This window comes from Trachurus japonicus, chromosome 23 (genome assembly GCF_045865225.1).
Source record: "Trachurus japonicus isolate A0001 chromosome 23, Traja_1.0".
Classification (NCBI taxonomy): domain Eukaryota; kingdom Metazoa; phylum Chordata; class Actinopteri; order Carangiformes; family Carangidae; genus Trachurus; species Trachurus japonicus.
In genome coordinates this window covers 7,310,224-7,886,939 of record NC_140929.1, presented here as the reverse complement: position 1 = coordinate 7,886,939, position 576,716 = coordinate 7,310,224, and the positions used below count along the sequence as shown (strand labels likewise).

The following is a 576,716-nucleotide window of genomic DNA, read 5'->3' as shown; positions in this document are numbered from 1 at the left end:
CTTTGTTTTTCCTCACTTATATAAGTGTCGGCCACAAGTACACACTGGCTGCACAGATGGAATGAACATGTGTAAAAGCAGAGCAGCTGCCCTTATGGGAAAATATAATCTGGTTGTATTTCTAGGAGAAATACGTGCTGCACATTGCACCGTTGATTCTGCGGTGCAATCACGCGTCAGACTGGAAAATGACACCGGTTAATTCAGATATCTTGCTGTGTTTCACTTCATTACTGTACACGCTTGGCCTTTTAGACAGTCCATTAAATTATATTAGAATAGATCAGCCAACACTGAGGATGGTGAAATTGGAGAAAACGTCTATCCAGCGGTTTTGAAAGAAAAAAAAAGTTTTTTAAAGTTGATTTACTTACTTTTATATCATAAAACATGTCTTCTTGTAAATAATCAATCAAGAAAATATACAGCTTTCACTTTTTCAATATAATTATTCTCCACTTTTCTCCTCGGCTCATGCACTGGTATTTAATGGTTCCAGCCAATTTCTGGTATTATTTGTAATGATTCAGTGGTAAAGCAGAATAAATAGCAAACAGATTAACCGGTGATGAAAATAATCATTAGCTGTGAGCGACCAAAGCTTAAAATGAGTGTGATCATTTCCTTCGCCAATTTTGGGCAGTCGCACAGAAGAAAATTTTTCCGTCCAAAAGCGAAGAAACGTGAAAAAACAGAGGAAAACTTTGGTTATGGTCAACTTTTTCTTGGCAAACAAACGTCCTGAGCTTTCGTGGTCGTTTAGTTTCATGGGAAATAAATGGGCTTCCTTTGGATTCTCACAGTCTCCAGGGGGGAAAAGAGCAAAGCCATAAAATACATGTGAGCGGTGACCGAAAAGTAAAATATCACAGCAGCGGTGACAGTATATTAGTATGTTACAGTCCAGTGACTAGACAGTGTCTTGCCAGGTGCGTATATTTGCATGAGGTATGGCGAGCACCAAGAGAGGAGCCTCCACTGACCTTAACGTGACTGTGACAAATGCATAACATCTGCAGCGCTAACAGGGGACGGGTTGTGACACTGCTGCTCAAATGTTGTGTGTCCAGATGTGAGATTAATATAAATTTTTGGTTTTAACCTGAAAAACACTTGACATCTTTTTCCAGTACCTCGCCGTCCAACATCCCGTCCCCTCTAATCACAGCTCCTTTCAGTCGTTCGTTGTACACCTGTCTGCTGTTTGGTCGGCTCACCACACTCATTAAGTTAATTTACAGCTAAAGCTTCTGTCATGAGGATAGTAAAGGATACGCCTCGTCTCTATTTTGCGCTCACCCAGCTCTTTCCATTCTTCTTCCTCTCCTACCAATGACAGGGATGCCATCGGGCCCAATGAAAAACCTGCGTCGCTCTAGTGGGCCATCCTGACACTTTAATTGGAGAGGCGTAAATCAGCCTCTATTGTCAGAGAGAGTGGTAATTATTTCCTCCTGTCTGAGCCACCAGTCACCCCCCTCTTTCCTTCTGTATTTTAGTTTCTCTCTCTGTCAGGCGTTTCACACACTCTCTACTACCCCCCATCCTTTTCTCTCCTGAGGTGTGATTTAACAAGAAGCTTGACTTTTTCCTTTTTCTTTTTTTTTGTTTTACCTCAAAGCCAAAGTGCTAAAGTGTAAAATCCTTCACATCCTGGCTCATACCTGCAGTGAACTGACATGTGACACTCAAGCCCAGGAGTAACACAAATGCATCCATTCATGAAAATGCACACGGAGCATAATTTCTCTCTCTGGAGCTCAGCGCGGAAATAGGAGGTAAATCAAAGGCAACAGGGTAATACGTACTGTAGCATTCATTTATCCAGCCGAGCCAAGTCGACCTAGACTCCTGACTCCTCTGGTTTGGGCTCGTGTTTGAAGCTGCGTACACTGGAAGGAGGGTTTGCGTTGATGCAGGTTTGGCATGGTTTCTACTGTACGCTCAGCACGGCTTCTTGTGCTGAGCAAGCTTTACCCGACGTGCCCACTGAAAGCAATTGTTTCTCAGAAGGAACGAACATGATATCAGGTTCTTCGGTCAGGTTTGCAAGGAGAGCAGCTTCTCTCACCAAAGCCACAGCTACATCTCTTCGTGGTTGACCAAATCGGATGAAGAATGTCTTGAGTGTTATTACTTTTCTTTACCATCATCCATCCTGATGATGAAATTCATCATTGTGGTGCCAAGACCACTCAGAGAGGAAATCTGACAGTCCTGAATGATGAGGGCCGTTTGCAGAGGAATGCATGCAATGTAAAAGGATAGAGGAACAATGCTCTAAGGATGGCAGTGTTGGTCTGTCGGCCCGTCCAACACACTGGTACAGGCTGAAATGTCTCAACAGCTTTAGGATTGGATTGTACAGACATTTGTTACATTCATTGTACCCAGAGGATGAACCTCACTCGCCTTTTTAAAAATACAATATGAGGTTAGCATGTGTGATTTCATTCAAAATGTCTCAATAACATTTGGATGGATTGTCGCAATGTTTTGTACAGACATTCATACCCATTTAGGATGAACTGTAAAAATGTTAGAGACTTAAGTTTTGTAGTTATTTGGTCGTGGACAAGTTGTGACCTGCGCATTCACCACGCTATAAGATGGGTTAGGGTTAGTTACAAGACGGAGTTGTTTTAGAGGTAAATGCAGAGACTGCTTGCCGAAACACTGCCCGACGGGAAAGCGCATCAGCAGTTTTGCATGAATTTACCTTGAAAACAACTCTGTTAATGTTCCGTTATTATCTCATAGCGTGGTGAATGTGCAGGTCACAACTTGTCCACCAGAGCGTTTTGGAGTTGTTGGATTGTGTATTTGATGAGTTTGATGAGGGAAACCAAGAAGTCCCATGGGCCTCTGTAGCGTAGCTCTGAGCAGCTCACGGCTCTGCTCCGCCGTTCTACAAATAGCTTGCACCGACAATACAAAAAGGTAACGAACCTACTGCTATGACTGTAGGAATTATGGCAATGGGCCAATTTGCCAAAATGTTGAACTATCCCTTTAACAGCTCACCACCAAACTTAGTTTTGGATGTTAAAATTAGCATTTAGCTTAGCATTAAGCTTAGCTTGCTCCAACCATGCTGTTAGATACAGCAACTAGCAAGCGTCTTATTTTTACCGCTTTCCAGCTTTAGACTCAACATGTGATGCTTTAATTACATAAATGCAGCGCCGCTACAGCTAATGCAATTACTCACAAGCTAATTCATTGGACTTAATTAGCAGATGAAAGGAGGAAAACAAATGGAAAATATTCGGATTTTATTCACATTATGCAAAGAAAGCCATCTATTTTTCCGATCACCCTCTGCTCCCTGAATGTGTTTGACCTTTTCAGGCTTCTCCCTCTCTCCCTCTCTCTCTCTCCCTGTGAGGTACGAGTCCTCCACCTCTCCCGCTTTGAGCCGTACATGTTAAAGTGATCTGTTTGCTGTCTAGTTAACAGAGGGAGGGAGGGAGGGAGGACGATCGTGTAAGGGAGGGGTGGAGGAGAAGGGAGACTTGAGTGGAGAGTGTGTAATAGGACACCAGCCCTCTCTGTCTTTTCGCTCTCCTCCCTCTCTCCTCTCCTCTCTCCCTCCCTCCCTCTCTCTCTCTCAGTCAAGCCTTCTCTCTGAGCACTTAGATGGAATAGCTGCGTTTTTTCCTCTTTGGTGTCACTGGAGGAGACTGGAAACAAGGTGTTGGGATTTTTTTTTTCTCCAGGAGGGAATAAAGAAGACCCAGGTCTGGTTTGGTATACCGGCTTCTCCAAGTGGGACCAGCACTGACGCAAGAGAGGTAAGTCCTGGTCCAGGAGCTGATCTGAGTCTATGAGAAGCAGCTAGGGTTTACCTGCTGTGCTGTGCCGGACTGAACTGAGGCAGGATGCAGAGAGGAGGTGGTGGGCTCTGGGACTAACAGGTGCAGAGTCCCACCACTGAGAATTGGCGAGAATAGCTGAAGTAAACTGTTCACTTTCTGCTCCCTAGAAATCTTGTGAAATATTACATGAAACTCCTGCGTCCTGCTTTATCTGCACCGTGTGCGTAGTTTCTATTTAAATACACAAAATCTGAGTCACGATTTTGTTTCTGCTGAAGCAGATAAAAACTTTAACATCTGTTGTTTTTTCATGGCTTTTGTTCTTGTTAACATTTTTACGTAACTTCTTTTGCTTTAAGCTTGAACCAACCTTTGGCTCTTACTATAAAACTGCACTTACTTAATATTGTTAAGAGGATTTGTCCAGCATCACAGGGTTTGAATGGTGCAATCACAAGATTCGCATGATGTTTAATGGCTCTGTCTAAAGTTACTTGAAATACACACTTACTTAGGCATGTGTGTGTGTGTGAGTGTGTGTGTAAAGGAACGTGTGGCTGTAACGGAGCCACTGACAACTGAATGACAGGGTGTGGTGTGAACACACACACCGTCCTGTTAGAGCCGGGAGCACAGAACAAGTTGTTTACCGTTTCAGTTTTAATTCTCCTCCTTCTCCAGCCGAGTAATGGATTAGACCCAGATACTAAATAATTCAATAAATCATAAGTAAATACAAAATTTAAAGCCTTTCTCCCTCAATTTCCTGCAGCATGAATGATTGTTTTCATGTGTTTAAAGCATTAACAGGAGCCAAACAATCACAGAAAATGAGAGAGAAAAATGAGTATTTGCTTGAGTTTTCTTTTCTTCTTTTGTCAATATTAGTTTTTAAGCAGGAAAAAGTGAGATGGAAAATTCATTAGGCTGTCAGCCAAGGAATTCGACAATAAACACAATTATCATTACACCCCACTGGAAATATAACTCTCCGCTCGCTCGGGCTGACCTCCTTTTGTGGAGAGGCATTTAATTGCTGTCGCAGAGATTCCTGGCAGACTCAGGGTTGGAATTTCTGGACTTTTGAAAAGCTTGACAAAATTAATTGGAATATTTATTATTATTTTGTTCGTGGCTACAAACTGGAAAGCACCTTCTTTTTAATGGGGAGACCGATTAATCCAGACAAAACAGTGTGGTGGTGGTGGTGCCCCATGAGAGGGAGAAAGGGAGAAGGAGGGAGTGGTGGTGGTGGTGAGCACAAGCACATTTGTATCTTCAGTGCGGTGATCATCAAACAAATGGAGGTGGAAGTGTGTGAACCTGATCTGATGGGATGTCAGAAGGTGCTCAGAAGGTGACCAACCCCCCCCCCCTGTCGATGAGTTGAGCAGCTGTGAGAGCAACGTGTCCATGCCAGAGAGCCTCTCCCTGGGAGATCACTCTGAGCACGCAGGGAGGGGACGTTCAACAGTTTAAAAGGGTTGAGTCACTTAAATTATTGAAATAGTTGAATTATTTTATCACACTTGGTGGTGTCTCAGCCCCGATGCTGGACAGGAATATCAATATCTTCTTAATCTCATTAAAACCCCCTCTATCTGCTGCTCATGACAGCTAAATTGGAGGAGGATTGTGGTTTAAAGCCAAATGTGATGGTCGATCAATTTCCCTAAAGCTCCACTGTCTTACTTGTTGCCTATAAAATAAAAAACACACTGGAGCTGAAGAGCATGGAACTAATTTTAATTTTTTTCTGCTCTCGTTATTGTTGATCATCCACAGACCTCAGTGTTTTGTACTGGAACCAATTTACCAAAGAAAATATGGACTTGAGGCTTGAGTTTGACTTTACAGCTGTGAGAGTTGACTTAGTAAAACAAAGAAGTCAAGAGACAGTAAAAAAAAAAAAAAAAAATTACAATAAAGCAACAGGGGGAAGTTGCGCACGGCCAGTACGCCTTGAAGAGGTCAAGGGTTGACCTTCAGGACAGGGCTAACGCCTGCAGACACCCAAGATGAAGGAAGTTCTGGGGGGGATGGTGTGTGTGGATGATGCAGCGGGACGGGGTCTGCAGCGATCGTCTGTTCGAACCCCCATGCTGTTTTATGTCTCCTGAGCGTAGCCACAGAGATCCCTCCATATGTTCTCCTCCTACACCTGAACCAGTAGGGTTTCACCTCCGCTGTACTGTAGGTCCGTCCTCCTTCTCTCCAACCACATCTCAACCTATTTGTACACTACACCCCAAACTGAAATTTTCATAGCAATCACGCAGCTTTCTTATCTGTGGGCCATCAATTTTTCATCGCACATCTATAAGCCATGAGAGCGGGGGATCCATCCTCTTGTAAGAGCAGTGGTTTTTCTTTTTGCATGTAAAGGGGTCAGTTTTTATATATAATATATCTAGTGCAAGTGATTTTTGTACAACTCAGGTAAGCGTAACAGTCAGTTTTGGTGGTTAAAACAGCCAAGTCTCTCTCCAGCAGTGGAGTTTTGCATTGCAGGAGTTGGCGTCCCACAGGCAGTAGCGTACCTGCCTCTATCAATAATTGAGCTTCTCTTGTCCTGTTACGGAAAAAGGAACAAGAGGAGGCAAGAGGGGAGCGTTTCTCCGGCAGCTCTTTTGTGCAGATTTAACTCATCCATATTTAAGAGGAGTACATCTGCAAAGATATAGCAAGTGATGGGATTTAACTGACATGTTGTGCTCTCATCTGTATCTTCATTCAGGGCAATTTGGGCTACGCTTTACTTTATAACTCGGTGTCTCTCAACCTGTCAGACTGATGATTTAACTGCAAATATCAATCAAGCGTGACTCCGTTTCATCAAGTTAAGTTACTATGACTATTGCAATGTGTTTCTTCCCAAGGCTGTCAAAGTTAATGCAGTAATAAGATTGATGCAAAATCTTTGTATCGTTTTTTATTTTTTTGATGTGCAGACTGTGATACTGGTCTGTCTTTTCCGACTCATAGTTTGAATCAGTTGTTAACAGCTCCCACTCAGATGGTGCCTCAATCGATGAAAAAAAAAAAAAAAAAAGAAATGAAACGCTTGAAAAATATCTCTTTACTGAAGATTTTGAACAAATAAAAACTTTGCAATAAATTTGCCATATATCATGATTAACTATGGACACTCGATTAATCACATTTAAAAATTTTCATTTAGTGACAGACCTAGTTTATACCACTTGTACCATCCAAACCTCTGGAGGTGATGTACTTTTTAGCATCTTTAAGCTATTTGTTTTGACTTTATAACCATTGTCACCATCAGTAGATAGTTTTGATTTGTCAATTTCTAAGGTTTTGCAGGTATAAGAACCAACTTCATTCCCATTTGCCCCAGCTGCACTTTCAGTTCAGCTAACTCCTCCACCAGTTTAACATTTAGCTCGGATAAACTCATACCTTCCCAGCACCAAACGGTAAACAGGCAAAGCTGGCATGCAGCCAGTGAACACAGTGGAGTGTGTAGCTGCTAAAGACTTGCATATTTCCTCCAAAAAATGATGGGGAGTAAATGAGAGTTAATCGAAAGGGAGTATTTGTCTTGTATTCACCAGGCGTCAAGAACCATGACTCCAAATGAATGCTAATGTTTCTCTGTATCTGTCAAATATATAAATAAGTAACTGTTAAGTTGTGTCAGCTTTTATAAGGTGGTGATAAGTCATTGGCAGTGTGTTTACTGCCGGTTCCTCTGCCAAAGAGTCAATAAATATTGCTATAAATGGTTATGAAAAGACATTTCATTATGTAGAGGGGCCATGTCATCCAGCCAAAAACTGCTACAGCCAAATTTTGCCCAATTTTTAAGCCAGGCTGTTTTGGAAGTATGGTTTCTTTCAATAAGCCTCTTTGTATTTCACATTAGCCTTAATGGCAGTTTGTTGGCTTTTGAGTTTTACCAATAGAAAAAGGGAAAAAATTAGGGTTTCTCTCACTCACTGATCTTTCTCTCCTACAGGCAGTGGTGACTGGTCGTAGTTCCTGAGCGGTGCAGTCATGGGCAGGCCGGAGGGGTTGGCCAGGCCACCTCTGGTGTCAGCTGTGACACTCTTCCTCCTGGCTCTCTGTGTCTTCTCCACCGAGGCCTCCAACCTCATACAGCCGCTGCCAAGAGTCTTCCTCTCCTTCGAAGGTAAGAAGAAATAACAAACACGCTCCCCCTGAAGTGAATGTAAACCATCGACTTGGCCTCCCTCCACATTGTTGTGTTTCACTGCAGATGTAACGATGTTGCTCTGATGCCATGTGTTTAGTGCACTAATGCTAAACAAATGGTTGATAATCAAGGTTACCCGGGGGCTACATCATTATGGAGATGTATACGGCTTACCTCGACTTTACTATGTAATTATGCTGTTTTTTGGGGGGGATGTGATTAGTCTTTGACAGTTTGATACCTCAGGACTTTAAGCTCTGTTCTTGGACCATCCTTGCCCGTCCATTGTCCTGCTGTGTGTGTGTGCAAAAAGTCAAAGCTCTGCAGGAGGTGGCTTGTCAGTACTACCCTGAATCTGTTCCTAGTTAAACTTTAATCACACAACTCTCTTGTGTAGACCTGTGGGTATTGTTGCTGCCTCTGGTTTTGATTCTCTTGTTTTATTTAATTACTTTGACATAGATTATTTTATGAATTTTTGATGTTCCCCTGAAACGTGTGTATTTTAAGAGGAGAGCGGGTTGAACATTTGCGTGTATGTGTGTGTGTGGCACAGGTATTACTCATATTATGGGGACCTAAATTGCAGAGCCGCAATACGAGGACATATTTTTCTTATGGGGACAAAAAGCAAGTTCCTCCTAAATAAGTAAATTTAAAGTTGAAGACCAGTTTTACAGTTTGGTTTAGGTTAAAGTTTGGGTTAGGAAAGAAGAAGTCATGGTTGAGAGTGTGTGTAATGTGGATGAGCTGTCCGATCTCTCACGCTCCCCTGTGCAGTAACCTTCCTGCAGTGGCTGGATGGTGTGCAAGGGCTGACGGAGACGTTTGATCACCTTTCACTACCTCTCACTGTGGATTAGGCAGCTCCAGAGCAGCTGAGGCTGTCCGTCAGAGGTTTCATTCAGACACTTAGAAAAGTCTTACAGTATGGCTGAAGCAGCTGCACTTTGTTTTATTTTTTTTCTCTTTTATTCTCAGGCTGTGAGAACAGTAAATTTACTTGTGCCACGTATGGTCTCATTCTTTCCTTCTTAGATTCAATGTCATTTGTCTTCTTTCATTCTTTCTCCTTCTTTGATTATTGTTTCATTTCCAAATATCTTCACCAGCCTCCGGCCGTGGGCCAGTCTGTTTATGCTCTGCTCACTGTGTGAGTTGTTAAATTTGACAGCTCAAGGGAAAAAAATGGCCAAAACTTTACGACTGGACACGAGGAAAAACCCAACACCATCACTATCTTTGGTTTTGACCGCTCCAGTCACATTATTCACTGACTCCTCTCTCCTCAGTGTTTCCAAATAGCCATCTTAAAAGGTCAAAGGTGGCTGTGCTGAAAATGAGCCAATCCCCTATAATCCTGGAACGCTCCATTCCCTTTCTGAGTGTGGATTAGATTTGATTTGTGTTACTTTCTGTAAGCGTGTACGGCCTCAGGGAGGACCATAAAAGGAGAGTTTGAATGCAAGCCACTAATTCTTTAATAGACTCTGGCCTTTACTCCTAATGAGTGTTTATCTGTATGATGAAGTAAAATGTGCCTGCTCTACAGTGCTGTAATTACCTTACGTGGTATTTAAGTGAATTTATGAGAAAAACATGATGGGTTTAGAAGTAGAAGGATGTTTACTAACTAAAGAGCCGACTTCAGGTGTGAATTTACATTCCAGCTATGATTTAGCAGCTGATCTTAAAACACCGGGGAGGTTTGAGTAGATGCAACTTTTATTTTTTTGAGTTGGAAATCATTTTTCAACCGAGGAGGATGAGGATCATAACTCCCCCCCCTTGGCTGCAGGAGAGAGTTCGGCATGGGTAAGCACCAGATGTAGGGAGACTCTTAGGGCCTAAGGCGGAGGCTCGTTTCTCCTATAAACACTGTTGTTCACCGGGGGAAGAATTCAGGGAGTTTGGGCTGCATCCAAAGCAGCCAGAAAGACGAATGAAGAGTCATAGAAGAAAGCTGGAAGAGCGGCGTCCCAGTGGGGAGGAAAGCGCAGGTGTTTTGGCACCTGCTGGGTGGCCAAAAGGTTAGTCCTTGAGTCTGGATTCCTCTGTTTCCAGATGTGAAAACCTGTTAATTACCACGAGCTGGAACTAACTTATCCAAGAAAATAAACTTGCGAGCGAGACTGTTGTGTTACACATAGATTGGGACGATTCAATATCCTCCACCTTTTCCTCCTTGTGTCACAGCTGAAATCCAATCCGGGGGTAAGGCAGGTTCATGGGACTCCCGGCGTAGCCCCCTGTCCTACGGAGAAGTTGCTGTCTCTGACATTCCTCTCTCGTTTGCTCTGCTTACTCTCGTGTACTCGGGGGCGAACGCAGCCAGGCCACAATTAAAACCGCATAATAAACACTGAAAAATGCAACTAACCCAAATAATAAACTCTCCAGCAGTGCCTTTCTCTTCCGTGCCTCGGATAATAAACACAGGGCCCCGTCTTCACAGCAAAAGTATTTAGGGATACCCAGTGTGATAAAAGATAATGATTCCTCTACATTTATTTTGGCTAGATACATGGCACGTTTGATGTATTTGCTGCTAAGAACGAGGCTGAAATGTAAAGAGCATAGAGATTTTAAATGCAATTGTGAACACAAATGTTTAATTTTTCAGAAATGAACTGTCAGATCAATTTCAAAGGTTTTCTTCTCAGAATTTCTGTATAGTTTAGTTTATTGACCACACAGCTGTGGAAAAATGTCTTGAAAGTCTAGAGACTGATGTAGTTGGTATAAAAGATGTGGTTTCATCGTAATTCAATTAAAAATCAGAAAATTTCATTGCAATGAAATCACAGCCCCTCCAAGGCTTGTTTTCAAAATTTAGAAGCACTTTGACCTTTGGCTGCAACTTGACATTTTAAATAATAAATCAAGTTTGAATTAATACTAAGAGTCAGTTTAAGTGCAGGTAACAAAACTCACTGTTGTATGAGTGTCTCATTCAGATGTGACGATCTAACATTATCCAGAAGTGTAAAGTATATTTTTTACTTTACCTAATATGTCAAATGCACAATTCATCCACACCTTACTTTATTAATGATTTTGTTTTGTGGTTGCTAGTTTCACAGTTTACGAGCTTCCATGTAGCTGGCATGTTAGCAAAGAGTGCAACAATAGCCAGAGCACATGCAATCACTTCAGCCCTTTGTTTGTTTCTTGTCGACATTTGGACATAAAAGTTTGATTAAAAGTGACTGAACTAGTCCAAATGCATCATTACTATCCCTTCACATCTAGGTATTGGCAAAACATTTGGCCAAGGTCTTGTGGAGCTGCCTCGTATATTATTAACATTTTAAATCTTTCACTTCTGTTGTTAAATTAAAAACCTGTTTTGTATGAAAATAGAGAGTTTTGGAAAATGAATGAGCTGGTTCTGAGAGACTGATTTGGATCTGCAGCTTAGAAGCATCAATTAAATAGCACTAATAATGAGTTAAGGCTGTGTGTGATGCATTGAGATGACAGACAGGATTAACATAGCGCAGCTGATCATTTTAGACATTGTCAAACAGCTTCCAGATTTTTCAATACTTGTAAACGTGCTCAGACAGCATACTGCATTAACAGAGACAGCCTGAGTAGCTGCTGAGTTAACACTACCGCACCACCTCCTGCGCACACACTAACAACCACGCTGCTTTTGTGTGCTGTAAACCGTGTTTTTTCAGAAGATGCAAAGCATATTGAATTAGCTGCACATCGGTTCTGCTACTGTATCTGAGGTTTGTGCCCCACTGTTGCCAAAATGCCATTCCCACGATGGTGGGATCAGCGATTCGGCCTCATTTATCCCTCCAGTTAGCAGTTGGGGCAGTGGCTTGTGTTCATGATCAGGATCATTTAACCTCATCAGTGGTCTCACCCTGCACTGGCATACTTCCAGTATCCAATACAACATTGACTTGGAAATATATACAGTATGTATGTCAAACCCTGAAAGATGTTTATTTGAAAGTCCTTCACATACTTTCCTGTGGATAATATTGGTTTTTTCATACATGTGTTTGGCTGACAGCCTGAGTGGGACATAGGAGAGATTGATTAAGATGATGTGTGGAGTTTAATGAGCGCTCCCTCACACTGGTACGAGCCACATGGGCTTAGTTGGCAGGAGTTAGGATCAGCTACCAGGCTTCAGAGAGCGGATACACCGAATCCCTCCTCGCTTTTATCATGCCTCATTACTACCTCCACTCACCCCCACCATCATTCATATGGGTGCGATACTGTTTATACGCTGTAGGTGGATGTCGGTCTTTTAAGGATGTTTATTCGGCAATGAGTGTGTGTGTATATGTCAGTGAGTCTGAGCAGGAGTGTGTGTGTTTGTTCCCGGTAAGTGCCTCAAGGTGCATTCCTTGAATTGATTGCATTTCAGTTGCAAAACTTTCTGCTGAATCATTGCTAAAAACTATGTGCTTTTCCAGCTTTGTGAGCTGCATACAGTTATGAAACGACCTCTATAAGCTGTTTTGCTAAGTAGATACCTCAAACACTTTAATCTCAAGGCAGGCGTGACTAATTTAAGGTTTTGATTAATCTGAAAAACGCACTGCCGAGTTCCCTGAAGAGATCTGCCAAGCTAAAGGTAGTCTTAGCCGATATTACATCCACCTCTACTAAGGTAATGTCATTAAATTCAATGAGTGGAAGAAAGAATAAATTGACGCACAAGGTCTTCTTTTCCTTGAGGCTTAGCTGCTTTTAATGACTCTCATCACTTCTTCTCTTTCTCCTTGAGATGTGTGTTAATGTACGCAGCAATGCAGACAACAGATGTGGATGGGTCGTGGTATGCAGTTGTCTTTTAAGGTCAACACAAGGGCAAAGGGTGAAAGATCAATGTGTCAAGTGGCCAGAAGCAAATGAGGAGGTCTGTGTCTGTGCTTTGAGGTTTAACTCTTGTCTAACTTGAGACGTCTTCCCGCCTCAGTCTCAGATTAGACCTGCGCATTAGCATCTCCACTTGCCGACGGTAAACATAATAAAGCCTGTGAAGTTAAAAAATCAGTGACGCTCTGTGATTATGGGGAATTCTTGGCGAGGCAAAGCATAGGCCTGTCAAAGCTGTCGGCAAAGGCGTGCAGACACGCTACAAATAGATATAGGTTAGCGGTGTGTGCATGCAAGTGTGTCTGTGTGTGTGTTGTTAGCCTGAATACTGGTGTATACATGGCTGGAAGAGAGGTATTTGTCAGTGTGTGGATGCACTCTCCCCACACTCATGTCCTAAGTTGTCCATCTAATTACCTGAGTTGCAGCATGGGCATTTTCTGCAGGAGGGTAAGCAAAAGCGATTGGGCTTCCAGCATGCACCGCCTTGGGGCTGACAAAGAGTGTGAGATGTTTGACAGCTCCTCTGTCAGCCCACCTTTCTCCGTCTGTCTCTGTGTTTAGCCATTCCTGTGTCTGACCTTGCTACCCCTGATGAATGTTTTATTATTCTTCCACAGCAACATGTTGAAAGATAATCAATGGCCATCAATATGGACAAAGAGAGAATCTCTTCAAGTGTAGTCAAGGTCAAATGGAAAATCCTTGAGTCGGAGGTTGGTGTTATCAAAAATCAATAGCTTATTTTTATGAAGCTATTTGTGTGGGTTTGTTTGGACTTGTTCCAAACTGTGCAGCATATCTTGTCATATTAGGATATTGAATTGTGGAAAAATAGAGTCTCAGCTGAGCAGGGCTCAACAATGCGGAGGTAAAACAGGCATTTGTTATCAATAAAACAGACTCATTTTCCATTACTGGAAACATTTCATGACATGAAAGGATTTTCTTCAAGCACTGGGATCAGTAAACAACTTTTTTCCCCGGAGTCTGAAGCCAGCTCCGAAAGTTTCAACAGGTGCATCTCTCATTGTTGCCCTCGCAGTGAATCTTTACTTTCAATCATCGCGGAAGAAACAACCCCACGACCCCAGTGACATCTTGTCACAATATAAATATGCCACAGTTTCAGCCTTGTTAAGCCTTTTTTTCCTCTTTCCTTTGGCCGTCCTCCATGACTAGTAAACACATCAACTCTGAGAAGCCTATGACCCATATCTCCTGTGAAGCCCCTCACCCCCACCCCTGCCCACTCTGAGAGTCGCCACAAGAGCCTCAGTGACAGTAAAATCACAGATTTACTATCTAAGTAGAGCCTCCTGGTGTGAGCAGGTGAGAGGTCGACTTAAAGGCAGCGGGGCTGACGAGCTGGCTCGGTGCGAAAGATCGACTGCCGGTGACATGTGAAGGGGAGGCCAGGTGCTAATTGGGGCATTGGGAACGCAAACTAGCCGGCTGGCGGGGGCGGCATGATTGACAGGTTGACATCTCAAGTTTCAGCTCCAGCAGGGAATATTAGACAACACCTTAGCCAGTCAGCCATGCACTGAAACCGGCAGTTGACATTGGTGCTGGATAACATCACTCTGCACAAACACATGCGCATAGCCGAGGGAGCAAATACACTCCAGACACGCATGTCATATTTAGATACGTTGTCTGCTCCTGTAAACCGGCGTGAGAGGAGTCATACATAAGCGCTCCGGCATTCTGTGCCGTCATATGATTCCCATTACAAAAGTCTGGATAAAGATAATTGGCGACAGACAACAATTGAGAAATTAATGAGTCGTGGTTTATATAAAGCCTCCCTTCTCTCCGAGCCAGCGCTGGCATCGGTCCATGACAAGTAGTTGCAGTACAGTAACTTTGCGCATGCTGTTTGCATTTTGAGCGCAGCCCCTCCTGGGAATGTGGAGTATGTTTGTTGGACAGACAATCGGACGACTCTGTCAGCCAGCGTAAGGACATCCTGGGTGGTCTGCTCCCAATGAAACGACACCTTAACTTCCCTTCTGCCATATTTTTACGCCACCAGTCATTGCTGTGCACCATTGGGCAGAGACCCCCAGGAGAATGGATGACCGTCCCTTTCGGTCCAACAGTCATTTTTTATCTGGAGAGGGGCCTGTCAGTTGCCAGGATAAAGTCTTTTACTGGCGCAGTATGTATGAGCAGGCCAACGCTGTATTAGGTAAGTGCAGCCATCTAGAACTGAACCAAGAGCTCTAAGCATTGTCCGGACAAAGAGGAATGGTATTTGGCACTGGGTTTGAAGTCAAGCCTTCGCGATGAAACCTACTCCATCTTGTGAGGAGAGATGAATTGCAAGGGGGCGGTATAAGCTCCAGCTTCAATATTTATCAAGACGGGTGATTGGGGTCCTCCCACCAGCTGCCCCTGACAACCGCAGAACAGGTTCTCCTTGAGATGAATAGGAAGCAAGACTCATTAGCATGGAGTTAATTTATTCATGCTGGCCTTTCAGGTAGGAAGCCAGTCGATGAGGGCTGATTTGCATGGGAGACACTAAAGGTTGGTTAGTAATTGGCACTGCCGTCTGACCCTCAAGTGTTAATTAGGTGCTGGAACCGTTTGGCTTGTGTTCAGACAGTGGTGTTACTCAAAAAACCCAACACTCCAGACTCCCAGTCAATTTTGTGAAAGCCGTTCATCCATCCTTCACAAAGGCCAAACTAATGCGCTGACAAAGTAATCCCATATTGTCGCTCCATGCTGATTTTTATCACCTCTACATGTTTATTGAAAACTCTCTATAGATGAGGATTTTCATGAGCCGACTCCCTCATTTGGCAAACAGTAGGGGGAACTTACAACCTGCAGCTGTGTTTTTCAGTGTTAACCAGTTTTTGTTGCCACCACATTCCCCTTCAGACCAAAACCATCATGCAGCATTGTTTCCCTTCATGTTCTGCCACATCTTGCTATCTCTAGATGCCACGGCCGTCAGAGTAATACCAGTTCAGTCAGTTGGCACCGACTCTGAAAACCTCAGATCCAGGCGGTCCAAAACTACAGTCGCCTCTCTCATAAAGATCCTGCATACTTTCCAGCCACTGTGAATCTCTAATTTTTTACAATGCTGCAATGCAACAAACAGCTCCTTGTATGGACATCCAAAACCAGAACCATGGTGGCATTGTTTACCGCTGGAAGAATTGCTGTGAAACTTGGTTATCTGATCATGAAAACAATTTTGGAGGCCAAGTCTGTCAGGAAGTCTGAAAACCTGAGGGAAGCGTCCTTGTGGTTGTTGCCTCTCCTCTACCGCTGCAATCTCCCCTGCGCTTTAATTGCTGCCATACAAACAGGGCCACAATGACAGGTCCCGTCCTGTTAGCTGCATTTCTTTCTATTTCTACTTGGCTTCTCACCACAGTCACACAAGACATGGAGGATGTTCTTTTTTAACTCTGTGGGACTTGGTGGCTTGTTGCCTCACTGGGTTATTACCCCAGCATGCGTGCCTATGAACAATCGATCCCCGTCCGGTTTACAGAGTGCTGAATTACCTGCCACAACGATCACAGCTTGTGGTTTCTTCAGTTATCATTTTCCTCGAGGCTTCAAAAACAAAAACAAAAAAAAGCAATCTGTTATCTTGAAACAAAGGCTGTGTTTAATTTCTAAACTCCCAAAACGATATTAATCAGATATCCTGACTTTGTGTACAAGTTTTAATGATGAATGTGCATTCATCAGGCCAACAGTTACAACATCGGACCACCTCTGCAGATTTAGGATTGCAGCTGCTGCTTATTTTTATTATTGATTAATCGTTTTATATTGTAGTCCATAAAAGTAGTGGAAAAATAAGAATGCATTTTGTTTATGTGCAACCACTAGTTGAATACAAAGCATTCATCTTTAAGCCAACATGACGAATGGAAAGGGCCATGTGATATGACTGAAAGCTCCGGAAAGCCACTACTGTGACTTCATGGGGACATTGTTTCTGTCACCAAGTGGTAATTAATTTGCTGGATGTTTAACAAAGACAGGCAGCAAATCATGACATTAAAGAACTTGTAAACAGAGTACAGTATTTTCTTTTTTTACTTGACTTACAGTAAAGGGGCATTTTTTAAAAGTTGCCCTGTAAAATCTTAAAAAACCACCTAAGACTTCAAATATTAAATAGAAATGGGTGGCAGGGGTGGGGTCTAACGATATACTCTACTGAGTTGGATGAAGGATCCAGTGTTTTTTGAGTTTATAAAGGTCTAAAAGGGATATTTAGGCCTATGCATCAACCTTTTTGAGGTTTTCCTTCTGTTAAGTCATCTGCCAGAGTCTCCCTTGAAGCAACCAATTATTGAAATGGTTGTAAATTTATTCTATTTGGATCATTAAATCAACTAATCTTTTGAACAAAACTTTGATCTACTTGCTTTCCCATTAATTTGCTTTACAGCCCATCTGGCAACATTTGAGGAGAGGTTTTCTGCCAATACGACCCGTCTGCAGCAAAGAAAGCAACCTGCTGTTTAATATTGAATGACTCCTGTCATTTCTTGGCCCAACAAAAGGCTTTTGTGCTGCTTCCGCTTGACCACTTCACACAAATAACCTACATCAAAGAGAAAGACGGAGAGAGAGAAAAGTCTCAGCCCTGCAGTCGCCGTCTTGCCCTTTTGGCCAACCACACTGGCCCATCACATGGATCAGGGTTGATTGTATCACCGATGGTCTGCCATCCAACCAATAGGGCACCATGGGTCAAAGCTCAAAGTCAAAGGCAGGGCACTGGGGACTGCTGTGAGGTCTGCAGGGTGGTGTAAGGCCCACCTGCGCACATACATAATAGAAAACCCACCAACTGTCAGTGCCTCAACCCTTCTTCCACTCTCTCTTTGTGCCTTTCTGCAGTTTCTTTCTGCCTCTCCACCTGCAGAGACGATGGGCAAAACAGATCCTCTGTCCTTACAGGACTGGTTTATTACTCCATTGTCTTCGTTCTACCCATCAGCAGAAACAAAATACATAAATCTCAAACCCACATCCTCAACAAGATGCTCGACAATGCTCGAGTAACGATGTCGGCGCACACTTTTGACACAATGTCGGGAGTGGGGCGATCTCAACAATGAGGAATTCACATAAACTTATGACTAACGAACCACATGAGGTCCAGAGGGTTTCTTCATCACAGACATGAAAACAAAAAGCAGTTGTGCCTCAGCTTTTGTTTTGTGCTTTTTGTTAACTGTTGTTCGAGTGACATCCAATTTGGAAGATTTACAAGGCTGTGCTGCCAAAAAACTTGACAATATGCCACCGGGGGGATTAATTTGGACTCAACACTGGTAGCGGCCTCACACGACAGAGACCTCATACGAAGGTTATGAGCTGGCGGTGATTCTGTCAAGTTCTGGTCCTGGTGTTTGTATTGAATGACTGAAAAACCTTGACAATTGTTCAGAACAGACCCCTCACCCCCCCCTTTCCTCCCTCCTTGACAGATCAGGTGCACCATCTGGCAACTTTAACGTCAGTCCACAATGCTGCAGCAGTGCAGTGCATGAGTCATATGTTTGTATGAGATTGAAAGCAGAACACTGAGACAGATACTGGATCCAAAGGTATGTGGTCTCCAGAGGGTTTCGGTTTGTCTCTTGGTGCGTGAGCCATGGTCCATGTGACACACCCCTGCTGTGTCCAGTCTCTGCACCAGGCTTAACCGGCCTTCCACCCTCACGAGGGAACATGAAAGTCTCCTGTTTCCCCCCACTGAGAAAACAATACAAAGTTTACCATAATATTAAACAGTTATTTCACCCGACACCACACCCCTCTGAACAATTTGTTCCCCTTGTGGAATGTTCTGGATGGATGCTAATGGTGGGCTGGTCTACTCATTTATCTATGAGCAAATGATAAAGTAATTAAATGTTGAATTTAATCCAGAAAACAAAGCCGTTATGATGTGGAGCTGATATGTGAAGAGAAATAGTTTGTTTTGTTTTTTTTTATCAAAAAAGATTTTAATCCTTTCCGCTAGGCTTATTTTTTATTTTTCTGTAGCCTAATGTGAAGATTAATTTATACTATCTTTTAAATAGTATGCCTAATCAACACTTTGTCTTGAACTTGTTGAAGTTTGAAACACCAACACTTATACCTCCCTTAATTAGCTGAAGTAATAGGCAACTACGTCTAGCTAATAGGCCTATACACTAATCAAGGGAAATGTTCAGTAATGGGATGGTGTTGAAAAAAGTCCTAAGTGAAGCTTAAGTTCAGCTTTAACTCAAAAGTATGATGATTAATGTAGATTAGTAAACACATTTTTCGAACCATGCTGTAGCTGTATTAGTTGGCTAAACCCCTTTAAATGAAAAGCAGCAGCAGTCATGACACTGTCGTTGACAGCGTGACCTGTCATGTAGTTTATGTATATTTCCTATTTATTTATTAAAAAGGAGTTGCTTTTGTTTCTTTGTTTTTATTTCATCACCATGGTTGCACTTTTCTATTATTTTTGATGAACCATTAAATATTTTCTACATCTGTCTAGCTCTCTAGTGGACATTCCCATTTTTGATCATTGTGCAAGCTTTTTCCTGTTGTCCTTTTTATTTGTTACGAATTTGTGCGGGATTCCTCCTTTCATACATAAGTCTGGATCAGCTGATCCCATTCCGACGCACCTGAAAAAAACATTTGTGCAAGGACGTCCCCCACTCTTTGTTACAAAATGCTTGATTTTCTCCTGTGCTAATGATGACTTGGCTAAGCTTCCTGCAGCTATAAACCCTGTGTGTTTTTCTTTTTTCCCAAGTGGTTAAGTAAATGACATTAAAATGAGTTGATGGTTGAAAGACAGCACAGCTGAGTCAGCAGTGACTCAGCTAAGCTAACTGCAGCTAGTAAACCCCGTGTGGCTGGTTTGCATTTTGTAGTTGCCGTTTTCATAGACTAGGCGACATAGCTGAAAAATCTGTGGCTCTTTTGCTGCCCACTGAGGTTTCACTCGACCGCTGAGATTATTTCTGCCTGTTTGAGCTGGTATAATGTTTGACTGTAAAACATAAACTCTTGCTTCGACTTCGACCATCCACTGTCAACAGCTGTATGTTAAATGAGAGCTGCTGCAAAAGTATCAGCTAGAGGAATGTTTAAATTAGGCTACCCCCTCAAAGTGCAAAGTTGAGGTTCAGTATTGTGGTCTGAAAGGTTTTCCTGAATCTTCTCCAAGGCCTTATTTTGAGAAGATGTAGCCTATAAAATAGATGTTTTTTAAGACTTGCATGTTTTTAATTAACTATAAGTGAGTATTTCACCCTTAGTGGCTCTGTGAGTCTGGCAGAGCAAGGCGTGTAACATCTTTAGCCTTCCTCAGCGTTAGGATAATATTGCCTCTGCACTGCTCTCTGTGATATCTGTGATAGCATCTTCTCAGCTTTGAAGCAAGAGTCTGATGCGATCTCTTGCCTTCACTTTTAATTTTGTCTCCGGCCACTCAGGTAAAAACAGAGTCATGTTTGTGTGCGTGTTCTTCATTAGGCGCCAGATGATGCACTCACCTCCAAAAGACCCCGTTCTCGCTTCAAGACGTTCGCCAAATAAGGCGATTTACCTAAACATGGCGAACATAGTGGAGAGAGGAGTCGTGGGAAACTCGCCTTCATGCAACTGAAGTGGTTAACTTGTCTTTTATTTAAAGTTAAACACTCCAGGCTTCTTCTTTTTTTTTGAAAGTGCCAAACAACAGCTCGTGATCAGAGTGGTGAGGGGTGCCACAGAAAAAAAGCCACTTCCCTTCAAGATAAAAGGCCCCGGCCTCAAAAGCGTATGTCACACAATAATGAAAATGTGACTTTAGCCCACGGCATTGAAGCACAGCTCAGGCAACCTGTTTGTTGATTAGGGGAGGGAATACAAAGAAAGCCCAGAGAGGATCAGCGAAGGGGAGGAAATGGAGGGTGTAGATCTACATTGCCCTCCCACACCCCCTGCTCTCAGTGCAGATTGAAAAAGTGATAAATATGCATGAGTTTGGCTTCAACAGTGAGGGCCTTTGATGGTATGGCTGAGAGTTCTCTATCTCTGGAGCAAATAGGCCGAAAATAACTGTCTGAGCATGTTTATTTTGTAGTGTGTGCTGTGTGCACAATGTGTGCTGTTAATGAGTGGAGGAGCCTCTGCGGGGCACAGTATATACAGTATCTCCCAAAGTCTTCTCCGCACTCCCAACTTCTTTCTAATTGACTGGATAAAAGTTGATTGAAAACGGGGAGAGGCCTTACCCATCGGTCATTGTGAGATCGATTCCAGGAGACATTCATTTTCTCTGTTTAGACCAGGCTGCTATTTTATCTTCCTAGAAATAACAATGATCTTTTTGCCTCAAACCAGTTTCCTGCTCCAGTCCAAGTCTAGTTTCATCTCAGACTTGTCTTGGTCTAGCGGTTGTATTGACTCCGACTTAATTCTGTCTCAGCCACAGATTAAGCAAGTTTTTTTCCCCCCTCAGGTTTACAATTTTGAATTACATTTATTCAATTTTCAGACACTTTTGTCCAAAGTGACTTACAAATGATTTAAAGATGAGCAAACAACACAACTCTTAGTCAAATTTATGTCATATTTTTAGAGAAATGGTTAACAATATGAAAAATGGTGCACAGATACTTTTAGTTTGTGACTCAGACTTGACCCTTGGAGACAGTCTTGGCATGAACTCAAAAACAGGTTTGGCTTGTTCTTGTCTTGGATTTAAGTGGTCCTGACTGCAGAAATACCCTGTGCATGTGTTTCCAATGCACTAGAGAAGGATTAAGTGTATTATTTCAACTTAACTACCCCTCAAAAAATATAGTGCTTCTGCGTATCATACTAAATATGACAATAACTATCTCTGTTCTACCTGTAAGCAGCTGCTGCTTTACAGCCTTGATATATATTTGCAGCACAGGCTCAGTTCCCCCATTACACGAACTGAGGCATGTTTAGAAATCATCCTGGCAAATCCTAAAAGTCGTATCACAGCTGTAGAGAGTTTTCTTTTCAGATCTCTTAGGCTCTAGCCAGGACATAATTTGAAGATCTCTTATTCTGATTCTGAGTGAGATTAATGTTGCCTTGAGAGGAGCTGTTTCTCTTGGGTTTAATTTAGTAGAAACAGGAGGATAACGCCTCATCTCGCCTCTCAGTGTGGACACAAGCTTATTTTTGACTCTGTGTGTGTCTTCAGACCTGCAGGCCTCCCTGTCCTTTGAACACTACAGCATATCAGACAAGGCCATGGACTACAGGATCCTGCAGATGGACGAGGACCAGGACCGGATGTATGTGGGCTGCAAAGACCACGTCCTCTCCATGGACATCAACAACATCACTCATGGCACGCTTAAGGTCAGCTCGTGTTTGTTTTTTTACTCTACTGCAACACTGACGCCCTGCATCTGTGGCCACTAACCACAGAATAAAATGTTTGTTAAATTGATTGAATAGTATGTGAGACACATGATAAAACCACTACAGTAGACATTATTCTAATCTGTGCTGTGATATGCAAATGACCACACATTTGCCATGATCAGAACAATTTTCGGGGTTATTCAAGAGAGCCTTTAAAATGCTCGAGCTGTGTGATGGCTGAATCTGCATGCAGTGGAGGACTTATCTCCGGTGTAATTGACAGGCATGAAATGCATAAACAGATGGAAAAGCATTTAGTTTCCCCTGGGGAGAGCCCACACCACATCCATTTTGTCCAAGTAAATTGCTTGATATATTCATCGAGCTGGACCTTTAAGCACCTCTCTCTCCCCGGTTTGAAAACACACTCATTTTCCACAGTGCCCGTAATCACCGACACTCAAACAGAAACTTTCAGAGCATTGTTGTTCAGTTTCCAAAAAATGTTTCACTGTGATGTCTGTGTGCGTGAGCAGGATATGATCAATCCTCAGCTCATTTTTAACTTATGTTTACTTCAGTCTCTGTCTGGTTTCCAGGGTTTATTCCTTCACTTTCCAGTTTGAATGCTTTAAATTTTTGTTGTGGTTGTTTCCTTTTCCTCTTTTTTTTTCCACCAGGTATTTTGGCCGGCGTCCACCAGCAAGATAGAGGAATGCCAGATGGCAGGGAAGGACCCTACGGTAAGAAAGCCATTCATGTTGAATCTCTTGGGGCCTTTTTCTTTACAAACCAAACAATAACTAATGATAATTAATTACAAATGGTAATAGTTATAAAAAATAAATAAAATAAAATATGGGCAAAGAGGAGGGGCATGTATCGAGTGTGCAAAGTGAATGCCGTTTGCTGACTCACCTGTCACTCAAAGTGGCCACACCCCAATTATGCGTAATGTTAAGTTTCAGTTCAACTTAAACGGATGAGTTGTATGAAAATTCACTCACATAGTCGTCATTAACGAGGAAAATAACCACAGAGACCAAAACCAGTTTTTTTGTGCAACCATGTTAACATTAACATTTGAATGGAGATCAATAGGGATTGACTCATTGTTGGAGTCGACCTCAAGTGGCCATTCAAGGAACTGCAACTTTTGGCACTTGTTGTTTGTTGTCCTCGATGTTTCTGCTTGGTGGTAACCAACCAAACCATAAAATTAGAACATGTTTACAATTACTCATGTTCCATCATGAAGGCTCAATTTTTATTGTAATAATTACAAACTAGCCTCAACTTTGTTTTGTCTTTGTGTACAAGATGCTGTTTTGTTCATGCACCCTTCAAAGCAAAATGATGTAATGTTGTTAAGAAATAACACGTTATGTTATTCCCATTACAAACGAAGAGCTGAATTCATGACGATCCAGCTTCTTACAGCAGTTGCCCTCGTTTTTTCCTGGCCATTGTGGTCCAGATCTAGACTAGAGGTTTTTTTGCCGGCTGTTCCCAGAACTGTTCCTTCAAGTTGGGTCCACAGGGGAATCATGCACTAAGCACCTCCTGGGATTTCCAGCTCCCATCTGCAGGCCTGTGTCGGGTCCAACCACATGTGCAGCAGGCAGCAGATGTCTGCAGGGTCGGAGTCCTCCTGGCATCCTGGTGCAGTTTGTCAGGGCGAGAGTGAAGCGTGGGCGGCTCGAGGGCCACGGAGCCTCGTAGAAAAAACAAACCCAGAATCAAAGCTTGCAAATGGGACACAGCTCATTGACGCAGAGATTTCATAACCCGGCCTGATTCTGTGCAGCACTTGTTAGCCGCAACAAGATTTAATGAAGACATACAGCTACGCTCAGAAGACTGATTTCTCCTCCGCCTCTGTTCCTCTCTAATTGGCTTGTTCTGATATAGCACATGCACAGTTGCCTATAGACGCTGCAGCGCAGAGGGCAGGGGAATAGAAGGAGAGAGGAAATGAGGGCTTTGTTTTTACATACATTGAATGCCTCATTTCTAAAGTTATAGCACAAGTTTAAATTTTTAAAAAAGAGCATTGCGCTACAACAAGCGCCGCTCGTTTGTCTTACACCATCTCTCCATTTCTGACAGCAGCTGTGGTAGTCGAGCCAGGGTTTGTACAACACAGAAATAGAGAAGAAGCTGTTTGCTTTCAATGAGTGATTTGTGCTGCTCTGACTCAGCCTGCCTGCTGCAGACAGGCTCCCACAAATATTTGGGTGAGCCATCTCAGTGTGGAGCCACTCTCTGTGTCCCCCCCCACCCCCCCACCTTTTCCCTTCTGTCATCCCCCCCTTCTGCCAGATTTGCTTCTAAAACTTTCGGTTTCCGTTTCTGTTATTTCTGTTTTGTTTTGTTATGTTTTGTTTTAACTCGCTCATTTTTTCCAACTCTCAACTCGAGTCCTCTCGGTTTCTTTTTCACCCGTCTAGTTTTTCGTGAGGTTCTTCATTTGAATGAGAGTACCCCCTCGCCCCCCACCCGCCTGCCCCCCCTGGTGCTTCTGTTATGGTTACCCTCCCCATCTGTATATATTAAGTTCCTCTTCTCCGATAGAATCTGTGGTCAAGCCGAGCTCCAGAGAGTCGCCACACATTGTTTGCGCCAGAGGGTGGCAGCTCAGTTGAAATAGAGACCAGGTTGATTAAGTCTCATTTGCCGCTCGCTCAGAAAGCCACCACTTTAAACTCAGCATGGCCACCGCTTGAACTCGAGGGCACGAGGCCGGGCGCTGTTTATTTGCCACAGTCACGAATGTTGCATGTGTATTTGGGGAAAATAAACCCAGATACGACTATGTGTATATATGCGCATATATACAGTATGTACATGTACATGTGGCTCCGTGGGGCTGACATCAGATACGGGTGCAGGCCACGGGCCCTGTGGGTGTGTGAGGGTTGAAGGAAAGGGTGATGAGATGAATCGGTGATAAAAGCAAGGAGACAGCGAGACGAGAGAAGATAAATAACAGAGTTGGGTGTGTGACGGTGAAAATTCAGTTGTTTTTCGTCGATAGCTCTCCGCGGAGCCGCCGCAGCTGCCATTCCTGCAGCCGTGGCCAAGTTCCTGACGGCTCCCTGGATACGTCTTCCTCTCCTCCCCACTGCTTTCCCCCCGCTTGTCTCCCTATCCTCCTCTCTCTCCGTTAGTTTTCTGCAAGCTCAGGTTTAATTAGCCACCAAGTCTTACACTCCTGCTGCTGCTGCTGCTGAGCTGCTGCCGGGTTTGTGGAAGTGGAAGCAGAGATATATAGAGATCAGTGATCCGTCTTACCTCGATATATCACATATACCACTGACCGCCTTTTTCCACTGCTCCTAATACCAGACCAGTGAGCTGTGGGATCATTTGATTGTGACTCTATGCGTCATAACAAGTGAGATAAGTTCGAATTACTCCCTCATATGGAATAAGTTCAGACGGATAAACAGGTCACGGAGTTGGTGTTCTCCTTGGCTCCATACCAGGAAGTAGACTGTATCCCTTGTTGTGTCCTTTTTCAGTGCATTGTGTCATCGCTGAAATCAAAGCAACATAAAAACTGTAATTATTTTTTACAGCGCAATAATGTGTCTGCATCAGAGTGGATCACAGCATCTGCTTTTCATATTGTTTTTACTATCATTATTTAAAACAAAGGTTAAATGACAGTCAAGTGACATAATGTAATGTCTGCTAAACAGTGGCCACAACTGAAGACTATGAGATAATGTTGGCTAAAATGCTCAATGTAACACTAGCACATGTTAAGTAGAAAACTACACTTGCACTCAGCAAACGTTTAGCTATTTATTCAGCTTAGGAACTTCAATATTTCTATTACATATCTAAGTGAAATTCTGAAAATGTGTTATTTATTATCAAATATATTTTTAAAGGATATATTTGCGCTACATAGCCAACATTAGCAGCCATTTATGCTCTTGTGAAGTTAGCATGCTAACGTCTTGTCGCTTTCCAATACCGAGTCACTGTAGCATCCAGCTAGCTCTGAAAAAGTACTGCTCCGTCCTCACAGGGTGCGGTATGACTTCTCAATGACGGTTGAAGTTCTGGCCAAGACTCATAAATAAACAACTGTTAGCAATTTAGCAAAATTTACAAACAGCTCCTTCAAAGTCTGGTGCAAAGAAAAGGTCATTGCACAACAATCAACCGCAGGTTTAACATTTTCCATGGAATTCAAGTGACGTTTTTTATTGTTGTGTCTCACCTACTGAACTTTTAAACTTGTCTCCTTTTTTGTTTTTCCATGTCTCTTTTCCAGCACGGCTGTGGGAACTTCATCCGGGTGGTGCAGCCGTACAACAGGACCCATCTGTTTATGTGCGGTAGCGGCGCGTACAGTCCCGTCTGTGTTTACGTCAACAGAGGCCGAAGACCAGAGGTGGGCGCATGCATGACGACAGATTCACTCCACTAAAGAAACAAACTTTTGAGGGAATGAGCCTCAGTTTGGGGACGTTGGTTTTTGAAATAGTTTGAATGTTACCACAACGTTGATATGATCTCTAAAGTGAAAAATAAGAACATTTAGCAGCTCTATTGCTAAATTCTAAGATATACTATTAAAATAAAGTGTAGGGAATGTGATGATAGATGTCCTAAAGCTAGAAATAATGACGTATCCACAAAAATGTCGGAGGGATTGTTGGTGAAAAATGAAATGTGGTGAAAAAACATGCAGTAAATATAATTTCAATACGCCAGGGGTTCCCGAACCTTTCCATGCCAAGGCCCCCTTGAAAACCATTAGCTTCTGGATGAGGGCCCACTTTGCAAAAACCTCTTGACAATACTGCCGCAAAAAGCTGCAAAAAAGACAAACACGAAAAAATAAAACTTTCATTGAAGCAGAGCAGCTTGATAGCCAGTGCTTTATATCAAGGCCGGTGCTAGTTTAAGATGTGATGAGTGATGCTTGGACTGCAGGCAATGGAAAGATGAAGAAGACAATTTCAATTTTTATTTCAATGGTATGAAATACATTCTATGTAGCCTATATATTTAGAATAATGCACATAAAATTTAAAAAAAAAACATTGCTGTGGACCATTTTCTACTGGAAGGAGTGCAACATTACTATCAGTAGTGCCACAAATGTGTCCACTAGATGACATGAGTGCATATGAAATTGCTGCAGTGTCAGCAGCACGTCTCATGTTGAATCCATGTACAACATCAGATAGTGATTGTTTCAAGCAATGACATATTCTTTTACTTGTCTGCTAGGATTTTACAACTGTCACCATGATTTTATACGAGCAAAATTTTCATGTAATCGGTTTGACGCCACATGAGAGGAGATACTGAGGATAAGAGGGAGTAAATGGAGCTCTCTCTCTCTCTCTGTGGAGGCATGGAGGGCAGATTTCTGGGCGCTGCGCTCTCATCTCCGGCCACACAGCTCTGGAAGTGAGCGCGGGGAAGCCCTCCAGGAGAAAAGTGCTCACAGAGCGAACAACACTGAGCCACAGACTGCAGACTGCTGCCAAACACTAATAGGCGGAGAGAGAGCGCTCCTGACCAGGCTCTCTCTTTCTCTCTCTCTCTCTGCACACTGCAGAACCTTTTGTCATTTTGTGTTTCTTATTTGTTTTTTTTAGTTGTTTGTAAGTCAGAAACTGCTCTGTTTGCAGTTTCGGAGTCCAAACATGCCGCCGTCTGAGGAGAAAGGATCTGTTAAGTACAACAAGCTGCAGTAGTGAGAAGCCGACGTCGACCTTTGCCCTGAGAACGCGCCCCAGACTATTACGGTGTTTTGAAACACGATAGGACGGCTGCAGCAGACAGCAGACAGCTTATTTGCATTTTTTTTTTAATGTTGTGAGGTTGCGTCTTACTTGTCTAAAGTGCTCCTCGGTCAGATACACAGCGAAACGTATACCACGATAAAACATCCATCTCATTCAACTCCGATGGTTTTTATTCCATCATTAAACTTTTACAGGCTGTAATTATCCCACTTGTTCTCAGAGAAGGCTCGGTGTTACAAACAGCTGTCACTCGTTGAAAGAGAGATTATTTTAAAGGACCCATGTTTTATGATATATGATCTGAATCATTCTCTGATGTGGAAAAAGCGCCATTAAGGATTTAAAAGCACATTTACACAGAATCAGGATTGCAAATGCTTCAACAATCCCAATTTGCTCCATTCAAAATGATCAAACGTACCCCGTTACAGTGAATTATATAGATTCAATTAGAATTTGATAATAACATGCACTACCAACATCAAGTCTTTTGTTAAAAATGGACAGTTTCTTTGTGTGGCAGACGTCGGATGACAGAAGCGACCAGATGGAGTCAATCCACCTCCAGAGCTCTTTTTTGGCAAACAGCGACATTTTCCTGTGAAAATGCTGCGGGGGTTGACATCACTCACACCTCCGGTCCAGCAAGTAGCAACAGCACCACTGGCCAGATGTAAATACGGACGGTAAAGCTGAAAAAGCTTTTAAAATCTAGACAGGTCGGAGCGTCCAGTCTCTGCTACCAGGAGGTGGGGAGCGGAGGTGAGACTTGGCAGCCTCTCCACCTGAGATGGAGGAATGACGATCCAACACATTAATGGGGAAATTCCTCCTTTCCTTCCACATGGAATGTTTTTTTATAGTCCCAGATGGGCCGGGTTTCTGTGGACCGGGCCAGGACGGGCTTTTTTTTCAGCTTCCTTAAAACCAGTAGGGATAGAAACGTGAGCAGGCCTACCTTAACGGTGCGTTTGGTGCATTTGGTAGTCTCACACATGTCGTTTTATTTTAGCTGAGGTCACCGGAGGGAATAACTTATCTTATAAAACTGTCTTCAAAACCTCTGACTTCCTCTTTTTTTTTGTTCTTTTTGTTCTGTGACAGGAACAAGTGTTTCACATCGACTCGAGGACCGAATCTGGAAAAGGGAGGTGCTCCTTCAACCCTCAAGTGAATACAGTCTCCGTCATGCTCAGTAGGTGCCTCCTCCTGCATGACCTCTGACCCCTGAGAACATACCTATACACAAATGTAATATATTATATGTATCAGTCAATATGAAATTAATATTATGAAACCTGAGAGAAATAACTACAGGTCTCATATATTGACGTACAGTTGGTATATCTACCCAATACAATTATGTACATGTGCCTATATTAAAGACATATGTTTAATTTCATTTCATATTTATTCCATTCATGGATTATATGCATACATTACATGATTACATTATGTTAACTTTTCTCTTTTTTTTCTTTATCTACATAACACCATAAATGGAAAGGAGCAGGAAGAAGAAAAACTTATATATAGTTGTAATTACATTAGCTTAGATACCAAGCATTAACACCAATACCACACACTATTTCAGAGAATTAAAGACGAAGAAGCATATAATAATAATAACCACAAAAAAAACAGCAATGAACAATTTACGTAAATATACAGTATATCCACCCCAAAGCCTGTCAATATATGGATTTTACAGTAGTTTCCAAAAGTATGAAACCACATTCCCACAATATGAAGATGAGCAAATGTTGTGTATTGTTTAATCAATAAGAAAAACATGCACACAATGGAATAGTATATCATATTATGTCATACAAGATATTATATGATTTAACATGTATACTGTTTTAATTAACGTGCATTTATAAATCAAATATCAATAACACATCATGGTCATAGTATCTTATTAGAAATAATGATTGATCATGTTATTTTTCTATAATTCATGGACATGGGCATTTTTATATAGGTATTTTACATATGGTATACATTTTTGTATTCATACATCCAGAGGATGTATAAATGTGATAGTAATATAACTGCCATTTATGCCACATATATCATTTCTGTAAAGGGAAATTTGACTTTTATTGATTCCTTTGCAGAGACATGACCCAATCTGATTTATTGATTTTGACCGATTCATTCTTTTTGACCATGCTTTGTTACTTACCAGCTGCGAACATTCACATCAGCAGACGTCTCAGTGTGGTTGTGTGACTTACGTGAGACTTATCTGTTGGGTTTTATGACACTAAAACTTCTGGCTGTTGTGTGACGGGAGGTTTTCAGGGTCGTTCACATTATTCAGAGCCAAGTCGAGTCCGATGCATCAAAACTTTTTTCCGGTCGTGATTCCAACTTGGATGTTGATGCGACCGCTGTTCTCAAGTCGGGAGCTGCTGAAGGAAACCGAGATGATCCTGCAATAAATATTTAGTCTGATGTGTATTTAATGAAGCACATTACTCAGGAATGGTCCATTTAATCATAAGTGTTCATAGAGTGGAGGAGAAGAGAAGCGACAGATCGACTTGACCTGCAGAGGAAGTACAGTAAATCTTTTATCTCTCAAGGTTAAGCAGTAATACAGCGAGTCTGATATCATACCAGCATGCAGGTGCTGTTTTTGTTATCGCTGTAGCGGTGACTCGACAGTATTTTGCAGTTTGACCCATCAGAGACTCCTGTGCAAGAGTGACTCTGCAATATTTTCTATTTACACTCATCAGATAATCCCATATAGCTCGTGAGGGGGAGCGATGAGGTGAGAGGTTGTTAGGAAGATTTATCATCAAACCGTCCTGTCTGTTTGTTTTGGTGGATTTTTGATAAAAACCTGTTAAAGAATTAAACAAAACTGAAGAGAAGCAGCAACAGAACCTGTTAATGATGTTAATTATGACAACCGAGGAAGTTATCTCACACTAAAAAGTGAGTTCAACTTTAACACACAGACTGATATATATCCACCCGTCCTCCTCCCTCCCCCTCCTCCTTCCTCCTCACTTCTCTCTCCTTTGATCTCTGATTGGTCGAGGCGTGCTGGGTGGCTGTTGACACGTCTAAAGACGACGCTGCTGAACCCGCGGCTCTGCTTTCTGACACCTGAGCATTGCCATGTCAGCAGCAGCAGCAGTGGCAGTGGCAGCTTCGCCAGAGGGAGGGGGAGGGGGAGGGGGAGGTGGGATAAACCTGAGGGAGGGAGGGAGGAGAGTGCTCTGCCAAATGGAGTCGAGGTCAAAGTTTGCAGTGTTGGAGCTGTGATGCAGCACTCCTCGCCTCCGAGGACGGTCGGAGACGGGCTCGGTAAAACCAGAGCTTCAGCTCCATCTGTACGTCTGATCCCTCTGCAGAACAACAGACTGAGAAGCTGCCGTTAGACCTGCAGCAACTTTTATGCTATTATTTAAACATTATTTATCAGTGATGTGATTCAAAAGACGGTGCAGGACAGGTACACATCAAATGTACACTGATGCAGCTTAAAAAATGTATCAAAATGCACCGTCTGTAACACTTTAGGTACACACTATTAAGCATTAGTTAAGCATTAATAAATACTGAATTCTTCATTTATAACGCATGAATACTCATAAATATGTAGTTTATAAATACAGTTAGTGCTTATCAATGATGAGTAAAACTTTTTAACTGTGTTTATAAACTACATACTAATGAGTATTCATGTGTTATAAATGATTAATTCAGTATTTAATGCTTAATAGTGTGTACTTATTATAAAGTGTTACAGATGGTGCATTTTGATACATTTTTTAAGCTGCATCAGTGTACATTTGATCGTTTTTTTGAAGCTCTGACACTATTGTTGAGTTTTCTGATAGTGTGTGTGTGTGTGCGTGTGTGTGTGTGTGTACCCACAGACCAGGAGCTGTTCTCAGGCATGTACATTGACTTCATGGGGACAGATGCTGCCATCTTCAGGAGCCTGACCAAGAGGAACGCAGTGCGCACGGACCAGCACAACTCTAAATGGCTCAGTGGTGAGTTCACATACACAGACACACATGCACACACACGCGCACACACTTTTGTACATGTATGTGTGTCTATTGACTGATTATTGATATATTTACACAAATAACAAGCCTTGGGAGTTTTTCCCTCAGTGAATGTGAGGGTCTAAAGGCGGAGGATGTTGTTATGATGCTGTGTAAAACCCTTTGAGTCAAACTGTTTGTTAAAAAGGGACTATACACATAAAACTGCCCTTTTACAAAGTCTCAATGAATGTCCTGTCCTCTTCCATTCAGAGCCGATCTTCATTGACGCCCACCTGATCCCAGACGGCACCGACCCTAACGACTCCAAGTTGTACTTCTTCTTCCGTGAGAGACTGACAGACAATAATGGAAATACTAAAAATATCCACACCATGGTGGCCAGAGTGTGTCCAGTAAGTGCCTCCGTCTGCGCCTAAATAAATCACCACTTGTGTGTCTTTTTGTGGGAGTTTTTTTTTTTTTCCTGCATGTGAATTCCTACGAGCGGCTCCTTTTCTCCTGCAGAGCGACATCGGCGGGCAGCGGAGCCTGGTCAACAAATGGACCACGTTCCTCAAAGCCCGGATGGTGTGTTCAGTCCTGGAGGAGGACGGCACCGAGACACACTTTGATGAACTGGGTGAGTGAAACATGTATGTTTTATGTGACTGGCCGAGCTCCATTTTAGTTTCACGGTGCGTGAAACGAGTTTAAAACAAACCGTAGAGAGCTTTTTCTTTCTGGAAATCATACTATTTATGTTTCCCCGGTTTCCTGTGATTGCTTCCTCCACAAACAGTCCTTGAAGCTGCCGCTGTTTGGTCTGGATTAGGACCGGGGCTCCCTCGTCAATTCTCATAATTGCCCTATGGTTTCCTCGTACAGTATTTGTTCATGAGCATTTTATTCCAGCTCTGAAAAACTGCAAACTTCAGCTCTCGGAGTCAGAGTCGCAGGACCTTCATGCTTTTTCCATTCAGGGTCACCACACTCAACATCTGTCAGCACGTGTAGTTATTAATCCCTGCATGCATCCCTGCTTTGGCGCTCCTACCTGCAGAGCCGAGGCGATAAAGGAAGAGGAGAGGGGGAATTTAATAAAAAGTATTGCACACCTTTCTCTCCAAATATGTGCAATTGTCCACGTGTGTTTTTCCCCCTTTTCAGAAAATGTGTTTTTGCTGGAAACCGATCAGCCCAAGGGCCTGTTGGTGTTTGGAGTCTTCACATCCACAAGGTAAGAGCTGGATGGCAACACAGCCAACTGTAACATTCCTGCAGGCCTCTGTGGTGCATGTTAATCACTCACTGTGGGTATCAGCGGGGACGGGTGGGGGCGATGCACGTCTAAGAGGCCGGTTACATAGAGACGTCATGTGTCATGTTGCAGAGCGGCTTATTCAGATGATGAACTATCACTTACAGCGTCCTGGTGGCTTCTCCATATGGTCCTGGTTTTGATCTTCGTTCCTTATGATCACATGCAGCACTTTAGAGGAGAAACTTTTTTTTTTCCAGAGTATATTGATAAGGAATATGGATCACTCTGCTGCATGTGAGTGAGTAATGTTAGACAGAGGAATATTTGAGAGCAGAGAGTTTTATTATTGCATTTCTCAGATAAATGAAGCCCAACTCTCGTTACTCAGCGTCCAGAGGAAAAGAAAGAGGGAGTGTCCCGTTTCTGTTTCCAGTTTATGCTGAAACACACACACAGATAAGCACTTAGATAAACACACATATGAAGGGGAGCTCATGTTTTGACCATTTAAATGATAGAGATGTTAAATGGAAAGCAAAAAAAACAACATTTCGAGGAAAAGCCGAAGTTTTTATCTTCAACTTCGAAGAAAAACAACAATATAACTACCAGTGTATATAACACACATCAGCTCAGATATAATGATGATTAATATCTGTATTTCCTCTTAATAAATCTTCTATTTTCCTTTTTTTTCATTTCATTTACGCATACTACAAACAATGTTGATGCTTATGTTGCTGTATGTGATCCTGCTGACCCAGTCTGGGGGAAATTAGTTCCTGAGAAAGAGAGAAAAAAAACACAAGAAAGAAGTAGTTAAAGAAAGTAGAAAGTTCAAAGGTTCAAGCGAAGCTCTAACAAATATGCAAGAGCCCTGATAAGATTAGCATATGATATACTGCAGCAACACTTTGAGCTCAGTTTGTTGGAGGGAACACAGACACCTGGAAAAGGTTTGTTATGTTATGTATGTAAATTGTACTTTATGAGACTGTTTTATCTCTCCTACTTAAATTTGAGCTCCTCTCGCTGTCAAAGTCAAAATGAACAAGATATTTCAAAATTATTATTCACTTTTTTTTTTTGTTTTACAATATATCATATTGATAATTGGTTGCAACACAATTGCAGAAGTTCAGTTTAAAGGTCGTCTCTGGGCTAACAGAGACATTAACCTGGACTTAACTGTCCATACTCTCATTAAAACTGTGCTCTGTGTATTTTGGCCTCCACCTCCTGCCACCAGGCGTCCTCAGACTTTACAGCCGACTCCCTCATCCACCTGCTCAGTGTCTCCTGCCCCCACTCACCTGAGTTTCCCTCCGTCCACTGTTTATTTGTTTTCCCAACCACTTTCACCAGCTCCAGTCAGAGCAGCTGCAGCATGTTTCCCCATGAGCCTATTGAACCTGCACCACTGCCTTCAGCTGTGACACTTATTACTATAATAATAACAATAATAATAATAATACAATACTTCATTTATTTAGTATTTTTCTTATACAAAGTGCTTTGCAAGAAAAGTGAAACCAGATATAAGAATGATCCAAAGTGAGCATCATAAAAAGTGTGAACAGCCTCGTAAAAGTGTCTCAGAGCACAAAGATGTGACAGCACTAAAATACATTAAAAAACATTACACAATACAATATAATTAAAACATGTATCATGATCTAGGAATAAAACAAGACTGGACTTTGGGGTGACCATCAGATCTCCATTCACAGACCTGAACTCTCAGTTGGCAATAAACCTTGTCAATAAATCTGAGATGTAACCAGGGGGCAGAGACGTTCAAGGGCTGTAAACGTTGGCAATAAAGCTTTAAAAATCAATCTGAAGTCGATCAGGTGAGCCAATAAAGGGAGAAGGAGGCGTGGCTGACGATGATAATGAATGATGTGTGATATAATAATTGAGCCAAGAGTAATAAATAACTAAATAAAAGCATGTGTGACATTTTTGCACGTGAGTGATTTAATATAATGATCCTGAGCTGGTAAAAAAAAACAAGCTTGAACCACATGTTCGATGTCGGCCTCTGGATTTTTCCAAGCAGCTAGCTCAGTATAATCTGAGATGTTGTTGTATTGAGGGAGCTGATTGGGGGGATTTGGGATCAGCTGAAATCCTTCTGGTTAACTCTGGATGACACCACCACTGCAGGCCTTTGAACCGCTCGTTACCTCAGGATCACAGAGCGGCCACAGTCGCGTTTCCCTCCTCAAAGAGACCACAGCCAAACCAAACACCGAGCTCCTTCACTGCTCCGAGCTCACTGTTGTTTCTTCCTCCATCTCCACTTCACACAATATGCTTGTGCCCCCCCCTCCCCACCCCCTTTTCAACAAAGCCTCTTTTATGTGTTAAGCAGTTGTAGTTTTAAGTGACTGGGCCAAACCACATCAGATAATAGACGGGGGGGAAATAAGAAGCGTCCCCTCCGGAGTGTGGCAGTGACGACCATGAGGGCAGAATATTTCAGCTGGGTGAGAGTCGACGTCATGAGAGCAGAGCAGCAGGTTCTCATTGAAATTATCCGTCTTATTCCCACAGCTCCGTGTTTAAAGGCTCGGCGGTGTGCGTGTACAACATGGCCGACATCCTCACCGTCTTCAACGGGCCCTTCGCTCACAGAGAGGGGCCCAACTTTCAGTGGGTGGCCTTCCAGGGGCGCATCCCGTACCCACGGCCTGGAACTGTGAGTTCGCTTTTAGGTCATCTGTTCATTCATGTTTTTATTCATTATTATTTCAGTGCATGTCTCTAAAATAAAAAAAACACATAAATATAATATAAGTCTTTGTCTGGGCCCTGTTTTTTTTATTTCAAGTCAAAAAGTATCAAAGTCAACAAATAACATCAAAGCTTGAATAGACCTTCTGCTATAAAAAGAGACATGCACACAAGACAAAGCAACAAAGGATGTTCATATGCATAAAAATAGAAATATTACCCATTACATTCATATCACTGTTCATATATTTTCTGAAGGGAAAACGTATCTTAGGATGTTTCACAGTGAAGTTATTTTTAAGAAACAATCTATAAGATCTTTAAGTTTTGTTCTGACTGGATAGAGAGGAACAGATTCACAGTTTTAATCCAGTTTATATTTGGTAATATTGGTATATTTGGAAAAATTACCAAGCACATTGTTTATTGTTAAACCATTAAACTTGTATTGTATCTGGATAAGCTTCTTTATAAGTTAAAGAGAAATAATGACATAAAATCTGTACATTTTAGATGGAACTGAGAAATGTTATAACAAATAAAACAAAATAAATACATTTTTACCATCAGGAAAACTTGATAAACTCTAATGCATACTTATGATAGTGATTGGTTTTAATGTTATGACTGATTCAGGTATTTTTTTCTCTCTGTCAAGTCATGAAGCAGCAGAAAATAATTGAAATTATGAATGAAGTTTTAAAACAAATGACTTATGATTCTGAATAAACTCCTTAAACAGGATATGCACCAAAAACTGTCACCCATTTTAATGTTGTATGTGTCTGTACATGTGCTGTATTTCTCTCAGTGATAAGACTTAATGGTACGTGTCTCTCCAGTGCCCCGGTGGTGCGTTCACACCCGACATTAAGACCACGAAGGAGTTCCCGGACGACGTCGTGACCTTCGTACGAAACCATCCCGTCATGTTCAACCCCATCTACCCGGTGGGCAGGAGACCCCTGGTGGTTCGCACCAACGCCGACTACAAATACACATCAGTGGCCGTGGACCAGGTCATGGCTGCCGACGGCAACTACCAAGTCCTCTTCCTGGGCACAGGTATAACGAGTTGACGAAATGTAAATGTTAAAATGTCTTTTTTAAACAGATTTGTTTCCTGAAACTTCTAAAATAAGTGAAATGACCTCCCCTGACCTGCATCGATTGTTGGAGAAAGCAACAGATCAATAGCAGATCCAATTCTAGGTGATAAATATGCATCACAGCAAACTGAAATAGTAAAAGTCCTCTCTTAAGGTATAGAGGCGCCACCGCACTCTCTGCAATCCTGTAACAAGGCAGCTTAGATATCAGCAAATAAATGTTCAAACAGCAGAAACACAATCCCCCCCCTCCTCCTCCTCCTCCTCCTCCTCCTCTTCTCGCTCTGTCTCTCTGTCTCCTGAGTCGTCTGAGGTGTTTCATGAGTAAATGATTGTCATGTGGTGACTCGGTGCCACAGCTGGTTGTCAGATAAACAGATAACAGAGGGAATAGTGCAACATTGTGGGGTGTGGCAGCTAAATTGAAAACAGAAATGTGACAGCATGACACAGCATGCGGCACAAAGGGGGTGACAAGACCAGGACCTTTTTTTTTCAAAAATAGGACTTTGAACCTTTTTTTTAAATAAATCAGCATCTTTCACAGTTTATTTTAATAAAAGCTCAATCTCCACTTGCAAAAATCATTATCTCACGTCAAAGACAAAATGCTTTTAAAGATTGATTGTGGTGCCCCAGAGACATTTCCTGCAGCACAACAGAAATATGTCTGGATTTACCTGTCCGTGCTCATAACGCTGTGGTAAAACAGAGTAATATGTGTGTGCATGGGCATAATTATGCATGCATTTGTGCTTGTGTGTATGTGTGTGTGTGTGTGTGTGTATGTGTGTCCACATGTGCATATGTTTGCATTCAGAAAGAAAGCCACTCAGGGACTCTCTCACACAGCTGCTTGTGTTTATCGGGCAGCCTCTCCCGCCTGGATTCTTGAAGAGAAGCCAGTGCTGTCAAACCATATCTGGGCCCCTGAAAACGCCGCTTTTGTCTCCAGGATGCAGGAGACTCCGTTATCGGCCGTTTCCAGGAGCTTTTACTGTCCTCCAGTCTGCTGCTAAGACTCCCCCGGGACAAAACGGCCTTATTGCATGAAGCCCCCTTTTCCGTGGCCCTTGTCGTCTGCTGGTCAAGCTACTGAGCTTTCACTCCCCTAAGAGCTCTTCTGCTGCTGCCACAGTTGATTTTGCTATTGAAACTGGTCACGGCTATCACGGTTAATTTAAAAGCAAACACAGGCGAAGGAAAACAGGCCCTGAGTTTGTTATTTCTTTTCAGCAGCAGTTGTACTCCAGGTCCGCACCTCTTTTGTTAAGTGTGTGTGTGTGTGTATATCTCTTTCACACAGTTGTTAAATGCACGTGTGTGTGGTTACAGCTCGTGACATGTCTGCTTTTCTGCCCCCAGACAAAGGTACAATACAGAAGGTGATAGTCCTGCCAAGCAATCATTCCCTACATGAAGATCTGATCCTGGAGGAGCTGGAAGTGTTTAAGGTCTGCTGTCCGTCTTTCACCCCTTCTTTTTTTCCCTTTCTTTTCACTTTCATCCCTTTTTGTTCCCAAAATCAAAGGCAGGGAGGAGGAGGAGGGCGCGCTTGGCCACAACACAAAAGCCAGGGGCAGGCAGACAAGGGGCAGGGTGGCATTCAGGAGATGGATGTTCTGCAGTGTAGTGCACCGCAGAGTGATGGGAAACACGCTAATATACTGCAAGAGTCTGGTAGTTGGCCCGGGTGAACCTTAGCACATGGTTTTTAATCTAAGCCGAAATTGCTAAAGTTGCGATCGGCCTGTGATCAGATGTAAAGGCCGTGACTCCTTTGAACCTCCGCTGCACCTGGAGGAGGAGGAGGAGGAGGAGGACGGCCTGAATCAGGAAAGATTTACACTCAAAATACCAAATACGGTTCTTTAAGGAGCGTAAAAGACATCTGGCGGGAAACAGATCCAAGATGGCTGTCATCCTCTGTCATGCCTGGGCTGTTTCTTATTCAAAGACCGTCTGATAAGCTGCGATATGCAAAACATATTCATATATTGTGACTCATTCTTGCCAGTTGTAAGAAGGGAACAATATTTCTTTTTATAGCTAGCAGCTAGCCTAGTTTACTGCAAGATAAAAGCCACAATGATCCCCTTTTTACACTTGTACAAATAAAAGAAATGAGAGCTAGTTAGTTGGCAGCTTAGACTGAGTTCTTCATATCTACATAGGGAACATGCATCCCTCATCATGTTGGGCCGCCATGTTCAAGATTTCAAGATACCTTTATTATCATCGTACTGGTAAAACAATACAAAATTTTGTTTGGCAACAATCCATAGCAGTATATCTAAATGGGTGATGGCTTGTTGCGAAGTGCATTAAAAATGACCTCATAATAAATAATTGCTACGGAAGCCTAGAAGGAACACATCAAATTCTTGCTGTCAGTGTGTTAAGCTAACCATCTGCTTGCTTTACCTTCATATATTTTCATCTAATTTATGTTAAGATGGCTAATACAAGTGTTGTGGCTTGTGGGATGGAGGTCTATTGGTTAGAAATGTATAGCCTATTGATGTATCTTTATTGTATAATTACTGAATAAGAATCGGGTTTTGGTTATCTTAGAACAAGCTACCATGTTGGACCGCCATGTTTCTACGGAAGCCTATACAGTACAAACCAAACAGTTTTCTAGCTGTCTTTGTGATAAGCTAACCGTCTGCTAAAAAAAAACTGTAGCCTAAAGAAATACTGTAATAGTCAACAATGTCTAAAAGCTCTGATCGTGTGTCTGTGTCTGTTTTATTTTTCAGAACCAAGCCCCTGTTACAAACTTGAGAATATCCTCTAAAAAAGTAAGAATTCCTCTTTGATGACCTGACACATTAACTACACTTTTATTGTTGTAATGTGTTATTCAATGTCTGCGGCTTCTATGTGATGCCAGAAACAGAAACCACCCTTGTGCATGATAACCCTCCCAAAGGCAAGGAAATAATAAGCCATAATTGTTTCGGCGCTCTGCCTCATTTTCCTGTCAGCCGACCACTTATTAAGACAAACAGGGCGGCTGACATTTGAACTGTTTACTTTGCAGCAACAGCTGTACGTCAGCTCCGAGTTCGGGGTCTCGCAGGTCTCGCTGCACCGTTGTCACGCGTACGGCTCGGCCTGCGCTGACTGCTGCCTCGCCAGAGATCCTTACTGCGCCTGGGACGGACTCAGCTGCTCCCGCTTCTATCCCACCGGCAAAAGGTACACAAAGGTTCACAGTTTTAGGGTTTACAAGTGGAGTTTTGTGCCTGCATTGAGTACCTTTAAATTTAATCCACTAAGGACTAATCCCTTGGCAGTGTAGAAAAAACACGACACAAGAGCTTTAAAGCCCCAAAGCAAATTTTTCAGTGTTTATAAGTGCTGACAAGTGTAGATTAAGGAGCACATGCATGGAGGCAGCAATGTGAAACTTTAGTGTGTTAAATAAACATAAGCACAGTGCAGATTTTGCAGTATTGGACTGAATTCAGCCTGTTTTCCCTCAAGAATCTAAGGAGCCAAACACAAATTAGTGCTCATCAGTTATACAACAACTATGAAATCACTCAATGTACCACACCCAGTCACATATCAAATGTGGGCAGCAGCTGATGTACTGTACAACAACATAACATGTTCAACAAGACTAAAAAAAAGAGCAGCTCACCACTTGTGAGGCCAAACCTGACTGAAATCCTTCAGTGGCCACTTCAGCGCTTAAAACCGTCGTCCCTAATTCTGCTCTTATTGTCGGCCTCCCTCCTTCAGTCTAGACATAACACAGACAGGGATGTAAGAGCGACACCTTGGCTCTGAACCGATACCTCTCTGGTGTCCTCGAGGACCCAGCTGTCTGTCTCCTGCCATTTTTTTTTTAGCCGGACGCAGGTCAAGTTTAGTTTGGTTGCGGAACAAAAGCACAAGCCGCTGTTTTTCCTGTGGAAAACTGTGTCTGAAATGTGTCAGCTGTTTACACGCTCCTTTCCTCCAAGCTGTTATACATGGCTGTGCAGCACACAGTGGAATAACAGTCAGATTTTCCTCATATTGTTTTGACAGCAACTACTGCTCCCCCCCACAGTTTTAATATGAGACGAGGAAGGCTGTTATGATTTAGTGTTTTTCTGTATTTATATTGCACTTAACACTTGTTTTTGTGTTTTCTCTTTTGTAGGAGAAGCAGAAGGCAGGATATAATGCATGGGAATCCACTCACTCAATGCAGAGGATTCAATCTGAAGGGTAATTAAACCTGCACAGTCAAATTACTGTATAGCCTATATTGTAAAAGATGCTGCATTTAGAGAATTTTCTTGCACCTTTTTTGCAAATCCTTCTATTTTACATGGCTTTTTAGCCTTCTAGAGATATTATTGTTTTATTATGTTATGGCCTTTGCATGCAAACATGCTGTTGACAACCTCACAGAAATTATTTTAGGGCTCTGTCAGCTGACTGGCACTGGACAGGATATCAAAGTTGGCAACAAGCAGGGGACAAAAATCAGTCAGTGTCTATAAAACCAGATATTTCTGGTGGTGACTCAAACAGAACTAAAAATGAGTGCATGAAAAAAAGGAAAAATCCAAATGTGACTGTTGTTACATGACTGATGATGAATGTAAAAAAAAAACCTTTCGCCATTTGCTTTTGGCATTAGCATTGAAAATATTATAAGATATTTTTGCTTCATTTTGAGTCCTTCTGCCCCTAATTGACAAAAAAGTAATACACTTTTCAGTAATTACCCAAGGGAGGCATTTGTAAAGTATATTGTTACACATATTTATACATAATACAACTGAATAACAGTGAGATACTTTAAGATATTCTATTTTTATAAGACATTTGATGTAGACATTTGATGACAGTGGTTTAGGCTCTGACAGCTGTTTGTGTCTTGGTGTGTGTGAGTCCAGGAAGCGCACAGCACCCTTCGAAAACTCACTCAATGCACCGGCAGGGTGCAGTCTAATGAGTGGAGAGGTTCTACTCCCCAGAGTGTTCAATTTCCACGAGCAGTTTACATCTCTAAATTAACTCGAGCTCGGGGAACCAAACATATGGCCATTACCACTAATTAGTCACAACCCTGTCATACGTCCAGCTGAGTGACGGACCATTTAGCTGCAACCGAAAAAAAAAAAAGACACGGTAAATGAGACGAGACTGAGTTGGTTCGATGCATCTGAAAGGTTGTTTTGTTCGGAGGAGAACTGGGTGGAGTTTGGTTTTTGCGCTGCAGATGTCCAGACTAAGCTCTGTGTCAACATTTCACTCTCGCTGCTGGGACTTGAGACAGATTTGCGTCCATCTGTGGGCTTTGTGTCTGTCAGCAAGTGACGTCTGATGTGCCTCCCACGACTCTGAGTCTGTGTGTGTCTGTCTCTGTGTGTGTATGTGTTGCAGCCTACAGGAACGCTGTGGAGATGACGCAGTACGGTGTGAAAAACAACACCACCTTCCTGGAGTGTCTTCCCAAGTCTCCACAGGCGTCCATTCGCTGGCTCATCCAGAGGGACAATGACAGGAGGAAGGAGGTCAGTTTTGACGTTTAGAGAGAGGTCAAAGGACAGCACCAATCACAGCCCGAGTGGAGCTAAAGACACAATAATTAAATCCTATGAGGATTTCTTTTTTTTGGATCTACAGGGAGCGTCTCACATCGTTAAATATTTCATCAAACATTAAACATGTCGTAGTAATCAGATGAGCTCACACGCTTGATCAGGATTTGCATCGCCTGAGGAGCGACACGGTGAACATTTATTGGCAGCGCGGCGTCGTAATGAGCAGTGATACAGATCAAACATGATATGTACCTTGACTAATGACTGGATTCTCAGTGGGGAAACATTTTCCAAATATTTGACACCCCCTTAAACGGTGAGAGCACTTTAAAAGGCTGCAAACGATTACATAAGCCCCCCTCATGATAAAGAAACATCTTTTATAGATTTAGCTCTGGGCTCGGCGGAGCGGGCTGAGAGTAATGGCCGTTTTATAGCCAATTCCTCACGAGAATAGAAGCCGGCCCTTTTTTAAATAAATCACTGTAGTTTAACGGTGTGTAATCATTTGTCTTTTCTAAACTAAGGCGCAGGCTGATCTAAATGTACTGGTGTAAACAGTGTCACAGTGTTTCTTGAATGAAAGCATCAGATAAAGTATGATAAGTTATTTTAATGTATGCAATGAAAATCTGTCTCTTTCTCTGAATGACTGATGACGCAAACAAACTCCAATCCAGAACACAGAGCATGATTCATATCACTTATATAATCACATTTTTCACATTTTTATTATTTATTTTTATTCAGGAAATCAATGTAAATGAGCACAAGCTCAGTTTGACTGACACTTCAACTCCCTTTGAACTGAGTTGTCAAGTTCTTTTTCAGATTTCAAATGTTGCAGCTGCACATTTTCAGCAGATCGTATCTTATCTTATCTTATCCAACATATTTTTTGGCACATTTGCAGAACGGTATCAGAAATTCTGTTGTTCTATTGCTTCATTCAGTAATCTCTCTTTTTTATAATTGTTTTATGTAGATTTTATATTAATTATCTAAATCATTTGTTATTACTTTTATGCTATCACCTTTACAACAGTCGTTTTTGCTCTCAAGGGTCCAACCGGTCAAAAAAAGGTTAAAAGATAAATAAATGGACTTAAAGGGCATATCAATGTTTACCTCATACCATCCATACTCCCAACGTTTATATTCATTTTTGTTCAAGAATCAGAACACAACAGAGACTCTCATAGAGGGACTCTGAGGCGTTTGTTCTCTGACCCGGAAAGGAACAATACGGAAGCCGCAGTAATTTTGATTTAATTTAATTGTAAAGCAAATTTTAAAATTTAAATGATGATCAAAAGGACGTTACTTGCGACCACAGAACAACTTTAAAATTAGTCCGGACTGGAGCGATAGATTGTTGAACAAAAGCTAATGTAAACGTCCAAACGCTGCAGTTGGGAGTATGGATGGTATGAAATGAACTGATCATAGGTGACCTGATATCTGAGGTAAACATTGATTACGACTGGAAATGCCCTTTAACTGGGTAGATAGAAAACTATTCTTCTGAACAGTATTCCTTTGGTTTGTCATAGGTCTGTTTACACCTCATTTTGTCTTTGAAACTGTAAAAGTAGTAGAATCTCTGGTCCAGTTCTCTACTATGAACCATGTGGATAAGGTTTTGACACGTCTTCACTGTGCCAACCACAGGTGAAGCTGAGCGACCGCGTCCTGTCGACGGAGCACGGCCTCCTGATCCGCTCGGTGCAGCTGTCCGACCAGGGCCTGTACTACTGCCTGACCACCGAGAACGGCTTCAAGCGCACCGTGGCCAAGATCCGCCTGCGCGTGCTGAGCGAGGCCATGGTGAGCATGCTGACGGACAAACAGAAGTCGCCCTGGGCGTGGGCCAGCTCCCTGCACCCGAAGGTCCTTTTGGCGGCCTTCAGCCCCGCCGAAAGCCTGGCCGTACAACAGTACTGCAAAGAGAGGAGGGAGCTCCAGAGCCTGCAGCAGAGGCAGCAGCAGCAGCCGCCGCAGCCTCCCGGGCCGCTCAGGGGCGACCTGGCCAAACTGAAGCCCCTGCTGGATCGCAGGAAGAGCCGCAACCGGCGCAATCACCTCCCGGAGGTGTGACTCAGGGAGCCGGCAGCTACAGACACTGACACACACCCACACATAATACACACACTTACACCTTCCTCTAATCCTGAGTCCTACAGAGCAGTTTTAAAAAAAAATCCTCTCATCTCAAACTGCAGAGCTGCACTGAGGATGTACAGTAAGAGGAGGAGGTGGGTGTGAGGAGTTCTTGTTTGGCAATATCTCTCTTTTTTCTTCTACTTGTTCTTCGTCTTCTTGCATGAGGTACTGTGACCAGGTGGCTGTGACATCCACTAATCCACACGCACAGGCAACCACAAGCCATTCGTCTGTTGTCGCAGTCACAGCTCAAACCCAAGTCCGCTCTGGGCGCCGCTAACAAACTGTGGCCACCGATTGGCTGATATTACCATGTGTCTCATGTTTTAAACGTTGCAGCAGCCTGATGTTGGAGGATTTGTTCTTTGTTTAGCATCAAAGTGATAAATAGAGGGGATTGAAAAGGGACAAAAGGGAGACAGATGCATGTTTGGCAGTGGGTGCTCTCTCCCTTTAAGCTAAGTGTTATAGTAGCATTTTACTCTCCTCACATTAGGATTTTTACTTTTTAACTAACGAAATTATTCTCTCTATTCAGTGAAAACTACAGAGGTCAGTGGGCACATGTCGCGTGTAATAAAACACCACTTTTTGAGGAAAGTCTCAGATACTGTCTATAAGTTATATTACATCATAGTGCTGTAAGGTTTATTAAAAAAGAAAAAAGAACAAGTTCTTTGTTCAAAGACCAAACCTGATCCAGAGCAGACGTTGTTATTCAAACAGATGCACACACCTTACATGATGTGTCCTATATTTATTCCTATTACTCAGACATACATGTACGAGAATGTGCCTCACTGTAATTTTAGCTGCGTTTTGTGTCTGTGTCATAATTTTATTTTTATCCAGCACAAACGCATGTGTTAAGAGATTTATCAGTAACGAGAGATGTGGTTCGAAGGAAGCGTTCAAGGTTTTTTTTTGGAAAATGAGTTTATTTGCTAAAGAAGATTGACGCCGCTTTTAGCCACTGAACATAACGCTTGTTAGCTTAGCTTAGCACAAAGACTGAAAATGAGGGGACAGCTAGCTGGGCTCTATGTGAGGCTTTTAAAAAATCCATCAGACGGCACCTCTGAAGCTCGTAAAACTGAAAACTAAATCTTGATTTTGAAAACCTGCCAGGCCAGCGCTTTGCCCCATTTTCAATCTTCATGCTAAACCGGTCGCATCCTAATTATACGGTACAGACACACAAGTGGTGTCAATCTTTTCTTCAAGAAAGCAAATGAGCGTATTCCTACTAAAACATCCAATTATTGCTTTAATCCTTTGCCTGGGTTAGATTTGAGAAAACAAACTAGCAGATATATGCACATTGTTTTTAGTTTTTTCCTCCTTCAGGTACAGTAAATAATGGACGGCAGTTTCCTTCTTTTGATCTACAGTTTTCTACAGTGGACATACTGTTAATTCAGACGTAGTAACTGTCAGTGATAGTCTGTGATAGGCCATTTGACATATGTGAATAGACTTTTTTTTTTTGGAAGCATAGCTAATGTAGATAGATTGTTTGTTGCTTGTGTACAGAGTATTTTCTTGTGTGTTTGTTTTTTGTCCTGTTTTTTTCTTTTGTTTTTTTAATTTAACGTGCCAAGTTTTTGTGAAAATGTGTTTCCACTGTGTACATAAATCCGACATACTTCACCCACTAACTCCGACTGTATCTGCAAATTGTGGAGACATACAGTAGTGTTATTTTCATTCTCAGAAAAGACTTCCTAGTCGTACCTTCCCTCGCGCAGATCTCTGCCCCGCGATTAATAAAACTGTGTGACCAGCATCGTGTCAGCTGCAGCTCAGTGTAATTTCAGTGTTATGAAACATATGTATTTCTATTTATTAATGTCATGATAGCCTGAATAAATCTGTTCAGATGCATCTCTGTTTAAAAACCATATATTCTATTGTCAGACCATGTTTTTATTAGTGTAATTACTCAATATGTGAACTTCCTGTTTCTGTTATCGGCCACTACATTTTCCCTCTGTCTGCATTATAGATATATGATCATATTCTGACTTTTGAACTTTGCTAAGGAATAGTTTGACAGTTTGGGAAATGCAACTGTTTGGTTTTATTGCCATGAATTAGATGAAAAGGGAAACCAGTATGTTTCTGTCATAGCCCACCTATTGTTTCCCCTGCATTTACAGTCTTTTAGCTACGGTAAGCTAGCAGGCGGCTTGTGGTAGCCTTACATTTATCATACAGGCAAGCGGATGCTATCAACCTCACGGAGCAAGTGAGTTTACTTCGGAAATTGTCAGACTACTCTTATTACAGGCAGGATAATGTATGGGTTTAATATGTGGTAGCTTAGTAGGGTTGAGGTTTTCAAGCTGAAACTCGCTTCCTAAATTTCAAAGCTCAGTGCATAGAGCCTCAGACACCCCAAAGTTGCAAATTGCAAAGCCACAGATGGATTTGGTGAGTAAGACTTGTCTGTTTTCATTTCAATGAAACACTCCCTGATATGTGTGAAATATATGATCGGGGGCCATACAGTAAAATCAAAGACACCCAGGAGTCTGCTGAGGGTCATTTAAAACCCGTAAAACCGAAGAGAGGCCTCCTGCTGGGCTGAAATACTGCTTTCTCACCAAACAAACCCAAGCGCCATTCATAACCACAGCATAATCATGCCGCTGCCTATTTTTATTACACTCTTTGATTTATGGGCCACTCAAGGTAAAGAGGAAACTGAATAATTTTGCTTCGCTGTGCACAATGCAGAGGTTTGTTTCAGCAGCAGCCGGACAGTCTCAGCTGTATTTTGGGCTTTTTGGGGTGGAGGGGTGGGGGGGCGGATCAGTTTTGATAGCCTGCATGGTGCAAGGAAAGAACAATCCAATACTCGAGGCAGGACGCCCAGTGAAAGCTCACTCTGTCAGCTTTTTATTCATCTTGAAGACATTGGTTCAGCAAAGAATATGAACATTTGTGCAAGAAATAATTAATGTACATTTCTCTCTCTCTTTTTCTTTTAAGGATGTCAAACTAATTAATTTTTCCTCTGTTTTCGGATGATTAACCTGACAGTTAAAGGATTCTCCTCCTGCTCCGCCTATAGAAATACCTGATTGAGTTGATGTTACAGTGTTAGCACTTTAAATAATATACTCTGCAAAATAATTAAGCTCTGGAGCTTTACAAAATCACAGTTTTCACCCCCTTTGCATTGTATCAAAGGAAGTATGACATTAGAAATAACACTAAAATTATAAAAAAGTGCAAGTCTATATCAAAAAGGTTTGATGTCCCAAAGCAGCTGAAATGCACGATGCCCGCAGCGTCCATACAGCAGCAGACACCGATGCATTCACACTAGACCATAATGGAATCACGCCGCCTCACCACACAGTAAGAGATGAAGCACAGGGCGAAGATGGCCACACCTGTGCCCAGCAGCACCTGCTGTGTCGTCTCCAACATCTGGATACGGGAGGTGAGCTCCGCCTTAAACATGTCTGCTGTTTCATCATCCAGCGTCGCCGTCTGGTTACACAGAGGAGACGGAGAGAGAGAGAGAGGACTGATTAACATGCAAATACGAGCAAACAGACAATGCACTTCTTGACTGCAAGGCTCTATTTTTATCTTACCTCATTCATCCAAACAATAGGGAATATGGTATAATCCTTGACTTTCTTAAGAACCCTGTGGAAAAGAGTTGATTAGTTGGCCTCCAGTGCATGTTTCTGTCTTAAAAAAAAAAAGTGCATTTGTTTTCTTGCTGGAGGTTAGTCAGATGACACGATAGATGGCATGCTAAATATGGAGCTACAGCCAAAGAAAGGGAAGTTTAGCAGTTTTCTTAGCGGTCCAAAAAATAATTTGCAAAACCAGCTCAACCACAAATTGCAATTTTGAAACATATACAGGCTTTTTTTTCTCTCCCCATCATGTTAGTGAGATTTAAAGAGCCTGGTGCATGGTCAGATTTTGTTTCTGTTAAACAGAACCAGGCTGATTCCTCCTGTCCTCAGTCTCTTTGCTAAGCTACCAGTGTCCTCTGACTCCAGTCAAGAAAGCAAATTTAAGTGTATTTCCCAAAAGGTTTTCTATTTAAAAGCTAAAAGAGAACTTACGTAATGACTTTTGATGGTCCGTACATCATATTCACTTGAATTCTCTTTGCAAACCGCAGGGTGAACCCGGTCGTCTGGGAGGAAAAACACCACAAAAATTCATTAGTGTCGGAGTCGCTGCCCCTTCAAGTCAAAGATCACGCAGATGAACGTCTCCAGTCTCTCACAGGTTCTACGTCAAGGAAGGTTTTATGGTGCTTCTCATCAGGATTGAGACCCAGAACAGACTGTCGCAGGGAAGGACTGCCGTGAAGGAAGTGGGGCAGAGAGATGTAGATAGGAGTTCCTGTTCAGACGACAAGAAAACATTGATAAGTCTCAATGTCACTTTACAGAGCAATTTGTGCGTTCACACGAAAAGCTTCCAAAGCGTCAAAACGCCGGAAGTCAATTCATTCCAAAACGGCAAATATCAGCCGCTTTGGCCGCTCGTCATGTGACTGACGTCAAAGTTCGATCGCGCTGGTCATTGGGGAGCCGAAATACAAAAAAAGAAAAAAAAGGCAGCCGACGGACATCTCTATTCTGACAGGTTGCCGCCGAACCGCGTCATAGCTAATTAACCTAAAGTTAACCAGGGCTCAACTTCTCGTCTGGTGACGCTTTGGACGCTTTGGAAGGCTCTCATTGAAAATGAATTGACTTCCGGCGTTTTGACGCTTTGGAAGCTTTTGGTGTGAACGCACAGTAAACCAAATGCAAACTGACCTCCTTTACAAGAGCTGATGTCCAGTACTCCTGCCATGGTGCAGTTCTTGGTGGTGACTGGATCTCTGCAGAAACATCTGTTGCTTGGATTGACCGTAGGGGAGGCCATGGTGGATGGCTGGAGGGCGAAGCGGTACACCTCAATCCCTTTGAGATCTAAACTCTCCTCGTAGCCGGCCGACACGGACCTGAGGATAAAACAACACAGGTGATTTCACGAATCTTTAAGGACTTGATCTTAAATCAGACTGACTCAAGTAAGAAGACTATGGTTTATGGTATTGGAAGGCTCTGACCTCTAGTGGTTACTGAGAGGAAAGAAGTCAGACAGTTTGATTAAATCAGATGAAATTACTCCCACAGACTTAAATCCTTTTATCACCTGCAGATGTCTGACGAGAAGAAATATAGAGGCTTTTTCTTGTCTACAAAGGGAGGGAAGGAGGAGGCATCTGAAGAAGAAGAGGAGAGGAAACAAGGTCAGTAAGGTGTGTTTTAAGTGGCGTTCAGAAAAAAAACATATATGCAGCTTTAAGAAGACATTTAGCACAAGCTCCACCTGTGCCGTTGATCATGTCGCAGTATGTGTCATTCCAGAAAGGTAAACTCCTGTTTGGGAGAAATTCGACAAATTTGTAAAATTACATATTAAAGTTTTTTTAGTTTTTTTTAATAAAATTAAAATAAATACATGAACAAACAAACTTATCAAGATGCAGATTTCATTCAACAGCTTAAAATATCACAACACAATGAGATCGTCCCTTCACCTCACCTCTCTCCCTTCCACCTGTCAATAATTCCCACTTTGGAGATGTCGTCTTTTCCGGTGAAGACATTATAGGGGCCATCATAGGTGCCATTGTACTAAAGAACAAATGTTCAGTTAATTAAATCATCTCGTTTCTGGAGTGTCACAAAAAAATAAAGCTAAAATATGTGTTCACTTACAGGAACAAACAGGCCCAAGACTTTGTAAAGCAACATGGGATCTCTGTAACCCCACAGCAGTTCCTTGACTGTGCGGTACTGGAACAAGGAGGATTTGCTGGTCTGTATCAGAATCTCGAGCAATCCATGACCTATCAGCGAATAAGCACCCTGACAGGAAAAAAAACAAAAACATTTTGGAACAAGATCAGCAAGTTATAATTTATTCATGAGTGTTGGTGTCAGTTTAAAAAGTGCAACAGTATGGGTCCAGACTGATACACATGCACAACACAAAAAACTGCTGTGCACACAACTGCTGCTGTTGCTTCAGGAGATAAGACAGAAAATAATCCACTTTTATGGCCGGTATACTGTACAATTACAAGTAAGCCTCCTCCTGAAAGATAAACGTACACATGTTCCCAAAACTGCCATTGTAAATTTATGACGTCTCTAGTTCATGATTTCTGGCTACACATAATTTCCACTTACTTTTGAATCTACCCTAAAAATCCTGCAGAAAAACTACTTCAGCAATTTTGCTAATTTTATTTACTTGCATGTTCAGGATGGCTAAGATTATGCTAATGATTGTGGCTGACTTTGCACCTGTAGTAGCCTGGTAGTAGTAGCCAAATACTGTAGGCTACAGTCTAGTAGCCAGGGGATGTAGAAAACACAAGGCTGAACAACATGTAGAAGACATTACATTGTCTTAAATCCTTGTTACTGACCTAAAGTAGCACAAATTAGCACATATTAGCTAACTTCTAGAGAATGAATCAGCTAACCAATGGCTGCCTTTACATGTCCACGTAAACAGAATTTAGCATGGTGTAGCCTATTTGCTTATTCAGCTATATGCTCATTAGCTTTGGTGTAACTTGCCAGCTAACCAAGCATACGGAAAACAAAACTACATTAGACATCTTAACTATACCCTACACTACATCTCAGGCAACTTTCTGGCATTTTCATTTTTGCATGCCACTGTGCAAGAATTTGAAAATGCAAAATACAGCAAATTGTCTTAAACATTTTTGGTGTCTTTGTTGCATAGCCTAATCAAGTCTGTAGAATAGTAGCTATATCTTTAAAACAGTAGACTACATCATAGAAACTGCAGTTCTTCAATTCCCATAGACTATGGTAAAATTCAGTGCAGATTACACCAGGAGTATGTTAACAGCCTGGTGTGAAAACAGTTTTACTCTCCAAAGCTAATTTCCTTCTCCATACCAAATGTATTATAGTGAATGTTTAATAACTGTATAAATCTCATTAAGACTTATGTTATAGACTAAAAGTTATGAATAATTAATAGCATGGTAGATTTGAGTGACAGGTGGGTGAGCATACATGCTTGCCACAAATGCTTGTACCAGAGTCTCAGCTCTGCACATGCCCCTCCTCTTTCTTTGCCCATTTTGGGGATTATCTGGGAGTTAAGTGAAATCTGCCATGATGCCAAGATGGTGACGGTGCAGCAGCCCACTCTGAGCTTCAAAACCACTCTTCAGAAACCAGTGGGTCACATCACAGAGGATATGCCCTTCTTTATTAACAGCCTATGTGAACCATACAGGCTGCTGTTTTTCTGCAGAATTTCTTGCAAAATTCAGGCTAGTTTTCAGCTCTGTGTGATAAAAAGGAACAACCTTGTGAGAGAAAATGTCTTTTTAAACGTCTCACAGCTCAAAAACACCTTGTCAAAAGCCGAAAAGTTCTGGAAACATCGCTAAAACCAGTGGCATCAGACCAAAGCAGCCCACCACCACAGGGCAGCGCAGTGTGAATTGTGTAGGTCATGGAACAGTAGGTAACAGTAACTCTTTAACAGCTGGACTGAATCAAGTTGGAAATCACCGTGCCATGGGGTGACACTCAACTTACAGCCACAGCCAGGTTGAGGGTGGTGATATTGTCTTCCTCTGGCCCCACTGACATAGATGGCTCGAAGATGGCGCCTTGAGGCAGCATGAAGGCGACAGTATTATTTGGGTTGAACGTGATGTTCTTTTTGGGAAGATATCTTGTACTGGATGCGGGAAGAGAAGACATTTTTCTTGTATGTTAAATGTCATCAGATGAAGCATGACGGAGTGAGAGTACATCTCAAAAGTCTGAGGCACACTGTGTTAAAGCAAAGCTAAAAGAAGTAAACAACTTGACCTTACCTGTATGTGTAAGGACCTTTTTCCGAAACCACTGGAGTGGTGCCATTCTTTACAACCTCTTGAGGGTTTTTCACGTCAAAAAACCAGAACTGCCTGTACACCTTTGCCCCTGTAGCCACCCAGTTCTCGTGAGCTGTTGTTCCAGGCTCAATGACGGCTTCCTAAACCCCACAGACACAGACAGTCTATTTTTAACATGCCTCAAGACTGTCAGCAGGCCAGCTGCCCTGCTGATACATGAACTAGGTGGATGCTCTGTTTGTTTTTCCAGAAAAAACAAAAATGTCTCAATCGCTAATTTTCTCTCTTCAGTTTCTAAAAATGAATCACAGCTGATCTTCTTTTGATGGATGAAAGCAGGACTTGGCTTTCAGCACAGATTCCTGTTTACCAGATGAAGCAGCTCTCAAAAAGCGCACGCCGCTTTTGCCTTCCCGTTTCTCCTGATTCACCTTGATCTCTGCGTACACACTCACACACATACACTCTGTCACTCCCCATATCCTCCGACCCCGGGTGAAATTGGAGCACCATACCTTCTTCACTGTCCCCTCAATGATGCTGTTCCCCACTGGGATCAGAACACCTCCCAGGATGGCTACCGCCGCCCCAATCACAGCTCCGGCTAACAGCCCACACCTTCTGTTGCAGCAGCCCATGGTTATGTGCGCTCCTCTCCGTCCGACTGTGAGTCTGCCTGGCAGCCTGGCAGCCTGTTCTCCTTCTGTCTCTGTGGTTGTGGCGTGTGCGAGTCTGTGCAGCTTCTATGTGCTTGTGCCCTGGCAGCAGCAGCAGCAGTAGTAGCAGCACAGGCAGGCTGAACCATCAGAGGAGCTGACAGTGCAGCAGAGGCCAGGTAAAGGTACAGACACTTCTGTTAGTAGCCGAGGGACCTCCTCTAATTGAGATTATATAATCAAAAGGAAGGTTTAAGGTTCAGCTGAGTGACACCCTCCTTCAGATATCAGTGAGCACTATCTGGCCAGGTGATAACGGCTCCACAAAGCTCAGGCAAAGAGTTGAGAGGGGGGAGAAAGTGCACTAAATAAAGTTGAGTTCAGATAGAAAGAGCCCTGACGTTTTTATTTTTAGCCTCCCATTGATTTTGTCTCATTTTATAATTACTAACAGCAGTAAGATGAAGCAAACTGGACGGTCCTGAATCCTCATTCAAGAGGATTTGTCAGACTCTCTGGTTTTCCAGTGACCTGGATGACAAGAAACCTTTGCAGACATTTTATCTTTTCTTGTCCTGTTCCTTATCTGCCCTCCTATCTATTCATCTCTTGTCCTTTCTATAATTTAATCCTCTGCCTTGGTGCACACAACGTAAGCGTAGAAAGAGAAGAGGAGAAACCCATAAATGATTGAATATTCTTATTGCACAGAGCCAGACTTTATCTGTTTTTGTGCTTGTGCACTTTAATGGGGGAGATTAAAACAAACTGCTCTTTATCACCCCCAGTGATATGACCTCGGGCTTATCTTGATTGATTATTGTGATGTATGCGATTTCCTTGTCCATGAGGGTTTGAAAGTTAATCAGCAATAATAAAATATTGTATGGGCAGGTGTCTTTTACGTAACTCTGTTTTATGAACCTGGTATATCACTTTAATTTGGCTTAACCCTTTACACGTGCCTTTGCACTTGAAAAGAAGTTAAAGGTGCAGTCCATCTAAATCCATAATGGAACAGAAAGCAGAATTTCCTTAGATCTTCTTTTCCTATGTTTCAGAGTAAACATCTCCCATATTGTCTGTGTCAAAGGTCTCAACCCCAGACCATAATAACCCTGATGACATAACATAGGTATAAAGCTCCTCCAATATATAAACCCCACACCAACTTCCCCTTATTTCTACAGCAGGTGCCTCATTAATGTCCCTTTAAAATGACAGCATTGTGTAAAGCCATAAACTGCTGTACGGTTGAACATAATGCATCTTCAGCCTGTGTGTATTTACCCTGCAGCACTGTGATGTTACATATTATAACCACTGGAGGGCAGTACCACCTTTCCTTCTCCACGTTCACTACAGAGAGCTTATACCAGTGGTTCCCAACCTTTTTTGGCTTGTGACCCCATTTTGACATCACAAATTACTGGCGACCCCACAATCACGATGTGCCAGCTCAGATATTTTTATATGCTGTATTTTGTTTGAACTCGATTAATATTCGAAAAAGTGAAAGTATAGAATACAGTTGTGGTGTTTTTAGTCAAATTTTTAAAAACAATAATAATTTATTAAATATATATATCTTTATCAGTAAGTTTGTTTGTTTTTTAATCAATTACAACACATTTCAGGCGACCCCATTTCAATTTCTGGCGACCACATGTGGGGTCCCGACCCCAAGGTTGAAAAACACTGGCTTATACAGTGTGGAGTCTCTCTGCCAACATGTCTGTCTATTAAAATAAACATCCTTGTCATTCTCACCTGAGTGACCTTGTTGTTTATCTTACAAAAACAATTTGAACACCTGAAGAGGATCTTCGTTTGTGTTGGCACGTGCAAGCCACAAAGACTTTCTGTTTCTCCTTCAGCTGCTTAAACCTCTTTATTGGAAGACATGCTATTGATAGTGATTTTTAAGTCTTATTTATCTTTTTTAAAAACCCACTTATTACTTTTCTTAATCCAACAAAAACTTACTACACTTTCAACAAGGGTCTTGTCAGATAAATGCTCACTTGGTCTTCATTTGTGTAAAATAAATAGATATGAAGACACTGTATGAATCTGGTCATTACTTTGTGCTATTTCAACAATTCAAATATCAAAATGTTCAGCCTTTTCAGGACAGGTGTGCTATGTCTTTTCTCTTTTCAACTATTCATACTTTTTGCAATATTCAACTATTTCTGATTTTTTTTCCCCATAGAGAATGCATTGGAACAGTCTTGAAACTCTTCAAATCTTCTTACTTCTTTCAGCCTTTAAAGTGTCCACATACTTTCAGCTAGAGACTTCATTCAAATTCTGAGCTGTAGACAAACTTCTTAAGTATTCCTCTATGACTCAGCTTATTGATATCTTCAACAGTTTCTGATATTTGGCCGCTTTAAAATCATTACGTTTTTTGACAAAATCCAGCTTTATAATGGGTGTGTGTTGCGTCTAACGAGCAGAGCTTAGAGTGAGTGACATCATCGCTAGAGTGAGAGGTATCGAAAAAACATTCAGGATTTTTTCTGGATAAATTGCCAGCACGGCCACAAATTAAACTCTAGACACATGATTTCCTCACTGGTTTGTAGCCACACTTGTCGTGTCTCATTTGATATGCTCAAAACAGCAGACAGACTTACAGACTTGTCTCTATGAGCCTAATTGTGCAGCTAGACCCGCTCCAGTGGCTCATCCACTTCAATATAAAACTAGGAGCTGATTTTTTTAGAAAAACAGAAATGCCCCCCTTTTCTACCTTGCGACCCTGAGAAAAGTTTTTGCCCTACAAACATTTAATGCACATCAATGTGCTCAGGAAGGTCTCCTTGCCCCAGTAGTCATGGCCACATTCTGATAAGAGGTACGGTTCTCATTTTCTGGGCTGTTTTCGGAAGCTGCTCAGAGCACAAATCTCTCTGCTCTGCTCTGCTCTGTGTGCAGTGGCCAGCTGTTGGGGCCAGCTCGTTATCAAAGTCTATAAATAGAACAGGGCAGGTGCAGCCTGGCCGCTCGTTAAAATCGCCTGTTTGGTTTTTTGGTCATTTTCTCCAAAACCACCGGCCCGATTTCAACCAAACCTTCTGCGTTGGACTCCCCTCGGACCCCCAGATGATATATCCGAGTTTGGAGAAATTTGAAGAAATTTTAATTTTTGGTCAAAAAAAAAAAAACGTAAGCCGCGCACCTGTCGTCTTTTTAAAATCGCCTGTTTGGTTTTTGGTCATTTTCTCCAAGACCACCGGCCCGATTTCAACCAAACCTTCTGCGTTGGACTCCCCTCGGACCCCCAGATGATATATCCGAGTTTGGAGAAATTTGAAGAAATTTTAAATTTTTGGTCAAAAAAAAAAACATAAGCGCGCGCCTGTCGTCTTTTTTAAAATCGCCAGTTTTGGTTTTTGGTCATTTTCTCCAAAAACCACCGGCCCGATTTCAACCAAACCTTCTGCGTTGGCCTCCCCTCGGACCCCCAGAATGATATTTCCGAGTTTGGAGAAATTTGAAGAAATTTTAATTTTGGGCCAAAAAAAAAAAAAACCTGTAAGCCGCGCGCCTGTCGTCTTTTTAAAATCGCCTGTTTGGTTTTTTGGTCATTTTCTCCAAAACCACCGGCCCGATTTCAACCAAACCTTCTGCGTTTGACTCCCCTCGGACCACCAGATGATATATCCGAGTTTGGAGAAATTAGAAGAAATTTTAATTTTTGGTCAAAAAAAAAAAAAAAAAAAAACGTAAGCCGCGCGCCTGTCATCTTTTTAAAATCGCCTGTTTGGTTTTTGGTCATTTTCTCCAAAACCAACCGGCCCGATTTCAACCAAACCCTTCTGCGTTGGACTCCCCACGGACCCCCAGATGATATTTCCGAGTTGTGGAGAAATTTTAATTTTTTGGTCAAAAAAAAAAAAAACGTAAGCCGCGCGCCTGTCGTCTTTTTAAAATCGCACTGTTTGGTTTTTGGTCATTTTCTCCAAGACCACCGGCCCGATTTCAAACCAAACCTTCTGCGTTGGACTCCCCTCGGACCCCCAGATGATATTTCCGAGTTTGGAGAAATTTTAATTTTTGGTCAAAAAAAAAAAAAAACGTAAGCGCGGCCTGTCGTCTTTTTAAAATCGCCTGTTTTGGGTTTTTTGGTCATTTTCTCCAAGAACCACCGGCCCGATTTCAACCAAACCTTCTGCGTTGGACTCCCCTCGGACCCCCAGATGATATATCCGAGTTTGGAGAAATTTGAAGAAATTTAAATTTTTGGTCAAAAAAAAAAAACGTAAGCCGCGCGCCTGTCGTCTTTTTAAAATCGCCTGTTTGGTTTTTGGTCATTTTCTCCAAGACCACCGGCCCGATGTCAACCAAACCTTCTGCGTTGGACTCCCCTCGGACCCCCAGATGATATTTCCGAGTTTGGAGAAATTTGAAGAAATTTTAATTTTTGGTCAAAAAAAAAAAACGTAAGCCGCGCGCCTGTCGTCTTTTTAAAATCGCCTGTTTGGTTTTTGGTCATTTTCTCCAAGACCACCGGCCCGATGTCAACCAAACCTTCTGCGTTGGACTCCCCTCGGACCCCCAGATGATATTTCCGAGTTTGGAGAAATTTGAAGAAATTTAAATTTTTGTAAAAAAAGAAAAAAAACGTAAGCCGCGCGCCTGTCGTCTTTTTAAAATCGCCTGTTTGGTTTTTGGTCATTTTCTCCAAAACCACCGGCCCGATTTCAACCAAACCTTCTGCGTTGGACTCCCCTTGGACCCCCAGATGATATTTCCGAGTTTGGAGAAATTTGAAGAAATTTTAATTTTTGGTCAAAAAAAAAAAAAACGTAAGCCGCGCGCCTGTCGTCTTTTTAAAATCGCCTGTTTTTGGTCATTTTCTCCAAAACCACCGGCCCGATTTCAACCAAACCTTCTGCGTTGGACTCCCCTCGGACCCCCAGATGATATATCCGAGTTTGGAGAAATTTGAAGTAATTTTAATTTTTGGTCAAAAAAAAAAAAAAACGTAAGCCGCGCGCCTGTCGTCTTTTTAAAATCGCCTGTTTGGTTTTTGGTCATTTTCTCCAAAACCACCGGCCCCGATTTCAACCAAACCTTCTGCGTTGGACTCCCCCCTCGGACCCCCAGATGATATATCCGAGTTTGGAGAAATTTTAATTTTTGGTCAAAAAAAAAAAAAAAAAAACGTGAGCCCGCGCCTGTCGTCTTTTTAAAATCGCCTGTTTGGTTTTTGGTCATTTTCTCCAAAACCACCGGCCCGATTTCAACCAAACCTTCTGCGTTGGACTCCCCTCGGACCCCCAGATGATATATCCGAGTTTGGAGAAATTTTAATTTTGGTCAAAAAAAAAAAAACGTAAGCCGCGGCTCCTGTCGTCTTTTTAAAAATCGCCTGTTTGGTTTTTGGTCATTTTCTCCAAAACCACCGGCCCGATTTCAACCAAACCTTCTGCGTTGGACTCCCCTTGGACCCCCAGATGATATTTCCGAGTTTGGAGAAATTTGAAGAAATTTTCATTTTTGGTCAAAAAAAAAAAAAAACGTAAGCCGCGCGCCTGTCGTCTTTTTAAAATCGCCTGTTTGGTTTTTGGTCATTTTCTCCAAAAAACCACGGCCCGATTTCAACCAAACCTTCTGCGTTGGACTCCCCTCGGACCCCCAGATGATATATCCGAGTTTGGAGAAATTTAAATTTTTGGTCAAAAAAAAAAAAAAAACGTAAGCCTGTCGCCTGTCGTCTTTTTAAAATCGCCTGTTTGGTTTTTGGTCATTTTCTCCAAAACCACCGGCCCGATTTCAACCAAACCTTCTGCGTTGGACTGCCCTCGGACCCCCAGATGACATTCCGAGTTTGGAGAAATTTGAAGAAATATTAATTTTTGGTCAAAAAAAAAAAAAAACGTAAGCCGCGCGCCTGTCGTCTTTTAAAATCGCCTGTTTGGTTTTTTTGTCATTTTCTCCAAGACCAACCGGCCCCGATTTCAACCAAACCTTCTGCGTTGGACTCCCCTCGGACCCCCAGATGATATATCCGAGATTTGGAGAAATTTGAAGAAATTTTAATTTTTGGTCAAAAAAAAAAAAAACGTAAGCGCGCGCCTGTCGTCCTTTTTAAAATCGCCTGTTTGGTTTTTGGTCAATTTTCTCCAAAACCACCGCCCGATTTCAACCAAACCTTCTGCGTTGGACTCCCCTCGGACCCCCAGATGATATATCCGAGTTTGGAGAAATTTAAATTTTTGGTCCAAATAAAAAAAAAAAACGTAAGCCTGTCGCCTGTCAGTCTTTTTAAAAATCGCCTGTTTGGTTTTTGGGTCATTTTCTCTCCAAAACCACCGGCCCGATTTCAACCAAACCTTCTGCGTTGGATCCCCTCGGACCCCCAGATGATATATCCGAGTTTGGAGAAATTTGAAGAAATTTTAATTTTTGGTCAAAAAAAAAAAAAAACGTAAGCCGCGCGCCTGTCGTCTTTTTAAAATCGCCTGTTTGTTTTTTGGTCATTTTCTCCAAAACCACCGGCCCGATTTCAACCAAACCTTCTGCGTTGGACTCCCCTCGGACCCCCAGATGATATATCCGAGTTTGGAGAAATTTTAATTTTTGGTCAAAAAAAAAAAAAACGTAAGCCGCGCGCCTGTCGTCTTTTTAAAATCGCCTGTTTGGTTTTGGTCATTTTCTCCAAAACCACCGGCCCGATTTCAACCAAACCTTCTGCGTTGGACTCCCTCAGACCCCCAGATGATATATCCGAGTTTGGAGAAATTTGAAGAAATTTTAATTTTTGTCAAAAAAAAAAAAACGTAAGCCGCGCGCCTGTCGTCTTTTTTAAAATCGCCTGTTGGTTTTTGGTCATTTTCTCCAAAACCACCGGCCCGATTTCAACCAAACCTTCTGCGTTGGACTCCCTCGGACCCCCAGATGATATATCCGAGTTTGGAGAAATTTGAAGAAATTTTAATTTTTGGTCAAAAAAAAAAAAAACGTAAGCCGCGCGCCTGTCGTCTTTTAAAATCGCCTGTTTGGTTTTTTGGTCATTTTCTCCAAAACCACCGGCCCGGTTTCAACCAAACCTTCTGCGTTGGACTCCCCTCGGACCCCCAGAATGATATTTTCCGAGTTTGGAGAAATTTGAAGAAATTTTAATTTTTGTAAAAAAAAAAAAAAACCGTAAGCCGCGCGCCTGTCGTCATTTTAAAATCGCCTGTTTGGTTTTTGGTCATTTTCACCAAAACCACCGGTCCGATTTCAACCCAACCTTCTGCGTTGGACTCCCCTCGGACCCCCAGATGATATATCCGAGTTTGGAGAAATTTGAAGAAATTTTAATTTTTGGTCAAAAAAGAAAAAAAAACGTTGTCTTTTTAAAATCGCCTGTTTGGTTTTTGGTCATTTTCTCCAAAACCACCGGCCCGATTTCAACCAAACCTTCTGCGTTGGACTCCCCTCAGACCCCCGGATGATATATCCGAGTTTGGGAGAAATTGAAAAATTTTAATTTTGGTCAAAAAAAAAAACGTAAACCGCGCGCCTGTCTTCTTTTTAAAATCGCCTGTTTGGTTTTTGGTCATTTTCTCCAAAACCACCGGCCCGATTTCAACCAAACCTTCTGCGTTGGACTCCCCTCGGACCCCCAGATTATATATCCGAGTTTGGAGAAATTTGAAGAAATTTTAATTTTTGGTCAAAAAAAAAAAAAACGTAAGCCGCGCGCCTGTCGTCTTTTTAAAATCGCCTGTTTGGTTTTGGTCATTTTCTCCAAAACCACCGGCCCGATTTCAACCAAACCTTCTGCGTTGGACTCCCCTCGGACCCCCAGATGATATATCCGAGTTGGGGAAAATTTGAAGAAAATTTCATTTTTTGGTCAAAAAAAAAAAAAAACTAGAGCTGCACGCCTTCGTTTTTTTAAAATCGCCTGTTTGGTTTTTGGTCATTTTCTCCAAAACCACCGGCCCGATTTCAACCAAACCTTCTGCGTTGGACTCCCCTCGGACCCCCCAGATGATATATCCGAGTTTGGAGAAATTTGAAGAAATTTTCATTTTTGGTCAAAAAAGAAAAAAAAACGTAAGCCGCGCGCCTGTCGTCTTTTTAAAATCGCCTGTTTGGTTTTTGGTCATTTTCTCCAAAACCACCGGCCCGATTTCAACCAAACCTTCTGCGTTGGACTCCCCTCAGACCCCAGATGATATATCCGAGTTTGGAGAAATTTGAAGAAATTTTAAATTTTTGGTCAAAAAAAAAAAAAAAAACGTAAGCCGCGCGCCTGTCGTCTTTTTAAAATCGCCTGTTTGTTTTTGGTAATTTTCTCCAAAACCACCGGCCAATTTCAACCAAACCTTCTGCGTTTGGGACTCCCCTCGGACCCCAGATGATATATCCGAGTTTGGAGAAATTTGAAGAAATTTTAATTTTTGGTCAAAAAAAAAAGAAACGTAAGCCGCGCGCCTGTCGTCTTTTTAAAATCGCCTGTTTGGTTTTTGGTCATTTTCTCCAAAACCACCGGCCCGATTTCAACCAAACCTTCTGCGTTGGACTCCCCTCGGACCCCCAGATGATATATCCGATTTTGGAGAAATTTGAAGCAATTTTCATTTTTTGGTCAAAAAAAAAAAAAACGTAAGCCGCACGCCTGTCGTCTTTTTAAAATCGCCTGTTTGGTTTTTGGTCATTTTCTCCAAGACCACCGGCCCGATTTCAACCAAACCTTCTGCCGTTGGGACTCCCCTCGGACCCCAGAATGATATTTCCGAGTTTGGAGAAATTTGAAGAAATTTTCATTTTTGGTCAAAAAAAGAAAAAAAACGTAAGCGCGCGCCTGTCGTCTTTTTTAAAATCGCCTGTTTGGTTTTTGGTCATTTTCTCCAAAACCACCGGCCCGGTTTCAACCAAACCTTCTGCGTTGGACTCCCCTCGGACCCCCAGATGATATATCCGAGTTTGGAGAAATTTGAAGAAATTTTAATTTTTGGTCAAAAAAAAAGAACGTAAGCCGCGCGCCTGTCGTCTTTTTAAAATCGCCTGTTTGGTTTTTGGTCATTTTCTCCAAAACCACCGGCCCGATTTCAACAAACCTTCTGCGTTGGACTCCCCCTGGACCCCAGATGATATATCCGAGTTTGGAGAAATTTGAAGAAATTTTTCATTTTTGGTCAAAAAAAAAAAAAACGTAAAGCCGCACGCCTGTCCGTTTTTTTAAAATCGCCTGTTTGGTTTTTGGTCATTTTCTCCAAGACCACCGGCCCGATTTCAACCAAACCTTCTGCGTTGGACTCCCCTCGGACCCCCAGATGATATTTCCGAGTTTGGAGAAATTTGAAGAAATTTTAATTTTTGGTCAAAAAAGAAAAAAAAACGTTGTCTTTTTAAAATCGCCTGTTTGGTTTTTGGTCATTTTCTCCAAAACCACCGGCCCGATTTCAACCAAACCTTCTGCGTTGGACTCCCCTCGGACCCCCAGATGATATATCCGAGTTTGGGAGAAAATTTGAAGAAATTTTAATTTTGGTCAAAAAAAAAAAAAAACGTAAGCCTGCGCGCCTGTCGTCTTTTTAAAATTGCCTGTTTGGTTTTTGGTAATTTTTCTCCAAAACCACCGGCCCGATTTCAACCAAATCTTCTGCGTTGGACTCCCCTCGGACCCCCAGATGATATATCCGAGTTTGGAGAAATTTGAAGAAATTTTAATTTTTGGTCAAAAAAAAAGAACGTAAGCCGCGCGCCTGTCGTCTTTTAAAATCGCCTGTTTGGTTTTGGTCATTTTCTCCAAAACCACCGGCCCGATTTCAACCAAACCTTCTGCATTGGACTCCCCTCGGACCCCCAGATGATATATCCGAGTTTGGAGAAATTTGAAGAAATTTTAATTTTTGGTCAAAAAAAAAAAAAACGTAAGCCGCGCGCCTGTCGTCTTTTTAAAATCGCCTGTTTGGTTTTTGGTCATTTTCTCCAAAACCACCGGCCCGATTTCAACCAAACCTTCTGCGTTGGACTCCCCTCGGACCCCCAGATGATATATCCAAGTTTGGAGAAATTTTAATTTTTGGAAAGCTTCCCCGCAGTATTCAAACTCCTTCAAGTGGATTAAATGTTGACTGGGAGTCGTGCAAATATGACGGTCGATAATGATTTAACGGGCGAGATTCAGCTGCAGTGTCCGAGGGACCGACAGTAGTCAGCTGTTAAGTTACGTAGCTGTAGCAACACAGCGGTGTGTCTCGGTACAGGTAGAGCGGTGGGGGCAGGACACACTCGCCGCGCACAACTCTTCCAAAGGTAACGTTAAGCCTTCTTTTAATGTGTTTTGCCCGCCGTGGCATTGTCTATAACACTTAAAGCTGAGTGGGTTTTGTCCTGTCTGAATTTGTGCTGCATCTGGCTGTGTGGTCTATAGCTTCAGTTGTTTCAGTGATGCGCAGTGGCTGCGTGCGTGCGTAAAAGAGAGATGAGAGGCACAGAGAGAGAGAGAGAGAGAGAGAGAGAGAGAGCTAACGCCGGTGCACTATGCGGTGCCTATGTGAAAACGTGCTCCTTTGGATGTTTTGGTATAACACATGGGTTAGCATGTTGATTGTTGACAGAAAACTGATGTCATCTAACGTTGTATTTAGATGTTGAGGCAGAAAGTGACCCCCGCATTCACTGACTGACCCACGGTTAGATGTGCTCTGACGCAGACTCTGCTCCGGAGCATTCTCTGTTCAATTTGTTTGGACTTGATATGAATTAAACATGAATTAAAATTGAATGCTATTGAATATGGCATTATTATCATTTTAAAAAAATTAAAGTGACCGGTAAAAATAGATTATGACGGAATTTTTATGACCCCGTCAGTCAAAATGACCGGCGACGAAAAAGTCTAGCGCAACCTCTGCTCCCAATAGTCCCAAACTAGGCTTTAATCAACGTTCAAAACACACACAGCCAGTATCACAACTAAGCATAAAGTCCGCTGGCTTAATGCTAACGTATATTGTAAAATCTCATAGACGGGCTAACAGAAATTAGCATCAGATGTCGCCGTTTCGCGGCAAACTGACAGCCATAGAATTCTGGCTTTAGCACTATTTACACATCACAATTGTAATATTTTTTCATGCGAGAAAGTCACAGTTTAATCCAGAGTCTGTGGTCAGTTTGCTTCGATGTTTGTTTAGAAGAAGTGCAGAGTCTGTGCGAGCCCCGACTGGGGACCAGGGCAGCGGCTGTCACTACTGACCTGATCGGCTGGGACAGACATATGTCCTCCTCCCGGAGGAGAAAACGAGCCAAGTAACGTATCAGCATGCTTTTAGAGGTTTACCGCTGGCTGGTTAAATTCTTTTTAGGAGATTAATGTTGGTCTCATTGATGAAATTTAACAACTGTGGCCAGGGCCGTTGTAGGCTATAGGGGAGAAAGGTGATGACAATTCTAGGGGCCCAGCACCCAGTAGGGCCCACAAAAAACCCAATAAGTCTAATCTCTGTACTGATTTATTCTGCATAAGACAACTAATGACTCATAGTAATGCAGCATTAGCATCAAAACACAGTAGGCTAAATAAAAAATGATAATACATACGTAGTCTTAGAAAAAAAAGTGGGAAAGTCTGGGGGTAGGGGCCCACTTTAGTATTCTTTCAGGGGGCCCAGAATTCCTAGCAACGGCCCTGACTGTGGCAGTGGCATTAGTTTGTTTGATTGAAAAGTGAGGAGGAGCTGGGCTATGTAGGCCTACTGAAATCACCACATTTACGTAAATAAATAAATGTTTTACAATGAACCGATCAGTCTACAATAAATTTTATTTTGTTAAGTAACATGGTTACTGTACACGGCAAAAAACATTACCACCTAATGACTTAAAATTGGTCGGTATTTCATCAACTTAGCTCAGGAGTTTCCTGCTGTGCACTGCAGCCATACTAGGAACAGGGCAGACGTGGTTAGGAACAGACGTGGTGGGAGTGTTCTCGCGCAGAAGGGCCGGCCTAACTCCCGTCCTTACGTCACCACAGGAGCTGAGTCTGAACAGCCTGTTTTAGCACCGTTTTACCAGTGGGTGGGCTGCAGAGTCGATGCAGGAATCGTCTGCTTTCCTCATTGTAGGAGTTGGTAGGCTCAGGGAGGACCAGTTTATATATGTAGAGACCAGAAAAAACGTGTTTTTCATAATATGGGATCTTTAATGTTTAAAAACATGAATCCTGATTGGACATTAAAGTCCAGTTTAAACAAATTACATTTGGAAAATTATACCCCTGTGCCTCAGAGAAGTGTGTTTTTAACAAAGCAGATTTCATAAATCATCTGATATAATCAGCATCTACATAAAAGACAGTTCAGTTTTTCATGGTTTATTTATTCAACTTTGTCAATTAAATTATGCCTATACAAATAACCAATAAGTACATATACACTAACTGTATAATGTAGCCTACACATAAACAGATAGATTGATAGTTGTATATGGTTTGGTTTAAGCACAATTATAACCCTCATAATTTATGAACATAATAAGAGATTTACACACTCATAAATCTTTTGGAAAGATGGCCGCTGTTGCTTTCAGACATGTCTGTGGTATTTTCTGTGTTTAGAAAAAATTGACATAACCTTTTTTGCCTAAGGGATACACTATCCGTCTCTTGTTATCTCCTTAAACATGTCTGCTGTTTCTTCATCCAGCGTCGCCGTCTGGTTACACAGAGGAGATGGAGAGAGAGAGGACTGATTAACATGCAAATACGAGCAAACAGACAATGCACTTCTTGACTGCAAGGCTCTATTTTTATCTTACCTCATTCATCCAAACAAGAGGGAATATGGTATAATCCTTGACCTTCTTAAGAACCCTGTGGAAAAGAGTTGATTAGTTGGCATCCAGTGCATGTTTCTGTCTTAAAAAATAAAATAAAAAGTGCATTTGTTTTCTTGCTGGAGGTTAGTCAGATGACACGATAGATGGCATGCTAAATATGGAGCTACAGCCAAAGAAAGGGAAGTTTAGCAGTTTTCTTAGCGGTCCAAAAAATAATTTGCAAAACCAGCTCAACCACAAATTGCAATTGTGAAACATATACAGGCTTTTTTTCTCCCCATCATGTTAAAGAGGCTGGTGGTCAGATTTTGTTTCTGTTAAACAGAACCAGGCTAACTGATTCCTCCTGTCCTCAGTCTCTTTGCTAAGCTACCAGTGTCCTCTGACTCCAGTCAAGAAAGCAAATTTAAGTGTATTTCTCAAAAGGTTTTCTATTTAAAAGCTAAAACAGAACTTACGTAATGACTTTTGATGGTCCATACATCATATTCACTTGAATTCTCTTTGCAAACCTCAGGGTGAACCCGGTCGTCTAAGAGGAAAAACACCACAAAAATTCATTAGTGTTGGAGTCGCTGCCCCTTCAAGTCAAAGATCACGCAGATGAACGTCTCCAGTCTCTCACAGGTTCTACGTCAAGGAAGGTTTTATGGTGCTTCTCATCAGGATTGAGACCCAGAACAGACTGTCGCAGGGAAGGACTGCCGTGAAGGAAGTGGGGCAGAGAGATGTAGATAGGTTTTCCTGTTCAGACGACAAGAAAACATTGATAAGTCTCAATGTCACTTTACAGAGCAATTGCTGCTGATAAAACTCGGATGCTGTAAACCAAATGCAAACTGACCATCTTGACAAGAGCTGATGTCCAGTACTCCTGCCATGGTGCAGTCCTTGGTGGTGACTGGATCTCTGCAGAAACATCTGTTGTTTGGATTGACCGTAGGGGAGGCCATGGTGGATGGCTGGAGGGCGAAGCGGTACACCTTAATCCCTTTGAGATCTAAACTCTCCTCGTAGCCGGCCGACACGGACCTGAGGATAAAACAACACAGGTGATTTCACGAATCTTTGAGGACTTGACCTCCTAGCTCAATGGAGCATTTTAAATCTGACTGACTCAAGTAAGAAGACTGTGGTTTATGGTATTGGAAGGCTCTGACCTCTAGTGGTTACTGAGAGGAAAGAAGTCAGACAGTTTGATTAAATCAGATGAAATTACTCCCACAGACTTAAATCCTTTTATCACCTGCAGATGTCTGACGAGAAGAAATATAGAGGCTTTTTCTTGTCTACAAAGGGAGGGAAGGAGGAGGCATCTGAAGAAGAAGAGGAGAGGAAACAAGGTCAGTAAGGTGTGTTGTAGAACCCGATAATGTAATAAATCTCCAATAATGTAATAAAAAATTTCACTTGAGTGGATTGAAAATGTAATAAAACCTGATAATGTAATAACTTCCCAATAATGTAATACACTCTTAACCAATAATGTAATAAAGTATTACATTAACAGGGGGTTATTACATTATCAGGTTAGTCTTCATTTCAAAGGACCTGATAATGTAATAATACTCCAATAATGTAATAATTTAACAGGAGATCACCCATTACTTGGTTTCAAGTGGTGTGTTCAAGGTTATATTTCTGTGTAAGCAACACAAGCTCCAGAGCATGAATGAATGTTTTTGTTTTTTTGTTTTATGATTTTTTTTTCGTTTAGAAAAAAACTGTTTTCGTTGAGAAAAAAAACAGTAAAAACAGTAATAGTATAAGCAGACATTTAAAGTACTATAATAAGTATAAAAAAGTAAATAAGTTTCAAATCCACACATGTGAAGAGAAAGCAGTTTAAACACAGCGCCCCCCAAGGTCAAAGGTCACACTTTTTTGTGGTATCCCCAGGATGATGTCATGAATCTATGGACCATGTTTTGCAGCCATGCTGTCGTATTTGGTTGGCCGTCACAGCCAAGCTGTTTTTAAATTTTAGAAGAATCTGTTTGACACATTTGTTCAGCTTGGTCTGAAGATCATACGCAAAGTTTCATTAAGATTGGACAGAATATGTGTCCGCCGAGAGGTCAAAGGTTACCAGATGTTTTGGGTGTCCCCAGGATGATGTCATGAGTCTATATACCAAGTTTGGTTGTTAAATCGTTGCTGAGAAATGGGCTTACTTCCTGTTTGGCGACCTCAATGTCAAGTTTGATTGGCTGTCATGGCTAAGCGCCTTTGAATTTGAAGAAGAATGCTTAAGGCATTTGTGTGTCATGATCTGAATATCACCTGGGCGACGTTTCAAGAAGATTAGACAAAATTTGTGACAAGAGAGGCCTTTTAAAGGTTTTTGATCAAATCAAAGATGGCGGAAATCAAAGATGGCGGAAATCCAATATGGCGGAAAAAGGCGGAAAGCCGTTTACCTCAGCTTGGCCCGAGGGCTCCAGTTATACATCGTTTGTGAAAACGGATGAACGGGTCAACGTTAACCATTCATGCATGTCCAACTTTGACCTGTTGGTGGCACTCTGGAGCTTGTGGCATGCTTACACAGAAATATAACCTTGCACACACCACTTGAAACCAAATAATGGATCACCCATTACTTGGTTGGAAATGAAGACTAACCTGATAATATAATAACCTCCCGTTAATGTAATACTTTATTACATTATTGGTTAAGAGTGTATTAGATTATTGGGAAATGCACTTTATTACATTATTGGGAAGTTGTTACATTATCAGGTTTTATTACATTTTCAATCCACTCAAGTGAAATATTTTATTACATTATTGGGGTTATTACATTATCGGGGATTTATTACATTATCGGGTTCTACATGTGTTTTAAGTGGCGTTTGAAAAAAAAACATATGCAGCTTTTAAGAAGACATTAGCACGAGCTTCACCTGTGCCGTTGATCATGTTGCAGTATTTGTCATTCCAGAAAGGTAAACTCCTGTTTGGAAGAAATCCGACAAATTTGTAAAATTACATACGGTATTAAAGTTTTTTTTTAATAAAATTAAAATAAATACATGAACAAACAAACTTATCAAGATATGTGCAGATTTCATTCAACAGCTTGAAATATCACAACACAATGAGATCGTCCCTTCACCTCACCTCTCTCCCTTCCACCTGTCAATAATTCCCACTTTGGAGATGTCGTCCTTTCCGGTGAAGACATTATAGGGGCCATCATAGGTGCCATTGTACTAAAGAACAAATGTTCAGTTAATTAAATCATCTCGTTTCTGCTAAAAAAAAATAAAATAAAGCTAAAATATGTGTTTACTTACAGTATCATACAGGCCCACGGTTCCTTTCAACATGGGATCTCTGTAACCCCACAGCAGTTCCTTGACTGTGCGGTACTGGAACAAGGAGGAACCGCTGGACAATATCATAAACTGGAGCAATCCATGATCTATCAGCGAATAAGCACCCTGACAGGAAAAAAAACAAAAACATTTTGGAACAAGATCAGCAAGTTATAATTTATTCATGAGTGTTGGTGTCAGTTTAAAAAGTGCAACAGTATGGGTCTAGAGTGATACACATGCACAACACAAAAAACTACTGTGCACACAACAGGAGATAAGACAGAAAATAATCCACTTTTATGGCCAGTATAGCCTACTGCATAATTACAAGTAGCCTAAGCCTCCTCCTGAAAGTGCTTACTCTTTATATTAGAACTTCTAAGAAGATAAACGTACATGTTCCCAAAACTGCCATTGTAAATTTATTACGTCTAGATCTAGTTCATTATTTCCGGCTACACATAATTTCCACTTACTTTTGAATCTACCCTAAAAATCCTGCAGTAAAACTACTGAAGAACCATTTTGCTAATTTTATTTAGGCTACTTACATGTTCAGGACAGCTAAGATTATGCTGGCCTAATGATTGTGGCTGACTTTGCAACTCTGTAGCAGTCTGGTAGGCTAGTAGCCAAATACAGTCTAGTAGCCAAGGGATGTAGAAAACACAAGGCTGAACAACATGTAGAAGATTAAGCAATGATAACCTTTATTACATTACATTGTCTTAAATACTGACCTAAAGTAGTACAAATTTGCACTTTGCATATTAGCTAACTTCTAGCAAATGAATCAGCTAACCAACGGCTGTCTTTACATTGGAAAACTGTTATTTTGTCAACATAAATACAGAATTTAGCATGGTTTGCTTACACTACATCTCGGGCAACTTTCTGGCATTTTCATTTTTGCATGCCACTGTGCAAGAATTTGAAAATGCAAAATATAGCAATTTTTGGTTTCTTTGTTGCATAGCCTAATCAAGTCTGTAGAATAGTAGCTATATCTTTAAAACAGTAGACTACATCACAGAAACTGCAGTTCTTCAATCCCCATAGACTCCCATGGTAAAATTCAATGCAGTTTACACCAGGAGTATGTTAACAGCCTGGTGTGAAAACAGATTTACTCTCCAAAGCTAATTTCCTTCTCCATACCAAATGTAGGCTATTAGAGTGAATGTTTAATAACTACATAACTGTATAAATCTCATTAAGACTTATGTTATAGACTAAAAGGTATGCATAATTAATAGCATGGTTGATTTGAGTGACAGGTGGGTGAGCTTACATGCTTGCCACAAATGCTTGTACCAAAGTCTCAGCTCCGCACATGCCCCTCCTCTTTCTTTGCCCATTTCGGGGATTATCTGGGAGGTAAGTGGAATCTGCCATGATGCCAAGATGGTGACGGTGCAGCAGCCCACTCGGAGCTTCAAAAACACTCTTCAGAAACCATTGGGTCACATCACAGAGGGTATGCCCATATGTGAACCATACAGGCTGCTGTTTTTCTGCAGTATTTCTTGCAAAATTCAGGCTAGTTTTCAGCTCTGTGTGATAAAAAGGAACAACCTTGTGAGAGAAAATGTCTTTTTAAACGTCTCACAGCTCAAAAACACCTTGTCTAGGGCCGAAAAGTTCTGGAAACATCACTAAAACCAGTGGCATCAGACCAAAGCAGCCCACCACAGGGCAGCGCAGTGTGAATTGTGTAGGTCATGGAACAGTAGATAACAGTAACTCTTTAACAGCTGGACTGAATCAAGTTGGAAATCACCGTGCCATGGGGTCAACTTACAGCCACAGCCAGGTTGAGGGTGGTGACACTGTCTTCCTCTGGTCCCACTGACATGGACGGCTCGAAGATGGCGCCTTGAGGCAGCAGGAAGGCGACAGTATTATTTGGGTTGAACGTGATGTTCTCTTTGGGAAGATATCTTGTCCTGGATGTGGGAAGAGAAGACAGCACGACGGAGTGAGAGTACATCTCAAAAGTCTGAGGCACACTGTGTTAAAGCAAAGCTAAAAGAAGTAAACAACTTGACCTTACCTGTACGTGTAAGGACCTTTTTCCGAAACCACTGGAATGGCGCCATTCTTTACAACCTCTTGAGGGTTTTTCACGTCAAAAAACCAGAACTGCCTGTACACCTTTGCCCCTGTAGCCACCCAGTTCTCGCGAGCTGTCGTTCCAGGCTCAATGGCGGCTTCCTAAACCCCACAGACAGACAGTCTATTTTTAACATGCCTCAAGACTGTCAGCAGGCCAGCTGCCCTGCTGATACATGAACTAGGTGGATGTTATTTTTTCCAGAAAAACAAAAAAAATGTCTCAATCACTAATTTTCTCTCTTCAGTTTCTAAAAATGAATCACAGCTGATCTTCTTTTGATGGATGAAAGCAGGAATTCCTGTTTTTGCCTTCCCGTTTCTCCAGATTCACCTTGATCTCTGAATACACACTCACACACACACACACACATACACTCTGTCACTCCCCATATCCTCCGACCCCGGGTGAAATTGGAGCACCATACCTTCTTCACTGTCCCCTCAATGACGCCTCCCAGGATGGCTACAGCAATCACAGCTCCGGCTAACAGCCCACACCTTCTGTTGCAGCAGCCCATGGTTATGTGCGCTCCTCTCCGTCCGACTGTGAGTCTGCCTGGCAGCCTGGCAGCCTGTTCTCCTTCTGTCTCTGTGGTTGTAGCGTGTGCGAGTCTGTGCAGCTTCTATGTGCTTGTGCCCTGGCAGCAGCAGCAGCAGCAGTAGCAGCAGCAGAAGCCAGGTAAAGGTACAGACACTTCTGTCAGTAGCCGAGTGACCTCCTCTAATTGAGATTATATAATCAAAAGGAAGGTTTAAGGTTCAGCTACTCCTTCAGATATCAGTGGGCACTATCTGGCCAGGTGATAACGGCTCAACAAAGCTGAGGATGAAGCCAACTGGACGGTCCTGAATCCTCATTCAAGAGGATTTGTCAGACTCTCTGGTTTTCCAGTGACCTGGATGACAAGAAACCTTTGCAGACATTTTATCTTTTCTTGTCCTGTTCCTTATCTGCCCTCCTATCTATTCATCTCTTGTCCTTTCTATAATTTACTGTAATCCTCTGCCTTGGTGCACACAACGTAAGCGTAGAAAGAGAAGAGGAGAAACACATAAATGATTAAATATATTCTTATTGCACAGAGCCAGACTTTATCTGTTTTTGTACTTGTGCACTTTAATGGGTGATATTAAAACAAACTGCTCTTTATCACCCCCAGTGATATGACCTCGGGCTTATCTTGATTGATTATTGTGATGTATGCGATTTCCTTGTCCATGAGGGTTTGAAAGTTAATCAGCAATAATAAAATATTGTATCGCCATGGGCAGGTGTTTCTTTTTTTATTACATAAGTCTATTTTATGAACCTGGTATATCACTTTAATTTGGCTTAACCCTTTACACGTGCCTTTGCACTTGAAAAGAGGTTAAAGGTGCAGTCCATCTAAATCCTACAATTCCCATAATGGAACAGAAAGCAAAATTTCCTTAGATCTTCTTTTCCTATATTTCAGAGTAAACATCTCCCATATTGTCTGTCTCAAAGGTCTCAACCCCAGACCATAATAACCCTGATGACATCACTATGACATAACATAGGTATAAAGCTCCTCCAATATATAAACCCCACACCAACTTCCCCTTATTTCTACATTAGGTGCACCATTAATGTCCCTTTAAAATGACATCATTGTGTAAAGCCATAAACTGCTGTAAGGTTGAACATAGATAGCCGGTAGACCTCGGCTCAATCCAGGGGGCGGGATGAAGGCTGTCTTTCAAACTGCCTCTGCACGCAATAGGGTAGCGCTACGACTAATCAGAGCAAAGAGCAGGGTGACGTTAGCCTGACAAGCCAATTAAAATGTATATCGTCATCGCCCGCCCAACGACTCTCTAAACAGATAGAGCGCTGTGATTGGTGAACACAAACGGTGTTCGAGACTCAAAAAGTTCCTATGGCTCGTTTCTAGACCCACCTGCGGAGCAAATATATTTGCTGCCGCTAGGGTGCATCTAGATTTCTAGGCTAACATAATGTATCTTCAGTGTGTGTGTATTTACCCTGCAGCACTGTGATGTTACATATTATATAACCACTGGAGGGCAGTACCAGCTTTCCCTCTCCACGTTCACTATGAGCTTATACAGTGTGGAGTCTCTCTGCCAACATTTGTCTGTCTATTAAAACAAACATCCTTGTCATTCTCACCTGAGTGACCTTGTTGTTTATCTTATAATAACAACTTGAATACCTGAAGAGGATCTTCGTTTGTGTTGGCACGTGCAAGCCACAAAGACATTCTGTTTCTCTTTCAGCTGCTTAAAACCTCTTTATTGGAAGACATGCTATTGATAGTGATTTTTAAGTCTTATTTATCTTCTTTTTTTAAATCTATTTAATCCATTTTTTTTAATCCAGCAAAAACTAACTATCATGAAGACACTGTATGAATCTGGTCATTTACTTCTGCAACTTTTTGAGTAAGATAAAACTCCTGCAGTGTCCTACTCTGGGGTGTCTCTGTAAAACATTTTTACAGATTCTTTGGAGATATGATCAACTATTTTGTTTTGCCAATGACTAACTTAATGTTTAAAAAAATGAATCCTTTATGGACATTAAAGTCCAGTTTCAACAAGTTACATTTGGAAAATTATACCCCTTTGCCTCAGTGAAGTGTGTTTTTAACAAAGCAGATTTCGTAAATCATCTGATATAATCAGCATCTACACAAAAGACAGTGCAGTTTTTCATGGTTTATCTATTCATACAACTTTGTAAATTAAATTATGCCTATACAAATAGCCAATAAGTAGCCTACATATACACTGACTAACTGTGTAATGTAGCCTACACATGAACAGATAGATTGATAGTTGTATATGGTTTGGTTTAAGCACAATTATAACCCTCATAACTTATGAACATAATAAGAGATTTACACACTCATAAATCTTTTGGAAAGATGGCCGCTGTGCTTTTGGGCATGTCTGTGGTATTTTCTGTGTTTAGAAAAAATTGACATAACCTTTTTTGCCTAAGGGATAAGGGATACACTGTCCGTCTCTTGTTATCTCAAGCCTGGAGAGGGCCTGGATGACAAAAAAAAGGGAAACCTCGAGCCAGCCCAGGACGAGAATGGAAAGGTCAACACCACAAATTTGCATGTGCTCCCATAAAGCCACATTTGAAATGAAAATTGCATGGAAAGGCATACTGTTTAGTACACCATAGGGATTTGTTTGGAGAGAACACCTACAGCCTTTAGACTGGCTATTGACTTTGAAGACTCACACTTGACTTTGGCTGACAGGCTTAATTATTTAAACTACAAACAATGGGCGCATAGGCTACAGCTGAATGAGCTGGTCACACGGCTGACTCTGCCACAGTACGGGCTGTGCCTCCATGGGAACCACATGTTAGAAATATTGTTTTATTTTAACTCATGTAATTTAGAAAAATATTAATTCTACTATCAATTTATATGTGTACCTAGCTAATACTGTGAATCGATTGCCTGCCATGTATTTTATCTTACACGTTTAATATGTTTATTTAAACCCCAGTTATTGCCACTCACAAGGTAGATTAATGTTATATGAATGAACATGTTAACAAGCTATAATGTAAAGATTATGAGCTGCTGCCTGGATGTCAGTGAGTAAAGTTTTGTGTGTGCACGATTGAAAGGTGTTCCGCTGGCAATCAGCTTCCGGTTTTAGTGTCAACCTTCAAAATAAAGGCGTCAGAATTGCAAATTGAACTGTTCAGTCACACGCGAAAGCACTATATAACAGTTGAATCATTGAGGAATATAGGCTACTCAAGTATTTCTGCACTTCAACAGTAAAATGAGATTTCTGATTAATCATAAACCACCAGGATTCGACTTCACAGGTGAATTTCAGGTAAAGCTCACTTAGCCTATGTTTAATGGGACAGCAAATAAAGCCAGAATTATGATACTCATATGGTGGCAATAATCTATGCACAAGATTCAAGAACACTTCAGTGTCATTTCAGTAACGTAGGCTATATACACCACGAGATGAGGATCATGATGCCACATATAAGAAATGAAAAGCAATCATTAAACAGTGCCAACAGCATCAAAAAGAGAAATATTCAAACAATAAAAAAGTGAGTAAAAAGTGTAGTGATTACCACAGACAATATTGAAGACAGTGGGGACATTGGTCTTTTTATTTTATTCTTTTTAGTTTCTGCCTGTGGAAGTGACACCTTTATTGTGAAGGGTCGGACCGGAAGTGTGGTTGTCGTGGTTACCGTTAGCAGAACACAGCCTCAGCATTCGACTCGTAACTGCTCGTTCACTACTAGCAGTCGCCGCCGCAACGAATGGAGGCGAACGGGTGGGAGAGACATCACCGAGGACTTGCTTCGTTATCAAAAATAGCTACCTTTCGGATGTAACGAGGATTTTTTCCCCTTCTGTTTCTTTCAAACCTGACGGTATTTTATCGGGCTGAAGAAACGCCACACTTTGTTTCTGTATTGTAGCGGAAAAAAGTCGAATCGTTTCCCCCTTTTTCCTCCTGACGAGATCGATAGCCTGTCATTTAAAAAAAAGGGCGTGTGTGCGGAGGGAAGGGAGTTTTTTTTAACCATTTAATGTAGGTTATATATATGATATTGTAGATATTTCTTTTCTTTTTTTCTTTTCTTTTTTCTTTTTTTTTTTTTAACCACCACCACCACACCATCTGGAGGAAGGACACAGTCGAAGAAGATGGGATGCACGTTGAGCACAGAGGACAAGGCGGCGGTGGAGCGCAGCAAAATGATCGACAGGAATCTGCGGGACGACGGGGAGAAGGCAGCCCGGGAGGTCAAGCTGCTGCTGCTCGGTAAGGAGAACAAGCAGAAGATGGTGGTGGTGGTGGTGGTGGTGGCGACTCGTTCGTGCTCGGTGGACGAACGAATGAACGAACGAGCGAGCGACACGGGAGGGGTTCGGTCGAGCTAGGGTGGGGTGGAGTGGAGTAGTGGGGCATAAATAAATAAAAGGGCATACACTCACATACACACGCACACCCCGCACGCACTACGAAACCCCACGTTAATGTTGAATCATTTATGTATTTATTTATTTATTTATTTAGTTAGTTAGTTAGTTAGTTAGTTAGTTAATGGCCAATGTGAGGGTGTCGTCAAATGTGGAGTGTGTGTGTGCATGTGTATGTGAGTTTCAATTCCGCATCGCTAGCATAAACTCCCCTCCTTGCTACTATAACCGTCAACTGTCAACTCGAAATGCCACAGCGTTTTAGCCAATTTCACACACACACACACACACACACAAAAAAAACAAAAAAACACGCTACCTCCACGTTTTTTTCTAACCAGCGTTTGTTTTATTTGAATGTCTTAATCCTTTTTTATTCAAGTGTTGTGGTGAGAATTTACATACATGGCAAGTTTTCTGTCTCTTTTCAGCCTGCTGCTGGCTTTAGATCCATTCAGCCATCTCTGTGGAGCATTTGTATTGACTAAATCCTTTCAACAATGGCACATTTCCTCTCGTCTGGTGCTGTGCTGTGCTGTGCAATGCAGTGCAAAATAGGCCCATGGCTCATTAGGGGCCCAGACAGGCCTGGCTTCAAAACTTTGTTGAGCTCAGTCGTTTATTTTGGATATTTAAAGGTCTTTGTTGTTTTTGTGTGAAGTTCAAAGTGAAGCCATTTTTTTCTCCTCACCCTCCTGCTGTAGTATTACCTACAGTTTCCTGTGTTTGATAGCCAGTTCGTTGCCTTGTGTTACTCACATCTGAAGTTCAACAATAACACATACACGAGATGTCAGAGGAGGGACACGCTTGTTGCGCAAGAAATGCAGGAAATTACGATAATGAAGTGGTAGAAGTGAAGCCTGATTTAGTTAAAAGCCACTTAGACATGGGCAGAAAATAGCATTAATAGTTTGAACTGACTTGCCAGTTGCCACATAACAGAGCAGTATGCTGATGTGGAGATAGTTGCCTCGTGCACCTCTCATTACTCCCGACATTGGCTAATGTTCAATGACCTTTGTGCACTAACACAGTGTTTTCAAACCCTCTTAATTTTTGAGTTTTACCTCCAAATCCAATAAACACGGGCTTATATTTTGATAAATTGATATATATCCATGTTAAATCTACCTTAAGGTTGTATTATGAATGGAAAGCAGTTTTTTAAATTTCATTATTGGGATTTCTTGCACTCATTACCATTCCCATTCTTTCCCAGCTTGCTCTGACAACCCTGTATGCACAATTACATGATTTGCTTGCCTTTCGAGGCCAGCCATGTGTAACCGAATGGCATTACTTACATGTGGAGAAACACTGTTATCCTTGTAAATAGAGAACATAGGTGAAAAACTTTTCCATCAAGCCCCGAGGAGGTCGCCTTTGGGAAATGTTGACATGCACACACATGGTATGTGGGTTACCAGGACACAAAGTCTGAAACCTGTATCAATAGCAGGCAAACACCTGACAGAAGGCACAGAATAAGAGCTGTGAGCTGCTTTTGTGGCCACATTTGTAAGCCGGAGCAAGATAAACAAGATTTCTCCACGGTTTATTTGCGCAACTCGGCTGCACACATTTTGCTACCGCTCTCGTTTTTGTGCGTGTCCAACAAAATGACAAGAATCGATACATTTTCCAGGTCACAGAAATAACGTTTTTGCGAGTTAAGTCTGGACAAGAATGTGCATACTTTCTTGTTACAGGTAAACTAGATTCCTCAGGTGCTCGGAGGGCCAGATGGGGCTTGGTGTTTTAAGTAGCGAGCAAGTTGGGTCAAGTTTCTGCTATGCTGCTGCTGCTGTTGCTGCTGTAGGGCGGGATATGAGTTTTCATCAGCTGTGCTCTGAAACAGTTCAGCGTTACTTCAGCTCTCTCCCTGTTTTTGCTTAGAAAAGGACACTTTCTGTCCTGATAGTTGTTTGCCACCAGGTCGTGTGGCCCCCACGCGTCTCTCCCTGCCATTTGTGTTGGACACATTCACCATGGTAGCCAGGTGACACACACACATGGCCTCTTCAGGTTACGGCCTGAAGTGACACATGCCAGGAGAAAGGAAGAGAAGGGCCTGTAAGATGAGAGCGCAGCTAATGACTGAAGCATTAAAAATGAAAAAGCTCCATTGCAGAGGAGGCAGGAGGCCGGAGCGAGGAGTTTTGGAAGTTGTTTACCCTGCGGATAAACAGCCACTGTAAAGATACTGTTTCAGAGTTGTTGATTCCCAAGCACTTTGGTGAGTGTACTTTTCTCTAAACACACCGTGTCAACAAAGATAAAGAGTCAACAAAGCATGTGGCATCGTGGTAGTACAAAGCTGGCAGGGCTGCAGAGATACAGAGAAAACGAATCTCTCGCTGCATCTCGTAGATTTGACGCCACACAAAAATATGTAGATATTTTGAGTGTGATTTGGCGAGAGGCACGTTCATGTGGTGACCACCTGGTTTTTAGAGCCGTCTTGTCCTAAAATGTTAATTACAGGCTTCCTTGCACTTCCTGAAATAGCTCAGCTGACGTAAATAAAAGAAAAAAGAAATGAAAAAAACTAATTTGCATCCGAAATGATTTGAATCTTCATGCGTCCGTGCGCAAGCTGTCAAGTTCAAACCTGGTGGCAGGCTCAGGTGTCCTTTGTAGAAGACAGAGGGAATGGGATCTCAACAATTCCCATTTAGCTCCCATTTTATCTCCTGCCACCCAATTATCCGGACTATTCATATCTACACGCTAAAATAGATTACAATCTCCTCAGCCTAATTACTCTTTCTATAGCTGCTGCTGTGTAACTGTGGAAAGCAGAGGGACTGTGGGAACTGTTCTTTCTTTTAATGTTTCCCATATTTTTTAGAAGAATTATGTAACCAGCTTGAGTGTGTGTTGCCCATCTTGAAATCTAGGGGAGGAGAGGAGAGGAGAGGAGAGGAGAGGGGGTCACAATAAACACAATCAATTCAAATGTTCACCAATCTTGAATATTTCAGTCTGTTGCCACGGCGTGTGGGAAACAATCTTTTAGCTATTGATCCGCTTGTTGCCAGATCAATCCCTGTGATTTAACGTGGTCATTTCCCCCCCGGTGGGTAGCTCCGCTGAGAGGATGTTGGAGTCCTTCATGAGTGACTCAGACTTAAATCCCCCTAGAGGGAGAGAGACAGAGAGAGAGAAAAAAGAGGAATTGGGTAGTAGGTGAGAGGAACGATAAATCATAAAGAAAAACTGAGTGTAGGAGAGCGAATGTAAAGGGAGAAGAGGGATGTATGTGACTGGAAGAGAGTGGAGAAGGAGAGAGATGAGGATGAATTGCATCGGCTTCATGCTGCTAATGTAGCGTCACTAATGTGGTTAGCACATTGTGCCAAACTTCATAAGCCTTAGCCTCAGTCCTTGGACCGCTCACCCAAAAAAAAGAAAAAAAAAGTGGACGTTTAAGGGGGCAGCGGTGGCAAGCAAAACCTCACCGGCTAATTTATCTTCATGCCATCAAAGCTGGAACAAGCTGCGATGAAAATGAGACTTTTTTCCTCAACTTTAATTCTCATTAGTATGCAAGGACATAGGACTAATCCTCCAGGAGGACTTTACAGATCTGGAGCCATTTGTCTCCATCCTGCCTTTGTTGGAGGAGGGAGAACGTTTCTCTTCCTCGCTGACTTCGACTTCGTACTCGGAGGTCGATGATCTATCCAGAGGGAGTTCCGAGAAGAAAGATGTGTTTGCGGTCGTCAGATAGAAAAATCCTCTGTTCTCTGAAAAGAGAGAGAGAAAAAAATCCTGTCCATTTGCGCTGCAACGGTTCGCTCGGATTTTCCTAAAATAGTTTGAACCGCAAGAAACAGAAACCAGCTGCTCCAGTGGTTTGGACTGTGTAGCTGTTTTGGGGTGGGCGTATCAAAGCTGCGGGTGTGTAACATGACTCTGCATGAGGAGCGATAGGTCAGGCCTGTGTAACCCTAAGTCTTTCTGTATGTGTGTGTCTGTGTGTGTGAGAGAGAAAGAGAAAGAGAGAGCAATAGATGGAGAGAGAGAGAGTGTCAAAATTAGGGCACTTCTTTGTTTTGTGTTCTGCAGACATACAGGCTGTGACAGGAGCCACACCTTAGTGATGTCATCGGTGTGAAGAGGCCAGAGCCAAGTCACTTACATAAACACATAGCCCTCATCTCCTTGATTTATATTGAAGAGATGGGTGTTGGATTTATGATATCTGTCCAATTTTAACCAGAGGAATGCTCAGAATTGGCGGGTTGGCTGTTTTCTTTCTCCTCTGTGAACTGGTGCGACTTCAGAGCCGTGAAGAGCGGTGGCAAAAACAGACGCCTCTGACACAATTTGCTTCCACTTTTTCGCAATTAAAGTATGTCAACTGTCATGATTCATTATGTATCTGTGTTTATCCAGGCTTCGTGGTTTCTCAATAGTTCATACAGAACTCTGAATCATCTGATTTTCTTTGGAAATTTGGAAGATTTTGAATATTGGAAAGCAAGTATAACAGCTTTTTCCTTTTTTTCCCTCATTGGTATAAACAAGGCTGCAATTATCAGCTGATCTACCCACCACAATAAGATAGTTATGGCCGACTGACAGCGAAAAGCCAAAAAGAATCAGTTTACAACCGTTTTACAACAGGAAAATCTGAACATACCTGGCATATCTGTGGCATAAATAACAAGTATTGAAAGAAAAGTTGGCAATTCACTCTCTGTCAATAGTATTTTCCGCTCAGAGGTCCCTATTTAAAAAGCAGATGTAATTTTTTTTTTCTTCAAACCCCCACAGAAACCACAGGGAAGTCAGATTGCAAGCAGTTAGCTAAAAGTTTCCTTTATAAGGAGGTTACTCTGAATGCAGGATGAGCTCATCGCCCCGAGCGGATTCTCATGCGTCGCACACACGGAGAGGAACTGCGTCGGTATGTGAAGCGTCTGAGCTGAGGCATCGTCAAAATGGCTGTTGGATCGGACCGAGGGCTGCAACTGTGCCAGCTCAGTAGCCGACCGTGCCCAGTCAAGCAGCATATCTGCCGTGTGTGTGTGTCTGACTCTGTATAGTGTGTGTGTGTGTGTGTCTCCCACAGGGAGTCGCACAGCAGAGTGTTTTGCCTCCGAGCACAGGGAGCTGCCACCGTGCCATCACCCCCTCCTCCCCTCTGGGGCGCCATAGCACCCGAGTGGTGACACGTAATTAAAATAATGTGTCCTCAGGTGAATCTCATCCAATTATACTGAAGGTGAAGTGCCAGGGCCGTACTATCAGCATGCAGCCGAAGTTTGTAGGAATGCAGAGAAATAGTTTGCAGTAGGATGCATATGGATTTATTTATTTATTCATTTTGTGTTCACACTTTTTTAAATAAAGCTCAGGAGGAGCTGGAACTCGCAGGCGTAACAAACGACAAGCTGCATGTGTCAAAAATGCGGTGTTGTCGTATCTTGTCTTTCTTTTTCGCAACGTCAGAGAAAGTGGAACTAGATTAAGCGGATGATTTATTATGCAAGAGCCGACCATCTCGTCTCCGCTGACAGCGTCACGAGGTAACACATAGTGTTGGGTTTCATTATATGATTTCCACTTCCTCTTATTCTGTTTCTAGAGTTGGAAGGGAGGGGGGGTGTTTACTCTGGGAATAGTCACTCTCAAGTGGTTTGGAAAAATCTTCCCTAGTGGCACAGGAGCGTTACGTCAGCGGCAGCCGGCCAATAACCGAGTCCGGGCCGCTGTAATATGAGGACACTGAGTGCACATTAGTAGATGTGATGTAGTTTATGGTAATGTCCATTAGAGCAGAGATAATGAATGCGGTCGTCACAGATGGCTTTGATTGGAAAAAGAAAAAATTTTAATAAAAGGGCATTTCCAAGTGACTGGTTATGAGGGCATCAAGTACAGTGGAGAGAGAGAGAGGGAGAAAGAGGGGGAAAAAGCACCAGATGCATAATGCATAACGGTCTCGGTGGAAGCCAACATATCACACACACACACACACATGTAACCACAAAGCCTCCTCAGGTGACTGTGGCCTCACTCTAGAGATGTCCTGGATATAACGAGAGCAGTTGCCATGGCGCTGTGACGTTTGAACGATCGGCAAAGCAAAAAGCCGTGCCGACAGTCTGATTCCCATTATGCCCCCCCCCCCCTCCCCTCCCTCACCCCTCTCACCCTCCTCCCCACTCCACCATGGCATTGTCTCTTCGGTCGACTCTCACTGCAGTCGATCTAATCCACACATGTCCAACCCAAGGCCCGGGGGCCAGATCTGATACAACTTTATGTGGCCCCGCGAGACAATGTCATACTTTTATTGTTAATGGCCCGCTAGTATAGTGCTCACACTGCTCACACTACAAATCCCACAATACACTGCAACATCTACCATACAGACCTGACCAAGCCCTATCTGCTGCTCTAGTGACAATAAATCGGCAGATCTCATTGATGCACACCTCCACTCAGCTCGGTGAAGGCACCATTTATGAAAAACACGAGAGTTATTTTTATTTTCATTCATTATATTCTTATTTAAAGAGACACAGAGGAGTTGGCTTTTGGTTATAAAAGAGTCTCATATTAATGTGGATGAATCTACATTACCCACACTTGTTAATGGGTCCATTTTCGATAAATATATCGTTTTGTCTTTATAGTCATTTTGATATTATTATTTAGTGGTCGACTCGCCCAGCATTTCCTAGTTTCTGTTTCCTGGATGCTGTCATGGGAATAACGCAGCTGAATCACTAGTTGGTGTCGTTTATGGTCAGAACTACGACGGTATCTGATAATCTTCAAACCTCCGACTTTTGTTCTTGATTAATGTCCTTGGCAAATGTTTTCGTTTTCGTCCGTCTTGCGTTGGTCCAAGAATTTCACTGTGCGCATAGAGGCTCATGGGAAATGTAGTGTGAAAACACACTTTCTGAAAGTCCTCAAAGTCCCTTTAATTTTATTTTCATTGAGCAGATTTACAGTACGCTGGCTGTTAAAAGTCATAGTTCTGATTAAAACAATGTCGGTTTTAGTCTGTTTAATAAATGTCAATACTGTTTGGCCTGTGAGTGTCATACTTAGTGTTTGGTCCCTCGTGTGATTGAGCTTGAAACAGTCGCCAGCGCTGCGTGTGCCGCCCACCCTCCTCCTGAGGCGACACCATGTTTTTTTTTTTTTTTTTGACACTTCAGCAGCTCCGCCAAATACATAAAGCCAAGAGCACGCGTCGCACGCTGAGACGCCATCCAGTGAAATCTTTGTGATGAAATTTCAAACACACACACACACACTTGCCTATACAATGTCAAGATTCATTTACAGCAAAGCGGAGCGAGTCATCTGACCTGGGCTCGCTGGCTTTTTCGACTAATCAGTATGTTACGATGGAATTGCGTGGAACTGAGGCCCAAGCGGAGGTTTTTTAAAGACTCCTTTTAACTTCAGCACACACATAACACACTCTTGTTTCTCAGTTCTCTTTTTTGGTGAGGCGGGTTTTCTGAGGTTTCACTTTCATGGTTCCCCATCATGCCTTTGGACCACATTAGATCATTCATTGTATGAAAACGTTTTTTTTTTTAATTAGAGGGAAAGGGAAGTGGGTTGGTTCGTATAATAGCTGACTTTAACTCCTAGGTATATTTACAATCTAATGAACCTCTTTCCTTTCTGTCTTTTCCAGGTGCTGGAGAATCAGGGAAAAGTACAATCGTCAAGCAGATGAAGTGAGTGTTGCATCTAATCGTTCCACACAATGAACCATAAAAAAAAACTTGTTTTCTTCCTGCAGTGTATCAACAACGACTTCTCTCATCAGATATGCATAATGGCAGCGTGCTTGATATCATTTTCAAAAAGTGTTCATTTTCCACAACACAACACAATGTCAAACACCAATCATGCTTTTACTGCATCATTCTCTTTCTGTGATATTACGCTCCGCAACTCACGCTACAAACAGGTACCATCCGTAATGAATCATGAAGACAAGCCAGCAGAATGCATTAGGATCGACTCCGACACACTCATCAATCAGCAGACATAGACACGCCAGAGGGGCGGCATTTTTTACATTTTTAAGCAGCTGCTGTGCTGTGATATTGCTCTTTTTCTCTTTCTATCGGCTACTCATATGTGAAGGATTTACCGCACACTGCTCCTATAGACGTGTTATTTTCCTCACCACTGTGAAATCTATCTAATGCAAGGCAATTATTTACTTTAGAGTACCAGTCCATACACTTTCTTTGCTTCCTAACACTGAAAAAATAGATGTTAAAAGAGTCAATATTGTACTTAAAGGGATAGTTCAACATTTTGGCAAACTGGCCCATTGCCATAATCCCTATAGTTTTAGGAGTAGGTTCGTTACCTTTATTTGTCGGTGCAAACTACTTTTAGAACAGCGGAGCAGAGCCGCAAGCTGCTCAGAGCTACACTATGGAGGCTAATGCAGGGCTGTATGTTAACTTTTTCAGCACATAGCACTAGTGCTACAGAGGCTGACAGTTTTGTAGCACAGGACCAGAGAGTTGTAGCACACCCTAAAAATGCCCGTCACCTCTACAGAGGACAATTAATGCAGCTCATCACTTACACAGTAACATCAGTAAGTGTAATTCATACTGTACATAATGTAATAGAATAAAAACTTTTCAGATACAGAAGCATCTTTAAACATCACTTAGCCTACTTGTTGTTTAAAGTGACTTAAGCATCACACAACTCATTTTTACATAACAGGTGTGATATATTTACTAGGGTTGGAACGGTTCACAAAATCCACGGTTCAGTTCGGTTCACGGTTTTTGGTTCGGTTCGGTATACGTTGATCATTGGGAAAATCAATCATGTCTTCAGTTAAAACTGAAAGAATGAGGCAGTCCGACATCTGATACATCATTGTGACAGTCTGAGGTTAAAAGTAGGTGAGAATCTGGCTGCAAGAGAGGAGACATTAATAGTTCCAACATGATTTTAATTTATTAGTTGTTCACTGAAATATCCTATATTAATTGTGGTTCTTACAAAAAATATATCTTATAAAATATAAAAAGCAAAAATGTCTCATGCTCTGCCCCTTGAATTAGTGCATACAAAATAATTTAACTTTAGCCTACAACTTTTACAACCACATTAGTTACCAGCAACATAAAGTGAAACAGAGGCAGAGGTGTCCTGCCACAGCCTCGTTTGGACTCTCACCGAAACACCCCCCACTCCTCCTCCTCCCCCTCCTCCTCCTGCTGCTGCTGCAGCACAGGTCGCGCTGGAGCTAATAAATGCTAAGCGCGCTAAATCGCTAATTGGTAGCGATCGCGATGATAACACACGCGGACACACACACACGCGGTCCCATACAGCAGACCTATACATCGCATCTTCTAGCTCCGACTCTTTCACTCGCCATGCTCACAAACGTTTCCACAAGTGACCAGCTGATACACTGCTATCTGCTCTGCTTCTTCTTGTTGTTTACCCATAGCACCCATGCTACAGAGCAGATTATTTCTTAGCACAGGCATGTTTTGATGTCGCACGTGCGACATATATGTCGCACTGTACAGCCCTGGCTAATGGGATTTCTTGGTTTCCCTCATCAAACTCATCAAATACACAATCCAACAACTCCAAATGTGCGTTCCAGTCGGGGGAAGTTTTTGGGCAAGCAGTCTCTGCATTTGCCTAGAAAACAACGTAATGTTGCGTTATTATCTCATAGTGTGGTGAATGTGTAGGTCACAACTTGTCCACCAGAGCGTTTTGGAGTTGTTGGATTGTGTATTGATGAGTTTGATGAGAGAAACCAAGAAATCCCATTAGCCTCCGTAGCGTAGCTCTGAGCAGCTGGTGGCTCTGCTCCACCGTTCTAAAAAATAGCTTGCACCGACAATTAAAGTAAATTAAACTACTCCTAAAACTATAGGGATTATGGCAATGGGCCAATTTGCCAAAATGTTAAACTATCCCTTTAATGTCAAAATATCCAGTGAAAAGACCCCAGCCCTCAATAAACTGACGCTTCTAATGACGGATCGAAATGTCAACAAATTTGCAATATGGTGATGAGTATGATGAGCGCAACATCCAAACTGCTGGAGCGACAGGTTTTCCTGATTGATGTAAAATGTTTGGGTGCTGCAGAAATGCCCCCCTGGCCTATGAATCATATTTATATTATTTTTTTAATTCATCATCGTTGAGCCCTGTTCTAATAAAACACAGCTGACATTGACTGATTCATTCACTTAGGTTGAAACTGAAACAAAAACAAGCAATTTCAGAAATGCCACCCTGGGCTTTATGAACTTGTGACAGGCTTTTTATTTTCGCACCACATTAATACAGAAAATGAATAGAGAAGTTTAATGAATAATGAAAACAATTGTTATTTTCAGCTATAAAGCTCTGCCTCTGTAGTTAAAGACGGTATAAAAACACAACCATGGCCACTTAAATTTTTATTTGGAGTCAGTCCACTGTTATAAATATTCTCGAGCACATCCAATCAGCAGTGGTCCAAACAAATGCACTAATTACTGCTGTTTAAGGAGCAAAATAAAAGCATTTATTCATGGGAACAAAGCTTGAAGAGAAGGGAAGTCAGGAAGTAAAGAAAGGTGGATGAACACGTTATTGGCTCTGTGCTTTTTGCAGGATTTTATAAACATAGAACAGTATACGTTTATTTGTCTCTAAGTTTTTCAAGGTCAAATAAATGCTGGCACCCAATGTAATAATTTTTATATTGTGTACATTCAGCTGGTGTTTTTATCTTAGTAACTGACATGGTGAGAAAATCCTCTCTTCCCCGGGTGGCCATAATTTAAGCAGACAGAACTGAGAAGCATAGAGATCAGGGCCGGCAATATGTCTGCAGACGTAACAACGAGCATGTCAGGTCAGAGTGTTACAAGAAAGATCAAATAAGAGCGGAGGAGAAAAATAAGCTGTAAGAAAGATATTTCTAATAAAGCTGAAGAAGAAGAGGCACAGAGAGAGAGAGAGATGAGAATTTAATGGGAGAAGATGAGTTTTCTGTCTCTGACGTCACGTTTGCAGTTGGAACAATACTGTCAGCGTTGCTTTGTCGATGGAACGGGCAGAGTTTTTGCGATGCATGAAAACGGCTCTGCTGCAGTGCTGACCAGCTTTTTGTTCCCCCCCCTTGTCCACAGGATCATCCACGAGGCGGGCTATTCAGAAGAGGAATGTAAGCAGTACAAGGCTGTGGTCTACAGCAACACTATCCAGTCCATCATCGCCATCATCAGAGCCATGGGGCGCCTCAAGATTGACTTTGGCGATGCTGCAAGAGCTGTGAGTTGAGAGGGAGAGCGAGGGGGAGAAATGTAATTTATTTGGTTCTGAGTGGAAACCTGAAGTGAATCTGTGCCGAGTAGCAACACTGAATACTCAGGAAACGTTAAGGTTTGAATGACGTTATAATGTCAGAGGTCAGCTCAGGTCATTCTTGTAATTAGAGGTGTGTTTTCTACCTTTTATCTATCACTTATTGATCTGCACTTTAATGGAACTCTTATTGGTACTTTTTTATGATTCCATTAGAGGAAAAAATACAAATTACGAACAGAATTAACATCATATGTACTTTAATTTACAATGTGTGAGAGAACTTTTATGTTACATTAACAAATAGAAAATCCATATGAACATTAAATAATGTCTTCATTGACATAAATAAAGAAATCAATAGCACTGATAGTCGAGGGGAATGAGTTACACAGTGAGGACAAACCATATGCTTCAATACAAAGATGGACAATTATCGGGAGCAGCCATGTAGAAACATGCATCTGTGTGCCTGCAAACACAACGAAAGCAATAAAAGGGCAATCTGGAGGAAAAGATAGAAAAGACAACATCACATAAAGCAAGTCTATAAAAACATGTTAACTCTCAAGTACCGAGAGCTGAACCAATGATATTGAAGCTTCTTGATATTCTGGGGTTTGAAAATTTGGCCCTGTGGCTGATTTGATATCATGTCTCAGAACCCATCCCTAATTCTAATAGTTTAGCCTTTATTTTGACCATGTAAGGTAGTATAAAAGAAACGACAACAAAAAACACACAGAAAAAACAAATAGTAATAGAAAACGTATAATTAATTAATAAATTATATTCATCAACAGTCTTAACATGCTCGAAGAAGTAAAAAACATATATGATCCTACCCCTGTGACCTGATCTCGTTGCAGTCATATATACAGTACAGATGATGTGACAATATTTATTCTTTCTGTACAGCCAACATCCTCGCCTCACTGTAACTGTTATTTCCACTTGGAAGCAGATTGATGTTAATTATATTAGCGGTGTAATGACTTGATTGATTAATCATTTCGCCACCACCCTGAATCTCTCTCCCAGGACGACGCGCGGCAGCTGTTCGTGCTGGCGGGCTCGGCGGAGGAAGGCTTCATGACAGCAGAGCTGGCCGGTGTCATTAAGCGGCTGTGGAAGGACGGAGGTGTTCAAGCCTGCTTCAGCCGCTCCCGCGAATATCAGCTCAACGACTCAGCGGCATAGTGAGTCACACAAACACACACACACATAAACAACCAAGGTAACAGTTGCAGCCTTCGCCAAAACCCTGAGTCACCCGCTGAAAAGACCCATTGGCCCCTTTACACTCTAATTCATGTCAACCACTTTTAAGGACAAAGTTTTTCACCTCAGAGGAGCAGAAAACCCAAATTACTGCCATTCCACCGCAAACACACAGGCACCTGATGCCAGAAATAGCCAAACACATGTTGTCCCAGCCCTTCAGCCATGCTGCAGGGAGCAGAGAGCTACCGTACCGTGCGTCCGTCTGGACTTTTAGACTGTCAATATTTGCCCTCTCCTCGGGCAACCCCCGAAGAGCAGCGGCTGGAAAGACTATTTAATCTTTGACCTTCCACCTCAGCACAGAAGCATTCGCCACATGCTTAAAAAGTAAAAAAAAAATCACACAAACACACAGAAATTTCTCTCTCAGCTGCTAAAACATCCCACTGTTTCCGAATATGGTATATATTGTGCAAGAGCCCTTGGCCCTGGATCAAATGATATCATCACAAGGCAGCTCCGAGTGTTGTCGGGGAGAAAAGCCGCTCGCCTCGTGTGTTTTCGCTGCCGAGGAACAAACATGAGCGGTGACGACACAGGCCGAGGGAACTGCAGTCGTTGGCCATTTTCTAATTGGTTCCTCTAATCCTGCTGTCCAGCTTCTCATGAATAGGAAACGCCATTGTTAAATCCAACATGTTTCACTTGACTTAATGTCTCGGAGGACAAACAAAAGGCCTTGTTTGCATGGAAGGGAGATTACTGTTGCATGTGTGCGTTTGTGTGTGTGTCTGCTAGAAACAAGAGGTCACTAATCTTTCTCCTTTGAAATTTAGCAGCAGTGACCTTGAGGTAGTGTGTAGGTTTATTTGTGGTGTGATGGGCATAACATATTGATTAAGCAGAGAGATCAATGTTTAGGGTCTTGAAAGTCAGATGGGAGTTCTTTTGTTGATTGACATGTCACAGTAATTTTTAGTTTCTGTTTCATTTGTTGTGAAATGTCCTGTCCTGTTATTTCAATGGTGGATGAAGCTATTGTTTATTTTTGGTTTGTTTGATGTTTGACCAACAGTCGAAAGCTAAAGATAATAAGTCAAGTGTCACTGAAGATGAAGAAAAGTAGCAAAAACATGTCACCTGACGATGAATATTAGACATTTTTGCTTAAAAAAATATATCGGTGATTAAGCAGTCATCAAAACAGTTGCTGATTTCTATCATTGGACTAATTATTCAGCCTAAATTTCTTATTTATGCACTGGTTTGATGCATGAGAATGTGATATTAAGAGCATAGCCAAAATTGAATGATACTTGGATAAAATCCAGTCCAGTCAATTGCAGTTGGTTCCTTTTATCTAGGCCATTAAAACACTGTCTGAGCAGGTCCATCAAGCACTCCTAGTTTCTATTGATAGATGCCAACTAATGTTACAAATAGCTCACAGTAACAAACTTTAACTTTGCTGAAGGTTTCATTAAAGAAGAATAAAATAAAAATGTAAAAACAGATCTGTTAGTAAGGAGGAAAAAGAACAAATTCCATGGTGTTCCTATTCAGGACCATGAGAACAGTGGAGCCTCCCTATCCCAGCAGGTATTTGGCAAAATGTGGAACAGCACCCTCGACAGATGGCTTGTCCATTACAGGACTAACACGTTCACACTTGTATGTAGGACGGTTCCAACTCAGCTGCATATCAGACCCAGGGAGGAACCCAGAGGGAATCCACCAAACGGAGAGAGAGCGAGAGAAAACAATGCACATTCTCCACTGAAACCACATGGAGCTCACATTTAAACCCCCCGGATCTTGTTTGCTGTTCGGCAACAACAACAGCTCCAACCCAGAAGCCATGGTGCCATCATGTCTAAATTTAACACAGACGAGTTTTCTATCTTATCTCTTTAAGTTGGCGTGTCCAGATTTTCTGAGCTCAATTTTTTACTGCAACTGAAAATAACTCAAATTTCACAACGTGCAGTCATCTGAGCCAAACTCGCCCGTCTCCTAGGAAAATGTGCCGTTTCACCCAGAAACTTTGAATCATGACTTGTTTTCAGGCCGAGACCGGAGTTATCTTTAAGAATGCGTTGGGAGTTGTTTGCTACACACTGGACCTTGATACTTCTTACACAGTTTCTCCCACTCCCTCCTCCTGCCCTCTCTCTCACTCCCTCCCTCTGTCTGTCCTCTCTCTGCTCTTTCTTTTTGTTTTCCATCCTTAACATCCTTCTCTTTTGTGCCCTTCCCTCAGCTACTTAAACGACTTGGACAGGATATCCCAGGCCACCTACATCCCAACGCAGCAGGATGTCCTGAGGACCCGAGTCAAGACCACAGGCATTGTGGAGACGCACTTCACATTCAAGGACCTGCACTTCAAGTGAGGATTTCTTCACTGTAACAACCCAACAACTGGCTGCAGCTCAAAGCGTTTTAACGTGATGGCTTAATTAGGTTTCCTTCCTGTCTCTGACTCATTCGCTCCCATAGAAATTCCCTTTTGTGCACATACAGCTGTAAGTTGTGACACAGTGTGTGAGGGTGTTGCGCGGCGCATCAATGGTGACTCAGTTATGGCCCTCTGTTGACAAAAAAAAAAAAGCACAGACAGGAAGTGGGGGCAGTCGATTTGATGATGAAGTTCAGTAGCCGATGCACAACACACAAGGAAGAAATCCCCATAGATAGACACACACAAAAAAGCCTTCGTTTGTGTTTCTAGTTTCATTCACATTTCATTTCACATTTATGCAGTATATTGATATGAAGTGAGTCAGCCAAGTTAATTAATACAATTTACATTAGTTTACAGGCTTTTAAAATTATATATCATTTCCCTCCTCCTTTAAATCCACAATATTTCCAGGTGCCACTTGTATACTTTTCTTTCTAAGCAGAGGAACATGAGCTAAATGCAGCTTTTGTTCTCTCTCTTTAACCATACGACAGCCTACCCCACATATTTTTCTGATCATTTCACACGGCGCCTCCCGAGAATCTGATTTGAAAACACTGTTGCTCTTTGAATGAGCTCGTTTTCTGAGAATGGAAGAGATGCATGAAAATCAGAACGGGCTGACATTAAACATCTCAATACAGGCAGTTAAAATAACCCACAGTCATGCCGCTTGGCTTGGAAATAGGAAATGCAGCGCAAAAGCCAGAAGCCTGTTCCTCTTCAGAATCATCTTTTCCCTCAGCTGTGACACAGTCATTGTGTGAACAGTTCTCTAGAAACATTTGCTGAACAGACGTTTCCCTTTTTATCATTTACTAGTATAAACAGCCACAGCATCTCCTCCACACACCAACAGTGTTGTACTGTATTGTAGATCTGAAAGCGGATGGACACACTAACGGTTTTGTTTCTGCCTTTTCCCTCCCAGAATGTTTGACGTTGGTGGTCAGAGATCTGAGAGGAAGAAGTGGATCCATTGCTTCGAGGGCGTGACCGCCATCATCTTCTGCGTGGCCCTCAGCGACTACGACCTGGTGCTGGCCGAGGACGAGGAGATGGTGAGTGGTGCGGCCACTGAGTCATGGAGCAAACATAATGCTGTAGCAGGCAGTCTGTGTTCACGCACAGCGGGGGAAACAGTGTTTACCGGGGAATCGTGATGGGTCACAGGAGTAGAAATAAAGAATGGAGAATGGTTTCCGTTCAAGCTTTTTTTTCTCATGTTTACGGATCAGCGATCACACAACTCGCTATTTCCAGTGTGTGAAAGCACAATGAACCGACGTCATCTTCCCTTCTTACTCCCCTCCCCACAGAACCGAATGCATGAGAGCATGAAGCTGTTCGACAGCATCTGCAACAACAAGTGGTTCACAGACACCTCCATCATCCTCTTCCTCAACAAGAAGGACCTGTTTGAGGAAAAGATCAAGAAGAGTCCTCTCACCATCTGCTACCCAGAATATGCAGGTGAGCATTTTTGGGAAACGATTTGACAGCGACAGCACAAATTCCCCCCAGGATAAACCAAGACAGGGCTTGGTATGAAGTTTGACGCAATACGAAATGACTAATACAATAATGATATTTGAAATTACAATCTTTGTCATCGTCCTGTGGTTACCGGGAAACAGCAGCGATTCCCAGTAACTCACTAGTCACAGTTTGGTTTGTGAGCTTTATAGATGCTGGTGGGCAGATTTTGGTGACTGTTTTGCAGTATGTATGCTAAGCTAAGCTAAGCAGCTGCTGTTGATACCATATAAGTATATTTCCTGAAATGTCTAAACTTCATTTGACCATTCAGTCTTGATAGGCTATTTTTCAATTCAATTGTAAATAAAGCATTAAAAGGGACATATTATGGAATCACTTTTTGAAGGCTCTTTAACATATATTTGGGTTTGTCTTGCCTTCCGGCCCCAAAAATGAAATCCATGTGGTTTTATGAGCTGTTCCCTCAGTTGTCTTCCAGTGATGTAACTAGTTTTCAAATTTGCATAATCCCACCCCTACCTGGTACCGGTAGAATGGTAAATGGTAAATGGTCTGTATTTCTTTAGCGCTTTTCTACCTGAAACGATACCCAAAGCACTTTACAGTACATCACATTCACCCATTCACACACACATTCACACACTGATGGCGGAAGCTGCCATGCAAGGCGCTAACCACGACCCATCAGGAGCAAGGTGGGTAAGGTGTCTTGCCCAAGGACACTACGGCAGCAACCGGGATAGAGCGGGATTCGAACCGCCAACCCTCTGATCATTGGACGACCCGCTCTACCACCTGAGCCACTGGGGCGGGGCAAGCAGTGGCTCATTTGCATTTAAAGGGACGGGCACTGAAACCAGCCGTTCTGAACTGGGCTGTTTTGAGTGGATAAAAAGAGCTGTGATGTTTGATCTTTGGGGTATTTTGACCTAAGCATGTCACAGACATGTCTATAAGACACCTGGGAACTATTTTAATTTGTGGAAAGGGGGCATGATATGTCTCCTTTAAAAAAAAACTAACAAATCATTCCTAGGACAATGCATGTTCAGTTGGATGTCCAGTTAGCAGGATGGAGCTCAGCCTCTGAATGAGACTCGGCTGCTTCACTTCCTGCTCTGTGTCTGTTCCAGGCTCCAACACGTACGAGGAAGCAGCCGCCTATATCCAGTGTCAGTTCGAGGACCTGAACAAGAGAAAGGACACCAAGGAGATCTACACCCACTTCACCTGCGCCACAGACACCAAGAATGTGCAGTTTGTCTTCGATGCCGTCACCGACGTCATCATCAAGAACAACCTGAAAGACTGTGGCCTCTTCTGAGGATAATGACCACAACGCTTTTTTCTCGGTAAGGAGCCGTTACCTCGGTCGACTCCATCCTCATCCCTCCGCAATCTTCCTCACAGCCAGAGTTCAACCGAGGCACACACTCTCCCTTTTGAGTGAATCACCTGCTCATACATGTGTGTATCTGTGAGTGTGTGTGGCTCTTTGTCACGCATGAAGGCACATGTCAGGATTATGAATTAATGTGTATTCACCGTGGCATCAGGATGCAGTGGGAGTTGCTGAGGAAACCATGTGGGAGCCCGGTGTAAATGTCTTTCCCCATGCAATTTAGCTCTTCTCCGATGAAAGCGTTTAACAAATTAGCTTCAAATGATTTGTTTTCAGAGCTTTATGAAGGAGCGTAGCTGGAGTTGACCACAAAGATGCAGCGTAATGAAATCCATAATTTAATCACTGAAATCACAGAAATGAGTGACTTCCTTTATGAGAGGCTTGGACAGTTTCCTTCATGTTTCTCTTCTCTGTCTCTCCTTGCAGGCAGTGGAGCCAGCTTATTGTGCATCTTCGGTGGGGAACATGAGAAGAGTCGGGAGGATCAGTCATGGACCAGTGCTGTACTATATGCCACTTTTAACAGCTTTATTTATGTTTTTGTCTTGGAACATTTTGAACTAGCGTTACGACATTTGTGTAGGATGTTTGTATCATTGTAAAAGCGTCACAGCAAACTTTCGCACATTTTTTTTTTTTAATTTCCTGTTTTTTTTTTCTTCTTTTTTGGTTTTGTTTTTAATTATCGAGGAGAAGGAGGAGGAGATCATGTTTTTTGCTGTTCCTTCTGCCGCTGTCTCTGGAAAAGGAAACTTTGCTATTGGTGGAAATGCTTCTTTTCTTCCTTCCCTACAACCAAAAAAAAAAGGGAAGAAAAGAGGTACAACTCTGAGTCCAGTTTGTTGGTACTTGTGCCTTCGCATGCCTTTTACTGCGGTCGTAGTCCTAATGCTTGTTCTGTTGCCTGCTGAATTGTTCTAAACATAAAGAGGTAAACTGTTTTCATATGTTAGTGTCCCTGCTATCTTCTATGTGCACACCACTGAGCTATCAGGAGGAGGAGGAGGATTTCCCTCTGGTCTAAAGGTACATGGGTCTCCATGGTGACCAACATGTAGCCTCCACAGTCCCCCCACCCCTTACCCCCACCCCACCTACCCGCCATGACAATGGAAGGCCACCCTGGCCGATCACACAGTACAATACTGAGATGTATATTGTTACATTTACCCCACAAATCTGGGGTTCGGGTTTTTAAACAGTGTATAAAAATATCCATTCTTCCCAACCATCCAGAAAATGGTTTGTCAAGGCACTGAGCTTATAATACGCTCACGTGTTAAAAGTACAAAGACCAGAGTAGGCACATTTTACTGTATATTTTAATGTATTTGGTGTTAAGGAGAGAAAAAACTGAACCACAGAAAAGAGATGGTTGTAAAGGTGAGGATGACGTCTGAAAGGTTTTGAGTTTCAGACGCCATTCTTGGATCCTCTCCAGTGATGAGTTGGGAGTAGAGGGTGCTGCTGCTTGAGGATCCATGAAAACTTTCATTCAGGTGACGGATACAAAGAGGGTCAAGGGAAGCCTGGTCTGTGATTGGTAGATCAGTACGACTTTGCCAAGAGGAGTTGATGATGATGATGATGATGATGATAAATGTGATCCTGGATTCTGTTCATATAAAGAAACTGCCACAACTGTCAATGTATGTGTACGTTCTCCGCGGATGGAGAATCTTTGTAGACTCATCTCCCTTATTTTGCTAATAAAAACCATTTACAAAACACACGGCGTTGAGAGCGTTTCCTCTTACATATGCTTAAAGATTAGTCCTTGTATTCTTACAAGATGCTTTTATCCAGAAATAGGCCACACGCGCCTACTTTGATGCTTTTGTATTGGTGTGGTCAGGCTGTGCTCCACTCATCATCGGCCATTCATACCCTCATGAATGGCAAGCTTGCGGCACAGACAGTGTACTGTACATGCTGCACGCTTTTCACATGAACTGAAATACTTACAGCGAATCCCACAGAGGCAAATAAAGACATTATTGTCAGTTCCTATGTGGCCTTTGCAGCTCTGTCACCTGCAGTATTACTCCATGCAGGGTCTTGTTAGGGTGAAAATTGATCATGACCGAACATTTTCACCTCAGCTAAAAGGTCACCTCGTGTATATGTGATATGGAAACCACTTTTCAATTTGCTCATGATGACGATTATGTAAGAGTGCTAACAAGGCCGCCTACACACTGTGACCAGTGTGTATCTCTGACTTGTGCCACCCGAACACAATTTGCATTGTAAATGTGCTGTGATATAACCCCAAAAATACCATCACTGGCAAACACGTTGTTTAGACTACGGTTTTTTCCATTTATTTACAGTGCAGCTGTGTAAGGCCAACCGCCAAACAACAGACTACTACACATTTTTCCTTAGTTTTGGTCTCCACCAACCCCGTGTGGCTATGCAACCAGAACAATAGAGTTGTAGGCCACAGAAAACCAAAACAATACATGAAAAGACTAGTGAGCTGTGTACAGTCAATTATGTAACTTAGCCTAAATTTTTCTCCACATATGCAATCTTGAAGTAGGTCGTTTGAATTGCTTTGAAAACAAATGTAGACATTAGGTGGGAAATGTGAGGTAGCTAATGTCATCCAACCTCATGTTAAAATGTAGAAATATGATATAAAGAGGATAACTGGAAGGTAACAAATATCCTCTTTTATTCAGCCTCAAACAAATCTTCATTTCTGTTCAACAATGATCAAAGTACAACAGTAGGTATACAATACAAACAATCAGACTTTTACAGATCTCAAAACACAAATGAGACAAGTTTAATAGGTGAAAATGAATCATAACAACTAATAAAAGATCATTATAAATAAATAATATAATTAAATACATAAATAAATAGAATAAAGAGAAGCTTTATCAAGTGGCAGACAAAAATTGACGGGCTGATGAGCATTTCTTATTATTATCTACATTCAGTAACTGCGACGGACGTTGACGTAATTTAACGTCTTTCCTTCCCGCGGTCACGCGCCATTTTGCAGGAAGTCGTTCCGAGGAGGAGGAGGAGGAGGAGAGGCTAACAAGCTAGCTGCTTTAATTTATCCTCCCGGTGGAATTAAAACGTTATTCACGACAGAAGGACATGAATCGTCAGCTCTGCACAGCGACCAAGGGCATTTCCACTTTTCAAGGTAAGAAAACAAACAAACAGACAAAAAGGCAGATGCTAATTAAGATTTTTACCGTTTAGCACGTGGCTAACAGCCACAACAAGTTATGCTAACTTTTAAGTTCTGAGCAACTGGGTTTTATTACTCATGAATTAACTTGCCTAACAAACTTTATTTTAAAGAAATGAAACATTCTTTAACAATATAATACAATACAATAAATCTTTATTATCCACTCTGTGGATAAATTACCATAAATTTAATCAGTTATAAGAACACAGTTAAAACACAGTTAAACAAATGATTAAATAAATATAGAGTAAAAAAAAACAACCCAAAACACAGTTGAGAGCAAAACCAGCTCCATGGGACTCTATGCAGGGATGTCAAACTCATTTTAGTTCATGGGCCAGTGGGTTAGTGGCTTTTGGGGTTGTCCTACTATTTTGCTTGCCTCTTCTTTTCCTGTCTTGTCATAAGGGAAACCCTTTTTTTTAAATTGCCTTTTTAAGAGATTTGGCGGCACAGACACTTTGCATGTGTGGGTTGCTGCTGCATCCACGTGAACGCTGCTGATTTGCATGTGTGCTGGCACTCTCCTCTTGTGCATCAGCGTTAAGTTAACCCTGGCTTCCCCATGTTTGAGCTTGTGTGTGTGTGTGTGTGTGTGTGTTTGTGTGTGTGACAGCTTGACAGTTGAAGGAGGAACAAGTCTGGGGAAGATAAATGACAGAGAGAAGAGTAGGCTGAGTTTAGCCTGGGTTTATTATATGTGATGCTGCTGCTTGGGCTTTGGCTCCCATGGGTGCTGCCAATTGGAGAAGCTGAAGTGTGTGTGTCTGTGTGTGTGTGGGTGGTGCATATGCTGTATTTATAGCACCTTTAAAGATGAGAGAGGGAGAAGAAGACAGAGTGAACAAGGGGGCGGCCATGATATATCAGTGTAAAAGCAACACCGGTGACACTGTTGAGGTTTCTCTCAGCAATAAACAGAGGGTGGGAAATGTTTGAAGTGTGTGTGAGAGACAGAAAGAGGAGGGGGAGGAGGAAGAGGAGGAGGAGGAGGGTGTAAATAGATGGAACAATAGAGGCATTATTGTTCCATTGCCGTGTTTACTGTCTGCTCTCTCTCCCCGGTCACTTTCTCCGGGGGCAGTGGTTGGCAACAGAGATAAGACGGGGCTTATCGTCCCTGCTGCTGCCATGTTGGACAGGATGCATCGTACGTAACACCAAACCAGACTCACTTTTTTAGTCTGCGCCGCACATTCTTCCACACACAGTGTAGTGTAGCAGACGTCATGTGTCTGCAGACTCTGGCGACGGCCTGGCATGCATGTGGATTATTTATAGTTGACTCTTTTTTATCGCATAACTCTTCTATCTGCCAAGTGACTGCTATTTTCTGCAGATTCAACTCCGAAGTGAAGTGGCCTCTCGCCCCTGTCAGTGAGAGGCCGCCATTGTTTACAGTCAGCCTTCCAGAGATATTTAGAGGGTCACTTCACAAAAATTCTTTCACACACCCTTTTTTTTTTTTTTTAGATTGTTTTTATTTTATTTTTGCACCATGATAAATTTTCCCCCATCCCACTTGGGATCACAAGACATCTATAGAAAGTCGTTAACACATGGGATTGTTTGTTGACAAAGAGCTATGTTTCCTATACACTACATTTTTTTATTAGATACTGAGGGAGACAAAGGCTCCCATTTTTTCTTTTTATTATCCACATGCTGCAGGCTCACTGTAAAATATTTTTAATTTTTACGCCTCCGCACCAGAGGCGTTATATGATTTTGGGGTCGTCCCTCTGTCTGTCCCATTCTGGTGAACGTGATGGCTCAGTATCACCCTGAGGGGAATTTCTTAGAAGAGCTGTATTTAGAGCTCAGCTAAGCAAGTGTAAGCCTTGATGTTGTTTGCATACAACAGATTAAGTGGCTTTATTTTCCCCTTTGTGTGACAGTCAGGATGCCGGGTGAAGCCTGTCAGCTGAGAGGCTGAGTGACATGGTTTGCATCCCAAGATATTTGCAATCAGGCTGCTGGATCTGTACTGTCGAGATCTAGTTAATGCTGTCACACTCGATTACACCGCGTCGCTCATGGTTGAACATGATCAGCCGTGGCGGCGATGTGGTAGATTGTATGATCCAAGATCAGCCACCAGTAGATTTTTCTCCTTCGCTGCAATATGATTATTGTTTATTATTTTGTTGTAGCCAAGTATCCAGGTTTTTTAAACTCTTTGTATCCTTGTTTTAAACTCATTTTATTCTCGTCATTTTGTGTTTAAAGGGATAGTTCAACATTTTGGCAAATTGGCCCATTGCCATAATCCCTATAGTTTTAGGAGTAGGTTCGTTACCTTTAATTGTCGGTGTGAGCTATTTTTAGAACGGCGGAGCAGAGCTGCGAGCTGCTCAGAGCTACGCTACGGAGGCTGATGGGAGAGACAGAGTTGTTTTAGAGGTAAATGCAGAGACTGTTTGCTGAAAAACTGTCCCTGAAGGCAACGTGCATCAGCGGTTTTGCACGAATTTACCTCGAAAACAACTCTGTTTGGTAACGTTCAGTTATTATCTCATAGCGTGGTGAATGTGCAGGTCACAACTTGTCCACGAGAGCGTTTTGGAGTTGTTGGATTGTGTATTTGATGAGTTTGATAAGGGAAACCAAGAAATCCTGTTAGCCTCTGTAGCATAGCTCTGAGCAGCTCACGGCTCTGCTCCGCCGCTCTAAAAATAGCTTGCACTGACAATTAAAGGTAACGAACGTACTGCTATGACTATAGGGATTATGGCAATGGGCCAATTTGCCAAAATGTTGAACTATCACTTTAAGGAAATCTGTGTGATTATTGGCAGGACAAATCTACCTGCGAATAACGTTTAGAGTAATCTTAACCTGAACCGGTCCTCCACTTTTACTCCGGTGTCTACGTCCTCTCGTAATGCAGTGAAGCCACAGAGCAAAATCCACACATGGGTCTGTCGTGTTGTGGTGTTTAATCAAGATCTCCACTTGATATAAAAAGATCATAATTAAAATTGTAGTTATTTCTTGTTCCTTTATTGAATTGACACATTAAAAACGATCTTAATTTCCTCTTTCATCTCGGGAGTGTGTGTGAACATCACCGCAGCTGCAGCGAGACATTAAAAACATGGTTGTATCCGCTCTGTGTAATTACCAATCAGAATTCTGTTTGAAGTTGTGCATGGATGTTATGTATGTGTGTGTGTGTGTGTGTGTGTGTGTGTGTGTGTGTGTGTTATGTGATGACATAACATAACAGAGACGGCCGTTTTGAAAAAGCAACTTCAGCCGTCGTCATTAACCCAATTAGCTTGTTTTTTTTTTTTTTAATTTGTGTGTCTGTGTGTGTGAAAGTGTGACAGATTGTGTGTGCGTGGGTGTTGGGTGGGTGGATGGTTTGATCTGTTTACACCCATGTGCCACATATAGGGGATGTGTGTGTGTGTTATGTGCAGGATGCTGTGTGTGTGTGTGTGTGTGTGTGTGTGTGTGTGTGTGCCTGCTGTCTGTGCTCCTGCTCGTCACCTCGTCTTCTCTGTCCATGTTCATTCAGTCTGCAGATTCCAGCTCTTCCCCCGTGATGTCATTGATTCCACGCTCCATGGCAACAGTGAGCGAAGGAGGCGAGGGATGGAGGGGGGGATATAGGAGAAAAAATGGAGAGATATTCCTTCATCGTGAGAGGATGAAGTTGTTATAAATAGCTCCTGATGTTCCTAGGTGTCGGACGGCGGCTGGGTGTGTGAGTGGGTGGTTGGGTCTCGGGCAGTGACGGCGGCGGCGGACGTGCACGACAGGGTTGAGGTGTTTCGCTCGCCGAGAACATTGTGTCATTGTCAAGTGGCAATTTGAGGGCAGCCGGAGTGACGTCAGTCCTCCGTGGCCTTCAGGAGGAACTTTTTGTCAGAAATAGGCATGTGTGTGTTATTTCAAGGCTTTTCTTTATCAGCGTGGTCGGTCGGTCGGTGGAGCAGAACGCAGCCGCCGCCAGTTGAGTGAGAGCGGTTATAAAAATGTCTTGACAGCTGATGTGGAGTGGACACCCTTATTTGCTCCCTTCGTTAAATAACTTTATTTTCCTTGTCTGTCCTCAATCATTTCCCCCAGTCTGCGTCCATGTGATTAGTTTTAATTCTCCCCAGCTCTCTGATTTGTTCTGCTTCATCCACGCTTCCTCTGATCCTGCAGCTGCCTTTTCTCGCATTCGGCGCGGAGTCTCTCTCAAATCGCTCGCTGCTGTCTGCGCTCCGCTCATTTGACGTGTGAAGTTGAACGACGTGCATTGTGTTGTCGAGCAGACCAGAATGGACGAGCTTGTTGCAACTTAACAGGTTGTTGTTATGCGTTTGATACGCATGTAAACATCTCTGTTTAACCCCCACGCAGAGATAAGAAGGGCGCTATGGCGACTGATACTGTAGGTCACAGAGGTGTGTTCAGCCACAATCAGGTCATGGTGCATGTGATGTAGTCTGAGTGACTGATTCAGCCTCTGTGAGGTAGAAAATACACAAACTTAGGCTCAAAATCTGTACAATAGTGAAGTCTCCACACATGCTCCATGCTTTAGTATGATGATCAACAGATGACGGTCATTTAGGTTAAGAAAACAACATGGTTTAGTAAATAAAACTACCTGTTGCACCTCCTCATAACTTACATGGTGTAGCTGTAGCATTCCCTGGTGGTGCCCACGCTCCTATACCAACCTTGCAAAATGCAGAGACATGTTTCCATCCTTAGAAATCAATAAATAAAAACACAAATTTCTACAATTTTTCTCACAAATTTTCACATATTTTTCCGGCAAATTTGCAGGATTTCTTCTCTAAAAATTTCAAGCTCGTACAAGCATTTGTATCTTAAAATCTCAAAGATTATCTGAACTTTTTTTCTTACAGATTTTTACTTGTTTTTTTTTTCTTGTAGATTTGTTAAATAGTTGTCAAAGAATATATGATTTTAAACGCTGTAATTGTTCTCCTGCCTGTTAGTCCGAGTGGAAGAAGAACAATGCCACATAGTCTGCATTTAGTTTGCTATCACAGAAAATCAATTTTAACGCTTTTGTCCCTTGAAATTTATGCAAATGAACCCACAAGCACTTGATTTATGCAACATGGTCAGAGAGGTCGTAGTAAGGCGTTTAGCCAAAACGTTTCAGGAGACCTGACCCATGTGCTGTAGGTTTTCAGTGTTGTCACACCTGAGGCCAGTCCAGACATAATCCATGTTGAGTAACCAGTAAAGTGTGGATGTGAGCCTCTCTCTCTCTCTCTCTGCCTTCCTCCAGTCTTGAACAATAGTCCAGTGAGAACGGCCCTGCAGCCTTTGATGACGGTGTTTGGGATTTACCAATGTATTTCACCCTCTTAACATTCCTGAGTGCCCGCGGCTCCAGTCACATGAGCTCTTTAACCAAAACTGTGGACAGCGCCCAGCAATGTGTTGAAGAACAGACGCCTCCACAGTACACCAATCCCCATATCATGTTACCCATCCAAAAATAACTCCCATCAGATGCATCAGACTGGATTTGAATAACCTAGAACACTTTCACACATCTGCCGTGACTGGTTTCACTTCTGTCTCTCTCATGAATAGTGATGTGATGGAGAGTGGGTTGACGAAGCTGCGAGGGGAAGAAGTGTTTAAAACTTTGGGTGTTGTGATGAAAAATGAAACGAGCAAAGTGCTGTAAGAAACATTTATTTTAGTCAGAGCTTGACAGTTCATTCAACAGTCGCTACAGACGTTGATAAAACACTCAAGGTCAGTTGTTCTCGCTTGTTCTGTGGCGTTTGACCGTATCAAACAAGACTTCATGAGCCGATAAAGTTTCCTGAGCTGCAGGTGTTCGACTCCTCCATTATTCTGAGCTCTTTATATTTATATAGACTTGGGAGTATTGAGTGGACAGTGGAAAGTTTAGACAGATCATTGGTCAGAAGCCAACCTCTCAAGGCAGTGAGGAGGATACAGTACATCCTGTCAGGCTCAGAGATACTCACTCGTGTCTGGACCACAGTGGTTTGGACCATTCAGCACTGCAGCAGACTGCAGTTTGTTGTTGTGTTATTTCCTCTTTGGTGCTTTGATTTAGATTTATTTTGCACATTTAAAAATACACAAAAAGGAACAATTTGATAATTTACAGTGCTGATGGAGGGTGAAAACTCAAAGAGCTTATTAGATATCTCCACCTATAGTTAACAATGAAATATAATGTCATACAAAAAAGAAAACAGAACATACAAATGAACAATCCAGAATCATATCCAGAATCATATATAAATGATATTAATAGAGACGAATGATCATAGGGAAATTACACAAAGAGATAAACGATCTGCATAACAATAAAAAGAACAAAATGAATACACAAAAAAAATAGTTTTAAGGAGTCATATGACAGACAGATGGTTCACCAGGTGTGCCAGGTGTTTTTTTTTATTTTTTATTTTTTGAAAGCGACTGCCCTCTTCCAAACAGTTTCCAAGAAGAAATCCTTCCCAAATGATTCTGCGTAACAAACCATCTGGTGCGTCTGCTTAGCTTCACAAGCCCCAGAAAAAGCAGCTGAGTGGACCTTGAGAGGTTCAGAGATGGACCTTGGGGAATGTGCAACAACTACAAAAAGAAAAAAGAAAAATGAAAAGCACGTTGACGGGAAGTGGGAGGCAGAAACAGGAGGAGGATATTGTTGTAAGTTTTGTTTTTGGTCATTGCTCTCGTTCTTCTGGAGTCGACCCCCCCACCCCCCTCCTGCATGCTCGGTGAAACTCAGCCGGTCCGTGGGCTGCAGCCTTCTGCTGCTCTCGCTGTGAATGAATCACTCTCCTTATTCATAAGATCATGGCACCAGATTATTGTTTTGTCCCACTCACCGCCATTATAGCAATTTCACTTCCATTTGTGCTCACATGTCATTCCAGCGTCGTCTTCTCTGAACATCAGCTGACCTCAGCAGCACCTGCTCCGAGTCGGCGCACTGTGTTTTTTTTGTTTTTTTTCTTTCTTTCTTTCAGATTGATGCACTCTGAAGCATTAATGTTTCTGCGTATAGTAAATATGCTAATGGCTCTGCTGCTCTCAGCTGAATACACGTTGTCATCAGTATTCATCAGCTGATGAAGTGAAGCATAAAGAGATGTAGTTGTTAATGGAACAAGGGTGGAGGGGGGGGGGGGGGGGCAGGGGCTCGCAGGGTTCAGACCGGTGCTCATCTATATTTAATCCTGTAAATGGTCATTTAGAGGCACTTCCACTGGAATCTGATGCCTAATAACAAAAGGAGGCAAAGCACATAATCAATAGGAGCCGTAATTATCAGCCTCTCTCTCTCTCTCTCTCTCCGTCTGTATCCTTCCTCTGTTCCCACATGTTTGATGCCAGAAAACTGGTGTAAATTATTTATCAGTCTGTGATTGCTCGCCCGCATGTCCACACACCCATCACCCCACACACACACACAACACACAACACACACAAATGCCCGCCTCATCTTTGTATCCGGAAATTGCTGTCAGGGTGGCTGAGCTGAAGCAGGCTGTGATCTAGCAGTGGGAAAGGGAGGAGGAAGAGGAGGAAGAGGAGGAGGAGGAGGAGCTGACTGTCAACAGTAAACAGTGTAGGAGAGGATACACCACAGCCAGCGTCCACTTAATGGCTTTATGTGGTGTCGCTGCACATTAGCAGGAGGCCGCACTGCAACATTATCCAATTTAACCGGCCGTGTAATCGACATTTCTAATCTCACTTTGGCTAATAGGACAGAAGTTTGCCGGCATTGTGAGGCCATTTTATGTGTTTGCAATGAAAAAAAAAACCTTTTTAGGTCAAATTTCTGCTTCATTTAATCCAAATCAATTATTTTTTTTCCTTTTACATATTGACACTGATGGGAAAGTGATACAATTTGAATTATCTTGATGAAAAGTGAGACTTTTACATGTGATAGAGTTTCTTAAAAGGGGGAATATAGAAAAATATGCTGATTAACGGTGTTAAAATACTTTTATATCAGATATTGTGTCACATTTACAGCACATACACTCCCTGCCTGCAGCACAGTCAGCCTGGCTTCCTTCCTAATGGCTCCCTCTAGAGAAATATCTCCATCACTACATGTGTCAGCGAATACGTCTTCACACACAACCGTGGCTCTCAATCAGTGCAAAATTTCCCGAGCTGTAATAACATAACTGTGGCAGCATCGCATGAGGGGGTTCGGATCTGATTGGATTAAGACCGTTGTCACTTCCTGCGTCTCCAGTTGCTGGAAGATGCAGCTGATGTCACAGCGCCTTAACGCTGACACAGCTCCACCTGATGTGTCCCCACATGAGTCAGCCCCCCACCTCCAGCTCTCTGATAATCTCATCTGTGACTAAGCAGCGTGGAGGAGATGATGCATGGCCATAGGGGGGCTGTATATCTGTGTGTAGGTGTGTGTAGGTGTGTATGTGTGCTGAGTTTGCAGCAAATGAATATACATTTATGTACAGTAGATAGATACTCGGATTCTAATACTAAAAGAAATGCGTTTAGGCTCTTGAAACATCTTCTATATAACATTCATTATAGTAATAATAATGTGCTAATACTGTACATCCTGCTGTTCCAAACAAAGATGCACAAGTAAATATCATCAATAAAGGGAAACAAACCAAGGTACAACACATTTACGACCATTAAAACATAAAAGGTTCCTTTTTTCCTAAGATGTTGAATCCTAATACTGCCACAGTATATTAAAGAGGAACGATTAAGGATTTTTAGCTTAAAGGGACAACGAGGAGTTTTGGAAAAGCGAAGCGTTTTCACACTACATTTATGAGCCTCCGCGCGCACCGTAAAATTCTTTTGACCGGCGCAAGACGGACTCATGTTTTCATTCATCAATAATTAAAGTCAGAGGTTCAAAGAGGTTCACATACCACCGTAGTTCCGACCATAAACGGCGATTCAGCTACGTTATTCTCATGACTCGTTGCGAAACTGAAAGTAAAGAAACGCTGGTCGGCTCGACCAGCATCTCCGCCACCACTAATAATAACAAAATAACGATAGAGACAGAATGATATATTTATCGAAAATGGGCCCATTAACAAGTGTGGGTAGCGGAGATTCATCCACATTAACGTGAGACTTTTTTATAACTGATTAGAAACTCCTCGTTGTCCCTTTAACTATGCTACATTTTTACCTTACCTCGAGCCCCACACACCTGTACCTACTTATCCCCTCATCAGTGTTCTGTGCTAGCACACCCTGAGGAAGACCTGTGTGAGGTTGAAACGTCGCTGGTCCTTTTTTAATAAATTATATATACTTTTTTCTACATCAAGGCTATGAGTTGAGCGACTGCTTTTTTCTTCCGTCACTGTTTTTGTTCCGGCTGTCAGCTCCTCTTCAATTCTGGTGTGCGCTCCTACCACGTTCTTTTCAACATTTTTACCTTAAACAGCTTCAGAGTAATTGATGGTTAAATAAATTACTTGTAACTTGTTCCAGGGAGAATGGAGGCCCTCTGTCTTCCACCTAACCTCTCTTGGCTAAAAACCAGCCTTGTAAGATCAGAGCCTCCGACCCGGTGTCCCAGCTCTCGTCTCTGCAGCATTGCAACACTAACGCGCCCTGTAACCCCTAATCTCTTGTTTGTGACAGATAAGACTACACAAATATACATGTCGTAACATCGTATATGATGCATAACGTTATGTACCGCTTTATTGATTGATTTCTTGCTGGCTTCATTGTAAACAAATGCACATGGCTGGGAGGAGGGTTAGCGAGACAGCGGAAAAGGGACTGGACTTGCATAGTTCCCCTTTAATATGTCAAATGACTTATAAACACTTTTTTATGTTCTGAAATTGTGATATTTTGCACATTGAGAATAGGTACTATAGGTACTATTGTCTTTCATCAGACAAACTACTGTACTGTTATAGCATCATATGAATTTTCACAACATGTATAAAAAGGAATTGATCACTCATAGTGAAATGGCTACGCTACGGATTCTGGTTTGAAAACTATAATTCTCTTCTTATTAAACACACACATTTTCATTAAATGTTCATAAAAGCAGCAATCTAAAAGTTCAGAGCAGTAAAAAGAAATACGTGGAAGTAGATGGCGTCAGCAAAAGTGTGAAGTTGTAAAATCTTTACTGTGCACCCATGTGATTGGACGGGACCAGTCAGCTGGTAAATGAGTGTGAATGAAATGAAGCAGCTGAAGTCAGTGCTAAACTAATGCAGGTCTCTGTGCATCATTATTTAAAATATTTTTGTGTTATTTATTTACACGAGAGAGGGATTTTGTGTTTTATTAATTAGTCCGTCTTCATCAGCCAGACAGGATCACAGCGCTCCCTCTCCTGCCTCTGTCACATTTTACTGCCCCGGCTGTAAATCGTCGCTGTCGCCTGCAGCAGCAGCAGCAGCAGCATCTCCTCACTCACACCGTTTTATATGCAGAGAGGGTTATTGATCACATTTTAAAATGCAGCCGTACCCACAGAGGAGACGCTCAGTAATCAAACACCAGGCAGCAGAAAAACAAGCTAATGATAAACTAACCAATGAAAAGAGAAAGCGGCAAGTGTCACAGGCCCAAATTTACAATAAGTCGTTTGAAGGATGTTTAATAAAAGTGGAAATGGTTCTTCTGGTATAAACAGTCTGAGGTGACGGTTGTTTGGCTGTGAGAAGTCATTAAACCTTGTAGGTAGCTTCACCTGCCGTGAATAACTTTGTTGTTTTTATTGCGTTTGAAAAGAGGCCAAATTATTCAGAACAACCTCCCTTTTTTTATTTTTAGTTATCCTAAATATATTTGAGCAGAAGTATAGGCATGAGCACAAATTAACCTGCAAACATCTGCCAGGCACAAAAAGAGAGAGAAGGAAGGATGACGGCTTCAAAGCGGCAGCAGCTCCCCGCGGGCTCTGCAGCCGACAATTAACCTGCTGCTGCCGCGCTTTGTCTCATGTAGGAGGGAGGAAATCCAACAGTTAGGGAGCGTGACTCAACACAGCGGTGTGCATCAAAATCAGGAGTGAAAGTAAAGCGTGTTTAACAGCTTTCCTGGTAAATCTGTACGACCGTCACCAAGTGTGTTCGTCGTACGTGCCGCCCGGAGCAGTTTTACGGTGAATCTGTGAAATTACAGGCAACAGTGAAGTGTTTATGGTGGAGAAGAGATGATTACTGCGCTTTTATCACCTCCACTGAGTTATATAGGCTCCACTTCATCTCCATCTTCTTTTACCGTCATCATCCCTAATGACCAATATACAGAACTGTATAGCTACTGAAATATCTCTACCACCATTGGATGGAGTACCAATGCAATCTTGTACATTTCTAATCCACAGAGGACATTAGTGACTTTTCCTTTTTGTTGGCTTAAAGGGATAGTTCAACATTTTGGCAAATTGGCCCATTGCCATAATCCCTATAGTTTTAGGAGTAGCTTTGTTACCTTTAATTGTCAGTGTAAGCTATTTTTAGAACGGCGGAGCAGAACCGTGAGCTGCTCAGAGCTACGCTATGGAGGCTAATGGGATTTCTTGGTTTCCCTCATCAAACTCATCAAATACACAATCCAACAACTACGAGTTTGATGAGGGAAACCAAGAAATCCCAATAGCCTCTGTAGCGCAGCTCTGAGAAACTCGTGGGATTTATGACAATGGGCCAGTTGAACTATCCCTTTAAAGTGTCAAATGAAGTTGACATTTGCAGTTTTTTTTAAATAGTGTATTTTTTATTGTAAAGCAACATCTTAGATAACTTCCGTTCTGCTTCCTGTGAATAATCAGACACTAACTCCAAACGTGTAGGAGAGAGAAAAAGAAAGAAAAAACATAGAAATTTGACAAAACATTAATTAAATCGTAGGTCAAAAGGTAATTTAAATGTAATATAATGCATATAAGATTAAGAAAACATATGGAATGTGCAATTTTGTGTGGATAACATGCTTGAAATTTGAAACAATCACCCCACTTTAGCACACTTAACAGGTCAAAAGATTTATTGATCCAACACTTTGGTATACAAAGAATTATCTGCAAAACTGAGGACTGAGTCACATTAGACACATGGTCAGATTATTGATCGGCTGTACATTTTATCCATCAGACAGGTTTCCTATCACAGTGCTTACAACCAGAGAAACACCAGTTACCTCCACACAGAAATACGTGTGTTCATGTTTGAACCGGGACGTTCTCGCTGCGAGGCAACATTAGCAAATGTTGTAGGATGTTAATAATGAGCCGACTTTTTATTCCCATCTGACTCCATGAAAGAGGTGATTTCTGTCTAAAACTCACAGCTTCTGTATCAAAGCCTTATACCTACAATACACCTGTGTATATTTCAGTCCTCCTGTCTCGTTCGTTCCATTTCTTGCACCTTTGCACCTGAAACTCTTTGCTTATTTTTACATTTTCCATTCCTGCTCCTCTGCTGCCCCTCAGTCCGTCATGTTGTTTCACGTCTCTGCGGCGTGAAGCACCTTTTCGGCTTTGTTTTGAAAAGCTTTTCTATAAATAAGGCCCATTATCGTTACTATCACGGCGGCGGCGACACACGGGTAATTTTTAGAGTTCACGAAGGTTGGCCCCTAATCATGTGTTGTTGTGAAGCGCTGATGGCTATTTAAAGAACTCCTGCACCGGCATAACCCAGCTCTCAGTGTGATGACGATAAAGACCCCGTGTTGCTGTGGAAACAGCACATCAACCAAGGACACGCGTGGTTGGCATCCATCAGATGATTCGTCTCTGTGTGTGTCTGTATTTGTGTCTCTAGGTTGTGTGTCTGTGTGTGTGTGTGTGTGTTCAGGAGCCCAGCCCACCTGCTTCAACCCCGAAAAAACAAAAACAACAACCCAGGCCTCAGCCAATCGTGTTTTTCGAGGAAAGAGGTAGAGAGGAGGAACAGATGTCTCCTTTTGTCTTTTGATGTTCCACCGTTCAGCTCCTGTTTGCCAGATCCCTGGAAATATTTTGGATAAACTTCAGCGGAGGATTCCCCCCCTGTCTAAAAATAAAACAGCGAGCAACGGTGCGATGCTCTGTGTGTGTGTGTGTGTGAGTGTGTGAGTATGTTGTCCCACCAAGTCAGGATTCACAAATCAATATGTCATCCGTGGCTTTCATCCTCAGCAGGGAGCTGTGTCTCCCTGCCACACAGAAGAGAGGGAATAGATTTGTAAGAAAGAGATGGAGAGGAAGCAGCTGATTGAATAAGTGATGAGTGTAAAAAGAAAAAAAGAAAATAGTTTGTCTGACTTCCTGCTGTCCATCTCCCCGTCTGTCTGTCTGCTTCGATTTTCACCTTGGGGTGTGTTTGTATCACCTCCACCCCGGCCCTATGCTCTGATCCTGCCTCCAAACAACATCCCATTGTTTATCCAGAGAGAGAGAGAGGAGGGGGGAAGGATGGGGGGTTGGTTGGGGAGGTGGGGTGAGGAGGGGGGGGAGATCATGTCCGCCGTCGCACATCCATCCACACTGCCTCCCTGTCTGACTCTGAACCCGTCGTCCTTGGGCTCGTGTCAGAAAGGGAAAACTCATTGGAAGTCGCATCACGGGGGCTGCCCACAGGCGATGGCTGTGTGTGGAGCAGGGGGTGAGGGGAGGAAGAGGGTGAGGAGGGGGAGTGGGGGTAGTCGTGGTGATCTGGATCTTATATAGTGTGTTATATATGTTTCAGTGAGCTGGGTTGGGCACATGTGAAATGATGCCGCGTGCGTTGTGTTGCGTTCCCCATTTTTCCGGACACACTCCAGTTATTAGAAAGAAGCGTAAGTGGATTAAACCTGCGCTTCGTCGAGTCGTGACAAAGCTGTGAAATTTATTTTTTTATATACCTTCAGTCCGGGCGGCGTCTGATTGGTTGATCATCAGCTCCGCCGCTGACGCAGGACTAGAGATCAATAAGAGAAACTAACTGAGGCGTGAGGTGAGGAGAAGCCTCTGAATCGATATGACAAGCCCTCCGCTGTGTGTGTGTGTGTGTGTAACACATTCAGTATGCACTCTGTGTGTGTGTTTGTGTTTGTAAACTTTGTTGATACAGTAGAAGTTGACTCATGACTCGATGCTGTGAGGTTTTTCCCCACAGATCAAACCTGCAGCTCGGCCACGTCACCTTGAACATGAGTGTTGACGTCTCTCTGGTTGTTGACCTGAACTCCTCATTACTGGTTCCTCTGTGCGTTCAAGTTGAGTTCAGAAAGGTTTGTGAGTCTGTGAAGTGATGTTTACAAAGTTTGAGGTTGTAAAATACATAAATTCAAGTTAAATTCAAGTTTTGGAAAAGAAAGAAAAAGAAAGTCTGCACAAACTCAGTCAAAATCAGTGTTCAGGGACACAGTGAAATAAGTCCAGGGATCCAGACTGAAACTAAACTGAGGCATTTTACCCCTAAAATTTGAGACAGTGCGAGTACATTTTTCATCTACTTGTGCATGTGCAACCAGTTAATGTTTTTTTTTCCTTTTTTTTAAACACTGGTGATACGTGGAAGAGGCCACGACTCAAAGAATCTGGACTCTGTCATTACATGTTGCAGACGAACGTGTGTGAGGATCATGAATGAAAAGGAAATGTGAATATTTGCTTTGCAAGTCGATTCACAGTGTGCATCCCTAAATGTTCTGCTTGCGCTCTTAAAATTTTAAGTTAGGGGCCGTTGTGCTGTGCTCCTAGTAAAAAAAAATAATAATAAAACGTAGTCTGGAGCCCTGTAAGGTGTTTTTGTGAAACTTGGTGCTCAAAATTCCCACGCTGTGTGCGACAGTGAAGTTACAACTCCACAAAAGCACTTTTTTCAGTTTCTTTTGTATGATCTCAGCATTTGTATTACTATTTATTCAAATGTCAGGCACAGATTTAAGCGCATCCTGCAGGTTTGATCAACAGGTTTATTTACAAATGCACAGTTCAGTTTGGGATTCTTCATAATCTGGTCTCTCTCTTACTTGAGCCTGTAGTTTTGAGTTCTGAGTTGTCTTTTCCTCCAGCAGATGGCAGCATGGCTTCTCCGTTCTCCTCTCCGGCTGATGGAGATATTTTCCTGCTGTATCACAGAACATGTCACTGCCTCACCTGAAACTTCCTATCAGCTCGTGGATCATTAATCTTTAGGAGCTTCTTCTTCTTCTTCTTTTAGCCGAGCAGCAGAGATTGAATTCAGACGGCCTTGCAGATAACCGATTCACAATGTGGCATTAATTCAATATAATCCTTTATTATGACTTTTCACTGCAGTTGTATAATGATTACTGAGTATGAGTATTATCATTTCACGAAGTGCTGGAGGGAGGACGACACTCACTGTGACTGTACATACATTTGCCACATTATGAGGATTTTTTTTTGTTAATGAGTTTGCAAAGACAAACATCAGGAATAATACATTTAAAAATGATTAAATTAAAGGGATACTTCACCCAAAATCGATAATTCACCAATTTTCTACTCACCATCATGCCAAGGAAGGGTTTGGAGAACTTTTGGAGTCAAAACGCTTTTGGAGTTCCAGGGGGGGTCCGACTGGCAACGGATTTTCATATAATGGCGGTGGATAGAGTTCACTTTTGAATCGTCCAAAACACACACTATGAAACATCCAGATACCTCCATACTGCTCCTCACCTGAAGCTGCGACATGAAAAAGTTGTTTGGAAAAAAATAATTTGATCTCTGTTTTTAGCCTTGTTGTAGTAGTAGCTCCCAGTGGCTCTGTTGATGTTTGTGCGCATGCGCGAGATTTGCTGCGAGATGTTCGTTCGTCGTTGTAAACCATTGGAGAACATCTCACAGCAAATCTAGCGCAGCCACTGGGAGCTACTGCTACAACGAGGCTAAAAACAGAGATCAAATTATTTTTTTCTGAACAACTTTTTCATGTGGCGGCTTCAGGACACTTGGGTCAGTACGGACGAGCAGTATGGAGGTATCTGGATGTTTCATAGTGTGTGTTTTGGACGATTCAAAAGTGAGCTCTATCCGCCGCCATTATATGAAAATCCGTTGCCAGCCGGACCCCCCCTGGAACTCCAAAAGCGTTTTGATAACAAAAGTTCTCCAAACCCTTCCTTGGCAGTGAGTAGAAAATTGATGAATTATTGATTTTGGGTGAAGTATCCCTTTAACAAGCTTTTACAAAACACAGCTTAAACTAAATACAATGACCATGATCTAAATATTTGATTATTTCTCCAATATGCTGTAGACTAGTACGATATATTTTATTGGTACACCACGTCTCAGAGTGCATATGGAGGTTTTCTACTTATATGAAAGTCAGGAATAAGCACTTGAGATGCACCAGGCTTTATATAAAGGGCATGTAATACCATGATATTGTGATATTGATTCCCAGCGTATCATCTCATTATAATGTTGTTAATGCAGCGATGTGAATCCTGAGTTCGCTCCGGTCCTCAGAGGTCACAGCTTAGAGAGGAGGAGGTTAAACTCTTGTCTGACCAGCAGTGTGTGTTGACTTGGCTGCCAGCCGGCGCTCGTCCACACTGTTTTTCATGCTTCAGTGGAGCATGAGCAGAACACACACTCTCCTCATTGGAGGAGCTGGTTGTACGCACACACACACTCAGACTCTCACCACTGCACAGTGAGACCAGTTTGTTGCTCCTTGCACTCGGTGCACGTTGTTGTTTGGGCAGTGCTTCGTTCCATAATCCACCTCGGGCTGTAATGACTTTGTGATAAGCAGGAGTAGCTTGTGTTAACAATAGGGATTGCTCTGTGGAAGCAATTTAGACACTGCAGCAAGCAAGCAGCTCTCCAGGCCCATCTGTGCCAACTAATGTGTTGGTTGCCAGTTTGAATCCAAAGACTGAGCGATTAGGAATGAGGAATCATTCTCATCCACAGGTGGAAGGGTTTGTAACCTCTAAATTGTTCCCCGGGGTCTCATTAGTGGACCCATAATAGACATCAGTCTGTGAAGTGCAGCTCCGGTTGAAAGGAACAGGTGTATAACAATGTTCTGGAAACAGGAGGGCACTTACAGTAGATATTTGTCATTCGGTTTGACTCATCAACGAGCAGCACCGGCAACCTGCGTCAGAATCCATCCTCGTTCTCTGACTCACAACTTAATCAAGATTTAACACTCACAGTTTCCATATTATCAGTGAACAGAGCAGAGTCCAAACCAAAATGCAAAATTTATAAGTGAAATGTTTTAACCTATGAAATGATAATTTAGAAACAAATATGATGTGATTATAAGAAGCAACAGGTGGGTATTGCACATCTGCTGAGTGACAGTGGTTTTATGTAGAAGTAGTGCAGCTGGAATGTATGTATGTAAAGGGATAGTTCAACATTTTGGCAAATTGGCCCATTGCCATAATCCCTATAGTCTTAGCAGTAGGTTCGTTACCTTTAATTGTCGGTGCAATCTATTTTTAGAACGGCTGAGCAGAGCCGCGAGCTGCTCAGAACTACGCTATGGAGGCTGATGGGTTTTCTTGGTTTCCCTCATCAAACTCATCAAATACGCAATCCAACAACTCAAACGCTGTGGTGGACCTGCACATTCACCACGATATGAGATAATAACAGAACATTACGAGACAGAGTTGTTTTCGAGGCAAATGCAGAGACTGCTTGCTGAAGAACTGCCCTCGACGGGAACGTGCATCAGCGGTTTTGCATGAATAGTACAGTACAATCAAACTCGAAGAGTTGCAGGCCAAATTATATATTAAAACGTGCGGTTCGATCGGGATCGGTGTGCTATTACTTTTCTCAACAGTGTACGAATTTTTCAACTGCGCAAAATTTTGCATAGAAGTTAATGGGATGGACGGGAAAAAAAGAGCGAAAAAGACCAATCATTGGAGTTATAAAACGTCTACTGCTCAGGCATACTTTCACCTAGAGACTTCATTTAAACTTTAAACAGTAGACACAAGTCTTGTGTATTGTCGTATTACTCCACGTTTTGATAGGTCATATAGTTTTTGATCAATCCCTGTTCAATGACCATGATCATTTTTGGAGAAATTATGAGTTTATAATGGGTGTGTATTGCATGGAATGTTCGTGTCAGAGCACGTGACATCATCGGTTAGAGTGGGAGAGAGTGAAGAAATATTCTGTATTTTTTCTGGATAAACTGTCAGCACGGCCACAATTTACACTCTACACACGTAATTTTTTCAGAATTTGTAAGACAAACTTGTTATCTATCAATTCATGTGCTCAAAATATCAGAGAGACTTACAGAACTTACAGAATCAGCCTCTGAGTGCGGCCACGTCTGTCCCTGCTCCTCATTGACTCCAATACAAATATTTTCTGAGAGAAGCAGAACGGCCTGATGTTTTAAAACTGCCATCCTCTCCAAAATATTTACTGTAGAAACACCAAATCGTACCGAAATTTTCAGGAAGTCCTTAGAGCAACGTGTTCTGTGTTTTGTTCTGATAGGAGTTACCGTTTTGTCACGCGAAGCCTAAATGTGAGACCGGTGCAGAGGCAGAAAATGGCTCTTTTTCTCCACGTTTCTGTCTGTCTCAGCCTGCGGGGGCCCCTATCGCCGTGGTAACCTCTTTGATCCTCAGGCCAGAGCTCGTTAACTTCATAAACAATCCACCTGGCGCTCGTTTAAATGTTTATAAACACAGACACAGCTAAATCAGACTGACACAGGATGCAGCTACTAACTAACTATGTGTCAAGTCAGTCACACACACACACACAGACTCTAGAGCCAGCTTCATGTGATTACAGTCACACACACACACACACACACACACACACACACACACACACACACACACACACACACACAGTTAACCTAATGTGGTTACAGCTCCTCCATATCAGTGCTTATAGAAAGATGATCATGTGTCTGTCTGATCAGCTCTGTCTTGACCTTAAGATCGTGGGTTTGATTCCCATGTTGACAGAGATGGCACAACCCGCAGTAGCCTAGCTCCCGTGGCCCATTCAAAATTTCCCGAGAGGAAATTTTCTATTGCAAATAAATGCCCAGAAATCTGTTTGAAAAGGACACTTGTCATGTTTTCTTTAGTATCACAGTGATCAGATGATATAACTGCACATCAATGGATGCACATGCAAACAGGAACTGCTAATAGCTAATCCAGCATACTTTTGATGAGGCTAAATGTAAACAAAAATGTTGGCTAAACCAAAGCCACCAAATTATAGGAAGTGTAGATCCAATAGCTACAAATCTGATGTCCGCCTGCTGTAAATATAATTAAAGATGACTGTATTAAAAGCATCACCACTCCGGTGAGAGTAAAATATGTTTGAAAAGCACCTCTAAAAACCCAAGGCTGCTCTGCTCACCTCCTGCTCCCTGCTATGAAAAGACAGCCTCCTGTAATCTTCCAGTGTAAGAATGAGCTCAGCGTGGCAGCGAGACTGACGGGTGATCACGATAAGGATCAGTAATGGGCTTCACACAAGGACAAAGAGTTTTTCAAAAGCGGAGGTGAGCAGGTTGCCAGATAGTGGAAAATGAATATAGCGGCGTCGGAGTGCTAACTTTCACCCCTCGCTGTGTCTCTCTCTCTCCTGATGATCATCTTTTTATCTCTCCCTATTGGTCCAGACTGCTCCGGAGTCAGATGGAGTCGCGGCTCTGATACTGATGCCTTATATGACTCGCAGTAATCTCAGTGGATTATAGCATCATGAGTCACTGAGATGAGCTGTCAGCTTCGGCTGCAGAGGCAGCAACAGTGGCAGATACACACGAAAAAAATACAGTTTCAGATGGAGACGGATACAAACACAAGCCTCTGTGTGATTTATGACAATGATGCATTTGTTCTTGTCAAACTGTAAAATGTCTTCACACCTGTTGGATATAGTGCATATGTTGACGAGGGATGCCTTTGTAAGTCTTATATATTTTGGACAAACTTACACAAAATCTTATATACAATAACTGATAAACTCAATATTTAGTCTTCTTTTAGCTCTGTTTTGGTTTGCACCAAACTCCCAGTGGAAACATCTGGATCTTCAACAGTTAAATGCTCCATCAGCTAAGCATTATGGATCATTCTTCCTCCGTATCAACTTCACAAACCAAAACAATGAGCTAAATGATGCAGCTACTATCAGGCGCATCAGCGGTTTTGCATGAATCTACCTTGAAAACAACTCCGTCTCGTAACGTATTTGATGAATTTGATGAGGGAAACCAAGAAATCCCATTAGCCTCCGTAGCGTAGCTCTGAGCAGCTCGCGGCTCTGCTCTGCCGTTCTAAAAATAGCTTGCACCGACAATTAAAGGTAACAAACCTACTCCTAAAACTATAGGGATTATGGCAATGGGCCAATTTGCCAAAATGTTGAGCTATCCCTTTAAAACTAACATTGTGGACTGTTGAGGCCAATATTTTGAAGGAAGAACTAACTCTTCCTAGATTATATAGTTATCAGCCTAATGAGCAACTGTTTACTGACATTGTGGTTCATTTTAATGCAGATATTTGTGTCTCTTCTTCACATACACAAAACATGGCCTTGGAACATGAACCTTTTCTCATCACAGCATTAATGGAAAAAGAAATTAGTAGCATATAAACATAATTTCTAGGAGACAGCGTTGTTCATTTCTTTGTGACACATGGTTTTATTGTGTTGTTTGTATTGAATACAGCGGCATCACTCATGCCCTGAGTCATAGCATCGAGTGTTATTTCCAGCTTTTGTCTGATCCACCACAGGAAAATGAAATAAAAGTGTGTCAGGAAGACAACACTAATAAACAGAAAATCTATATAATCACTCAGGTTAGCCGGCTCTTTAATGAATTTTAAATCCCTTTTTATAACTCACTTTTACACAAAGGCATTTTAACATTCTAGACAACCAGAGATGCATCTATTTTATATTATTTCTTACTTTGACTGGCTTTTATATTGTTTTTTTGTTTGTTTTTATATACCATGATGGGCCACAGGATTTTACTTTTACTTTTATTTTATTTTCCGTTAGATGGGCCGTTATTTGTTACTGTTTTCCCCTTGTTTTATGCATCTTAAATTAGTTTTATATGTACAGCGTCTTGTTAACTTAAAGAAAGGTGCTTTTATTGCTAATATTCTCTATTATCAAACAATTATACCGCCATTAGAAACACAGTCTTTCAGTTACATAAACAAGAACTTCATGAATACATGTACATACATGTCGGTAAGTAATGTCATGCTCTACTCTATGAACAGAGAGAATAACCCAGATCTTCACACGCTGACAGACGACTGCAGCACTGACCCAGCTGGTTTGTTGTTTTTGCCAAATATCTTGATTGGTCGCATCTTAAAATGTGAACATAAAATAAGATCTTATCTAAATTCACCAGCGTTTTCTCTTTCTAAGAAGAATATGTCGTACTTTCAGCGTCCTCCTCTCCTCCTCCTCCTCCTCCGCCACTTGATGAATACTCAATAAGTTTAAAAACAGAACAGAATAAAAGCAGACGTGACAAATTAGTCATTTGCATCTGAGTGCAACGGCAAGAGTTTTTATTTAGGTTAATGAATGAAGAAGAAAATTGCGCCTCGGATTCTTCTGATGACGGAAATAAAAAAGGATTCGTGTCAGCTCGGTCATCAGCGTGTGTAAAATTATGCAGATTTTGCAGAGAGATGATGGCGAGGGTGCGGGGGTTGGGAGGTTGGGAGGTGAGGGGGAGGGGGGGCAAACCCAATCACCATACAACATCAAACAGTATCACAAAGACTGTGGAAAACAAGATTGGCTCAGAGCAATAATTTTCCCGTTTTACAGCCGGTCTGACAACCTGGACGATGATGAGGGAAGATTTAATTTGAAGTGATCTTGAAGCTCCGTCCTTCAACTCAAAGGCCTGAAAACTTAAAGAGTTAATTTGGATGCTGCAGGGATCTCACTCAGCCCAATAGAGATAATAACACACTGCCAATCGAGGATCATTGCAGACATCAAAACATTGTTATCCTCCACAGATTTAAAGAAGGTCATTGACGCTTTTCATCTCATCTTTGAACCACTCTGACTCTCGCAGCTTTCTAAGATGTTCTCACATCTCCACTTCATTAAAGATTCAGCAGTCAAAGGGTTTTAATTGCTGCCATTTATCCTCAAGTTTTATTATCTTCTACGCAGCAGACCAGGTGGAGTAAAAGTTTTAGAGCGTATTGAAGGCTCAGGTAGGTTTCACAGCTTCATGTTGGGCCCTAGTGAGTGTTTGTAAAGCCACGGTTGTTAGATGACGACTCTAAAACTTTTTTAAAGATGTTATGTTTGGGTTTTTCAAAATTAAATCCATATATATATTTTTTTTACCTCCCCAAAAAAACTCTCCTGGTTCCATGTGTGAAATGATGAAGCTGAAGCTTTGTAGCTATAGATAAAGCGTATCAGTGCGTTTCCCATGAAACCCAGCCCGTTGCTACGGAAGCTGCGGCGTAATGCAGCGGCCCCCCGGCGGAGGCTGCCAGTCCTCCCTGTGATGGTCTGGTTTTGTCACATTAATTATAATTTGGAAGCAGAAGAGCGGCTGGGATGGAAACTCACACCAGACGCTGCCAAGAAAGTTTTTTTTTTTTTACGACTCTGACTTTCTCTCTCTAATTCTCATATCAGCTTTTTTAGCTTTGATCTTTATCTTCAAGACGATTTAGGGTCGGAGCTTCAAAAGCTTTTTGTGTGTTGTGTTTGTTTTATTTGTCTTAATTGCAGCTTTTCCCCTGTAGCGACATGTTCAGATGTACGGCGTTTGTTTTTTCTGCTCAGATCCCCCAGAACATTTAGTTTTCAGTTTTGATTTTAATGTTCGACTTTTCATAACAGAGTGCATCTCATTTCTCTTTGACTCGTTGTAGGTGTAATTAGAGACATTAACAGCATGTCAAGTGACTATATATTGATCAGCCACAGCGTAACATTTCAACGTTTCTATGGCATCTGTCAAGAGGGATATTTTAGGAAGCAGGTGAACAGTTAGGAAGCAGGAAAGTGGGCGGTGGTGTGCTGTTGTACTGACATTTACCACAATGTATTTACAGGTAAAGGATGTGAAGCGACGGCTACAGCACAGAGCAATTAGGTAAGTTATATATGTGTGGGTTTACAAGACTAGTTTGTCACACGCCGTCTTATGTTAAAGAGGAACTATACAGGATTTTTACCTACTATGCTACATTTTTACCTTTATTAAACAGCTTCAGAGTAATTGTGATGGTTAAATAAATGACTTGTAACTTGTTCTAGGGAGAATGGAGGCTCTCTGCCTTCCACCTAGCGTCTCTTGGCTTAAAAACCAACCTTGCAAGATCAGCGCCTCCGACCCGGTGTCCCAGTTCTCGTCTCGGCGGCACCGCAACACAAAGGTGCCCTGAAACCCGTAATCTCTTGTTTATGCCTGATAAGACTACACAAATACACATCATAACGCGTATATGATGAATGACCATATATCCATTAATTTCTTGCGGGCTTCAATAAAAACAAATGCACATGGCCGGGAGGAGGGTTAGCAAAACAGCAAACTTGCCTAGCTCCCCTTCAAAGAATTAGTATGTTTTTGTCATTTTACAATGATTTTATTTACATTCACTTATATTAAACCTACCTGCTAATTTAAATATTGATAAAAACCACAGCGCTGTCCGCGGTGCTGAAGTTACAGATTCAGTCCTGTAAAGTAAATGTCTTATCTTTTAAATATTTGTATTGTATTGCAGAAATACATTGATCAAAGAGACCCCTGTTCCCTGAAGCAGTGATGTAGCCGTTGTTGGAGTTAAATGTTGATTGGTGATTTCCTCTTTCCACTCTCTCTCTCAGCAGGACAGTGCCTACTCCCGACCACACTTCTCTTAACTTCCCCAGATATCAATCAAGTCAAGCATCTGCTGAATGTGCTGAATATCCATCCATCGTACACGATGCCTTCAGTACAGTAAGTCCAATATTCATTAGGGTCCGGGCAGCGCAGCTGCCAGGACACTATTGTATTCCTAGGAATTCTTCTTCTTCTTCTTTCTTTCTTCTTCCAAGGAAGTCATACTTCCCATGGGTGAAAACTCACCAAACTTCACAGAAACATCCAAACCCATGCCAGATTCACTCAACTCCAAGGACATGTGCCCCCCCCTCCCAGGGGGGGCACAATAAGCGTTTAAATTTAAAAACTTAAAAAATTCCTACCAAACCAACGGTAGATGCTACAGTGTTGAAACTTCACCACAATGTAGCCTCAATACTGCTGAAACTTTTGTCCACTTAAACTTATTACAAATTATGAAGTCCATCACTCTGTTTTTTTCAATAACTGTAAAACCTTTAAAATGTATCTCCTCCCACAATTTTTGCTCAATTGACACCAAACTTGCTACAGAGCATCTCCAGACTGTCCTCCACAAAACTTGTTTCTCAGATTTTTGATTAAGCAAAAATTGAGCCTACAGTGCATGAAAACGTTTGACTGTAAACGGAACTGTAAACATATACCATCAAATTCTTGCTAAATACATTTTCAAACTTCCTGAAAAAAAAAGAGAATATTCTGGAGTCATGGTTGATGAAGTTTAGCAAATATCAGAATTTTATCTCAAAAACTGAATTTTCTAGAACATTTTGAATTCTGCTCTCATGGGAACAACTGCAGCCAATGTGAGAGTGGAATTTATAAACATCATGTTTTCTCTTATGAAGCAAAACACTTATCATTAAAAACAAATCACCAACATTTCCATGCTGTCAAGATGCAATTTATGTATTATCAGATTTTTGTTTAGATGACTGAATTATTGACTTTTTGACCATTTCGTCACAACAGCTGCCCGGGCACTGACTCACCTGAGTGGATAAATGAAGCTACACAGCAGGTCTCACTACCAGCTAATTAGCTCAGTGAGTTAGGAGCTGGTTCTTGGTGTCAGAGATTGTGAGTTCGAGACCCAGCAAGGGTGATGATGACAATGACAGATCAAAATGTCACATGTCCTCAAGCTGTTTTGCTGTCTAGATGCAATTTATGTATTAACAGATTTTTGTTTAGATAACAGAATTTCTGACTTTCTGAAATCTGCCTTGACAACAGCTGCCCGGGCATTGACTCACCTGAGTGGATAAATGAAGCTACACAGCAGGTCTCACTACCAGCTAATTAGCTCAGCGAGTTAAGAGTTGGTTCTTGGTGTCAGAGGCTGTGGGTTCGAGACCCAGCAAGGGCAATGATAATGATGATGACAGATCAAAATGTCAGATGTCCTCAACACGAAACACAAGACAATTGTCCTAATGGTGGCATCACAGAAAAAAAAAAATCCAAATAGCTTGGACTGGACCATGTGCGAAGGCTCCTAACATCTTAGACTCATAGTAGATGTTTGACAAATACATATCATTATTTTACCTCAAAAACTGATTTTTCTTTTTACTGTGGTTTCAAATCTGCCTACACGACAGTGAATGGCTTACTCAATTTGTGAAGCCACTGTTGAACTGACACATGTCAATTAGCTCAGTGTGATAGACAATGGTCTCTGGTTCCAGAGGTTGTGGGTTCAATCCTCAACTGATGCAAATTGAACATTATAAGGTCAACCGTCCTGTCTTCCTGTTCTCCTGTTTGTTGCTCAGAATTGCCTAAATTTGCCCAAAAGTAGCCCGGACCCGACCCATCGCTGCGCAGCAGCTATAATTCTGTTTATCTTCGCTTTAGTAGTTTCTGGAGCTCAAAACAAACCACGATGCCTCCTCAGAGGCTCCAGTGGATTCATCAGAGTTTCTTTACTGGAGAGAGCGGCACCATCTGACTGAAACAACGAACCTAAAGACACTAAAAAAAAAAGCTCCATAACCGTAGAACCGGGTGGCGATTCTCCTCATTTGACCCGTTGTCCACATAAAAACCCAGAAGGCCACAGATGTTTAGACCGTTATGAACGCTCGCTCACGTTCGACGATAAACGCCTCAGCGGAAGATTAATTAGCGAGCTCCTGTGTTATCAGCCCACACAGAGACCGGAAGTGCTGACAGTCAACGGGAGAGGGATCTGTCATCCTCTCTCCTCCTGTGTGGCTCAGGGAGATGCATAATCATCTGCACACACACACACACACACACACACATGCAGAGGACAGTCTTTCTGCAGTTCTTTTGAGTTAGCCATATCTCATCTCCACTTCACCTTGTGTGTACTCTAACATCAGGTTTCCTCTACAGGAAAAAAAAAAAAAAAAACGTCTCTCGCAAAACGAATCCTCAGCCGGTCTTTTATGGAGCCCCTGCACAACCTGTCCATCTTTGAAATATGGCGAGATTGAGACGGGAAGTCAGCGGATGTATTTCATTTTGTTTTTGTTCTTTTATCCCTGTGAGATATGGAGGGGAAAAAAGGAGCAAAAGAGAAAGAATGACAAAAGAGCAGATAAAAGAGGCACGGGGTACAGTGTGTTTTTATTCCTGTCCATTGCCACACACACACACACACACACACACACACACACAGACTCAAAGACATGCACTCATTCATATGCACTTTCACGTTATTTCATGACTCATCTTTTATGCATGATCCCTGTTGCCGCATTTGCCGTCGCTCTGCACTTGAGACGAGAGCAGCGCGGCACTCGCTGAGGACGGATGTTGTTGAAGTTGTTGTTCGTTTTGACACAACAATCAGAGCACCGGTTGACCTTTTACAGGCTGGTTACGGGCTGGTGAGAGAGAGAGAGAGGGGGTGGTGGTTTACAGGAAATATTACAGGTGCTGTTGTTTCTCAGACGTGATGCACGAGTGGATCAAAACAGACAGAAAATAAACTGAAGCAGCCACATGTCAGTACATCCACTTTACACATTGATCTCTAACATGACAGGTTGAATCAAGTTCACATCACGACATCATGACATCACGCTCGCCATACTAACAGCCAGATGTAGCTGTGAGGTATAAGCTAACTAAGCTAACTGATAGAACCAAAATGTGCTTGCTTGGTCAGATCATAAGACAAATTGTGAAACTAGGGGTGGCGGAAAAATCGATTCAGCTTCGCATCGCAATATATATTATGTGGTGATATTGATTTTAATATTGTTTTTCATAAATGTAATTTAATGCAAGTTACTAAAATACTTATTATGATTAGCTTGGCCATTCTGTCTCCTTTACAATCAAATTTTGCAAGAAGAAAAATTATTTCTGCTAAATTTGCAGGTTCAAAAAGGGGGTTAAAAAAATCACAGTGTATCATAATATCTCATCGCATTACTCAGAATATCACAAAATGTGTAAAATAGCATTAATATCATTGTATGGTAATACTGTATCATAATTCAACAACCAAATTGTTTAGCCAGATTGTCTAACCAGTTTAAGGTGATACACTATGTTTACTATTTTCTCTCTTACAAATAAGTACAGCGAACCAGGAAGTTTGTTTATACAGTAATGTCTTAAATCATTTAACTGCTTATACAGTAGCTGTTCTCCCATCAGACTTCTTGTTGCTCAGGAAGTAGTAAATATTTTACAGGAATAATGACCAAAACACAGAATTATTATTTAAAAGCACTAATTATTTAGTAGAACAGAGAAAAAACATACCCAAAAATCCAGAAGGAGACATGTTCAAAAGCACCAACGGATCTAAAGCCTGTTTAAATGATTTCTCCTGACATTGATACACCCCGAGAAAGTTACCACTGTTTACTGTTTCACAGCAGAGGAGGAGCCGGATTGTCCAAAGTACATCAGCTATGTCACGACTACAAACAATCCAGAAACGCTCCTGCTGCTCAAGTCTAATCCTGTATCGCTCACTGTGATACAAAGGAGAGAGGGGTAAAAAAAAAAAGAAAAGAAAAAAGAAATGTAAAGAGGTGAGAGAAAACAAGCACCATGGGAAGGAGGGAGGGAGGGAGGGATGGGGGAGGTGGAGGAGGGGTCAAACAAGGCATGAATAACGGAGGTGGGAGTTAGTTGAAATACTCTGGGAGGCAATGTAGCTCCATCCAAGTGAGAACCAGGTGAGAAAACCCGACGTTTCCTTTATAATAAATTACCGCTCACACACTGTTTCTGCTCTACATCCCTCTGCAACCAGAGTGACTCCCCCCATCACCCTCCCCTCACCCACCCACCCAAACCACCACCACCCTGTTAGCCTTGAAACTGCTGGTTCCTGATGCTTGACTAGAGCAGCAAAGTGCATTTCTCTGCTTCGGGAGCTACATCAGCGACAAGCAGGACATATAATGTGTGTGATGAAAAGAGGAAAACAGTTGTGTGTCTATTCAGTGGAGCATCATCGTCGACCTTGTCAGGGCTCTGTGGTGTCATGACCCTGCCCCCTGCAGGGAAATATGACACACTACAATGTACCAGAGGATTGTCAACATTCATGTACGGTTTTACTTCAATGTGCTCTCACTGTTTGTTGAATATAAGTTGATAGGGCTTCGGCGATTCCGGCATGAAAACATTCAGACAAACTTTTCTAGCATCCCAGAGCTTCTCATCTAAACTTATCACTGGATAATAATTTATCAGAAGAAATCCCCAAAGAAACATATGCAATCAAATATGGAAAGAAAAACATAAACCGACTCGTATCTGCCCTGAAAGATCCAAATTAAGACTAAAACTGGATTTCAGGGGGGTTTTTTCGCAAGGAAATACAGTTTGTCACAGAAAACTTTAAAAAACTTGAATTACTTTTGAGTGAACACTGTAGACCATGACTTTGCTAGAGGGAAAAATAGTCATATATAAATATATGTGCTATGGGCTGACCAGTGTTCTTCCAGAGGAAAGATGAACAGCTGATCTTGCATCAAATTTTTACATTATATGTTCTGTTTACATTGAAACAGAGGCAGCAGCACCTCACTGTGTGGAAACACCTCAAAGCATAAAACTAGAAATACTCTATATTTTTTGTTTTTTTTTGTCTTCAACTCTCCTTTCAGTCCATCTCTCCATACTTTCTGACTCCCACCAGTCTGTGGGTTTTAGCCCCGAGCCCTATTGTCTCTGTGTGAAACTCTGAAACAGTGTGTAGCCGGCTGTTTCTCCAACAGGAGTAAATACTTATGGATTAATACACATTTTGAGCTCTGAGTATTTGCAGCAGCAGCAGGAGAGGGACATTTTAATCACAGAGAAGGGGTTTTTAAATGGTATTTGGATAAAATGAAGGTCTACGGCAAACAGGAACAAGCTGTATCAGGATGGTACTTGTCTGTAAAGCCGGTTCGTTGTTGGTTTTAGTCTTAAATTGGAAGATATTACCAGTCTCTAGGCCTAAAATGAACAAATTCAACACTGCATATTTAAAGCAGGAAATGGGATGCCTTAACTAGAGTAAATTTAATCATGATATTGCTCCAATTCATGCATGCTATCACATTTTTTCTTATTATTATTATCTCATAGTAATTCATGGCTCCTTTAGCATTGTGGCGTCACATTTGCACTTTTCATACTTACAAAGAAGCGTTCAGGATGTAAGAAATTGTGAGGCTGTTGTGAGACTCATCTGTTATTAACACTTTTTTTTATTGAGGAGTTTAAAACATCAAGATCCAGCTGTAACGCGTGTTTACAATAATGACACATTGCCAAGAAGCATTTTTAGACTCGAGTGCAACTTCACAGTACATCGTAATCATCTCTTTGATCTGTGCCTAATATGCCTACTTAACCCCCTACCTACAGGCGGAGTGAGAAATGTAAAGAGGCGTTCCTGCACGGCAAACTTGTCTCCCTCAGCCTCAATACTTAATTTCATCCCCTTATTACCGCACTAAGCAGGGACATCAGAGCCCATCTCGAACGGAGGCTTTGAAAGCTTGTTTTGGCTGCAGTCCTAGTTATGAATCTCTCATTGGTATTCCTGGTAACAGTCTGAAGTAAAAAAAAAAAAAAACGTAAAAGCTATTCCCACAAAAAGCCCGACTCTGTCCCACAGCACTCACAGCAAACAGCAAGGGAGCTCATCTCTATTAGCCACTGCCACAATTCCTTCATTTAGTTTTTATTCAGTTTTAAATCAGTTTGGGCATATGAGGTGTCCCCCAGGGCGCGATTGTTGGACCCCACCAATTTCCTGTCGGTGCTGTGCATTTTTTCCGCCGATTTGTGTTTGTCAAGCTCTTAATGTTGTCACAGTCTGTTTTTAATCACGAGTTGTGTTTGTCCAGACCCGATTCAATTATTCATCATGTTTGCACAACAAGCTGCTCTGCTGCAGTGACACTGTTGATGCGATTTTTTAAAAAACTCCCAGAAACAAAGAACTAGTATCGCTGCCGTCTATCGAGAGTTTCGGAGAGGGGTGCGCTGGGAGTTGTAGTATCTCCATTTGTCAATGACAGGAGCAGAACTCGTAAAAAATTAGATCAATAGAGCAGATTTTAGAAGCCGGAGTTGACTCCCCGGAGGAAAGAGGGAGGGAGATGCAGACCAAAGGAAAGATAGCGATGATGGGTAGGTTGTGGGGGAGCAGCTGGAACATATACAGTACATGAGCCGGTGTCCTGTATCGCACCCTGAGAGATGAGAAAGTAAAATTTGATCTCGCTGCTTCTATTCCATCTCCCAACTTCACATGAGATGTTATTCGCTTGCTTTTCCATCTCCTGACAGCTTTTTCTCTGCAAGTAGGTCACTTCAAAAAATAAGGCTGTAATGAGAGAAATGCAGTTTTATCGCTGCTTGCCACACGTCTCCTCCTTAAATGACAAAATGACAGCGAGAGTGCCAGGAGGACATATCTGTGCACTCGCACCAGCCTGCATGCATGTGTTTGTGTTGTGTGTATGTGCACGCCGCAGTTTCCGAGCCAGTGGTGCGTCACAAACCCCCCCCGAAGGGTTTTCAGCCTCCATCTTTCTTCCTCTCGGTGGATCCAAATTGTCATAATTCTAGTTGTTATTTGATAAAAGATGCAATTCTGTGCCGCGCACAGTCAGACAAAGACATTTTCATAATGATATATTCAGCCAAGTAATAATAAGGCCCACCAGGGCGGGGGGAGCGGGGATAAGGGGGGCTACTAATGCTCATAATCCATCCGAAATCCCTCTCATCTGTTTCCTGCATGGGGAGAACATGCACCCTCTACTTACTGTGCACTAAATTACTTTTCTGTACTCTGTGCAGCTACACAATTAGCTCTGCGGTCCCAGTTTTATATAGTGATACAGTTACGGACAGATTAGTTTCAGGTTCTATTTTATGTAGACGTTTGATTATATCCACTTAGTTGAAATGACCCCCACCGCATCAAAGAACCACCACCCTTTTCCCCACAATTGTATTACACAGCATGGCCCTTTAGAAGAATAAAGTGCCATCATACTTATTTTCCTTCAAAGGTCAGACGCACTGCTGCCATTTTGGGCGCACTTGAGGTGTTTTTTCAGAAGCATGAATTAACCCAGACACAGGAAGAGGACCAGTTAATAGGCGGATGCCATGAACCTGTATCTTAACTGCTTTTATTAAATTAATAATATGTGCACTTAAAGAGACCCTGAGGAGTTTGATTTTGGTTATAAAATAGTCTCATATTAATGTGGAAGAATCTACGTTACCCACACTTGTTAATGGGTCCATTTTCAACAAATACCGTATATCGTTTTATCTTTATAGTTTCTTTGATATTATTATTTAGTGGTCGACTCACCCAGCATTTCCTGGTTTCCTGGTTTCTCGGATGCTGCCTGGTGGGTCATGGGAATAACGCCGCCGGATCGCTAGTTGTCATCATTTATGGTCGGAACTACGACGGTATCTGATAGTCTTCGTACCTCCGACTTTCGTTCTTGATTAATGAAAACATTCTTGGCAAATGCTTTCGCTTTCGGCCGTCTTGCGCCAGTCCAAGAATTTCATCGTGTGCGCGGAGGCTCATGGGAAATGTAGTGTGAAAACACTTCCGCTTTCTGAGGAGCTATTTGTTAATGTGGCTATTGCTATGTTACCAGTAACAGCTGTTTACCTGACAGTCAAAAAGAAACACTGCAAACCTGTCTCATCTATCATGTCTTTTTTTCTACTGAAATTAGCTTGCTAACAGCTAGCCCTGCCGTTTTCCGATAGCGAGTCACTGCAGTCTCCAGTCTGACCTCTTGTCTTGCGAGTGCAACAGTGGTGGAAGTTCTTGTCAAGCAACAACAAAGGTGTAGGTTTGGTCTCAAAATTGGTAGGGACACAATGTAGCATGAACAAGTTCACTCAAATACTGATAGAGACGATTCTGTAATCCCAGAAATATCGTTGGGACCATGTCTCCACTGTCCATATACAGAAACCTACGGCCTTGAAATATATTAGTGGACAGGATTGCTGAGTTAAGATTGAAAGACAAACACAAAAAGTATACAAAAAAGCATTCCAACGTTATCAACAAAGGTATTTGACCAGTCATATTGATAAGGACAATAAAAGATAAGAGTTTCTCATATCAGTCTTGTAGAGTGGCTCTATTATATGCCAGTCTGTTTGAGTAATGCCACAAAACAGGCCTCCATTATAATACAAGCTCTAACCTTGCTTGAACATGATTGTCTTTGTAATCCATTCAGCAGGTAGTGAAGATTTTTATCTTGTCAAACGACCTCGCAGCACAAATAAAACGTGGGATTTAGTGGTCAACAAACTTCCAGAATTAAACCATGAAGGGTAATTACCTTGTATATAACCAATGTGACATGCACTCTGAGATATTTTCTCATTCAGTGAGACTCATGCTGATCACACATAAAAACTGTGAAGAGTATAAAATGTTTAGATTTCTCTGTTGCAGCCAACAGGAACGATGAGAGCTGACGGTGCAGGGACAGTAAAGCTCCAGCTGCTCTGGTGTCGACCTACGTTTTTACATTTTCTGCAGCTCAACGAAGTCACATGTTGAACTGAATTAAGTCCGACTTGCTGAGCTCAGTCTGACTTCGACATGATGTGATGAGTGTGATCATCGCGTTGGATACACTGCTGTGTGGGTGTCACGCCTGCTGCTCACTGGTCACCGAGTGTGTGCTCAATGTGTGTTGGGCTTTTGCTGCCTCGCCGTGCTGACAGGCATCAGTTTCAGCTCGGCTGTCAGACTATGAGGCTTTTCATGTCTTTTTGAGGCGGCTGGGGGCAGGATGGGGGAGATTGGGTGAGGGGAGGGGAGGGGAGTAGCGGGGAGTTGGTGTCTCCACAACTGTGTGACGTCTGACAGAATTAGCCATGGAGCTTTGAGGGGACCATCAGTGCTGGTGCGGAAAGCAATCTGTCAGCACGGGGTATTAGGAGAGGGCATTTCCCCCATAACTGAGGCTGCTGGTTCTCTGTTATAGAGACTGACTCACTGCAAATAAAGGGGGAGGAGAAGGAGACAGAGACAGAGAGATTTTTTATATCTCTATGAAGCAGATATAAACACAAATAAAGGGATGACTTTTTTATATATTTCACCAAAACAATGCGTCTGTCAGTACAATGAATTTCAATTTCTACTCCCCTTTTTCATCTGAAATGAATTTTGACATAACTGACAACTCAACATCTGTGTTTGGTCGCCTTCCCGACTGCGTTTCGCCCACAGTCGAGGTAAAAACCTCCGGTGCCCTGCGTCGCTCTGATAAGAGGCGGCGTTGTTCGCTGGATCGCCGCCATTTAGGCTGTAATTCTTCTCTTTATTCCGCGGAACAATTCAGTTCTTGTGTCACTAAATGGTTGGACCTCGCTTTGAGATAAAGCACAAAGACCCCCCAGAGGTGTCATATCGGAGCTCCTGGAATTAGACCGGGTCGTTATGAGCCGGATCAGAGCGTAATCAGTGTTGTGGTGCCCGTCGGAGCCAAGAATACGAGCCGGCGGCTGTCGGGCCAGCACAGGTGAATAGAGGCTGAATGCAAAGTGAATGGAGGCAGCTCTTGTTCCTCCACTGTTTAAAACATAAAGAATAACTGATATTAAATCATGGTTAGTATTTAAATAGAGTTATTTCATGTCAAATGAATAGAGGCCTCCTGGCTGACTCTCTTGGATCGGCTTTGTACTCTGTGTAAATAATGTCGTTGTACCCAACAGTTGTTACACTAAATGTTTGGCTTGTATCTTCTTTACTGTGTGAGATATGGAGACATCCGGAGCAGCCCGTCCCAGGTTTGACCCCTGACCTGTTGGATGTCAGTAGTAGTAGTGAATCAGAAAAACATAGATAGTTACTCTACATTCCCTCAGGGTTTGTAATCAGCTGATTTCTCACTATTGTACACCTTCAAACGGCAAATGAATTGAAAACTGTCTGGGTTTGAATTAGAAACGACGTCCTCCCACTGGTTGATCCACTAGAGAAAAAATATTTTTGCATTATGTTCATTCATTTTAGAACACTGTATTTCATTTTCATTTTCCAAGTATTTATTGTTGAACAGTAAAATGTTGAGCCTCCAATATGCATTTGTCATAACTCTCAGTTCTAATCATATTTGAGGTGTTATTTGCAATAGAAATTGTAGTTATGTAAACATGAGGAATATCAACTGATCAATCTATTATCAGAATTTTTTTTCAGCTTCACTTCACACTTCAGCTTTCCAGTCAGCTCTCCAAGTACCTTTTATCAAATGTTATCACCCAGGTGTTAACCAATCAAATAACATGTACCTACTGGAACAGAGATTAAGCTCAAATCTGGGGGCAGATTTTGTTATGCAGTTTATTTCTTGCATCAGCAGCTAATTGTGGAGTCGTTGAGGCTTACCTTTAAGTAAACATTTAAACGGATACTTCATCCAAAATTGATAATTCACCAATTTTCTATGCAAAAAATTAATTTGATCTTTTAAGATGAGGTGTAGTAGCGAGAGGAGTAGAAATGGCAGGAGATCAGATCGCATGACATTCTGCTCTGTGTTTGGAAAAAAAAAAGCAACACTTAAAACACACGCATTAGATAGAACGAACAACATCTGCACAGAAATAAGCAAAATGAGCTGCGCCTCTGATCGTCGGCTGATCCAGATGTGTGAGCACAGTAAACAACAGTGCAGGTCGCCAGAGCCGCTCACAAAGCCACATTAACCAGACAGGTGAGGCGAGGTGAGACACAACAGGAGCAGTCACCGTTCAAAACACCTTTAAGAGAGATCTTCTCCTCGGCCACGTCCCGACTCTCCTCCTCCTCTCGGACGGCGGGGGCGAAACTGGGTGAAAAACAGACAGAAAGTGACAGGGAAGCAGGTGCGCGTCACCCTCACCTGTCGCCCTGAATGGCGCCATCTCCTCAGCGAGCTCATTGGTAAACATAAAGTGTGTGTCGGCCGCCAGATGGAGAGCACGGGAGGCTATCTGCTCTCTCCCTCACTCACATATCGGCTCGCCTGGATAAGAGAGGAACCTGACAGTCGGCACAGGAGCCCATTTTGGGACGCCGATGGCACTGAAGTAATGAAGGCCCTAGTAGGAACCTTATTGGCCCTGTCCACACTTCACCCAACGTCTCACCCTCCAAAACCTCACCCCTGATCCCTGCTGCCATCTCCCACTCACCGGTGTCACAGGAAATCATCTAAACCCTGCTTCAAGGGCATGCATTGTTTGTCTCTTAACAGTTCCCCAGTGTCCACGACGTCTTTGTTTTCCCTCCCTCCTACCTTGTGCAGAGAGAGAAAAGTTTCTCCTGTTGTATGTCCTCGTCTCTGAGCAGAATTTCAATTGGACTGACACTCAAGGCTCGGGCAAGACAAGGCTATAACTCATCCTGTCTGAATGCTGATGGCAGAGTTTAGCCTTGAATGAAAACACCGGTGTTCAACTCTATCCAGCGTCGGAGTTATCTGCTGTGCTTTTATCAACCCTCCGTCCCGGGTCATATGCAAATTTAATGATACTTTTAATGGACTTTGTAAAAGTCTGACATCTGTCTCACTCCATTTCCTGTCCGAGCCGGCTCCTAAACTCGTTTAACATACTGTGGCGGTTTCACGTACAGCTGGTGATGCGGTGTGGTGGTATCAAACAAAGCGCAGCCATAAACAAAAATTCAAACGCACGCTGACATTCAATTTAAATTTTAATCACTTTTATCTTTTAGTTCTAAAAGACACTGATGCCAGCTGTAGAACCTGAGTTGTCTTTTTATGAAATTGAAAGAGAAGTAAAGCTTAGCGTCTTTACTGTACAATAATATACAGTGCTATATCCAAATACGGTGCATTAAAGGGATACTCCAACAGTTTCATATAGCACGTTCTTAAAGATTAAAAAGGTGCCCTTGAGAGAATATATCAGAAAATAATAATAATAATGGTCCAAATATTCTGAGAGATTAGTCTCCAGTGTGTCCGGTTGTTTCTATTATAGATGTGTAGCCTCCAAGCAAAAGCAGATAGAAAACCCAGCTGAGCTCATTAGGTTATGTTAACTAGTATTACACAGCTGTGTGAACAGGCAAGAGAGAGCAGCACAGCTCATAATAAATTAAACAGGTTAACGTCAAATAAGTTGCTTTTTGGTGGTTGATCCTTGAGTCTGAATCCTGTTTCTCCCCCCGACTTTTGTAGTGTACCGTATTTCCTCTAATAGTAGAAAAACAAACAAACAGAAAAAACCTGAATTTCAGTCACTGTGGATGCACTGGTCTCAGGCGGCCAAACACGGATGCAGTAACCCACAAGTGCCAGCAGATGGCAGTAGCTAGATCTGAAGTGCCACATGAACCCACGCTTCAAGGAAACAGTCACTGACAACTCGACCGAAGAGAGCTTTAGCAGCATGGCGCCCAGAAGAAAATTTGAATTTAAGTTCAAAGAGAAAGTTTTGCAATATGCGGAGCAAACCTCAGGAGAGGAAGCTGCAAAACGCTTCGACATTGACCCGCGGAGAATCCGCTACTGGAAAAAACAAAAGACTGAGCTGCTCTCATCTGACAAGAAGCGAGCTCGCCTGACAGGAGGTGGCAGGAAGAAGGTTAGCGTGGAGCTGGAGGGAAAACTTTCAGAGTGGATTTACCAAATGCGGGACAAACATAACAGGGTGTCGCGAAAAATGATTCAAAAGAAAGCGCTGGAGATCTACCCTACTGTGAGTGACGGGGACCAGATGTTTGTCGCGAGCAAGGGCTGGCTTCAACATTTTTTGGAGCGCAATGGCCTGTCACTCCGCCGGCGGACCACCATGGCGCAGAAAGACCCGGATCTCCTCACGGAGAAACTTGTTTCCTACATCGACTACGTTGGAAAAGCCATCAGCTCCAAAAAGATTGCAGAGAAGGACATTATTGCTATGGATGAGACGGCCGTGTGGTTCGATATGGTGTCTCCCACTACCATTGATACACGGGGTGCAAAGAGCGTGGCTCTCAAAACCACAGGGCATGAGAAAAGCCATCTCACCGTTGTTCTCGCTGCCAAAGCCGACGGGACCAAACTGAAACCTTACATTGTCTTCAAAGGAGCGGTTCGTGAAGTGAAGGCGATGAGAGAGCAGATAACCCGCGCAACGATCGCCACATCTGTGAACGGCTGGATGAACGACACTCTCACTGCCGACTGGCTCCACTCTGTGGTGGGAAAATTCAACTTCAGCCCACGGCTCCTGGCGTGGGACTCGTATCGTTGTCACATCAGTGCCGCCACCAAAAGTGAGCTGAAACGCGGCTACAACATCACATCAGCGGTGATTCCCGGCGGCTGCACTAAATACATACAAGCCCCAGATGTGATGTGGAATCAGCCCTTCAAGAAGAGTCTGCATGATGCCTACGATGAGTGGATGGCCGGAGATGCAGATAAGGAATATACCGCCGGCGGCAACTTGAAAGCCCCTGCCCGACGCCTGCTTGTGGACTGGGTGGTCGCCGCCTGGGACAGACTGGACACGGCTTTGATTGAAAAGTCTTTCAAAGTTTGTGGCCTGTCAGTGAAAAATGACGGGAGTGAGGACGACCTCATCCTCTGCTTCCGAGATGGTCAGCCATGCAGCAGCGGAAGGCAGGCTCTCCTGCAGCTCCGACAGCGCACGGAGGAGAACAGGTGTCAGGACGCTCCAGAGGAAGATGAGGATGAACTGCATAATAATGAACTTGTGGTCCTTGATGATGAGGAGAATGGTGAGGATGGAGATTTTGAGGAGGAGTGACCATCTGTAAGTGCACTGTTGTTGATATAGGCGATATCCTGTAGTTTTTTTGTGTTTGGATTTTGCCTGCAACTGAATGTTGTCATTTTATACGGCAGCTATACCGTATTTGATTATAGCACGAATGAGTTCATGTTTATATCAAGGGAGCCTCAAATCTCTTTATTTCATGTTGTGAATGTTGTGAGAAAATCATATTTTTGTTGGATTTACTCCCAACTGATCTGACAGGTAGCCTATTTAACTGCGTTGAAATATTTGTCGGCGTAATTGTTGTTCAAATTATACCTCTGGTCATGGTCATTCAAGTTAAATTGTTAATAGGATGTGTAACAGTTACAGCTACATCATTACCTTTGACTAGGCTATTCAGTGAAGCCTACACCAAGCCAGCTCCGCTTAATAATTTCTGTAATACTGTAGGCTACTGTACAGTAGTTCTATGTTAATTGTACGTGCCTTCCGAATTTTCCAAATAAATGGACTGGGATTTTCAGTTCAAACTGACATGGTGTTACTTTTATTTATTTATTCATTCATTCTGACCACTTGTGCTCCAGCGTTTATTAGCCTAATCCTGTCCAGCTGATCGCTGCTGTTGCGGTACCTGCTACAGTAATGTGTAAAAAAATATAATTAATTGTAGGCAGAATGAAAACTGAGCACGGTAACTGTCAAATTTGAGCACCAGCATGAAACAGAGGAAGAAATAATAGCCTCTCTCAAATATAAGCCGGTCTCCAATACAGGCCGGTTCCCCTGGGCAGCTAAAGTAAATAAAGGCCTCGGCCTCTATTAGAGGAAATACGGTAAGTTTGATTTTCAAAATGAAATATATCCAGTCTACGAGAAGATAAGATAAACCTACATTCACTTGTTGCTGCAGCATAGGACATGAGTTAGAATATGAAAAATATGCAAAGAAGAAAATTAACAAACCGACAATAAATAGAAAAGGTTTATAAGTATATATTTTTAACATTATGAGTATATATTTTTCCATAATGTGCATCAGAAAAATACGAAGGAGTATTAGCGCCAATTTTTTTTTTTTTGCCTCACTTTATTTTATTTTTTTTACCTGGCTTTTTTTTTTCTTTGCCTGGCTTTTTTTTTTCTTCTTGTGCTGGATTTTTTTTTTTTTTTTTTTTTTTTGCTCTGACTTTTTTTCTTTTTTTGCCTGTCTTTTTTTTTTTTTTCTTGTGCCGGACTTTTTTTTTTGCCTGGCTTTTTTTTTTTTCGGGCTGGCCCTAATACTGAAAAGTGCAAACACCACATCATCTTCTAAAGAAACTAAAATGAGATTTTAAATAGAGATAGTACACATAATTTGCCTTTTTTGGAGCCATAATACCCACCATTATCACAGCGTGTTATTTGCTTGATTAATATAATAGTATATAAATACAGGAAATGGCAATTTGCATAGTTTTGGCTTTTTTTCTCTCTCTTTTCTTCACTGTGTCTCAACCCAATCTCCACCCCGGCTCTGAGATGTTGGAGCTTTTGCAAAAAAAAAAAACTGCCTAGATTATGTATCTTTGAAGGAAGCAAGCATTTCTCGAGTTTCTTTGCTCTCAGTGATGTTTAAGTCGTCGTCACACGAGGGGTTCTGGGGACGACGCTACATTACTGCGAGTATTACTTTGAACACAGTTTGCTGTGTTTTATCTGTCTGACATAGCCTGTAGGAAATCTTCACCAGCTTTAGGGCTTTATTCTTTAAATGTACCGGAGCCTGCAGGATGTTAGTCAAATCTCCCCTTTAAACACTTCAACCCTTCCCTCCACCTGCAGCCACGTCTAGTCTACCCCGGTGTAAACTCCCCGGTGTCTGTTTAAACCAACATCCTTATCATTTAACAAATTCATGACTGAGGAAAACGCGGTGGTGGTGTTTCTCTCACGGCTCTAGTACCTGCGCCTTAGCGGCGGGAAACCCTTTGATCTCGTCCAATCTTTGTGATAAATATTCATCAGCATGGTAATCTTGTCATCTCCCGTGTTTATGGTCGATGGATCTCTTAGTTGTTTTAATTGTCTTTCATGAATATTTCCCTCTGACACACGCCGGGTTATGAGCTGTGATCGGTGGGTGATGTATAGACCTCCGCTGGCAGCCTGCAGGCAGATGCTCGGCTCTGAGTGACTGACGGTTTGGGCTGAAGGTAAGAGGACTGCTAAATCTTCACCTCTGCTGCACAACCAGTCATTATTCATCCCTGCAACAGGGGAAGGCATAAACCATGTTACTGTAGCACTGACAGGGGCTGCAGGCAGCTGTGGGGGGGGCTCGGGCTTATGGGTGAGGCTCCACTGGGAACTGGTCTCACTGGGATGGAGTGGATAGGCGCTACAGTACAACCCCGACCACGGCACCGTCCAAAAGCAGCAGTCCTCCAACCTTGGACGATGATTACACCTGTCACTCAAACAAATGGCCAAGGTGAGGATTAGGGCTGGATTATGTGTCCCGGATGAGTGGGCTCCAGGGCCCACAGCATTACTGACATTCTCCGGACGTGACCACACCAACATGGGGAGAGTAGAGTGGATAAGTGCAGGATGTGGAGTCCATAGTGTGCCACATAGATTATCTATGATAATTTCTAAGGATGAAACCTAAAAATCCATTATAAATTGATTCATAGATTAGATCTGTGTAGTTATAATATGGTAAAACAACTCAAACTAAAGGAAAAATGCAAGATAAACATCAGGTTTTCCAGTTAATAACATTACAAATTAACTTGCACAATAAATGAAACAGAAAAAATTAGAAAATTATCAGTTTGAAAAATATTAAAAATAGATTTTTTTTTCCCATTTCCAATGTAATGATCTCATTCTACAATTATGAATGACTTTGGAAGCAGATTGGAGCCTCATGTTCTTTGTTAGTGGATAAAAAGAACAAAAAAAAAAGAAATAAAAACTCAATTCACAGTGAAATGAAAATGCAAAATAAGCGTCTCAAACACGCGTCTTTTGATATAGAATAAAATAACCAATTTCACGGAGCTTCATTAAGTATCACGATTATACATTTTGCCGTTTACTCAGAGAGCAATTTTGCAATTCATACACAGAAATAATTGTGTTTGTGCTCAAAGTTTCATTCAGTGTCATTTAATATCCCAATTATTGGAAATGAGTCATTCTGTAAACTGGTTAATGCTACATTAGTATTCATCACTGTTTATTATTATTTGGAGGCTTAATTAATAAAACAGGTGTAAAACATGGGACATCCTTCATCTGTGCCTGAACAATGTGAATGCACGGCTTTATTATTCAGACGAAAATAATGCGTATGTGCATATTTTTGCTGGCTTTGTGCTTACACATAGTTTTAGTCATGAATCTACACAGAGGTTTATGCATGTGGCCTCAGGTCTGGCCTGAGGGAAGGAGAAGCAGCCGGAGCTCTACAGCAGGGGTCACTGTTGAACCAAATCACTGCTGAAGTCAACCTCCCTCTGCCTCCTCCTCTCTCTCTCTCTCTCTCCCCTTTTCCCTTCACTGTCAGAGAAAATTTAGCATGACAGAGCTGGAACAATAACTTGATTTAATATCTAGGTCATGCAAAATCTTCTAATCTTAGCAAAGAGAATATTTATTGACTGGGGGTGAGTGACTTGCAGTGTAGGCTGCTGTTAACGGATAGATTGGGGATGAATATTTAAGTTGTGGGCTGCATCTGCATGACAGACGAGGTGCTGCACAATGGAAGTGCAAGCAGCGAGCAGCTAGGTGCTACCTTGTCAAAAAGGCTTGAGGGAGAACAGGAGCAGCGGAGTGATGAATAAAAATAAGGCGTCTGATTAATGCGGCAGGTTTCACAGAGAATGTGGTTTAGAGTTTTGTAGGCCATGGTGGTTAGACAAAAAAAAAAAAAAAAGATGGATGTGAGGACCGCAGTTGAAATCAGAGGTGGAAATTCTCACTTCTGCTGAGAGCATAAAGTTGAGGTGAGTTCATGGAGGTCTGGAGAAAAATAAAGATTTAGGAGAACATCGTTTGACTAATTCCCAACAATGCAATGGGAGTGGAAGTTGTGAAAATCTCTCGTGTGGCTGAAGGAAAGGCGCAGGTGTTGTGTAAATTATAAAGTGAGCGATGGCTGGGTTCCATTTAGCTGCTTCAGTCGCAAGGTTGCGATGTGTGGATGCTGCGGTTTCCTGGGATACGAAATGCCGCTGATAATATTTACACCACCTGTGCTTTTCTTGTTGTTTGCTGTCTGTGCTTTCCTTTTAAAAAAAACAAAATTAAATAATTTCTCCGAGCTCAGATGGCGACGCCTCTTTGTTTCACGGATCGTCACGACGCCGTTCACCCTGACACCAGCGGTATCTGAGCACCAGATCCATTTGCAGCGGTGGAAATAAGCCAAGAGCTTTAAACCACATCTTCATGGCCTTCAACTGTGACTAGAGTGTGCTCAGCTGTCTCCCGTCTTTTTTTTCTTTTTTTAACTGGCGCTGGTTTAACATCTCACAGTGTCACGGTGATGTACAGGTGCACACAGAGTGACATCACTGTTGGGTGGGTATTTTTATTTATGGAATGAGACAGGGAATGTGGTAAAGAGCTTAAAAAACATCCATTCATAACCATAGAAGTAGCAGTTTCTGTAAAAATTCACAGCGCAAAATGCATCCATTTACTCCCAGATGTATTTATCAGAAGCTTCCCTGTCCTGATTTAGTTTTTCACAAGCAGTTTTTGCTTTTATTTGTTGTTTTTTTCTTCTTCTCTTGAGTATTTTTCTTGCTCCATTTCCGTGTATTGAATCTCCACCACATGCGGACGTGACTGTATTATTGCAAGCAAAACTGCACAAACCACTAGAGACCCGAACCCACAACCTTTAGTTACTAGTTTAAACTCTTTTCACTGATAAAGGTCACTAGAAGTGGCCGACAGCTCTGGGAAATTTCTAGAAAATGAACTCTGTACAAAAATTTTTTTTTTTTAATCATAGTGATGATTTTTCTTTATTTTCTGATCTGCAGCCGTAAAAATCAAAAATAATTTCTACTTTTTTCTGCAACTAGACTTAAAATATAAAACATAAAGTCATACATTTGTCAGATGAGGAAGACACTTGTGCCGTGACCCGGACCAGTCCCTCATAAATCAGATGACCATTTATCCATTTTCTCTGACAGTGATGTAACAGTTACTCCCCGCTAAACGAGAAGAGAGGATCTTAAGGAGCCGCTGATCAATGGGGGTCTTTAGACGGCGCTTTGTGAACAGAATACCGAAAAGGCCTCTGGGAAAAGCTCGCCTGGGGTCGCACAATCATTCAGCGGCGAGAACCGAGGCTCAGAGGGTCCATTAGCTGCAGCCGAAGAGATCCGTCTTTAAACACAAACTCCTTCACTCTGGACAAACAGGGGTCTGGGGAGGGCAAAGGGGGCGCTAGCTTGTGTCGTTGCAGGGTTTGAATATTAATTCGCCGGCTGCTGAGAGCGGCGCTCACCTCTTCAACCCTGCTCTGTTGGTTTCCTCTAAACACCAAGATCAACTTTGCTCTTTTAATCCCCTTTTCCGTCACGGAGGTGTCGGCCGGTGTTGTCGGTGCCACCGGCTGCAGGTGATACCTCACCTCTCAGCCCCCTTCCCTGCATGAACTTTGGATGCCCCCCTCCCCCCGCCTCGGCAGTTGTAAGGGCATTTCAAGTCTTAAATCGTGCTGCTCTGGTGTTTGCATGGTGGATTAAAGAGAGCTGTCAGTTGCATGACTTAAATTAGGGATTATGCAAGACGGTGATGAAACATCCACAGTCAAAAGTTTTCAGTGCAAATGTGTTAAGCGCTGCATGAAAATACCATGAATACCACCCTCTGACTTCAGAACAACACATTTTCTTTGAGGTGTACAGCTTTTCGCAGCCGACTACAGTGGGTTCCTCTAAGCATCTCTGAAGATCTGTGCCAGGTTAGTTTCTAAACAAATGTTTCTTTTAATTCTAGGTAATATAATGTATATGTAATTTACAGTTATATATTTGTACCATTTTATCATGTACTGTATGTAACTTTTACATTTTTACAGTGTTAATGTTATACAATGATATCAAGTTGGATAGATAGATAGATAGATAGATAGATAGATAGATAGATAGATAGATAGATAGATAGATAGATAGATAGATAGATAGATAGATAGATAGATAGATAGATAGATAGATAGATAGATTTTGAGACACTGTAAACAAAGAGAATCCAAAATGTTGCTGCTGTTTCAACTCATGTATTGAATTATTTAAATGGATTTGGTATAAAGAGTAGTGAACAGTCACTGACGTTGATGGTATGATGATGTCATTGCGTGCGCCTTGGTTTTGTAACCCTAGTCATATGTCCGTCGCTGTAACCATGGCCACGTGTCAGACAGTGATTAGGTGCTTCATATACAATTGTATGTGCACAGGTTGTACTTCAAAGGTGAAGAGAAAAAGCTTTTATGGTACGAAACTATGCAATTTAAAGTTTGAAGTGTTTAATGGGTGAGTCGTCTGAATTAAACATCGGACTGATGAAAACCTATATAATCTGTGCCGTAATGCGTTGCCAGTCTCTTTGTAAATATGCAGGGGAATGTGTTTGTGCTTTCAAACGAAACACCTCAAGTCATGAAGAGTTAGAAGCAGCGTATTCCTGCTTTTGAAGAAGATCAACAACAAGAATCTCACAAACTCACCATCTGCTTTATTCCCCCTTTCATCCACCGGCCCAAAACGCAACATGCAGACACTGTTATTATTCAACAAAAACCTCCAGGTAAAGGTGCATTTTATCATCTGGATAATGATCTGACCCGATTTTTATCCCTCGAAATATGAGACACAACGTCTGACGGGCTGAAAGCCGCTATCTTCCAGCGTGATGACCTGTCTCTGCTGGTTTGTCAGATACGCTTTGTGACGGGATATGAGAGGCGGCTTGTGGAAGTCTATCAAGCTGTCATGCTGTTGATTGCGTGGCAATAGTGTCATCGCTCCCCCTCTGATAGATGACGGACGCTGTGAAGACGGACTGGTGAAGACAGATGACTGACTGCGATAGCGGTGGATGTAACTTTCCCCCAGTGAGAGGAAAGGGCTGGGCTTTTTCTTTTTTTCTTCCCCAGGAGCGATCGCTGGGACTCTTTGAGGCAGTTAAAAGCCCTTGCCGTGGGAAAAGGTACTTATCTGTCTGAGCCGATAGGACAGGGTGACGGGGGTGGGCGGAGGTGGGGGGATGAGAGAGAGAGAGAGAGAGAGAGGGAGGATGAGGTAGGGATGTTGGTTAAGAGACCAGGACTTGTGAAGTGACAGTCTGCCTCTGAGAGCCACACTGCATGGGAATCCAACCTGAATCATCCCGTGTGAGAGCCAAGAAGAGGACATGAATTAACAATCGGAGAGGAGGTAGTCATGACAGTGGTCACAGCTGAAGGTAAAACACCTTGAATAACCATGGAGAGGGCAATCAAATCCAACTTGGGAAGGAAATGCCTTGAATTTCAAATTCATCAGTGGACGGGGAAGCAGCGGGAGGCCACAGCCTTGGTTGTGACTTCACAGAGGATTTGCATTTCATTCAGAGGCCAGGCTGCGAAAAAGTTTACTTTTTAGGGCACAATAACAAGTCACTGCGGTCTTACCATGACCAAGTACCCAGCATATTCCCTTTTCTACCATAAAATACTCTGTGCAGGTTATAAATATGGTAACCCCATAACACCCAGGGGTTAGGGCAGTGGTTCCCAACCTTTTTTGGCTCATGACCCCATTTTGACATCACAAATTTCTGGCGACCCCACGATCGCGTGCAGTCATGTGATTGCGGCGGTCAATCAATATGTGCAAGCTCAGATATTTTTATATGATATATATATATTGTGTGTGGTGTTTTTTAATCATTATGTTAAAAAGAATAATGATTCGTTAAAAAAATATTTTTATCTGAATTTTTTTTAAATCAATTACTAGACATTTCAGGCGACCCCATTTGAAATCCAGGCGACCCCACGTGGGGTCCCGACCCCAAGGTTGAAAAACACTGGGTTAAGGGGTTAAACCAAGTAAAAATCTCTGGTAATGTTGTGACAAACGCAGGTAAAAAGCAACAATTCATGGGAAAACAAAAAAGAAGAACAATGTTTACAACCCACTGCATAGACAAAAGCACATATGCCATATGTGATTGTCGAAAATGTCAGCGTCAAACCATGGGCGTTAACTTGCAGCTCTCACAGATAACAGCCTCCACTCTGCTAATAAGGATTCCCAAGGTTTTGGACCCTTGGTGCAGGGATTTACTCCCGCATAGCCACAAGAGCATTAGCGAGGTTGCAGACTGATTCTGGTGATAAGGCCCGGCTCGCAGTTGGAGTTGGAGTTTATCCCAAAGTGTGTATGAAGAGGTCCTTCACACCAGATTCAGAAAATATCAGCTGCATGGATCTGGGATGCTGAGCAGCATGGTTCCCAAACCAGCTAATTCAAATCTGCACCATACTTGGGTGACATTGTTGTGGCATGTTTTTGTTTTGGTTGAGTGTGATTGACTGATGCTGCTTCCAAATCTGGACCAATTGTGGTTCTCACACAACAAAGCTTGCAGCTGTGACTCAATATTGGAAGAGAACAGCGTAGAGGAAAATGGGCCAGACCTGGGCAAAGGACAGAAGTCTAATTTTGCAAATTGGGAACAGGAGCATTGAGATTATAGCTTGATTGAAACTAAACGACCGATCCATTCGCAGCCCAGAAATGAATGGGCGACTTTTGCAGGTATTCTCTTCTGCTTCCACACTTTCTCACATCGTGCGCCCCCCCCTCGCTCCTCCAGCTTCTCACCTTTTTTCTTTGCCAGTTTCAGCAAAAGCCAGAGATGCTGTTGGCAGCATATCGGGTCGAGCTGCGTGTCTCCTGGCTCTCTCCTTCATCCCCGGGGGGTCAAGCAGTGGCGGAGACAAGAATGACGGACTGGACCTTCCCCGGGCGGCAAGGTCGAGCAGATGGCGGCGGAATAAACAGGTCAGACGCCTCTGATGGAATAAGACAAACGCGACAAACGCTTTGGAAAAGGAGCAGCCAGCGCCGTTCAATCACTCAGGCTCCTGCATCAAGTGTGACAATGTAAAACAAGCCAACAATGAGCTGGAAAGGCAGCATTCGCTCACACAGAGTGGATAATAACTTCCTCTCTCATCGGCGGTGGAAGTCATCACTGGGCAGTTTCGCTTTATTCCTAACCAGCTTTAATTATCCCGCAATGAGGCCTGTCATAACCATTACATCATGTAGCAGAGCAGAGTGGCCATCCCAGGGGCGGCATCACTGGCTGAGCCTATGAACTCCCATCTGCTGGTGTACATGTGAGTGACAGTGATAGTGATTTCTGAGAGCTACATAAAAGAATGTGAAGCACTCACTCTGTGTGTGTGTTTGTCTATGCGTGTGTCACATATCCATGAAAAATGACAGTTATACAAGCCGGGGTTTTGACAACGCTGTTCTCGTATCACGTACATAATGTTTAACAGTCGTAAAATGAATTCTCATCATCCCACGCTCATGGGCTCATTGTGCCAGGCCCGAGCCAGCCCAGCACATTTTACACAGTTTAATCCCACTCTGTTTTTCCAGTCCTTTCATTCCCTGAACTGTTGATGTTCTCCTCTCCTCCCCGGCGCTCATTCTGCCACGCGCAGAGCATTCCTCTCCTTCTTCAAACACGGCCTCCAGAATTCCTGCCCTTCTTAATAAAACACTCCCCTTCTTCCTCCTCCTCTTCTTTTCTTTCGCTTTCTTTCTCCTCCTTTTTTTTTTTCTTCTGAACTTCTCCTCTGCAGAGCCGACACCTCTGGAATGCACACAGGCGCTTCTTCCAAATCCTGCGGAGGAGAAAATGATGCATTGTCTGTAGCTTTGTTGTCGACAACAAGACTCTACAATAACAAGGCTAAATTGACTCAAGGGCAGCGAAATTGTTTTGAGGAGAAATTGATTGCGACGCTGCGTTGAAGTTGTTTCTCATCTTATATCTCTCTCTTCTTGATATGTGATTGTTCTTCCCCTGTTTTAAGACGCATAAAAGAATCTAATAGACTCAGACAGTTGCATTTGTTCACAAACAGGCCCCAAAGCCGCAGCACTGAAGACACTAAAGTCATGTCTTGTCTGGGAATTTGGGGGATTTTAGAGGCCTGGGGGAAATTCTGCAATTTAATTTTTCAATTAAAAGCTTATTTTTAGTGATTATTTTTATTGATGAAGCTTTGCAAAAACTCAAGGCAGGAGGATACATGCCCTCTGTGGCTAAGTGCTAGGCTTGCATTTTAAAACACTTCTCTTTTGCTACGTTTTCTGAGATTCTTGGATTCACTGAACAGGCATTAGTGTGGTATCACTCCTCATCTAAGTCTCAGCATGAAGGAAATTAAAACTATTTCCCAAAATATCGAACTGTTTATCTAAGTTTGACTTCTTTTTGTGTTGTCAACAAAAGCTAAACGAAAACGACCAGCGATACCAATTCCTGTGTGATACCTTACTTAGCAGAATTCAAGATAACAACACCATAACGCTATCTATAGAAAATTTGATAACGATAATAATGATATCTTGTATATAATTGAATTAGACTAACACATGACTGTGGGGAAGTGGAGAGAAAATCTGTGACCGTAACTGTACAAATAGAACAGTTACACTTAATGGATGGAGATAAGGAAACCAGATTAACTGATAAACATGATATCAATATTTATTCTCTTTTCCCCTCTTGCTTTCTCATGATAGAGACAGCGCTGTGCACGGTGGTGAAGTGGTTTGCACTGTTGGCTCATGGGAAGAATATCCTGCAGGGTTTGAGTCCCAGGCATGGGATCTGAGTTTGCGTGTTCTCCCAGGGCCTGTATGGGTTCTCAGCAGGTTCTCCAAAGTCCTGCACGTTAGGTTAATTGTTTGTTAACTTTAATATGTAATGTGTGTGAGGTTGTGTGTCTCTATACGTCGGCTCTGTGATAGACTGGTGAGTCGCCCCCGCTTTATGTCCCTGCACAGATAAAGCAGTGCAGCCAATGGATAGATGATGATTTAACTGGATTTCTGTCCTTGTCCCAGTATCCAAGCTCAACAGAGGAGTCAATGTGAATGCTATGATAGCTCGGTAGCTTTCAGCTCGTTAGCATCAGACTTTTTTGTGATGATCACCAAAAGTTGCTAGCAGCAAACTGGTAGCAGGTCAAGCAGTGGAAAAAGAGACATCTTTACAGCTCTGTACATTTTATATGTACTTTACACTTTACTTTTTGTTACTGGCTTCTTCTTCCATCACGCATTTTGTCCAACTTCTAGGACAGGGACTTTGGACCATCCACAGAGTCATCTTGTTGAAACATGCTCAAGTAGCTTGTTGAATTCCCAGCATTATTAGAGTGTGTTCGTCCAACTATCAAAGATTTCATTTGGTACTGTTTAATTTGGACAAAGATGTCTGTGGGAAACTGTGGCTCAGCCTCTTGGATGAGAGGTGAAACGTCTTCTAAGACAAATAACCAAGTCCAGTTGCGTTTGATTTAAATTTTCTTGAGATAACTATGACCTGGACAAATGAGAATATTCACAGGGCAGGCTGTGGCTCAGAAGGTAGAAAGGGACGTCCACTAACCTTGCTCTTGGTGTCCTTGGGTAAGAAACTGAGCCCACACTTGGCCTCAATGTATCATGTATCGTTGCATATGTAGATGTAGTGAACACTGAGTCTAAACGGTCCACACTTTCCCAGTCCAGCCAATAGGATTATTGTGCCTCCTCTGCTGTAAACCACCTAAAAGATTTCTTATTTAAACAAACAACATCTACAGCACAGCTAAGAGTAGCAGCACTGTGTCGACTGCACCAACAAACAACATGAGGCAGAAATTAGCTTCACTTTCTAAGAATCCGCCTGAGCGCTCAATACAACTTTCATTACCTTCAGTCTGTTTTCTTGTCTCTGGCTGTGTGGAGTGGGTTTAACGGCGTTTAGTTCTTTTTTACTGAGAAATAAAAGTTAGAGAAAATAGTGGGCTGAGTATTGGGAGTAGCGATGCATTCAAGGGAGGTGGACTTGTGACCTCAGTAGTTCTAAAATCCTGGCTGCAGCACTCTTCAGTGAGTTGGGATTTTTCTACAAACGTCTTTGAATAAGGCAGAAGAATGACCTCCCGCTTGTAACGACGCAAAGAGAGAGTCTCTGTGCGTGGGAAACAAGGGCACTTATCTCAAGTCGTTACTGGAATTTTTTTTTCATTTGTTATGAGAAAAACATGATTTTAAGGCTGAAGAAAAAGGGATTAACTTGCTGACAGATAACTCTGCGACGTTGGAATAGCTATTATCATCGTATATCTGTACAATTATGGCAGCACGGCAGCAAACTATCATTACTGGGAATGAGCTCGGTGACTGAGCGAGGAGGAGAGGTGTTGAGGAGAGGCTTCGCCATAAAGCCGATTGTAAGTTTTAAAGATGTCAGCCCCCGAGAAGGAAAAAAAAAACATACCCACAACACACAGTTATTTGAAGATGGATTATACTCACTCAATTCTCCATTTGCTTTATGTCCCTCTCCACTCGTGTGAGATAAACACAAGGGGATTTTCCTTTTTAAGAGACATTTCTTCTGGCGCATGACAAAACTATTACAGCTAAACTGACTGGGAGAGGGAATAAAATGTGTTTTGAAATATCAATATCATTAATAAGGAGGAAATGCTCAGCTGAGAAATACTCGCTGCCCTTGAAAATGTTCCATAAGACACAAATGCATCATTCACCAAAGACCTTGAACGGTGTCAAAGGAAATATAATCTTTTAACATATGAAAATAAATAATGACAATATATTTTTTAAGTTTCTTGACCTTTGAACCCCATATGATCATAATTGATGTATTGACCTTCTGAGGCTTTTAAATTACACTTAGTTAAAATCAATTACACCTTTACTGGTAAGTAGAAGTTCTCACAACTTTTACATACTGTGTCATCTACAGCGTCTGTAAGCGGACGTTAAAAGAAAGAGGCATATTTGCGGTTTGAAAAACTCTTATTATTTCTGCTCTGTTACTCTGCCTCTCTCGCTCTTTTTCTTTTTTTTTTCCATGGAAAGCTGGATTTGGGAAAAGCCTTGCCTCTCTCCTCCTCCTCCTCCTCCTCCTCCTCCTCATCCAGCCTTCACATCCGGGTCAGTTGGGTTGGTTGGAGCTGGATGCTGCCTTCAGGGACCCCTCGTAAAAGTTGTACACTTCGAAGTTTGGGAGTTGCAAACCCACATCTCCTTCATGAATCCAAATTACACACTTTTTTTGCAACTTTAGCTTTGAAAAATAATTTGCACAGAACGATGGATTGATTCATTTTGCTAATTTTATGTTGATATATAAATTGCATTATTTTCCTAGGGGCACTTTCAAACTTATTTTTCTAATGGGATTTAAGTTTGTCTTATGGATAGCCTATATGGTCATACATTTGGTTCACTTATTAGTCATAGACACTTAATGAATTTGCAAACATAAATTTAATTAATTAAATCTCGCAGCATAAAAAAAGCTGTCGAAATACGAGTTGAGTTTTTCTTTTTTTCTTTTTCTCGACCGAACCTGTCGATTCCGACCTCGGAGGCTGAACTTGAAGGCGTCACAAGTTGAGCAGCTCTCAGTTGTAGCAGACTGATGATCCAGCTGCTGTGCGTGTGTGTGCGCTGACATGGATACAACTGGCGTCTACTGTTGAAACTGGACTCATTACAGTGTTAACGGTGACACCGTGGGTTTTACTCTTTACTCCGGCCAGCGACTAAAACTTCTTGCACGGCCGCACTCATGTGATTTTTTCCCCCTCTTCTTGTTTGGAGCCATGTCCAAGAGCCTGAAGAAGAGGAAGAACCACTGGACTAACAAAGTCCACGAGAGTGTCCTTTGCAGGAATGAGGAGGGGGAGCTGGGGCTGGAGTTGAAGGGCGGCGCTGAGAATGGACAGTTCCCGGTTATCGGCGAGCTTCTCCCGGGCAGAGCGGTCTGCCACAGCGGTAAACTCCTCCAGGATGAACTCCTGCTGGAAGTCAACGACACCCCGGTGGCCGGACTCACCACCAGGGACGTCCATGCTGTGGTCAAACACAGCAAAGACCCCGTCCGGCTCAAGTGTGTCAAACAAGGTGAGCTCTCTCTCTCCCCCCCTCTTCTTCTTCTTCCTCCTCTTCCTCCTCCTCACGCCAACTTTCCCGCATGTCGTAGTTACGGTTTTTCGGACATTTTTTTTTTTTTTTTTTTAGAAACCGTTAGCTTTTCTTTTTCTTTTTGCACGTTTTGACAGCAGACCTATTGTCTCCTTGCAAAAAACTGATAATTCCCACTCGTGCTCGGTGCTGTGAACGAGCCACGGGAAAGAAAATGAACTTTTTTATTATAATAAGTATGTGTTTTTATTGTTGTTGCATTAATTATTCCTCCCACCGTCGTTGTTGGACGAAGGTGTTGCAGACAGACATGCTCCGGTTGTGTTGAGTGGTCGGGTCCTGTTGCTATGTGCTGTAGTTTGGGGGTGTGTTACATTTGAGGCAGTCGGTAAAATACACATTCCAGTGTTCATTCAAGTGCACACGGATTTTAAAAACATCTCTTGGATACTTTCAGTCTCTTAGCCAACTAATGATAACATTTAGACCACAACAGGGATGCTGTGCAATATTTGAGGATTGCAGGAAATCTTGTTGTCTGTAAAACTCCAACATAAACATGGGATTAGATTAGATGCTAGTTTAGATTGGATTGATCTTTGTTGTCAAACTATCATGATATTTAGCAGACAATGCTCTATCTGGTCATTAAATTGGTGCTTGCAAGCACATTTTATGTTTGATATTCACGTATTTTGAATTTAATGTGTAGATAAAGTCATTAGTTAATCAATCAACAGATGATTTTCATGCAACATTTGGTAACTAATGAATTTCTTTTAGTAATTTTCAAAGTAGTTTTCTTAAATTTGAACCTTTTCCAACAAAACATCTAAACTCTATGGAGTATGGAGCTGGTTGTCAGCCAAAACATGAAGTTTTCTCTTAGTTTATAGACCCAGTGATTAATTAAGAGAATAATCACCATTGTAAATAATTGTCAGTTGTGGCTTTAGATGTACGACTGGATGTCTGGTGGTGTTTGTTGATGTGGCACCTCCAGGGTACATGAGGTTGCAGGTTTGTTTTCTCTCTGGAGGATGTGGAAAATTGCTGTACACTTTCAGTTTAACCTTTGAATCAAACACATATATTCCCCCTTTTTTCTTTGTAAAGCAGACATTTAAGTATGCAATATTTATTATCCAATTTGTGCTACACTGAGTGGACTAAATTGGATTTGGAAAGGCTATTGCATAAATATTACAGCAAATCCCAGAGTCCCTATTTCAACATTATGGTGGTGTCATGGGAAATGAAAAATACCGTAGCGTATGATAAGGTCACTGTCGAGTGTCACAGACACAACGGTCCCCTCAGGTACTGTATTACAAAGCGGGGGGTGGGGTGGGTGAGGGGTCTGAGTGGGAAGTACAGTGGATTGCATAAGTGAGTGCTGTGGTTTTCTTTGGAGACACTTAATCGTGTCCACGTGCAGCAGCGTCCAGAGGACTCATGTACTGTAGATGCTCAAGTCATGTAAAGTCGCATCAACTCCCAACTCCATCTCGACGCCTGTCATCTTTGTCCACTGGACGTGAAGCTCTCGTGTCAGGGACTCACTCCTCCGGCCCGTCTTTGCGTCTTTGATCCTCGCGGCTAATGATACCGGGGTGTCTCGCGTCGAGAGCTGAGAGGCGGAGGATCTGTGGGCTTCTCATTTTGGGGTGAAAAATCAGCAAAACCCCCTATAAGAGGCTTTGGATCAAAGTCTTAGCCTGTGTGTGTGTTTGTATGTGTGTGACGGTGTGGGTGTGCGATTCAGTGTCACACCAGGGATTTATTCAAAAAGCAGCCAAGCCTATATCAAATTAATGTCTTACTTTTTTTTTTTCATGAAATATTTATATCCTCCAGTGATCGTCCAAGTGATTGATATTCTCCCGCTGCTCCGCTCGTGTTTGCTCGATTGGCTGTTTGTAGTGTAAAGCTGTTTCTGACATGATTGATATGTATATTAAGCAAATATTATGGAGGGGGGAAAAAAAACACTCTTTTTCAGTGTCCTCAGAGCAGGCAGTTCACTGGCGGGTGTTTTTCACTTTTCACCAAAGGCACATTAAAATCCTGTTATCTGTTTCAGTAGGTTCCTCATGGAGGAGACTGTCCCGTGGTCGCCTTTGCCAGCAGCTCATTACATCCCATAGTTACCTTTTATTTATGGGGTGACCTCTAGCAGCTGTAGTAATTATGACTGTCTGGAGCAAAGGAGGAAGTCAGGTGAAATAGTTTAAAGAGCAAAGTCGAGGTCGAGTGGATGGACGCTGTTTTATTCCCTCCCAATTAAACTCAATAGACGGTGATTGTTTTATAGCCGTAACTTGTGTTTATCATTGTAACTGTGACGACGATGGACCTCTAACTTCCTCTTAAGAACAGCTGGGTACTAATTTAGGGGTCACATCCTTTAAAGGACATAATAAAGTTTTTTTGTCATTGTGGTTTCACAACGAAATTCAGGAATATTGAGTAAAATGATATGTAAAAGTAAACCTAAAGGCAGTGTCAATATATAACTAGTGCTGCAACTATCTAAGTTCTATCTAACTACGACTATTTTCATTATTGATTCATCTGTCAATTATTTAAACGATTAATTGATGTGAGTTGAAAACCACAAGATGACATCCTCAAATCTTTTGTTTTGTCCACAAACCAAAGAGATACTCAGTTTATTGTCGTAAAGGAACAAAGAAACCAGAAATATTCACATTTAAGAAGTTAAAATCAGAGAATTTTGACTTTTTTTTTCTTAAAAAACAACTCAAACCCTTTATTCGATTAATTGTTGCAGGTCTATGTATAACGTATTGAGGATTCAAGTAAAGTAAAGGCAGCTGTGATGTAAAGTACATTACAAAGGTCAGATATTGCATAGACTTAAGGCATTAAGTCCATCTGTGAAGGAGGGAGTAGGGTTCAAGAAGCTGTCTGTCAACTGTAGTCTAAGAAGATGTCAACCTCCGTATAATGTGAAAGACGGTCCAGATGTAGCCTTGTGCTACCATGGTTACCTGACACAATTGGCCCTCAAATACATCCTCAAGAAGATGTGGACGCTGAGATCATGGAACAGTTTGTGAAGCTTTCCAACACCAAACCAAACTGTGACCTCTCCACAAGTTTAACCTCAAGAAAGCACAACCCAAACCAAAATTTCATTTCCAACTCATCCTTCAGAGGGCACAGTCCATGAAGATGTGGCCTTTTGTAGATCGTGCCCTTGTTGGAGGACGCAACAATCTGAAGGAACCTTTGAAATCGACCCGTCGCGTTACGGCTCTGTGGTGCGATTGGTCTCCAAAATGCAGTCGCCACAAGATTTGGCCCCGGAGTTTGGGAAACATCTCATGATCCTTTCTAACATCTAATCAGACTGTGACCTTTCCACAAGCTTGACTTCATGTTTATTATCGTAACCTTGACAGCAAAGGTCTGGGATCCGTGCCGTTGTAGGGAAACTATTTCAGGAGACGCTCCAGTGGAATCCTATCAGAGCATCTTTGTTCAGGTCAGAGGAGAAGTCACAGTACAGTAGTGTAGCCTGTGAGATGATGCACATCCGCTCGCTCTGTTTCATAACAGCCTGATGAAGAATAGCTCTTATAGTTAGTCATTTGTTATTATTTATCTCTGTGCCAGCTCTCCTGCACAGTGTTTCCGAAAAGGTCTGTAATCAACCACACAGGGAAGAAACACTCCAATACTGTCTCATTGCTCGGTGTTGTCATGTAGATGCTATTACTCACAACTTCCTGCGATATCTATAATAAAAACGATACTCAGTTTTCAGTGTCAGAAAGTTTGATTGAACTTTTTTCAGTCTATTTAAACCTCTTTCATCTGCAGCCTTTTCTCCACTCTGCTAATGCGTAATGTTGTTTTGACACCGACTACCGCAGGTGTCCTCAGGTTTAGATAAATACCTGTTATTGTCAGAGCCGCTGAAGTGCACGACTGCAAGAAGAAAAATGTAATTAGCGATGAAAAATTGCTGCATTTAAAGGCAAACATATAATTCAAGAGCGAATAACGCTCGGCAATAATAGCGGGGTTGTAATCTCTTCATTTCTGAGCTGTCTGTCTACTTAGACGAGATAAGGTGAAGGTTTTGGTTCGAAGCTTTGGCCGGAAACAAAATCCTTACTTGCAAAAAATATACATTGTGCTCTTCTGGAAACATTTCAGGAATGTTTCATAACTATAATTTAACACAAAGACAGGAGCTGTCTGAAATAGACAAACAGCCTACTATTAAATCTTTAATTGTTTGTTGTTGGACCTGTCCAACACTGGGTCACAGTGGATCAGCGACGTCCCAATAAATCACCTTAAATTGCTCTTTGATTTATCCTCCTTTAGCCCGTAGTCCAAGAAACGGCGTCCCTGACCACTTTACGTGCACGGTCATTCTCCAAAGGTTCTCCTTGGCCTTTTTGAATAATACATCAAAGCTCCTTCATGCAGCGGTCGGCTGCTGCTTCACTAATGTCACAGGTCTGAAAGAGCCGTCACTTTCTCTTGGGATATCTTGTCTGCTTTGCCAACTTTCATTACGTGCTCGTCTGTAATTAAACATCCCCATGGTGATTTACACTCCTCCTGATCATGAATCACGCTCATGCATTCATGCACTTAATCACCTATGTACTGTAATATGACTTTAATTTTTCATGTCACCCAAAATCCTAGGGCTATGTCCCATTTTTATACTCATGCACACACATACACACACGTACGTACACAATGTTATGGTTTTTATTAGTCTCTGAGGTGAGGATTAGATTAGACTGCCACCAGCAATCAGACCCGCCCTGTAGGATGTAATTAGGATCTCCACAAAACACTGATGGGTGTGTAAGAGAACATAGGGCACAATTACATTCCCAGAGACACAGTGAAATCTCATTAGAGCCAGACATTATGGATAATGTAAGGATCGAAGCGAGACTGCCTCCTGTGGTTACTGTGGCTCCTGCAGATTCGATGTCAGTACAGGTCTAATTTGTCATTTTTAACCCTCTCACAGTGCTGATGTACTTGCTTTTAAATGCATTCGCTTGACGGTGTGTCAGAGTTTTGCTTCCCTGTGTGTCTTCCAGTGTGACCACAAGACTGCAATTAAGCCCATGAACAGTGTGGCAGCGCTTCAAGATGTGAAGTAAGGTCAGCAGCAAATTCTGAGCAAATAGCAAAAAGGGTGGGAAGCATTAGAGGAGGCTCGTTGTTGCCTTGAATTATTTTTAAAAGAAGAGACACGTTACATTCACGTTTTAACTTTTAGTTCACGCATCCAGATAAGTGAAAGGAACAGGAGAGTTACCTGTTGCTGAGACATCGTCAGGTCTCCAACAAGGTCAATTTTCTCCTGTCTGTCTGAATAATGTTGGTTTATTGTCGTCTTTATCTATGTTTTTGTCTCCTGTTCACACAACTGTAGGATTTTCAAGCACCGAAAATGAGGACTTTCCATTTCCAGGTGTCACAGTGTGGACAGAGATTGTCTTTGTTTAAAGGGATAGTTCAACATTTTGGCAAATTGGCCCATTGTCATAATCCCTATAGTCTTAGGAGTAGGTTCGTTACCTTTAATTGTCGGTGCAAGCTATTTTTAGAACAGCAGAGCAGAGCAGTGAGTTGTTTTCAAGGTTTTTTTGGAGTTGTTGGATTGTGTATTTCATGATTTTGATGAGGAATCCCATTAGCCTCCGTAGTGTAGCTCTGGGCAGCTTGCGGCTCTGCTCCGCCGTTCTAAAAAAAGCTTGCACCGACAATTAAAGGTAATGAATTTACTCCTATAACTACAGGGATTATGGCAATGGGCCAATTTGCCACAATGTTGAACCATCCCTTTAAAAATGTTGTTTTAGAAGGTATGGGCATTGAAATATGAACGTACCATGAGTCAACGTTTTTGTCAGACAACCCTGCACTGCTTTGCTGGAGCTTGTTGTGTTTGCACCCCCGTCTAGCTTCATGAAATTAGTCCCTCATCTCTCCAAAACCACACTGACATTTAGAAAATGCAGCAAATCTCAGGGAACAGGTCAATATAACAGGATTAGGCCACGAGCTGCAGCCCGTCGGATGCTGCGATACGTCCGCCGTGTGTTGGAGGCATCGGCCATTGTGTTTTACACTAAACAAATTTTAAAAGGAAAAAGAAAAGGCAGCCAGGGGGGATGATTCAACAGTTATCTGCCGCTCAGTGGATATTATTTAATCCCCCAGGAATACACAAAGCGGGCGAGATAGAACGTGAACAATGCTGCTCGAATCGCAGGCCGCCTGCAAAACGGTAGAAAGCAAGTACATCACAAGTGTAACAAATCCATTCTCTTTTCACTCAGCCTTACCTTGGGTAATCTGCATGGAAAAAAATCAAACGCTCCCTGTGTCTTTAATTCATAAATATTGCTGCCAAGGCATCAGGATAAATTAGCTTTACACATCACATTCCCAGCTCTGTTCCCTCCATCTCTCTCCCTCTCTCTCCCACACATCCACACTGCTGTAATGCCCCAGTTCAGTTTCCTATTTCAGCCGCGGTGAAGGATTAATGCAGCCGTCTATGGAGGCTGTCACTGCATCTTTCACTGCCACTGTGGAGTGAGCAGCTCTCACTGTAGCCGCCGCTGTAAGAAGCGTACTGTATGCTGATTGAGCTGAGCCTCGCCGAGTGCAGTGCAGTTGGGGCGCAGGTAAGAGCGCGGGACATTTCCAGGTCAGCCGAAGGCAATCAGTGTGCTCGCCGGGTGCCCACTCACTGTTAGCTGCTATTGGTGGCGTGGGGGGGTGTTGGTGGGGTGGGGGGGGTCATTACATTACAGCAGCCTGGGCAAAGACAGGGGAGCTGGAGGCAGCGAGTGCGACACCACTTCTCGAGTTTTAAAAGGTTGTTTGTGGCTTCCAGCTCCAGAGTCCAGGTCTGTCGGACCAACACTTTGGTCTTGAGCGAAATGTCAATGAGTGTTGGACGAATCGCCATGAAACTGGTTAACGGGGTATTAATTGTCGCCCGAGGATGAGTATCGCCCTGAGCTGTATTTCACTAATATCTCACGGTAGCCTATCGCCTCGCTGCAGAAATATTTAAATTCCTTTTTCCTCTGTTGGATTAAACGTCGAGGTTCACACTTTTATTTTTAACTTGTAACCTATAGAAAGTTGAGTTAAGCTCTCGGCTCCACGTCTGTATCAGTATCTACTGGAAAATCCCACTAACGATTAATCCGCTGGTTAAGCTTGTGACGTCACGCCCCTTCTGCAAAAACAGGTTCTGGGTCCAAGCCTCTCATTTCCCACAATGCCGCAGTGCTGGGTTCAGTGTAGTTTGAACCAATCAGATAAAAAAATACCAAAAACACTGTGATGAGAAAGAAAAGGAGCGATGAAGCTAAAAATCTTAAACGATTTAAAAGAAGATTTGCCTCAGATAACATAAATTAGCACCTATTAGCATTAGCCAACCCAAATATATGAGATACAGGTTTTTCTGCCATTGTAATTTGTTTTTCAGAGCTGAAATTTGCACCTAGAAATAGATATGGCGTCAGATAAACCCGGATTTAGTCCCATAACATCTATTAATGTAAACTCAGACCATTTGCCATTATATTTTATCTAAAAAATTGATTCTGTTTTGCGTAGAACTAGATCAAAAACCCAGAAACAGTTACTTGTACAGTTAGTTTCCAAAGAAAAAACTGTTTCTGTAGAGGTGTACTGTAGCTGCTCACTGGAGTCAGAGCCTCCCTCACAGATGTAGACAGGCAGTATTTCATCGAAACCAGGTCGTCTGCAAGTGTTTGCCTGAGGATTTGGTCGTAATGTGACAAATAGAATTTAAATCTACATTCGAATTTAATAACGGAGCTGCGATTCCTCCCGTCTACTTTGTTCACATTACTCTGATCTGTGTGTCCAGCATCAGATATGCACACAGCTACTTTAACTTTTCCATTAAGATAAGATCTGTGTGTACTTTATGAAGTATTTCATCAGAGATGACACCGTACTGTCCTGTATAATGATGTCACGTCGTCTCCAACGCTGCTCATGCGATCTTTGAATCAGCGAACACGGAGGATAAAGTCGTTTCCACGCCGTCAGCCGGTGTCAGCTAAACGCCAAGGTTAAGGTCGGCCATATTGCACCGGGGGATCAAATCATTTTTTCGCAAAAAACCCCATCCGACAAAGAAACAATTCATAACACACCGCACCACACATGTTGCCCAGCACGGCTCCCAGGGAAAATACTACGACACCATCAAGTCAATGGCGCGTGCCCGAGTAATGGGATGACTGATGTGAGCGATGATGAGCCTGGACTGGTCACTAGACTGTTTCTAGAGGGAGGAGGAGGGAGGAAGGGGGGAGAGGGGGATTGAAAGATGGGCCGAGGCGATCCCTGAGAAGTTGTGTCGACTCAGACACACACTGTTTGCGTGGGAGTGCGGTAATGATTGTGGGTGCAGTCAGACTCATCTGTCTTCTTGTCAGGGTCCCATTGAGAGTGTTAAGCTGCACCGGCAAGAGCAACTCTCAGAGTGTATGATACACAGACAGCACACATGCATTAAAAAGCAGCAATCCTCCAGTGTGTGTGTGTGTGTGTGTGTGTGGTTGTATATGTGTTCATCCCCAGGGCTCTTGCACCACTTACCACATGCTGTCCAGTCATGCTTGACAGAGGTTTGGTGGAGAGAACCTGTTGTCGTTGCCTCTTGTTACACTGTCTGACTGCCAGGCCCACCTCTGGGGACAGGTAATGATAAGGCACATACACACACACACACACTCTCACACACACACACACACACATATACACGCTACTTGCGCACACACATATAACTCTTCCTCTGCTTGTCAACATCGGCCATCTGTTGTGGAAGTGGAAGTATTTCAAAGAGTGAAAATGGAAAGGCTGCAAACTTTTAATGTATGTTGTGTGCGTGCCTCAACATGGATAACGCACTAGTGCAGTGTGTGTATGTGTGTGTATTTGTGGAGGTACCTGAATGCATCATGGACTCAGTGAATCCACGTCTTTGTTTTTCTCTGTGAAGGATGAGAAAAAAAATCTTTACAAGCTTCTCCATTAACCGAAGTCTATAAATGAAACTCAGCATAGAGATCAGCTCTTTACCTTGTCATTATAGTCAATTATAGATGAATGACTGTGTGTGTGTTCTCCTAGTGTGTGTTTTTGTTGATTTCTGCCCCACAAAGAATCTAATTTGAGGTTTTCAGGGGTTCCAGCTTCTTTATTCGTCACATTGCGCGGAGATACAAAGAGAAATATTCAGAGGAATGAGACAATCATCCTCCTTCATATCCACCATGTCTCTTGTGTGTCAGCTCATGTTTATTTAAGTCGATGTACAGTTTGTCTTTCATGTTGATACTGTGTGTGTGTGTATGTGAGAGAGTAAAATAACCAGTTGCCTTGTAACTTTGCTTTTTTTTGGTCCTTTTCGAAAAGCTTGTACAGCTTCTGAATGGACCCACAACAAATTGTATATTACTAATAGCAGACTATGTCATAGTAAGAGCCGCTTCTCCTCACAGGACAGTTTTCATTGACGTCATGTTTTATTTTTAGCTAGCCAATTGATGCAAAGGGCAACTACTTAAACTAGTATTTAAACAATTAATCAATTAGTTGTTTGGTCAATAAAATCTTGAAACATGTTGAAAAATGTCAATAAGTGTTTCCCAAACCACAAGATGACGTCCTAAAATCTCTTGTTTTGTCCACAAACCAAAGAGATACTCAGTTTATTGTTGTAAAGGAACAAAGAAACCAGAAATATTCACATTTAAGAAGCTGAAATCAGAGAATTTTGACCTTTTTTTCTTTAAAAAAATCGATTATTCGACTATCCAAATGGTTGACAATTAATTTAATAATCTAATATTGTTCGATTAATTGATTAATTGTTGCAGCTCTAGTTTACGGGAAAAAACTGACAATGTGGCCAGTTTAGCGTGTTAGCATTGTCTCATTAGCACAAGATCAAAGTGGCATTGAATGAGCAGTAGTTCTACAGTTATTTATGCTAACAAAAATATCTTAACCTAACATCAGGTCAGTCCATCCAGTCCATCTTGAGGTATTTCAGAGTGGCTGATGCTGCAGTGTCTGGTGCAGCCCAGAAACATTCAGTATTTGTGCTCGATAATCACCATAAATAAAAAGATGTGTTTTCTTTCTTTTTTTCTTTTGTCATTGTTTGACAAACAAGTTCATTGATTAATTGTTTCAGCGCTTGTCAAATCCTGTGATTATAAACAATCTTAATATTTTGTTGGATGGAAATCTCTCCAGATGGCTCCACACATCTCACTCACACTAACTTTAACTAATGACTCTGGTTTTCTTGATGCGCTAAATCAAGAAGGATTAGACGTCTCCATCTCATTTTTAAAAGGCTGTGTGATACTTGTTCATTAAACATGCCCAAACAAACAACTATTATTCTTTTGTCCGTCCACCTGAGCAGATGTGGAGCTGGAGAGATTGATTCAAGAATTAACAAGGCCGTGTTCACCGGCTCGTCTGTTTACCTTGACGCTTTAAATCCTTCTCGCTGATGTTTTTCGTCTCCAACATTGACACCGCAGCTGTCAGCAGGCATGCATCGCCTTCTCCACATAGAGAATAGAGTTATTTATTCACACCGCACTGTATATGAAGACAGTTTCTCACCGAGTGACGAGGAGGAGGACGCGTTATTTGTTTTACAGGTGTGCTCGTTTGTCACGAAATGTCTCCGTGTGATGTTCGGTGTCGCCTGTTCTTGTCCCGCAGATAAGGCGACTCCTCTGATCTCTGCGACAAATCAGCGCTGTCACCTTTAGTCAGGTTTTATTTTTTCCTTGCATGTGCTGCAGCCTTGTTTTCAGCCTCCTTTGGGTTCTCCATCAAAAGCCAATCAAAGTCACAAAGAGGAATATTGTAGACCCAGCAGCCCTGTAGGCACACACTGTGCCAAAAGTAAACATCAGATTGCGGTTATGAATCTGTGATGAATCACAAAGAGGTTATGGATTGTTGTTGTGCAAACTGCAAAAAAAAAATGTTTTAGTTGCAAAATCCCCCCCACTCCATGGATACTGGGAGATTTTTGTAAGATTTAATATTTCAACTTAGGCAAAGTTAATATTTCTACACCGTCTATACTGCCAGTGGTATGAATATAAATGAGATCTAAATGGGATATTTTGGAGCGAAGACACTGGGGAGGGTGAAATTGGCTGACCTGCTCACGGAGAGACGGGAATATTAAGCAAACTCCTCGGCCCACACTAGTTGTTGCTGATTCACCAAAAAAAAAAGAGAAGAGAACAGAGAACAATCAATACGAAGCGATTAAAGCCTCTCTGAGAGCCGCGGTGGTTGGTCCGTCCTTCCCTGCCCGTCTCTTGGCAGAGATCAAACAGTCTTGTCTTCTTATTCTACATGGATGTGTGTGTGTGTGTTTGTTTGTGTGTGTGTGTGTGTGTGTTTGTTTGTGTGTGGTGTGTTGCATTTGTGTCCATCTGTGTGTGTGTGTGTGTGTTCCTGAGTGGATTAGCGTTAGGCCAAGATGGATTTTTCATGGCTAATCAGTGTTACAAATGCTGGACAATGAATGAAAAAAAAGACCCGACAAAACATGTTGCTGCTTCCCCGTATCCCGGGAGGACATCATGTCTTACCTGGTCGTCATGGAAACAGAAAGCACCTCTCTCTATTTTTCATGATAGTTTAATGCCAGGGGGGTAATAATGATGACTATCCAGCGCAAAATGATGTTGTCATCTAACATCTAAGTAGCTCAAATGTGAGTCCTATGCAACAAGCACTTACTGGTTGAGTGTTAATCCAAATACAGCTCTTCTCTTGTTGCCAAGCTAAACCACCTCCCAACACACAAACACATTTATTTTCTTGTCTTATTCCCCAGAAGAACTTGTCCTTTAAATCTGCTGTTTGTAAGTTTTGCTACATAGCTATTGTTAGCGATATTAGCCGTTTACATTCACAGCCCCACTATCTTTAAACTTTTTTTAAGCTTTATTCACCATTAGTTGTCTGATGGTGGAAATCTTTACCAGTGTCACTATTGTGTCTTTTATTTCACTGAAATTAGCATGCTAACCGGCTAGCAACGGCCTGACTTGTCATTTTCCGATAGCGAGCCACTGTGTAGCCTTGAAGCTACCCTAAAGACGAATTCCAGACACAGTTTTATAACTTTAACTCTTGTAAACAAAATGATTGCTCAGGCTCTTGACAAACAACCATCACCACCAAAACCTATATATAAAAAAAAATCCTCTTAAAAATATCCAGCAAAGCTTGGAATGATGCTGCAGCTCCCGCTGATCAAAACCCTGTAGGTCTTCTTAAAGAAACCCAGACTATTATTGATCACCATGCATTAAATAAGTTATCAAACAAATTACACTGTAGCCATCCCACAAGACACACTCGGTAAAATAAAGAAAACAAACACCACACTACACAAACCCGATATCGGCCTGATGCACTGACTAACGGTGCTGTGTCTTAGCTATAGAGGCAGGAGCTGCAGTCTTGAAGTGACAGAGCAGCAGTTTCTGACAAGATAAAGAGTCTGCAATAAGACTGTAAACCAGACATTGATTTACCGCCGGGCGCTATAGATCCTACAAGGAACGATGAGACACATTATTAGCATGTCTGTTCAATAAACCCTGGCCGTCGCTCGCAGCAGCCTGTGCACTAATAAGTCTCTGCACTGACCACATCTGTCTTCCTGTGAGGGCTCCTTCACATCTGTAATGGCCGTGGGTGGCTTTGACTTTTTTGGGGATTCCTGTCAAGTCTGAACTAGCCTTTAGCTTCCCTTTAGCAACCCGCCTCCACCCACCCCACCCTGTTAGTTTTGCCTGCAGCGAGGTCACCTCCAGCCGCTTGAAGCCAGCTCACATCATCACTCCTGGGAGGCAGATTTTTTTTTTTTTTTGTCAAATGCAGCGCTCTCGCTTTTTCTTTCCTCCATCCTTCCTCCATTCACACGCATTCATTTCATCCCCCGTCCTCCCACAGGAGCATAAGAGAGACACATCTGAATAGGTTCAGGAGATGAAGAGACTCGAGGGCGTAGCTCAGTCAACCCTGTCTGTCCCTCTCCTTGCAGACATTATTTATGCCTTACTGTCAGCGAGAGAGAGCGAGAGACATTGTGAAAGACAGGCTGGCCATGAGAGAGAGAGAGAGACACACCTGATGCTCAGGAGATGCAGAGTAAGGAGGACAGTTTTGATCGGCAGCCATGTGCAGTGTTTATTTTAACCTCTTCTTTGTTTTAAGCTTCTTTTTTTTTTTAAACATAAAGCGAAATTAGATTTCACTTTGCTGAATCTAGTTGTTATTGAAATGAAAAGTATTTTCCAGGATGACAAAGGATTCGGTAATGTGATTAGCTGTTTGACAAACGAGGCGCAGTTTTTGTGTGCTTAAAATTAAATTGTTAGCATTTTTTCTCTCTGCCAAGGGAAGTTGAAATGAGATTAAGTTGTCACCTCAGTCTTATTGTCTGTCATCTCGACAAGTTGAGAGAAAGCCAAAAGGTCTTTTTTTTCTTCTTCTTCTTTTTCCAAACACTCACTTTGCCTCCATGAGAAAACGACAACACTTAAATCTATCACAGAAGAAGACGTTGAAACAATTAATTTGATAAAACCATCAATTTGGTGTCAAATTGACTGATTCCCCACAAAAATTACACAGCTGAGATAACGAAAGACAACTCGTCTGACTTCTCCAACTGTTTGTCTTTGTCATGACGTGGATCAGAAATCCAATTTAATTTGGAACCGTTTATCAAGACTGGCAATGATGAAGTACATTAAGCAGAACTGGGGGAAGTAACTCTGCTCTTTAATGATTAGAGTGCCAGATGTGGCTCGACATCTTCAACACATCAACATTGGCTTTTTTCTGGTCTCACTGATTTTCTCTACATGGGACTTTACAACCAAATACTATCACAGCTTTAACTCTGAAGCTTTGAGTCTAAAATATCTTCATATTTGACAATCTGAAAGTCCAGTCCAACTGTCTTTTCTACCTACCGTACTTTTCGGACTACAAGCCACTACATTTTTCGCCTGCCCCCGGTGTCCCAGCTCTTGTCTCTGCACACTGCAACACAAACACGCTCCGTAACCCGTAACACCCGTATGACGGTTAAGACTACACAAACACACACGCCGTAAAACATCGTATATGTTATGTAACGTTATCCAACGCTCCATTTATTGATTTTTCGCCGGCTTAGTTGAAAACAAATGCAGATGGGCGAGAGGAGCGTAACCAAAACAGCAGGAAAGCAAGCAGACTTGCATAGTTCCCTACTGTTTTTCTTATATCTCATGTTACAACATGAAAACCTGCGACTTATATTCAAGTGCGGCCTATATATGTACAAAATGTATTTTCTTTTACAATTTAGCTGGTGCTGCTTATATTCAGGTGCGCTCAATAGTTACGGTATATGGCATTTGCTGTGTGAAAGGAAACCTTAGTACCCTGTTGGACGCCCTTTAGCCCTCAGAACTCCCCTAATTCTTCCCGGTATAGATTCAACAAGGTGCTGGAAACAGTCCTCAGAGGTTTTGGTCCATGTTCACATGAAGACATCATACAACTGCTGCAGATTTGCCAACTGCACATGCCAAAAGTGCTTTATTTGATTGAGAACTGGCGACTGTGGAGGCCATTGGAGTCCAGTGAACTCATTGTCATGTAATAGGAACCAGTTTGAGATGATTGGAGCTTTGTGACATGGCGCATTATCAATGGATAGTACTGTACACTGTGGTCATAAAGGGATAGACATGGTCAGCAACAATACTCAAGTAGGCTGTGGTCTACTAAGAGTCCTTTGTCCAGTTTTGGCGAGCTCATGTGAAGTGTAGCAGTCTTCAGGAGTTTCCTGCTGTTAGCCGACAGCAGTGGCACCCGGTGCGCTTTTTTTTTACTTCAGGGTTCGACAGCGGATCAGCAGTTCGTGAAATATTCAGGTTTGAACTTCAGCCGATCATCTCGCCCGTGTTGGCAGAACTAAATGCACCAAGTTACTCCCTGTGATTGGTTTAGATACTTGCATCAATGAGCATGAACAGATGTACCTAATAAAGTGGTTGGTCAGCATATATGTATATACTCTAAGCCACCATCTTTCATAGATTGATCACATGACCTGTTTTAAACTCATTAATACACAAGCACATCCTCTCTATTGTTTATGACTGTATGGTTGTTTTGAATCAGACTGGATCTGTTTGTTTATTCATTATTTTTCCATTCAAAGGAAGACGGCTCTTTGTGACTTGGCACAGAATCGGCGAGGACGTCGTTTTATTTTTTTGGCGAGCAGTCAGACGACTAATCTGTCAGACGCGTCACAGTCGCAGCCTTTGTTCCAAAATCGAATCCAAACCCAGTTACTCGTCTCTTTTAACGTTCGCGCCTCGACTGAAATGACACATTTTACGACTGCGGCGCGTCACGGATCAGATCCTGCATCAGGGACGACGGCTTGAGGGATTAATATGGTGCGATGCCATGGTAACAGTCAGTGTATGGAGGAAACAGGAAGGAACATGAAACTGTCATCATCAGCGATTGACCAATAAAATCCTGTTTAATTCTTTATATCATAACTGATCACATTCAGGTTTTTGGAAAAAAAAGAAGCAGTTTAAATATAAATCACCTCCGGCTGCTCTGAGCACATTTTATAGACCATTAAACAATGAATGATGAGAAACCAACAACAGATTAATTCTTGTTATTGTTAGTTTTGGCTGCAGTTAATAAAGAAACACTCGGATTCTTGGAAGTTGTAGCTTCCAGATTTCTTTTCTACTCCACAACAGTGACTTTATTTCTGGGTTTTACGCGTAACACATGGTGCTGAGTAAAGATGGACGACTCGACACATTTTCTTAAGATTAGCACAGAGTTAAAGGTGAGGATTGATCTTGGATTGATGTTGGAATAAAGACGTAGAATAGAATCGGTCGGCCATGTTGCAGCGGCCTTACCATACGCCGCTCCTCTGTTATTTTCTCCCCCGTGCTCCTGTTTCTTTAAACATTGATTTTCTCCTTCAGGAGCTTCTCGCATAGCTGAAAATATGTTGTCCAAAATGTGCCCTCTCTCCGACTTTCACCCTCAGAGCCTGACACTCGGAGCGCGGCGTGTTTGTAGTAGAAAGCGAAACTTGGACTCGACTGTTGATTGAAAACTCATCTGGCTCAGGGCGACTGCCAGATCCGCGCTCAGTCTGGATTCCTATTGAATGTTAAGAACTCTCCCCGTCTCCACATTTTCATGTGCGTTTTGCAGCGAGCGGTGAAGAGGCTGGAGAATGCAGAGCAGACAGATAACACACTTTCCCCAGAAGTTTCTGGTCGCCCCGGGGGCAGCGGCGCCGTGCCGTGCTGCTTTCTGAACCACGAAGGGGACCAGGCGGCCGTCTGGCATCAACATCCTCCTCCTCTGTGAGTCTCTCTACACAGATTTGCGTTTCTTCACCGGGAGGTATGCAGTAATTAGACGGAGGTCAGAGGAGTGTGTGGCCTCTGCCTCCTCCTGAAGCAGCATCCTTAAAGAAGCAACGAGGCCAATGTTGTGACTCCTCCAACAAAAACAGCAGCGTCTTCGCCGCCTCCTGCCCTGCTGTTCGCTCCCCACCTTCATTAATATCCCTCTCTCTCTCTCCCTTCCTCCCTCCCTCCCCCTCATCTTCTCATCCGACTCGTCCCTTTTGATTACTCTCCGTCAGTGGGGGAAAAACAGACTAATGAAATGAAGAGAATGAAAAAGAAAATTGAAGGCACAATCATGCTTCCGCTCTCTGCAGATTCAAAGCTCGCTCGCTCCCCGGGCATAAATACGAGATTTCTTCTCCTTTCTGAGTCCCGTCGGTCGGTCGGAGCTACACAGAAAGGTCACCGTTTACAACTCACTCTCTGCTCCTCCAGAAGTAATCCTGCCCAACACACACATGTGAAAATGACTGCACGCTGACCACAGCTCATGCTGAGTAGAAAACTAATTTCATCTATTTTATTTAATGAGCCTTTTGTTCTCCTCCTCCTCAGTGGTCGCAGTTTCTTTTATTCTCATTTAGGTCAAACTGGATTTTTACCTCAGGGGTGCAGGGTCATTTTCTTCTAGTTTAACATCCAAGCTTTTCCAACCATTTATTGACTTTAAAAAGGTGGATTTCACAAATTCCCACTGTTGGAGTCAAAACATAAACACATACTGTATGGTGCTAGTGTTGTCTGAATTTTCTTAAGTCTCTCCTTCATCTTAATATTTGCAATAAAAAAGTTTTCACTCTTGGCTCATGCAAATATGTCAGTGATGCTTTCTCCATAGTGAGCACAGAGGCGAATCTGGCATTAGGTGCATAAAGGAAGCAAGGAATATAATGTCTAAATAAAACAGGAAATCATATATACAGAGTCAGAGAATAAAAAGACCAATTTTTACAGTTTATTTATTCAAGTAAAAAGTCTAGTTAGTCGTTTTTTGAGTAGAGCACTGGCTGTGCTTGTTTGAAATGACAAAAAAATGTAATGATGCAAAAAACAAAACAAAAAAACAGCAGTAATTTTCTGGAGCTTGCGAACTTGATTTGTTTGTGATGTGATTTTACACTCCTACATGATCTCACTATGAATATTCATAACGTTACAGTAGCTTCATACAGAGTGTGTGTGTGTGTGCCCCCTGTATACTGATGGGGTAAAAACACTGAATGGTTATAATAGTCATTATACAAATTTCAAACAGCAGAATTTTCTTGAGAAAACAAATTTTCACCAGGAGCATGATGGGAAATAATCTCAAAGCAAATCTTAATGACCCTGCAGAAGACTTAACACTGATTTATGACAGATCTGGTCTGTAGATGTGAAAAGACTTGAGTGTCACAGTCCTTTAGTTTGCGGTTAGCAGAGGCATCAACCCTGAGTCCTGTGGCTCAAAAGAAAAAAATCTAAAAGTTGATAAATCTAAAAGAGACGGAGTGAAGTGTGCTGTGGAGTGGTTTTGGGGGTTTTGACGCTCACACTGGCCTGAAAAAGTGACGTGCGAGCGCGGCGGTGGAATTTAATGCGGCTGCCTCCGTAACAATGGCTTCTCTAAGCTCGTTAAACTGTCCAGTAGCCGCTGGCTCCAGTCCACTGGCCCAGACCAATGCCTCTATTAGCCGCTCCTTCAGTCCAGAGCCTGACTTCTGTGTGAGCCTCCCCAGGTTCCTGTGGTCGGCTGTATGGGCTTAGCCTGGGCCACACTATGCTTCCAGCCATTATGATGAGTGATGGGCCTCTATTATTCTAACTTGAAAGCACCCATTGTTATTCTAATTAGGCGTGGCAAATGAGGGCTGCATTGCTAAGCTTCCTTTCTATCTCCTCACTCGCTCCCTCACTCCTTCCCTACCTTCTCTCTCTTCGCTTCGCCTCGCCGCGCCTCCTTCCCTCTCTTCCTGTGCCAGCTTGCATTGTGGGTGTTGTCATCCGGCCACTGCAACACCCAGACCTCCTGCAGAGAGGAGTTGTGTTGGTGTTTTTGTTTTTTTTTTGTATCTGCGAGGGAACGCCGCAGGAAAAGGCTTGGCGCCGAGCTCGTCCCAAATGGGAACAACGGTGCCAGCCACAGCTTTACCAGCCCTGAAAAAAAAAAAAATAAGAGCACAACAACCCGAGCTGTGTGCACAAAAAAAAAAGAAGAGAAGGGAAGCACATGGGAAAGAATAGATTCACTGGCACCTGGTAGGATGGACTTGAACTTCACCGGCTCCACCTACTTGTATTACATCCTAGAAATCATAATACGTACAGTTTTCTTTGCGTTTTCATAAAATCTTGTAAAGTTGTCCACTGTATGATGTTATGTTGGGATTTAAACAGCATCTTTACTTTAATCATGACTTTAGTGACATTTTTCTGACCCAAGACAATCTATTTGTTGGGCGTGTGAATCACCAGAGACCCCGTGACACAATATTATCATGATACTCAGCTCACACATTGTTATTGCAGTTTCATTTTGCACTATCCCAAGTGTTGCAATAACATATTGTAGTACATTGCGATTTATTGGCTTTTTACAAATGCAAATTATATCCCCAAAGGAAAAACGTCTGTCAACATCTGTTTTATCTAATGAGATTAAGTTCTCAGTCTGTTCATCTCACTAAAACCTTTTTCATTCTTGTCAAGCAGACACAGCCAACACAGTCATAAAAGTACTCTGGTATTCTTGGGTTTGATTCATATTTACAATTTACATAATAAAGGATTTAGATTGGCGTCTGTGTATCGATGCAATACAAAGCGCCATGCTGTATCATTATTTCTTTAACCCCCTACCCCTACTATTTATATTTACTATTCCTTGACATGTGGCATTTATTTAAAGCTGCCAAACCTGAAACAATAGTAAGGGTCAGAAATTAACTGGACGTCAGAGTGAACCCAATCCTCGTTCCTTTCTTTAAATTATTGTTTTCAATGCCTTTGATTTCTAATCACAGTAAGAGACGGGGTTGGCACACTGCAAAGGGCCACATGTTGGACTCAAACCCATAAACCTCAATGCCCCTGAATGGTATGTGCTCGACCAGGTGAGCCCCAGATATGTCCTTAATTCTAGTCGTCATACCTCTCTGTTTGAATGCCAGTAACCTAATTGCGTCTCAGGTTTAAGTGGTTTAATCTGAGGCGGCCGTGAGTCTGCAGCTGAGGCCTCCAACCAGGACACTCAGCTTCATTTATTTTTTTATTTTTTTACTATTGAACAACTCTAGGACGCAGTATTGTAGCAGAGCTTCTGATGTGGTTCCAGGTCCTCGCTACCATTAAAGGGATAGTTCAGCATTTTGGCAAGTGGGCCCATTGCCATAATCGCTATAGGTTTAGGAGTAGGTTCGTTACCTTTAATTGTCGGTGCAAGCTATTTTTAGAATGGTGGAGCAGAGCCGCGAGCTGCTCAGAGCTACGCTACGGAGGCTAATGGGATTTCTTGGTTTCCCTCATCAAACTTATCAAATACACAATCCCACAACTCCAAAACGCTCTGGTGGACAAGTTGTGACCTGCACATTCACCATGCTATGAGATAGTAACAGAAAGTTACAAGACTGAGTTGTTTTGGAGGCAAATGCAGAGACGAGAACGTGCATCAGCGGTTTTGCATGAATTTGCAAAGAAATCCCATGAGCCTCCGTAGTGTAGCTCTGAGCAGCTCACGGCTCTGCTCCGCCGTTCTAAAAATAGCTTGCACCGACAATTAAAGGAAATTAACCTACTGCTAAAACTATAGGGATTATGGCAATGGGACAATTTGCCAAAATGTTGAACTATCCCTTTAACTACTAGCCCTAGATGAACCAGCATTGTGTATTACAACTGATGCGTTCAAAGACACGTCGTTCAGACGTAAAATCGGATCCATTGTCACTGTACCCAGACCTTCCTCTTCCTGGAGATTTGTCAGAGCCACTGGGCCTTCTCTGTTACACCCACCTGTATCTGTCTGACTGCTCCACACTGAGCGTGCCCTCTCTGGTTAAGTCGTGCAGCAGCCGTGTGTGCACAGAGGCAGGGAGACATCTCTAAAACGCTCTGAAAACAGGAGGCTCACTCCTCCCCGCCGAACGCCTTTCACCGACGCCGGAGGAATAAACGGAGTCGTGGCCTCTTGTCATCACACATTATGGCCTCGCCTTGATTTCTGCACCGTTCACCTTTTGCAGTTGGTGCGGTGCGTGAGCACAAAGAGCAGCTCCTGGTACAATGTCTGTGTCTCTCTGTGCTTCTGTAAGGAAGCCCTAAGCGACCATACATTCATACATTTTATTTCCCTCTTTTCTCCAAGATAAAGGGATACTTTTCTTTAGATCTTGAGAAAATGAACTTCACTTTTCTGAGATAACGACTAAATGAATTGGAGATTTTGTCTTGGCATACCACCACCTACTGTGTGATGGAAATTTAAGCCACTTCTCTAATTAATTATTTTGTCATGTAGAGAGATTCAGAGAAAATTATCCCTGAAGAAATAAAAATGCATGAGTGTGGCCGCTTTGGGCTTCCGTACTTTTGCATTCAAGAAACCACAGGGAAGGAAAATGCAGCCTCGAGAATAATTGGCACGTCCAGTGTCTTGGTAATATTGCACGTTATGCCTGAGCAAGTGACTCACTGAGTCATTCTTACATTTTCACAACATATTATTAGTATGCCAATGATGCTGTGTGTGTGTGTGTGTGTGTGTGTGGTGTGTTTTGGTACTTGGATCCAAATCCTCTCATCTAACAACTGCGCTGCCCTTATCAACATGCCAACAGTGTAAGTAAATCCCTGTGCAAATAAACACAAACACTCTTTCTCTCTCTAGCCCTTGTTTCCACAGCCCCCCCACCCCGCCCCCCGTTCCTCACCTCCTTCAACCTCCCCAAAATTTCATTCCAGCAAACGAGCCTCCTCCTTCCACTGAAGTGTAGAAAGCAGGAGTGGAGAGTACAGGCTCTGGCCCGCGGTGCTAATGAGGTCAAATAGATATACAGTACACATCCTCCTCAACCGGCTCCGTCCAGGACATTCCAGCGCCGCCGCCGGAGGCATCTCCTGCCCGGCGTCCACATCCTCGTTGTTTACTGCGGTCCGGCAAATTATCTCAACACCGCAGCCAAAGGCGTGTAAAGATTCATGTCTTAACGCTGTCAGCCCGTAACTTATCAGCCTCCTCCTCCTCCTCCACCTACAGGGCGGAGAAACGGCCCCTTCATGCACATAAACACTCTTTTTATTCAAGAACTAAACTCTTTAAAGCCTCTAGCTGCTGTCAGCTGCCAAACTCTAGAGCTCCCAGTCAGTCGTGGTGCGTGGTATGAGCTTGTTTGTTGCTGTTCCAGGCAGATATGTCACTGGGTCATTTTGAATTATAAATCGTCTTTTGGCTTTCTCAGTGTATTGTTAAACGAACAGACCACATACTTACTGAAGAAAAACAGGCTATTTGTTGGTATAATTACTCAGTTTTGGAGCCAAAATGCGGAACAGAAACTAGAAAGAGGATTTATTGGATGGTTAGTGAGATGCCACAGTCCTTTATAGGAGGGGAGCTGAGGGAGGGGGAGGGGGGGAGTCGTCGCCGTCTACCCATATCATCAGTGGTATTTTCCAAAAACTAGCAGGCTCAACACTCAGCACAGACTCTAATCCTGTAAAACCATTATTTATTCAGATCAGCTACATCTCTTAGATTTTTGTCTCAGTGCTTCGTATCATAATTTTCCCGGGAATTAGGATCTTGGCAGACTTAATACCAAAGGAAACACTCTGAGCTCGCACAGATTCGCCCGTTTTCCTTTCAGACTGTCCTGTTCAAGGTCGTGCAGGAAATTCACAGCTTCATTTAACATTCACATGTCATTCTTCCATCAATAACACTGGTGCTGGAATGAACAGAACCTGCAAACTCCATAAAAGAAGCAGTTTAGCCACGATGAACAACAGCACAGTCTAATTAACAGCAATTGGATTTTGGCTTTATCTTGATATTAAATGAGTCCAAGCTCAACGCAGCATTCAGTAGCATCGTTGCTGCTGTCACGGTGGCCTGGAGATCTCAACAAACTGCAACTAAAACAAAGAACAAATGCAAAAACACAACGCATGCATCTTCATCAATTTGACAACACAACAAAACTGCTGCCAGTGAACACACGTCCAAAAATAACTTAAATGACACTTATTCAGTGCTTTTAACTTCAATTGTCCCAATCAGATCCATCACTTTTTACTGTGATGTTTAGTCAAATTGATGAAGCTGCTCTCTGAATTTGCAGCTTGTTTGTGTGTTTGCATGTTTTTTTCTTCTTAAAGTGATAGTTAGGTTAGTTAGTTTTGTGCTAGGTAGGTTCGTTACCTTTAAAGGACAATTCCTGGCGAATTCAACTCGGGGCTGCATTTTCCTATCATTTTAGGTCTAAAAGAAGGAATCTGAAGATTTTCAGTTTAATCGCTCCTGTTTTGCGGTAGTTGCGTCTGTCCCCACATCGCCACGGCAGCAATGAATGGGAATGGATGTAAGTTCCGCTGTTTAGGCTGTTTACAGCCCTCAAAGCCGCAATTTTTTTCCACAGACAGCGTCAGATGGCTACTCAAACATGCACCGAGAAGTTTATTTACTTCAAGCAAGCCGACATGTTTGTAAAACTAGATCTAATTCAAAGTCTCCCGGAGTCTTTAAATTCAGTAAATAAACTTCTCGGTGCATCAGATTCATTCTTTTAGACCTAAAATGATATGAAAATACACCCCCGAGTTGAATTCGCCTGGAATTGTCCTTTAATTGTCGATGCAATTACGCAAGAGCGTTTTGGAGTTGTTGGATTGTGTATTTGATGAATTTGATGAGGAAAACCAAGAAATCCCATTAGCCTCCATAGCGTAGCTCTGAGCAGCTCATGGCTCTGCTCCGCCGTTCTAAAAATAACTTGCACCAACAATTAAAGGTAACGAACCTACTCCTAAAACTATAGGGATTATGGCAATGGGCCAATTTGCCAAAATGTAGAACTGTCCCTTTAAATTGCAGTATGTTGAGCTCTCTGGGCCTCTGTAGCTTTGTCATAACTTCTTATCACAAACTTTCCACAACAGCAGAAAACAGTGCAGCTCCACCACTGGAGGTCAAAAGTCTGATTGCAGCACAACTGAGCGTTCACTGCTGACGTTTTCATTTAAAACCCCCGAAACTGCCACTTTTGTTACATGTAGCTAACGGACTCCTCTGCGTGAGCATTAAACCCAGTTTCCTCCTCCTCCTCCTCCTCCTCCTCCTCCTCGGGGTCATGGAGAGTCGCAGCCACTGGAATGTAAAGATTGCAGCTGGAGCAAAAACAATGGAAAGTGAGCGGCTGTGACAGATGTGCAACCTCATCTAAGTGTTAGCTCAGACCATCCAGCCAGAGCGTGGACGCCTCTCTTCTTACAACACTTCACCACATTTACACATCCACACGCTGATGGGCCGTCAGGGGGGGGGGACCCGGGGGTTCAGTATCTTGCCCCAACGACACTTCGAAAAGGGGGATCAAACCAGCGATCCGCTCGGCCTCCTGAGCCACACTACAGAGTTTCCCTTCTGCTTCCACTGAGCCGGACTGAGGAGAGATGACAGGACGGCAGCAGCAGCGCCTGCAGCAAAGATACCGTGAGGTTAAACGACAATTGCACTGCGAGGTCTTTGAACAGAATCTCTGTTCTTGGAAGTGAAGGGGAAAAAAAAAAAAAATCGTCTTTCTGCTTCTTGTGCAGTTTCCGTTTCTTTTCTGTTTCTTTTTTTCTTTTTTTTTCTTTGCTGCCTCGTGTCTTAAGGCTTCCAGTAATGAATCTCTAATATCAGGTCTCTGAGCCAGGAGTTAACGATGACTCACTCTTAAACAGACTGTTGAAATTTAATGAGGCTTAACAGATTGCACTTTCTTTTTTTCTTTCTTTTTTTAAACGTATTCTTAAACCTTGATGTGTCTTTTATATCAGCGTTCAGATTTCACATTTGACCCCGAACGCCACAGTGTCACTTTTAATGCGAGGATTCGTGTTGAAAACCACATGACGTCCCTCTGTTTTCACGTTTCATCCTCCACTGATTGGGAAAGTGGGTTGTTGTGTTTATGATGTACGTTCAAGAATCAACACAGATGTTTTTTTCTTTCTTCCATGTGTGGGCACTGTACCATTTACATAAATTTAAACTTCTCTCAGATCCCTGTTGCTGTTTTGCATCTTTACTCGTCGGAGGCTTTGTAGCAATTTTTCAGTGAAATTTTGCGTCGTCCTGCTGTTTCATCTCCTCTCTCCAGCTGAGAGCGACTGGGGCTTCGTGTTTTAACGCTGCGCTTCCAACCTTTTCGACTCTGAAAACAAAGTAGGACGGCTACTTTTGAGCCCGTCTCACAGGTTGTATTTGTTTCCTCTGCTTTGTTAAAAATCATTATGTGCTAATCTTGTTCGACCCGAGCAAAACATCCATAGGACGTCGGCAGGGTACACCCCGGACTCTTTGCAAGTCTACCACATATAGAGACAAACAACTTCAATCTTTCATGAATGTGCATGTCTTTGAACTGTGTGAAGAAGCCGGAGAAGCCGAAGAGAACCCACATAGACAGAAACCAGAGACCAAGGTCTGGAACCACTGCACCATGCTGCCTCCAATCAAAACAGAGGCACAGAAAAAACATTGATTTCAATGAGTTAAAGCACAGGTCCATGTGACATCAGATTGGATCTCATTATGACGTCATGACGACTCCACATTGAATTACAAATCCAGCTTAAAGTGATTTTCCATCATCAGCGTTCATTCATTTATTCACAGCAGGCTGCAGACTCATTATTTTAGTCCATACAAACTGCCAGGAGAAAACAAAGCTTTTATCCGAAATGGTGATGAAAGTTAAACTCTGATTCAAGTTTGGCTGCTGCTGCTGCTGCTGCTGCTGCTACTGCTGCTGCTGGGCGATCAGGTGGCCTCCTGGGACCGAGCCCGCCGCCGGCTTATGACTGATTAGCTCTGTATCTGGCCCAGATGGCCTCACTGGGGCATCGAAGGAGAAGCCCTGAGACCCAAGAACAATCCTCTCTGTCTTCAGTCGTCTCCCCATGAGAGCAGATTAATCAGCGGTCCAGGAGGACACATCTACAGGCCATAGACTCATTAAGAAGAGCTCAGCAGAACAACAGAAACACGAAACACTTATTATTACCAAACCTTCTTCTCTTGATCTGTTTGCATTTGTAAATCATCCTATTGCTGAATTAAGTCCCAAAACTCCTAAACATTCAAGAACGACTGAGCGACCGGCGTCAAAATATAAAATCTACTCGACGTCGGTGACCTCCCCTATCTCCAACTCTCACTCAGGAGACAAACAATGAGACGGTCTGTGGGATTTAGCTGCGAGGAAATCTGTGTGAGCAGGAGGGTTTGTCTTTTTTTTTTTTTTTTTTTTAGTTGTTTTGTTTGGGAAGCTGCACATAAGCCATTCATTCCCCCGCCTTGCATTTTCTTACTGGCTTAAAGCAATTAAAATCTCTTTGCAGGCAGGAGCAGCTCTCGCCAATTCAAGTTTGAGAAAATGGAGACAAAGGACTGTGCTGCTGGTATAAATAAGCAGACATACCTATGGAGGAGAGTTTGACAGCACAGCGCTGAATGCAGAAGAAAAAGAAGAAAAATGTTCTTATTTCAAATCAATATACAGCTGGAAGGACGACTGAAATGCACCTCCATCGATCTTATAAATACTGAAAATTCGTGTTTGGTTGACGATGATCTAGCATGCCGTCTCCGTTGACTGAGCTCACCCTGGCATATGTTTTCCATCAGATTATATCATTATTTTTGTGCTCATTAAATCACCCGGTGACACAAAGCACCATGCCCTTCAGATTGGATGTTTTAATCTCTGAGTAAAGGAGAGTGTTCCTGTCACATCGGATACACTTCAGCACGGGATGAGGGCGATCTGTCACTATGTGTTTTTATTAATGGGAGCCATCAGAGCAGAGGAGCTCTTACTGACTGAAAGCCCATGGAAAAGTAACGTTTATCTTGGTGGTTTCTCCGTTTTAGTACACATGGTTTAAAATCCAGGTAGTGGTCGGTAGGAGGGCCAATGGTTTGATTCTCAAATCCTCTAGTGTGTATTTAGAAGTGTTTTGGGGGCAAAATATTGAACCCCAGTTTACCCCTGATTTGTCATTGGTGGAAAAGTGGCACAAATTCAGAAATGGGGTTAGACTTAGACATTTTTGTACACTTGTTTCCAATGCCAACAAGAGGCAGCTCTTAATCAATTGGTTTGGATTGGATCAGATCAGATTGAATTGTACCAGATGGTTTGATCCCCAGCTCTTTCAGTGTGTATTTCAAAGTGTTATTGGCATGTGATTAGCAGAAATGAATGTAGGAATGTACAGATTTGACTCCATTTTTATGCATTCGTTTTGGAAGCCAACAAGAGGCAGTCGTTGATCAAGGGGTTTGGATTGGATGGGATCGGATTGGATTGTTCTGAAAGGTTGATGGTTTGATTTCCGGCTTCTGTTGTGCATATTTCAAATTGTTGGGGCCTCAACTGACCCTATGGTTTATGTATGTAAGGATGTATAGATATATTTCCTATTTTGTGCATCGTTTTTTAATGCAAACAAGTGCCAGATGGATCGGGGTAGCTGTTGATCAGGAGGTGGTGCGTATCGGAAGGTTTATGGTTCAATACCCATCTCCTCCAGTGTGTAAGTCTTTGTGTTTTGGGGCAAAATGCTGAACCCGAATTCACCCCATAAATGGTAGAAAAGTGCTATTGTTGTTGAAATCTATGGATGCGTCTTGGAAGCTGTTGATCAGGCAGTGGAGCAAATTGGAAGATTAGTAGTTCAATTCCCAGCTTCTCTGGTGTGCATTTCAAAGTGCTCTTGTAGCACACATTTAGCATGTATGTGCATACTATGAATGAGTGAATGTAGCTTCCACTGTGAACAACTGACAGCTGGTGCTGGGTTTTAATGGTTTATTCACAATGACGACAGAGATAAGAGATTTAATATTCTCCTCTTCCTCAGAACAGACCGTTTGTTTTTCATTTTCAGTCCAAAAGTTTCAGATTGTCATCTCTTTCCTGCCGGTGTCCACACAAGTGACCAGAGTTTCATTTGGGTAAACACAAACCTGTCAGCTTTCATACTTCCAGCCACCAGCGAGTGTCTCTGTTGGCAGCCGAGGCCGAGAAATTAAAAAAAAGAAATGGGTAAAAAAAAAAAAAAATTCCCAGAGACTGTCACACGATCAAAGAAAATTAAAAGTGCATGTTGTAATTCTGGTTCAGTGATAAAACGGTGATTCACTGCTCGGGGCCTTCAGCTGCTGTTCACCTGACAGCACTGAGAGGAGAGGTAATTATCACAGTGCCAAGCGCCGGGAGAAGCTGTGTGAGATTGTCTGCAGTCTGAGGATGGTTCAGCACGACCTCAAAAGCAATCTGTACAAAAACACGCTTTTCTGCTGCTTTAAGATCAAAAGTTACACTTATACTTTCGATTGTCAAATTTTCCAAAGATAAGACCCTTGGTTGCTTTTCCAACCTTTGTGGTTGGGGGGAAGATGGGAGGAGGTGGGCAGGGATCTCAGGTTGTGCTGATTGCTGCTGGTTTTTCTGTGTTAATCCCCTTCGAACCATTTCCACTGCAGTTAATGTGACACGTAAGCAAATAGAGCGAATCTACGGGGTCTCATTTAGAGAGGAGGAGCTGCTGTTTTCTGTTGCAGCCACTTTTCTGTGGTTAAAGCTGCTGAGGCAGGTTTATTGTTGCTGAAAATCCACAAAGATTTATTTTAGCTCAGTGGATGTTGACGCCGACCCACCACTCACATATCTCTACGGCTACTGGACAGAAACGGATATTCATGAAGACGTTTTCCTCCAGCAATTATCATAAGGTTCATCATTATTGTTAAATCAGGGTTGTTGTTATTTAATTGAGTTTGATTCGTTCGAAATGTACCTTTTTACCTTTTTTAAATGTTTTTAATATAGAACAAATATACTTGCAAATTTATTACATGTTAACCAAAAACAAAGACTTGTCCAGAGACCCTTAAAGGGATAGTTCAACATTAAGGAGTAGGTTCATTACCTTTAATTGTCGGTGCAAGCTATTTTTAGAACGGCGGAGCAGAGCCGCGAGCTGCTCATAGCTACGTTATGGAGGCTAATGGGATTTCTTGGTTTTCCTCATCAAACTCATCAAATACACAATCCAACAACTCCAAAATGCTCTTGTGGACAAGTTGTGACCTGCACATTCATCACGCTATGAGATAATAACAAAACGTTACGAGACAGAGTTGTTTTAGAGGTAAATTCATGCAAAACCACTGATGCGTGTTTCCGTCTGGGGAAGTTTTTCGGCAAGCAGTCTCTACATTTGCCTCAGTACCATCTGAGTGTTAACTGAGTCAGTTCTACTGTGAAACAAACCGGAAAGACTGAACACCTACAGTCTAACAGATCTTAAGGCTGCAGCTTCTTATTCTCATCCGCCAGAGCTGAATTGGCAAACAGGATGAAGACGGTCCCAATGGAGCTCAGTTTTCATACTCCACCAACTTGTCGTAGACTCTTGGAGGAGTTTACATATACAGCACTCACTGTTGACCAAACAAATGCTGAAACTGTGCAACAGCGTCACAGATTTTACTTTGACACCAGCTACTGATTCAAGCTATATACCAGACATGGAGAACATGGAGAATAGTTGTGTTTAAAGGAATTTGTATCACCTCATAATTATTGTGTTAAAATTGACAGCTTTAGTTTTAATTGGGAGTTATGCAAGTCCTGTCGCCTTTTCGCTGTTTTGCACCAAGAGACGCTATAGGTGGAAGACAGAGAGTCTCCATTCTCCATGTAACAAGTCATTCAACCATCACAATGACTCCGAAGCTGTTTAATTAAGGTAAAAATCTTGCATAGTTCCTCTTTAATGTCTGTTGGGTTGAGTGGTCAGAAATGTAGTACAGACGCTCGTGCCTCATTCAGGATGATCTTCACCTTTATCATTTGATTAAAGCTCATCATCACTTTGACTAAGTAGCTTCACAGCTTCCTCCAACATGGCTGTCATCTATTATTTTATTTTTGCCTCTGTTTCCATCTGTTTTTTAGTCATCAGTCCCACAGTTTCACACTCACAGCCGGTGAGGGTGTGCAGTGCAGTCACGCTGCCGGCCACTCTGCTGCGTCCACGCCACACTCGTGTCGTTTGGAAGCGAAATCTGAGTTTGGATTCAATCAGGCTGGAGGTGCTGCTCTCAGCAGATCTGATTTGGAGAAGGTAGCGCGTCCCAAATTGTATCTGACACACAGAGAAGAGCAGGCGGCAGCAGCACTAGCAGCAGCAGCAGCTCGGCTTCCTGCTTGTAAAGAAAGTGAAGAGGGAGGAGGAGGTTTCTCACAGACTCACAGAGCAGAGTCAAGTTTTCTGCATAATATCACATATCTGGCTGCGGGCTGTTATTCCTCCATGAATACTGCATCTCTGTAACCTTTGCAGCGGCTACTGGTCTGCAGGGTTGAAGGACGGTCACATGCTGAGAGTTGTCTCGGTCTTTGTGTGGACGGAACTTAGTTTCTTACCTCACACACACTTATGAACTCTTCTGTCTCTTGGTTTTAAACTTTGTGAAGTGGCCGTCACACACCTGAGGCCATGCAGGTGTATTTGCATCTCTTTTATTCTTCTGTCCTTTCACTTCCCTCCTTCTTCTTATACACAGACTCCACTCTTTTCCTTTTTAAGATTCATTTTTAACCACCTCCAAGGAGTTTATGTTCTTACTCATATGTTTGTCTCTTTATTTATTCGTCAACGGGATTACACAGAACTTACTGAACCAGTTTACACCAGACTTGTTGGTGGTTTGCAGCCTGGGCCGGTCATGTTTTTATCAGTGCAGGATTTGTGGTATTTTTTCAAACCAGTTTCTCAGGAAATAATCCCAGATGATGATGATGTAAAAAATTTCAGCCATGTTTATCTTGTACATGTTGTAGGGCTGTTTTGGCTCGGCAGAGTTTTGTGCTCCACTGAGTGCCACTCTGCTTTGCTTTGCTGTGTTTGATGGACGCAGCAGAGAGGTGGAGAGGACGAGCAGCAGCACAGAGCCCAGGTCTATTCACACCCTGCAGTAAAGACTCTGTGGTCTAGAATGTGAATAAACAACCTTGAACTGGAGTGAATGTTTGAATCTCTCCTATCTCTGCAATAATAACCCAAGGTTCCCGCAAGTCCTTCTTATCGAGAACACGTCGGCGAGTACAGTGTGAGAAGTAGCCGTTCGAAAGGTCAGCGCTTCTCTCTCATGATGTGACATGGGAGTGGGAGGTTTTCACACTCGGAGATCTGGGAGTTTGTGTTGAAAACCAGTTGAAACATCTCGTCGAGCAGCTGGCGCCGTCACTCTCAGCCGCTCCCCGGGTCACGTCATAGCGCGGAAAATCATTTTAACTCGCTGCTACAAGTGTGTGCCGCAGAAACAGATGGACATTCAGATGCAAGCAAACACTACACACACACACTTGAACGTATAAGCCGTGCAGATCACTGCCAGCTCACACCACACACATCCTCTCCCCCCCGGGGGAATCGAACAGCAGATCCAGCTTGACCTCCTCTTGACCCGGCTGGACTCTTGACCCCTCCGGTTTGTTGTGGATGTGAAGTCCAGTCAACCTTCAGACAAACACCACAAAGATCAGAGAGGAGCTTCCTTTCATTCTATGTAGCTTTTACAGAAACAAATAACACATTCTGGAAATGGTTCCTCCATCTGGTCTGAAAGCATTCGCTCTGCTCCGGCTGCATGGAAACCAAAACGTTTTTTATTCCATTTTTTCTTCATTTCAGCTGTAAAACGAATCTCGTTCTGTGTTTTAAAAACCAAAATCATACAGTATGTCCTTTGAAAGTCCCACTGATCGTCCTGCTTTTTTCTTTCGCACGTCCCCGAAGCAATGTAAAGGATAAAATTCCACATGCGTCGTCTTTTTTAATGCAAATGAAATGTATTTTGTCAAAAAAAAAAAAATCATGTTTTTTCTTGGGTTTAGAAAAAAATATAAACAAAACAAACAAACATATGTACAAGACAAGAAATCTGCCTTCGCAAACAATCTGTATTCAAATTTTGCACTAAGCTGCTCAGAATTCGTTTTACATCCACACCCCCCAAAGCTCTGTCATCTGGTGCACTGCACACTCTTACACACACACATATATCTGTTAAATAACTGTGCTTTCAGTGGCGTTGTTTTGTTGCTAACCAAACACTTCAGTATTTGCTTTGCGCCTCAACCTTAACTGCTCCCCTGACACCCCGCTCCCCCCTCCCCCAGGCATCTGAATCTAAATGCATAATGTCTCAGTCTCTCTTGCATACAGCCCGGTCAGCCGTCTCCATTCATTTCCATAATCTTCCGGCTTTTGTGTGTCAGCATGTTTGCACATATATCACCGCATCATCTGTTTGAGCCGGGGGGGTTAGGAGTGATCGGAGGCTCCCGTTGCATCTCGACTGCACAAGCAGCTTCCTGCAGAGTCAGAACGAGATGCCACTCAAACACTGTACATCCAACTGTTACTCGTGTGTGTGTGTGTGTCAGACGGATGCTGACATGCCCCAGATGTTACCAGTTGCATAGCTGCTAATGGACTGTCGTAGGAAACAATAAGAGGCTTTTAGCCCCCAATAGTTTATGGAACGACACCAGGCATTTTATATACACACAAATAAAATGCAGTAGAGGAGGTGCACAAGCTTGTGTGTGTGTGTAGCTTGCAGCATATGGATGTGCTTTTGTTTCTGAAGCTGCTCGTGTTTCATGTGTTTACCCGTGTCTTTTTTTTTCTTGAGAGTTGCCGCTGTGCTCGAAGGGGGGGCGTAAAGATCAAACACCTCCGTCTATAAACGGTGCGTTCACAAGAATCAGGAGATGTGAGATAATTCCAGCGCAGGTAAAACGTGCGCACCTGTCGGAAAATCTGTGCAGGAAAGAAAAAAAGAAAAGAAATGTAAAGCAAAGCGTTAAAGCAGAAGTAAGTGGTCCGGTCGTTTTCGCTAATGCTGCGTTCCAGGCAGGCTTTTGAAATCGTAAATTACAGCTTCAAGTCACAACTTACGACTTTGTAGCGTTCCAGGCAACCCACTCGTGTTTTTCCGACCTGTTTTACCGGTGAAAGTCACTATAACGGCCACTCGTAACTTCCGACCCGTGAACTCGTACCAGATCGAACTGGTACCACTTTTCGGTCGGAAAAATACGAGTTTCCTTGAACGCACCATAACAGTCCTCGTTGCTACGTCACCACATTCACGGCGTCCCTTGGCTGCACACACAGCCCTGCATGCCGTTCTCTCTCCTCATTGGATAAAAACTGTAGGATACAATAAATGTTTTCTCCTCGGCTCAGAGCAGAGCAGAGTGACTGACAGACCCGTGTTTCAGTCCAAACACTCTATGTAAGTGATTGCTGTCGGAAGATATAACTATTTAAGACTTATATTAACACAAATATATCACTTACTTCTGCTTTAACTGTAGAAGAGACAGCAGCAGGCGGCGCGGAGTAAGAGAAGCTGAACGTTGGAGGAGCGCGAGCAGGTGCCTCCATCGCATCGGCCTCTAAATCTCATGGTTGGAAGCAATAACCAAAGAAATAAGCGATTTTCTGCAGCCGTATCCAAGCCCCTGTGGTGCTGTAGACGAAGAGCAGATTCAAACAGACGATAATGACCCTGGATCTGTGGTAAACAATATCCAGTTAGCAGCTTTTTTTTTTTTTTTTTTTTAAACGTGGGGAATGAATGAATCCCTGGAGACTCTTCACACACACTTAAACTGTGTGTTCGTTACTGTTGCTGTTGGTGTCACACTGGTGGAAGATTAAGGCCGTAACACTTGAAATTCAGTGACTGTGACTTGTGATTTATGGTTTTTATTATTGATTATTCACACAAATTTTCTCTTGATTAGTCATTTGGTCCAAAATATCATGAAGAATGGCTGTAAAATGCTCCCGAGCCTGTCAGCATAAGATAAGAGACAGATTTCCACATTATGAACACACCTCAAACACTAATTATATAAAAAATGGTCAATCAATTGTAAATTAAATAAAGTTATGTCTTCATATTGATTATTTAATCTCATTTAACAGCACAAAACCTAAAATCGTTTCATTTATTAACACAGTAAACACAGCAAACTCACATTTCATCCACCTTATTTGAATCCAATTATTTATCAAGCTGTAAAATGACACATTTGACTCTCCGTATGAGTAAACACTGAAATTGAATGTTTAAAAACATGAGATTAAATTGAACCTGTTGCATTAAACCAACTTTGATCAGAGCGTCAGGAATTAATTCACTGATTACTACCACACCATCAGTATTGAATGATCTCAACACACACTCTTCCTGTGTGTTTGTTCATGTCGACCCTCCTTCAGATGAGTGCTTGCGCCACTCCCATCGCCATGGTTACTACCTCAGGGTAGATTGAGTGTGTGTGTGTGTGTCTCATCATCTTTGTGAGTAATTAATCACTCAGTAGGATGAATCCTGGTCATCTAATTACAGACAAATTAGATGGAAGTAATGCCTGAGAGGGATATGGAAGCCTGTGACTGGCTAATGTGATTTCCTGCTGCTCAGTACACTACAGCTGTTTTAGCCCTCTACTACGATCAGCCTATTATTATTATTTCATGAGGTTCAATATGTAAAATTTGGGGGGAAATGAGAAGAAAAAACAAACTCTTTTTTCTTCTGATGGAGGAAGTACGAGATCGATAGTTTATAGTTTATGGACGACCTGTTGAGACGTCTGAAATGTCGCCTGTGAAGTATCAGCACCACCACAACATCCCAGAAAAAGGTCACAGTGCTGCAGCCACTCAGATGTGTAGGGCGATGCAGCAGAATTAGCCGACTTCTGTTTGTTGTTTTTTTAATGTTATCTCCAGACAGCCACAGATCTCCTTGAGCAAAGAAAAAGAGCCAGAATAACTTTTCCCCACCCAATACTAATCCTTTCCCACACAACAGTTTTCTCATCGCTCACACTGTAAACTTTCTGTCTGGAGTAATTCCTGCTTTATTTTTTGTGACACTTCAAAAGTTTGGTCCTGAGATGTGCTTTACAGTGAGTTGAAGGAGCCTCCAGGTGCTTCACTCACATATATCCGTCCTGCTTCTCAGCCAGAGCTGCAGAAGATGCTAAAGAATGATATGATATATGATATGATATATGATACGTTATTGTGCCCATAGGGGAAAAAACACATCCACAGTTTACACTAAACAACATAACATGACATAACATAACACAGCAAATAACAAAATGCACACATCCCATACATAATAAAATATATTGCATTGCATGTTGCATAATAACACATATTGCACTGTGAGTATTGCACAGCCCTGTTCGGCCTCGAGCAGCATCGTTTAAGAGAATAATGGAGACCGGAACAAATGAGTTTATAAAACTGTCTGCCACAGGGCAAGAGCTCATATTCTGTGAAGAGGATGTGTGGAGAGTCGATCATATATAACAGTTACAGTATGTATTGGCAGATATTGTGATTGCAGTATAAAATTGATGAGGTGATTCTAGTCGGGTCTTAACAGCGGAGCCTGAGAGCTCATCACACAAAAAGTGCTACTTCAGAAATGCTCGTTTAGATCTTGGCAAACCTGTAAGACTAAGGCTAAGCTAACAGGCTAGACCCATTAGTAGTGTTTTGAAATAAGGTGAGCTTGTTTGGTGTATTATAACGTCAATATTGCATAATTCAGGTATGTCAAATATTATAGCATCACATCTCATCTCACATTTGGAAACACTTTTATCGTTTGGTACGTGCAGCACCTGGGTTGTCAAATTGATGAAGTTGTCAGACTGTTTCTCAATTTATAGCATGTTTGTGTCTTTTATGTTTGTTGGGGATAGTTCAACATTTTGGCAAATTGGCCCATTGCCGGAGTTGTTTTCTAGGCAAATGCAGAGACTGCTTACCGAAAATGAATTTACCTCTAAAACAACTCTGTCTCTTAACGGTCTGTTATTATCTCACAGCGTGGTGAATGTGCAGGTCACAACTTGTCCACCAGAGCGTTTTGGAGTTGTTGGATTGTGTATTTGATGAGTTTTGATGAGGGAAACCAAAAAGTCCCATTAGCCTTCGTAGCGTAGCTCTGAGCAGCTTGCGGCTCTGCTCCGCTGTTCTAAAAATAGCTTGCGCCGACAATTAAAGGTAACAAACCTACTGCTATGACTATAGGGATTATGGCAATGGGCCAATTTGCCAAAATGTTGAACTATCCCTTTAAATTGCATTACATTGAGCTCTCATAGTAAAGAAACATGTCTCTCTACATAATGAGGATATGATTTGTTGTCCAGGGTGTGATAATGTGACTTCATTGTGGTTACATTGTGATGAACTGTGCAGCCTGAGTCTCAGTCCATGTGGAAAACGCCGCCTTCAGCTTTGCATCTGTTCATTTTTTTGTTGTGTTTACATCCCATCATCCAGCCCTCCCAGTATGGAAGCTTTACTGGGAGCGTAGGAGGAGGTTTCCCTCCTGTTGTCGGTGTTAATAAGCCAGTTAGTGCGTCAAGGAGTCTGTCAGAGGTTCTGCTGCCGTAGCCGAGGCCCCGGCAATTACAGCAGATCCCGGGCCCCCGACTTCTCCCTGCTGCTGAAGGAGGAGGAAGGTGTGTGTCGGGAGATTTGTGTGAAAAGAAATGTGTGTGAATAGATGCAATTTGCTGTGCTTTTGTTTGTAGATATGTGTGTGTATGTGTGTGTGTGTGTGGATCCAATGTGCCAGACACTCAGCTATGCTCATCGCACTATGAAAGCCCTGCAGAAACAGGGCAAGACGCCCACTCTCTCCCTAAGAATAGTTTTCAGCTTCAATAATGTGCCATGCTTCTCAGCGTACAGTTGTTTTCCAGCGCGGGGAGGAAATTATACTTGTTTGTTGACGCTCTTGCATCTGGGTTCATTATGGAGGAGGAGGGTGTTCGTGTCGCTGGCTGTGGCTGCAGCTTGTTCTGCTGCAGGCGACCGCTTGTTAGCATGCAACAGTCTGCTGGCTTTTTGCTTTCAGCCTCCCGCCACCTGTCAACACCGGCTTCTTTAAACCGTGGTCACGACGACTCGTGGACTCGTAGTTACAGCTGGTTTTTGGTGACGTTTCATAAGATGGGTGAAGGTTTGGATATTTTACAATGAAGAGACAGCTGAGCAAATTAAATCTAGAGAGGAAGGCAATTTGTTGGAAAAATGATCTGATTCTTATTTTAATCCATATTGAATCAAATTGAATCAGGACCATGTGAATAGAGATGTCTTTTCTTTCATGATACAGATTCTGATACCTAAACTTTCTGTATCCACCAATATCAAATACCGATCTGATACCAGTGCATCTAAAAAAAACTACAGCTTATGTAATATATTATCGCTCTAATATGGCCTGGCTCGAGTTAAATCCCTTAAAAACAAATGATAAATGTGCTCATAACTGCAAAAGAACATAAATAAATGTTGGGTAAACCCTGACTTTAAAGGGACAGTCCATTGCCATAATCCCTATAGTTTTAGGTTTGTTACCTTTAATGGCAAATGCAGAGACTGCTTGCTAAAAAACTGCCCCTGACGGGAACGTGCATCAGCGGTTTTGCATGAATTTACCTCAAATACAACTCCGTCTCGTAACGTTTTGTTATTATATTATAGCGTGGTGAATGTGCAGGTCACAACTTGTCCACCAGAGCGTTTTGGAGTTGTTGGATTGTGTATTTGATTGAGTTTGATGAGGGAAACCAAGAAATCCCATGAGCCTCCGTAGCGTAGCTCTGAGCAGCTTGCCGCTCTGCTCTGCCGTTCTAAAAATAGCTTGCTCCGACAATTAAAGGTAACGAACCTACTGCTAAAACTATAGGGATGATGGCAATGGGCTAATTTGCCAAACATGTTGAACTATCCCTTTAAGGCTGTGATGTCAAAGTGCAAAGATTCACACACTTGTCTGTGTCTGAACCAGTATTTTCAACAATATTAGAGACATTTCCGTTTCTTGTCTCAGTATCACAACATCTGTACTTTTCTAAATCAATACAGGAAATCAGTGGCGATCCTCAGACCTATACCTCCAGTTGTATAAATCTACTTTTCTTTTCTTAACCCACTTTTTACTGTCTGGCTGCAGAGGTTCATACAAAATGCTCTGTGAGGTGATGCGTTCAAAGACAGTCCTGTATTTATGACTGGACAGACCCGACACACATGTGTGAACTTTCTGCGTCCACATCTGTCTTTAGGACTAAACATCCACATGTCGGCTCAAATGTTTCACTTTCTTCCTGGAAGTCTGAGCGTCTTTAAACTACAGTCATTTCTATTTTAGGGATTAATGCACTTTTTTATCCTCTTTTTATTCCTTTGCACCTAAAAGTTGTGACCTCAGCCACCAGAAGAGGCTGAACACCAGTAAACAAGCTCAAAGCGTACATCATTCAGATTTTAACCCATTTGGTGAGTGTACTCAGCCGCTGCATACTCACCACTTTTCATCACTGACACTTGAATTAAAAAAAAAACTTCACTGAGTCATTTTCATTCAGAGACGGTGAGCAGCGAGATCAAGGTAAAGTTCGGAGGCTACGTCAACTCCTCACATTCACATCTCACAATCGCTCTCGTATTTGATTCAACCAAGACGAAGCAACATAATGTAATTTCATCTTGTGCCTTCCGCTCCTGGGCTGCAGTACATCCAGCGGGGGCTTCCTTTATCCAAACAGATAATTATTCTCTGTAACATCTGACTTCTCCGTCCTCGACAAATCTAAATGAAAAATACACGTCATTATGGCCTCAATGCCGAAATTGAAAACTGTGACAATATGGGGAAAAAAAGTGTTTGAAGGCTTGACGCAGCTCATCAATGTGTTGCGGTAATCAGGTGGATATATTATTATGATGACTTCTTTTTTTATTTTAGATCTCAGAGATGTGATTCCCTCCAGCAAACGTCTCAGTGGAAATGATTTGTTTTCATAGAGAAGAATGAAGAAGCTCACTTTGAGCTTAATGAGAGCTCCTGATATGAAGCGCTGTCAAAGGGAGCGTCAAGTATCATTTGTCTTGAACTCGCTGCACTAGTTCAGCTCCCAGGGCGTCAGGCTGGATCCCTCTCACCTGGAGGATTATGGGTCTGCGGAGTCGTGGACAGATGGTTTGTGTGTGTGTGTGTGTGTGTGTGTGTGTGTGTGTGTGTGTGTGTGTGTGTGTGTGTGTGTGTGTGTGTGTGTGTGTGTGTGTGTGTGTGTGTGTGTGTGTGTGTGTGTGTGTGTGTGTGTGTGTGTGTGTGTGTGTGTGTGTGTGTGTGTGTGTGTGTGTGTGTGTGTGTGTGTGTGTGTGTGTGTGTGTGTGTGTGTGTGTGTGTGTGTGTGTGTGTGAGAAGCCTGGAGGTGCTTCAGTGCTGAATGTGACCCGAGGAGCAGGTTCAAGAACAACCACTGCTGTGTGGTGCTACAAAGCCGAAACATCTCTCTGCCCACACAGATGTGTGAACAACATGGAGGTGGATGTGCAGTTTGAGCCTCTATGGATCTATGTGTGAAATATGTTTTCTATACTTTGTTGGGTAAACCTGAGGTGTGGTATAAAAGATGTGCATCAAATTCTCCCTTCAGCAAAAAGATCTAGTTCTCAGTTTCAGAGAGAAACTTTCTAACTTCATAGTTTGAGCTTGAATATTTTATCGTTAAGTTGGAACTCTGCATCTTGATTTAGGCTTTTAGACACTATGATGAGAACATGATGTGGTCAAAAGCTCCAGAAAATGTCCGGTAAGTCTGTCTACACACAAGTATTTTAAAAACCAAAGACATGAGGACAGTTTCAACTGATTTTTAACATGAAATCCTCTGAACACACTTGTGAGCCCACACACCTGCTTTATGTAGTAACGATTTCACAGAGTCCTTTGACACAAATCTCACAGAATCTCGGATGATCAAACGTCTTTAATGTACTCCATTTAGCTCGGTTAGATGGCATGTAGGGATGTCACGAATTTAAATTTTCTTGGTACGATTATTGTCAGAGAAATAATCACGGTATTACAATTATCATGATTATTATGCATTACTGGTAATTCATTTCACAACATTATGAATGTGTAAAATCAATATATCATTTGAAATATTCAAGTCATCTATACCAAACGTTTAAGTTTATTTCAATCTTTTTTTTTTTTAGTTACAAATGACAATTCCTACCAATTCAATGTTACGTAAATGGACCAGTATCCATTTACCTTTACTTTGGCGCACATCTGTTGATATGGTTGCAACATAATCTTTTTTGGAAAGTGACGGTATTTAGGAATCTTTACGATTAATTAATTGTGGTGTTTAATACCGTGATTAATTGTGAAAACAAGTAATTTCCGTTGGAGGCAATCCAATCTGACATCGGTTCAACATCCGAGATGCTCCAACTCGATCGGTAGCAGAAAGTAATCACACTTGAGGATTTATTTGTTCAACTAATCATTGGTGACGATCCTTGAATTGAGCTTCGACCCGCCAGTTTTTTGGAGGCAGATCAGGTCCAGTGTCAGGTCTACAGTTGCCTGTGGCTTCTAGATTTGCCATTTGCAGCACAAACACTGCTGTTACAACAGTCACTTAATGATAATCAAAGCACACACTGATGCAGCAGCTCATTTACATTTCCTCGCCTTTCCACTCCTCTCTGTTTATTACTAGTAGTAAACTCTTTTACTTTGAAATGCAGTGAACAGTGTCTTCCTGTTGCAGGGAACACAAAAACCAGGTGAGATTTTTCAGCTCCATGAAAAAAAACAAAATCCATTTAAAGTACATTTGAACACTCATGTGCCAGTTTGAGTGTTTACAGTTGATCTGTTGCTTGTGCTCTGTTTGCTGTAAACAGTGGAGCGTTCCCTGGTGTAACTCATGTTTTCCACTTGTATAAACCCACGTATATCATGAGCACATGTGTAGAGACGAGATGATTTCCGCCGTGTTGGGGGAGTTGGTGGAGTATCCGGTTGGAGAGGTGAGTGCTGAGCCAGCGTCTCCAGGCCTTCTCCCCCCCTGCCACTGCTGCTGGGAGATGAATGATCTGTTGCGAGGCTACGAATATAAGCTGCTCATTTGTGAACTAATTGCGCCGTCACCGCTGAAAACGGAGCCTGGGAGCGCCGCTCCGACTGTTTATGAGCAATTAGGATACAGACGTTGCGCGATGCTGGTGGAAAACACTTGCTGCAGGTAATTGAACCCGACAAGTTTGACACAAACGGAAATGAGGAGCGTGTCTGGGACGTAGGCGTCAGATTGAGACGTAGCACCTGGGAAGAAAAAACCTGACTGGTTTATAGGTATCTGTCTTTTTCCAATCGAGGGGTTTTATATTGGATTCACTGACTTTGAAGGGAGGACACCTGAGATATGTTGCCTAGAGCTACAAGTAGGGACCATGTAGCAGGGAATAAGTGAGCATGCAAGTCAATAGGAGACCGCTGAGAGAATGGAGTCTTATTTTTATCTGGAGTGATTATTTCACATCACTCCTTTTCTTTTTTTCTTCGCCTCGGATGAAGAAAAGACATCAAAGTCTTTTTGGGGATGGAGAGCTCTGCATTATCACGTCCGCTGTTTTACTCTGTAAAGACGCCACTTTCAAGGCTCCTGAATAATTAAAGATATCTAAGAGTAGCTCTCCAATAAAAGGTAGAAGTCTCCTCTGCACTCTCACTCTCAACTTTCTCTACACTTTTTTTTCCTCCTTTAACTTCCTCCTGGAGCTTAGCGGGACATCTTAATGGACACGCTCAGCCTTTTGTTAAGTTATGCAACCTCGCTGTCATCGTCTGTTTCCAGGGCAGGTAGCATTGTCAGACTGTACTGTGCTGACGGTTTGAAGAGAAATTGCTGGTGTTTATGAGCCATTGTTCCTCATGCTGCATTTGACAGACTGTGATTACTGTCTACGTCGCTGGCCTTATTATAAAGGACTCAAGAGGTAATCCGCAAGTAATGAGAAAGAGACACAGGCTGGCTAAATGAAATGGGCCTCCCAACAACACACTTGTACAAATTTACTCATCTAAAATCAAGTCACAGCCATGATTTGTTTGCTCAAGGATTCAGACAAAAACAAGCTTTGAGTTTTTCCCCATGTCATTGAAATTTTTTTTAGACTTTTTGGGTTTGTTTTCCTCTAAACAGCCTCCCCGCTGTAAGACCTGTAAATCTGGACTTTCATGTTTGCCTTTGAAGAAAAAGCTGTTTATTCCTTTCTGTGAAACCCATAATTCTGCACTGAAAATCGCATTTCAGTTCACGAAGGTCTCGCTGAACTCCTGCTCCAGGACCCGAACTGACTTACCTTTTTTTTCTTCTTTTTTTTTTGCCAGCAGTGGTCCTGCGTTCGCTCGCTGCAGAGTGATTCCCATTGAATCATGGTGTGCAACGTGTATTTAAGGTTGTAGAGACGCTCTCTATTGAATGTTTTATGTGTTTATCTGATACTCGCGTGAAGTTTTAATCCCACATTGCTTTTTTAAAGTCCCAAGTCCCACATCATTGGCGTCATTCCCAAAATACCACATGGGAATACACTCGATCATCGATGATTTGTTGCCGTATTGTTGGTTAGTCTGGGGCCTTTTAGTGGCTGTTTTTGGTAAGCAACAGGGAACCAGGGCGAGAGAGACAGGCCTTCCCGTCAAAATAAAAGCACCAAGCTAATAAAATGCAGTGAAACTTTTTAATTGAAAGAATATAATTTACAAGAAAATCCCTGAGCCATTAAGTTAACCTTTTTCTTTTATTGTATTTAATTGTATTACAAGTTATTGTCTATTTTATAAGTTTTATGTTGGTGAACACTTTTACTTTGGTGAATTTGGTAAATTCCAGATCCACTCTCTAGTTAACAGAGACCAGGCTCTTCTCTCTGTATGAAGAGCCTGGTGACGCGAGGCTATGTTGATTGAAAAGAAGATAAATTGAACCGTCAGTTTATTGAATACCTTTATTTAAAGATTAGTAGTCCAAATCAAAGCGTTTGATTTGATGCCATCCATTAGTAGTAGTTCTGTTTATTCATGTAGCTATAAACATAACATAAAGATGAAGTACAGCGAAATAAACACAGAGGACTTTGGTGTAGTGTAGCTTGACCTGCTTGAGTTTACACCTCTTGATTTATTTGTACAGAGGCACTATAAATATAACACCTCCTATTACTAAGAGGCATGTGTTTTGAAATGATATCCAGGTGTAAATGCAGCCTTTAGAGTGCACAGTGGAGGATGTGTTAAAGCTCTGCATTGATGAAAAAAAAATCCATTTTGTAGCAGTTTTGAGGTGCTACCAGCCTCATAGACATGAATCACACTCACACCGAACAGAAAGAGGAAGTTAAAGCTGCTCTACCTTCGCTGTGTCTTATCTCCTGGATGGATCTCTATCATCTCAGCCTGTCAGTCCCTATAGATGGCAGTCTCGAGCTGCACTCAGCTCTACCCCCCCCCCCCCTCCTCCTCACCCACCACTTTCTGTGGTAACACACACAGACATGATGTAGACTTTCAGACACACACACACACATTTTACCTCTCTTGCTTACACAGCTCCCTCTTTTACCCAGGCACATACCTGCATGCAAAAATAGCATTCACCTGAAAATGGAAAGAAATGGGACGTGAAACCCGAGGCAGAGGAATTGTTCTGCCTTGTGCTAAGTCAGTGGCCAGAGAACAAATCACAGATGCAGAGTGGTTTCAGGCCTTCAGCACGCTCTCAGCCCCGCATAAATGTTTAATCCCGTGTGCTAACAACTTGTGTTCAAATCCGATTGGTCACTATAAAAGGAAACAACGGTGACAGCCATAATCAATCCCTGTGAAAGAAAGTGGGTCTGACGAGGGAGCGTACATTTTGTGTTTTTACAGCAAATGTAGTTTTTATGAGCCGGGGTGGCATAAAGAAACATGGCAGCTCTGTAATGACCCAGCAAACATCTGCACCCTGCTGATGTGTCCTTGAAAATGACGCCGAACCTGTTAATACTCACTCCTGAGTGCTTTTCCTTTTGCTTTAACTTGTGCTGCAGAGCTGGGAAGGCTGAGTGGAGAAGACAAATCTCTCCTCCGAACAATCAATAACATGTTACAGTCGTTTAATACTTTTAAACAACGGGCTTTGAATGGTGAACTTCAGTTTGGGTTATACAGCAAAAATCTCCTAAAGTGTGAATGTGAATGTGTGGCGAAGGAGAGCATTGCAAATGTACATTTACAAAAAGCTGTTATTATACTCTGACCTTTTCCGTACTTTAACAGCATGGAGCGGCTCTGTAATTTAGTTCTTCAAGGGAATAAAAGCCTTTTTTAACTCTGCAGAACAAGGTGAACATTGCTTTTCAAACTGATTTCAAATCTTCCTCTACATATGCGCCCGAGGTAGGCATGGTTCAGAAAGCCAAAGGGAAAGCATAAGACTGTTTTGGACCGTAGCGACACTGTGGAGCCCTGAAACACACAGGAAGCACAAAGCAGCAGTAAGAAGTGTAACTGTGTAACTGTGTTAGTGGGAATGTGTGGCTAGCTAGATTATATGAAAACAGTCCCTATAATTGCTAACTTAGCTACACACTGAGCAGCACAGGCTTTTTGGTTTATAAATAGATATAACTTTGGCTTTAGCTCAAATGCTTTAACTACTGTTACAACCATTAGTGATGCTACAGTGGTGTGCAACTGATGGATTATTGACTCCAGTTAGGTGAAGCACTGTAGCTAAACTATAAAGCAGGGAGCGTCTTGTAACTACTGTTAGCCTCTTCATTTTAGACTTAACCTAATGTGATGCTACTGTAGTTCTTATGCAGATGTTGGTTAGTTAGTTATCAGAATATCTACACAATTAGCACAAGTGTTGTGTAGCTTTCTGAATCAACTGATAAAAGCCAATTGCAATGTTGGCTTGCTGAGTCATGGCTCATTTAGAGAGAAGAGCAAAGGAAATATGGAATAAAATAGACATCATACTCCTGATACTTTATAAAATATTGTTTAATAATGATTGAAATAAGGGATATTTAAAATCGTGTTCCCTCAAATGACACACATCAAATTACCGACTCATGTCAGCTCGGTTAGTGTAATTAGCTCGATCTTGCTCTGTTCAAAGTCAACAAAACTGTGAATGTAAGGACAGTATAAATGAAACGTTGGTATATATGTTTTGTTTCGTATCTTTCAGTTGTTTGTCAGTTAATCTGCAGCTTTTAGCACTCGTGTGACCTGCTTTTTACTCCCAACTCCTTCCTAGTTAAGACATTTCTTTAAGCTTTAATGGTACAAACGAGTACTCAATTTGCTGACTGTAGATTAAGAAGCAAGTGTAAACATTTAATTTCATCTTAAACTCAATCATGTTTATGTGACCCAGCAGATGAATTCTGTTAAAGCCTAGCTGTAGCCGATATTTGACTTTGCCTCCTGTCAGATTCATGAGTCCATTAGAAACAGTCCGGCCAATGAAATATAGTTCTCAGTTCTGTAAATGACAGGCGATGTTTTTCTCCCTCTTTAGTCTCAGTTGTTGACACTGCAGCCACCCGGGGGGGCGCTTGTATTCCCACTGCAGTGGGTATTGCAAGCATGTGTCAGTGGCGTTGACACTAATGTAATGTGATTGGTTCCTTCTAATGGGGTGAAATGAGATGACATTTCACTTGACAATCAATCATGAGCCAAATACCCATTTGTAAGACTGCCCGGGAGTCCATTAGTCGATGGTTAACAACAGACGGCTAGTTAATGATGCAGTAGGATGTAGAGTCCACTGATGACACATTTAGGTATTTATATATAATTTAACCCTACACAGTGTAAACATGGGATATAGTTTTCTACATGGTTCCTCCTCGCCCTCAGAAAAGACCTGATGTGGCCGGCTGCACCAGCACCTGTGTTTGTAATGGATAATTCACTGATTAATTCGGTTGTAATTAAAAAATTATTACTTTATAGCAGAAAAATGAGGACGTTCGGCATCACTGCAGTGTCCTCTGTCCGTCTTTGGAGCCGTCAGCGGAGACAACACCTGTCTTCACCAGAGCAAAGAGAAGACATCCCCACAGAGTCTTTTAGTTTTACTGCAGACGAACGACAAGTATCAACCATCGTCACCATCCATCGTATGTCTTATGTATTAATCATTAATCATCATTTATTCAAACCCAAACAGCAAAACTATGTCATTTGAGCTAATTAGATCCTAATTTAATAGAAACAGAATGAGCCAGCTATTTTGATGTGAACCCTGACATGGGAATCTTTCTTATCTCCACCATCAATCACTCAAGTTTCTCTTCTTCTATAATATATAAGCTGAAGTGAGGGTGATGGGTAGCGTACGTAGTGATGTGAAATGAAATCGCTCTCAGTCTGTGGAACATTTTCAGCGGGTATATACTGTTGGATATCTGTTTTTAACACATTTAACAAGTAAAAAGTACTTTTTTTAAGCTCTAAAGATGATTGAATTATGTCCAACCGGCTTATTGGTTATTGAATATGCGTCATTATTCTCCTCCTCCTCCTCCTCCTCCTTCTCGGCAGTAGCGTCTATTATTTATGCCGCTCCACAATAACGTGTTTCACCTTGTGTTGTGAGCGCTGCTCGTTTTGAATGAGCCACGTCTCGTCACTCTGCGTTTGTGTGCGCAAACGTGTGAAGTGGACTGTGCAGGGTTAAACGGGGCTGGGGTTGATCCTGTCTGCCCTGAGCCGGCCCGGCGCTCTACTCTCCTCTGCCCACTGAAGCTGAAAATAGGACTGGGGCTGCAGGCTCTCTCCCTCTGCACAGCTCACTGGACGACTTTGGATTCTCGACATAACCACACACACTTTCTCTGACTAGATGTGCAGCGCCCCACTGATAAAAAAAAAAAAAAAAAAAAGAAGTGATGTGAGTGCTGAGAGCTAGTTATCTGATAAGTTGATAAGAGCGCAGATCCAAGTGTCACTCACTTTGTGCCGTCTCTTAATACTGTTCTTCAAAAATAATCACTACAGAAAAGTGCCTATTTGATCGAATCATGCACTGGTGCAGTACAACCTTCAACTAAACGATAAATGGTAATGAAATACAAAATAGACTTTATATAACTTTATCCCCACATATAAGGGACTGTGCTTTAAAATAAGTCCTCCAAACCTCCAAACAACCACAGAGGTCCTTCTTCTACCTACTTATATGAGTCATACCAATGTTTCCTCATGCACCGCACCGACAGTGCCACATGTGATGGACCTTGGTTGTCATGGTTACCATAGTAAACACGCAACTGTACCAGAGTACAAGTTGTCACTAATGGTTTAGTCAAGTACTTCACTGGATCGAGGCACTAGAAGTACTTAATCAGGTTTAGGCAGGAAAAGTACTTCAGTAGTACTACAGTACATTAAAGACTTCATTCATTATTTAGGGTTGGTTAGGCCCAGTCCTACGTATTTCTCCTTCCTTAAAGGGATAGTTCTACATTTTTGCAAATTTGCCCATTGCCACAATATAGTTTTAGGAGTAGGTTCATTACCTTTAATTGTTGGTGCAAGCTATTTTTAGAACGGTGGAGCAGAGCCACAAGCTGCTCAGAGCTACGCTATGGAGGCTAATAGGATTTCTTGGTTTCCCTCATCAAACTCCTCAAATACACAATCCAGCAACTCCAAAATGCACTGGTGGACAAGTTGTGACCTGCACATTCACCACGCTATGAGATAATAACGCAACGTTACCAGACTGAGTTGTTTTCGAGTTGGAATTTGTTTTTAAAATAGCTTGCACCGACAATTAAAGGTAACGAACCTACTCCTGAAACTATAGGGATTATGGCAATGGGCCAATTTGCCAAAATGTTGAACTATCCCTTTAACCCCAACACCTGGTTTCAAGTGGCTTCCAAAGGGAGATATACCTCTTGATGGTGAAGTAGAGATATTATCGTACTTAGCGTAGCCAACGTGTTCACCTACGTCATGCGTAGCGACCACGTAGGAGCCACAACCTGTAGTGGGTTTTCATTCCGGTTTGAAAATGAAATAATAATAATAATACTTGATACAGATTATAATTTTAATAATTAGTGTGATTCCTTTTTTGAAATTGATACAAGATAGAAAGACGCTGCACATCCTCCTGGACCCCTCATTAATTATTTGATTGATTAATTAAAAGCTCCAACTCCAGAGTGTTTAAGCACAAACATGCTCAATGTTTCTGGCGACAGTTTCTCATTATCGTGCATATTATTACCTTGAGTGGGCAAGAAATGCTGCCAGAAAAATTGAGGAGTGAAGACGACGACAGCGGCGGCGACGACGACTTGGCGCTGATGTTGGCGACGCTTTTCAAAACTCAGCCTTTACAAAATGTTTAACGAGGAACCGAGCGCGTTCAATACTTTCTGTTCGTCCTTTGTGACGGTTTTCTGCTAAACAGAAGGTGCTCAGTCTGCTCGGATCATCCGTATTGTGCTATTGACTTTTACAAATAACAGCTTCTTTGAGCGTTTTCACATGTCAAGAGACTTTTTTTTTTTTAAACCCCTGCTGAAAAAGATTTGTGCTGCGCTGGAAGTGTGTGGTACCGAGGCAACAATATTGTGACAGCTCCGAGGACTGATCCCAATACAACAGAGACTTCCTCTCCCCCCCCCCCCCCCCCCATTCTGCTCACTTCTATAGCTCCAGTCTATGGCACTTGAGCGTATGTAAAGCCTCTTAATGTGAGTCGAGGCGAGCGCATTTATCATCCGCCACTTGATTATGTATTTACTCCATTTGTACCTCGACAGCAGCCAGCCAGGCTCAAGCTAATTAGCTCTTTTAGCTTTAATTGTTATGTGCTTGTCAACGTTCCTTCAGGTCTTTGAGCTAATGAGAGTCACCTGCAGATCGGTAGCGATTTGATCACATGCCTGATAACCAGCCTTTATAACATTTAAGCGGTGCACAGGCAGCAGCAGCAGCAGCAGCAGCAGCAGCCGTGGTCTATTGGATAATAAGACGTCTAATTCAAGGAATAATGTCAAAGTCTTCATATAGGATTTCTGCACGACTGCTTAAAGCTGCACCGCCCAGTTAATATACGTCTGCAGCTGCTTTAACCAGAATCAAACAGTCAGAACGTATGAATGTGTAATCTCTACTGAAGCTGAACAATCACAATTGTGTGTGCAGTTTAAATTGATTCATCGGGCGGGTGTGACGTTGAACCTATAGCGACATCGACATGATTTAACACTACAGTATTGTGTGTTTTGTATCCACTTCTATTTTTATACCTGGAAACAAGCCTATAATTAACCAGATATACAGATGGCTCAGCCTGCCGAGGAAATAAAGAAATAAATCCACAGTTATCCTCATGATTTATAATTATTTTACCTGCTCTGTGCCAAGAGATTATAAGCACTTGTGCCCCAGTCACCTGTTGAAATAACTTTTAAAGAGCTAATGCAACACGACCGTGTTCAACAAGAATATAAATTATAAACAGTGTCTAACTTTAACCCTGAAAATGTGCGCTGAAATGTAAAATCAACAGGTTCTGCAGGTTAATGTGGGGCTGGGGGCTGTAGTTACTACACAAATAGCCTAATGATAATAATAGTGTGTTACCAGGCAAGTGTTGCGTTTTACTTTACCATCCAACAACTCCAAAACACTCTGGTGGACAAGTTGTGACCTGCACATTCACCACAACTTGTCCACCAGAGCGTTTTGTTGTTGGATTGTGTATTTGATGAGTTTGTGAGGGAAACCAAGCAATCCCATTAGCCTCTGTAGCGTAGCTCTGAGCAGCTCGCGGCTCTGCTCTGCTGTTCTAAAAAATAGCTTGCACCGACAATTAAAGGTAACAAACCTACTCCTAAAACTATAGGGATTATGGCAATGGGCCAATTTGCGAAAGTGTTTAACTATCCCTTTAAATGATTGATTATTTTGTCCTTTCCTGGTATGTGGCCTCTGCCTGTGGTCCCAGCTTTGTACTGTATTGAGCACATTAAATACTTTGCTCTGATTGGACGGCCCCACCAAACACCTGATTTCATCCAAAATCCATCAAATATTGAAGATATTCTCATCTGGACCCAAACCGAGCAGCTCTATCTTTGGGATTTGGACGATATGAAATCTCTGCTCTGGTCTGCAGCCTTAAAAGGGCAGCGAGCTTTATTTGTGCACACTCACTCTTCATTCATATATGATGCTGGGACTTATTTTAACTCACTTAATGTGCACCATGTATTCTTCTCACGCCCACCCATCAATGAATCATCACAGGAAGCCTCTCTCTAGTTCGTGTGTCACTCCACTCCGTTTGTTTGCTTTGTTTTAGGGATGGTGGTGGTGGTGGTGTGTGTGTGGGGTGGGATGCGATGCTGTAGTGCTGTCTGTCTGCTCACTTTGAACACACTCGGCTCCAGCTCTGTTGTGTCTGCGGCGAGTCAGATCACCGAGCAAGCCTCTTGCCAATAGTCGTACCTAGCGCGAGTGATACAAGAACGCTGGCATCAATTAGGCAAAACACAACGAGAGCATGGCAGCACATCAATATTTATTTCATCTGCATATAAATGAGATTGGGTTTTAGGGAGCCATTTGCTGATGAACTTCTCCCTCTCTAGAGCTCTCTGCCGACACCACTCTAGTTAGGGGTGAGTGGATGTTGGGGGGAGGAGGAGGAGGGACGAGGCTGGAGCTGCAGGATGAGAAGAAAAAAAAAAGAGCTGAGGTATAATAAGATTCAGGGAAGAAGAAATTTCAAGGCTCAAGGTGTTTGTTCTCTCAATTTGCTCCCTGGCAGCTCCGGCTTGGTCGTATTTGTAAGTGAAACTGACGCAGCACCGCGTCTGTAAACACGTCTGAAGAGGAGACTAATTCGCAGAGGTCAGAGATCAATTCCTGGCAGCTCACAGGCCCAGACACTGGAAGTAATAGTAGAGTGGGGAGAGGGGGTAGGAAGAGGGGGGAGAGGGGGTAGGTTGACACTGATGCTGATCAAACTGTGGAGCAAGAAGTCACGTCTGTGGAGGGCTCTGGGCTGCAGACTCAATCGCATGTCATGCTGCGTGTTCCCTTTCGGCCTCGGGGCTTGTGGGGGTTGAAGAGTGGGGGGTGGGGGTGGGAATGGCAGCATGGGGTGTCTCTGCAAGACTGCGTGAATTTGTGTCCCGGCCTAAGAGACTGCGAGAGGAGAGTTGTTTTTGTTCGGAGGGGAGATGTCGGTAAACCAGTCGATGGAGCTGTCTGTGGAAGTTTCAGTCCTCCGCAGCCTTCAGCTACTTGAACTACATGAACCAGCATGCAACAGTGATGGGACATGACAGGTGGAATTTCCTCCTAGTGGTGCCGAGGAAAGAGAAAGAGAAAAGCTGAACTTTGAGCTACAGAAACATGCAAACGTGCTCTTTTCTGCAGAGGAGGCCTCCGGTAATGATTATTTTCATTAGTCGCTAATACGTCAATTGCAGGTTTCCAGAGCCCAGAGTGACGTCTTGTGGAAAAGATTTTTCCAGAATTGTAAAAGACGTCTTGAAACATCTTGTGTCATCTGAGCTTCAGTCAGATCCTCGAAGATAAAAACTAGAGAAAAGCAGCGAATCCTGACGTATAGTCGAGTGGATCTAGGAAATGTGTAATGATAAATAAATTAAAGGTCTCATATTGTATGAATGTAAGATTTCCATGTCTTTTTAATTATAAAGCAGCTCTAGGTTCTACATTAATACTGTGAAAGTATGAGAGCCGCGGTCCACAGAGAGATGCACACAGTCTGTGTTCAGAAACTGAGCCTTATAACCAGTTGTCAGGACTTCCTATGACTTTGTGATGTCATAACAAAGTAGTCACCCAAGCTCCACCCACCTGGACCCACCATCCAAAACTTGCAGCATTTAGTTTCTCCAAGTTTTTTACCTAAAAATTGGTGTTTTTTTCTTATCAAATTAGTCAGCAAACAGTAAGCTAATCAGAAGAGAGGGTAGGATCATCCTCTTCTCTGATTGGTTGATACCAAGCTCCTGAGAGAGGAGATGTAAAACTACACTGAGAATCTTTTGGTTCTTAAAATCACAAATAAATCTTTTTATGTATCAAAATTCAAAATAAAACACTGAGTGTTAAAGTATAAAACATGGGACCTTTAAATAGTTGATGTCCTTCCTGAACCGTTCCGCTAATATAAGAAAAAATCTAATATTTATGAAATTTTAAGCTTCAGGCGGAACAAGCAGAGTTGCTGTATCACAGGGGCACAACACATTTAATCAAAAACATAAATAGAAATTGTCTTGACCCGCCTGGTTCAATTCAGTTCATACATATTAGTGATTGATCATGAAGCGATTGTGCTTTTATTTTGTAGTAATTAATCAGAACAGAAGGTCACGATGCAGGGAAGTAGTGTTTTTTGTGTTTGCTTTAATTTTCAAATCTTTGACTTTTTCAGCACCATCTCCTAAACGTGTACTCGACAGTCCTTGGGTGAACTCGTCCATGTGCCTCTTTGTTGTACCAAAGCATTTATTTAGTCATCGTTCCTCTCTTGTTGCTGCTGCTCCCTCCCCACCCCCACCCCCACCCGCTTCTCTTCAGTTTGCAAAAAAAAAAATTGAGATTGAGAACGTTGAAAACATCCAGAGCTGAAATCAAAGCTGAGCCTTGAAAGCTGCCGTACAGAGCGCTCCCCTTCTCCGCTCTTGAAGCCTTGAAAGCCTTTATGTCGAGTGCTGTTCGCCCGAAATGCCCTCTCTCCTGCTGGAAACAAAAAAAATCCAGCACTTTAGGGAGCCCTAAATGGCAAATGGGGCGGTATGGATCAGTGGTGGGAAAAACACAGTGTTTCTCCGGCCGAAAGGTCAACTTCCTGTGATGAAAACTTCTCTGGGATTTCATTCCCTAAATCTCACATAGAGTCTCGTCGAGTCTCTTGACCTCCACGTGAATCCGCGGCGCTGACCGCTGCTGAGATTGTAATTAACCTCCTCTCACTCGCCAGAGAAATCAATTAGATGCTTTACACCGTCATTATTGGGAGACTAGAGCGAAGCACCGCCTCTGTTTAAATGTTGATTTTCTTTAGTCACTCGTGCTGCGTTCCAGAGCTTCACAGGTAATCGTTTGCCCTCGGACCCAGAAAGAGCGATCGAGTGGTCGCTCAGTCCTGCTCATCATGTGGATCATGGACTTTTGTGCAAAGGCTTAACGTCTGTACAACACAACATAAACCCACACATATACTGCTTTTTTATTTACTTTCTGTTGAATATGTATTTTTAACCCTCCTGTTGTCCTTCTGGGTCAAATTGACCCAATCTGTTCCCTTCCTCCATCCTTCCTTCTTTCCTTCCCTTCTCTCTTCCTTCTTTCCACAATCCTTTTTCCCTTCCTTCCTTCTTTCTTTTGATCCAACTGACCCTCCATCTTTCTTTCTTTCCTTCCTTCTTTCCTCCCTTCTTTCCCTTCTTCCTTCCTTCTTCTTTCCTAGAACGAATCTGTTCCCTCCCTCCATCTTTCTTTCCATCCTTTTCCCTTCCTTCTTTCCACAGTCCTTTTTCCCTCCCTCCCTTCCTTCCTTCCTTCCTTCCTTCCTTCCTTCCTTCCTTCCTTCCTTCCTTCCTTCCTTCCTTCCTTCTTTTCTTCCTTCCTTCCTTCCTTCCTTCATTCCTTCCTTTTTGACCCAATCTGTTCCCTCCCTCCATCTTTCCTTCCTTCTTTCCTCCCATCTTTCTCTTTGTCCTTCCTTCCTTCCTTCTTTCCCTTTGTCCTTCCTTCCTTCCTTCCTTCCTTCCCTTCGTTCCCTTCGTTCTTCCCTCCCTTCGTTCTTCCTTCCTTGACCCAGAAGGACAACAGGAGGGTTAAAAACTGGAGAAACATCAGCACAGACGATGCAGGATTTTTCCAGGGATCAGCATCACTCTTATTTTAATTTCTCTTTTTATTTATTTCATTCTGAATCTAAGTATCGTCGCTTCCAGCTGTTACGTTCCTCTCCCCGAGTGGCTTTAATGAAAATAACATAAAATGTCACGGAAACGCTACAATTTACGGAGACAGATGACGGAGCATCTGCTGGGTGGAGGCTCCTCGACGTAGGAGTGAAAAGCCATATGTGGTGTGATTGTTTGTTGGAGAACACTTGAACAGAAAGTCTGTGATGACAGACCAGCCTGCGAGGAGGAGAGGAGAGGAGAGGGAGGGAGGAAGGCAGCGCTCCTCGTGGACCGTGGCTTCAGCTTCTTCAGACGCTCTGTTATCTGTGCCAGCACCAGAGCTGCATGGGAGTCCAGCGCAGACACAGCGCCACGGGCGGGCAGCCTGTGACGGGGAGGTTTCCAGGGGGGGAGGGAGGGGGAGTATGGGAGAATTTGAGATGGTTGACCGGTCGCAGTGTTGTGGTCGAGCTGAGCGGGGCTGACCTGGATGGGCCAGTTGTACTTCTACTCACAGGCACAGGATAATGGTTGTAAATTTATGACTGCAGAGCTAAACAGGTTTCACATGGAGAATCAGATTTTTAAAACAACATGAGCTCCAATCTGTTTTAATTTGACCAAATCCAACCTGATCTATCTATTGTTAAAGTGTAATAGTTGTAAAACTGCATTTTACACCTGTAATTCTGCACCATTGAGTTATAATGTTGAAAGCCATTCCCAAAATAGAGCAGCTTCAGTATTTCCTCTGGTAGTAAGATGAATATCTCATGCAAGGCAGTTTTATTTGTACAGTACCTGCACATTCAATACACTGCTGCTCTGATTTATAGAACAATGTAATATAAAACAGGACAAGGACACAATAAGGAAGTAAAGAGAAAAGATACAAGAGGTAACATTTGTCACTAAATGAATTCCAATTAAAAGAAATCCCCACTGAAAATAGCAAAAGTGCAGATAAGTGTTCTCCCTAGAACTGTGTTATTATAATATATATAAAGTCGTATCATAATGTCATCCATAACAGTTCACATCTGATTTAGTCTAAATGAGAGCACATTTAAGTCGCATTAGTTCATGTGTTATGGCCACTTTAGGACACTTGAACTGAGTTTTATGAAAAAGATTGAAACGTTATCGTGTCATTAAGTCGCTTTAATGAACAAGTTATAATGAACATTTGCTCATTCGCACATCCAGCTGAAGACATGGAGCATCATCACTGTAGGAGTCGTGCTTTTTGGCCACCCAAGACATATAAGAGCAGTTTTCGCTCCAATTCCCAGTTTTGGTTTGAAATTCAGCTTCAAAAGGCTTCACTGTTCAACAGGTAGCTGCTGAAACTGATTTCTGAGTTTTACAACAGGTAGGTAGTGTAGTGTTGGTTCATTAAACAACAAATCTGCCTGCCTGTGAAAACAAAACAAGACGCTTAAAGACGCTAAAATGCCCCAGAGAGGATTCACCTCCACCTTCACACCTGCTCATATCTCCTCTGTGATCACTGCAGCTGAAAGTTTTCTGCAGCCGGGTGAAAGTGTGTGTGTGTGTGTCCACGACAAATCTTGCAGCTCACACACAGATTGAACACGGTTTCATCTGTATGCAAATGAAAAGCGGTTGATTTGCATGATGCATCTCCAAACTATGCAGATGACCTTTTACTCAGGACTTTGTCCCAGATACCGGCTGCTTAATAATGCACTGGAGGCATTTAGGCTTCCTAACGCATTTCCCTTCCCAAAACTTTCTCCACACACCAACATGACTGCTGGTTGAGTGGTCCCTGTACAACAGTGGAGAGCTTTAGATGGATTCGTGTTGAAATCCTGTCGAGATCTGACCTGACAAGGGTCCCTGTTGGAGTTTGATTACCTCAGATGATCTACGCTCGCTGCTGCAGCTCGCGCTCTGCACCGCGCTGCACACAAAGAGGGTGCAGCCCGGGAGTGTTGTGTGTTGTCATTGTTGATATGGCTTGTTTGTGTGTGTGTACATCGCTTCTATTTGTTTGTTTAGTTGTGTGTTTGTCTGCAAACTCCCTGGTGCATCTCAGTTTTCCCTGCACTTGTATTGGTTTATCCATAAAAGGGGCCGTTCTGCTGCGTGGGGGACGTTAACTCAAGAAACCGCTCCATCTCTCTCTCTCTCCGCTTCCTCTCAGTTGAGCTGTGGATCTGGAGTCGGGGGCTGCCAAATGCAATTGGGCGAAGAGGCCTTTGAAATGCGCCGTGATTGGCCGTGTGTGGCGGATATTTTGACAGCGCAGGTTGTGATGAGGGAGGCGGTTGTTGAAGCAACAGTAGCTCTGCGGGTCGCTCTGGGTTACGTTTCCATTAATCTCAGATGTAAACGTGTGTGAGAGGCAGCGAGGAGGAAGTCACTGTAAACCTCAGTGTGTGTGTGTGTGTGAAGAGAGGAGGACATAAAGGGATAGTTCAACATTTTGGCCAATTTGCCTATTGCCATAATCCCTAGTAGGTTCATTACCTTTAATTATCGGTGCATGTTGTTTTGAGATCAGCGGGGCAGAGATGTGAGCTGCTCAGTGAACACAATGGAGGTGAACGGTACAGGTCCCCTGTCCCTCATCAAACTCATCAAATACACAATCCAACAACTCCAAAACGCTCTGGTGGACAAGTTGTGACCTGCACATTCACCACGCTATGACAGAGTTGTTTTCGAGCCAAATGCAGCCGGAACTACATTCCAGACACGGCTGCTGGGCGGAGTGATTTCAGAAGCGAAAGTAGTTCAGAGTATTTACTTCTTGTGTCGTAATGTTACATAATTATCTCATAGCGTGGTGAATGTGCAGGTCACAACTTGTCCACCAGAGCGTTTTGGAGTTGTTGGATTGTGTATTTGATGAGTTTGATGAGGGAAACCAAGAAATCCTGTGAGCCTCCGTAGCGTAGCTCTGAGCAGCTCGCGTCTCTGCCCCGCTGATCTCAAAACAACATGCACCGATAATTAAAGGTAATGAACCTACTGCTATGACTATAGGGATTATGGCAATAGGCGAATTTGCCAAAATGTTGAACTATCTCTTTAATGCAGTACTCTGTGTGTGTGTGTGTGTGTGTTAGTGTGTGTGTGTGTGTGTGTGAAAACAGGAAGGCGACCGACATCTCCATGTTCAGCCCTCCTGCCGTTTCTCCCCCCGTCTTTGAAATTAAATTTGGAGCAAATATTTTATCCATATTTCCCCTCTGAGCCTCACATTGTCACAGTTCATTAAAATATAATTGAAAAGGAATATTCAACAGCTCACTTTGCACACACACCACTTTACTCCATTACACTCGCTAAAGAAACATTTACAAAGAAAATCATCTTGCTTCTTATTTGCTCTCCGGGAAAAAAAAAAGCTACCCGAGCTCCTCACACGTCACACATGTCTCCTTCCTCACTTCCCATGATTCATCATCGTCTCCGTGTGCACGAAATAAACACAGGGGAACGTGGGATACGCAGGAGTGTGATTCGGCAACAACAATTTTAATCTTCCCTCCATCAGCTTCTATTAGCGGCGGCGCCTGGTTCAGCGGACCGGACCGCTCCCGGGCTCTGATTGGGTTAGTTCAATTAAATTGTCCCCGGTAAGGTGTAATGAGAGCTGTGTGCTGGAGTAAACCTACTGCTGCTGCTGCTGCTGCTGCTGCTGCTGCTGCTGCTGCTGCTGCTGCTGCTGCTGCTGCTGCTGCTGCTGCTGCTGCTGCTGCTGCTGCTGCTGCTGCTGCTGGTGGCCGTTATGATTCAGCCATTACCCAGCAGCCCATTGATATCAATAACACCACATGCACACACAACCACACACACATGCACAAACACACACACACACCCCCTCCAGCCCTCCTTGGGTTTGTCTGCAGCTGTCCTGACTCATCACTCAGCTCCAGCAGACTCCTCCCATCAGCGCTCAGGCTTCATTCACATGATAATGTAGCACACCACAAACAAACCAACAAACAAGGCTGTGTGTGTGTGTGTTTGCATCTCTTGTGCAAAAATAAATACAGTCTGCAAGGTTGAAAATAGGAAGCGAATCTCCTCAGTATGTATGTGTGTGTGTGTGAGTGTGTGTGTGAGTTCCCCTCCTCCTCTTAACTTCCTCTCGACGTCCGACTCATTAATTGTTTTCGAATCAAAAGACTAGACGATTTTAATTACGTGAAACTCACATCAGTGACGGGTCACCGCTGTTAATTACAATTTGGATCTCGCTTTCATAGTTTGCACCGTCACTGCTGTCGGTTGTCACTGTGTGGATGTGTGTGTGTGTGTGGATGTGTGTGTGTGTACAGACCTGTAGGTTGTTTGCATTAAATAATAATCACAGTGTAAATCGCAACTGCGTCCCTTCTTCTTACACAGGTCAGCATACGGGTGATATAACAGGATGTGGGTCGTGCCTTTTAAAAATAAAAGCCCAATTAAGAAACAAAACGTTGATTCTTGACGGTTTCTTCCCGTCCAGCTCGTCTCTTCGTCTGCTTTCTCCTCGTGTCCCCTCCTTAGCTTTATTCTCTCCCCAGCACTAATCAAACCTTATTAAAACTCAAGGATCCACAATTTTTCCTCCAGTCCCGGCAATTAATACAAATACAGCGAGCAGCTATCTGTGACTGAAGGTGTTTCAGCTGGAGAGGCTTTCTTTTTTTATTTTTTCATAATTTTTTAGGTCTCCAAAATGTTCTCCTCTCCGTGTTTTGTGTCCTCGCCCAGATATAGAAAAATGGGAGCATGTGAAATTAATTATAGTATTGTGTGAGATTTGCTTCGCCGGGCCTCTTAGCGCTGCTGTCTTTGCAGTGTGATAGAAGTAATGTTGTTGTTGTCAAGGCAACCGCATTGTTAAAGCAGAGAGGAGCAGAGTTTGAGTCTGCGCTCGGGGGCCCTGAACGCCTCGGACGTGTCGGTGGCGCCGGTTGGATTTCTCCAGGTCTGTGCACCGTCGCAGCAGCCGACTGATACGTTTGGATGGATCCTCGTCAGGTAAATCGAGGCCGTTTTTTCTCCCCCCCCCTTGACTGAGTCTCTGGGACGGTGGTGTGTGGATGCAACTCTTCAGCAGTGGAACCAGGGTTGAAGCTATTTCACACTCTCCTGGACTTCAAAGCCGGCGTGTGCGAGCGGCGCGGATGTGCTCGCTGGCTTTTCACTGCTGATTTCTCACTGGAAGGGCGAACCCACCGAAGAGAGAGGGCTTCACCCCCCCCACCCTTTTCAAATCATCTTTATTGACTTTCTTATTCATCATCAACTTCCGCCTCTGCTCCTCTTTGTGCTGCTCTGTCACACCTCCAACTCAATGTACGTCCTCACAAAGCAGAAGAAGACTTTTCATTCGGTGCCACTTAGTTGACCAGATACTTTAAGGGATAGTTCAACATTTTGGCAAATTGGCCCATTGCCATAATCCCTATAGTCATAGCAGTAGGTTCATTACCTTTATTTGTCAGTGCAAGCTATTTTTAGAACAGTGGAGCAGAGCCACCAGCTGCTCAGCAGTTTTGCATGAATTTGCCTCTAAAACAACTCTGTAGTTGGATTGTGTATTTGATGAGGGAAACCAAGAAATCCCATTAGCCTCCGTAGCGTAGCTCTGAGCAGCTCGCGACTCTGCTCCGCCGTGTAGCTTGCACCGACAATAGGGATTATGCAAATTCGCCAAAATGTTGAACTATCCCTTTAAAACTTTGGAGCGTCTGTTGGTTTGCGACTGGTCGACAGCCTGTTTTTTTTACAATTTCACTGAGCTCAGATTTTTTTGCTCCAGGTGAAAACATGGTCTAAAAACTTTCTTTTGCCTTTTGCTGGTGAAGTTTTGAGAACGGCTAATAAGCTGTGGTCTGCTCTGTTGAGAGCAGCTCAGTGAAGATGGTCGACCACAACTCAACAGCACGACGTCCTGTGTCAAAGTTCACAAAAAGTTAAACTTGTGTGGATCTGCTTTCATTTCAGTTCTGCTGCTGTTTCAAAGCTATTTTTCACACTTGAACCCTTTTAGTCCCACAACAAGACTTTTTCATCTTTTATATCGTTGCGTGTGTGGATGCACAATGTTGTTTTTATTTTTATTTTTTGGGGGGTGTAGTGCAGTGACTCCCAACCTTTTTTGGCTCGTGACCCCATTTCGACATCACAAACTTGTGGCGACCCCGCAATCACGTGACTGTGGCCGTCAATCAAGATGCGCCAGCTCAGATACTGTATTTCTATGCTGCATTTTATTGAACTCGATTTATATTTGAGAAAGTGAAAGTATAGAATACAGTTGTTTAAGATTGTGTGTGGTGTTTTTAATCATAACAATAATTATTTGTTATGATTTTATCAGTAATTGTTTTTGTTAATTACTAGACATTTCAGGTGACCCCATTTGAATTCCAGGTGACCCCACTGGGGGCCCTGACACCAAGGTTGAAAAACACTGGTGTAGCGCCACATTTTATAATAAGGTTGCATTATGTAATAATGTAATAAATGTTTACCTCGCAATATGTAATACATTTTGTTGCACTTGGATGCAAAATTAGGAACGCCCCCGAGTGCTGGATGAAATCGTTTTACAGGAAGAGAAAATACATTTATTATGATGTCAAAATACTCAGATAATAACTTTTTGATATGAATTTGGCAAATATCAACAGGAAAAATGAACAATTAACATGTTGATAAAGGATTCAAGCTGGAATTTTTAATTATTTTTATTTCATGGGGTCTTTTAAATCTATCATAATCAGTTGTAGATTTGAAGCCGATGTGTCTGGCTGATAAAGTGACCCGGTGTTAACAATGTGCGTGTGTGATGATGATGCTAAATGTGTAAAATCAGATTGTTTGTATTGCCATGTCAGGAATATGATTTGTTTTATTGATTTTTTTTCTTTTTTTGATTTGTTTCCAATGAGATGCTATTGATTCTATTGAATCTGCTGCTGTAGCTCTTAATTATTGAAATCGACCTCCAGTGGTGAATCACAAGCAGCAGGCGTGAACTGTAACTCTGAATCTGGTCATTCAACACGTTTTTTCGTGGTTGTTATTATGGGCAAAGATGATTTCAGATATAGAAATAAAACACTCGTTTGAATGGGTTTGATGTAGCTTCAGTCTGGTCCTGGAGAAACCTGCTGGTGTCATGTGACATGTGTGACTTTCACAGATCCGTGTTATCAGTCGTTTTAGACTCGTCTCCTCCGGCTCCATCTGGGGAAAAACAAAAACCTTCCAGTTGCTCTTGACGACTTCTGTGGCTCCAGATGAAATAATAATCAGCTCCAGTTTGAGGATTATTATTACGTTTCTCCCACAAGCACCGACACAAGGAGAAAGAGGCGAAGGCCCGAGAGTGGAGGCAAAACGAAGTGACGGAAGAACAGCAGAGAGGAATTAAAGAGAGCCATTACACCACCGCGTTCAAACTGTGACTGGTTTTGAAGTTAAATACAATAATATGCAGCATTGGCTGGACGCAGGGCTCTACTGCTGCAGAAGTTGAGCCAGTTAAAAGCCCTGGGCAGGTGGCCCGGTGCAGCTGTAAGAGGCAGGGAGCTGATCCAGGAACTGAGACAACAGTTAGTTAATGACATAAGGACCAGAGAGAGTTCAGGCTGCCAAGGCTCTAAAAAGAAAAAAAAAAAAAAAAAAAGACTGGAAACATCATAATAATGAATCTATGACTTGAACGTGTTAAGTGCTCTGTGTCGTTTTGTGCTCATGTGTCGTAATTTTTCATTTCCTGGTTCCACTGCTGTCCAAGAACATCCACATTTCTATACGTGAGTGACAGGTCGGTCGGCTAATTTGCTAATTAAATCGGAGAGAGGGCGGCTTTGGCAGAATCGTCGGCCATATAAAACTTCCTTGCTTTTGCACAGTCAATAATAGAAACACCTACAGGTTTGTGCCCTTTTCAGAAAACGGAGGAATGAGGCTGATTAGCTGCAGCGTTACGTAGGAAATGGCTCCGAGCCCCCGGTCACCTCCAAAAGTGTGACCTCGTACAGAAAAGAGCTCGTCATATTCAATTTATAAGGGCAGTTAAAGTGTGCAAAGGTTAGGCCGGAGGTGTCGGGCCACTTAAACATAAGGATAATGTTGTTAAGGCACAATGGGGACGTCGGACCAGGCACAGGGTAACCTTTATGGGATAAGTCGACATCAGAGAGAAGAGGGGGAATAAACGGCTGCAGGGGGAAGAATGAGTCTCTCAGCCAAAGCAGGGTCACTGGGTGGTTTGATAAACTTGTAGAAATCCAGCTGGAGTGAAGTATTGGCTACGGGGACAGGTGGGATTCATGTCGGGTGCAACCTTTACTTCACCTCAAATACTCCCCCAACCTGGCCGCGCACGCTCTCTGTGTTCAGGCGTAACTTCTCTTCCAAGCTATGAAACAAGACTTTCTCAAGGGTGATACACCTGGAGACACTGCAGAGTGGAGTACTTAGCAGCAGCCGGTGGCTTTTAGGTAAAAAAAAAAAAGAAAAAACACTATAAACTGCCAGTCAAGCCAGCGAGCGCGGCCAGATTTAGCTCTCTGCTTGGGCAGCAGCAGGACTCAGGGACTTAGAGGCTCAAATGTGGTTAAGTTGCCGGGATAGAGAGTGGTTTTACCCGTCCGATGGTTCAGGTGATGCTCCGAGCCGACGGCTGCTGCTGTGGAGGCAACTGAGAGGTCATGACATCACTCAACTACGAGGTCCGGCCTCTGTAGGAGCTGCAGGTCAACCTGTGGTGCACTGGTATGGATGAATTCGCTGCTCTGTTGATTGATAGATGCTCTTCAAGAATAAAAATGATATTAATAATAAACTTTAATAATATAGCACCGTTTTTTAACAAGGTTACAAAGTGCTGTACAGATCAAATACATTGAGACACAAGGAAACCAAATGACGGCCCATCCAATGAAAAATAAAACAAAAGTAAAAGTAAAATCCTGAAAATATCCCGAAAAAATGAAATAAATACAATATTAATAGATGCAGCACTGTTTGCCTAGGGAGTAAAGTGAGTTTTTAAAAGAGATTTGAGACTTGTTTAAAGAGTCGGCTAGAATTCAATACTGGAATAAAATGATGGACCCAAATGACAAAATGAGTATTTTTCTTGCTGCTACCTTTTATAGATGGAATAAAAAAAGTGAGTTAACATTTTAAAAGAGTTAGCACATTATAGAAAAGAAAAAAAAATATTGAAAATGAATTGAACACATGGAACATATTATGCAAGTTTATTAGTGAGAAACCAACCTTCAGCTTCTTCTTTACTGCTTTTTGATGTTTTACTTTAAACCTGCAGCTGTGATCTTTAATTTTTATTTCATTTCAAATATCTAATATTGTATAAAATGAGATTTACTTGTCCTTCTTAGTTATAAAGCAGCTCTAGGTTCTGTATTAACACCTGTCCAGCCTTTCAGCATTAGAGAGAGAGAGGAAATGTGTCAAATGTGGGACCTTTGAGGAAATACTTACCTTTAAAGTGATAATCTGCAAATACTGGCAAACTAAATACTATATTTTTCAAGTAACACACACTCTAACACAGTCAGTGTGTTATTCTTCCCATGCATATAATATCTGATCCACACAGGAGCAGAAGAACCGAAGCGTCAGGCACCAGTCATCGCTACTGTATCACATCCACATTGTTTTCGCTGCTGCTTCACTCCTGCTGTGCCTCCTCACTCGTAAGTGGTACAGTAGGTGGATCATCAGTTGTAATCCGGTTCTGTGCTTCCATGCAAATCACAGCTGGTGCTCGCCCAATAGCGTGAATGCATGCAAATGAGTTTCACACAGTGGAGGTAGAGCACTTTGTGTAATCACATGCTTTGATGGAAAGAAAAAAAAGAAAAAAAAACCTGGGTTCAGATAAAGTTCGGCCAACTTCGTGGTCGCTCTCTGCCAACAAAACTCCTAATACAGATGTGAGGACATGCGAAAAACCCACATTAAGCTTAATGACATTGAATGACTCCTGATTAGTTACATAACACGTTTAGTTCACCTCGGCATTAATTAAAACAAACGTAATAAGACTCATCCAGGGTGTTGGTTGTGATTCCACTGATCCCCGTCCAGGAAGCAGCTCTGGATACAAATCTCACTTTGATCGGTACAAATGGAGCCAGATGTGATTGAATATGTGGCGGTGTGTGCAGTAATATGAGGTGCCGGTCGGCTCCATCAGCCCGTCCACCATCAATCCACCCGCTCCATGTGGTCACTAGTGGACGGCCCGGCGGCTCATGAAGGACATTTTCCATTTCCCTGCTCCTGCAGCAGCAACTATCAGCGTCCTCATTCCCTGGGCTGAAATGGACCGGGCTTCTTTTTTCTTTTTTACCTTTACTGCCACCGCAACAAGACAGATGCTGCACATCAGTAAGAGCGACGTGCACGCGCCTGCGTACGTGCGCCGCAGGCAGCTGGTGTGTGAGCTGAGTGGATTTCCACAGCAATGGGTGAAGTGGGGACGGTCAGAGGAAAGAAAGCAACAGAAGGAAGGTGTTGCTGCGTAATCACCTGTGGGATCTGGAAGCTGGAGAGACGCCGTGTGTGTGTGTATGTGTGTGTTTCAGGAAACGAGGCAAATAATATACTTTTTTTATATTATATTTTTGTGTAAAAAAGGATGATGTAAGAAGTAACTACAAACAAGGAACTGCAGCTCAAGGATTTTGTGAAGAGGTGTTTTTGATTTCTGCTTTGATGACGAGTCTTTCGTTTTGAGTCCGACAGCTCAGACAGGAAATGAAGTTGTTTGACGTCAAGAAAATTCACCTCATGTCACATCTCATCTTTTGTTTGTCGTTCCAAAACCTTTACAAGTCACTGTTGGACCGCATCACTGTTATGATCGTCACTGTTATGAAAGTCGTTGCTTGAGCACATGTCGACCTCGGTTGAACTGCTCGGTTCAGGTGGAGGAGCAGTCGTGGTGAAAAGACTTGGAAACATGAAGATGAAGATCTTTTTCTTCACCTGTCAGCGTTCTCTGTGCAGAATCACTTCTTCATCGTCTTTATCATAACATCACACTTGCTTCCACCTTTCCCTCCAACTCTCAGCATTCACAATTCAAGGTTTTCTCACTCTAACATAAGTAGACGTCGTTTTTCACCCTAGAAAATTCATCTCATTGGACAGTCTCCACTTCAAACATCTCTAACCTCTTTACCATCTTTGACAAGTTGTGACCTGCACATTCACCACGCTATGAGATAATAACAGAACATTATGAGACAGAGTTGTTTTCGAGGCAAATGACTGCTTGACGAAAAACTGCCTCCGACAGGAACGCGCATCAGTGGTTTTGCAGGAATTTACCTCTAAAACAACTCTGTCTCGTAACGTTGTGTTATTATCTCATAGCGTGGTGAATGTGCAGGTCACAACTTGTCCACTAGAGCATTTTGGAGTTGTTGGATTGTGTATTTGATGTATGATGATGGAAACCAAGAATTCCCATGAGTCTCCGTAGCGTAGCTCTGAGCAGCTCGCGGCTCTGCTCCGCCGTTCTAAAAATAGCTTGCACCGACAATGAAAGGTAACAAACCTACTGCTATGACTATAGGGATTATGCCAATGGGCCAATTTGCCAAAATGTTGAACTATCCCTTTAACAGACTGATTGCTTTTACTTATTTACCACAAATCTCCAAGACATCCATTGACTCTGTCCTTGAAAACTCAGTAGCCTCATAGTGAACACAACTCAAGCCAGTTACAGGCTTCTGAAATGAATGGAAACCAATGGCATGTGACGTTTTATCATTACATCAGTGGTGTTGTCTCTTAAACACCATAACTTTTACTAAGTATAATTTGAATTTTTGTCCATTTTTGTTGCTTAAACGTCACTTTTAGCTACATGTTAATGTGAAATTAACATGTTATTGGCCTGCATGTGTGTGTCTGGCTCCATCTGAAAACCAGTTGGTGTTTTTGGATTCCAGCTCCTCCACCACAGACTTGGCCTCATGTATGTTCACTGAGGCCTAATCAGCGGTGCACAGTGTGTTATGTGTGGTGAATCTGGCGAGGTTCGGAGCTTCACCCTGAACTTTTAATTAGTCTGATTATCCTAACAGCTGTCTGCTGGCGCTGCACGACTTAAACGCACACACACGCATGCACGTAGTGTCTGTGATAATGCTACATACGTGGCGGTGGCGGCCGGCCGGCGGGCGCCCTCGCAGGAGGAGGAGGATGTGATAAATGTTGTGAGCGTCACGAGGCTGTGTTGACAGCGCCGCCAGCTCCGGCTGACTGTCACCTCGTCCTCCACGCTGGATCCTCAGTGATAGTGGAAAGTTTTCAGACTCGCTCTTTGAGGCGACTGTCAGCATCCTGCTGCTGCCGAGGCTTTGTTTAGAGTCTGTGATGTGTCGTGTGTTCGTGTCCATCATGACGACACCGTGAGCTCGTTTCACTGCGCGTTGTTTGTTTTATTCTGAAGATATTCTGTCACACTGCAGCTATTCCCTTTTTTTTCCTGACCCAGGGATCCATACAGGTGTTAATCATCTGTATATAGTTAATGATAATGTTAGCGAAGGGCTGGTGATTTGTTTATTTCAGCAAATATTGTGATATGAGTCATTTTTGCATTTCATCTTCTCTGGAAAACAACTCAAGTCTTGTTCTTTTACATCCTGAGAATATGATTTGTCGGCCGAGGCGTCTCAGCAGCAGCACAACACTACACTTATGGTCTGTTTTGACACATTTTACTTTTTAAAAAGCTACCGTAAAAAATGACAGCTCCTGCCTTTGGGATTTTTCACTTGCCGATCTTAATATTTGAATAATATTTTGACCAGTTTTCCAGCCCTATTATTAAACCTTTGTCTAATGATTGAGAAAGTGATTTATTTCATTTGATATGCAAATCTCAGTTAGAAAATATGGAAATGTGACGCCTTCAACTGTTCACTGCTCTGGAGTTTTACTACTTTTAGTCTCACAGGAGGTTTAATTCACAAATTTGATGATTTGCAGTTTTATCCTGACAATGTCAAGATTTCCCCTTTGACTCAAGTTCCAGTCTCTGATCAACGCGGTGAAGCTTTTGTGTCGCCTCCTTGACACTGTGGAAAGTCTGTGTCACTTGATGATTGATCACCGTCCCTGTAAAACTTTCACCGCACAAGTTTGTATGTTTTTTTTTTTTTCCCTTTGCAAGTCAGTGGAGCAGTGAGTGATCTCTCGCCCTCTGTTAATCTGTTTCTGTTTGACATCAGTGACAGCGCTGCTTAAATTCCCACCTTTTTTCCCCCAAAAGAATCACAACACTTAATTCCCATTTGCAAAAAAACCCAACAAAAAACTGTTATTTATTAAACCCTTAAATAGACGCTGCGAAGGAATCTCTGCACCGTGCAAATTATAGTTTTTAACTGCAAATCAAAACTCGATAAACCATGAATAATTCATTACACACGCAACCCTGGTTTACCTTGATGAAAAGGAAATGAATTGGGCCATGTGTTGAGAGGCGCAGCATCTTTAAGTCTGAGTGTTGCTGCTCAGAGCTTCACCTGAGCTCACGTGCAGCAGCAGCGGTGTGAAGCTCCAGGTAGGAGGCGGTCCTCCGTCCCAGCACCTCTTCCTCCCGCTGGAACCAGCTGCTCCTCTTGTTTTCTCGGCTCTCCACAGGCTGTTCTTTCTCCTCGCGGCTTCCCGGGGGAGATCTCCACGGCACCTGCTCGGCTTAAACGGTGGATTCTTCTCTTCGGCAAAACAACAACAATTTTCATTCACCCATCTGTTTAGGAAACTGTTGTCGTATAGGCTACCTCCTAAACTACAAGGATGCCTCCCTCCCGTCTCCCCGTCGTCTTTGCATGTGCAGCATCGTTTCTGTTTCCTCTCCTCTCAAGGTCAAAGCAGAAATAATATCACAGTAATGAGTATAAATGCACGTATCTCTCTCCTCTCCTCTCCTCTCCGCTCCTCGCTGCCTCTGTCGTCCACTTTCTCCCTGTCGGCGGCATCACGCATCAGTGTCGTCATGCAGGAAGAGCTGATGAGGGGCAACCTTGAGAGAGCGTGAGCATCACATTTGTTTAACTGACCTCCTTCAGCCTCACACACCTCACTGACTCCAGACCAGTGGAGGAGCAGTTGCTACAATCATTGCACACACTAAATCTATTTTTAGACACAGATGAATATTGGGCCATATTGAGAAGAGGTGCAGTCACCGGTGTGTTTGTGTTTTAGCCGCTGAGAGGATTCCTGGTCTAACTGGTTTTCGTTCGGCTCCTCCTGGCATCCGCCTGCGGCTGAAAAGATAAAAGTTAATTAGCAGAAAATGAGCAATAATTTTCATCATCGAACTAATTGTTTAAGTCTGTGATTGACCAAACCTGCCATGCACATACAATGTAGGAGAAAGACAATAGAAATGGAGCAGAAGAAGTTTCGCCTGCACATCTGGAGCAACAGTGGAAATAAAACAGCAAAAAGCAGAACTAATGAGTTGATGGACCAGTTAAATCCAGATATCACAGCTCCTCCGTCTTCAGTCTGCAGCTGTGTGTTGTGTTCACATGCAAGACACAAGAAATGGGAGGTCAGGAAGAATAGAAGAGGAAAGGAGGAACAGAGTGGGAGAGAAAACAGTGGAATAAGAAAGACGGGTCAGTGAAGTACACACTGGTAAAAAAAAACATAGTCAAACTGATCCTGACACAAAACCTCTGGTCTGATCTGATGAAGATCAGATGGATAATGGCTATTTGATAGTAGTTTTTGCCACATATAATAGATATCAGTGACAACAATGGCAGATGTTCTGAATTATGTATTTTGTTTTGATTTTGAGAAATCTTCCCCTCAGTTACCACAGTGACCAAATTTATAACTATTACCGCAACAAATTGGACTTTAGCCTAAAAAACAGAGGTCTGTGGCTTGTGCATGACCCAAAATAAGAATAACAGTGAAAAGCTAGCTTAATATTGATTTACAATTTGTGATGACATGCAGTACAGCCACAGGTTGGACTCAAACTGTGCAAAGGTCGCAGCCTTTATAGTAACAGGTGGGGATCAGTAGTATTTACTTTGGTTTACTTCACAGGCCTTTTAGGATGTAGTTTATATAAGAAATGCACAAAAATACAAGAGAAATTGTCTTTAAAAATACACCATGCACATGTATTATAAAGGAAACTCTATAATAAATAAATAAAGTTGCTCATTAGTTGCTAGAAGATATAAAGTTCCAGGTTTGCAGGATTTGTAGCGTCCACGACGGACAGATTTATTAACAGCGAAGAGAAGACACTCATCAGTCAAACATCTTCGGTCTAAATCTAGAAATACGGCTCTCAAGCTCCAGATGCTTTTATCTTTAATGTTTAAAAACTCAGTTACCAATTTTGCCCCATGTTTAGATGAATAACGACCTGTCAGGGGCAGTCCCAGTCCTTCTGAGTATAAAATCCGTCTCCTTTCCTCTGTTTAATCATTAAAAACCGGATCCATATATTCAGAGGCTTTTTGAACCACAGGTCGCTCAGAACAAGATGCAGCTTTAGGCCTTTTTTTTAATACCTGTCTTTTTCTCGCTGCTCTCTGACATTTTGACTGAAGCAGCCAATTAACATCGAAAAGAAAAACCCCTAGAATATATATTATTATTATTACGCATAAATTAGATATGTGACCTAACATGTAAATGTCAGAGGATGAGTTTTATCCATAATTGTTAGACGCAGCAGCCGTTGATGTGATGTCAAGCTGAGTTTGTGAGCGTTGACATGTAAACATGATCTCATAAATATAGAATAATAGATATTATTATTTTTTGGAGGAACAGAGGAGGAGATGAATGGGAAGGTTGTGTGAGCTGATGCATCAACAACCTCATTAGCGGGAGAGGTGTCTGAGTTTCACCATGTGGTCGCTGATGGTGGGAGAAGGGGGCAGAGCCGGGGTCATGAGGATGCAACAAGCCGGAGGGTGTGTGTGTGTGTCTGTGTGTGTGTCAGGGGATGGCTTTTAACCCTCCTGTTTTACTCCTGGGTCTAGGAAAGAAATATGAAAGGAAGGAAGGAAGGAAGGAAGGATGGAAAAAGGGAAAGATGGGAGGGAAAAAGGAAGGAAAGATAGTTGGAGGGAGGAAACAGATTGGGGCGAAAAGGAAGGGAGGGAGGGAGGGAGGGAAAAAGATTGTGGAAAGAAGGAAAGAAAGATGAGGGGAAGGAACAGATTCATTCAAGGAAGGAAGAAGGGAAAAAGGAAGGAAAGATGGAGGGAACAAATCAGGTCAATTTGATCAAAAGAGGAAGGAAGGAAGGAAGGAAGGAAGGAAGGAAGGGAAAAAGGAAGGAAGGAAGGAAGGAAGGAAGGAAGGAATGAATGAAGGGGAAAAGGATTGTGGAAGGAAGGAATGAAGGGGAAAAGGATTGTGGAAGGAAGGACGGAAGGAAGGAAGGAAAGGAAAAAGGATTGTGGAAGGAAGGAAGGAAGGATGGAGGAAGGGAACAGATTGAGTCAATTTGATCAAAAGAGGGAGGAAGGAAGGAAGGGAAAAAGGATTGTGGAAGGAAGGAAGGAAGGAAGGGAAAGATGATTGTGGAAGGAAGGAAGGGAAAAAGGATTAAGGAAGGAAGGAAGGAAGGAAGGAAGGAAGGAAGGAAGGAAGGAAGGAAGGAAGGAAAAAGGATTGTGGAAAGAAGGAAGGGAAAAAGGAAGGAAGGAAGGAAAAAGGATTGTGAAAGGAAGGAAGGAAGAAAGGGAGGGAAAAAGGATTGTGGAAAGAAGGAAGGGAGAAAGGAAGGAAGGAGGAAGGGAACAGATTGGGTCAGTTTGACCCAGCAGGACGACAGGAGGGTTAATGTGACAGAGGCGAGTGCAGCAGCTGCAGCGCGGCGTGCAGCAGACAGGGGGCGTCGTAGGACACCAGAATCCAGAGGGATCAGTGAAGGAGCCGGGATCTCATCAGAGCGATCGGTCCCCAACACCACCGCTACCGCTGGAGCCGCGCATCCACGGTCGCTCTCCCTCACTCACAGCATCACACTCTCTCTCTCTCTCCCTCTTGCACACACACACTTCTCCTCCTCCTCCTCCTCCTTTCCCTCTCTCTCTCTCTCTCTCTCTCTGTCTCTCTGCCTCGGTGCCACTCATCCCTCCGCGCGCTCTCTCCTGTTTCATCTCTCCCACCGTGTGGAGCGCAGGGGGAGGAGGTGATCCGGCTCCCGGTGTTGGTGCCTCCTGGCAGCGGCTGCGTTTGGCTGCAGAGTTGGGAACCTGAGGGACAGGACAGTACTCTTCTGTGTGTGTGTGCTGCTGCTGCTGCTGGTGGTGTGTGTGTGTGTGTATGTGTGTGTGTGCATGTGTTGTGTATGTGTGTGGGGAAAAAAAAAAAAAAAAGATCCGGCGCAAGATTTCCTCCAGCGGAGATTTATTTGCATCACAAAACCTGTGGAAAGAGGACTGACACTCCACTGGCTGCACAACCACTGTCCGCACAAGAGGTGCCATTTAAGTGTGTTAATATGTGTAGTGTTGTGTACTGTTGTGTGTAGTGTGTGATTGTGAGTCCGCTCACCTTTTCAGCATGCACGTTCATCGGCTCGGCTTCTTTTCTCATGCAAATGTTTGAACCGGCTGCTGCTGCTGCTCGGCGTCTCTGACGGAGACACAGACGCTCCGAGAGATGCAGGTTTGCATGATGGAAACGTGAATTAGTTGGGCTCTGACAGATTAGTGCATGTTGGTGTGTGTTTGTGTATGTGTGTGTGTGTAGAGTGTGTGTCGACCTGCAGGATGTGCTGAATGGAAGACCCCCCCTCCTCCTCCTCTCCTCTCCTCTCCTCTCTCTCTACACACCAAATCGACAGACAAACTTCCAAACTGGGTTATCCATGAATTGATGTGCCGCTCATTAACATCCCTCACCTCCTGTCTCTCTCTCACTCTATCTATGTGTGTGTGTGTTGAGTGTTTTCGCTGCGTCCGCGTCCGTGTGTGTCATGTGTGTTGTGTGCTCTAGAACGCATCATGTGTGTCACTGCCACTGGATCACAGAGAGAGAGACAGAGAAGGGGGGAAAAGGAGAAGAAGGAGAGGAGGAATGAGGATGGAGAGGAGTAGGGAGGGTTTGGGGGGTTGAGGGGGGGGGGCTAAATGGTTTGTGGCGTTGGTCCAAGTTGCTGCTTTTAAAGAGGATGTTGAAGGTTAGACCGATGTCTCTCCTCCGCTCCTTCACCTCCACACTGAGGAGCAACACGGATGAGGAGTGCGTCGGTCGACTCGGCATCATGAGGAATCCCTTAAGTAACGTCAAGTAGAGCTGCCCCCCCCCTCTTCTTCCTCCTCCTCCTCCTCCTCCTCCCACCAACCTGTGCTGTCCTCCCTCCATTTGAAATGTGATTATATTAGTGTGTGGCAGAGTAGATAGATGGAGTATTTGTTGTTAAGGGGTGGGGGGTGAAGTGAAGAGCTGATGCTTATTTTAGCTTTGCTTTGCTCTCCCCTCTCTACTCCCCCATGGGATTTGCCCTTGCCTTCCATCTCTTCTCTGTCGCTACCTCTATCACTTCTTCTCTATTACCCCCCCCCACTCCCACTCCCCCCATCATATCTTCTTTCTTGCTGAGGCAGCGAGACCGATGGTTCAAAGTGGAAGTCCACTCATGCAACTGGGAGAGACTAGAGATGGAGGGAGGGAGAGAGGGAGTGTTCAGGTGAGGGTGGAGAGGAGAGGAGAGGAGGAGGAGGGGTGGGGGGCTGATTTATGTGTAGCCGTTTTCTCCACACGTGTTTGGCCACGGCTCCCAATTAACACCTCCACCAATCCATGGCTGCACTTGACAGATGCCGTGGCGCAGAGAGAGAGAGAGAGAGGCCGCGGTGCGTTCATTAGCGTCAGCCATTTGTGTTTGTGTTTGTTTTGTTTTAGCAAATTCAAATGGTTTGTCGCCGTGTGTTTCCCAGTGGTTTCTGGGTCGTTTGTCGCCTCCACCGCTTGCTCTTAGAAGTTTGGAAATTACACAGAAAACAACAGCAGCAGTGTCTTCTGGGTAATTCCAGCTTGTTGTCCCCATTTTCCCCCCAATATTCTGGTTCTTTTCCGTCCTCCAACCTGTTTCCCTTCACCTCCGCAGCAGCTCGGCCTGTCAGAGTGATTGATTTGATGGTTCTGATTGCTGTCCCTCCTGTTCCTCCAGGGGGCGTGATAGACAAGGACCTGCGCCACTACCTCAACCTGCGCTTCCAGAAAGGCTCGGTGGACCACGAGCTGCAGCAGATCATCCGGGACAACCTCTACCTCCGCACCGTCCCCTGTGAGTTCCCCCCTCCTCCTTTTAACATCCACGTTCACCTCCTTTAGTGAGGTGTTTATCGTGGGGGTTTTTTTATGCTGTCAGCTGCAGGTTTACTCTGTGACATCTCCTTTGTAGGATGAATTATTGCTCTGTGGGGCAATAGAATAAAGGGCAGAAACAGCAGATGCCCAAATATGATCATGTCAGCACAGGCAAAGACAGATCCTACTGTACATTTCCCATAGTGCAAATCACTCATTTCATTCATAAATACCCACATTCCTCTAAAGCCAAGACTGTGTGTTGGCTGTGTGACCCTGGTGACATCACTGTGACATCATCAGGGTTATAGAGATGTTTTCAGCCGTCAAGTTGAGTTGAGTGAACTTGGATGTGCTCACATGTTTTGCATATTTATAAATGCAGTAGAAAAAAAATCACATCACATTTATTCCAACTTGGATCACTCATGAACTATTCGAGCCAATCAGACGCTCTGAATTTCCACAGCAGCTGTGCACATCTGCTAATGACCACACAGCTCCACAGCGAGCGACTAAATGAACTTTGATCCGTCACCCACTGGACACAGAGTAAACCTGGCTGCCAGGTAGAAGATGCTACCTGAGCTGCAGTGCTGTATGTGTGTGTATGTGTGTGTGAGAGGGGGTCAATATGGACAGTTTGTACTGAATATGCTAAACTTCCCTCCTGGAAACACTGTGTACTTAGATCCCCGCTCCCCCCTCCTCCTCCTCCTCCTCCTCCTCCTCCTTTTTCCTCTTGGCCTCAGTCCCAAACCCCCCAATGATCCGTCTGTGGCTGTAATTGATTAGCTGCTGCAGTGTTGGTTTGGGTGCAATCGGACCTGTCTGGAAGTTCAGCTCTTTCAGAATGAAGCGTTGACTGCAGCTCTCCGTCTCTAATTAGCTGCATTAGCTGCTCCACAAGAGTACACAGGTTAGCAAGTGTTGTGTAGACAATCACAGACTTTGGAGAGCGCTGAACTCTTGATACTTGGTGGTTCTTTAGTTCTGGAGATCATTTCTAACTCAATGCTTGCCTGGGTTATATGTGTGTATGTGTGTGGCCTTTATCGGTCTTATTAAGCCTGCAGTGCTTAAATGAGCTTAGACGTACTGATGTTTGATCCATATTCTTCTGACTCCTGTTTGCCATTTGTTTGCTGAATATATGCTCATTGCCCATCAGTCAATAGCGATATTAAAAGGTGTCTTCTTTGTGTGTGTACAAGCTGTTATCTGTGTAAAGTGTGTGTTCGCCCTCACCGTGCCTTCAGGCCCAGCTGTCTGCTGGCTAACTCTGCCCTGAATCCTTAATGGAGGTGCATTCTCCTGGTTCAGGAGGAGCAGGCAGCGCCGATTTCACCGGAGCCACTTCGCCATCCAAGTATTTGTTTGCGACAGAGGCGTAATTTTCTCTGATAACCACTCACAGAGTCGGTGCCGCTGAGGTATTGGAGATAGAGAAAGAGGTGAACAGTAAGGAGTGAGAACAAATGGGTGAACAAATAGAGGGAGAAAAGCACAAAAGGAAATGGTCGGGGCGGGGGAGAGGTTTGGATGGTGAGGGGTGAGGGGGGGGGTTGATGATAGGACACGGGCTATGATAACCACATAAGTAAATGGACTGCAGATAAACTGTTGCAGAGAGAGAGAAAGGGAGGTAAGGGAAGGTTAACTGGTGCATTAATGAAGCTCCAACAATGGGCCTCAGTGCTGCTGAGAGAGAGAGGCTTAGTCATGACTGAGCTGGGCTTTTCATATCTGGATGGAGTGATGGATGGATGGATGGATGGATGGATGGATGGATAATATGGGGTGTACACATATCCATTTGTTGGAGTGTTGTCTTTGTTCAGCTCTACATTTGCTTTCCTATCGGTGTCTGTCTGTTTGTGTGATATAAGTGTGCTGGCATTTTAAACCACAACTCTCTTGGAAACCGGGGGTCTAGATCACGAGAGACCGTCCTGCTCCACCGAAAAGGTCAAACGACAAAAATTATGAGAAGTGACGTACGGCAACCTTTTGGTACGATGACAGCTGATGGTTTGATGGAAGTGCCGGCGTAACGCTGATTGGATACCGTGATACCTCGATGCGCTGACGGATGCATTGAGACACTGACAAGCAAATAAACAGACAAATTGACTCAAGAGGTTCTGTCTTTCTAGACTGCAGGAACCAGGGTCTACGTGAAGGCCTTTACTATGGAGATGGAACTTTCCAGTGACCTGGGAACCTATAGGAGGCCTATCATGTATTTTTGTAATGATTATTAAACAAAGGACAAACACAAACCTTGAGGTGTTTACAGCTTCCATGTTTTTCAAGACTTTCTTTATTGATCGTCTTGACTCCTTTGCGACAACTTGTACCCATCATCTTCACAGTTCTTCAAGTAGAAGAAGAAGGCCTTAGGGCTCCTAAGTTGTTGAGACAATTAAACCCAATTTATACCTTGCAGCTTCCAGCTATCTAATCTAGATAAGGTTAAATGCAAGGTCTACATACATGTTTTCTGGGTTTCTACTGCAACCTAAAGTCCCAGGAAGATGATGCAAATAGGGCTAATAACATATGGAAAACCAGTTAAAGGGATCCTTCAACCAAATTTGATAATTCACCAATTTTCTACTCACCGCCATTGCCAAGGAAGGGTTTGGAGAACTTTCGGAGTTACTTTTTCATGTGGCGGCTTCAGGACACTTGGGTCAGTACAGATGAGCAGTATGGAGGTAGTGTGTGTTTTGGACAATTCAAGAGTGAGCTCTATCCATCACCATTATATGAAAATCCGTTGCCAGCCGGACCCCCCCTGGAACTCCAAAAGCGTTTTGATTGGAAAATTGGTGAATTATCCATTTTGGGTGAAGTATCCCTTTAAGATAAATGCACTACCCAGTCCAGTAGGTGGTGACCAATCGGAAATTCAGCACTCCAGACCACACCCCCCAAGTTCCTGATCCTTTGGAAACTACTATGCTCTGACTGGAGAGTTTTTTGGGGGTAGATTTGTTTCCCCAGATCTATATTTAGACCCTGGTTCCTCCACATAGTTCCTAAAAATGTTCCTGGGCAAAGTTCCTGCAGTTGAAACATGTTGTGAACTTGTGATAGGGTCAAATTGGCTGGACCACTTCTAGACATGGTCTTGGTTTGGTTCGTAAATCTCCATTATCAACAATTATCACCTCCTCAACAAATAGAAATCCATCCAACCAACCCAACTTAGAAGGCCCAATGACTCAGATCTGTTAGTGTTCAGGAAATATATCCAGATCCAGATAAAGTTTTAACACCAGGTGTAAAGTGAGTCTTTGACACCGGACCAAGGGAGGAGAAGAACCGGGGGAAAACTCTTATCTACAGTTGAGGAGCTGAGAGCTACATTTTCAGTCTGATCTATGATAAGTGATAAATCTAAAGGGAGACCAAGGGGGCGAGAGAGAAAAGAGAATTATAAGTGATAGATCTGAAGTAGTTCATCACAGCAATTTAAACATAACCCTTGAGTGGTAAAGAAAAGACATTTTTCTCAGGGATGGAGGCTGACGGGCCGACAGCGGCGGAGAGTTACTGCCACTCATGCCAATCGTGGGGGTTTTGGACGGAGTCGGCCGGGGCAGCTAAGGCTGTGCCAGCTCTTAGACAAATTGCCTGGTTGAAATCCAAGGTCAGAGCATTAATAGCCTGAGCCCATGTGAAATCAGGCCTATCGTCTGGTAATCCACATAGATTTGATGTGGGAGATGGAGAGCGGAGGAAAAAGGGGGTAAGTGTGTGTGTAGACTAGTCGTGACGCCTAAGTGGGCTACACATGACCGAGAACGGCTGAATTATTTAAGGGAAAATTGAACTGGAAAACAGGGCAATTAAATATACAGCGTTTTTTTTTCTTCTAATAACCTGACTTTCACACAGTTTCAGATGCATGCTCGTTTTTACAGCTGTGTACACTGCAGAGCCGAGCAGGGAAAATATTTCAAAAAACATTTTTAAATATTTGAACAAATTTTCAAGCATTTGACTTAGCTGGCATGCATTTAGTATAAACTCAAACATTTAGAGTAAATAACTTGAAGGTTGGAAACATCGACTGAAAGATTAGGAAAAAGAAAAAAAAAAGCTTCACATTTGTCCTTCAAATACTGAATCAAATATAAATATAGGCAGCATCTTGTTAAATATATCATATGAAGGTCATCAGGATTATGTGACTAATTTTCCAAAAGCCACAGAGTCTTTAATGTTTTTTTTTTTGTTTTGTTTTTTACATCTGTTTCTTTCTTGTTGTTTACTTTCTCAGCCACTCTTCTCTTCACTCACACTGTCGCTCCTGTAGTTCTCAGCCGTTTTTAGCTTTTAGCTCCGTGGACACAGTAAAGCACTTAGCGATGAGCGAGCGCGGCCTCCTCTCGTCTTCGAGCGGCTCTGAATAATAGAGCTGACGACCAGGAGGTCAACCTCAGGTGAGAAGGTGAAGAGACGCTCCGTCACTTCCCCTCACGTCCTCTCAGCTTCTTTCTCAGCCCCGTCCCCCTTTTACATCTAAATGACAAGACTGTTTGTAATGACTGCAGCCGTGTGTGACTGCGACCGGCTCGCCTTCACCCACCGACTGCACCATATTTACTTTCTGTCCTTTTTATGTGGTTGTGAAATTTATGGACTGCACAGTGTCGTGAAAGATTTCTGCAGGACAGATTTTGGAGATGCCTCAAACTTCACAGGGAAAAAAGACATTAAAGGAAAAATCGGAACAGTTATTTAGCAGAAATGTGTTTTTTCTTTTTTCTTGCTTTGCAATGATTCAACCCTCTGGCTGAAAAGAACTCAAATATACTATTGACCTTTTATTATCCAGTGAGTCAACAGTGAAGTGATTTTAGACACAAGCTTTGACTTTAACCAATCATACTGACTTTAATACATACAATGATGCTTGATGAAGCAGCACTTGCACTTTAGTTTCTATTCATAACATCAACACACTCCACTCCCTAAAGGTTTGAGAAAAGAGAGGAGGTTGAGGCAGGATCAGACTACTGTACACGATTTCAGGCTGATTTTCACATGATTTTGTCGAGTCATTGTGGCCAACAAATTTCCAGTGTCGGGCCCGATTATGAACGCCAGGAATGACAAACGGACTTGTAGTGTGACAACTAACGATTTTGTGTCTAGGATGCTCTACACTCTTCACCTGCTCTGACATCACATCACACACATGACACCTCCTACGACGTGAACCTTGATGTTGACCAATAGGATGACAGAGCGCTCTGACGCATTGTTTACACACAGTGAAGCTACGTTAGCTCGCTTCATGTGCTCAATGTAAGTAAATGGTTTTGAGGTGAACACATTTGTTAAGGTACCTCATGTTCTCTCTGAAGAATAGTCCATACTGTCCTCTTCACCAGACCCAGGAACGGGTCGAACCAATCGTTTTTACTTCCTTTTCTTTTCTGTGTCTGAGCTAAAGACCGCTAGCATCACACACAGAGCTACAGTCGCCATGATTGACAATTTGTTGTGATGCCTCCCCAATGACTTACAAACTTGCGCAGGGTCCTGATCGGTCGTGATCGATGATTGGTTGAGGTGATAGTGTTGTCAGTCTACTGACCAAAATAGGGCAAGAATTAACGCCAATGTGATTGTTTAATCTGACAAAAAAAAAAAAAAATTGTGTCGTCTGAACCCAGCCATAGTCAGCTGAAGGCTGGTTGTGTCGATCAGGGATGTTGCTTTAGTGTCGCCCTACAGATTGGTAAGAGTAGACTGTGTAACCTTCAGGTTTATTATAATATTATAATGGGTTATTATCTGGAAACTGAGCAAAATTAGCTGAATCCAGGGAGTTTACTCCATCTTTTTGAGAGAGTAGGTCACTGATGTGATGTCATTCATTGACAGAAGAGAAAGGACGGTGAGCAGACACTTAACTCACATTACTGCCCTTTAACTGTTGGTGTTTGGTTAAATAAATGGAGTCTGTATACGTTTCATTACTCTACCCCTGTGTCAGGTTTGCTACAACAAGAGGACAAAAACATTTTGGTCTCCTCTCGGTAGATAACATCCCACCCTGATGGTTACCATTAACCCTGCGCCATTATACTTGGTGGGACTGCTGGCTCCACTGGTAATAGCTTGGCCTCCACGTGAAGAGGGAGGAGGTGGTTTGACAACAGAGGAGGGACTCTTAAACAGCACATCCCCGTGAACATCCACAAATGGACACTTAAGGGTTATGGAGGGTGTGATTGTCGTGTTCCCACATCTGTCTTTAAAGTGCGCAAGTGCGTGTCTGTTTTACTGCTTCGTAAACTTGCCGCTCGCCCCCCTTTTACACTTCTGCCCGTGCGCATTTTGTGTGTTTTAGCCTTTACATGCAAGCACAAACAACATATGCCTTAATAGCAGGAAGTAGCTGTGTAGACTGTGAGTTAATGGGGGAGTTTGATGCCCATAGGGGCATTGAGTTTGTGTTAATGGCTTGGGCAACTGCGCGCGATACTGATGGTGTTTACTAATGAGAGAGAGAGAGACGGCGTGTCCATCTGTCTATCCACAGTCACTGGTTTGATCGTCTTGAGTTTTAAAGCATGGCAGGAAATATGAACGTGTCCCTCTGCCTCTTTCTGTCCTGCTGCTCCGCTGCTCTTCCCTTATCGCCACCTCCTCCGTTCATTATCATCTGTATCTCACTGGAATCTGCTTTCTTTTTATATTTGTGCACCAGTGTGTGAATTTTTTATCACAAACAAGGCGTTTGACTCGGTATGTAAATGTATTCAATTTGCTGCACATCTAAAAGTACAAAAAAACAAACAGGTCTCTGTAAATGGCCCTTCTCTCTTCCCTTACTTTGTCACCTGTCTGAGTTTATGTTTAACAGCCTGATGTCTGATGGATGACGGCAATAATCAGGGTAATAAAAAAGACTTTAACAGTTCCCCATTGGCTCCTCATTCATAATGTAGCATCTCTGTGACCTGGACAGAGGATGGGCCTCACCGCGGAGCTCTGAGCTGGGACCCATGGTGGTGGAGGTGATGGTGCATCACAGGAGCAGCAGCAGCCGTGTGTGTTTGCGTTGCTCGTGTGTTTAATTTGTCTCTTTACGTTTCTCCTCCCTCACCGAGGCCGATCAGACGAACACCTTTTTTTTGGTCAGAAACTCACTTTCCCTCATCGCTCCATGCCTTCTCTCTCCGCTCGCTCTCTCTCTCCTTCCTCTCACTTACTCAGTGACTCGTTTCGAGGCAGGGTGGGGTTTCCATGGCAACAGTTTCCACTCCCCGTCTGCGTCAAAGCCTCGACTCCTCTTAAACTCTCAGCCCGCTTCCTCCTTCCTCCTTCCTTCTTCCTCCTTCCTCTTCTGACTCTTACGATTGCTCTCCACCTTTTTATTTCTCTGCTTTTCTGCGAAGTAAAGACGCCAGCTCACCAGAGTCTGGAAACAATGGCCCTGGCACCCAGTGGAAATGGGACTTGAACCCACGGCAAACTCACAAAAAAATAAATTTTCCGCAGAAACAAAGCCTCCATATGTACCCTGACTTTTCTTAGATATACGTTACTGTGACAGGCAATATCCTGTGTGTCTGTCGCCGTTTGTGCAACGGAGGATGGGGAAGGAGAAGGAGAAGGAGGGGGGAGGGTGTTGGGGGGTGATGGTGATGGTGATGGGGGGAGGTTGTGGTTGATCGGGGGGTTTTGACTGACAAGGCGGGACACAGATGTGGATGTGCAGGGTGGTGAGCGTGACACGATGCTCGACGCTCGGCGACAGATGCGGTCCGCCGACGTGACGGGGGGCGAGGTGTGGGATTTGTTTCCTAATTGGCCCTCGTCACCCCCAAAGACCCTCACCCACCCCCGCCCCTCCACTCACACACACACACACACACACACACTGAAACTCCAGCTGTCCTACAGTATAACCTTGTCAGTGCAGTAATAGTGTCATACAGACAAATCCATCAGGTGGTCCGCCTCAGCGTGAGCTTCCTGCGTCGTCTTCGATCTAATGATCTAAGAGACGGAGGAGGAAATCTCTGAGCTCTGCCTTTATGTAATAATACAAATACACTGATTTAAAAGCCTTTACGGCACCTGAACTCAACATGGAACCAATTTCCACACTCTGAGCTGCCAAATCTGAAATTTCTAGACTCATATATTGTTTAAAATTTATTAAACAATTAATTTAACGATTTAAGCTCTGACGTGTGGCAGCCCGCTGGATTTTCCAGGAATACATGTGTGAGGTGCTGGTGATGGAAGATGACAGCGCCTTAAAGGGATAGTTCAACATTTTGGCTAATTGGCCCATTGCCATAATCCCTATAGTCTTAGCAGTAGGTTTGTTACCTTTAATTGTCGGTGTAAGCTATTTTTAGAACGGCGGAGCAGAGCCACGAGCTGCTCAGAGCTACGCTACGGAGGCTAATGGGATTTCTTGGTTTCCCTCATGAAATTCATCAAATACACAATCCAACAACTCCAAAACGCTCTTGTGGTTGTTTTAGAGGTAAATACTGAGACTGCTTGCTGAAAAACTTTCCCTGAAGGCAACGCGCATCAGCTATTTTGCATGAATAAAACGACTCTGTCTCGTAATGTTACGTTATTATCTCATAGTGTGGTGAATGTGCAGCTCACAACTTGTCCATCTGAGCGTTTTGGAGTTGTTGGATTGTGTATTTGATGAGTTTGATGAGGGAAACCAAGAAATCCCATGAGCCTCCGTAGCGTAGCTCTGAGCAGCTCGCGGCTCTGCTCTGCCGTTCTAAAAATAGCTTGCACCGACAATTAAAGGTAACGAACCTACTGCTAAGACTATAGGGATTATGGCAATGGGGTAATTTGCCAAAATGTTGAACTATCCCTTTAAAGTTGGAAACTGGAGATAATCAAAAAGTGGGTGGAGAAGAGGGTTAAAAAGAGAGAGAGAGAAAAAAAAGGACGTCGGCTCGTTTAATTGTGTCCACGAGGAGTGAGTCTAAGTATGTCTCTTCACACGGTGCTGTCACCACAGAGCCCTGAGCACAAAGAGGCAAAATTCAGCTCGGTCAATCGGAGGTGGGACATTTCTCTGGGACATCGTCTGGTGGTGTGGCGCAGCAGCGTGTCCCACAAATCACATATTGAGCTGTGCATAATGGATAAAAGGTGTTATTCAGTCGATGTTACTGTGAAACCCTTAATCCTCACACCTGAGCTGCAATGTTTCACACCATCGTCTCATATTTAGAAAGAAAAGATATGTCATCACAACAAATGCATCGTGGGACTTCACACAGTCGGAAACCTCGCTGGACCCTTTTTGAACCTCCTCGTCTCGACTGCAGTTATTACCTCCATCCTTTCTGCCCACCTGTCGAAAAAAAAAAAAAAAAAAAACCTCATCAAAGCAGCAGGTAGAGAAATCCCTTTCATTAGATGTTCCCACAGCCTGGTGTTTTTAAATCCCAGCATTACAAATCCAAAGAGTCCCCACCGTGCACTTCCGCGCCGTCGTCCTGGCGCTATCTCCTCCTCCTTAAACGCTCGCTATCCATTTGGCAGGACAGCGGCGGCAGAGGAGTGCACTCCATAAACCGCAGTTTACCACCAGGCTGAGAGAGAGTATTGGCCTTATCTCTGCAGAAGTAAATGGAACTGCAAACCTTGGGACATCACTTTAACCCCGGCCTTAAGTTTTACAAAAACAGTTTTCACCTCCTTGTTTTTAAACAATGACACAGCAGAGATTAGAATTTAGGGTGTTTATCAGTGAACGGCTGCAGGAGTGTGCGCAGGACGTGTTGCTGCTGCTGCTGCTGCTGCTGACGGCTCTGAGGAATATGAAATGCATAGACAGTGTTGCCAACTCCTCAGTAAGCAAAGTCGCTATTGGCTGTCGTAAAAGTCGCTAAAAGTCGCTAAATGACGTCGTTATCTCAGCGGGGGGGGGGGCAGCGGCCAGCGGCGCTCTTTATGTCTGTATGTCTGTGGCGTGGAGCAGTGCGTCTCTGAATGCAGCGGAGGCAGCTCCGTGACACTACTGTGTGTAGGCTGAATACCTGTGAGTGCCCGCGGCAGCGCCGCTGCTCGTTGAAAACAGCTGTGATAACGTGATTTCAGGTCCAGAAACGTTTGTAATATCACGGGAAAAAGTCGCTAGATTTGTCGCTAGTCGCTTTTGACAAAAAAAGTCACCAAGAGGGTTTGGAAAGTCGCCAGATTTAGCGACAAAGTCGCCAAGTTGGCAACACTGTGCATAGAAGAGGCTGTGGAAGCTCATTTATTCTGCCCTGAAGTGGAGGAGAGATGAGTTGTAGCACTGAGCAGGAACCACGTAAACGCACTACAAATGAGAAACAAATGAAGAAAGAAACAAAGAAAATGGCTTCCGCAGACAGCATGTGGTTTTTTTGTGTTGTTCATGTCTGAATCTGACAAGAATGATAATTGAAACTTTTTGAAACAATGTGCTCTTTTATTGATTCACGTTATCTCAAATTTTCCTACTTATATAAAACGGCTACTGTTGCTAGCCAGTATTAACATTAGCTCTCTGAGTTGTCTTTTTAACTTGAATTTTAAACTCTTTAAACTCTTTTATAGCTATTGTGCAAAAAGGTAAACTAATACCACTCAAACCCCATAACCTTGTTTGGCTGCTTTATATTTTCAAACTGTTTTTGACTAATGCTATCTCGGCTTCTTTTAGAGCGACAGAGATGCTAAGGTTAGCCTGAAACGCTGATAGCGTAGCATCAGAGCTCCAGTTTCCACACAGTGTTTTCAATATAAAATGGAGAGATGCTAGTCATTAGCCCTTTTTTTTTTATATAACAAACTTATGAAGTTGGTTGTCAGTGATGTGCCAGTTGGCTTTGAAGGCAGTAAGAAGTGCTCAGTTATGTCTACTGACACAAAGCTAGTTAGCAGGACATGCTAACTTATGTATCCAGTTCAACAGACTTCTCAGTTTTTCTCTTGTTTTTCTGGAAAATGCAAAATTCATACACACATAAAAAGAAAAGAAAACCCTCTGAAACTCAAAGTCAAATCCTGACAGGTTTATCTGTTGCTAAGTTGTTGTAGCCTACTGTTGTTGTTGTGCCTGGTGTTGACTGTATGCTCACTTCATGCTTTGTGTGCATCATCACTTGTCATTTGTATTTCCCTGTGCTCTGAATACATCCCCTCCTTTCCTCATGGTTTTGAAGGCTCAAATGCGCAAACAAACATGTGAAAAACTACCAAAAGCCCATTTAAAAAAAGAAACCTCCTCTGTGCTCGTACCTGCTATATTGTGTGTTCATGACAACACACAGACTCACAAGGTGAAAACAATATCAACCGCACGCTGGTAGAAGTTTGACCTTGAGTGGCATTTTAGGTGTCCGTTAACCCGTGTGACCGCCGACCGGTGGCTCAGGTCACTGCCTGTGGGCCGAGGACGGAGAGGTGCGCTTGATTTGGTCCACAGAGCAGCTCGGAGACACACCGACCCACAGCCGTAATATGACCAGAGCCTTTGTAGACAAAAGGCTGACCCCAGGCCAGATCACTCCCTTTCTAAACGCAGCCGGACCCTCACACACACACAGACACAAACACAGAGCCAGGATAACGGTTTATCCACATGTACATGCAGTCTAATAATTTGATTATGACTGGAGGAAAGGAGTACTCTGATTACAGCAACTGTCATGTAAACATCCTAATTATGTTATCTCCCTCATATCAAGGTCATGATCAGAGGAAGCATAACCTGATTAACAATTCTTGGTTATTCATCAGTCTGTGGAGTCAGGTAAACAGCTCACTCTGTTGTCTGTTAGCGGTTTGATTCTTAAACACAAAAGGTCACAAAGACTGAGATTTGATTAGTGCAGATGTAAATGCCTTCAAGCTGCTCTAATCTATATTTCTATACCAGCAATCTATGTTTTTATGTTTTAATATCTAACTCACCAGACTCTGTATCCCCCAGCGTTTTAGTTGTTTCAGCTTGTTGTTTTGGTTTAGCAGCCCACAGATTTGATGTTTTTGGTTCGGTTACACTCATTTCAACTGTACACAATCTGTCTAGCACTGAACAGAGAGCTGACAGAGTTAGCACCTTCCTGGTGAACACAGTGAAGCATTTTGCTGCTAAAGAGCCAGATTTCTCCCTCAGGAGTTGAAGGAGAGTACACAGAGCTAAAAGCAGACTGAGCATTAAGACTGTTTTGTTGGTGCGGCTGATAAATGCTTTTGTTCCTCTTTGTCTGCTGAAGGTGTATACATATTGTGAATTGTGGCACCGTCCTTCCTTCGTGTTGAAGAACTGTTATTGAAAACCCACTGTGTTGGATATATATTTATTAAATAAAGATGGATGAAACCTCTGTGAAGTCACCTAGAAGTTTCTAAGGAGCGGTTTTGAAGCTCAGAGTGGGCTGCTGCACCGCCGCCATCTTGGCCCATGGCCAGTCCAAAAATGGACAAAGAGGAGGGGTATGTCTGGAGCTGAGGTTTCAGTGTAAGCTAACCGCACTAGGTATACCAGGCTTTAAATTTGGTAAATTCTGCTGTAAAGTTGGACATTTTAAAGGGATAGTTCAACATTTTGGCAAATTGGCCCATTGCCAAAATGGAAACCAAGAAATCCCATTAGCCTCCGTAGCGTAGCTCTTAGCAGCTCGCGGCTCTGCTCTGCCGTTCTAAAAACAGCTTGCACAGACAATTAAAGGAAACCTACTCCTAAAACTATTGGGATTATGGCAATGGGCCATAATGGGTCATATGGCGTATGACTCACTTTTGGAGTCAGCCTCTGGTGGCCATTTGAGGAAGTGCAGCTCTCCTAGTTGGCGTTTGTTGACCACAGTTGGTCTTATTGTTACTATAGCAACAGAGTATGTTGTTTTTGTGTCTTCTGTATGTTGACATAATAAAAACATGGCTCGGTTTGTTCTGAGATATTTTTACCCTATTTTTTTCCTCTTTTTTTAACCACTCAATTTAAACACTCGGCTCCATGGAAATTCCCCTGATACATTTGCACAGTTCCTTCACTGCTTCCCACCTGCCCTCCCCACTGTTGCACAATGGGCTTTAAAATGACACAGTTTCCATTGTAGCCATTAGCACCATCCATCGCAGAGACCGGAGCAGTCGGCGAGGGCCAGGAACGCGAGAGGAGAGAATCCCTGGGATCTGTCTCATTAGAGACCGTCTCACTGTCACTGTTCTCCAGTCTTAGCGGCATTAGGCTTCACCATCCCTCATGTTAATTACTGGGGCTGTATGAGTAATTGGCTCCTCTCGGATGCTAAAGCTAAGTCAGGGGACGGGATTGAGACTTAGAGGAACAAGACGCGGCAGAGTTCAAGGGAGAAGACATCACAGGATTTTCGCTAAAGTGAATTCAGAGCTTATTTTTGTGTTCATGAATCAGACCTCAGTGTTTGAAGCATAAGGTGAAAGATCATTCTCTTTCATTGCTGGTTTCTCACAGAACTTTGCTCCCATGCTCACCAGCCATTTCTGTTCATTCTTTTTTTTTTTTTGAAGATAATATTTGTTCTTTTCTTTATCCTTCCCCTCCTGTGTTTTTTCCATCAAGTCTGAGCAAATGGGCTGGGACACAGTGTCCAGCGGTAAGGTGTTCAGTCACCCAGGCTGACCGTGAATGATGCCCAGAGGGCTGTCGGGGAGATATTGCTAGAAAGTTGAAAAATATCCCGCGGCTCGGGGCTCCGATTTTGTCCATCATGTCCCCGTGATATACAACCATTAATTTAGTCTGGGAGGTCTGTGCAATCAGAGGTCCAATCTGTGTAGCCGCCGCTCTCTGTGGCTTTAGATAATGGCAAGACAACTGCTTAGTCTGCTCAGCCGACACGCTCACACAGACATATCACAGCCCTGATTCTGTTTATCCAAGCTCCTAATGAAATATTCCATCTTTGCCACATCAGTGGGACGGGGAATTGGATGTGCCGAGGCCGCTATCTCAAACTGTGACCTGCTAAATGAGGGAGACGTCTGATTGTCTGTATCATTATTTGCTACGATCAAATAAGCTTTACACTACAAGTATTCAATTGAAAAAGGTAATGATATTACACCAGGAAGTGGATGAACTTCAGGAAACTGCGACGCCACACAACGAAACTGGACAGATTGGAACTCGCCGAAGCTTATTTGATGTTGGCGCTCGGGTCTCGAGTGACACAGTGGTTCAGTTTTTCAAGGTGTTTCATAAGAAACCCACAGGCTGTAAAAAATTTAATCCAGCAGGTCCCATATGTGAGATGCTGGTCTCTTTTATTCTAAAGCACATGGTGCAATGCAGCAAAAGTCGTGGTCAAACCCTCTCAACCCAGAAATGTCTGCACATCGGTTTGGCTCAGTGTTTGATGACTGTCACTCTTCTTATTTCATATTCAGCTCTTTTTTATTTGTCTTTATCTATCTACTACATCCTGTTTTGTTTTGATCTCATCTTCAAACAGTATTATGACAAACAGGCTGAATTGATTTGAAGTGAAAGTTGAAGCAGGTCGACTTCTTCTGTCCAAGTTCAAGACTCCCAAAAAACCGTGCTGTGAAGTCGCTGCCATTTTGATTTCTTCATTACACACATATTGCGGCGGGGGTTTTGTAGACTCTCTGATTTTGTAGACGACGTCTTTGGAGGGAGAACAGATGGGCTTCATATATTCACTTGTGATCCGTTTGATGAGAAAACACTCTTGAAAAAGAGGCTGGATGTAGCTTCAGATGTTGAAGAGCTCTTTAGAGTAGAAATGAAAACGAGTGCAAAAAGTGATTCTGGTTGAAACACACGCGGGTGTTTTTGATCATTTCTTTTTTTCTTCTTTTTTTTTTACATACCTTAGTCTAATTAAAAAGCCTGTAGCTCTTTCATGCTTGAGTGTTCATATTTGTTCGTCATGCTGAACAGCTAAAATAGGCAGTGACTGAAATGACTGAATGACCTTCTTTTTTTTAAACTAAGTTGTCATCTTTAGGTTGAAGGGGCCATTTGAGCATGTCACAGTGAATGTATTCATCACTCTGAGAGCTACTCAACCTTGTGCACTGAGAACTGCTCACTGTATAATTTCTTCTGTGACTCGACGACCTTTATTGATGTCTGATGAAACTGATCCAACTGATACCACTGGTATAATCTCTGCTCTAATGCAGTTGCACTGTGGGAAGTGTCGGACCTGAGGCTGTAGGAGCTTGACCCAAGAGACTGTGGGAAGCTCAGTGGAGGCCAACAAGTTGTAGATGATTTGCACATTAAAAAAGAGAAGAAAAATAGGAAGAGTGTGATAGTGTCCATTTTTAAAACCATGTTTCATTTGGTTGCCCGTTAATCATATCCTCCTTTATTTAAACCACATTTTAATAACACACTGTTTATACCTCAGTGGTTTTCTTCAGTCATCGAACGTCTGGATCTTAAATGGAATTTTTACCTTAATTAAACAGCTTGGGAGTCATTGTTCCAGTGAGAATGGAGGCTCTCTGCCGTCCACCGAGCGTCTCTTGGCTGAAAACCAACCTAACAAGATCAACGCCTCCATCCTGGTGTCCCAGATCTCCTCTCGTGGGAAACATGGACGGTACTACTACGACACAAACACACCCTGCAATCCGTAATCTCTTGTTAACGTTACCCACCTCGGTAGACGTTTTTTTTTTTTTACCACAGTGAAAATATGCACTCCGAAACTGTAGGGGGAGCTCCATAGAGGAAAAAAACTACCAAAACAGTGAAAAAGCGACCAGACTTCAATAGTTCTCCTTTAAAGGGGACGTATTATGGAAATATCATTTTTTTGAAGGCTCTTTAACATATATTTGTTTGTTTGTCTTACCTTTCGACCCCCAAAATGTGAGAATTGACAAAATAATCTGTAATTTTCAGACTCCCAAGGTTGAAATCCACGTGGTTTTATGAGCTGTTCCCTCGGTTGTCTTCCAGTGATGTAACTAGCTTTCAAATTTGCATAATCCCACCCCTACCTGGTACCAGTAGAAGGGGCGGGGCAAGCAGTGGTTCATTTGCATTTAAAGGGACAGGCACTGAAACCAGCCGTTCTGAACAGGGCTGTTTCGAGCGGATGAAAAGAGCTGTGATGTTTGATCCTTGGGGCATTTTGACCAAAGCATGTCACAGACATGTCTTTAAGACACCTGGGAACTATTTTAATTTGTGGAAATGGGGCATAATATGTCTCCTTTAAGTTATCAGTGAAAAACAAAGTCCCAGTCGCTCCAGAACATCCCGTGCCTTCTGAGAAGCTGAATTATTCAGTGTTTGTGCTGATTCACACCTCAGCTCCTGTAAAACTCCTCCTCAACATCTGGATTAAAAAATGATCAAGAAAAACAATAGAGACAGAGTTGAGCAGCAGCCTCAGCTCCAGCCTCTGTCCTGATGTCCTGGTCTGTTTGTTTTGGAGAACCTGAAAGATCCTGCTCCTACACCACTTCATGACATCAAACACCTCCACTTGCTGTTGTTTTGATTGCAGCAGAAGTTTCCCGCTGCGCATGATGTGTTCAAGTGTGCGTTACATTTCAGTCCTTGACACCTCTGCAGCGTTTCAGCTCCTCCCTCACTCAAGATTTAATCGTTGCAGAAACAAAACCATCTGATTAGTTCTATGTGTTTTTTTCCACCTGGCAACCGTCCCATGTGCGTTGCCGCCAGTGAATCCAAGCGCTCGCCGTTCACTAACGCAACGTTCAAGACCTCAAATATCTCATAGTTATTTGATGGTTATACGATGCAGTGAATTGGACGCCGAACAACAAAACGAGCAGTGAAAAGCCGACAGATCAGCTCCTCTCGCTGTGTGAACGGCAAATTATCTCTCAGTGGCGCTTTTGTTTATCTTGTTTCTCTCTGCTTCTCTCTGATCCTGCATTGCCCCACAATCTACCCCACTGTACAACTTAAAGAATAAATAAATAAATAAATAAGAAAGAGCAGTTGTTGAATTTTCATGTTATCACCCAGTTCCACAAAATGCATGCCAGCACTTTGTGTGATTCCTGCACACACACACACACATATGCGTGATATTTTGCAGTGTCATTTTTATTCATGGTTGTTCTGATAAACAGCACTTTCTCCCGCCACAGAAAACTTGAGGCTCTTTTCTCATTTTCTGCTCCCACCTATCAGTTTACCCAAGAAGAAAAAAAAGAAAAATGCACAGCAGTTATTCGGCTCAGCTCTCCTTTACCTCCCCTCCCTCCTTCCTTCATTTCTTCCTCCTCCTCCTTTCTCCTCCTCCTCCTCCTCACTTGTGTTTGCTTTGTTTTACAGTGTGTTGGGACGCACAGGAAGATGCTTTGGTTGCTCAAGGTTAGATTGTTGTACTGATCAACAAAGAGCAGGCGCGTGTTTCCTTTTGTTTGACACGAGCTGCACACATCCCCAGACAAACAGAACAATACACTCAGCCACAGACGCACACACACACACAAATGTGCATCAAAGTCATAAGGTGTTTTTTTTTTTTTAATGCAGAGCACAAGAGAGTGTGTGACGTGGAAAGCCAGCGTCGGGTTCGAGAGCTTGATTGATTTAGAAGCTTAAAAACAAAGAAATCAAACCTTCTGCATCTCTTTGGTTTTTATTTTCTGTACAAAACCTTCAGATAAAACCACAGTGACAAGTGATGTTGTGAGTCTGCGTTTCTGTTTCAAAATAAAAGCGATTTTCTGTTTTTGAGAAGTTGACGTAACACAGTTGAGTGGTCTGTGTTTCGCTGAGTTTTTTGTCTTTGCCTCTCAGATGGAACTGGTTTTCCAAGGCTAGAAAAGTGTTTTTAAGTTTGGATTCAGCTCATTTTTCATTTTAGTCTGAAACCACTTCATATGAAAGTTTTTTGTACTTTTACTTTTTAAAGTTTGTAGTTTCATAAGCCTATTAAGCAGGTTAAAGCGATAACTCTGGTTATTTGAGGTGAAGTAGCAGGGAAAAAAGTATTTTAGACACTTTTAAAGACAATCCAATATCCATTTAACTCAGTTATTTAGGCTTCATTTAGAATATGAAGCGGTTCATCGTCCCATCAAAGCAAAACTGAAGCTCAGCTCTCGTCTGGATGTGCACTGTTGGTTCAGAGGTGGATAAAAGTTAAGTGCTGTTTTGACAGGACTTATGCTACTCATATGTATCACGCTGTTTTATTTACACTTTAAACTGCTGCAGCTCTGCCAACACACACACACATTAACACACACACACACACACAGACGACCACACATCTGAGTCAGTAGTTAAGTTATTTATAACTTCAGTCATAAACAAATCCTGATATCTAAACAGATTAGACGAAGGATTTGAAAGGATTTGGTTTTCATCCGCGGCGTTTATATATTTATATATGTACACATACATTGGATTCAAATTACATTCAGATAAACTGCCAACCTGTGTGTGTGATTTGCAGTGTGTGTGTGTATGTGTGTATGTGTGTGCGGCAGATAACGGCAGAGATTAGACCAAACCTGTTTCATCTGTGCAGGGAGTGGGAGTTTGAGACGTCTGACAATAACGTTGAAGCTTGAGTGATGGCATCTGTGGGGACGTGATGAGAGCCAATTACGAGGCCAATTATGCTGATTAATGGGATTACAGCTCGTATAGCACTTCTGGTTGATATTCTCACTTGTAAATACTTTCCTTCTCAAGCCGGAGCAGATTCTCTAACAATACACATACAGTACAGTACGTCTTTAACGGAGAATAGTTAGCCGCGTGGGTGAAATGGATATTTCTGGTGTGCATTTGAAGTCGAGCTCTCTTTTTTTTTTTATTGTTGAGAGGTTTCTCTTTGAACAGTCTGGACTATATGATCAGTAAAGCGCCTCCTGGCTGTTTGACTTCTCTGCACCTCTTCACAAAAACAGCAGCAGCAGAGTCTGGCGGTCGGTCTGGCGGCATTAGAGGTTCAGCTCACGTTCGGGGAGTTGAAGCTCACTGACAGAGAAACAAGGACAGCAGAGAAGTGACCCTGTCTTCACATCTCCTCCATCCACTCCCCCTCTCCCCGGGGTCTGCTTGAGAGAAATGAGCTCTCGACAGCGCCGACGCCTCGCTTTATGCCGAGAGACCTCTAGCGGCGTCTCACCTGTCCGTTCGAGTTTACGCGGGCCGGCGCGGACATATTGTTCGAGTCAGTGCACGCTGCTTCATTTCTAATGTATGTTTGATGCCAGAAGAGAGCGCGTTACGGCCCGCTGATATGTGACCTGCTCCCTCTGCCAAGCCACAGCCGCTCCGCCAAGAGACGCCGCGTGTCCGTCAGCACGCGGCGTCCACGGCTCCTCCACTTCCTCTGCAATATTTATGAAAACCAACAGAAATGGAGCAGGAACAGCTGCTTTATGTAATGTGATGTGCACGAGCAATTCTCTGTGCCCGTATCGCCAAGGCTCTGCACTGTGTGTGTGTTTGTGTTTCCCCCCCCATATAAAAACATACAGCGTTATTGACCGCAGCCTCCAAACTGGCAGCAGCTCTGCAGGTTTTCATTTTGAATGCATGGCAGTGCAACCAGGGATCTATCTATCGCTTCTTCTGCTTCTCCTCTAACAATTCTCAAAGCTTAAACTCACAGTATCGATTGATACAGATCAATACAATACCAAAGCTGCTTTTTCTCTCCCAATTTAGCATCCGTATGTTCCACTAAGATACGAGCTGTGACCCCGGTCAGGGGGTTGAAACATTTAGAGTTCATGACCTCTGAACAGAAACACAAGACTGGTTTAAAACAGTAGAGGATTTGCCATTTGTAAAAAAACAAACAAAAAAAACGACGGCCTCGTTGTGTCTTTGAACGCAGCTTTCGGAGGACGCGGCCTCTAAATTGAGACGCAGCTTTTAATCACAGGACTATGAGTTGTGAAGCCGCTGGACGGTGGATGGAGAGTCCTTGTGGTGACTTATACTGCAGAGAAGATGAATGTCAGGTTTACACACATTTATTTCCCTTCGGTTTTCGTGCAGGGCAACAGAAGCTACAGGGAATCAGCTGATGTGAGCGAGAGAGGCAACTGAACCAGAGAGAGAGAGTGTGTTGGATTAGAGATCAATACAATTACTCATTAAGACAATATTGGACCTTTAACTTGACTGAAGTCAGTAAATCCTCACATATGAGAGCAAATATTTTTCAGTTTTGCTTAATAAATGACTTGCTGGTTAATTGATTGATTGATCAATTGACTAACACCCAGTTTTATATAATGGTTTCGAGTTGGGGTCACCAACCTGTTGATCTGCCAGGACTTCCCAGTAGATCTCCAGATCAATACAAAGCTAGTTTATACTCTGACTTATGTGCATTGCAAGAACATGCAGATTTTCTGTTGAATGTAAAAAGGGGCGGGGCTTTAGTTCTGTCATTCAAGCTGCAGTTCCACCTTCCACCACAACAACACGGTGGCGCTGTTTGTGTTTTTACTCTTCGACTCCACAGGCAGATAAGGAATCAGAAAAATAAAATAAGTACTTTTCAAGCTTCAGTGAACAAGCACAACACTTATTGCCAAAACAGTAATACTTGATAAGATTCTGCTCAGTGAAAATTTGAACAAACTAGTTTCCTCATAAAAATGTAAAATAGGCCGAATTACTTTTTCTTTTTTTTTGGAATGAAATTCAATATTGAGTTAGAATTGAAAATGTGATGTTTTGTGAAAGTCTTGAATCAAGAAGCTGCTTCATATTCTCGTTACAGAGCATTACTGGTTACTTCTGTGAAATCCGGACATAATCACTTCATAGAAATACTGTCTTAGGAAGATGTCAGGAAGCTTTAAAAGTGTGTGACAGTGTTTCAGTGGCGTCTGCTGATGTCAGCGCTGGTGCTTCATTAATCCGTCTGTGTGTCTGGTGGTCGACGAAGCTGAATGTTTGCTGCTCAGGTGAAGCTGCAGTGTTTTTGTCTTGTCACACACACACCTGCAGCCCTCAGCAGAGCGACACACACCGGCGCCGGCAGCCGTGAGCATCGCTAACGGTGTAACTGGGTGTTTAGCCGCGGGCTACATTTATTATTGATGCGAGCGGCGAGGGGCAGGACACCTGTCAGCAGCAGCAGCAGCAGCAGCAGCAGCAGCAGCAGCAGCAGCAGCAGCAGCAGCCAGGTGATCTCAGGTGAGCCAGCGCCACTCCGGCCTCCAATACCACAACAACCACACACACAGATGTACAGAGAGGGGTTGATGGGAGTGAATCAGCGTGCAACATCCAAACCAGTGGTATGTGATACTCAGGTATACTCAGTATACCCACTGAAAATGCATAAATATTTCAGTATACCCAGTACCACAAAACTATCTAACTAAAGTATATGTTAGTGGTTCTCAAAGTGGGAGGGTTGACAAGGTTCAAGGGGGTCCCCAACTTTTTCTTGAAATTTTACCACTTTTTCCTAGAATTTTTTCACTTTTTTAATTATTGTTTTAATTTTTTTTTTCTTTTCTTTTTGTTTTGAAATTTTACCACTTTTTCTAGAATTCTTGAGTAATTTTACCAGTTTCTTCTCAATTAAAAAAAACGCACTTTCTATATAGGCCTACTATTTTTAGTTTTACCACTTTTTTTTGTTTGTTTGACTTTTTTTTTTAAATATATTTTACCACTTTTTTTGAGAAATTTCCAGATTTTTTTTAAAGAAAAATGTTTTACCACTTCTAAAAAATGTAAAACTTTTTTGTTTATTTTTTTGTGAGAATTTTACCACTATTTTCTAGAAATGTTTCAACTTTTTGGGAGAAATTGTACCACTTTTTTCCAGAAATATCTTTATAATCTTTCAAAAATGTACGCCTAATTTAAACATACATTGATTTTTTGTGTATTTCTGGTGTTTGCTTCAAAATGTTGTCCAATGGAGGTCCGTGGTCTAATTTGTGTCAATTTTAGGGTCCTTGATATAAAAAAGTTTGAGAACCACCGGTCTATGTGATACAAGTATGTACAGTTTACCCACCTAAAAAGCAGTATACCCACTACAAAAAATTAGACTACACCACTGATCTAAACGTATTTCAGGTAAACGTCGCATCCAGCACAGCAGACAGTTTTGTGTGTGTGTGTTTAGTCTATTCCTCTGAGATACATTGTACCCGCAGCGTGACTCATTTAGGCGCCGGGCAGCTCAAAGCTCACACTCCTCCTAATCTCCACGCTCCCCGGAGCAGAGAAAATGTCTGCTGTTAGCCAATTAGAGCACTGGGACTGGCTTAGGTGGACGAGCATGGAGCCTGGGAGGGAACAACACTGATAGACGATGCACAAACATGCACGAGAATTTTTTTTTTAATGTCGAGTGTTTACGTTTAAACACGATGCATGAAACAGAATCGATACCTCGAGTGAGCAAGAGGAAGTAGAGACGGAGGACACCAGACAAAGTGTTGTTGGTCCCAAATGCAGCCGGACCCAACATGGCCTCCGCAGAAATGGCAAATAACGTGACGCTCAGTGTCTGGAGCGAGTGCAGGTGAAAAAAGGAAAAATAAAGGAGGAATGCGCTGCAGTTAGATAGTTACGTGACACCGGGCAGACCACCGTTTTCTGTTTGCTTTGCCTCCTCAGCTTGATCTGTCTCAGCTAATTACGCCACGCTCTTTTATGCCTTTGTCTTGATTTCCTCCTCGTCTCCTTCCTTCTCCGCCTCTTTCCTCTCTCTTTCTCTCTTTTTTTTTGTGTGTGGATTTAAATCAAACTAAGCCCAACCAGAAAGTGCTTTGATAATTCTGCCTCTCCCTCTCTCCTCTCCTCTCCTCCTCTTCGTCTTTCTCTCTCTCTCTATCCAATGCCTATATTTAGATGGGTGACTTTACTAAGCAAATAGGTCAGAGCTGTTGAGAAACACACAAGATCACATTGCGCGGGATTCCTCACATCTCCTCTGTCGGCTCCAGCCAAGGCCTGGACGAACGTTCGGCCTTGTGTTTGTTTGTTTGTTTGTCGTGGTGTCTGACGCAGCTCGTGTGGATGCGTTCAGGTTGGATGAATCTCGCTGAATCGTTCTGTATTTCTAATCTAATCTGTCGCTAAATCCTCCGATCTTAACAGCTGCCAAGATGCACAGTCGAAAATCAGCCGGGCTAAAGAAAGGATGTGTATCCTGGATCGGCCCTGGTCGCCATCCAGACCTTAATCCTGCAGGAAAAAAAAAATCTGTGTCACACTCTTTCATTTCCCTTATGTGACGCTGATAAACACTGACCTCTAATGGGATAGACCCACTGTGTGAAACTCTCACCATTCTCACACACACACACACACACACACACACACACACACACAGATGGATTAGCGAGCAGCGGAGTCGCATTGACGTCAGTTTTCTCACATGTTGGAAACCTCTCATCACCGCTGAGGCAAAACAAACCGGCTACTGCTGCAAATGAGGAGGAGGAGGAGTTAAGATGACAGGAGGAAAACAAAGCAATATATTCAAAATAAAAAAGCCAAACGGATTTACATAATTGGCAGTGTGTGGTCTCTGGGTGTGTGTGTGTGTGTGTGTGTGTGCTTTAATTGGAGGAGGAGGAGGACATTTCTGTTGTGATTTAAACATGGATTTTGATGTTAAAGGTCCCATGTTTCATACTTTACCTGCATTTTATCTGAAGTGTTGAACCTTATGAAGATATATTTATGGTTTTAAGAACCAGAGGCCATCTAAATGTAGTTTTATGTTCCTGATTTGATAGAAATTGACCAGATTTGGGGTTAAAACACTCAGGGAAATCAAATCTTTTCAGTGTTGGATGGTGGGTCCAGGTGACCGCTTTGTTGTGACATCACAAAGTGACAGGAAGTCCTGACGGCTCATTTTAAAGCTCAGTTTCTGAATATAGGCTGTGTGTATTTCTCTGTGGGCTGGGGCTTTGATACTTCCACAGTATTAATATAGAACCTAGAGCTTCTTTATAATCACACTACACATGGACATCTACCTTTATACTGTATGGAGCTTTAACACAAACATCTACCTTTATACTGTATGGAGCTTTAACACAAACGTCTACCTTTATACTGTATGGAGCTTTAATACAAACATCTACCTTTATACTGAATGGAGCTTTAATACAAACATCTACCTTTATACTGAATGGAGCTTTAATACAAACATCTACCTTTATACTGAATGGAGCTTTAACACAAACATTTATACTGAATGGAGCTTTAACACAAACATTTATACTGAATGGAGCTTTAACACAAACATTTATACTGAATGGAGCTTTAACACAAACATCTACCTTTATACTGTATGGAGCTTTAACACAAACATCTACCTTTATACTGTATGGAGCTTTAACACAAACATCTACCTTTGTACAATATAAGACCTTTAAATGCCCACATGGCTTTTTGGCTGCCTTCATTTTCTGTCAGTAGAGCATGAACCATGATGTGTTTTCACCTACTGTATAATCAGTGTGCAGCTTTTCTATTGTGTTGCTTCATGACCCAGCGCCTAATTATTGTGTGTAGCTTTAATTAAATGGAGGTATCTCAGGTGAACTCATCTGCATTCACAAGGCTGCTGTGAATTTTCCACAGTTGTCCATGCGGTTGTTACAGTTGGTGCCCAAAAAGGCTTTATATCGGCTATATGTTTGTTTTTGTCGTTGCTGTTTCTCTGTGTGACATTTTCATCTAAATTTGAGGTCAAGATTAAATACACAGATTGGATATTGGACCTGATGTTGTTGACATTCAGAGAAACAAAAGGAAACATTATAGGTCTAAGTTCTGCTCAAACTTTGTGCGTATGGGACGTTGACATTTGCAGCACACACACAATGCATTGTGCTCAGTCAGTTACATTTGTTGCGCTCGCTCTCAGGAAAGCAGCCAATTACTGGTGCATTGAGAATAAAACAAGATCAGAAAATCGGATCATCTGCTTTTTTTTTTTTTTTTGCTTTTTTTTTCTCCGTCCTCAAGTTCTCAGTAGAGAGCAGCAGCTGTTGGGTTTCCACCATCAGCATCATCAAGGAGGAACTTGTTTCCAGGGTCAACGACCGTCGTTCCCCGTAGCGATTGGACTGGGTTTTGGGGAGAAGCTCTTGAAAAGCGAATGAGTTTGAAATTCACCTTCTGTGCAAAGTTTTAATTGAATGAAATCCGCTGGTGGAGTCGGTGCGCTGTGAATCTGACGCAGGACGAATCTCAGACTTGAGGAGGGGGTTATCGTTTTTATCTCTTTCCTCCCTCTTTTCTCTCCTTCCTCCCCCCCCTCTCTCCCTCTCCTCTGGTGTCTGTCTGCTCTCTATGGAGGGAGCAGTCCAAAGCTTTGGTCCAATAGGCTTTAATGTCACCGTTGGCTCTGGTGACATTTGTGCTCAAAGGCTATTTTTCACTTGATACCGACTGACTGTTGACAAAACTGAGAGAGACACCATGGCAGCAGGCACGCCACCGACTGGTGTGTGTGTGCGTGAATGCATGCATGTGTGTGTGTGTGTGCCTGTCCATCTATAGCCACAGATATTAGTATTCAGCACTGGTAGCTTCCTGACACTATGTTCCTTCACGCCTCTCCTAGAGGATTTCCGACACTCTCTTTCTCTCTGTCTGTCTCTCTCCATCTCCGTCTCTCTTCCTCTCCTCACACGGCCCGCATCCAGACACCAGCAGCCTACGTTTCTTTCCACATCGCCATGGAGACAGACGTGATGTCAGTGCTTGCTTGCTTTGCTTTGCTTTGCTTTGCTTTGCTGCTGGTCTGCGGAGCTTTTTTAAAAAAAAACCTCCATAAACTCATTCCACCTCTGTAATCAGCCTAAAGATTATTAAAGCGCACATTACATATCCAGACCACCTGGCGCAGAGAGAGACGGAGAGAGATAGAGAGGAAAAATATAAACAAAACAAAAAAAATCGAATGTTTTCTCAAGGACCAGCAATCGATAAAAGTCCCAGATGGAGCAAGACATCTTATTTGGCTACCTTTAGCGGCGTGGGGGGAGCCAGGCGTCGGTCACTTGTTGTTTAGAAATGTTAGCGGGGAAAGGATGATTTGCAACAAGCGCAGGTGGTCGAGCGTTATTATGTTCGATTCTGAGGAACAGGCGGCGGCGGCGGAGGCACAATAGACACCGAACGGGCTTCTTTTATTCTCTCATTCATTTTCATTCAGCCGGCGCAGAAAAGCACGCACTTGACAAGAACTTGGCCTTGGAGGTTACACTCAGGATAATAAAAAAATGACTTTTTTTTTTCTCTCTCTCTTCTACTTTTGTTGAGCTTTATAAAACGTCAGTCTCTTCACAGGTAAAAAGATGCAGGAACATTGTGGATCCAGACGTGAGATGCACAATCTACAAGTTGTATTTGTGTAATTAGGGAGTCTGGTCTGGTCTGGTCTGGTCTGGTCTGGTCTGGTCTGGGCTCTGCACAGCGTTGACGATCTGCCAAGTGTCTGCTGGTTTACAATTTTAATCGTGACAAAGCTGTCGGCGAATAAAGTTTAGTTTCTGTTTCTCTGGCAGCATCTCTGGAGCTCGGCCAGAGTCACCGTCAGGGTCGCGGTCACCTCTGCTCTTTAAAAAACCTCTGCACTGCCACACTTCTTCATTGAAGAACGCTGGAGGCCACTGAGCCAGCAGAAGAGTCTGTTTTTCGACACGTTGCTCTCTCTGAACTCTGCAGGAAGTTGCTTCCTCCTCTTGGCCTAGTTTTTCTCCCTCTGATATGCATGATCAGCTGTGAACTGACCAGACGGAGTCCAGACACGGAGCAGAAACATCTCAGAGACGATCAGGAGAGAGACGGGAGAAACTGCTTAGCTGGTTTTTCTCACGTCAACATGAAATGGAGCCAATCTGGTCCAATATCTCTATCAGGACGTATATTGATGGGATTTCAGATCCACTTGTTACTGGTCCATATTCCATCCTGTAGTTTGTGTATCTGGTCTGTTGCACTGAAGAAGAGCAGGAGCAGACAGCACAACAGTAGCTTGGCAGTTAGCATTCTTACACTTTTATCTCACATATTCAATATGAAAACTTTTAAGTTGTTGCCAGCTGGTGAAAAATCCCAAACTCTGTTGATCTGAAGCTCCGTTTTGTTATTTTTCCTATAGTTCTCACAGTTGTCTCCAAATATTCAGTTCAAAAGTTGTTGCTGCTGTAGTTGCATGTTTGTACGTGAAGCCAACACAAAGTTCAAATACATTTCTTAGCAATACATTTAATTTTAATGCATTTTTATATTTTGCCGCACTGAGTTTACTACAGTAAAGTAGTTTGTGGTCAAATAAGAACTGTTTATTATCAGAATCAGTATCTGAAAGTGTTTTTTTTTGGTTGCCACTGACTCAGAGTGTGGGGGTTTACAGCAGAGTTTACAGCTCTTAATGGTCTCATAGCTCAGATTCATCCATACGCAGCTTTAAAGTGAGTCATGATGGACCAGCAGTGGATAAAACCAGCTGAAATGTCATGTAAAGTCTGGGCGGCCTCGGAGAAGATAATTGCTGGCTGCTCTGCTGGGTCTCAGGTGAAGACGTTACCTCTGTCAAAAAGCAAGCAGCAGCAGCAGCACTCGAGACAAAAATTAGGATCCTGCTGCAAAATGTCTCGAGAAAACGAGAAGCGCCGTTGATGGTTCTAAAGACCCGCTGCTTGTTTTGTTCTTAATTGTGTAATGATTGCACTAATGAATTCAATACATCCATAGACGGGCTCTCTCCACCGTCATCATGTTTATCCTACACTCGGCTGTCTGTGTTGTCACTGATAAAAGCCGAGCACAGTGTGAAACTGTCCTCAGTCTGCTTTGTGTCACTGAGCTTTTAGATCAAACTCCACGCAACCTTTCAGAGCACTTTGTAAACGTCTCTGAGGTAAATTAATTAGACAACAACGAGTGGCATTTCCACTGCCGAGGATCGGGCGTATTAGAATTGTAAATATCCCTCCGAGCCGCGTTTAAAATGTGCATAATTTCTGAGTTTGCAATCGATAGTAATGCCGTTAACATGCACATATAAGCTAGCCATTAAATGTCAAAGTGGTGCTGTTGTTTCTTGTGTTTGTTTAATGGGATCACAGGTTCACGGCGGCGGCGGCATCGTTAACTAAACAAGATGTTACAAGCCATACATACAGAGTATGAGCTTGTACCAACATAAATAATGGAGCGCGACTGCTCACTAGTTGTTGAGACGCTCGCTCTCAGTGACCTGAACCTCCATTCGGGAGCCCAGGACGCTCATCTGTTACCATTACATTCAGCTCAGAGAGCCGAGCCTCCACCTGCTCACTCCAAAGGTTGTTTTTTTTTAAACCTTCAAAGTCTCTTTTAATCATCTGGATGGAAACATACTCATTTTGCTGCACAGTGGAAAGAAAAAAGCTTTTTAACCCCTTCCTATGTTCTTTGTCCAAACAAAATTGGTCTCCAGAAGTCACATCAGGACATTATTGTATGTAAATTAGACTTCAGACCTTTGTTATCAGCTGTATTTGCCTAATATTTAAGTTCCTCAGTTTCAGCCATTAAGCCGAGTCATGCAATTTTATTTTTTTTATTCCTATCGTACATCAAATAGAATTGTTTTATTCATCCGCTTTGTTAGAAGAATCCTTTATGTTTCTGACAATGTCGTCAGAAAAAACACAAATTATTGTCGAACAACTTCCTGTGTGTCTTCAAACAGAGCGAGGACGTCAGCGACTCCACTCTAATGTGTAAAACATGAGCTGTAGAGATGTTGCTTACATAACAGGAAGCTTCAGGACGTTGTCGATGGATGGATGGATGGATGGATGGATGGATGGATGGGTTTGTCTCCATCACCTGTCGACAGGTGAGCAGGTCGTGTTTAGACTTGAGGAGGCTGCACACACATCTGTTAATGGTCGACACTGTCAAGTCACACACACTGAGGAAGAATTCAGGCCATAGTGATGTAGAGCGAGGATTTCCGTGCAGAGAAGGTTTCATCTGTGACGATGTGTGTGTGCAGGAGAGTAGGTAGAAACGTGTGTGTGTTTCAGGTGAGAAGCTAATGATGAATATAGGCTGCACTTCACAGCTTATTCAACCGGCTGCTGCTCTTTGATGAGCCCCCACAAGCACACACACACACTTAACCGACACACACTCATTGTTTGTCTGCCTCTCTTCTCTGCACACACACTGGCATATGTTCAGAGTCATGGTGGATGTAGACAGGTGGATGTAGACAGGTGGAGGCCTGTGGAGAGGCTGAACGCTCCAGTGTCTTTATCATTACATCTAACTTGTGTGTTTAAATGAAATGGGACAAAGCCATCAGACAGGAAGACAGACATTCACACACTCACATCTATATGAAAGAGTCCATTCCTCCTACGTGTCTCATTATAGAATAAAATCATAACTTATGTTGAGATATATTTCCTGTCACATCGCCGAGATCAAATAGGACTGCAGAGGAGCAAGCGATCGTAATAATGGAGAGCTATAAAAATGATAAGTGTGTTAATAAAGGAAAAAATGAAGACAAACATGTCTGAGCGGTGAAGTGCCAGAGATTAAAACAACACATTTTACATAATTAATATAGTTTCAAGATGTTCTAGACCATGACAGTTTAGTAAATGTATAGAAGTGAATTCTTATTAATAATCTTCACTGGTGCCTCGTTATCGTCATCAGTCTCTGCTGGATCGTTGGTGTTTCTGTAGAATAAAGAACCAAGGAACATCAAGGGCAGGTTTTTCACACAGAAATGGTTCAGATAATCACTAATCAATCAGATTCAAAGCAAGTAATTAGATATTTCCCCTAAATAACTCATTTTTTTTACACATGCATCCTGTCAGTGATAATCAATATATACATAATTACATTTTTACATGCCTTAACTGTCAGTCGTGTTTCTTCAAACAAACTCAAACGTCCCACATCCTCAAATGTCACACACAGTTCATGTTTTCCTTCTTGCTTGTCGTCATGCATGTGGATGATTCCTCACGTTTCACATTACATCTGTTTATCACCAAGAGAAATAAGAAATTCTCTGTTTTCTCCTTGTCGGAGAAACCTGGAAAAACAACCACGAGTCGACTCTGATGCCCGGCGCTCCGTCTCTCGCCAGCCTTAGCTCAACAACATCAAAGCGTCCAGTGCGAACACATGTACTGTAGGACTCAGAGCAAACAGGTTTTTCTTTTTTTTTTTTATTACGAACCGGCTTATTGTGCAAAGATGGCAGAAAAGCTGAGGAGGAAAAAAAAACAACAAACACCAGGCTGGAGGAGGGGTGGGGGGTGGTGGGACATCATATCTGGACAGTTTAATTCCATCCTCCAATATTTGAAGGATGACTGTAATTTCAACTCTGAGATTAAAACCGTAATTTGACATAATATCCATTTTGGTGGTGTTCCTGAACGCCTCAGGACTGAAACTCAGCCAAAACTCCCCCACAGGCAACATATTACAAACTCACCATAATTCATGCAGTAAAAAAAGAAAAAAAGACACCCCCTCCCCCTCTCCTCCCCACCAGTTCGATTAAAACTTATTCAGTCTCCTTCTGCTTTTCCGTTGCACAGTCGAGCCTATTTATGGCCGGGATGGTCCTTAATTCAGTCTCCAATTAAAAACTAGGCTAGCCCCTCAGTAACAGAGATTGCATAACAGCCGGGCTCCGTCATTATGTAATACAATGCAGATGAAAACGGAGTGCCACACAGTGTGACATGATTACTGGCCCAGATGTCTTGCTGTATCTTGCACGGTCATGAATCCAAGAGATTTTTTTTTATGTACAGAATGTAATTTGTTTTGTTTTTAATGGCACATTTCTATGTGTTGTGTTTGTTTCTGTTTTTAATCTTTCAAGTCTTTCATTTGAAAATCAATAACTCAAATATCTGCTCAAGCCCTTTCATGTCTAGTTCACTTTTGTTGAGGCTGTTGGGTTATTATTTTAAAGGCAGAATCAATGTACAAGTCCTTAATAATTTGACGTGTGCCGGTCAGTTGATAGCATTTTGGAAAGGAAACATTGATTTTTCTTGCTTTCTAAAAAAAAAAATGACCCAGTCTTGTGTGAAGGAATTGAGGCTGAAGTAATCAGCGAAGCCCTTCTGGAGCTGTTTGGGTTTTGTTGTAGCTCACAGCGTTAGAGGAAGTGTTGATGTGTGTGTGTGTGTGTGTGTGTGTGTGTGTGTGTGTGTGTGTGTGTGTGTGTGTGTGTGTGTGTGTGTGTGTGTGTGTGGAGGCATTAGAGGCTCTGCTCACGTTTGCTGTCCTTGTTTCTCTGTCTGGGAGCTCCACTTCCAGAGAGCCGAGCCCCCGGTCCACAGCATCCACTCCCTCTCCCCGGGGTCTGCTTGAGAGAAATGAGCTCTCGACAGCACGGCGACTCCTCGCTCCGAGAGAGCAGAGACCTCTAGCGGCGTCTTTACCTGTCTGTGTTGGGTTTATGTGGGATGTGCAGACCCGTCGGTCAAGCCCGAGCTTCATTTCTAATGTATGTTTGTGCCAGTGGGAGCATGTTAGACCAGTGATATGTGGCCCTGTCCTCCTGCCAAGCCACAGCAGCAGCTCTGCCAACAGCCATGTGTCCATCAACCAACTTCCACAGCTCTTGTGTTTGCACTGCCTCTTCCAATATTTATGAGAGAAAGAAACCTTTGTAAACTGCCCTTATTAGCCTTGGCACATGTTTCCTACAAAATAAAATGTCAGATTGGAAATACTGAACACGGGAGAGAGCAAATATAAGTCAGGGTATTTTGACAGTGGAAACTTCTGGTTGAGATTTCTGTGCTAGAACAATAGCACTATAGCTTTTTGTGAGTTCAGATTAAGTCTGACTTACATAAAACAGAGTAAGTGGAGATTTTCATATCACCACATTGAAACTGGTTACTCCAGACGAGTTTTAGAGTTAGCTTTTACTCAACCTTTACAACCAGTAACTAGGCTACTCATTTTAGCTATTTTGTAGCTAACTAAACTGAACTGACAATGGCGACAATTAGCGTTAGCTTAGCTGTAGCTACTAGCCGTTCCCGTACCTGGCAACCAGTACAATTTAAGGTTGGAGCGAGAGCGTGTGAGTGTGAGTGTGACACTTACTGGCCGGGAGGAATTAAACTTGTAGCTAATACCTTCAACTAAAACTAAATACTACCTACATACAGTATACAGAGGATTTCAAGATATTGTAGCGTCTCCAAATGTATCATTTATATTCAGCTCATGAACTTACAGTCAATCTGTAGCTTTGAACCAGCTAGCGGTTGCTAACTACGCTGGAGGGACAACGTTAGTGATGGATTTACAAATAACTGGTGCGAACCTGTCCTGAGGATTTATTTGAATCACAGTTTTTTTCCTTTTATGTGTTTGTTTTCACAACATCTAAAGTGAACATGTTGGAACACGGAGCAGCATAAATGAAGCGTACCTCCATCAGATATTCAAGCAAAAAGAGTCACCGAAGCACGTAACTGTTTTGTCACAGCCACCATGATTCATAGCGCTCTGTTTCTCTTTTTTTTCTTCCTCCATCCGAAACATAGAGTTGAGTCGTGCCCTGAAGGGGCCGTTGGAGACAAATCCAACAGCAGAAAAATACTCCCATTAGTGTGTTCACTGTTGAGTGCACAATCTCAGCGGTGTTTGCAGGAAAACGAAAAAAACCGAACACATACACACATGTCTGCTCATCCCCTACCTGCCAGAAAAATCCGAATCCTTGTCTTAATGTAGAGAAAGGATTGAAATGACTGTCGTCGCAAATCCACCACTGGCAATCTTACTAACTGATTCATAGCCTACTGTATCTTAAATTCAAGCCAAATTCTGGCTCATTTTAGAAACTGGTTGTGGGTTTATATTTTAGAAATAAGCGACAGTGTTCATAGTATATAGTGAAGTATTTTAAAAATGAATATATTTCTTGTAGAGTCAAAATCAATGACCTCTTCTTGCAGAATATATTGAGCCTAAAGTTGTCAGATCTGCAGTGGTAATTCATCAATCTACTTATCTTAACACAACATAATGTAAAAAGAGTCATTAGTGGTAACAAGGCTGAGGCACCAACCGTTTAGTCAAATGGAAAAATGATTTATATAAATCAGCATTGGTAACCTGTTGACACAATACTTATATTTAAAAGTGTTTTTTAGCCTCTTTTAGATCATTGTTTTGATTTGTCCACAAGCTCATAGTTCTCATCAGTTCAGTTCCTTCAACCAGCTGCTCTGGACTTAGGATAGCACTTTATATACAATGTGCAACTGCTTGTTATCTCATTTGCCTCAATGATTTTTAAAAAAAGTAATTATGGTCCATCTACATACATTTGGATTAAAAAATAAATGATTTACTGCAGCTTGGATTCAGTCATCAAAGTGCTGTTTTTCTGCTTTGAGGACGAGAGCAGCATCGTAAAGGCTTTGTTATTAATTTAGGTCACAGTTTGTGTGTGTGTTGTATGTGTGAGCAGCTGCAACCCATCTAAGAGAGCTTTTGGAGTTGAGTGCTTGTCGCTGTTCAGTCCATGTCTGTCTTGTGGTTGAGAGCCACTCGAGGAGAGAGTGGCGCGGCGGAGCGGCGGTGCAGGTAATAACGGTGACGGCAGATTGAGCTTCACCGTTGTGTTTTTTTTTTTGCTTTCCACAAATCATTAGATATTCCACTCAGAGGCATCCAGACTTCGGTCAATGACGGTCAAGGTTGGAGCGGCGACGTAAAGGGACACCACTGCGAGGGCTAAAAATAACCTCCATCCTGATCACTGCTGTAGGAGTTGTGTGAAATCTCTGCTCCGCCGTCCTCCTCTTCATCTGCTCCTTCCACAGTTGAACCCTCCGCATCATCGCTGTTAGGAACTCGACAAACACAGTGCAACATGAACATGTGTTGTTGTGAATAAAAAGTGTTGCTATAAAAAAAGGGAATTCATAAATCTATTTAACCGCCCTGGAGAAGCAACATGAGCCAGAGGCCAGAGGGTTAAAGGGTCAAAACAGATCCCAGTAGAAACACAAGCTCTGAGTCATGTTTCGATCTGATGTGCGATGACGCTGTTCAATATTGTGATGACAATATGACTTGCGATAAATAAGCAAATATTCAGGTACGTGCATATTAACCATACAGTCCCTGTGTCTTTCTGAAAACGACTCTACGCCACAGCACATACACTAGGCCTGTAGTGAAAACCTTGCATGCTGTAAACAAACTCCCAACATTATTTATTTATTTTATTTATTCATTTATTTATTGACCTTTATTTAACCAGGAAATTACGGTGACCGACAAGGGCAAACGCGCTGCAAATGGCCAAATGCCGCAAACCAAAAACAAACAAACACAAGAAGAAGACCAAGTACAGTCACATAGCGACATTAAACACAAACCTTTTCACTTATTTTTTCGTTCGTTTTTCGGTAATTCACTTCCGTTGTGGCTTTTTTATTTGCATGTTTGCTTTTTTTTATTTGCAGCAGCGTTTCTTTTATTTGCAGCATTCTTTTTTGTTTGCAGTGGCGTTTCTTTTTATTTGCAGCCCTTTTTTTGTTGCATGTTTGTTTTTGGTTTTGCATCATTCCTGTGTTTGCAGCACGTTTGCCCTTGTCGGCCACCACAGGAAATCCCATTGAGATCAGAAATCTCTTTTACAAGTGAGACATTATAAGTCGACTAAACACGAGAAATCGGAACAAGTATGATGATAGATCGCGATGATAGACGCGTTCAGTTGTGGTATCCAAGGGGTCCGAGTCGTCCGACACAGTCCACCATTGTTATGTTGCGTCTAGCGGTGTATGAGTGTGAAGGCATGGTGCCTGTAAATAAAACTTACTCATTGTATTTCAGGCAATCTTTGTTATGTGTTTATCGTGCATGTTGATATCGCAGTGACAATGAAAATAAGATTATCGGTCATCCCCAGTTTCCATGAAGTCGGCTGCAGAGTAAAACCAGTGAACCAGTGTCATGGCTGCTTCCAGGAGTTCAGTTTGTGTGTTTGAACAACTTGTGTGTGTTTTTGTCTCACTCACTGGCATCTTGTATTTAGTTTTTTCCCCCGTTTATTTATGTGCATGTTTTCTTCCTTTCTTTTTTTATTTTCTTGTGTTGGATTCTTTGATTAATCCTTTTATATTGGCAAAACAAGATTCCTGGCAAACAAAGCTTGTGTCTTCACGAGGAGGAGCTAATGCTACATAATACAAAGTAGCTGCCAGTGACGGGGAGGAGGAAGGAAAACAAGCCAAGAAGTGAGCGCTGGTGTCAGTCTGCAGGAAGCGGGAGAGGAGATGATACATTTACCATAAACAGGCGTTTATGTGGCTCCTTCAGCCGCCGCCGCTGTGAACTGTGAAAATTAAACGAGCACATTGAATTTACTGTAGCTCTTTCAGCTTGTTAGGTGCATAAATATGTAATCACATTTTATCTTTGTTCTACTGCTGTCAGCTTCGGCAACGGCAAACAATATATTTCAGACGCCGACTGGATATGCAAAGATAGAAACACACATAGTGGCGGTGTGGTCGCCGGCTCATTTATGACTTTTATTCTGTTTCCTGACAGGTTTTTTTTTTTTTTTTTACTCGGAAAAAGAAGCTTTCGAGTGGTTTAACATTTTTTTTGTAATGCAGTTAATATGAGGTCTATTTAACATGGAGGCTGTGATGGATGGTTGGACATTTAAAGCACAGGAGAGAGTTTTCATCAGTGGCAGTGAGACGTTTTTATTCAAGTGGCATTTAGATACTCGGGCAGCTACACACCTGTTGCTTTGGCTACAATAGTTTAACTCAGTTTGCTTTGCATTATCGCAGCACGACCAGGAAGTACTGGAAATACTTAACATAACAGACTTTGAAACTACACTTGCTTCCTATTGTTGGCAATTTAATTTTCTGAATATGAATGAATGAATGAATGAATTTTTATTTTCGCGTCATGCCACCGCTGTGGCCCATCCCATATGCGATTACAAGACAACATTTACTGACAAACTGAGTTTTTGTCTCATCAAGTCATAGAAAGGACAGTAGAACACATAATGCATTTCATTCTCCACCTCTTGGATGTCACACAAAGTACAAAATCTATCGTCTTCTGCTGTGCCAACATATCTGCCCGTCTCAATATGAAGACCAAGTATACTAAGTAAATTGAGCACACAGGGATCGTTTCTTTTTTGACAAATTATACAAAACATAATTTTCTGGGCCAAATACCTGTTTTATTTCACAGTAAGTACGCAGCTTTGGTTTACCCCAAATATCTAGTGCCCATCTATCTTTACTTTGTTGAAAAATAATTTCTTTTCATACATTACAGTAATCTCCACTTTCTCTTTGTTATAATCATGGTCTTCATATCCAGCTCTCAGCAAGATGTCATATACTGTATGTCCCTGTCTCATCCCCCTTTAAGTCAGAGTTTCCCACTGAAAGTCCTGTTTGCTTGGTTGGAGGCTCAACATGTTGTGTCAGACACGGACCTCCTGTATCTCTTTATTGATTTAAAAAAGGGGGAAAAGTTTGTATCTCTTTCACCCCGTTCTTCTTTTCCCCCCTCTTTCCTCTATTTCTTTTTCATTCATTTCTTTATTCTTCTCCTCCTCCATCATCTCATTGACTTGAAGAGATATCCTGTTCTTTCTGAGTCTTGTTCACTTCCAGCATCTTTCTCTCCCTCCGTTCTGAATCTCATCTTTTCTTCAGTGAGCAGGTTTCATGTGAGACGCCTCTTTCCTATTTTATTTCTTGTGACCCTTTGCAGGAACTCGTCTCTTTTCTGCTGCTGCTGTACCTCAGCCAATATTATTGTTGTCTGTGCCGTTGTTCTCTAGTTCACATGAAAATTAAAACACAACTGAGGGGGGCGAGGCCTCCTCTGGCCTCCTCAGGTACGATCCAAACACAAGCCAGGAGCGACTTTTTCAATATTTGACAAAGTCAGGAGCAGAATTTTCCTCACTTCTTCTGGTCGGCTGAACATAACTTTAGAAAAATGGATCTGTTGCTGTAGGCACGGATGAAAAATATGTTGTCAGTGACCATTTCATGCTTTAGATGGGAATAAATCTATAATTGTGTTACTATAGTGTAATTCAGGTGTACAATTTCCTATCCAGCTCAAGTCTGAACCTGAAACAGTACAGAGGCCAAATGAAATGTTTTCAGAGCTTTTTTAAAATTTTATTTCAATGACAACTACAAGTAGTGAAAATAAAAACTCTACATTTTCTGTCTCTTGACTCTCACACCTTTTCATTATTTCTGTTGCTAACCAGCTGTCTGTTTTGATATTTCAGTTTTATTTTGGCACAGATCAACTGGTCCAGGGCCGACGATATAAAAGTGTCTGTCATTGTTTTTCACAGTGAGAGGCCTTAAGATAAAAAAATAACATCTTGGTTTATTTTTTAGTTTATAGTTTTGATAGTTTTATAACAAAAATGATTCATCAGCCCACCTGCACCACCACTGTGATCCAACAGTTTGGGAACTTCTGTCCAAATGATTGTGCATGCTTCTCCATTCACATGCAAGCTGAACATCTGTAGTCTTATTGTGCACTTTGCAGCTGGAATTGTTGTGAAACATCTGTTTTCATTTGCACAAAAAATCAGTATGAATGAGATCGTCGGCGTCATCCCACGTGGCCTCGTTTCCTGCAAAATGAGCGAGAGCATCGGCCCCAACGCAGCGCATCATTCACATCCCAGTCTGCTTGAATAACTGGACTGGACTGGTTAGGAGTGTGTGTGTGTGTGTGCATCCATCCAGATGTGTGTCTGTGTGTTTGTTTCCCACAAAAGAGAGAAAACCAGCCAACAGAGACGTGAAGAGGAGCTGAATGAGACCAGAAAAGCAACAAGGGAGAAACTAGATGGTAAATGAAGTGAGCCAGGAGGAGGCGAGTTAGTCGGCCGCAGAGGGGAAGTAAAAAACAAAAAAAAGAAAGAAAGAAAGAAAAGAAAATGTCCATAGAGGACGGGGATGAAGGGAAAGGAAGATGCTTTTAGGAGCTAGAGGAAAAGGAACAGGGCCAGAAAATATAAACCAAACATTTGAGTACTGGTTACAGGGGAGCCACAGTTAGAGACTCGTCCTTGAAGACTCGTATTCCTCCTTTATGGCTCCTTCACGGAGGTCGAGGTGGAGACATAAGTAGCTGTTTTAATACAGTCTGAGCATTAACAGGACACAGGACCTGAGTCTATAGGCGACCAATGTGTGTGTCTGGATGTGTGTGTGTGAAACAATGTCTAGACGTTCAATACTATAAACGAATTAGGCCCACTGATTGGCCCAGATAACGGCGGAGGATTAACACCAGCAGACAGGCCCGGATCAATGAGCTGCGTGGAAGACAAAGCCCGCCACCGATTTCCTCCCGCGGTCCGACATCAAGACACTGTTTTTTCTCAGATCAGAGTCTCTGTGATGTCACCGGTCCTTTCTGCCTCTTTATCCGCCAGTATAAGTCAAACTGGGTCCAGTAAGAAGCCGATGATGATGGGATACACATATACTGTTGACTTTTCCTAGTTGCTTCCTCCATCTCCAAACTGCAGACATCTGTAGGCTCCAGTTCAAAAGCCTTAAAATTTCATGTTTCCCCCGGTTTAAGTCTTGTAAATATGAAAAATAAATAACAGAGCAACAGTTTGGCAGAGGCGCACGTCGTACATATTAAAGTATTGGATCTGCTCTTTTCAAAGAAGTCGGTCTGAGCCACATAGAAATTCTTCATTATAACAAGTTTATAAGGAAAATATAGTTTTTGGCTTCTCAGCGTTCAGGGACCCGGGGGATGTGGCGTCGTGACGTTGAGTCAACAAGGTCTGAGTGTCACCACGGATTTAATGAATCAATTAAATTTGATTCCCAATTAGATTTGATTCAGAGATATTAAATTTGGATACGAATGAGATCAAAGGTGATGAAACCGAAGCGGCTCTGTGTTTCTGACAGGTACAGAAACTGTCAGAACGGCGAAGTTTGGATGAAAGGATTTTTTTTTTCTGTCTTTTTAACAATTAACGATTTCTGTCACTGTGCATCCAGCAGTGATTTAAGGTGGAATGTCTCTTGGTTATATATAGTAGGACCTCAATGTGTGATTAAAGAATGGAAATCAATCAATACGCTTTAAATTGCAACATTTTTTATTAGATTTCCTCCATGACACGCTCTTAAGTGATCAGATCATCTGGTTTTTATTCATGTTTATAGATTTCACCTTGGTTTTATTCTGTCTATTCTTTTTATTTCATTGTTATGAGGAAAATAAATGGCAGAGCATTGCTGCAGAGACACTTGTAAAAGACACGTAATTAAGATCGATCTTGGCTTTTTATGAATCAATATTGGATTATTCAAGTGGAGATCAGTCTTTTCAGCCTTTTTCATGAGCAGTAACTTGCAGTCAGACCCTGTTGTTGTCTCTGCTCCACACTGGCCACTGTGCAAATGACGATTAGGGAATAACTCTAAATACTAATCTACCGTTAAGCAGCTAGCTCAAATCAGAGGGTCGTAAAATCAATGAACTGACTCGGTGATGTGGATTTATGCCACATTATTTAATACGAGCTCCTGCTGAGGTGTAGCCGCGAGCGTTTCAGGTGGGGTTTATCGCTCAGGAGTTCTGCTTTTAATTTGTAGGAGGAAGACTTTGCCACTTCCTTTTCCTTTTGAGAAGTTGCACCTTGCAGAGAGCGCGTCCATGTTTCCGTGCAGCCTTATAGTGCACATTGTGCTCAATGATTCCTGCCTGTTTAATGACTGCTGCGTTGTTTACCAGCTGCTTTTTGTCCCATTCGATGCAGCAGCGGCCGCTTTTTCTCGAATCAGTGCTTCTTCTTTTTTGCCGAGCGAAGGCATTGTGATGAAAAGACCTGTGTGAAGTCCTTACAAGCACCGTGTGACCCAGTATCTGAATATTTCTATCAGCAGGCGCAGGGGGAGCGAGAATGAGAGAGAGAGACGGAGGTGGGACGGAGGGAGAAAATAGGAAAAGAGATGAGAAAGTGAGTGAACAAGAAAGAGGAATCAGAATGAGTGTGAAAAATAGGGAGGAAGGTTATTACACCTGGCCGCCCGCCCCATCCCAATCCATTTAAAGATAGTCCGTCAGATACGTGACGGATGATAGAGAGGGAGAGGAACTGGAGGCTGAACTCGCACATCGAAAAAATATACAAACATGTTTTTTTTTTCTTTTGGCTCTGCTTCAGCATCTCTAGTTCAGACGTCTGAGGTGAAAGAAATTTGTCTATTCATGACAACGCAGAGGAAACCTTCACTCAGACGCCACCCGGGCCTCTGATTGTACCTAGGATGGCATCATTTGGCCTCACTCCCCCTCCTCCACCACATAGCAGCCCCTCCCTGCTGCCACTGCAGAGCCGACATGCTCCCCTGCTCCTTCACATCCAACCAGGAGGAGGAGGAGGAGGAGGAGGAGAGGTCCATCCAAATGTCAAGTAGTTTGTGCTTCTCTGAAAAATGCATGTCGGGCCTCGTCTACGCTAAATGCAGCCTTGGCTCCCGTTTCGCTTTATGTCTCCTGACAACTGAATCCTCTCCTCCTCTCTAACACTCACTGACTCCATTTTCTTCTCTGTTTAGCTTTGCTGGTGGCTCAGGCCTCATAAACTTCCTGTATGAAGCGGCGTAGCGGTGAGAGAGGTGCTTGAAGCTCGTATAGTGTTGAAATGAAGGAGTAAGTTCTCCTGAATTTATCTGCTCTCACACTGATAAATATGAAGAAAAGTTGAAAACTTATAATTACATTTTAGCACTCTGACAGAAAGAACAATGAACCTCATTAACCAAATAACTTTTTAAAAAGACTTTTCTATAAATCCGTCGCACTGACATTTACACATGAAAATTGAGCTTCACCAATTTTTTTTTTGCATCGGACTTGTTTGAATTTAATTTTATTGTCTTTCTGAAACGATTAAAGACGGTGTTAAATTGAAATTTTTTTGACAGACGATTATGTGTTTCTGAGTCTGATGAGCTGACGGATCAAAGTGGACGATTGCAACAAAATCAATTGGCAAAGATTTCTGATGATTGGTTGATCAATAAGTTAATCTTTGATTCTGAGGATCTGGTGGTTTTTCATCCTCGTATATAAAATTGTGAATTGTAGAGGTCATCTTTGTTCCTTTTCTAAGCTTTTACTTTGAAAAGAAGGTGGAGACGGTTCAGGTTTTCAATTTGGCTTGGATATCTTTATTGGCATGAACAAAAGTTTAAAATACATAAAATAATTTAATATGCGCCACAGAGTGTTTCAGTTCATTGTTTGATTTCTGTGTGGAAATAACAATGGACACCTTCCTTCGTTGATAGAAGAGTTGATTAATTGATAAATCAAATAAATGATTAGCAGTTTAATGATCAAAAGCATGGATCTAAAACCAAATACTAAACACACTGAGTTGAACTGAAGTGAGATTACGACTTCCTGCTTTTCTGCTGTTTCACTGAGCCGAGGAGCCGACTCGAGGACTGATGGAGGTTCTGGACTTGAACACAGGCCAAATGGGAAAATCAGAGCCATAAACCTGATTTTATTCCAATGATGAAGCAGAATTTGTAGCAGGAAGATAATATTTTAATATGTAAGTGTCAGGAAGACAGATGGGGAGGGTCGGTCAGCAGTTTCTACCACACACACACACACACACACACACACACACACACACACACACCTCAACACTTTAGCATTGGTCTGAGCTCTTATTGAGCTTCTTGCTCTTGGTTTGATTAGATCAGAAGAACTTTATTGTTTGTTTTTGTCCAGATCATTAATGTACGTTGAGATTTTGAAAGGTTGCTTGAACTTTTATCCTTTTTTTTTCTTGTTTTTTCCGTAATGAAGAGTCGATCTGACTTCCCATCTCCTCTTTGTTTGTGTTTGAACATCATTTACGATAAATGTGACCGCTGCAACTTTTTCTTTTCATGTTGAACTTTGATCCTTTTGATCAAACGAACGTGCTCCGGCCTCTCGTCCGTCACTCTGAGGAGATTTCACTGTTTTTATCTGAAGCCTTGATGATGATGCGGCGTTGGCAATGGCAGCGGCGGCGGCCATGTTCATTAGACCGTCACGTAACAGTTGTGGATACACGGTTTGTTTGATCAACGCTGACTGAGCCGATACACACAACAACAGTCTTAACGGCTTGAGTTTGCATGAAGAGGAAAAAAAGAAACTGTCAACAGAAGAGTAATTGTGATATTAGTTTAACAAGCACTTCTGGCTTTCATCCATTTGAACCTCTGAGGCTGATGGATAGAGAAGTGAAGGGCTAATGGAGAGGGAAACAGTCTATGGAGACTTCATCAAAAGAAAACCTCTTGTGTTTGTTTTCCCAGACCTTCATCAACCACAACTCAAAGATTTGTTCATAAAAAGACTTCAGTTACAGGTTTATTAGAGTAAATATACAAAATGTTGTAAATGAAGTTGTTACGTACAAATTTGCACACATTTGTTCACTTGTCCCTGGCTGTATATACAGTAAAGATAAGTGTAGGTTTGTGAAGCCTGACTCTGTCTCTAAATCCTCGCCACATGTATGGAAATAAGGCATCTCAACCACCTGTAACTCAATCTGTGATGTGTAGCCCAAAGCCTTGATAAAAATTTAAGTGGATGAGGTATATAAAAATTCACAGATACCACGGAAGACGAGGTTAGAAAAAGAAACAGTTTCCTGTACCAGGTTGTAAACATGTTTACTTCTGCTGTAAAGTTTTAACATGGGAGTCTATATGGGGACTGACTCACTTTTGACTCCAGCCTCTAGTGGCCGTTAGATTAACTGCAAGTTTTGAGCTCCCTGCCCGGTATCTTGGTGGTTGTACAGTAGGTTGAGGAGGATATAGTGCGCTCATCATCTCTGTGAAAAAGATTTCCAGACAGTATTCTGCTCACACAGAGTTTCCAGTTGCATTGTGGGACACAAAAAAGGTCCATAATACAAGGACTCTACTCAACTCTCTGCATCACTAAACTTCTTATGAGCAAAACCGAATGGTGCAAAATTACAATAACATACATTTTTCTTCAATTCCCTTGCACACAAACCATTTTTTGAGCAAAAGAAAAATCCAATACAAATTTGGCTATTGAACAATTTCCGGATTCATGTGGTAGGTTTTGAATTACTCAACAAAAATCTTCACTCTATGAAATTCATATTCGTAAGATTAGCCTCAATGCATCAGTAACAGTCTAATAATTTATATTCATTGATTTAAATAGTATTTATACACTTTTTACTCATATTCTTCTATCAATATTTAACATTAAACCCTGCCACATTACAGTCCACTACATCTCAGGTCCATCTGTCGACCTCCTGCAGATTCCTCATCAGTTCTTCATCAGATATTATCTGCTGAGCGACTGGCTGATATCTGATTTGCAACAATAGATCGATATCAGACTAATCCCTTTCGAGGAAACCGTCATCAATCACGGAGCTCGTCGGCCATTTAAGCGATTACATTATTCATGTTGTGATATTTATCAGAAGGCTGGAGAGAGCCGGGCGTGATGAATAGCGTCGGTATCTCTCATACATCAGACTTATTAATGAACTGCAGGTCATTTTAATTGTGGGGAAGATTGTTAGTTTCCCTTTCAGCTCAGACAAAACTCCATTTGCTCTGACTTTTCCTGAGACGACAACATGAATCAGTCGTGTTTGGGGGCTGTGTAACGGGACAAGTCATATTTTATTTCCTCTCGGGGACTTTTACTTTTTTCGGACCAGCAACAACCCCCCCTCCCCCTCCTCCTCCCTCTTTCCTGATCCTGACGATGATGAGGCTGTTGCGCTGGCGGCAACAGAATCAGGTTTTTATCACGCCGAGGCTGCGGGGGTGAATCAGTCGCCCAGCAGGTGAATTATTCAAGTGATGAGATGTAAACCTTCAGCTCTGAGACCTGGCCAAGGCTAACATTCATTTAGACCTGTCAGCCTCTATTCAGCTGTGCAGCACTCTCACAAGCTGCTCCTTGCCCCTTTTCTGCTGCCTTTTTCTTTCCCGGGGTATGAGCTTATTAAATTGTTTTTTTTCTCGCCCTGTGATCCTTCACCTCACTTCCCGCGCTCTCCTCCAGCACTGTATTGTAGAAGCTGCCAATCTCCCCCCCCCCCCTCCTCGTGTTTCCTCGCTGTAAATTGGTGCTCCAATTCTCCAAACTCAAACTTGGTGGACGGACGCCGGTGAACATGCAGAAGGGAATGAGATCCTCCTACAAAGCTTGCTTTCTCCTCTCCTTTACACCCCCCAAAGTTATAATTACCACAGTGTTCGTAGAGCTTAAAATAAACGGCTATAATGGAGAGTGATGTGGGTTGTCAGTCGCATCAACATGTACTTCCTCCTCACCGAGGTGCTCGTGACTCAAGAGATTGACCATGTACACCACCGTTCATCTCCAAAGTGAGTTTAAAATAGTTCCTCAGAAGAAACTGGGAGCGTTTTTTGGGGAGATTGAATTGGCTGAATTTTGGCTTACCAACATTTTATATTATTGGAGCAATCACGGACGGATTTATAGAGAAAAGAAAGTTGCATTCATTGCACACAACTTTAACATGGCTATGTTTACTGAAAGTGTATGGAATAGAAAAGATGACAAAACTTCATTTGACTTATTTCTAATTAGTTGTACTACTTTTATTACTCATAGTTTGACTCACTGCTAAACTGAACTAATTTAATCCAGAGCAAAGATTTATGATAATTCACGCTGAGATTATTTTATTTTATTTTATTTTTTTAATTGCGATTTTGGTTTTTTGATTTTAACTCCTCCGTTAGAGGATGTCAAGTTGTTAATAGTTTCCCCTGTTGACTTCTGACTTCTCTGCTTTCTTTCAAATTTGTTGACAACAAAAACTGCAAATCCGCATCAATAAATATTTTGTCCAAAGAAAAAATTCCTCAGATTTCTGCAGGAAGTGAAGTTGCTGCCTGGGGAAGTGTAATCATTTTATTTTTTTTCAGGTACAGTTTCATACCTCTTGGCGACTGAAAATGAAAGGACACTTGTCGTTTTCATTCCCTGAATCAGAGACGCGAGCAGGTGCACAAATCTGTTCTGGCTTGATATTTCAGACCATCTGGTTCGGCGCAGCAGAAGGTCAGAAGTTTAGAAAACTCAATAATCATCATCAGGTTGTGTGTGTGCAGGTGCAGCGGGTGGCCAACTTCACCTAATCAAATCAATGACTGCAGAAACTTCAAACTCCCGTCGAGAAAAAAAACCCCATAAAACAGTAGGATATCTCATTTCGTTACGTTGCAGGCGATTCCTCACCACTGTATCACACGCAGCAAACTGACAACGTGCGGTTACATGTAGGTTTTAACTGGAAAACGTGTTTTTACAACAGAGTTTCCTGCTGTGAGAAATGTCTTGGCCGCGGAGCAAAGCAGCTTCTGAATCGCAGCCAATAAAAGTTTAGACGTCTCAAACTTAGTGAAAAGTTTTTAAAAGTAGGTTAAAACTGCAGGTTACCATAACAACAGTGCATGGTACAATCATAATTCTTCACTCATATTTTCTCAACAAGCTGATTTTACACAGAAAAGAGTCAGGATATTGAAATAATGACACTATAATCAATCAGGCGTTAATCTGTGATCGTCCTCTGACAGAAAGTTAACACATGATTCAGAGCTGAATGGTTTTTTATCTCCACAGACATGAGTCTGACCAACCACTCACCCTAAATCCTCCTTAATTGCCCACAATGCACTGCATTTGATGTGAATTCAAAGAAAGTGCGAACAGATGGATAATCGGTGACCTCTCTGTGAACTGTCTCAGCTCACTCATCTTTGAACTCTTCTATTTATAGACAGGCCGTCGTCAGAGTCAGAGTCAGAGCGAAGGGGCTGGGACAGACGAGTAACAAGATGTCCCTGTATCTGTGACTTCGTTAAATTACCACTGTACATAAAATATAATGATGTTTATTCGCAAAGCACATTTCTAAACCCACATGCTTTACAAGGCAGCAGAATAAAACAGGAAGGTCACAGACGGTGAGAACTGAAATCATCAATTTGTCTTTTTAAGATATTAACTAATGTCAGGTTAATTACAAAGCAGCAAGTGACAACATGAAAATGTAGTGGACAGAGTTCACAACCACCATCCGCTCTGTGGTTAAAAGAGCTAGGCTACTGTTTTTGTATGTTTAGCTCGTGCTACATGGCTAACATTCGCATTAGCAGCTGGTTAAAGCAGAAGTTAGCGGAATATTTGTGTTAATATAAGTCTTAAATAGTTATATCTTCCGACAGCAATCACTTATATGGAGTGTTTGGTCTGAAACATGGGTCTGTCAGTCACTCTGCTCTGCTGTAAGCCGAGGAGAAAACTTTCCTTGTATCCTACAACCTTTATCCAATGAGGAGAGAGAACGGCATAAAGGGGCGGTCCTCTCTGTGTGTGCAGCCAAGGGATGCGCGTGAATGTGGTGACGTAGGGACGAGGGTGGGGACTGCTAACTCCATCGGCTGACAAGAAGTTAGCCAAAACGACCGGATCGCTTACTTCTGCTTTAAGTTCAGTCAACAAAACACTTTGGCAGGGTTCAGAGAAACATCTTTAGTTTTGGTTAAATGTCTATAAAAACAAATTTTTGCTGTCACATCTACATATCCGAGTAAAAACAACAATATTTAGCTGATAAGTTGAGTATCAACATATTTGCAACTTGCCAGATACATAAATTAACATCATATCCTCATTATGTTAGTAGAAAATCTAATCCGTCTGCAATTACATTTGCTACAAAAAGCTACTTTGCATTTGCAATTTAGTTGTATATAAACATAATTTCAGCAGAGTGTGTTGATCAAAGCGGGCGTGCAGGACTGCAGGCGGAGAGCGGAGCTGCACATGTAAAACCAGTTGTAGCAGATCTGACGCTTCATCTCAGCTTGGTGCCGCAGCTCCAGGCCACGTCAGTCCACTTTATCTCTGCTTTCTGCCGCATCAATTTTGATTCAGTGGTTTTTAACTCTCTATCAAGAGTCCAACGATGTTACAGGAGTGAAATGCTAATCGTGTGGTGAGGTTTAGCTACATAAAAAAAAACTCAATGACTTTTGTTAACATGCACAGCAGTGCTCCCATATTAACCTGAATAAGGACGAACTCTGAATAGGACATTGTTATGTAAAGATGGGTTTCTGGAAGAAGATGGTATGCGGAGTGAGGAACAATATGTGGAGTTTTCACAGTAGTTTTCGGCACTTTCCTTTATGCAGCGTTCTGGTTTGTACAGATGTTAAACTCACGTGTGTAAACTAAAAGAAACACAACTTGTTCAGAGAAGAAGAGGTGTTACCCAGGTGAGAGAAGTGTTTGTGTTACACCTCTTGTAAGGATGAAAGCGGTGTATTGTATTTTTATATTTCATTTCTGCTGCAAACACACACGGACGTCGGATTACTACACAACACTTTAAGGGATACTTAACCCAAAATCAATAATTCACCAGTTGTCTACTCACCATCATGCCAAGGAAGGGTTTGGAGAACTTTCTGAGTCATCAAAATGCTTTAGGAGTTCCAGGGGGGAGTCTGGCTGGCAACGGATTTTCATATAACGGCGGCGGATAGAGTTCACTTTTGACCAAAACAATCACTATGAAACACCCAGATACCTCCATACTGCTCATCCGTACTGACCCAAGCCGAAACATGAAAAAGTTGTTCAGAAAAAGTTAATTTGATCTCTGTTTTTAGCCTTGTTGTAGTAGCTCTGTTGATGTTTGTGCGCATGCGCGAGATGTTAGCTCGTCGTTGTAAACCATTGGATGTTCATGTGTAATTTCAATGTAGGCTACATTCATAATGCTACAATTGTACGTGTGGAAACACCTCGATGGGGACAAAGAACGTCGTGATGCTGCTGCTGCACATCTCTGCTTTAGTCACAATATGCTGATTAACATGTAAACAGGAATATTCCCATGGCGGCTGCACATGTAAACATCTTATTCAGACGTGCAGCCTCAACCAGAACAAGGACTTGACTCTGAATATGATGTGCATGTGTAAACCTATTCACTGCTCCGTGGCCCTCAGACGCCTCCACAGGCCCCCCCAGATCTGAACCCTTCAAGGATGAAGGATGGACCGGTAGCTTTTTAAAACCTGCGATGCAGCCTCTGAGTCTCACAGGAGCGTATTTTGCCGATTTGAAGCCATGGAGGATTCAAGGCAGCTCGGAGCAGCCGCCTGCAGTTTCCCTCAGTGTAGTTTTCAATGCACCTGCTTCCATGTGGTTCAGCAGGAGCTGTGATTACTAGAAGTCATGAACACGCTGAGTGCTTCATTATGCAGCAGCAGCGGCGCTATTGTGAGTATGAAAAGCTTGGCGTCCTTCAAATTTTCATACTCCTTCATTTTATTATTCAGCACACTCCTCTCTCACTTAGTCGCACTTTTACAAGTTCCCCCCTCTCTCTCTCTCTCTCTCTCTCTCTCTCTCTCATTTTGTATGTGTGTGAGAGTTTGGACTGTTTCATCCTTTACACCCCCTCCTCCTCCTCCTCCTCCTCCTCCTCCTCCTCCCCTCTCGTCTTCTCCGGGACACATCTCCTACAGGGATTGTGGGAAGTTGAGATTGATCTCCGGCGCTCGCTGTGTGGTCAGCCCCACAGGAGATGTTTGTGTAATGGCTTCTATACGAACGCTGTCGGAGCAGATGACGATCTCCCATCTCTCTCTCTCCCCCCTTTTAACCCCTGCAGCTTCGTCACTTCCATCGGCTCCTCTCATTAACTCGACATGACTGTGTGTTTTCCTTACGCACGTGCGTCTTCGGCTTCAAGTGGCCAAATGATGTACTCCTTGATTTGAGCACGGGTGTAACCCATGAAAAATGGATGTGTGGGTATTTAAGGCCATGGCTTATGTATGAGAGCTATGTTTGCAGCTGCTTCTATGAATGATTTAAAGGTAAAGAGTTTATCAGCCTCCTCCCTCCTCTCACAAACATGTTTTTTTTGTTTTTTCTATACCTCCTCTTTCCTTTCATACTGTTATTTCCACACGTCTCTTCCTCTTTTCCCTCTCCACATCCCATGTTCAGTTTCTCAAACCTCCAGCGGCCCCGGCTGCTCGCTCACCGTGCTGAATCATTTTCAGCGTGTGAAAAGGGGCGAAGGCCAGACATGAAAATACTCATTGAGACCGATGTTTTCCCCCTCCGTCATCCTCTTATCTCCTCTGTTCCTCACCCGCCGTGCATCCCTCTCATTCATATCCTCATACACCCCCACCCTCCGATATTTACGTTCTTCATCTCGGCTCCTTCATCCTGTTTTTCTTTCCTTCTCCTGTCTATTAGAAGTAGATGGTAATGTTCGGTCTCGCCTCGGCCCTGTCCGTCACTCCACATCAAAGCTTCGCTTGTTCTCCAGCTCCGTTTTCTTCATGGTCTATTACTCGACTCTCTCTTGTTGACAGAGAGATGCTGCTGTTCAGTGTGTGTGTGTGTGTGTGTGTGTGTGTGTGTGTGTGTGTGCATACATAGTTAAAGGAACATCTCTGTCTTCATTTGCATCCCCAAGAAGGAGCCGTCCCCCCAAGACTTTGACGAGATGTTTCACTTCCATCGCCGACAGTTGGGCTTTGTCGTAGCTGTAGCAGGTGAGAGAGAGGGAGACAAAAGGCGAAATGGTAATCAGTCGAAAAATTGCTTTTCAAGGCAACGACGGCCACTTCCAGAGGAGCACAAGTCGCCCATTTTTCGCCGAGAAGTCGCAGAGAAGGATGTGAGCTCTGAGGCCCTTCATTAGCTTCCCCCACCCTCCAGCTCGTTCGCTCCAAATGAAAATGGAAAGCAAAGATGGAAAAAGCGTGGTGGCGAAGATGCACCGTTTGTTGTTGACGTCGTAACTCATACTTAGTGAAATCTAGGACATGATCTTCAGCTCTCATTTTTTCCCAGAGTCCAGAGAGCAGCGTATTTACAGCAGCACTTACAACAATGTCCAAGTCCGGGGAGAACATCACCTCCGTAGTCTTGTCTCAGCACTTTTTCACTGCAGGAATAAATCTTCAAAGTGTTTTTTTGTTCCATGTCCAAAACTAAACCAAACGTCAAACACACACACATACACACACACACACTCTGCACTCACTGCAATGAGGCAGATGATCAAAAAAAATGAACCTGCACAAGAAACCGTGTGAAGTGTTCATGTCTATTTTTGTGTCTTTTCCATGCAGCTTTACAACAAGCTGTTTTTTTTTTCTTCACCTTGAAAAACACATTGACAGTTCAGTTCGATTCACACGGCGTATGGCGTGAGATTCAGAGGGAAGCCACCATGAATTATGCATGTGAAATATGATGACTGGCTCTTCAATATATCCACAAATTTTACATTCAGCCTGAGCTGCCACATTATTTGGCTCTTTGTAATGTATCGCTGGTGTATTTATCCCTATTTACTCCCTGCCCCGCTGCATTATCCTGAGAGATGACGTGAATAATGTGGACGAGATTGCGATAAAAGAATTCATCACCACACCCTCTCTTTTTGTTTCCACTTCTCCGTCCACTTACAGTGGAGGGCTCTGCCAGTATGTAGAGAAATAAAGGAGGAGTATTAGGATTTATCTGTCCGTTTATCTGTGGATATATGTGACTCAGTGTTTGTCAGGCTCAGGCACAAGTGCAAGGTCAAAAGTTGCTGCTTGATTGTGAATGTAGGAATTAAAAATACTGTCAGTGTTTTAGGCTGGCATTCAACATTATTAAAAATAGTGATATTTCCAACAATGATTCTTTATACGTCTTTGCAAATTTGCACAGTCAGGTTCAACTCTCACTTCACTATTTTTAACACAAAAGTTGTGTTTAATGGCAGCGTCACTTATATTGAAAAATATGATACTAAGATTATATTTTATTTTTAACAACAACCAATACATGCAAACCCCAGCACTTGCAAAAAAAAAAACCATAATATTGTAATTAATTTTACAAAAAAATAAAATCAATGTTTAATCTAGACTATATCAAGATGTAAAATATGACGTAAAACAGTATGAAAAACAATATAACCAATATACTACAGTAGTCTTCTCGTTGTAGAACTGAATGGCAAATTGTTTGAGGAAAAAAAAGTGGTATCACTTCCTCTGTATATCATCAAAATGTCCATGAAAAGTATAAAGTAAGACAAGTTTGAGTTTAGAACCATGTCATCAAAATTTACTGTATAATATCACACTGTGATATTGATTGATATTGATTTAACTGCTTGGTGTGGCCACAGTAACAACAACGAGCAACTGTTACACAAAACACAGTAGTTTTAAAACTTTAAAACTCATTTGGAAGGCTCATAAGCTGATTTTTTCAACTTATTTTTTAAAATCATTTTTTACAGTGTATTTTCAGGCCATTTTGGCTTAGTGCCTCTTTATTCATAGCGGTGGCAGGTTGGGGTTTATGCTACACCTGTAAGCGTCTGAAATTGCCCCTCGCCGACAGATGAAGGCAAATAACAGATAATGATGATCCATCTGTCAGACCTTCAGACTTCAGCCCTCACTGAGGTAATGACCACTCTGTATTACAACCTAGAGAGCCATAATAAGGTTAACCACCACGCCTTAGAAAACAAGCCCAGATGTCATTGTCCCCTGTAGTCCACCGACTGAAGCTAATTGGCTAATATGGATCTATTTGCCTCCAGGGCCCGTTTCTCTCTTTTAGCATCTAATGTCACCGATCCTCCTCCTTCTGTCTGGATGCTTTGACCCATGTGGGCTGAGCGGGGACGGAGCGCCGTAATGGCTACTCAGCGGAGCAGCGAAGATGGCCCATCAAGACGTTTAAAGCCTTCCGTCGTTTGTGTCGGGTCACATAACGTCCACATCAGTCATCCAAAGATGTGCAGCCCAGAGGTCGTCAAAACTCTTCACCTGAACTCGAAGACGACTCCACCTGCTTCGTTGTGAAGAGATGACGAGGGAATGGGGAGGGGGGTGAGTGCGATGTGGGTGTTGGTGTCGCTCTCCTCCAGAACAGAGGCTCGCTGCACAGTGACACGCCGGCCTCTCAGCCCCTCGAGTGCTTTTGCATAATTTGCTCTTTTCTTTGAAAGCAGATACTCATCAAAGAGAGGCAGATAATGAACGATGGCCTCGTCAACCAGAAAAGCCCCCCAAAAAAGCCCACACTTCTCTTTGATTCTGATTTCTTATTTCATACAGCGCAGCGGGGCGATGGTGTCGCAAGGAAAGAACAAAGTTTCCACTTTTTCCTCCCACCCTTCTTTCGTCAATACATCTTATATAGGATTCATGAATTCCTTTGAAAAAGACGCCGTGTGTGTCCATATGTCAGCACACGTGCAGCAGCGATGTGGCTTCTTCCATGGAGGATCGGCTCTTTGGTTTGTGGCACATGAGAAAAGACATTTTAAGGGAGAATTCGACAAATTTCCTGTTTTTCTTTGTCTGAAGGGATAGTGAACTCAGCTGTAATTCAACATTGTACTCAACATTGTATTCATCAGATTAACCAGTAAGGGAAATAATCATTAGATCCTTACTAGTTACATAATAGAGCATTTTAAAACTGAATTTGAGTTTTCTCATTCTTCCGTCCTTTAAATGTCTTCAAATGACTTGTTACAAGGAGAGTGGAGGCTCTCTGCCTTCCACCTAGCGTCTCTAGGTCTAAAACCAATCTTGCAAGATCTGCGCCTCCGACCCAGTCTCCTAGATCTCATCTTGGCAGCATCACAACACAAACACGCCTCATAATGCGTAATCTCTTGTTTATGACAGATACGACTACACAAAGCAAAGCAGAAACAGTGAAAAAGCAACCAGACTTACATAGTTCCCCTTTAATTCAGAATTTAGGGTGATAAAATCTACACAGAAATGACATAACTTTTCTACCAGAGATGGATTCTTCTTCTTCATTGGGAAGAAACTTTAGATTTCGACCAACATTCAAAGAACTGAAATCATTAGAAACGACATGACTGGAGTCCTTAATGTTGGTCTGTTTGTTGGATCAGACTGAAATATCCCAACAGCTGTTGAAAGGATCGTCATGAAGTTTTATACGGACGTTCATTGTCCTCAGAGGATGAACTCTGACAACTTTCGTGACTCTGTGACTTGAGCAGCATCATCATCAGTATAATGAGCAGAAAAGAAGCTTAGAAGAAGATTTTATCACTGAAAAAACTGGAACCAGTATTTTTTTAAAATCATTTTTCACTGGTAAATATTGGACCAAATGGTTTTAATATTTAATCCATTATCAAAATGATTTGAATGTATCATAAATTGAAATTAAAAAATGTACCTGGGTTTCCAGCAGACATTAGCACAGGATGTTCTGCCAATTCGGAAGAATTGCTTTTTTTTCTTTTTTAAGTCTGAACTGTTGTTCGCTGGTCTGGTGGCAGAGACGCTGCCAAGACGTTCCCAAATGCATATTCTGCATTCTGTTGTTTCTTTCTCGCTAGCTCATTAACATGCACAGCAAAGTACACACCAACTCACACACACTCAAGCACTCAAACACACACACACATAATCACTTTAAAGCATATTCTTGCAAAACTGCAGCCTCGCATGTCCTCACTGGCACACTTGATAGCAGGAGCAGACGGCTAATGACGAGTTGTTTAACTTTGCTCATGGAAATCGTGCAGCACGTCAGGACTCGTACTTGTATCGTGCTTAAGAAGGAAACACACACACACACACACACAGAAAATTATCACGGCAGAAGCAGGCCCACACTGACACGGCTTGTTAAAGTAGTGGCGACAGATGCTCTCCAAGGAGCAGACGTTATGTACAAATGAAGACCAGCGTAGTGTAAAAGCTCCTGAACGCGCCCAGCGAGGCGCCCGGCATGTGGTGGATGTTGAGTTAGAGAGAGAGAAAGAGAGAGAGAGAGAGCTTTATCATGCTTGTAGGACGGATTAGACAGTAATGAAACTGGGTTGTGGAGTGAGATGTGCGATTGGGTTTGGAACAGATACTGTACGTCTCCCTCCCTCTCTCTCCCGCTCTGTCTTTTATATGTCTTCTTACTCGCCACGTCCCATTTCCAAACTCTCGTCTTCACTTCCTCTGCTAATTACGAGATCAAAAAGAGGGGAAGAGATGATAAACCAGTTCTCCTCCCCTGTTTGTCTCTCCCTTTCTCCCCCTCTCTCCAAGGTTGTTTGTGCATCTCTCCTTGGCAGTGTTTCTCTCCCACGACACACGGTGTCTATTACAAAGCCTTTAGCCCAATGTAGATTAATAGAAAATAATGAGAAACGGGGGCATAAATATGCATTGCCTGCTTTCCTGCTGGGACGAGCATTATGCGATTTTTTCACTTAACTCAGGCACACGTGCTGTAGCAGCATGCTCACTCCACAACAGTGCTGAAATAATTAGCTGATTGATGGATCAGTTGATTATCAAAAAAAAATCAATCAACAGGTCCATGGTTATGATTGACAGCAAGGAAAGGAAGGTTTCAACCCTGTCTTCTAGAAAGTACATTCATACACAAGTCATGGTACAAAATAGTCATAGGGAGGTGTTGGTAGGGGTGGATTGTGGGTGTAGCCCAGGGGTGCTGGCACTGTGAGCTCTCCATGTGGTTATGTTGGGAAATAAATGGATCAATAAGGTTTAAGATAGACTGTGGTTTAGTTTTTTAAATGTTAAAAAAAAGAGCAAAGCCACCGCCCACATGCAGGTGATTTTATTTTCAATATTTAATCAAAACCACAGTCTTTCATCTCATTTTAACTGAGTGCTGTGGAGGCTCAAACACAACAGTGGCAATGAGCAGCTGTTGTATTGATGATATTATAGAGAAAACCAATGAACATTTCACACACATTTGTCCAATAATTACTGTTTTGTTGGTGAAAAATTGACTTTTCTTAATGAAATAATGTATTTTCTGTTGCTAATTAGTGTATAGTTTCAGGGAGGAAGGGTTGATTTACCAGCTTTATGCCAAGCTAAATGTCTTGCTTCACAGTGAAAATGCAGCTTTTGATTAGGAAAAATCAATAAGAGATGAATTTCCAATCAAAATATAGTTAGTTGTAGTCCCCTGACACATGTTGTATGCTTTGATTTATGCTGAAGTGTTGATCCACAAGATTGTTTTGTGGAAGAAGCAAGAAGAAGCAAAAACATGGCTTATCAATGTAGCCATATTAACAACAGGTCTGTGAGCCAATCAGAAGAAAGGAGGTTCTAAGTCTCTTTTCTGATTGGTTGATTGTTTTCTGTGTAATGGCATAGAAATAGAGCAGATTTCAGGAAACTACTGTAAATCCTGTTGCGTTGGTTGGCAGCTCCAGGTGGGCGGGGCTTGATGACTGCTTTGTTGTGACATCACAAAGTTACAGGAAGTCCTGGCTCGTTTTCAAAGCTCAGTTTCTGAATACAGGCCATGTGTAATTCTCTGTGGACTGAAGCTCTGATACTTTCACAGTATTAATGTAGAACCTGGAACTGATTTATAATAAACAAACACACGTACATTTGTATAATATAATACCTTTAAGCTCCAGAAGCACATTTATTTAGCCGCACTAAAGTGTGAAAATCATCTGGCACTGCTGCTAACACATATTCTGCAAATGTTTAATCTGCTGTTGTGTTTTAATTGTGAATGTGCAGTGACCCAAAGCCCCAGTTTCAGCTTCACTGTGCACTCGTGTTAAGGTACAATGACAAACTATTGGAATTGAAGGCCCACTTCAGCCTCTCTCTGTGCTCTCTGTGGTTTCCGCTCTTCTTTCATCACTCCGTGTATATCCCAGAATTTGTCCTAATTAGCCTCCGCTGTTATTCTGGCCCTTTGTCTGACTTTTGTGTTGGAAAGCAATCAGTGCAGCGCAGAGACGGCGAGTCGCCACAGGAAAAGAAAGAAAAAGCAAACATCAAGGCCGAGACTTCGAACACAAGATGCTAACAACAGGAGCGTGAATTAGACTCCATGCAGGTTTTCATTAATTTGAGGGCTCATCATGCATATTGTGTCCTCCTTTTAGTTTATTCATCCCCTCATTTTCTTTTATTTTGTGCTATTTTCTTAACTCGAATTAATGTAAACACACAATCATGCACTCACTATACAGTAATAACATGCACACGCATTGTACATACAGATCACCCATTTAATTTCAGTTTGCCCTCTTTTGTGGTAATGAGGTAAATTTGTATTCATTCTTACTGCTAAAACACTGTTGTTAAATTTACCTAATATTTTATTGAATAAAACTTAATCTACAGTACTTTACTTTTTGATTGCAGAAATTGCAGGTATATTTCATTCATTGTTTGCATGTTTCTATGAAGTTACTGCCAGTTTAAACTGAACATTTCCTCCTGCTGCTGCTTCGCATTCAGAGCATTTAACCAGTTAGATAAGGAAACACATAGGAAACTCGATGTATTTGTCCCTGAGGTTAGCATTGACTGTGATTTCATCATCAAGAATGTGTTTACAAAACATTTTCAGAGTCTTTTCATAGTCAATCAGTTTGGAAACACAGCAAGAAATCACAGAACAAGAAGGAAAAATTGCTTAATTACAGAGAGTAATTGAAGAAATTAGATTTAAAAAAAAAAAACTTTAAACAATGACACTATTGTGTTTTTGTTATGTTAATATAATTTGCAGCTAATAGATCCCCAACCCAGCAGCATGTAGATTTCAAAAGGTGTTATTCTTGATTATCAGTTGCAAACATTTCCAATTAACACTGCATCTCCGAGGAAGCTTGATGAGTGCAGTCCTTCATGTACTGTAGGCTAGTAGCTTGTACTGTAACTTCACCTCTAAGCTTTCAGTTTAACTAGTTTCTCTGTGCCTGTCAGCTTCGTGCCCTCTGGGGACGACTGTTCAGCTATTTTTCCCACCTATCTATCCTTTTTTTTCTCTCCTTTTTTTTTTATATATAAGGCCATTCCCATCTGTCACTCAAACAGACAGCCACCCATCACGATGCGCTGTCACTCTTTTCCCTCCGACCCGGTTTATATTCTCTGGATAATCAGTCCAGGTGTGCGGGATGTTGTATTTTCACACCCTGCCACCATCTCTCCATCACTTTTCCTGCACCCATCACGATAGATTTGGCAGCGAGGAAGGAGCGTTCTGGCATCTGCAGAAGTGATGACACAGAAGTGCTTCAGTTTATTGTCACTCCAGCATCATTTTGTAGACGTGAAAGTCGACTGCTGAGCAGGGGATCTGAGAAAAAAAAAAGAAAAAATCATTTTCAGCAGGTTAAGAGGCTGCTTTAAAGGGATAGTTCAACATTTTTGGCAAATTGGCCCTTTGCCATAATCCCTACGCTGCGGAGGCTAATGGAATTTCTTGGTTTCCCTCATCAAACTCATCAAATACACAATTCAACAACTCAAACGCTCTGGTGGACAAGTTGTGACCTGCACATTCACCACGATATGAGATAATGACAGAATGTTATGAAAACTGCCCCAATGGGAACACGCATCAGCGGTTTTGGATGAATTTGCCTCGAAAACAACTCTGTCTCGTAAGAGGGCGAAAGCCCATTAGCCTCCGTAGCGTAGCTCTGAGCAGCTCGCGGCTCTGCTCCGCCATTCTAAAAATAGCTTGCACCGACAATTAAAGGTAACGAACCTACTCCTAAAACTATGTTGAACTATCCCTTTAAAGAAGCTGGAGCCAAACGAGTAGAATAGCTTAAAGATTGGTATTAGGGAGGCACAGTTTTGCATTTAGATGTATTTTTAGCTTCAGGCTAGCTGTAGTCCCCTGTTTCCAGCCTTTATGCTAAGCTAAGCTAATGAAGACCATACAAACTTGCTGTGAAGCGACAGTGCTAACCACTACCCCACCATGTCTCTGCAGTAGCTTTGTATTTAGCATAAAAACATGAGAGTAGAGTCGATGTTTTCATCTGAATCTCTGAAAATAATTGAAAAGGCATGTTCCTGAAAGGTTAATGAATGACTTATGCATGAATCACTTATCAATATTTTGGACGAAGCCAATTAGTTAATATAATCACCAGAGTTTCACAAAGAGCAGAGAAGCTTTCAGTTGTTAACATTCGGTGCATCGTCTCCGTCTCTCTCTCAGCCTCTTTCTTCTCTGACCCTCAGTCTTTGTCTCTGTTTTTCAATGTCACAAACACTGACGTCTAATGAGTCTTTTTATATTTGTCAACCAGCAGCATTGTCTCCTGTCCTCTCCCTGTTAGCTTCTTCTCGTTTGACTTTGTGTGATCTCTTTGTCTGACATTGCTTCTTTACTGTGTTCTATGTTGGCTATAACTTTCATTCTTTGCCGTGTGCCGATGTTTTATGTTTCCATCTGAGTTTTACACTTTTTGCTTGTTTGAAGCACTTTGTGACTTCTTGCTGAAAGGTGCATCGCTGTGTTAGAGTAGATTTTAGCCTTAACACTGTTAGTGTCCTTTTACCTGTTAGCCTCAATTCCCTGTTAGCCCTCTCCCCCTGTTAGCACCCTTTCCTTGTAAGCATCCTCTTCCTGTTTGCGTCCTCCCTCTGTCAGCCTTCCCTTCAATGTTAGCCTTCCCATAGATAGATAGATAGATAGATAGATAGATAGATAGATAGATAGATAGATAGATAGAGATAGATAGATAGAGCCCTTCCTGTTAGCCTCCTCTCAGACCGACTCTGGTGGAAATGAGCCGTCCTCTCTCTGGGGACTTCGTAATGTTCGGCTCTGTGACCCCGTCTTTATTTCTGACACTTACACACATGAGCACGTAGCTGCATCATCCCTCTCTTGATTGTACTCAGGCCTCACTCTTGCGTAAAGACAGTAAGTGTTTTTTTTTTCTTTTTTCCTTTTATACTTTCCCACAGCGGGCATTTGTCACCATTTCTCTCCACTCTCTTTTTCTCTCTCTCTCTTTCTCTCTCTCTCAATTTCCTCCATTTCTTTCAGAAGAACTTGGCTTGTTTTATTCAGTCGCTTTTCAAGTTCCCTCTCCCACTCGGCTCCAGAGTATCATCCCTCTATAATCCCTCAAGTCTCTCTATAACCTCCTTTCATTTTTACGTATCCAGGACATTAAGGTCCAGGCAGCCACACTCATTAACAAACAAGAATGCACGCCACATATCCAGTTAAACACACACACACACACACACACACACACACACACCAGTTTCTGCAGCTTTTTTCTCCTCCTTCTTCCTTCTCTGCATATTTTATTTATTTCTGCCTGACTTTTCTGCAGGCGGTTTGAGTTGAGGGATGTGGGACTCTGAGGGTCCGTGATAAGGGGCTTCCATCGGCTCCACGCAGGGACTGGCTAGATAGGTGAATACTAAGCTGCGCGCTGCATGGTTATCTGCCAGCACACACACACACACACACACACACACACTGGGGCCTAGTTTACATACACAAGTAAACACATACACACTTCAGTGCACACATGTATTTTCCTTCAGACGTATAATTTAATGCATTGAATCGGAGCTTGTTTTAAATGAAGACATGTATTGTTGTTTGGTTTAAAATTTTCACAAACTTTCACATTTTTTGAAAGGAAAAAAAACAAAAACATTTCATTGCCTGAAGCATTTTCTGCACTGTGACCTCATTAGCTGTAAACTGCAGACATTTGTATGGAGCCTCTCCTATACATCCTGTTCTTTACGTTCCTCAGTGTTGGTTTGTTTGGCAAAGGAAACTATAGCTCCAAGCTCTTTAGCAGTGCCTCTTCTTCCATTGTTATATACTGCTGCATTTATTTATTTATTCATTCATTTATTCATTCCATTTTGCAAATGAACTGAAGATGTATTTACACATCAGTGGTGAGGAAGTGCAGCGGATAATGAACTGTACAATACAAACTATATGAACCTATAGAGAGTGTAGGAAGTGTTCACTTTCTGCACTTTGTTGGGATGTAGTTTTAATGAGAAAATGCCATTTTTACCCATCATCTATGTTCAATTACCCAAATTGTAAACATGATTTCAGACATTTTTTGCAAATTGCGTCTCTCTTGTTAATATAAATACTCCAAACATTGGACAGGTGCATCCTTTTACCTGCTTTGAGATGCATCTGGAGTTTGATTGAAGTTTTGTTGGACATAATTTAGACGCCTATGTAAATACAGTCCTACTTCTCCGGTTTTCCAGACAAGAAGGGCTTTGGTCAGGGAGGTGACTAAGGACCCAACATTTACTCAAACAGCTCCAGAGATGGAGAGAACCTGCTGGAGAATGACCATCTCAGCAACATCTCCATCAGTCAGGCCCTTATTGAATCCACTTTTATGATTTTGCCATGCTGCATTCAAAGGACCTGGAGAGCATGAAAAAAAAAAGCTCTAAGGACCATGTCAGGAGAATTGAGGCACTGCCGATCCCCTGAGAAATACCTCATCTCATCTTAGTACTGAGAGAGAGAGAGGGGGAGAAAATGCAGCCAAACACAGAGAGTCTCCTCCAAGAAAACCTCTGGAGTGCACTCGACCTGAGACCGAGGCGACAGCTCACCTTTCAGCACAACACTGACCTGGAGCGAACGGACAAGACGACACTGCAGAAGAGGCTGGGACAAATCTCTGACTGTGTCCTCGAGTGGCCGCAGACTTAAAACCTCAGAGACGTGAGGATGTGACAGAGCTTTGAGAAAGAAAGAAATCCAGGTGTTCAAAGCTCAAAGAGACTCACCTCAGATGTCTGAAGCCGTGTCTGCTGCCAAAGGGGCTTCAATGAAATACCAAGTCAATGAAAGGAGCACTTTCATGTACACAATATGCAAAACACTTTGAAACACTTCCCAGACACAGACTTAACTCTCTGACCTGTGTGTACGTTGGTCCCTCCGCCCCGCCGCCCGGCCCACGCTCTCCTCTTCCTCGGCGCCAACGCAAGGAGGCAGATTGATGTGGGAGGTTTTCCAGCAGGTGGGTGAGCGGAGGGAAAAGGTTAACATAGCACAAGTGATGAATTAATCACTCTGAGCGCCATTGTTTCGTAACGGTCTGCCCATTGTGGCCGTAATGATGTTTTTGTGCCACTCAGAAAATTGTCCTTTATTCTTAATCAAAATTGATTTGGATTTTCGACTCGCCATCCCGGCCCAAAGCGCCGCGGCATATGAATGTGTCGCATATGTTGGAATGTGATTAAGTGTATTTAATTAAGCAGCAGCCAGATGGCCCTGCCGGTGGTTTTTATGCGGCCGTATGTTTTATGGTATAGATTATAACCTTATAATGCGTCAGTGTTGTGGCAGTGGGGTGAATGTGCAGGTTTACGGTCACTTCACTTTGGATGTTCGACCTTCACTGTGCAGAATGACATATGTGCACAGTTTGACATCATTAATCACCAACATGCATTGAGTTTAAAGGACGCACCTATTATTGGATGTGACATCACAAAGTGGTGTTAGCCAATCATGATCAACTATGCACTTGGCTCACAGCAGGAGAGGCGTGTTGTTTTTTTCAAGCTGTTAAATTTCCAAATCTGAATTTTTAGATTTGACAACTTTTCAAGGCGTTAATTGGACAAATTTGTTGAAAAAAACACTTTGTTATTCGAGGCAGATCTTCTTTTCTGCCCTAAAAATGAATCTGGGCCATACTTCCTCACTGATTTGTCAGTTTTCTCAGTAATCCTAGAAAATAGTGAATAATGAGTTTCCATGGTGATGTTGATTGCCTTTTTCTCCACTCCGCACTTCAGCACCGTGTTCAGTCCACTGACACACATGACACAGAAAAGCAGCAGATTTCTGCAACCAAGAAGCTTAAAAAAGGAATAATTTGACAGTTTCGCCTCATTATTATTATCATTATCAGGTTATATGTTGTTTTTATCTTTTCAGCTGCAGGTCTGAATATTGTTTTAATAGATCTCATTCACATCAATGGTAAACTGTGCATGGTTTATACTGCATTGAACTTGGCTGAGACATTGATGTCAACCATTTGTTTGTTCATTTGATAGGTGCAATGCATGTTAATGAGCATCAGTGCAAAATACACAATGTAAACATGGCAGTTTGGAGCAAAAATGCAAATGTACCTCCGTAGTCTGGAGGCAGGAAACATAAAACAAAAAAACAAGTCACAATACACGACAACAAATATGAAAAAAAACAAAAAAGGCACCTTCATGGATAATCTGAGGCAGAAATACAGCATCGCTCCCTGTTCTCCAGCAGTAAATATCTGAATTTACACGTCAGAAACTCTTAATGACCTGAAGGCAGCATCAGACATCTTTTGGCCTTGTGGGTGGTGATGGACCGCCCCGGCTGCTTCTCTCACTGGCGGCCATTTTTAAGGACGAGATGATCAGTCTTCAGGACAAACACAGTTAGGAATCGACTTTCAGGTGTAAACAAATACTTTCCTCTCTTTTTTTTTCTCTTTTTTTAACTGCTGAGCTATGAAGTGTCAGAGCAGACTGAGTGTCCTCTCTCACCTGGACAAATGAGTGACCCATTAATCTACCGTATACGTCATCCGTGCGGTGTCATTGCACCTCCACTTTCTCCCCGTCAGTCCTCTCTCTTTAACCCTCGGGGATGGGGTGTGGTGTCCCTTTGTATTTACTGTCATTAAGCTGCTTACTCCTCTCCCATCATCCATTCATCCATTCATCCCTGCGACTGTGCCGCTGCCTCCTGATAGAGCGCTTATACATATATTATTCATTTGATTGACTCCCTCTAATCGCCTCACAAGTGGCGGAAATTAATCATCGCAGAAATCCCGTCATTTGCATTTAGGAGTTTAAGTCAGTTGCGTCACCACCGGAGTTCGACCAATCAGGGTTGTTGTTTTTCTCCCCCCCCTCCTCCTCCAGTGTGGCGCATGCAGTGCTTCAGGGCTCCGGTTGGTAAAGGGTCAAATAGAGAGATGCCGGGAGCGAAGGAAGGAGGGAGCGCTTTTCTCACAGCCAAAAAAAATCAATGAGGCTGGATATTCAACACTAGTCTATGGTTTTTATGGTGTCCCATAAAAACCCCATTGAAAAAGTATATATGGCATGAGATGATTTCTCTGTGGGTGAAATTGGATTAAGCCTAGTGTAAAACGAAGAGTCTGGCCCTTTTTTTTTCCCGCTTTCTCTCTCCCTCTCCTATCTCTGCCTCTCTCTTGACTCGCCCGCCCCACAACCATTAAACTCTATAGGAAGAGGAACCTAATTACATGGCTGAAAGTGGCCGTAGTGAGCGCTATTAAAAGGATCCAATTAAAGTTTGTGCGGCGCTGGCAGCGGCATTCTGGTGAGGGATTATTTGTGGAGGTGGAGGAATTTGATCTGTTGCTCGCGGAGAGAGAGAGAGAGTCGTCCATTGGACCGAGCCTGTCGCAGATGGATGGGCGAGTGGGCGGGGCTTGGGAGCGTTCCCAGTAATTGGATCCTGAATTAATGGACACTTGTATCAAAGAGAGGAGAAAGAGAGAGAGAGGGAGTGGGGAGTGGGGAGTGGTGAGGGCTGCAGCTTCAATTTATTGAGGAGATACTGTAACGTTGCTGCGGAGGAAGTGATGTTTGACTTGTGTTTCCCGCCCTGCTTACAAACGGATTAGCATGAAATTTGGTCGACAGATTGGGGCCAAAGAAAAACTGTAGTTTTTGGTGCTAATCCAGCGCCGGGGGTTTCCATCTACAGAAACAACACAAACATGAGAGACGGGAGACAGAAAGAGATGGAAATCTGATCCCGGTTTATTACAATATGGGTTTTATTTGTAGACGAGAGTCTGTGGAGGGATCTGAAGCCAGGAGAGGGTTTAGTTCGGCTTATGCTCGTATCAGTTTCCAGCTTGTAAATGGCGTTCACGTCAACATTTCAAGTCCTAATTACAACAAGAAAAACTCTTGACAGCTCCCACTAGGAGCCAGAAAACCACAGACACATCACATCAGCCAGAAGTCCATTGTTTTCTTAGATAATTAAAGGCAACTTTAGTTTCCCTCTCACTCTGTCACAGCGAGTAGATATATGGAGGGGAAAATGTTTCCCCAAGTGAGCACCTCCTCTCTTCTCCCCATCCTGCTTCAGAGGAGTCAAGTCTATTTAAACACAAATATTATTATTTATGGAAACATTTTCCATAAACTATTATTTACTCAAAGCAAAGCACCAAAACTTTTTTCACCTTGAGCAGCAAACAGGAAGGAGAGGGAGAGGGAGGGGGTGGGGGGGTTGAAATCATAAATAATTTGCAGTCACTTTTTAAATATTTCCGTTCATTATTCATAGCTGTGTATTAGTGAGCTCGGATACTTAAAAAAAATCCCTCAGACCTTGGAGTGGATTTTAGTTAAAGCCTGAAAAACCTCTGATGACTTGAATACAATAGTGACAACAAAATCATCGCCTGTTGTTTCAACTGACAACTTTGTTCTCTCTTTGTTCGCTGTTATTCATTTATTCATTCATTCATTCATTTGTTGGTTAGTCACAAGTGCCTCATTAGAGCTTTATGAAGTCACAACGTGTTGCTGTCCTCAGACACTGAGATTTGGTTAACGAGGTTGTGACATCACATGACCAAAACTTTGATGTAGAGCACAGACGACAGCTGACGTTGATATTTTGTTGGTTTTAAATTGTGTTATTTAGTGACAGAAGTTCATTGTCTGCCCAACGTCTGATGCCAACACCATCTTAACACCAAATAACGAAGTACTAGTCGTGAACGAAACCCATATATCCACAAAATATCTCAATGTGCCAACATTAAATCTTTAACAAAATTTTTGCGTCAATAATCTTTTTGACATTATCCTATATAAGCAGCTGGTTGAAAACAGAAAACGAGCCCATAGGTTGTTTGTGCAGCAGGATAGTGAGACCCAAAGTTATATTTTGTAGTCAGGCGACACCTAGTGGTCAAGGTGACTATAACAGTAGCAAAGGTAGAAAGTTGTGGTGGAGGGATGGAGATGGAGCGTTAGGTTAAAGGGGAACAGACGGCTCAACAAATCGCAATGTATGATATTAATTATTATTAACCTGAAAATAAAAGGAAGCCCATTAATTGATAGTTAATTCATAACAATGAATCACAATATTAAAGGAGAATTTCAGTCATTTTCTAAGTAACGCTCTACAGCTCTAGGTCCCTGAGTGCTACCATAGGAAAAGACCAGCGAAAACTATGTGCAGCCAGGACCTAGCTCTCCTCCTACTAGCTGAACTACACTGCAGTTAAACAGCAAAGTAATGGGGGCAGAACTTTAAAACCGTGACTTTGGCCTCTATTATGCTCAAAATAACAGTAGGCTACACACGCTTTGCAACATCCATCACTGCCTTACCAAACAACACTGACTGTGCATAAACTTTGTTAATTTGAGAGCAGTGCTACATGTGTGTTTTTGTCACGTAGCTCTGTTCATGCTGGCTTCCTTGGTAGACCTTACTAGTCGACTGTCGATGCCCAGTCTGCATCGATGCAGAAAGTGGAAGAAGGAGAATATATCCGGATCCAATGTTGAAGAGATGGAGGAACATTTTGAATTTGATGGTCGTGCGTGTTTATTCGAAGCAGAATATACAGATGAGGAGCAGTCTTCATTGATATGGAAACAGTTCCAAAATCTGAGATTAAGAACCACAGATTGATTTTGGGGCAATATGCTACGAATACAATGTGGTTGAACCACTTAGATTTATGTGAACTGGTTGAAAAACAGCATAATATGGGCCCTTTAAACCTAACAAAGCCATGATTGTTTTCATAGCAACTTTTGCAATGAAGGTGGATGCTATTTTTGCATGTGCAGTCTGCATGTTTACTATTGTAACCATGACAACAAGGTCAGGTATCAGTTGGCAACAGCCTGTATGGTTGGAGGACAGTCAGAAAGCAGCATCCCAGCGCCCGACGTCGTCCCGTTGTCACTGTGTACTGTAATTACAGAGCAGGAGTTTGTTCCTGAGACGGAGCGATCGGCTTTTGTAGCTCCTGTCGCTCTGTGAATGAAGTTGCATCGCTGACTTCCAAGATGACAGCGTTTCTGAGGAGCCTGAGTCACTGTGAAAATACATGCCGTGCCGAACCAGGACATGGCGTGACTGTGTGTTACAAGCCCTGCGAATTGAAAGGCAGGGAAAACACAGCAAAAAAAAGCAAAAAGCCTGCAGCTCAAAGGGCAAAAGTGTGCACACACACACCACAAAACACAGGCATGACTGCGTATCCCTGCACTTGTACTGTAAACGGGAGGCCCCCCCCTGTTGTTCTCACAGCGGGAGCGACGGCCTTCACACACACCTCTCCACAAGGTCCACAAGCAGCGGCAACGGCAGTATGAGATAGCTTAGCCTCTGGTATTAAAGGGCCAAGAGGTCTCGGTATGAGATGATTACCGCCACGCCGCGTGCGATGATTATTCTAGCCTCCGTGACCCACCGGGGCTGTCGGTTCAAATCCTTCCCTCGATCGGAGGAGGGAACGCGGGAAAACACGGAAAAAATTGGCCCGTCGTCTAATGGAGTTGAGGGAGAGCAGAGTTGGGACAGGAGAGAGGGGGCTGATGGGATACGTGTTGGGTTGTTGTTCTGGTGGAGCGGTCAGTCTGAGCCTCCAGGCGTCGGCGTAGTGACGGGGCGTTATGAATGAATAAAAGCGCGAGCGGAGCCGTCCTGACAAACAGATTGTGTCACTGGGCGGTAATGTGCTCCAGCCACTGTGGCCACTGGCTGGGGGGCGGGGAGGGGAGGGGGATTAGGCTGACACAGCAGCACGTTCACATCCCTGATCACCACACACATACACACACCCTGAAAAACTCCCAGCCCAGGGCCACCACACATCCAAACGGATGACATCAGCTTTCCCTTAATCTCTCTATATCTCTGCTCTCTCTCTTTCTGGTCCCTCTTCTCCTCCTTCTGCTCTCTTTCTCTTTACACCTGCTGCCCGTTGTCGGCTCAGTGTGCGTGAGAGATTGTGGGGCCTGCTGCGACCGCGACGCACAACTCCTCTGTGCATTCAGAGAAAAGAAAAGAAAAGAAATGGAGTAGCTGCAGAGAAAATGAAATGACCGTCTTATATTTTCTATGATTTTTTTCTTCTTTTTCTACTTTTTTTTTTTTTTGGTGGGATCTCTCCAGATTAAAGTTGGTTGGCGTGAACGCTGGCTCAGCTGCTGCCTGTCAAGCCCGTCCTCCATGGCTTTGAATTATTTTTAGGGTGTATTCCTCCTTTTTTCTTCTTTTTCTTCTACTTCTTCTACTTCTTCTTCTTCTTCCTCTTCTCCTCCTCCTCCTCCCTGCAAACATGACGGCTTTGATTCCCGTGGAAGTTGAGATGCGGAGCAAGAAGACCAAAGGCGATCTCTTTTAGTGGCATGCTGCAGGAGCGAGCGGAAACAGAGGGAGGCTTGAGACGTGATGAAAGGAGCCATTCACATCTTCCTACGAGAGACACGGAAACCAGAATAGAGGAGCTCGTTCTGATCCAATTCTCAATGATAACAGATATCATGATGACATCCCTGTGTAGGGGTAGGTTGTTTTTACACTGTGTATATTTATATCCGCATGTGTGTGTGTGTGGGACAGAAGGGGGCCTACACAGGACGGTTAATTTAAGCGAGCGAGCCGCATCCCGAGCGTCAGGCTCAGACTTGTTGCTGCCAACTTTTCAGGATTCACAGCCACGTCCTGTCCCAAATGTGTTTGATACAGCACTTAATCAATACAGAGAGAGGGTCCGGGCAATGACAAGCCGATCCGTCACTGTCACGGACTCTGTGGTAGTTTATCACTCGTTTAAGTGTTTGACTGCTGCTGCGTGGGCTCCAGAGTAACATCTGCACTCACCATCAGGACTTGGTATTCACTCTGCATCAGCACATTAAGATGAAGGTGTCACCGCTGACCATTAACCAGAGGATAAGATGTTTTTTATCCTCCTGCCTCATCATCTGCATCAGAAGTAGAGCTTCGGCTGGAGAGTAATAGTGTGCTGATGTTTTCTTAATTGTCTTGATTAGAAAAAAGGCAGAAAATGTCCATCAGAACCCTTTTATACTGCAGGTGATGATGAATTTATTATCGCTCAGGACAAATCCTCATCCCCGTATTGAGCTTTCCCACTGGAAAACAGGCTTCAACTATTCACCAATTATTGTAATAGCTACAGATTAATTCTGTGTTGATTGACAGCTTCCTAATGTCATAAAGAGCAAAATTTCATTCACGTAATTCACAAGTTACATGTAAAATACGTCTTCCTGCTCTTAAAGATAATCACTCTGTCATTTTGCAGACCTTCACTTCTAGTAGAAGCGTCAGCTCTGCACTGATTACGTAGTAATTGAATGTTCTCTGTGTAGTGTTTTTACACTAGTGGCCCTATGGATCTGGGACAATGGTAGCAATGTGCTAATATGTTAATGTGTTAAAACATACATTCAAACTCGCTTGTTTTGAATGTGAAAACTCTTACCTTTAATGTGATAAAATATTATAATAACTTCTCTCCCTATAGTGTGACTAATAATAGGCCTAGAGGCTCAGATTATTCCTACATGTTCTGAAACTGTTGAGTCCTCATCTTCATCTTGGGAAAATATTACGAAGTTGAACTCGCTGGTCGCCGTATTAACGCATCACATGACTCAACAGCATTAATACGTTTTCAGCCCCATTTTACAGGGGGAGTCTTATCACATTTCGACAGGGTATTACATTATCAGATGCTACAACCTGTCCCCACTCCGTGTAGTTTGGCAGGATTTTGGAGGCTCCTGCTGCAAGCTTCACACCGACATGTGTGTTTGAATAAATTAGATTTTGGAGCAGACCCTCTTGATCTTCTTACACAAGCTTGCAGCAACAGTGTCACTGTGATTTTTTTCTTTCTTTCTTTCTTCAAACTGTTAGCATATGTGCAGGCAGCTTTGGAGCTGTGTTTGCACCATCAAATCAATTTAACTTGGCTCTGGGTATGTGAGCGGTATTAATTCAGTCTAAGTGGTTTTAAGTGTTGGCTACTGTGGCTACGGTGGAAATTATTTCTTAAATTTCCCCCTCAAACCTGATTAGAATTTATAAAATACTCTGCTTTGAATAATAGCCTAATTTGTAGGCTATGTTTTGGTGAACAACAATGGAAACTGGCTCTCTAAATGCTAACTTACTCATTGAGAAATCTGGGTCAGGCCCTTTGCCCCGCCCACCACCACTGTTGTTGCTATGGTGACAAGTGATACTTAATAGAAGATAGTTAGCATTAGCAGAAATATCAGAGCCCATGTGCTTGAACCTTGGTCAAACACAGATTCATGAGTTTGTTTGTGACTAGAACACGTTAGCATGGTTTGTTTGTGCGCTAACGTTAACTCTTGCACTCTGGACTGAAGTTTATTTGCAACTACTGTAGAAGACGTTAGCATTCACATGGTTGTTTATGTCAATGTACTGTAGCGCTGTGCGGTAGACCGGTTTGTACCGAAAACCGGTCTTTATTTTTGTTATGGAATATTTCATTTGAACACAGCGATTTAGCGCATTTAGCATTTATCAGCATTCCAGCGGGCCGCCATAATCTCATTAATTAATGGGATTTCTTTAAAAAAAAAAATGTGATATGAAAATTTGGTCATACCACCCAGCCATGTGTCAATGCTTGTTTGCTATGCTTTTTTGTCAATGTTGTTTGTTAGCTTGCAGCTGGTACAGTAGGCTATTATACTGTAGTGGTTGTGCTAATGCTAATTCTTGCTAGATGTGGCTTTGGGTTTGTTTAATCATTGGTCTGTATGGTTTGGGATGCATGAAACTTTGGCTTTAATGAGCCTGTCATTGTTGTCACTGCAGGTTAAAGGGTTATTAAACACTCAGTCATGGTGTTAACTGCCCTTCAGTTGAGTTGTCATATAAAAACACGTATCTTTACTTGATTGAACACTCATTTGTATCGGAGAGAGTCTTTAAATCTGAGTAAAGAAGTAGCCCAGGTAGATCTCGTTTATTTGTCTCTTCAGTCTCCATTACTGTAAGAATGAACATTGTACTGTAGGTGATAGCTGCCCTCCCAGAGTGAGTACTACTGTATGTTACGGTCAGTATCAGGTCCCATCTGTGGTGAATTCCTACTTTTTTTTTTTTTTTTTACCTTTGTAGGTAAAATTGAACAGGCCAGGAGATTAATCCCCCTTTTAAATATCAGCCTCTATCATGATTCTCCCGATGCATTTCCCTTTTTACCACCTTTTTATCTCTTTATCAGCCCTCTCCACTCGCTCCTCTCCCCCTATGGGAAGAGGATGCAGTCATCAATATCTCTGGCTGTGTTACAGGCGGTCCACCCAGCACCTCCTGGAGGGCAGAGCTATTAATGGGATTCAGGGGAGGGCGGCACGGGGCCAACAGGCAGGGGAGTGCGGTTCAGTGCCTGGCTTTCTCCAATCTATCCCACATTACTGGCTGTCAATAAGCAGCAGAGCAACACAGTCATTCTCGCTGAACTTGACTGAACTCGAGTGAACCTGAAATCTCATTAAGTGGGCTAGAAGGCACAAAAACGTCTGATCCTTGGTCAAGAACCAGGGGTGAGGTTTTGTATCCGAGCTTTGCCAGGTGCTGCCAAACATTCCCAGTCAATGTGATTAGATCACAAAGCAATATATTAACTTTCAGCAGCCGCCGCCTCCTCCTCCGCACTCCCTGCTCAATAGACTTTATTACTGCTTAAATGATATGTAATCACGGCTGATTAAGACCCCGCTCCAGATCATCAGTGAAAACAGTGGATAACCACATCGCCACACTTGCTTGTCTGTGACGGCAAAGTGCAGCGAAAGCAGCTTTTGGGTGGGCGCGCTGCAGCGAGCAAGCGAGCGAGCGCTCCTCTGTCCTCCCATCAGTCCATTTGCCCGCAGGCGGCAGGCAGCCCGCTGAATGGCAAACTAATCCATCCCTCTAATGCAAGGGCATTACAGCTGCCCGTCACTTCCTAATTGGCTAATGGCGAGATTAGGGCGGCTACAATGGGCCGTGCTGACACTGTCTTGCCCAGTCATAACAGAAGGTTTAGGGTGAAAAGGCCAAGACCGTCCTCACATGTCCGGCCAGGGCTATTGTCCACAGCACTGGACTGTTTTCACAGCACAGAGAGAGGGAGGCTGCACACCGCTGGAGGCTATAGGCGAGTTGATCCCGTCTGCAACCCCTGACCTCTTCTCACCCCTGGCTGCACTATGTGTATAATATTAAAGCTGTATGATCCACAAAACATGACCAGGCCTGATGCACCTGAATCTGAGCTGCTGTGAAAAAAAAAGTCAAACAAGAATCTGAGCCCGACGTACGTGCGCCAAACTCCAAACAGGGCATTTTCCAAAATTCAACACAGCTCAGATTGTGTCGGAGGAGCCTGCAACTCAATAGCCAAATGAAATTGCTGTTTCTGTGTGCGTTTGAAATGTGTCTGGAGTACAAGATGAAAAGAAACAAGCCGGAGGAGGGAAAGAGAGGAGAGAAGTGGAGGCTTGGGCAGACTCTGTCACCTCACTGTGGCTGCTACCTACACTACATATCTGCACAAAAACCACATAAAAACGCACACAACAAGTCATTCAAGACAAGCTCTCAATGAATGATTAACAAGGCCTGAGCTTTATTGTGTGTGAGAGTGTGTTTTATACCGAGGGGAAGAAGATGGACACATTAATTTAATGATGCCAACAAGCTGCCTGGCGCTCATTCCCACCCCGAGCTACAGTGATAACAGTGAAATATATGCAATTCTCTTGTTGTTCAGGTAATTTAAGTTCCCTACACACCAGTCACCTGGTGCTGAGCCCTGCTGAATGCTAACTAATGCTAAAGTCTCATGTTGTAGTCACCTGATGGACGTGTGTTGGGTTTTTCATGATGAAGTGAACAGCTCAGTGCTACTCGGAGGTTAGCGAGGCTAATAAGCTAATTAATTAATCTGTCAAATCAAAGTCAACAACCAAAATATCTCATAGTGGCTCTGCTAAAAAGCTGATGTTTATCTGGTGATGTGTTCACCTTATCAGTTTGATGTTAGCATGCTAATGCTCATTTGCGGTAGGCTGGACCAAGGCCTTTTGGAAACATTATCAGTTTTGCAAGTTTTGAACAAATGAAAACATCAGTAGATCAATACAGCTGCTATATTTTACCCTGGATTTCACACAGATGAACACAGTCCTTCCAGTAGGTGTTGAAGCATTTCAGTCAAATTTACAAATGTGAATTTCATGATGGTTTCTATCTCTGGCATGAATGTCTGTGTTGGGCACGTCACATTTAAAAGGTAATTAGTTATAGGTACTAGTTTCTCTCCCCAAAAAATAACTTTACTGAATTACTATATTATTAAAGTAAGTAATGACAAGGAAAAGTAGCCTAACTACTGCATTACTTTTTTATAAAATAACCTTCCTAACCTGCCTGTGTGGAGGAATACTGACTGAGTTGGTTAGTTCCAGATAAACAGCTTTTTTCCGACTAGTTGATGGACTGAAAAAAATGTGTAGGCTATATAACATTCACCTGAATAGGTGTATTATTTTGTGACAGGACTTCTTGAGTCAATAAGTAACGCAGGTAGCGCCGTTAGTTATCAGAATCAGAAAACCTTTATTGTCCCCTGCAAAAAGCAGTGGAATTTTTTCTTTGATGTGTGCATAACAGAAACATAACACCGTTATTTCCATCACTGACTTAGTAGTTAATGAGATATTTCACCTAACAAGAGCAACGCTGCAGAGGTAAAAACAACATTTCTAGAAAGTCATGGCTGATACGTAATGCTTGTAAAGTTGGATGGTGGTGTCTCTAAGTGACAGGACAGTGGTGATGGACAGGACATGCAGAGATAAACAGATAATGAATGACATGCAGCAAACAGTCTGGGAATCAAACCTGGGACTCGGTGCTCAGGGCTTTAGAAAACACACAACACTTCAAACTATGGAAATCATTGGAAATGATCCAGATTCTTGCTGAAACCTCAAGAGGACTCTCCTCCTGGTTCTTTGGCTTTTGTTGCACTTATCCATTTGAACCACTCACCCTATTTTAATGATTACACCTTATCCCCTTAATGGATTGAAATGCGGTGTGCATGTTGACCAGACTCAGCTGCCTCAACGGCGGCGGCTGCGGCATCTCATCTTTAACAAACCTCAGGACGGGACGTGACGACCCCAGAGAGACGAGGCACATTCAGTCCCATCTCTGCCTCTCACTTTATTAATCCTCTCCCTAAAACACCAAACACTTCACTCTGAGGCTGTGACAGAGCGCTCACATCACGTCCCTCACTCTCTGCCTCTCTGTGTTTAATAATAAGACGACAGTTTATATTCAAAACCTGCTGCTGCTGCGTAACCGCGTGGGGGTCAAGATCGTCCACATCCACCGTGTTGAAGCTTTTTTCATAAAGATGAAATTATGCATCTCAGGTTCAGTGCAGTGTAATGTGTGAATGTGAAGAATGTAGTAGGTCGTACGTTTTGTGAAGTGAGTTTTAATCACACACACACACACGCAGCTCGGAGCAGCGTTAATGTAATCTGTAGCAGCACTAGTGCCGGTGTGTGAAACCACTACAGGTGTGTGAGCTGTGACCGGATCGGCTCGGTGATGGTGCTCAGCAGCACAAGTGAGAGTTGGACTTGTGGCCCTGCGGCGGCGGCGGTGGAGGTGTGAACGTCAGAGTGGCTGCAGCCCACACCGCTCCCTCATCCATCACACGAGCAGCTGCCTCTTCTCGTACATCCCCTCGTTCTCTTCACTTCCCTCCACTACTCCAGCTCAGCTCCTCTAACATTTCTTACACTGCTGCCACAAGAGACAAACGTCCTGTTAGCTGGTTGACTGTTCACAGACATGATCGGTTCTCCCTGAGTCAGATCTGTCAGACTGCATCAGGTCCACTAGTTTTTACTGTAGTATTTACTATACAGTATACAGTATAATAGCTATATACTGTATTGTGTGGATACAACAAACCTGTGTGAAGTTTTACCTAAATTCACTAAAGCAGCATTTTGTTGATTGTTTTGGCTGTCATTAACGTCCCATAATGATGTAATATATCATATATATCTATATAAGAGTGATGCTACTATATCACCTGTAATGGGATAAAATATGAAGATATATTGCAAGTTTATAATAACTGTAACAGTAACTGTTGCTACATTGTTACACATTCCTCTTTTTTACTCCTATTTAACCTTTGAGAAGATAAACACTTTATCCACAGTATCAAGACTAAATCACATTGTTTTTTTTTTTAAAGTATATTTTTCGGCTTTTTGCCTTTATTTGATAGTGATGACAGTAGAGATAGACAGGAAATGGGGAGGCAGAGAGGGGGAATGACACGCAGGAAAGGTCTGCCCGACGCGGGATTCGAACCGGGGACGCCTGCGGCGAGGACTGTAGCCTCTACATGGGGCGGCCGCTCTACCCACTGCGCCACGCACCGCCCCTAAATCACATTGTTACAACCATTCCATGAAAAGAGGTACAAAAAAAAAACTTCATGAATAATTGTGTATATGAAAGGTCCATTGTAAATTAAATACATTAGCCTATAATTATGTATCTTTTATGATGAATTGTCAGAAAATTTGCTGTGAGATGTTGCAACCATATATTTTAGCAACATATAGTTAATTCATATATAGCTACAGTATGCAAGTTATAAGAACAACATTCGTATAAAAACGTGTTCATGTTGGGAAAATCTCAAACTGTAGGACCCGACTGTGAACAAATAGTGACTTTAAGATGGATATATGTTTATATCACTTGAGTCTACAGTACATAATGATACTAATATTAGATTTTTTTTAGATTTATATATCAGATTGTAAAGTCCTTCACAAAACAAACAATAAAACAGCAGTAAAACAATGAAAACAGTCAGCTAACATACTGTACATTAACATATGTGTGTGTATGGGCTAAGCATACACACATAATTTTCATATATCTTTAACATAGATGTGAAAATTCAGTAAATATTATGTCTGAGTATGGGACGATATTATGACAGATTAATTTGTACTTTAATATATCCAGAAATTAGCGATGTCAGTGTAGAAGCAGATTAGCTTAAACAGTCAGGACAGTTCGTTTTAATAAACATGTTTCTCCCTCTACTGTGAATTTATTTATTACAACATGTGTCTGACATGTTGCACTAACAGAATATGCTCCGAATCAGAGCGGGAACATCACAGAAAAACAAAAATTCATACTGTATACACATCGTTTAGCCGTTGTATGAAAATGAATATATTTTGTCATTAAGATAAATCACTGGATGAGTTTGCAGCGACACGTTGAGAAAGGAAAACGTCAGACAATTTCTATAACGACTTTATCTGAGTGTTTGTGTTTCATTCATCCTCTCCGCTCTCCCCTTCAGTGTAGCCTGGAGTAATTGTGTTTACATATTTGCCGTTGATGGGGAAGTTGCTGCGAGACTAAAACCCTGCAGTCATTAATATCTGAACTAATCATAAGAGAATGAGTCGGAAGCATATTTGAATTTCAGGTTTTAATTTTTATTTCCTTTAAAAATCATCATCCGGACCAAAGAGAAACGACTGCAAAGAAACTTCCATAAGAAGTAGAAAGTCCCAGAATTCAATTTAATGTTTCTTGTTGTTGGTTTTGTGGGTGTGTGCATGTGTGTGTGTGTGTGCGTCCTGGAGCCTGAGTGTTCAGGTCAAAGTGACACACTCATCAATCAGCGGCTGCAGGAGAACAGACTTTGAGCAGCTGCTGTGTTTGTTGTCGAGCCGTGACAAAAACCCTTTCTTCTTTATAAATCACTGCAATCATAAACTTGTACTCACACAAATGTGCTTCCTCAAAAAAAAAAAAAAAAAATCCAAGTGAATGATGCATGGTGATGTGCACAAATCAGGTGCAGTATGTGTGCATGTATGTGTGTGTCTATAGTGCAACATGAGTGTGTTATTGCTGTTTACTGTGAATCTCTGATGCGCTGACATGTCATTTGAATCCGGGGTAGGAAACAGCAGACCTCGCCACTGGCAATGCAAACTACTATATACAGAGAGGAGTTATGAATATAAATATGTTTCTAGGCTATAGGAGAAAATAAAACGGCAGAGACGGTGAGAAAAGTTGGACTTTAACCCAGTGAGCAGTGAGAGTTTTATATGTTGATATTTGGGATTTATTTGCTTTAAATGAACTATTTCTGATCTGATCCTATATAGAGTGATCATATTTGTGTTTTTGTACGTTCTGCTTTTCTGCTGTTTGTCAAAATAATGCGGTTTTTAAAAGGCAGTTTTCCATCAAGCAGTCTCTGTATTTACCTCTAAAACAACTCTGTCAGGTAACGTTCAGTTATTATCTCCTAGCGTGGTGAATGTGCAGGTCACAACTTGTCCACCAGAGCGTTTTGGAGTTGTTGGATTGTGTATTTGATGAGTTTGATGAGGGAAACCAAGAAATCCCATTAGCCTCCGTAGCGTAGCTCTGAGCAGCTCGCGGCTCTGCTCCGCCGTTCTAAAAATAGCTTGCACCGACAACTAAAGGTAACAAACCTACTCCTAAAACTACAGGGATTATGGCAATGGGCCAATTTGCCAAAATGTTGAACTATCCCTTTAATGTTGTGTCCTACCTGATGACGTGAGCTTGTTGTGAATCCGTCTTTATAAAGTTGGATCAACAGCTGAGCTGTTTGTAGCTCTCTGTGTGATACACTTAACTGTTTAGTAGGGATGAGCGAGTACAGCATTATCTGTATCTGTATCTGTATCTGTTAACCATATGAATTATCTGTATCTGTATCTGTACTCGGAGTGGGCGGGGCCTAAACCGGAAGTGGGCGGGGTTTAACCCAGAAGTGGGTCGGGTTGTCTTGAAATGGGCGAGGCTTTAACCGGTATGTTATTTTAAGCATGCAATTGATATGGGTTGATCAGAAATTGTTATATTTATTGCTGATTAGAAAACTGTTTACAGGACAGCATCAGCATTGAGCTTCAGATCAATGGCTTTGATCATGATAGCAAACAAACTATTTACAGAACAAGTTTTGCAACAATGAATACAACACATGTGGTTGCAATTATTAAGTAAAATGTAATGAACAAGAGTTTTCATAGTCAACATAACTTTCTTTTTTTTACTTTAATTTTTTTTTTTAATGATCAGTGTGATTTTAAATTTTTAACTTTATTTTATTTCCACACCAAGTGTGTGTGTGTGTGTGTGTGTGTGAGTGAGTAAGAGAGAGAAAGAGCCAGCTGAATGTCAGCTACTCTGTGTATCACTCATTATTCTGTAGGATCACTGATCATGAGAGAGAGAGGAGGGGGGAGAGAGAGAGGGAGAGGAGAGAGAGAGAGAGAGAGTGTGTGTGTGTGTGTGTAGCTTAATTTGTAATAGCCTAGGCCTATTATTTATACCACTACTATTTTTTTTAAAGAAATACAGCAAGAACGTGTCAGACACTCAGTGCGTGAACTGGTTAGCGCCAGCTGACGGTTAAAAAAAAAAAAACTCCGACGAACGGCGGAGGGAGGGAGAGCGTGTGTGAAGAAAAAAAAAAATCTCCGACAGGCAGAGACGCAACGCGAGTCGGCACCACGTCTGAACGAACCCACGTTTACCAGAACTCTACTGGTTCATAAGTAAGTGACTGAAGTAGGCCTAATAACAAAGCTGAAGCTGAACGTTAAGGGTAAAGACCGGCGAACCTCATAGTAGGAGCCCCAGGAGGGGTTCACGTGCACCCCCCTTATTTTTTTTTCTAGTCTGGATTTTTTGCATCCTTGGAACCTCTAAAATAGAGATTTGGGTGATCCCCGGAACAAAACCTGTCCAAAATGTGTTTTTTGCAATGTTTTAGTACCCCTATGATACCTGTGGAATTGTTGCCAGGAATGCCAGTCAGACTGTCTTTCAAAGACTGTAGCACGCTCAAATTTCGAGCGAGCCCAAAGATAGAGATATCAATGTATTCGGGACAACCTCAGGTTTCCAGTGTGACCAAGTTTGTTAAGCTACCTTGTCAGAAAGGGAGCTAAAAACCTAATGATTTAAAGTCAGATGAAAATTTTGTGAGGGAAAAACAGCCATCTACATGTTTTCAAATGGTCCCTTGACCTGTCACCTAGATGTATGTGAATGGAAATGGGTTATATAGGTACCTACAGGCCTCCCCTATCAAGAAATACCTAATTTGTGTGAATCTAATGCAGTTTTGGGGGAGAACCATGCAGTAATTTGCATGCAGTAGCCTACAAATATGTCATTTCCGCCTATATACAAAATGGTGTATTTGACTATTTCTGCACACTGGGTGTTCATAAACAGTCACAAAATTGCATGAATTGGGTATGACTGGATAGCTGAGATGCTTGTGCATCCAATCAGCCTATTCAATTGTGATTTTAGTCCATAAAGTAGTGTATTGGCACAAATGGTGCTTATTGCTTATCATGAGCAATAATTCAATCACTCTTTGAAATGAACATTAGAGGATTTATTCACGTGTGCTAAACAGTAATTTCACCAAATGTAGCCATTTAGTAACTATGTATGAAATGCAATAACTTATGGTCATAGGAGCAAGAAATATTGCAAACATTAACTACTGTAGGAACCAGGGACAAGTCCCCTATAGAATTCCTCTAGATGAAGCTTGATTTCAGTAGTTCTCTTCATCATCATAAATTTTTGCTTCAATGGTCTCATCTTGCTCTTCTTCCTCTTCTTCACTATCTGCCTCCTGTGTGAGTATGTCAACCAGAGATGGAGGCATTATGGGTCTAGCAGTCCACACTACTCCACAGTACTCCATAGTACTCCACAGTACTCCATCTTCATTCTTCTCTCATCCCTGGTGAAAATCATTTTGTAATATTATATGTTCTTGTTATACATAAAAAAGCAAACACAGTTAACAATATAATATTATTTACCAGATGTAGGTCATTTAGGCTGCTCAGAGATGGGCGTAGCTGCCTGTTTGTAACCTGCCACTCCAAAAGAAAGTTAATGCAGTGCATGTGAAGATGATACACAAGATGGTCAGAGAGGATGAGTCCCTCTCAGCTAAGTCTGAAGTGGACCTTAGACACCTCCCACCATCACAATGCTGTCGCCATCCACCACAGTGCTGTCTCTCCACCCACATTGATCGCTGCAACCATAGAGTTGCAGGTTACAAGCGGGCAGCTACCTTGGACTGCTGGACCGATAATGCCTCCATCTCTGGTTGACATATTCACACAGGAGGCAGGTAGCGAAGAAGAGGAAGAACAACAAGATGAGACCATTGAAGCAGAGACTTTTGATGATAAAGAGGAATACTAAAATCAAGCTTCCTCTGCAAGAGGAATTATGTATGGGACATGTCCCTGGTTCCTACAGTAGTTTATGTTTGCAATTTTTCTTCCTCCTATACCATTAGTTATTGCATTTCATACATGAGCTCTTGAGGATATTATTGTGTTAAGTTACTGTGTGTTTAGAGTAATGACTGTTCAGGGGAAGGAACTGTTCATGATTTGTCCTGGACCTGATGGACCTGTACCTGCTCCCAGAGGGCAGCATGCTGAACAGGTGATGGTTTGGATGGAAGTGATCACTGAGAATTGCTGTAGCTCTGGAGAGGCAACAGAGCTAGCAATATAGTCCAGGGAGGGAGGTGGACAGCTGATCACTTCTTCTGCAGACCTTATCACTCTCTGCAGTCTCTTCCTGTCAGTCACAGTGCAGCCAGCATACCATACAGATGGCATGGCATACACCAGCAAACTCTCAATTGAGATGAGAAGGTCTTCCTGCAGTTTGTTCCATCTCAAGACCCTCGGAGGGGGAGACGTTGCTGGACTTTCTGGACGAGGACAGTTATGTCAGCTGACCACGATAGATCCTCTGAGATATGGATCCCTACAAACTTAAAGGTGGAAACCCTTTCCGCAAGGTCAGGAGGGGGGGGTCAGTCTTGTGCCTCCAAAAGTCAGGATGGAAGAGCTCTTGTCACCAACTTTAACAGACTGTGGATGGTTAGAAAGAAAATTCTTAATCCAAGCACAGGTGGTAGGAGGGAGGTTTAGTGTGACCAGCTTGTCTGGTATGATGGTATTGAATGCCGAGCTGTAGTCGAAAAGCATCTTAACTTTCCCTGAAAATTGAGTAAGTGTGGAGGATGCCACCCTATTCCAGCTGAGATGAAGATGTGCTTTCGTGGTTGCTATGCTAGTGGAGTAAAGGTTAAAGGCCTGGAAGTGGAGATGAACTGGGTCCTTTCTGCCGTCAATTATCAAGGGAAATGTCAACTCCCTGCCCATCAAGAGTGATGAGCCGGAGATATTGGACTCAGAAAGTATTGTTTCAAAATCATAACAATTGTGTACATCCCACCAACGGCTGCTGCTCAAGTTCAATGCAAAGTTTTCCATGCAGTCGTTGCTAGGATACAGGCCAAACATCCTGAGGCACTGACCTCAATGACGTTTCCCTGATGGACTCACTGGGGGATGTGGTGGAGAGATGCACACTGAAGATGGAGGAGGCCATTCTGAATAACTTGGATCATCCTCTTCATGACACCTTGATGGACCAGGAAAGCAGTGGTGGTGGACGGCTCCTCTGTCTTCACTGCAGGACGAAGAAAGCCATCAGGCTGAAGGTAGCTACAAAGAGTCTTCTCTTCTGCAAATTGTCAGAAGACTCTTCTGCGAATGGTCGATCACAGACAAATTAATTTGTAAAGTAATTTGTATTCGTATTTGTAACAGAAGTCCAAGGATGTTCCAGGTAGCGTCCTCGGTGGACCTGCTTGTCTTGTCGGCAAACTGATGGGAAGCGGTCCTTGATGTGCCTTAGGACCAGCCTCTCAAAGCACTTAGTGACCACGGGTGTTAGGGTGATGGGTCTGAAGTCAATGAGGCCGCTGATGGTGGTGGATTTGGGAACAGGGATTATGGTGGCTGATTTCAGGCAGTGAGGGACAGTGGCTTATGTCAGTGAGAGGTTGAATATTTTTGTAAATACAGTAGACAGCTGATCAGCACACACTTAAAATACTTTGCCAGGAACTCCGTCAGGATCAGCAGCTGTCTTCTGATTCACTGACTTAAACACACTTGTGAACCTGATGTTCTTTGAGGGAGAGTGTGTCCGTGGATATGCTCAGAGGAAACTATGGGCAGTGGTGTGTGGGAGGCTGGAATGCTTTGGGTTTCTCAAAGCGGGTAAAGAAGTGGTTTAGCTCCTCTGTTAAAATGACCTTACAGACCCAGCCATGTTGCCCTGATAATATGTGTTTTAGGCCTTCCCACACTTGCCTGGGGTTGTTGTTTAACATGTAATCCCAACTTGTTCTTATCGGCTTTATTGCTCAAGACAAACAATAAGCACCATTTGTGCCAATACACTACTTAATGGACTAAAATCACAATTGAATAGGCTGATTGGATGCACAAGCATCTCAGCTATCCAGTTATACCCAATTCACGCAATTCTGTGACTGTTTATGAACCCCCAGTGTGCAGAAATAGTCAAATACACCATTTTGTATATAGGCGAAAATGACATATTTGTAGGCTACTGCATGCAAATTACTGCATGGTTCTCCCCCAGAACTGCTTTAGATTCACACAAATTAGGTATGTCTGGATAGGGGAGGCCTGTGGGTACCCATATAACCCATTTCCATTCACATACATCTAGGTGACAGGTCAAGGGACCATTTGAAAACATGTAGATGGCTGTTTTTCCCTCACAAAATTTTCATCTGACTTTAAATCATTAGGTTTTTAGCTCCCTTTCTGACAAGGTAGCTTAACAAACTTGGTCACACTGGAAACCTGAGGTTGTCCCGAATACATTGATATCTCTATCTTTGGGCTCGCTCGAAATTTGAGCGTGCTACAGTCTTTGAAAGACAGTCTGACTGGCATTCCTGGCAACAATTCCACAGGTATCATAGGGGTACTAAAACATTGCAAAAAACACATTTTGGACAGGTTTTGTTCCGGGGATCACCCAAATCTCTATTTTAGAGGTTCCAAGGATGCAAAAAATCCAGACTAGAAAAAAAAATAAGGGGGGTGCACGTGAACCCCTCCTGGGGCTCCTACTATCAGTGATGAGGGAGAGACAGAGAGAGACAGACAGCTGTCAGCTGTTCTGTGTGTGAGTGATCAGAGCGGGACACAGCAACACACCTGCATGTGTGTAGGGGAGGGGCTGTAGCCTATCACAGAACGCTGACACAGTCAGCTATCCAATGAGGATTTTCATTCAATCTTTTTTTTTTTTTTCCGAGCACAGATATTGACTCGTATTACTCGTATGTTATCCGTACTCGGCAAAAGTGCTTTATCCGTACCGGATACTCGTTTCAGCCGAGTATCCGGCTCAACTCTACTGTTTAGTTTGACTTGTTTTGTTTGGCTGCTGTTGTCTCTTTAGACTCCATCACTAATCATGTTCTGTTGTGTTTTTGTTTTGTTGTCGTTGTCTCTGCCGCAGCTGCTCATCACAATCGCTTTTATATCTGTACTGTATTTAGTTTTTTTTTGTTTTTAAGACTATGGAAATTTTAATTATGATTGTGCTGCTTGTAAAACAGAGTTGAAAATGAACAATAGCTGTAAACTGGTTCTGAACAGTTGATTGAAATATTATCAAAATCACAATAGCTGCAGGTTTTTGATGATGGTTAAAAAGTAAAGTAAAGTGAAATAGATGGAGCGACCAACAGACCACCAACAAATCACATCATCATCAACACTTCTTTATTTATTTAAACCTGCAAACGTGACTCACATTTATTCTTACTGTATTTCTTCATTTGGTTCGAACAGCGGCTGCTCTTCCCTTAAAATTCATAAACTTCAATACATGAAAAACATATTCTTACTCATAATTAGGCAATGACACACAGCAACCAAGACAAAACTAACACATACAATGGCTCCATCATTTTCATTTCTGAATGCAAGAAAAGGAAAACTCTGCACAGTTCAGTTCAATGAGTCATAAAGAAAAACAGATAAAAATAAAAGTGAGATGACACAGCTTCTCTTTCTTGTATAAACAATAATCTCATAATATCCATCCTCTACCCCTCATATTCTAATATCTGAATATGATTCATGTGGTTCACACTGAGCTCCTGAAACTGGCTCCAGAGATCCACAGAGTAGACCACACCTGAGGGGATTTGGACGCTCTAGGCTGCCGTCGGCTGACACAGTTAAAGGGATAGTTCACCCAAAATTGAAATTTCACTCATTATCTACTCACCCTCATGTCGACTAAGGGCTGGGAGAAGTTTCAGAGTCCTCCGTGGCTTCTCTGAGTTACAGGGGGTCTCGGCATAGCAGTGCATGTCCATATAACGGTTGCAAATGGATACCAACTGTCTTCGTAACAAAAAGACACACCAAAAAACATCCAAATACCTCCATGCTGCTCGTATGTAATGTCCGTCTTGTATTGAAGCCCCGAAATGCGAAATTGTCCCGAAAAAAATTAAATAAGTCTATTTTTCAGGCTTGTTCATAGCGGAAGCTCCTCTTCCCGGTTTGTCAAATTTGGACGAACCAGGAAGAGGAGCTTCGAGAAGCTTCCGCTACAAAACAAGCTTGAAATATAGACTTATTTAATTTTTTTTGGGACAATTTCGCATTTCGGGGCTTCAATACAAGACGGACATTACATACGAGCAGCATGGAGGTATTTGGATGTTTTTTGGTGTGTCTTTTTGTTACGAAGACAGTTGGTATCCATTTGCAACCGTTATATGGACACGCACTGCTATGCCGAGACCCCCTGTAACTCAGAGAAGTCACGGAAATTTCAATTTTGGGTGAACTATCCCTTTAACAACGGACGCAGCATTTAATCTTAAAGCAGATAACAGCGGCACGGCCGTTTCGGCTAATGCTGTGTTCAAGGCAGGCTTTTGAAACCGTAAGTTACAGCTTCAAGTCACAACTACGACTTGGTAGCGTTCCAGGTAACCCGTAGCTCGTGTTTTTACCGTCCTGTTGTCTGTGAAAGTTCCCTATAACGGCCACTCGTAACTTCCGACCCGTGAACTCGTACCAGATCGAACTGGTATGACTTCACAGGAAGGAAAAACACAAAGTACGAGTTTCCTTGAACGCACCATGAGTTAGCAGCCCCCGCCCTTGTCAGGCATCAATTGGTCCTCGTGCTACGTCACCACATTCACGCGCATCCCTTGGCTGCACACACAGCCCTTCATGCCGTTCTCTCCCCTCATTGGATAACACTTGTATCCCACAAGGAAAATTTTCTCCTCGGGTTACAGCAGAGCAGAGTGACGGAGAGACTCGTGTTTAGGCTGAAATACTTCATGTAAGTGATTGCTGACGGAAAATAGGACTATTTAGGACTTATATTAACAAAAACATTCCACTGATATCTGCTTTAATGTGTTTCCCCAATTTTCCAGTAATCCACCACATTACTTGTAGATTATGTAGCTTCCCCCTCTAAAAATACCCCACTCTACCTGTCCTGCGCTCTGGGAGAGGTCGCTCTAATCTGAGAATGGTGGATTTGCTCTATAGGATCATGACCTACATACAAAGGCCGGAAAAAACCAGAGGCATTGTGGGTGCCTGCGTTTGGATATTGTCAACCCAGAGAGAGAGAGGGAGAGGGAGAAGTCCCCACCACCAGAAGATGCTGCTAAATATAGTTCTGCGACATCAAAGGTCCTCTTTGAAATGTGTGTGTGTGAGCCGTGCCTGCGAGGGAGGCTAATCTGTCGGGTACACAAGCCCCCGTGCAGACAGACACAATCAAGAAACTCTCCACTGTGAAGGTGCGACACATAAAATGCACAACCATAACCACACACACACACACACAAACAATGACGCATCAGCTCGCTCCTGTAAATGGCCACGTTTCTCCGCTGCTTTGTCTGCTTTTCAGACGCTGGCAGAGAGATCCCTCTGTCACTCTGAGCTCTGAAGGTCGTCGGCTGTAGGTTTCTGTCCTCCGAGCTCTTTTTGCTTTTCGTTCCACGTGACGAGTGGAGAGAGAAAAACGGCTGTAAATACAGAACAGAAAAACTCTTCTGTGGGTTTAGTTTCTCCATTTAAAGGCCAGTTTATCAGCACGTTAACGAGACAACAGCGTGAGCAGCTGAATGACCTCATCAGGATTCATTTTCTTTACATTGTTGAGATAGAGTTGTGATTCAAGAAAAATAAAGTTCAGTTCTTTCTCTTTCCCCTGTTATTTACTTTTCTTTGATGGCGACAGTGGAGACGTTGGGGGAATAACAAGCAGACCAACATCACAGTTCACGGTCCGAGGACGACGGTTCAGAGACGCTCGTTGTGAAAAAGATTCTTCTGGCACAAAGTGTCTCTTCAGATAAACTGTGAGAAGCTGAGAGTCTCTGGAAAATAAAAGTTTTGAATCAGGACGTGCTGCTGAGAACGAGAAGAAGCTTTTTCAGGAGGTCAAGAGGTTGTCGGTGTCATCGCCTCCAAAAGTGGAGGGAAAATATGATTAGTTTTTATTTTCTGTATATATGCAAGTTTTCCAAAAGCATCCATCCACATTATGGGAACAGGGTCTCAGAGTTTTGACCATCTATTGTTAATAATATCATAAATCATATATTGACAGGCATTGGGATTAATAGATATTGATAGGTACGTCTAAAATAGAAGCATCTACCGGTATAACAAAAATATTCTTTTTAACTGTGGTTTATGTGTGTGTGAATTATTCAGTGTGTGGGTTCTTCAGTGATGTAACTAGGATTCAAATTTGCATAATCCCACCCCTACCTGGTACCAGTAGAGGGGGCGGGGCAAGCAGTGGCTCATTTGCATTTAAAGGGACAGGTACTGAAACCAGCCGTTCTGAACAGGGCTGTTTTGAGAGGATGAAAAGAGCTGTGATGATTCGTTGGGGTATTTAGATGTCACAGACATGTCTTTAAGACACCTGCGAACTATTTTAATTTGTGGAAAGGGGGCATAATATGTCTCCTTTAATGTATGAACTGATCAACATGAGTCAGTTAAAGTCGGTGCGAGTGTAAAAGTTGAGTCCGTCAGTCAACTGTGGTCAGTTTGTTTCCAGCAGGTCAGTGTTGCCTTCACTTCCTCATAAGAAAGTGGGTTGAAAAACAAGAGGGAAGGAAGTTAATGCACTTTTTTTTCCATCAAACCACCAGGTCCTGGTGATGTTCACTTTAAGGGACGGTGAGATGAGGACGGGCATCGGTTTATTTGTTGTTTTGGAGTGAGTTAATGATTTCATCCCGTCTCCTCCTCCTCCTGGCTGCGCTCAGTGGGACGTCTGAGCTGCAGCTCGTCTCACTGAGTCTGATTGTCAAGTTAAAAGTCCGATAATCACACAAACTTCTCTGCAGCCTTTTAGAAAGTCCGAACGCCACCTAAACCGGGCGGCGGCGCAGTGGCACAGTGGTTCCCCCTGATTCACTGTAACACACACAGAGATGCTTCATGTGTGTGTTTTACGACCCATCCTGCACCTTGAGGCCAGAGAGGCCGCGTGTTAACGAGTCTAATTAGCACACAATGATGTGAGGGAGGTTTACAGGAACAGGAAGTGGTTTGATCCTCCCTGTGACATCATAAACATTTGACATGTGGTCGTAGCGACGGGACGACGCAGACGCTGCTGAAAATGTTTTCCTCACTGCTCCTCCACATCGCTGTCAGCTCCATGCAGATGGACTTGATTTCTCCTCTTAGTGTCTAAATTGCATCATTTAGCCCCTGAAATGATCCCACCACCACCTCCTCCTCCTCCTCCTCCTCCTCCACCACCACCACACAGAGAGCTCGCCGGGCCTCGGCCGTGCAGAGATGGACAAAAAGGAATAAAGAGGACACTTAATGAACAGAGACGGTCAGGGCCGGCGTGTTTCAGCTCCGGTTTGTTCTGATCTTCCTCTGAAACGCTGACAGAGATTACCCAGACTCCTCTGGTTCAGCGGCGGGTTGAGTGGGCGTCCGAGTCAGTCGACGCTCTCTAACTCTAACTCTAACTCTGACTCTGACTCTCTCTCTCTCTCTCTCTGTGTATTATCTCCTGCAGGCACGACCAGGCAGCCCAAGGAAGGAGAAGTCCCGGGGGTGGATTACAACTTTGTGACCGTTGACCGGTTTATGGAACTGGAGAAAAGTGGAGCCTTGTTAGAGAGCGGGACGTATGAAGGTGAGGATCCAAGTCCAGGTCACGCTCTGAAACGCACTCCTTGTCTTTGTCTTCTGCTTCTCCTTCTTCTCCTTTTGCTTCTTCTGCTTCTCCTTCTCCTTCTGCTTCTCCCTCTCCTTCTGCTTCTCCTTCTCTTTCTGCTTCTCCTTCTTCTCCTTCTGCTTCTCCTTCTCCTTCTCATTCTGCTTCTTCTTTTGCTTTCTCTGCTTCGTTTGCTTCTTCTTCCTCTTCTTCACCTTCTCCTCCTCCTCCTCCTCCTTCTATTCATGCATCAGTATGCAGCTCTTTTTTTCCTCTGTGTGAATGACAGCAGTCTGAATGAATGATGTGACGGCGCTCATCTCACACACACACACGCACACACACACACTAGCACACTCACACACATGCATGCACAAGTTTTCCATCCATCCATCTTTTGGTTCTGCAGAGACGAGTGTCATCGCTCATGAAGGACAGTGAGAGGAATCTTCTGTAAATTCTGAATGAAGAAATGCCAGCACGCACACATGCACAAACACACACACATGCAGTACCTTCATGTTGCCTCTCTCTCTTGGCTCGGCCCTCGAGTCTGAGCTGCAGCCGCTCTACAGTCGCCTAATCAAAACAAACAGACTCTCTCTCCTGTGGTCAAACCGGCCTCAGGCTTGGATTCTAAAGCAGCTCCTCCTCCTCCTCCTCTTCATCCTCCTCCCTCCTCTTCATCCCCCACTCAAACACCCAGGAGACCCCTGTCATTATATAGATAACACACAGCAGCCAACTTCCTCCTCTCCCACCTGACTCCTGTCTCTGTCGGCCGCCGTCCGTCGTTGCTGCGGGAAAAAAAAAAAGAAAAGAAAAATTTTGCAGATGGCCAATTTAACGGTCGGTTGCCAGGAGCGATGTTAGATCCTCCGGCCGATGGGAGCTGCTTTCCACCGGGGGAGAGAGGGAGAGGGAGACGGGGCTTCTCCTGCTCGGTTGCTGCTCCATCGTTCAGTGTTTTTATATGTTTTAATCATTTAATGGCCAATTAGATGTGGAAGGCAGAGAGACGGGGTGAAATGTAAATGGAGGGCTGTAGCGAGGATGAGGATGAGGATGAGCTCGCTGTTAGAAAGGAGGAGAAGACAATCAGCTGAGAACTTCTCTCTGTTAGTAACTTTGCAGAGACCTGGAATAAAGTTTAAGACGAAATCGATTAGTGAAGTGATAAAACTCTAGTTTAACTCTCAGCCGATGAGAGGAAACAGTCCAAACACAAACGTATTCTCTCTTCGTCTCCGTCCTGGATCTATGTTTTGTGTCTTTGTTGTAGATTTTATTACAAAATAAAAAAGGAATTTAAACCGGAAAAATAAAAAATCACAAACACAAACCCGTTTTGCTCAGGGCCGGTCGTTTGAAACTGAAGCTCATCGCTGCAGAAAAGTAGAAATTCAGAACCAGAAACTGCAGCGATGAGTTCATTTGGCACCAACCATCAGATTTTGTGAATCTTGCCATGGTATTTGATTGGATTTTTTTTTCTCCACAGAGCACGATGAGACCTTGTGTTGACTCTTCTTGAGTTTTTACGTGGGCAGTCGTAAAAGGTTTTTTTTTTTTTTTTTTTTTTAATCAAAGGAGCAGATGTTTTCTAACACAGCTGTTCATCTTCTCTACTGATAATTAAACAGCTACTTTCATCCTCATTCAACTTGATCTCAGTTGCTCTACAATCACACTCAAGGTCTCTTTATCAGGAAGGCAGTTTTTCCTCTCCAATATTGAAAACCACATTAAATTTGTACACATTAAAATGTCTAAAAATGACCAAACCCATGATATATATTTGTTTAAACACGGATTCATCAAATGATGCAGAAGTAAAGTAGAAGAAGTCTATTAGACAATACACAACTATTCTTGTACATTTTCTTTGTTACAGTCACTCAATATGAATCATAATAATGATGTTATTACTGTTGCAAGAATAGGGACTGTACAGAGAATAAAGATAAGAAATAAAGACGAATATATACATAAAACATTAAAAATATGTCTTTATACTATGATATAGTATATGGAAAAAGTTAAAGTTTTAAATCTAAGTACAGTATGAGTTTTAAGAGTCATGTTATTTGAATGAGTATATGATATATGGAGGTGATGTAAAACCTTAGATTTGGTACATTTAAGGTCGGACGATGATCATTTTAGAAGATGTGACGTCTTTGATCACAGCGGATGTGTTGTTTTGTCTTGATCGTCTCCACTCGAGCTCATTGACGTGTTCACAGAAACAAGAAAAATCAAGAACATCCACCATGAATGCAGGATGTTCGTTCCTCTTCTTATTGTCTGGGCAGGAAAATCCAAAAAAAAAAAACCTCATTAAAACCATCAAAGAAAATCTGTTCTGTCATTTTAATCAGGCTCCCACATGTGTAGTGAAAGTCGTGTCTTTCCAAAAAATCAGTTTTGTGAATTTATTCATGGAGGTTTTCATTCGTTTCCGTCTTCAGATGTTGATATCGGTGCGTAATCAGAAATCAGTGCCGTCTTCTTAATCAAACTTCAAAGTCCAGGTTCGTGTGACGCTGCAGGTTATTTAAGTTCACACAAAGAGCAAACTCTGAGGAGGAGACCAATCTGCAGCTCGTTAAGGCCTCAGGATTTTTAGCGTCTGCGGTTCAGGTTTTGGTGGGTGGGGGGGTGGGGGTCTAATCCCGACAGTCCTCCTAATCTTTTTACAGCTACTCTCCTCCATTTTTCATCGCGGCCCTCGTGTTCCCCAGAATGTGAACATGAGTTTTCAATCGTTCTCTACGACGTGCAGGAAGGAGACACCAACTTATGTTTTTTTTAAATCTCTTTGGCCATTCCTCTTGTTCCCTGGCAGTCAGAGTTTGTCTCAAATGCTCAAACCCAGTGCATTAAAATAATCTCTGTGGAGGGGATCACGTGATGCACCGAGGAGGATAGACGCACTGCTGTCGGTCTCCTCACTGGTTTTCAACTAAAACAACAATTCTCGGTTTACCCATTGCTAAAATTGCGGTGAAGTTATCGCTAAACCTACAAAGACGTCGGACATGTCGCTGGACAACTTTTTCATTATGCCTAAAAAGAAGGACACCAAGAACAAGCTGGCGGCTAATCAAGTGCTAGCTAACCCAGACGACGACGACGACACAGAACCAGAGCTAGCTAACGAAGAGCCAGAATCCTATATTGAGCCACGGAAAGAGTTTTTCAGCCCCACTAACGACGACACAGTGGTTCGGCAGGTGACGCGTAATGTTAAGGAGATGCTGGAAACTACACTCGCTGATATCCTGAAACCAGTCACAGAGATGTCAGAAAAACTAGACAAAATAATGGACAGACTGGGGACAGTGGAACAACGAGTCTCCGACTTGGAGGATAACGCAGCGGCTAACGCACCACGCCTTGAATCGGTGGAGTCAGCACTGAAAAAAGCAATGGAAAAACTGGAGAATTATGAGAACCAGAGTCGACGACAAAACGTCAGAATTATCGGACTGAAAGAAGGCACTGAAGGCAAGAATCCACCCGCGTTTTTTGAGAAATGGATTCCACAGGTCTTGAACATGGACATGCAAGGGGAGCGGCTGAAAATAGAGCGAGCGCACCGGGTGGGACCTCCGGCAGGATCCACCGGCAGACACAGCCCCCGCGCGGTCCTGGTGAGGCTTCACGACTACACGGACAGACAGAGGATCTTAAGCGCAGCAAGAAACAAGGGCAGAGTCTCCACGGATGGTCAAGTAGTGTCCTTTTACCAGGACTTTTCTGCGGAGATCGTAAAACGGAGGCAAGAATCTGCAGATGCGCGCAGAAGGCTACGGGAAGCGGGGATCAAATACGCCTTTGCGTATCCAGCTGTGATCAAAGTTCTCCCTCCAAATGGAAAACCGATCTCCCTTTCCACGATGAAGGAAATCAACGACTACGTGAAGACACTCCCGACCTAGTGACGCTATCAATCCACCTGTGATCAGGGAAGCGCCTGCCTTAATATGTTTATAAAAAAAAAAAAAAAAAAAAAAAAAAAAAAATTCATATACAAATGAATAGAGAACAACTTGCACAAGGGACAGTGAGTACCATATAACATCAAGGTAACTTCTGCTCATCTAAACACACTCATACTTGGATATTTCTCAGTTTACTTGAGTTGTTGTGAATCATTAGTATTTGCACAGTCGTTGACATGCTGGTATAATAATTAAGACATGTTCCAGATGGAGAGACCAGACATGCTCTCTTTTTCTCTTTTTTTTCTTTTTCCTTTTTGTTTCTCCCGACATTCACTTGATTCACTTACCCCCTCAGCTGTAGTGATATAGCTAGAGTATGACAAGGTTTTTGTTTTTTGCTTTTCTTGGCTCTGTCTTAGCCAGGCTAGGTAGGTATTATCCAAGCCTTAGTTTGTTTTTGCTTGGATTGTTCTGGTGTTGCTGTTTTTTTTGTTTTGGGTCCAGGCAGGATTTCAACTTAAAAGCATATCCAACAGGCTATAAAACAAAGACTATGCAGCATGATATAATGTTACACTATTTTGAATATTAAGTTTTGTACCTGGAATATCAAGGGCTCCAATAATGTTGTCAAAAGGAAAGCTGTTCTAAACTATCTTAAAAAGGAAAATGTTCAGGTTGCATTTCTTCAAGAAACCCATCTGAATGAGGAGGAGCACAAAAAATATCTCAGGGAATGGGTTGGACAGGTATACTTTACATCTTATTCTACAAACAAAAGGGGTGCAATTATATTAGTTCATCGATTGCTGCCATTTACAGTTAAAGATAGCTACAAAGATACAGACGGAAGGATAGTTCTAGTAAAAGGAGAATTATATGGAGAATCAGTATTATTAGGAAATGTTTATGCTCCTAATGTCTATGATGAGGACTTTTTTGCCTGTCTACTTAGCAAAATTGCTGAAATGGACTGTTCTAATATGATAATTGGAGGTGACTTTAATTGTTACCTTTCTCCCTCTTTAGATAAAGACCCCCCTCATAAAGATCAGTCAAAATCCGGCAGAGCGCTACAAAATTTTCTTGAGATATTGAATCTGTTAGATGGATGGAGATACATGAATCCTAATAACAAAAAGTACACATTTTATTCTCCACCACACTTGTCATTCTCACGAATTGACTATATATTTATATCTGGACACCTAGCTCATTTAGTGGAACAATCTGACATTCAATCCATTGCTCTTTCAGACCATGCTCCTGTCACTCTGGAAATGCAACCTCTTAGACCAGTAGAACGATCGTTCTCTTGGAAAATCAATGCATCACTGTTTCATGATGATAATTTTATCAAATTCTTGGAAACGCAGACAGACCTTTATTTAGAAGTAAATGACCGCAGTGACTCTGATCCAAGATTGGTGTGGGAAGCTTATAAAGCCTACATGCGAGGCATGATTATATCATACTCCAGCAGGAGGAAAAAAGAGCGCATTCAGGAACAATTGCGAATTGAAGATAAAATTAAAAAATTTGAGGAAGATTTTCAAAGATCCAAATCAGATGGGGTGCTAAAAGAGTTAAAGGAGACACGGCTGCTGCTGACTAATTTACTAACAAAGAAGGCTGAGTCTGATATTCTGTTTGCTAGACAAAGAATGTTTGAATTTGGAAATAAGCCAAACAAGTTCTTAGCTCGTCTTGCAAGTAACTCTCCCCAAAAAGCTTTTATTTCTGCAATAACTGATGAGGGCCAAACTCGTCAAACAAATAATACAAAGATTAATGAATGCTTCCAGAGATTCTATAAATCGCTGTATACCTCAGAACTGGACGATGATACATTTACCAGTAGTCATTTTTTAGATGACTTACTGATACCTCAGCTAACAGATGAACGAGCTAAACTGCTGGAAGGACCTGTCACAATAGCAGAAATTGATAAAGCAATCTCCTCACTCCAGCCAAACAAAAGTCCAGGGGCCGATGGATTTTGTGCTCAATTTTATAAAAAGATGAAAAGCAAAATTAATAAACTATTACAACGTGTGTTCAACAAATCTTTTGAAGAGGGTGAACTCCCGAAATCTATGTACCTAGCTCATATTATAGTTATACCCAAAAAAGGGAAAGATCCAGAACTATGTGCCTCTTATCGCCCCATTAGCCTACTTGGAGTGGATGTAAAAATACTCTCAAAAATAGTGGCTAATCGACTAGAAAAAGTGGTGACTGATATAGTTAATGCAGACCAAACAGGGTTTATGAAAGGTCGTATTTCATCAAACAACACAAGACGTTTAATTAACATTATTCATTATCTTAATTTTCACCAAACCCCAAGTGCTATAGTAACGATGGATGCAGAAAAAGCATTTGATCGTATTGAACGAAAATACATGCTTGAAGTGTTGAAAAGATTTGGCTTTCAATCAGATTTTGTTCGATGGGTACAGCTTTTATATAAAATGCCTATTGCCTCAGTATTAACAAATGGTCTAATTTCTACCCAGTTTCAACTTAACAGAGGAACAGCTCAAGGATCACCACTATCACCTCTGTTGTTTTCTTTAGCTATAGAGCCATTAGCAATTGCTGTCCGGCAAGCACCCAATATCAAAGGAACAGTGATAGGAACGACACAACACAAAATTCTGCTGTACGCGGATGATATCCTTTTGACATTAACAGACCCACAAAACTCAATACCTGCGCTAATTAATTGTGTGAAAGAGTTTGGTCAAATATCTGGATACAAGGTCAATTTTACAAAATCTGAAATCATGCCTCTCAGTTTCTCATCTGAGCCCAGCTTTGTAAAACCTTTTCGTTGGGCACCAGAGGGATTCACATACCTGGGAGTTAAAATAACACCAAAAATTAGTCAACTTTATACTGAAAATGTTAACCCCATGGTAAAACATATTAAAGACAAGATGTTGAGCTGGAAAAAGCTTCCTGTAACCTTTCTTGGGAGAATCAATCTTATTAAGATGACAATTCTCCCCAAAATTATTTACCCTTTATCTATGCTTTTTCATATCTTTGAAGAGAAACAACATTAAAGATATAAATAAAGCCCTATCTGACTTTATATGGGCTGGCAGAAAGCCTAAAATTAAATTAGATATTTTATGAAATTGAAGCAACCTTCTCCAAACCGTACTCTCCTGTCAATTTACTTGATAAGCGCAGGAGCGAATTACCAATTATGACCAGAGACAATTACCTAATCACTAATGTGTGTAGTACCAACATAAACTGAGTTGTTTAACAACACTGACTGATAATCCTGAATTAACCAAGGGGGACATAGGGCCTAACTTTAAGAACTGGTACGAAGCAGGGATTTACCATGTTCATGACCTTTGGGATAGAGGACAATTTAAAACATTCCAATCACTACAGGCTACATACAAACTACAAACAAAAGAATTTTACAAATACCTCCAGGTCAGACACTATGTGTATACTAAAATGGATACTCTCAGTCAATAATCTCTGTGGATTCTCTCACACTTCGTCTACACGCTAATGTCTGACGACCTGTCTGGGACACCAGAGCAGAGCCGAGCAGAGCCGAGCAGAGGAGCTGTGAACTAATCGGAGAGCAAACCTTTGCAGCCTGAACTGCTGATGGCTGATGATGTCCTGCTCCGTAACCACAAAGGTCTTCAGCTGTCTTTCAAGCTCTGGGTTAAAAAAAAAAAAAAAAAGCCTTGAGGAAAGTGGTGTCTGATCCTTTTTTTTTTTGTTAAAGGAAAAAAAAATCCTTTAGACATTGGACCAACACCATTCGACAACTCGCTCCAGCAGCCGTGTTTCAAGCACAAAGGAATTTGCTGTTGTTACATGAAAAAAAAAACTGAAAACCCCCTCGACCCAAATGTCAGATTTCAGAAGTTAAAAATAAGTTAGGTGTTCGACTTGACATCGTCTTTTTCTCCTCCACTTACTTCACTTGACTTTGAAGAAGCCACAGAGGAGCGTGTAACCTTTCAATCTGAAGGATAAATTCACCCTAAAAGCAGCTAGACGCCAGCTTAACTTCATTCAGGACAGAAGTGGACACCTGGTTTTTAAAATGCAGTCTCTTATGGATGCATTATTTTAGCCTTATTTCACACATTTCATGTTCTTTGCACATAGCTCTACAATGAAATAAGATTCTGTCTCTTTTAAAAAGTTAAATTTATTAGGTTTATCATGAAACTGTGGCTGAGACCAACTCCTGATGTTCTCAGATCTAATATGTGGCCTCAATGCATAGAAGCATATTTTAAGAACCAAAAACTATCTCAGTGTAGTTTTACTTACTTCATCTCCTCTCTCAGCTTCACTCTAGATCTCTAGAAACAACAGGTTTGTGTCAGCCAATCAAAAGAGAGAGGAGGCTCTGAGACTGTCCTGCGATTGGCTCACTGTTTTCTAATTGATCAAATACAGAAAATAAAGAAGATCCCAGGTCAAACACTCACCTGACAGACCATTCAACCTCGCAGGATCTGGTGAAACATGGCTGAGAGCAAGGACTGCTTTGTTGTGACATCACACAGAAGTTACAGGAAGTTGCGACAGCTTGTTTTGAGGCTCAGTTTCTGAATACAGGCTGGAGAAAGCTATTTCCATGTGGACTGAGGCTTTGATACTTTCACAGTATTGATATTGAACCTACTGTAGAGATTATCTTTAATCAAATAACACATGGACTACTTTTATACTGTATGGGACCTTTAATATTGGATGTGAACAGGTCCAAAACCAGATTTATTTGGTTGTGAGACTTCCACTGCTGCGACTTCTGATGCTCCTTTAATGCAAAAAAACAGGAACGGCTTATTTTGACACTGAAAACCTCAACACTCAGTGAATTATCCACACGTTTCACTGGCAGCATTTCTTTTGCATCATTTTCTACCGTGGGCTCTAAGAAGTCCCAAAAAGAAACTCTTGACAGTGACCCTTAAAGTAAAAAAAAAAAGAGAAATTTCTAATCCCTAAACAAGAAGTTATGAGGTTTTCACAGTGACTGATGGAGGCTGTCAGAGGGACTCGGCTGCTGCCAGCAGACAAACTGAAAGACAGTGAAAATGTAAAATCAACGTTAGAGGAAGGCGAGGAGTTGGGGAGTGGGGAAAGGGGGGCTGCTGAGTCAGAGCCAAGTGAAAAACTGCCTCTCCCTGAGGTGAGCGGTGGTTGGCTCCGACTGCGACCGGAGACCCAAACTCCGACAGAGATGTGGTGATTATTTAGTCGGAGCAGAAACACAGGGAGCCAGGGAAATCCAGACAGACATGGGCCGATGAGTGAGTGATGTGCAGATGAAAAGATGGAGGAGTTTTTTTTTGTTTTTTTTGGAAACAACAAATGTTCCCTGGGAAAATAAAAATGAGATGAATTAGTTCAGGATGAGGTGGGAGCTTGTTTCTGTTTGTGTTGTGATGTTATAATACTGTACGACACATGTACTGTAGGCGTGTGTGTGTGTGTGTGTGTGTTCATGGATCAGCAGGACGTCGGCGTCACAGAGGACCGGGTTGATCTGGGTCTTTCAGCTCATCGTCTATACATTATGTGCCTCAATGCATCTTGGGTGCATTCGCAGATGTTAAAGGTCTCTTATTTTACACTTGAGAAGACATATTTATAGTTTTATGGACCAAAAACCATCTCAGGATAGTTTTACTTCTCCTCTCTCAGTTTCTCGTTGGAGCTCCAGAAACAACAGGGCTGTGTCAGCCAATCAGAAGAGAGAGGAGGCTCTGAGACTGTCATGTGATTGGCTCACTGTTTTCTGATTGATCAGATATAGAAAATAAAGCAGATTTCAGGTCAAATACTCACCTGGGCTGTCTATTAATCCCTGCACGATTTGGTGAAACATGGCTGAAAGCATGGACTGCTTTGTTGTGACATCACAAAGTTACAGGAAGTCCTGACAGCTGGTTTTAAGGCTCAGTTTCTGATAGAAGGCTGTGTGCATTTCTCTGTGGACTGAGCCTTTGATACTTTCACAGTATTAATACAGAACCTAGAGCTGATCTCTAATCAAATAGCACATGGAAACTACTTTGATCTGGGTCTTTAAAGCTCATCATCTCCCACCCTGACTTCACTCTATCTTTGCTCTTTTCCTCTCTTTATATTATTTACATTGAATTGATCTTTATTGATGTGAAATCTTTATATCCAGGCTCTGTGTTCAAGGTTGAAGCTGCACGCTGCTTTGAGTTAAATGCTAACGTGCTGGTGTTAAGCTGCTACAATTTTCCAACCATCCTTTGTTCAAGTGACACGAGGTAAATCATAAAATAAAAATGGTAGGGGCGGCCTCAGAGCAAGACATTTTCTGGATTTAATCCCTGGACCTTTACATATGGAGGTAAATTAGGTCAATTGCCAACTCTAAATTGGACGTATAGCTGTGAATGTTACAGCCCCCCACCCCATGATGCTGCACAGATAAGTGATTTACACTATGGATGGATGGATGTTTAAAGGAGGAACAAAATAATGATGGTTCATCCTGCAGAGACCATGAATATCGGCAGTGAATATCATGATAATCTACCACAGTAGTTGTGAAGTAGTGTCACTCAAAACCATAAACCTTCACCTCATTGTGCTGCTTCAGGAAAAGTAAAAGTAAAGTAAAAGAAAGTAAAGAGGATCAACAAAGTCACAATGATTCAAGGGACCATGAATATCTGTGATCTGTGTCCTGTTGATTCTCACAATACAGTAGTTGTAGAGATGTTTAACCTTCCTCTTGTGTTCGGGTCGCCACTGACCGTTTTCAGGTTTTACTGAAAATGCATAAAACTACCACATAAATGTGTTTATAGCATCAAGGCTATTTGACTTTGTCAGGAACCTCTATCTGAACAAAATAAAATCCCAAAAAATCTTTTTCACAAAATTCTAAAATGCTCTGGTTAAAATGATGACATTTGTGGTGTTTATCGTTGTAACGATAAGAACAATAATTAGAGCTAAAACTGAAATCATAAGTGCAAAACCAACCATTTCATGGATAAGGAAGCATAACAACGTAACCAAGAGATGAGAAACAAATGGGATGATAAATAACAGTTTTTAGTGTGTTTTACAGCTGATTTAAGACTCGGGTCAAAACCCTAACACCCTAACACAGATGGTAGCAGAAAGCTGACAAGAGGAAGGTTAAATTGAAGACGACAGGTTTACTGACAAAAAAGGCCAAGGGAACCAAGCCAAAAGATATTAAAACCAATATTCTCATGGATAAGGAAGCCTAACAATGTAACCAAGAGAAGAAAAACAAATTGGATGGGGAAAAAATGGTTTAAAACACGGGTCAAAACTTATTTATCATGTTAAAATGAGTTTGGTCTGACTCAACCCATCCTTTTCCTCTTCCTCTCTCCTCCAGACAACTTCTACGGGACTCCGAAGCCTCCGGCCGAGCCCAGCGCTCTGCTGCTAAATGTAACGGACCAGCTGCTGCCGGGCGCCAGACCCAGCTCCGAGGGCAAGAGGAAGCGAAACAAGTCGGTCAGCAACATGGAGAAAGCCAGCATCGAGCCCCCCGAGGAGGAGGAGGAGGAGAGACCCGTCGTCAACGGCAACGGAGTCACAGTCACCCCAGGTCAGCCCCCTTCCCGACAGCCACCTCCACCGACAGAGAAGGGGCGAAGGTCACGCTCGGCGGGGAGTGGATGGTCTTGTTTCAGTCCCTGAGAGATGGTTTTATGGCAAATAATCACGTTTAATTGGTCACATAAATATTTTTATAATGAGTCGGAGAGTTTTTCTCTTCTCCGCCGTCCGGACCGCCGATGATTAAACAATTAGAGAACTTGAGATCATTCATTAGGTGTCGTTACGGAGCGGCGTCTCGGCCCACATAGGCAGAGGCCGTGCACACCAGCCTGCAGCCTCTCCAACATCAACAAAGACATTTTTTAAAGTGTTTTTTTTTTTTTTGTCTCTCACTGTGAATCAGAACTCCCCTCGTCTAAACCGCAGTAAGAGTTTCTCTCAATTCTGTAAATGGGCAGAAGTGACATTTAACAGAGCGCCAAACAAGGCCCAAACCTCTGGAGGCCGTTCTTATTCATAACATGGTGCAACAAAGACGTTTCTGCAGCTTTCGCCTTCAGCAGCTGCTGCGAAACATCTCTCAACACACTTCTGATGTCTAGACTGTGCACATATACAGTCAAACACACACACACACACATACACACACACATAGTCACACTCACACACAAACCCCTTTGAATGCATCCCATGGTCACATGAAAGGACAATCATAAAAGAGGCATTATGAGTTTGATTTTTGTGATTCCAAATCCAAAACCATGCTCGGGTCCTGTGACTTTCTAAGCTGGTTTTACGGCCTCAGGACAGTGGAGGCTCTGGCGGCTCGGCACCGCACTTAACAGCAACACAACGTGAGTCACTGATCCCAGTACTCAGCGCCTGCAGTTACTCTCAGACACCGTTCGCTTTCGTTTTTTTTTTTTTTTTTTTTTTAAACAAAACCATTTGTTACATTTACCGGGCCGTGGTGCGTTGAGAGAGGAGGTTTGGTAAGAGGATGAGATTTTGGTTTGCCTATCACACGGCGCTCAAACAAGGTAGGATTCTTCGTTTGTGACAGAAATACATCCGTTCGAACTTTCCTCCGACGACACATTTAACACTTTCTGTTTTCTTAACATCCTTAATTTCTTCGCAGGATAAGAGGAAAGACATTAAATGCAAGAAATGGAAAAGTAAGATGTGTTTTAAATGTAAAACTAAAACAAAGTGTCAGCTTTAGATGAATGTGACTGTAATGAAGCTTTATGCACATTATACAACACTTTTCTTTACTGTAAGTCTATAAAGTGCAAGAGTCAGAAAAACTATTTTAATTAAGGAAATGAGAAAAAAGAAGCTGTATAAGTAAAACAAGGTAGTAAGATAATGAATTAAAGTAATTATAAGGACAACAAAAATAGAATGAAGTTATATAAAGTTAATCAAAGAAGTAATTCAGTTTGATTGTTTTATGTTATTTATATCTTACTTCTTTTACCTGTGAAAAAATAGTGATGACATTTTTCTAACATTTTCATTTAAATACTTTTTTTTCTCTTTATTCTGACCAAAACATGTAAAAAAAAACTGAGACTGAAGATCTGATGAAGGAGATGTAACACATACTGTAGGTCTGTTATACAACTCCAGTAATGTGACTCTTAAACAGACATATTTAGGATTTTGGAGGTGGAATATAAAAGTTTTGTCAACATCAATTACAGATAATGAGAATCCACTGTATTTAAACGTAGTAATCTTCTTTACAACCGTGGTCTCCAAAACAGCAGTAATTTTAATACACTTAGTTGGTTATTATGATGCATCATGGTGATAAAACGTTGAGCTGTTGCCTCAGGTAGCTTATTACAAAACTGTCCTGATGGGAAAGACACAATTAAAACTATTTAAGGTTTTTTTTTTAAAAAAGCACAGTGTATAATCTACGGTGGCCTAGAGTGGTCAGTGCACTTGAACTGAAACAGAATCACATGCAAATTCACATGTGAGAGAGCAGAAGTGTTTCCAGGAGACACTTTATAGTGATGACACTTATTCAATTCACAATTGTGTCTTTTGACCTAATTATGACTTTTGACCTGAAAAACACTCTACTGGTCGAACATGTACATGTGCAATTAGTCCGAGCTGCAGCGGCCAGAGGTCCAAATCCAACCTTTAAAACAACTTTCTTCTCTTTTTTAGTTATTTTGTACTTTGACTCTGAGGTTCATTGGGTTGGATTCAAAGCTGTGACACTTCTTGTTGTGTTTTTTGTGTAAAAAGATGTTTTCTTGCATCTCTCGCATGTGTTTCCCTAAAAAACGCTGACCTCTCCGGGCCACCATACGCTGTAGTTTGACTTATCTGCATCTCCTCTGAGCGAGGCCGACGACGACAACAGACGGAGATCCAGGGACAGGAAACATTTTTTAACTGATTGCGATCGGGTGATGAGGCCGAGGCGCTCGATAAGTCCCCGGGGCTCGGCGCTGCTCGCTGCTGCTCGCTGCACCGTGGCTGCTGGAGGCTGAGGTGGTGGAGCTGCTCTGAGCTCAGGGGGAGTTTGGTGTGTGTGTGTGTGTGTGTGTGTGTGTGTCTGTGTGTGTGTGTGTGGATGGACAGACAGAGTGTGGGCCCGACCAGGAGAGCTGAGGGGGATCAATAGAGCACAGCAGGCTCTGTGATCTAAGCAGATAGCTGCCCAGCTCCTTCCCTTCCCATAGATTATCTCTCAATCCCCTGCTCTCGTTTGTCCCTCTCTCCTCTCCTCCACCACCTCCTCCTCTCTCTCTCCTCTGGGGGAGTGCACACACTTGCAATTTCTTTCTCTCTTCTTCCATACACACCATTTTTCTCTCTGTTTAGCGCATTCACGCTCAGCCACAAGTCAAACTAGGGCATCGTCTCAGCCTGCTGTAATGTCTCCTCCGCTTTATTCCTCTTTCTTTCCTCTTAAAGGGATAGTTCAACATTTTAGCAAATTGGCCCATTGCCATAATCCCTATAGTCATAGCAGTAGGTTTGTGACCTTTAATTGTCGGTGCAAGCTATTTTTAGAACGGTGGAGCAGAGCTGCTCAGAGCTACGCTACAGAGGCTCATGGGATTTTTTGGTTTCCCTCATCAAACTCATCAAATACACAACTCCAAACGCTCTGGTGGACAAGTTTTGCATGCAATTACCACGCTATGCAAATAACGCTGATGAGACAGAGTTGCCTTCAGAGGTAAATACTGGACTGCTAGCTGAAAACTGTCCCTGAGCAACGCGCATCAGCGTTGCATGAATTTACCTCTAAAACAACTCTGTCTCATGACGTTCCGTTATTATCTCATAGCGTGGTGCAGGTCACAACTTGTCCACCAGAGCGTTTTGGAGTTGTTGGATTGTGTATTTGATGAGTTTGATGAGGGAAACCGAGAAATCCCATTAGCCTCCGTAGCGTAGCTCTGAGCAGCTTGCGGCTCTGCTCCGCCGTTCTAAAAATAGCTTGCACCGACAATTAAAGGTAACGAACCTACTCCTAAAACTATAGGGATTATGGCAATGGGCCAATTTGCCAAAATGTTTAACTATCCCTTTAACCTCCATCATTCCCTTCCTTCCTCTCTGCTTTTCCCTGAGTCACTGCTCTCTCTCACCTTTTTCTAATCACTCTCCTTTTTTTTTCCTGCCTCCACCTCATCCCTGAGTCTCAATCAATCTCTTCCCCCGACCTCCTACGTCTCTTTTTCCTCGCTTCACCTCCCCTGTCTTTGACTCCCCTCCCTCCTCCCCTCTCCCCCTCCCACCCCTCCCTCCCGTTCCTCACCTCCCTGAGCGATAATGCCGTGTGTCTGACTCTTCTTACCCTGTTGTCACCTCAGAGTCGAGCGAGCATGAGGACAAGAGCACAGACGCTTCGGGGGACATCGCCCCGCAGAGCATCCCAGCAGAGGCTCCGACCGAGGAGCTCAAAGAGGACGACGAACAGTCCCCGAAGATCACGCCGCCCAAACCGGAGGAGAACGACGAGCTAGGGCCCCTGCCGGACAACTGGGAGATGGCGTACACCGAGAAAGGAGAGGTCTACTTCATCGAGTAAGTGCAACAGTCCAGACATTTGTGTGTCTCTCTCGCACTGATCCCCTAAAGTGGGGGTGGCGATTCATAGGTGAGAAAAATCAACTTTAGTGCTGTAAAAAAGTGCAAATATCTACTTTAACGAAAGGAACACTGCAGCAGTACGACTGATTAAAGCGATGATAACACCGCCTCCATTTTTTCTAATTAAAGAAAGGAATCATGGGATCTTAAATCCTAGATTTAATCTAAACTTTGAGCCGCTGAACTCACTCGTGACGTTGGAGATTAATCAAAGTTCGTCCCAATGCTGTTGCAGAAGTTTCCTAGAATATGAAGCACCTGCAGGTTGATTTCACTGCACCAAGAGCCCAAGAAATAGATTTCCTTTTTAACTTCTTACAAAAAAGATTCTAGAGATGAACAACTGAAGCAAAGAACGAGCCACAGCTCCGTGTTTAATTTCTGCATGTTTTGTTGTTTTATTGAGGCGACACAATGGTGAAGAAGTGTCCAACATGTGCAGCACGTGTTGGAGAATTTGTAAATCTCTAATTAAACAGCAGATTTTCACCTCCGGTTCGTTCTGACAAAGCAGGAGCTCATTACTGTGAGTCAAAGATGTTAGCAACACAGAAACACAAAAACAATTACGAGGTTTCGCTTCCCTCTGAAACAAAGCACGACGATATTAAAACATGTAACACTGTCGAACCTTCAGCTAATTGGCTTCTTCTTTGTCTTAAATGACTTGATGCTGTTAACATGCTAGGAGATTAGCTTCTTTACAGTAGCGCTAGCTCGGCTAACTCTGATTTAAATTCAGGTTTTTTTTGTCACTTTTCATCTGCTTGATGACTTTTTTGTCGACTAAGAAGATTGTTTGGTTTAGTTTAGTTAGTTAAGATCCCCATTAGCTGCAGCAAAACCAGAGCTATTCTTCCTGGGGTCCGACAGAATTACATATACAGAAACATAATAAAAGCAAAAAACCAAAAGAAACAAAAACATCATTACAAAAACATTATAAAAACAAAACAACACAAAGAAAACCAAAAACAATTTGAGGTTTTAGCTTCCTCACTTCTTGATCTCATTTCAGAACCTTTTACTACTACAACCATACATACTATTTATATTATAGATCCATATCTTCATATTCTATACCATCATATCATTCCTAATCACAATATTTATCTCTGTATATATATTTATGTACATACCTACATAGCTATATATACACGACTTACACACGCATACCTACTACAACCATACAGTACATACTATCTTCATATACCACACTACAATATCATTCATATGCACATCTGCATACGTTTATTATCTGGTAAGTTTTTCAGATCAATTATTTCCCAGGAACCAACAGAAAAAACACAAAATTAGACGTAACCAGGGAGACAAAACATAGTAGTGTAGTTTATAACACAACACAATGGAGAATACAAACTAATAGTGATGCATTTTGTAATGATAAGAAGTAATGGTAACTTATTTCTCCTGTAACTGATGTATGGAGGAGCTGAGTGAGCAGATTAGAGCAACATAAGACCTGAATACAACTGTGTTATTTCCTCTCCTGTACATACACTAACCCACACCGGGGCTGTAACTGATGCTCGCTGGTTTAATGAGATTGAGAGAAATACTTTCTGTTCTACAGGCTCCGAGTTAAAGTCACTGGAGTTGTTAGCGCTTTTTACAGCTGCAGTAAATCCACCGTGTTGTTGAGTCTTCTTCATTATATCTGGATGATGGAGTTTCTCCGAGTGTGTTTTTCCAGTGTTGTGTGGAGGGATCGCATGTGCACAGGTTCAATACCATCAACTAATGAGAGGCAATTATTTCCTATTACAAATGTTTATTTCTTTTCTTTTCCTTTTTTTTTTTTTTTTACTGCGTCATTTAATCATTTCAGTCATTAGGCAAAATTTCTCCACAGCGAAGTGGAGTGAGCCAAGGCGCGCTTGAACGCACCATCATCATCCGCTGCCAGGAGCTGCACAGCAACACCAGACTAAGAAATGAGGTGGTGTTGTCATGCAGCCAGGCACATGTTGCCTCTTCATGTCTATTAGCCACACAGGCAGACTTTTAATTCCCTCCACTGCAGACGAATCACCATATGTCTCTCTCTTCCCCCCCTCCATCCTCCACACCTCACACAGAGAAACCTCCTGCTCCCCCATCCATCAAGCACAGTGCACAGCTAATGCAGTTAGCCCACAGAATTAGCAGCTTCTAGTGTTTTTTTGTTGTTTTGGGCATAAGTGATGCCGTGCCAGAGTGGTAGCGGTTGCCAAGAGGATGCTACAGTATCTAGCCTTTGATTGGCCTCCATACGAGATCAGTTCGTTTACCTGCAGCCTCTTGTAGTGAGGCAGCCGAGGAGAGGAAGAGAGAGGAGGAGGAGGAGGAGGAGGAGGAGGAGGAGGAGGCAGAGTGACAGTGATTAAAAATAGTAAGGACTGAAAAAAGAGAAGGTGAGAGGGAGGGCATGAAGGAGGGAGGAGTAGTAGATTTTCCTACTATAAATACCCCTGGAAGTCAACAGAGGACGGGAGAGGAAGAGGAGGAGGAAGAGAAAGAAACAGAGGTTGATGGAGAAGAATCAAAAGCAGAGCCAAAGAGAATTTAACTTACCTTGAACTGCACTTTATTTTGGCTGGGCGTCTGGTTTGGCGTGGGCCTTTTAAAGCTGCGTCTGCTCCATCGTCTGTTTGCAGCAGCAGGGTTGGACGGTCCAGACTGAAACGTCTCAACAACAATTAGACGGAGCGCTTTGAAATGATTTCACAAACATTTACGTCCCCAACCCTTTTTTCCCTCAAATGTTGCACCTGCGTTATTGAGGAGGGCAGCATGGTGGTGCAGTGGTTCCTCCCATGCTCCACAGACATATTAGGCTGATTGGCGACTCTACATTGTGGTTGTTTGATATGTCGACTCCGTCCCCTCATCCCACGTCACCTGTGATTGGCTCCACCCCACAGGACCCTCCTCGGATAAGCAGGAAGGGATATCAATGGGCTGCAGGATGTGTTTAAAAAAGAAAATGCAACTTAAAGGAATAGTTCACCAAAAAATGAAATTCAGTCATGATTGACTCACCCTCATGCTGATGAGTACTCCATAGTAGTTTTTTTATTCCTCAAAGTGCATCTGGAGACCCGGGAGGGGGGCTCGTAGTCCAACGAAAACAAAAAGGTCCATAAAACTACACAAAAACCTTCCTCCACACTGCTCGTCCGCTGCAATCCAAGGGTCCTGAAGGGAGTTTACTCGAAACAACGTCATTTAGGACATGTTTACATTTTGCACTATGGAAGCCGTGGCAGACAAAATTTTTCTTATTTCGCGAGTTTTCGTGGACTTTTTTTCCGTAGTGCAAGCGGGTGCACGTGAGTAAACTCTGGACTATATCCCTTCAGGACACTTGGATTGCAGCGGACGAGCAGTGTGGAGGAATATTACAAGGTTTTTGTGTAGTTTTATGGACTTTTTTGTGTCGGGCGCTATTGACTCTCATATACAGTAAGGAACCCCCCTCCCGGGTCTCCAGATGCACTTTGAGGAATAAAAACCTACTCTGGAGTATTCATCAGCATAGGGTGAGTCAATGATGACTGAATTTCATTTTTTAGTGAACGATTCCTTTAACAACTTTCTACGGCAACAAACGAATGCACGCAGCTTTATCACGCGTGTATTGTTCGTTACTGACCAGAAACTATTGAAAAGAACGAGGACTCAAGGAGGTCGACCTCCTCTTTTCTTTTAATACTGTAGGAACTTTGCACACATCCCTCCCTCCTCCTCCTCCTCCTCCTCCTCCTCCTCCTCCTCCTCGCCCCTCCGTCATCATGAAGGGAGGCCATTGTGGCTCCAGAGCTTCAGACGAGGCCGGCGAGATGAAGCCTCGACTTTTTTTCTCTGGCACATCATCATATCTGATCCAGATCCAGCTCGGCGTCTGAGGCTCAGGATCAATGTGCCAAGCCCACAGCTGTTCCCCTCCATCACTGCTCCCTCACCTCCTCCTCTTCTTCACCTCCTCCTCCTCCACACCTCTATCCTTTTTTTTCTGTCATTCCTCCTTCACCTGCTAATGAGAGACAGTAAAGCAAATTAAAAGTATCGATTGCCATTTTGTTCACCTAAAGCTTTTTTTTTTATTGAGAAAGAGAGAGCGAGAGAGGGAGAGAGAGAGAGTCAGGCACACAGGGGAGTCTCATCCTCTCTGAAATCATTCCCCAGCTGAATTAAGAATCCACCAACCTCCTTCTCTCTTTCTGCCAAGTCTCCTCTCTCTCTCTCTCTCTCGTCTTCCAACGCACTCCCTCTCTCACACTCACTCTCACTCACTCTCTCTCTCTCTCTCTGTGTCGTCTCTTCACAGCCACAACACCAAGACAACATCGTGGCTGGACCCGAGGCTAGCCAAGAAGGCGAAGCCGCCCGAGGAATGCAAAGAGGATGGTGAGTGCTGCGTCTCTATCTCCTGTTTTCTCCTCCTCCTCCTCCTCCTCTTCCTCCTCCGTCGCTCCGTCAGGTTCATTTCCTTACAAGTTGCCAGCAGCATTTTTGTTAATTTATGAAGATTTCGGAGCTCGCCTGTTGATCCGAGGAGAAGCAGAGCGAGATGGTTTCATCCAAAGCGGAAGGAGGATGTGCAGTAGTGGTGGTGATTATTGTGTGTGTGTTCTTTTTGTTTTTTTTAATCTATTAACGAGGAGTTAACTTACTAACACGGTGGCAACAGCTCATATGTGTGTCAGGCCGCCGCCGCCGCTGCTGTGAATAGGAAGTCCCGTGATGTGTGCTTAAAAGCCCAGGTCCACGGGGACTGGAGGGTTACAAAGACTTCTTTATTCTCCACTGAGAGAGAGACGTGGAGTGTCCTTCACCCGCCCACACTCACACACACACACACACACACACACTCACATTCACTCACATTCACACACTTTCACACACTCGCAAAGCAAAAAAGAAAAGGAGAGGGGTGAATGTCAATGCAGCAGGCGTTTTATAGACGAGCATACATATATCGGAGTGTGTCATCTATCTCTTTCGGCCTCACCCCTCCCTCCCAACTTCCCCATCCGTCTTCTCTTTATGTGTGTGTGCAGCTGAGAGGAGATTTATCGCCCGAGTTATAGACAGGGAGGCAGAGGAGCTGAGGAGAAGGACTGAAGTTGGAGATGGACACAGACAACAAATGAGAAATGATGACTGTCACTTTTTTTTCCCCTTTATTTTTCCTCCATAGTGTGAGTTTGTTGGTTTATAGTCATGGATGTTAGAGGTAGAGGTGGAGGGGTGTTTGTTATGTGTGCGTATATTCCTGGTGATCACACAAACCACAAGGATATAGAGTTTCTCTAAAAATACATCCAGCTCTCAGACACGTACGCATGCAGACGGAGACACAGACAGACCAGAGCACTGTCAGGTCAAACTGTGTTTTCAGTTTCACTCGCTGGATTTTGTTTTTTTACTTGATTTGTGTGGGACGTTAGAAGAGTGTGGTGAGTATAGGGCTGCGACGAATATTGTTTCTATCATCAATAAATCTGTCTAGATCGTTTTTATGACTTGGTAGGCCTGGAAAAAAGAAATGTCCATCATAAATTCCCAGACTGAAGGTGAATTGCTGACTTCTTGAAACTGCTAATTTGGCCAAAAATACTTAATTTGCTAAGTAGATAAAGGTGAACGAATCCTTGTGACTTTGGTGATGCCTCTGATTTTTTCCTGTAAAAGCTAACATTGGTGGTTTTGTGTAATAACTCTCAACTTCTACACGATATCTAGTGCATGTAGTGCTAATTAGCCAAAGTTAGCATGATAAATAACTGTCTACTCATTATATAGTGGACTATTAAGTGACTACGCCATATTGTAGTGCTGTTTGAATGTTAAGTGAGTATTGTATAGGCTAGTAGTATAGTGGACTCATAGTAGCCTATGCCAACGATGCAGCGTGAAAAGTAGTGTAACTGATGGTCAGCATTGATCTGGAACATTTTAATTATGCAATGTAATTGTGTGGTGGAGTAGTGCCCGAAAGTGTTTTTTTCACTTTACAGTGAGTTCACTATAGGATAGTCCTCTAAATAGAATAACACTAAAGGCTATAGTGAGGAGAGAGTAGAGAATGAGTGAGTGATTTCGGACACAGCCTGAGATGTTCGCCCCTCACGATGATCCTGCGACTACAGCTAACATCATCATTACGACGATATTTGGTCAAATGCTAACAATATCATATAGTTAGTGCAAATTAACCAATGTTAGCACGCTAATGGACCCAACTAAGATCATGACCAGTGCACAATGTAAACAGCAGTGTAGCTGCCGGCTAAAAATCAGCATGTTTGCATGGTTATTGTTAGCATTTAGCTAAGTAGAGGCTCAAAGAGAGGCTAGCATGGCTGTAGCCTTATTCGTTGCTGTTAATTGTTGGTTTAAACTATATTTATCACTTTTTTTTACATAAAATTTCCGTGAATGAATGAGACCATTAAAAAGCTGATCATTGTTTGAATAGATGATTCAACAAAGACAGAAATACAGTTAGCATGAAGCTAAAGCGGCCTCAAATAATCGGCCTCAGTCAGACAGAGACAGGTGGGATTAAACATGGAGGCTGTTTCTGGCACATTTCATTCCTCCTGCAGAGAAAGGACCGTCCTGATGTTGCATTAAACTCAAATGTTTCCCTGTAACGTCCTCCTCCTTCGTCTCTCTCAGTGTTTCCATTAAACATCTCTAAGAGGATGAGACGACGACTCGGGGACAGAGACAGAGATGTGCCTGCGAGGAGTTTGTCAAAAAATGCAATTGTGCTTTTATACCTCCAGCACTTCTAATCCTGCTTATCCACTTAGGACGACCACAGGAGGAGATGTGCTGATGTTTCTAAGGACTGATATTGATCTTGTTGGGGCGACTCATCTAGTTAGTTAAACCCAGCTGAGAGGATCATGGCGGTGACTCCGGCTGTGGCGTTGAGTTGGACTCACCACAGTCATATTGAGGATAAAACTATAAAATATTACATTGTGAGGCATTCGGGGCTTCAAATTATTGTTGTTTTGACCCAGTTGCTCCATGTTTTTGTGCTGCCTGCTTCATATTTCAGCTCCTCGAGTGTGGTTGTGTTGTGTTGTGTCTGTGTTTTGACAGTCAGGACCGAGAGAAATGGTCAAAGAGTGACTGAGGTGTTTTTTTTAAGCTTTCAGATGTTTTGTTTGTTTCCATCTTGAGGAGTTAGGGTTTGTGTAAGCAGCCATATGAGAGGTGTGTTGTTCACTCGCACAAACGTCTGCAGCCCGGTGGCACCCGCCAACCCCTGGGAGCTGAGCTCAGTTCGGGCGAGAAGAGCTGCCTCTGTAAATTTGTTATTGATTGGTGGAATAGGTAGGAGTATGTGTGTGTTTGTGTGTGTGTGTGTGTGTGTGTGTGTGTGTGTGTGTGTGTCTACGTTTTGGACCTGAACCATGCTCTGATAAGCGCTAACAGGATCGCAAGGGGGAATCTGTGAGCTGTGACGGGACAACAGGCTGAGAGGAGGAGGAAGAGGAGGACAGTGTTAAGTGGGACTATATAGTAGAGGGACACACACATAAAACACACATACACACAGAGTTAGACTTAACTAAAAGTGGCAACACCACAAAGTAAAGTTACTTAATGATGAAGTCTTGTATTCACTTCTTAAATCACTCTTGAATTTCTCTTGGAACCTTTAATTAAAAGCTCCTGGAGCAGAATTGTTCTGGTTTATTACAACTCACGTCTTATTTTCTACAAGTTAATCACCGTCTGCTAATTGAGATCGGACAAACCCGGTGTCCTCCCACCAGCCAAGGCTTTATTTATTGTGATTATCTCAACTGCTCTTAAAGGGACATTGTGTAACTTCTCCTGTTATCTCTTCACTAAAATCGATTATTTGGTTCAAAAGTCTGTTTTTCATTAATCAGTAAACCCCCTCATCAACAAACTGAAGTGTTCCGGTAAGCTCTGAATTTGCCGTTCATATCATTCATATCTACATCGAGCGGGTAAGCTCGGTGCTGGCTGCCATGTCATGTCGCCATGTTTTTTTACGTTCATTGGTGGTGGCGTCTGTGAAAAGTCACCGCGGTAACGCAGTGAGGAGGAATGGAGCGTTACACTGATGCTGCATTCACCTGCAATCGGGCAGACGGTGACTGTTCACAGACGCCACCTCAACCTGAGCCGACAGCCGGTGTCTCCGCTGAGTTTCCGTGGTAAACTACCGTCACGCTGCCACTGAACATAAAAACATGGCGACACCACATGGCAGCAGCACCGTGCTTACCCGCTCCATGGAGATATGAACATATGAGGCTTGTTTATGCTGAAAGTGCAGCGGCTGTCAGTTTGTTGATGGGGGGGATTACTGGTTAATGAAAACAGACTTTTGAACAAAATAGTCGATTTTCGTGAATACAACCGCAACGCTAGATGGGAGTAATTCCTACACAATGTCCCTTTAAACTGAAGGTGAAACAGGAACAGGGAGTAGGTGCACCTTAACCTGAAACATCTATGTATTTTCATTTATATGTCATTTACTGTCTGTAAACAGATGGTAAACAACACTCATACACTGACAGAGCAGCCATCAGAGGTCATTCGGGGTTCAGTATCTTTCCCAATAATAAGGACGTGAATAATCAGGACGGTGAATCATGACACCAAAGTTTAACACAGTTAAATTTAAATGTTTCATCAGATGAGCTCCAGTTTCTGTTTCAGTTTCTGTGAACTGGACTGAACTGAAACCAAACAAAGTGAAGCTGGAGACACTCGTCCCACTGAGGGACGCAAAAGTTCTACTTACTGATGTTTTCAATAATAAGAGGGAATTTGTGTTTCAGTGTGTGTGTGTGGCTGCGGCTGCTTTGTGCGACTGTATTATCTCGTTGCATCTTTTACAAAATGCATGAACCCTAATTATCTCTCTAATGCCCATTGCACCACATGTTATAAGTATAAATTTACCTACATTACACATATGTAATTGATAGAAATCATTGATAACTTCATCCAAATGATCTTAATTCACTTTTATGTAGGCATTTACATAAAAGTGAATTAAAGCTCATTTTATCAACTTTATTTAATGTTTGAACACATAAAACATCACTTTTATCTATTATATGATTAGTTAATTATTGCTGAGGCATTTTACTGAATTAGTACGCTGCTGATTGGTTTAATCGTCACTCAGTGGTTTGAGCGTATGTTTCAGTGTGTGACTGTCAGGTAAATGTGGCGGCAGCAGACGTATAGAGCGGCATTAAAAAATAATAAATGAAAAGAGAGAGCGTGAGAGAGAAATACTTTCTTATGGTTTGAGTAAATGTTTTCACGGCTGCTAAAGACAGCTTGTTCCCTCTTATGTCTAAAGTCAGCTGCAACACATACAACCACATCCTGTCAAACTATGCAGAGGGATGCGTGTGTTTCGCTTTAGCTGCTGCTGCTCCTTCAAAGAGGCGTCGGCTCCACTGAAGACTGAGCTGTTGACATCACAGGCGCCTTGTAGTTACATAACTCACTCTGTATTTGTCTCCCTCTTTCTCACCTCCTCTCTCTACCTCCGTATCCTCCCTCCCTCCCCTCCTCCCTCCTCCCTCCTTCCTTCCCTGCCTCCCACACTCCCTCCTGTCCTGCTGTCTCCTCGTTTTGTTTTGGTAGACGACAAGAACTAGGACAACCTCGCTGTTTGCTTTAAAACACACTCACCCTCTTAAAGTTTTTTTTTTCTGCCAAATATTTGTTGGCTGGAGAAAATAAATAGAATAAAAATGAAGAGAAGAGGAGGAGGAGGAGTGTTTTTTTTTCGCCTCAGGTGTGTCGGAGCAGGTATAGCACAGAATATCCCCCTGACAGGTGAATTAAAAAGGCAAAGAAGACAAAACTGCGAGACGCCGTTCGTCTCTATTTCAGCACATTTCATCAGACGACAGCAGCGTGTCCTGTTCACGGAGGCTGAGCACACACAACACAGGTTGTACAGTATATGAATATAGACAGATAAGGAGTGAGAGAGAGAGAGAGGGAGAGGATGGGTGGGGAGGGGAGTAGAGGAGAGGGGCGGTGGGGGGGGATTATAATGTCGATGGCGCTCAGGTTTGAAGGATTGTAATCGTGTTAGAGCGACTCTTTGTCTTTCACCTCTGTGGATCCCAGCAGACGACGCTCCAGAGCCGCAAACCCAGACGTGGAATTAGATTCTGCTCACGTGACGTCGAGGAGCTTCACGGACAAAGAGACAAAGTTCTTATCGTCTGTTGCAGCCGCGCACTCGCTCTCTCTTCTCTTCTCTCTTCTCTTCTCTTTCCTCCTCTCTGCTGTTTTTATTCCTTTTTATTTGCTCTTCTCACATCCTCTGGGTTTGAGTGTGTTTTGTGTATGTGTTTGTGACACCTCATCTCTTACGTCCAGATCAAATGGGAAGTGTCATCTCTGCTGCTCTGTCATCCCTCCTGTCCCCACTCAGGTAGATTTTTTGTGGGACACTGGAAGTTTTTTTCTTCTTCATCTTCCTATCATTGTTGTTGTTGTTAGAGATGCACTGATTCAGTTTTTTCCGATCCAATCCGATACCGATACCTGGGCTGAGCGTATCGGCCGATACCCGATACTGATCCGATTCTACTGTTGAATGAATGAACCGCCAGTGAAGGCATCAGGCTTGACATAAACATTTAGCCTCGTTAAAAAAAAGGTAACAAATTAGATATAAATGTACTTAAAGCAGAAGTAAGTGATATATTTGTGTTAATATAAGTCTTAAATAGTTATATCTTCCAACAGCAATCACTTACATAGAGTGTTTGGACTGAAACACGGGTCTGTCAGTCCCTCTGCTCTGCTCTGAGCCGAGGAGAAAACATTTATCGTATCCTACAGTTTTTATCCAATGAGGAGAGAACGGCATGCAGGGCTGTGTGTGCAGCCAAGGGACGCCGTGAATGTGGCGACGTAGGGACGAGGACTGTTATGGTGCGTTCAAGGAAACTCGTATTTTTCCGACCGTGAAGTCGTACCAGTTCGATCTGGTACAAGTTCACTGGTCGGAAGTTACGAGTGGCCGTTATAGTGACTTTCACAGGTAAAACAGGTCGGAAAAACACGAGTGGGTTGCCTGGAACGCTACAAAGTCGTAAGTTGTGACTTGAAGCTGTAATTTACAATTTCAAAAGCCTGCCTGGAACGCAGCATTAAAGTCTTAAATAGTTATATCTTCCGACGGCAATCACTTACATAGAGTGTTTGGTCTGAAACACGGGTCTGTCAGTCACTCTGCTCTGCTGTAAGCCAAGGAGAACACTTTGCTTGTATCCTACAACCTTTATCCAATGAGGAGAGAGAACGGCATAAAGGGGCGGTCCTCTCTGTGTGTGCAGCCAAGGGATGCGCGTGAATGTGGTGACGTAGGGACGAGGGCGGGGACTGCTAACTCCATCCGCTGACAGGAAGTTAGCCAAAACGACCGAATCGCTTACTTCTGCTTTAACAAATAATAAAGTGTACATTAGCAGCAAAAATAAATGAATAACACTAGATCGCTGTAACTGTATAGCTGTGTATGATTAAAAAAAAGAAATGACTGGATCAGAATGTTGGATTGGCCTCATTCATCCGATATCCAGCAAATTAGTCAATATCGGAGCCGATATCAGTGCATCCCTAGTTGTTGTAGTTGTTGTTAGGGGATGCTGAATATGAGCACTCTTCGCTCCAGTCCCACAGGTGAGTTATTACAGACGGAGAGGCGCAGCGCCCTCCTTCACCTCGAGACTCATGCAGCAAGCTGGGAGCAGGGAGAGGAGGGGAGGGGGGAAGAGGGAGAGGGAGAGGAGGGGCAGGTGTAGCTGTCTGCAGGGTGATTGATGGGTGTATTTTGAGAACATCCCCAGCAGAGCAACGCCTGAGGCCTGGAGATTGGAAGGAGAATTCAAAAGAGTGTGTGGCAGGTGTGTGTGTGTGTGTCTGTGTGTGTGTGTATGTGACATGTGCATGGTGAATTAGCTGTCAGTGTGAGTGTGTAAGTAAGTGAGCTGCTGCTACACCAAGTAGAGCTGAGCAGCAATAAGTCAGCGTATAGTAGTGTTGATGCTACATAATAATTATAGCAACCATAACAATAATCTTTACTGTACTTAGAAGAACTTTTCTTAACAAGGGCAATTCGTAAAAAGATGCAAACAAACATTAAAACAGCAATAAAACAGTAAAAATGCTCATAACTGTGCAATTAACATTAAAATGCAAACAGAAATAAAAGCTTTCATGAATAAGAAAGAGTCCAGGGGCTTGGACCTCAAACGCCCGAGGCTCAGAAGGAGCTACAGTAAAAGTCGATAATAGAATTTAAAATCAGTAAGTAATAGATAATCGATGGAGGAGGCTGCAGTTTGTGTTATGTGCACTCAGATTTTCATGTTTTACCCACAGCCTGATTTAGTTTATTCCTCTGTGCTCTATACAGAAAACCATTTAAAACACACAAACGAGCGCCGTGCACCTCAGTGTCTTTTCCAATTAATCCCACATTCACCATCTCACTGCTGGAAATATTCAACGGAGCAACAATTGTGTATCAATCCTCAGCAAAAGAGAAAAAGAAATAGTCCCTGACAGTTCACTAATTAGTTCTGTTTAAGTTTCACGCTGCAAATTTCAGCTGCATTTCATTCCTAAATTACAGTGACACATCTGTGACATGCTGTCAAGCTCAGGGTGAAGAAGAGACGTCTTATTTATTTGAGTATTCTTTCAGCGACGGAACAATAAAATGATTTAGTGTGGATCTGCTCAGTGAACAATGATTCCCTGATGATACAGTTATATTTACGTCCCATTGCTAATTCCTTTCTAGTTATTTTTTTTCCCTGTTTCTTTTCTTGTCTCCGAACACGTATCACAGCATGTCTCTACTGTTTTCTACCGCTTTCATATTATGATAGCAGATTACTTTCTCCAAAAAATCGATTTTTTTCCTAAAGAACGAGAACGGAAAATTGTAGAAAAGTAATAATGAATGATTATGTCCTAGGGCACAAGTATAAACATATTCAGTTGCCAGTTTTGTCCGATCAATAAACCAAAATCCAAATATTAGAGTGATAATTTAAAAAACATTAGAAAGCAGCAAATATTTCCATAATAGAAGGTCAAACTGTTAATTTGGTTGAAAACCGAATTGTATTAATTCATAAATCATAAAAGTTGTTGTCAATTTTCTGTTTCCCATCAACTGACTATTAAAATAAACAACTAATAGTTTCAAATGAGCTCAGATTTGTAAAGAAAAGCTGAACCTGTAACTTTCACTGGTCTTTTTTTTTTATTTTGTTCTTGTCTGTTTGGGCTCTAATTGAGTTAGAAATTAGCTGAATCTAATTAACCTTCATACATAATTTCATCTAATCAACGGCATCTAGAAGCCAGTTACAAAACAAGCTGCTTTTCACAATTATCCTATTTAACATCCAACAGAAAAGGTCTCACAGAAGTGGCACAGTCTCCTGACCCCTGAGGGACGAGTGGAGGCCGAGGTCGTGTAATATATAAGAAACAAAGAACAGTGGGATTTTGCAGCAGAGGGGATTTAAGGACACGTTTTTCTCCACAGGTGCATTAAGGCAAGGCAAGGCATTAAACATCAAAAAAACAAAACAAGTTGTGGCTGATTGAAATGGAGCCTCATACACCAGAGAGGAGAAAACTGTTGCCAGCAAGTGACACAGTTAACTAATTTGTTGTCAAAGCCAGAGGGGTGTGTGCAGCATTGACTTTTCCTGTCGCAGCGGAGATGTATTGGTTTGTTAATAATCTTCTAAAAGACCTGAATCAAGATCATTTTCCACAGTGGAAAAGAAAGTGTAGCTGAGGTTAATGTGTGTAGAAGTATAACAGTAAATCATGGTGTCAAAGCTCCTTATCATATTCTAGACAGACTCAGTCACATGACCCTCTGTCCTCAGGGAGTCGTAGCATGTTAATTATGGAGCTGCAGTAACATATGCACACAGTGGGAAGGCATTACGTCTTCATAAGGAAGCTGCAAGTTAGTCCTCTTTACTTTTTTTTATTTTTCTTATATTTCACAACTAAAATAAACTGAGAGTTCAATGTTGTGTCCTTAAAATCTGAGGTCAAGTCTTTAGTCATCAGTCAAAGCTCTGAACATGTTGATGCTTTGGGAGGAATGTGGTGAAATCTTGGCTCCAGATTCAACAAGAGCTTCACTTTATAAAAAGGAGGGAAAAAAATTACAATATGAATGCATTTCTGCTGATGACCTTGATCGGTACCTTTCAAAACTGTTATAATAGAGAGAATAGTTTCATTCTTAGGTTGTGACAGTGTTAAGGATTGGGTTAAAATGAATGCTGTTGAGGTTTTAGGATGGATTTGTTGCTGTTTTTGTGCTAAAACATTTTGGTGGGGTTAAATAGGGACAGAGTTATTATTATTTTAACTTTTTCATTAGTTTTTATTATTGAGTCTTTCAGTTTCAATGGTTTTTGGTTTCAATGCATCAGTAATTTTAGTCAGATTCTTATTTTTGAGGCATTAATTATTGGTTTTGGATGAGTTTTTTTGACACAGTTGTATAACCTTCAACGTGTGCTCTGACTGTCTCCTTGTTTTTTACATCATAGTTGTGTGTTGTAGATTTTATCGACTCATCTTCTGGAATAAGTTGTATAAGGGCGGCTGTGAATCTCACTGTAGGCGGCAGGTTTCAAGGCGACACTCTGTGCTTTACCCTGCTCTTATTAGTGTGGATCAAACCTCCTGGTTTTCGGGAGCAGCATTTGTCAACAGCCCAGTGACTCTGACACAGGATGAGAGCGGCCTGCTGGTCCAGACTGCTCCTTAAACAGCCTGCAACTGTCACCCCACCTCCCCCATCTGTGAGACTGATGCAGCTAAATTATCCATCTTGAGATTTTCTCTGCCGAGTTATGTTTACCCATCGCCCGGCTCGGCTAGACTTTAAAAAAAAAATACTGTATCAGACGAGGGCCAGCGAGCTCCCCCTGAGGCGCAGCGGCCCTTTCTTTATACAACTTAGTCGACTGTGTGTTTGATTGTGACAGGCGGGGTAGTGATTATCAGTACAAAACACTGGGAAAGTGTTTTCCCTGCTGAGTTTATGAATTATAGGTTGTAGCGGTTGAGGAAACATTGAGGCCGCGTTCATCAGTACGCTCTGGTCTTCTTTAAATATAAAGTCACAATCATTTTCTCTTCTCTGTGTATATGTTATAGTTGGTCCCTGAGAAAAATAACAGCACTGATAAGAATGAAAAGATAGAAGATTCACAAAGAGCATCGTCAAACACTGTGTTGACCGCTGTGCACAAGGTTAGCTGAGGTTTCCACCACTGCTCACATCCTGCTGAAAATTCACAATATTATTGAATAAATGGTGGTGCAGATGTATTAAAGGGGACATATTATGGAAATATCACTTTTTGAAGGCTCTCTAACATATATTTAGGAGTTTGTCTTGCCTTTCGGCCCCCAAATTGCCAAAAAAAAACTGTAATGTGCAGGCTCCCTAGATTGAAATCTGTGTGGTTTTATGAGCTGTTCCCTCAGATGTCTTCCAGCGATGTAACTAGCTTTCAAATTTGCATAACCCCACCCCTACCTGGTACCGGTAAGAGGGGGGCGGGGCAAGGAGTGGCAGATTTGCATTTAAAGGGACAGGCACTGAAACCAGCCATTCTGAACAGAGAGCCGTGATGTTTGATCCTTGGAGTATTTTGACCAAAGAATTTCACAGATATGTCTTTAAGACACCTGGGAACAATTTTAATTTGTGGAAAAGGGGCATAATATGTCTCCTTTAATGATGATCTGGGCAGAAGTTTGTGTCCCTGCCACCAAAAACACATCATCTACAGTAATACCTTTACCTAGCAAAGTGAGGTCTGTTTGTTTTATGATAACGGCTCAACAGTGAAAGGATCAAATGGGACAAATTACAATTGTAAGTGACAGAAACTAAATCCATCTTCCGAATAATAAATGCTGGCGTTGTTTTTGTTTCGTATACTTTCTTTTAATTCAGCACCTTATGAAGGTTATGAGGATTTCAGAGAGAGAATAAGTCTGAAGTGGCATCACAATCAACAAGATTGTCAAGGTTTAATCCGTGTTCTTGTTCTGAAATCAAATCAGTAATTACCTCTTCAGATAGTTGTTTGAGTCCTCCATTGCCCACTGAAGCACAAGAAATTGGCTCTTGTGAACCCATCTACAAATAACGCATCCACATAACAAGACAACAGTCCTGTGAGCTTTTTAGTTTCAGTAAGAGACTCGAGGACTCAAAGATTAACTGAGCAAAGAAAACAAACCCAACTACAAGGTAACTGACTTTACTGTGCGGAGAATACGACATTAAATCCATTTGTTTGGCTCCACTATAAACTAACTATACAAAGGTTCATATAACTAGGAGTCATGAAGTCGTCATCCTCTGCTTTTCTTTCCTTCCAGAGGTTGAGTTTTGGAAATTAAAATATATAAGATAAAGGTCATTTTATCTGATGGGTTAAATCATTTAATTTGAATACATATCTGTGAATTCAATGACATTTCAGAGTGGAGAGCCAGGTCATTAGAGGCAGTAAGGTGACTTCATCTCTGGTGGCATTTCAGAGACTTTCAAGCTAAAGTTTAAGGTTTAGATAATTGAGGTTTAACCTTAAGTAGCCAAGTGTCCACCTCTACAAACTGAGGTTCACACATATATTGTATTATTTGCTGCTAATTCTGTGTTCTCCAATGTTCCCGTACCGATCGGCAGAAACTTTCATTTCATCAGCAGAGGTGACATGATCAATGAGGGCCGGTACAGTGAACAGCATCCAGCAGGAGAGGACTTTAATTTTTGGTGACTGACTACTAAAAAAGGCTGAAGGCGCTGAAAACGATTCAGTTCAGCTGGGTTTGCTCCTCAAAAGAATGAAGAAGAGAAAGAATAGAGGGAGGAATGAGGACATGTGTAAATCTCCGGGGTGTGCGGTTTGCTTCCCATGTTTCACAGGCCAAATCAGAAAAAAAGCTTAGCTGAATAAAAAATGTACAAGCTTATGCGCATGAAAGTTCACTTCAAAAAATAAAAGGAGGCCTTTTTTTTTCCAGAGTGTGAGAACATGAGATGAGATGAGATGAGAGGATACTGGAGGAAGTGGAAGGAGAGGAAGTAAAGGGGGGAAATAAGGTGAAGCAGAAAGAGAGAAATATGACTGAGTGGTACTGGGAGGTGAGAAAATAAGGGGAAGATGCCAGGATGCCTCCTGCTGGTAGTAAGTGGCCCTCCACCTGCGAATTGAAGGATGGAGGACGTTGGGGCATGACGAGAGGTTGCAAACATTGTTCCACTTATACCTCAGGTCTCCATCACAAGGGCTCCTACCCGAACATTTCACACCAGCTTGATATTTCCTCCCTGGACGCGTGCAGGACAGCAGTGATAAGCAGTGCAGGCTTTATACAATATGGCGTACACACAGTTACACTCCCTCTCCCTCCCTGTCCCGGGGAGTTAGCACTCCATTGCAGGCTGCTGACAGAGAGGTTATAGATGGCACTCAGCGGAGCCAGACAAAAGAGCGAGCAAAGAGACAATCCGCCTAAGTTCAGCATTTATCAGCATCACGCTGCTCGGCTCAGTGAAAGTAACAGCATACAGTATGAGTGTGTGTGTGTGTGTGTGTTTGTGTGTGTCTGTGTTTGTGTTTGTGTATTCATGTGGGGCACTGCAGACAAGAAGAGAAGAAAAAAAACTTCTGCTGAATAATGGCAACTGTGGCCACAAGAGAAGAGACAGAAAATCAATTAGCAGTGCTGTCTAATAGCTACACAGAAATATCTATGTAGCCTAATGTTCACTATCATAACCACCACCGCCTCTGACTTTAAGGGATGATCACTGTCTACTACTTATTTTCAAGAGTTAAATGGAAAGATTGACTTTAATGACATTACATTAGAGTAAGAGTTAAAATATAAGTACATTTGTGTACATTCATACAGTACGTGCACAATAAAAAATCATGCTATTTGCTAAGTGTAGGTAGTTCATTTTCACAACGTTATTTGAAAAAATAAGATCATTTTGTAAAGTTATCTTACAATACAAAGTAGGCTTTTGATGTGTGTGATATGTTTGATTCATGCTCATTTCTACTTAGGCTACGTAACTGTCCAATCACTTTTAATTGGTTTAATGTAACAATTCACAAAGTTACTGTAGTTTATAAGCCGGTAAGCAGACTTTACAAAGCTAGTTGAAAAAATAAAAGAAATTTACAAAGTTAGTTTAAAAAATCACCACCTAAACTAGCTTAAAAAGTAAGATAACTTTACAAAGTTAGCTGGGGTCCACTCCAACATCCCATTATTCTGAAAATGACCCATTGTTCCGTAAACTCAATGTTTCGACATCCCATTTTTCCGACCATATTAAACCCATTCTTCCGACGTCCCGTTGTTCCGATATGTGATTATATATGGATGTGGGTTACAGTTAGGGTTAGGTTGGGATAATAACGTTTTCTGATGTACAACGTGCACGGGCACAGGTTTTCACTTGTATCAGATATTGATGGCTGTGGTTAGGGTTCGAAACATTGAGATTTTGGAACAATAGGTAATTTTCCGACTATTGCGATGTCGGAATTATGACATGGCACCAAGTTAGCTTATAAAGACGGATAACTCTACAAAGTGAGCAAGCTTACAATGCAATGTGTCAATTATTGTTTATTTCAGATTCATGCTACTACTTGCTTTGACATTGTTAATTAATTGAAGAAAAGTTAAAGTTAACTAAAGTTCGCTGGCAAGTAATTAATGTGTCAGTGATACTTTTGACCTAATTCACTGATTTATCTCCAGGAGGCAGCTTTAGCCTAGCTTAGCAGACAGACTGGAAGCAGGGAGAAGTCCGTTTTAAAAATCCAATTTTTAAACAAACCCACCAGAATCTGTAAAGTTCATGAATTAATAGCATTTGAGACGCTTGTAGGCACATTTTCTAGTTTTGCAGAGAGAGACATGCTAGCTATAGCCCCCCTGCTGTTTCCAATCTTTTTTTTGGGGGTTGAGCTAATCACATTTTGGCTATGACACTTTGGCTCCGTACTTTACAGTCAGATAGATATGAGCGTGGTATCAATCCTCTCATCTAACTAACTCTGGCCAGAAAAGCGACTAAGCATATTTCTCAAAATGATGATCGAGGAACAGAGAGCGACGTGGTTTTTTAAAGGAACCTAGCGAGCGTAGAAAAGAGAAAAAACCAGCGCCGCTGTAGCAGCCGAGACGTTTCAGGTGTTTTGACTTTTATGGTTTCACCTCCAATTAGAGATGTTTAGATTAAATGGCTCAACTGTTGGCTCCTGCACAACTTCTCAGATCGTCTGACTGCTCTCATTTCCTAACGGATGATGATGATGATGATGATGATGACGGCTGAAATCACACAATTATCTCTCAAGTGTGCTTGATTTGTAGAGTTTGTCTTCTTTTTTCCTCTTCTTGTGCTGTTATTGAAAGCGGAGTCATTTCTGGCTTCCTGCAGTTCTTTTCAGCGGACATTGTTGTAGAAAAGCTTTTAATTAGGAGACTGCTGAGATTCATGACAGCCCTTTGATCTCCTGTATTTGTGAGTGTGTATGTGTTTGTGCATACATATGCAAAATGATACAGCGTGCATGTGCGTGTGTGTGTGTGCCTGTAAAGTACTGTAAGTATCATGTGTGTGTGCATGTGTGTAAAGGTGAGAACATGAAACGCTCTCTTTCATATTTAATGAGTGGAGATGGGGCTAAGGAGTGTTGCGGTGTTCACAGGAGGTATTCCCGTGGGCTGTCAACCTGCTCGCAGCACTCTGTTATATCACTCACAACCATGTGTGTGTTTGTGTGCGGAAAGTCGGCATTTTTAGTGAGTGTGCATGCAGGCAAAAAATAGTGCATCCTACTGAAAATTTTATAATTTGTTTTGAGGGGATGGGGGGCAGGGGTTGAGGGAAGCATATGGCACGTGCATGAGCATTGCACCAGCATTGTTTGGATATTTCTGCTCCGTGTGGGAGGACTGGGAGTCTGCACAGCACAGAGTTGAGTCTATAAACTAGGCCAAGGAATAATATTATATATATGTGTGTGTATGTAATGACCATACAGAGTAGTATCTGTACCGTGCAGCTCTTGAAATACGTTTCTCTCGAGCTGCAGCCGTCGTGCCCTCAACCAGCCGCAGGGTCTCTGGGAGCACGAGGCGATGTAGCGCTCCCTCTGGTTGCTTCCTCTTCTGATTAGGAAGCATTTTCTCTGCTGTTATCTCCGCTCTCATCCTGATTAACTTCGCATTGTCACTAATCAAAGCTTGTGTGAGTCTCAGCAGAGCTGTACTGGAACACACTGTCCCCAAGCTCTGTGCTAGATTCAGCCAGATTCGTGCCGTTTTTTAACGAGAGCCGCTCTCTCTCTCTCTATGTACTCAACTTGATTTTGAATGATCACGCTATTATGCTAAAAACACTAGAGTCTGCATGTGGGAATATGCTTTAAATGCTAATGGTTCATATCCTGAAAAGCAAAGGGGGAATTCCTGCAAGGCATGTTTTTAGGGAGCTGCTGTGTGAAAACTTTAAAAGGCTGTTGCAAACCAGGAAGACGATCATGTTCATTTGTTAAAAAGGAAGCATGTCTTTCACTACAAACCACAAACATGAAGAGGCTGAGAGAGCAGAAATAGCTATGACTTTGTGGTTGTACAGAACTGTTAAAAAGTTAGAGGCCACTTTGAATATGTTAAGTTAGTAAAGCTCTTGGTCCAGACTGAACATCTGTTTGATGGATTGCCAAAACAAAATCTGGTGCAGACATCCTTGCCCTTCTCAAGACGAATATTAATTAAGTAAACTCCTGACTTCTCATCCTGTGACAACTGAATCCCCATCAATCTCAGTGTCACATTGAGTTTAGAGCTAATTAGCATGCTAACAGGGTAAACTAATGGGTTGTAATTACTACCTGCTAGATATGAGCATGTTAGCATACCAGTGTTTGGACAAAAATATTAAAACATTAATATATTTTTTGATATTCACATAAGTTGTGTCCTAAATTACCATGGAAACCAACACCATCTTTATCAGGTTATAGAGGATGACAAATAAACCAGTTTTCTCTCAAATTTACCAACGAACCACTGTCACTGGCATTAAACTTAACTTTGTTACATAATGATATTACACTGAGTCAAACCACGTTTAAGCTCGCTGCTATTTTTGCTCACTTAAATCGTTTATCTGTTTTGATTGATTAAGATGCCCATGGTCAAAATTTTAGCAAATGTACACAGTTTTTCTACGACCCTGTCAGACACAGACTCAGCAAAGGAAGGGTTAAAAAAAAACCCCACAACTCTAAATTTGCTCTGACCAGTCGTGGCTCTACTGGGACGCTGCTGTCAATGCCAATTTGCAATGGGAAAAATCTTGTGAGCCGCTGGAATAAGATCCGGGAGACTGAGATGTCTTAAGCAGAGGCATTTTATTGATGTTCGATGCATCGAGGAGGAGAGTGATGAGCAGAGCAGTCAACATTTTCAACCAGTAATGCTGCAAATCTCTCTGAAGCTGTCCTCTGGAGGGACGTGTATTTAAAACCCCTCCGAATCCTCACATGGTTCAAGCTCATACATGTGTTAAGAAGACCGCTGGATGTGTAACTCTAAACATTAAGCTCATGTCTTTCCTAACGCACGCTGTAAATCCCAATTACCTCAGCTTCATTAAGGAGGACTAATTGACCGTGAGGTACAGAGACACAGGCTGTTTATTATGGTTATCCACAGACAGTCAACTGACCTGGGCAGCAGTTTGGGACTTAAGTGTTCAGATGTTTATACCTAATTATAAATGTCTCAAGCAGAAAGTATTTGATGTGTTCAATAGAAATACTTAGGGAGTGCTGGTTAACAGTATTAGACCAACAACACCACTTATCAAAGTTTCTTTAAAGGTCCCATATTGCATAAAGTGAGATTTATATGTATTTTCTTAATCATAAAGCAGGTCTAGGTTCTATATTAATACTGTGAAAGTATCAAAGCCTCAGTACACAGCTTCTATTCAGAAACTGGGCCTCAAAAAGCCTTCTTTTTGGTTTTTATCTGAGTGTTTTAAAGGGACAATGAGGAGTTTTGGAAAAGCGAAGTGTTTTCACACTACATTTATGAGCCTCCACGCGCACCGTGAAATTCTTTGACCGGCGCAAGACAAACTCATGTTTTCATTCATCAAGAATTAAAGTCAGAGGTTCGAAGAAACGTAGATTCATCCACATTAATATGAGACTTTTTTATTGTCGCAGAATTTTTCGTTCTGCCACTGGAGAAACTCCTCGTTGTCCCTTTAACCTGAAATCTGCTTTATTTCTATTAAATGACTCCAAAAACAGTCAGTCAGCCAATCAGAGGAGAGACTCAGAGCCTCCTCTCTTCTGATTGACTAACACCAATCTGAGCTCCAGACAGAATCCTGACAAAACTACACTGAGATGAAATTTTGGTTCTTAAAACCACTTTAAACGTTCTTATTGTTCCCAAAACTTCAAAATAACACACAGGTGAAGAGTATAATCAGAGACCTTCATGGGTAATGGTGAAAACAGCTTCTCTGTGCTTCACATCATTGTGCACTTGACAATTTTGTCCTTTTAAAAAGCGATTTGAAAGCCGAGTTCGAGCACTGACACTCGCACTTTGTTACGTGTCATCCAAATTCTTCTCACAACAGCAGCGGTGCTTGATCTGTCTGTCATTTGTCAGTAATTGACTGTCATGTGCTATTTGTCAGTAATTGTGCTCAGTCTTTGGCTTGTAGCGCTTGGAGTCAAGCTGTTATACACCGACTGAAATATCTACCAATTGATACTGTGAAGGTTCAACACCCCGAGGGTTTGTGCTCGTTCTAGTTCAGGCTGTTAATCTATGCAAAGTTCCCACATCAAAACACAATATTTACAGCACGGAGAAGATGCAGGGGCATAAATATTTAACCGATTTTAAATTCAGCCACTGGATCTATCAATATTTGGAGTTATTTTGCAACTTTATTTTTTTTTTCTTGGAGAGGGATGCATTTGATGCACGGCATTAAAGAGCCAGTAGCCTCTTTAAATCAATCAAAGTGACAAGCTGCGGAGAAAACAGTCAGGTTTTGTCACGATCAAATTTTGTATTTTGAAAAATAAGATTTCGCAGTAATGACAAGTCTGAGCATGCGGCCTGTTCGGAGAGAGCAGCAGCCCTCCAGTTAGCATGTCCTGGTAATCACCGACAGGAAAGTGACTAATTTTTCCACAAAGATCGATACGCTGCTGCAGGTTTACTGAATAAATAAGACTTTCATTATTGTTGTCTCACTGCTGATGTGTTTTTTTCTTCTTTTTTTGTCGTTGCAGAGCTTCCGTACGGCTGGGAGAAAATCGATGACCCCATTTACGGCAGCTACTATGTCGAGTAAGTCGGGTACATCTTTAATATGTAATGGCTGGCTTTTGATTTCCAATGTAGCCCGCTGGTGCTGTATTAATCATATTTATTAGGAGAAGTCTGGCGCTGCAGCCGGGAAGCAAGGCGCTCCCTTTTGTCTGTCTCTCTCTGCTGTCGGCTCACTGTTTGTTTGCAGTATGGGGGGGGGCACGGGGGGTTATTTGTCCGTGTGTGCTTATCCATATTTCTATGTTATCCCTGTGTCCGAAGCGCTCATAGTGCATCTATATCTGTAGATTAGCTCATGAGCTGAAATCTCTTTTTAAATATTCTACATGTGCCTCTGTCCATAACCACCACTGTGCATCAGGCTGCAGGAGTCCGCCCCCCACCCCTCTCCACCCCTCCCTCCCTCCCTCCCTCCCTCCCATGTTCAGAGGTGTCATCTCTTTGGCTGGATGCTCTCCTCTCTGGGGCGGAGGGGACGAGGCTCTATTTTTAGACCGGGGGGGTCATTTGGTTCGACTTTGCTTAAGAAAACCTTCAAAAATACACTCGACTTACACAAGACTAACATACTTTGGTAACACTTTAGATTAGGGAACACATATTCACCATTAACTAGATGCTTATTAATATGCATATAAGTAGCTTACTAGCTCCACATATTAACACCTTATTCTACATAGCCTTATTCTACCTCTATTACACCATGAATTAAGATTTTTCCTGATATTAACTCCTAATTATCGCTTATTCATTGTAAATTAATGCATTGTTGTTTCTGGATAATGATGTGAATAACCAATGGGTTATTGGGGCCTTGTACAGGAGCAGTAGCACAACAACAGTAATTCTTCCTTTATCACTCTGAATTAGTATAGCATTAATGCATTAATTTACAATGAATAAGTGATAATTAGGAGTTAATATCAGGAAAAACCTTAATTCATGGTGTAATAGAGGTAGAATAAGGCTATGTAGAATAAGGTGTTTAATAATTTCTAATAAGGAGCTAGTAAGCTACTTATATGCATATTAATAAGCACCTAGTTAATGGTGAATATGTGTTCCCCCATACTTCCATACTTCACCACCACCTCCTCCCTCCCCCCTGCAATGCTGCTCTCATTGTGCAGCTTTGCCGTCATGTAAATAACATGAAAGAAGTTGCCAGACCTTGAAATTATGTAACTATGTAAAAATACACCCGAGCTGTTTTGTAATTATCAGTGTCATACTGTGGTGTTCATTAAAGATAAGGAGAGGAGCGAGAGATAATGTGTGTGTGTGTGTGTGTGTGTGTGTGTGTGTGTGTGTGTGTGTGTGTGCACAATGCAGTCTCTAAGAGTGAGGGGAAGTATCTAATGATGACTAATTATTTCACACTGGCAAATTACAGTATTTGTACTCATTGACTATCTTCCCTCTTTGCAAACTAAATTAAGAGCGACGTGGGACGTTAAAGGAAATCACTGTTTCATGTGCAGGTTTCCTCCCAGTCATTGATTCACACAAATCTGGTTATTATGAGATGGAAGAGAAAAAAAAAGGCTCAGAACCAGTCGTTTGTTCTTTTATACTCAGCAAAGTCATTCTGCAGCTCCGTTACATAATCAGGGGGACCGGCCATTTAATTAATCATCATAGCAATAGCTGCTGCGGTGCCAGTGATCTCTTTTTTTAAGATCTGATCTGTGCCGAGAGGGGAGGTGAGTCCGGCTACAGCAGGACGTTTTGAAATCTAAAAATCTCTTCTGTTTTTTTCTTTTCTTTTCTTTTTTTTTTAATCATCACAGTCATATAAATAGAAGGACCCAGTTTGAGAACCCAGTCCTGGAGGCTAAGAGGAGACTCCAGCAGCAGCAGCAGATGCAAAGCCAGGGTCTGTCCTCACTGCCCCTTCCTGCCATCTACAGAGGTAAGACCACCTCCATGTTCATGATATCTGGAGACAATATTAACAACTAAAGTCAAAACTATTATATAAATAAGTGTTATGTTGTGAACTGTTCAGAGGAAGTGTCTTTTATCTGCCTCTGAAAGTCTCTTATTAGCGGCCGTCAGATGTTGTCAGAGCTGTCTCGTGTTTTAATTTGAGCTTTTTTAAAACAATAAAGAAACTGCATTTTCATTATCATCTGCTGATTCATTAAGAATTAAACTTTACCTTCAAGAATCCACTTACGAGACACTTTAATTACAGCTCCAATGAATAACACTGGAGTGAATACTTTATAGGGATCAACAGAGTTTGAACTGTAGCAACGAGAGACACCACAGATAAGCCCATTGCCATAATCCCTATAGTCTTAGGAGTAGGTTTGTTACGTTTAATTGTCGGTGCAAGTTATTTTTAGAACGGCGGAGCAGAGCCGCGAGCTGCTCAGAGCTACGCTACCAGACAGAGCTGTTTTAGAGGAAAATTCATGCAGAACTGCTGATGCACGTTCCCGTCGGGGATAGTTTTTCAGCAAGCAGTCTCTGCATTTGCCTCTAAAACAACTCTTGTCTCATAACGTTCTGTTATTATCTCATAGCGTGGTGAATGTGCAGGTCACAACTTTTTGGCGTATTGGAGTTGTTGGATTGTATATTTGATGAGTTTGATGACGGAAACCAAGAAATCGCATTAGCCTCCGTAGCGTAGCTCTGAGCAACTTGCACCGACAATTAAAGGTAACGAACCTACTGCTAAGACTATAGGTATTTGCCAAAATGTCGAGCTATCCCTTTAAAGACACTCAACATACAGACACTTTTGAATAGCCATAATCAATATGAATCAAATTAAACATTTAACCTTGTTTTTCCAGTGGTTCCAGTTTGTGATCGGCTGATGTGTTGTTATTGTCGGGTGTTGTCGACACATGAAGACGAGGATTGTTGATTGTTGTTGATTGACAGCAGCCTCCTGTTACGCTGCTGCTGACACCTCGTCACGTCAAAACGCTGCTCGACCCCACACACACACACACACACACACACACACACACACACACACACACACACACACAGTGAACGTGTGTGTGTGTGTGGGGTTTGAATGTGATTCACTGTGTTTGTTTAACTGTTGCTACCTGATTCCAGCGCTCAGTGCTCTGCATCTGCCGCCGCCGCAGCAGCAGGATGCACTGCTAGAGACAGACTGTCTGGACGGGTGGTGGTGGAGGAGGAGTGGAGGTTTGTTTCCGTAGTAACGTACAGTAGTAGTCCGGCGCTCTGAGTCGAGAGCCTGTCTCCGTGGTTACACACTGTGTACATTCCACTGAGGCTCTCTCTCTCCCAACCTCTCCATCCTCCTTCCTCCTCTTCTTCTTTTTTTTTTCTTTTTCCTCCTCCTCCTCTCCAAACTTTTGATGCCAGTAGAGGATGTCGGCAGCAGCAGCCCCTGTGCCACCCTCCCCAGACCTCCCCCGCCCCCCCTCCTCGCGCAGGTGGGCCCGGTGCCCGAGCGCTGCCACAGCCTGGGCGACCTCTCCCGCTCGCCGACTCTGGGCCGCAGGGCGTACGCGGCGACGGCGTCCTCCTCCTCCGCCGACGTCTCCCCGCTGCGCCGCGTTCTGACACGGCGGATGAACATGTGCCCCCACCACCACCACCACCACCAACAACAACACCAACAACACCAACTACATCACCAGCACCACCAGCAGCAGCAGCAGCAGCCACTTCACACCTCCGCCTGCGCTGTGGTGCTAGAGCAGCCAGTCTGTAGCCCCCTCTCCCTGTGGCACTTTGTCAGTAAGTAGGCCAAGAGAGAAGCAGAGGAGGCTGACTGTCGTTCTCATGGCTGCCTGCGCTCGTCTGACTTTACTGTAAGCATGAGAGCTCGTAGAAAGAAAAAAAAAAAAAAAAAAAAAGCAAGCAAGCTTTCCCTTCGCCCTCAGGAGCTGTGTGAGGAAACGTGCACCATCACACGTGTTGGCACCGAGTGTAATCACTCAGTCAGTCCGACGGCAAACAAAAAGGATGTTAAACAGCACGATAACCACGTCTCCTTTTTCTTCCGAGGTGAGAAGATGGGAGACTTGGTTAAGTGTGACTAAGCTTGTTGGCTCCTCTCATTCCTACACAAGGCCCCCGCTGCCCCCCTCCAGAGCCTCCTCTCCAGAAATCTCCCCCCTAACTCCCCTCTTCCTCCTCCAAGCATCTTCTCTTTGGACCTGATCCCTGATCGACAGCATGTCATTTTGCCATATGTTGCTGCTTCTGTGGTATAGCCTCGCCTCAAGGTGGGGCGGGACTCGAGACCTGCACCGCTGACGCTCTCTGCACCCCTTCTGCCCACCGATCCCCCCGCCCCCCATGCTCCCCCGCCCGCCAGCACGAGAGGAGACGAACAGATACTGGTTTAGTGTTTTTTGGGGGCCTGCCAGGAGGGATTTTTAATGAAAATATGTTTCGTTACTTTGCGCTGGAGCCAGAACTGTTGAACCACACCCGCATCTTTCAGCACCACAGCCTCACCTCTGTCCAAGTTGGCTGATCATCCCCTGCCGGTTTTCCTGTGGCTACACCCCATATCTTACTGGATAAGCTTTTACCCATGCCCCCCACCCGCTCCTCCTCCTCCACCACCCTGTGAGCACTGCCCCTGCACCAGGTCGTCTCAGTCTCCGCTGCTTTAAAGCCTCATCCAGACGACGATCAGATCAGCGTCTCCGTTTGGGTTAAACATGCATGTTTCTATGTTCCTTTTGCAGAGAAGCCGCTGTTCACGCGGGACCCCACTCAGCTCAAAGGCAGCTTCCTGTCCACGGCGCTCCAGAAGAGCAACATGGGCTTCGGCTTCACCATCATCGGAGGCGACGAGCCCGACGAGTTCCTCCAGGTGAAGAGTGTCATCCCAGACGGGCCGGCCGCCGCCGACGGGAAGATGGCCACAGGTGAGACAACCTGAGAATGTGAAATACACTGCCTGTCCAAAAAAAAAGTCACCACTTGGATTTAACTAAGCTAATACTGTAGGTAAGAGCCTCCTATTGGATAATTACTGCATGGATGGTTATGTTTCAGCTGGCAACAACTTATTTCAACTCTCATTTCTTAGAAGACACATCCTGTGGTCATGGAAAAGATGTTAATCTGTTTCAGAAGGGCCAAATTATTGGCATCAAGCAAATCTAACATCTAAGGAGATGCTGAGACTAGTAAATTGGGTTAATTCTGTCCAACGCTTTATTAAAAACTGAAAGGATAGTGGGGAACCATCATCTTCGAGGAAGAAATGTGGTCCAATGTGACCACAGAATCCAGACCTGAACCCCATTGAGAATCTTTGAAAAATGAATGCAACTTTAGACGGAAATAAATGTTGTGACATTGCAGAAGCTTATTGAAACGATGCCACAGCAAATGCATGCCGTAATCAAAGCTAAAGGCCAAAAAAATATTAGAGTGTGTGACTTTTTCTTGGACAGGCAGTGTACATGAGAACACACAGAGTCAATGAGCATAACAAGGTCGTACAGTTCATATACTTGTAAACACGCATGACAATTACAGAAGACTCTGCTTCATTAATGAGGATACAGGAAGTTTTCAAGCCACACATTTCTCATATTTACCCTTTTTTGCAAATAGTCACACACACAAAAACGTGGACCAAATCTGACTGGTAGAAGTGCAACTTTAACATCTTTCTAGATCAACATCTGCCATAATTGTGCACATCTGGGAGTCACAAACAAGTGAACGCCCCTACATTCACACATTGGTTCCTGTGCAGAATGACTTAAAAATGAAACAGGAAACCATCACACCTGTGGCCTCCATGTTTCTTATCCCCGACTTCTTCTCCTCGTTTACTGTATTTCAGTACAACCACATCAGAGTCGAACATTGGCCAAATTTAAAAAGATAATAAACATAAAAAGCTTCATAAAAACATCAGATCTAGTCTGATATATGGTTTATATATAGATATATGTAGCTTCCTCTTTAAGATGTGATGACCACATGTGCAAAGACAATTACGAATAATGCAAATTTGGTGTGTGTGTGTGTGTGAATGTGTGTGTTTGTAGTCACAGTTTGCCAAACGTGCACTATCCCTCCATGAACGTGTGTCTACGCTCGTGCACCGACTGCAGAGTTTTGTTCTTCCATTAATCATGAACGGGACTTTGGGCACCATAACTCCTGGTTGTGGCCACATGGGGGTGGGACTGCAGCACAGACACACACCAATACACACACACACATATAGTATATATATATATGCACTGTCTGAGAGAGACCAGCTGTAGCAAAGGTCAAGGAAACAGACGTAGCAGGTTCTGTCGCTGCTCTCTGCACGCTCTGATGTTTGTGTGTGTAAACGTTGGGCCGAGCGCCGAGGTTGTAGTGGTCATTCATCACGCGGAGTTAAGCTCCCCGGAGACGCTCCTCTTTAGTAGAGATGGTACTCTTCTTCAGATTACTCTTGACTTCTTCTCTTACCTTGTGGTTGTGTTAACTTCTTTTACAACATCGGGGTCAAATGTCTTGTTTTTTTCTTATATATTTTTTGCCTCTGGTGCCGACAGCTCCAGGCCGAGGCGTCATGTTTTCAGGTTTCATCTCTTATCCATACATCAGTGAGAGAATTTCTTTAGATTTTGGCACAAACACTCACTCTGACTCGAAGATGAAATGATTTAATGTGAGTAAAGGTCAAAAGGTCAAGGTGACAATGACCGCACATCCTGTCAACACGATACATCGGGAACATCTGGAGGGAATTTCATTACATCTTGCACAACTGGAGGATGAACTGATAGAAGATGAGAATTTAGTGGCTCAAAGCTCAAAGGTCAAGATCACACAAAGCATATTTTTGACCATAACTCAATAATCCACTCACTGTATATATGATACATGAGTCTGGATGGACACAGATTTGAACTGCACCAACCACTAGGTGTTAATCCTCCTCTATGAAAGTGTGGATGCAGCAGTCCACAATAGGTTGATGACTAATAAAGCTTCTCCTCTCTGCACTGCATACTGTATGAAACCCCCACCCCCCCCCCCACTTCCCCTCCTCCTTTTCCCAGAGTCCCTTTCTCTTTTGTCGTCTACGCTCTCCCCAGAAATAATTAAGAAATCCCTCCCACTTCTCTATTTCCTCACCTCCCGTCTCCGCACAGCCACTATCTACCATCAGCTCATCTCCGTCTCTGCCCCCCCACCCCTCCTCCTCCTCATGCCTCCCCAGACTTTGTGTCCTACTTCTTCTTTAGTAACAGAGCAGCACTAAGGAAACCCAGGCCTGCAGAGGTGTGAAATTCCCCACTCCACATAGATAATTTGTGCCGCTCTCACCTGCATGACCCCTCCTGGCTGATTACACGGCCAGTGAGAGCATGTTCAAACACTTATTATTGTTATTATTAAATTTCTGATGTAAAACAGCTCCAACACATGCAGCGCAGTTATGTAGAAATGTTGTGTTTTTTTTATAGAATTTAATTTCTTTGTAGGATTTATTTCGGTGTGCGTGTGTGTGTGTGTGTGTGTGCTTGTGGTTCATTAGCCGTGATATTTTTGTGTTTTTGTGGAACACAGAGCAAAGAGCTGCTTTCGCTTGAAGTGGAGAAGCTTAATTTGGATGCCAGAGGCAGCGTTTAATGAAAAATCAAGTGGGTTTGTTAGTACAGTATGCTTCAGACTGGGGAGTCAAACTGCTGCAACACTCATTCAGCACCAGAGGGGTTACTCTCACTCTGCTCAACTGTATCCATACACGTCAGTGTGTGTTCAACTCGGATAAGACGCAATTACACTCATTCTGTGTTAATTTATTCAATTTATTATATATATCAGTAACTATCAGTAACTCTTACGAAAACACAACAGAAATAAACTGATGTGTAAATTCTTACATTTTTAATATTGCTTACATTGTAGGTAGGTCGGGAGGTTGCAAGGAAGGCATGTAGGTAGGTGGGTAGATAGGTAGGTTGCTGGGTTGGTCTTGAGGTTGGTAAATTTGTAGGTAGAAAGATTGTAAGATTGATTGTGATTGATTGGTAGGTAGCTACTGTAGATAAGTTGGTATGTAGATAAGTTGCCAGGTAGGGTGGTAGGTAGATTGCCAGGTAGGTTACTAGGTAGATAGGTAGGTAAGAAGATTGTAAAAGTGGTTGCTATAAGATTGTTAGTTACAGTAGGTTACAACACCCGCTCTAGTAACTGGTTGCAATTGAATAACCCCAAAATCTGGACTGAGCGAGGGAGGTCTGCCTTCTCTGCTTATGCCCCATACATCTGGAATCATCTTCACCTAACTCTCAGGTTAAACTCACTTGTTCCATTCAATCACTGTTTCTGTTTCTGTATTTTACTGTATTTCATTGTGTATGATCTGTATTTTATTTGTTTTGCTTTGTACTCTGGTCTGCACTGTAAATGAGGCTTGCCTCAACGAGTTTAAATAAAGGTAACTAACTAACTAGGTTGCTAGGTTGCCGAGTAGGTATAGGAAAGTAGGTGGGTAGATGGGTAGGTTGCTATGGTAGGTCTTGAGGTTGGGTAGTTGGTAGGTGGAAAAGAAAGAAATTGTAAGATTGATTGGTAGGTAGCTAGATAAGATAGTGTGTAGGTAAGTTGCCAGGTAGGCAGGAAGGTTAGGTAGATTGCCAGGTAGGGTACTACAAGTTAGGTAGATAGGTAGAAAGATTGTGAGATTGATTGGTAGGTAGTTAGATGTATGTATGTAGGTAAGTTGCTAGGTAGGCAGGTAGGTTAGGTAGATTGTAAAAGTAGTAGCTACATACAGTAGGTTGTTAGGTCGGTTGCTTGGTCGGTAGATAAGTTGCTAAAGGTGGGTAAGGTACTGGTAATTGTTATATTTTTTGTTTTTCCACTGTTTTGCTAACCCGCCTCCAGATCATGTACATTTGTTTTCAGCGAAACCGGCTAGAAATCAATCCATGGAGCTGTGGAGAACGTTAATTATCATATTTGCATTACAATGTGTATATTTGTGTAGTCGTATCTGTCATAAACAAGAGAGGCAGGGCGTGTTTGTGTGGCAGTGCCGCTGAGACGAGAGCTTTAGTCCTTGATTTCAGCCACAGGTGGAGAAAAGAGTAATATTAGCCTCTGTTTGTGCTAATCAGGGCTTTATTGTTAAAACAACCTTCAATTCATGCAGCTCCTTAACAACAGGCTCCTTGGCCCTGTGGGGAAACACAAGTTTATTCCTGCTAGTTAGCCCGACATGCTGGAGTAGAGTCTTTAACATATCGTACACACCCTGCCGAGAATCTAACTACCCCGTTACCGCGGCCTCGTCTTCTCGGCGGGGCCACCGAGACCCTCTCGTCATGATGTCCGCCGACTCTTGAACGCACCATTAGCGGGAGATGGATATGTCGTGAGGAATATGCAAGGGCGGGACGGTGAGAGATGAGGCGGCTGCTGCGAGCGCGAAGCCTTGGTCCCAGCGAGTGTGTTGTTTACAGTTAAGGTCGGTGTGATTTACAGTATAGAAGGGACCTGCAGGAGGGTTTCTAATGGATGGAGAGAGGCCTGTTTGGTGGCCGTGAGAGTGTGTTTTTGTCTCTCTCTCTCTGTTGATGGGTCCATTTCTCCTCCTTTCATCCATGTGAACATATGTGTGTTCATTAAGGGTCATTTTAGCCAAATTACAAAAAGCCTTGTAGCGTCTGGTTCTGTTATTTCTGTGACTTTGGACGCGATTTGTGGCGCTTTTATCAAATTGAGCAGCAGAGAAAAAAGTGCGGCTTTGGTTATACTCTTTATAATCCTCAGACCTCACTGAGAGTTTTCATACGAGCTGCTTTCTCCTGAACAAATTGCTAATACCTGTTGACAGACAGCTCTGTAGATTATCCGGAGCAGTGCCTGGGCGTCGAGAGCCCCTCGAGGGGGTCACAGCGTGAATCTGAGAGTTTCGAGATGTTAACAAGAGCGCAGAATGAACATTTCTGAATGAATTCTGCTCCTTCAGAAACACAAAATGACTGAAATTAAACATGAGAATGTTTAAAATCCCTGTCTGCTCGAATGTCTTGTTGTAATATTTGAAACAACGGGGCAAAGATAAAGGAGTGGGAGGTTTGTTTCTGCCAGTTTCTGCCTGTCAGAGCTCAGAACTGAAATGTTTCCAACATGAGCAGCTCTCTGCTTAAGGTGCTCGCACTTCACAAATGCAGCACCTTTGATAAGAAGCCGTGAGAGAAATTCAGATCACAAGTCAAAGAGGTGGAGACTCACTAATCCACAACAACAAGAGGGATCTGCCTTGACACAGTCTCTTAAATGTAGCACTCTGACCATCACAAACACAACTCCTTTCATCTCCACTGTATCATGATGCTGTTATATCTGTCTGATACTATGATACTATATCTCAAAATCTGTAAAAAGAACCAGCTGATGGCCATCCATCTCTCTCTCTCTCCGTCCGTCATAACTAGAGAACTAGAGATATGGGCACGGCGAGGTCAGAGTACCATCATTTGTTTTCTGCCAGTGTGCTCAACTATTGATTCTGACACCAGTGCTCAAGGCAAATGTCGGCTGAGTTTACCCTGATTAATTAAAAATTCCCTCACGTCAAGCTGCCTCGAGATGTGAGCTCGCTCTGTCGGCACTGACGGAGCGTTAAAACTTGGAAAGCGCAACACAGTTTACAACGACAGAGGGAGAGAGAGGGGACACCATTTCAGTGTTAATTTAAAGGTCCCATTTTGTATAAAGGTGGATTTTTTGATTATTAAGTAGGTCTTAGGTCGATATTAATACTGTGAAAGAAGTTAAAGGGCCAGCACTCGCAAAATGTCATTTAGATATCGTTAATGTAACAGGTGGTAGTCATCTTCAGTGTACAAAGACCAGGAAATCTGGAAAACATTATAAGTGAAATGTTACAAGATAAACAGGAGTGATCAAATTCAGGCCATAGAGCACAGTAAAATAATACTATATTAATACTGTAAAAGTGTCAAAGTGTTCACGCCACAGAGAAATGCACATCCTATTCAGAAATTGAACCTTAAAATCAGCTGTAACTTTGTGACATCACAACAAAGCAGTTGCTAAGCTCCGCCCACCTGGACCCATCATCCACCGTTTCTTTGGAGTATTTTAATGTAAAACTACAAATTTTTTATTCAATCACTAAGAAAACACTCTGCCAATCAGAAGAGAGGCCCAGAGCCTCCTCTTCTCTGATTGGCTGACACCCATATGCTGTTATTAGAGCTTTAAGGAGAAGCCTAAGAGAGGGAAAAACACACAAACGTATCTTTTTATTGATGGACACTTAGGAAAAAACACTGTAAGGAGTAAAATATTGGAGCTTTTAACTTCCATTTACCTCGGCTGCTGTCACTCAGTCAGATGGGTCAGAGGTTTGGCTCTGGTTCAACAGTCAGTCCAGGAAAATCAATATAAATCGACAGGTTGTTAAGGAAAACGTGTCACCGATCCTGCCATTAGTGCTGTTAAAGTCTCCTGCTCACGTTTTAGGGGAAAATTGGAAAGGATGGAGCTTGTGGTTGGCAAGGTGAGGGCCAATCACTAAAGCACACACACGGTTTGCTTATTAATCATGACGGATCTTTGTTTTTCTCTCCCTCTTCCTGCCCTCTCTCTAAAGAGCCTGACAATTATGCCTGCAATTAGAAAATAAGTGTTTTCATTATCAACCCAGGTAATGCTGTTTGTCAGACCTTAATATGGTTTGTGCCGTGTGCTCCCACTTGCTTGGCGTTTTTAAAAAAAAAAAAACCTGCATGGCGCCTCCACAGTGGAGCACAAAAACACTATATTTAGTAATCTGGTGCGGGCTAAGATAAGGCTGGATGTGGAGCTCCTTTTGTGTCGGAGCATTTAATTGTCAGCTCGTATTTTTATCTACGGTGCAGTATATTGCAGTAAGCAAATAAAAAACCCTCTGCGCCATGAAAGGCAAACATTTTAGCCACTTGTCATCTGCACTATTTTACACTTGAAAGGCAGATAAGACACAATCTGTGGTAATGTGTATCTGTAGATATGGTTTATGGCTGTAAAGGGGAAAAACCGGCGCTGAACAGAACAGCCAGCTCTGCAGTCCTGAGGCCCTGTGGTACCTCCTGAACTATCAGATCCTATCTTAATGTTTGGGAACCATGATAATTAAGGTTAGGACCTGATTTAGGAGAAAATCTACCTTCTCCAAAAAGCTTTAGGAAAACTAGGCTATAACATGTCCTAACTTTCACTTTTCCTCCACTTTATTGCTTTTACAGCCAACGAAACATAAACAAGCAGAGCTACTTCACTGAGCAGCTCACGACAGATGCGAACAATGTGTTGCAGTTTAAAAAACAAAACAGTCGTTAGTAGATAAAAGCTATCTTATCCCACTCTGCCTTTTGTGTCCCCTTTTGTGTTAGCATTGTTGTAAATAAGTGTATTTTTCTACAGCTGCTACACTTCTTCACACTTATCTGTCTTGAAGTTAAGTGCCTGTTTTGTTATGTCTTTTTTTTCTTTCTATTTTTTGAATGAGAAATTTAATGGTAGTATTGGTTGCTAAGTAACAGGCACACAGTAGGTAGGTCAGTTGATAACCAATGTGAGTTGATAGGATTTCCAAAATACTCACATCCCAGGCTTATAGTTACTGTTCCTCCATTCTCAACCAGTAAAAGATAAACACCTTGAAGTCGGCCTGATACATTCAACTATTTATACTGGATTTTATACTTGACTCTATACTTTTTTATGTGGCTGCTATTGTGACTGATTGATTTATAATGTAAACTATGTAAACTATTTAATGGGTCACTGCTGATGTTAGGAAATGTTTTCTTTTTTCTTTTTTATAAATGCATTTTTATGCAAGCCAAAGACAAATTTCTGCCTTTGCATGCAAAGGTAATAAAGTATTTATTTTTTAGATTTATACTTTTTTATTTTTTCCAACATTCTCATTCATGACAGTACATGAAACAAAACAACATCCACACACACAGAAATAATAAAAAGAAAAACGACCCTCCCTTCCACCCACCCCGAGGGGTCATCCCACAACACCAAAGTATTGTGATGGGACAATAAAATAAAATAAAAATAATAAATTCATTATATCAAATTCATAGTCTCAAGATATTTGCCTCTTTTAAAGGTACATTTCCATTTTATCCTGCATCCTGTGTGTGACAATAAGTATTTCTATTTCTATTCCACCAGTTTACTTTTGCTAAAAACCCAGCAAAAGTAGAAACTACAGCTCCCATGATGCTTTTCTGGGGAAATAAGCAAAAACTGCTTTTTATGCTGCGTTTTATTTACCAGTTGGTATGCAGAGTTAGAAATGACACCATATCCAAGTTTTACTTCGAGTCGGAAAAACCCATTGTTGTTAGCATTTTTTACTAATTGCAGCAAATTACAACACTCTAGTTTACGTGTGAAAGCAGCATAGCAACATGTCGACAGGTAGAGGCGACTTATTTAATGACACAAAAACAAGATAAACAGTTTAATGTTCACCTTTTATTCACTTTTGATGCACAGAGCGGCCATCTTGGATTGGACTGCGACAGATGACATCACAAACTTACCACCACTGTACTTCAACTTTTCTTTCTCTTCTACCCTCAGGTGACGTCATCGTCTACATCAACGACGTGTGCGTCCTGGGCACCACGCACGCCGACGTGGTCAAGCTCTTCCAGTCGGTGCCGATCGGCCAGAGCGTGACGCTGGTGCTGTGCCGCGGCTACCCGCTGCCCTACGACCCGGAGGAGGGCGCCAACACCAACAACAACACGGCCGCCGCCACCACCACCATCATCTCCCCGCTGGGCATCATGGAGCAGCGGCCCATCATGGTGAACGGCCGGACGGGCTACGACAACTACCTGGACTACCTGTCCCGCACCGCGCGCTTCGCCGTCGCCGACCCCGGCCAGGACCCGGTCGGCGCCGCGCAGCAGCTGCTCCAGCCGCACCCGGGCGACACCCACCTGGACGGCTCGCTCCCTCCCACCACGGGGACCACGCCTCCCGACAGCGTCTCCATGGCGTCGTCGGGGGCGACCCAGGGGGAGCTGCTGACGCTGACCATGGTGAAGGGGATGGACGGCTTCGGCTTCACCATAGCGGACAGCGCCACGGGCCAGCGCGTCAAGCAGGTGCTGGAGCCTCAGGGCTGCCCGGGCCTGTGCGAGGGCGATCTGATCGTGGAGATTAACAAGCAGCCGGTTCAGGGATTCACGCACACGCAGGTGGTGGAGCTGCTGAAGGAGTGCAACGTCGGAGTCGAGACCTGCCTGGTGGTCCAGAGAGGAGGAACAGGTAAGAGCGGTGGCGGTGGTGGCGGTGGCGGCGGTGGCGGCTGCAGGTAGGGATGGAGCAGTGGTGTAGTCTCCTTTTTTGGTTTGAAAGAAATTTCTGGAAAAAAGTGTTACAATTTCTCTAAAAAAGTTGAAACATTTCTAGAAAAATGTGGTAAAAATTCTCACAAAAATAAATAAAAACGTTTAAAAAGATTTTTGAAAAAAATGGTAAAAAATTTGCAATCTCTTTTTTTTTTTTAGAAAAATCTGGTAAAATTTCTCAGAAAAAGTGGTAAAGTTAAAAAAAAAAAAAAAGTCATTTGAACAAAAGTGGTAAAAGTAAAAAAAATTGTAAAACGTTTAAGAAACTGGTAAAACATTTCTCAAAAATATTCTAGGAAAAGTAGTAAAATTTCCGAAGAAAAAAGAAAAGAAAAAAAATTAAAACAATAATGAAAAAAGTGAAAAAATTCTAGGAAAAAATGGTAAAATTTCAAGTTGGGGACCCCCTTGAACCCTGTCAACCCTCCCACTTTGAGAACCACTGACATATACTTCAGTTAGATAGTTTTGTTGTACTGGGTATACTGAAATATTTATGCATTTTCAGTGGGTATACTGAGTATACCTGAGTATCACATAGACTACACCACTGGGATGCAGCTGGAGATCGCTGCGTCCTCTCCATGTCTTCTCTCTCTTAGCTGCATATTTGGCTGCCTATTCATCTCTGTCATCTTTCACCATTATAGCCAAGTGCGTCTGTACAGTACTGTATGTGTGGTCCAATCCAGAGACCACAGAAGCCTATTATACGGCTTTGCAGCGCACAACAATGGCCGACTGATGCGCGGCTCATCTGGAGTGGCCTTCCTGCTCCTCTTTTCTTTAGATGGGGAGAAAAACATCTCACTTAAAGAGCCGCCTCTCTTCTCTGCTCTGCTCGGCGAGCCGTATCCCTCCTAGTGGTCAACAAACAGCCCTTGATTGAAGAGCATCCTTTTTGCAGTGCTTAGTTATTTTCAAAGTCACTTTATTTATTTATTTTTTTTACCCTGACTGGTTTATATATGTGGCAAATTTGTACCTTCTTTTCCCGGCCACAAATAAAAACCCCCAGATTAACGTACATGTCAAAAGTAGCAGTTTTAAATAAAATACCGGCGGACTGCAAATGGCCCTAAAGTGCTTTCTGCCCTGTGTTTTTCAGAGCGTGTCGCCCTCTGACAATCATAATTATGCACTGCACTGTGTCGTGAGTCACACACAGGGTAGTTATTTGCAGACTCAACAGGTAGCAGACTGTTTTCTGCCTTTTTGAGTGCGTATTCAGAGGTAGATTGAGTGTGCAGAGTTGTGTTTAAAACGTCTGTATCCGCCTCCTCAAAAACCTTCAGACTGCTGACTTCTAATGGCATCGGTGCTGTAACTAAAAAAAAAAATTAAAAAAAAAGAGGGGGGGGAAGATGCAGCGTAACTGTCACTGTCTTCTTCCTGCCTTAAATGTGCACAAGGCTCCACAGTGACAGAACATAAGTTGTGCATGAGGCTGCTGTGATCTGCCAGCGATCTGAGATCTGCTTTCTTTTTGAACGGTGCATGGCGGCGGCACGGTGCGATGATGACTCAGCCGAAAAGCGCCGGCGACGGTTTTAATTAAATCCAGAAACAAGCCGCGGCATCACTTCATCAACGGAGCAGATAGGATCAGCCTCGTTAAAAGCTGTCGAGTTTACCTGTCCTTGATTTTACACCTGATTAGACATGAACTTTAAACTTTTGTTTTGTTTTGTTTAGTTTTTTTGGTCATATTTGCCCCTTGATTTTACACCTGATGAGACATGAACTTTAAACTTTTGTTTTGTTTTGTTTTGTTTTTTTGGTCATGGGACCAATTTGCAGCTCAATATTTTTGCCTCTTTGTTGCTGTGTAATGTCACCTAGCAGTCATGGTGCCAACTGCCTGGTGCCACAGACACCACCGAGACTCAGCCACAAAGGTCAGCAGCCCTCCTCTGAATAGATTCATTGCCATTTATTCCTTTATTGGGCCGCCACAGCCTCTGCCAGCCAGCCAGCCAGCCAGCCAGCGGCGAGCCGAAACAGGAAGTGAGTGGATGTATTTTGCCTCCAGGAGGGAGTTTCTAAACCCAGAGTGAGAGAGGGAGGGAGATAAATATTTTTCTTTTAAGCCAGTACCTCTGAAACATCGTCTGCCATGTAAACACACATACACACACACACACAGGAGGGGGAGGTCAAAAGTTTTTTGTGCCACCACCTCAGACATCACCAATCTGTCAGTGAACTCCCCACACACACTCATACACACACTCATACACAACATAAAAAACACACAGTCGTCTCCCATCTGCGCAGGAAGCGACCGGCGAAGCGCTCCCACCATCTGTCCACTTCCCTCAGCTGCAGGCGGAGGGAGGGAGGGAGGGAGGGAGGGAGGGAGGGAGGGAAGGTCGAAACGAACGCTCCCATCTGAAAAAAAAAGAGGAAAAGTCAGCCTGTTGGCCTGTGGAGGAAATAGCAACGTTATTTACATGCTATATTACATCTCATTATTCCAAATCTGGATATGGCTTAGCTCCACCACACAACAATACGCCCGGGTGCAGTGTCACATCTGCTTGTGTTGATTTCCTGTGACATGACAAGCTGTGGGTGCTCGGGGTGGAGGAAAAAAAAAAAAAAAAAGACAAGAAATCAAACCGTCGGTGCCACCCGGGCGGCTCCTACAGTAGCATGACTGTGTTTGGCACACATATGTAGAGAGGAATAAGAAGATGTGCCAGCGTGTCGTTGAGATTTACACACTGTGGATCTCTGGGGAGGAGAGTTTGTTTTTTTAGGGGGAGGGAGGGGGGGATTTTACCAGGAAAACATGATCAGACTTAAAGCTCATTGAGATCAGAGAGCTCAGAGTCTCCTGGGAGAATAACAGACACAAACAAAAAGTCTTTGTCATTTTTTCATTTTTTATTTTCATCTCTTTTCGTCAGTCTAGTAATGTTGACTCTCTGCAGTTCACACGCTCCAAATATAACTCGTGGAAAAGATTACTGACAAACATTCACCGTCTCATTAAAGCCTTGTAACGAAACACTAAAAAATGAAGCTATAACAGTTATTATGCAGTTATTATTTAGTGGCATAAACTACGGCATCTTTTCCCATAGAAAAATGGTAAAACATGACATGCATGTCCCTATATTATATATATACATCCTCTGGATATATGAGAATACATTTATACAAGTTGTATTAAGTAGTTTCTTTTTAAATGTATGAATTAAGATGATTTTTATTTGATACAACTTGTTGTAACATAATTGACAGAAACCTTGAGACTTGATTAATGAGCTATCAGACAAAGTGATCAGTGGTTCCAGCTTCTATTAGCTCTGTTTTATAATCTTGGAAACTTAATTGAATCTTTTTTTATTCATTTTTTCATGACTTTATTAGAGAGAATATGTGGAGGGTTAGAGACAGTTTAACCTCTACAGGCCAATTTAGGAAATAATTGACTGAATGATTAATATAATGAATAAGTTTCATATTAAATATAATGAACAAGTGCCAGGATGGCTGATGTGTGTCCAGCTCCACTGTGATCGGCTGCTGATGTTGTGATTGGACTTTTCTTTAATGAAGCTCCATTAGTCTGTTTTATTATAGCTGTAACTACCAATGTGAGAGTTTGACATTTGAGATCCGGGTGTTGTGTTGAGTCGTACAGTAATTACAAACTTAAATTGTTGTTGCCGTTTTGGCTTCATTTGCATGCACAGTTTTGCTTTTATTGAAACTTACAGAATCGACAGAGACAAAAATCGAGTCGGTTTAATTTCCTGACATTTGCAAGGGGGGGAGCGAAACCGACGTGTCATTATTTGTGTCGCTGCACAATTTTCCAGCAGTAGAAATACTTCACAGATTAAAGAGCAAGGATCACAGAGGCTTTGAGGGTGCAGCCGCTTCTCCGTCCCCACCCAACTTTCCCGAGAAAGGCCAGCTCCGAGCGTTTAGCCAAGCTATTACCCGTCGTAATAAAACTGTCACCGCGCTGCTGGACTGATGTTCTCCCTCTTAACACACCACAATTTGGCTCTGCTACTTAGGCCCCACTGGACACTGGCCACACAACCTAATTGAACTGGCTGCTTCTCTTTTTTGAAGGGCTCGAACCACAGAGGGACGGAGGCGGGGAACCAGCAACTGTCACGCTCCTCTCTCTGGCTCCGTCCCCAAATATTTGCCAGTTTAGGGGCGAGCGCACAACTCATCACATTTACTGAAAACACAATGTGGAGCATGGAGGGAAAAGGGGGGGGAAAGGAGGGGGTTTAAATGAGCTGACTAAGTTTTAAAAGAGTGCGGGAGTGCAGATTTCTACATTGTTGAATTATTGTTTTTTAATGAAAGCTCCTTTATCCTGCAGACAGAGCAGCCACCACCACCATGCTGCTGCTTCTTCTGCTTTACATCCAGCTTCAGTCTGAGAAAACACACACACACACACACACACACACACACACACTCACACACTCTCTCAGGAGTCGAGTCGTCAAGTTGAGGCAGGATTGACAGCATCGACGCCTCCACGACAGACACCCACGTTCTCCCAGCAAAAACCAAAATCCCACAAAACACATTCACACTCACAATCCAGAAACACTGTTTTACTGTGGCTTTACGGGGCTATTTTATGTTGCCGTTGCCATGGCGACGGGCTCCTAATGTCCAGCATCAGAGATCACAGATGACTGCAGGAGGAGAGAGGGTGAGAGCGGGGTGGTGGCGGGGGGGGGTACCAGCACGTCATTTGAATGAGAACAATAGTAACAAACGATTTAGCCAATCAGTGCCGAGTTAACCTCAAGCCCCACCCAGGAGCTTTTCAGGGCCGAACAGAGTACCTACCCTGGAGTAGGTACCCTGTTGACCCCCGTAAAAGTTCCTGTAAATGGCCCTGTGGGGGAGGTTCCTGGGGAGCATACATCAGTCCGACTGCCCAAAAGTCCGACGGCTCATTTCTCCGACTACCCATTCAACAGTGTTAAGGTTAGGTTTAGGGTAAGGTAAAGGGTTAGGGCTACTTAAGTCGGAGAAATAGGAGGTCGGACTAATGGACGCAAAAATAAAGAAATGTATGGTCAGAGAAATGGGTAGTCGGACAGACGTCATGCACCCGAGGTTCCTGCAGTGGAGACACGCACCAACCGGGCTGGCCCCGTAAAATTACCCCGAAGTTCCTGCAGTGGAAACGCGCCTCATGTGTGGTATTTATTCAGTTTTGGGGAAATCACAGTGTCTAGAAAGCATCAGTGGCTGCAGCTGACAGGGACAGCTAACAGCAGTAGCAACGCTAACGGCGGTAGCTAAGCTAACATCAGGACGTCATCTGTTAAAACCCTCCCATTGTTGGACACGACATGAAACTACTCTAGTTAGCTCAATCATGGTGTAACTAAGATATCTGCTGGAAAAAATACTTTTTCATGGACCGTTTATTAAAGTTAAACAGGTAACGGTTAGCCCAGCTAATCTGTGATAACCATGACTAATTACAAAAATGTGCATACAGAAATAGTCATGTTTGTCCAGTAATTGGTTTTAAAGACTTTACAAACATCAGATTAGTCTAAACGGTGATGTAGTGACATGAAGAATGAGATTCTCGTCCATATTGTTCTCCTGCTTGTTTTCTACCCAGAAGTGTGTGTAAACAACAAGGCGATTTGTTCTATAGGAGGTAGAAGTTACTGTAGAGAAGAGAGAGGGAGAAAAGAAGATGAAGAAAGTTACAGAAGCAAGAAGAAAACGAGGCGACAGGGTGAGAATTAAAAACACAGAGAGCCACCGTGATACAGCAAGACTCAACTTGCTTGGCTTGGTGTTGTCATGGATACAGAAAAGATCCAGCAGGGAGTTATTGTTTCATGTGGAGAAAGAGAGAGAGTGTGTGTGTGTGTGTAGCCTTTAACCATCAATGAATCACTACTATTTTTATTATCCTAATACCAGGATGATCGTTATTAACCATCGTGGACGACAGAGGCGGCTGCTTTTTTTCATTCTGCAGTCGAAGCATCAGATCAGAGACAGAAATCTAGAAAAAAAAATCTTCCACTGAACAGTTTCAGTGCAAAAAAAAAGAAACCCAGAGCTGAGGCTTTTTTGTGTTTGGTGTAAAAAGACAGATTGTCGGGCCGAGCGAACGGCTGCCGCACAACCCGACGATAATTTATCTCTTTGTAGTGCAGCGAAAAGAGAGGGAAGACAAATCTCAAAGTGAAGACGTTCAGCTCCGTCTCCAGATGAGCACGTTTGTTCACACATGGACTTCTGGGGAATAAGTCATTGTGTTGATCTTGGTTGTGGAGATTAGGTTGTTTTGTTTGGCTTATCTGAGACGCTGTAGCCGTTAGTTACAGGCAGCGTAGGAGAGTTAACTCATCAAATACTGAATGTGGGCTTCCAAGATGGCGCCCATCTTCTTGGTTGACTGTTTCTTTGGTAACATCAGTTGGAACAACACCAGACATTCAGCCATGCTAAATTACACCCAGCTAAACACAATTTTTTGTATCAAACAAGCTGTCGTTTTTAATTACTAAGTGTTAAAAGTGTTGTTAAATGAACTTGGTTGCCTTTTAACAGGCTAGTTGTGTGTTAAGCTAACTGCTTCCCAACTCTTGGCAAGAAAACAAACAACCTTATTTCCTAAAACGCCACATTTTAGCACTTTAAAGAGGAGCTAAGCAGGATTTTTAGCTTTACTTTGCTACATTACCATAACTGAACAGCTTCAGAGAAATACTGATGGTTAAATAAATGACTTAACTTGTTACAGGGAGAATGGAGGCTCTCTACCTTCCCACCTAGCATCTCTTGGCTGAAAACCAACCTTGCAGGATCAGACCCTCCGACCCGATGACCCAGCTCTCGTCACAGCGGCACCGCGACACGCGCCCTGTAATCTGTAATCTCTTGTTTATGATGGATAAGACTTCACAAATATACACATTTTAACACATATACGATAATAATGCTATGTACAGCACTATTGATTTACTTCTCGCCGGCTTTGTTGAAAACAAATGCACATGGCCGGGAGGAGGGTTACAAAAACAGCGGAGAAGCGACCAGACCTGCATAGTTCCCCTTTAAGTAAAGAAAAATCTTTAGGCTGTGGTCATTTATTTTAGGCACGTGTCGCAGCTCCCAGAGAATTAAAACCAAATCATTAGAGAGAAAAGCCGACCGCATAGTCCGCCAAACGAAAAATGGCGCCATTTATGATCAAACTATCCACTCAGTTAAGTCTCATCACCTTGAAAAGGCCACTTTCATTATAAAGTTATGATATTTAGCCATCCCTGAAATTTGAATTTGACTCCCGAGCCATTTTTTCAGCCCAACAAATGGACGCTGTGTCTCTCATCACCAGTAATTATTGTGCCTCCATATGTGTGTGTGTGTGTGTGCGTGCATGGCAGACAGCCTCATTAGTGGCTATCTAGACCATTAACAGGCTGTGTCCTCGTGGCCACACCAGCAGTAGAGACATGGGGCAGTAAATTGCTCTGCAGACTTTCAGCTCATTCGCATGTACACCCATTTAGCTTCCACTAACACGCCGCATTCTCCCTCGCCGCCACCCGCCCGTCACCCCGCCCGCCCACACACTCACACGAACCAACGCCGGGCCACATGGTTTGATTCACACAGGTTGTACGCTACACACACCTACACGGCAGCCACACAGGCTCACACTTTCCCTCTTCTTATCCCAAGGCAGCTTTTCTGTACACAAGCCTCCGCACACTTACATAAACAACCCCCGACTACCCCTCCTCCTCCTCCTTTGTACCACCGCCGGGTGATTCGTGCATTATGAATCAGCTGTCTGGTTTTGGCCTTTCACCTGCGATTGGTCACATGCGCCGGGGATGGCTAGAGGACACTTTGAAAAACCATGCAGACCTCAGGTGAAGGTTTTACTTTTGCAGAGAGAGAGAGAAAGAAAAAGAAGGGAGGGTTTGATTCACTGAGCCTCCTCTTGCCTCCCAGGGAATCGGTGTGTAACTAGACAGTGATTCATTGGATGTGTGTATGTGTGTGTGTGTGTGTGTGTACGATAGAGTAGTTGGAAACAAAAGAGAGAAAAGAAAAAAGGGAGGAGAGAAGAGAGAGCGCGGAGTGGAGTGATGAGTTTGGCTCTCCGCCAGTCGACCACAGACCGTCAGCCATGTTCACACTTAAGACTTCTGTCCCCAGCAGCTCCAGGACCTGGAGGAGCTGCTGCCCGCCAGGGATCAATAATATCCCATCCTGTCAAACTAAAACCCCCAGGAAGACGGCCAGGGGTCTGGGCACGGGAGGAGGTTAAGCAAAGCCAGTTGTGTGGTGTTTAGCCTTATTGCCATCAATATTAAATCACAGAGGCAAAAAAAAGTTGGGCTCTGTGTGCGTGGGAGGAGTAGATTTACTAACCTTGGTTGCCTCTGAAACAAATCAAGCGCTCCTATTTGGGTTTTAATGGGGTGGAGTGATTACCCTGTGACTATATGAGCGTGGTTAAATAAATTGTGCTGTGTTGAGCTTTAATATCATGCATATTCAACCATGGGCCTGGCAAACAATTAGGTTTTTTTGCACACAGCATCAATGAGGGCGTTGAATATCGGTGGAAATAAGTGGAAATGGGCATTTGAATAGAAGTGGGTAGAATCCGGTTTCTGCCGTGGATGTTGTGTGAAGCTGCCTCGTTAGGTGGAGATACATATTCATAGAGCGCTAGAAGATTCATACACGCTCCCATCAATTCTAGTGTTATTATAGGCTCATTTAAATAATTGAAGGACCGGCATTAGCCTCACATTGTGAAATGAAAGACATTTGTGTTTTTTGTGTGGGTGAGCAAATGTAGCTTCGAGTGTGTGTGTGTCCGATGGTTGGATGTGTGTGTGCACCTTTTGGCGTGGTGTTACGGGTCAGTGTTTGCTTTTTTTTTCTTCTTCATCCAATGCAGATGTTCTGTTTTATTCAAATTTAGACGAACTGTGGCCACTGCTGACCTTTAAAAACTCATCATGTTTAGCTTTTCTGTTATGAAGTTTACAGAAGCTGTGCCCCAGTTCAGGAAATACCAGTGATATGAAATGGTTTGTGCTTCCAGCCTCCTCCCAAATGAAGGTGGTCATAAACACCAGAAATAGTTTGAATGTGCAACCAGTTTTTATCAATATATCAATAAGTAATTTCTGTTTAAAATAAATGGAATATTAGTTTCATTTTACTTTAAATGTTAAATTAATAGTTTCATGAAGACATGTCTCCAATCTTAAGCAGCAAACTAAAGGAGGATTAGTTACGTTTTGAGATCTTGCGAGAGTTTGTTGCTGAAACAGGAGCAAGTCTCGTTAATTTTCGGCCGATTAGACGCTCTGAATGACGATGTCTTGTTGATGTCAGAGTGATTGGACAATCTGTGGTTGGTCAAAAACGGCAAAGATACTCTACTACTCTGGCTCTGTTTCTGAACCGTCTTAGACAATGACTTTGATATTAACTCCGGTAACTATGGAGGGAAATAACCTGCCCGATCTCGTTCACTTCTCCCATTGGATCGAAGAGGGAGCCAGTAAAACCAGCATAATACAGATACAAGAAACAAACCGTCTCATTTCTCTACTGGCTCCGGTGAAAACATTGATAGCTCTACTACTATCAAGATGGCCCATGATAAGCTGCACCAATGATATGAAACGGTATAAACTTCCTGTCTCTGAAGTGGGCGTGGTCACCCGTACCCCCACCTCGAGTTGTGTACATGTGTGTGGATTCATAAAAGTTGTCAGTAGACGAAAGTGAGCTATTTATATTTTCTTATGATAACATTAAATATTCACACAGCTAACAGTCATGTTTAGCATTACGAAAATAAGTTATATAGGAGATCTGTGCCAAATCTCGCAGGAGAGAGTGTTGTTAAGACAGAGACAGGTTAATTTTCTCCTGATTTGTCCGTCTGAAATTTGCCATTTTAGTGTCAAATTATTCAGAAGAGATGTGGCTTGTGAAAAAATAAGTCCACTTTGGTGACAATGGAGCGAAAGAATCGACCATAATCTGTGCTCACATCCATTGGAGTCAATAGACTGGGGGCGTAATGATGGCCACAGGTAGCAACGCACATCGCAAATCCTTCGCATTTATGTTCCACCATCCCAGTTTACAACAGATAACAAAGTTACGACTGTGTGTAAAAGTTTTCACATGGAGCTCCAAAAAAAATATGTTTGTAACCTTCTGTGGAAGAAGATTCTGAAATTCATACATAGAATCAAATTGCTCACAGACGTTAATCTAATAGGAACCAATTACATCTCACAGAGGCGTCTGGAACAGCCACTTAACACAAAGGTATTTTCCAGACAGACAGAAAGTGAAGTTGCGCTGCATTCGCACAAATTTGACTCTCTGGTTGTTTATTCGTTTATTTATTTATTTTCATTCACCCTACACAACAGGCCCAGACGTACCAACTGTACAGACATTTAGACAATAAACTCAGACACCAAACCAGTGTCTCTGGGAGTGTTTGTATTCAGCTCAGCCTCAAACTGAACTCAGAACTCACTTTTCTGTTATTTCCCCCCAGACTTTCCGTCCTTCTCCTCTCATCTGTGTGCATTTATGAAGCAGATTCACAAAACCCCATCATATAGGTGGATTTTCTCACATCCAATCTTCGCATCAGATCGCGCCGTCCCCCGTGAATTTACGTCTAATTGCATCTTTCCATTGACTTCATGCTCATTTTGCCTGTGCACACAGTAACCCATCGTGTAAAACAGCAGCTAATAGCTTTCGTTCATGGCATTCAGCCAAATTATTTTCCACGAAGAACCTGCTCTTATGCTTCTAGGTTTAAAAAGGTTTAATATGAGTCATCATACCAGATATAATTTGGGGCTTTTGAGAAATAATGTATTCCCTGAAGTCCCTGCCACGTCTTTATTGACCCCTGACAGGGTCCTTGTACAAGATATGACCACAAAATGAACAAGGACGCTCATGTTGCACTTCAGTGGTGCAAATTACCATTAATATGAAAGAGGAAAAATTCACCCACATACACTGAGCCTGGGCTTTTTGGAGCACATCATGTTCCTTTGCGGCCCTCGTCAAAAAAAAGTCTAAATCGATGTCGTCTACCTTCCATTTGCTCAAAATGTAGTTACAGCTGAGGGTCTCCTGCTGTGGACAACATCATGTTTTTGTGCCGGAGCAGAGAGATTATTATTGTCTGACCTTCAGAGGTGAAAGCAAAAGAGTTCTCTCTATTTTGAAGTGGCTGTGTGGATTGTAGACAAGCATGCAAATTTGACAGTAAATTACAATGTTCCCACAAGGTACTGTACCAGCACCGTCTTTCACTTTCACTTTTTCTTTTTTTTTTTTTTTACTTTTGGGACTTGTCTTCTCTACTGCCAGCAGATTTCCCAGACATCTGAATCACAATCATCCCACATGAAGCTTGTTTTTTGTTGTTTTTTTGTTGGTCCCATGTGTCACGTTGTGGAGGGCTGTGTGGGTCGCTGCCGTTTGGAGCCTGATCATAACAATGCCATTGTTATTGCCAGAGAAAACCAGACGACGCGACACCCTCAGCGGTTCCCGTCTCTTTAATTGGAGTTTTTTTGTTGGGCAGGGCGGGGTGGGGATTGTAAACGAGGCAGGTCATCATCACCTGAAGTTGGGCCAGTTGAGTGTACACAATCACACTTCATGGATTTGCAGCGCTCTCATTATGGAGACACTGTAAGTGAGATATACAGTGGTATGATGCAAAAGTTTGGGCACCCCTGGTGAAAATGTCTGTTAATGTGAACAGTAAGCAAGCTGAAGATGAAATGATCTCCAAAAGGCATGAAGTTAAACATTAAACACTCAACATCAGTGTATTATCTTAGTTTTCTACAATTTTAAAGTGAAAGGGGGGGGGGGGGGAGCAGCAGCCTGCAAAAGAATGGGAAACCCAGGAGACTTGAGCTCTCAGATAACTTTGACCAAGTTATCAGACAAGATATTTACTATTTACACACTGTGATAGTTTCCAAAGGGGGGGCTACTAGGTACTAACTATGCAGGGTGGTCAAACCTTTGCTGCAGGCCCTTTTCCTTATCTGTCATTTTGAAAATGTAAAAGATGAAAAACAAAAATATATACGTATATTGTTTAAAATGTAAAGGGAATGTGTAATTTGTACCTTTATGCCTATTGGAGATCATTTCATCTTAGACTTGTTTAAAGGGAAACTATGCAAGTCTGGTCGCTTTGCTGCTGTTTTGCTAACCCCCCTCTCAGCCATGTGCATTCGTTTACAACAAATCCGGCAAAAAATCAATACAAGGAGCAGTGGATAACGTTACATAACATATACGATGTTACAACTTGTACAGTAGGCTATATCTGTGTAGTCTTAATTGTCATTAACAAAAGATTACGGGTTACGGAGCGCGTTTGTGTCACGATGCCGCAGAGACGAGACCTGGGACACCTGGTTTTCAGCCATGAGACGCCAGGTGGAAGACAGGAAGCCTCCGTTCTCACACGTAACAAGTCACAAGTCATGTAGTTAACTATCACAATTAGTCCAGAGCTTTTTAATTAAGGTAAAAATGTAGCACAGCCACGGGAAAAATCCTGCTTAGTTCCTCTTAAACTGTTCACATGCCACTGTACAGCCAACACCGCCCTGGTCCTGGTGCTGCGTGCTTCAGGAAAGAGTTACAGTACACTTACCGTTTTACAGCTCACACTGCTTAGCTTGGAGCTAAGTGCAAGTTTGACACCACAGGGTTCATGTAGCTCTGTGTGGCAGAGCTGACAACTCTGATTAGCATTCAGTCTAAGGGCTTTCAGCACCACGGACAGCTCCTTTCACCTCTTCTCTCTTCCTCTCAGTCTTCCTCTCTGTATCTCGCCCCCCTTCTCAACTCTTGGCCACGGGGCACTGTGACACCCACATCTAACTAAAATGTTTGGTACGCCTGACTTAACAGCGGCTCTGCCCCGAGGATCACCTCACTCACTCAGTCAGTCAGTCAGCGATGCCTGGTAGTGCCTCTCCCCGTCCTGTCTGTGCGGCTCAGCTCAGGTTCTGTCACCCACCACCGGGTCTGCTCTTCTGTTGTCGCCTCCGTTGCTCACTCTGTCCTTCACGCCGGCTCTGATGGAGGTGTTTTGGCTCGTCATTGAAAGATTTGTTTGAGAAGAAAAGCAACAACAAAGAAAGAGTCCTCTCTGTCCCGTGCTCTTGTTCTGTTTTTCAATATCTTCTTTCTAGTTTCAGGCTGATAAAATAACCCTCTGTGCATAAAAAGCCAAATTGGCATTGAGTTTTTAGATAAGCTGTCATAAGTGTTTTGATCTTTAAAACATTTATTTGGCCTATTCTGACTGAGGGAAGCAAATAGTCCTGAAAAAAAACATAAACATTGCCGGGTTTTCTTTGTATTGCCTTTTGTTAATTTCCATGTCGTCACTGTTTCACTGGTGGCTCAGTGAGACGAATGTTTTTACAGTGTGACTGGAGCCTCGCCAGGCCGGGACAGGGAAGGCTGGCGCATAATTCAAGCAGTCACCCCATAATTTGATCCCTCCATTTGCATATGCTTGTAGCTTCCCAGAGGGGAGACCGTGGCAGCACTTGAAAGACGGGAAGGAAAGAAACTGAATCAAGAAGATGGAGCGTGCTCCTGTGAATATGACTATAGAAACAGAGCTGGAGTGTATGTTTCATTACTGTGTGTGTGGTGTGTGCGTGTGTGTGTGTGTGTAGCGACGTCTGCTGCCGCTGTTGTGCTTTTAACTGTTTTCTTTCATCCTCCGAGATAGATCTCTGGGTGTTTGTGCTTGAACATTGTTGTAAACAACAGAAACACGCGGCTTGCCGTTTGAAAGGTCACAGCAAAAAACGAATGGGGAGAGTCAAATGACAACACGCGGCCTTTAACTCGCTGCATTGTGTTACAAACTGAAAAGCACTTTATTGTGAAGCACAGTCGTCCTGAACCCACTTAAACGAAAGTTGGAGCTTTGTCAAATCCCACTGCCTCTCCATCGTCACTGACACGTCTATGATACACTCACAAATGGCCCTGATGGGGCCGTTCACTACAGTAAATCAGTGTTAATGGATACTGATGTTTGCTGGGGACTCTGGGGATGCACATTTTGCCTTATAGAGCCACAAAAAGTGAAATAATAACTGTAAAAGCAGCTATATTTTTTAGAAGGCATAGTAGCTATATATGTGAAAGAGCTGACTCATGCAGATATACTGCCGGGTTTTTTTTAGCTTCTTGTTTTGGTTTTAAAGGAGACGTATTATGCCATCTTTCCACAAATTAAAATAGTTCCCAGGTGTCTTAAAGACATGTCTGTGACATGCTTTGGTCAAAATACCCCAAGGATCAAACATTACAGCTCTTTTCATCCTCTCAAAACAGCCCTGTTCAGAACGGCTGGTTTCAGTGTCTGTCCCTTTAAATGGAAATTAACCACTGCTTGCCCCGCCCCACCCCTTCTACCGGTCCCAGGTAGGGGTGGTGTTATGCAAATTTGAAACCTAGTTACATCACTGGAAGACAACTGAGGGAACAGCTCATAAAACTACATAGATTTCAATCTAGGGAGCCTGCACATTACTGATTTTTTTGTCAACTCTCACATTTTGGGGGCTGAAAGGTAAGACAAACACCCAAATATATGTTAAAGAGCCTTCAAAAAGTGATATTTCCATAATATGTCCCCTTTAAAGCCTGAAACACTGATATTTTGGTTCAGCCTCACTCACATTCCAGCTGCAGACAGATGTCTTCACCAGAAACCTGTGATAGTGCAGCAGTGGCTCTACCTGCCCAGCACAGCAACTAACAGCCAGACACACTGACAGACAGCTGGTTGAACATTATGGAGCATTTCAGTATCAAAAGGAGCCAAAAACAGTGGATTTACATTCATGTGGTGGCCAGAAGCACAACAGCACAACTCCAAATGAAGGCTTACTGTATGTTGGATGTGTGTAAATAATCCAGTGTAGTCAGGTTTTCACCTGGTTTCCGCTGCCTCCAAGTGGCTAAAATATCTGTAAATGCAGGTTTAATCTCCATAATGATAATTTTAACGTTTTTTTTTTCATCCATGTGGAAAATGATAAAATGGCTAAATCCTTTAAATTGGAACATAAATTCATTAACAGAAAGAAATCATAATCACTACTGGAAAAGATGAATCCATCCTGCTTTTAAAACCATCATTCATGTTATTTTTTTGCAACCTGTTGATCACTGTTTGTTTTGTTTTTTTATCATGATATGAAGACAGCTCATATGAGAGCATGCTGCTCAGCACTGCTCTCTCTGAGGTTCCCTCTTAATCTCTCTCCCCTCTCAACAAGTGTTTACCTCATATATTTATATTTACATCTTCTGCTTCTTTGTGCCTTTATCCTGTTTGAGTTGTGCTTTTCTTTATCCCCCCCTCCACCATTCACAAACAATGTTTCCATGTCACATTCTTATTTTCATTTGGTTTATCTGTAATTCACTTGATAATGTTTTCTTTTTTCATAAACCTTATCCTTATAAATCCCCTGGAATTGGCTGCCACAGCTAAAATGAAACCTCACATTTCATAATCTCCTTTCTACCATCTTTTTCAGTCTAAAGCATTTTTTTGTTTTGTTCTCTCAACATTGCAGGTCACTATTCACCCTGGAAGACCCCTAAGCAGGTAACATGCATCAAGCCTCCCAAATCTGGACTGTCCCCATCTCTGCTTTCCAACCACAACCATGACTAGATAGATTTCCGTAGCAGTGGCTGCAGTATGCTGCATACTCTCTGTGCTAATGGGAATGACCTTGATCTTGTTTTTTTGTCTTTTTTCCTCACTTCCTAAGATCTAGAAGTGACTTCTCTGTCCGTCCTTTGTCGTACTAACTCTGCTCATGTCTCACTAGACGTCGTGGCTCTTACAGCAGCTAGCCTTTTGATATCTGCCCCCCCCCCTCCCCCCCTTTCTTCTTTATTGCAATGAGACGGCAAAAAAAGGTCAAGTAGCCCACTCATTACATCACTAGACTCTTGATCCTGCTCGTCAGGCTTGATTCACAGCCTGACTCAGTGCCATCAGGGCTCGGCACTGAGTCAGCCCATTTGAATAATGCCACAGCTGTAGCGCTGCTATCTGTCTGTAATCAGAGTGCTCTGGCATGGCCCCGATGCATTTCCATCCCTTTTTTTATCTTCATTTCACAACATTCGGCCCATTCTTTCTGATTTTTAAAAGCTTTTCCTTTTGCACTTTCCTCCCCTTTACATTTGCTCCTAGTTCATTTATCTTTCATCTTTTCCTTTTATTTCCTTTTATCACATTAAAGCCAGACCCCTGCCGCCCCCGCCACCGTGTGGTCTCCTCTTCCTCTGCCTCTATCAATAAGCCGCTATAGTATCATGCCGTCCCTGAAACCCGCTAACAACTCTGTCCACCAAACATCCTCTCAGATCAGATTCACTTTGTCTCCGTGTGCCTTTGTTGCACGAGTCTCTCTCTGCCCATCTTTCTTTGTTTCTCGTTTGTGCGACTGTGTGTGTAATCCATTTCATGCCTGGACGTCCTCCCAGTGCCGCTGCCTCGGTCCGACCAGCCTCTGACTCTCCAGCTCATGTTGTCCCCATTCCAGATCCAGATCACAACCAACCAACCAACCAACAGCACAGGAAGACAAAAAAACAAAAAAAAAAGTCCATTGTGCAGCTTTTTAAGACACTTGTCCCCTGAAAACCCCTCATTGTTCATCATTTCTCTCGATTTAATCAATCTCCTCCATCTCGCTCGGAATAATTAAAATTCTCTGCTCTGAGGGGAAAAGCTTTGAACGTCACAAATGTAGCAGACGACATGCAGAGCCTCTCTCTCTTGTCTAGTTATCGTTTGTTGGCTGCCCCGCCCCCCTCCTCGCCTCACCTCCTCTCCACACACACACACACACACACACACACCAGCCTCAGAGTTCAGCCTCAGTTTAATTGGGCATCATTTGTTACAGGAAGACTTCCACAGCAGCTCCCAGAGTGAAATATGGAGGAATCTGACTAATAAGGGAAGAACGGGGAGTCGCCTAATTGTCATATCGACCTGCAGTCGAGCAAAAGGCTCAGCCCGCGGCTCCTGGGAGCTTCGTTTTTGCTAAATGAGCTTGTCGAGATTTGTCTGTCAAAATCCAGCCTGTGCTGTAGGTAACAGCTTCTTAACTCCGGAGCGCGTGGTGCAGGTGTTTTTTTGTTTTTTTTTATGGGGCCAAACCAAAAACCTATGTTTAAGAGGTAGATTACAGCCAGGCAGCACACAAAGTCTTAGTCAAACAGCTAAAAACACACAAAGAGAGAGCAGTAGAGATGTAGATGCATCTGATCGGCGCCGTAACAAGGTCTCCAGTCTCACATCAGCGGCAGACATGATGACTAGAGCCATGAAGAGCGGGAACTCTTTTTGATTCAGGCCCCGCAGCTTTCATGGAGCTGATATATATTCCCGGTACATCTTCAACCAGATGCCCCATGATTCTCAATATTAAAGCATGTGTGTGTGTGTGTGTGTGTGTGTGTGTGTGCCATATGCAGCCAGCCTCGGCGGCTCGCTTTCAAAGAAAAGAAAAAAAAAAAAAACCTTATCGTCCCCCTGCGGATCCGTCTCTCACGGTTTCTGACATGTCAACATGTCATCTTGGCGATCTGCTTAGTGTCGTGCCGTGACTGGAGCGGCCCCGGCTTATCTGACACATCAAGGCTGACACTGTGACTGACTGGTGTTGTCAAAACTGACGCCGTCACCTCAAACACTTGACAGCGCATTTCCAAATGTGTTTGTGGAAGCAACTCATGCCGATGGGGCGAAATATAGAAGCCAACGTGGTTGTGGTTGTGTAATTTGACATTAGATGTCTCCATATGTTGATAACATGATCAGATTGGCTGTTAATCTGAAACTTTCTGTCTATCTCTGTGTTTTCCCTCTTCATACACATCCTTCATGTCCACTCTGATCTAAAGGGCAAATAAAGGCTCTAACTTGTTTGGCTTGTTCCAGCTACTAACCCCACTAACCGTCCGGCTTCCCGTCTGTTGTCTGGTTTGATCGTTGACTAAAACCCCATCGTCCCGCTGCCCAATCGCAGCTCAGCAGCTGTAACCAGGCTCGACGGGGCCTGTCAACATCTGGATTTCTCCACCTGCACAAAACGCTCCGCTCAGTTCAGAGGGTGGCATCTTATTTTTAACCATCTTCCCAGAAAACCAAAAATACAAAAAAACAGTAGTCACAGGTTAGCAAATGAGAGTGTAGAGTAAATATAGCAGCTCTTCATCTGGTTTAGAGTAGTGTGTGCTCCAGCAGCTGCAGCCAAAGTTGTGTTAACATTCGCCAGAATGTGTCACATTTGATTAAATAGCATATAGCTTTTTAAAATAAATAATAATGATACCAAAACATTACTGTATTGACCCAAATATAAGATTTTTTCCCCCCTTTTGAATATACTTCCTTTAAATATAGGACAAAGTTAACCAAGAATTTTGAAGAAGTTTTGAAGCTAACTTTAAGAGGATGATGATAAATTTGCTGCAGAGTTGTCAAAGCAATGAGGCAATGTGGTGTCACAGAGTTTAATGTGTGTTATACAGCTTTATTTTTTTAATTTTTTTAATCTTTTTTAATTTTCAAGGGAGGTCATACATATTCCAGGGCTCAAAACATAATTAACTTAACATATAAACACACAGTGAAAACATAATGAGACAAACATCTCTCAGGTAAATTACATCTGTGATTAATTATTGTCTTTATTCAAACAAGAGTTGGTCCTCAAATATCCTTCATGTAAATAGTTGTCTTACATTTGGGTCAATATGGTTTTATTTATATATTTTCAACCAACCAGCTACTGTAACAGAGTTTTAGTATTAGTTTTAGCTTTGCTTAGATTGTCATCTGAAGAAAAAATGCAGTGTGGGAACAGAAACCTTGACAGCTGCAGCGACAGTAACTTTTTTTGTCATGGTTACCGAGTAAAAAAAAATCGAGCATCGACAAGGAGTTGGTATGGTAACGCTTGGAAGATGGCGTATAAAAGACTGACCCTTCATGCCGCTGTGCTTTACAGGTGCTGGAGCAGTGGGAGTCCCAGAGCAGCCCCGCTCAGACCAGCCTGTCGGCCCCCGTTATCCCCCTCAGCGCCCCCTTCCCAACACACCACCACCTCCACAGGGCCTCGGTCCCAGACTCAGCCTCCGAGGCCCTGGCCCTGGCTAAACCCGACCCCTATGACCTTTATGAGAAGTCCAGGGCAATCTATGAGAGTAGGCGTAAGTACCAGAGCTGTGGCGCTGTGAAACAACTCTCCTCTGTCGCTCTGAAGCTGAAGCTGATGCTGATGTAGACGCCTCATTAAAAGGTGATGCGGTGAAGATTCATCGCTCTCACTCTATCTCTCTATCTGTCTCTCTTTCTCTTTCTCTTCACTTCTTCTCACACAAAGAAGGAGACTCGCTCTTCACTTTGCTGCTCCACTGAAAAGAAACTGACCTCTTTCTATCAAACTCAAAGATCTGACGCTGAATTTTCAGCACAAATACCTCCGCTTTAAATAATCATCAGAAGCTCTGCAGATATACACCACACACACACACGCACACACACACTCCTCCTCTTTTAGCATTCGCCGCTACTTATCCTGCTATTACCTCATGATCTTTGTTCATTAAATGCCTACACAAGCCGATGCACGCGCACAAACAAACCCCCGGTATATCCGCTATAACAGCCTCTTTATTGCCCTGAAAGGATCTTTACATCCAGACTCTGACGCTTCGCTTCACGAGCAGAGATGAGTTGAATAAACGCTTCACACAGCCGCTGAGCTTTTCACGCAGAGGACACAACCCTTTGGCTCGATTAAAAAAATAATAATAAGAGTCATTTTCTCTCATTGTGGTTTCATCACTTCCCGCAGCCTTGAGTGAATACGAGGCAGTGAAAACGAACATATGCTGTGCTGCGCTTTTTATGTGTGAGTGTGTATGAACGGCTGTAGCGTGGATATTTAGGTAATCGGAAAAGGTTAAAATGTTTAAAATGTGGTCTGTACAGTATGTACTTATATGGAGTTTTGAATTAAGTCTGTTCAGTGTTGATTTATATCGTTTTTATATCGTCTCTCTGTGAAAATCACGGTTTATCAGAATCAGTATTAGAACCAGAATAAGTTTTTATTTTCAAGTAGTTGTTACACCTACAGGTAATTTGACATAGAGCTCAGTGCAAAGAACACGGAAACATAGTTGAATAAGTCCAAGTACAAAGAATACTTCCAAAAACTAAATATTAAAAAAGGATAAAAATAGACAAAAGACGAGAGAGAGCTGAGATAGTGTCAGTCATGAGTTATTTTGTGCTTTAAGTGATAGCAGCTCAACTTTATAATGAAAAAAGTAAATTTCGGGTGTTTATATTTAACTTTAATTAATTTAAATTGTTAAATGATCTCATTTATTTCAGTGTTTTAGACTTTGTGAATAAAAAAACAACCAGTAATGCAGAACATGAGGAGCTATTCGAAGTAGCTCTCTGAGTATAAAAGGCTCTAATGAAGCTATAAATGCTTTTATTGCATTTATTTATTGGTCTATTAGTAATCAAATTTACCAAAAAACAAATGTTTATTACTTGTGGTTATATAATAGAAACTTCCTCCTCAACAAAACTGTGTCCAGCAGCCATGAGTATGAAGAAGATTTGAATGAATGTGTGTGAGCTGTGTCGACAGGAGATGATAAAGTTTTTCACTGTTGTTCATTCTTCTCTGAGGCACCTGCTGTGATTGAGGAAGACGTGGCTGTCAGAAAGTCTCCTCATCAAAACCTCTTGTCTCTGCGTCTCTCTCTCTCTCTCTGTCTGTCTCTCTCTGTCTCCAGCTCCTCTGCGTAGCGTTCGCTGCTGCCTTTTTTCTCAGGAAAGGTCAGCGCTCAGGTCAGCAGGGTGTTTTAGGGAATGCTCCGTTTGCCACCGTCTCTGATGAAGGGTGAGGCAGAGCGTGACCTTTTAAATGCAGCGCCGTCACAACCTCGGGGCTCCTGACCTCCTGCTCTTCAGTCTTAATCTTTTTTCACGAGTTGATTAACGTCAGCGATTATGTAAACAGACTCAGACTGAATCGTATTTTTTCAACCCCCATTAAAACGATCCACAACATGGTTTCTGCTGAGTCACAGTAACATGGAGGCTCCTACCAACACATTTCTATTCTCAGCGTCTCCTGTGCAGGGATGTTGGTGTACGACTCTAGACTTTGTTATCCTTTAATTTGGGTGAGCTGGCCCTTTAAATGAAGTTGACAGAGCTGATAAAGTAAGTCTTTTCTCTAAAGCACCAACAATGGTCCCTGCAGTGGTGCAATAGTATTAACTTTACTTCTTTCTTTCTTTTTACCCTCCACCAACTTTGTTTGTTTGTTTTCAAGGTTCATTCTTGATGGTCTCATTTAGTGGCTGTGATCTTCAGCAGACCAAGTTTACCTGACTTAAAGGGATAGTTCACCCAAAATTCAAATTTCACTCATTATCTACTCACCCTCATGTCGACTAAGAGCTGTGAGTATTTTCAGAGTCCTCCGTGCCTTCTCTGAGTTACGGGGGGGTCCGTGCAGCAGTATTTGTCCATATAATGGTTGTCAATGGATACCAACTTTCTTCGTCCAAAAAGACACACCAAAAAACATCCAAATACCTCCACAGTGCTCATCTGTAATGTCCCTCTTGTATTGAAGCCCCGACATGAGAAATTGTTCCGCCGGTCAGTGCAAATCACGAGAGATTTGCACTGACACAGGAAGAGCAGTGAACTGAGACACTGGGAGCTTCCGCTACAAACAAGCTTAAAAAACCTTTTTTTTTTTTTTCGGTCCCCATTACAGGGACATTACAGATGAGCACTATGGAGGTATTTGGATGTTTTTTGGTGTGTCTTTTTGGACGAAGAAAGTTGGTATCCATTGACAACCATTATATGGACAAATACTGCTGCACGGACCCCCCTGTAACTCAGAGAAGGAACGGAGGACTCTGAAAATTCTCACAGCTCTTAGTTGACATGAGGGTGAGTAGATAATGAGTGAAATTTGAATTTTGGGTGAACTATCCCTTTAATGTTGTTATGTTTATTGATATTTCTATCTACTCAACTTTCATTTATCATTTCAGTTAAATTACAGTAGACTTTATGAGCCAGCTGCACAAAACACCTCAGGTTAAGGTTTTATCCTCAAGTCCTGAGTGAAGGTTTTACTTTCAATAAAAACAGTTGCGAGGTTTTCTCTGTATTTGAGTCTTATTGTTGCGTAGGAAGTTCAGAAAAGGTTTGAAATAATAATCAGGAAGCAGAATGAATGAACAAAGGCCACGGAGCATCGATTGAGTCAGCAACAACAACGGTGGTTTATTCTGAAGTAATTATTTCAAATATGAAAAGGAAGTTTTTTCTGAAAGGACACAAAATAAAGATAGCGAATCAAAATAGTCTCATTAAAGGAATAAGGATAAAGTCGGCTCCTCGAGACAAAATTATAGCAACTACAGTCTAGAAAAGAAAGTGAATGAGTGCAGTGAATGATCGCCTCGTGTTGCGTGAGGCAGGAGAAGAAAGGAAGTAGAAACACTTGTGCTTAAGGAATAAATCTTAGCAACGAATGTGAGGGAAAACTAAAAGGTACCTCTGATTTCTCCTTAAGTAGCTTCCTCAAGTGTCCTCCTTAAGTAGACGACTTAAGGCGGCCTCTCATCCTCTGATGAACAGTGTGTTTACATATGGAACAGCTGTGGCGTCTGATTTGTTGCAGAGAGGAGCTAAAGGTGATTTCCTTCTCTCTGAAACACCTGTCACACCGTCTCTCTCTCTCTCTCTGCAGCACAGCATCTTTTAAGAGCTCGGAGAGAAATTGAATCTATAAATCTTGACAAGCCAGTAAACTACGGGTGCTGATAAGGATCATGTGGTTCGATTGAGACCTCAGAGGAACTCTAGGAGGTTTTTTTATTATTATTATTATTATTTTCTTGCATTTCAATAGAGAATAACTGCAAAAAGGATGTTTTATTCCTCATCTCATCCCAAGGTGATTTTATTATAAATATTTGCTCGGTTCACATCCTGTATAAATCTCAGAGAGAGGGGTGCTTGCTTGTGTGTGTACGCGGTTTCTGTGGCAACGGCTGCGTCACTCTCGTCTGCAGCCGTATCCTTCCTCTCCGAAGTCCCAGCAGAGCGCTCGCTGTGATTAAAACAGTTACAACTGGAATCAATTTTTCATCCGCAGCCTCTCTCCTCTCTCCTTCTCTCTCTCCATCTCTCTCTCGTCTTGCGCTCGAGTTCATTTCGCCACTTTTGCAGATCATGTCGTCGAGCGAAGCCCCTCTGATTGCAGATTAGTGCCCGCATCTCACCTCACACTGTAAATAAGGGACGGGGGTGTATTACACGCTGTAAGCACTTCCTGACTTTTATGGATGATGCTGAAATTCTGCGGTGACATTAATGCTGAGACAGGGCCTTTTCTGCCGTGTTTCTGCCTTTTCTGGGAGAGCCTCTGTGTTTTTTCTGTCTGTGTACCAACAATATTTGTGTGTCCGTTGTTGTTTACGGGAGCATCCTGTATTTTTTTTTTGTTTTTTTTGATTGTTCTTTGTTTTTTCTCTCTCCCTTTATCCAGAACCCGGCCAACCGAGGACTGTTTTTCCCGTGGACTCCTCAGGTACAGATCTCTGCAGGGACCCTGTTATGAAACTGAAAGCTGAACTGAAGCTGTAAATGTTGTGAGCTACAGGACCAGGACCAGGACGTTTGATTTGATGTATTTATTAGCACATGAGAAAAAATATATATAAAACAGCACGATGAAAGTGTGGAACTACAACAAAAAAAAACATATAATATATAGAATAGATACAACATGTGCAGGAGAAACCAAAAAAGAACCCCTAAGGGCTTGTCAAGTGGTCGTCTAGAGACAAACATTCAACATAAAAATTAGATGTACAATAATGTGAAGAATAGCATGAAACAGTTAAAGGGATAGTTCAAATTGGCCCATTGCCATAATCCCTATAGTTTTATGAGTAGGTTTGTTACCTTTAATTGTCGGTGCAAGCTATTTTTAGAACGGCAGAGCAGAGCCACGAGCTGCTCAGAGCTACGCTACAGAGGCTAATGGGATTTCTTGGATTCCCTCATCAAACTCATCAAATACACAATCCAACAACTCCAAAACGCTCTGGTGGACAAGTTGTGACCTGCACATTCACCACGCTATGAGATAATAACAGAACGTTACGAGACAGAGTTGTTTTAGAGGTAAATACAGAGACTGCTTGCTGAAAAACTGCCCCCGACAGGAATGTGCATCAGCGATTTTGCATGAATTTACCTCAAAAACAACTCTGTCTCGTAGCGCTCCGTTATTATCTCATAGTGTGGTGAATGTGCATAGTGTAATATAAATCATAGTGTAATATAAATTCATCATCTCCTCCTCCTCAGGAGTGGAATACCAGGACATCGAGGTCCACCTGCGCAGACAGAAGTCCGGGTTTGGTTTCCGGGTGCTGGGCGGGGACGAGGCCGGGCAGCCTGTGAGTCCGGAGACGCGTGAGAAGGCTCGTATGGCGATGGGCGTGGAACCCTGTCATTTTCTCCTCTCTAACCCACTACACCACACACTGTACTGTACTGTACACCCACCGTACCGACTAGAGCACTGGAAAAGAGAGTAACGACACCACCATTGACTCCCTTGGTAAGGGTTTTGCGCCCCGAGTGGCAGGATATGGGTATTGCAAAAGCGCCCAGAAAACTCATTCACTCCAATGTATGTGTGTTGCCCACTTGCTTGTAAATTGATGAAAACGACCGTGTTTTTGTTTTTAGGTGTCTTGGTCATATCAAATTATACTTATAATTTGTTTATTACAAAATGTAGATTGAAACATTGATGTAGACAACAGTTTTTTTTTTGTTCGTTTTTTTACTCGCCTATGTGTTAATGTTTATCTGTAAAGGATCCTCAATGATGCTATTAACCCCGCATGTGTTTTTCATGTGGGGTCGTGTCGTGTTGTATGTACTGGAGAGCAAACCAAGACAAATTCCTTGTCACTGGTTGACATGGCAATAAATTTTCTTTGACTTTGACTTTGAACGTGGGTCATCTATAAATGTCCTTAAAATATTGAAAATGCCACACTTGCTCATTCACCAACAATGCAGAGATGTCAGTTCTTGGGCGCTTTTGCAATACTCATATTCCTCCATCAGGAGGCGCTTCCATTGAACCAATGCGTGTCGTTACTCTCTTTTCCAGTGCTCTAGTACCGACCTAACCCTTGACCTTTGACCCCTGAGAGAGTGATGGCTCTGGCTGCTTCCGTGTCTGTTTCTCTGCTGTCTGTGAAAGTAACAACACAACACCTCAAACTTCCCACTCAGCTAATTGTTTATCACCATAACAACCACTTTAACACCCACTGCATGCGACACTTGAACACTTAGTAGTCCAAACACCCTACACACACACACACACACACACATACACACTTCCTGTTTCTAACAGTCCAACGTCGTCTGGTAACAGATCCTGATCGGGGCGATCATCGAGAAGAGTCCGGCCGACCTGGACGGACGGCTGCGGCCCGGAGACGAGCTGCTGTTCGTGGACGGGATCCCGGTGGTGGGGAAGCCGCACAGATACGTCATCGACCTGATGCACGGGGCGGCGCGGAACGGCCAGGTCAACCTGGTCATCAGGAGGCGCGTACCGGCACCAGGTGAGGAAACACGAAGGGAGGGAGGAAGAGGAGACCGGTGGCTGCGTTTTTGTTCGTCATCATCGTCATCATCAAATCAAATGAAATCCTCAATCATTCAGCCGATCGTTCAGACTGTGGGAAACTATGATTAGAAATCTATTTTTAAGCACAAGGAGAATGATTTTCACCAAATATGAAAGTTGGAATATGATTGTAATTATTCACTATTTTATGATTTAGCCGGCAAAAATCTGCTCCTTAAGAGTTGAGAAGCATGAGGAGGAATATCAATCGTCTCTTTAGGCTGTTCCTCTTCTTTTTCTTTTTAGTCGTTTTTTCTAAGTGATTAAAGTCTCTGCAGGAAAACAGGAAAAAGACAAGTGTTTTTTATGAGAGAGGAGGAGAGCGAGCAAGGTGACGTGACAGCTGTGTGAGTGTGTATGTGTGTGTGTGATTAGAGGTTCAGTCCAGGTGGTGATGACACGGTGTGAGCTGTGACTGCTGGGACACCTGGATGAACCTTTGACAGATAAATCCTGAGTGTAAATCAGAGAGCTGTTAGTCATAGAGAGAGAGAGAGGAGTGTGGAAAGAGCTGTTATGACTTTATTGGTCGTACATTTTAACGACCCCCCTACTCACTAGGGGTGGGAGAAAAAATCGATTCACATAAATATCGTGATATCTTTTTTGACGTTTTTTAAATCGATTTTCTTTTTTCAAAAATCGATTTTTTTTTTTTTATTATATTGTGCAATGTGCATTTGTTCGCCTTTTTTACATACAGAGAGTACAGGTTTTGAAAAGGGCTTCAGTTCACTTTATAATGGAGTATGTTAATTTATAGGCTCCTACAGTATTTGTGTGCAGATAAATGTTAAAAATGCAGACTAAAAATCGAGAGAATCGGCAATATCGTAGAATCGCAATTTAAATCGAATCGCCATCCAAAAAATCGTAGAAGAATCGAAGCGGGAGAAAAGCATATCGTCCCAGCCCTACTACTCACACACCATGAGATTACCACTGGTGCACGAGCGTGTTATGTTAAGGTTGTCTATAGGTCCGTCTCATGATGTATCGATAACACCATGATGATATTTCTTTCAAACATTCACCAGGACAAATACTCTGAACTACGTGGTGAATGTGCAGGTCACAACTTGTCCACCAGAGCGTTTTGGAGTTGTTGGATTGTGTATTTGATGAGTTTGATGAGGGACAGAGGACCTGTACCGTTCACCTCCATTGTGTTCACTGAGCAGCTCACGTCTCTGCCCCGCCGATCCCAAAACAACATGCACCGATAATTAAAGGTGATGAACCCACTACTATGATTATAGGGATTATGGCGATAGGAGAATTTGCCAAAATGTTGAACTATCCCTTTAAAGAAGAGTTGGAAGTGATTAGGGGGGCCAAAGGTCAAGTTTAGGGTTACAAAGCATGATCTGGCCTGGTGAATCCACTCAACAATGAACTTATTAGTATTTTAGAGATTGATGGAAACTAGTTTTTGGAAGCAGCAGTTTTCTGACATTCTTTTGTCCCATAAAACAAACAGTGAGTTCATTGCGCTAACAAGTCTCGTGTGTGACGATCTGAGCTGCTGCGCTGTTAAAAACACACGAGTGAGCCACGCTACTGCTGCTGCTGCTGCTGCTGCTGCTGCTGCTGCTCTGTGTGACACGTCTCTTCATCATGATGAACGTGGGCACTGCTGGTGTCCTGCTGCTGTAAATACTACTGCACCAAATGTGGATTAATTTGCAGCTGAATGTGGAGTTCACTTCTTACTCGTGTCTGTGTAACATTCACAGCATCCAGCTCTTTAGGGAAATTACACAAGTTAGTCTTTTTAAAATGAAACTGTTAAATGTGGGTTTGTAAAGATCCCTGAACTCGGCCTGAGTGAAAGTCAACATCCAACCTACTGTAACATTAAGAGAAAAAGACAATCCAGTCTGTTTTTGCAGCTTGAAGCCTCTTTATTTGAGCTGACTCTATTTAAATTATATAAAGTGATTAAGTCTACTTTTCAAATTAAAGTAACCAATAATGCACTTGGATTTGAAGGCCACAGCTTCATCTTGTTTGGAGAATTTCTCAACACATCACACTTTCAGTTCTAACTAAATGTTGAATTAAATTCCAACAAGCATGTGCCTGTTTAGCATTTTTATGAGGAAACTAGTTTGTTCATATTAGACAAAAATTCTTCACATTTGCAGTGAGTTAAATCATATTTAGTACCACTGATTGCTAAGTGTTCTGCTCGTTTACTGAAGCTTGTTCTGGGTGAAAATTATACGCCTGCTTCTTCTTTCCTCTTCTACATTTCAGTAAAAAATTACCAGGACATTTTTCTTTTAATTTATTTCGAAGAGTCGACGTGTAAAAAAAAAAACACAAACAGCGCCACCTTTCCACTTATGGTCAAATGTGGAATTGCAACTTGAACGTCGGGAATAAAGCTCCGTCTCTTTTACTGTACGTTATTTCATAGCAGTTACAAACCTATTTGGTAACACTTTATAATAAGTACACACTGTTAAGCATTAGTTAAGCATTAAATACTGAATTCATCATTTATAACACATGAATACTCATTAGTATGTAGTTTATAAACGCAATTAAAAATGTTTTACTCATCATTGATAAGCACTAACTGTATTTATAAGCATATTCATCCGTTATAAATGAAGAATTCAGTATTTATTAATGCTTAACTAATGCTTAACAGTGTGTAGTTATTATAAAGTGTTACCACCTCTTTTGCTGCACATGTTCCCAGGTGTGGACTAGTTTTTCTATTGTTCTTCAGATCTACTGAGAAAGTTTTAAAGATCTACTAATAGATGCTGATGGACAGGTGTGTCAAATGGTTTTGTGCTTCACACTACAAGTAGGTTTTGGTCATTTTAGTTGATTTGTTGACCTTGAGATAAACATTTAACCCTGATTCTTTAATTAGACGTTGTATCACAGCACATGACGCCTTTTAAAGTACAGGATTATGAGGTGGACTCTGTTCTCTGGTTCCTCTCCTTCCTCCTGTTTCCACCGTTCGCCGCCCGCTGCAGCTCTCGCGTCCTGTAACGATCCAGGAAACGGGATTTAATCAGTCAGAAAACCGAGGCAACTAATCTCTGAGTAATTCTCCTTCTCCTAAAACAACACATTAGCTCGTCCCTCACACCGTCGCTCTCCGTCTCCGGTCCGTCTTCCACCTCCATCGCCTCGGAGTCGAGAGAGATGGTCACAGTCACGGCACCTCCTCCTGTGAACTCCAGGCTCCTCTGCTCTCATTATTTTTTCCCCTCCTCCCCCCTTACCTCCCCTCTCTTCTCCCCTGCACACACACATGCACACACTCTTCTCACCAATCCACTTCTTCCCACTCTATTCCGCCCTCTCTGTCAATTTCATCTCACCAAAGGCTACTGTCTGACTCACGCCTGGCCTCCTCTGTGGCCCTTACTTCCATCCTAATTGTCTGACTCCCACTGGCACTTTGTGAGGTGTCAGACTCTGCCCTCTTGCTCTCAGCTCATACAAATCACTCTCCTTATATTATTCTTTTTTTCTTTTTTGGGGAATATATATTTTCTCCCCCTCATGAAAAAATAACTATTTGTGCACTTGTTGTTGTTGTAAAGACATGCTACATGTGGGTTATGTTCCCTTTCTGCAGCGACAAATCTCGCTGTAACTTTTTATTTCACTAAACTGAAAAAGGCAGTTTTCAATTCCTGACTGTTTAAGCTACAGAAAAACCACAGCGCTGCTTCCCGGTGAGCTATCAAAACAGCAACACCAGGTTTGATCACTCACTATGCCAGAATGCACATACACACACACACACATAGGATATATAAACAAAAAATAGAAAAATAAAAAATAAAAGCTGGAGGTGCTAGGAGCTGCTTTCTCTCCGTCTCTGGTTCGACTCCTTGCTGCATTTTAATGATGTGTTTTTACCACGTTGCGACTGATGTTTTGCTGTTTGTGTGGAGCGCCGCTGTGTTGTGTTGTGTTCGCGTCCTTGATTCTTTTAGCTTCAGCTCCGGCTCGTCCGATTTTTAGGGGGGAGGTAGAAGGGGGAAAAAAATGCTCTTGCATGTAGAAATTAATTGTTTTTGTACATTTGAAATATCATTTTTGGAGTCTGCCAAAGCAATAATGCATCACACTGGTTAATTCTTAGTGTAACAGCAACACAGCGAGAGATGGGAATTGCTTTTATCTGCACAAGAGAGGAATTTGTTACTGAGTTTGATCTCTGAAAACAAAATGAGCTGGAAAATTACTAAAACATTTACATTCTTTTTAGAGATACTTGTGCTTCATTTGATCATTGTATATAACAAGATGAACTAGTCACTAGTTATTTTTACTAATTGGGATTTTAAATTTTTTGTAAAAACACTGTTTTTCGTAAAAGGCTACATGTCCTGTATGGGTGCACACGTCAAATATACTTTAATTTACTTTAAAACATACATTTATTAATATAATAGTTTGAAATCAGTCTAACATCACAGTCGTTGGGATCAAAGACAAAATAGTCGCAAGCGAGATAAGAGTTCCCAGAAGTTAATCATATTTTAAATTATTAAAATTCCTGTGAACAAACAGTGCAGACACTTTTTGCCCCTGGAGAGATCCCCCCTCCCCCTCTGTTTCTCCATCTAAGAACCAAATCATTTTGTCCATGAACGAAATCAGCAGCCGAAGTCGCCCTCAGAAGCAGCTGCATCGTATTTAGTCCCATATTTGATGTTTTATTCGGTCCCTGCCTTCACCAGTCTTACAGGATTTGGTTAAATCCTAGTTTCTGTGCAGGTAAATCTCCTCCTGGTTTCACAAAGGTCTCGCAGGTCTTAGTGAATTATATCAGCATGAAACATTAAAATCTTCTGATGCAGGATTTTTCGACCTGGACCACAGCCAGTTTTAGAAACATTCACATTCATACATACAAACCTGTGGCTCCTCCTCAACAGCCCCACCTAGTGTCCGCTCTGTAGACGTGGTGCCTCTAAACATGTTGTGGTCATGATGAAAACCCTCCACCTGCTTCTCTACAACGCTCCTCAACCGCCTCCGACTCCACCGCATGGAGTCTGATTTAAACTGACCTCATTTACAGAGGCAGTCGAGCTGCAAACAAGACGGATCCAAGTGAGAAATATAAATAGAGTCTACTGGACGCCTTCCAGGCTGCATGGAGTGAGTGGGTTTTCTTGACAGCTCAGCGCGCTGGAGGTGTCTCGATAAAGACGGTGCTTTTAGTGCACATGCACACTATGGAGCTCGGGTCTGCTCTACGCAACAGTATGGAAGAAATGTCAACTATCAACTCTTTGTAGCACTCCTCTCGCCCCACAGCGACCGTGGTATAGGCGGCTTAATGAGGAGGAGGAGGAGGAGGAGGAGGAGGGGGAGCATCACCTGAAACAGCTCCACTCTTAAATTCATAATAATATGCGTATGATGGCATTTCCAGTTCATAAAAAGATGTATTAAACTACTCATAAAATGTGAATATATGAGGCGTACACTGTTAGAATACCAACTAATCTAATGTGTCTAATGTGTAATCATACATCCGTCACAGCAGCCTTTTTTTTTCTTTTTCTTTTTTTACATTCAATGCTTTTCATTCATTTTGTCGATACTTTTCTGCTCCTGTGCAAAAGCAACTTTTCCACTTTTCTTCGTCCTCGCCCTTGATGAACTTTCATACTCTCGCTCAGTGACCGAATATATCTGCTTGTGACCTGTGAGCCCTCTAGGACCCTCAGGTCTGCTGCACATCCCAAGGGTTCGAACAAAACACAGTGCAGCCGTGTTGATTTATCATGCAGCACAAACCTGGAATAACCTCAAAGATGGTGTTGAACAAACCTGGATTTGATTTCAAATATTTTTTCTTTTCTTTTTTTAAATATATGTTTATTAAATTTTCAAGCGATAAAAAAAGAACACATATGACAAAACAGACAAACATACATTTGGCTCACATACACATTCAAATTTATACAGGCGAGAGATTCAGGAGTCACATCGTATACAAATAAAATAAATATAAAGTTGAATAAGCCGAGGATACACTGCCATGCATGAAGGTAGACAGAAACAAAAACATATCAATCAAATGGTAGGGTGTCATTTTTCTGAGCTATGATACAAACCTTTTTGCAAGAATGGTGGAAATATTCAAACCAATATGACAAAATGGGTTCCCACGTTTAAGAAAAACATCATAATTTCAGATCATTTTCTTGAATCTTTGCACCTTTTGGCTTTACTCTTGCTATTTTTAATGGTGATTTTTACATTGTAATCAATCTAGTTACCTTTTATATATTTTCTCTTCACTCTTTAACTGTAAATCTAATTATATCCTTTGTTACATTTTTATAATTTATTGCCCTGTAAAGCTGTTTGAATTGCCCTAATGTAGCTACACAAATGAAGCTGATCACTTCCTCTAACCCTCTACAGGTGAGTTGTGTCCGGAGAACGGCCGCAGCCCCGGCTCCGTCTCCACGCAGCACAGCTCCCCGCGCAGCGACTTCACCTACGGCAACAGCACCGGCGCCACGCAGGCGGCCAACGCCTGCATGGGCAACGCGGCCGCTTCGGACGGGACGTCGTCGTCGGTCGCCAACGCCCAACCCAGCGATGTCGTCATCAACCGGAAGGAGAGCGAAGGCTTCGGCTTCGTCATCATCAGCTCACTCAACCGGCCCGAGGCGGCCGCCGCCAACAGTGAGTCTGATGATTGTTCTCAGTGCAATTGCCGTTTTTTTACAATCTGGACCTTATTTCTAGCATAAAATACAATAATTTACTCACCCAGATAACTTTGGTGTCATTACGAGTCCTTCTGACGAAATTAGATCCAGCCGAGAGCCGCGTATATCCGTATAATGCGAGTCTACAGGGCAGCGCAATGCAGCCTCTAAATAACACATTATCTGCCGCGAAACTCGTTCATTTCACCAATATTTTGTTATGATACGCTAGTGCTATTCCCCTCTGAGTCCGGGGTTAGCTGTTATCAACATCCGGGGTCTGTAGGTTGACCTACTGACCTCTGATCTGGATGATGTCATCTCCGACCGCTGCCCGGCTCATTCTGATAATAATGATTCCACTTCGGCATTCGCCTTCATTTTTAGCACAACATAGCCAGAGCTTTAGTGAGTCCAGGTTGCAGAGAGGAAGCCTGTGGAAGCTGAACTTCATCCAGCTGCTCATTTTATTCTGACAAGTCGGAAACACGCAGAAACAGACCATAGTATTAGCAGTAGCAACTTTCAAGTAAACAAGCCGCACTGCTCAGAGATGATATCATCGAGGTCAGAGGTCAGTAGGTCAACCTACAGACCCCGGATGTTGATAACAGCTAACCCCAGACTCAGAGGGGAATAGCACTAGCGTATCATAATAAAATATTGGTGAAATGAACGAGTTTCGCGGCAGATAATGTGTTGTTTAGAGGCTGCATCCCGCTGCCCTGTAGACTCGCATCATACGGATATACGCGGCTCTCGGCTGGATCTAATTTCATCGGAACGACTCGTAATGACACCAAAGTTATCGGGGTGAGTAAAAGATCGTATTTTATGCTAGAAATAAGGTCCACATTGTAAAAAAAACTTTGCAATTCCCCTTTAATGGAGTCAAGTAGATGCTCGTGCATCATCCGTCATCCTCTCTACTCTACACAACAACTGCCTCGAGTGCTAAACTCATGTGAAACCTCTCAGACACATGTTAACTGACAACTAATCTTAATCTAGTGTCGACACAAGCGGCAACTTAAGTGTAAGAAGAGGTCATGGCTCAACAGAGAGCGAAGCACCTCTCATTTTATCTCTTCAATTATACATGCCCTCCCACGATACGTCAGTCACACACATCTCTGCTTTGCTGCTGCCAGCATCAGTGCATCGCCCACACGCATATGAAAAAAAAAATGAAAAAAAGAAAAAACCTGGATGCCTTACGTAAGCCTGGGGTGAATAGCAAAATGAGAGCAACAGAGACATATTCAGTCATTCAGTGAGTGAGTGCTGTGTGAGCACACACCAGCGTAATCCTGCAATCTGCTGCCGAGCTCGTCTTCACCTGCAGCGTCTGTCTGTGTGTGTGTGTGTGTGTGTGTGTGTGTGTGTGTGTATGTTGTGTTTGTGCGTGCGTCTGAAATCCGCCAACAGCCGTGCCACATAAAATTGGCCGCATCATCGAGGGCAGCCCCGCCGACCGCTGCGGGAAGCTGAAGGTGGGAGACCGGATATTGGCGGTGAACAGCCAGTCCATCGTCAACATGCCCCACGCCGACATCGTTAAGCTGATCAAAGACGCCGGCCTCAGCGTCACCCTGAGGATCATACCGCAGGAAGGTGAGCGAGCATGTGGACACACACACACACACACACACACACACATACACACACGGAGATTATTACACACCAGCATGTTGAATGTGCGACGCCGCAGCCAGTTGATGATTTATGACTGCAAATGAAAGTTGTAATATGAGTTTTGCGAAAGTGTGATTCTTTTTAAATTAACTGTCACTGTCACATTCAGAGTTGTTTTCATCTCATCTCATCTCCGACACTCGGTAACACACTGTTGCACGGCTGCGCCTGAACGCACCGGCTTGTCTCCTGTGGTTACAATAACCCCCCACACACACACGCACGCACACATACTGTGCTGTGATTCTTATTGTATCCCACTATCACGCTCATTTTTCTTTAGTGAACGTGATTCCAAGTCCAAAGAGACTCTTGACCGCTCACCTCCGGCAGGTAACAGGCTGGAAATTACCAAAAGCAAGCAACACTGACTTTATTAGACTTTGTCAGACTGAGGAATGACCTGCAATGTGGATTTAACGCTGAACAAAAAAGTCAATGATTAAATTATACTGATGACTGGTTTGCCTCTTCACCTGTTGTATGCTTTTCCATTCATGCACGTGTAATAACCTCTGTGTTAAGAGCTGAACTGAAGGAAACACATGGAGATTTTATCACTAGAAGCACTGTGGAGTAATTTAGTTATATTGTGTGCTGTAAGTTTGAGCTCTCCTCTCCCTTCTAATCAACATTTGGTGGTGATTTGAGATGATGTAAACACTGCAACATTTATTCATTTAAATCAGCTTTGCAAATGTTTTTTTGTGGATTTGGATTTAAAACATTAGTTAGACCGAAAAACAAACTTGTTTACTCGTCTACAAGAAACCCTTTAAGTTCTACTTTGATTTTTGACCACAGTGTTGATCTTTTTAAATTTAAATTGTTGATAACTGCGAAGGAAAATTAGAATGTTTTTTTAACAATGGATCAAATCATCAAATGTGTAACATGAGAGAAGTTGCTAATGGAGTCAAACCCACAGAGACTCTGCAGTTTGTATGAGCTTTATGCTTGAAGCGTTTTAGCATCTTTCAGCTCATTGTTTTGGTTTGACTCTTATCAACCTGTTTCCCAGGGGGAAAAAACCTGTTGATAAACCTGTTTTATGTTACCAGCCTAACATCAAATAGCACATGGTCTTAGCTGCTAGCTTCTGATACAGAAAACGAAAGAATATGTTGTTGTCTTTAGAGCGTTATTACTCCCGGACAGGTTGAGCTGTAGATTTGTTGTTTTTTCTCCTTAAACTAGAGAATCTACTCTTTCTAACGAGCCCATGTTCGTCAATGTGAGTCACTGACTTCAATCGGTCCACTAAAGTTAAAAGTAATGACATTTTTAAGTAGTTTTATCGTTTTCTGGTGTATCACTACTTCTCTCTTGAGTTTTTGTGATCAATTCTCATCCAAATGTGACATCAAGAGTCATTTCAATAAATTCAACATTCCTATCGGCTCCAAATGACTGTTATTACAGCCAATCACAGTGTCTGATACAGTGGCGTGGTTGGTTGTAAACCCAAATTAAATGGGAGCTCAGAGTGAGGGGTTGGTCGAACAGTTAAAAGCACATTTTTCTGTTCTGTTTTTGATTTATTTTTTCTCTTGTTTTCTTTTTCCTGAATCACAGAGATCAGTAACCCCCCGTCAGCCCCCAGCTCGGAGAAGCAGAGCCCCATGGCCCAGCAGCACAGCCCCAAGACCCAGCCCAGCTCGTCAGCGCCGCAGCCCAACCTGCAGCCGCCGCCGGCCACAGAACCAAACCCCGCCGCCGCCGTCAGCCAACCCAACCCCAACCCCATCCCCCACCAGAGCCCCGTGACCCAGCTGCCCGCCCCTCCGCCTCAGACCTACACCCACGAGAGCAGGTAAGACACGAGGAAGGAGGAGTGGGAGGAGGAGGAGTTCACAATGAGCTGAGGTTGAGTTGTCAGAGTGGCGGCGGCGTGTTATGAAACCCATGTTGTTTTTTTAGTGTCAGGTTTTGAAAGCTGTCATGATTTGCTGATGCAGTGAAGCATTTTTATAGGTTAGCCCTCGATCTGTCTCTGGGGCAAAACACTGCTCCTCTGAGAGCACAGGTACGAGGAGGCAGGCGCTTTCATCCCTCCATCCTCATCCTCTCTGACTCTCTGTCACTCCTTCATCTCTTCCTCCTCCTCCTCTTCCTCATCCTCTCTCTCTCTCTCTATTTTTTCACCACTAACATTGTCTTTTTCGCTCACACTGTCTTGTCTCCTCATCCTGCGCTCGCTCGCGCTCTCTCCCCAGTTTGTTGTATAACATCACTTAACTCTTATGGAGCGCTAAATTATTTACATAAATTGCTTCTTTATAGAGATCTGTTGAATATTTTACCAATATCTACAGGGGTCCAAAATCCACAGTGTCATTGCATTTTCCCTCTGCTGCTTTGCACAGTATACAAGTTTCTTTGTACTCAGCATCAGCAGCCTCTGGGACAACTTGTTTTTATTATAAACATTTCATGCGATGTGCGGTGAAAAACTGTTTAATTTCCCTCATTTAGGCTGGTTTAATGGTCGTCAGCGCGAAACCAAAACAAGACGTCTCCGTCAACACCGGGTGACCCCAGAGCATTAGTTTCTGCTCCATTAAAGGGATAGTACAGCATTTTGGCAAGTTGGCCCATTGCCATAATCCCTATAGTCATAGCAGTTGGTTCGTTACCTTTATTTGTCAGTGCAAGCTATTTTTAGAACGGCAGAGCAGAGCCGGGAGCTGCTCAGAGCTACGCTACGGAGGCTCATGGGATTTCTTGGTTTCCCTCATCAGACTCATCAAATACACAATCTAACAACTCCAAAATGCTCTGGTGGACAAGTTGTGACCTGCACATTCACCACGCTATGAGATAATAATGTGACGTTACCAGACAGAGTTGTTTTCTAGGCAAATGCAGAGACTGCTTGCCGAAAATTTTAATTTACCACAAAAAACTGCTATTATCTCATAGCGTGGTGAATGTGCAGGTCATAACTTGTCCACCAGAGCATTTTGGAGTTGTTAGATTGTGTATTTGATGAGTTTAATGAGGGAAACCAAGAAATAGAAATAGAAATAGCCTCCGTAGCGTAGCTCTGAGCAGCTCGCGGCTCTGCTCCGCCGTTCTAAAAATAGCTTGCATCGACAATTAAAGGTAACAAATTTACTGCTATGACTATATGGATTATGGCAATGGGCCAATTTGCCAAAATGTTGAACTATCCCTTTAACCGACACATAACGCTGGAGACGGTGATGGAAATCCTCACGGCGGTTTTTTCCCTCCGTTCTGATGGTCCGTTAGTTACAGGTCAGAGGTGAAGGCGAGACAGGACGTGAAACCGGACATCCGACAGCCGCCGTTCACGGATTACCGCCAGCCGCCGGTGGACTACAGACACCCGCCCGTGGCAGACTACCGGCAGCCGCCCACGCTGGACTACAGACACCCGCCGCTGCTCGACTACAGGCAGCTCGCCACCGACGCCAGGCAGTTCGCCATCCCAGACTACAGGATGCCGCCAGTTCAAGTAAGGACGTCTCCCACCGACACGGGGACCACCCACACAGAAATATAATATATGCACATATATTGAATTTCTACACATAGAGAGACATATACGAACATATCAGGGCTGTCAATGTTAATGCGATAATAACACATTAACGCAAATTCCTCTTGACGTGACATTAATGCACATTCTCTTATTTTGGCCTTTGTCCCGACCCGTAGTTTCAATCAATATCTTGTAGCCACGAGCTAAACAGTTAGCACTCTAATAGCGCTGTCATGTTGTTATTTGAGCCTATTTCTTTTTAATGACAAAGAAAGGCCTTTGAGGGTTTCTGGGTAATGTTGGTGGTTGTTTTATGGCAACTGTATAATAAAGTTATATTTAATAAAGCAAGCACGGTTGTCCATTATTAAACACTTTATATCCCTTTGAGATATTTTTTGAACAAATGAAATACGTATAATTAACACTCAAGACACTCAATTAAATGTTTTTTAAGCAATTTACAGGTCTAGTATGTAAAGAATAATAAAATATATTCCAAATTTATACATGAGCCTTTTATAATTGAGCTGTTCCCCAAATTTAATCCACATATTTCCACTTGAAGTCGAAGCCGTCTGTCTAAGTGAAGCATTAGCACCTCTCTGGCTGTTTTCCCTTTGGTGTTGTATGTGTTTGTTAAAGCGAGCAGACAAAGTGTTCAGCTGATACAGACACATATTTCTAGATAAAGGAAGTGTTTTCCCCTTCAACCGCTCCCTGGTTTAACCGTGATGTATTTCATAAAACTCTTGGTTGCTTTGTGTTTACTTTGCATTCGCTCCATTCTTATTCATTTATTTTTACCGTTCTCCGCGGTAATGGTCCGTTTCCTGCTCAGATCTCACTGAATCTAATCGTATCTGATCTTTTGCTTGTCTCAGCTTTCGCAGGACTTCGACTTCTTCACGGTGGAGCTGGAGAAGAGCGTGAAGGGCTTCGGCTTCAGCATCCGCGGAGGGCGGGAGTACAAGATGGACCTGTTCGTCCTACGGCTGGCAGAGGACGGACCGGCGATCCGCAACGGGAGGATGAGGGTAGGTTTGATGATGCAATTTCCTTTTAAGAAAGCCACCCACCTCCACCCTCTGTTTTTTAAAAGGTTAAGCTGTTTTCTATCTTTCTGGATTACATGGCAGACGTTCTCTGTAATTGTCTGATCTTATCACGGCTACAACAGCAACTTTTCAGAGCTGGTTAAAGAAATAATCTGTCAAAAAAAAAAACTCAGAGCCGATTTTGTCCTTTGGTCGTTTTTTCAGAAGTTTGTTACTAAAACTCATTTCTCCTCTGGATTTAGTAACAGATAATATTCAGATAAAGATAAAGATAGATAAAACATTTAAGCGGGCCGACTTAAATTGCACTTTTAATGTTTGCACAGCAGCACGATTCCTCCCCTGCAGCTACGGTTGCTACTGTACCATTCGGAGAAAGCAGACACACAATTTCTGAATTTACAAAGACGAACTAAAAATACTCAAGAAATTCAAACAGAGCACATGGCTCCTCTTCTGCAGCTCTGCCGCCGCCACCGCCACCGCTGCCGCAGTGCAAATCCCCCTCATGTGCTCGATCCATGTGATCCGCTGCAAGCAACATAAAATGCTACTTCCACAGCAGCTTTTCTCTATTTGTCAGTGCTGATTTAATCCTGCAGCCAACACGTCGCTCTCCATCTCCCACTTGGTTTTTCCTCTTTTTCTCTTACTCATATGTCCCCCCCCTCCTGCAGTCTTTACGTCGTGGGGCTGATAGCAAGTCTGCTCTACATTCCTTATCTGTAATGAACCTGTCAAAGATAATGTGTGCAAAATGCCCCCCGGGGGAGATATTACTTTCCCACCTCGGCGGCGCAGTCGATGGGAGTCCGGTGGGCCCAGATGTAGGTGGAAGAAGAAGAGGAGGAGGAGGAGGGGGAGGGATTCCCTCTTGAGCTCTACTTAAAGTCTGCATGCAGGCGGCCATGACGTCTGAGCAGTGTCGGAGGAAGCACTCAGACCTCTTACTGAAGTATATAAGAGCCAAGTAATATAAAAATACTCCAATTCAAGGACAGTGGAAAAATGTTCACAACTGTTTTCGCCGAACATTTTCATTTTTTTCCTCCTTAAGACAGAGAATCTGTCCTTTCTGACAAGCCTCCATTTGTCACTGACGTCAATCGAGCCACTAACATCATAAGTTAGAAAGATTTTGATTCGTTTTTACTGATTTCCGGCTCATTCCCACTTCACTTTGTGTTTATGATCGATTCTCATCCACAGTCGTTGCCCGTTACATCTGGAGTCGTGTTACTGTTTTCAATGTTCCCATTGGCTCCAGCTGCTGCTTTCATACAGATTTAAGTCTTAAGTAACAATTAATAATAACAATGCAGGTATTTTTTATCATGTGTGATATTATCGTCATGTTTTTTAGAAAAACCTTAAATCTTATGAAACATCTTCATCTTTTAAAATATAAAATGAATGTCTGCCTATTTCTCATGGACACAATATCTTAATACCACTTTGGCTGAACTTCATCAAATTTGTCACAAAAGGTCGAAGTCACAGACATGATTTTGACCTTATGAACAAGGATCTCTTCAGACTTTGCACAAATGTCCACCTGGATGAACTGATTAGACTAAGATGGCAAAGGTCGAGGTGGTGATTCACACCATTACCATCAACAAACTTTCACACATATTCTATATGAGTCTGGATAAACAGTGATGTAACCAGAGGCAGATAAACACAAGGAGATGAGTCTAGATTTTAATCTATTCTACATTTGCAGTGAGTCGTCCTGTGGTCATGTTGTTTTGAACCCTGTCAAAATGATCTAAAGATAAAACGAGAGGTTGAGAAATGATTAATGGAGTTGAAAAAAACAAATTATTTTACTAATACTTTATTTTTTGTGTGTGTTATTGCTTTCCGGCTCAGAGTAAAAATATGAATCTTATTACATCAACGTGTCCTTATGAATTTGGGAGGATCTTAAAAGTAAAATCTGCAATTTAAAAGCAACAATGTCTATGGAATAAATTTAGTGGAGTAAAAACTCTCCACAGTTTCCACAGAGACGTTGTTGAGGATGTCGAACTATGAAGCAGCGTAAAATTAAAATTCTCAATAAACACAAGAAGCTCACAACTGTTCCCGAGTAAATGTTCGTAGTTACTTTACCAGCGAGTCCGATTTGTCACAGACGAGCGGCCGGGCGGTAACACCGCTGGTGAGGATATTGAAATCAACTCAACTCTGTGCTCTTGAATAAATTTCCAGAGAACAAGGTGCAGGGAAAAAAGCTTTGATCTCTCCTCCAACAAGCCTGGATCCATACTGCCGGCTGCACACAGGAATCAATCTGTGTTTGACTCAAGTAAATGTGAGACACTGCTTAAAAAGCATTCGACATGCCTGTCACTTTGGATCTGAGCGCTGCTTTGACATGTACCGAGGTGCCGAAAACCCAAAAAGCCCACTTGCCCACTGTGACTCCCCTGCAGTCACTCTGACATTTTGAGCCGGAGCCAAATCACTCCTCTTCAACAACAACAGGTGCTTTTATCAAATAGAGGGTTAAAAAAAAAGACAGAAAATGGTGTTTTGACCTCGGCTGCCACAAACGAATCAAGCACAAGGAGCAATAACAGTTTAAATTCATATGCTTTTCAGGTTTCTGAGACTTTTTGAGTAAATTGTCAGATAATCATTTAGCGTAGTGTATTAGCGCTCCAAGCTTTAAAACCTCCAATAAAAAGGGAAGTGTATGTGAGCGTCGGGGGCAATAGAAGCAGCTCCAGCAGCTCCGGTCCCCAGCAGAACACGACAACGCTCAGTCCATTCAACTTGAGCTCGCTGCTCTTTTTTTATTAAAGATGAAAACGGAGATGGCTCTCCTCCGCCGGTGAGGAGGTGAGGATTAATGAGCAAACCGTCCTGCCTCCCACCTCTCTTCAGACCCGCCGTAATGACACCTAATGACTCCCCCTCTCTCTCCTCTGGAGTCCGCTCCTGACTTTTAAATTACCTCGGCCATTACCACAGGACTTCTCCATTTGTTAGCGTAATTGGCCGGCACGTTTTGTCCTGTTCCCCATGAATCCTCCCCATTAGTCAAGCGGGGAGCTGTCTCCACCCGAAGTGGGAGCGCTGAGGCGGCGAGGACGACGCCGATTGACCCGTCCTCTTGCACAACAGGCTTAAAGTAGCCAAAAAGTATAAACAGTACAGTTGCATGTCAATACATTACAATATCATGGAAAAGTTTATTTATATCTGTAATGAAAACTAATACATTAAATAGATCCATTACACACAGAATGAAACATTTCATGTCTTTATTTATTTAATTTCTTTTAATTCTAATGATTATTCCTTACATTTAATGAAGAATAAAAAAAAAATTGAATATTACAAAAGACCAATTTTAAAAAAAAAAGGATTTTTAATATGGAAATGTCCACTTATTTGCACACTATCACTTGACTTGACGCTACTGAAATTGACTTTGCCATAATATTGTAATTTATTGAGACGCACCTGTAGAAGAGATGGTGTAGTTTATGTTTATATCAGCAGTTTACAGTGATAATAACGCAACGTTACGAGACAGAGTTGTTTTTGAGGCAAATGCAGAGACTGCTTGCCAAAAAAACTGCCCCAGACAGGAATGCGCATCAGCGGTTTTGCATGAATTTACCTCTAAAACAACTCTGTCTGGTAACATTGTGTTATTATCTCATAGCGTGGTGAATGTGCAGGTCACAACTTGTCCACCAGAGCGTTTTGGAGTTGTTGGATTGTGTATTTGATGAGTTTGATGAGGGAAACCAAGAAATCCCATTAGCCTCTGTAACGTAGCTCTGAGCAGCTCGCGGCTCTGCTCCTGTTCTAAAAATAGCTTGCACTGACAATTAAAGGTAACGAACCTACTGCTATGACTATAGGGATTATGGCAATGGGCCAGTTTGCCAAAATGTTGAACTATCCCTTTAAGGGTTGGTTTTTATTATTATTTCTTCAGTGTTCCTCAGGTCGACCATATTTCCCTTCAAAGGACACGTCTAAATTACCACAAAAGTTAATTATAACTGACACCAGTTCATGACTGGTAATGCCTATTAATGCTCTGAGGCTCATGGGAACGCAGATGAATTATAGATCCGTATTGATCTTTATAAATTACTGTCGCCTCACGATAAAAGGAGCTTGTTAAGTTTCTGTTTCACACACACACACATACAACGCCTTCATTAATTTCCTCGACTCCCTTGAACTTCACCAGGAGGTTTGGAGCAACAAGATGCCACCTAATGTGGAGATAATGGCGTTAATTCGGTGTTTCTACCCGTCAGTCTCAGTCTGTTTCACACCCTGTCCGCAGTTTGAAGCTTCATTATTCAAACACAAGAGCGAGTTTAACATATTCATCAGTTTCCTTGTTTCACTTCGGTTGTGAAACAGCGGTTTTTGTTCCGTGCTTCACAGTCGCTGGTCAAAGGAGCTTTATTGGTGATTTTAAATCTATAAAACGCAGCTTCAGCTCTGAACTCACACAGTGTTCATCACCAGTGACTGAGCAGAGCTGCAGGAAGTTTAGTCAGGAGTAAAAAAGAAGACCTGAGTTATCTGAAGTGTTTTCCTCCATAGGAACAAAGGAGTTTGATTTTGAAAGAGATAAGTACACAAACAATAACAGACCTGAGAATGAAATCAAATGGTACACACTATTAAACATTAGCTAACACTATTCATAAAACATTCTTCTTCTATATAGTAAACAGTTATAAATGTTATAACTCTTAATTAAGAAGTTCTTCTATTATGATATAATAATAAAACAACAGTTCATGTCTAGATCATTATGCAGCATCGATGTTAATCTAATAAATAGTGTTTTAATCATTTACTTACACTTATTAATGATCTTATGAACCACTGACATGTAATAACTGGTTTGTAATTGACACAAAACTTTATGTATAAATGCTGAAATGAATGCCTAAGTGAGAAAATCAATCATTAAACACATTATAGTTGACAATATGTCTGTGTGTATGGATTACATACCAGAATAACAGCTTAATAATGCAATTATCAACAAAAATATTAAGAATTATTATGAAATTACATCAGATATTATGGTGTTTCATGGTTAAAAGTGTGATTAACAGTGAGTAAAGTCTGTTCACAGCTTCCTTCATCCCCCCGTCACACTCTTCCTGACTTCCAGGTCGGGGACCAGATCATTGAGATCAACGGCGAGAGCACGCGGGACATGACGCACGCCAGGGCCATCGAGCTGATCAAGTCCGGCGGTCGGCGTGTCCGTCTGCTGCTGAAGAGGGGCACGGGGCAGGTCCCAGAGTACGGTAAGGACCGGCTGCACCCTCCTCCATCTACACCATCATCATTTCTTACCTTTTAACTCTTGAGATTTAAATCTCTTTCACTGTCTGACCTCATAATTACCACCTCAGCTCTTGATAACATTATTCTAGCATGTATCTATATTCATGTCTTTTATAATCTGTATTTCACTGTGCAGTAAAAACAAAACAACTAATGATGTGTCTTTTTCTTCTATCTTGACTAACTCTAGTTTATTTTCTGTCCATTTCAGTGATCTATCACTAATTGATTGGTCTAGGTTGTTACTTCCCCTTCTATAGGAATGGTATCTTCCAGTCTCTCCATGTGCATGAAAAGTGACAAGCATGGCTCCCCCTATTTCTTCCTAATGGGCCACCCTAAAGACACGGTTTGTGACCATACGAATGTTTCTCTCTTCGCTCGAACCCCCCTGGCTTTTCTTGTGCTGTGGTTTTTTGTGGTGTTGTTGTTTTTGTTGCAACCACGACCTTTGATACCGAAACAACCTTGAAGGGAAGGATTTTTCTTTTTCTTTTTTTTCTTTTTTTTTTGGCCTTTTTCGGGGGGAATAATGAGTCAAAGTCACTCCAGGCGGCAGGAGGCTGTAAAAATTAGTGAACATAACTCTGGTCCTGGCAGAGATAAATCAGTGGCCAACAGCCACCTGCAGGCTCACAAATACAGCGAAACGAGCGCTCACCCTGGGTCAGCCAGAGGAGACGAACATAAAACACGGAGGCCGATTATTTACCCGCTGAAATCTCGATTTCAGCCCGGAAGACTGTATTTATTTGTGCGACACAGCAGGTAATAAAACTCATACACGTCACTCACTTTTCCACCTTCCTCCTCCTCCTACGTCCATTTAAAGGGGGACAACGCGGCGCTCGAGGCCCCAAGGGACGCTCATCAGTCGTCTCCCTGCAGCCCTTAAACACAGGAAACAGAGGGTGATGTCGTTTTCCCACATGTCGGCCCTTTTCCTTCCTCCAGTCGGGGGTGGGTGGGGGTGGGGGTGGGTTTAATCTCTCCGTGTGGAGCACTTTTTGCGACACTCGCCTTGAGGTGACTGTGCAGCCTTGAAATCTGCACACAGGGAGCGTTAGCGCGGCCGTAACGGAGACACAAAGCTCCGTCATTAGAGATGTTTACTGTTGTTTCTGAGTTTCCCCCCTGAAGCAGCATCTCAGGCCACATGTTGTGTTTCTGTGTGGGCTCAACTCCACTCAGCGTCTCACCGCTCGCTCGTCGTTTACAGGCGCCTCATTTGCATAGTGGAAGGTTATGCAAATCATCCCCGATGTGATTAATTAGGCTATTTAAAACATTAGCATACTAATGTTCAAAGGAGCACGTTATTTCTATCTCAGGTTCTTTTGCTGTTTTTTTTCAACAACGTCAGCATGAAAACACTCACCTGTGAGCATGTGCATGTTGTTGTGTGTTTGTGTTTGTGTCAGATCTGCAGCTTCAGGGCATCAACGTAACCAGTTACACGTCTTGAGAGCTTCTTCAACACTTACATCAAAGTTAACTAAAGGACGACATCCCATAATTAATCACATGTATGCACAAGCAAGTTTTAGTCTGCGTCAGCTGCTCTCTTCATTTAAAGATCAGATCTCCAGTAGCTGTTAGTGTTGTCTCCTCAGAGACTGAATTTATGCAGCAGATGCACAAACACTAACTTTATGTAAAGTAGCACCTCAACTACATTTCCCATAATGCAACTTTAATCTTTGGTCAGATGCTATATATATATTTCTAAATCCTTTCCTTAAGCTTTTGGGGCTGTTTACACATAAAAATTGACATCATTCAATTCATTTTTGAACTTTACCAGACTCCACAGATGTTACAAATGTGTGTTTTTATAGAAAAGGGCTGATTCATACCTGGGACAACTAAATACAGCTGATTTTGTGAATCCTCAAATAATAGAAATAGGGATTAAAAAACAGAAACCATCATAAAAAAGGTTGGTTTTGTGTTTTACTTTGTATTTAAGAGCAGTACTCTTCCAGGAAACAAAAGACTGCAGCTCTCCTCGGCTCGGCTTGTTCCAGCTCGTTGTTTTTTCGTTTTTCCGGACACGACTTCACTGATTCGTTCCCTCTCTCCGCTCTAAAAAACCCCACTGTTGTTTGTATCTAACAGCAGACAGAAGACGTTAGCGCCCAGCTAATGAACATAATGGAGCATTTAGCAGCTAAAGAGGCGGATGTTTCCCCCAGGAGTCAGTGGAGCACAAACCAGAGCTAAAAAGCAAAGTGAATCTTTGGGTCTAACATCCGTCAGGTGGACGCGGACACGACTCCAGATGAATACTGATGTTTTACGTAAAGTAAAGTAAATAAGAAACTGTTTGCTCACAGGTGAATCGGGTAATTACAACATACAGTTGGTTCCTGCTTCTGCACCACTGTGGTTTAAAAAAAAAAAAAAAGGAAAAAAAACTCAGCTCCTGCAGGTTTAAGAGGTGTAAAGTCACTTTCCATCAGCTTGTTGAGGACACACTTCAGTGTTTTCTGCTGCTGCTCTCATACAGAACGTGCTTAAGATGACTCAGCGAAAAAAATATGAGGAGACTAGAGCTTTAACTGAGCTTATGAGAGGCACAAAACACTACATATGCACACACACACTCTCACATAAGGCCCTAATATCCCTCACTGTGGAGGCAGACTGCAGTGTACTCAGAGATGACCGGCTGCCTCTCAGTCCTGCAGCTAATATACTCCGAGTCCTCGCCGCAATGAGAGTCTCCTTATAATTGGGCCTCTTGGTGCTACAGTAGCTAGACTCCCTCCCTCCCCAACACCAGCACCAGCAGCACCCAGCCCACTGAAAATGAGTGATGGCCGAGGCTCATCAGTGCAGAAACCGGAGCTAACAGTCCGTGAGAGTGGAGGAGAGCGCGCCGCAGACTCACCACGCTGGATACGGGCGTCTTCGAAGGCTTTAAGAGAGAGGGAGGCACTTGGCCCCTGAGGTTTTCATTCTCGCTACAGCACCACCTTATTGGGCACATCATCCATTTCATTAAACCTGTTTTCGATTTTCCGCCAAGGTTTTAGATTGGCCGAGGCTTTAAAGAGAGCTATGGGAGGCAGATTGATGTTGTCTAAAAGTAGAGTTGCCCTGTGACACGCTCAGAAGTAGGTTGTTGTTGCTGCTGCTGCTGCTGCGCTGCTGCCTGGATATTTACTTTAATGCTTTTCAGCTTGTAGAGTAGGAATGATTGCTGTGGTGATGATTATTCTCCTTTTGATTTTGTGTTTGTTTATGCAGTGGCATGCGTGCAGCAAGCTTTTAAAGAGATGGTTCAACATTTTGGGAAATTTGCATAATCCCAACAGTCATAGGGAGTAGGTTAATTACCTTTAATTGTCGGTGCATGTTGTTTTGAGATCAGCGGAGCAGAGACATGAGCTGCTCAGTCCCTCATCAAACTCATCAAACAACTCCAAAACGCTCTGGTGGACAAGTTGTGACCTGCACATTCACCACGTTATGAGATAATCATGTTATGTTACAAGAGAAAGTTGTTTTCGAGGCAAATGCGTAGCCGGAACTACATCCCAGACACGGCTGCTGCTGGGCGGAGTGATTTCAAAAGCGCAAGTAGTTCCTAATAGTTGCTTCGTGTGTCGCAATGTTACATAATTATACATGATTATCTCATAGCTTGGTGAATGTGCAGGTCACAACTTGTCCACCAGAGCGTTTTGGAGTTGTTGGATTGTGTATTTGATGAGTTTGATGAGGGACAGGGGACCTGTACCATTCACCTCCATTGTGTTCACTGAGCAGCTCACGCCTCTGCCCCGCTGATCTCAAAACAACATGCACCGATAATTAAAGGTTAATGAACCTACTGCTATGACTATAGGGATTATGGCGATAGGAGAATTTGCCAAAAATCTTGAACTATCTCATTAAGCAGAGTGTACTGTGTGTATATGTCTGTGTGTGTGTGTGTGTTTGTGTGCTTTTCCTATTACTGACAGTGTGTGTGTTTGTTCCAGACAATGCCGCCCCATGGGATGCTCGCCCTTCAGCCTCCCCAAGCCTGTCGGAAGTAGCCCCTCCCATCGACAGCCTTTCCATGTCATCGCCTTCATCTCATCTGGCCCCGGCCCCCGACCCGCCGCCGCCGCCGCCTCACCTGCTGCCTCTGGACGTCCCCCGAGACCCGGCGACAGCGAGAGACGGTAGGACGGAGCGTTCGAAGAGCCCCCAGAAGGCCGAGCTGCAGCTGCTGAACCTGAACCTGAACCCGGAGCCGCTCATCAGCCAGGGGAGGAGAGCCACGACGACCACGACGACCGGCAGCGGGAGCGGCAGAGCGAAGAAGAAGGAGGGTGGCCGGTCCACCCACAAGGGGCACAGGGTGCAGCCCGCCACCACCGCCACCACCACATCCACCGCCGCTGCTGCTGAGGGGGAAGGAGGAGGGGGCAAAGAGGGGCAGAGTGCGGAGCCCAAACCCTCCAGGAGCAGCAGAGGGAGGTCCAAGGAGAGAAACACCGGCGGCGACAGCAGCAACAGGGAGTCGGCCCACTCTCCCAGCAGCTCCCACAAGCTCCCACACACACACAACGGGAACAGCAGCAGGGAGGACGTGGAGCGCTACAACGGCGGCGGGCGGCAGCAGCAGCAGCAGCAGCAGCAGCAGCAGCAGCAGCAGCAGCAGCAGCAGCAGCATGTTGTGGAGCCGCCGGAGCAGAGCAAGCCCAGCAGGCCCAGGGAACTGGACCGCAGCCTGGGAGAGAGCCGGCCCAGCAAGATCACCTCCACTACCACCACCACCACTACCAGCAGCAGCAGTGCAGCAGCAGCAGCAGCAGCAGCAGCAGCAGCAGCAGCAGGGAGGAAGGCCACGGTCTCTCCTGGGCCATGGAAGATCCCCGGGTCGGACAAACTGCCCAGCACGCTGCGCACGGGCACGGGCACGGGCACGGGCACGTCCACGCTGAGCAGATAACAACCACAACTGCTCCAGCAGAGAGAGAGGAAAAAAAACACACACATATATAAAAAAAACAAAAAAACAGTGGCCACACTCATCTGAACTTTTTTGAAAGAAAAAAAGAAAAAAAAAAACACATCTGGATGAAATGAAAACCACCGTCCTCACAACACCTTCCTGTGCTCCTTTATCTCCCCCCTCAGTCCAGTCCACCTTCTCCCACGGACCAGAGGCAAAAAACAGAAAAAAAAAGGAGGTGGGGACAAGAGGAGAGGAGAGGAGGGGGCGAAGGGGGGGCAGGGTGATCTGGACCACGTGTTTTTAGAATTTTATTTATGAAACTGAACAACTCTAAATTATTTTGAGAAATATTTTACACCCACCACCTTAAGGAACTGGTAAATCATCCACTTTTTTGACAAAATAATAATAAAAAAAAAAAGTTAAAAAAAAAAAAAAAATGGAAGGAAGGAAGGAAGAGCAAGCAGAATGTGTGAGCAGCAGCGTGGCGGGTGGATCGCTCTCAACTCTGAGGAACTCTATTTTGAGTTCTCCCTGAGCAAGAACCGGGGGATAAACATGCAAAATATAAACGACATGACGGGAAGAAACTTGTCAGTTGTCATTGGACTTCTTTTTTGTTGTTGTTTGGTTGGTTGTTTTTTTATATATATATATAAATATATATATATCTACACATCGGAGTCTATTTTATGAAGAGGAATGTTAAAAAAGAAGGTTTGCCTGTTTTTGACGAGAGCGAATGGGACACAGCGTGACAGCGATGAGGAGATGAAACTTATCAACAGAAACTTTGCCTTAACAGAGACTGTGTGGGCCTGAATCTGTCTTGAATAACCTAATCAGATGATTATAGACATAGATATATTATAATGAATATGAATATGAATATGTGGGATCATTTTTGTAAATAAGATCATCTTTAAAGCGATACAGAAAGAACCTTATAGCTGAGCCGATGGGAAATTTCTAGTCCGTGATTAGACGACGAGCGAAGACGACGTGGACCAGAACTCACATCCACACCGACTTCCTCCCTCCTTTCTTCTCCTTCTTCTTCTCCTCCTTCTTCACTCCAGCTCTTTGAATCATCCCGAGTTCAGCAGGTGTCGTGTGTCAATCCATTTTTCTATTTTTAGCGTGCTTAACGAACAAAGCAATCCACGACGGCCGGCGACGGTGGCGGCGGGAGGAGGAGCTCACGTGACAGCGACCAACCGAGGGGCAGAGTGCCTTAGACTGACAGAGAGGTTGGCTTTTCAAGTCAAAGCTTCAACTCCAAAACACTTCAGAGGGTCCGACACAGGCTGCTATTATACACCACCACCAACTTTACAGATATAAATAATAAACTGTATTTTTTCAGCTACAAGGTTTGTGTGTGATGAGGTGAAATACATCATTTATTTCACAAAGTTTTATGTGTGAAAAATTAGCCCATTACCCAGAGGGATTGAAAAGGTCCTTATTATTTGTGCAAGGCTGTTCATTTCTGGGTCACGATACCTTTTTTCGTTAGTGGTTTTCTCTTAATGAGGTCTGACACCAGTAATTTCCATGAAGAATCGCTCGGTGTTAACGATCGAATGTCGGCGCAGGGGCAGAGCCTTGAACCCAAACCAAACTGAATTAGTACAATCTGATATTGAGTCGTCAAAGAATCAGTCTCACTTGTCAAGAGCTCGCTCACCTAACAGTCTGTGACCTGAATGAATGAATCAACAGCCTCGATTTAAAAAAAAAATTAAACTTTTTCTATTATTTTCCCTGAGAGGAAGTTGCACTTGTCACAGCTGCTGAGCTTCATTTGTTCTAAGGTGACTCTGTCTACACTGTGTTGTTGAGAAGTCGTACATGTCCACGCCAAAGCTCCCTGTGCGTTTTCAGTTTTTCTTTTTGTTTTTTTCAGCTGACATATCTGCTCCAGACTTAGTCTCACATTGATGGCTGTGTACATTTTTATACAAACAGAAAAAAGCATATATATATTTAAGTCTAACGACTTTATTAAGATAACATTAGCCCAAATTAAATGACAAAACAATGTTGTTGAAGCGTTCGAAGTGTAGGCAAAGGTAGACAACAACCATTTGGCCTTTATTTTCTTCACAGTGACTGACAGGATTGGCTTAAGCTAACATTTGTTCCATAAAATTAAATACAAATTTTGAGAAATAATCTTGTTGAAGGAGACATATTATGCCCCTTTTCCACAAACACCCTTTAAATGCAAATGTTTGCAATGTTTGCTAATGGTACCAGGTAGGGGTGGTATTATGCAAATTTGAAAACTAGTTACAGAACATCATTGCTAGACAACCGAGGGAAGAGCTCGTAAAACTACATGGATTTCAACCTAGGGAGCTTGTCAAATTACAGATGTTTTTGGCAATTCTCACATTTCAGGGGTCAGAGAGCAAGACAAACACCCAAATATATGTTAAAGAGCCTTCAAAAAGTGATATTTCTATAATGTGTCCCCTTTTAAAGCATCTGTGTTGCATTGCAGTGGGGATGAAAAATCCTAACATTTTTGAATGATGATAAAAATGTAAGAGAACAGGCTTTTAAGATGAAAACTAACATATGTTGAGGTTGGAGTTGCTGGAGTGTAAAGTTTTTTTTACCCTGCTAACATTAGGTAGGCTATAGTAAACTAGTTAGCCAGACATGCTAACAACTGCAGCTCACACTAGAGCAGATAAACAAACACAGTTGAATCCTCTCAAAGTGTTTTCAATACAAAGTGTTGATGTTTCTGAAACATCCCATTTTGACATGATGTGGAGCAATCCAGAGCTCAAGCGAAAAAGTTGCTGAGCTTTAATTGAATCCCTGTTGTCGTTGCGGAGGAAGGGGTTTGCTTAGCGAGATCTACAAATCTTCTCCCGGCACTTGAAACGTCTTTACAGATGTGATATTTCTGTATTTTTATTTCCTCCCAATAAGCCAATGTTAAACAGAAAGAATAAATCATAATTCAACATAATACAAGAACAAAAGTTTCTTCCTCCTTCCTCTGCTGAGGGGAAAGACCGATGGTGTTCAAAGAGAGACAAGTCATTATGTTTGCCATTGTAATCTGTAATTACACGAGGACTAAGCAGACTGACTTTAAAGCACAATCTCAACACAGAGAGAGAGTTTGGATATTAATTATTACTGTATGTCGGGAGAAAATCATCAGCCAGGCACAAACGACTCAGCCCTTCAGTCACATTGTAGATGGTGTGTAGCGTGAACATCATAAAACAAGCCCCCCAAACCCCTAAATTCTTTTCATTTGTCAGACTGAGGGGAGAAGATGCTGCCTGCGTACTGTTATCATCATCACGGCCCATTTTAACGGACTGCTCCTTTTATTTTTGTGACTTCTGTTTGATGCAGGAACAAATACAAAAAAAAAAAATCTGTGTTCGTTTTGCTCAGCCTTTGCACAAACTCACTGCTTTCCACGTCTGAGCTGTCTCCACTGAACCAAATTGTAAGTAGTTTTCTATGGAAAGCAAAACAAACATAAAAAAAAAAGAACAAAAAACAAAGAGATCTAGAGGTGTGTGTTTGTGAAGTGTGCGTGCGTATGTGTGTGTTGCGACAATGGCACACGCTGCACCATAAACTCAACACACCCCGAGCGGCTCAGTATCACTGTGTAGTGTCATAGCAGTGTGTGTAGACCCTGAAAACAAATATCTCTATAAATATGACTCAGTGTACTATCGATGGTCACAAAGACTGTAAGTGGAGCAACTATTTTTATGAAATGCAACGCTATGGATATATTAACTTTTGCAAAAATCTTGTTTACCTGTAAGATATTCTGAAACGCTGTCAAAATAAAAGAAAAATCTTGACACAACATGAAAAGATTGATTAAGGACACGTTGCTGTGTGATTCATTATGGTTGTCTCTTTTCATTTAAGCTGTATAAAGTCTGTTTTGATCACTTTAACCCTCCTGTTTAGTATTTAAAATGCCACATACATGAGTTGGTAACACACCAGAATGTAGTTTTAATGCAGACAGATGACCTTTAGGTGAGAAATGTGCCATTTATTGTTGTTTTTTCAGTATTCGCATTTTCAAATGATCATCCCGGTCTTTGATAAACATCCCTGATGTTACTAATAATTTCATTTAAAACAAAATTTAGTTGAAATGTAGCTCTTAAACTCAGGCCTACAACTTAAATTTGATACAGAAGATGAATAAAAAGAAGGAACATGCAAGAAACTCAGAAAATTGATTATTTTATGCAGATCCATTCAGCTACAGAGGTTTAATTTGATTATTTGCTGCATTAATAATGATCTGCCCCTCTATATCTGCATTATGGTGTGTTATAAACCTTTTATTTATTGTTGATGCCCTGCTTATATGTGCTGAAGTGTGGGTGTGTGTGTCTCTGGCTGTTTATAAGCAGCTGTAATATCTCTGTTTGGACACATGGAGGCAGCTGAGCTCTGAGCTGAGTCTCTGCAGGACGACACACACACACACAACCTGTACAAAATCACCGATCCTGATGATTTTTAACTAATATAATGGATATTTGCTATAAATGTGCATAATTACTCATGTTTTCCCTTCTAACTTTGCAGAAATTTGGATTGATTGCTGAGGCGTTTGATGCCTTTGATGTGCACATGACCCATATCTCCACTGGAGGTCAGTGTAGACCAGCTTTACATGTTGATGCCACTTGGTTTCATAATTGCTGAACTTACATAAAGTTATTAGTCGGACATCTCCCCCTGTAAAATTAAAAAGAGGGGTTTAAAAGCTACTGTGGGAGGATGATGCATGCACATCCAGAAAATGATGCATTTCCGCTTTTGTAACCTGCTTTGGGAAATTAACGACAACATTTCCTCTTGTTGACATTGTGGTTTTGTGGTGCACACACACAGACACATACACACACACACATCCTGTTGAAACACACATGACGTAAACCTTGCAAGTTGCACAGTGATGCATTCGAGGACAGATCTGACATTTTTGCAACACATTTAGCATTTGATTTCATGTGTCAATATACTGTGGCTGTTTTTGTCTTAACCGAGCAATATGTCAAATATTCCCCCACAAGCTTTGGAGGTGACGATGTTTCCATGCATATACAGAGGTGTGTGTGTGTGTATGTGTGTGTGTAAGGTAAGAAGACAGGGGAGAGCAGAGTGAGAGATGAGGCACCGCAGGAGCAGGACAACCAGCTGTCCTGCAGAGGCAGCGCCGGTCAGGTCTACCTGCTGCATGCTGGGAGCTGCTGTCTGCTGCCTGTGTCTCTCCACAGGAGGGAATCGGTGCAGAGCTGCACTCCTGTCTCCACCAGAGAGCGACAGGCCGAGCTCAGGCCTTAAAGGGATAGTTCAACGCTCTGGCAAATTGGCCCATTGCCATAATCCCGATAGTTTTAGGAGTAGGTTCGTTACCTTTAGTTGTCGGTGCAAGCGGAGCAGAGCCGTGAGCTGCTCGGAGGCTCATGGGATTACTTGGTTTCCCTCAACAAACTCATCAAATACACAATCCAACAACTCCAAAACGCTCTGGTGGACAAGTTGTGACCTGCACATTCACCACGCTATGAGATAATAACGCAACGTTACGAGACAGAGTTGTTTTCGAGGCAAATACAGAGACTGCTTGCTGAAAAACTGCCCCCCGACAGGAATGTGCATCAGCGGTTTTGCATGTATTTGCCTCTAAAACAACTCTGTCTCATAACGTTCCGTTATTATCTCATAGCGTGATGAATGTGCAGGTCGCAACTTGTCCACCAGAGTGTTTTTTTGGAGTTGTTGGATTGTGTATTTGATGAGTTTGATGAGGGAAATCCCATTGGCCTCCGTAGCGTAGCTCTGAGCAGCTCGCGGCTCTGCTCCGCCATTGTCAAAACAGCTTGCACCGACAATTAAAGTTAACGAACCAACTCCTAAAACTATAGGGATTGTGGCAATGGGCCAATTTGCCAAAATGTTGAACTATCCCTTTAACACTCTCTGGATAGACATGGACATTAGGAGCCGGAGAAGCTCCTTCTGCATGTACAGTATACTCACTCAGCCTAAAATCCTCAGATTAACAGCAGCACTGCAGTCGGATGATGATGTTATACAGTAGCTTAAACTGTGCATCTAAGCTGCACAGTATGGCTCACATCACACGCACACACACTATTGTAACTGAGAGTAGGTATGACTCAGATTTTCACAGCAGTGTTTGATGGATTACTTCACCTCCTCCGCCGACGTCTGTGGAGCTCCCCGCCACTTCATCCTGCAGCGTCTCATCAACACTAAACATATTGCCAGTAAAATAACTGCAGTGCAGAGATAACACACACAGAGAGAGACAGCACAATGACTTCATCATCATACACCGAGAAGAAGACGAGGAACAAAAAAAACTTGAACAGCATCTCCACTGATCAAGGGGGTTTCAGAGTGTGTAGGACTTGGATTGTGACACCTCAGGCCTGGAGCAGCTCCATTGATGCTTTTATCTGAGGTGAGCACTGAATTGTTTTCTGCTGCACAGAAGCAGGTTTCCTTCTTATCTCTCTCGGTGTCGCCTCGTTTGCAGAGCGGTGCAGGAAAGGTCGGTGCTCCCTCAGGAAAATAATCAACCTCAAGGGTTCAGAAAGTCCTGAGCATGCACAGTCTCCAAACGCATGTCAGTGAAATTGAATAACACCCAGAGTGTGGCAGCCATGACTTTAAAGCAGTACTAAAGAACTTTCAGTTTTGGTTGAGTTTGGCGGCGCCTGTGGACCAAAGCGGTAGTGTTTTGCCTGAAGGAAGACTCCATTTCCCATGAACACTAGCGTGAAGCCCTGTAAATATCCTGCATTAAAATTAACAGAAGACATCAAAACTAAGTTTCTGTTTCCAGTGGATCATTTCAAAGTGAAAACACAAACATAATCCATTGCTAAAGTGCCGTTTTGCCTGTTCCCTCCTTGTTGTGACTTGCAAAAGTGAAAGTGAAACTTAAGTGAGAGCAGGGTTCCTACCATGCTCCTCAAAGCTGCTTAGTGCCAGAGAAAGAGATACAGACCCCCTCAGGCCATGACAGAGGTGTCATTCAACTTGTTGTAAGTCGATGTATCATCACAAAAGTTATGAAAATATTTTATGAAGGTTGAAAAGTTACTTAGTGCTGGTTTAAATAACAGCAATCAGCAACATATTAGAGCACATAAACACACTACACACTGCACAGTCGGGGGGTTACCTGCACACGAGGCCGCTCCTGTGTGTTTTTATCATCAAATAAAAAGAGATTGTCCTGTTTTGACACACTCAGCAGAGCAGATCCCGTCAGCATGCGAGCGAGGGCCACTTTGAGGTTTGTGGGTCAAAGCCCAGTTTGCAGCCTGTCTCCTCCTGCTCCTTTCTCTCTCTCACACACATTCACACACACTCTTTTTAAAGTTGCACTGCCACATTATACGGGCTACACAAGCACACACATGCCCATGCATGATGATGCACACACTCATACATAACATACCATACATACTTGCAGGACTGTCCGCTGAACCTGTTCTGCCATGTGTGCACCCTCTTGTTACATCATCACCCGGTCATGTGTTCATACTCTGGCAGAGATTTATCTGGTTGATTGTGTTACAGTGGCTGCACGGCTGCAGAAATCTGTGGCCTTCAGCTAGAGACGCTATATGAACCTGTGAAATCATCTCAATCAGAGCTGAGATATGAGGAATAACAGCCCCAACTGGAGTTTTTGATTCTGGGACCTGAGTTTAATTATACATGATTGTTTAGCAGCCAGGGGAACAAACGCCTGTGCGTCTCTTTATGCAGATGTCGATAGTTAAGGGCCTGCCCTGACATGAGGGCTCAGCAGCAGCAGAGTGAACAATGGGTTCAGTTTAAGAGCTGTGTGTTTGTGTGTGTGTGTGTGTTCAGTGGGTGATTTTATGTGCAGGAGATAAGTCGTGTGCTGTTTCACATAATTAGATACAGACAAGGTTGATGACATCATCGTGTGATCGTAGATAATGTCGATCCGGTTGTTTATGTCCAGATCAAATGACCAGTCCAACAGTAACAAAATACTTATTATGTGTTGGATCCACCTCATCTGGGTCAATAGAAATCTGACTTTTGTAGTTCATATTGGTTTATTATTCAGTTGACAGAGCGAGAGAGGAAAAAATGAGTTTATTAGTTGATTAATTCATTTATTAATCAAAAATATTAATCTTTGCTTCCTGAACCTCAGATAAGAGGATTTATTGTTAATCTGTTTGGATATGTTGAGTTTCAACTTGATCTAAGTAGGGTTAGGGTTATATGGACATGTCTGAATATTATGTAGGCCTTATGTAGGCCTATACCAAATAATATTGAATTGATAATGGATCAATAGGAATTCCATAGGATATAATATTTTTTATTTTATTTTATTTAGCTGCATGGAGATTGGGTTTGAATCTTTCAAACCTTTACATGATCATTCTTCACAGAAATGGACCAAGTTTACAAGTTTTTTCAAAAAATAATAGGATAATTAAAAAAAAAAAAAAATACAATAAACTTATATCTAGTCTATTTCAGAAAAGGTATGCTTTATTTTTGTGTTTTTTAATGAGAAAAAGACCCTAATGTGTCAAACTACCCCTCTGTATTGTCATCAAGTCGAGTGAACTTCCTAGATTTTTGAATGAAGTTTGTCGTGGCGCTCAGACAGTTTGCGCACAGCGTGTACCGGCGTGGACCGAGGAGGAGGGAGGTGCCCACGGGCCGGTGGTGGGTGGGTGACACCGACACGCCCGGGCCGGCCCTGCCCACTCACTCTCACTGTCTTATATCGGTGAAAGCAGCGAGCAGCCAGTCTGTCTAGTCTAGCTGCTGTAGCCTACAGTCTGCAGACAGACAGGCAGGCAGGGAGGGAGTAAGCGCAGCAGCAGCAGCAGCAGCAGCAGCAGCAGGACTCGAACCGGGGCTTGTTTCACGGTGGAAGTAACCCAGCAGCCGGAGCCCAGGGGCGGCCGGTGGGAGGAGGCAGAGAGTCCGCAGCTGCTGCACCGCACAGCCTCTTTGACAGCCGCGAGAGGAAGCAGGAGACACCCGCACCGACCCATGTCCACGGTAGGGAGCAATTTATCCCCCTTTCACTTTCCCCCCGTGGGTGTTTAGTGTTAGTGGTGTTTTTTTTCTTTTTTGTCTGGTTGTTTGAGGTGGGGGATTAAATATGGATTCAGGGAAGCGGTGGTCTGCTGTGGCACGCCGCTGGTGGTGGAGCATCTTCCACCGGTTGTGTCGGCGGCGGTGTGGCCGCGGGAGTGAGCAGCATCAACACGCCGGGGATGAAAACGCTGGAAAGGTTTATTATTACGACCACACACACACACATACACACAAAGAGAGAGAGAGAGAGATAGCTGAGGAAAAGAAGAAAAAAATCTGTGTTTATCTTTATTTTTAATGGTTGAACGTGGTGGGCTGCGTGTCAAGAGAGAAGGAGAGAGAGCGTAGTTAGCAAGGAGCTGTATCCGCCTCCAGACGACAGGGCGGCGGACAGCGGCGTCGGTTCGAGCCGCAGTCAGCGGCGGCGTGGAGGAGCAGCGGCGGCGGCAAGTTAGAGACCGGCAGCCGCTACCAGACAGGAAGTGTGCACCCAGGCCTTCAAAACAAAATCATAAAAAAGTATCAACCCATTAGGTATTTGGTGGAATCAGCTGCTGGATTCATGGATTATTTTAGCAGAATAGTTTTAAATAAGTTGAAATACTCTTTTTACCTAGCCTAATTCCATTTTTTAGGTATGATATGTAGATTTGGTATAGCCTTTATCTTCTATTAGATCTCAATCAATACATGTAAAACATGCAATATGAAGCACATTTTATAATGGATTTTTAATCTTATGATTAGGCCACTATCTTAGATTTAGACTTGCACAAGTTAGTTGGTGCAGGCCCACATGTTTGTAAGTAGTAGCAATTTCATCACCTGGCTAGTTTTTCCATAGTTCATGAACATTAGTGGTTTTAAATGTCTATGGTCTTTCTAAACTTATCCGCTTCCTTCAAAATATTGTTGTTAAGTAGGCTATTATTTGAAGGCAACTTGGCTCTTTCAGAATATACAGTATGTTGTCATTGTTTGTATATCTTCTTCAAGTGTTTATGTGTGAATATCGGTTGATTGTTCAGTTGTTTTGATCGGCTGATTAATCAAGAATGTCAGCTTTGCTTCCTGTTCTTTAGATATGAAGATTTGTTGCTTTTCTCTATATCTTTGGGTTTCTGGACTGTTGTTTAGTCACTCTGATGTAATTTGCACATTTTTCAAATATGTTGTTAATCAACTGACAAATTGATAAGTTTGGTACCACTCACTTTTTTCGGGTTTTATTATGAAAAGTTTCACCGGAAGTAGCTGCTAGAACACCTTTCTTTACGTCATCCAACGGAAAATGTTTGCACGGATTTGTTTTTAAAAAAACAAAACACGTTCATTTCATTTCGTTATATTTTCTGTGCGGCGGTGAATGAGTTGAGTCCGAGGAGAAGCAGGAGCCATGTTTGTGTCGCTGAGAACCAGAAACCACCGCGTCTGTCGTTCTTTCCACTGTCCGTCTCTGAGGCTCTGCCATGTGGAGGCGAGTGGCTTGAATCAGCCCCTGGTTGATGAGCTGTGGTCTGACTGAGATGACAGAGAGTCCAGCTGACCCTTCATCATGCATGTAGCTACAACAGCCTGTGTTCACATTAGGCCTCAGTGTTGTTATTATTATTATTTCATTCATTATTATTTGTTCATGTTTTGGATGCACATGACATGATCTGACCACATACCAGGTGATTTAATGGAAAATTCCTCCATAGAGCCCAGATGTTTGGTGCTGCATTTGATTTTTACTGTAGCTACACTTTACTACCCATATCACTGTTGTGTTCATATATTTACAGCCAGGGACGTAAAACCCCCATGATAAGCATCATAAAGCACCACCAGCCTAACCTGCTCTACAGTCCCATTCATTGCAGCCCTCTCTCAGTCTGTGTGTATAATGGACAGCATCCTTATTGCCAAATGTTATACATTAAAACAGCCTCATGTCCATTTAATCAGAGGTAGCACGTGTCACTGGTCAATTTAAATGCATAAATATCAATTTAATGGACGAGATTTAAAGAAATTTCTTGTTTCCGTTTGTAAAAACTTGCCTCAGGTAAAGTTTAAATGATCTCACAGTAGTCACTCACTATTGACATAGCCCTATTTATTTACAGACTTAGCAACATTTAAGCTGCAGAACAAAGTAGAAAAGGCACATGAAACCAAAGTCTGCACTACATGTATGGTATGTCAGACAAATGGAAAGCCAGGGGCTCAATGTGTCTCCATTGTGAATCACTTTATTCGCTGCAGGAAACATTGCAAACAAGCTGCTGAAGAGAAACAGAACAGAACATGCTAATTTACTAATGTTAATGCGCACGCACACACAGCTCCACTGTATTGACACAAACTGTTTAACACTTAAAAATGTCACATCACACACAATAAACCGATTCACCAGAGCATAATTTTACCATATGAGAAGAATCTTATCATTGAACACTGATGTGACGTCTTCAAAATAGTAGTCAATTTACTGTGGGCCACAAATCTAAGGAGCTGGAAGAACAATTGGTATTTTTGCATTAAATATTTAAAAAAAAAACAATGATTAATACCACTATATCTCCATTTGATTGACACAAACATGCATAATTCACACAAAGCAATGTAAGCGCAGCTCCAGATCAATGTAGATACTTCTATCTTGTGTGATAAATGGACTTGTCGTCTTAATGAAGTAAAATAGTCCATGCTGAGTCATGAATTTGTTTCCCGTTGAGACATTTGGATGCACAACGCTCCTGGCGATGGTGTTAAATGAAACGTACACACAGCTCATGTTTTTTTTTTTCCCCTCTTATTTTGAAAAAGGCTTAATATAAAATCTCAGTTCATCATCATATGGTGTGAGCAGATTTGTCTCCCTCTTCCCCCCCAGAAGGTGTTTTGATGTGTGATCATCATAAACACTGCTCGAGTCGTCGTCGTCACCGTCACGGCTTTAAGAGGAGAAATGAGAAAAAGAGTCTTGAGCTGATTCTAAATCAGGATCACAAAAAGAGCTAATTATCATCTCAGGATGGTGATGACCTATATATATCTTTTTTTTTTTCTTTTTTTCCCCTGCAGATAAGCGTTAGGTAAGTGTGTCCACATGTTCATAGACGTCTTAAAGCTGCTTTAAATGTGATCAGATGGTGTTTTATTCTCGACCTGGCTTCACATACATGTCTGCCTGTGGTTGTTGTTGTGTTTGATGCAGCTTAGTTGTTTTCTAAGATCTTAAAAGTTGGATCTCATAACGAGGAACTGATCTTCCAGGTCTAAAAACTGTCTTGTTTACACGTGTGCAGCCTCTCTCATTCATTTTTTTTTTTTTCTAAGCCTCTGCTTTACATGAGCGAGCCACTTCCTTCCTCCTGCCTCCTGTTGCAGCGCTTCATAAATCTTTAAATGCTAAGTAGATGCGTCTCTGTTTGCTCTTCCTCCTCTGCCTCCTCCTCCATGGATTTCTAGACCACAGGGGGTGGTAGCAGTTCAGTTCAGTTCAGTTCAGTTCAGTTCAGTACAGTGCAGTGGGTGCAGAGGCATGATGGGAGTGCGGCGTGAGAGCTGTTCCTCCTCTGCACCAGCGTCCGCAGCTTCAGCTTGTGATATAAAGAAGACGTGGTCCGGTGGGTGAGAGAGGAGGATGCAGAGGAGATAAATCTCTATCTATGTTGGTGTTGTCTGAGCACTGCCACCGCCTTCTCTGTTAACAAACCTTAGATTTTTATCATGATGTAAATTCAGTGGATCATACATATAAGTCTCTGCTTTGACATTTTCGAGAAGCTCGGTGTAAATTCCTGGAATTGATTCGCCTCCTCGGGGGAATTCTCTGGAAAGATATACGACCATAAATCACCCATGATGCCCCAGTGGTGCTTTTTTTTTTACTGTCCACATCAACAGGAGGAAGGCCTGCCTCATCATACGGTGTCCTCTGTCCTGTGAAGATCACATCAGAGGAAACGTCGTCATCGGCTTCAGAGTCTGTGACGTTTGAGATCTTAAATCAACATTTTATTTTGAAATATGATCACAAGAGTATTGGGAGTAATCTGATTGATGAGTTCTTGAGATATGAGGTTGAATACTAAGGCTGCAGCTATTGATTATACTGTAGTAGGGATGCATGATAACTCTTTTTCTCCACTACTACTGATAACAATACATTTTTAAATAGTTTATATACCAGAAAGTCTAAAATGTAGTGAGTAAAGATGAATTGAACATTATAGCTCTGCCTCTGATGTAACCAAGTAATATCAGACATCACTACTGCGATCACAACAAGAACAGTTATCACTGACATTTCTTATTGTGTCAAATAAACTTTTATTTATCCGTACCAATAATTATCTGTATTGAATGTCATCGTGCATCCCTAGATTGTAGTTATTGATATGACATGTCAGAGAAATTTCATATTTATTTGAATTTTAAACACCCAGAGAGATTCAGCATGCAACGACTTATGTAGAAAGACACACAATTGAGAAACTGCAGAAGAATATTCAGAAACTTCAACAGGAAAATTGTGTTTTTATTAGCTGGAGTCGTCGCTGATCATTTCATCAGTTCTTTTATTAGTTTAATTTTTAGTATTTTCAACTTATTGACCTTTGAGTTGTTGTCAAGATCAGCAGAACTGGAAGAAAAGATGGCCGTCATTATGTTTGGTGCTATTCATCTATGAGATGCTGAGATGTTTCCCAGGGTAAGTGAAGTGACCTAGAATGAAAAGTCATTGTCCTTTGGGGCTCATGAATGTATGAAAGATCAGGGAGTTATTAAACAGGTTGAGATAGTTTAATAATAGGCCTAGATATTCCAGCCTGGAACAAAAGAGTTGCCTCCTAGAGAGAGGTCATAATGTCAATGGTATGTGTCATATGTTTTTTTCTTTTGTCTTCCAAACTTGACGAAGCTGTTTTACTTCATTACTTGTCACCCGCCCCTGATTGACATTTTACATAATGCCAACAGCAACATCATGGTGAAAGAACATTGAAAAGAACAACACAACTCTGTTAGCGGCGGTGGCGTCTTTCTGCCAGTGTGACGACTCCTCAGCCTGGATGATAAACGCTGCAGTTCAAGAAGCAAAACACTGAAGAGCTTAGTAAAAAAAAAACGAACAGTAAACAGAAAGTGCAGCTGCTTAATGTCAAAAAAAAGAAGGAAGGAAAAAAAAAAGCAGAAAGAAAGGAAGATGAAATAAATCAGGTAAAAGTAGCACACGGCGTAGCTGTCGGCCGGGGCCAGGCTTAACGAAGGAGCCGCCGTCCTCCCTGCACCTGTGGTTGGACGTTTCCTCACGGGAGTTACCCAGATATGTTCGAATCTGCACTCGCTGCAGAAGGTGGCGGATGTGGAGAATAAATGAGCAGGAGAAAGGGGGTCGGGGCCCCCAGAGGGAGGGGAGGGGGGGAGGTAGGGAGCGGGGCGTGTGGATCTCACATTCACCTTGAGGACGGTCCTTTTAAGAAGGACATCCTGTTTTGATTCAGCTTTCAAGTGTTTTGAAGGGTTCGGCTCTTCAGTCAAAAAATCAATACATGTACTCAACTTTTCTTTTTTTTTTTTTTTTTGCTGACCATTTTGAAATGAAAATCCTTCAGCAGCTCGCTCCTTTTATTCCCTCTCGTGTCGTCAGGGTCTGAGGTAACATGGTTAAATAATTCAGCAGAAAAATAAAGAAGAAGCAAAGATTAGATGAAGATAAACATTAAGCAGAAATGTTTTTTTTGATCACTTAGCGGCTCTTTGAGATGAATGTACTGTAGTTTGTCCTTGGTTGGTTCCTGACCTCCACACAAGAGTTTGACTGTGAATGCACATTGAAATCTGTCTGTAGAATAAGTATCAGGCGCTAAAAGCAGCTTTACACGTCAGGTCAGACTTGTTGACTTATTTTCTATTGTGCTGTCTGGAGGCAAACTGCTTGTTTGGCTGCCGTTTAGACATCGAACATTTACGAGCTCCGGCTTCTTTGACTGAGCACCAAAAAAACGACTTTGTCGAAGCTTCAGACAGATGTTGTAAATTGGCATCGGTCACCTTGCAGCACCCACTCCATCTGTGGATCCTGTGGGCCTCCTGGCCTGCTAATATCCAGAGAGGCGGGAGGGTGGAGGGGGGGAGTGTGTGTGTCGATGGGCTGAATGACATTGAACCTCACAGGTTCTCTGTTAACAGCGTGTCACCACAGCGTAATGGAAAGGATTTAGGGGCAATTTCTGGCAGTGAGTCGCCCAGCCAGCGTTGATTAATGGAGTCAGTGACCACCACATGCAGAAGAAGGCTGTCGAACACAAGACCAAGAGCAGGAGAGAAGAGGTTTGGTGCAGTCGAAGAAGTAGACGATAAGATATTGAAATGATAATGAAATCAAAAGTATTTTTTTTTTAAACAAAGATGCAGCTAAAGGGCCAAGTCGTATTTCTTCCCCTTAGCCCTGATGTTCACATTAAGAGTTGGGGTATCCCGATTCTCTTTTGGAAAAGGGTCAGGCCAATGAACCCCTTGTTAAAGATTCTTCAGAACAAATCTGCCAAAATACACCAGTAACATGGCTGCACAAACAACAAAATAGATACATAAATGTTTGTATTTCCACCATTTAATAAGGATTTTATAATGATGACAACCATTATTGTATGTTCAATCTCATGTCTGCAGATTACAACCCCAGTCTTCATAGGGAAGTTTTCTGATTTGCACCACAGTCCCAGATTTCTCCATACATGTCTCCATGTCTGATGCAGCAGATGTTGAAAATGAACTCGTATCAATGCATATGATGGAGATAATGATGTATTATGGTTTATTCCTGGTGTCTAATTTCATAGGGGAATACTATTGCCACTTTGTTGCAAGGGGTTAGGTGAAGGAGTATGAATGAACTTATTGATTTGCCTGTACCATCTTGACCTTTTATGGTGAAAGTTTAGTGAAAGTTCCCATGTTGAGTCATCTTCCTTGTAAGTGAGTTTTGCAATGACGGATGGTTGTTGCATTTTCCCGGGGAAGGGGGGTCATGAATCTGCTGTGTTGTGGGTGTTGTTATTGTTGCGACTTGTTGGACGGTGCAGGGTTTCTGCTGTTGCACATCTCCGTGAGTTGATGCCACTCAGCACAGCAGGGCAGGTCGACCGACACTGCGCTGTCATGGGCCGATAATTTGTGTCGGTGCACGCCCGAGCTGACATCACTTACTGTAATTGCGAGTCACTTGTTGAGACCACCTCAGAGTCTGGATCAGAAAACACACAACAAAGCTGGAAAAACTCATGGCAGGTCCAATATTTGAGCCTTAAAGGCCCATGGGTGTGTTTATTACTCTTTAAAGACACACTTTCAGCTGAAACAGGATAATTAGATGGTAAAAGACATTCCTCTTCTAGTGTGTAAACCAGCAGGGTGAGTCGAGAAGAAGCTGTTTAACTTGAAGGGAGGGGCAGCTCCGTAGGACTATTTTGAAAGTGATGCCTTCCTCATCACGCCTACTTGTGTTTGAGGAGAGCATTGCTGTTCCTGTCCAGGATGATAAAAGCAGCTAATACCCAGAGATATTTTATTATAAATAAGACATCAATAGTTAGTTCGCTTGATCACCATGTTCCTCTCTATCGGAGCTGGCCTTGTTTCAACTGTTTGTATAAGCGCCGTCCTGTCAAACCAGGCCGACCTCCTCCGGCTCCCCTTGACAGTCTTGTTCGTCTTTGAGGCGACGGGGCTGATTGACTGGACTGACAGGCGCCGCTCGCCTCAGGCTGTCACACGCTGCTCGGTTACTGTAAGAGTGAATCGTTTTTCCTCTCAGACCAACCCTCCTCAGTCCTCAGGCACGCTGCGACATCTTTAAAGTTTGTGCAAGAAGATAAAGAAGAGGAAGAAGCCTTTGGGGGTAATTGGGATTGATGTTTGTCTAGGAAAAGACATCCATGTCTGCGGCTGGGTGGCCCAACCTCGTTGTCCATGTTTATTTGTTTATTTGTTTATTAAGATCCCCATTAGCTGCAGCAACGCCACAGCTATTCTTCCTGGGGTCCAACAGTATCAAATATACAGTTGAAAACACAAAACATAAACATTATAAAAATTTAAAACAAAAAAAAAACAAGTGAGCGATATGCTTAACCTAACAAAACAAAAACAGAATAAGTGTTTACATTTCTTAACTGTGCTTCATTCGTTCTTCGTTATATTAATTGTTCACATACTAATCCGATTACCCACATTTCTACATATCATATATGTATACATCATTACACATCACACATCATACTTGTATATACATTCATTCTACCGAATATACATTATAATAACACATATCCTATATCCATCGAAATATACTCCATATATAAATATACCATGTTGTCTTACTTTGATAAATGCTGTTTTATTAATATTTTGAATTTCTTTGTGTTCGTGGTGAGTGTGTGGGACTGTTTTTTTTTTGGACGGACGCCCAGCCTCCGATGTATAGACGAGGACGAGTACGACAGCGTGGCCGGCAGCCAAGGCCTTTTGCATAGCTTCCTCATATACGTCAGTCTTTTTATTTTATTTTCCCTCCAGACCTGCATGAGCGTGAATGTCTAACAGGGTGTTTCAGAGACGAGATAGAGAGCAGCAGCTTATTGTGATTGTGTATCCCTCGTCAGTCACAGGCGACACACAATGCAGCACAGGACCGGCCGGGTGCAGGGGAGATAAAGGCGGCCCCTCCCAAGACGGCTTTGAAGTCAGCCATCAGGCAGTTTATTATAGGGAGAATGCAAACAGATCAAAGGGAGTAAATAGCTCCATTTATCTGCTATTTAATAAAGACCTTTAGCAAGTTGTTTTTGACTGCAAGGCCTCTGATTCTCCGCATGTATTTATTCTGCTGCCAAAATAAAAGCCTTTTTACTTTTTTGCTTCTGGTTTTGGAAGGAAGGATAGGGATAAAACACTGATGAGTGAACTCAGTGATAGTTGATTGATAGTTAATTGCTAAAGTCATTAAAGCCAAGAATCAAATGTTCTGCTGCAGCGTTGTTTTTCATTCAAGCTTTTCATTCTCACATGACCCATAATGCAGCTTGCTGTGGTAACTGTGGCAGGAAGCTTGATCAGAATTAAGATATGCCACACAGAGGATGTGATGTCATGAATCAACTTTTTTTTTCTTCCTTATTGTACCCGATCTGCTCAAATGAAGCTCGAGGGCCCTGTAATTTAAATTTTACCCGTGTTTTATTTTGAAGTGCTGATCCATAAGAAGATATATTTAAGGTTTAATGAACAAAAAAACCATCTCAGTGTAGTTTTCTATTTCCTCTCTCAGGCTCTCTCTTCTGATTGGCTGACTGTTTTCTGAGTGATCCAATTATTAAAATAGAGCGGATTTCAGAATAAAACACTCAAGAGAAACCAAATCCTGCAAAATGTTGGATGGCTGTTTGGGTCCAGGTGGGCGGGGCTTTGTTGTGACATCACAAAGTCACAGGAAGTCCTAATGGCTCGTTTTCTGAATACAGACTGTGTGCATTTCTCTGTGAACCAAGGCTTTGATACTTTCACAGTATAGAAGCTAGAGCTGCTTTATAATCACACTACACATGGAAATCCACCTTTTTAAAATTATTTTTTATTATCCAATATGGCACCTTTAAAGCATCTTGAATCCTAGAGAGATTCCACATTTATTGAGGAAAAATCTCAAGTGCACATAAGTTGCTATTTTGGACCACACCAATCTCTGTGTAAGTGGCTCCTCCAAAGACCACATGCATCCTCACTGCAGTCCCAGGAAGAGAGCAGCCTTTCTCCTAATCTCCCCCCTCATGGTCTTGTACCGAGCAGATAGCCAAAGCCGATTGCTTCCTCTTTTTCCCTGAAACACACACACACAAACACGCAAACACAAACACTCACACATCAACAACAACCTGACAGTCCTTCTGGCTGCAGCGTATTTATCCTCCATTCACAGAAATCAACTGCTCAGTCGTGTTTGCATGTTTTTACAGACTGCTCATCTCCTCCAGAGAGAAGTGTGTTTGCTCATTCCTGTCGAGTTGTGATAAAAATCTGGAACATATGACAGTGAGTTTGTGTGTGTGTTCGTTGCTGTCTGTGTGTGTGTGTGGGTTGTTATTTCAGGAGGAGGGTGTTCCCCTTGTGTTGCTGTCACCAAAGATAAAAAGATTATGATGGTATAGTGTTAAATCCTGTTGCATTACTGTATCCTAATCTGTCCACTAGCAGCATAAATCTGAAATAATCTGTGGATGTTCATGCCTCTTGTGTTCAAACCCACGAGTGGTGTTGTGGTGTTTTCTGCCTCGGCTCTAATCCAAATAACCGCAGGGAGGGGAGGAAGGGACGGATGGAGGGACGGATTGGTTTAGGATACTCGAACAGCTCTGTCATTAATTATAAACCAGGGCTGCAGGAAACTCAGGTAGAAGCTCTTGAGTTTGCGTGTGTGCAAAGTGCGACATGGCTCTTGTGCGTTCGGTGTAATCCATCTATGCAGCGGATGCCTGATTAAATCACTTGGTCACACGTATCGGTTTACACGCCGGCGAACTGCTGCTCTCAAACATGGACGAGTCATTAATTATAACAGTGTAAAGTTACATCATGGTGATTAAAATGAACTTGCTGGCCCGCTTATCTGTGTCCATTCATACCAGTTAGTCTTCAGATAGAGAGATGGGAAGCGACGGCTAAAATGTGACGTAGCCTACCGTGAATAAAAAAAGGAATAATTGCAGGTTTTATCGTCTCAGCTGGTTTTCTGTTGTTCTTCAGCTGGAATGACTGAAATAAAAAAGTGTGTAATCTGTTTGAATCCGTTTTCTCAAGATTTTCAGCCATTTGTTGCTTTTTACAACACATAGCTACGGTTGGAAATGCTGCTGCTACTTCAGGGCTGCTGGGAGTAGACGGTAAAAGGAATTTGATTTGATGCAAAACCGCACTGTAAAAAAAAAAAAGCAAGATGTACAAGCACTTTGCATCCACTTCGATTTGTGGTCAACATGTTGTTGGATTCAGACTTTTCAGCTGCGTCATTTCCGTTTTTTGTTTTTAGCATCATGGTTCTGCAGAAACTGTTTCATCACACTGTGTGCTTGTAAATATCTGAAATGACAATGAAGTTTTCTTGAATCTTTTGCGATGTGTGAAACAAACACCAGCTCATCTCTAATGTCTTCCCACCAGGACGTTAATGTCTTCCCACCAGGACGTCTTCCCCTTCTAATGGAAACGTGACTGTGCTGATGTTAGCTCCAGCTGCTTCCTCTATCTGAGTCTTAATGAGTCGCGCTGCCACAGACGTAATCGACTGTGGTTTGATCAGATCAGACACTTAAGAAAAACCTGTTGAACCACATGTTGAGATGTTGATCTCCTCGCTGTCATTAGCTCACGCTGCCACGTTGTCGTCCCACCTGGTGTCTGAAGAAGATAACTGTGTTACTATGGTAACCACAGAAGCTCAGGGACGAGGGGTTACGCAAGTTGAAGCGAAATTCTAGTTTCATTATTTAACGATGTTGTAAAGCATAAATAGGCTAGTAAATACTAATTAATCAGTTAAACCTACACATGTTTATATGTAACAGTGGAAAAACACATTCGTTTTTAAACAGGGATCAGAATATACTTGACAAAAAGATGAAATTGCAAAAATACTCCCATCTCAACTCTTCAACTTTCTCTTTTTTTAAAGTTACAACACTTCCTTTTTTTTTTATTAAGTGACGCAAATACAAGACAAGTGAAAACATACAAAGACAAAAAACAACATATTAAACAGTTAGACAAGACAAATAAACAAAGACAAATGCGACACTAGTGCAAACAGTGCTGTACATTAATCAGTTAAACTTACACTAAATAAACAGCTGTTTACAGTATGCTTATGTTTATATGTAACAGTGGAAAAACACATGTTTTGAAACGGGGATCAGGATCTACTTGACAAAAAGATGAAATTGATAAAAAAAAAAAATTATAAGTGATGCAAATACAAGACAAGTGTAAAACAACAGAAACATACAAAGACAAAAAACAACAGAAACAGTTAGACGAATGCTATACTAGTGCTATGAATTGATGTTGTAGTGGAAGATGGTCTGTATACAGTATATGTGAGGATATTAAATTAATCTCTATATTGTTAGTTTTTTTTTTCCAAACTTTTTTTTATTGGGTAAAAGTAAAGTATTTCTTATAGAAAAACATCAGGAAAAAAAAGTATTGTTGCATACCCGAACAGCTAATATTGTTAGTTTTTTTGAATGAATTTGCTTTGGATCATTAACTCGATGATAAACAGTGAATATAAAGATGATGTCAGGGGAGGAGTCGCCCCCTCTGAGCCTCGCTGAGCTCTGGATCCGTCCCTGTTTCCACATTAGGAAAATGAGGCTGCAGGATAAGTGACAGGACGGCTGTGGCCAGAGCCCCGGTCCTCCTCCTCTTCCTCCTCTTCCTCCTCCTCCTCCTCTTCCTCCCGGTGATAACGGGGGTTGAAAGTGTCGGTTTAATTAAGGCCTGTACGCCCCCTTGGTCGCTGCTCCTCCTCCTCGTCGTCGTCGTGGTCTGGATCTGTGAAGCTGCTGTGATAATGGCTGCATTGGGTTTTCTGTCTGTGCAGCTGTGGACTGTGTGTGGGTATATTATGTCCAATGAGACGAGCCGACCCGCACATCACATCACATCACAAGAGCATGTGGAGAGAAAATCAAACAAATCCAACGCTGTGTCCAAAAACACTCCCTCATTCACTCCCTCCCCTCCCCCTTCTCCCCCTCCTCCTCCCACTACAGTAAAGCTTCATACTTTACTCCACAGTCAGTGAGATACTGAGAGTCTGGACTGTCACTAACCAGCCTGGATGTTGCGTAATGTTGATTTACATGTCTGCAACCGGAAATGCATTGCATTGTGGGAATAAAAATGACAGTATTTATACGTTAAGCACAACTTATTGTCTCTTTTTGTTTGCACTTGCAGTGTGTTTGAGGCGGCACAATCAATCGCAGTCCAGCCAAGTGTCAATATGAAATGGAAACGAATGAGAAAGATAAAATATCACAACATTGTTTGGCATTGTAACTGTCGTGTTGCTATGGAGAGGCCCTGCACAACAAATCATGTTCCTCTCAAGACATGAAGGGACGCGTTTGTGTTTGGTATAACTTATACCACCGTACAAGACCGTGGAAGAAAATGGGTTGGTTTTTAAAGTGAAAATGGAAAATAAAAATGGCCCTTCACACTAAAATGTGATCTACAATATGATTTGAGTTTTTATTTTGCAGCTTCTGATCTGCAGTGAGATATAACATAAGGTTGTGACGGTCGATCTCTGGTGCGTGCTGCTCCATCTGCTCCGCTGTAAGAGTTATATAGGGCATGAACGTTATACTGAAACACTGTGCAGACGGTCAGTAAATCTCTACATGAGAAAAACATTCATGCACCTCGAGGGTCGGTTTTGCATTTTAACATAATTTCCCACAAGTCCATTCAGTTTATAAGACGCATGAACTCAAACTTTTCCGATGATGAATCAAATAAAACGTCCTGTCGGCCTCATAAAGCAGATGAGTTTTCAGATTGTGCATCCAAAACAACCCCCCTCTCCCACTCCTTAATGACTCCCCCACTCCCACTCTTCTGCTTCAGCTCCAATCAAATTAAGCGATATTACCCTCGAGGGTGCGCTTTAACGTCATTTGAGCACGACAGTGATGCGGTCAGGACCGAGGCGCTTGCGATTATACAACTATTACCAACAGAAATAAAATGTATCATCAAAATATAGGCTATTCATTTTGATGGACAATTTGCTCTCAAATTTGAAAGGTTTTTGCGAGCGTGCTTCCCGTTTCCATGGGAATACATGGGGTCCGACTAATACCTGAAACACAATCAGTCACGTCAGTAGTGTAATGGAACCTAGTTTACCTCTACAGCAAATAGTCTGACCCTTAGTAACGACCTAGCAACAGAAAGGATTTTCTAGTCCCAGATGATGAACTCTGAGCTGACGTTAATGTTTTATCACGGTCTTGGACTTTCGAAACCGAACTAAATCAATAATTTACCGCGTCGCCGACACAGCTGATGGGGAAAGCCAAACATTTCGATTATTATTATTATTATTATTATTATTATTACAGATTATTTAAAAGCCCAAAAGTCGCAAAGAGAGAGAGAAAGAAACATACAGAGGTATCTTCCGTTTTATCCAACGAAATATTCAGCTCCAAAAAATGGTAATTGTTCAAAAATTTGAGTTTGGCATCTGAAAAGAGCACTCTACAGGAGGATGATTTAGTTTGTGATTTATTTTCACAAGTAAGTTAGGCATGCTGTCATGCTGATTTGAGCATGTTCTAAATGTCTTGTCGACCAATCAGATTGCTTGGTCGGAACTACTTGTATAATGTTCGTTCATGGAGGAACTGCAGAGTAATTGCATCCGACGTGCTAAGAGCTCTGCCTGCTTCTCCCCATCGGCTTTTCCAAACTACATTTAATTTATCGACGTCATTTGTCGTTAAACAGGAAATTATACTTTAACTTTTTTCTTTGTTTTCAACCAAGAATGTGTTTTTAAAAGGATAGTTGCTGGTAAAAATGTATATGTTTTTAGTAGTGCACTTGAACATATCACTTAGATTTGGATTGATTGTGCAGCTCTAGTTGTTGCATCATTGTACAAAGGCAGTGACAATGTGGTGGTGTCATGCTTCTTGTTGTCGTGCTTGTTGTTGTTGTTGTTGTTGTTGTTGTGAGTCATCTCACCGTGACCATGCGGTTCAGGGTCGTGACCTCTCGGCCCCGTGGCTCAGCGCTCCGGAGCACAATGAGCGCCGTCTGGGTCTGGTCCAGGTGTAAAGTGACACCGAGCGGCTCCGTGACTCAGAGACGCTGCTGTAATTACAGAGTCCCTCCATCATCAGATCACACACACACACACACACACACACACACACACACACACACACACACTGATGTTGAGCAATGACCTTCATGCGTGGACTTGAAACTGTCTTTTGTTGTTTTTCTTTTTATTGTGTAAGAAAAAATGAAATCAAAGAGATGCAGCTTTAATCCTTGAAGCCCACGGCCGAGATAATTAATTCTTATTAGATTAGCCTTTTGCTGCCTCAGAAAAAAAAGAAGAGAAACAGAAGATCTGCTTGTTTTTCTTCTTTTTTTTAACACTGCTAATGCTTCTTGGATAAGGGCCCTCTCTCTTTTCTTTTTTTTTCTTTTTTCTGGGCAATTACGTGGGTTTGTTTGAGGGGCAGTGCCGCCACCTCAAGTGCTGCTGCTGCTGCAGCGGGGGAGTGGAGCTGAAGGATGATGGGAAAGATGTTTAACTGATTCGTCATCATGGAAAGAGGCTTGGACTGAAAGGAAAGAGAGAGTTCAGGCTGTGACTAAACTTTTTCTTTCAGTAGGGAGGAGCTCAGTCGACTGTTCATTAAACCTTTGTGAGCAGCTGCAGCAGCTCTGACACATTCACACACTGTCTATGACTCTGCCATGTTGAAGCATGAGCATCTGGGCGGGGACCTCTTTTACTTTTACTAAACTAGAAAAAATTCTTACTATATATTCTTTTTATTATTACAATAACAAATAATCACATTTTCAAAAGTCATTTCTTTCCTGTACCAAATGCTTTTGTCCAGTTTTGTAGCACTAGCTTGTTATTTGCAAATTCATGACACAATTAATGAATTAAAAAGATGAGCGTTGCCAATATGAAATGATTTCAAAATGATATTAAGTTTATTTTATTATAATGCTGCATGATGTTCAAAAAAAGTGTGAATGATCACCACTGTACTAACATGAGCTTCAACTGTTAGCTTTCTCGCTAACTCGCTGTTAGCTTGTTATTTGCTAATTCATGACGCAATTCATGAATTAGAAAGATGAGTTTGGCCAATATGAAATGATTTCAATATGATATTAAGTTTATTTTATAATAATGCTCTATAATATGCAAAAGAAAGTGTGAATGATCAGTAGGCCTACTATAACATGAGCTTCAACTAGCTTTTCTCGCTAACTTGCTTACTGATTAGGCCTACACTCCTAAATAGGACTGAAACTGAAAAATCACAAAATGTCCAAGTGCAATATCTGAACCACAGGTGCTGCAGTTTGTTTTCTGAAGGTCAAATGTGTCACAGCGTAGAGTTTTTAAATGAAGAATGAGCTGCTACAGAGACGAACCAGCCTGTAAGATTAATGTTCTCCAGATGCAGGATGGTTGTTTTAAATACAAGACCCAACAAATATAACATCAACACTTTAATATATTTTTATTTTTTGACATGATATGAGGTCACATTATTAGTTGGAGTTCTCTTTTTGCAACTGCAATGTCCTATATCTACTATAATAACAGCAGCAACAACACATCAACGGTGTGTTATTCTCATGCCACAGATTTAACTATGTTAGTTTGTTGTCACACTTTTATAAAATCAGTGTTACCTGAGCTACAAGTTTCATCCTTAAAGTTTTTCCTTGTAATATTGAAAACAGTTGACAACAGGTTGAGCTCATGAATGAGGTCGTGTTACACTGTGGATCTGGTTGGCAAGTGGTCAGAGTGAGTCTGTCTTCACCGGCAATTATGAGGCGCTTTTAAAAAAAAAAAAAAAAAGTTATTACCAGGGGCTGATGGGTTTTTATTAATCTAATCTTTATGATCGGGTCGTGGCCCCGCCCTCACCCATTCCCTCTGGGTAAAGACTCGCTAATTTCCTCTCTACTTGAGCAGAAACATTATCGTGTGTATAAGCAGCCCGTGATGCCTTCATGGCACCTTAAACCGTGGGTAATGTCTGAACCTGTTGGCTGCTCGACTCTCTGAGTCTTGGATCCTGAGACCTTTTGTGTCTCTGGCTCGTTCACCAGTCCAACCTCGTCCCTCTTATGTGTGTGTGTTTCTCTCTGTTGGCACGAGGGCGTGAAGACGGCGGCCACAGAGTGGTCGCACACTTCACTCGGCTTTTCAGGGTTTTTTTATTTACACGGCTGGCGCTGTGCTTTCCAGAGAAGGGGACTGACTTTTTCCTTTGTGTTGCTTGGCACTGGCGTGGAAGTTGACTAATGCTGCTTTAATTGTTGGCTTCATTCTGCAGCATTTTTCTTTTTACGCTTTCTGTTTTTCCCACACACCCCCCACCTCCCCCTCTCTTCTCTGCCTCTGTCAGCTTTTGTCCATTTCTAATGGCTTTAGCCAGCGTGCAGCTGCAGAGCTCGATTTTTTTTTTTTTTTTGCCTGTGTCTCCAGCAGCACTCAGCTGACCCACTAATGGAGGGGTTGTGTGAGGAAAGGCCGGAGGCAGCAGAAGGACCGCAGAGCTGCGGCTTAAAACGACCCGCCTCCAACAAACAGCGTGGACCTCCTGGGGAGAGAGAGAGGCTTTGAGAGGAAGTAAAAAATATATATAAAACACAACACACAGAAAAACCTTGAGTCAGAGAAGAAAAGGAAACATGAAATAAGTCCAGAGAGCAGCAGACATCAGTGAACCGCTGTTCTTCGCCTCCAGCGTCTCCCTGCTTTTTATTTTTGAAGTGACCCGGAGTGACTTCGGACGTGACGCGGCTCTTCGTCAAGACGGCATCATAATCTGAGAAGCCGGTCCCTTAAGGTTTCAGTGTTCGTCCTCTGCTCTGACTTTTCCTTTCAAGTCGTAGAGCAACACGCAGCCTCCTTAAAAACGCTGCTGTGGGGAGGAGACGAGCAGGTTGAAGCTGAGCTGCTCCGCTCGTCCTCCAGGATCCACGTGATTGACACAAGTGCACAGGGAGGGATTTAGGAAACAGGGTTGTTGTTTTTTTTTACTGTAAATAAAATTTCTAACATGAACAATAAGAGGAAATCAAACTCAGCCCTCAGGAAGCAGAGCTGTAAATGGTGCGTTCATGCCCGTCAGGATACTGTAGGCCTACTGTTTATGCCAAACCTGAGGCCAAAACAGTTTCTCTTCCTCATAACGAAAATGTTTTGGTTGTATCTCACTCAGTTGTTCCCAGGCTTCTTCAGCTTTAGACGTCACGGCTCATGGAGGAAATCAGGATGTTTGTGTTATGACGGAGTTCTAGAGCCGGTGTATGAGGAAAAAACTGAAAAAAAGGATAAAATGTCATTTATTCGCCTCTGTAAACTTACCTGGTGCAGCCACATTCCTGTTGAACATCCGCAACAACTTACATTGTGTAGCAGGAGCTTTTAAAGCAGAAGTAAGCGATATTTTTGTGTTAATATAAGTCTTAAATAGTTATATCTTCCGACAGCAATCACTTACATAGAGTGTTTGGACTGAAACACGGGTCTCCCAGTCCCTCTGCTCTGCTCTGAGCCGAGGAGAAAACTTTTCTCGTATCCTACAGTTTTTATCCAATGAGGAGAGAGAACGGCATGAAGGGCTGTGTGTGCAGCCAAGGGATGCGCGTGAATGTGATGACGTAGGGACGAGGACTGTTATGGTGCGTTCAAGGCAGCCCGTAACTCGTGTTTTTCCGACCTGTGAACTGGTACGAGTTCACGGGTCGGAAGTTACGAGTGGCCGTTATAGTGACTTTCACAGGTAAAACATGTCGGAAAAACACGAGTGGGTTGCCTGCAACGCTACAAAGTCGTAAGTTGTGACTTGAAGCTGTAATTTACGGTTTCAAAAGCCTGCCTGAAACGCAGCATTAGCCAAAACGACCGGATCGCTTACTTCTGCTTTAACTTTGCTTGTGAACCATGGTGATGGAAATAAAACAGTTTTTGCCCCCTTTAAAATCAAGTAAAAAAGTTTAAAAGAGGGTTTTTTTCCTCATAAATTTGCCATTTTAAACTTTTTACTTACATTGCGTCATATTGTAGCAACATCATTTCTATGTAGATGATCTGATCTACTACAAAGTAACAGCTGATCTTTGGCCTCTAATGACGAACTGATCAATATCAATAGCATGAACAATAGCATGAACAATCAACCTAATGCACTGATGTAAAGGTATTTACTCTTTAAGTGGTAACTTTTGTGAACTTCAGCAGCTGTGATCACATCATGTGGTTGAATCCAGATGTTGCAGCTCGAGAACAAAGTCAAGTTTTGGTTTGATGCTGTGAAAGACGCAATATATTGATTCAGCAAAGTTTGATCATATAGCTGATGATGTGCTGGAAGAAAAGACACAAAACATTGACATAATAAACATTTTAATGTTTAAAGAGGTAATGACCTTAAAGAGTTAATGAAATATTCTTTTACACAAGCAGGTGTCCCTGAATGCACCACGATGCGCTCACCCACTCCTCTGATTGTCTATGAAACCCAGAGACACAACGCCACCACCCATCATTCATGTGCATTGATGGGAGTGTAGGGGTTAATGAAATATTACTCTATTTTACAGTGAGACATGAAACCTGAAGTTAAATGAACAATAAAGTAAATAAATTTTTACTCTAATCTGCAACAGTTTAGAAATTGAGCTTATTTTTAACTCTAAATCATTTATTTTAAAGGTAAATGCTCCAAAATTCAAGTTATAATAATCTCCACTCTAATAATGAAGATGTAAACTGAGAATCTGAGGCATCCTGTCATTTTTCATGGACACTTCACTGTTTCCTGATCTAATAATTAATTATTAAAATGATAAAATAGTGAGTCTTCATCTCCATCGTTAAATTCCTCATAGTTTAGTATCTGCAGCAGAGTCCAGGTTTTATTGTAAGTGTAATACTCAGTGTGGAGTGGAGGCCGAACTCCACCAGTAACAGGCAAAGGCCAGAGGTGGAGTTGTGTAACCTCACAAGAATGCACTTGTGTGTCCGTGTGTGTGCGTGCATGCGTGCGTTTGAATCTGGGATGTGTGCGTCCGCTCCGACACTTTTCCAGCTGCGGGAACATTTCCATTGTCGGGCGTTAATCCGTAGTGACTCTCGGCCGCTCTGCCCTCGTCCTCGTGTCCACGGGGAATCTCTGTGAAGCAGCGAGCTGGAATGTCGGAGGCCTCGGCTGCAGACGACCTTCACTTTGACCTCCTTTTTATAAAAAAAAATAATAATAATAATATTATTATTCTGGTGTCTGTGTGCACACGGAGCTGGGAAATCTGCAGATTATTACCTCGTCTGTAAATTATAGGACGAGAGGAAAAGGGATTAAAATACAGTAATCTGTCAGCGCTGGTGTCGATGTAAAGCTCAGAGGACTTGACTTTGTACATGAAACTCAGGCTGAAGACGAATAAATCAAACACACTCGCCCCTGTTTCGCGCTGCATGTGCGTGTGTGTGTGTAGTATGTGTGTGTAAAGGGAGGCTAACTCAATATTACACAGAGGGCAGGATGGAAAAGAAAGCGAGTAAATACAAGATTGTTAGTTTGTTATCTGGGCCACGTTCGGCTCAGGAGGATTTGGTTTCTGTCTTGTGTCTTTGGGTCGACGGCTCCAGAGAGAGGAAACGCAAAGCTGGTGCACAAATCACAGCTCCTCCACAACACACAACACACAACACACACACAAAAAGTGCCACTGTTGCCAAGAAGTGCATGAATTCATTTACACATAACAAGCGGGGTATCCCTGAATGCACCACGACGCGCTCACCCACTCCTCTGATTGTCTATGAAACCCAGAGACCCAACGAAGCCACCACCCATCATTCATGTGCATTGATGGGAGTGTAAGGGCGCGTGTGTGTGTGCATATGTGTGTGTTTATAGCCCACACACCCAACACAGAACTCCCTGACTCACAGCTGAAGTCACATGACGCCTCGGAGAGCTGTCAGTTTTATTTGATGACGACCGTCAAACATTGACTCTTTCAGACTTTGTCCTTTTTTTTTTTTTTACTCTCCTCAAACCCACAACAATAATGTTCATGAATGTTTTAAAGCTCTCAGGTCGTTAAAGATGAAACATCCCGCCGCTGTAAACACCAACATGTGGTTTATAACCAAAAACCTCATGTTTGCTCTTTGTCTTCACGTGATTCACACATGGAGACATGAGTCGATGCCACAGAAGCTCGTAGTAGAAACACAAATGTTGTTAAAAAGTCAAGTGGAAACATCGGCTGCAACTTTTTTTTCTTCTGTAATTGTGCAGTGACGAAAAACCAAACTCATCACTTTCAGTACTTTAACCACCTGAGAGATAAAACAGGCTGTGAATGTAGCGCTGAGGTCATTAGGACGTTAACGTTTAACAGTCAACAAGAGTTGTTATGGAAATTGTGGAAATAGACCTTTTTAAAATAAATTTCCTGCAACTTTTGCAATTAGTTAAAGTTCCCGACAACTGTTTTATCATCTATTTGATGAATGAGAGTCATGAGAGTTGCTATTCCTGACTAATGTTACAGTAAATGTTAATATCTTTAGGGTTTTGGACTGTTGACCGATGAAATGAGGCGTTTAAAGACCTCACATTAGACTGTAGAGCCATTTTGATTAATAAACTGTAAAATGTCGATCATATTTTAGGGATCATTGCTAAAAATATGAGGAATATCGGCCTAATAATCAGTTATCTGCCCCAAAAATCAGATATTGGTTGGGTCCCTGGTTTGAGTACACTGGCCCACCAATTCACTGCAACTAAAGAAAACATGCAAAAACACAAACGTACTGCAAATTTAGGAGATGTCTTCATCAATTTGACAAAATATGAGTAAAAACAAAAAAAAAATCATAACAAATGCGTTGTCATTAACCACAGCATCCCTGGTCGCCTGGCAACCATTGTGTTTGTTGTGTGAATTTGAATTTGCAGCTGTTTTATTTGCATGTGTTTCCCTAAAGGTCGTCATGCACTGAGCTCTGAGGGCCACCGTAGTTTTACAGGTGGAGTCAAATTTCTCTAGGCTACTAATGTAATATTAAAAAACTGGATTCATTCATCAATAATTAAATCAGTCATTACTGTAGCTGCAGACTCTTTAGATTCAACCTGAAAAAATGGACAGAGGTCTGTGAATTCATCCAGGAAGCCTCGTTTTAGTGAGGAGAGTGTGATTCTTTCTTTTTTTTTCATTGTTTTGACTCTGTCTCTCACACACAGACAGATGTGTCACCGCTGTGTGTGTGTCTGAGTGTGTGTGTGTGTGTGTGTGTGTAGGTACCACACACAGGGGGAAGTGGAGACCATGTGTTGTGTAATTGAGTTGATTGACCACAGATGCCCCAGATTTAGACCTGTGGAGCTGCACAGCCTCCGTCAGCCGACAGGAAAATTAAATACACCCGTTGGAAGAGCCACCAACTGTTGCCTCCAGACGGTCGGCGAGCAGAGATGAGGGTCATGAACCCCGGCGCCCGGGTCAGTACCTGAGGCAATAACCAGCGGTGGAGGTCTGTGACGGGGCAGCAGCCGCAGCAGCAGCCGTCTCTCTCTGCTGTATCAGGCCTGTGCCGGTCGGTCGGTCGGGCCTGGCCGCCTGCCACCGCTTAAAGCAGCGGACACACACACAGCTCCTGATTTATCATATCGGCTCGGCCCAAATAAGCAGACACACACAGTCCATTACACCACCGCCACCATTAGAGCAGCGATTGATCCAATTAGGCTTCCATAGTACAATGAGGCTGGCGGCCCCTGGAGGACGCACGTCAAAAACAAAAATCACTGAAGGAGCGACAGGAAGGTCTACGAAGGAGTATTAGGGCCAGCCCAAGGGGGCAGTTGTCAGTCTGAGAAGTGAAGCTCACTTCCGCGTTCAAAAACTGCAATCCCCTCGGCTTCCTCTGGGCTGGTGTCAGAAAGCAGGATTCTCCATAGACCCCCATGTTAAAATCGCAGACTTTACATCCTCAATAACATGATCAAAGCCTGTTGCCATCACGTTTTTTGGTCTCAATCGATAGCTTCTACCCCCGCACACACTCTGAGGGGGGTGAATTTTTTTTAACTCTACCGTTTTACTGTTATTAGGTTTAAAATTCCGGCCAATTAGGGCGCGGAAACGTTGAGTGACAGGTCCGGAGACCGCTGCTTCGAGGCCAGTGGGCGGGTTCTCGGCCAGTAAATCCAACATGGCGCTGTTCATATTTGAGTCACAAAAACGAATCCCCAAAACCAATGGGTGACGTGTGAGTGTATGATTAGGGCCAGCCAAGAAAAAAAGCCAGGCAAGAAAAAAAAAAAAAAAAAAATCCATTGGATTTTTTTTCTGATGGATTTTTTCTTTTTTTTTTGGCCACAATTTTTTTCCCCCCCTACGGATTTTTTTTTGCCACAATTTTTTTTTCCCTCGGCCGTATTCTTTTTTTTTTGCCTGATTTTTTTCTTGGGGCTGGCCCTAATACTCCTTCGTAAAGGTCGAGTCTGGGTCACCTTATCTTGGGTAAACCAACCTGTGTGTGTGTGTGTGTGTCTCAGCCGTTGAGATTGTTGTGCAAATGTTTGTTGTTGGCTTCCGGCTCCTGTTTTGGTTGGGTTTGTACCTAGTCCCGTCGCCATAGGAACCACGACACAGCGCGAGGAGGATAAACATTGTTGTGTGTGTAGAGGCGATAGGATGTTGTTGTCATGGTGATTTTTCAGTTGTACATCCTGAACTATGAGGTCGTGGGGAAATATGTGTGTCTTTTTTTCTTCTTTTTAATAAAGTATCTACAAATTAAAGCACAATTTGTGATACAAAATGTTGAACCAGTTTCCAAGACAAAGGGGGAAAAAAACAAAACAGAATACAACAAAAAGAAAATAACAATGTGAGGGTCTTATTCAAGAAGGGTAAACAAGTCCAGTAAAGAAAAGAGTCTCTGGGCATTTGTGTTTGTCATGTAATACAGGGATTTTTTTCTAGAGTTCATTCTTCCATCCGTTTATGTGGGGCTTCACCTTGGTAATATGTGTGTGGGATGTTTGTTTGTTTTTTCTCTCCAGAGATATGAGGCCACATCAACAAGCAACATTATTCCATTTATTTGAATGTATAAAACTCACTGTCTGTGTGTGTTTACTTACAAATCCTGAAAGTTAAGGTTCAAAAGTGTCATTTATCATCTTAAATTACTAGATATTTGTAACGGGGTTCAGTTTAATGAACTACAGAAACACTCGGTTCATTAGTTATTGTGCATTGTGTCGTGTCACAGAGTGGAGCATCTTCCTTCACAAACCATCTTCCGACAGTGTGCGTGTGTGGGCTGTGCACAATGACGCACAACAGCCAAGTTACTGAACGAATTAACAGTAATTGGCGACAGTTGCCATGATGAATTTAGTTGGGTTTTTTTTAAATGCAGAAATGACGAGTCTGGACTCCACGAGGATTATTGTCAACGATAATAAAATAGAGTTTAAATGTAAAACTTTGAACTTTCAGAAAACATTTTGTTAAAGTAATTAAGTTAATTGATGATGAAAATGATCAGTAGTTGCAGTCTGAGGTGTGTGCAGACTGAGATGTCCTTTTGTAGTGCAGCTATCATCACCCCACACACACACACAGACACACACAGACACACATGCTGATGTCACACTGCCCCTGAACGTTGCCCTCTCCCATATCTCTGCTTGAATATTCATGTGATTTGCATATTAGTCGCATGTTTCATCTGCACAGTGAAGGTCAGAGCAGAGAGACACAAGCTGGGACACGTTTTTAAGAGTGTGTGTTTGTGTTTGTGTGTTTATGTGTGTGTTTGTGTGCAGTCCATTTTCTTGTAACTTCACTGTCTCTTCAGATTTGATCTCTCTGTCACTTAAACTCACCCTCATCCAGAGCTTCAGCCACTTCCTGTTGCAGTATTTAAAGTTTGTGGCCTCCATATTCACCTCCTCCTCCCTCCTCCTCCCTCTGCAGGATCTGTCTGAAGGCCAGGACCTCGACGGTTTGGGAGAGCAGGCAGCCGAGGGAACGACCAGACTGACGGACGACAGCAGCAGCGACAGCAGCAGCGGCAGCAGCGGCGGCAGTGGCAGTGGCAGGAGGATGGCGTCCATACCCGAGTACTACGCCGGCAAGAACGTCCTGATCACGGGCGCCACGGGCTTCATGGGGAAAGTGCTGGTGGAGAAGCTGCTGAGGTCATGTCCCGAGGTCAAAGCCCTCTACATCCTGGTCAGGCCCAAAGCCGGACAGTCGATGCGGCAGAGGGTCAGCGACATGATGAAGTGCAAGGTGAGAGGTTGTCAACGAAAACCTGGGGGGCCGGATTCACCAATATGTTCTTAAGAAATGTCTTAAGATCTAAAATTAAGAAGTTCATAAGAAAGTTTCTTAAGTGCAATTCCTCAATATTTTCTTAAGAACAGTAATTTCTTAAGAATTTCTTATTTTTCCTACTTATGAACTTCTTAAAATACATCACTGCATTGCATTGCACGTGCCAACAAACTACATATTTTAGTTTGCGTCTTAACCATCTGTCAGTCACTCACTAACCATGGAGAAGTACAAAAAGAGATAGTAGCACTTTAAATAGCGTACACAACTTACAGTAATTTAACATGCTAACTAACTAACAGTTAATTAACAGTTAACAGGCTCTTTGTGTAATTAATTACAAATTTTATTTACTTAAACTATGACCTACTAATCTAAACTTGTCTAAAATGTGTTGAAAAAGGTGATATTAGAGGCTGACCTATTCACTGTAGGAATCTTAAGACAGGTCAAGGTTGTCTTAAAGTTAAGAAAAAAGTAAAGAACAAATTTGAACTTTGAATTCAACTTTGAATTCAAGAATACCATACCAAGAAAGTTGGGAAAATACTTTTTTGGAGAATATGACTTCTTCTCTTTTGTCTTCTCAAGACTGAATGACACTTAAGAAGGTTTTGTGAATCTGGCCCCTGGTGTTTAATTTTCGGATGTAATCGTTTTTAGGATCTGACCTTACGATATGGATTGAATTTATTGAAATTTCCCACAGAAATTATGAGTTGATTATCGAGCTGGACCTGACCCTGATCTGCAGGGTCACATCAGAGCGTCCTGGTTGATCTGAGTTCAACTTTTTGCAAAAGTCATTCCACTTTCTAAACAGTGAAAATGAAGAAACTCAATAATTTACTCTCATGTTGTCGAAGCACCAAACTGTTTCCTTTCTTCCACTCTGTGACTCTGTGACATGACAGCAAAGTTTTATGGACCTGATCTCCATCATAAAACCCTGAACATCATGGCTCAGTTAATATGTAAAAACCCTGCACAGAGTCGTTTTGTTGAGGAGCCGATTTACAGCGGCATCGAACCTGTGATGGTGACACGTCGCTCTGTGACGAGTGGGCTGTTCATGTTCATTCAAATCACCTCTGGAGAACTGGGCATAGTTCAAAAAAAAGGAGGCGTGTGTTTACAGAGCGATGGAAATTTGCCTGTATTACAGCAGCAGCAGCAGCAGCGGCGGTGATGGCGATGGCGGCGGCAACAGCAGCTGTTGCCATGGTGACAAGGACTTAATGACCCCCGGAGGAGTCCCAACAGTTCATCTGATCTGAGCCTCAAAAACAGAGTCAGAGAGGATGAGGAGGTGAGGATGGAAGAAGAAGATGGAGGAAGGAGAAGAAGGAAGGAGGGAGGGTTACAAATATGTGGTGTCAGCTTTTATCGGCAAAGCATGACTCGACAAAAAAACAAAAAAACAACGACCTCAGATTGAACGTGGTCGTGCAGGATGAGGATTGACGCTGCGTTTGTGTTGATGTGCTGAGAAACAGCTGCTGCTGCTGTTGGCCTCAAACTGTCAGAGCACCTAAGAAAATCACACCTCCTCCTCTCTACAACTCCCCCCCTCCCTCTCTCCATCCCTCATTCTCTCCTTCTCTCTTTCTATCTCCCTCGTTTTAGCATCTATTTTTACTTCCCTCATTGAACTTTTGCCTGCTGATTTCATTATCCCACTCGCTGCTGCCTGTGATCGCTGCAGTTTGAGAATTTGCCCCTTCATTTACCCCAACAGGCTTTTTTTATTTATATCTATTCTATATCTATATTTTTTCCCTTCCCTTTTCTCCGTCACTCACCCTCCATCTGTCGGTGGGTGAGTGAGTGCGTCCAGAATTCACTGGAAACCTCTCGTCGTGTAATTAATTCACTCTGACACACACTAACAGCACAGTAGAGAAGTGTCTGGTAACAACACACAGTAATTTGCTGCACTGCAGAAATGAGGTGAGTGGGCGACACAGGAGAGGAACTGATTAATTTATATATAAAAACCTCATGTTTAAATTGCATGCTCCTCCTTACCTCTGCTGTGGTGTTTAGGACGGAGAATCAAACGTTTCCTTCTGTTGTTGTGACACGTCGGCAACAGGTTCATGTTGTTTGAACAAGAAGACGGGTTTTAATTAACACCACACACACGTCCAAGAAAGTTTTTTTTCCTGGATCAAAACCAAAACATCTCAATTTCAACTAATTAGATACAGATTTCTGAAGGAAGGAGAGGCATTATAACAAGCCAAATAGAAAATGTGCTTCCATTAAATACAGTATTTATCATGATTGAAGCACTTTCACTTGAAATAACCAGAGTAAATAAACTACATGTTGTTAATGGAACAATTAGAGCTGTACCGTGTAATACTAATGATAACAACCTATTTGTTTAGCACTTTTCAATCCAAATAACAAAATACTTCACATGAATCAAATATGAACATCAAAACAAATCACATACTCAGTGTAAATGTTGTTAAAAATACGTCACACAATGAAAGCTTAAGGCCCCTAGACTTCGCAATAACCACTCACCGGTCATTAATCAGTTGGAAGGAAAGTTATATTGACAAGAACTTAATTTCTTTGCTGATTTTAGTATTTTATAGAAGCAAAATGCCAAAAAATGGTTCCAGTTTCCTAATTTTTTAGAAAATATTATAGTTTTTTAAGGTTTTTGATGTCAAGTTGAATGAATGTGTGTTTTTGGACCAATGACAGAACATGAAATTATGTCACATCTACTGGATAATATAGAGAAAACAGCAAATATGGAGAAATAATGGTAGAAAATTTGGTCATTTTTCTTGATAATTGACTTTTCTATTGATTGTCAAAATATTTGCTCAACATTTTTCATTAATCATTTTTGCTTAGTTCATCATTTCAGCCCTATAGTAAGATGTGTTAACCTGGATTAATTGAGCAGTAGCCTATTTGTAGAGTATCAGTTGTAGGTCAATGCTCACAGAGATAAAATGTGATAAGAGTTCATCTCTGTGTCATGAAGATAAGAAAAGATAGAGAAAAAAAAGTGTCGGAGTTTCTGTTTTTCACCAGTTCATTATTTAACTTCATATTCGCTGGTATCGACGTATCATTTATCTCCTGCTGCTGTTTGCACCGTTTCAGCCTCTCAACAACTTTCCCCTCTGGATTTCGACGTCGCTGTAATAGTGTCGTCTGTCAGGACACGGCCTGCATGGCGCTCTGCCAAGTCCACACAGTCACTCATGCTCGCTCGCCGTTCACAAGTGATGTCATTAAATTTCCACGGCCGCAGCCTCAAGTGGCGATTGGTATTCATGGCCGTCCTCGGGTCACTGTTATTCTCCTCAGAACCGGGATAATTCATGAAGGAGAACAGCGGGTTTGTCTCTCGAGTAGCCTCTCGTCTCATCCTTCAAGCCCCGGCCCGGTGTCTTTTCCTACCACCTGTTGCTAGGTAACAACCAGGAGATCTATCCCATGGTGTGTTTTTTTTTTCTCTTTCTCTTTTTCTTTTCTTTTCTTTTTCAAAGGATGCAATCAGGGCCGGCTGCCCCGAGCAGGAAAAGGACAAACACGATAGGAATCTCCCAGTCGGTGTGCATCACTTTGACATTTAAGCAGAGACTCTCTGTGTGGAGACGGACAGACGGACGGACAGTTGGACAGAGGAGACGTTCGGACGCCTGCGGGTCGCGCACTTGATGGCGGTCGGCCTCCTCCGGGTGCACGGGGCGTCTCTCTTGCTCTGTGGCGTCCGTCCTCCCGTCCACCGACAAAGCTGCTGATCTGATCCCAGTTCAGCTCTGAGGCCGAGCAGCTCCGTGGCTCTGCAGGAGCAGGAGGAGGTTCAGATGTCGGCTGCAGGGAGGTGGGAGGAGGGAGGAGGGAGTTTTACCTGTGAGGCAGCAACACTGAGTATCAGAGAGTGTGGAAATACAGTTTAAAAGATGAGTTCTATGGACTAGACAAATGGATTAAAGGGATAGTTCACCCAAAATTGAAATTTCACTCATTATCTACTCACCCTCATGTCGACTAAGGGCTGGGAGAAGTTTCAGAGTCCTCCGTGACTTCTCTGAGTTACAGGGGGTCTCGGCGTAGCAGTGCGTGTCCATATAACGGTTGCAAATGGATACCAACTGTCTTCGTAACAAAAAGACACACCAAAAAACATCCAAATAACCTCCATGCTGCTCGTATGTAATGTCCGTCTTGTATTGAAGCCCCGAAATGCGAAATTGTCCCGAAAAAAAATTAAATAAGTCTATATTTCAAGCTTGTTTGTAGCGGAAGCTTCTCGAAGCTCCTCTTCCCGGTTTGTCCAAATTTGACGAACCGGGAAGAGGAGCTTCCGCTACAAACAAGCTTGAAAAATAGACTTATATTTTTTTTTTTTCGGGACAGTTTTGCATTTCGGGGCTTCAATACAAGACAGACATTACATACGAGCAGCATGGAGGTATTTGGATGTTTTTTGGTGTGTCTTTTTGTTACGAAGACAGTTGGTATCCATTTGCAACCGTTATATGGACATGCACTGCTACACTGAGACCCCCTGTAACTCAGAGAAGCCACGGAGGACTCTGAAACTTCTCCCAGCCCTTAGTCGACAAACATGAGGGTGAGTAGATAATGAGTGAAATTTCAATTTTGGGTGAACTATCCCTTTAATAGTCAAACGTTATTGATGCTGCAAGAACTCCATCCGAGTCTGAATGAAAATCCTTCTGCAAATACTTTCCAGCGCTCGTCGTCTCCTCACAACATCCGCTGATTAAACACAGACTGGATGTTCTAACTGGTTGCCAGTCGGTGAAATCGGCCAAGTGTTTGTTCACCAAACATGTCGTCTAATGGGGCTGGAGCCGAGCCGAGAAGAGCCGAGCCGATCCAGTCGTTCATTGAGCAGATGTTGTGTCGTCGCTTCGGCAAATAAAGAGTTGGCTCAGATTTACAAAGCCGCCGCCATCCCTGAAGTTTTATTAGAGCTCCATTTAGAAAGAACCCAGTCCACAGTCTATAATGTGTTTTAATGATATTTTCATTCTAAATTTAATGATGGATTCAGCATTTATAAATCAAGTGCATGCATAAAGGTGATTAATGATTAATTACATTCCTGACATCTCATAAATAACTGTCTTGTCATACATATAATACTTTATTTATAAATGATGACTCCATCATTTATAATAGATGAAAATACAGTAATTAAATACATCATATATGAGATTATCAATCCAGAATTAAACATTTATAACCGTTTATAAATTGCATGCTGAATGATAACACTTAAGTGTTTCCCTTTATTTTTATCTTTAAAACCCACGTCACGTTCTTTGTTTTCTGCAGAAAGAGAAACTCTACCCGTACCTGCACCTCCGTCACTCAGATCTTATATTTCTGCAGAGCTTCATTCCTTAAATACCAGAGCCGAGCTGAAGCAGCGTCACTGTGGCGTCACTGCTGATGTGCAGGAAATAAACCACTCCTTCGTTTTTGATATGTTTATGTGAAGTTTAAAGTCTGAGGGCTGGTAGGTGAATGTGTTGACACAAAACCTGCAGCGACAGGAAAGAAAAAGATTGAAGTCGTTCGTTCCCGCTCTTCATCTTTTCCCCTCTTGCTGTGAGAGATCATGTGTGTTCCTAGGAAGCGAATGCAGCCGCTGAATTATTGACAGCGGTGCGTTTTAGAGATGCATGGATGCACAGTGGACATGCGGTACGAGGAGATTTATGTACGTGCAGTCGCCCTCGCTCACCCTCTAATTGACTCTGTCCTCCTGCAGCTGACGGCAGCTAAACAAGCTAATTCCCAGCGTTAGTAGAGACTCTCGGTAGATTTATGGGCTCGCATTGCGTGGGGCTTTTTGTGCCGCGTTGTGAAGTTCAAGGTGCGTTTAGGACGGTGCAGCCCGCCACTGCTTTGTGGTTTTCCCAGCCCCTTTTGCCCCATTATCACACTCTGATCCAACATAACCACATCATTGTATTGATTTCCTCTTGTTTGCATCCAGAGCCAGGTGATCTTTCAAGATTTATCGACCGCCGCTGGGTCCAACAGGCAGCAGCTCTTGTGTTTCCACTTGTGGAGTTGATGGAAATTGCTCGCCTGCATTGTTAACAGCGCCGTCTGTCAGAGCGGACACACCTGATTTAAGAAAATCTACGCCTCTTATCCCACCACCCCCACCCCCCGAGCAAGTACAGACCTCTGTTAGCCTGCACATTCCTGATTTATGCCTCATGAGGTAAATCCTGCAGCTAATGTGAGGCGTTCGAGGCGCGTCGGGCTCTGTTAAATCGACGGCTTTCAGGGATGGGGGGGTGAGCGGAGGTGACTTGGCATTAGCTGCGTGGAGTCGAGTGCTTACCGCTCAGAGACGGCAACTGAACGGGAGAGGGAGAAGGGAGGGAAGGGAGGGAGGGAGGGAGGGATTGCGACTGCCAGCCTGGCACACTGCACAAGCATTTGCTGCTCATCTGTGGTCGGTTGTCATGCGATACAGCAGGCGAGCAGACTGAGAGGCAACCAGTAGCCCCACAACTCCTCCCCGGAGACGGGGACAAGAGGGAACTGATGCTTTTGCGTATAATTAGGCCGCAAATTAACTCCAGTTTATGAAGCAAATTAGCACATTAAAATGTCGCTGGTGAAGTCATTAAGGCAGAGCAGACATGCCTCAGTTCTGCCAGGTGTCTCTCTCTCCCTCTCTCTCTGCAGTCATGTCAGGATGCTTTTTTGTTTTGTTTTTTTTACCTCCATTACTGTGGCCGCTGTGACCTCACGCATCAGGAGTGATATTAATCTCCTTCCATCAGGGGGGGAGGACACATGTTTATCCACCACATCTGCTGGTAATGCTGTATTTATACATGACTGTGAATGTTAGAGAGACGGACGTGGCGACTCTGAATGTGGCTTTAATGTGTCTTGCTTTATTCATTGTTGAGTTGATTGTATCGAAAGGGAACAGCAGTGGGCCGACAACGGAGCCCTGGGGAACGCCAAATGGAAATTTCAATAAAGCGTAGACTGTAAATAGAGATTGTTTTAATGTCACACACAGGCGTCTGAAGAGTGGTTATGAAGCTCAGAGTGGGCTGCTGACCCATCGCCATCTTGGCAGTGTGTAACTCCGCCCATCTAATCCAAAAATAGGCAAAGAGGTGGAGCTTGTGAGGAGCGGAGACATTGGTGTGTGCCAGCTTGTTGGAAACGATCACTCACCTGTCACTCAGTGGCCACACCTCTAGTTACAGTATGTATAGCTAAATGTCCGCTCTTGTGGACAAGTTGTGACCTGCACATTCATCACGCTATGAGATAATAACAGAATCTGTCTCGTAACGTTCTGTTATTATCTCATAGCGTGGTGAATGTGCAGGTCACAACTTGTCCACCAGAGCGTTTTGGAGTTGTTGGATTGTGTATTTGATGAGTTTGATTAAGGAAACCAAGACATTCCATTAGCCTCCTTAGCGTAGCTCTGAGCAGCTCGCCGCTCTGCTCCGCCGTTCTAAAAATAGCTTGCACCGACAATTAAAGGTAACAAACCTACTGCTATGACTAAAGGGATTATGGCAATGGGCCAATGTAGTTATTGGATTATCTGTGAAGGCTGGAGGAAAACAAAGCGAATCAACAAGTGGATCTTAATGAGGTGTAAAATGTGTTCCCGTGTTTCCTCGTCCTCACGTGATTGTTTGGCCTTTAGTTGATTAGTGTATGTGGGGACTGGGGGTTATTGATCATGGTTAAGATGAATGAAGCCCTGCTTTTTGTCTGAAACAAGGTGAAAGGTGTGGGAGAGGTTTCTGGATCAGGTGTCGGGACAGACGAGAAGCTGCTCTCCATATCGTCGAGGATTGTGTTCATCAAGATTAGGACCCGCTGCAGTTTCGTCCTTCAGATAAAAATCAGTTTGTTTCCACTGCGATGCCTGTGAGACATGGTTTTTTGTTGCTTGTCAGAACAACGATCAATATTGTGGTAGATGGAAAGGAATCACACTCCGGCTGGTGGGTGGACAGTAAGACGTTTCTGCGTGGTAACAGTGCACCTTGGGCTCTTGTGTTATCTTCGTCCCTGTGCAGCTCTGTTCAGAGGGCAGAACAAAACACTAAGACTTAAGGGCCTGTCAGTCATCTCTCAATAACCCTTTAAATGGTGAACGCATCCAGCTGGACTGGACTTGATAAAGATTTGACTTGATTTTGATCAACCAAGAAAGGACAAGGCTTTAATTTCCTAGATTGACAACTCACCATATCGACTTAATGGCGATGCCGACGTCAAAGGTTCTTTATATGGTCCAATAGAGGCCAAGAAGTATTTCAGTCTTGGCTCATTCCTTGTGGTATTTTTTTATAAGAACACAAAGGTTTCTGCAGCACACATCATAAACTCAGTCTTACTTCTGTCCATTTTTACTCTCAGAGGGTTTTAAAGTCTCCTCGACGGGGCGTGACGTCGCTGTCTGAAAGACTGGAATGCGATGCCACTGACGCACCAAATGCCAAACCCCAGAAACTACATTTGCCGTCACTGTAAACCTCATTAGTCTGCTGCTCCATATTGATCGTTTTTCAATTGAATTGTGTGTACAGTGAGACAGCAGAGCCAGACGTAAGAAGAAGCAGAAGACGAAGACCCTCCATTTTCATTAGTTTGCTTTAATGATCTTTTCCCCTCAATCCTTGATCTCAATCCAAAGCGCATCACTGCAGATAGTGGTACCGCAAGATAAAGCATCAAGATTTTGTGCTTCAGTCTAAGTTTGTTTGTCTTTTTTGCTGATGCAAGATGCAACGTTTTAAAACTAATGGTTCGCCTCTGAGGGTTTTGTGTGCAGGAGCAGCGTTTATATATCTAGTGGCACAGGCTGGTTAAATCTGTCTTTCCTGCCACTGGGAGGCTCTGAGGGAGGCAAGGACATGGATGGATTGAAGACAGGGTGAAGACAAGTAGAGATGAGCCCTTTTTTTTTTCTCCTTAATATGCTAAGAGCCCCGGGGTTTAGTCTTGTCTGTCCTTCTACACAGCCTCCCATGAGACTTCTCGCATTTCTGACTTCTCCTTAGGCTTAGCGTTTTATCCTTTTAGTCTGGGGCCTCGTCTTTTTGACAGATGGGGAAAAAGAACCTGCCTAGTATCTGTAAAAAAAATAAAAAGGTATCTGAATCCTCACGCTAATGCTCATTGTCGATGCTCCTGGAGGAGTTGTGGTCATGGTAATATCTTTTTTGTAAAAACTTGTCTTTTTCCCCTTCCTTTTGTTAAAAAAACCTGCTCACAACCTATTATTCGACTAATTTAAACAGTGCGTGTCAGGAAATGGAGGTCAGCGCTGAGGGTGCAACTGTTAATTGCTTCTGTCTGACACACTTTGGCAACGCTTCCACAGCTACAGTAAATTTTCCGGCCTGTTTGCCTCCGATTTGGCGGCGGTCGGCAAACTGGAGTCCAAAGAGGTGCAATGTACAGATGCTGAGGAGAAACAAGAGCAGGGTGGATGCTGGTTTGTTTTTTACATAAACACAATTATGAAGCAGGTTTTCCGTGTGTTTGTTTAGATACTGAACCTTTTCACAAACTGTTGGTTATGCCTAAAGCAATTTGCGGGACTAATGGGTTCAGCTACGTTGGAAACCCTCCCAAGACCGTCATCATATGGGGTTGAGATGCAGTTATGAGAGAGACAAACTGTTTTTCTTTACATGAAGTTAAGTGAGTGTCAAATTGTTTCAGAAAGGTAAGAAAACTCCCTGGACACAGTTTGCCCCCAACGGTAGCATTGGGAAGTTGTGGAGAAAATGGGTTTCAGACCTTCAGGGATTTGAGAAGCACTTTGTTTGAAGGATACTGACCTGTTATAAGTCCTCAGTGGGAGTCAAAGAAGTCGTGCTACACCTCTGAAAAGTGTGAAGAGCAGGGCCATCATTAGCTGTGACCTGACCTATGCGGACTTTCTCCTAAAGACCAGGCGGAGTTGACATTTTGGGACCAATGAATATTTTAGACGGTGTGAAAAAAGAAGAAAAAAAAACTTGTTCCCGCTGCTCCTTTCACCAGCTCCTTGTGGCCTTTGTGCCTCCTCCACTCTTTACGCCTCCACATCGGTGACAGCCAGAGCTGGAGGTGTATTGTTTTGGGGTTTTCTGTACGTCCATCCATTCGTCCCGCCTTGATGGAACTTGGGACCCACGGATGAACTGACTTTTAGATTTTGCTGCAAAACACTTTCAAGACTTCACACAGCAATTATGACACAATTTCATACAAATAATCAGCACTTTATTGGACTAAACAGGAGTGTGACCTTTCTTTTTCTTTCTCTCGCTATCATCACTTCAGTCCAGGGGCGAAGGGGGCCGAGGAAAGAGTGGAAGCCCCAGTTAAAGGGCAGTCAGTGAGAAGACAGGCAGCTTAAATGGCATCTCGGGTTGCCGGGCTGAAAGGAAAGTGCCATTAGTGTTGGGTTTCTGTGAAAGTCCACAGAGCGGATACTTCAAGCACTCTTGATGGGAGATTTATTGCTCTCCGGGTCTTTAAAAGTGGTAGGAGAGGACAAATGGTGACCACATGTAGAGGCCATCGTTTTACAGGTTAAAGCGAAGCAGAGTCAGGAGGTGAACTGGCTTTATACAGTAGACAACCCCGATCGCCGCTTGCTTCAAGGACACGACTTTGTTTGACCAAAAACAAGATGCATGACCAGAAACACTTGGTGGTTACACAGCAGGAAAGGTTGCGGTGACGTTCTCCGCTTGCAGCAGCAGCAGCGTTGGGGAGGAAAGAGGGGAGGGGTGGGGGTTAGTACGACGAACTGGTCGACTATTGTCTTCCTGCACAAGGCAGTTTGCTCATTGATGCCCGTGGGCCGGAGAAGGGTGCAGTGGTAAATGCGAGCGATGGAAGGCTGGCACAAGACCACTTATCATCCAAAGAGGCCTTTTTACAAAAACAACCCCACAGTCCCACAATGCCATTCTCTGCCCGCGTCCACAACAAAGAGCCCTCTGAAGCCCACAGTGTACGGCCCCATTCACCCTCCTGACCCTGATGCACTCGCTCCTTTTGTGGGACTTTCTATGGTTTTTACTTCGGCTCATGGGAGCTACACTGGTCTAACAGCCGTGCTGCTATTTTTATACAGCATGGTGGTGGTGGTAGTACAGTAGTGGAGCGAGAACGTACCCAGAAAACATTACATTTTTTTTAAATCTCTCAAGTGCACAGTGAGTGATATCCCTGTGTGGAGTGAATGAAGGGGAATTTCAAAAAGCAGTTTTGCACAACTGACTGTTGCGGTTGCAGATAAGAGTGAAGTGAGCAGCTGGCAGAGGAATGAGAAACTCCTCGGAGCCTGCATGGAGCCGCACGTGGAGTCAAGTTCACAGGCCGAGCGGAGCGGCTGCAGACTGAGGATCTCAGTGACTTTATCTGCTGCGTAATGTGTCTCATGAAGCCGAGTTATTACCTCATGTTTGCCAAGTGCTTTAACTTACTTTAACAAGCACTTAAACTGACCTTGCAGAAATGAAATTATTTGACTTGCAAATCTCTTTAAAGGGATAGTTCAACATTTTGGCAAATTGGCCCATTGCCATAATCCCTATAGTTTTAGCAGCACATTATGTTAATATGACAGATGTTCCAATTACTTACAGGTTTTATATATAACGTTTGCATATGATTTTATTACTTATGTATATATAGAAATTCATTCTATGCACATTTATTACATTTTTCTATTTGGATACCGGCAAATATCAAACTATCACTTAAATGTACCAATGTGAAAATTAGATTTTAAAGGGATAGTTCAACATTTTGGCTAATTGGCCCATTGCTATAATCCCTATAGTCATAGCAGTAGGTTCGTTACCTTTAATTGTCGGTGCAAGCTGTTTTTAGAACGGCGGAGCAGAGCCACGAGATGCTCAGAGCTATGCTATGGAGGCTCATGGGATTTCTTGGTTTCCCTCATCAAACTCATCAAATACACAATCCAACAACTCCACAACGCTCTGGTGGACAAGTTGTGACCTGCACATTCACCACGCTACGAGATAATAACAGAACGTTACGAGACAGAGTTGTTTTAGAGGTAAATTCATGCAAAATACTATGATAAACATGATGCAGGTTGTATCAGGCTGACAAGGTGAACTCACGCCTCCTAGTTCATCTAGCCGCCCCTCATTTAATTAAACACTGTAGTAACCTTTTGACAGTCAGGAGCGCAGAGCTCAGTGTGTTGTGGTGAAAACCAACTCTCTCTTGTTTCAGTGCTGATTTGCAGAAGTGGTTAACAGCGCCGTCAAACCTCAGGACTGACAATCACAGGAGCGTAGCGGCGGTTTCTTCATGAAACATGTGCTAATTCTGGGGACGTTTTAAGACGTGAGCGACTCCCAAAAGGCCTCGGTGATGACATCCATCCCAGATGCCCCTTCTTCTTCTTCATCTTCTTCTTCTTTTTGATTGACAGTGTCACTCTGCTCTTGAACCTGATGTGACGGGTCCTGAACACTCGACTCGGGGCTACAAGACGAGTTCACATGCTCTTCCTCTTCTTCCTCTTCTAGGTCAAACTCCCTCCGCACGCTTTACCCACAAGGTTTTGCAGCTTGAGAGCGACCGCCGGTTAGTCAGGGGTGGTTTGTTTTCGTCGCCAGGCTCCACACCCTCAAGAGGAAGTTGAAGCGAGGTCATCGGATGACATCAGAGTCGGCAGCAGCAGCAGCAGCAGCAGCTCGGTGAACCGCACAGTAAAGAGGGAACAGTGTGTGCAAGGGAAACACATCAAGAGTTGGTGTTTTTGGGAAGATGTTTGCGAGACGCCTCCTCTTCGTCTTCGTCTTCATCCGCTGCTGCTGCTGCTGCCGCTGCTGCTGCTCTGTGCAGACTGATGGTCTCTGTTACTGCCAGCTGTTTGCCTCGAGCACAGGGAGCACACACACACTATTATTTCTGCATTACGTAATAACAGCAGCAGCAGCAGCAGCAGCAGCGCTACCACCGCTACCATGCAGGAAATATATTGCACTGGCTTGGGTTATGACTTTACAGCAGCACTTGTGCCTAATATGGGCAGCGAGGTGCATTTGGAGAAGAGGAGAGAGGAGAGAGGAGAAGAATAACAAAGAGGAGAGGGAGGGATGAACATAAACAGCTGTTTGAAGCTGTTTAATTCAACGTCTGTGTCTGTCCTCCTCCTGCTTACTAGGACAGCTCACACACACACACAAACACACACACACAGAGCAGCAATTTCATAACAGAGATCACACACTCTGATGCCAGTCCCTTCACTTCCCCTCACACTCACTCTCTTCTTCTTTACACTCCTGCCATCTCTTCCCATGTATGTGTAAACTGTCTCTGTGCAGAGGGAATGTCGGCCCTCCCGATTGGAGCTGCACGGAGAAACGAAACGCATGATGCAACACCACATCCCCCCCCATTCCCATCCCCATTCCCATTCCCACCCCTCCTCCTCCTGCTGCCTTTTTGGTCGGCGTCGCCCGATGCAGAGCAGCGAGTGTCGGGGGGCTGAGTCAGACATGAGCTGGTAAATCTAGACGAGAGTTCACTTAATCCTCCTCCATGTTGGAATGCGCGCAGCTCGGAGCACAGCAAACAGCAGAGTAAACAGGTGGAGCGATATCACACGTACGCGGCTTTGTGTCGGGTTACACGTTATCACATTTTTTGTCAATTGAATGTGGAATATGTGGTGCGCGAGTGCACTGTGTGTGTGTGTGTGTCAGTCACGCACACTTGTCATCACAGTTGCCAGTTTGTAAAGAGTGGTTCGGCTTTTCAGGAACAAGCTGTGACTGAGTGCTGATCAAACATTACAGAGCTGCACGCTTCAATCAATCAATATAATCCTAATTACATTATACAAATCACAGGAGCTGCAGTTTATTGATTTAAAGGTGAAATATATATAAATATTTGAACATTGTCTGCATTGTTGGCAGCAAAACACCTCGGCCTGTTAATCATATCGTCCAGATTTATTTGTTTGGGGCAAGACTCAACAAAAATCTCAATGAAGATGCAAAAATAATCATTTCAGCTGCAATCGTAATCACAATATCTGTTTAAATGATCACAATCGGACTCAGTTTTTCACATTTTTTGGTTGTTATTGCTATAAATTCTCTGTTTTGTTGGTTGTGAGCTGGAGTTTGAACTTGTCGCCTTGTTTTATCCACATGATTTCCAGTCAACGGTGAAAAATGAGAAACTAATTTGATTCGCTGTTCATAGTTCTTGTGCTTTTTACGCTTTGATTCCACTGAACAGAGGCTCAAATGTTCGGTTTGACGTTACACACACACACACTCACACACTGTGTACACAAGCATTCTTGAACAAGGAGAGTAGCCCTCTGGTATTACTCAACAACTGTGTGTGTGTTCGCTTTGTTCAGTCGGACGTTTATCAGGAGACACACCTACGTCTGATTCCTGAGTCGAGCTCATTGGTCCGTGGCCGTGGCCCCGCCCCCTCTCTCACACCTGCAGCCGTCGTATTAAAGTGCAAATATTGACACAGGCCTCTTTTTCCTTTAGATCTGTAAATAATAGAGCGGCTAATTGGCCAGAGGTCGGGTCATTTATTGACTAATTGTCTTTGTTCTGATCCAACGACTCGAACCTAAACGAGGCTTTGACCTCAAGCGTTTTTCTTTTTTCTTTTTTCTCCACGTATTTGTCAAGAGAACATTTTACTGGAGGAAACTGACTCACTGTGTCCACACTGTTGGTTTCCAGCAGCAGATAACGGACGTTTCATTTACATTGTAAAAAAAAAAGTTTTCTTATAGTGTTAAAGGGATAGTTCAACACTTTTGCAAATTGGCCCATTGCCATAATCCCTATAGTTTTAGCAGTAGGTTCGTTACCTTTAATTAACGGTGCAAGCTATCTTTAGAACGGCGGAGCAGAGCCGTGAGCTGCTCAGAGCTACGCTACGGAGGCTAATGGGATTTCTTGGTTTCCCTCATCAAACTCATCAAATACACAATCCAACAAGTCCAAAACGCTCTGGTGGACAAGTTGTGACCTGCACATTCACCACGCTATGAGATAATAACAGAACGTTACGAGACAGAGTTGTTTTCGAGGAAAACGCAGAGACTGCTTGACGAAAAACGGCCCCGACGGGAAAGCGCATCAGTGGTTTTGCATGAATTTACCTCGAAAACAACTCTGAAGGGATACGTTTGACATTTTCTCTTTTTTCTTTTCTTTTTCATTTCTTTGTCCTGCTTTTCCAGAGTTGGTCCGTCGACACTTGAGTCAGTTTTTCTTGTCGCCCTTCAGCCTCCAGCTCTGGTTCCAGACGGCCGGCATTTAACTTATTAGTTTATTTCATATGTTTGTGTGTTTTTTCTGTTTTTTCTGTCTGCAGCTGTTCGACCGTGTGCGGGAGGACAACCCCGACTTCCACCAGAAAATCATCCCCATCAGCAGCGAGCTGACGCAGCCCGGTCTGGCCATCAGCCCCGAGGACGTGGAGAAGCTCACCGGCTGCATCAACATCGTCTTCCACTGCGCCGCCACCATCCGCTTCGACGAGCCGCTCAAGTGAGGATCACATGACTTTAATTTATGCACAAAAACACAAACACACACTCACGCTCCTCTCTTCAACATCTCTTTCTTACATAAACACAAAACCTGCTCTTTAGCGCAGACAGTTTAGCTTCATCGTGTTCTGGTTCTGTGGAGCAGGAGCTTCCTGTTGTTGTGAGGACAGGCTGCACGGGTTTATTGATCTGCAGCAGAGAGGAGCAGGAAGAGGAGGAAGAGGAGGAGGAGAACATGAAGTTAATGTCGGTCAATACACACCTCCCTCTGTTCAGTGTGTGAGATCAGAGCAGGAGAAGCTGAGATCAGGAAGTGGTCATGATGAGACATGTGGAGGTTCCCATGAGTTCAGATCAACTTTGGAGCAGGTTGTCCACTAATCAGAAGGTCGGTGGTTCAATCCCCGGCTCCTCCGGTACACACAAAGTGTCCTTGGGCAAAATAGTAAACCTAAGATGCTGGAGAAGAGCTTTGTGAAATTCCCATCAGTCTCATATACAGAGATGAAACACAGGAGCTCATTAGTACAGGGGCTAGATATCACTATTTTGATATTGTCACATGGTGTTGTGTTTCCTGAGGTTTACCTGGACTTGAGATAATAGTCAATGGCATCATATTAATGAAGTCTTGGGTCAAAAATTTTACAAAAGAGGTTTTTATTTCAAGAAATCCAGAAGTAGACTGACTGTACTTATTTTAAATAACCTGTAAAAAGTTGTAATATTGATTTTTTACAAACCCTGACATTATATTCCAACTTCATCTCACTATGAATATTCATAACGTAACATTAGCTGAGTTTTTACAGTGTCTTTTTTTTCGTTGTGTTTTTGTTGAACATCGTACCTCCTCCATATCAATCAATCAATCAATCAATCAATCAATCAATCAATCAATCAATCAATCAATCAATCAATCAATCAATCAATCAATCAATCAATCAATCAATCAATCAATCAATCAATCACACTTTATTTGTCCCCAAGGGGCAGTTTAAAAGGCATAAAGAGCAGCATTAGAACAAACAAGACATCACACAACATAAAAACATTCACAAAGTGCTTCAGTTAAAAAATTCTAGCAGCTGTCAATTTCAAAAGGATCTTTAGTATTTTGTCGCCGTCTTATTTGGGTTTTGGGTTGACATTAGGTACGGCAACAACCACATGGACAAACAACGTTACAGTTGAGTTTGTCGACGCTAAACCTAATTTATCTGTATGACATTCAGTTCAAAGAAACTTAAATGACACAGGAAACAAACATTTACATTAACAAAGCAACTGTGCAAAGAAAGATATTCTAGTTATTTTGTTTGGTGTTGCTGACTATTTACTTTAATGTGAATTTATTTGGTAATGAGCATTTTTTCAGGGTCAGACCGAAGATTTCTAGATTTTAAGAATCAGTTTGTTAAAATAAGGGGAATAAATTAATATATTAAAGCTGGAAACACATTTAGCTCAGCGCTCCTCTCCTCTGTGTGTTAAACCCTGTGAGAGCAGCAGCAGCAGCAGCAGCAGCTCGTTTCATTAACGGCTCAGAGCAGCTAATAAATAATGATCCATGATGATGACAGAGGAGGTGGTGGTGGTCGACTGATCCCAGGTCAGCTCTCGCCCTCTGTTAGCAGCTCGCCGTGCCGCCTCGGTTTCACCCGCTGACGGATAATGAAGCTGCTGCAGAGAGAGAGAGAGAGAGATTTTGATGAGAGTGAATCAATTAGCTGAGCTGCGGTGGTGAACGCTGGTCTGAGGTCAGTGTGTCAGAGCGCCGCGCTGACGCTGAGCCGACAACCAGCCGCTAGAACTGTGTTAAAGCTGCACGTTTAAGACCAGAAAGACGGATAAATGTTGTTTTTACAGCAGCAGAACATCATGTAGGAAGATAAATGTTAAATAAACTAAATAAAAGTAAAGATTCAGTGATTTTTTTTTATTTTAAATGTAAAGAAAATTGAACAGGATTTGGTTGGAGGCTCGAAAAGGAGCCTTGGACTCAGTGACACCGAGACTCATGTAAATATAATATTTTATTTATAGAGTTTTTTTGACATCGAGTCGTTTAAAAAAAACAAGTGAAGGTTCAAGGAAACACAGGTAATTTAATTCAAACATTAGAGACGGCTACAAATAAAAAAGATCATCATCAGTTTGAGTTTTCATCAGGAATAAAGGAGGGTGAGTGGTGTTTGAGCAGCATGTTTGTATCAAAGCCGCTGTTAGTGAGTGTGTCTGTGTGTGTGTGTGTGGGAGTGTGATAATGGACAATAACAGGAAGCTGTTTTGATCATTTGTGTCTAATAAATACAAAACAGAGGAAACAGGACGCGGAGTGCCTCAAAGAGGGAATGGAGAATAAAGTGCAGAGAAGAATAATGTGTGAGTGTGTCTGTGTGAATGTGTGAATGTGTGTGTGTGTGTGTGGGCCTGTTGTGTTTTATCTGATGCTGCGTTTTACATATTAGTCAAATATTTACTGTATCTGACAGTTGTACTACTTTTTGGAGGCGGGACTTAGGTCTGAGTGACAGCTCAGTCAGGATAAAAGCTTTTCTGTCTCTCTGGTCGACCTTCCTCCTGTTTCTTTTATTTATTCCTCCCCTCCACTCCTTCTCTCCCATCGTTCCTCTCGTCTGTCGAGCTGCAGCCTTGCGACCAGAGCGGCGATATAAATCACTGGACTACAGCGTCTGTGTTAAAGGTTCGATCCCCCTGCAGGTTGTCGTCGTTCAAACTCAAAGGACGGTTCCTGTTTATTCAAAGATTATTCTGATGGTTTTATTCTCCTGTCTCTTAATATTTACATCACACAGTGAAGTGTTTCACTGAAACTGCTCCTGTCGCCCCACTGGAAGAAATAATCATGATAAATAAGTTATAAATACGTTATTAAGACATGCAGATTGATTTTAATATGAAGCTTGCTGGACCTGAAGACGTTCAATTATCTGTTTTATTGAGGAAAACTGATCTGAAAAATGTTGTTAACACTCAAATCTACATAATGTTTGACCCAGATTTAGAACGACTGGTTGAGATTAGAGATTATTAAAGGGATAGTTCAACATTTTGGCAAATTGGCCCGTTGCCATAATCCCTACAGTCATAGCAGTAGGTTCATTACCTTTAATTGTCGGTGCAAGCTGTTTTTAGAACAGCGGAGCAGAGCGGTGAGCTGCTCAGAGCTACGCTACAGAGGCTAATGGGATTTCTTGGTTTCCCTCATCAAATACTCAATCCAACCACTCCAAAACGCTCTGGTGGACAAGTTGTGACCTGCACATTCACCACACTATGAGATAATAACGGAACATTACCAGACAGAGTTGTTTTAGAGGCAAATACATGCAAAAGCGCTGATGCACGTTCCCGTCGGGGGCAGTTTTTCGGCAAGCAGTCTCTGCATTTGCCTCTAAAACAACTCCATCTCTCCCCCTAACCAAGAAATCCCATGAGCCTCCGTAGCGTAGCTCTGAGCAGCTCACGGCTCTGCTCCACCGTTCTAAAAATAGCTTGCACCGACAATTAAAGGTAACAATACTCCTAAAACTATAGGGATGATGGCAATGGGCCAATTTGCCAAAATGTTGAACTGTCCCTTTAAATGCCCACATGCAATAATTAGTTAATTTAGTGAGTCTAAAATTATCTTCAGAAATGATAGTTGGAGTGAAAACGTGTTTTAAGGTGGAATTGTCGGATCAGATCAGATGATTCATGATGACAGAGACAGACTGACGGACGATGACTCGGCTGCAGGAAAGAACCGCAGCGTCCATCTTTGTCCTTCTGTCAGGACGCCCAGCATATGGTCCCAGGAGGTGGTGGAAGATGACACGCCTACACACACAGACACACACACACACACACAGACACACACACCGAAGAACGCATCCTCTAAAATCCACCTTCACACACACACACACAGACACACACACCTCCTCCTCTCCGTGTTCCTCGCTGCCGCTAACAAGCTGCCACCACCGGACAACATCTGATTCATGCCAGCGGAGCCGTCGCCCACAACACCACCGACACACACACACACACACACACACACACACACACACACACACACACACACACACACACACACTCTGTCACACATACACACCTCACAACTCCACCCACACACACACTCACACAGCAGCAGTGTGTGTGTGTGTCCTGCAGTGTCTGGTTAACACTGACCCTCGGTTTTTTCTTACCGTCGCCTCGAGCTCAGTGGATACAGACCCCCTGTGTGTGTGTGTGTGTGTGTGTGTGTGTCTGTGTGTGCGTGTGTGTTATTTTTTTACCATTATTTCTTTGGGAAACAGTTTTTGTTATTGACCTTCTTCAAACTTGGCTCAAACATCCACTCGGACCAGACGGTGAACGACCCGGTCACTGTGACCTCACACACACACAGTTTCAGTTTTATGAATGAAACAACTCTCTAGTTCCTTTTCCTTTGTATTTTTCTTCTCTCTCACACACACACACACACACACACACACACACACACACACTTTCAGGATTAGTTTTGATTTCTGCTCCGTATGGTTTTATCTCATGTCTTTAGGTTTCCTCCTCACACACTGACGGAGGCTATGAAAACAAAGTGTTTCATTATTCATTGGAGTATTTTGACCTCTTTTTTGCTTGTTGTTTTAATTTAACCCTCCTGTTATCCTCCTGTGTCAAGGGAAAGAAGAAGAAGGAAGGATGCAAGGAAAGAAAGAAAGAATGTGTAGGGGAACAGATTGGGTCAAGAAAGGAAGAAGAAGGAAGGAAGGATCAAAAAGGGATGGTGGAAAAGGAGAAGGGAGACAGGAAGTAAGGAAAGAAGACTTGGAAAGATTGGTTCAGGGAAGGAAGAAGGAAGGACCAAGGGAAAGAAAGGAGGAAGGAAGTGAAAAGGATGGTAGGAGGAAAGGAAGAAAGAAAGGAAATAACGATGGAGAAAGGAAAGGAGAGGAAGGAGGGAGGTAAGGAGGACGGATGGAGGGAGAGAAGGAAAGGAGGAAAGAAGGACCAGTCAAAACAGAGTTAGGGGACAACAGGAGGGTTAATTCACATTTCCAAGAGTTTACAGCAGAGCTGCACCGAGGCTCTTTGGAATAATAGAAGTTTTTTATTGTTAAACAGTAAAATGATCTCCAACACGTGTTTATCACAAGTGTTTGAACCATATTTGAGGGATCATTGCAAAATAATGTTTATATGAACATGAGGAATATCAGCTGATTAATCCATCATCTGGACATAGTAACTTCCTAATATCAGTTTCAACATCGGCCTCAACGCTCCCACATCAGTCGCTCCCGTGTCTTGACGTCTATTGATGACATTTCTGGAGAAATCAGAGACGCTCGGTTTGTTTTGCTAATGAGGAATCCTGCAGAACGATCATGTCGGTCGCTGCGATAGGTCAAAATCATAAATATGACTCAGTCGGGTTTATTATCTGAAGAAGAGAAGATTAAATCGTCCAGAAATAAACTTGAGTTTATAAGGAAACCACAAAGTGTCATCCAGTGACGGAGAGCGTTATCATCTAACTCTACAGCTGTGTCTGCAACCAGCCAGAGAGTGAGATTGAAGACGCCATAGCGCGACCATGGCCTCGGCATGTTCCTCAGAGAGAAAATAGGGCAGATAACTGTCACTATGACACAGAGGGATTGACCATTAACTACACAAACTATCTATAGGGAAGTGAAATTATTCTCTAACAAGGAGGGGATGATTCACCAGGAGAGAGGAGCAGATGTTCCCAGATGTTTTCTTTTTGTGTGTATGCGTGTGTGTGTCCGTGTTTCCTCGTCCCGTTCAGATTCCTCCAAGTCTACAAAACTAACTGTGATCTGAATGAAACACTTAGACGTCGGCAAAAAAACACAAACGCTCTCGCATGCAAACAGAGATATTAGAAGTCTGAATACACACACAGATTTCCTCAAAGCCTTTTCTTCTCTTTCCTACACACATTTAATCTCAATCTCAAGCACAAACACGCCATTCATTCTCACACACACACCCATACACTAGTCTCTGTTTAACTCTCTGTCTGTCTCTCTCTGTCCTGCAGACACGCCCTGCAGCTGAATGTAATCGCCACGCAGCAGCTCCTCAGCCTGGCCCAGCAGATGCACCACCTCGAGGCCTTCATTCACATCTCCACCGCCTATGCAAACTGCAACCGCAAGCACATCGATGAGATCATCTACCCGCCGCCCGTCGAGCCCAAGAAGCTCATCGAGTCTCTAGAGTGAGTGAGTGAGTGAGTGGATGAGCGGCGGCTGGTTGTTGTGGTTGTTGTTTTGTGCCTCGGGGACTCGGACTCCTGGATTCACTCAGGGTCGAGGACCGTGTCACTGACGGCTGCTAATGAGCTGAAAGTGAACGTGACATGACACACCTGGGCTGACAGGTGATGTGGACAACCAGCACTCACACTGGACGAGTTTGGGGGAACATATTTAACTAAAATTGTTTTTTAAAATGAATAAACATGATCAAGTTTATAGATTTTCTACCTTGGAAAAAGCAAAATTACCTAAAACTGTGACCAAAGTTTGATCTCGACAGCTTCTGGCTCCAGATCACTGCTCACATTGATGATGATGATGATGATGATGATGATGTGACATTATTATTTATTTATTTATTTGATTAGGACATTGCATATTAATCAACATGTCAGCCACAGCATCAATGTAAATATGCCAGAGTTAGCATAGTTGCTAATTCACATCCGTTGTCCTAAGGCAAGTCATAACATACAAACAATATACCAAAAATACAGTTTTACACAAAAAATAGGTCCCAATTCACATGAATTCACATTAAGAGTCCATATAGAAAACTACAAAGACAAAAAGTTACATATGTAAGATCAATTAGATCAATTAGATCAATGACAAAACTTCAGAACATGAAACTCTGCTCGTCCACCCTTAGATGTTACTGAATTCAACTTTTACTTGTTAAATTAAGGATGAAGTGTGTTAGGGAGGAATTTGTGGTGATGCCGGTGAAGAAGAAGAAGTACCAGAGTCCTGTATGTCTTATGCTGAAGGAGTTTATTTAGGCTCGATCGAGGAGAACAGAAGAGTCGTCAACACAGCATAAGTGCATGAATCCACCTCAGTTCTAAGGGTCAAACAGCAAAGCTCAGATTCTTATACTAGAAATGGGCCGAGACAGCAAAAGGGAGATGTGTTAACATCCAATTGGCTATAGTGCATAAACATGAAGATAAGGATTCACACCAGCTAAGTGTCATCCAGTGACGGAGAGCGTTATCCTCTGACTCTACAGCTGTGTCTGCAACCAGCCAGAGAGTCAGATTGAAGACGCCAAACAGCGACCATGGCCTTGGTATGTTCCTCAGAGAGAAAGTAGGGCAGATAACTGACCCCGGCAGTAATCTAACAAAGTCTTCTAATTCATAGCTCTCCACTATAACACAGAGGGATTGACCATTAACTACACAAACTATCTATCTATCTATCTGGAAGTGAAATTATTCTCTAACAAAGTGGGAGTTCACTTTCAGTGTTCGCTCTCTTCACTTTCAGACGTGAGGAGTGAAGTAAAGCTCAGGGCGGGTTTATACACATTACTGTACTACTTATCTCAAGAATGATTTACTTTTAGTTTATATAATTTAATTATTTTGTCAGACGTTAAAACTTTGAAAATCTTCTGTTGATTCTGGACTAAAACAACACCTTACTGAATCCAAATGAAAAGAAGAGTTTGATAAAGATCTTCTAATGGAGGCAGAACACACAACAAGTGATGTGTGTGTGTGCAACTTTTCAAAGTGTAAAAACGTGTTTCCTTCCTTGACAGGAAGAAAAACACAATTTTTATTTGTAAATTTGCGACATTAAACTTCTAAAAAATGTTTTAAAAGGTCTAAAAATTCATGCCCCATCTCTTCCAAAAAGGCAAAAGTAAAAATATAAGATGCTAAGATTATAAAATACAGTCTCATAAATTAAATTGCACTCTTCTATCTTCTATGTCTAAACCTTCTGTGTCTAAACCTAAAACTCTTGTGTATCCTCTTCCTGTCGTCAGGTGGATGGACGACGGCATCGTGCGCGACATCACGCCGCGGCTCATCGGCGACCGGCCCAACACCTACACCTACACCAAAGCCCTGGCCGAGTACGTGGTGCAGCAGGAGCAGGACAAGCTCAACATCGGCATCATCAGGCCCTCGATAGTGGGGGCCAGCTGGCAGGAGCCCTTCTCTGTGAGTCGACACACTCTCACACAAACACAAAGATGATGATGAACATGAGGACAGTCGTCACTCTGGTTCATGTGTTTTTTTTTTATATACATATAGAAAACATAGAAATAACAATGACCAAAGCAATAGCAAATAATGTAAAAGTGTACTATACAACAAAACAATCAAAAGATAAGGGAGGCTGCGTTCACCCAGCAGCGCTCTGACACTGAGTCGCTGCTTCTCCCAGCCGCCCGACAGAAAGGCAGAAGGTTTCTGTCCCGCCACCCAGAGACATCGGTGGTGGGTTCGTTCCCCTTCTTATACGTTTGAAGAAAAAACAAAACAAAAACAAACAAAAAAACAATCAAAAGATGATAAATAGATAAATAAATAATAATAATACAAATAAAACTGCAGTAACAGAAGTTAATAAAACCAAAAAAAATTGCTGAAAAAGCAGCAGTAGTGATGATCTTCAGGTCATCCTTGATTTGATCCTTCATTTTCATCCTCCAAAAAGGGTTTCCATACTTTCACAAACAGTTTTCTTTTCCCTCTAACAGTATATGTAAGTCTTTCTAACGCAAGATATGTTGCAATCTCCTTCAACCATAACTTTACAGACATCGATTTTCCAGAAAAGAGCGATCAGTCTTCTAGCTCGAAGAAGCCTGAAATCAATCAATACTGACTGTTTAGATTTGACGACCAAGGATACAAGGAATGTTCTTACCCGCCATCTGGGAAGACTCTGGTTCCTGTTAATCAACATGTTACACACTCATGACTGACCCGCTCACCCCCTCCCCACCCTCCACCTTGTGTCGTCCTGTGACAGTAAAACGAATGGAAATAAGATATTGATCGATGTAATCCTGCACGGGTCAATAACCGCTCCCCTGTGGGCTTTATCTTAAGTGGCCTGGGATTAAAGCAAATTGGTTAATATGTTCACCGAGCCCACGTCAATCCACCTGAACAGCTGCAGAAATAAGACGCCGCCGTGGACTGAATGTCTAAGAGCGGGACATCCAGAGGAGAGAGAGAGAGAGGGACTACTGTAGTTCATCATCTTAAAGGGATAGTTCAACATTTTAGCAAACTGGCCCATTGCCATAATCCAAAATAGTTTTAGGAGTAGGTTTGTTACCTTTAATTGTCGGTGCAAGCTATTTTCAGAACGGCGGAGTTGTTTTTGGGGCAAATGCAGAGACTGCTTGCTGAAAAACTGCCCCCGATCAGCAGTTTTGCATGAATTTGCCTCGAAAACAACGCTGTCTCGTAACGTTCTGTTATTATCTCATAGTGTGGTGAATGTGAAGGTCACAACTGAGCGTTTTGGAGTTGTTGGATTGTGTATTTGATGAGTTTGATGAGGGAAACCAAGAAATCCCATTAGCCTCCGTAGCGTAGCTCTGAGCAGCTCACGGTTCTGCTCCGCCGTTCTAAAAATAGCTTGCACCGACAATTAAAGGTAACGAACCTACTGCTATGACTATAGGGATTATGGCAATGGGCCAATTTGCCAAAATGTTGAACTATCCCTTTAAAATTATGAACTACAGTTTGCCAAAACAGTTTATTTCTGGAATGTTGAACTATGTATATACTATACTATAAGGTAAAGGTGATCAGCTAAAGGCATGATCAATAATATTTCATCCATAGACATTACAGTATGATTTTTTTTAAAAAGCTTCACTTATCGTGGAGCAGCGAGAAATGAGATGAGTGTGTGTGTGTGTGTGTGTGTGTGTGTGTGTGGTGGGGGGGCATGAGGCAAAAATGCTGCAATTTGTGTAAGAAATCAGAAACATTTCAAAGTCAAAGCGGAGAACATGGTTTAGTTTCAGTCGTCTCTGATGAAACAAAAAGAAAAAGAAAAAATCATCATAAATCTGCTGAGAAGTGACAGAAACAGACGCTTCAGTGACTCCTCCAGGTTTTAGGCTTTTTAGGTTTTTGTCAGAATCAGTGACGTTTGTCGGGAGCTGATTCAGGAAACTGTGTGAAGTCACAGTCACAATGTGAATATTGGCTATAAATCACCTGTAAATGAGGCTGTGGGCTTCAAACCTGAGCTCCTCCCCTTTTATTTGTCTTGCGAAGTCAAACACCAGACAACATTTGTTCATTCCAGCTTCTCAGGTGTCAGTATTTGCTCTTTTCTTTCTGAGAAGTTAAGAAGTTAAATTTGTGCTGCAAATATTAGTCCATGTACAGAAATGAGGTGCAGACCATAACCATATCACCTCCCTTTAGATAATGCGTGTTTTCCGACTTTTTTCATTAATATATAAAATGTAGGAATTGTAAAATAAAATTCCTGTGGCATCTTTAAGTATTTTTTTAAGGCGATTTTATGTTTTTATTAGAAAGAAGCAGTGGAGGAAGGCAGGAAATGTAAAGACAGAGAGAGTGGAGGGACAGCAGGAAATGGTCTGATCAACTATAAGTCAAACCGGAGACTCGGCGCTCGGAGCATTTAAGCCTCCAACCCTTCACCTCCTCCTGCTCTTCCTCCTCCTGCTCCTCCTCCTCTGTCTGAGTGAAAACTATATCATGTTAAAAGCTCCAGGAAAAAAAAAAAAACCTTTAAAGACGATGATGAGTTTTTATTTTTTTACGTCTCTGTGGAGATGATGCTGCAGAAATCCACCCAGCAGAGTGAGGAGGACACTGGTTTATCTGGTATCAGGAAACATGGAGGCCGTGTGTGTGTGTGTCTGTGTGTGTGTGTGTGTGTCTGGGCTCCTGGCTGCGAGCTCGACCTTCAGACGTGAGCTCGGCCTGGCAGCGACTCCTCAAACAGCCTCACAGTCTCACACACTTGGCACACACTGTTTGTATTAACGTGTGGTGTGTTCATAACCACAGTGTTTTTTTTATGTCTCTGTGTGTTTCCTCCTTTAACCCTCACACCGTGGGGCTGTGACCTTTGACCCCTGTGGGTTCGGGGGTTATCTTGGTCTCGGCCTCTTCATCTTTATCTCAACCAGAGTTTATTATTAGACTCAACCTTCACCACATCTCGGTGCTGCTGCTGCTGCTGCTGCTGCTGCTGCTGCTGCTGCTGCTGCTGCTGCTGCTGCTGCTGCTGCTGCTGCTGCTGGACTCTATAACCAGTGGCTTCATCCATTTTTAATGGAGCCTAATTGAAGTCGACTGTCGCTGCCACACACACGCACACACACACACACACACGTCTGTGCTCCCACCACAGGAAGTAACATAAACCTGACGATCAGCTGGTTCATGTAAACACACCGACCACACACACACACACTCACACACACACACACACATGTTGATGGTGAAGTTGTGTGTAACAGCGTCTCTGTTGTTGTTTTTTCTCCTCAGGGCTGGATCGACAACTTCAACGGGCCGAGCGGCGTCTTCATCGCTGTGAGTACTAACTCTACAACGTGTCTTTTTGAAGATTATTGAACCAATATTATTGATTATTAACAACTATTATTTGACAAATTAGCTGCTAAACACCTGAATTTGGGATAAACAAAGTATATATGTGTCTTTTTTTAAAGGAAAGGAAAGGAAAGGAAAGCACAGTCTATATTTTAAGCTTTATTTTATGTTTTCCTTATCATTAATTCCCCTTACGGTGTAATCTATATATTTTCAGCTTTACCTTTACAATGCAATTATAAAAATAAAGAGAAGGTGAGAACAGTGTGTGAATTATTGCAAAGAAAAACAAAAAACTTAAAATGATTACAAGAGGCAAGAGGCAAGAGGATTAAATAAACTTGAAAAAAAGAGTCTGTTTCCTTTCCCTCTGGTTTACATTTTATTTGGGAAATAATGAAATAAAAAACAAAACCAGAATACAAAATCTGTGTCTAACTTAAACACACACTAAAAAGATGATGATTGCACAGTTTGCACACTTAATAAACCCTCCTCTCTGTCTGCTCAGTATTTTATATATGAAGATAAAGTTCGGAAAATTGGTAATTTAAAAAGGTTTTTTGTGATAAAACAAGAGGAAAAATAATAAAGGACAAGAAATATCCACTTTTTGAGTGCAGACATTTAGGGTCTGTGTCTAAAAATCACTTCTTTTAGCTGTAAATAGTTTTAACACAGACGTGAAACCTGAAACTCGCAGCTCAACCGACCTGATCAATATATCAATACATGTATGTATCATGATAATAAATGAGTTTGTCCCTGGTGTGTCTCAGGCGGGTAAAGGCATCCTCCGCACCATGAGGGCCAACAACGACGCCGTGGCCGACCTCATCCCCGTGGACGTGGTCATCAACCTCACGCTGGCGGCCGGCTGGTACACCGCCGTGCACAGGTCAGTGAACGCACCGTGAAAGGTTTGAGCACCGACGGGACGAAAACCTCAAAGCTGATTATTGGTTTATTATTACTATAACAGTCCTGGAAATGAACTTAATTATTGCTTATTCACACGTTGAAGAGCTGCTCCAGTGATTTACTGTCACACTTTGAAACAGTCTGGAGACGCAATAAAGACGGATTAACACAAAGTAATGATGGAAACTGAAGAGGAAGAAGTTATTTCATTTTGAAGAATGTGTCAAAGTGAAAGATTTCTCACAGACCAAACAGCAGAAACATGATTTATAAAGGAATCCTGCAAGAAATTAAACAATTTATGGCTTAAATCTTTTATTTATACTGTGCAGGAATAAAAGTTTTTCATATGAGACAGTTTTTCCTCGACCACAGTGAAGGAGCGCAGATAAAGTTTAGTGAAATTTCAGGGGAGCTCATGGACACTAGACACTAGATAAATATAGCAATAGACAAAAGAATCTCACATTTAGTGCATTGTTGCACTTAGAAATACTCAAAAAGATGAACATCTTTGCTGATGTTTGCAAATAAAAGAAGCTGAATCAGCGAAAAGTTTTATTAGATTTTCCTCCTCCTTCATCTTGACAAAGGTTTTTTTTCCGTGGAAACGTCGTCTTTACTGCTTCATTAAAACCAGAACAGACGAGGTCAGACTTTCCGTGGTGGAGATGAAGAGGAAATAATTTATCCTTCTGTTAACTCCCATGGTGATGCAGATTTTAAATCACACTGAAAGACCATCGGGAAACATCTCAAATTACTGATCAATTATAGAAAATATTAGAAGAAACTGACCATATTTAATATATATGGATGCTTGATTCACATTCATTTCCCCCAAATCTTCAGGAAACTTTTATGTTTTATATTTGTAACATTGTTCAGGAAAGTTCTGAATAAATAAAGTTTATTATTATCACTTATTTTCAGAAAGAAAACAGAATAACAGAAAAATAAGTTAAGTATTGATCCCTACATTAAAAGGTTAATTAAAGTCATTACTCAGTGTCTCAGACTGTGTGTGTTCAGTGTCTTACCTGTGTTTACCTTTGTGTCATAACCTGTATAATTAACCTGTCGTTGTATTGTTCTTCTTTTTCTTCCTCACAGACCTAAAACTGCTCTGGTTTACAACTGTACGACCGGCGGCATCAACCCGTTCCACTGGGGCGAGATCGGTATGTTCACTGTTTTGTCCTCTCGTTCTCAGATAACACACACACACACACACAGAGACACAGAGACAGACACACACCTGTCGCTGTGTTTAGTCTGCATTTGCCGACATCGCACTATCTTGTCGTCCCGCATCGCTTTCATCATCACAGATCAATAATACTCCAGTGTTGTGACATAATGTCTGTGTGATGTATTCGCACCGAGCCGCCTGTGGAGGGAGGCTGCCCCCTGCTGGTCGGAGGCAGCAGGTGCAGAGAGAGAAACATATTTACTTATATTTAGGAGTTTCTGTTCATATTAACTCATTTATTTATGAGAAATTACACAAATCAGGTTTTATATCATCTTTCGTATCAGTGTGTGTTTTGTTTTTTTTATTTTTTGTCTTTTTTAAGATCGACTTTGGTGCAGATGTTTCAGCCCCTCTCACAGTGGGGCTTCACATCTGGAAAACAACAATTTTTTTTTATTATTATTATTATGTTTACGCCCAAAATAAATGTATTTGTTAACAAAAAAAACATCTTTAACATTAATAATAATGATGATAATGATAACAAAGACAACAACAATGATAAAGACAAATGTAGGTATGTAAACAGGCTTAACAAAAGTCAGTGTTACTGCCATTTTCAGTAAATAAATGTGCTGTTTCCATAAGAAAACTGTGACACGACTGTGTTTTCAGTCACATATGAGTCAGTCAAGTTTTTATTTACATTATAGATCAACCTGTTGAATATTTTCTTGATTGATAGATTAATGTTGATTTAATAAAATGTCAGAAACACCCAACAACGAGCCACACGTTGTGTCTGACTCATGGTTTCAAACTCAGATATTTATATTACTGTCACATGAAATAATTCATAAATCATCATCAATTATTTCAAATATATAATTTCCAAGCACAAACTTGCAGAATTTCCCATCATTTCACATCAAACTAGTTGTGTAATTTTAGTCTTTTAGTTTCACCATCTCTGCTTTTTAATTATCCAGTAGGAGTTGGTGTGAACTTGCAGCTCTGTGTCGGTCGTAGCTCTCCTCCTCACACTGAGGTTGAGGTCGAGGTCTCAGCCGTGACATTACATGAAGGAGTCGGAGCTCATTGTTTCCGTCATCGCACTCGCTGCCGGGATTAGAGGCCTGTGGACAAGCGACCCTCTCTCTGTCTCCCTCTCTCTCTCTCAGATTAGCAAACACGCTCCCTTTACCGAGGAAATTGCCACCAGATGGCTCGGGGCAGGATTAGGTCTCATCGCTGCGACTCTCTGTTATGAAAGAGGAACAGTGGACGACTCTAATCTCAACGTCACGAATCAAAGCAGGAATGAAGCTAATCTACAGAGGAGGCAGGAAGCTGCTCGCCACATGACAAAACATTACATTTAAAAAAAAAAAACCACACACAAAGAAACACAGGGTAAACCAGGATGTCGTTTTCCCTGTCTCTCCTGCAAAGGATTGTGGGTATGAATTCTGCACTGGTGTGTTTAAAAGTGCGATATCTTGTCGACTGAGGGCGTCTCAAGGTTACGCGGCCCCCGGGCCTGCGAGGAGCCGGGGCCACAGCTGGCTGTCACCTCCGATCTGGTCATCTCAGCAAGCAGCAGCAGCAGCAGAACCGCCACATATCTGTTACCATGGAAACAAACGGTGCGAGCCCTAGTTTGCGTGCCGTGTATGTGTGTATGTGTGTGATGTAATGTGCAGTCACATGGCCGCTCTCTGTGTCTGTGGATGGTTGATGATGATGCTGATGCTGCTGCTGCTGTTGGATTCTGGGAGGATGGGGAGGGGGGGTGGGGGGCTGTGATGCCAGAGGGGGTGGAGGAGGGGAGGGGGTGTGTGAGGGGGGGTCAGAGCTGAAAATCATGTAATGATTAAAGGCCGAGCACAGTTCCTGGAAGTCATGATCCGTGTGTAGAGGCTGTAATCTGTGTGATGATCACCTGTTTGTTTGTTTGTTGGTTGTGATGGAAACGTGGCGCGTGTCAATTTCCTTAAAAAAACCACACAAAAAAACAGTTTTTTTTGTTTTTCGTCAGAGCTTCATGATCAGATGTTGTCATACAGTGACTTTAGATTTGACTCACACAACTGAACATCCAGTGATCAGAAAAAACACACACACACAAACTGATCTTAAAGGGACAGCTCAGACTTTTTGACCCAGGAGTGTTTAAGGTTTCATAGATAGATGGATAAGATTAGGATGGATAGATAGATAGATAGATAGATAGATAGATAGATAGATAGATAGATAGATAGATAGATAGATAGATAGATAGATAGAAAGAATGTTATTTTGAACAGAAAATGTTGATTCTGGAAAAACCTCCAGATCAACTTGAAGCTTAATTTTCCTACACATTTATCACAAATATTTTAAAACCAGATGTTTTGTTATTTCTCTAGTTTTTAACATCTAACTCTTCATTTTATTTTATTCTCTGCAGAGCACCATGTGATGTCGTCCTTCAAGAGGAACCCTCTGGAGCAGGCTTTCCGCAGACCCAACGCCAACATCACCTCCAACTACCTGATCAATCAGTACTGGATCCTGGTCAGCCACAAGTTCCCCGCGCTCCTCTACGACCTCTTCCTGCGTCTGTCCGGACAGAAACCGCAGTAAGACCCGGACACATCTGCCTTGGGACTTTAAATCTAATGTAGATAAAGTTCAAACAGAGTCGTGACCTCTGTCTCTGTCTCTCTCTTTAGGATGATGCGCATCTTTAATCGTCTGCACAAGGCCATCGGCCTGCTGGAGTACTTCAGCAGCCAGGACTGGGAGTGGAACTCGGAGAACATGAACATGTTGATGAGTCAGCTGACACCTGAGGACAGGAAGGTCCGATCAATTACTCAACCTCCTCAGACCAATAGCACCAAATAAGAAAATACTGCTGCTTTACATTTATTATTATGTATATTTCTGCGGGAAATAATGTGCTGCTACATTTCCATGACAGCCACATTTATTCAAATATCCCAATATAATAAATTAGATTAATTTAGACTCCATTGAAATGCTGTTTAATACTTAATGCATCAGTAATAACTATTTTATAATATATATATTGACTATAACAGTTTATTATCCTGCCATTCTGCATCAGAGCTTCACTTTCTGATGCTTTACATACATTTTACCGACAGTGAATGTGCACTTCTGAATGCATGTTATAGTTTGTTAATTGCTTCTTTATTCACTAAAGAAATATATTTTCTGCTATATAAAACTCAAGCTGATGTAGTAGAGACAGAGCACACTGTGTGGTTATAATATATTAGGGAGCTCACTGCTCCATCTAGTGGGAGGAAGTTAAATTTCACCTTCACTGTAATGTTGAATGTTTCTGTTTTGTTTCTCTGCAGACGTTTAACTTTGACGTGCGTCAGCTGAACTGGCCTGAGTACATCGAGAATTACTGCATCGGCACCAAGAAGTACGTCCTGAACGAAGACATGTCCGACATTCCCGCTGCCCGGCAGCATCTGAGGAAGTAAGTGACCAAAAAACATCCCCTAAACATCTGCTCTAATTCTCCTTTAACTTAAACTTTAACTTTACACAACAGTTTTTTGTGATTTCAAAGCAGAAGATGGAGACTGGTTTACATAAATATTACAAAGTATACAACATGCATAATAACTATAAATAAATTATACATATGTGCAGCACTGAGTGGTTCAGGAGATCCCTCCATCAGACTGTCTGAGTTATTATGATTCAATAATAATTATTAAGTTCTTACCACAAATTGAGTTACTGGCCACTTAAATTTACCCTGGGGGATGAATAAAGTCTATACGGTACTACATTTATAAATATATCTGCAGAAATTGTTAAACTGTTTTAAGTGTCCTATTGTGTCTGGACTCGGAGAGACGCTTATATAAAAAAAAGTCTATTATTATTTTTATTGATAATATTACTTACTATTTATTTAACTCTGACAAATTTACATTGATGAGTTTGAAACCAAGAAATCCCATTAGCCTCCGTAGCGTAGCTCTGAGCAGCTTGCGGCTCTGCTCCACCGTTCTAAAAATAGCTTGCACCGACAATTAAAGGTAACGAACCTACTGCTAAAACTATAGGGATTATGGCAATGTTGAACTATCCCTTTAAAGACGTCCATAAATAATTGTTCCCGTGGTTCTCTCCCAGACTGAGGAACATCCGCTACACCTTCAACACCGTGCTGGTCGTCTTCATCTGGAGGGTCTTCATCGCCCGCTCCCAGATGGCCCGAAACATCTGGTACTTCGTGGTCAGCCTCTGTTTCAAGTTCCTCTCCTACTTCCGCGCATCCAGCACCTTAACCAACTGAGTTCTTCCCCTCACCGCCTCGAGTCGGGAGACAGCAGCCGGCCCCCCCTCCCTTACCCCCCACCGCCCCCGTGCCCCTACACATCCCACCTCCACCTCCAACACTTTGCCTTTCGCCACCGCCGCCGTCAGCAGGACACAAACATCTGAGACTCTTCAACGTCCACCAAGGACTCTCCACGTCCTCCTCGGTGTGGATCAGCAGGGCTTGTCCTGTCTACAGGTGGGGGGGAGGGTGGGAGGGGGGTGCAGTTGGGTGAAGCACTCGGGAGGATGAACGGGGGGAGAGGAGAAATGGAAAAAAAAGAGGTCTAACTAGCCATGAATTATTTGTTTTGTTAGTTTGGAAAATCTGTCATCATCAGTAACTTGCACTGTTGAGTCACCGAACCCCCGTCCAAACCGAGTGTCGTCGTTCATTTTGAACCCACTGTTTTTCTTCTTCTTCAAAGTGGCCAATTATATATGCAACAACAAGCCTTCTGTGTGACTTCCACCACCCTCCTTCTCCACCTCGTTGTTTCCATCCTCTTGAATCGTAGGTACATCGCCTTGCCTTGTGATGATGGGTTTTTTTTTTTTGGTTTTTTGTTTTGGTTTTTCATACTTGAATATACGGCAGTGCGTCAGTGGAGGACAATTTCTATAAGATTATTTTGGTTCTCTGGTTTTTTACCGTCGGGTGATATCCAGCTCCTCTTCTTTAATAACGCAGGTGATTTGGATATCTGTATGTCTTCTTGCATTATGTGTATCTACTGCCTTTTTTTAAAGATTACACACACACACGCTCGCAAAACTGACTGGTTAACCTGTGTCGAGGCCAATCCACACCATAACTGAGACTAGTATTAAAGCTCGAATCTGACCGCACATGACAAACGTTATCACTACAGATCCTGAAACATACAGATCTTCCATCTTTCCTGCTGTCGAGGTCGTCACTTATTTACTATCACAGATTATTATAATGTCAGTATGTCTTTGAACATGAACCTCTGTTTGTGTGAATGCTCATCCACTTTTTGCCTGTTTGTACAGCAGTTTGTACTGAAACTAAGTTTACTACTTTTACATCTTTATACTTGCGTCAAAGGCTAGTCTGATATATGTGGTAGACCTTGTCGGTGTATTATATATATATAAATATATATATATATATATAATATATATATATATAAGAGTACATCAGAGTCGAGTTTATTTGTGTAGCCCTGTATGACATATTGTACAATGTTTCCCAGGAGTTCCCTGAACCAAGCCAGAGGTTTCTCAGAAGATTCAAAGACTTCAAGAAGCTTTTAGAGTCCAGATACAACAGTGGGATTAAAATAGATTTATTATTATGATTATTATAAGTATTATTATTATTTTGTCCAAGCAACGAGTCCAGTTAAAGAAGTTGAACATCAGATATAAGTAGATGAGGTAGCAGGTATGTGATGTTTGGGGGACCAAGCTTGGAGCAGGTTGGACGGTGAAGTAGGGAGTTGAGTCTTTGAAAGATTAAAAATCCTATTTTGTGCCTCTGGTGTGTTAGTGTTAGATTCAAGTCACAGTGGGAATTATGTGTTTCTTGAAAAATAAATAATTATAATAATGAAATTTCAGAAGATTTTATAAAAATTAAAGCTTTGCTGAGGATCTTTCCACAGATTCTTCAAACCGTCTGGATGATAGAAAATATTCCTTCAGTTTCTGTATAAATAAGATTTTAAATCCAAAGTAGCCTGCAAGCTACCTGCACAGGAAATAGAGCTGCAGCTTTGGAAATGGGTTAAAAAGCTTTTTTATTGAACAGTGTAGAGAATATATTATTTCATCCAGATAGATAGAAGAGTGTAGTGTTAGGAAATATCCTCAGATCAGCACCAAGTGTTGTTAAATGATCCACTGTGACTCTGACGTAACGCTAATAGACGGGGGCTGTTGAACTTGTTAAATCCTATTGTAAGTTGGAGTTCTTCTGTGTCTCCGTCGTCTTTGTGTAAGAAAATAAGAAACGTCTGTTGTCAACTCAGCTTTTTACAGTCATGTAAACAGGACACGGCTCAGAAAGCAGTTATTATTACTGTAGTATTACTGGCTGCGATGTAGAGTTGAGTGTCGTCTGCATAGAGGCGGATTCAGAGAGAAAGTAAGTGGACCAAGTACAGAGCCGTGAGGGGCGTTCAATACTTAACAGATGGAGCTGGTCTGCTGTTTTTTTATCAAGCAGGACAAACTGTGACATGTTCGTTAGTCTGGACCTAAATCACAAGTGCTAGATTATAAACAAGGGACTTGGTTATAAAGCCCGCCCCTTGGTATTATTATTATTATTACTCCCCCCTCTGCCCGACTCCCCAGTTTGGAAGATCTGTACATAGTTTAACTTGCATATTATTCTTATAGACTACCAAAAATTGTATTTGACTGTTGATTTTTTTTGTTTTGTTTTTGCTTGGTGAGTGTCTTCACTGGATTCTACCACAGAGCTTCCCACAGAGTCTACCAAAAGTGTTAACATGTGACGGGCAAGTCTGATTTTTACTAAACAAACCAACAAACGAGGAACCTGTACAGTGTTGTATGTAAATGTCGCGATCGATCGAAGGCTTGACTCTTGACAGAATACAAATACATAAGTATATGAGCCTTTTATGGGAGAAAAAAGGGACAAAAAACGAAATAAATGTTTATGCAAAGTCCATGTCTGTGGCGTAACCATGGTAAATGTCCTCAATTCCAGGAAGAGGAGGGACAAAATGAACCAAAAACACACAACAAAGAAAAAAGGTGTCAGCAGTCCCAGCGAGACCTGTATGACGACAATGATGATGACGTGGTTTCATCAGTTCTCACAGAGCTTATTGGTATATGGATGGTTGATCTGCTCGTTTCTATTGCGACAAAGCATCCAGATGAGGGGAAGAAGGGACGGAGCAACAAGACGGCGACACGTGATCAGTGGCGCCATCTTGATTTTTTCTGGTGTCATTTGCTAATTGTTTGACCACCTTTTTTTTTGTTTTGTTTTGTTTTTTTTAATTATTATTATTATTATTATTATTATAATTATAATTATTCCGTGCTCTGACAACATTTCGTTCACGTCTGCTTGACTGCAAAACTGAAATAAACCAGAAGAGAAAAAACAAAAGAGCAAAGTGTGCTGCAGTGACGTCCATTAAACCTGTCTCCTACCTCAAAGTGTAGATTTGATTCACCCAAGTTTATCATCATCATCATCATCATCACAAGATTCAACATCACAGGAGAAAAAAACTTCTTCAGGGGTTTTCTGTCTTAGTCATCAAGCTGCTCAAACAACTTACAAGCTCTTTTGTTTCCTGATCCCTGAAGTTGTATGTTTTACCTGCAGCTTCTGAAAATGGACACGGATAAATCAAAGCAACACTTTTTAAGATGGAAATGGGATCAAATACACGAGAGAGTGAACTTTTCAGGTCAGGTTGGTCTCATATTCTTTTGCAACCTGACAGAACAATCCTTCTTAAAACTTATTAAAGGGATAGTTCAACATTTTGGCAAATTGGTCCACTGCCATAATCCCTATAGTCTGGCAGGTCACAACTTGTCCACCAAAGCGTTGTGGAGTTGTTGGATTGTGTATTTGATGAGTTTGATGAAGGAAACCAAGCTCAGAGCTATGCTATGGAGGCTAATGGGATTTCCATTAGCCTCCATAGTGTAGCTCTGAGCAGCTCGCGGCTCTGCTCCGCCATTCTCAAAATAGCTTACACTGACAATTAAAGGTAACGAATCTACTCCTAAAATTATAGGGATTATGGCAATCGGCCAATTTGCCAAAATGTTGAACTATCCCTTTAAATCTAGCATCACTTCGTGGTTTTAAACCCAATTTTTAAAGTACATACAGGTGCAGCTCATAATCAGAGTATCATGGGAAAATTAGTTTTTTGTATTTCGATTCAAAAAGTGAATTTTTCATGTAACAGAGTGAAATATTTAAAGTCTCTGGTTTTAATTCGATGATTACAGCTTCACAGCTCATGAAAATAAAGAATCTGGTGTCTCAAATTTTTCTAAGATCAATCAAAAAAACATTTACGTTACAGAAATGTTCATGTTCTGACAGGTATGTTAATTTATTGCAGTCACTACTTAAGTACGAATCATTGCTGAGGTGTTACTGGAGCCCAGGATTGCTTTGATAACAGTCTTCAACTTGTCTGTATTGTTGCATTAAAATATTTTCACTCTAATCTAATGAATCTTTTCATTTAAAGGTTTAATTTATTTTCTCTCAGATAAAGTTTTTTGTGACTTTCTGCAGAAGAAACTGTTCCCACACGTTGATGCTGTGAAACGAAACAACAGTGGAGTTGTTGAATTTATTTAAAGTTTTAAATAACAAGGAGCCTACAACACTTCTAAAGAAGCACCAACACAAGATGGAGATGTTTATAAAAAAAAAAAAAAAAACACATGTATGACTGCAGTCACAGGGCGAAAATTTTTTTCTTAAAGTGCGATAACGTGAAGTTTACAATCACTCTACAGCACAGGGTCAAACAGACGCTTCAGCTTCCTCAGTGGCAAAACACAAAGAAAACAAAGGTGACGTTAACGGGAGAAACAAAAAGTGCACAACAATAAATAATGAGATTTCCTCCTGCATGGACGATAAAAGTTCATAACTTCATCCAGTTTTTGTCAGGTCAGCTTTTTTTTTTTTTTTTGCACTTTGCAGGAGGCACGGTCAGCAGTTTGAGGACAAACGTCGTCTACTCCTGAGGAACGGGGTCGTCCAGCAGAGGGACGTGGTGATTATTCAGGTTGTTCATCTGCTGCTCGTGGTGGATCTGCACAACCTGCAAGACACGAGTTAAATCACTAAACTTGAAGCCTGATGTTGATTTATTAAATATTGCCGGCAGTGATGCAGATCATCACTCACCTCTCTGGGCCTGTACACTCCCAGTTTCAGCCGACAGCAGATCATGTCGACACTGAAGCCCACCAGGCCGTGGAGCATTCCTGTCAACACACAGAGAGAGTATAGTACCGGTATATAGTTTTTCAGTTTGTTTTGTTATTTCAGTTCAGTTTTAGGTTAGTTCAACAAATGATTAAGCAGTTTTAGTTTAGTTTTTATTTTGAGGAATTGACTAGTTTTTAGTTTTGTTTTAGTTTTTCAGGTGTCATTGATTTGTAGAAGCTTCTGTGTGAGAGCTCTCAAGATGACCTTTCAAAATTGTGGGATTTTTACTCCTATTAGTTGCATCCCACAAATATTCCCATTCTAACACACTTCCCATCATTCCTCCTCATCACAATACATTTGCTTTAAAGCAATAGTTCGCCAAAAAAAGAAATGCAGTCATTATTGACTCACCCTCATGCTGATGAATACTGCTTGTGCGCTGCAATCCAAGTGTCCTGAAGGGATATAGTCCAGAGTTTACTCGAAAACACACCATTTAGGACATTTTTACAGCCTAAACAGTCCTGTATTGAATTTGCCTGGGGCGCGTGAACGTCGGAGCACAGTACAGGACTGTTTAGGCTGTAAAAATGTCCTAAATGACGTCGTTCAGTGTATATCCCTTCAGGACACTTGGATTGCAACACACGAGCAGTAAGGAGGAAGATTACATGTTTTTTGTGTCAGGCTCTATTGACTCTCATATAAGGATTTCGTTGGACTACGAACCGGCCTCCCGGGACTCCAGATGAACTTTGAGGAATAAAAAACTTGGTGAACTATTCCTTTAATCTACCTGAGGGTTGTACTCGAAATAATCCCATATTAGTCTGTGGCGTTTTCTTCCTGCAACTCCTCCAACCTTAGACATTTTTACGAAAATGAAAAATGGAGCTTATTCTATCTGAGTTATGTTTTTTGTTTTTTTTAAAGCCCATATTTATTGCTTTTTGTGCGTTTTGTTAGTTTTACAAACAAGTGAAGTTATATAAAATAAACAAAAATAATAATAAAAAGTAAAGGAAATAAGAGGATGTGTATCAGTTTACTTATAGTCAGTTTATCATTATTCATTCACTGTATATTTGTTCACTGCTAGTTTTAGTTTTAGTTAACTATAGCTAATAACACTGGTGAGCACCCCATTTGTTTTATTGTGTTGTTTTTGTTTAATCCAGCTGTGTTTTGTCCAGATGTTGCTGCCAGTGCCAGGTTCACCTGTGGTGGAGAAAATGCCCCCGACGATGCCGCACAGTCGCACCAGGAACTGCCACAGGGGCATGTGCTGCTCGCTGACCGTCACCATCAGGGAGCTGGTGTCGTACTTCACGAAGATGCCGGAGACGCCGTGACTTCCTGCCGCGTGGTTGATCACTCTCTCCTTAAAAAAAAAAAACAGACAGATAGACAGACGAGTGTTTCATCCTGTCGTTTTTTTAAAGGTTTTATTTTATTTATTTTATTTTTTGTCCTTGTTACTCACTCGCTCCGTCACGGAGAACTGGTGTGTGTCGGCTGAGATCTTGTACGTGTTCAGTCTGGTGGGAACGACTGTGATGAAATACTGGAACATCTGGTTGTCTGAGAGAGAAACACAGAGAGAGAGATGAGGTGTTTTCATTTTCTCTTCAGTGGAGGAAAAACATGGAAACTGACTGAACTGTCATCTGTCCTTCTCCTCTCTTCCTCTCTTTCATCTTCCTCTATTTCTCCCTGTCTCTCACTCCCTCCCTCCCAACCTGTCTCCCCCTTCCTCTCTGTCTCTCTTCCTCTCCATCTCCCTTCATCTCTCTCCCATTCCCCCTCTCCCTCTCTCTCTTCCACACCCCTCCCTCTTCCCTTTTTTTCTCACACTCTTCCTCTACTCTTTTTCTTCCTCTCCCCCTCTCTTTCTTTCCCTTTTCCTCCCCTCTCCCTTCCTCTCCCCCTCTGTCTCTCACTCTCCTCTCTGTTCCTCCCTTGTTCTCCCCCACTCCTTCTCCCTCCCTCCCTCCCTCTCTCCCTCTCTTTCTCTCCTCTTCCTCTATTCTCTTTTTCTCTCCCTCGCCACCTCCATCCCTCCTCTTTCTCTCTTTCCCTCCATTTCTCTCCCACTTCCCTTTTCCTTCTTTCTCCCTTCCTCTCCCCCTCTCTTGCTTTGCCTCTCTCTGTTCCTCACTCTCTCCCTCTTCTTCCATCTCTCTCCCACCCCTTCTCTCTTTCTCTCTCCTCCCTTTTACTCCCCCTTCCTCCCTCTCACTGTCTCTCTTCTTGGCCTGGCCCTCTTCCCCTTTCTCACCATCTCCCTCTTTCTTTTCTTCCCTCTCTTTCTCTGCCCCATCTCTCACTCTCCTTCCTTCTGTTCCTCCCTCTTTCTCCCCCACTCTTCCTCCCTCTCTCCTCCTTTCTCTCCCTTTACCTCTCTCTGTTACCACCTCTCTCTCCTCTTCCTCTATTCTCTCTTTCTACCTTTTTCTCTCCCTCTCTCCCTGCCTTCATTTCTCTCCTACTTCCCTTTTTACTCTCTCTCTTCCTCACCCCTCCCTCTCTTTCTCTCCCCGTCTCTCACTCTCCTTCCCTGTGTTCATCCCTCTCTCCCCCACTCTTCCTCCCTCACTCCCCACTCTCCTCCTTTCTCTCCCTCTCCTCTTCCTCTATTCTCCTTTTCTCAATCTCCACCTCTTTCTCTCCCTCCCTCCATTTCTCTCCTACTTCCTTTCCTCTTCCCCTTCTTTCCCTCTTGCTTTGCCTCTCCCTCTTCCCCTCTTTCTCTCCTCTGTCTCTTTACAAGACATTCTTCTTGCTGCTCTTTATTTCTTTTCTCTCTGTCAACATCATTATAAAGAGAGGATCTGTCTCTCGACTCTTTACAGATAAAACTTGACTTCACGTCTTCAGCTCCTTGTGTGTTTTTATTTAACTGTTTAATCGTCTGAGGCGTCTTGTCCGCGGGTCGTGACTCAATAAACTCGCTGACTCCACATTACTGTAACTGTGCAGAAAAACTCTGATGTGAATCTTCTGCGACAGGAAACCGTCTCCGTAGTGTTTTATACCGAGTCGTCTCGCGTCGTCTCCGTGAGCCGCGGTAACTCACTGTTGTAGGTGATTTTCTCGGTGCCGTCCAGAGGATTGATGATGCCCGGAATCTCCTCCCCGAAAGATAAATGGTCTATTCGATGGGAGAAGTTGTACGCTGCAACACACAGAGGAGAGGAAGATGAAGTTCGGTTCAGTTGGAGGCCGTGACAAATCGTTTGAAAGAGCTCCAAAGTGATGGTGGAGAGAAAAATGGCACTCAACAACTGGACGTTATCATCACGAACATCTGGATGTGGAAGAAAAAGAAACTCACTCTCGTGGCTCACGAAAGCTGCAATGTGGGCGTGACCCTGAGGATGGTGAATCGGCCTGAAGGTGACAAGATACTGTCGTTACAACAGCTGTGTGTGGTTTTTCATGTTCACACACACACAGAGACACACACACAAACCACATCTGGATCATGGTTTGGGACTGAACTGTTGTGTTTAGACTTAATTAACCAATCAGACAGTTTCTTACTTTCCCACAGTGATGTGCAGGTTTCCAGCCACTTTGTTCACGTAGACGTGTCCGTGTATCCTGCAGGCATGGAGTGGCTCCATAGAGGTATCCTCCCTACACACACACACACACACACACACACACACACACACACACACACACACACACACACACTTATTAAAGGGATAGTTCAACATTTTGGCAAACTGGCCCATTGCCATAATCCCTATAGTTTTAGCAGTAGGTTCGTTACCTTTAATTGTCCTTGCAAGCTATTTTTAGAATGGCGGAGCAGAGCCGTGAGCTGCTCAGAGCTATGCTACGGAGGCTAATGGGATTTCTTGGTTTCCCTCATCAAACTCATCAAATACACAATCCAACAACTCCAAAACGCTCTGGTGGACAAGTTGTGACCTGAACATTCACCACGCTATGAGATAATAACAGAACGTTACGAGACAGAGTTGTTTTTAAAGGTAAATGCTGGCCCTGACAGGAACATGCATCAGTGGTTTTGCATGAATTTACCTCTAAAACAACTCCATCTGGTAACGTTCTGTTATTATCTCATAGTGTGGTGAATGTGCAGGTCACAACTTGTCCACCAGAGCGTTTTGGAGTTGTTGGATTGTGTATTTGATGAGTTTGACGAGGGAAACCAAGAAATCCCATTAGCCTCCGTAGCGTAGCTCTGAGCAGCTCACGACTCTGCTCCGCTGTTCTAAAAATAGCTTGCACCAACAAATAAAGGTAACAAACCTACTGCTATGACCATAGGGATTATGGCAATGGGCCAATTTGCCAAAATGTTGAACTATTCCTTTAACAGTGACTGTAAAATGTCAAAGACACTAAACATAATATAAAGGGATGGTTTGACCTTTTTGAGAGCTGTGTGAGGGAGTCGTGTAAAGAAATCTGTGCTGGCTGCTTATTGAATTTCCTATCTATAATATCAGTGAACTGACCGAGGAGGCAGGGCAGTGGGAGCTCCTTTAAGGAGAGTTTTGTACAGGACTTCCTGAAGAGCATGTTCCTCTCTCAGCCTGTTCTGTATGAGCAGCAGCGTCCTGCAGGAGAACCAAAAAAAAAAGATAAACAAAAACAACAGGTTGCACAACTGTCACTTGTTTATAATTACACATCAGTGCAGAGAAACGACAGCAGGAATGTCGCTGTTCAACATTTGTTGACTGTTTCCATCATCTGAGAGTCGGAGGAACAACAGAAAAATGTAAAATCTAAACGTTTCAACACTAAACACAGAAGTGAAAGCAGCTGTCGGTGTTGACAGATGACAGGATCATTTGCATGAAAGGTTTCATACCACAGTGTTTTCTAACTTCACTGAGGATTTATCATTAACTCCAGTTTAGCTCACAATATTTCAGATGTTGTATTATTATTCTGGTTTGGCTGGTTCAGGTCGATGTAATGAACATTTACCTTTGCCACAGTCTCTGTTGTGGAGTCAGTTCAAAAATAACCTGATCAAACACACACACACAGAGAAAAGAGTAAAAAAAAAAAAAGGAGCAGTGAAAAGCAACATTTCTACAAAGCTGGGAAGAAAAACTATGTGAGCTAAGACACTGACTAATTAACATGCAGCGTCGCTTTAACGAACAGTAGAAAAAAAGCAGCTTGAGAATTAAATTTGACAGAATAATCAGAGATGTTTCACTCACAGACTCGTACTGGAGGCCGCTGGACGTGATCATGGTCTCAGCCAGGTCCAGAATATCTGCTCCAACGTCTGCCGCCACAGATAATGACTTATTAAACATACATATACATATATAATGTGTATTTATGTACATAAAGTGCAGTATATGTATGTGTATGACTGGTTTCTGTGTGTGAAACAAGAAGCTGAAGAACTCACGCTGGCATTTCATGGCAACTGTGATGTCAATGTTTATTCTCAATTTGCTGTAAGTGATGAAGAGGAGGAGACACATACGGTTAATTTAGGAAATACTGATTGTGTATTTATCAACTTTCAGTGACTCAATGTAAAATTCACCTGGAAAAATCTTTGTCGACTGTGTATTCGTATTTCATCCAAGTGTCTCGATAAACAAAGAACTCTAAGATCGCCAGCAGAGCCATGGCACTAAAAGCTATTAGTGACACTGTGGATGAGACAAAAGAGTGAATATTAATCATTTTTTATTAATAATAATAATATCATTGTCTTGTGTTTCCAGAGCAACGTCCCACCTGTTCCTCCCGACGCTGAGGTCTCCACGTAGCTGTCCGACACCTTGGGGAAGGCGTCCAGCTCCCTCACCAGACTCAGGGCTTTCCTCCTGGACACACGCCGCATGTTCAGGCTCAGGACGCTTCACCGCCGCGTCCACCTCAGGTCAACACAGAAGGTCAACGTCACAATCACAGTCACAGCCACGGTCACATCCTCCACTGTTTACATGAGAAAAACTTCACACCAGTGGGATCTAACAGTTTTACAGTGATGTTGATGATGATTATTGAAGATGCATTAGGACATTTTGACATATATTCTTCTCAGACTCTCTCGCCCTGAGACATGAGCACAAATAACATGCCGTTTTTATTTTGGTGAGTTCAACAGTTATTATTCTTGGTATGACATTGTAAACCCAACCAGAAATGACATTTTGGAAATATTATATTATAAACAAGATAATATTAGAAAAATGAAAATGATTAATTTCAGTATGTATTTCATGTTTACAGAAAAATGTATAACATGTCAAGCATGCTGCAGGTTCATTTACGATTAATCCATTAATCTTCAGGTCCATAAAATGTCACAAAATGATGATTTTTGTTTTGTTTTATTTTTAACAGCGTAAAATACAATAGTAAATGAAACACACAAAAAAGCAGCACAGATTTGACTCTGAAGAAAATGAATGCTTGCCATTTTTGCAAGAGAGATAATTAATCACTTGTCAAAGAGCTTGATTAATTTTCTGTTTATTTTATCAATTATTTCTTTCATCCCTAATAACACTATTACAACATTACCTTATCTAAACCACCCCTCCATATTAGACTATTGATTTTAATAATGGCCTTTAATCTAATGTGTCATTATTAAAGCTGTGTGTATTTTGCACTTCAAACACCACAGTAGATTCTTATTAAACTATAATAACACCATCAGACACACTGCACATCTCTCATCTCTAGGCTATATTAACACTGTAACATCGCACAGAAACGTTACGAAATTGCTTATAAAATGACAAATTTACTATAAAATCAATACTGAATATGACAGACAAGCCACAAAGTCCAGAGCAATATTAAAAAATACAGATATTTAATGTGAAGACAGTGATTTACTGTCAGTTCACCGTGTCCCTGAACACCACATCTATCTATTTATCTACCTGCGCCTCGTGCCACCGTGTATTTATATATTTTTCTTACCTCTTCTATCATCTGGGTTGATGTTAACTCGAGCTTCAGTGTCTCCACTCAACAAGTTACGAGTGCGGTTTAGATTTAATCTTAATTTCAGTGCACTGCGATCCGTCCATGATGCTAGCAGCTCAGAGGAGGAGGAGGGGGGCGGGGCTCCTCGCTTCCTTGTTTGGGTGAACCAGTGACGTAGGGAGAGTGCGTATTAACGTGCGCGCTCCCGTTGTAGCGGGATCGCGAAGAGAACGACGACGCTGTTCAGCCAGCAGGTGGCGGCTAAACACTGAAATGCTGCTTTTTTTATTGAAGATAAATGTATGTAAATAGGGTGGGTTAAAAATAGAATAGAATAGAGTCGAATAGAGGTTGTTGTGGTTGATTAGAATTAATTAATTAATTAATTAATAGATGATTGAAATTATACACAGGGCTTATCTCAGTGGTTATGATGTTTAAATAAACTAATATTTGCAGGAAGTATAAACTTCTAAAGCTGTGATTCTTATCATGTAACATAGGTATACTTGATTTTTTTTCTCTCTAAATAATAATATAATAATTTAGCTTCTTTAAAGGTCTGGTCTGCTACCACATTGAAAAATCTATTTTTCTTAATGGTAATCAATATATTTTTGGCATGAAAGTTTGTTAAACACAGCTCTACCTCATAATGACTAAGTGTTTAATTTTTTCTACTTCCTTTTTCTCACTTGAGCTAGTTGACTATGTTTAAATAGCAGGTTGTGTAGTCTGTCAGCCTTTATTTCTAATGAAGCAGTCCAGTTCGGAAGTGATCTGACATCTTTGAGTGTCAGCAGTGTTTGTTTACAGTGACACGAATCATCTACACAGCAGAATTTCGCTCTCATGATTTGCATATCGCTTTCACTTTTCAATGGCTTATGTGAAAAGTATTGTCAGTCATATTTCTTTGTAATGCCTGCTCTGCTACGATGTCAGCTATAATTAAGCCTGCTGCACGTTATCCTTTGAAATGTGGTGTTAGACTTCTTAAGAAGGGTCTATAAATCAATTAGCCTAAATTGTGTAATAGTACAAAACACTGTCACTGATGATATTAAGCTGGAACTATTAGGCCTCTCCAGGTGAATTGAACTGGCCTGCTCTGTGGCTGGTATGATTAATTCAAGAAGTACTAGAAGTTGTGCGTGGCCATCCATCAGCAGCGACACTAACCCATCTTCAGAAGCACTGACCTCCACTTACGAGGGGTAATTAACTTCCAGGAGCAGTGTTTACGGGCATGTGTGTGTGGATCTGCACACCAGACATGAGGTTACACTGCTCGCACAGGAAAGAAAAACCTCATGTGAAGACATGATAATGATCAACCAAGTGGAGCAGGCTGCTATTATCACCCTCAGGACAAAGGAGATGTTTACATCCATGGCTGCAGCTTGAGAATGCACCAAAAGAAAAACAAACAAGACCCAAAAAAACCACAATTGAGATGAGACGTTGCAGATGAATCTGGGTGAATTGCACGTGTCTTTCTGTGCATTATGAGTCTCCTGCATGCACCGAGCCTGCTTGCTTGCCTATGCAGAGCAGCACAGATGGGCGTGTGGGGGGATGGGTGCTGTCAGCTCACAGATCAAGCTGTGGGTCGGTGGTCCCATTGCTATTCACCACGCAAGCACGTAGGGCATGTCAGACACGCTCCATGGAGACATACCAGGAGTGGATATTATGTTTTGGGGTTTTTATGCTCTTCTGCCACGTCTGTCACATGCAGGTTCAGAATAATGTGAAATAGTAGCTAGCTCTCTGCCAAGGAGAGGTGTGAAAACACAAGGAAGTCTCGCAATTTTGCAACTCTGCCATTGCAAAAAAGAAAAAAAAATTCTGCAGAAAGAGCTGCTTTCGATTGTGTGACACAATTAGTCAATCTTATTTTTCTTTGTGTCATATCAGCTGTGTAAAGGCTCTGCTGATGCTGCATATTTAGACACAGGCACTCACTGGTAGTTTCAGTTCACCGAAAACACTTTTTACACCTTGTTTTTTGAACATTTTAGTTGTTGCAACACAATAAAATGTGAATATTCAAGCCAGTGCCATTATATTATTTTTTTTTAAATTTATTTATTTAAAAACATTTTGTTTTCAAATTCTTGCACATAATTTCATATTCATCTTCTGAAAATCACATTGGCTTAATTTAGTGGGGATTGAAGGATTTATTTACTCAATTTAAGACCTGTGAGTTGTGCCATTTTCCTTCATTTGGACTAAATATGATCAGAGTCTGATATGATATCAATATTGACAAATTAACCATTATGTCACTGCTCTGTTGGAAAAAAAAAAGAAGTTTGTGTCCATTGTTGGTTTTTGCCTACACAACAACCAGATGGAAATGAATAATTTGGAAACTGACGTCAGAAGTGGGATTGCCTTATGCTGCGTTCGAGACAGCTCGGAAACTCGGATTTTTCCGACCTCCTACTCGAAAAAGTGCAATCAAACGCCACCTCATGTTGGAGCTCCCACTTGGAAAAGTCGGAGAATAGAACAGAATAGAATAGAATAGAATAGAATAGTACTTTGTTAATCCTTTGCAGGAAATTATTGTGTCACAGCAGCTCTAATAGAGTAGAATAAAAAATACAGAGACGATAATTAGGAGAATAAAATAACTTAGACTTGCAATAATATTAAGGATACAGTAACAAAATTTGTATAAGAATATAAGGAGACATAAAACATTATAACAGTAATTCATATAGCCTAGTGCAGGATGAACATTGTGCAATGTAATGTAATGTAGGCTACAAGTGCAGGTGGCAGCCATGAGACTTTTTTATACTGATGGATGCTGTTTCATTATTTTAAAATGCTTCTTTTTTTAGATGTTTTTTTGTGCCCTTTGTAATTTGTTTTAATGCCGGCTTGTGTGAAGCTTTGAAGTCGGGAAAATCGATGAGTTTTCAATTTGGGAGATTCCTCCGAGTTCCGAGTTCTCTCGAACGCAGCATTAGAACGGCGGATCTCGTCTCGTGTGCTCTCGGCTGTTTCCGGACGCGTCTCGTGTGCTCTCGGGCATTTCCGGACGCTGAGTTAAATCCCCGCCCCGCCGCCGCTTCATTCCTGCGTTGTTTGGGGGGACAGTAGGAAGATGGCGGCGGCCCCGCTGTACTGTGTCTGCCGGCAGCCCTACGATGTGAGCCGGTTTATGATCGAGTGCGACATCTGTAAAGACTGGTTCCACGGCAGGTACGTCGGCTATAACGTCCTTTACAGGTGTAGTCCGGGGGGAACCGACGAACACTGATTGTTCGTTGAGAAAAAAGGCGACGGTTTGTGTGTGTGTGACTGGTGGCTAACTTAGCATGCTAACGTTAGCGGTGGGCGACGGTGGGTTTTAAACCGTCTATTGACACGACTTTACGAAAGAAAAGTGGGGGTTTCTCTCACTGAAATGGGGCTTATTCCCACTTCATTATCCCGGGGAATGTGTCCGAAACACAAAACGTACACATGTCCTTTGTGGTTATGTTGGAAATTTGACGTTATTTACACAGATACAGCCCCGTAGTAATAGTTTTATCCACTAATAATAATACGCGGATCTGTGTATCAGTGTTGCCAAACCGGGGTGATCAAAAAGCTTGGCCCCGGGGTCATCGGGACATACAAAAGCCCCCGCGTGTGTTGTCCTGTTTTTTAGATAATCGCCTCAGGGATAAGTTTTAATATTGTTTTTGTTTTTTTTGTTTTTTTACTGTGATTTATCGGATTACGAGCCATTTAAACCAGTCGGTGTTAACGCGTGTAAACCTGCAATCTGGCAACCCCCCAGAAAATAAATCAGGTTAAACTTATTTACATAGGCATGATTTCTTGATTTAATAACTTATGTCAATTTGGACATAGTGTTTGAGTTGTTATTAACATTATTACTATTATTATACATAATCAGTTGATAATTTATTTATTTATTATTTTTAATTAATATATTTTAAGATACATTTTGGAGTAACTAGGTGTTTTTAGTATTTTGTTGTGATTTTCTTGGTTTGCTTTAGTGTAAGGCAAATGGTAGAGAACAACGAGCTTGTTATGGTTGGGCTTTTGATTGACAGCTTGAGAAATTTAAACCCCCTTTCAAAGCTGAGGAGGCACATGGCAGGAGACTCCTAGTGGTGGACAGGGGGATTATTTAAAGGTACCAGGTAGACACATGTATGTCTTTTAGATTGCTTTTATTCCTTCTTTTTTAGTATTTTCTCTTAATTTTTGGCCTTTTTAAAGTATCTCCTTTCTGATTTCCCTCCCACATGGCTGTGATTACAACTGGGTCATTTCTTATCATTGATGCTTTTATGAATCATTGCATGCGTGGGCGGCGGATGTCAAAATCATAAGGGGGAATTGTATTGTATTGTGTTATGTTGTTGTGTAACACCCCCATTCCCAATCAGCGGACACGTTGCCTAATGTCAGATTTCAGTCAGTCATGTGTCCTGTAAGTTCACACACACACACACACACCCTGGATCTGAAACAATCACTCCACGCCGGCTTTGTACACAAAGTACAAACTGTATTTTTAAAGAGGTGATAAAGGTGCATCCGCTTTTTAAAGGGAGCCATAAAGCCGGTTGAGTCGTCCATAAACAAGACGGAGCTGTTTTGTGGCTTTGTAGCTCGAAGAATGATGAGACTTTTCTCCCTCGGGGGTTAATTAAGTGTCTTATTATGAATTATATGTTTACATGTGTCACAATCGGGTAACCTAGTAAAATCTAAACTTTCTCTACCACTCCTTTAAGCCGTCTTGTAAAAACAAAAGTTTCACATGCCCCGTTCTCCTCCCGGATGATCCTTTCTGAATCTGCCTGTGTGGGCGCATCTCCACAGCAACTGTTTATGAATACAATAATCTGTTTTTTTTTTTGTTTTTTTTTGCTCGTGTTGAAATGACGGAAGCCATTGCGTAACCACATTACGCACGCTGCCAAAAAACTTGCCGGCCAGAATTTGTGGCGTATCAGATCAGAGCCAGAGAGAAGAGAGAGAGAGAGAGACGGAGAGGAGAGAAAAAAAAAACTGGCTGGCTGTGTGTCATGTGCCAGCAAGAAAAGGAACAAATGTTGGAGCTTCCCCCATTGATGACTAATAAGCAGATACACACACGCACACATTACGCACACACACACACACACGCGCATAGCCGGGCTCCAAAAACAGCCACATTTCCAGCCTCTTTCCCACGAGGCTGGCCAGAAGGAAAGGGATATTCTCTGGCTGTGGATGATGGCACGCCGATGCTTTGGAAAGCAGAGAAGAGCTCAGCCTCCTGGTGCCTGTTTTTCAGCCGGCTAGCGCACTCGCTGTTTGTGTATTTGTGTGTGTGTGTGTGTGTGTGGACTTTTGTCTCACTGTCTCAGTTTCTGGAGAGTGTCCTATTTTCCATCACTTGTATCTCGTAGCTTCTCAGCGCAGCACAATACAGAGCTTGGGACTCTTAATCTTAATGGGGATGAGGAGGACTGGCGGGGGGCAGTCAGAGTGGTTGATGTTTTTGTTGTTTTTGCGTTAGAAAGAGAGAAAAATGTTTATCCGACTCCGCAGTGGTCTCACACAACATAATACAGATGTTTTACGCAGATATTTTTCTTTTATTTGTCACATTGCTGCTGTTTCTGTCTCTCTGTGACCTCCTCTTGACAGGTTTACTGTGAGCAGTTAAACCAAAAGAGAGATTTTTCTCCCTCCGACTCGTTTTATTTGACTGTTCGTGACCCCGCCGCCCGCCGGTGTAATTTTCGGGCCCCTCAGGTAGCAGCACCAACCCCGAAAGACTGGTGACAGGCACCAGACCCCCTCCTCTAGACGAGACCCTGTGGTTTAGATTACAAAATGTTAGTTTGAACTCTGTTATTTACCATTTAGAGCCCCCCCTTCCTTTCCCACCCCCTATAATTACAAGACCTGCCTCTCTAAATAGATGATTTCCAGTGTCTCCAATTTATGTCACTCAACTACGTTTACATGACACTTGAGAAAACCGAATTATTGCCTCAATCCGACTGTAACTGGACAACTGAGTCCATGTAAACGCATTGGTCCGACTAATACCGGAGTTCAATCTCCAACTCCGATCAAGACACCCAGATAATGCTTTTTTCTTTGTTTTACTTTTATTTCTCTTTCATGGTTATTTTATTCAACTTGCATTGTTTTGGTATGATTTGATTCTGTATGATCCTGGCATTGTTTTCACTTTGATATTTATAGGTTTATTTACTTTTTTTTTTTTTAAGTGTTGGATTGAATTCCTTGAGCCCTGACATTCGTTGTTGAAATGCATCCAAGAAAAACTTAATTTTGAAAGAAAGACACCCAGATAATGGAATTGAAATTCGACTTTCTCCGGCATCTATACGCCTTAATCAGAGTTAAACTGGCTGGCGTAAGACCCCCGGAACAAAAACATCCAAGAAAGCCGGTCGCAGAAGCTATTGTTGTAGCGTTACAGCGTTCTTGTCTGCCTTTCGAAATCACCATGACCACGAGGGATAGCGTGCACCTTTAATGCACAATAAGTAACACGTACATTACGTACAAGATGAACAAAGCTGTACGATTAGGGGCCGTATTAACCCGCTGAAACAACGCATAATCACCACCTGGTGTTGAGGAGGAGGACACGTTCCCGTCAGTTACTTGCTTTTTGCAGTTGCATGTAAACTGGGACAAGGACAGAAGTCCGATTAGACGCCAGAATCGTTTTTCTTTTTTTGTTTGTTTTTGTTTTTTTAACACATACTGTATCTTTATAGATTTTTGAACTTGGTACAATATTCATCCAAAAATAATTAGTTTCACCTTTCAAATCTCGAAACAACACCCGTCCCTCCACCCAACCCTGAACTCAGAGCCACCAGTCTAAGAAAACAATGATACTTTGATACTAAAATAAAGAAAATAACTACAATATGTAGGCTACAGCACGGCCGCATGTCATCTGGTAAAAGTGGATATATAAATAAATAATTAACTGAAGAATTAGGGGGAATATACATGGTGGTTGAAAAAAATGAGGTCAGGTCGGTTGGTTTACCATCGGTTGTAGGTGTCATGCAGCCCATTGTCTGGTTTTCTTTCTTTCTTTTTTAAGGTATGGGTGTTGGTGTTGGTGTTGGGGGTTTGGGGTGGTGGTGATGATGATGATGACAGACCAGCAGGGCTCGGTTGGGACGGAGGAAATGATTGATGGGAGCTCCAGTGAGCCAAGTTCAATGCACGATCCGTCAATGTCGCACAGAGTGTGAGCACGCTAAAGAGAGATGGATCCCCTCCACAGAGGAGCGCCTCCTTAGTGTCGGCGTTAAGTGGAGGGATGGATGGAGGGATAGATGAGCGGAAGAGTCCTTTTCTTTCTTTAACCGCACAAGAAGATGTCTGAGATCACTTTAGATGTCTGATAAGATAATTGGAGTCGGATGCAGTATCATAGCTCATGTTGAAAGCTGTGTTTACATTCATTAATACGGGTTTAATCTTTAGCTTGATCCGTGTTATTTAGGGGTCAACAGCCTCATGTATTGATTATCAGTCACGATGAATTACAATATCAAAGCCACACGATTCTCGATTGGGTTTAGACGTCTCAATAATCTCATTTTATCTACTTTAAATGAGTCTCTGTGGAAGCAGCTTTTATTGTGAGAACAGTTTGTCTGTCCTCTTATCTTAATATCAGAGATAATGTTTTTGTTATTTATTAGATATTTAATACTTATTGACAAGATTGCACAGCCACAAACCAGTCAGAGTTTCTTCAGACTGAGTTTGATGACTTTGTGGGTTTTTTTTACTGGGGCGCTGGGGTCGGGGGAGAAGATATAATATAATATTAAAGCCATACAATTCCCAGTTTGTTTTATAAAAGTCTTAACAATCTCATATTATCTGATTTACATGAGTCTGTGGAAGCAGCTTTTATTGTGAGAACAGTTTGTTTGTCCTCCTATCTTTATATCAGCGATAATGTATATGTTATTTATAAGATATTAAAGGCTTGTTGACAGATTACACATCCACAAACCAGTCAGAGTTTCTTTTAGACTGAGTTTGAAGACTTTGAAGGTTTTTTACGGGGGCGCTCGCTGCTGCTGGGGTGGGGGGTTCATAGAAGAAGAAGACGACGCACCATGTTGAAGACATGTGTGAAGGCAGAGCCTCGGCGTTACAGCAGCCTGAAGGCAACTCAACCTGCACCAAAAACAATTAAGTTGTTAAAACTCCCCGGGGCTCCCCGACGCCCCATAAACAACAAAGTGATCCTCTTTTGTTGTTTACCAGCTGACTACACAGAGAGAGAAGAGAGAAGAGGAGAGGAGGAGGGCGGGGGGGCCGCGGTCTTCTTTCAAGCTGTAACCGCCTTTATTTTTCTTTTAACGCTTAGCTCGCTAAAATTATTTGCAGCCCAGAAATGACAGATTTTTATCCGTCTGTCAGGGCTCAGTCGCTCTTCTTACTGCTGCAAAGTCCACTACTCCTCTGGGGGTGGATAAAGATAGCCAGGTGTGTTTAACTGCCCTCATCTCTTCTCCATCCATCCATCCATCCATCCATTAGAGATCTGCTTGTTCCCTAATGTAGGCGTGTCAGCTCCCCCCCCCATGCTGGGCGGTTATTTAGAGCTTAAAATAATGGCGATAACCCGCCTCCAGCCTTTTGTGTTTTCTGCACCGATCACGCAGGACAATGAACCCCTCATAGTGCGCCGACTAATGAATAAGCTTCTCTCAGTCACACAGGAAGGAGGCCCTTGATGAGAGGAAGTGGAGGCTGTCGATGGCAGGGGGGGGGGCTTTAGCCAAGTACACAAATCTCCTCTCATTCACGGGGAAAGGATGTTTGGCTTGGTAATCTGCCGCAGCGCTGTCACACAGAATAAGTCCAGTCTGAATATATGGCACAAAGTTTTTTTTGTTTTGTTTGATTGTTTTTGTTTTATCTGGAGGGGCATGTTGACTGTACTGTACTCTCCGTCACCTCTTCTCTCTCTGCGATAACACACAACACAATCTCATTAAGTGTTAAAAACTGACGCTAGCTGTCTCCAATCCGATGATCTGTGTGCACTGATTGCTTTCTGTAGCAAAAAAAAAACCCGGGTTCACATGGGTTCAAGACTCTCTCTCTGAGTTTGCACACTCACCAGCTTTTTTTTTCTTTCTCGCAATGATGCAATACACCATCAGACCTGAGCAAGGCAGGAAATACTTGGCTCTGCTTTATTCCTCTCAGCTGAGTTTCCTCCGCTTGTTTTGCCTTCTCTCTCTCTCTCTTTCTCTCTCTGTTTCTCGAGTCCACACAGTTTCATGAGCCTGGCGTTTGGCGGCTTGTTAAAGTAGCAGCAAATCATTACTGGTGGTGACACATACGCTGAATCAGGGCCTGCAAAATGTGGCACAGTGCCCTGGTTTCCCGCTGTGGCATTACATAAAGGCAAGAGAGAGGGAGAGTGAGCAAGAAAAAAAAAGCCCAAGTGAGATGAGGACAATAAGGTCACCTCATCTGAGCACACGCTACTCTCTCCCTCTCTCTCTCTCACAGATCTTGACGAACGAGCCCGGCCGGCAGCCGAGAGCGGTGACTCATGCTTTCCCCTTAGCGAGCGAACAGCCACATGTTTGAACCAAAAGATTCCTGATACATGAGCTGAGCCCGGTTACTACAGCCAAGCTCTGTGCACTGTTATTGTTGGTCATCCGCTTGCTCACGTGCAGCAGCAGGAGCAGGAGCAGGAGTGCTGCTTTTGACTGGTTTGCCCCCACCCTCACTGCTTTTTATTGCTGCAAAATTCATCAGTTTTAAAAGCAAAACAGAGACTGGACTGATGTGAAGTCTCCTGGTGTGTTTGTTTTTGGTTGATTATAGCAGCTTAAATGCAAGACATAAGACTTTTTATTGATCCCACAAGTGGGAAATTCACTTGCAACAGTAGCAAAGAAGTACAGGATACATAAAGAAGTAAGGAATATAAAGAAAGAATTACTATACATTAAAAAACAAAGACACAATACGATATTTTATTGATTTTGTTTGGATGACGATATGATGTTTGCCGATATCACACGATATGATTTCGATTGGATTTCGATTGGATTCAGTTCACAAGCTTGTGATCGATATGATGCAATATCATATCATGTGCCCATCTAACACAGTCATTTACATTTATATCAACTCACAAAAAACAACTAAAATATGATTTGACCCATTTTATTTCTAAGCTCTTGCAGGCATCAGGCATTTAAATGAAAAACAGTGTTCTTCTTCTAGATTTATAAAAAATAATAAAAACAGACCACCCTGTCTCACAGTCTCAGTTTTATGACCTTTCAATTATACAGAAACAAACATAAGAGACATTGAGCTTTAAAAAATTCACACCCTATAAAACAAAACTGAAAGAACTTTACGTCTGTTTCTTATATTAAGCAGGATTTTTGTACAAAATATTATGTAAATAGAGAAAAAGACTATACAGTGTGGGTCGGTATGAAAACGAATGATAAATGTACAGCTTGTATGAATGAGCAAGGTAAAAATACACAAGGATAAATAATGCAGAAGAGAAAAAAACATGAATAAATACAACTCTAATGACTCTTTCCTTTAGCATTGTATAGATTTAAGAGTCGCACATCTGTTTGCATTCGAAATTGCACTCTTTGTTTTCAACAATGTGCATGTTTTGCAGCACAGCTCATATGCGGTGGTGAGCCGTGGAGACGGAGCTACTGTTGATATCCTGTTAGAGCGCCGGGGAGATGGAGTCCAGCATTCACACGAGCTCACCACTTCCTGATGAGTTAATGGCCCTTGGCTTTATTTCCTTTACAGTTTCCTGCAATTCCTCTGCAGATCAAAGGTGATAGCAGGCTGCGGTCAACACCATCCCTCCTCCAGGCTTTTCCTGCTTTAAAATAGCACGGCTCGTATCGACACCAAATAACCAACCCCTGCCAGTTTAGCTACAGCTAACTAACCACCACCACCTCCAACTTGAAGCTACTCACGAAAGAAGTTGTTGGTGCTTTGAAGAAGGAAAAACATTTATGTTTTGCAGTTTTTCCCTGGATTGCATGGTGTTATTTCTTCCATGGAGTGGCCACAGTGCTAATGAAGCTCAACAGAATATTTCCTATTGAGCCAAAAAGTCAAATAATTAAAGAGGAACTATGCAAGTCCAGTCTCTTTTCCGCTTTTTGCAAACCCCCCTCTCCTCCATGTGCTTTTGTTATCAACGAAGCCCGCGAGAAATCATTCCATGGAGCGGTGGATAACTTTATATATCATATACGATGTTAAGATGTGTATATTTGTGTAGTCTTACCCGCCATAAACGAGAGATTACAGGTTACAGGGCGCGTTTGTGTCGCAGAAGTAAAGTAAAAGTTGGTTTTCAGTCAAGAGATGCTAGGTGGAAGGCAGAGAGCCTCCATTCTCCTTGTAAAAAGTTACAATTTATTTATTTAACCATCACAATTACTCCAAAGCTGTTTAATGAAGGTGAAAATGCAGCTTAGTTCGGTTAAAATCCTGCATAGTTAGTTGAGAAGTCATAGCTGTATTTTGGTTTTGTGCATAGATAAGGACAAACGATGATGTTGAATTGGAGGCTTAGTGGTTTCCAGGCCAAGTGAGGACACACAACGATGTGATGATGTCATAAAATACAACCGCTGTCCTCAGAAATCACTTTGAAACGACAAACCGTAACATCGGCCTGTTAAAACACACACACAGGGGCCTTTGTGGCGGATCTTTGCAGCTCTTTGTGCATGTCGCTTGAAGCTTTTAAAATGAACCGTGCACATGCTTTAAAGTCACACCACCACCACCACCAACAACAACATCCACTCACTGGCAGTCCAGTCCAGAGTGGCTTTTAATGGACGCCTGGTCGCTGCTGCTCAGGAATGGGGCTCTGGTATGCAACAGAGGAATGTGTGTGTGCGTGCATGTGTGTCGGTGCCTGTGGTTTGGCTGTTTGCAGGACAGTCGGGGGTAGCAGTGTGAGTGGCACTATCACAGAGCCATGGGAAGAAAAAAAACCCAACGCAACACAAACCTTACTATCTGCACGAGCAGCTGATGCAGTTGGCACAATGACAACACAAAGGGAAGATTGTTTAAATAGCTTAAATACTCACCTTGTCCGTGTCACATATTTGGATCAGCAGGTCGTTAACAAGTGGACCGCAACCTCAAGTCACCCTAAGTCCTATGTATAGCTGCTCAACATGTAGGCTAGCTGCTGAATCAGTTGAATTGGATTTGCTGGATTTAGATGCAACTTGTAGCTTTGGCGGCTTTGCAGGAATTTTTTTTTTAACTCAATGAGAGATAATGACCACCGCTGTCAGAAATTTATAATATCTCCAACTGTGAATTACAGTCTGGACTCAGGGTTTATGTTGATGCTGCTGGAAAAAAATAAACAGACTGAACGATTGTGGCTTTAGCTAAAAGAGCCGGAGAGGTCCCCATGTCCTTATGATTTTTAATATTGTGCCAAAACCATGAAATGTGCTGCTGTGTTGTCAAATGTTAGTGGAGCTGCAGTTTGGGAGGAAAAAGATAAATCAGAGTAAAAGTCCGTTGTTGTTTTCCACACACACACACTGAACTTTTACTGTATCTCGAGAGTTTGTTAACCTCGAACCTCGAACAGTTTGTCAGCATTGAAAATGATGTGTTTACGGAGCATTTTCAAGGTTTTTAATAGTAATGAATATAATTTATAGAGCATATTTTTAAAGTAAAGTTACAAGAGAGCAACAATAAAACATAAGAAATTCCTGTTATCCTGTTATTCGTGGTATTTATAGCAATAATGTACATCAATAAGCCATATAGAGAACAATTTAAAGGTTATAAAGATTTAAAAGTGGTGTATGTACAAGCTAACCTGAGCTAGCTCACCCAAACCCACATATGGAAATGAGCTAATGATTAGAGATGATTTGGGGATGTGTGTTGTTTTTGTATATAATTCAAAGTTTTTTTAAAATTATATTTTCATGATTTGCAAACAAAAACAAACATAATGGAGGTTAAAGATGCAGTCCATAATTCAAGGCAAAGTGCAAGGCCTAGATGCAATACACTCCAAATCATATCAAAAATATCATTACATGGTCTGGCTGTTTCCTGTGTGTGTGTGTTATTGATCGCCTCTGACTTTTACAGTGTCATCCGATCCGGTCAACAGCTTCTTATTAAACATTTCAAATTGAATCCAAAATAAAGTCTCGAATCGTTCTTGAACATCTGGACTGTGAATCTGCTCTGACTCTGTCTCTCTCTCTCTCTTCTGTTTCCAGCTGTGTGCAGGTAGAAGAGCATCATGCTGTGGATATCGACGTCTACCACTGTCCCAACTGTGATGTCGTACACGGACCCTCCCTGAGTGAGTAGTAGTAGTGGTGTTTTCTCTCATTAGTAGCGTGTCGCCTCAGCTTCGTATATATGTATGTGTGTGTGCCCCTCGGTCCCAACACGCATCTCATTTATCAAACACCGTCTCTCTGATTCTTTCATTTACATGTCTAACGCTCTTTCCATTCAGTTTTTCCCCTCCCACTCCTGTCTCTCTGTATGTTTGCACCCGTCCCATGGGAGGAGGCCACTCTGTGCAGTGTTGGTCAAGTCTGATTTTTTTTTTTTTTGGTGGGGGAGGGGAACGGGTTAACCCCTGAGAGCCCAGGGGGCAGACATTAATAGGCTAATTGAATGGCGTTGTAAGCCCTCCACTTTGATTGGACAAGCCCTCTCAACCCCGGAGCTCAGAGATGGAGGTGGAGTAGGAGTGAATTAATGTCCTTACGTGAAAAGTGGCGACGATGTGCATAATTTACCGCCACTTTTGGGGACAAGGAGTGCAAGCGTTGAGAAGAGGGGGGGCGATGACGAAACTCTGATCTCTATCTCCGTCTTTTCGTTTTGTTGCAGTGAAAAAACGCCACAACTGGCACAGGCACGACTACACGGAGCCAGACGATGGATCAAAGCCAGTCCAAGCTGGCACCCCAGTGTTTATCAAGGAGCTGCAGAGCAGGACCTTCCCCAGGTACATACATATGGATTTGGACACACATGCACACTTGCATTGCTTTTTCAGTTGCCTTAAAGAGGAAACTATGCAAGTCTGGTCGCTTTTCCGCTGTGTTGCTAACCCTCCTCTCAGCCATGTGCATTGGTTTACAACGAAGCCGTTGAAGAAAATCAATACATGGAGCGGTGGATAACGTTATATAACACATACGATGTTACGACGTGTATATCTGTGTAGTCTTAACTGTCATAAACAAAAGATTGCGGGTTACGGAGCGCGTTTGTGTGCACAAATGCACATGGCCGAGAGGAGGGTTAACAACACAACGGAAAAGCGACCGGACTTGCATAGTTCCTCTTTAAATGCAGCCATTAAGAGTTGAGCCATGTTCATAAAGGGTTAATAACAGTCCAAAAATCCTTAAGATTCAGGTTATTGGCACCAAAATTGACCCACTGTTCCCACCACAGCCATGCTAACTGCTCATTATTCATGTAGGACAATACATGGTAATATCTTTACACTGTAGGAGTGAAGTTACATCCAGGTACCTCATGTTACTCTTGTGAAATAGCCGTGCAGTCGCTGTGTTCACATTCTTATATCCACTGCTATATTGGGGGATGTTCGTGTTGTGCAGGTGGTTTGTATGGTCACAGATAACTGAGTCTTCAGCCTGCTCTCTCTTGCTGAAAACATAACCACTCATAGTTCTTGTGGTCTGTATAGATACTGTCACCCTGATGCGTTCTGTAAATATTTCCGAGGTGAAGCAGCACAGTGTATAAATATGGCTGCCATGAAGCTTTGCTCTAACCCGTCCACATGAAACTATAAACCCAACTTTTACGCCAAGAGCTGCTTTTACTGTTTAATCTAAGACACTACGGGTGAATAGGGTCAAAATTTAAACCAACGGATATCACCATGAAACTTCCCAAGTTTATTACTTACAATAAGACAGTTATTTTTTGTATTACAAGTTTTGTCAAATTTTATGTTTCAATATGTAGTGTCTATACCTAATTAAATTTGCATACATTTCCAGCGCAGAAATCTGAAACAAGTTACTTTCAAAACTGTCAAAATCTTGTTTTATTTTGTTGACATATTGGAGTCAAAAGTTCTCACCGAGGGGATTTTGGATATCTCTTTTTATCACTCTGTAAATGAGACTGTCAGCCCTCAAAAATCAAACTTCGCCATGTTTTTAGGAATAAAATGTTGTATGAATCAGGCTGTGAATGATATATCAACAAACTCCTCTTTAAAAACCTTCAGAATATAGGAAGGGATAAAACTGGAAGGTTTGGTGTCTGTTAGTGCTGCTAAAGTGGAGATTTCTAGCTCTAAGTATGAGGAAAAACTAATTTTGAGAAAACAGCCTTTAAAGATTTGTATTGTAAAATTCCATCGATTTTTTGTATTCGATTCAATTGTACTTTTATGATTTGTTGCTGATACAAAGGAAATGACTAGTTTGGAGAGTTTTACAATGATACCTGACATGACGGGTCAGACAACAGGCATGATGGCACAGTTTGCCACAGTAGCATGTTAACTCTTAGTGAATTTAGGAGAAATCTACCAACAAAAGAGACAAAATGAAGTAAAATGAAGTAAAATCAACACCTTAATGTGGATTTTCTACCATTTCTTTACACTAATCTGAAAGAAGACATGATAAGGAAGCAATATATCCCAAAATCTGATATAAAAGACTGTTCGATCATGTTTTTATTGAACCTGTTGATGATGATGATTATGTTTCTCCAGTGGCGAGGAGATCCTGATGCGGATGAAGGGCGAGCTGGTGACGCCCAGGTACCTGGAAAGACACGGCTTCAACTACCCCATCCAGGTCACGGAGATGGAGGGGCTGGGACTCAAACTACCACCCCCTGCTTTCTCTGTCAAAGATGTGGAGCAGTACGTGGGTAAGGAAGCTTCTTTTCTATATTAACTTCTTTTTATTTTTTTTTACAGTAATGTAGGATGTTGGGATGTGGGCTCTGATGCCGGAGTAGAGAGACAGTCTGTTAAAACGCTAATGAAACCACCTAAACGCCGGCCCGGCTAAGTGGCCATCGCTGAGCAAGGAGGCGCCATCTGTGTGTGTCAATATGAACAGGTTTCCAGGTTCATGGGGTTTTAACCCACTTATCGGGCATCAGACGACGGCTGAATGACTTCTAAATGAGCGATGGCTAAGCTTTCACTGCCCTCTCCGTGACCACCGCGCTTCCTTTACCGAAAACAGCTTGCCACTTCCCAGCTCCTGTTACAAGCCCATTACCAAGCCCGCTGGTGTTTTTATCATTAAGTTCAGATTACAGACTCCCTCCCTCGCTTTATCTCCCTCTCCCATGCCCTATTGAGCATTAACCCAAGGCACAGGTGTTGTGACCGGGGACCGAGTGTCGGGTTTCCTTCCTTACAGTTCAGAAGACAATGGGACACCGGGAGTGAAGGGTGACGTCCCTCTGGGGCTCACTAGGGTCTCATGCAGCTCAGTGTGTGGTCAATGACTTCTAATGAAAGCCTGTGAAAGTGTTATGATTGAGACTTTTGACGATTGATAGGAGGCAGGCGCTCCGGTTTAAAATCCTTAGCTCTGTTTTGGTTTGATGTGTGAGGCTGTTTTTTTTTTCACATAATGGCAGTTAATGGAAACTTGAGAAGAGGCTTGACCTTGGTTGGATGCAAGGAAGGGCGTAACTTTGGGTTAAACATTCGGGGTGTTAAGATCTCTGCACTTAAGGATTTTTTTTATACAAAAAAACTCAGCATGTGTGCAAAATCATTAAAGGGATAGTTTAACATTTTGGCAAATTGGCCCATTGCCATAATCCCTATAGTTTTAGCAGTAGCTTCATTACCTTTAATTGTCGGTGCAAGCTATTTTTAGAACGGCGGAGCAGAGCCGCGAGCTCTACGGAGGCTCATGGGATTTCTTGATTTCCCTCATCAAACTCATCAAATACACAATCCAACAACTCCAAAACGCTCTTGTGGACAAGTTGTGACCTGCACATTCACCACGCTATGAGATAATAACACAACGTCACGAGACAGAGTTGTTTTAGAGGCGAGTTGTTTTAGAGGCATCGGCTAAATCGTACCAGCACATTTACTCTCTGGCCTCCTCCTCTAGCTTTACCTCTCACCACTAGCAAACTAGATTTGATTTTTGACATAATTTACGCCCATGGCTGCAAGTGTTATTATGACAAACAAAGATGTGAAGAACTGCGGTGTAAATGATTCTGCAGCTTCACGTGCAGGAAGCTGTGCAGAAATGTAAAAAAAAACAAAAAACTGCAATATTGAAACAGAAACTAAGATGAAACCAAATAGGACTCAATAGATTATGATCTGTGATTCGGGGTCAGCACTACAAACTGAAGCTGAAGCAGAAAAAATAAAGTAATATATCTTCTTTTTTAAAAGTTTTTTCCTGATCTCCTTGGAGTCCACTGACTCTCTGCCTGGTGCGATGATAAAATATCAAAACCAGCAGCATCTAAAATCCAACATTTCCACAGTCTGGTGGTTCGATCTCACCCTCTGTGCAGCAAAGTGTGTCGTATGTCAGATGCTGAAGGAGCCGAGCAGCAGTGTTGCATTGTGGGGGAAAATACTGGTTTTTAAAAACCCCATTAAAAAAAAAAAAAAAAAAACCTTTTTATCTAACGATTGTTGGATAAAGTGTCAGAGATAATGGTTTGAGGTTTTCCCCTGAGGCTTTGTTATCATGCACCTGCGGAGATATCGCACCATGAAATGAGATGAATTGGAGGAAGTTCTTACAATTGACTGTTTTCATATTTGATTATAACAATAAATCAATTTATTTTAATGTGCATAAGATAAAGTAAAATCTGTTTTGATCCCGAACTTGTTACGGAAGCAGAGGAAGCAGCAGAATAGTATAGTGGAGCGTATGTACGTAAATGGTAGATGAGTGTTTTTAAATATTTATTTTGTTAGACAATGCTCAATACATGAATTGTGCCAGATTTAGTTATATACGCTAATTTCCATCTGCAGTCGCTGGATAAACAACGTTGCACATTGACTTTTCAACAACTGCCTTTAATTAACGGCCTTTTTAACATCACTGAGTGTTGTGTCTCCACCGTGGTCACTGTTATGAACAACATCAGGTAGCCGAGTCTCGTCTCATCGGCTGCTGTCGACGTGTTAGTCGTGAGGCGGCAGTTAGAGCTTCAGCTTTGTAGTTTGGTTTCTCTTCTCTCTCTCTCTTTTTCTGCCCTTTCTTCTCTTCTCTCGTTCTCTTCTATTCTCGTTCTCTTCTCTCTTTTTCTTCTCTTCTCTTCTCTTCTCTTCTCTTCTCTTCTCTTCTCTTCTCTTCTCTTCTCTTCTCTTCCCTTCCCTCTTATTTTTTCTTATGTTCTCTCTCTTTTTCTTCCCCTCTTCTCTCTGTTCTTTTCTTTTCTTCTCTCTTTCTCTTCTCCCCCTCTCTTTCTCTTCTTCTCTCCCCCTCTCTTTTTCTCTTCTCTTCTCTCTTTTTCTTCTCTTTCCCCTCTTTTTCTTTCTCTTCTTTTGCTTTCTTTCTCTTCTCTCTCTTTATCTTTCTCTTCTCTCTCTTTCTCTTCTTCTCCCCCCTCTCTTTTTCCCTTCTCTTCTCTTCTCTTCTCTTCTCTTCTCTTCTCTTCTCTTCTCTTCTCTTCTCTTCTCTTCTCTTCTCTTCTCTTCTCTTCTCTTCTCTCTTCTTCTCTTTTTCTCCCCCTCTCTTTTTCTCTTCTCTTCTCTTCTCTTCTCTTCTCTTCTCTTCTCTTCTCTTCTCTTCTCTTCTCTTCTCTTCTCTTCTCTTCTCTTCTCTTCTCTTCTCTTCTCTTCTCTTCTCTTCTTCCCTTCCTCTCTCTCTCTCTGTTTCTCTCTCTCTCTGTGACTGACTGCCTCTCCACTCCAGCTGTTCTCTGTCATCAGACGCCGGCCAGCTGGGCTTCAGAGGTGCAAGTGCATGTCGGTCGGTCTGTGTGTGTGTGAGAGAGAGAGAGAGAGAGAGAGAGAGGGAACACGCAAAGGGGTAATAAAAAAGGTGTGTGGGAGGGGTGTTGGGAGAATACAACAACCAGCTGTCTTGCTGCACACACACACACACACACACACACACTGCGCCCCGCCTCTACTTCCGGCCCCCATGTGTCACCCGAGTGTGATTTGTAGCGTCCCAACTGTTAGCTGCGTTGCTAAGACGACGACGACTCTCTGCTTTGAGTCTGCTTCTTCTTTTTTTTTTTCTTAAGCATCTGTTTTTTCAGTCTTGTTTGCATAAACACACACACACACACACTCTCTCTTTCACATCTATACACGACCGTATATTTCCCTCCGTGCTTCAGTTCTCCCACGCTCAGATGTGTGCATTAAACGCAGCAGACCTCTCACCTCCACCCACCACTGCACTGCTGGTCTGGACAGATTGACGGATTGTCTCGCTCGTCTCTCGGCGCTGCTGCCGCCATATTGGTGCCAGTTTACCTCGGGGCTCGGTGTATAAAAGCTACAGCTCCTTGACCCCAGTGACCCCCCCCACCACCCACTCAGCACAGCAGCCAATTAAAAAAAAAAAAGTGTAAAGATGTTGGTATTTTTCCATTCAAGAGTCGGCGACACTGATATATTTATGCTTCTCCTCTCCTTTTTTCCAGGTGGCAACAAAGTCATCGACGTGATCGACGTGGCGCGGCAGGCGGACAGCAAGATGAAGCTCAGCGAGTTCATCAAGTATTTCACCAAGTCCCATCGACCCAAAGTCCTCAACCTCATCAGCCTGGAGTTCTCCGACACTAAGTAAGAAACGAGACGCAAAGCGCATTTGATTTAGGAGGTTTAGGAGGTTCAAACACAGACGCAGAGTTTTTAAGTTTTTATTTGCACTTGTTTCATCAAATCTTGTTAGATTACGGTGAGATGGTTGTTTATGACTTCATCTCTAAGCATTGAAATTAAGGTTGCTGCAGGTAAAACTCAAGCGTTATTGCATTTCCAGTAAGAGCTTTATTGTGCGTCACCCCTCTCCTTTCCTTTCACTCTCTAGTATCATGTCTAAATAAATAACTTAGTCAAACATAACTTTAAAATCTCTTCAGGCACAGAGAAGAATTTAAATCTGTGGTAACGGTAATGCTTCTCGTACATCAGAAGACTTTGAAAAGATTTGGAAAAGACTCTTGGAAAACTCACACCTGCTCACATCTAAAGACAAGTTGTAGAGTTTTTGTCTCCAACTGAGATTTTACAAAGACTGTGAATCTTGCTGGGTCACGTCCATGATTGTTTGTCTGCCAGGTTTCCTGTCTTTTTCCGGTTTTGTTAGAGCTCATCTATTGGTTGTTCATAGTGTTATGTCACTGCAAAGACTGAAAGACTTGTGATAATATCAAACATAAAAAAAATACTGATCTAAAACAGGTCAGATTACCACCTTAAACTTAACGATCCAGATGGAGGGAGCCCACCGTGACTCCTAAAATTTGTGATTTTTCTCATTTTTCTTTGCCTCTCTTCTCACTCCTCCCTCCCCCAACCTGCAGGATGTCGGAGCTGGTGGAGGTTCCTGACGTGGCGCAGAAGATGTCCTGGGTGGAGAACTACTGGCCGGACGACTCCTTCTTCCCAAAGCCCTTTGTCCAGAAGTACTGCCTCATGGGGGTCAAGGACAGCTACACAGACTTCCACATAGATTTCGGAGGCACCTCGGTCTGGTACCACGTCCTCTGGGTGAGTCTGAGCGAGATAGAGGCCAAAGTCGCAGTTAGAAGAACTGCCCCCATTACTTTGCTGTTTAACTGCAGTGTAGCGCAGCTAGCAGGAGTAGAGTTAAGTCCGGTCTGCACATATTTTTTCCTGTGGTCGCACTCGGGGACCTAGAGCTGTAGAGCTTTACTTAGAAAATAACCGGATTTCTCCTTTAACGGGCTCTGAAGGTGGTGATTACTTCTCCCGGGCTGGGACGCTGTCAGCTCTGTGTGTTTGTGTTTGTTTGTTTTTTCAGTGTGTTGTTAAATCAAAGGCTGCGCTGCCCTTACATTAGTCAAGCTCTGTGAGTTTCAGTAGGTGTGTGTTTGTGTTTGTGAGTGTGAGTGTGTGTGAGAGTGTGTGTGTGTGAGTGTGTGTACTGTGATGTTTAAAGGAGGCGGTCACGGCTGATTGGCTAACGCCTGCTGTGAAAGGTTTCCTCGCCTCATGCTGTGGTCATGGTGATGATCTCACCGTCTCAGCTCTAAACTGTAGCTGACGTTGATTTCAAACAGGGATTTTCGTGTGTGTGTGTGTAGGTGAGTGTGTGTAGGTGTGTGACTGACTTCATCTTCATCTTCTTCTTCTTCCGCTCCACAGGGGGAGAAGGTCTTCTACTTGATCAAACCCACTCCTGCCAACCTTGCACTATACGAGGCATGGAGCTCCTCGCCCAATCAGAGTGAAGTGTTCTTCGGGGACAAAGTGGACAAGTGCTACAAGTGTATTGTCCCCCAGGGAACGACCCTGCTCATCCCCACAGGTCCGTCATTATCTTTTATGTCTTTTTTTTTTATGTGGCACAGCTATGTGTCGTGACCTCTGGTGACCTTTCACACCTGTTGTTGAGTTCATCGGGGTCTAGGAAAAACAAAACCTTCAGTTCTGGTCTGGTTTCTGTTCATTCTGGTTCTTTACAAACCAATAAAGAGGTTTTGATTGATTGATCAGCGTTTACGAAAGAAAAAGTTCTCCTTCTTCTCCTTGTAGTGTTGCTTTTTTATGGACCTCACCAGGGTTGTTATAGTTAACTAAAACTACGACTAAAACTAAAACTAGCAGTGAAAAAATAATTCGGTAAACTGAAATAAAGATAAAAATGACAATTTTTTCCAAAAACAAGAACTAAAACTAACGAAAACTAAAATGAATTGCAGGTAACATTAGCTTAGTTTTAGTTTTCTAGGAGATGGTGGCTAAAGTTGCAGGAAGAAAACGCCACAGATCAATATGTTCTTCACAGTTCTCACAGAGGCTTTCTCCTAATACCTGAAAAACTAAGACTAAATAAAAACTACAATGGACAATGCACAACTAATTAAAACTAGTTTAGTTCAGTTTTAGTTTTCTTAGAGATTGTAAAGCTGCAGGAAGAATAAGGGACGACTTCGAGTACGACCCACAGGTAGATAAGAGTGAATGTGACGTGATGAAGACTGATGGAAACATTTATTGGATGCAACTAAAAGGGAAAAATCCCACAAATTTGAAAGTTCATCTTCAGAAGACTAAATAAAAACTCAACTAAAACAGCTCAATCGCTTGTTGAACTAACTAAAACTAAACTGAAAAAAAAAAAAAGAAAATAATTAAAATTTAAAGCTATTATAATAACCTTGGACCTCACACATGGTTTACACAACTTTTCCATTGATTATTATTGTTTTTCTGATCAACTTGTGCAGTAATTTATTCTGAATATCACATGTCTACTACAACAAAAATCCTGTGGTTGGTCACTTTGCTTTCGGACCGCAAACAAACAGCACCAGTCTGCTTGTAAAAGGACTCGGAGCCTTGTTGTGTTTTTTTTCTTCGTTTTTTCGTCTTCTCTGGTCTCGGTCCGGTTGTTTTGGCCTGGTTCTATTGGTGGCTTCCTCTTCCAGCCCACAGGAACCACACAGTCCAGGCAAACCCGACCAGCAGTCTGTCCTAACAACAGGAGCCAGAGAGAGAAAGAGAAAGAGAGAGAGAGGGAAAGAGAGAGGGTTTGTGTTGTGAAGGCGTCCTGGACGATAACTTTGTGGTGTCCGAGCACGATAAATTTTCACACACCCTCTTTGACGCGCAGCTATTTATATAATTGCAGCCGCTCGCCGCTCACAGCTGATCTGTTGTCTGGTGGTTTGTTTGTCTTTTTCACGTGCGTTTTTAAAGAAAAAGAAAAAAAAGTTAAAATAATCACGTTTCCCATGGCTGCTGCCAGGAAAATACAGGCTTCTAGAAAGTCCTCTGTCATTGCCAAGGGAAAATAACAGAGAGGGAAATCTCTTGTGTGAGGACGGAGCAAACCCCATACGCATCTTCATGGTCATAATTACAATGGATAAATGACGAGAAACAGCAGCAGTGATGCTGTCGTCTGACGTCTCTTTATCCTGCACGTGACGTTTTCTCTTTTAATCAGCAGTGTTGGTACTGTATATCTCAAGGGGTTACTCCTCCTAACAAAGATTTTCCATCTCGTTTTTGAGGCGATCCTACAAATAACAATGTACAAAATAGTCACAAGAACATAGAGCAAAACAAAGTAGCACAAAACAAGAAAAAAAGTAACAACAAAACCGTAATAAATAGACAAAACAAGGTTATATAAAGTAATAATATTCATGCTAGTGTCAATGGAAAGACAGTTATATTATACAGTGGAAACCACTTACTATAGTGATCACGTGGGTCCAGAGTCAATGTGAGTGCTATAAGCGCCGATTTTTTATTATTTCACTAAATGCCATTTGTATAGTTTTCCAATGAGAAAAATATAATGAAATGAAACGGACAGCTTCAGCATTTACTGAATTTCATTTAATGTTTCAAACATGGTACAGTCGTTTCAAATGCTTTACCAGAGACACTGTGCAAGTTTAATTACTGCACAGACATAAAACTTAAATACTGTACACAATAGGCTACAGCACAGTAATGTATATAGCTTACTGTGGTTACAATTATAAATAGGCAGTTGCCTTTAACATTGTTGTGCAGTTGAGTAAAAAACAGTCTGTGGCTTGGCGGTGACTTATTTCTTATTTTTTACTGAACAGCCCGGTGTCAACACATTTACGTTAGCTATAGCAGCAGAAACAGATGTCCGGCAAGGAATCATGGGAGCAAGAAATAAAATAAATACACGTATAGTAGTTTTAAAATAGTTTTTGCATGTGTCTTCATTCATAAAATGACCAAAAATGAACACTAAATAATTTGTTTATAGCAATCAAGATAGATATAAGCAGCATTTGTATAGAAATGATTCTGTCTCAAGCCTTTTGATCCATATAAGCGGTTTCCACTGTATTAGAAGTTGTAAATGTGTTGTCGGGGTGTTAAATCTGACATGTACAGTGACTTCTGAAATGAGAAGACAGAGCATTTTTTAAACAAATGAAATGAGGATATGAATCGGATATTTGGTTATCTGGTGATTAGAAAGTTGTGTTTAAGATTCATATCACTCACAGATCAGGACATGGTGGGTTTTCGTTGTTGTCTTTCCAGCAAAGTGACGCTAATGTTTGTAGTCATACCATTATCCATCCATCAATGGACTTTTTAAGCTGATGGAGCTCCTCCTCCTCCTCCTCCTCCTCCTTCACCTCCTGCCTCCAGACAGACAAAGCTCAGTTCAGCCCGTCAACTGCTGGACGTCTTCAATCAGTCTCCGAGCCGTGGCTTCTCAGCAGGCTGGAGCTGCCATTCAGAGACAGAGAGAGAGACAGAGAGACAGAGAGAGGGAGAGAAGAGGCTTTTTGGCAGCGAGGGTGTGTGGAGAGGTGGGGAATTAAGTGGGGGTCAGAGAGCACAGTAGGTCAGTCAGCGAGTGCATTATCAGGCCTGTCTATCAGCCTTACACCAAACCCCCCTCCCTCTAAGACTCTGCTTTCTCTCACTTTGTGTCGTATAAAGGAGGCTGTTTATCTGAGCGGGAACTCGTTATTTCATATCTCTCTAAGTCCGTTCAGATGGGGGGGAGTTGGTAACAAGTTTTTGTTGTTGTCGGCTCTGCTGTGCATATTTACACATCGTAAAAACACACACACACACACACACACACACACACACACACACACTGACTGAGCGCTTTAATCTGCTGCATGTTTGATCAAGTTTCAAAGTATCGTGGTGATTTTATGGGGTGAGATGTTGTTGGGAGTTCAGTCAGTCAGTCAGTCAGTGTGGAGTTGTGGTTGTAACTTGTGCTGTGGCGCCCCCTGCAGGCTGGATCCATGCTGTTCTCACCTCTCAGGATTGCATGGCCTTTGGAGGGAACTTCCTTCACAACCTCAATATTGGCATGCAGCTCAGGTAAACAGCTCAGATAATATTAATAATAATAAGATATTGAGATGGTGTTTGTTTTAAAGCGCCTCGTATCACTAAACTCTTGTCTTTTGTTGTGCAGGTGTTATGAAATGGAGCGTCGTCTGAAAACCCCAGACCTCTTTAAGTTTCCATACTTCGAGGCCATCTGTTGGTATGTGGCCAAGAACCTTCTGGAAATGCTAAAAGGTGAGAGTGCACAGTGTTTATGGGGATATGAATATTAAACCAATGGGTAATAATAGAAAAAGGGGTGATGACATTTTATCTGGAGTGAAGTTTTTCTGTCTTTTTTTTAATATGAAAATTGTTTGTTTTTCCTCTTCTCAGAGCTCCGTGAGGACAACTGTCCACCGCCGACCTACCTAGTGGAGGGAGTCAAGGCTTTAATCAGTGCACTGAAGACCTGGTTGAAAAGAGAGGTGAGCATCGGCCACGTCTTTCTCACGGTCATCTCTGTCCTCCTGCGCCGCGACCGTCCACAGCAGCTGGACACGTTTCCTTTTTCTTTTTCTTTTTTTGTCCTTATCTTCCTGATGCGCAACAACAGACTCTCTGTCTGTCTCTCTCCGTTCACGTCTCCGGGTCTGAATGTGGTTCTGTTGTGGCTTCGCAGGTGACTGAGCCCTCCAGTGAGGTACCAGACCATATCAGGCCCAACCATCTCATCAAAGAGCTGACCAAGGAAATCCGCTACGTGGAGGTAAGACAGGCGGAGGAAGAGAGAAGCTGCTCTGGTGCTGGTGTTAAATATCAACGTGCAACTCTCTGCAGCTGCAGCTTTTGAACACTTTGTTTATTGGGATTTACACTTGACCAGTCAATGACATTTAGTAACCTAACCTGGTCTTACTCGAGTAACCGATTCTTTTAATAAAAATAGAATGACTCATAAATGCGCTCTGGTTGTGTTATCAGACAAAATATCAGGTGGTTAATAAGAGTAGAGAGTGGAGTTTAAGATGCACATATGGGGCATAGGTGCATCTTTATGCCCCGGCTGCCTCGGAGGGGAAAACCTTTTATTTTATTTTATTTTTCTCAGCCATTAGCGGTGCTTATTTATTTATATATATATTTACTTATAGCTCTGCTCTGCCTCGCATCGTCTCAGGAAATAACTGGGAAGGTTTCAGATTGTTTTGTATTTTCTAACGGACTTGATGAAACCTATTGTCTCCCTCCCTACGGCTTACCCCGAGGGAACCACCACTGATTCTTGTAGAAGGTTTGAAAGTTTGAGGCTCGATCCAAAAATGCTTTTACACAGCAAAAAACCATGTTGTTTGATCCGAAACTGTAACACTACGAAAAACACAAACTATGGCACGATTATGTAGTTTGATCCGACGCTAGACTGTGCTCTAACATGCCTATTTTTCAATCCTAAATTAACCGGGTAATAATTCGTAACCGATTAGCAGATTGTCTACTCGGGTAGTCGAGTTTCTGATTTTGAAATATCAGGAAAAAAAGGACCTCAAATGAGATCAAATTTAGGACAAAAAGCTGCTGTTTAAGAGCCAGATTTTCTACTTTTATTAAGTACAGGACGTCTCTGAGCCGGTGGATATGGAAGGGAGAAACATCAATATGAAATACGTGGCCAAGAGAGAGCTGTTAAAGCAGTTTTTATCTCTATTGGACTAAAGACGAGGTGTCAAAAATGTCTTTTCTGTATTTAAATAGTGCAGCGTGCAGCCAGAAATGAGTGGCTGAGGTTTGTTGGATCTGATTTTATCATGAATTAAATTATGTACTTTGTTTTACGATGTCATATTAAAAGCAGCAAGCTTTGTCCAGCGAATTTTAATGTTCACACTCACACTGCATATTTAAAAAGGAAATGTTTGGAGTATCTTAGCAGTATCTTAAAACTTTTTTTTTGCAAATAATGAGTCAGTTTATACGACTCTGATCTGTTTTCCTGTTTGACCTTCGTTGCTCTTTGCGCAGTCGAGCGCAGACCGACCACACGACACATCCCACGCTCAGGATGCTCGGCAACACCGAGCTCTGATTATGAGGCAGCGTTAAAGAGAAAAGGATCCAAAGAGGAGTTTGAACGTGGGCAGAGTTTGAACACTGTAAATTGTGACTCTCGGCTCCATTAAGTGTGGGTTTTTTTTTGGACTTGTGCCCTGCAGGAGGAACCAGTCAGCGGTAGCAAGCCAGTGAAATCTCAGGGAAGCGCGTGCGGCATCGGAGCATCTGGATCTGGATCTGGATCTGGATCTAACGGCTGCCCGGCCACTCGCTCCACGCTGGAGAGGCTGTGCCAGGCGCGGCGGGCGCGGAGAGCGGCCCGGAGGCTGAGGGAGCAGCAGCGACAGGCGCCCAAAGTGCCCTCCAACCTGGACATCCTGGAGCAGCACACCAGGGAGGTGCTGAAGAGGCTGGAGGTGGGACCGCTGGAGGAGGTGAGGACCGGATAATTTTGCTAATGTGGTTTTTGTTTTTGTGTGATGTCTGTATTTGGAGATCACCCATTAATGGCCTGGCTCCTTCCTACCTGTCAGAGACTTTAACTGTCCGCGATCATGGCAGGGCCCTCCGTTCTTCCGGCCAGCTTCTGTTAGAGGTCCCAAGGTCTAGATTCAAGCAGTGGGGCGATCGTTCGTTTGCTGTTGCAGCTCTCAGGCTGTGGAACAGACTGCCACCCGACATTCGCACCATTACTGACCTCAGTCTTTTTAAATCGAAGCTAAAGACGCACTTTTTTTAGATTAGAATTTAACTCTGACTAGGGAAGTCCTGCTCTTAAGTGTACTTATTTTGCCAGTTTTTATTTTACTGTATGCACTTTTAGAGCGCCTTTAACACCCTGCAGCACTGTGGCACTTTCTTGTGTTTTTATGTATTGCTTTTATGTATTATTTTACTGCTTTGATGTAAAGCACTTTGGGTACCGTCTGGCTATTGTAAAGTGCTATACAAATAAATTTTGATTGATTGATTGATTGATCACAACAGAAAAGCAGATTTACACCAACTTTTCTGCAGCATTGACTCTGGTGTGTGTTTTATTCAGGACCCGGCGTTCTGTGCCAAGGTTCACGGGAAACTCAACAAGGTGGAGACGGCGTCGGCGGCTGCTGCTGCTGCAGCAGAGTTGTTGGAGGACAACCACCTACGGCTGATGCTGGTCAACGGCAGAATCATCAGGTGAGAGCTCAGCACACGACACACTGACGTCTGTCCCTCTGATTATTATGTCTGTATAAATACATAAGAATTCTCATCTATCTGTATAATAACACATCAAGAAATGTCAGACGAAGAAAAAACAAGCTAAAACCAGAGGGAATTAAATAATACAACGGAAATTATGATGGACATTTGCAAAACAATTTCTTGCGTCCTGTGAGAAAATGATTTATTATGTAAAACCACAAAGGCCTAGTCTTTATTTTCACTAATTCATGACTCTGTTTTAGAAAAAAAGAGTATTTTTTTTTTTACTAATTGTGTTTAAGCAATTTGAGATCTGTGACAAACACAACACTAAAATATGAAACACATTGTATGAAAATATGATCGATGCTAAAGCCAATTAAAAAAACAAATTAATAGAATAAAAGAATGAGAGAGCAGATATTAGTGCTACATGAGGCTTTGATACACTAATATAAATTCATTAATGGTCTTGTGTAATATTAATGCAGTGGCTCCTAACCTTTTTTGGCTCGTGACCCCATTTTTACATCATAAATTTCTGGCGACCGTCAATCAAGATGCACCAGCTCAGATATTTTTATATGCTGCATTGTATCTGAACTCAATTTTTATTCACGAAAGTGAAAGTATAGAATACAGTTGTTTAAGATTGTGTGTGTGGTGCTTTTAATAACAATTTAAAAAAGAATAATAATTATTTAAAAATATATTTTTATGAGTAACTTTTTTTAAAATATCAATTACTAGACATTTCAGGCGACCCCTTTTGAATTTGCGGCGACCCCACCTGGGGTCCCGACCCCAAGGTTGAAAAACACTGTGTTAATGTGTGTGAATAGAAAAAGAAGTTGAATTCGCTGCAACAACATAACATGCAGGAAATGAAACTGTCAGTTTGATTCATCTCATATTTCAGTGTCAGAAGTCAGAAGGTTTTCAAACGAGTGTCATGAATCTTTCTAATGAATCTACTGAGAACTCATTTTTTCCCATGATTCAACACGTTTGTTCAAAAGTGTTTATTGTCGTTTGTACAGTGGAAAGTTGGGTTTCCCTGACAATGAAATTCTTACTTTGCTGTCCACATCACAAAACGAAAGCAATTATAAAAACTAGGTATAAAAATAAAATAATTAAAAGCAACAATAATACAACAACAATGACAGCAACAGTAGTAATAAAAGAGATAAGAGAAGAGAAAAAGGAGGTATGATGCATGTGTGCAATATGTATAATAAATAGTAAATAGATAGTGTGCAAATTGTGCATGTGCAAACTGAAAGTGCTATTGTATGAGGTAGTGGGTGATTGATTATCGACTCTTTGTGTGTGTGTGTGTGTGCAGAGACCTGAGGCGGCCCAGCAGCAGCCCGGTGAAGACGGAGGGCGAGCGGCTGTGCGCCGGTCAGAGTCCACCACCAAAGAGTTGTGTGGATGTGAAGTCGGAGAGGACACAGGACGGTCAGGAGCAGCACAGCTCGGTCGACCGGCCCGCGCTCCTCAGTGAGTCACTACACACTGTTTATTATTATTATTATTATTATTATTATTAGGTATCGATTGATTGATTTTGTTTGGTTCATTTGATCTGATTGGAGAGCGGTTGTGTTTTCCAGGGGGTCTGGAGAGGGTGAAGACTGAACTCAGGGAAGAAGTCTCAGGACACTCCAGTGTGTCGGACGTGGAGTCAGACAGCGACTCTCCCACGGAGGTAAAACCACGATGATGATGATGAACAAGTGGATTCTGGTGCATAAATACTTTTTTGTGTCTTTTTGTTAACCAGCCTTTTGCTTTGCCAACGCAGCGTAAAGCATCATCGTCATCAACATCTTCGTCGTCATCGTCGTCGTCGTCGTCATCCTCTTCTGACGAGGATTCGGAGAGTTCCCAGGAGGAAGAGGAGGATGAGGAGCGGCAGGACAGGGAGGAGAGGGGCTCATCTCAGCAGAAAGGCTCAGGGCACACCATAGAGCTGGACCAGTCTGGCCAGAAACTCAGGCACAAACACAAACCACTCAAACGGTGAGACGGACAAACGCACAGATGTGTGTGTGTGTGTGTGTGTGTGTGTGTGTGTGTGTGTGTGTGTTTTTTTTGTTGTTGATACTTTCATTTTATTGCTTTTTTTCTTCGTCAATTTATAAACATTATACATAAGGGGGGACAAAAAAGTTGTTCTTCTTCTTAAGTCCTCCTCTTATGAGTCAACTGTTCCATAACGTATATTTCTTTCACAACTTTCAGCCAGTCATCTTGTGTTCAGTACTTATCTGTCCTCCTTCATCACAACATTCATGTTGCCAAAACACAGTAATGTAAATGACTTGGATACGTCACAGCGCAAAGATCAGACAATAACTCGGTGAACATCTTCCCAAAATCTTACGATTTTAGGGCAAAGCCAAAAAACATTTATATTCATGTCTGCACATTTTCTCCCAACAATATAATCTATAAAGCACATGATTATGCAGTTGAGTTTCATCTTCAGAAATATTCACACCTAGCTCTCTCCCCCACTTCAGTTTTACATATGAGGTTGTATCTCCTCGTCTCCATTAGATGCCCAGATATTCTTTAGCTGTGTTTTTTTCCCCCACTTTTATTTATTGGTTTTCACAATTGAAAATCTAACGGCATATATACAGAAATGCAAGAATGAACTTTTTCAGTAATACTAAAAAAACAATATATAGATTACATATAGGACAAAATCTCATGTTTGTTCAAGCAGATATGTAATAAAAGGTTGCCATATCCTGCTGAAATTATCATTAGGACGTCGTAGAGCCAGTCTAAACCTTTCTAGCTTCAGGAGTTGTATTGTATCTCTAACCCAAAGTTTGTAGGAGGGTGAGACAAGTAAAATGATTCTCCTCGCTAAGAGGGTGACAAAAGCAATGCGATCAGATTATTTTTTCTTTTCTCACAAAAATCAAAATCATAAATACAAATCCATAGTTATGTATGCAAATATACATAATTGCATAACATAATACGTGCGAAATTTAACCAAAAAGGAGAACAAAAAATGTCTACAAAACGCCAACAACAAAACAAAAACAAACGTGAAAATTATTTTTAAAAAGCATTGTTTTTATTTGCATTGAGCGGCGGTGACTCATCCCCTCTCTCCCTCTCTCCCCCCTCAGAGACCGTCCTACCTCACCCAGCACAGAAGAGGCCATTCAGGGGATGCTGTCCATGGCGGGTCTGCTGTGCTCCTCCGAGCCGGAGAAGGTGGCCTCGTCCCAGGAGCCCTGGTGGTCCAGCCCGGGTCAGTGCTCGCGGCTGGAGCAGCGGGAGGCGCCGCCGCACCAGCGCCGGCTGCAGGGCGACAAGAGCCCCATGGACAGTCAGGGCAACAGCAGCAGCGAGGCCTGGGACAATCAGGGGCCACCCAGCCCCCTCAGTCAGAGCCACGGAGCCAGCCCCGAGACGGACTACCAGTACTGTGACCCCTCCATGTCCCCCCCACTGCACCCCTCCAAGAGGCACGCCCCCAACCCCCCTCCCATCAGCAATCAGGCCACAAAAGGTTTGGAAATACTGCGCTACACCTCAAATAATTGTTTAGCAAACGCACATTTTAGAATAATTGTAACTTCTACGTCGGATAAAAACAGACAGCGTCAGCATTACATGTTCTAACAATGTGTTTTTCACATTATAACAATATGTTTTAACTTAATTAGACATAAAAACTTAACATTATGTACTATTAATGATAGTGTTATAATATGTTAAGTGTTTCTTATTAATATCATGTTATAATGTGACACTTTTCATTTTTTACAATGTAAGATGTATGATGTAATTATGTAAGATGTATGATGTAATTATGTGAAAATATATTGTTATAATGTGAAAAACTTTATATTATAACATTAATATCACTTAAAACCATTGTTCTAACACTTTTTTTCACACTATAACATATTTTATAACACAAATCTATCGTATTGTAAATATTTAAATGGTCAAAACTTGAAACATTTCACAGTATGATGATAATATAGTGTTATAACAAACCTTCAGGTTAAAATGTGCCTTTTTTTATTTTCTGGTGTGGTAGTAAGAGGTCAACAGCTCTGATTTAAAACGTCACATTTTTCAGCCTCTACATGTGGATATTTGCTGATCATATCTGTTTTCTTTGCTTTAAGAAACATAACTAGACATTCGACTCGTGCTTTGATAAACAGTTAGTCACATTTTTAAAGACCAACATCAAATATCTGATCATTTCTGTTGAGCAAACGATGAATCATCCATGATGGAAAGAACTCTTATTTGGACTCTAAACATTCACATTAATTCTGAAAGTGTTTTATCCAAAGTAATTTTTTTTTTTCCTCTTTCTGTTTCAGGCAAACGGCCCAAAAAAGGAATGGCTACAGCCAAGCAGAGACTGGGGAAGATCCTGAAACTCAACAGACACAGTCGCGTCTTTGTGTAGCTCCAGAAAAACATAAAAACTTCAGAGGGTAGAAGAGAAGAGAAGAATAGCCGGGGATTTGTTCTCGAACGAAGACGACAAAACAAGACAAAACAAACAAAAAAAAGAGATAAAGAAAAGAAACATTTGTGTATTTGTTACAAGACACTTTGGTGCTGTAGAGATTGGAGGGTTAGAAAAAGAAATTTTTTAAAAAAGGAAGAAGATGACGACGACACTGCCTGGAGACGCCTCCCGACACGTCGAACACGCTCACTGTGCATGCTTAGGAGACAGGGTATCGGATTTGAACATGAGCAAGTGCACGACTTCACTACAAGCACACTAAGAACAAAAAATGAATAAATAAATAAAAATAGAGCAAAAAAAAAAAAACAGACCAGGAGCTTCGCCGCGAGACGAGGACGAGCACGTCGAGACGTTTTTCTGCTGCAGGGAACGGTGGACTGAAGCTCCTGGGGGGCATTGAAACGGACAGAGGAGATCTTTTTTTTTTTAGTTTTTGGTTTTATTCTTTTACAGCAGGAGGTCGAAACCAAACTCAAACCGAGACGTCTCACTGCTTCTGATGCTGAGATCATGCGCGTCACATTTCTACTAACGCGTCCTCCCTTCCTCTCTCCTTCCCTCTCTCCACCAACGTGTTCATGAGCTTCTCTTGTGCAGGTGAATCGGAGTTGAATCTCCTGCGGGGTCGATTTGTTTTTTTAGTTTTTATTAGACCCTGAGGGAGGAAACGAGGTGCTAACGAAAAAAAAAAAAAAATGAGGAGGAGCAGGAGGAGGAGGTGGTGAAGGTGGTGGTGAACTGAAATTTCAAAATGGTGCTTATTGTTTGTACTTTTCTCCACTCATGCTTGTCCCTTCCACCTCCCCTCTCTCCCCTTTTTTATCCTTTATCTCAATCACACCAGCAATAATGACTTTGAGGAGAAAGGTGAGAGCGAGCGGCGGCAGCGCCGAGCAGCAGTCGAGTTCCTTCAGCTTGTGGAAATAATAATTTAATGGTGCATTAAGGAAAAGAAAAGGAAAAGGAAAAAAAAAACTTAAAACAGACGATTTAACGAGAAAGAAAAAGAAAAGTTCTCTCAGATCTGCACTGTTGTTGGATGGTGTGAAGCTGCTGCTCAGTGCTGCCTCCTGAACAGTGAATCTGTTTTTAATAGGAATTATTACGAGTCATTCACTCATTTTTTAATTTTTTTTTTAAAGATAAGAAAAAGAAATGAAAATGACGAACGACTCGCATGTTATCCTGCTTAATTTATTTCTCGTTTTATGTGATTTTTTTTTTCTTTTTTAATGTGTTATTTTTATGGATTCTGAATAATGTATTTATTAATTGAAAGAGATGATTTTATTTTATTTTGACCCTTTAAAAAAATAGAAAACCTCAGTTATTCTGATTCTGAGGGGATTGTTTTTCCTTCTTTCCTTCCTTCCTTCCTACCTTCCTAGGGGTTTCCTTCCTCTCTTTTTTATCTTTAACACATACTTTTTGTAAATGTGGATGTTTTTAGAGTTCATGTGATCATCATCTGTTGAGTAGCAGTTTACCTACAGAGCTGTTTTCTTTTTCCTCCTCACCCCTACTCCCCCATCCCCTCCCTCACCCTCTCACCCAGGTGAATAGATCCTGTGTTGATTCTTGTCTGTCCTGGGTTTTTGTTTCCCCTGTAGCCAGAGGGGGTTCGGGCTCTGTGCGAATAGAAACTATACGTTAGATTGAGAAACGTCAGCTTCCATATCTACACCTGAGCTTTGTTTCCTTTTTTTTTGTTTTTCCAAACTAGTGCCACTTCTCATTTAGCAAAAAAAAAACAAAAACTCAAAACAAAAAGTATTCTGAGCCACTGTGGTCGATCCAAAGTAGTTGATGTATCCAGAAGTGAACGTTTGAGGAACTTAAAAATGGGACGAGTGAGGTTTTTTTTACAAAAATGATTATGTTTTGTTTAAATGATAGCAGTGCTGATGATGATGATGTGAGGTGTGTTTGTTTTTTCGCTCGGGGTGCGCAGTTCTTCACTCTCAGGGAATGATGCCATGGACATAAACCTTCGATTAACCACCAGCCACGTCATGGATGCAGACAAGATTTCCTTTTTTTTCCTCAAGACTTTAAACCAGGTTTTCCATTGCTCAAAACAAGACAAACTAACAAAAAAAAAACATTGAAACAATCTCATGGTCGTGGTTTTGGAGTAAGGATAAGCTGTGCTTTTACCGGTCAGTCATTGTTACCTTTGATTTGGTGTTGCCCCCCCCCCCCACCCCCTCTCTCTCTCTCCCTGTTGCTGCTGCTTCCTGACACACTTCCAGCTCAGTGTTAAAACAGAAACCACACGTGTTAACGACAACAAAAAGATGCATTTCACCCCATGTAAACGACACCCAGGCTAAAAAGTTGATGCCAAGTAGCTTTAAGACCACTCATTTAACAGCATGAGGCTTTAAACAAAAAAGCTTTGCTCAGGTTTGACTTGTAGTGCACATGACTGTGATGGATCACTCAGCCCTGATGAGGCGTTTCACCTGATCCCGACACAAAGAACCAACTCAGTGCTGATAATCTCATTGCCGGACTGATTTCCTCCCCTTTCCCCCCCTCCTCTCTCTCCTTTACACTACACTTTGACCTTTTAACTCTTTGCATGTCATTGGAAACACACGAGCTGGCCCGCAGGCAGGGTTTGTTATAAGCTGTAGTATTCACCGTGCAGGATCTGTCCCCTTTTGTTTAGTTTCCTTTTGTTTTTTGCTTTTAAATGCAACTCTCTTTGCCATTTGTGTTTATGTGCGTTGGTTCTTTGCAATGGTTTTTATCCCCCCTCCCCCAGATTTAAATGGCTTATGATTTAAAATATACAAACACTGGCTAACTGTGACACTGTTAATGCGTTGCATTTTGTTTCTGCATTTCAAAAATTGCGTGTAAATAAAAACAATGAAATAATGTTGTGTGTTTCCATCAGATCGTCTGCTCGTTTTCAGCTTTTTATGTTTCCTTCTTGACATTTACACACACATGACGACGACAGTTTAACGTACTTAAAGATAATTTTATTAGTCTATGTACAACAGTGACTTTCAGAACATCCTGTCGATTTCCACAAAGCCGTGCACAGCAGCGTGACGCTGTCCTGCCGATCTACAACAAGAGAAAACATCATAATGTTACAAAAGTGAACAAAAATGATCTTTCTGTGACAGCAATGTTCAGTTTTTGCTGAAACTCTTAGGACATGTCGTCATTTCAGAGGCTGCAGTTTAAGCTGTGACACATTTCTGTTATTTAATCCACCTTATTTATATCTGAAAACCTGACAAATACCAAACACCTTGGAATAATAAAAGACAAGTGATGACACAGATGAATCAACACCTCTAAAACAATTTCAACAAAAACTGAATATCATTTTATATATACACAATATAAATACATTTTCATATCAGACATTTTTCTATGCATGTACATAATCAATAATTAGGTCAATATCTCGGGGTCCTGTTATCAGCTTTATCCTCTGACAAGTTTAAGTGTCTCTTAAAGCTCTGCCCCTTTAATTAGTGCATACAAAATAATTTAACTTTAGCCTACTACTTTTACAACCACATTATTTACCAGCAACATAAAGTGAAACAGAGGCAGAGGTGTCCTGCCACAGTCAGTCAACCTCCTCCTCTTCCTCCTGCTGCTGAACAGGTCGCACTGGAGCTAGTCTCGCTGCCAGACCTTCCTCCAGAGGAGACACTGGAGCTAATAAATGCTAAACGCGCTAATCGCTAATTGGCCGCGATCGCGATCATCACACACACACGCGGTCCCATACAGCAGAGCAGACCTACAACGCTGCTGGCGCATCTTCTAGCTCCGACTCTTTCACTCACCATGCTCAAAAAGTCGCGTTAGTCAGTCTGTATTAAAAGTGAAGCTTCAGGTGTGTATTGCTGGACAGATGAGGAGCGCTGCCACCACTCGTTGTCATCCAGATAAGGTGCATGCGCCCTTAAAGAGACAGGTGCATTGGCTCGGCTCGGCTCGGCTCGGCTCGCCTCGCCTCGCCGGACCCCCCCCCCCCCTTTAAATTTTTTTTTTTATTGCGGATTTACACGAATCACACAAATGACCAATTTGGGATCCAAAACGGCGAATTTCGCCGAAAGGTGACAAGTTTGCACCCCTGATTAAAGAGAAGAGACGTAAATAGACTCAACAACATCCGAAGATATGAATTACTTAGATTCAAATAATTTGATTGACATGTTATTACTACATTGCGTAGATGAAATATTGTACGGTTTAAAATGGTGTTCGTTCCTGCGCCATGAAGCTCTGTTAGCTCTGGGTTTACCTCCTCTGCTGTGAGCAATCATGAAAGATGCTTAGTTGGTAAAAACAAGCAGCATCACCAGACCCATGTACGAATGACTTAATAAAAGAAATAACGAACCATTTTACAAGAGCAAAATAGTTAGAAAGCAGCTGATGTGTGATGGCATTTCTCTGACCAAAATGTTCCATTTATAGTGAACTGGGAGCTAATTAACAGCATGCGGGTTGTTAATCTAATCGAAGACAACAAGGGTGTCAATTGTTAACTACAATTATTATAAAACTGTTGTGTCATGTTCATCCCTTCAGGACTGAACAAAACTTAACACAGTACAAACTTGAGCTAAATCCAAATATACCAGACCAAGCCATTCCTTCCTGGTACCGGCTCCTTATTGTTGCCACAAGTATTTTAATGAACAGAAGAACTCACCTTATTCCTCATCATCGGCTGGGATTCCCAGCTCCTCGTCTGTCCATTCAGAAGCATTAGGCCAAGGGAAGTGACCCTACGAAAAAAAAAAAGAAAAAATAAGGAGAAGAACCTTCATTCAATGTTCCCATTTTACATCCTATATGAATATGGGTCAATGACGTGATGCAACCCACTGTCAGGTGGTGTAACTGGTATTTTTTCATAAAAATCTGACTATATTTTGTTGCACTTTAGCAATGCATCATTACTCTTTTGTGGTTACACCATTTGACATCTGCAGGGCTTTCGGTCTGACTTTTGTTAGAAAATGGCATTACAAATGACATAAAACCAATATGCATACAAATATGTTCATTCAATCCGATGCTTTTAAAACACTTTACTTGTTAATTTTCATCTATTTAAAACATTTTTTTTAATTTGTCACTGACCCATACATCAGTGGTTCTCCCAACCTTTTCTCGTAATTTTACCACTATTTTCTAAAAAATTCTCAATTTTTTTTTCAAAATCTTTACACCATTGGCCCTGATTTGAATGTAGATTGACTAAAAAAGTGAAGTTATTAAGTCTCAGAACAAATATTTGTGTACTTTTGGTGTTTTGTTTTGTTTTCAAAATTTTGTCCAATGGGGGTCCGCGGTCTAATTTCTGTCAATTTAGGGGTCCTTAATGTAAAAAAGTTTCAGAACCACTGCCATAGATTATGTTCCTGTCAGGTTTGCACAACATGAAGAGAAAAAAAAACACCTCATGTACAGCTATAAACATTTTTAAAAAATCTATTTTCTGTAGCTACTCCTTAATAATACCTCATCTAAACACTTTAACCCAAGTGTAGTGTATGAACAGAAGGTTTCATGCTGAATTTTACAGCCCGTCATTAACAGACAGAGGGGCCCCACTGACCCACTGGGCCCTGGAGCTTGAGCCCAGTTGGCCCCGTTCAGTAATCCATCCAGCCATGTGCTGGACAGTCAGTCAGTGTATACAACAACGAGCCTAGCCTACTTACCAGGACGGCATCTGGGTCGTGCCAACAGTGCCAAAGGATCCAAAACCACATGGCTCCACTGATGAGCTCTGACTGGAACTGCTGGCTCTTGGTCAGCTGAGGATACTGCCTGTACTGCGCCTCAATGTGTGGACCACCGCTACCCCTGAAGCAATTTAAAAAAAAAGAAGCACTTTTAAACATTTAAAATGTCACAAGTCTTAAGGCGAGACACTGCAGGCAAAAACACTGTTTTTTCCTGCTGTAGTCAACGTTGCTTCCTTAACATGTCTTCTTTCAGACTAGAGGAAGAAGAAATAGTAGGAAATCCACATTAAGGTGTTTTTATTTTACTTCATTTTGTCTTCTTTTGTCTGTAAGTTTCTCCTAAACTCACCAAAAATGAACATGCTGCTGCTGTGGCGAAACTGTGACCACCTGCTTGTTATCTGACCCATGTCATGTCAGGTATCCTTGTAAAGCTCTCTCTACAATGATGTAGGTTCCAAAAATTTTTATTTCCTCAAACTCAAAGTATGAGCAGCAATTACAGACACCAAACCTTCCAGTTTTATTCCTTTCTATATTCTTAAGGTTTTGTACAGAGGGATTTGTTAATATATCATTCACAGCCTGATTTATATAACATTTTATTCCTAAAAACATGGCAAAACATTTTTGTTTAGGGCTGGTGACAGTATTTTCTCATTTACAGAGTGATAAAAGGAGATAACATCCAAAATCCCCTCAGCAAATCCTTTTGACTCTAATAACAGGGATCCAGACTGCCCCTAAATAGAGGCATTTTGCCTCTAAAATTTGAGACAGTGCAACTAAATCTTTCAAATATTCACATTCAATCATGATCCCCACACACCTTGGCCTGCCATCTGTAACGACAGATACCAGATTCTTTGAGTGTTAAAAAGAAGAAGAAAAAAAAAACACAGCAAATTTACTGGTTGCACATGTGCAGGTAGATGAAACATTTACTTGCACTGTCTCAAATTTTAGGGGCAAAATGCCTCCATTTAGGGGCAGTGTGGAACCCTGTATTTAATCAGATATTGCCTCATTTACATATTTAAACATAAAATTTGACAAAACTTGTAATACAAAAAATAATGTTTCATTGTGAGTGAAAACCTCAGGAGGTTTCATTGTGATATCTGTTTTTACCCTATTCACCTGTAGTGTTTCACCTTAAACATTTAAAATGTGTTAAATAATATCTTCTTACGTTTATGGTTCCTTCTTCATCTTATATCTTGTTTGCACCATGTAACTGTGTTCTAACCTAACATACAACTTGTAACATTTTTGGTTTCTTTATCTTTCTTGTTTACAGCATTTTAACTGTGTTAGCAACTCTCTGCTACAGCTAGCAGACAGCTAGCTCACATGCTAACGGGCATTTTACTCACTTTCTGGTCATTATCCTCTGAGGTCCGCGTCTCAGCAGCTGAGTGCCGGTCCGGAGGACTCCCAGCGCCCTTCCGAAAGAAGACATGTTCACCTACTGGGTGAACAACTGCTCTTTGTCGGGGTATTTGTTTGGTTTTTCTATCCTAGGTAGCACTGACTCCGCTCGACACAGGAGTCACCTTCTCTCCTTGTCAATACACGACCTCCCAACAACGTCGACTGTGATTGGTCGGAGAGCGGAGACCTGTGTTGTTCCTCGACGCTGATTCGCTGAATGAAAATCGCAGCGATGAGACGTGTCTCCCTCTAGTGGTCTGCTGAGGAGAGGCCTTTCCTCGTTTTATAGTGTAGTGTTAATGATTGTTTATCTATTTTGATGTGCTGGTTCTGTATATTATATTTGCTCAAAAAAAGGACTGGTCGTTCCTCATTTCATTTAGTATTAATGACTGATTATGCATTTAGATATACTGTTCTGCATCAATATATACCTTGTTGGTACTTGCTCAATAAAAAAAGACTGGACTTTCCTCATGAGCTCTGTCTTTGTTCTGCAGCTCATACCCCTGTACATTTTAAAATTTTAAACATGATATACATTGTCTAGGATAGGCAGGCTGATAATTACAGCATACTTTATTTCATTTAAGACAAAAAACAGCTGCCCCAGCTGTGAAACTGTCAGAAACCTCACTGCCCTGTCACAGAATACCTCAGTGAATGTATTTATAGCTCACAAGAGCTATTTATTTTCACAAAAAACACTTTGGCCTTTGAACTCTAAATCATGAACACATGTGATTCTATTTGCATAACTTATTTTCATTCATGAACAACAAAACAAAACAAAAAACCCACAACTATAAAGAGTTAATAGAATGACTGTTTATTATGAAATAAACTTTTCAACAGTGAACACAAATAGGACTGAATGTTTTATAGTTTAAAAAACTAGCTCCACCTTAAACCATGTAAACAGTAACATGTTAATTAATCCATATATCCCTCTAATTATATACAATAGTGTAAGAGTCACAGGATCATTTCGCTGCATGATGCACTTTAATTCTATTTTAGTACATTTTCTTCCATACATGTACTTTAGTAACACTTCAATACAGAACTTAGAATTGAATATTTTAGTGTGGAAATGGTACTTTTACTACAAGTTACACAATTTAAATGCAGTGATACTCAATACTGTTAAATTGTGCTCTTGATTGGTGTGTAATGTATTTATTTTTCAGATGTCAGTAATTCAAAATACAAACTTGTACTAAGAGAGGAAAATATATTAATTGCAGGAGAAAATACGCCAGTAAAGGATAAATGTAAAATGTGTGTCAAACATTGTTATAGTAGATGGAAAAGCGTTGTTTTTACCTGCATGGCCCACTAGATGGGCTCAAAAGCTAAACATAGTAGATGGGGCATGAACTCATCCGGGTGATGCACTGTTGGTGCGTTACAGTCTATCCCCTTCGAGTTGTTTAATGTCAATGTAAAAAAAAAAGGCAGAGGAAGACAAGGTGCTTATGTAACTGGAACACACAAAAGAACATTAAATATTAACTCGCAACAGTGATTAGTTTTTTTTTTTTGTTTTTTTTTTACATCGCAGATTACCAAGGTATAAACTGTGGTTTTGTTGGGTGGCACCACAAAACCATGTGCACTCGGTCACCTCTGGGTTTGCTGCTGCTGCTGCCGTGTATTAAATAAATAAAAAAAACAGGAAATAATAACACAGTGTCGAGAACGCGCACGGCGCCGCCGCCCATGAGTGCGCGTCAACAGGGAGAGAGGAGGGAGAAGAAAAAAAAGAATCCTTCGACGCCATCTTGTTCCCAGTCGTTAGTTACAACAGTAACCAATTCTTTCGACGAAGGAAGGAAGGAAGCCGTCCGTGCGACGCGGTATTCCCGGTTTTTCCACTTCATTATCGAAACATACACGGCCCCCTAATCTAGGTTTTACAGCCTATTCGAGAGATTAAATACACACCGTGTGTGCTACGTTGTTGTTACCTAATGGCGCCTGGTCGCAGTTGCTCTCCGGTTGCGCCCCTCTCCCCTCGCAGCTCAGAGCCCGCCCACAAATACTAGCAGCATGACGTCACCAGAAACCAACCGTTTCTCAAAAAATGACCGATTTTCATCTGCTGCTGCTGCTGCTTTTTTGGACAATGATTAATAATCCCCCACCACCACCACCAACTGTGCGTCTTCGGATGAAAAAATACCGATTGTGCAACGATCATTTACAGATTTTTGTTATATCCTCTTCAAAAAAAATTACCAAAAAAACGACGGTTTAGTCGCTGCATCCTCCACAGACTCTTTTTTAACGAACATTTCCGTGTGTTTTTTGAAGCAGGTGATGATGAGGGCGGCTCGTTTGGATCGGCCCCGACTTTCACCTCCGTCCTCCCCACCAAGTTTATTTCTAACAACCTCGTTGCTGGTGCGCCAAGCAGTTGCAGCGGAACCCGTGCGAGTGCGCATGCGCCGGGGGATGCGGTTCAGAGTGGGAGTGGGGGTGGGGGGGTCAATAGATGGAAACGATGAGAACATCCTCTCTCTACATATGATGTCAAAGGGATTTCTACAGGCATATTTCTGGAGAGAGGACAGTCAGCCACCACAACAATAAAGCTGTCAAAAATATATATATTAAAAAAATAGCCTACTAGAATTAATTTTTTTTTCCAGATTTGAACAATAATTACGCTCAGCAATCTGGTTGCACAATATGTTCCTGCGCTTCCAACTGAATTACTATGTTAATGAATACCTATGTATTATGTCTCCTTATACTTTTATACAGATTTTGTTACTGTATCCTTAATATTATTGCAAGCCTAAGTTATTTTATTCTCCTAATAATTTTTATTCTATTGAAGCTGCTGCAACACAATAATTTCCTGCAAAGGATTCATTAAGTATTTATATTTTATTCTATTCTACTCTAATATTGTTAAAAAACAAACAAAAGGGCCGTAAATTACAACCACTACAAGTGACGATTGCAGGGCATAAAACACTCAAAATTCATCATATTTTACATAAGAGTTAATGAGGAGTTTTAACAAAAAATAAAAACTTGCGAGTTTATTAATTAACTGTTTCTATTGTGTGAGTTGTTTGTGTTTGAGATTTTGACATCAAGTCCAGTGATAATGTTTTCAGTGTGCATGACTTCTTCAATAATGTCACAGCCCTCTGGAGATTTTCCTGTGTGGTCTGTTTTCTTTGTCCGTGATTTAATCTTACTGGTCAGTGTTTCATAGGCTATCCCTTCCCTAACATCAGTTCAATATACAAAATGCTGCTTGTGTAAGGGGTTACATAACAGCTTTAGCTGCCTCCTACTGTGTTGGGGTAGCGGATTTAGGTGCTCCTTTTCAGCCGTGCCAATGGTAAAATAAAGGATTTTGGTTCAAAGTAGCCACACTTAGATTTTGTAAACTTAGGTGAGAGCCACAGGCGGTCTGATCCCAGCATTAATAAACAATCTGGACTGGCCCAGTCAGCCAGCACAAGTGCGTTTTTAATAAATCAAACATGTTGCAGTGTATAAATTTAATATAAACTGGCTATGTGGGGACAAAACACACATCTGTGAGCTGACTGTTTCCTCCCCCCTTTCATCCTGAGAGGAAAAATAGGAAACAGAAGGGGAAACAACAAATAGTTTAAACAAAACCTCCTGATAAAAACATCCCCACAGCTGACTTCACTCTAATAAGATTATCTTGAAGATAGCACGGATATTAGTGTAATCAGAGCATTGTGGAGGCTATGGGGTTGTAGCAACAATATGCTGTGATCACTTAAAAATACTGTGTAAAGTAACACTTAAACCAGATGTATTAGAACTTAAGTGGGTTGAACTACCACATCAAATAATAAACAAGCTACAGTCAAATTTTCCTTCTAATTATCTTATTTGACGGTCACTGTCTCAACAGTTTTTGTTTTGTTTTATTGTTGTCATTTATAGTTGATAGACAGATGTATACGTACATGGGAGTGGGGGGGTTACAGTTCAAAGAAGAGTGATGCCAAGAGATTGAAAAGGTTACATAATATAATAATATGCAGGAGAAGAAAACAAATAGAGCAGTAAGGTAGTCAACACAAAGTCATTGTAATCCCAGAGTCTTTACGGCTTTCTTGTTTTCAGATTTGTGTCAATGTTTGATTTCCTTTCGAAACGGCACACATGGCGTTTGATTACAGTTCTGAATATGAGCTTTGGCTAAAAATAATATTAAGTTAATTATATAGTATTGATGTAATTGAGGGGGTGTGGGACTGAAAAGAAACCAAACAATACACTGCACTGTCTCAACAGTACAGCATAGAGCCGGCCCAAAGCATAAGTGAACCAAGCACCTGCTTAGGGCCCCGTGACCACTGGGACCCCAAAGAGCAATTAACTTTTACCTATACTGTGTAACTTATGTCGATCCCTAGAGAACCCCTGCATAATTACAAAAACCCTTCACTGTTCGTTGCACTTCAAATTGTTGTTGCATATTGCTGTTGCAGTTTATTTAAAACCAGAAATTTAAAAAAACAAACATGCAGATGACATGTTTACAACAAATGCATTGTCTATTGGTTTATTTTGCTACTTTTAGTTGGCCCATATGACATTCAGTATCCCACTTAGTAGCCTACTATATTATATTAAATATTAAAGGGAGCTATGCAAGACCAGTTTCCGCTGTTTTGCTAACCCTCCTTCTGGCCATGTGCATTTGTTTACAACGAAGCCTGTGAGAAATCAATCAACAGAGCGGTACATAACTTTATATGTCATACACGATGTTATGACTTGTATATCTATGTAGTCTTATCTCTCATAAACAAGAGATTACAGGTTACAGGGCGCGTTTGTGCCAGCGGTGCAGCAGAGACAAGGGCAGCGCTGATCTTAAAGTTGTTTTGCAGCCAAGAGACACAAGGTGGAAGGCAGAGCCTCCATTCTCCTTGAAACAAGTTACATGTCATTTATTTAACCATCACAATTACTCCAAAGCTGTTGAATTATACAGTAACATTCAGGATTTTTTATCTTAACTCTCTTGGCTGAAACACAACTTTGCAAGATCAACACCCCGGTATCCCAGCTCTCATCTCTGTGCACCATGTCACAAACGCGTCTTGTAACCAGTAATCTCTTGTTTATGACAGATAAGACTACACAGATATACCGGTCATAACATTGTATGATAGGCTATATAACATTATCCACCACTTGATTGATTGATTTCTCGCCTGCATCGTTGTAAACAAATGCACATGGCCGGGAGGAGGGTAGCCTAAGCAAAACAGAGGAAAAGCAACCAGACTTGCATAGTTCCCCTTTAAGGTAAAAATGTAGTATAGTTAAGCTAAAAAAAAAAAAATCCTGCACAGTTCCTCTGTAAGTGTAAATCAACCCCAGGCTGAACTTTTAGCTGAATTTGGTACCATTTCATACTATTAAAAACCATAGATGGATAAAAACATGATGATTCATAATGACAGATTAGGAAAATGAAAGAAATTTGTAACAAGTTGGGGTGTAAATGATCCATAATCACTGTTTTTGGCAGTAATAAACAAATAAAAAATTGCTTAGGGCCCCATGGAGGCTTGGGCCGGCCCTGGTGCAGCAGTAGTACAAGTTAAATCCAGAGCGTCACCGACATAAATAGAAAAAAAAAAAGACTTGAGGAATCGCAGTCGCGAACGCGCATGCAGGCAACGCGCGGCCACAGCGCCCCTGAGAAACTGGGAGTGTAGCCCCGCAGTATGAGGAGGCGGAGCTCGAGTTTAGTGATGGGGAGGGAGGGGGGGGCTCATGGGGGAGGCGGAGTCTCGGTAGTCCTGGCAGGGCCGCCATTTTTGCAAAGGGAAAAGAGACTGGTCTGAGGGGATCTAATTTCTAAAAAAGTCGCCGTTGACTAAGGCACAGTTTTAACGGTTTCGGAGTTGATTTATAGCCTAAATTTGGGTCCCCCGCGTAGAACAAGAGTCAAGGGATTTTTTTATTTTTACAGTAAAAAGGACTTCTTTAAAAGGACACGTTTAAATACAAACATTTTAAAGCCTTTGCTAGGGATCCGCAGTGTGTGTGGACTGAAGTATTGTTTTGGTTGTGGAAAGCTGTGTGGAAAGCGACGGGGGTCTTACCCAGGTCCCCTAACCCTTATTCGCTATTCATATCCTTCCAGAGTGGACATAAAACGGTAAGTAAATTGCATTGAAGTGTAAGTTGTAGTAAGAGTGAGCAACAAACCCAAATCCGTACCTGTGTAGGCTATTGTTGGCTTTAGTAGTTAGTTAGCTGGCTGGCTAGGCTCACATCATGCTGCTGCTGATGCTGGCTGGTGCTCTGCTAACAGTAAAGTTGTAGTTATCTGATGAGTTTAGCTTGATATGTAGTTGATAAAACCTTCTTTTCGCTCGTATTTCACCTAAATTTGAAAAAAAATTGAAAACAGCTAACCAGATGACGTAAGTTTCTAATGTGAGTGTTGCTAGCTAGCGCATGCTACGCTACTAGCTCAAATTAGCTTGACACAGGCACTTTTCGTTATAGTGTGGTAATAATACACGAAACGTTACACAAAGTTCATCGGGTAAATATAACTTTTAAAAGGATGTAGTGCTCAATTTGCCGCCCTAGTTTAGAGTAACACACATTACACATTATTGGTAAACGCTGCAATTAGATTAAAATAGTCTGTCCCATAGCCTTAACTCAACAACAGTTACATTTCCAGGAGTGAACTTGTCCTCCAAAAAAGGAAAAACGAAAAATACCACTGTTAATGTTATATTATATTGTTATTATTGAACATAACTGGAGATAGAGGGATACTCAGTTGATGTTTAAGTTTGACACAGTGATACTGCGGGGCAATATTGCGCACTGTTTCATCCCATTTTAGTGTAAAATAATGTGACCTCTTATTATTATTGTTGTTATAACACCCATCGCTTTATTTCCAACTAGTCTATTTTACTGTACATTGATGGAGATGAGGTCCTTGCAACTGAACTGCAGCTGCTCTTTTTTGTATCTTAAATCGACTGTCAGTGTTTGCCAACACTGACTTATCACCCAGTCAGTGTGATGGAAAATGGACAAAATGTTAACATTAGTAACAAACTTGAATCTGTCGTGCTTCGTGTCGTGGTGGCTTCACATTCAGCTCAACTATAGAGTATGGGACATTATTTCCGTTCAGCCAAAATCTATAACACTGCCCCACAGTTCAAAGCCAGAGAACAATGAGCTTTTTTACATTTTACATGCACGTAAACAGTAATTTGAAGGCGCTACGTCTTATTATGTCCCAAGTATACTCAAAAGCAAAGACCAGCTGTTAAATAAAATAACTCAAATACCTAGCTACATTGCGCAGTAATCTCATAGGCTAGGCTGCTGGGCTTTTTACAGAATCGCAGCAATGGCAGAAGCAAAGCAAAGACGAATCGAGAAGAGATAGATCCAATGTCAAACGTGGAAGTAACGTGCTGCTATTTTGTTGTTATAAATTAGCTTCAAAAAAAGAAAAAAAAGTACATTTTGCGATCACTCAATTTAGGTTCAGAGGGGTGTATTATTATTATTATTGAGTTCAAATGCTGCAAGCAAGCAAGCGTGGGGGGAGGGGATGATCCATTTGGGCATCTCAGTCTCAGTCATACAATTTGTGTAACTCACATCATCTTCGATTGGCAATCTTAGCCATGCTGAACCTGAACTAGGAGGATACTGTCGCAATTTGTTTTGTTTTTTCGTCTTTTTTTGTACCCCCGATTTGAAACAATTTACCGTATGAGTGTGCAATCGGCTTTGGAGTTAGTTATCTCTCTCTCTCTCTCAACGGTGGTGATGTTGTCGCTCTTTCCTGTCTGTGACGGCAGCCCCAAAGCATTAATCCACTTCTTTTTCGTGTCGTCGGCTCTAGCTTAGCTTAGCCTAGCCTAGCTTCGCCATGCTAACCAACGCTAACCTCCCCCCTCCCTCCTTCCTTCCTCTCTCTCTCTACGCATCGTTACTAGCTTTAGCTTTGTCCGTTATTTTTTGGCCTTTTTTAAACGTCACGTTCTGAGCTCCACCGTGTTAAATAAACGGTGATGCGTTCACTGTCTGCCGAAGCCGTCATGTAAAAATGCGCTTCGTGCTTCGAGTTGTTGTTTCACCGCTCCACCACCAACCAACCAACACCATTAATATAAAGCCTAACCCCATCGAAAGAGAGAGAGAGAAGAGGCCATTGCCGACCATAATTGCTACTAGCAGATTAGCTTACTGGCTCTTGTCTGCTGCTTTCGACGAATTTTTTACCACAAAAAAAACAACAACACATAAGACTGAACCGACAGAGTGATACTTAAGGTAGAGTGTATGGAAAGAGGCGATTTGAATGCATTCTTGTGGGGGATTTTTCGTCCCATGGCGAGGCTCCCCTGGCTACACGGTTGTCTCGCCGTCCTGAGAAAAGCGCTATGAAAATGGCGACAGCACCAGGGAGTGTGTGTGGTGGTAACATAATAGCAACGTTGTACCCTACCCTCCACACCCCTATCGGCAGGACTGACTGCAGCGCCGACATACTCACTGGGAAGCAACTACACAACATGATTTTTTTTATTCTTTATTTTCTTTAGTTCAGCTTTGGCATAGCAATAACGTTAAACAATTTAGACTGCACTGTAGTAATAATACTGCGCTCTGTGTCCTGTCATAGTGAACAATCACTGATGCTTTTTTCATGCTTGTTTCCCCTAAAGACGAATAACATAGTAGCTCTGTGACGTGCGTCACGGCTCATGCTATTGCCTCTGTTTCGTGTTGTAATGTTAGATGTGAGGACACGAGGGCTATTAGTAGAACAGATTAGACAATAAGCATGTTATATTTTGTAAAATACACTTTTTTTTGACAAGTTTCATGAAAGCACACACACAAACACAGCTCTTTGTCAAAATACATCTCATGCAGACTTGCTCCTTTAGCCACATATGACCTGCCTTTAATTATCTTTTACTGAGTTAACTGTATTATGCAGTTTGCCTCTCACTGCCATGGTTTGTTAGTGGGTAAATCAATTTGAACAAATATTTGTCATTTTGTTTTTTAAGTATCACAACAGGAGATATGTTGCTTGTTGCACGCCTGAGCTCTTTATGATACACAAACCAGCTGGATAGTTCATTTCCCCTCACTTTAATATACAAAGCACATGCAGTAACCCTGCTTTTGCACTTGAATGAATGTTGATACTGAACCAGTCCTATAAAATACCAGGGATGTCTCAGTATGTTGAATTGATATATTTTTAGTTTTCCCCAGTAATGTGAAAGCCCACATTTGCACAACAGATGTTTCAAACACATTATAATAAGAAGAAACATTCCCTCAATCACTACAAATCTTAGTCTTGCACATATTCCCTGCACAAGCTTATATCTTTTTATTGTTATTAATGCTGTAGGCCATACTTGTGCTCATTTCTGTTAAGTTAGTTAGATATTTACACCAGTGAGTTATAGTTTAACCGTAGTGCCGTCTATGATTAATGCATTAGAAATGAAAATATGAAGGGATCCAAGTCAGCAGTCATTTTCGGGATAGTGTTGAAGCAATATGCAATATGTGGTACAACTGTCCTTTCCTCTAGATCACCACATGGGACAAACTTTGGCACTATGTACAGCTCAAATGCCTGTTCATGACTATTGCCAAGAAGTATTTTTTTTCTCTCTTTCCCCACTGATAATTTAGTCAGATGAAAGTGAGAAGCAGAAAATGTTCAGAGATGCTGAAGCATCCGAGGGATGTAAATATATATCAAGACGGCTGCTTGCATCACGGTTCAGACTATCAACCAGCTAAATGTGAGTTATACGACTTTAATCAGCTGTGACGGTGTTAGACTAACTAGATGTATCATACATGTGGGTGTGTTTGACTAAACCCCGTGGCAGCAGCAGGAGTAAAGCATGACACAGGCCTCCAAAACTTTTTGCATACCACATGACACACACACACAGGAAAAAGAGGGTCGGTTTCCAGTCTTGGTTTTTATTATTCATATCAAAAACACCACAAAGCACCTGAACAGTACACGGTCTGGCGTATAGCTTCTGCCCGCCGAGGGTCAGCTTCTTTGTAATGAATTTCGGCCACCTGTGGATAAGGTTCACATAATAGTAGGTGTCAAAGGTTCGTCTCATCTCTGAGGAAGGTTTTAAAACTGCTAGATGAGTTATAGGGCTCCACTGTTCTTAATCAGTCTCGGCTACATAATTCGCAAAATCCCTCGCCATCATGTTCTTCCTTGTAAAGGAGCACAGGCCTCTCGCTTTTTTCTTTTTTTCCCCCTCCTTCCCTCCGTCTACATGATAATGGAGCTGACAGTGGTAAATACCTGACTGTGTGTGTGTGTGTGTGCTTGGTTGCCTTGTGTAGCAAAGTGTGTGTTTGCCTTGCTTTGTTGACAGAGATGGTGACGAGAGGTGAGCTGTGCCGCCGCCGCTCCTCCTCCTCCTCCTCCTCCGCCGCCACAGGGACAGAGCACTGCCTCTGCTCGGCAGCCGGGAGACTAGAGACGGTCTCAGATGACACACCTTTCCTCTCACACCCTCACCTTGAGACAGACGCATATGATCAAAAAGTCACAAGATGATGAACTGAACTCCCCCTTTTTCTTTTTTTTTTAAGTATCGAGAGTGAGAAAATAAAGAAGTCAAGCAAAGTGCACAGGATATTTATTGGCGTATTCACATATCGATCAGGCAGACGGAGGCCCAGAGACTTATCGGCGCTCTCTCTCTCCCCTTGTTTTCGTGCTCAGCTCTTCCCCGTCTCCTGGCGATAAACTCTCACCCCCGAAACAGTCGCGCCTCTGTGTCGGGTGAAGTGCAGGTCTCTGTTGATTGATACACACACCTCACTAAGCTGTGTGTGTGTCTGTGTGTCTTTGGTCTGGTCTCCAGTGATCTCATTCGTGTGGTGTGCCCAAAACCCCCCGAGAGACAGACCCGCCACCGGTCCACGGACAAAGCTGCCTGGCTCTGGCTCTGGGGCCCCGGCCGACACGGTCACATGACGGCGTCCTCAGCTGGGACAAGACGCCAGGGCTCAGGTGACCTGTTTTTGTGCTGCTAGCTGGGCCGTAACAGATCCCTCTTTAAACTCCGCAAGCTGCCTCCCCGACAGGTGGCTTCAGGGCTGCGGCCGTAGTGAACCACACCTCCCTTAACCTCCTTCCTGTTGTTGTTGCTGTGGTGTCGTGTCGTGTGCGTTAAAGCAGCAGCAGCAGCACAAGCCAGGATAGGATAGACTTTAATAAAGATGTGGATGTGCCCATGTCGATGTCGGGGTGATGTAACGGCGCTGCGGTCCAGGCGTGAAATTGATCATCAAACACTGCTGTAATGGGACCTGAGTGGTGGCTCTCACTGTTTTGTGTTGTTTTGTGTGTGTGTGTGTATAGCCTCTCCCCATTTTTTTCCTCCGCTCACATCACATCACATGCAACACCCATCATGCATAGCTCACATTTTGGGTTTAGCTGCACATTGCATTCCCCAAATGCTGTAATTAGCTGGCAGCTGCATGTGTGCCTGCTTGTCAGGGGGAAAAGATCCCCAAGTCGAGTCAAGTCAAAAAAAAAAAATGATGTCAGCCCCACGGAGATGCAGTATATGAAGCGAATTACATACCATGTCTTCATTTACAAATGTTTTTAAGGAAGCGTACATAGCCCGGCTGTGATACTCTCTACTCTCTCTGTAAGCAGGATGGAGAGGGAGATGGAGAGATTATGCCCCAGGGGTTCTCCATGAACAGGCATTACTCAGACTACAGGAGGGCTGCCCCAGCTTTTGCTGCCAGACCCCTGTCCTCCTTCCCATCCTACTCATTTGAAACAACTCACTCCCTGGCTGGTTGAACCATGCACAGTCTAGGATGTTGTTTTGATTTTCATACTTCATCTTCCTTTCCCATATCGTATGATTTCCTCACACCATAAAGCAGCAAAAACAATCCCATGTGGCAGGTTTCCACGCCCCAGGGCGGACCTGAACATGTGACACAACCACAACAACATCCTATATGTTCATACTTACCGTGTCTGTCTCCATCATCGGCCTGCACGCTGCACTGCTTGGCCCTCAGCCTTTATTGTTTATACAAGTTGCTACTTAGGAGACAGGAACACTGCAGCATCACTCTCTCCTCATCATCTGACTCTTTAAGTGGGCCGGCCTTTTGCTTTTCTTTCTTTCTTTCTTTCAAGTCGGAGCTGTTAGGTTTGCAGACGCAACAACACATTTCCTATTGTGGCCACACACAAAAAAAAATGCTTGTGCAGACATTCGCATCCATATCCTCCTTGCTGTATTGATGTATGGCTTCACCTTCAGTGCTTGAGTGCACGGGGAAGCGTTGGCAGCCGTGGGTTTTTACGCTGATTTATGAAGGACGGGGCAGATGCGATGTGTCCCGCTGTGGGCACCCGTGCAAAAAAAAAAAAAAGAGAGATAGATAGAAAGAGAGTGAGAGAGAAAGGGGCCGACCAGGCCTACATTCCTCCATCTGGGTCATGCTTCCTGTATATGTGACCGTGTTTTTTACGAGTTCGTTTTGTCCATTTGTTTATGAGCTGAGTCACTGCAGCCGGCGAGGATGAGGACGAGGATGGTGTGAAGTCACATCAGCAGCAGCAACAGCAGGGGGGATTCAGTTGGATTCCCTCTTTTTTTTTTTTTTTTTTTTTACTTTTTTTTTCCCTCGCTCCTCCTACTTATCGAAAAACATAATCTGCCCAGACTTGGCTGTGAAAACAAGAATGAAAACACTGTTACACACACACAGAGCAGCGGTAATAAACTGAGGAAGAGAGAGGGAGAGGGAGGGAGGGAGAGAGGGAGGCTGTTGTCTGTATAGCGGCGTGGTTCGAGTCGAGTTGTGATGGTGGTGTGGGTTTTCCCTCGCCGACTTCAGTGCGGTTCTGTCTTAAAAGGATAGTTATTCCCCCTCAACACAATGACGTGACTGTGTCCCCTTCGCCGACCGACGGAGGGAGGGAGGGAGGGAGGGAGGAAAGGAGGAGGAGGAGGAGGAGAGACTGGGTTACGCTATGTATGTGTGCTCCACTCCGCCACCCAGAGTCCACCCAGGGTCTTTGGGGCTGTGTGGCGTCACCGTCAGACAGACCCCATGTATATGTGTACACCTCCCCCACCCTGCCTGGCTGCTGCCTGCTGCTGCCCTCTGAAATGGAGGGGGCTGTGGATGATTCTCTAAAAGCTCCCTACAGCGCCAGGAAATCTGTTCAGAGAGGGACATGAAAGGTGAACGGTTCGACACAGGAGACGTGCTGCAGCGCTTAACCACTTCCACCCTGTGGTTCATATGTTGTTGTTTTGTTTTTTTTACTATTATCCACTGTTGCTCTTGCTACACGTCTTCCTGGTCGTCGACTCCCCTGTGCATGTTCCCCCTCGTTTTTATCCCCCTCCACTCACTCACTCCGCTCAAGTGTTTCCATAACAGCAGCAGCGGAGGATTTGGCCAAAGGTGGCTTTAAACGCTCTTCTTCCCACCCTCCTTGTAATTAGGGAAACTGAGTCTGCGACACTCCCCTTCCCCTCGCCGCTCTCCGCTCCCCGCTCTGCTCTGCGTTGCTGCTGCTGCTGCTGCTGCTGCTGCTGCTGCTGCTGCTGCTGCTGTCTCAGGTTTATTTAGGAAGTGCACAGAGGAGGGAGACAAATCCGGCCGGGCGGGGTGACTGGGCACAGGAAAGGGGGGCGGTGGCGGAGGCAGCGGTGGTGGTGGTTGTTTTTTCTTTTTCTACCCCCCCCTTCTTTGGCTGCGTTTCTCCAGGGTGATGGACATCTCTGGTAGAGGAAGTAGGAGGAGCACAGGCAGGCAGGCAGCAGGCAGACACAGCGCAGCTCAGATTTAGTCAGGAATGCTGCTGCTGCTGCTGTACTGTACTTGTTTTTCCTTTTTTTCTTTTTTTTTTTTCCACTCGCCTTTTGTCAGTCTTCTTGACTGCGTCTGGCTGCAGCAGCGGCGGCGTAGCGCAAAATATGTTTGCACGCCGGCTGCTCCGACGGCCTCCTTATAGAGGAACGCTGGAGAGGACGTGGGGTTGGGGGGGGTTTATCTATCTGTTTGTGTGCAACAGAGGAGAGGAGGAGGGGGGGTCGCATATATGTGAACGTGAGGTTGTGTGTGCATTCCTCAGTAGTGACGGCAGGATTTCCCTGGATGAAGCGAAGAGTGGACAAGGCTGCTTTTAGTTGTGGAGGGGGGGAGAGAGAGACGCTATTTACCAGTGCTAAAACATACTGGGCCTCTCAGATAATACAAAAGGAGGAGGAGGAGGGTTGTGGTGGTGGTGGTGAGGGGGGGGTTGTCATTACAGTGTTTTGGCAAACTGCCCCCATCCTTGTTGAAAGAGAGAGTTCTGGTTACATCAGCTCCCATCATGAAATGCCTTTCTCTCTCTGTGTTTTATGTTTTAAAACCCAGTCAGCGCAGCAACCAACCACAATCACAGAGAGAGAGAGAATTTGGAAAGTGATCCCCGTCAGTATAGGTTTGGCTGACACACACATACACATACACAAACATAACACAGACACACACACACACAGACAGACTCACAGGGGTCTTCTTCCTGCTATTAATTAGCCCCGGAGCTGACAGCTGTCATGTCTGCCAGCCTCTCACCCGTCCCGCTGGCCGTCTCCTAATGGTGCATTTTGGGTGAATTAGTGGCCGAAATTACTCTGTTTTTAAAAATATCTCTAGCTATCATGGGGGAAACTAAAAGGAGGGGGGGGGTGACATTGACAGCTAATGAAATACAGTTTTCCTGGAGAGAGAAGACGGTACAGGACGTGTGTGAACTGTGAAGCCATGCCGTTTTGGCGAGGAGGACATGCTCAGGCCGGACCGGGCGGAAACCTCGCAGGCATGCAGAGACAGGCTTCTTTTTTCTTTTTTTTTGTTGTTTCTTCTTGTGCTAAGTGTGAACTGTGAATGTGAAGTATGCCCCCCCCCCCTTCTTTTCATCTCCACATACACACACACATATGACATTATGATGATGACACATCCCTTTGCTTTGTAACCTCCTCACTCGCATCATCTGCACCCTGAGCCTGAGATCTGAGCCTTTTGTTTGGCCCTCGCGAGCGCTCGAGCAGGCGGAGGTGTGACCTCCAGCCTATTTTGTCTCGGCATCTGTCCCCTCCCACTAATCCCGCTTATCAACGGAGCTCTCTGTATCGAGGCGGGCCGCGCTGACATATGCTCTCGTCTGGATCCGCATCAGACACTAAAATACGCGGCTTAATATTCCCCCCATCAATATTATTATTATTATTATCTCACTCAGAGTGTCATTTATTAATCCAGCTAACCTCCTCTTGCTCCGTGTGTGTGTGCGCCTAAAGGACGCAGTGTAGCGTTCGCTTGCTTAGCACCTAATGTAATCACTCACTGATGACTTGATCCGACCGACGGCAGCTTTTAGAAACGCAAACAAGCAGCGAGGACAAAAAAAACACAAAAGCTTTTCCCCCGTGTGCACCTGTAATCAAATTTCTTTGAAGAATACATAACATGTGTGTCCATATGTTGTTGTTTTTGTTGAGAGGATGCGAGTGTGTTGTTGTTGTGTGCTGAGAATAGAGCAGTCCTCTTCCCGTCGAAGTCGAAGGGGGAAAAATGGCCTCTGTGTGTGTTTTTGTCCTGTGTGCGTTTCCCCTGCCTCCTCCTTTCATGGCGGCGGCCGGCTGCTCCGTGTGCTCTTGCTCCCCTTTGTGGGAGCTTTCTTACAGTGCAGCCCTCTGCATCCCCCGGCAGATTGTGTATATATGCATGTGTGTGTGTGTGTGCAGAGGTCGCTTTTGCGCAGCTCGCAGCAGCAGCAGCAGCAGCAGCAGCAGCAGCAGAAGCAGCAGCAGCTCGGGCTTCACCTTACAGCACCGTGTATCCTCCTCTCGTTCTTCATCAGTTAACACCTCAGCCCCGTCAGAGGGGAAATTCCTGTCAAACACTTCCCTGTTAAACACCTCTTCTCGGTCTGAAAGTATGAATCATGTCATCGTGCAACGACGTGCGCTGGAAATACCCCCCCCAAAGTTTTTCACTATGATTTGTAAAAAAAAAAAAAAAAGATTTCGGGTTTGCTAAAAAAGCTGCACACTTGTTCTTGGAATGAAAGAAACGACACGTCACTCAGGTTGTCGTGAGGTTTTTTTTAAGGTTTTGTTTCAGTTGCACAGTACTAATTAAACTGTTTTCTCTCTTCTCCATCTTCTTCTTCTTGTCCAGGCCTTGTGGATGCACTTAGATGTCTGCAATGAGTGCTGTGGCTGGCATGCCTCAGTGTTTTGGACTCCCATTCTCTGGACTCAGTAGGACAAGAACTGATCAGCAGAGAACGTCATGAGCATAGTCGTCCCAGTTGGGGTGGACACAACTGACACCTCATACCGGGCCATGGCTGCGGGCTCAGAGTGAGTAACGCCGACACAAACACACACACACACCTCCTCTTCCTCTCGTTCATTCATTCATTTATTCCTGTTTACAATCTTTTCGGCCCCCTCTGACTGATTCTCGGTTTCATTTCACTCTTCTTTTTATTCTATTTTTTATATTTTAATGTCCTTCTGAAACCTTTCACCTTCCCTCTTTTCTGTTCTAATCTCTCACCTCTCTCTCTCTCTCTCTCTCGCTGGTGTTATACTTCACATTCCCCTGGACACTTTTCCTTTTTCGTATATACATGTATATGTGCCCCGACATACCCCCCTCCTCCAAAACTGCAGCTCTGCCATCTTCTGCTTCTTCTTGTGTGGCGTGATTCAATTCCCTATATTTCTAAACAGATCTCCTCTCTCTCCCCACATTTTTTACAAAGTTACCCCCCCAACTCACCCCCCCGCCCCTCCAAACCACTCCACAGTCTTTACTAATGGACGTATCTGTCTTGCCATTGATTACGCTCGCACTCGGCTCTTCCTCCTCAACGCAGCCGTCCGTCCTGAGTGCTCTCTATTAACTACATCTGCCCGTATGAAACTGGCTCTAAGCCCAGAAGATAGTTGTGTGTGTGTGTGTGTGTGTGTGTGTGTGTGTAGTACACAGTAACAACACAACATGGTTTTCCGTGATGTTTGCACATGTGTTACACGCTGCATCCGGTCGGTCGGTCGGTCGGTCGGTCGGTGAGTGAGGCAGAAATGGTGCATGCAACCATGGCAACAAGCCTCCTCCTCCTCCTCCTGTTGCCCCTCCTTTCCTCTCTGCTTCCTATAGTCTCGTCAAGGACATTGCCATTACCGTTGCCGTGGTTTTTTTTTTCTTCTTTTTCCGGTCAAATAAACGAAGCAAGAGGTTTTTCTCTCTCCTCTTATGAATAACACACGTCATCAACTTATGGAAGACGTCGGGGGCTCCTGTGTCTTTAACAGAGCCCTCCTCCCCTCCTCCCCTCCTCCCCGTCCTCTGCTGTTGCCCTGACAGCTTGTGTTGCCATGGTATCTGCTCTTCGCCCCCCTCCTCACTCCCCTCGCTCCCCTCGCTGCACTGCGCAGGGCCTGTTGCCATGGTCACTGCCCTGAGTGACAGGTGGCCCTCGCATAGATTTGGTGTCTTAAAGCAGTCCCACCGCGTCCCCGCCCTTCTCCCTCCCTCCTCCTGCTCTCCGTGGAGCTCTGCTGCCACCGGGGGTCGGAGTAAAGCCCCTTCGCCTGCACCCCCTCGCCCCCCTCATCCCCTCGCCCCCTCCCTCGCCCTTTGTCCGGCCACATTTTGCGTCCGATCGCCTGCTGCAGGTTTTCACTCAAAAGCAGATAACAAGCCTGAAAGAAAAGGGGCTTCCACCTGCTGCTGCTGCTGCACAGGTCCCATCCAGACCCAGAGGGGCTCGACACACACACACACACTTACACACACACACACACACACTTATATACACACACACACACAGTTGTTTGGGAGTATTGTGCGTGCACGCCAGCCGAGTCTGGAGCAGCGGGGCTGGCTACTCACCAGAGAAACAGCGTCACGTCCTCTCCACATCCCCCTGAAGTCTGCAGCAGCGTGACCAGCTGTTGGCTATTGCAGTGTGACACACACGCACATATACACACACACGAGTCTGGCGTGCGCGCACACGCCGAACGACTACGTAGTGTTGCCATGGCAGCGAGTGGGAGCTCTTTAGGAGTGAAGGCGTTGCCTCTGGCTCTTCAGCGCTGCTCTTCTCTCTCTCTCTCTCTCTCCTGCTGTTGATCTCTCCTCTCTCCGCGCTCGTCCGTCCACTCTGCTGCTGCCTCTTCGCCCGCTCGGCAGCAGGTGTTTGCATTTTTAATGACGTCTGTTTCCTCGCTCTAATACCTGATATTGATCGCCTACTCACGGGGACGGGTTGCTGCTCACATTTGAACTTTGATAACAGTACAGACACTTGGTTCCTATGTATAGGAGAACCGGTACCGACGGTGTAACAACGGTACTTTTTTGTGTGTTTGTGAGTTAAATTAAAGTTATTTTGTCTATAAAAAATAAAAAAAGAATAGTCAAAACATCTGAATTTTGAATATTTATTCACAACATCATCACAACTCCTCGGCCTGTGAGAGTATTTTATATTTAACCGCCTCCTCAGGTTGTAGGAGGTGTCACCGTAGCTGGACCTGTGACATCGTGTCAAGCTGAAATGTGGCACCGTTTGTCTTCACATGAAATGATTCTCGGTGCTTCGGCGGGAATTTGGTCGGTACCAATAAAAAGTAACGAATCTGAGACCCAAACAGCAGCGTCACCTTCATTGACGACGGTTTAAAACTACACAAACTCTGCTGTTCATGCCGTCGGCTCATCTCCTGTTCTTGTCTGTGATGTCCCGTGGTGTTTGTGCAGGAGCATGATCATGACTGACTTGACTGTGTGTGTGTGTGTGTGTGGCCCTCCCACTCGTGTGTAGTCCCTCCTTTTCCACTTCACAGGAATGGAGACATGAATGACACAGCTATGCACACACACACACACACACATACACGCATACATTCAAACATGCCGACTTCCTTCCCGCTGAACAGGCTGAACACTTGTTTGTCTTCGGACTTGTTTGTCCTTGTCTCCGTCTCCGTCTCTCTTTCTCTCACTGATTCACTTGTAGGTCAAACTGAAAGTATCATATGGAAATGCCCGGTTAATTTTATATAGAAAGACGGTTTCACCTTTCGCCCCGAGCGAGATCTTCAATCCCTCTATTATAAAAGTGTAGACTTTGGTTTGGTTAATGATTAATTGGAAAAAGGGCGTTAGTAGTTGCAGGAAGTGAAGTGAACTTATCGCACCACTCTCAACTTTTATGAAAGTTTTCCCACCACCTTTTTTATTTTTTTTATTTTAAACTCCGGCTCTTTCTGCATACCTGAAACGTTTAATGCAAATGTGTGTCTTGTGTGGCAGTTAATCTGTTGTCTACACACACACACACACACTCACTCATACACACCTTAGCGTGGGTCCGCCTCCAGACCTCATGCATGCACTTACGTTTTCACTTTGACAGCGAATACTTGAGCGGCAGTACACACAGGAAGTGTTGCACAGTGCTCGTAAGGCATGCAAGAGCAAGAGCAGGAGCAAAGGGGCCGAGAAGGGCTCAAACACGGTACCGTATCACAGCTTTAACCCCCCCGGACTAACTGAGAAAAGACAGGTGAGATTGGTGGACTAAGGAGGAAGGGGAGTAATGTGGGTTTTTTTAATTTAAAATGTCACATGTCATTGATACGACATGCTGCAGCTGCTCAGTTGTTACACGTATCTCACCTTATAGGGCTTGATCTGATCACTGTACGTCTGTTTGAGTTGAAGGCTTTTAAAAAATGTGTGAGTTATTTGTTTCTGTCTTTACTTACAGTCACTCTACTCAACTGAGTTCAGAGTCCCTGCATGCAGCCTTTTAGTCCTCTGCCTACCTGAGGCACAGTCTAGTCTAGTTTGCTTAGAGAGCTTTATTTTTTCTTATTATTCTTCTTCTTATTATTATTCTGCCTTGCTCATGAAAACTTTCTAACAGTTACCTGGTGTTAGGTGTCCTTTTGTTTAGTTGTTTAAGGCCTGTAGAGCTTCTAGAGGCAGTAAAAACAAGCGCTCACTGCTGAAACATTCATTCAACTCTCTTTTTTTTTATTGGTTTATGTCTCTGACCTTGGATCCTGTGTGTATGTGTCACGGTCTGTGTGTTAGTGTGTCTGTGTGTAAAGAGCGGGATCAGGAGATATTGTTGCGTGATTTAAAACCATCAACACATGTGGATCTCTGTGACTCCTGCTTCTCCCCTTAAACTGTGTCTCGGCTCAGATCTGATCTCAAAATGTGTCTTTCTTGTTTTGTAACGTCTAGTAGTCACTCCTCATATTTTCACCTCCTCCTCCTACTCCTTTTTTTTTTTCTCCTCCCCCCCCTCGCCCCCTCTCCTGTCCCTGTTAATACCTGATTATCATGTCTCATGTCATCCGTTTGGCCAGTTCCACTTCCCTCTTCCTCTAGTCCCGCCCTCCGAGCAACTGAAGAATAGATTGATCATGTCATAATAAGGGTGGGTTGGTCTCAAACTGCCAAACAGGCTCTCTCTCTCTCTCTCTCTTTCTTTCACTCTCTCTCTTTACCCAGTTGTGCTGCGATCTTGGGGGAAAGTGAATCTACTGGTTTGGTATGAATAAGCTCGACAAAAAAAAAAAAAAAAAAGTTTAAAAAAATGTGTGTGTTGCTTTGTCTGAGTGACACAGGGCTCTCTCTACCTGGGCGGCCTGCCCAGCGAGGTTTAGATCCGCCCAGGTGAAAATCTTTCATAAGACATAAGAAGGCCTCATTTCAGGCTTTTAAATTGCACTAATTTTGGGCCACACACCTGTTTTTGAGACAGCTCTCTGTCTGTGTGCTGATTCCCACTAATTTATTTCAAGTTGAGGCGTTTCAGGGACGATTAAAAGTGAATTTCTCATCCTGTGGGAAACACTGCTCTGCTTTTTCTGTCAGCTTTGGGGCACAAAAGTCTTCTCCTATGTGATATTTGTCACAGTAACAGCACCATAACATGCGTCGTCGCCATAACATACGTCCATCCACTCACATACACACACACACACATGCTCCACACTTCTCTGGCCACGTTGCCTCCTCCGTGTCGCCAGCAGTAGCTCCCCTTCGCTTCCTTGCCGAGCCCTCTTGACGCACACACAACTTCCTCACACTGTTGGAAGGGAACAATGCACGAGTCGCTCTGTGTAACCTTGTTATCTTTGAGTTTTTCTGTACACTAATGTGCCGTTTCTTCTTTTTGTTTGTTTGTTTTTCAGACCAGAATCGGTGGAGGCCAGCCCTGTGGTGCTGGAAAAGCCCAGCTACCCACACCAGATCTACAGCAGCAGTTCACACCATTCCCACAGTTACATTGGCCTGCCATATGCTGTGAGTACACACACACACACACACACACATAGTTTCCTTTCACTATCTTACAAATAACCTACATACTTTGAACCCTCTCTTTTTGTTTATCAGTCACTGTGGCATGACTAACTCCTAGTTAGAGCAGAAATGGAGCAATGACTTGTAATGGACTAGCCTCTTCAATCTTTTTCTGATATAGGAAATTAGAGTTGCGTTAATCAACCAGCTATTTTTGTAATCAATTTTTCATTTAGGTCATTAAAAATATATCAGGAAATTAATTGATAGTGAAAAAAAACTTGTTCTTTATCGCATTTTCATAATCTTATCATAGAATAAGACTGTTTAGTTTAGTTTCCCCCACATGACCCTTGTGTCCCCTCCATCAGGACCATAACTATGGGGCGCGGCCCCCACCTACGCCGCCGGCCTCCCCTCCCCCCTCCATGTTGATCCGACAAGGAGAGGGAGGGTTGTTTGTACCAGGGGGCCAGGACGAAGCGTCCCGCGGCACCACGCTCAGCACCTCCGAGGATGGCAGCTACGGGGCCGACATAACCCGCTGCATCTGTGGCTTCACCCACGATGACGGCTACATGATCTGCTGTGACAAGTGCAGGTAAGAGAGAGAAGAGAGAAGAGGCCCGGATGGCACAAGTAGTCACACGTCTCGAATAGCGCTGACTCCCGGCCTTTTTTTTATTTTTTTTTATCCGTTTTTATGTGTGCGGGTTGTCTAGGTTGTTATTATGTTCATTGTTTACCAGATAATGTATGATCGTTCTTGATGACTCAGACCTCTGGGTTTTTTTCTCAGACACATGTTTGTTAATGTTTAAACGACTTCAGACAATGGAGTTAAACGCTCATTAAAACCAAACCTCCCTCTCTCTTCTTTGCTCTGCTCCTCTTTAGTGCCTGGCAGCACATTGACTGCATGGGCATCGACAGGCAGAACATTCCTGAGACCTACCTGTGCGAACGCTGCCAACCACGACACCTGGATAGAGAGAGGGCCATCCTGCTGCAGACCAGGAAACGAGAATGTTTGTCTGGTAAGAGAGACAACAGAGACGAGTTGACACACAAGGACTTCAACCCTTAACCTTTATAAAAATACAGCATTTTATTATTTTTTTCCCCCCTCACAATATCTTTATTTGAGTTTTGAGCAGCAAAAAAGAAATACAGTCTTTGATATTCCTGCAACATGTCATACAACACAGTTTATCTGCCTTATAATGATGAAAACATAAGATAAAACAAAACAAAAACATAGAGAACACCAACCAACATGTTTCTCCTGATGATGGAGTCTTATTAAATGATATAATGACAGAAAAATAGAAAAGAAACACAGCATTTAATTAACATAAACTAAGTTGGGTAAGCCACAGATGTGCAACGCTACCACATCCATTCACCTAGCGCAAGTTATGAGTTGTGAGGAGTTTTTCTGCGAGAGGCTTCATATATATATATATATATATAGACGTTTCAGTTCTGCTTTTACTGGTTTCCTCGCTCGCTGCAGTAAATGGCCAGCTTGTTGGTGAACGGAGCAGGTTGGAGGCTGTGTCAGGGTACAGCAGCCTCCTCCCCCTGCAGCCTCGGCTCGGGTTTTGTTCAGCCCGAGCCGGGGACACACTGACACCTGCTGGACAAGCTGTAAACTGTATCCGGCCTAATCCGTTGCTGTAACATGCCTTATCTCTTGTTATTGTAATTTGGCAAGCTCCCCTTCTTTCTTTTTCTTTTTTTTTCTTTCTCGCCTGCAGCAGTTGTAGCTTTTTATAGCCCGGTATGTTTCTTTGTTCAGCGCTCTCGCCTAATCACTGGTGTATTTGTTCGCCTATTCAGATGGGGACACCAGTGCTACAGAGAGTGGAGATGAGGTGCCGCTAGAGCTGTACTCCACCTTTCAACACACGCCTACCACCATCACCCTGACGACTGGGCGCCTCGGCAATAAACAGGCTGATAAGAAACGCAAAAAGAGTGGTGAAAAAGAGCCTCCGGCATCCTCTGCTCGAGCGAAGAAGGTCAGCGTTGACTCATTAATTAATAATGAAATCACTAAAGGCCCATTATGTATTATATGCTTGAACTTCAAGCGACATGAAAGATTAAATTCCCCCTTTTTTCTATGACAGGCTTTCAGAGAAGGGTCCAGAAAGTCCTCCAGAGTTAAGGTAAACTCACACAAAGCAGCACATGACCACTGTTCACAGACTTATGTTGTGGGTTTTTAATCCATAAAAGAGCCATGTGTTTCATTTACCAAACGACCGTGCTGTGCCGTTTAACTTTTCAGGGTGCAGCTCCGGAGCAGGAGCCGACGGAGCACCCGTCTCTGTGGGAAAACAAGATCAAGACGTGGATGGAGCGTTACGAGGAGGCCAGCAGCAATCAGTACAGCGAGGACGTCCAGGTCCTGTTGCGTGTTAAAGAGCAAGGCGACGGCAAGAGCCTGGCATACAACACGCACCCAGCCTCTTTCAAACCACCTGTGGAGGTACGATCAGTAGTTTACTGTTTATTGTTAAATAGAGCCCCATTAGTTAGGGTTACAGTGGTGACGACTATTCTTCCTGGGGTCCGCAACACAGACAAACAAACAAAAATTACATTTTAAATTAGCATTTAACAAGAAAGTAAAAGAAAAAAATACATCTAATTCTAGTTATATAATAAGAACTAATAATATAGTTGTATAATAATAATAGATATAGCCATTTAATAATAAATCATAACACATAACAATCATACATCCAAAAGTCCAACATATATAGATAAATCATGTAGTAGTTGCAGTTCTAGAAGAATTGTAGTTATGGTTTTATAATTAGTTATTAGTTAGAAGCTTTATTGTCATCATATGAACATATATGAGTGCATCAACATGACGAAATTCAAGGTGCTATTCCAGTCGGTGCATTAAAGGAAACACATATATGAAAATAAACTATATATGAAAGTAAAATGTATAAATGATCTCATCATACACACATAATCACATCTATTATTATTCTCATCAAACTATTATCGTTCCTTCATAATCATAGTTAAAGTTAAATATAAACACAGATACAAAAAGTCATGCATAGTATGAAATATCAGTCTATAGTCTTGTAAACACACTGACCTTTAACTTCTTTGATTTCAGTGTCTCTCTCTCTCTCTCCTCCAGAGTCAAGTTCAGAAGAACAAGAAGATCCTCAAGGCGGTGCGAGACTTGGCCCCCGACTCCCTCATCATTGAGTACAGGGGAAAGTTCATGCTTCGACAGCAGTTCGAGGCCAATGGATACTTCTTCAAGAGGTCAGGATGCCAGTCCCCGGTCGGCGGGGGCTTCTCCCTGGATCTTTCTCTGAATTTAAATTAAATGTTGCTTCGAACAAATAACCCAATGCTACATAGTTGAATACACTGCAGAGTTGTTGTTTTTTTTATTATGTCTGTTATTACCACTTGATTGATTTGTTTCCTTGTTTTTTTTGTGTGCGTGTTTCTTTTCTTCTAGGCCATACCCATTTGTGTTATTTTATTCTAAATTTGACGGACTGGAGATGTGTGTGGACGCTCGCAGCTTTGGCAACGAAGCGCGGTTCATCCGTCGCTCCTGCACCCCCAACTCAGAGGTGAAGATGATACTTGAACTTCACAGTTTTTTTATTTGTTGCAATATCAAACAGCTGTAATTGTTTCTTTTTTACTGATGTTTTTGCTGGATTTATCCCTCAGGTGCGACATGTCATTGAAGATGGCATGTTACATTTATACATCTATTCACTGAGGCCTATCACCAAGGGCACAGAGATCACCATTGGCTTTGATTTCGACTATGGCAGCTGGTGAGTTAGAGGAAAATCTGGTGCTGCTTGGATTCTGCTACATGTCGACTCTCTGACTTCATATTTTTCCCTTCCTTCTCCCTCCTTGTTTTTCTCTTTTCTTCACATGTTTTAGTAAATACAAGGTGGACTGTGCCTGTGTGAGGGGGAACCAGGAGTGTCCGGTCCTCAAGCACAACCTGGAGCCCACGGAGAACATGGGCTCCGGCGGCCGGCGCCGGGGAAGCCGCAAGGACAAGGAGACGGTTCGCGACGACCTGGGCCAGAACCAGAACATGGGTCTGGACGGCGAGGGGAAAAGCAAATGCGTGGGCGACGGCAAGCAGAGGAAACTCTCTCCTCTCCGGCTCTCCATCTCTAACAACCAGGCAAGATCTCACACACACACACACACACACACACACACACACACCTCTCTGACCAATCACACTCAAGTGCACCCAGTCTCTTTAACATCTTTCTTTAACACTTCACTGCCCATGTGTCACATGGTTTTTAGACTTTTTTTTGCTTATTTTGTTAAAATACATTCACCCTCATGGTCCATGCATGCAGTTTTGTTTGTTTTGATCTCTGTAAAATGGTCTGTGCATGTTTTTTTCTCCATTGTTAGTCACTCTTTGTATACATCCTCTTTAGTTCCCTCTTTTTCCCCCCATCATCCCTTTTTTTATCTTTATTTTTTATGCGTTCACTTCCCCAGTGAATAGTTTTGAAGAGCTCATTCAGGTTTTATGCTGCACAAGACACTTTTATGCCACTTGTCTGGCAGAGATGTGTTGCAGTGTATCACGCTATTGTGCAGAGCGCCGTCTCTCTCTCCTTCTCGGATGCATCAACCTGCAAAACAATTTTTTTTTAAACGTCTCTAGAAGAGTTTTTTTTAACTTCACTTAGCGTTTTGAATCCACAGAAATATTTTTGTGTGCATCGGTTATTTGGAAATTTGGATTTTTACCATTTTGCAAACAGTCTAGTACCACGAGAAGTTTTTTTTAAATTATTATTATTTTGTCACAGCTGTAAAAAGACGCGTCCCAGAAAAAAAAAAGATTTTAAATACATTAATTAAACCGTATGCTCACACTCAAAGTCGATACAGTATTCACTTCCAAACAGGCCCCATTGTGATTGACCCAAGTTTTGTGCACAGGCCAAACAGTCCCACAGTATCTTTTCAGACCTCCTCCTCCTCCTCTCTCCCTCACCTCCCCCCCTCTCCTCCTCCTACACTCCTACCTGTCTCCCCCCCTTATTTTTAGTCTGTAGCCAGACTGAATGATCAAAGCCGTGATAAAGCGCCATCATACCCCGCTCTCCCCTCCTCTTACAGGATCCTGAGTTATATGAGGATCTAGAAGACAAAACCTCCGTTAGCAATGAAGTAGAGATGGAGTCAGAGGAGCAGATTGCAGAGAGGAGGAGGAAGATGGTAAGTGTGCCAAGCTAGGGGGCTACAGCTTTTTTTTTTCTTTTCTTTCTTTTTTTTTGTGTGTGACATACAGCCACCCAGCAGAAAGAGCAAATAAATAAAAAATAAAGTGTCCCCTGTTGCCCTGTTAACTCTTTGTCTGCTAACGGGAGCTGTGGCTTGGATAGGAGCAGCTGTCTTCTTACCTCTCTACCCTCCTCTTCATCGCTCGCCTCCTGCCAGCGCTCCCAGTCCTATCTTCCTCCTTTTTTTTTTTGTGTTTTTAATGCTAACTTCCCTCCTCTTCCTCTCACAGTACTGGGGCTTTGTGCTTGTATGTGTTTGTGTGTGTGTCATGACTTCGCAACATGTATTTCCCTCATTTTTGTCCCTTTTTTTTGTTATTTTGTTATGTTTTTTTTTTATTTCCTTGTCACCATATGATAAAAATGAAAAGGCCCTTCAGTGTAACATGCTCGTTCACACCACCACCACCACCACCACCTCCTGCCAGATTTACTGTATCGTCACACACACACACACACACACACTGAAACGATCCCCCCGGTGTGCATTAGAGTCGAGTATAGCTGTTCCGCTCTCACCTTCATTGTGGCCCACGAACGGCCTATTACTGGTTCAACCACTCGTTCTCCCTGCCAAACAGCCTCATACCCTCATACCCCCCCCACTGAGCGATGAGATCAAACACCCACAGGCGAGCATGGTACACTATACTGACACACACACACCTACACACACACACACACACACACACACATATACACACACACACACTCTGGAAATTACCCTGCAGTCAGCTCCATTTCACACGGTGGACCCAAGGTGTAAAGTGCTGACTCATCTTTGGCCAACATACAGTTCTGCTAATGACTGGAGAGGGATTGATGGTTGAAGGGAGGGAGGGAGGGAGGGAGGGAGGGAGGGAGGGGAGGGGCTGCAGAGGGTCGAGCCTTGTTGCCAGGGCCATATTGACTTTGGGAAGATCCAATAGGCTGCTTTCCTTTCTATGGAACGGCGCCCGGGAGAACAGAGCCAGAGCGAGAGCGAGCTCAGCCCGCCGGAGCAAAGAAAAGCAAAAAAAAGAAGCATGCATTGCATTCACACACCGACAGTCACCGGCGTAGTACTGTAGATGCATGTGGGTGTTGTAAATCCGTTGCCGCGACAAGGTGCGGGGGAGATAACATCAGTGCGTGCTGGCATGACATCTTGCCTACTTAAACAGAAAGCGCCCCGTTGGTTGAAACCCCGGCTCTTTGTGTAATGGCTCCCTAACCGAATGTGTTATTATTGGCTGGTGGAGGCTGGATTGTGTTGTTTACTCGCGGTGTTTTGTTTTGTTGTGTTTTTTTTTGTGTGTTTTGTTTTTGGTGATGTTCGAATCTGTGTTTTGTTTTGTTTTTGTTTTTTACATGGCTGTGGGACAAAGAAAGTTAAAAAAGTTGGAGTTTTTTGGGAGGTTAAGAAGCTTAGAGAGGTTATTATAGTTCAGGTGTGAGCTGAAAGTGAGGAAGCAGGTCAGATTAGCCCCAATAAAATCTCAATCAGATGTAAAGTGCAGCATTTTTAAATAGGAAAACAGTAAAGCAACTTTAGTTTTTGTTTTTTTTCCTCCACAAACCTCTTAACTTTGGTTTGTGTGTGTGAATACGTCAGAGTTTTGGATTTACAACCAAACATTTTAGTATTTTTCACCCTGTGGTGTCAACTTTTCGTCTCAGATAACCCAAATTAAGCAGTTTAAAGGGGCTTCAGTGGAGATTTTATAAGATGAGGGGTTTATTATAAGGACGAGGCAGGTTCGAAGCACAACGACTATTAGAGTTACCTCAATGTTCGACGTTATTTGTCACATTCGTGGTGTCAGTTGTTCATTTCCCCCCCCCGCCCCGAAGTAGCTCCGTAGTTTCCAGTGTGGTGCAGCCTGTAGGTCATTAGAAAACACAAAACCGAGAGCAGAGCAAAGAGTTTATAACCAGTCCAGATGTGTCCAGTTGTTTGTGAAGCCTTGTTTAGGGGGGACATGTCTCTTCTAAACTGGGCTGTCTCTTTATTGAACATTCAGGCCAACCCAGCGGAGCAGTCCCATCTCCCTGTCGGGGCGGCTTCCAGCTGGAAGGGACTGAAACACAAGGAGGTAAACTTGACCCATACATAGCCAAACAAACCCACTCCACCCATTTACCCCTCCTCCTCCTCCTCTTCCTCCTTCCTCCTCCCCTCTCCTCCTCCTCCTCCTCCTCCCCCTCCTCCAGACCTACGAGGTTTACTACTACCTGCGTTACTAACAGACACCAGTCTTCAAGTCTGACCTTATGCAGAAATACGTTGTTGTTGCTGTTGTTGTTGATGTTGTTGTCTCAGTTTTTGTTTCGTGGGGCTGCTCTGACGTGGAGCGCTTTTGATTTTTTTGGTGGAGGTTGCCATGGTTTCACATACACAGAGCTGGGGTGAAATTAGCGGCCAGGAACACGTTAAGACGAGTTAAACTACACAACCTCTTCGTGTCCCAGTCACTTTTTTTTCTCCTTTTTTTTTTACACAACCTCAAAACATTTTTCCTGTCGCTTCTGTCTGACCTGCTCTCCTTTTTTTTTTTCTTTTTTTTTGTGTGTGTCTCCTACTGTGCAAAGCGAGAGGTCACTCTCTCACCTGCCTCTGCACTCGGCACTAGAAAGGCTTTCTCTGTGCAGCACATATTAACCCGTCGTGTCACCACTGGGGCTCTGTGGTCGAGTGGTAACCCCATGGACTCATGTCTCTGCTCCCTCTTCTTCTCCTTCTTCTCCTTTTCTTCTTTTCCCGTCCCCCTTTTTCCAGACTCGAGAGGAGAGGAAGATGGAGGCCATCCTGCAAGCCTTCGCCCGCATGGAGAAGAGGGAGAAGCGCAGGGAGCAGGCGCTGGAGCGCATCGGTGGCTGCAAGACGGAGGTCGGGGGTCGCAGCGACATCAAGGAGGAGCCTCCCGCCACGCCGGAGATGGCGGATTCCCCGGCTGTCATGCAGGTGAGAGCTCAGAGAGACACAAAGGCCCTCCTGTGTGTGTGTGTGGTTTCCTTTTTGAATGTTGGGTGACATAAATACTCGAGCGGTCGCACACAGAAGCCACGGCTGCCGCGTTTGTGAAGTAGCTTCTGTTCTACGAACCTTGGACAAACAATGTGTTTTTCCATGAATAGACCTCAAGGACGGCGTTTGTGACTAATAAGCACAGAGGGACGTGTTTCGTTAAGTGTTGAATTGTTTTAACAACATGGCCTTTGAGGTTGGTCGAGTTAAAAATATTCCCGAGGATAACAGAATATGTGAAATGTGTGAGTTAGATGAAGTGAAAACTGAGCTCCATTTCCTTCTGTACTGTTCAAAGTATGAGGATTTGAGAGAGGTATTATTCTGCAAACTCTATAGACAAAACCTTTAAATATTTTGGTGCTCTGATGAGCAAAAACTTGAATGGTTGTTTAATTTCAATGTGTTTAAGACTTGCTAGTTTTATTTCCAAAGCGTGGAAAAGAAGACAGGATAGTTTGTTTAATTAATCTTTGATCAACTCCTTCGAAGCTTGTTATTGTTTCCTCTTCTTTCTTTGCTCTGATTGCTCCTGAGGATCTGGTTGTTTTAACTGTATTTTCATTTGTCTGTTTCATTTTCATTTCATTTATTTGTTTATTTGGAACGGGACTCTGCATATTCATGAACATACAAAGTGTAAACATGCCAGACTTAGCTCTAAAGCTAATTTCCATCCTCAGTCCCGCAGTTCACACTAAAACAGCATTTAGACAAGGACAAAACAAAGCACAACATGGTACAAATAAAATATATCACACAGTGGTAGCTTCAAAAGGAAAGGAGCAAGGAGTAATACAATATTAAAGTGCATTTAATCGACAATAAGTGTCGTAAAGTGCTGTTGAGATTCATTAAAGTGCATTTCATTGATGTGCTGACATTGACTCTGGTCCCGGTTTGTTTTCTTGGTGTCTTGTCAGCCCATGTGTGACGGGCATACAGATGTACGCATGACATGATAATAAACTTTAATTCAGTTCAGTTCAATTCAGTATTGACACCAAACAGTCTCTCTTCCAGCCACTTCTGGAGGTGAAAGAGGAGCCGGGACTGAAGCCGGCGAAGGTCAAAGGCTCGAGAAACAGGAAGAGTTTCTCCAGAAACCGCACGCACATCGGCCAGCAGCGCCGGCGAGCCCGCACCATCAGCACCTGTTCCGACTTGCCCCCGGGCTCTCCGACCGAGTCCGTGGAGCCGCTGACCAACGAGGTCCCCGAAGGAGAAATGCCCATCGCGCCGGAGCCGGAGGCCATCGCTTGCCAAGCGCCCGACGACGACAGCCCTCCGCACAGCAGCAGCTCGCCTGCACCGGACAGGAACCGCACCGGGAGCAAGAACTTCAAAACTAAAAAGGTACAAAAAGAGTTTTATGTGATTCACAAGGACTTGATTCGATTTGCGATTATCATTCGAAACAATTTGCTATTGATCCATTTAGAGATATTTCAGCGTTAATACCAATTTTGCTTGCGCTGCAAATTGTACAAAGATGGAAACGCTCCAACCTGGTGCATTATTAGAAAAAATGTTAGTGTTAAGATAGAAGATAAATTGACCCAAAAGCAGTGACATGAATGCACATTTGTTTATTTATTTCCAGAAGTAAACGATGCAACTGTTGAAATCATTCAAGTAGCTACTGCATTTCAGCAGCGAACGGACACAACTAAATGTAACTCTGATCTCGTCTGAGTTGACTAATAAACAGGAAATGGCAAATATTAAAAGATCGATCTAAGGATTTTATTATCTGATATCGGATTTTTCAAATGAAGATTGATTCCTATGAATGAGAGGCAGTGTCAACATCAGTGGTAACTGTTGGATAATCATACTTGATTGTTTAGTGTTTGTTTTGCCATCTAAAAACTGAGCTGCTTGTAAAGAACAAAGCCATTAAAAGATAATTTATTGTCAAATACACACATCAGATATGTGAAACCCTGTAGATGACCTGATGTTTACTAAACCCCTGAAACTCTTCTCTGCAGCACTTTGTCAGTGAATGGGTGGGAGAGAAGCAGCAGGACCGTGGCGCGGTGCGAACCCCGGAGCCGGTCCCCGAGAGACCGCTGAGAATAAGCAGCGACCCCGAAGTCCTCGCCACGCAGCTGAACGCCCTACCGGGCATGGCCTGCTCGCCGCAGGTCTACAGCACGCCCAAACACTACGTCCGCTTCTCGTCCCCATTCCTGGCCAATCGCAGCCCCACCACTCCCGGGGTCCCCACGGGGAGACGGCGGTCCAGAGAACTGCCAGAAACGCCGCCGACCACGGGCTCCTGCAAGAAGGTACAGAGCCCTGCTTCAGAAATGTAACGTTTAAAGTTCACCAGCGTGTTTGACCTGAGTTACTAAACCTCTTGTTTTTTCATCACAGCGGTGGTTGAAACAGGCGCTAGAGGAGGAGGGCTCCACCAGCCCGGCCAGACGACCGAGCCTCCTCATGCCCAGCGAGGGTCCGCTCAGCCCCTCCATCAACGGAGACTCTGACAGCCCGCTACCTTACAACGGCACCTGCTCGCTACCAGGTATGTATGGATGGATAGGTGAATGAATGGATAGATAGATAGAACTTTATGCATCCTGAGGGAAATTATTATGCTGGGTTGCTCCAAAAGGAAATAAATAAAATACAAAGAGGAAATACAGGTGCATCTCAGTAAATGAGAATATCATGAAAAAGTTTATTTTCTGTCTGTTTTATGTCAGTAGTTCAATCCAAAAAGTTAAACTAATATATTATATAGATCCATTACACACAGAATGAAACATTTCATGTCTTTATTTATTTAATTTCTTTTAATGATAAAAGCACTTGAACTACTGGAAATTGACTTTTCCATGATATTCTAATTTATTGAGATGCACCTGTGTGATATAATATATCCTACAATGCCTAAAACAATAGAATATACTCTACTAGGGCAAAAGGAACAGCCTAAACATAATTTAATTACAGTGCTACATAATTTAATACAATACATAATTTAAATACAATACAATACTAGTGCAAAAAGGCCTAAAACATTATTTAAAAATGTCTTTGTGTGCAGCCAAATCATAAAACACATTTGAGACACTGTTGGTGTCATTTCAAGACAACTATGCAAATGAGTCTGACACATTCAGCCACTTTCAGAACAAGTTGGTGAAATCACTAAACATGCACTCGCTTCCTTTCCTCTTTCAGAGTTGCCCACACCTTTGAAAAAGCGGCGGTTGAGTCCGTTAGACGCCTGCATGTCCGAGAGCTCGACGCCCTACGGCTCCCCTTGTGCCACGCCCACCAGGGTCGACCAACCGGAGGCGCCCGCGACACCCGTCTTACTGGCGACGCCACCACGTCCCCGAACGGAGGAGCCAAGCACAGAGCCCCTGCCCAGCACCCCAACACAGACACTTAGTGCCCCTCAGGAGGTGAGACGGGGTCTGTTTGGGAGGAGGAGTCTGGGAAGGTGAAGGTTGAATCTATGTGTAGAAGAACTGGAATAACTGAGGGTTGTTTGGTTTTTGCAGAGTGAATCTTCAGTAGAGAGCTCGCCAGAGGTCAGCCGGAAACCCAGTGTGCAAGAGGTGAGAGGAAAAACTGTTCACAACAATTCACAGTAGAGACGGCACAAAGTGCAGCAGAGAAGCCGACCTGAACCTGCCTGTGCTGATTCAGTGCATTTCACACAGTGCAACCAGTGAAAAGATATGTTTTATGAAAAAAAAGAGGAAGCCTGAGGTCTGACCGGACCGAGTCATTTGTATATATTTTCAGCCCTAACAGGCGCATCTGGTCAGCAACTGTAGTTGAGTACTTGTTATTTATTTCCAGTTTACTAGGTGACAGGGTCCCTGTTAACCCGCTGAAACGACGCATATTGCCACCAATGTTGAGGAGGCGGACGCTGTCAATTGTTCGATTTTCCCTGTTGCATCTAAACTGGGAGAAACAGACAAACAGACAGAACTCGAGCCGTGAGCATAGCTCGACTTAGCTGTGCACGTAAACGTACTGAATGAGTGCAAACTGATCACTGGATGTTCTTGATGCAGTGATTCATGTATTTGTGCGCCATCTTAGGAGATTTGAAAATGACCGATCCAGCCATGTATTTATTTTGAGAAAGCAGGATAGATTAGTTTTTTTAGCGATCAGATCAGAGTGACCCGACCCCGGGTTGTGTTAGAGAGACTGTAGAGTTTGTTTCTCTCATTAAATTGGTCGCCTGATGTTTCCTCCCTTCTCTCCCAGGCCGACCGCCCTCCTTCGTTGGTCTCCTCCCCGTGCGTCCGGGCTCCGAGCTCCGAGGTCCTCCCTGCGGAAGTCAAGGTGTCGGTCCCAGAGAGTCCGCAGCCTTCAGCCGTGGAGTCTGCGGAGAGCGGCGAGGACCGGGCCGACGTCGTCATCGGCGCCGCCGCCCCCGCAGAAGGCAGCAACGAGGCTTCCTCGGCTTCCTCGTCGTCCTCGTCTGCGGAAACGTGTGCTTCCTCTTTCCCCGGCTGGATAAAAAGCCCAGAGCGAGGCCCGACTGGACCAGCTGGCCTGAACTTCTCACCAGTCAACTCGAACTTACGGGACCTCACGCCCTCACACACCCTGGAGCCCCTGGTGGCGCCGTTCAGGCCCGAGGCTGCAGCTGGGACTGCAGCGGGGCCCGCGGCCGTGGCGGGGCCGTTGGTCGTCCCCCAGCCCGCCTTCAGCGAAGCTCAGGGGCAGCTCTTCTACCCCTGCTCCGAGGAGGGGAGCTCCATCGGCTTCTCGCGCTCGCTGAACGGGGATGGCAGCGGCGAGGTGGGAGGGTCGGCGCAGAACCCTCCACAGAAGAAAAAGGTACATTTGTTCAAGTTCAAGTTCAAGTTCACTTTTATCTATATAGCACAGTTAAAAATACCTGTGACAGTCGTCCAAAGTGCTTCACAGAGCAGAGACAAAAACAAAAAGAAAGCATGTACAAGAAACAAGAAAACATGCATACCATCACACGTACTCACACAAATGCATGTAGCACATGTACATATACGAACATATGCGCATACATACACATACGTGCACGACTACAGTCGTCATAAACCACAGTGCAAGATTATGTCAAAAATTACACACAGATATTTTGAACAAAACTAGCCAGGATTAGAAGTCCCTGTGGATCTGAAGGCCAAGGAGAAAAGAGAGTGTTTTTAAAGCACACCTAATCCTCTCCATGGGTCCCGCATGTCTAACATGTAATGGCAAGCTGTTCCAGAGTCTGGGAGCAGCCACAGAGAAGGCACGATCGCCCTTTGTTTTCAATTTTGATCTTGTTACATCCAGCAACAACTCACTGGATGACCGTAGATCTCTGGCTGGATTTCAGATTTGTATAAGTTCTGCCAGATATAGAGGAGCCAGACCAGTTAAAATCTTAAAGACAATTAAACGAAGACAATTAAATTTGCACTACGTGAAGTTTATGTGCGGAGAATCTGCCCGAGCTCGTTAACGGAGATGAGCTGAGCATCGACGCTGAGGTTTTTTTATTCTGTTCACGTACCGGGTCTCAGAAATGCATTATCTCACACATAGGGTGTTGTTGTTTTTTAATCTAAATGCTGCCCTCTAATGGTTTGATGTAATGTTTTATCATAATTGACTCTTCTGCGTTTTGTTTCAGGTTTCCTTGCTGGAGTACAGAAAGCGCCAGCGGGAAGCTCGCCGCAGCGGCTCCAAGACCGAGTGCAGCTCCCCCGTCTCCACCGTGCCGCCTCTGTCCATGGACGCCTTCCCCGTCGTCGCAATGGAGACCACCAGCGAGCCCCCTCAACCCCCTGCTCCCGCGGCCCTCTGCGGCAGCACCACCGCGCCCCCTTCCGCCACTGCCACTGTTGCCACCGCCGCCGCCACTGTAAAGGACCCACAACAAACAAGTGAGGAGGCGGAGAGCGGCGGAGAGAAGGAAGGTGGAGAAGGACAGTGGTACGTGCTCTCAAAAATACAGTGAGTTTGTGTCATTAAGGATCTTTTTTATATTTTATTCAATTGTTTTTTTCTATATATTTAATTAATTTCGAGACGATGTAACGTTCGATGTTTCTCTGCAGGACGTCGTCGACCTCGGTGGAGCAGGCCAGAGAGCGCGGCTACCACAGAGCGCTGCTGCTCAGTAAAGACAAAGACACTGGTGAGAATGAAGGAAAAGACGCCTATTCGGAGTCACACCTGCTTTTTTTTTGGTTTGTTTTTTTACCTGTCCGTCATCTCTTAACGTTTTTGTGTGTGTGTGTTTCTCCACAGACGGTGAGACAGAGGGCGGTGACACACCTGCGCTGAGAGACTGTCCATCGCCAAGTCTGCAGAAGACCCCGACCCACGCAGTGAGTGGCAATCAGAAAGATTTATAGTCAATGTTTAAAGAGGAACTATGCTGGATTTTTTATCTTAATTAACCAGCTCTGTAATAATTGTGATGGTTAAATAAATTAATTGTAACTTGTTACGAGTTGAATGGAGGCTCTTTGACTTCCACCTAGCGTCTCATGGCCGAAAACCAACCTTACAAGCTCAGAGCCTCTGACCCGGTGTCCCTGCGACACCGCAACATATAACCCGTAATCTCTTGTTTATGACAGATAAGACTACACAAATATACACATAATAATAATAATAATAATAATGATAATTATACATTTTATTTATACAGCGCTTTTACAGCACTCAAAGACGCTTTACATAAAACCAAATACAGAGGAAATACAAGTAAGTGCTCAGTGCAGAGAGAAGTGAAAAAGGAGAAAGAAAGAAAAAAGTGAAAAGTACCTAGAATAACAATGTGCAATAACTATGTATATTTGTAATTATGGAAATAAATAAACACACATGGACGAGTTACGACGGGTCGGCCATGTTGCATAGTTCCCACTGTTTACAATTCAGTTTCTTTAGGATGGGATGGATTGCAATGATGTACTGTATATTAACGCCTCTTTCTCCTCTCAGCCCGGTTCCCCAGGTCGATCGGCGAAGGAGGACGACAGCGACGGTCAACCCCGGACGCCGAACCCCGCGACGAGCCAGCCGCCGCCGAGCAAGCCCGCGGGACCCAAACCGGCGCCGCTGACCCCCACCAAGCTGCACCCGGCGCCGCTGCCCTCCTCCCCCGTCCACTACCCCGGCCCCTCCCTCCTCCACTCGCCCAAGCCGCAGCCGCAGGGCTCGCCGTACCGCAGCCAGAGGGCGCTGTTCTCCCCGCAGCCGCAGCCGCAGAACCCGACGGCTCAGCCCGGCCCCGCCCCCTTCGCCCAGTACAACTCGCAGAGCGCGCCGCCGCCCCCTCCCCCGCCGCCGCCGGCGCCCCCGGCCTCCACGGCGTACTTCCCCGGCGGCCAGAGCGCTTCCCCCGCCGGACCCTTCCCCGGGTTCAAGCCCCTGCTGCAGACTCTCCCCCCCCACAGCCACAGCCACAGCGTGCACTATCAGACCTCGGTGGCGGCCAACGCCCCGCCGCCGCCGCCGCCGCCCCCACCGCCGCCGCCGCACCCGATGCCCGGCGCGGCGCTGCTGCACGTCAACCTGCAGCCCCCTCCCCTCCAGCAGCACCAGCTCATGCTGACCGCCGCCCCCCCTCCACCGCCGCCGCCACAGGCCCCGCCCCCACAACAACAACAACAACAGCAGCAGCAGCAGCAGCAGCAACCGCTTCCAACCAGCGGCGGCGGCCCCCTCCTGTCGCTCACCCCTCCCCCGCCGCCTCCCCCTCCTCCCCCGGCGCCCTCGACCACCACCAACCCTAACCCTCCTCCGATGCAGCCCCCGCCCCCCCACCACTTTCAGAACTTGGCCGCGTTTCAGCCGGCGATGCTGCACCCGGGCGCCGCTGCCGTTGTCGCGAATCCCTCGGTGGCGCCTCAGTCGACGACGTACCCCCCGCCGCCCCTCCAGCAGCAGACCGGACTGCCCCCGCCCCCTCCTCCCCCTCCCCCACAACAACAACAACAACAGACTCAACAAGGCCAGGCCGTCGCTTCCGCCGCCGCCGCCCAGATGCCTTCTGGGACGCGCGGAGCTCCTGCGTCCTCGACCCCCTTCCACAGCTCGGGGTATCTGAGCACGGGGTGGCACTGACCCCCCCTACCCCTCCTACCCCCCCCAGCAGCCCCTGTGAACTCACCCTGAGAGGGGCGTGTACCATAACGCTGTAGATATGTTTTCTAATGTACCTGAACACAACACAACACAACACGGCCAGTGGAAAAACAGCAGATTGTGGGAATAAAGGGTACTTTTTAAAAAATAACCACAAAAAAACGGAAAAAAAAAAACCACAACAACACAAGGACAGAAAGAAAAATTTTAGACAAAAAGGACAGTGAACTTTAAAAAAAAAAATCTTCAAGACAAACTGTATAAAAAAAAGATGAAGATGGACGACCCCCCCACCTCCCCCTCCTCCTCCCTCTTCTCCCCCCCAGGTGCTCATAGCCCCCTCCCCTCTCTCTACTTCTCTTCTTCTCTCTGGCCTCTTTGTTTTTATAAAAACCTTCCTGTGACGGAGACGACGAACGCTTCTCCGTTTCTGTTTCTGTGTCTTGTTTGAATCCCGTTGTAAAACCCCGCACTTTGTTTTATCAATTGACATTCCAGCCTATTCCTCCTATTCCTATTCCTCCTCCCCCCTTTTCCTCCCTCCTTTTACCTCCCTCCTCTTCCTCCTTTGTCAGTTATTCCTCTCCTCTCTCGTCTCGTCGGCTCTCTCTCTCTCTTTCTCTACACCATTTATTTGTTTTAACCTAGTGGCTCATTATAGCAAAGAGAAAAAAAAAAGCTTTTTGTATAGAGAAGAAAAAAAAAACACAATTATTTTTTTTATTCCTCTGTCTAACAACGAAAATAATCTGTTCACCGCTGCAGATTCAGAAAAGACCCCATTTTCTTGGGAGCCTGCCTCACCGCCTCCCACCCCCCCAACCCCCCCGGGAGGCTGCACTCGTTTGTATGTGTGTGTGTGTGTGTGAGTGTGTGTGCGCGCGCTTGTGTGTGTGTGTAAGTGTATGGCTGCTTAGAAGAGGAAGAGGTGCGTGCGAAGAGACTTGGTGTAAAAACGAGTGCTCGTAGTCTTCTGAGGTAGGCAGAGTTGGTCTCGCCCACCGCCGGTAGGACGTTAGCGGTTTATTTTTGAATATCAATGGTTATTTGTAGAAAGTGTAATTTAATGTATAGGTGGTTTACTCCAGCTTTCACCAGGAACAGGTTGTAAATATTTGCTTCTTTTCTTTTCTATGCTTGTACAATTCGCCACCCATCCCATTTTGAAACTATGGTTGTAAATATGAACGCTCTTCTTGGCAAAGCTGAATGTTTCTGTGACTGTAGCATTATTTTTATTTTTATTTTTTTTCCTCCCTCTCTCTCTCTCTCTCTCTCTCTCTCTCTGGACTCTTCAACTTTTGTCTTTTTTTTTTTTTATTATTATTATTTGTGTGTGTGAGTGTATGTTTGTGTGGAGGGGAGAGACTCACAGACACTGCACTGGTTGGCTATTTTCATGGTTCATTATAATAAATCACTGTAATGACAGTTTTATACCACTCGTGGTGACATGTGTCTCTGGGAAAGTTTGTGAAACACTCGCTCGAAATATTCAGGGATGGTAAAAGGTTCATCCGCAGCTGAATCTGCATATTTTTCATGTCCAAACGACTCTTGGTTAATCTGGATCATCTTGGAGAGATACCATCAATCTACAAAACAATAATCTGCAAAAAAACAAGCACACTATATCTCCCACTTCCTATTGTTTTTCATAGATTTAACATGATGAAAATGTTATATCCATGCACAATATTCGAATAACAAAATCAGTTATTTTATATTTCTTTCAACATTTTCATTTATCTCGCATTCAATTCTAATAATCAACCTTTGAATGTTGGTTAATTGCATAAATAGATAAAGTGAGGATGCATCAAAGTAAAAAGAGAATTAACCAGAACAGAAAACGGAAGGAGGAAGAGTTTTAATAACGTCACTCATAAGTAGCACTAGAAAAGTGAGTTTATACAACATGTACAAAGACTGTTTTGCAGATTTTTTGATATATAAAGATCCATAGATTTATAATAAATACAAATGGGAGTCCATGTGTATGTGATATTACGATTTTGTGGCTCTAGTTGCAGCAGTTTCTGTCAGGGAGCTGAATAATAACTTGTGTATATATAGTAAGAGTGATGAAAACTAAGCCAAGTACCCGACTGGCTGACTCTGTAATGTCCTAAAATGGCCACCGTACAGAGACGACGGTCTTCGCTCCTCTGATCTAAGAATAGCCGAGTCATTTGTTCGCTTGTCCAATTTGTTTTTCCTGCTGTGTAATGATTGTTACAACCTCACGAGGCCACTGAGCTGTAATAGCTGTAAGCGTTTTAACGTCGTAGTCCTCCTCAGACTCAGAACAAAATTACCAGTTGATAACTCGGAGCCTCATCGAGAGACGACAGTGTAATTCCTCCTGTTGCAGGTGTCCGGCCCCCCCCTCATCCCCCCCCTGTGGGCTGTTAGGATGAATGCTGGAGCAGATGGCCTCTGATCCAGCTGCCTCTGAGCTGCTCAGGGCCGATGTCTCCATCTCTGACGTGATGAATCCACTGGGTCTCTGGTGATTGTGATGCTGCTCTCGCCCAAGTTCACTGTGACTCATAAACCAGCATTTGGCAGCAGCTGCTCTTGAACTATTATCCCCCCCCCCCAAAAAAAACAGAAAATCTGCAGACACAATTTCTTAAATGAGAGAGCTTAGTTAGATACATAAGAAGGTTTCAGGTAAGAAACAAAGCAGATTAATTAACTCAATTTCTTAATTTAGGCGAGACAGCCAGGTGAATAGGCGGCGAGACAGCCTGGATGAATAGGCAAAAAAATATTTAAATAGATATCACTATGAAAGTTTCCCAGTTTGTTATGTCCATAAAAACCAAGAAAAAAATGTATTGCAAGATTTCAGAACTTTATGTTTATATATGCAAATGAGGTGCTAACTCATTAAATATGTGCTAATTTGCATAAAACGGCAAGAACAGAATCACCAACATTGGATGATGCCAGATTCAAAAGCTTGGCTGTGCGAAAAGTACTAACTTTTGGCAAATTTATCAGGAATTTAGGGACACCATGAGGCAAAATGAAGTAAAATAAGCAACTAATTGTGTGTTATTGACGTTGCATTGCCACTAGTTTGAAAAAAGACATGTTTAGGAAGCAAAATATCACAAAATCGACCCAAAAAAAGGGAAAATGGCATTTTCAGGGGTGCTGTCTCGCTTTAAATCAACCAAACTTTGGTCAATTTATTCACAAAGTTTCCATTAAAGGAAAGTACAAGCAACAACCCATCACAAAGTCACTATATGGACAATGTAAATGTGTGTTAATTTAGTCATTTTTATTTTATTCATGTCAACAGAAGCAGAGAGAATCTGGTGTTTTCTATTTTTTATTAAGTCTCACATTATGCACATGTTTTCTTTGATTTCATATTTGCTCATCTGGACAGATCCTTACAGAAAAGATTTAACATTTTAAACATTTTTTCTTTCTTTTCTTTTTTTTAATATATATATCATTTTCTGGTGGTTATGAGTCGGGAGCATAAAAAAACCTTTGGGTTCAGGGTTGAGACCGATGGGAGCGCAGTAGGAAAAGTACAAAGAGTTCATGTGTTATCTTTTTTGTATTAACAGCGTTTCTAACACCCGGCTGGTAACAGCTACAGTAACAGGGATCGTGTCACAGGAGGCACAAGGTTAGTGTGATAAAGAGTGTTAAAGAAATACTTGAAATACACACGAGTATTACTCCCCAATTTCGTCACCCGTCAGATTTTATGACTTATTTAGGGATTTCAGCTTCACTGCCGCTGCGAAAGTTCATGAACACTCTGCCGACGTAATAACTAGGCAGAATTACAAATGTCAATAGCTCTGATTTAGGTGAAGAGTCTGTGGAAGAAGAGGACCAATGGGGATAATATAGTAAGTGCATTGATTTATTTACATTAACACATTTATTAATAATTTATAATAATTATCAATATCATAATTCATGTTCCTTTATTGTAAAGTGTTAACACTTCTTTTTTTCAGTACTCCCCAGCTGTAGGCTTTTTTATGTAGCAATGATTCACAATTATGTCATTAATTAGTCATTAAACAGACCTCGGCCTGGATAAGTAGCAGGAAATGGATAGAGAGATATATGGGGAACGGATTAACCAATGGAAATAAAAAGAGAGGCCTATTTATTAAGGGCCCACATACTGTATGCATTTTACATAACATCAAAGGTCTGGGGGAGTAACATCGCTGCCTACATGCAGGATAGAGACCTTTATAGCCTATGTAATTTAACACTTATTAGCATAGTTAAAGGGATAGTTCAACATTTTGGCAAATTTGCATATTGCCATCATCCCTATAGTCATAGCAGTAGGTTCATTACCTGTTCATTCATTATTGTCGGTGCATGTTGTTTTGAGATCCGCAGGGCAGAGAGTCCCTGTCCCTCATCAAACTCATCAAATACACAATCCAACAACTCCAAAATGCTCTGGTGGACAAGTTGTGACCTGCACATTCACCACGCTATGAGATAATCATGTATATTTATGTAATATTATGACACATGAAGCAAATACTTGGAACAACTTGAAATCCCTCCGCCCAGCAGCCGTGTGTGGAATGTAGTTCCGGCTACACATTTGCATCCAAAACAACTCTGTCTCGTAATGTTACATTATTATCTCATAGCGTGGTGAATGTGCAGGTCACAACTTGTCCACCAGAGCGTTTTGAAATTGTTGGATTGTGTATTTGGACCTGTACCGTTCACCTCCATTGTGTTCACTGAGCAGCTCATGTCTCTGCTCCGCCGATCTCAAAACAACATGCACTGACAATTAAATGTAATGAACCTACTGCTGTGACTATAGGGATTATGGTGATATAGGAGAATTTGCCAAAAATGTGGAACTATCCCTTTAAAGCTTCTCCAGGAGGACCTGATATGTGAAACTTCACAGAATCTGATGGGTCACCGAACTGGGTGTAACACCTGTTGGCTTCAATTAGTTTGAACTTTGGAAAGATAGCTTTGTTTGAGAGCGACTGAACCCACCGGCCAGCTCCTCTAATTAACTCTGTCTGAATAGAAAACAGTCCAGTTGACGTTGATTTCTTTTGTTCTTTCACACATTTTCAAATTCAATCTAAGTTAGACGCAATAACATGTGTGTTTTTTGTTTTAGATTTTTGTGTTTTTTAGACCTGTGACAGTGAAAAATCATAGAAAACAAACAAACAAATAAAAAATAGACAAT

The 576,716-nt window shown here is 42.6% G+C and overlaps 10 protein-coding genes across 21 annotated transcripts; 6 read left to right on the top strand and 4 right to left on the bottom strand.

Moving 5' to 3' along the window:
• Positions 1-3,612: 3,612 nt before the first annotated feature.
• On the top strand, positions 3,613-46,757 carry sema3c (sema domain, immunoglobulin domain (Ig), short basic domain, secreted, (semaphorin) 3C). Its single transcript, XM_085769092.1, has 18 exons — positions 3,613-3,794; positions 7,801-7,974; positions 22,067-22,227; positions 22,914-22,976; positions 26,522-26,641; positions 29,115-29,205; positions 31,910-32,029; positions 32,300-32,442; positions 32,555-32,669; positions 33,197-33,266; positions 35,850-35,994; positions 36,872-37,094; positions 38,504-38,592; positions 39,901-39,942; positions 40,185-40,342; positions 41,298-41,365; positions 42,533-42,663; positions 44,365-46,757. The coding sequence occupies exons 2-18, from the start codon at positions 7,839-7,841 to the stop codon at positions 44,788-44,790; spliced, it is 2,301 nt and encodes a 766-aa protein (XP_085625218.1). The 5' UTR covers positions 3,613-3,794; positions 7,801-7,838; the 3' UTR covers positions 44,791-46,757.
• Positions 46,758-47,729: 972 nt separating this feature from the next.
• LOC146962459 (platelet glycoprotein 4-like) lies at positions 47,730-53,665 on the bottom strand. The gene is made up of 12 exons (XM_085769094.1): positions 53,305-53,665; positions 52,769-52,929; positions 52,485-52,629; positions 50,610-50,759; positions 50,434-50,525; positions 50,218-50,267; positions 50,041-50,110; positions 49,659-49,846; positions 49,118-49,236; positions 48,951-49,024; positions 48,465-48,519; positions 47,730-48,357 (listed from the first exon to the last, which is right to left on the bottom strand). The coding sequence occupies exons 1-12, from the start codon at positions 53,425-53,427 to the stop codon at positions 48,187-48,189; spliced, it is 1,398 nt and encodes a 465-aa protein (XP_085625220.1). The 5' UTR covers positions 53,428-53,665; the 3' UTR covers positions 47,730-48,186.
• A 12,254-nt stretch (positions 53,666-65,919) lies between these two features.
• LOC146962458 (platelet glycoprotein 4-like) lies at positions 65,920-72,331 on the bottom strand. Its single transcript, XM_085769096.1, has 12 exons — positions 72,107-72,331; positions 71,620-71,780; positions 71,368-71,512; positions 69,543-69,689; positions 69,367-69,458; positions 69,150-69,199; positions 67,490-67,559; positions 67,088-67,275; positions 66,869-66,987; positions 66,702-66,775; positions 66,223-66,277; positions 65,920-66,119 (listed from the first exon to the last, which is right to left on the bottom strand). The coding sequence occupies exons 1-12, from the start codon at positions 72,197-72,199 to the stop codon at positions 66,060-66,062; spliced, it is 1,254 nt and encodes a 417-aa protein (XP_085625222.1). The 5' UTR covers positions 72,200-72,331; the 3' UTR covers positions 65,920-66,059.
• Positions 72,332-75,948: 3,617 nt separating this feature from the next.
• gnai1 (guanine nucleotide binding protein (G protein), alpha inhibiting activity polypeptide 1) lies at positions 75,949-96,329 on the top strand. The gene is made up of 9 exons (XM_085769093.1): positions 75,949-76,499; positions 84,336-84,378; positions 87,832-87,973; positions 89,048-89,205; positions 91,491-91,619; positions 92,626-92,755; positions 93,014-93,167; positions 94,328-94,546; positions 95,026-96,329. The coding sequence occupies exons 1-8, from the start codon at positions 76,382-76,384 to the stop codon at positions 94,516-94,518; spliced, it is 1,065 nt and encodes a 354-aa protein (XP_085625219.1). The 5' UTR covers positions 75,949-76,381; the 3' UTR covers positions 94,519-94,546; positions 95,026-96,329.
• Positions 96,330-149,684: 53,355 nt separating this feature from the next.
• magi2a (membrane associated guanylate kinase, WW and PDZ domain containing 2a) lies at positions 149,685-413,521 on the top strand. 12 transcript variants are annotated; one of them, XM_085769108.1, is made up of 23 exons: positions 149,685-150,179; positions 223,179-223,295; positions 310,578-310,697; positions 322,086-322,301; positions 326,110-326,323; positions 330,720-330,799; positions 349,876-349,933; positions 351,706-351,827; positions 354,613-354,795; positions 363,515-364,210; positions 379,986-380,017; positions 383,448-383,649; positions 388,047-388,088; positions 388,874-388,989; positions 389,964-390,156; positions 396,648-396,914; positions 398,369-398,554; positions 400,211-400,448; positions 401,897-402,116; positions 403,028-403,180; positions 408,372-408,510; positions 408,811-408,899; positions 412,540-413,521. In XM_085769108.1, the coding sequence occupies exons 1-23, from the start codon at positions 149,879-149,881 to the stop codon at positions 412,594-412,596; spliced, it is 4,041 nt and encodes a 1,346-aa protein (XP_085625234.1). In that variant the 5' UTR covers positions 149,685-149,878; the 3' UTR covers positions 412,597-413,521. The 12 variants fall into 12 exon arrangements, with proteins under 12 accessions (XP_085625234.1, XP_085625226.1, XP_085625229.1 ...); XM_085769110.1 differs by having other exon boundaries at positions 149,698-150,179; positions 388,874-388,965; positions 401,891-402,116; positions 408,789-408,899; XM_085769107.1 differs by having other exon boundaries at positions 149,698-150,179; positions 401,891-402,116.
• Positions 413,522-422,400: 8,879 nt separating this feature from the next.
• LOC146962455 (fatty acyl-CoA reductase 1) lies at positions 422,401-484,137 on the top strand. The gene is made up of 12 exons (XM_085769117.1): positions 422,401-422,624; positions 447,519-447,836; positions 463,308-463,483; positions 469,565-469,744; positions 471,565-471,742; positions 475,085-475,129; positions 475,930-476,048; positions 477,185-477,252; positions 479,716-479,887; positions 479,981-480,110; positions 480,638-480,765; positions 481,434-484,137. The coding sequence occupies exons 1-12, from the start codon at positions 422,616-422,618 to the stop codon at positions 481,594-481,596; spliced, it is 1,686 nt and encodes a 561-aa protein (XP_085625243.1). The 5' UTR covers positions 422,401-422,615; the 3' UTR covers positions 481,597-484,137.
• Positions 484,138-485,940: 1,803 nt separating this feature from the next.
• Positions 485,941-493,637, bottom strand: LOC146962454 (endoplasmic reticulum-Golgi intermediate compartment protein 2-like). Its single transcript, XM_085768764.1, has 14 exons — positions 493,495-493,637; positions 492,295-492,434; positions 492,098-492,206; positions 491,957-492,003; positions 491,760-491,827; positions 491,518-491,558; positions 491,040-491,141; positions 490,090-490,185; positions 489,881-489,936; positions 489,623-489,721; positions 488,030-488,127; positions 487,765-487,927; positions 486,520-486,599; positions 485,941-486,433 (listed from the first exon to the last, which is right to left on the bottom strand). Exons 2-14 carry the CDS (start codon positions 492,398-492,400, stop codon positions 486,347-486,349), a joined length of 1,152 nt encoding a protein of 383 aa, XP_085624890.1. The 5' UTR covers positions 492,401-492,434; positions 493,495-493,637; the 3' UTR covers positions 485,941-486,346.
• A 2,963-nt stretch (positions 493,638-496,600) lies between these two features.
• kdm7aa (lysine (K)-specific demethylase 7Aa) lies at positions 496,601-528,155 on the top strand. The gene is made up of 18 exons (XM_085769113.1): positions 496,601-496,722; positions 506,859-506,944; positions 507,487-507,604; positions 509,366-509,526; positions 513,268-513,409; positions 514,153-514,339; positions 514,958-515,120; positions 518,575-518,662; positions 518,760-518,866; positions 519,008-519,099; positions 519,294-519,380; positions 520,825-521,097; positions 521,709-521,842; positions 523,200-523,357; positions 523,471-523,565; positions 523,662-523,879; positions 525,010-525,395; positions 526,228-528,155. Exons 1-18 carry the CDS (start codon positions 496,625-496,627, stop codon positions 526,314-526,316), a joined length of 2,682 nt encoding a protein of 893 aa, XP_085625239.1. The 5' UTR covers positions 496,601-496,624; the 3' UTR covers positions 526,317-528,155.
• Positions 528,156-529,356: 1,201 nt separating this feature from the next.
• On the bottom strand, positions 529,357-533,731 carry ndufb2 (NADH:ubiquinone oxidoreductase subunit B2). Its single transcript, XM_085769118.1, has 4 exons — positions 533,506-533,731; positions 532,103-532,247; positions 531,085-531,160; positions 529,357-529,466 (listed from the first exon to the last, which is right to left on the bottom strand). Exons 1-3 carry the CDS (start codon positions 533,589-533,591, stop codon positions 531,086-531,088), a joined length of 306 nt encoding a protein of 101 aa, XP_085625244.1. The 5' UTR covers positions 533,592-533,731; the 3' UTR covers positions 529,357-529,466; position 531,085.
• Positions 533,732-539,381: 5,650 nt separating this feature from the next.
• kmt2e (lysine (K)-specific methyltransferase 2E) lies at positions 539,382-571,652 on the top strand. The gene is made up of 25 exons (XM_085769119.1): positions 539,382-539,747; positions 549,875-550,059; positions 554,926-555,037; positions 555,409-555,638; positions 555,935-556,074; positions 556,880-557,061; positions 557,173-557,211; positions 557,334-557,534; positions 558,210-558,340; positions 558,543-558,660; positions 558,764-558,873; positions 558,989-559,241; positions 560,207-560,305; positions 562,374-562,445; positions 563,129-563,314; positions 564,401-564,733; positions 565,372-565,671; positions 565,760-565,910; positions 566,573-566,799; positions 566,899-566,955; positions 567,623-568,201; positions 569,022-569,323; positions 569,449-569,528; positions 569,642-569,721; positions 570,344-571,652. The coding sequence occupies exons 2-25, from the start codon at positions 549,989-549,991 to the stop codon at positions 571,466-571,468; spliced, it is 5,178 nt and encodes a 1,725-aa protein (XP_085625245.1). The 5' UTR covers positions 539,382-539,747; positions 549,875-549,988; the 3' UTR covers positions 571,469-571,652.
• The last annotated feature ends 5,064 nt before the right edge of the window (positions 571,653-576,716 follow it).

Bases quoted from the DNA above. Each gene is read 5' to 3' on its own strand.
- LOC146962454 (XM_085768764.1), bottom strand. From the start codon at position 492,400: ATGCGGCGTGTGTCCAGGAGGAAAGCCCTGAGTCTGGTGAGGGAGCTG. The intron at 489,722-489,880 runs GTGAGTTTCTTT...TGTGTGTTGCAG, and splicing joins AGCTTTCGTGAGCCACGAGA to CGTACAACTTCTCCCATCGA. The intron at 486,434-486,519 runs GTGAGTGATGAT...CGTGTCTTGCAG, and splicing joins GAGTGTACAGGCCCAGAGAG to GTTGTGCAGATCCACCACGA.
- LOC146962458 (XM_085769096.1), bottom strand. From the start codon at position 72,199: ATGGGCTGCTGCAACAGAAGGTGTGGGCTGTTAGCCGGAGCTGTGATT. The intron at 67,276-67,489 runs GTGATAAAAGGA...TTTTATCCTCAG, and splicing joins TTCTCGTCAGACATCTGCAG to GTCCGTGTCGGCCGGCTACG. The intron at 66,120-66,222 runs GTAAGATAAAAA...CTGTGTAACCAG, and splicing joins CTCTTGTTTGGATGAATGAG to ACGGCGACGCTGGATGAAGA.
- kdm7aa (XM_085769113.1), top strand. From the start codon at position 496,625: ATGGCGGCGGCCCCGCTGTACTGTGTCTGCCGGCAGCCCTACGATGTG. The intron at 506,945-507,486 runs GTGAGTAGTAGT...GTTTTGTTGCAG, and splicing joins CGTACACGGACCCTCCCTGA to TGAAAAAACGCCACAACTGG. The intron at 523,880-525,009 runs GTGAGACGGACA...CTCCCCCCTCAG, and splicing joins AAACACAAACCACTCAAACG to AGACCGTCCTACCTCACCCA.
- magi2a (XM_085769111.1), top strand. From the start codon at position 149,879: ATGTCCAAGAGCCTGAAGAAGAGGAAGAACCACTGGACTAACAAAGTC. The intron at 353,651-354,612 runs GTAAGTAGGCCA...TTCCTTTTGCAG, and splicing joins CTCCCTGTGGCACTTTGTCA to AGAAGCCGCTGTTCACGCGG. The intron at 402,117-403,027 runs GTAAGGACGTCT...TGCTTGTCTCAG, and splicing joins ACAGGATGCCGCCAGTTCAA to CTTTCGCAGGACTTCGACTT.
- ndufb2 (XM_085769118.1), bottom strand. From the start codon at position 533,591: ATGTCTTCTTTCGGAAGGGCGCTGGGAGTCCTCCGGACCGGCACTCAG. The intron at 532,248-533,505 runs GTGAGTAAAATG...AAATTGCTTCAG, and splicing joins CAGAGGATAATGACCAGAAA to GGGTAGCGGTGGTCCACACA. The intron at 531,161-532,102 runs GTAAGTAGGCTA...TTTTTTTCGTAG, and splicing joins ACGACCCAGATGCCGTCCTG to GGTCACTTCCCTTGGCCTAA.
- LOC146962459 (XM_085769094.1), bottom strand. From the start codon at position 53,427: ATGGGCTGCTGCAACAGAAGGTGTGGGCTGTTAGCCGGAGCTGTGATT. The intron at 52,930-53,304 runs GTATGGTGCTCC...TGTGGGGTTTAG, and splicing joins TTGAGGGGACAGTGAAGAAG to GAAGCCGTCATTGAGCCTGG. The intron at 50,111-50,217 runs GTGGAGCTTGTG...CTTCTTCTTCAG, and splicing joins CGACATGATCAACGGCACAG to ATGCCTCCTCCTTCCCTCCC.
- sema3c (XM_085769092.1), top strand. From the start codon at position 7,839: ATGGGCAGGCCGGAGGGGTTGGCCAGGCCACCTCTGGTGTCAGCTGTG. The intron at 26,642-29,114 runs GTGGGCGCATGC...GTTCTGTGACAG, and splicing joins ACAGAGGCCGAAGACCAGAG to GAACAAGTGTTTCACATCGA. The intron at 40,343-41,297 runs GTACACAAAGGT...TCTCTTTTGTAG, and splicing joins TTCTATCCCACCGGCAAAAG to GAGAAGCAGAAGGCAGGATA.
- kmt2e (XM_085769119.1), top strand. From the start codon at position 549,989: ATGAGCATAGTCGTCCCAGTTGGGGTGGACACAACTGACACCTCATAC. The intron at 555,038-555,408 runs GTGAGTACACAC...CCCCTCCATCAG, and splicing joins ACATTGGCCTGCCATATGCT to GACCATAACTATGGGGCGCG. The intron at 559,242-560,206 runs GCAAGATCTCAC...CTCCTCTTACAG, and splicing joins TCTCCATCTCTAACAACCAG to GATCCTGAGTTATATGAGGA.
- gnai1 (XM_085769093.1), top strand. From the start codon at position 76,382: ATGGGATGCACGTTGAGCACAGAGGACAAGGCGGCGGTGGAGCGCAGC. The intron at 89,206-91,490 runs GTGAGTCACACA...CCCTTCCCTCAG, and splicing joins CTCAACGACTCAGCGGCATA to CTACTTAAACGACTTGGACA. The intron at 92,756-93,013 runs GTGAGTGGTGCG...CCCTCCCCACAG, and splicing joins TGGCCGAGGACGAGGAGATG to AACCGAATGCATGAGAGCAT.
- LOC146962455 (XM_085769117.1), top strand. The intron at 475,130-475,929 runs GTGAGTACTAAC...GGTGTGTCTCAG, and splicing joins CGAGCGGCGTCTTCATCGCT to GCGGGTAAAGGCATCCTCCG. The intron at 476,049-477,184 runs GTCAGTGAACGC...TCTTCCTCACAG, and splicing joins TGGTACACCGCCGTGCACAG to ACCTAAAACTGCTCTGGTTT.